Source organism: Nyctibius grandis, chromosome 10, assembly GCF_013368605.1.
Source record: "Nyctibius grandis isolate bNycGra1 chromosome 10, bNycGra1.pri, whole genome shotgun sequence".
Lineage (NCBI taxonomy): Eukaryota > Metazoa > Chordata > Aves > Nyctibiiformes > Nyctibiidae > Nyctibius > Nyctibius grandis.
Genome location: NC_090667.1, coordinates 4,205,897 through 4,782,612, shown reverse-complemented (window position 1 = coordinate 4,782,612; position 576,716 = coordinate 4,205,897). Strand labels below are relative to the sequence as shown.

At 41.1% G+C, this 576,716-nt stretch overlaps 8 protein-coding genes across 38 annotated transcripts; 3 read left to right on the top strand and 5 right to left on the bottom strand.

The window, feature by feature from the left end:
* Window positions 1-11,035: 11,035 nt before the first annotated feature.
* LOC137668103 (thymosin beta-12-like) lies at window positions 11,036-12,252 on the bottom strand. The gene is made up of 2 exons (XM_068409396.1): window positions 12,084-12,252; window positions 11,036-11,073 (listed from the first exon to the last, which is right to left on the bottom strand). The coding sequence occupies exons 1-2, from the start codon at window positions 12,250-12,252 to the stop codon at window positions 11,036-11,038; spliced, it is 207 nt and encodes a 68-aa protein (XP_068265497.1).
* Window positions 12,253-23,317: 11,065 nt separating this feature from the next.
* FAM13B (family with sequence similarity 13 member B) lies at window positions 23,318-73,532 on the top strand. 3 transcript variants are annotated; one of them, XM_068408732.1, is made up of 25 exons: window positions 23,319-23,567; window positions 34,308-34,474; window positions 35,450-35,640; window positions 36,094-36,306; window positions 39,850-40,027; window positions 40,654-40,798; window positions 43,429-43,586; window positions 50,134-50,175; window positions 51,220-51,375; window positions 52,748-52,883; window positions 53,118-53,141; window positions 56,316-56,374; window positions 57,139-57,193; window positions 57,620-57,767; window positions 60,354-60,419; window positions 61,493-61,703; window positions 63,451-63,580; window positions 64,064-64,145; window positions 64,426-64,655; window positions 65,019-65,102; window positions 66,919-67,014; window positions 69,072-69,155; window positions 69,252-69,424; window positions 69,833-69,934; window positions 71,171-73,532. In XM_068408732.1, the coding sequence occupies exons 3-25, from the start codon at window positions 35,484-35,486 to the stop codon at window positions 71,292-71,294; spliced, it is 2,853 nt and encodes a 950-aa protein (XP_068264833.1). In that variant the 5' UTR covers window positions 23,319-23,567; window positions 34,308-34,474; window positions 35,450-35,483; the 3' UTR covers window positions 71,295-73,532. The 3 variants fall into 3 exon arrangements, with proteins under 3 accessions (XP_068264835.1, XP_068264833.1, XP_068264834.1); XM_068408734.1 differs by lacking the exon at window positions 66,919-67,014 and having other exon boundaries at window positions 23,318-23,567; XM_068408733.1 differs by lacking the exon at window positions 60,354-60,419 and having other exon boundaries at window positions 23,320-23,567.
* A 2,794-nt stretch (window positions 73,533-76,326) lies between these two features.
* PKD2L2 (polycystin 2 like 2, transient receptor potential cation channel) lies at window positions 76,327-87,263 on the bottom strand. Its single transcript, XM_068409254.1, has 14 exons — window positions 87,206-87,263; window positions 86,939-87,040; window positions 86,560-86,693; window positions 85,075-85,331; window positions 84,100-84,321; window positions 83,268-83,496; window positions 82,628-82,798; window positions 81,515-81,696; window positions 80,137-80,257; window positions 79,300-79,401; window positions 78,054-78,133; window positions 77,892-77,961; window positions 76,970-77,091; window positions 76,327-76,520 (listed from the first exon to the last, which is right to left on the bottom strand). Exons 1-14 carry the CDS (start codon window positions 87,261-87,263, stop codon window positions 76,403-76,405), a joined length of 1,968 nt encoding a protein of 655 aa, XP_068265355.1. The 3' UTR covers window positions 76,327-76,402.
* Window positions 87,264-87,874: 611 nt separating this feature from the next.
* Window positions 87,875-119,674, bottom strand: MYOT (myotilin). Of its 6 annotated transcripts, XM_068409551.1 has the most exons (16): window positions 119,566-119,674; window positions 109,497-109,570; window positions 108,145-108,207; window positions 107,449-107,590; window positions 106,799-106,822; window positions 106,125-106,244; window positions 105,273-105,531; window positions 98,656-99,258; window positions 96,385-96,535; window positions 93,799-93,900; window positions 91,796-91,845; window positions 91,114-91,246; window positions 90,177-90,384; window positions 89,540-89,705; window positions 88,878-89,011; window positions 87,875-88,453 (listed from the first exon to the last, which is right to left on the bottom strand). In XM_068409551.1, exons 3-16 carry the CDS (start codon window positions 108,205-108,207, stop codon window positions 88,281-88,283), a joined length of 2,328 nt encoding a protein of 775 aa, XP_068265652.1. In that variant the 5' UTR covers window positions 109,497-109,570; window positions 119,566-119,674; the 3' UTR covers window positions 87,875-88,280. The 6 variants fall into 6 exon arrangements, with proteins under 6 accessions (XP_068265652.1, XP_068265653.1, XP_068265655.1 ...); XM_068409552.1 differs by lacking the exons at window positions 98,656-99,258; window positions 106,799-106,822; window positions 107,449-107,590; ... (1 more) ...; window positions 109,497-109,570; window positions 119,566-119,674; XM_068409554.1 differs by lacking the exons at window positions 98,656-99,258; window positions 105,273-105,531; window positions 106,125-106,244; ... (3 more) ...; window positions 109,497-109,570; window positions 119,566-119,674 and adding an exon at window positions 100,980-101,181.
* On the top strand, window positions 101,931-220,104 carry KLHL3 (kelch like family member 3). 24 transcript variants are annotated; one of them, XM_068409570.1, is made up of 25 exons: window positions 108,117-108,438; window positions 117,166-117,370; window positions 119,023-119,111; window positions 131,675-131,803; window positions 131,915-132,080; window positions 137,447-137,667; window positions 138,906-139,104; window positions 151,606-151,729; window positions 154,670-154,780; window positions 169,095-169,218; window positions 170,078-170,316; window positions 181,500-181,616; window positions 184,514-184,620; window positions 190,011-190,132; window positions 196,553-196,715; window positions 199,207-199,316; window positions 203,851-203,967; window positions 204,450-204,599; window positions 207,169-207,286; window positions 208,030-208,227; window positions 209,059-209,160; window positions 211,313-211,441; window positions 214,911-215,051; window positions 215,266-215,409; window positions 215,661-220,104. In XM_068409570.1, exons 11-25 carry the CDS (start codon window positions 170,204-170,206, stop codon window positions 215,687-215,689), a joined length of 1,860 nt encoding a protein of 619 aa, XP_068265671.1. In that variant the 5' UTR covers window positions 108,117-108,438; window positions 117,166-117,370; window positions 119,023-119,111; window positions 131,675-131,803; window positions 131,915-132,080; window positions 137,447-137,667; window positions 138,906-139,104; window positions 151,606-151,729; window positions 154,670-154,780; window positions 169,095-169,218; window positions 170,078-170,203; the 3' UTR covers window positions 215,690-220,104. The 24 variants fall into 24 exon arrangements, with proteins under 24 accessions (XP_068265668.1, XP_068265667.1, XP_068265674.1 ...); XM_068409578.1 differs by lacking the exons at window positions 131,915-132,080; window positions 137,447-137,667 and adding exons at window positions 178,417-178,544; window positions 180,235-180,385 and having other exon boundaries at window positions 108,121-108,438; window positions 170,078-170,144; XM_068409562.1 differs by lacking the exons at window positions 131,915-132,080; window positions 137,447-137,667 and adding exons at window positions 141,827-143,691; window positions 148,768-148,815 and having other exon boundaries at window positions 108,131-108,438.
* On the bottom strand, window positions 145,166-146,290 carry LOC137668212 (neuropeptide Y receptor type 6-like). Its single transcript, XM_068409583.1, has one exon. The coding sequence runs from the start codon at window positions 146,288-146,290 to the stop codon at window positions 145,166-145,168; it is 1,125 nt and encodes a 374-aa protein (XP_068265684.1).
* On the top strand, window positions 160,762-162,552 carry HNRNPA0 (heterogeneous nuclear ribonucleoprotein A0). The gene has a single exon (XM_068408787.1). The coding sequence runs from the start codon at window positions 161,076-161,078 to the stop codon at window positions 162,015-162,017; it is 942 nt and encodes a 313-aa protein (XP_068264888.1). The 5' UTR covers window positions 160,762-161,075; the 3' UTR covers window positions 162,018-162,552.
* Window positions 220,105-284,263: 64,159 nt separating the features above from the next.
* SPOCK1 (SPARC (osteonectin), cwcv and kazal like domains proteoglycan 1) lies at window positions 284,264-576,130 on the bottom strand. Its single transcript, XM_068408857.1, has 12 exons — window positions 576,072-576,130; window positions 575,556-575,723; window positions 481,660-481,668; window positions 478,198-478,243; window positions 405,668-405,782; window positions 375,502-375,634; window positions 340,619-340,733; window positions 299,881-299,997; window positions 292,913-293,134; window positions 292,247-292,309; window positions 286,787-286,924; window positions 284,264-285,768 (listed from the first exon to the last, which is right to left on the bottom strand). The coding sequence occupies exons 2-12, from the start codon at window positions 575,721-575,723 to the stop codon at window positions 285,578-285,580; spliced, it is 1,317 nt and encodes a 438-aa protein (XP_068264958.1). The 5' UTR covers window positions 576,072-576,130; the 3' UTR covers window positions 284,264-285,577.
* Window positions 576,131-576,716: the final 586 nt, after the last annotated feature.

The window sequence follows — 576,716 nt, the reverse complement described above, 5'->3', positions numbered from 1 at the left end:
AGAATGTAGGCATGAGATAAATCAGTTTATACAAGTGCCGCACACTCTGCCAGGCTGCGGGTCCCACGGGGACGGGCTCTCAGGGCAGCGAAAACCATGGCTGTGGACAACAGGAAAATAAAGCACAGTCCAGTTGCTAAATTGCCCTCGGCAGGTGACACATTCAGACCCCTCGCGTCAAATCCTGCATTGCTGGCTCCGTTGCAATAAAAATCCACCTGGGTAATTAGAAAGCCACCCCCTCGCTGGCGAGGTGGAGGATGTTTTATGGTGCTCTCCCACACCACTCGCCCCGGGAAGCCGCCCGATGCTGTGTCCCTGGTCTGTACACAGCCAGCAAAGGGGACGTGTCGCTTTGCTTCTAAATGCTCCATCACGTAGGGCAGCAGCCACGGGGCAATCCTCCTGCACGCTCAGCTCTATGCAGGAATTGGGGTTTTTTTTTAGTCTTCCCAACTCTTAACTTTCCTGTATTGGGGAAAACAGGTCCCCGTGGCCCTGCCTGCTGTGGGATGCTGCGGTTCCCAGCAGGAGCAGCCACCGGCAGGACCCCAGCCCTGGGCCTGGCAGCGCTGGTGGGAGTTTTGCCTGTATAAGAAATACGTTTTAATTAATGAATGGTAATTGAGGCTGGAGGTGAAACCGAAATCAGGTTTTATGCCACACCTATCCCACAGGCTTAGTCCTCTTCATTCCTACTTTGGCACAGTTAGAAGGGGCCCAATGTTCACTGAAAACAAGGTTAAAACATCCAGCTGTGATGGTTTAGGTGTGCCTTCCTAGCGGCAAAATTATCTCAAGGAGTTCCTGCCTCCCTACAGCAGTTTGTCCCCCCTCCATTGTACCAATTCAACCTGTTTTTCTGTCTTATTTTTAATCCTCATTCCCAACACAGCCCCATGTGCGGCATGACAAGGAGAGCAGTGAACTTCATCAGAGAAGCCAGGAACGCGCAAGGCCGAGGTAAGTGGCTCTGCTATTGATGGAAACACATCCCAGATAGAATACAGGACCATCAGGATGCCCAAATCCAGGACCACGGGAGGCTGCAGGTAACACAGTTTGAGCTTTATGTCTTTTTGGTTTCAGGAAGCAAAAAATTTGCGTTTGGAACCAAATTCTGATTTTACCAGCCGCAACGCAGCTGGGGACATGGACGCTTCCCAGCAAGGGCGGTCAAGGTGATTTGGGAAGAGCGTCATGTCCTGATGGGAGCTGTAGAAATGGCCCCGGAGCATCGCAGAGCACTCAGGTCTGTGTGCACGGGACGTTGGGTTTAGGCTAGAAAAGAGAAGATGGAGCAAATGAGGGAGGAAACCCCCCCCTTTTTATTTTTTTCCGATCAGCAAGAGGCAGAGCAAGGGCTCAAGGGGGAGATTCAATTTGCTGCGGGCCCACCACGCGTCAGGAGTGGGATGGGTGAGCATGGCCCTGCCATGGCGGGGGGACGGGCTGGGTGACGGGTCCCTCCAGCCCCCTGACAGCTCACGGGGGCACCAGCTGGAGGGGGGTGTTGGCCCTGCGAACAGAACTGCCCCTTGCCCTGGGAAAAGCCACTCGATGCCCCGATTCCCGCACGGCGCTGCCAGGCCCGGCACCGGGGTGTGGAGCTGGGCGGCTCATCTGGCTGGGATGGCTGCTTGTTGGCACAGGGCAAGCTGGGAAGGCTGCAGCCCCTGGCCAAATCGTCTGGGGGAGGCTGGAGGCACGGGCGAGCTGCGGGCTCGACGAAGCAGAAGCTCACACGAGCGTTCGAGACAGAGACAGAAACCTCAGCCCAGGAGCCAAGCTGGGACGTTTCTCATGGGAAGAACAAGGCTATTTCACCCGCAAGCAGATAAAGGGCATTTCTTCCCCTTCGCTCCCCCTGGTAAAGCTGTCTTTTCCACTATCTTCTCACTCCAGGGACTTCCCCGCTCCCCTTCTAAGCCTCTCTCCCCCTGTCCTCGCCCGTTTCCAGACTCCCAAAGGCAGCTCCCTTGTCCTCCAGCATGGGGACAACAAGCAGATGAGCCTGCGGACTCCAACGTCTCCATAAAAGCTCTGGCGTGTCCCTCTGCGGAGGGAGGTCACCTTCTCCTGCCCCAAACCCTCCCGGCCCTTCCAGCTGAGCGAAACTTTTCCTCGCTGAGCATCTCCCCCTGGGAAAGGGCCGTTAGGATTCCTAGATCCCCGCGGCCGCTCCATGCCTCTGTCTCCACAGCATCCAAAAATGATGCGAAGCTACTCGTGGGCAATGACCTGTCTGAACGCGGTCCTGCCGCATCTCAAGCTGCCCCAAAAAGCGGGGCAGAGTAAAACACCCGGGTTTGGATCAACCTCCAGACCTCAGCTGCTCTCGAGAGGGCTCAGCCACCCGGTTGGCCCCGGCGAGGCAGCTCCATGACCTGCTCAGCCTCACCTCCCCTGCCTCCCTTAGGTGTGTCCTTCAAAGCCTCCAGGGCTGTTTACACTGCAGCGTTATAAAGCAGGGACAAGCGGTTTGTTTTTCTCTCCCTCTTTAAAGGGAGTGTCATGCAAAGCGGTGTTAGTGCAGCAGAGAGGTTACTGCCTGGGCATCTGCTGAGGGGAACAGATCTCTGTCCTGGCAAGGTGTCACCTCAGCAGATAAAAGCCTGTCCAGGAAGAGATTGGATGGACTTGATATGGAGGAAAATTATCACCTCCTTCTTAATCGTTCCCGGCCAAACTCGAGTTAAATTAACTGATTACAACCCGGCTCATGTGGTGCTCCCCAGCCTTTCTCAGCGTGGGTCCTCACACCGTCCCTTCGCGGCTGTGGTTCTGTCACCCCTCATGCCCCCCACCCACTTCGTGCGACGGAGATGAAGCCCAAAGGTCTTCACTGCTGAGCTGGGGATATGTGTGTTGGTGCTGCTGTGTCTGGCACACTGAGTGCAGGAGGTTTTGAGACCCACAGAAGAAAATAGTGATTTGAGCTGTGAATATTTTCTTAAAACTTCTCTTTACTTCTTTGGACAGAGGCGATTCTGAGTGCACAAAGCTGAGGCTTCCTCTGGGGGATCCTGGGCCAAAGAGTAACTTTAAAAGCACTTTGAGTTTTGCTGGGAAAAACAAAGTGAGCAGAAAAATTGCTTCTGGCACCTGCCTTGCCCCGTGAAGGCGGTGAGGAACCTGTGCTGCTCAGGGGCTCGCTCCCTCCGTGGATCCTGCTCTTCTTGGGGGGAAGCTCTCCTTGCCCTGCCTGTCTGTTCACAGGCACCGAGCTCTGTGTTTCCATTTCTTAATGGAGCGGGGCATTGACGTCATGCTCATATATGCGCTTTAATCAGGCTGCGGATGAAGGCAGTGCCATGCATTTATTAATCTTTGAGGTGGAAGGAGACGTCTCCAGTGTTACCTGAGTTCAGAGCGAGGTGACAGCTTGGGGCAAGGTCTTTGGCTTTACTAAACCAGTTTCAAGTCTTTACTGTTCGGTTTAAAGTTGATCCAATGGGAAGGTGTAAGGTGAGGATCCGGCTCACAGGTCTGGCTTGTCAGCATCCTCCAGGCACGGAGACCCGTTAGGACCCTCTGTGGGATGAATTTTTCCCAGTGACAGCCATTGAAAACAGATTTTTGTGATCATATTCCCCCCCTGAAAACCTGAACTGTGGTTTGGAGGGAGCTTTGCCCAGTCCCTTCGAGGATGAAAACAGCATGTTCTGCATACATTAATTCAGAGAGGGTGGAAATGGAGCAAATCCTACACTGCCGGGATCAAACCCAACGGTGCAGGGAGGCAGGAGCAGAGGGTGCAGTGGCCGGCGGGGATGTCCCCAAGGCAGTGTCCCCAGGGCAGTGTCCCCCACAGGCTGGTGACAAGGCTCCCCCCTGTGGGACCTCCCTGCACCGCACACCCGTCCCAGCCCACCCTGGCACCCACCCATGGCTGGTGGCACTTGGGTGGCCAGTGGACATGTATGGATGGGACAGGCTTGCAGAGTCCCCCCCCATCTAAGTAGCTAAAGTGGCAGCTGGGATAAAAGCCGCCCAACGATCCCACCGGCCAGAACAACCTTAAATCTCTCACCGTGCGGTCGGCATCGTTAATAGATATTAACTGTGGGGAAAGGTGGGTGCTGCTGGTCCTGAGCACTGGTGGGTCCAGCTGGGGACACCGAGTGTCTGCAGGGAAACGCGGCCCTGCTCCCGTTCGTGTTTGAGGTCCTACTTGGCGTATGCAGGAGCCAGCAGCGCCCAGGGGGTTAATCTCAAGGCTTGATAAATTGCCTTTCTGAGGGGTCCAAGTGGGGCACCGTCCCCCCGAAGCAGGACCCCTCCCCAGGCACTCGGTGCACGCTGATGCACAGACCAAAGTCTCCGATGGGTGTTGCTGGTCAGTGCATTTACCGCAGCATTTCAGAGGGAAACAGCATCCCTGACGGCTGGGCACGGCTCTGGGATTGATATTTTTTAGCCCACTCTGAATACTGGGTACTATTTTAGGTTAAGCTCTTTTATTTCCACCTTGGCTGTGCACCACTGAATGCTTCAGACATGAAGTTTAGAAAAGCAGGTAAGTTAAAGCTTTATTAGTGCTTTGTATAGATAGAAAATAAATGAAGCTGGGGTCAGCGCCGTGTGGAGCCAACACCCACGTCGAGGCAGCTCCTGTTTGAAAGAGTCTTCAATTATCTATTGTGATCAGGGAGGCAGGTTCCTGCAGCCGATACAGCCACGCCGGCGTCCTGACATTTCCAATTCCCTCAGTATTTTTAAAACACATTAAAAGAGAATTAAAAATTAAATTGGAGCCCCAGCTGTGCACATCATGCTTGGGATGTTAAAGCAGTGGGATAATAAAATGGTGCCAGAGGTATGTTAAAACAGAGACGCGATGATTTTCAGCTGGGTGCGTTAGAAGAAGTGATGCCAGCGTGGACCCAAGCAGGGTGGCACACTCCTGGGAGGGAGCGCCGTGCCGTGCCGTGCTGCTCCGGGGCTGCCCTGCAGCTGGGGGATGTCTGGGCAGGACTGTGTTTACCATGTGGTCACGGCAAATCCCCACTTGCCCACACTGGGAGCAGTTTCCTCCAGGTTTTCCCCACTCTGAAGCCCTCCGTGGAGCAAACACCTCCCTTTGCTACATGACCAAGACGTGGGGAGCGTTGGGGGTGGGCAAGAGCAATTCTCCAGAGGCGCCCGCAGCCTTCCCGTGACCAAGGTAATATCGTTTTAGCTGCTCCCATCTCATCTGGATTAATGCCACCAAAGTCATTAACGTCGCTGGGGATGTCTGCCAACGCGGGAGAACTGCAGCTGGCACAAAATGTTTGATGCCTCCTCCCTCCAAACGCCCTCGCTCCTTACCACCCTTGCCAGTACCAGGTGAGGTCCGTGCCGGAGCTGATGCACAGCCAGAGCTGACGTGAAGCAGCGCTGTGGGGTTACCCAGTTCCTGCTGAAATAGGAGCCTGGACAGGACAGAAATAAAACAGTACAAGGCAGGAGGAGTGATGTGGGGGCTGGAGCTATTATAAAGCCATTATGGAGCTATTACAGCTCTATTAGCTGCTACTACTCCTGCTCCCTGGAGAGAAGGGTCCCAGGAGCGATGCTGTTGCCTCCATCCCCTGCTGCCTCCATCCCCTGCCCTCGGGCTCAGCCCCAACAGGGTATGCCTTCACCCAAGGCAACTCACGGCTGATTTCTTCATCACTAAATGAAACGTGTGATATAGGACCCACACATGTTTCTTTAACGCTTTGAGGTGGTGACTCTAGTGCTAGCAGGGATGGGATGGGACCAGCTGTGGTCAGGTGTGACCTGGCGTAGAGACAGAAAAAGAAAAACCCAATTCTTCCCTCTGAGGAGGAGAATTATTTCCAGCATCAAGAGAAAACAAAGCAGACTAAGAGGGATTATTTTCCCCAAACAAGATGCTGTTTGAAAACACCCACTTGGAGTCACACATCATTTTTTTCCTCCCTGCTTGTTGAAACTTTGCCAAATCAAAAAATTTCAATACTGAGTTGGCCTCTGAATTCACAAGACCAGCTTAGAATTCCTGAGATTGCTGTTTGATTTTGAAAAATCTCATTCTTTTTGTTCACTGCCTACTGCTGGAGCCCTAAAAGACCTAAAACACCCTTTTGCCCCCCCCACCCCCCATTTTCCTGATTCCCCATCAATCAAATGAATTCTGGAGCTGATCCTTGAAGCAAACATGAAGTGCTGGGAGATTTGCAATTGATGGTAGGAGTTGTCAAGAGCTGTTGCCAGCACAGCATACAAGATGCGCGTGAACCATCCCCAGCAACTGTTCCTTTCCAAGCCAGCTCTTCTGACAAGACAGAAAGCGCACGGAGCCACTGTTCCCGGCACAGACACCCGCTGCAGGAGACGAAACGAGAGCTTACCCTGCTGTCAGCTTGAGTGGTGTTGGGTTTGAGCTGGAGAAACACCCCCGCACATGCCCACCCCTGCTCCCACACACCCTGGCTCGGCCCCAACCATCCCCGCGCCATGTGTCGTGTCCAAGGCTGAGCAGGTTTTGCTGCTGGGACACATCTTGATGCCCAGGATTGGGTTGGGATGGCCGAAGCTCGCTGGGGACGCCCGGACCCGCTGGGCAGGAGCAGGTGGAGCTGCCAGGGCTGGCTGCCCATGCCTGGCTCCGGGAGGACACAGCGGCTTTGTTTGCCTGTGTGCAGTGTGGGAGGCTCCCCCAGCTCGGCACCAGAAGGTTAGAGTTTTTTAAAAGACTATTGTTTGCACCCTGTGTTTTTGGAAAAACAAGGGGCAAGCTGGACAGAGGCATGACAACCACCCTGGCATCTTCTGCCTCAAGTTTCTGCTGCCATGGGCACCTCCATGGCTGCGCTCCCGGCCCCCCGACCTCCTCCTTCCCACGTGGCTGCAGCTCAGACCCCTGATCCTGCTGAGCCAGGGTCAGAGTCTTTGTTCCCTCACATCTCCCCTTGTTTCTTTCCCCCTTCTTCTCTCAGCAGGAGAGGTCTCTGCTGTGTCAGGAGTATCACCAACAGCAGAGCAGAAACACACAAAGGTGTTTTCCCAAAGCTAAGACTTCTCCAGCCTCAGCCTTGTATGTGCATCTTGGCTTCTGTTGTGGTAAACCAGCCACCCGGCCAAAGCTGATTGCCCTCCTCGCTGGAGAGCTGCATCTGAAGATTTGCTATGAGATGCCTCAGCAGCCACAGGGTTAATGACCCAAATAAGAGCGAACTCCCAAACATATTTGGAAAAAAACCCCACATGTGCTTTGGGTCTTGGTCTGTGGTATCTGAGCTGGGATCAGCAGGATCTCCAAAGGGTTTTAGCTGGGTTCCAACCAAGATGCAACACACACGTGCCCTTTTTGTAGGAGAGCTAGGTTCAGGGTTTGTCCTCACTGGCTTTCACTGTTATCAAACACCTGCCTAACGAGATTCATTAAATCAAATCACTTCTGTATAATAATGACAGGAATGCAGATTTCCTCTGCCCTGCCTGGGCTCGCTGTGACTGTGCAGAGCAATTAGAGGTGACTCACAGGGGCAGGTGGACTTGGCCAGGAACCCGAGAGGGCTGGCCCTGTCCCCGGGATGTAGGGCACAAGGATGGCTTCATGGTGATGCCGAGAAAGCTGGCGTTTATCTACAGATAATGATTTTTTTGCTGTAACTGGATTAGCATGGAAGGTGTTTTTCCTTTGGAGGGGTTGCAAGGTAATGTCTCGTTATGTAAATGACTCAATCAGCAAAGGGCTGTTGCTAATTGGCAAAAATATTTAAGTTTCCCACCTGGAGCTGGTTGGGCTTGCTGATGAGGTTGTCTGCAGCTTAGCTGCCCCTCAGCATGGAGGCTGGGTAGGACCCCAGCTCCTGGAGAGGATGGCTGTTGGTGAACCTCAGCGCTGGAGGATGCTCTGCCAGGGAGTGAAGGTCAGGAGCAGGTTAACATCCAGGAGGGATTTCCTAGGTGTGGGTAAGGTGTTTGGTTTGGCTTGTCTCGTCTCATAGCTCCCTTCTAACAGCAGGAAGAAATATTTCCTTAGTATAATGACTGGGATGATGAAAATTCACTGTCTGGGCCCTAAATGATGAGCAGTTTCCTGGTCTGTGTCCCCAGCTTGCCCTGCAGATAAGGGCTGTAATGCGCTTTGATTAAGATAACAGGGAGCCAGACCTGTCCCTGCTCTTGGCAAATTTTATATCTCGTGATCCAGTTCCTGGGCTGAAGTGGTTTCACACAGCAGCAGAGGGATGCTTCTCAAACCAGGGTACTGTAACTACGTGTCTTTAACTTTAATCCTTCTTAACTGCTAATGGTGAAAGAACCAGTCTCCAAACCCTGCCACGAAGCCGTGTTCTGCCTGGGGCAGGTGGGTGAAGGGTGGGAAGATCCAGCCTTTAACCTTGAAGAATTTTTCCCGGTGTGCAGCTGCTCTGTGCTTCTGCTGTAGCTTTTGCAGTCAGATCTAGGGGTGGGGAACGTGGCTCAAGTTTTTCTCGTCTATGTAGGCTTTTCAGTGTGGTAAGATGTGAATAAAAGCGCTGAGTCTTTGGATTTATGGTGTCAGGTTTTAAATGCAAGCAGCTAACTTGGGAGGAGGTTTCATGGGGGCAGACTGAGCCCCAGGAGCAGCTCCGAGCCAAGTGCTTGGATGAATCTGGTATCTCCAGAGCTGTAGACAGTGCTCTCATCTCTTGCATCGCTCCTTAGAGCCATGCTGCTAATCCTTTGTGCAGAGAGGAGAATATCTCTGTTGTTTTCTTGCTTTGGCCAGACCTTCTTTCCCTTCTGCCCACAAAGTGCAGGCCTGAGGACACAGACCAGACCTTGAGTGTCTGGGAGAACTTGGGGGCACAGACACCGGCCATGGGTTCAGCTGTGCCAAGGAGGTTTTTGGTGGTTTACGGTGTGTTGTGCTGAGTGAGTTGGCAGATGCTCTGAACTGGCACAGGAGGAGGGAGATTGTCATGTGGAACAAAACACTGTCTCCTGGCAAAACCAAGGAGCAAGTCTAGTCTGTGGGGTTACCCGCTGAGTGCAATACGGTGCCTAAAAATCATCCTGCGGAGAAGTAACGGGGAATCTGGTTGAACGGTATTAACTATGCGAGTTTCCAGTAGGTGCTGTTGCTTGAAGTGCTATCTCTGAATGCTTTCTCCATGGAGGACCCATCATCAAAGTAGATATTTAAATAATTTCAAAGGCTTTTTGACCCCAAAGTGTGTGGGGATGAGGGCAGGGCATGAGTCACAAGGAAAATAGCACTGTTTGCCTTGTTGCTTGACCTTTCACATTCTTCACCTTTTAAATAAAAATGAGTATTAATAAATTTGTCAGACCCTAAAAAAACCCCTTAGGGTCAGGTGCCAAGGGGAATGAGGTCCTCAAAGGAGAATGGGCCAAAAAACTTGGCTGTGAAAAGAAAACAGCAGCAACGTTGAACTGATGATAGTGATCAAAACAGCAATCTTGGCCCTTTGGATACCCCTGGCATTAATGAAGCTCTAACTGAAATCACTAGTCCCACATGCCGTATGTTGTGTTTTCCCTTGGTCTCTTGGCCGACTGTTTACTTTCTGTTGTCACCAAAAGTCACCCGTTTTGTGGCTACACTGCTATTGTTTAATTGTAGTTCTGACTATTCACATTAAATGTCAAGTGTGAAGAAACCCTTGAGTAAACGAGACCTTTCTAAACACCACCCCAACCATTCACTTCTGTTTTCTGAAGCCTGTAGGCTGGTTTCTACTTCACCCCGTTGAAGTACACAGAATTATTCCTATTTCACAGTGCAAGTAGGATCAAACCAAAGCTCCAGGGACAGCAGTTTATCTTCCCAGAGTAAGCACTTGTGTTTTTTTTTTTTTTAATATGATTGCAAATTAATTCCAGAGATAATGTGATACCATGTAATTGAGAGTCCCCTGAGCTGGTACCAGAGTCTATTTTTGCTGAGCCCTCCGCAGACTAGGGGGGATGTTATTGCATCACCAGTAATGGAGATTTTGGGAGATCTTGCTTGCTTTGAAGGTTTGTGTCCTACACCCCTGTGCTGCTGAAGGTGTCCCTCTCATCCCAAAATATCAATGCAATAACAAATTTCTTTCCTTCTCCTCCCCCTGATACCTTCCCCCATTCCTACATTGCTTCATATCAGGTGGGCCAAAGGCTGTGTGTGCTGTGGTTGTCCCAAGGCTGATGAGATCTCAGCAGGCTAAAGGGAGCAAAAAAACTGCAGAGAGGGTGCTGCAGCCCTTCTCCCATCTGAGATGCTAATTTGAGGTTTTCCTCAGCCCGGCCATCAATTTTTCATGGAATTTGTAAGCGGGTACTTGTCTCTGAGACCTCCAACCTACCGTTGGGTGGGACTGAAGCAGGCTAGCAGCTTCCCATCTTATTCATGTCTGTTGCTGAGCTGGGGGTTTAAAAGCTTAGGAGCTGCAAGCATACAGAATTTGATCGTCAGATTTTCCATGAAATGCTCTTTTGAGTGAGACAGGGAAAAAGGGAGTGAAGTCTCCAGGCTGCTGTGAAGGCAGTTGGGGAGTTCTTGAGGGGCTGGTGCTGTCTGGGGCTCTGTGAGTCCGCAGGATAGCGGTGTACGTGCTGATGGAGAGGGACTGTGTGCTGGGCAGGGGGACCTGGGGTGCCTGGGGTAACTCTTCCCAAACTGGCCATGCTCTCTAGATGCTGTGGCAGTGCAAAGTGAGAAGGATGCTAGTAAGAGTTGCAGTGTAAACCCCACTTCTGCAAGGCTCAAAGACAGCTGATCGGAAGAAACCTGTTTATTGTGAGGTTTAGGAAAACAACTTTTATGCAAATTGCTTTTTTTTTTTTTGGCAAATAATGGAGTTGATACAGAACTTGGAATTACAGTTTTAAGAATACAAACACAAATACATAGTATCTTGTTTAACAAATGCAAAATAAACTTCTTCCCCAGGGGAACATTAGATGAGTAAATGTTTGCTAAAATAAATGGGCAACAAACATGGGGTGGGGGGGACAAAACAAAACAACCCAAAGTGGAAGCCAAAACCCCACTGAAGAAGCAGCAGTCACATCTTCAATTTTATTCTCAGGCTGTACTTTCACTTTGCTTTTCCTGTTCGATAGCTGCCAGAAAAACAGAGCAAACAAAACCATCATCAATAAACATTACAATGATTCTGCAGGATACAGGTTTCTGTGGTCATTCTTAAAGCCAGGGGATGGTAATTCCCACTTGCTTTCTTTGGCCACCTTGGAAATGCGAACTTGTTCCCATGTCTGCATCGCTAGTAGGGTGCAGTGCATGATGTGCAAACCTCCTCTCATATTTACAGCTTTAGCATCGGTAGGGATAAAAACACAGGGGAAAAAAAACAGGTGTCTGATGTCAAGGGACAGTGCGTCTCCATGGCTATCAGTACTGACACATCAAATGTGGTTTGTGATATTCTTCTGAAGGAAACAGCTCGCCATGTCTGGTCCAAATGCAGAGAAATGCCATTTTCACATCCAAAGTTGAATGCGAATCACAACCCTCATCTGGCTGCCTGCGTGCAGTGGGTGTATGGGAGAAGACCCTGCACGAGAAAAGCCCAGGGGTGCTTTGCTAAGGAAGATCGCCTGTTAGATGAGGACGATGATGGGATTCTCTTGCAGCCTTATTCTCACAGAAGGTGCCTGGAGCTCTCCTGGCCAGGGCTGACAGCAGGTACGAGAGAAGGGCAGCAGCTCATCTACATGATAACACGTTAAATCAGACCCCAGGCACCTTCTGGGGCTGCTGCCTGGCCTGCCAGGGATGGCCAAGGGTTTCCCTGTGCCCCCGAAGAGGCTGGTAACATGGTAACTACAGTTTGATCCTGTTACTTGCAACCAGCAGAAAAACTGGTCTTACTTTTTTCAGAAGCAAGAGCAATGCCATCAGAAAGGATTTTTCAAACAAAACGCACCATCAGTTATAACTGCCCATATCCTTGGAAGCCCAGCATAGAGTATGAGTCTTAGTATTATCCCCAGTTAAAGTCAGGGATGAGTTTGAGCCTGTAATCCTACGATTAGTATTCATTTTGCATATGAACTGCAATACAGATTGTGTCCTTGCTGCTCGTAGTTCAAACAGCCTCATAAGCACTTACTTTCTTTAGTGGGCAACGGATTTTTCTCTCTGGTTTCTGTCTTCTTCAGCTTGGTCTTGTCAAACGTTTCAATTTCTGCAAAATCTGGTTTGTCGGACATGATGGGTTCTGACAAAGAAAGGAAAAACACACCCGTGGCTTCGTTAGCTAGTGCTGTGATATCAGCCATCTGCAAAGCACTCTCTGCTCGAAAGAAAAAATATGAAAATACCATAAAAATGTTTATTCACAAAACCCCCACAAATCTAAAACCTTGATCTGGGACCTCTCCCTGAAGCTTGGCTCTTTCAGAGCAAAAGAAGAAAGGCATAAATAGAATTTTATCTAGATTTTTCAGGCTAAATTTCTTAAAATCATATTTTGCACATGGAAACAAGAATATTTCAGTAAAGAAAAGACAATGCATTAATTGCCAGTAATTCACGGTGCCTCCTGACATAAACCTCTTTTAAGGAATGCTGCTAACCAGAAAGTCTACAGTAAACCCCAAATCCAATATGAACAAAGAGCTTCAGTTATGATTTTGTTTTAATTAATAGGATTTGCTTTTAATGCTGAGGACCCTGTCCTGAGTGCGTACATACCCCGTATCTGGATGAGCTGCTGTGGACACTTGTGCTTAACAATAGAGGACCGGTCCACCCAGCCCTTTGTTTGCTCTCGCACTCAATATCCCAGTCTCGGGCTCAATGGGTTTGATTATACTCTATTATAAAAAAAATCCCCAAAGCACACCGGCATTCAACACTTCACCTGTCAAAACTTCCCTAATCCAATTCCTCTTTTTAATAGAAATTCAAGTTAAAATCCAGCCTGGGCGTTATTCCCCTGATTTCAGTGGAGTTTCTCATCAAGGCAAGGTTTGGCCTGGAGATGGCTGATACAATTATATTTTTTCCTTCCTGAAGACAATCAGATTTCCTTGCTATCTGCACTGAGACAACAGAAGTAAATATTCACAGGAAAAAAAATAATAAAAATGAAAAGCTACTAAAACCACATGGCATTACCGTCTGGCTGCTCCCTCCTCAGCTGCTTGGTGGCTGTGTGAGGCAGTGCGAGTTGAAAAAGGTCAGGGTAATCCCTCCTCTCCCTCTGCTCCCCTCCCTCCGCCTGAGCCCATCGCTATTAATATTGATTAGTTTAGTGTTGGGATTGCACAGCATTTAGGGAAAGGACAGATTGCTGCTGCAGAAAGTGCAGGAGGGAGGGAAATGGGAAAACTGACATGGAAAACTGCCCAAGTACATCTTGATTTTTTCTTTTCCTTTTTTTCTTTTCTCCACATTTACCGAAACAATAATGTTTAAGTTTCCCTTCCTGCCCTTCTTGTACAATGCTGAGGTTTGGAGCTCGTTTAAAGGTGGCTGCTGCTGCTGTCAGATTAGTTTGTGGGGAGATTTTGGGTGCAGTACAACGGATCTTCCATTTGCTCCCACTTTGGTAACTCCAGACCCACGGCATGTGGCTCTGCAAGCCGGACCAGGCAGCTGCCCACGGCTGACCTCCCTGCCTGCGCTTCCCAGACGCCGCGGTTGTCCACCCTACTCGCGTGGCTGGTCCCTGTAGTCCACCCATCCCGATGGCATGGACCAGGCTGGACTTGCTCGTAGGGAACCTCTTACTGTTGCAGCGAAGGGAGGATGCGCCGTAGGTGCAGATTGATGTAATCTTAGAAAAAAACTTTTTAAAATGCCGAATAGCTCTTGGGTGTATTTGCAAGACACATTTTGTGTTAGATGTGGGCACCACCCGTAGCCACCTGCTAGAGCCGCTGCTCCCGAGGGCTGTGGACATGCCATGATGTGACACAGCTCCAGCTACGCTTTTCCCTTTTCAGCACAAAGCTACTCGGGGAAATCATCTTTCAAGGCCACTTTTCAAAGGGTTTGGGAGGGAAGGGTTGTGCGCGTTCTCCTAGATGCTGGCGTGGGCTTCCTCTTGCGTAACTCTGGATGTCTGCATCTGAATTACTTGTCTAGACTCCACGATAGTCAACAGGGAGGCAACTAAGTTGGGATAAAATTAATTGTGCCCTATGAGTATCCAGGTTCCTCTACTGACTGTAAAAGGAGCCCGGACAATGAGCTCAGGGAGACAGAGATGTCTCACAGCTGCCGGGGGAAGGTGCTGTGGATCTTTCTGTTGGCATAATAGGCTTAGGTAGAGTGGGTTTGAGTCTGATACATATGCATGGAGAAAATGTGTGTGTTTTAAGGACTTCTTCTTCCAAAGTGTGTTTAAATTAAAATAATCAACACATATGCAGAAAAAATTTATTATTTTTACTCATCAGCATTCATAAATAGTGGTTCCTTTCCACCCAGTGACTCCTTCCTTTATCCATCCCGTTTTCTGTATTTTCAGAGGGGGCTGCTGCATACTGTGGCAAACAGCACTCTGAGAGCACTTCTTACGTAGCTGTGTCTGCGGTGTTTGAGGTAAAGGAGAATGGAGTACTGCAGTGGTGGAAAAACCTGCATAACGCTGCTCAGCTGGAGATGATCTGGGTCCCACTGAGCTCAGCCCTGTGCAAACCTGGCTGTGATGTTTTGGGACCTAAAATTGTCCTGGCACTAATGTAGCCGCATTTTTGTTATGCTAAAAGCCCAGTTGACTTGTGCAGGCTGGCTCGGTTACCTCTGCATCTGCACTCACTGGCCATGCAAAATCAATTTGTGTGCGTACCAGTCATATTTAGCATCAGGACTTGGTTCCCTTGCTTCCATCCCCTTACTCCAACCAACTGTCAAAAATAGAAGCTGTGTTCTTGACCAAAACCCCCTGGGAATATGCAGGAAGGCGGCCGCTGGGTGAACGTTCGGTGTAAGCCATAGCTGAGACTTGGCACTGAACAGTCTCAGTGTCTGTTTAAAGAGAGAGTGTTAACCTCTTCTTGTTAGGCTGGACACCAGATTTAGAAGCGCAGAAGATCAGAAGAGACTTTAAAACACAATCTGAATGATTTGTGAATTCAGGCAGTCCATAAGTTTCAGTTTTTTAAATATATATCCATTTTTTCAAGTAACAATTAGTATTCTTATCATGAAGAGGGATTATAAGGGGAAAACCTCTTAAACTTTTAGACTGGCACAGATTCTCTCAGATGTAGAGAACAAACAAAGCATTAAGGACAGTGAAGCAGAAGCATCTCGCTTTTGGCTTTCCGTGTGCAGTCACAGGCTTGGCCCCTAGCATCCATAGTAGAGCTCAGGCTTTTCTAAACATGCTAAGACAGGGTAGGCATGCTTGTTTTTTCACCACCACTGTTTTAATTGCCCCATTTATTGGCAGACCTAGTATTAAAAACAGTTTGGGATACATTGTTTGGGTTTTTAGGCTGAAGACGTCCAGGGTTTTTTCTTTGGGTTTCTGAGGAAGGTGCAACAGTGTTAGTCCATGTAACATAACGATGAGAAATTACATGTTCTCACTCTCAGTTGAAATCAGTGGATACTCATCTCCATAACGAACATCTTGACCATTGCATAAAGTGCCTGACAAGTTTCTGTAGCTTCAAAGTACTACAATGCTGTGGTCCAACACAGCTTATGTTGGATTCAAGCCTCATGTTTACACTCTCTGTGCAGGACAGACAGCTGTGTGTAGTTTTCATATGGAAAGTTTGGAGTTTGGCCTCAGGGCATTGCACACTGGGGCTGGTCATGGGAGGGAAAGATGGGTAGGTGATGTTTTACTTGGATGCCTTTTACTTTCACTGGGAACTGAGATATTCTTGCTACATGAGCAGCAAAGCAGTTATTTGACAGGTTTGTAACAGCAGGGTTTCAGAGTCACCACCTTCAGTAAGGGGAACGTGGCAGTTACCTGGCCTTGGGGTGACTGTGGTGGCAATGGACCTCTATGGTCTTTGAGGTGCACAGAGGCAGCTGAATGATCCAGCATATAGAAATGGGAAAAACCAGCAAGCCAGCAGAGCAAGCAAACTATAGGATCTTTATCCTGTACACATCAAGCATATAAAGCAATAGTGGTATGGCTGTGTCTGAAAAGCTACCTCAGATACAATGGAAACTGCATTTTATTTTAATCTGCTGCCAAAGGATGAAGGGCTGAGTCAAACCTTCCAGGACTGATACCTCTGACACCAGTGAGTCACCCGCCACTGACAGCACTAAACCGTGCCTGGCAGCACAAGGCACTGAGTGTCTGTCAGCCACCCACAGAGAAACAGGGGAAAACAAATACTTGCTACCAGGATGCAGTAATAGGTGAGAGGAAACGTTTGAAGGGAGCTCAAGAGCAGGGAGGTTTGGTGACTGCTGCCACTTGGCTTTTTCCCTTGGCTGTTGTCACTTGGAAGCAGTGAGCCCAGCATGTGCAGGGCTGGGGCTCCAGGGATATATGTGTGTGAGTGTGTGTGTATATACACATATAAAAAAGGTCTTCATGGATGGGGGGATGACGTGCAGATATTTGGCACAAGAGGTGCTCTGGAAATGCCAAGTTTCATGGAGTCTAGGTGTGCGACTGCAAGAAGAAGGGGTTTCTCTCTTTTTGGTACAACAGTGGGAACCAGATCGCATCTATTTCTCTATGGAGCTGAGGAGGGACAAAGCACCCTAATGAGAGCAGCCCGTTAGAGGAACAGACGCTCGAGAAGATCAGTGTCTGTAGCTGAGCCAATAAGCTGACACAACTGATTTTATAATCACCTTAGTGCTGTCTCGAAATAACACACCCACTCAAATATAACAGTGATTTCATTTTCAAAACGTTGTAGTATTTTTGGTGCTAAAGGTAGGGGATTAATTTTTCAAGGCCAAAAGCTCAGCTGGAATCTGAAAGCACCCTAATTCCTTTAGGTCCCTATGCGCATTGAGCACCTTCCAGAAAGGTAGCAGGATTGGGCGTGTTATAAGCTACCCTTAGAAGGTTTCCCGTCCTTAGGGGAACAGAAGAGAAAAAAAAAAAAGACTTACAGCTTCATTGAAAGGGTTTTCTTAGTTCTCTTTGTGCCTTTTGTTTCGTCTTGCTGCCAAAAAAAATACCCATGTTTGGGAACGGAGACAGGTTCCCAGGCTAAGAGACAATGAATCCTGGGGGTGTAAGGAAAGCAATGATCTCCCTTTGGCAGGGTGTCTGCTGTAATGCTGCACTGCTAGTGTGTAAATACTCAATACTTGTCTTCTACTGTTTGTTTCTTCATTACTTAAGGTGTTTCATTTTCCTTATTGAGACCATTGAACCCTAAGGGTAGGTGTGTACAGAGGATGAGGAGAGAGGAAAGGCTAGTTGTAGGTAGCCATTCTGCTTAGGCTATTTTTCCAACCCCATGTTTTCCAAATAGCTCTGGGGTTTAAACAGTCTATACTAGGAGTCCCATTGCAGCAAAGAGCAAAAAGAGAAAACATAAGTTCGTGGGAGTGGAAATTTCCTCTCTCCCTCTTTGGTCTTATAAAACTTGGTATGGGGGTGAATTTTAAAAGGTTTAACCAGATGGAGATTCTTGCAACAGAACTTTCTCAAGAACTGACCCAAAAGCGTGTCTTCCAGCAGAAAGTACTTGGCTTCAGCCTGGCCTTTTCTAGCAAAATATGGTGACACGTGTGTGCGTTATTAAAGGAAAAAAAATTAATACCAAATGTCCATGCACATGCTTCTCTCCCAAAGACAGGGCAGGGAAAGCAGCATGTGATGTCTTAGTCGCATTAGTTAATATGCTATAGAGAACATGACAGTTTGTGATGAATACTGGTCTAGAAACACTAGTTTAGCATGACTTCCAGTCCTTACTAACAGTCTTTTTTTCCTCTCTCTCTCCTTTGTGTCTCTGGACAGAAGTATCTCTGGCAAGTAGCAGCTCTTAGGGAAAGAGTAAGACCGAGAAATCTTGGGTGAGCATTGGGAGTGTGCTCAAATGTGGCTCTTCTCAGTGCAGCTGGCTGCTCTGGAATAAACAATCCATTGTTGGATTTCTCACTCTTTTACTTTAAACAAAAGGAAAATTACCATTCCTTATGAAGATTAAGTTGGGGCACCAAGTGTGCAGCAAATAGATAACCAATATAATCCAAGATAAGATAATAAATCCAGACATCTACTAACTTGATATCAACTTCAGATTTTCTTTTTGTCCAGAGGACAAAGGGCAATAGGTGGGTCTGTCGTTACAATCCACGTTGTGCTGGGGTAGATATGGAGGTGTGGTATCCTTGACGTCTGGGACACAGGGTTGTGGCTGTATTTTGATGGGTGCCTAACCAGCCCTTCTCTTTGTGTTGCCAAATCATTCCACTTGCAACAGCCTGGGACCTCCTGGCAGCATAAATAGGTTTTATGTTTTGGGGAAAAGAAGAGAAACCCTGAAGTTTTTCAGTTGCCTGAGGAAACAAGGCTGCTGAGGCAGAGGAACAGACTAGGCAGCCAAGTATCTTCTCTAGCTGATCTCTGTGTGCAACTTCCAGAATAAAATCTTGTATTTCTATTTGAAGGGATTCATACATCATCTTTTCCAAAAATCATTTTCCAATTTTACAAGCTTGTTATACAGAGTAAGCCAAACACACAGGTATAACATACTGTGTGCAAGGCTAACAATTATGTAAGAAAGTTGTAATCAGTAAGTTCTACATCTGTTTACTTCTGCATGTTCAAATGAAAGCTGAAAGTATGTTATGTTAAATGCTTTTTTCTTCTCTAAGATGTGAAAAAAAAAAAAAGACTATTTTCCTCTAACGGCATCTGAGGTGAACTGCTATCTCTTCAGAACCTGATCGAACGAGAACGTTTTCAATTACTACTTTTACAGCTTTTGTCTTGCAAATACATATAAAGTGCAGAAATCGGTTGCAGCCTTATTAAGGCTATGTCTTCATAACAGGGTTAACTTGAGCTCTGTACACTCAAACTGACTCCTCTGGAGTTCGTACACTTGGAGTGTGAGCGGCCACACCATGAAATAACATGGGAGCAGCAGAGAGTGATTGTGTTGGCAGCAGACAAATTGTGCTAACTTCAACTGTAGCCTTTCCCCAGCTCCAGGTAAAAGCACCACGGCAGCTCAAGTATAGATCCCTGTGAGTGCAAAGAACAGGAATTCAACAGAATGGGGACATTCAAGCTTGAATTCGAGTTAACTTTCCAGTGGAAACTAGCTTTAGGGCATGAGTTCATGTCTGTCCACAGCCCAAACTGGTGAATGCAGAGAAAAGCAAATAGGAAGTGAAAAATGAAAGTGTGCAATATTGTGATTTTCGCTTGTCTGATGCATACATTGAATGATTTTTTTCCCTTTGGATGAATACTAGCTTGCATAAAATTCAAATAACTCAGCTGTCTATGGATGGGGGGGGGGGAGTGTGGGAAGGGGAACAGAAGGAAGGAAATGGAACTGAGAAGATTGAATTAACCTTTCAATGTCTTGAATTTCAAGAAGGGAAGAATTATCTCCTGTTAAGTCTGCAACCATGCAATTAAAATGTGAACAAGCCTTAAAAGCTGCATTTGTCCCATATTCCTAGATCTCTAAAGACAGATCTTCCGAACCCAAGACTCAGATTCAAAAAGTATTCAAAGGCAGGAGAAAAATCTTGTGCTGTAAATGTTTATTTTAGTCACAGAACTCTGGTAGAAAAATGAGTAAAAATGTCTGACATTTATGTAGAACACGTGCCTTTGACATTGAATTCAGTTTAAAAAAAAACCTTACGTATGTGTCTAGTAATGGCAGACAGTCTTTGAAAAGATGAATGCTTTGCTCTGGAGTTTCTGTTTCCATAAAATAGATTCTTTCACCTGTTTGCTTGAGTGTTGTGAAGCTTCATTTGTTAACACAGGGCAAAGCTTTAAAAATGGAGTTGGATTCTTAGGTACCCTTTTGGACACCGTGAGTCAGAAGAACTGGATACTTGCTGATTTGGAGAGTTATGGATGTCCAACACAGCCAAGTGTCTTGTGTTGGGCATCCTGAAACAAAATGTTTGTTAGAAAATCTTATAATGCTAGAAAAGACAAAGTAAAGACTCAGTTTGGGGGCATGTCTCTGTTTCTGGAATAAATATGCAGGAAAGGGAAGCATTTTGCAGAGCAAGCAGCTGGAAAGTGTTACTGTTTGCTAATTCTTCTTTAGTGTTTAAAGGACTTGCGTTTGTCAATATTTTTTGCAAGATATCAATAGGATCCATTTAAGACAAAAACTGAGCACTTCCAAGTCCAGGAGAGTATATCAAATAATTTGTTTGTATATGGACAATTAAAACCAAAAGCAAATACTTTGCTGACACATGGATAATTTTCCCCTCAAGTGAAAACTGTTGGCATATAATTCACAGGTATTACAGCAGCGTCTTGCTTTGCTATGCATCAGATTTCCACTCCTGCTAGTAAAATAATGACCCAGTCTGAAGGTAAAGAATTGCACGGCAGGCTATCAGCCTTCAAAGGACTGGATGGCATTGCAAAATTGATTCAAGTTCTGGAGTATTCTAGCTCAGTTTGTACTAAGCCTTGTACAACAGTGAGCACAGTTGGGGCAAGGCTATTTTTCTTTCATTTGCTTCAATTCCTGATGAGAAGTAATGCAGGGCTGTTGCTGGAACTAGACTTAATTGGAAACTAAAGTGTTCAGAGAATATTTATTCTAAAGTCATACTAGGTCAGGACTGACATCAGGGATCCATGAAGGAAATATGGCTCCAGTCCTTCTGTGACATATACTGGGAATAATGACTTGTGCTCATGAATAGCTCTTCCTGAAAAGAAGGGAATTACTCTAGTAATCATTTCTGATCTACTGAGTTACTTTGTGAGAACGTAGCAGCAGAATCTCTGAAAAACTTTTAGGCTGAGCAACTTAGCTGGACTTGTAAGATAGCACACTGAGCTACAGAAATGGCTCACCCTTCATGGTGTGGCCCTGGACACGGGCTTACTGATGAGAAAGGGATGCCATGGCACTCTGGTTCTTCAGTCCTAGGAGCCAGATGCTGACCGAATGCATCTGTCAAGCTCCTGGAGCTGCACAGCAGCTGGGGAATGGGTCCTTCTTGTGAGCAGCCTCACACTGTGGCCTTGTCACTGACTCCACGCAAGGCAAGTGCATTGTCATATGTCCTGACATGTTGGTGACAGTCCTATGTCATGTGGTGGGACTGCAGCCATGCACCTGCACAACCCCTGCCCATGCTGGGGCTGCTCTCTGTGTGCCTGTGGGTATGGAGGAGGCAAATGAGCCTGTGCGAGCTCCAAGCTGTCTTGTTTAGACTGCTGACACTGGGCTGGGTATCTGAGCTGTGCGGCAGTCTGCCTACCATGTAAGCGGGAGAATTACAAAATGCTGCCATAAAATTTGAGCTGTGCCCTGAGATAGCGGAAAACGGATGGGGACAGCTCCCACATTGCTCTGTTGTAATTTTTTGCAGTGAGCTGAGAGGCAGATGCCTTCAATAGCTGTACTTTGGTGGTGTTTCTTCCCTTCCCTCTATCTTTATTATCACAGAAAAAGTGGCTAAAGCATCAGGACTCCCGGGCTCCTCTCAACCTTTCGGAAATAGGCAGCGAGAACACAAAGTGAGCAGAAAAGACTAAAATGGCAGCCTGGGACTGCATATGTCTGCCCCCTGCAAGGAACGCTGGAAGCGTTTGAAAGGAGGTAGGATAAGCTGGCATGAAATGGCGTACTCGGAGCCAGTTCAGAGGAGGGAAGACACACTGTCTTGGACTCAAAACCAACGAACAGGTGCTGTGCAGCGCCTGCCTACCTGCCTGCCTCTGCTGTCTGTCTCCTCTTGCTGCGTGTGTTTTCTGTGTCAGGTTTCTTGCAGTTTTATTCCTGTCAACTGGCCAACATATCTGCTGAAGAGCCAGCTGGAGTCCACGCTCTCCCATGTTTCATCAACAAAATTGCCAGCTTGTTCTGATTCGGTATCTTTATTGCTGTTGATGAGGCTAAATGAATCAGAAAGAACACAGCTATGTATACAAAATACAAATTCGGCAACCTCATCCTGATGTGAGGAAATTTTATTAGCTCTTCAAGTGAAGAAATCTGCTGTGGAAGCAGACTGACAGCAAATACTGACGTCTCCTGAGTGGTCGTTTCCCCTGACCCTACACATTTTATTGTTTTGGTATGGCACCTCCTAATGACACTAAATCTTCTAGCAGGAAAATATAGTTTTAGATCTGATTAAAACCAGGCTAATTTACTGTGGGATTGTGACTCTCCCTTCTTCAGATTCTAAATGTAAAACCTCTTAATGAGTCTTATAAATGTATCTCTAGATAAAATTTAGAATCCATGTTGGAAAACCTGAAACAAAACCCTCCCAGCTATTTGGCAATACAGAAGTTTCAGTTAATCCCATCCTACTTCTGTTGGTTTTTTCCCTTTCATATTCTTTGTCAGTTTTTCACAGAAAGAATAGCTTTCCCTAAGATGATTTTTACTAACTAAACCTGAATTTCCTTAAATGCTTTACTAAACCCACCACCTATGTCTGCTGGCAGTGCATGACAGAAAAAGCTGTTGTAGTTTCCATGTGGCATGTGGGATGCGCAGACTGTCAGGCACGGCTTTTAACACTTCTGGTGTAAGCTTGCGTCTCCTCACTAACTTATGCTAACTTAGTTTAAGGGTGCTAAATTTTGTATTTCAAAACGAGTTAGCTCTTTGTCAAAGGGCACTGTGTTACTTCTGGCGCGCTTGCACTTGGGGAATGTTTGGGAGCGATCGCTCTTGACGCTTTAATTCAGAAAATTTACAGGAAACATTTTAATATGGTTATGAGAAATGCAGGAGCCTGCAGGGTGATGCTAACGGCCGTGGTCGTGCTCCGGGCACCCCCGAGCCCACACAGGCCGAGGCGGGCGCATGGCTGAGTCACTGCAAGGTTAAGAAGAGGAAAAAGTTAATCCCTGGGTCACCGCTCGTCGTTCCCGGGTGCGGTGTGGCAGTGGGTGAGGCTCCCTGCAGCCGGGCAGCCCGGGGCCATCACGGCCGGCTGCTCCACCGCCCCGGCCAGCCCGCCGAACTGCCCCCGGCCGCCAGCCCCCTTCCTCGGGCGGCTTCTCCCGCCCGGGGCCTGCGGGCCGCCGCCCTGAGGTACCCTCCGGCCTGAGGGAGCCGCCGCCCGCGGCGGGGGCCCGGGTCACCCCTCAGCGCCGCCCCGCCCCGCCGCCACCAGCGACCCCTCCCCGCCCGCAGCACGTGACCCCGAGGGAGGGGGCGCGCGCTGCACCTGTCAGTCAGCGCGTCACTTCCGCCAGTTGCCGCCGCTACCGTTGGGGACCCCCCGCTCAGGCGAGGCGCGCTCGAGCGACGGAGCGGCTCTGGGGACGGACGGCGCCCGGGTCGGCAGCGCGGCGGCCGCGGCAGACGGCGGCGGCGGCCGAGGGAGGAGGAGGCCTGCGAGGAGAGCGGAGCGGCGACGAGAGGCCCGCGCCGGCCCCCGGGGTAGGAAGAGGCGGAGGAACCTGCTGCTGGTGCTGAGGACGGCGGGGAGGGCGAGTCACCCGGCAACGGTGAGGGGCTGCGGGGCGCATGCGCGGGGCTGCGCGGGCCGGGGGCGGCGGCGGGGGGGGGTTGCCCTGTGGCGCGGGGGCGGCGGGCTGCGGCCCGGGCCGGGCTCCCCGCGCTGGGGGCGGCTTGTGGGGCAGGGCGGGTGTCACGTCAGGCTTCAGGAACCTTCGGGGACCGGCGCTGATAAGGGGCGCGGGAACTTCCTCGTCCTGGCAGCCGAGGTGGCAGCGCCGGGCGCGTTGCGGGGCTGCGTGGTGCAGAAGTTGCTGGAGCCTCTCGGAGGGAGCTGTCACGGGGTGCGTTCGCTTCCCAGGTTGCGCTTGTGTCGGTGGGACCTTCGGGGCAGCCCTGACAGCCCGCAGGGGTTTCTTGGCTCTTCCACCGGAGTTGTCTGCCGAGCCTGTTCCCTCCTCCCACGGTGGAGCAGCGTTATCCCCCCCTGCGATGGGGCCTGGCACGCTGACAGGATTAGCCTGGCAGCTCCCTGCCAGCAAAGTTGGTTCCAGAAGTTAAAGAAAGGTAGTCACTAAATAAATCTTCTGTGAGTACGAAGGCGACGCTAGCATTAAGAATGCTGGCTTATGGACTTACTGCTCCAGCCTGTGACCAAATACATCTTCTGAGGAATCTGTCAGTGTGGGTTTCCATTGTTCTGGGAAGCTCCTTAGGGATTTAAACATTGGAGTGTAAATGCTCCTTACTACCAAAATTTGCTTTAACATGAGATGCTCCAATGTTAGGGTATTTCTTCTAGGCTTGAGCAAAAAACCAAACCAAAACTGAAAAAGCCACACCTGCCACCAAACACTGCACCTTGAACTTTTAATACACAACTCTCTGAGTCCCTTGGTCTGGCTGCATTTTTAAATTGTTACAAAATTTGTTACTGTCAGCCTCAAGGAGGGGAAAAGGTAATGAATGAAGAAAGCAGATACCAGCTAATCACTTTTGCCTGTTTAAAAAAAGGAAACAATGTATCAAAACCTACACAGTTATTTATTTTTTTCCAGGCGTATATTCCTGAGTATCCTCAGGGATGGAATAGTGTGTGATTTTGGATTAAATTGTTGATCTGGGTTAGCATTTAGGTTTGAAGTTTTTCAGTCTTCTGTGCAGTTTAATCTGCCAGCATTAAAAAACAAAAAGCTAGTTTGTTGTCCTATATTATAACATTCAGTTGGCTTGTTAGCCTGTTTTTTTTTTTTTTTTTACTGCTCATTAATAGTAAATTGCTTTGCATGTTCTTTGTTGCATAGATTTGAAGGTACCTAGAATCTTTTTTTTTTATCTGCTTTGTATTTTGTATATTGTCTAGCACCATAGGGATCCTTTCCTTGTCTTGACAACATTACAATAACGAATCAAATATCTCAATGTTTTGAAAGCATCAAACTGGAATTTTACAGTATTATTTTAGAAAAATCAATCAAGTTGAGTGTTCCATGGTTACATTCAAAGAAGTTGACTAGGAGGAACTCCTGATAATTTCTAATGCTTGCAAATTTTGAGATGGACAGCATGTCAAAACATCCCAGTTTGTGATAGTTTTTATCTGCTCAGTCAATTTGGGCTCTTGCTGTATGTGCTGCTTGTAACATGGGAGGACTTTCTAACAGCTCGTTAAAAGACTTAATTTAACATTTGTCATGTGTCTCATAACGTGAGACCTGTGCAAGCAGTGAAGCTTTTCTTTTTACTGTACATAACAGCATGTTTGCAAAAGCAGGTGAGGCTGAAGAAATATTCCGTACATTTGAAACAGACATCAGTAAGTTTCGTGAAACCCCCCCTGCTTTCTGTGTGTGAAGGCTTTTTGTGGTCATTTTTTCCTTTCAAAATATTTGACCTTTTGATCTCTGGTCAAATGTTTATAGCTCAGCAGTGATGCCCCTTTTCTAGAGCTCATTAGAAAGTGAGTAAAACCTGCCAAGTCTGAGGTGATTTTTTTAGTTTGGATTTTTGTGTTTTGTTTTTTCCCTCCCCCCCAAAAGAAGCTGCAGCTATAAGGAAGAGGAAGTGGTGTCGGGAGGAGAGCGCCTTCAAGCTGTCCTTAAATTCTGTGTGTAACACCAGATTATTTTTTGCTGCCATGTTAGCACACAAACCAAAAATCTAATAGCCATTGGGATGAGTGTGAATGGACATCTTGCAGGGCAATTCAGTATTTGGATCTGTAAGGATGAAAGATGGTAAACCTTTTAGCTTTTTTTCTTCTATTGCAGACTCAGTTACATATTTATTAATCATTTCAGATGTGAGGACTGTTACTTAGGAACCAGAAAAATGACACTATCCAAAACATCTGAGGAGGAGATGAAGGAATATTGAATCCTCTATGAAGGGCTCTGAAAGAGGGAGATTTGTTACTTGTCATGCAGTTTTTAAAGTGACGAATATATCAGTTATTCAGAGGCTGTATGTCTCATGTCAAAATTGTATTCAGGCCGAGAATACAAGAATTTTGCATTGCTCCCTGGAAAGTTAGTGAAATTGGGCAATTCATTTTTGAGTTTCTCTCTGACTATTATTTTCTGTAAGTTGTAAATTTTGCCTGCAATAACTTTCTTTGAGAATAATGACTAGCTGTGTCAAGGCTTTAGTAAATTCAGGTTTGGCTTTGTATTTGTACTGGCTTCATAGCCAGCTGTTGGGATTTGTGAAAGTTCAGTCACTTCAGATGAATTTTGTGTGTTCTTACAGCAGAGAAGATAATGTATATGTTACTGCATCTTCCAGCAGGCTTTTTTTTTTTTTTTTGTAGAGCTGATTTGTTTTTAAGTCTTAAAAAACATAGTTTAGAAGGTGATTACGGTGCTGAAAACCTGTTAGCTTTGCAGCATATGGGTGGAGTCATTCAGTACATGAAATGGGTAACATTTTGCAGGTGGATCTAGGACCATATTCTGATTATAGTGAAACGAAGAGTTCCATTGTGATAGCAACAAACAATTCTGCTCTTGTGGTCTCTCACCTATGAATGCATGAAATTTTATCCTGCCTGTTTGTCTTAAATGAAGAAAAATACGACAAACTTGAGCTTAAAATAAGATACTGCATTATGTTTATCTTCAAACAGCTTGTAACAAAGACTGTGGTTGCAGAGGCTTTTTTTTTTGTATTGAGAGGTTTAAATGGTTTATTTTCTTCCCGATCTGGACATTTGTAAGGACATTTGGGTGGGGCAGGTGTTTGACCAGGACAGAGTATCTGGTGGGAACCCCGAATTCATTGTCCAGGTTCCGGTCTCACTAGCTGCTCTCTTCGTATGTCTCTTCTGTTCAATGTTCTCTGCAGTGTTCAGGATTAAAATTTGTGCTCAGCTGTGTAGGATAATAATACTTGGACAAAATTGAAAAGATGAGAGCTGGAATCTTACGAATGTGGTTCTTCTTTTATACTCTTCTTTTAGGTCTGTATATTTGAAAGGTTTTTTCCCCTTTTTACTGAACTTCACATTTCATTAACTCTTTTGTTGTCACTCTTTTAATGTAATGAGGTTACTTAATTTTAGTCTGCAATGTAATTTCTAACCTTGTGATTTCTGGTGGTATCTTCAAATTTGGTCATGAAGTTGTGACAAGAATTGGTTCTGGAGGAGACCTCATTAGCAGTCGTTTCTTTTTCTTTTTTTTTTTTCCCTTCTCCCCCCTTTCCCCTGAAACTCAGAGTCATTGCTACAGAATTGAATTCTTCATTGAAATGTCTTACTCTTTCAGTGGGGATGCTAAGACTGTCCTTTATTTTGGTGGCACGTGGTCATCGTTATGACAGAGGCAGTGTTTCTGTAGCGAATGGGCTATGTAATTTTGTAATGTTTTGAGTTCCAATGTGTATTTCTGCTTACCTGTGTGGGAGGGAGGAAAACACACTGATGATAAATGTATGTAATAGGATAACTTATGTATAATAAATTAAGTGCATTATATATTTATAGTTTGCTTTTTTTGGTGTCTCTGAGGTAGCTTGACTTCGGTTCTAAAGTCTCTCTTAACAGCAGTGGCAGTTGTTAAGCTGCTTTGGTTTTATAATGTGAACCTCTCAAGTTGCATAGTTTTTACTGATAATTCCTTCCTGTTACCTTACTGCACTTTTATAATGCCTTTGCACGTAAGTTCTGTGTTATCTGATGTAGTGGCAATTATATGTGGGTGGTTGGTGGAGTACAGCTTTATTGGGGGGGGCAAGTAGGATGAATATAATGAGCTGTTACACAAGATACAAAAGTCTTTTTATTTATTAACTACTGTTGTTAAGAATGTGATGGGATCTGTGCGAGCAGGAAGTTTCTTTCTAATTCTGCACATGTGCATTGGCAGCAGCAGCTGAGAGCAAATCTGGCAAGAGTTCAGGGGTGGGTGTGAAGCAGCGAGCAAACGTCTACTCTCCTCTGGTATTGCTGATGGTTTTATTTAATTCCTCTTGCTACAATATAGTTGTAGAAGGATTATGAGTTGCTGTAATGCTGTTAAAAAGCCTTTGGATTTTATCTAGTAAGTGAATATATGTTATCTTTGCATATTAAAACACTTGCAAATCAGCTAACGTTTTGGTGATCTCAGCTTGCTCTTTTAAAATGTAAAATTTTTTGGAATGTTGCTTAAGTCAGTCACTGTATTTGAGGCTTTACTAATGTTATTGCAATACGGTTGCTAAATGCTTAACTTGCTGCTTAAAATTTGAAGTTTTGTAGGGTTTTCTTCCTAAATTTTGCATTTAGTCTAACTGAAGCCTGTCTGCTTTTCTGAACATTAGGTATGCCTCTGGTGAAGATCTGTAGTTGATGACGGGCTTTTTCAGAGAAAGCGTAGTCAGGTTGTATCAGCTGAAATTGTAGACTAAACTTTAATGACTGGAAAATAAATAGTAATTAATACTATGGTTTCTTGGCTTGCAAATTTTAAAAATAAAATCCAAAATTCTGTCAATTTTAGTAATATCTTTTTCAGAGGAGCTTTCATGACTTGTTTTGTTGCTTTCTTCCATGGTAAGGACATGAAGGCTTAATTTGAATTGTTCTAATTTGTATATTGGAAGGCTTGCTACTGCATTTCCAGGAAACAAAAATTGCATTACAGTTGCGTTCTGCTAAATCTGATGCTGTATTTTTTTGTGCTGTTATTTGCTTTGTCAGTATCACCACTGTTTTGTCAGTTGAGTATTTTCTGAGGGTATCTCAGAAGTGCTAGTGGCAGACGATGGAGAACTTCAGCTAATGGAGTTGAGGTCTAGTGAGAGAGGGAGAGTACCTGTGTGAAGGCGTATACATGCCAGTAGTGAGCTTATTAATTAAAGAGCTGGTGTTGCATGCTTCTGCTGACTCCTTTCGTGATGGTGTGCAAAACTGCGACAAGCTTGTTTCCTCTTGATTCCCGTTTAACCAGAAAGCAAAAATGTCAGTGAAGAGTTAATAACTGTGCTGAGAAACGAGGGGAGCAGGAAAATCGCATCTGCTTGAAAAGACATTTATTCTCACATGGTCTCTGTCAACACTGCAGGTTAAATTCTGTGGTTATTTTAAAACATTATGCCGTTATGGGGATGGGGAATGTGTTCTTAAGACAACCAGCTGGTTAAATTTAAAATAATAACTGAGCCCAATTGTCTGATTTGCCAGTCCAGACTTTCGACTAAAATGCCTTTCAATAGCTGATTTCTTTCTTTAAATAATTTTTACAACTCAAATATATAAATGAGTACTTAAATGTAGCTTTAAAATTGATTATTCTTTTTACATGGAGGATATTCTGTACCTCTTCATATTCAAGCACTTGCACAGCTCTGCATGCTTTTAACTATGCTCTTGAGGCAAGTATCGTTTGTCCTTTTCTGTGTCCTGAGTTTGTGATAGTGCTCTGCTTGTTTGCTTAAAGCTTGGGGTGGGCTTTTTTTCAGGGTTTTGTTTGTTTGTTTTTGGTTTTGGGTTTTTTTTTTTGTTTGTTTGTTTTGTTTTGTTTTTTGTGTCCCCTGCCCCAGCCTGGCCATCTTTTCTGGATTTTTTTTTTTGTCTGGATTAATTCAAATGAGCAAAATACTCTATTTTTACTTGTTAGCTGAACAAAAGCTGAAAATCAGATGAGCAAAGGCTCTTCTGCCCAAAAGCATTTCATCCATTGGGAATGCTAACAGTAATTTCAGTATACAAATGGCATAAAAATAATCAGTGTCAGTTGTTATGATCATGTTAAACAGCAGTTGCCAAATGGGGCTGCACATTCTACAGCGAGCCGGTACAGAGAAGTTTCCCAGGCCAGCCTTGCTCGTGCTCTCACCTGGCAGCTGGCTCTGGGTGATGTCATTAGAGCAGGAAAGTTTCTGTGATTCCAGGTTGGAAGCTGTGTCCTGAGTTTAGGCCATCATTTTGAAATTCTTATAATCCGTTGTAACTTTGAACATATCAAACTTAGCTAAAGAAATTAATTCTTTATTTGGATTTAAAAGTATGTTTACTCTATGCATCCAGAGGGACATCACAGATTTTGTTTAGTTATAAGTAATATAGTCATAGAAGTAATAAGTCATATAGGTAACATAATACATTATTTTTATTTATCGAATATAGAGCAAGAAATTAAAAACTAATTTTTGAGACTCTGTAATGTTTTTGTGGAATTTTATTTGTAAATAAACCTCCTTACATTGCAGAAAACGAGCATCGATCCTCTTTGTACCAGAGGATGTGTAGGGGTTCCGTTAGGACCCTGTGTGCAGGCACATGGGTGGCTTGCAGGGTAACAGCACTGCGGACTGCAAAAGCCAAAGTCTAAACTGGGTGTATTTCCTGAGAAGTAGGGACAAGCAATGTTGTTGCCCTATACGCTTTTTTCCCTATCTAAAAATCTTACATTTAGTTTTTACTTTTCATATATTACAAAAAAAAAAAAATCACTGATGATGTCTGCTAATCCCACAAAATAATGTATTAAAAATAGAGCAGGACAGTCACTGCTGGCTTCATTTTTGGCTTCACAGACGATAGGAGTTATTTGCTAGATAAAACAAGCAAATAAAAGAATTGCTTAAATAGTTGAGACTTGAGGCAGAAATTCTACACGCAGAATTAATGTTTTCATTCCTATGGTATGGTTTCAGTTTGTAGCCTTTTTTGTTTATTTTATTTTTACTTCTTGTTGTTTCATTCCTTTGTTTTAAGGAAAGCTGGTGGAGCCCTGAGGACTTTAATTTAAAATGACACCCATATATTAGTAGTTCAGCCAGTAATGTAAAAGCTGAACTGAATTTAAGTCTAAACTTTCATATGTGTTCCTCAAATATTAAGTTAACCATGTATACTGTGTTTTCTTTAGTGGCATTTCATATGTGGGTGTGAATACTTCTTTAGTTGCCAAGATAAGTGAATGCTGTTATGATGGCAAAATGAAACTCGTGGTGCTGTTTTCCCAGCAGACTCTGAAGTACTTGCCTTATTTAAAACAAAACAAAACCCACCAAAAAAAAAAAAAATCAAAATTAAAAAAAAAACAAACCAGATGAGAGCAATGAAAGACACAATACAGAATAAACTCAGTGTTTTACCCTCATTTAAGATGCTTGGGCTCAAGATGTTGCATAGGACATACTATGGTTTTTTTCAGCCTCTTGTAAAATTGTGGTATAATATGTGGTCACAGTAAGGTGTATTTTTAGTTTACTGTAGTTAAGTTTTGTGGAATGTTATTGTAGCTTAGGGGATCTTTGTAAATGTTTGTTGTAACAAGGGAGGGGTAGCTTGAGAAACATGCAACCAGAATATTTATAATAAAGCATAAACTAGTTTTGTGGTGTTTTTTTTTTTTTTTTAATTCTTGTGTTTCTCTTCATAGGACTTGAGAAACATCTAGGTTGTGAAATTGGGAGGGGGAGCACGTGTTCAAAAGGGTCAGGGTAATATGGACAACAGTAGGAACAGTTGACTAAGTGGATCAGCTCCTGTTCTCTGAGATGTTTGATAATGGCAAAAAAAAAAAAAAATATTAAAAAAACTCCACAGTATTGCTTAGTATTTGTAAAAGACTCTAGAAATAATTCTGAAGGTTATATATCTTGTCCTAGTTTTCATACATGTCTGCATCGAAGTGGTGTACGACCTCAGTCAAGGGAGGGCAAGTGGGAAAGCTGTTGATCAATGTAAAAGTGGAGTATACTATTTAATTATTAACAGTTTCTGAGCCTATCCTTCAGTTTTACACGGTTGGAAATAACAGGAAATAAAACTCGCTGGAAGTCAGATAAGTTTTTTTTTTTCAGTTCCTAGCTTTTTGTAGGTGTGGTAAATATCAGACGCATTGTATCACAGCCTGTGAAGATTTCACCACAGCCTGCACTAAAAGGCAAAAGACTTAAATACTCTGAAAAGAAAGTGCTGTGTATAATGATATATTGAAGTGTGTGTATATAAGGATGTGTGTATCTGGGAGGGTGACAATTAGGCTTTCACTAATTCTTCTAGGTGATGATAAGCCGTATAAAACTTTGTTTAAAGTATAAGCTTGGGTTGTAAATCCGGCTTTCCTCTAACAATGAGGCAGCCAGGCTGTTTCGACTTCGTTGTTACATTGCCAAGCTAGTTAAAATAGAAGTCTTTCTTTTTTTTCTTTTTGTCATGTCTCCTGAATGAAATTAATATTCAGGTGGCTTATTTGTCTGCAGCACCTGGTAAAAATGGCTTTGCTTTTATGTCAGCTGACTAAGCCCAAAGTTATCTTTGCTAAGAAAGCTGGGCCTCAAGATTGTTCATTTGGTGCTGAATTATAAAGAAGTGGTTGCTTCTAATTTGCTCTTTTTATTAGGTGATGTTTGTTTTGAAGGTTTGTTTGTTTGTTTTAGCAAAGCAGCCTGAAGCATTGTGGCAGATCCATCAAAGGTTTTTTTTCCCAGCTGCCATTAACCCCACAGTTGACTAACATGAGTCTTTCTGGTTCATTGTGGACAGACTGACTTTGGTAGAACTTGAGAAAACAGACTGTATGCATCTTCGGATCTTAAAAATTGCATGATATATTGGGATTGATTGAAATCTACTTGCATGCAAAGATTATGTTGACTATCCCTTAATACACCAAAATAATAAGAAAAATGGCTGGGCAGTGTCTTCATAAATTATAGGAGAGTCACGAATTGTGACTGCTTCACTGCTGCAATCTGGCAGCATCTTTTAGTAACCAAGAACACACAATGACAGATTTGAACACGATTGATTGGTTGGTTAAAAAAAAAATAGTAAAGCCTGTTGACTGGAATATAACCCTTCATTTTCTGTTGTCAGCTCACCTGGAGTCCTGATCTCAGACCAGGATCGACTTGTGGGAGACACATAACAGATTTACAACCTGTGCGTAGTACTAGGCAATAGATAGAGACAGATGACAAAGAACAGGAAAGAATATTGGTCAGTGTTGCTTACATCGATAGATTTAAACACTTGTAAACCTGAAATATTTTTCCTTTTAGGCCTCAATGCAAGAAAATTTTGAGGAGGATGAAGCAGTCTTGTGTAAAGCTTATGGCCAGGTCCCTTAGCACACGGGTGCAGTTTGGGGAGGATTGGGAGCAGGAAAACATTATTTACTCAAACTGTTGGAAGGACTCTGGATTCCTGGTGTCATAGACTAATGAACGGACTGGCATTTTGGTACTGAAATGAGAGTAGGAAGTTGTAAGGACTTTGAAAGTGAAGATGAAATCGATTTGTTCTGATGTGGAATAGAAGCAACAGCCAGTGTGGGGGATCAAAGAGAGGGAAGGTACTTTTCTCAAGTCCATCAGCTGAATTCTCATATCCATCTCAAGTTATAAAACAGAAGGTTTCAGTGTGTATACTTCAGAGCCAGGGAGCGCCTTTTTATGGTCTAGTTTTGGTGATGTGTAGTGTGTTTGTTGTTTGTGTGTGTATGCGTATGTCGCAAGCTAGTTTTTCCCAGTTATAGTTGCTTGTATTTAATTAGAACAGGTAATGGGTGAGATCAAGGGACTGAGATGACCCTTTGGCTCTTATCTGGAAATTAAATCATCTCTACTGTGTCATGAAGCTGCAATTTAAATTTTTAGTACCACAGAAAACCCAAAAAGCTATTGCTGTGGTTTGTAGCTATTTGGAGAGCTGAGAACATAGAGAATGTCCAGATAATTGGGATTCTAAAAGATGGCAAAAATGTGAGTGGTTCTAGGGAATCTGATCTGGGGCAAGGTGCTTCCTGTATCCAGATCTGATGATCACTTGGATTTTGAACTGGCAGTTAGGACACGTAATCAGCTTTCTAGAAAAGAGGACCTGTACCACGGAAAACTGGTTGACTCTCTATGTTGTTCCTTAGTTAGGACCTTGTGGTTGTGCAATTTAAAGATGGTGTGTTAAACCAGTACTTGAGATCCTTCTAAAAATTTTATAGCCATTAAATGTTTTAGTAAGGTAGGTACTATAAAACACTTACGTCTAACCTACTTAGCCCTTTGTGATTCTTTGGAAGAAGAATTAATGAATCTGAAAATTATTTCATAATTGTTAAGACTAAGTCTCCCATGCTAACTTTCACTTTAAGTTTGGTTAGCTTCTAAGTGAAAAAGGGGATTTGCTTTTTTGCATGCTCTCCTCTGAGCCACGCTGATGTGGTCTTTATGCTTTCTTGTTCAGAACAAGAAACTGATGATTTGACAAGGAGAATTCCTCAAAGGTGATGTTTAGACTTGTGGCTGAGTTTAAAGCTGTTGAAAACTTTATGGTCTGATAATATTTTCCTTATTTTCAGATTAACTGCTGAAGTACTGATCGAGTTCTGCTATTCTTCAATGAGGAACTACAGGCTGATCTTTTGCCATAATCTTAAACAACCATAAATGACAAAAGAATGCTTGGTCAGTGAGGGCAGCTGGCGCAGAAAACGTTTTTCAAACTCGGCTGTTTAAGTACTCTGAGGTAGGTTTCTTAAGCTACTTTACTCGGGCTATTAGAAAAAGAAAAAGGGAAGTATAGATTTCAATATGTCTCATCTATTAGAATTTATCTATGCGTTGGTAAACAGAGAATTAAGTTTGGTTGCAGTGCTTTGACACGTGCTTCATGTTCTGTGTGCCCTCCTCTATGAAAGTGATTGCTTGTGTTCAAGCAAATATGTTCTCTTTTTTTATTTATTTTGAAAAGACTTTTTGCTAGAAGAAATATTTTGGTTTTGACAGGATAACAGTTTAACTGAGTGACTTACACTGCCTTTGGTAATACCTTTGTTATCTGTCTAGATCCTGTATCAAGCAAAGACTTGCCAGTATAACTTGAGCTTCTGCATGATAGGAAGAATGGTATCACTGGGCATCTGGAAACTAGTTTTGGGGGTTTTATGTTCAGTAAAATTTGTAATTTGATGCAGGTGTGGAAAACTTTATTGTGTAGACCAGAAAATGCCAAATATATTAGAAGCTGATTGCAGTGCAGTTGTGTATCACAAAATACTTAATCGTTTTATGTAACTACAATTTAGGGTTTCAGTTTGGTATGATCCACTAGTTTCATTTCCTCTGGGGAGGCTTTTGTGTTGGATTTTCAAAGCCTGACTGGTAAATACTGTCAGAAAATGTATTGAAGAATCTAGCTCTACCAAAGTACCTTAGAACTTAAGTAACAATGTTTTAACTAGAATTTTCTGAATTTCCTTTGCTGCTGTATATGTCCTTATTGGTCCTCTGTTGAGGACTGAACAGAACATCTTGGTAAGTGATTTATCTAGTTAGCTGTATGTGGAGTTGTTACAGAGCTCTTCATTAAATCAGTGAACTGATTGAGAGAGACTGGAGAGTATTTGCATTAGGTAATGAAAGCACTTTGTGTTACAGATCAATACATTCAACAGTGTACACTGAAGTACAATTTTTGGTTTTAATTCCTCTTATTTGACAGAAAAGACAGCTTTGATTTTTGGCTGCAAAAAGATATGAGGAAGAGCTCCTCCCCTTCCTTGAGTAACTGCAACTCTGTTCTTGCTAACAAAATATTTGGAATTCCACTTGATGAGCTGCAGCAAGAAGGGCAACCAGACAATGAGGTTCCATTCATAGTCCGCCATGTCGTGGACTATATTGAGGAACATGGTATGTATTATCTTGCTGTACTTTAAATAATATATTTAGCTGTTATTCTTACAGAATAGGTTGTGTTTTTTGAAGAGTATTTGTTTTCTTAGGTGATTTATATTTAATTTGATGTGATTTGGGTTGGTTTTTTTTGTGATACACACTTCCTTTCTTTACTCCTTCTGTTACGTTTGATTATCACTGTTTTCTAGCTAACGGTAATGCAGTCAGCTCAGTAGGATACTTCAAAGGAAATTGTGTGTTCTAGGTACTGCTGACCTTATTACTGTATTGTTAGCTGGACATAAGAATATATGCTGGGAAAAGGACTGCTAAAAGTCTTGCAAAACTGTTGTCCAGAAAGTCTTTCATTCAGTATGTGAATTGTGCGTATCTGATTATCAGTATTTTCTGATATATTTGTCCACACTAGATCTAAAAGTTTATTTCTGCCACTTCTTTCTAACTCAGGGGGTCTGGAACAAGAAGGACTTTTTCAAGTCAATGGGAATGCTGAGACAGTGGAGTGGCTTCGGCAACGATATGATAATGGAGAAGATGTGGACCTGGTTAAAGAAGCAGATGTACCCTCAGCTATTAGCCTTCTTAGATTTTTTCTTCAAGAACTTCCAGAGCCAGTTATCCCAGGCAGTTTGCACATACATTTGATGCAACTTTCTCAAGGTAATAATTATTTTTGATTCAGTGTTTTAGTTTTATTATTTTAAGAGTAAAAACCAGTATTAAATTGAGATCTGTAGAGGCACTAGGGTTACTTTGGTGTTTTGGGTTATAATGTGTGCATCAGGAGGCATTCAAATATACCTGTCTTAGTACAAATCCCAAATAAATAGGTCTTTTTGAGGAAACTCAGTCTGGGTTCACAGACATAGTTTATCCATCATGCAGGAAAATAGTGAAGCTGCCACATATCATGCTGATTAGTTCTGAATATTCCATGTTCTTGTGCATGAATACTGGGACACTGGTCAAAGCCTCTGGAATCAAAGTTGTTTGACAGTTTCCCACCACTGATGCTTTAAAAGTGCTAAGGAATGCTTTTGTCTTATTTCCTCTGAATTTCACTGACTCTGCCTATGCTTGGGTGGCACTTAAAGCTTTTGTGTACTAGAGAGGAGCTCTCAAGCCCTATACTTAAGACACATTTGCGATCCCACTATGGATTTTTTTCAGTGTAAAATTCAGTTGTAGGAGGAAGAAAAAAACCCTGTCGTCAGCATATTGTTGCTAAGTATGTTTTTTCATATGTGGCAGAACCTTGCCCTTTCAAATTGACATCCGTATGCTGGCACAGTATTTTCTTTAAGCTAATTTTCCAGTGTCAGTTTGTACTTTTCTCCAAGTGCTGGGTTTGTTCTGCTTTGTAGGACGCACATTTTTGTTTGATTTAATTTTCGTTTGTCGATTTTATTCCTGATAAGAACTTGATAACTCTCGTGAGAGACCTGTTTGTTCAGAGTGGGAATTGGTTTGTAGGGTGAGTGAGTATAGCATAGATTTCATATGCTGTTACGCTGTATTTACCACGTGCTGAACTGGAGGGTCATCTGCAGCAGTGTGAAGCTGCTTCATTTTCCTCTCTTGGTAGCCCATATATCTGAAACTTTGAATGTGGAGTGGTTATCTGGATAGCTAGTGAGTGGAGGCTGAACACTGGTGTGTGAGGGACTAAATAGTCTTGTGCTGGGAACAATTTTTGGAAGCTACTGACCAGAAAAGCTCGTTAAGGCTGAAGTTCTGTTTGTTTTCGTCCTGTGCAGAAATGAGAAACTGAAGTGGATAGGGAATTTCATTAGTGATATGTCTGCTATTTGGTTTGTGTGGCTAATGTCATGGTTCATTGAACCTAAGTAGCTAGTAAACTGTTGTTTGGGTTTTTTTTTCCCCTCCTGAAAAAGATGGTAAATAACAGGATTGTTAATACAGTAATGCAGAATGCTGCTGGTTGTTCCTCTAATACTGCTCTTCACCTTGATTTGCAATGTTACCTATCAGGACTGGAAATGGGATTGAGGTGTACTCACTTGGTGTGACAATGTAGTTGCCTTCTATGACTTCTAAAATATAATGTGAAAATTTTTCCATCTTTGAACAGATGACTGGAAGGATTTACATATGGGTTGTTTTGGCAAAAAGAGCTGTTCTTCAGCACTTAAGTCCCCATTTAGTTCCCTTTTGTTAAATATGCAGAGAAACTTCACTTAAACTTGCAGCTTATTGTCTTTAATGTCTTCTTTAAACTGAAATAAAGTGATTTCAGAAAGATTTAAAGTTATTGGTACCAAGGAAATCACAACATGTAAACCTTTGAACCTTGTTTCCTGATACTAAAATGAGAGTTTCGGTTTCCTCTACTGAGGTTTTGGCTTTTGATATTTTGACTGTCTGATAGACGTATCTCTGTTAGTTTCCGGCATTACAACATCAACTGCGTTTTAGGCTGAGGAATTGCTTACAGAAATGCAGAAGGTGGTAGTAATTTTGGATCCACACGTTACTGCTGGTATTTTCCCTCTTTAGCAGCAGGCCTTCCGTATCATTAGGTTAAGCATAGTTCTCCAAACAACTTATTTGTACAAAAAGATGTGACGTATATACGTCTTTTGAGGCTCATTCTGTGCAGGCCTAATGGTGTGTATGTGCAAGGGGTCTGACTGTCACCTCTCTTGGTCTTTTTCTTTTTGAAGGTCTACTTTGTGAAAGCATTTTTTTAGGTTCTCTTTTGCTGTTCTGTTTCCTAAACGCATTTCCAGAGTAAAATTTGAAAATAATATATTCATTTTATTGTGTTACTGTGTTGAGAGAACTATTTTTCTGTGCCTGGTTACCTGCATTCAGATACTGTAGATGTTGACTGTGTCTGAGCGAATGAAGTCCTGCACAGTTAGTGTTTGGTGTTACTGTACATACACAACAGGGAATTACTTGCTGCTTTGATTTGCTATTAAGGACTAGGATGTCTTGGCTCTCTCATCTAGAAAGGCAGAGTGACTGCTCATCATCTTCAAACATCCTTTTCTCTTTCTAACTGATCTGAGTTTTCAAATGTCTGAGAAAGAAGGGGAGGTCTGGTAGTATCAATTTTTCTCCTGTTTTGCTTTCTTGACATTTCTCTTTATATGGAATTTCTCTGTTAGGTACAAACAATTGTAAACTCTTTGAACCTTGTTGCCTATAAGGCTGATAATGTAACAAATGAGATTTATGGGGAGATATTTTGATGAAGGATGTAGTTAGATGTAGGGTGAGAATGAGGAAGTTTTATGGTGACCCTTTTTCAGGTCTGAAATTGAAGAAGCTTCAAGCTAAGTATGTGTTAGGATGATTGCGTTGAGATTGCTTGTATTCATCCGTTAAGTATTACAAAAGGAAGTAGTGTTGAGAATGGGATGCTTGTAGAGGAAGAAGTGACAAAGTGGTTTGCTCCTCTGAAACGGGGAGAATTTAACTAGCTTTTAAGTTAGCTCGGTATCACTGGAGCTGTCGCTGTCTCTAGAGCTCTTCTGCAAAGCAGTTGCTGTATAACAGTGGTAAAATGAAAGGATACGAAGGAGCAAGCCCTATGCAGTCAGAAACCTGAGTGAACATTAATTGGGGAAAACATGATGAAAATTACTGATTGGACTTGCAGAGGAGAATATGCTAGAAATTGTTGGTTTAGGTTATCAATTTCTGCTTCATATCAGAAATTAAATTTATAGTTTAATTTATCATTATGGAAAGTAATCTGAAGGTACTGTGCTATGGAACCAAGACTGGGGAGGCATTTTTTTGTTAAGTTCCCCTGCCTCTTCATCACCCCTCGAAACCTCTGACATCACTGGAGAAGGGTGACGGAATAGGAAATGAGTTATCAGCCTCTCTTGGAAAGATCAGAGAGGAAGAGACTAATCCAGAGACTGAAAAGAGAGACAGATTGTTATGAAGTGCTACCACTGTAAATGCTCTTCAGATCTGTGGGCTCGATGCTGTAGTTTTTGCATTTGGGGCGGGGGGGTGTCCTTTTTCCATGGAGAAATTTAGTGTGAAAATCTTCGGCCAAACAAATGCAAGTCAAATTCTGCCATTTTAGGCTGTGGTCTGACCAAATTGGTTGTTCTTCAGAAGTAAGTAATTGTTGTCAGAGTCAAAAAGTTGATCAATATCAAATGTGAAAAAGCAGATATTTTAGTTTGGTGATTAAAAGATTTTTATTACATTTTTCAGATTGTAATAATGAAGATGAATTTGGAAGAAAGTTGAGGTTCCTCTTGCAGCAGCTTCCACCTGTTAATTACAGTTTGTTAAAGTTTCTGTGTAAATTTTTAGCTAATGTAGCATCGCATCATGAAGAAATTTGGTCGGCAAGTTCTTTAGCTGCAGTCTTTGGCCCGGATGTTTTTCAGTAAGTTAGTTATAAAAGTTCCTGTAGTGTTTTTATGTGAATTTGACAGTGTATGTCTGTAGTCAAGTCTTTCCTGGTCCATGAGTAACAGTAGCAGTACACAATATGTTTTGGGCAATATCTTTGCTGCTGTTCCCTGCTACTCCCTCACCCCAGTTTTGTCTTACAATTTTTGCTCGTATCTAAACAACAGCTTGTCTGTGAACTGTGGCGTTAGAAACCACGGATTTGATTGTTGCATTACTGTAATTATACTGAGGTTCACATTTTTTAGATATAGTGTGCAAGATTACTATTTGTAGCAAGAAAGCAGTTGTGGGAGAAGGCTGTTAAAGTACAATTGTATACTGGGGTTTCCTCTCCACAGGAAAATACTTGAATTTTAAATGTTTCTTGTGAAAAGTTAATTGATTAAATAGTTGTTACTTCACCACTTTTAAATATAAACTAGTATAAAGCTTTATAATGCAGTAGTGTGAAGGTACGCTTGAAGTTCTGTGTGTTCAGAATGGATTTGGGATAATGGTGTGAAGTATAGCCCTTAGTCATGGAAGCCATTCACAGGAGTTCTGTGGGGAAACAATTGGATTTAGATTTTTAAACTGAAACAGTGTTGAAATCTTTAGCATTTACACAGATGTGGAGGATCTGAAAGAACAAGAAATAGTTAGCAGAATAATGGCGGGACTGCTGGAGAACTACTATGAATTCTTTGAAAATGAAGAGGAAGATTTTTCATCTACTAATGATTTAAGCTCAATAACTGAGCAGGTAAGGATTTTTCAAATGGCAATATGTTACCACTTAAGTATCTTATACACATTTATGTTTATGAAAGATATGTTGAAATATAATTTTCTCTAGTATGCCTTTTGGTAGTTTCTTGCTTTACAAAACCTGGTCTTTCCTTAAATTCATTTTCTTAAGATAGGTATGCTTGTCAAATTGTTGCTTTGTAGTAAGTATAGCTACTCTATGCAGAAAAATACATGAGAACTAAACCAACAATGATATCCTGCCCAACAGAGATGTTGTTATGGTATGTAAACAGTATAGCTTTTAAATTACCTTTTTAGGAACGGAGAACTGTGTTTTAAGTGAATGCAGAACCACGCTGTTGTTGGTCTTGGTCAATAATATTTCTAGGTGTGTCTTACAGGAACATGCAGGGTCTCGCACTCCACTTGGTGATGTTATCAGTGGTGTTTCCCTATGCCAAAATTTTTGAATGGTGTTTCTGATTCCAAGACTGCAAAATGTCAGCTTGATATTAGTGGGGAAAAGTGTTGAAATTAGAGAAACAAAGTTGAGTAGAATGGAAATACTCTGGGTCCTGGTACTCAACTGTCAGGATTGCCAGATTCACCTGTCTGTGTGACTGATGGTATCCATTGCCACTCTTCTGCCTTTCCTCACAACAAACTTAACTTTGTGAAGTAAAATGCCATGTCATGCTGGGATAAATAGAGTTGGAGAGTTGTTAGGGAAATTAAAATGTGGTATTGTGATACAACCTCCTGCTGGCAAATATTTTTAATTCTAATGAGTTGTGGTGATAACGCACAGAAGTAGTGCTTTTTGTACCATCAAAGCCAGGTTCATGGATTATTAATAAAATCTTGGCTCAAACCCTTCCTCAGAATTTCGTAAGCTATAAACTGAATTTTCTCATGTTCAGTTGGTTTAACAAACGATGTATTTTCTTTGAAGAGGAAAAAGGGTAAATAACCAGCAGTTGCTAAGGAAGGTAACAAGAAATATTGAATTTTTAAAGCCTAACTATCCCACAAAACCCCTCCTCTAGCAAGACAGGTAAGGCAAGTACTAGGGCAGCTGGTTGCTTCCTCTTCACTGCAGTAGACGCCTCACCCATTGGTCTGGTCTGCCAAGCGTGGGCAGCAAGTTCTGGATCGAGCAGCTTCTGCTCTGCTAGCAAAGTGCTGCAGCTTTGCCATGTTTGCGGCCTCTTCAGCTCGTTGCAGGAGTATGTCTAGCGCTGAGAACTGACACAGCCCTGCTGCATGCAGGAAGCTGTTAAATAAAGCTGGGCTGTAACTTCTGCAACCAGAGGCTGAGGGCCATTGCCTGAGGCCGGGATGATTGCGCTTTAAGGTATAGTTAGTTGGTCTGTGCTCTCATGCTTTGAAATTACTGACTTGTCTGTGGGTCATTATATGTTTTAGCAAAAGGGTTTCCCAAGCATAACAGTCTGTGTGGTGTATGGGTTTGTTGGTTTTTTTTTCACCTCTAAGTTTGAGGCCTGGTGGGGTGTCCCTTTCATTTCGTGGTGTCTCCACCAGATGTCAACAGTGCCCTTCTGTTGGGTCCTGCTCCCTCCCACGCTGGTGTGATGGGGTGCAGAAGGGCTGCTGTCCCCACTGGGCTCAGCCCTACTGGCAACTGACTGTGTGGGTGGGCTTGCCCTTGGTTCACTGGCACATCCTCTCGCAATAATTAAAAATAAATGTGTTTCTTGCCCTGAATATAGTGCTGTACAACACATCACACCCCTTTTAAAAATAAACATCACCTCTCTGCCTTCTGTGCAATCTTAAACTTCTAAAGTTTCAATTTTTCTTAATTCAGTCATTTTGTTTTATACTCATGGCAGATATTATAAAGCATATTTTCTCAAGGCTGTTGCTGCTACTTTGTTTTTTGGGGTTGCAAGTTTGGGAGATCAGTAATCAATCACAGAGGGGCTTTGTGAATCAAATCACTTTGTTGTGTTTACCTCTTTATGTTTTAGACCTAGTTGCTTATTAAAAAATGAATGTGGCTGTATTGAGTTGTCAGTTGGCTGTATTGTTTCACTTTTTAAATTGGCTATATTTTACTGTTTCAATAAAAACATCTTCTGTGTTTGAAAACAAAGAAACAAAAATAGATGAGAGCCTCCACAGAAACTTCTCAATATTCTTGCTTTTACGTTTGCCTTTATAAGTATTTATTCAGTGCTTTTAAGTTTGGAGTCTTAGACTTCTGCATTGCCTTCTGTAGAAGGGTTTGAAAATGCTGCTCATATATGAGTAAGGCTACCTACAGAACAGAGGAGAATTACCTGTCCCTGTGGTATATGTGGAGGAAGAAAGATTCAGTGCCTCGTAGCTTCAGTGTGGCCAGGATTTTGTTGTTTCTTGATTCTGCTTGTGTTCATTTACCGCATCAAAGGTGCTTCTCTTTTCAGTTTTTGTCCAATGTTTCAAAACGGTTATGTAGCTTTTTCATGATGTGGAATGTATGATTTCACTTAAAACAAGTGTAGTGTGCCCGCTTTTCTAAAATTGAAAAATGTTCTCCTCTTACCCTCACATCGTTTTTATACCTCTCACGCTCTTTTAATTCCCTGGATCTCTTAAAAGAACTTTTCAAGCCATTAACTGTGAATAAATCTTTTTTAGATCAATGAACTCTTGGAAGAGGAGGAAGATGTAAAGCTTGAGCAGTCTGAAGAACTTCCAGAAGATGGCACAGAGAAACCTGTTGAAAGGCCAGCTGTGGTGCATCTAGATATGACAGGGAGTCTCTCGGATTCCAGGAGCGTTACAGCATCAACAAGGTAACTTGTTTCTGCCTTGGAAGTTTGGAGTATAGTCTGTTCTGTCTGAGAGAGAGAACTGTCAGGCTTTTGAGATAAGTGATGGTGTCTACAGACTGAAGATTTAGAAGAAGTAGGTGCAGTTCTTGTAGTAGTAAAATATGGGATAAAATAACTGTTCCCAAATTTAGAAGGGGAATGCCTGTAGAACTCAGATTGGATTAACTATGGTGATTTATGCAGAGAAAGGGAAAAAGGGCATATTTTAGTGAAACTGTAAAGTGGTATTTAAATAGCAAATTTTGTAGCAGAAATATAAAAAGTATCTGAATATTGGAAGATGCAAACCCACTCTGTGCCATCTTTCCACCACCCTTTCAGTGGGAAATCCTGGGACTATTTCTTCTCATGTGCTAGTGAGCACAGATTTGTCCTTACATGACCTGAATTTGTTTGTCCAGATTTTTTTTATGCCCAGTCTGGTCAGGTGTTAAATGAGGAAAGTAATTTTCTGATTTCACTAGAGCACAGTGGAATGTATGTAGTAAACAATTGTTATGAAGACTCTGTGGATGTGATCACTTCCTGAAAATATGCTAGAGAGAGAAAACACTGGGGATGAAGAGGAGCTATATATGTGACCAAAAGGATAGTGGAGAGCAAGTGGGATAATATTGACCATTAATGATTTTTAGGTTGGAATTTAGACATTCTTGAAAGGCCTTTAGTAGGAGCAATGTGGAGGAAATTTTGAGCTCTTTAGAAGATGGCATTTTGTAAGGTTATACGTGAGACTTGTAGAATAGGTTGCTTGCAAAAAAACTTGATTTTGAGGGTCCAGAAGTTCTCCGTAATTTGAGTTGAAATGTAGGCTCTGGATACCCTGTTTTGTGAAAGTTGACTTGCTGATGTATTTGTAGAACACCTGAAGATCCTTCTTCAGTTAATTTAAACTCTGCCAACTAAATTTATCTTGGAGGCTGATGTTTCTTTGTTACATCAACATAGGAGTGACACGACTGGCATCTATGCACAAGCTGAGGTTTAATTTGTTAACTGCTTTTTAGAAAAAAGTTATTAGAAAAATGCATAGAAAGCCAAGGTCTCGCTGTGTCCAAACAGGTATAATGGGTGCTGAAGCCGGAGGGACCTGCGTTACCTGCCTAAGAGCCCATCTCTGCAGAGGGATATGTTTGGATAGGCACTGCTGGGAGAGAGCTGTGAGCAAGTCTGGAAGTTGCAAAGTGTAATACAGGCGGGAGTATTAGAGTGGGAGTCAGCTTTTAATTAAGACTAATCCTCATAAAGGAGATGCGTTAACTTAAAATGATACTTCCATTCGAGAGCTTATTTGCACTTGCTTGTAATACTCAGGTTTATGTTTTACTTTATTGTAGTACACAAATTTTAATGTTTCAGGCTGCTTTACTTGTGTTATAGTTTACATAGCTCAACAGCACGTGTTAGGTATGGGCATTGCATGTAAGAACCTGTAGAGAGGGGGGAGGAAGAATTTGTAATAAAAATGTGACTAAAAGCAGAAGAAATGCAGGGGAAATCACAAGTTTAATGCCTAAGACTGAGTAGTCTCAAGAATGTGGATTTCAGGTTGAAATCTGTTCAGCTGCTTGGCTGCCCACTTCCTTCTGCTTCATTGCAAGAATTTGTAAAATACAAAATAATGAGAGAAACATAATTCTGTTTTGTAATTTAAATTATATTTTAATAGTTAATTATCCTTGTCAGCAATAGAGTTGTTTAATTTTAGTTTGAGTTAAATTTTAAAAAAAAGTTCCTGCAATTTAAATGTCTACAAATTCTTCCAATTAAAGTTTTAAAGCAATTTACCTATTCACAGGTATTTCGTTGCTTGTGGAATGTGTAAGCACAGCAGCAGTGACATACTCAACATGTTTGAGAGTTTAAATTTCATTGCCTGAAGAGAAAAACATTTTTATTCGATGTTTAGGGTTAATTAAAAATTAATAGGCATTAATTATGGTTGGTATTTTGTATAATTTGTGGGGAAGGACAAGAAGGAATCCTGTAGAAGAAAGAGAATTTTGACTGTAAAACCATAACAAATGCAGGAAACGTTTAAAAAAAAATACAGAGAATGAGAAAGTATGCTTTATTAAACTTCTAACCACTATAAATACAGAAATATTTTTTCCAAACTGGAAGACTTTCATGGTATCATTTAATGGCCTTTTTTTCATTTAGTTTCTTGATGTTAAAAAAAAAAAAAAAGGCAAATGTTAATGCAGGTTTATTGGGATGTTTGTCTTGACATAGGGCCTGCAGCAGATAATGAGGCAAAGAGGAGGAGAAGTAGATGTTAAACATGAGTCTTGCAGTTCCTTAACCTGGGGTTTTGTTGCCTTTTTGTTGTCATATTTGGGGAACCGTATATCTACATATTTTGGTTTCTTTGTAGAGAGAAGGAAAAGAACGCTGAGGTTGCCATTTCTGCATGTTAAAGATTGGTTATCTTGATTCATACGATGGGGTATATGACCTTCCTTCTAGTTATTTGGACTATAACTTGCTTAGAATTTTGCTCACTACGTTTTTTCTTTACTTGTTTATTCTTTCTGAAACATATGATGACCTTCATGCACTGCATGGTGTTAATTTGACTTGGAGTTAGGGAGAGAAGTGGTGGGAATGTGGATAATCATTAATGCAGTTTGATTCAGAGACTGCTTGAAAATGGTATTTAAAATAAACCTGTTGTGATCTTTAAGCCCGTAACCCAACCAGGGAGCGTTTGTTGCACACAAGTTGACATTGTGCATGTAAAGGAAACACCATATTCTCCATTTTCAGAAGCCTTTTCACCAGGGCTCTTTCTGTTTTGCTGTCCTGACTTGCAGAAAAGAGAATTACTGACTCGGCATTGCAGCTGACTTTCAAGATGTGCTGTTGAAATAATCACTTTAGAATCCTTCTCTGTCATTATTCCAAGTTTTACATCGCTGCGCTTTGCCAAGCAGTATTTGCTTTACTTTTTGCAGTTCATCTCAAATATTGTCAGTCAAAAGCCTAATATAAAAACTCTTGATGTGTTCTTCGGGCTTTTCAAAATTAGGTGTATAAAAATATGAGATATGACAAGTAGTCAGTTCTGTAAACAGTTTGTCTATATTAAATGCAATGACAAGGGCAAGCTCCTCACTGCTTGTGTGATATTTTTGTTAACCCTTTTTTGTTTTAATTAGCTCTGATCAGTGAGAGAGAAGCAATAATATTAACAGCAACAAAGTGAGACGAAATGCCTATGTAGCAAGGCTAACTAAATGCAACAACTGCCTGAATGGCTAGAAAATACATTATTGGTTTAGTTTAGGGCTCTCTTTACCATCCAGATACTTATCCCTAATTCCATCCTAGAAAATCCCTGAACAACACGGTAGGAAAGCTTTCAAGTGTTGATTGGGCAGCTTATTGTCAGGAGTGACCTCATGTTGCAGTCTATTTCTATTTAGACTGCAGGGTTTAGTGCAGCACTCCAGAAGGGCTGTCTGACACGCAGCCACCGGAGCCCAGCACGCAGAATGCATAACCAGCAGCCAACAGCACGCTTCGCTCTTTTTCAAATGAAGCATTTTTACCTGAAGTGCTCATTTGGGATAGCAAAAATAATCAGAATGGCCTGTAAAGTTCTGCTGCACAGGTAAAATTATATGGAAGGAAAATGTTGCTTTGATGTGGTTGCAAATAAGACTTTTTTAACTTTAAAATTATGTAAGATTAAATGTATTTTGCAGATATTGTGAAATGAAATAACGTCACAACTGATTTTTTTTTTTAATGAGAAATAAGAATCTATGTACAGTCAGTAAATTACCAAGAAAAACTTTGAAATGTTTTTATCTATAGTTAATGTATTTTTCTATTTTAAGGTATGTTTTTACTGGGACTTTTTATAGGTAGGGAGACAGTGCAAAAGGGGTTCTCAGGAGTGGGTTAGCATTATGAACCAAAGATGTTTACCTTCCCGTGTCTTGCTGTGTCATGCTGCACTGAGGCTCTGTGTAGCAGTATAAATTACAGCTTTTAAAAAGTATCCTTGAACTGTGGTACATCAGTTTGGAAGTTATAATGTATTTTCAGCTAAAAGAGGTTGACACATTTCTTTCAAAAAGTGCTTAATTGCTGAAGTGATTAGTTGAAGACATGATACTCTTTACATAGTAAGAGGATTCTTCAGGCTTTGCAATACTGCTGATTTATGCACATCTTTTGCTGAGTACCTCTGACAGATCTAAAGGTGTTTAATAAAAGCACTGGCAAACGGTCCTGCGCGGGGGGCTGAAGGTTGTGCAGTAAGATGGAAAATTTTGTTGTGCACCGTGTCTGAAATCTTTTGGATTCTTTGAAGATGAGTTTGATTCTCCCCACTCTTGACACAGTTCCTCATTGTCTCAAGTGATAGAATAAAAGGATGCCAGGTCATCACAGTCCCCTATAAATAGTATTTGTACTTGTGCCCTTGACTGATATTTTTTTTTTCTCTCTTTTACAACTAGAGTGTTGCAGTGTTCTCTGCTCCGGTTGCCTTTTTGTTCCCCCCAATTTGTCGTAGGAGTGACTGTGTTTTAATAGTAAATTGATTTCAATGTATACAGTTGTGTATTGATACTTTGGGAACGTAAGCATACCTTTTATAATGCAGCTTTTGTAGAACTTACTGAAAATACTGAGATTGCGTACTTAAAACTACATTTTTCATGTTTTGAAATCATAGTGTTTTTCTCGCTGAGATTCTTGCTCATGCTTCCCCTCTCTTGTTCATGAAGCTGAATTTATTCACAGCTTCATGGCTTCATTGTTTGTATTTCAAGTATTGTCAAAACAAAATGTGTTTATCAGAAAGCTTACTTTGTACAAGGAGTAGGGCTACGTTGAACTTCTGTGCACGGAAATATCAATGAAATGTAAATATCTTAAGTTGTGAACTTCTTACCATTTCTTTGAAAGAAAAAAACGAAATGCCGGTGTGTTCACCCTCAGTTGTTTGATCCAGCAGCTTTGAAATTAGTGGCTACAAGATCTGGCTTCTGCATCGGGTGTTTTAATTTTCCAAAGCTATGTGGCAATGTCTGTTTTGAAAAAGTAATTTAGAGCTCCCTGTTCTATCAGAGCATTTGGAATAGATCTGCTTTGGTTTTTCACCCAGGCAAACAAACACACAAATCATAAAATGAGCCTGATTCAAAATCAAGTTTCCATTTTAAAAACAATTTGAAACTCCTGTGAGCACCTGCTTGTTCAGTTGTTACGTGGTGGTGTTTAAATACAGTGCACTTTGCTGTTGGCCCAGTACAAGCTGTCTAAGGCAAAAGGGCATAATTATTTTTAAATAAATACTTTAATCACTTTCCTTATCAGCTAGTGTTTAATTGAAAGTCCTTTATTGCGTGTGTTTCATCTACTGAGAGGAGGAAAAAATACAAAGTCTGCTTGAGGTGGTCTAATTATCTTACCTCTCTGGTGCTAGAACTACTAATAAACTTGATATGGTCTAACCAAGATATTCCTTGCTGTAGCAAAACTGTTCCTGGGTAAGCAGAGAGACTGTCTACACTTTTTAGTGCAAGCAAGGCTAATGCCAGTCAAAACTGTCTCGCAGATGTGGTACCTTTCAGTTCCCCACTGGAGTGGCAAGCTCCCTCGTATTTCAGGGTTTACTTTGCATTCATGAAAATAATATTTAAAATCAGCTTTGGCTGCCAGCAGTGTTGTTGCATGGTAAAGAATAGACTAACATTTTGGTTTTCAGGTTTTTGAGCTTAGTTATATATAATAGGAAGAAAAAGCATTTCTTTACTTCCCTCTCCACGTCCTAGTGGAAATTAAGTTTGTATTTTTTTTCTGAGTAAGATACGTAAGTTGCAACTCATTGCTGTTTACAGTAGAGTTTTCTTCTTTTGTTTCATTCTTAACATATGTACCATCACTTTGTCTAAAACTTAAGTATTCTGCTTATAATGATTTCCAAATGCTTTACAAATGGCTAGCTCCTGTCTCAGACCCTCTGGAGGATACCTGCCTTGCATTTGAAATGTGTCTGTCCTCGGAGAGCTGCACATCTGTTGAATGTTGCAGCATAAGATTATGCAACAGGCTGGCAGGCAAGGAAGAACCTCCGAATTGCAACTGTGGAGGAAAGCAAAGTAATTTGGAATTTGCTTTAGGCAGCAAGGTTAAAATCTGCATTCTTAGGCAAGGTGTTGGGAATCTTTGGAGACTGATTAGTGTTTCCCATGGGAAAGACTACATCTGAGAGCTCATAGCTTCGTAATGTACTGCGTGTTGGCTCTTGAGACAGAAATCTGCATCGCTGCTTCCTCAACTTTGTCTTATGGTGGCATTCTTTAAGATTTCTCCCTCTAAATAATAAAGGGCCCGCAAATCAGTGTTTACTGTGTATTTATTCTACTTTTATTTGCTGCATTACATGTGGTTTTTAAGTGTTTTCCACGTTGCTTTCTGTTGACTTCAAGACTTTTATTTGGTGTGATAAGTTTCTGCATTATGTTAACTTATTTCTTCTTTATTGCAGTGCTCATATCTCTCCCATAAGTATCTTGCCAGCCTCTGCAGAGTAAGTATAACAAAAATATGAAATGTTTGAATTGTGCTGTTACTAGAACGTGCATGAAAGATGTGTCTTCTTTCAAGAAAAAGAAATGCAGTAGGTTTGATGATTATGAATGTCGTGAATGAACACATTCTAGTGTGAAGTATTTCACTTATGGCATTTAACACTAATGCAGGAAAAACCTGATGTGTGTCAGTGTTGTTGACTGCAGAAGCGTGAGGGCACAGTATGGTTGAATCAAGATTCCAAAACACTTGGGTCTTATACTTAGATACCTCATAGGTGTTTGACTTTAAAATTATGATAGCATTCACACTGTATTTTTAGCACCGCTTCTAGTTGTTAATATTGAGTACAGTTCAGTGGAACTGCATGTACAAATGTGGAGGAAAAATAAATGCACAATTCCAGAGTTAAAAATGGGATAAGATATTTTAAGGTTCTTACAGGAGGATTTTTTTATAGGCCTAATTGTGTATTTTGGATGAGCTGCTGAAGAAGCACTCAACAGAGTATTCTGTTTGTTTTTAAAGAATGCTGTTCTGTTCTTGATGTATCTTTGGCTATTCCCTGTGTCCTTCATCAGTTACTTGCTTATTGTGTCTGCTATTTGTTGGCTCTTGCCTTTTAAAGATTACAGCCCCGTTCAGGAGGGGTTACAGCCAGCTGTGCTGAACTGGTACCTGCTCCAGGATTGAGTCTGACCTGTTACAGACACGGGATTTAACTGTCACATTCATATATTAGGCTTTTATAAGTTTTTGTGTGTAGTTATTTAAAAAAAACCTTAGTCATTGTAATGTGTTGATTACTCTTAAAATACTGTTAATAAACTTAGTAATACTTTGTGCAAATCTTATGAAATAAAAGATAGTAGGTGGGGTGATTTCCACTGCCTTTTTGGAAAAGTTAGTCTCTTTTTGCCTTGAAGTACTTGGCATCAAAGATTCCTCTGTTATGTGTAAAGTTTATCTCTGCCTTTCGCATAGTCGATCAATGCAAAAGGAGAGTTCTTAATGTGTATTTTCTGTCTTTTTTTCCTTTTAGCATTTTAGAAAGAACAATTAGAGCAGCTGTGGAACAGCACCTTTTTGACCTGCAGAGCAGCTTAAATAACGATCTTAAACATATACAGCAACACAGACTGGGCTGTAACAGTGAAGCAAAAAATCCCAGCGGGGATGAGGGAGGATCTAACAACCAGTAAGATTTTGTTGTAACTGTAATGAATTCTATATGCTTGTCTATCTTAACTCTTCCAAAACAAACTGCCCCAATCCCCCACCTTAATCTGAAGCAAAAGTTACGACTTCTGCTATTGACTTCAATTTATCTCATATTTTAAACCAAATCAGCTTCCATCAGTTGCCAGTAGTCAACATCAACAGTAATAATTATTGCTGGCAATGATAAATTGAAACTGAGTTTTAGTGTTAGAGATTGAATGTCTTTTGAAGTAGTTTGTAAGTAAGTGGGTAATCGCCTGAAAGACCTGTTGTAGCTGAATTCCTTCTGTTACAGCATAAGTGCTTTAAAGGTTGTCTGGCTTCACGGAAGCAGAGGCTAAAAGTACCATCACTGCGGGTTTGAAACCAATATACTCTTCTGGCACAGTGACTATTTCAAATGCTTCTGATCATCATTCCACTGTGGATTAACCGTAATAGAAGATACATGATAGTGTTCTTGAAAGAGGTCGACCGGGTCCTTTAAAACAGTGCCACCAGCAGACTATGCACAAGGCAAATACACAGTTAAATGAACAACTAAAAATTGCAGTGATCCAGTGCAAATTTCTTACAACTAACTTAAAATAATTGCTGGAATTAAGAAAAGAGTTGAAATGTTAAATTCTGAACCATCCTGTTTAGTGTCTGTATATCTCATAGAGGAGGAGCATTTTTAAAAGTAGTTTGGAATTCTTTGTGAGCGAGGAGAAGGAAGGCAAGGAAGTCAAAGGCTTGTGATGAGTTACAGAATCATGAGGTAACAGGGAAGCTGGCATGTAAAGAGTGTATGGATATAAATACAGTATAAGTTAGTTTTAATCTTGTACTGTTACAAGCCTTAAGTTGAATTCTAGGAAGATTAAATGTTAGAAATAATGGGATTTCTCACTGGAAGGGAACATAGTGATAGTAGCTGTAAACTAGCTGGCTTCAATATTGAGAGGAGTGTAGCCACAGCAACTTCATCTAGTCACAGTAGTTTCAATATGTCATTTCTTCCTGCTGTTGGCACTTTTATTCCTTGGGTCAGCATAGTAAGTGGGGGTTGTATGCCTGATTGCAAGTAAAAGAATCAAATAAATACATTTTAATGTATCTATCACATTCTGTTGTAGAAAACCTCAGAAGCGTATATAAGCTAAATAAATAATTAAATTTGCCTACAGGTGATTGAAATTGTAGATATTACCAGTCAGAAAGGTCCTTTCCAACCAAGATGATTCTGTGAATAATTATGTTGAACAAAGCCTGTTGTTTGATACTGTTTAAGAAAAAACAAAAGTGTGTTTTTGTTGTTCTACGTTTAAAAGAAAAGATTGCTAAAGTCTTTCTGTTCTTCTCTTTAGGAATGATGTTATTGAAGATAACGACACTGGTAGCAGTGAGAACACAGGACACTGCTCTGAAGTATTGGTTTGCACTGATTTAGACAGTGAAGCTACAAAACATGATACAGTAACTGAGGAAGAAGAAAGCGTTCAGGTGAGAGGAAGAGCCTCCTGTGTATGCAAATCATAAATTGCTGTGACTTTAGCAAAGTTCTGTAGAGATCCAGGTTTTCCCAGTAGCTCTAGTGTAGCCTTACATGGTGCTGTTGCTCTGCAGTTAAGTGTCTTGCCTTGTCTACGTTTTGTAGATATGCACAGAGAAATTTTTGTGTACTTTGGTGCCACTTGTTTGGACCCTGACTAATGGTTTTCTGTTGGTCTTTCACAGGTACCAGCCCTTCCTTCTGCCCAGGTAAGTCAGTGTATCAGCAAGCATAGCACTGGTTAGAACAGCATCTGTGTTAGTAAAGGCTTCCTGAGGCGTAGAAGATCTAGAGCTGTGATTGTTGCGTAGCCCACAGTTAGTCACACCTTTTACTGTATCAAGAAAGGGTAGAAGTAGCAGTCACCTTGAGACCCTGCAGCCTCTTGACTATGCTTGTGCTAGAAAGGTGTGGTTTTGTAATTAGCTGATTACAGCCTTTTCTCACTGTTTCCAGTTTCTTCTGTGGTAGGCATAGATGTCCCGTTCTTTTCAACACATCTTCATCTCCTTTCTAGTTGAAAGAGGTTCTGTTACTTCTCCTTGGACTTTTTTACTTAGATATTTGACTTCTGCTGTGCTGATAGCTCGTGTCCCTCTATACCGATGTATTCACTTAGAATTCTTAAACAGTTTGAATAGAAGCACAGTGTTGCAGCAGCTGTAAATGTTGAAATAATTGTTTGCCCTGTACAGCAAACATGCCTTGGCTTTGCTTTGAGCTGCAAATTATTAGATCTTCACATACAATCAAATGTGAAGGTTTGTAGTGTGTGTGGCCTGAATTTGTAACGATGGCCTGAACTGTGCCAGCATTTTTTATTAGCGAGCAGACATCAGTCTCTCGTTCAGGGGATCTTTATGCAATCAAGCAATGGTGTAAAATATGTGCTGACAAAAATGAAATCAAGTATAACAGTAATATGCAAGAGAATGTAGTTTCTACCACTCTGGATGAAATAGCACATATGGAGCTGTCAAATAAGCACTTCTAATGAAGAATTCAGGTCTATAGTTCCTTGTTTGTTTGGTGTAACTTTTGTTGTCATAAATCTAAATGATGAATTCTGTGGGTAGAGAGATTTGCTACACGTGTGTAGAGAACTTTCTGCAATGGTTTTCAGCTTCTTGCCTGTGAGTCCATAAATCTTTCTGAGGGTTTCCTGAAATATAACTAGATAAGCAAACCTATTGTTAGTAGACTTAAATTAACTAGAAGAATTTAATGGGTCCGTGAACTTGAAAAGATAGAAATGGATGCCTTTAGCATAGTGAGAGTGTGAGTCTTGTCTGGAATCTATGTTTTTATTAAAACAAAATGTTGCCGTAGCGCTTTTCACTGTTGTAAAGAATTCTTCTGTAGCCTTCTGTTTGCTTTCATGGATCCCAAATGACTCTTTCAAATCACCTAACAAGCTAAATTTTTCAATTGTTCCTGCTAAACTAGCATATTGTTTTAGAATCCCATTCTGTAAATCAAAATTTCACTGAACGTATTGATTGTCCGGGTTCTTTCCTGATGCATTAGTGCCAAATCTTGTTATAAAAAAATTATTAGATTGTTATCCTATCCTATAGTGCAAAATGTACAAAACATGGGGTTGTAATTAGATGATATTTTATCCAATTCAGGTAAATACTATATTTGCAAGAACTCTGTTGAAAGTACAGGGTAGAGTTCTGTATTTCTGCCATAAATCTTCTTCTGACTGGCTGTTTTAAGTCCTCTTCTATTTGTAGTCTTTGTTTTGGGTTTTCAGTCTTTTGACAGTGAAAGCCTTCAAAAGCAATAGAGAGCAAGTTTCTCGTATTAACTCCTAATACTTTACTTCCTCCTGACTTCCCAGTTAAAATATGCTGAGCTTTAAAAATCAAAACTCAGAAAATACAAATGTAGATGGAGAAACAAAAATTTCAAATTGGTGCCTTTTCAGTGCATTTTATGCAGTTTCAATGGTTTCAAAGAACAGCTGAGAAATGTGAATTGCACTTATGAAGTGTGTGCACTTTGGAGTTCCAAGTATGTTACCATGCTAAGAATATAAAGGGGAACATGATGCTTGGGAGCACACGGTCACATATAGGTGCACTTTTGTTGTCTTACCTAATGTCATTCTTGGCCTTTTTTGCTTTTTGGTACATTTCTATCCATTGATATCAGTGGTAAGGTGGCATTCTGGGGTGAGGTTTTGTTTTTTCAATATTGGTTTCTACCTTCTTGTTAATAAACCATTTCAAATGTTATTGGAGAGTTGTATCTTTCAGGGAGGTGTTAAAGGGAAATATACTGCTTCTTCTGTGTGAAAGGAGTTTGAGAGGGGCATGTAGGGTTGTAGGAAATGAAAGATGTGCATGTGAGCTCTCTTTGAGTCTGAAATGGAAACAGAGGCAGCTGGTCCACAACTACAATCAGTGTGACTATGCAAGACTTGCACAGCTCATCTCCAGGGTGGAAATTATCTGCTGGAGTATGACAAAGGCACTGGAATTAAAAATTGTTTCCCTGAATTGGAATTTGACTTGAGGACTGAAATAACATGAACAGAATAATGATGTTTTGTCTGATAAGGGTGAATATTACTGTCAGCAGCATAAAACTGGCAACTGTTATGTGTATTTGAACTCTCCTGGTAGCTTGATTTTATATTCAGACATTTTAAAGATCATTTGTGAGAACTTCTTGAAGTCTGAAACCAGATGTAATCTGTTATTTTAAAATTACATATTTTCTATTTCATATTTCTTATATTCTCCCAAATAAGACACTTTTTGAAGAAATTAAGCACTGGGTTTTGGTGCAAACGCTTAAAGTAGTCAGTCTTCCTGTGCCAGCTTTTAGTGAACACAATGGTGACATGTATTCATCTGAACTTGTTTTGTGAGATGGTGTCATAGAAATGCCAGCATTTCTTCATCCCCTTCCAGTTCTGTTGCTGCTTTATTTAGTAACAGGGATTAGTAGCTCCTTTTAGAAAGTCTGTCAGACTTGTTTCATGTCATATATGCTGAGCAAAAGTCTACATCCAATGCAGTTGTTTTCGAGACTAGGATATACTCACTGCCATGATTTTAGTCACCCCGAACTTCATGCTGTGATTAACAATTTGCAGTACAACTGTTGGTGTTAATATTTAAGAGAAATAGTAAAAAATGGTTTGTCTGGAGATGGAAAGTCGGTTTGTCTTCTAGTGATTTAAACACCTGGTTACTGACTTGACTTTAGATGTAAAAATACTGCATGGTTAAAAAGTATGATTTCCACCCCCACACAAAAAGCTGTACTTTTAGTTCTGGAAGGTTTTTTATAGTCACTGATGATTACAGAAATGTTTTCAGCCGAGAGTGCCATTCCCAAATCTTTCTAAACATACTTTTTGCCAACAGACTGCAGGTGTATTATTGAAACCAGATGCAGATGTTGATGGAGAAAATAATAGTGAAAGGTATGTATTTTTCTTTTGTTTCCTTTCATACTACGTGGCAGAATGTGTAACTTCAGTTTTGAAAAGTAAATGTACCAAACTGGTGATTTGTGACAACAGAGCATAACATAGGGAGCTGAAACTAAACATACAACTTTTCCCATCTGAAAACATAGAGGATAAGATAGAGTTGCCTTTTTATGATGATGATATAAAAGGCATGGAACTTTATGCACTTAAAAGAGAAAATAAGTACAAGCCTGTATGATATATCTTTTTTTTTTTGTGAACAACCCTGTGTTCTGGGCAAGGGAAATAGAAGAAGAAAAAGTTATTTTCTTTAAAACATTTTGGCACATTTTATTGCTCTTAATGATTGAAGAATTAATGCTGGTAATAATGACTAGCCAGAAAACTTCAAGTTCATTTGTAGTTTGAGTTCAGCAGTGATTGAAATTTCAGTCTGAGTGGAATTGAGTTTTAAAATATTTTCTCCCAGTTTGGGAATAAAGGTCTGGGCTGTTTTTATCTCCAGCCTGGTTCAAGCCCAGTTGTTGTTTACGTGCTTCAGCTTGAAATTCTGTGTGGAGAACGAAGGCGGGGGACAGGGAAGCATTGTAACTTTTGCTCCCCAGAATTTTAATTATCACTTTAAGGAAATACATTGCATATCTGCTAAAACAGGACTAGTATGCAAGAATAAAATGTAAAGGGAATGTATAGTATTGACTGTCCATTAAGAACTTGTATTTAAAATGGTAATTAGGTCTGTGTTGTCTTTTTAGGCAAAATAGTATATTGCTTGATGGCAATGATAGAATATCTTCAGAGATGTTTCTGGTAAGATTATGATTTCATTTATGTACAGATACACAGCATCTTATAGACCTACATGAAATACAGATATGAAGAAAAATAATAAATTTAGCTTTTAACATCTTACGTTCGTTGGCCTGCTGCAAGGTTTGCAAAACCTCTGTTAGAGATCTCATCATCCACTGCACAGAAACTTTTGGCAGCAGAGCAAGCTTATACTTACGCATCTCATGTAAGGAATGTTTTGTAATGCAAATAATTGCCTACTATTGGGGAGGGGGCAGGGGAAGCTTGTTTATTGTTAATTCCTTGAATTAGGAAAGAAGATTTTTTTTTTTTTTTTTTTTCCCCAGAAAATTTCCAGAGGTGCTGGAACTGGCACTGATTAGGTACCTGATTTCCAGATGCTAAATAATAAAAAAATTGTTCTGTTATGTTATTTAAATACAGGATTCAAGTAGCAAGACTTGTGATCTTAATGCAAATACTGATTCAGAGGTGTCAGGGGATGGCAACGTTAATGTTTCTGAGGAAGCTCTGAGTGTCCAAGTACCACGTCTAGATCTGAAGAATGTATCTGATGGTGACAAATGGGAAGGTAATTTTCACCCTATAGCTCACAATATAGTTAGCTGGTAACGAGAAGCAGAACATTTTGAAAAGGAGAAGCAGCAGACAATTTATGCTTTTTTTCTTTGGTTCGATCTGAATAATATGTTCCTATACACATGGTAAGATCAACCAAGTTATGACATAGGTCCCATCTTGTTTCAGAACTATCTGCAACTTAATTAAGGACCTTAAAAAACCGTAAAGAAAAACTAGTCAAAGGAGCAACTAAAGAAAGCAAAAAAGCCTAACTTTCATACTAGAGATTTGTTTGGTTGGTTTTTAAGGTGACTTATAGTTCCCAGGACCCCAAGTCTCTCATCCAAGTCCTTAAAAGTGCTTTCTCTGATTATCTCATATAGTTAATATTCACACTGTCTTGTTTGGTTTTTTTGTTCTAAATATAAGCTATTGAAGTTCTAATACTAGCTGAATTTGACTTAAAATCACTAAACTATTCAACACAGCGATTTATTTTTCATTTATTCTGAAAAATCTGTTGGTTGTCTTGTTTTAAACATGAGGAACGTCAGATGTTGGTTCCCATGTCATTAGACAACTTGAAACGGCTCTGGATTTTCAAATAAAAGTTAAAGTTGCAGATCGATATTATTTGTGTGCTCCTTCTCCCTCCATTGTTTGGATTTTAGGAAAAGCAAAGTGTTTAAAATGTAGTTTTCTCTCAGACAGGATTCCTTATGTTTGTGACCTTATTCTTCATGGCCTTCCAGGTTTAGCAAGCACCCAAGCTTGTGGCTTTACTGAACTTTGTTGCTCAAATGTCCAATAATAACTGTTTAGACTGTTCTTTTACTTGTCTAAAAACATAACCCCTTTGTAACCAAAGCAAAACACTCCTGTCAATGTCTTCTTTTCAAAGTACTTCTCTATTTACATGTTCCTTATATCCCGTTTCCTCTGCCTAATGTTGATATTCTGAATCATCACACCTTAAGAAATACAAGTGATATAGTTTGCTAAAATACCATAAACTGTCACCTACAGTACAATGACCACAGTCCACTTGTTTCTATTTTTAAAAACTTGCAGATACAACTTGGTAGATACACTACAGGTTTACTAGGCAGGGGCGAGGTTTTGGCTTCCAGCAGGCTGTTCCAGTGACAGCTATTCCTTGAGGTGCCTGTAAGTGTCACGGTTAAATGTTAGTAAGACACTGGTAACAAAGAATGACTGCACTGAGCTTCTGGTTGCTGTTAGAAGTATTAAAATTAGTGAAGTATACCTGGAATGTATGTAGTTTTAACAGTGCAGCAATTAGTTGTAGCATGTCAGCACATAAGGCTTTGTCCTGAAGCTCAAATGGTGATAACTTACTGTTAATTTGTCACCAGCATTGACTGTTTCCCAAATTAATTGCCTGCATGAATCCGTCCTTCCCTTTTAACCTTTTTACAAATGATGAGGTTTGCAATTTGTGATTGACTTACTTATATTTGTAAAATATTTGCTGGTTGGCCTTCTTGAGCCCAAGCAAACTGTACGTTCAGAGTATGTCATGTCATACAGAAGTTGATTTGCAGGCATCCAAAGACACTGAGTCCACATTTTCATTCTTGTTGCCCAAGGTAATAACTTTGTCTAAAGTTTTAAAAAAATATATAATCCTGCTTATGTTCTCAGTGTTTTATTCTCATTAATTGCTTACTTGCACATTACATTTTGTTTCATCCTCTATTTGTGTTAATCTGATTTAATACGTATTCTTAGAAGGTTTGTGGCTTCCATTTTCGTTATTTCTTTAGATCTGCTCATAAAAGTTAATTTGGTTTTACTTACCCAAATAGCTTTATAACCCTTACTTTGAAAAGAAAGTAGCACATCTGTATATAAATTTATATTGTGAGCTTCTTGGTAGTAAAATCATGATATTTTGCAAGAGGTGTTATTTCATTGCAAAGTATTTTAACTTTGGCTATTCTTCAGCCCTGTTTAGAATGGTTATGAGGATTTCAGCCTTTCAAGGGTTTGCAAGTCCTTATTGTGTTCCACTGAAGTAGATTTGCTTTGTAAAGAAATCTATAGTAGTCCAAACCTTGTTACAAGATTTGAATTGTTAAAGCCAACGTAGTAGAAAACTTAAAAGGCCTGTAACCAACAGAGTTCTTGAAACTGAACATCAAATGCTTGCTGGCTTAAGGCAAAAATGCAGATCAGTGAATCTATATTTCTGAGTATTTTTTTCTGCGTTTGTCCTGCTTTTTGGAAATCACCATCTCTGTTATTTGCGAGCTGTGAGCAAAACATATTTAGAACTTGTCTTTTGTTAATGTGAGGATGCATGACACTCTTATTAAACTACAACAAACCTTTGCTAGTCCTGTGTCAGTTCTTTGTAAATCTTTTCAGTAAAAAGTTCAAATTCGCTAAGGACTGAGCATCCTTACCTGCCATTGAAATTGCTTGGCAGCTGAGAGTGCTCAGGGCCTGGCTCAAGAGTTGGGATGTTTTTCCCTGGTACTGTATCTTCCTGCTTTACATGTTATGTATAGTTTGTTCTGACTGTGCTGTGTGTTCACTTTAGTATTTTTGCCATTCTTTTTCATTTTATTAGCGCCATGCCCTATCACTTTTCCCCTCATTGATTTCAAAACAATGCATCTGCAGAGAGAAGGGGAGGGTAAGTATGGTTCGCCATACGTTCAGTTATCTGCCTTTTGATAGTTTATGGTTTGCTTTCTAACTAACCCTTCACCTGCTGTCCCTTATATCTTGGGAATGTTCTGATCTGCAGTTTTTTTGTTTACTTTTTTTCCTAAAAAGTCCCCTTCTTGTATCTTGTACTGTGTAAACAGGCAAGATTATCGCTTAAAAACAAAACAAAAAAATCCCAATAATACTTAGTAAATGTACAATGGAAAGCAGGTACAAGGGTTATTTTTTTAAAGATTACTTTGTGGGTTTTATTGTTGTTCTGCACACTTTGAACCCAGTTTTCAAATTCCTGATTTGAACTGGAAAATATAGACAACTCTCTGAAAGCAAAAGGGGGGTGGGTTTTTAAATTAAAGTGCTTGGAAGGCCATAGCAGCTTTTTGTTAGATGGCAAGAAAACCATATCTGAGAATTGTAAGAGACGTTAGCAACTAGCTTTTTATAGGGATTTAAAAAAATTGATTGTTTTGGAATCCCCTGCCTGAAAGAAATCACCTTCCACAAATTAAGAAATCTCTTTTTCTCAGTGGTGTCAAGATGGATTTAAACTTAAAAACCTAACAACACTCCTTTAAAAAGACTTAAGCAAATGGGTATTGTACCTAAAGAGGTATTGTCACGTTACCTTCTTCAAAACCAAGAGGACAATCTTTCAAAATACGTGCATAAGGTATAAAAATTAATTTCCACAGCAAAATATTGCAACAGACAATAAATATATTCTTCTAACTTTGGATTTCTGATAAGGCTCTTTTACACTCTTGAACTGTTCAGAAATGCATACTTCCAAGATACACTTTGAAAAAGGGATCCTAGTGTGCATACTTCATTTCAGTACCTTTTTCTTTCAATTGTAATATGACAGAATTTGTAGCTTTCTGATGTATTTCAATGGTTTTATTCACTTTGTGTATGACACCACATCCTTTAGAGCATACCAGACTAAGCATTGGGTATGCATTTTTGTTTCCTTTTGATTCTTGTTTATAATTCTGTTAACAGAAAAGTACCGTTTTGTGTCCCTTTTTTATCTTCTAGATCCGTTTCCTGCTTTCAAGTCTTGGCAGGAGGACAGTGAATCTGGAGAAGCTCAGCTTTCACCGCAGGCTGGAAGGATGACTAATCATCCATTGGAAGAGGACTGTCATCCGATATTGTCACATCGTAGTTTGGATTTTGGGCAAAGCCAGCGTTTCTTACATGATCCAGAAACGTTAGATTCTTCATCCAAAGCACTTTCTTTCGTTAGGTATGTATTTTAATGCAATTTGGTGAGTGTTGCCAGCATGAAATACAGCTGTTTAAGAACCTTATGGGTTTTCATGATATGAATTAATTGAAGACCAAGGTCAAATGTAGCATTATATGGCCATTTGGCTGTTCTGCCTGCTCAGGAACTGCCATAGTGAGGCAGACCAGAGGTTCACTGGAATGGTATCGTGTCTCTCAAAGTGGCCACTGGCAGATGCTGAGGGAAAGAGCATAAAAATAGGGCAAGCTTGTACAGATTGCCCTGGCATTTGGTCAGGGCTTCTGACAAGCTGCTGTAATGGCACTTCCTGGGCTGAAGATAGTATTTCTGTCCTTTGTTTACCAGTCTTTACTCAGCTGCTGGTCTATGATTTTATGTAAGTTTAGGCTTTTTTTTTTTTTTTTCAGTAGCATGAGTATCTATTTTCATGTTGCATAATTTTGGATTTGTTTTGCGTAGCATGTTACCCACTCCCAGTGAAGAGAGCTGGGTTGTACAAACCATTGCAACTGAAGTGGGCAGTAATGGTCTGGGCAGGTTCTTCATTTGGGCTGTGGAAGGGTTATAGGAAAGTATCAGCTGTTAGGGGGAGAGGCATGGGATGGCACTACAGTGAAGAGGGAGGGTTCGTAATACAGGTCTTCTGCCGATTTAGAGGATCGAGCCCGTTTAACCCAGTGTATGAAAGTAGAGTTGTAACTAAACAAGCTGCAAGTTATTGTGTGGCACTGGGGGGAGTGTGACCCTCCAAGCTGTAAAGGCCCTGTGACCTGTACTGTCTATTACTATGAAAGGGAATTTAAGAATAATTTCCATGCTTGTTAGGGAAGAAATAATCTCATAAAATGAGAAAATCTGGAACAGGAAAGACTGTTTAGAATCTGCAAATCTCTGTCTGACATATATTTATTGATGCAAAAGATAGTTGACAAGTACTGTTAAAATTATGCAGAAGACTGACCTGCAGAAAAATGCTGATTGTAACAGCTGTTCTCATTCTGAAACTAATAAGGATCTACACTAGTAGATTATTAGATTAGTATTTCTAATCTCTAGAACTACATCGATGTCACTAGCTGTGTTGAGGGATTTTTTCAGGCACCTTGTGTAATAAGTGTACTAGAAAATTCTCATGGTCAGGCGTGAAATAAAAAGGCGCTTTAGAAGCAGCAAATGTCAAGGAGCTGAACAAGTACAAAAGATGATTCAAAACCAGAATCATGTACTCTAGAAATGTATTAGTAAAGCCAACAGATTAGATGATGTAGATATTTTTTAGATAAGTATCTAATAGCTTGCCTAAGACTAGTTAAGTGGAGCTGTCTAATTACCAAGGATTGTTCAGTGGTAGCTTCTAGCCTAGGCTTTATTCTGTGCCCAATATTTCAAGAAGTACTGAGTATCTTGTAACTTAGGTAAGTAGCCTAGCCACCAGAAAGATCTGAACTGTTCTAATGACAATGTCATTAACAGTACATTAGTTAATTACATTTTAATTTCAAATGCTGTTTTTCTGTTAGGGGTATTACTGAAATTAGAGAGGAAAAAATAACACATCACATTTTGAAGGCAGCAGATGAAAGCATTTTGATTCAGTAAGTAAACAGCTCTAACTGAAAACCTGAAAAGAATGAATTATGAACTGGAGAAAAAAATGGAAATTGGTCATCGGTTACTCAAATATACAAGTTGTTTGCACTCGTTTAATTATTTAAATGACTTTTAAAATATGTTTTTACTACAGAACACGAAGAGCATCCTTTAGCTCAAAAGAAGACAAAAGGGAAGACAAGACACCTTATCAGCTTGTCAAGAAATTACAGAAAAAAATAAAGCAATTTGAGGAACAATTTGAAAAAGAGAAAAACAGTAAGGTAAGTTACCACTTCTGCTCTTACTCAGCATAAATGATGGCGTGGTAGACCTAAGTTACTTCCTGTAGCTCATCACTGAGTAACTAACTGTGGGATCACAAATGATAAAAAATTTTGTTATGCACTGCTGTCTGCAAAAGTGAATGGAACAGCAGCAGTACTAAAAAACGTGCCATAATGCCTGAACTCAGAGAAGGGCGACCAGTGACGTTTGTGCAGTGAGACTGGGGGGATATCAGATGAGACGTGGAGAGACAGACGCATCTTACCCCTCTCTGGCTCAACTTCTGATGTCTTGTTTCACGTTTGTTTTCACAAGTGTTGTCCCTTATGTTGGCACTGAAATCTGATCTGGTACTAAGAGTGGCATCCACCTTGCTAGTCACATTCACTGTCGTAAATAATACCAAATCTTGAAAAAAAATTTATAAACATGCTTTAGTGTGTTTGTTTTCATAAAATGTAGTTTGTTTGTATTTTCAGCCTTCCTATAGTGATATTGCAGCGAATCCAAAAGTTTTAAAATGGATGACTGAACTTACCAAATTGAGAAAGCAAATAAAAGGTAAGGGATGCTACAGTTTCTGGTTTTCCACAAACACGAATTATCTACGTGACTACAATGGTTGAGTCATTCAGTAAAATTCCACAGGACAGTAAAAATATTTCATTTCTGGCTTCTGAACTATTCAAAAATCAAAATCAAATTATTCTTGTGGCTTTGTTTTTAGTGCATTAGAAGAGACACTTTGCCTGTGCAAACTGTTATGTTCCCTATATTTGCAGTTGAACTGAGAGAGTTATTTCTTTTAAACGTTTGGATTGAGCAATTTTTCTCATTTCAGATACAAAGCAGAGGAGCTCAGATGGAGAATTTATACCTCAACCACGTCCACGAAGTAACACTCTTCCAAAAAGCTTTGGTTCCTCTCTTGACCAAGAGGATGAAGAAAATGGAGATGAGATGCGGGTTGTGCAGAAAGAGAAGAAGCCCACCAAGGAAGCTACACTTGAACTCATTCTGAAAAGATTAAAGGAAAAACGAGTTGAGAGATGTTTGCCAGAAGATATAAAAGTAAGCATGAGGTTATGGATAGGATGTTTCTAAGAGAATAACAGAGGGAAATAGAGCACTGTCAGACACTTCAGGTACCACTTTATCGACAAAATGGTGCCTCTGTCTAGCAGCCCTTTACCAAGCCCTTGTATTTCAGACTCTGTGGGGAAATGATCAAGATGAACGACGTTTTCCTCGTTCACTCTTAATTAAAATATTTACAAGTATGTGCTGACAATATTGGACAGCTTTAAATGGATGAAGGTGGGACGTATGGTATTAACTAAGCTAAGTTTGGCTAAGGCATCTGTATAGCTGATAATGTAGAAAAACTGTTGAAGTGACTGGTGTTTAGTTAGGTGTGAATTTTTCTTCTGACAGAAAATGACAAAAGACCATTTGGTAGAAGAGAAAACATCTCTCCAGAAAAGCCTCCTGTATTACGAAAGTCAGCATGGACGGCCGGTAATACTTGGTTTACTTCATCAAACTGTATTAATGTATGCATAGACAACAGTAACTCTTGTGCAGTAGTAATACCAGAATTTAATGCTGGTGTGTGGGTTGTTTGTTTTTTTCTTCTCCAAAACACAAAGTTATCTGTTGGTGGTGTGATTCAACCCCAGCTGGCAGCTAAGCACCACATAGCTGCTTGCTCGCTTCCCCCCCTGCAGCAGGATGGGGGGAAGAGGATTGGAAAGATAAAAGTGAAAAAGCTCATGGGATGAGCTAAGAACAGTTTAACAATTGAAATAAAATATAATAATAATAATGAATAATTGTAATGAAAAGGAAAATAACAGAGAGAAATAAAACTCAAGAAAGACAAGTGATGCAGATAAAAGCAATTGCTCATCACCACGCGACTGTTGCCCAGCCAGTCCCCGAGCAGCAGCCCCCTCGCCAGCCTTCCCCCTGGTTTATTGCTGAGCATGACGCCACACGGTGTGGAATATCCCTTGGGTCAGTTGGGGTCAGCTGTCCCCCCTGTGTCCCCTCCCAACTTCTTGTGCACCCCCAGCCTCCTCGCTGGCAGGGCGGTGTGAGGAGCAGAAAAGGCCTTGACTCTGTAAAGGCCTTGACTCTGTAAGACTCTCTAAGCACTGCTCAGCGATAACGAAAACATCCCAGAATTATCCACACTGTTTCCAGCACAGATCCAAAACACAGCCCCATACTGGCTACTGTGAAGAAAATTAACTCTACCCCAGCCAAAACCAGCACAATTGGTTTCCATGTTGCTATCAGAGGAAGTTATTGCATCGACTTCTAAAAAAAATTTATGTATTAATAGGCCCTTTTTCCACAGATCAGTCGGTTTTTGGAGTTTGCAAAGTGATTAGTGTCGTTTGGTGCCTTGTATGTCTGTGAAGCAAAGAGAAATCTTAAAAATAAACGACGCTATTGAATTTACTGGGAAAAGGCCTGAAATACTATTTTGGATTTCACAAAAACAGAAATGAAAAGACACTTTATTTTTTTATTTTTTTTCGAGTCTGTGGCATGTATCTTAAATAATTGGAGATATGGAAGTTAAAAGTAAGTGACTAGTGATTAGTGCCTAAAGTTCTGGATTTTTATCTTGGAGAGTGATCAGCATCACTAGTCCAATCACAAGATCTTTCCAGTTACTATTCGATCAGCCTTCTGGAATTGGCACACAGGCTTTATAATCAGCACTGCCGTATCAATCTGACCAAGCCTTTCAGTCTAAAAGCCAAGGAAGAATAATGGTCTTGGAGATATTGGCACTCATTCTACAGTCCCCTTAGGGAGAGAATGCCAGTAACTGTTCAGGATAACCTTTAAGATTCATCATGTTAGTGTACACCGTGGCCAAGAATTGAGAGTGAATCAGATGTCAGATAAAATATCTCTACAGTTTCATCTTTCTCTTCCCCCCCCCTGTCATTTCTGTAGAATCATCATCACTGCTAGACACACAGTTTTCCTCTCCAGTTCTTGGTCCCTTTTCTTCCTCTTTTCCATAGGTCTTTAAAGATAGACAGTTTGCTTCTACTGAAGCTCCCCTAACTTTTAAGAAGTCTTTAAAATTTCTTCCTGAAAAATAGAGGGAGTTAAAGTGAGAAAAGAGAGAGGAAAAAGCACCCACTTATTCCCCTTTATCTGCATAAACCCCATTTCATACACACAATTTAAACTAGTTTTATGTTCCTAATGGGAATGTATGTGGCCTGGCATGAGAAGCATACCTCTTTGTGTTTGCTTGTCTATTATTGAGTGATTGGTATAATTAATTCTGTGGTTTCTCTGCCTTTAGGTTACTAGAGAAGAAAGACATATTGTGAAGCCACTTTATGACAGATACAGACTTGTAAAACAAATGTTAACTAGAGCAAGCATTACTCCTATTCTTGTGAGTAAAACAAATGCTATTTCTATTTTTTTTTCCACTTTTGAACTGCTAGGCTGCCTCTAGAACAGCTAGTAAAACTGTTCCATAAAATACATCTTTCTTGTGGAAGATGTAAGATGTTGTTGTCATCATACTTGAGGCATTTGATTTACTGCTGAAGAGCAGAGCAGTTCAAAGCTGTCTGTGACCTTGATGGCTCTTAGGAAGTAAATGGTTTCCAGTGGAAGTAAATAAGCAGTTCTAACTTGCTGTGGCCGAAACATTCCCAAGTCACTGTGCTAGGTATGGATCCACAGTACATGTTGTACTTTGAGTCCTCCCAAGAATAGTAACACCCGTTGCAGTAAAGCTTGCCTCTCCTTCGTGCTGCGGGTTACTGTCACCAGAGGCATGAGTGATAGGATGGCCAGAAGAACCATTTCATTCCTTCACGTTTCCCCACTGTGAGACGTTATCAGCGTCTGCACAACATCTGTGCTTTTTCATTGTGTTTTCGCTTCATTTCCTTCTAACTTGCAGTGCTTTCTATTATTTTTTTTCCTCTCTCTGTGGTCTTGTAAGAGATGAGGAAGAAAAGTTTTCATACTGTGCAAGGAGATCAGCGTAACCTTGTTTATGGTCTGTGTAAAACAGTTGGGGAATGACAGCCAGCTGGCTGTCTTCGTTCTTCATGAGCTATAGTCAAAATCTTGCATGCTGACCCAGGCTTGCAAAAAAACAGTTTTGATATTAGCTATTTGGCCCTTTTAGAAGGAAGGGACTCCATAGCTGACGTGAGATAATCTCTTTACATACAGACAGTTCTCTGCCAGTTTTACATAGCTGGGCAGCGGCTTACTCAGCAGCAACTTAATCGGCTGCCTCTGACTGCCCTTAGCTATCCCCTTTAAGCTGAAGTACGTTGAGATAAAGGGACCAGATCATTCCTTTCTTGCACATACATTTTTGGGTAGCTGCTTTTATAGAAAAAGGTATTTACATTGCAGTTGTATTTCAGTTTAAGGGCAACTTGAAGGCTTTGATGTCAGTATCCCTTTCTGAACTCCATAAACACAGGTTGCTCTTAAACACCTAAGCGTTTCTCCATGGCTGGGTGAGTCATAGCTTATTGGTGGTGCCCTTGACTGGTTGAGTTTTATCCCATCTCTCACATCAAAAATCTGACTCTTCAGCAGAGGTGTTGGATGGGACTCTGAGCAACCTCATCTAGTTGAAGATGTCCCTGCTCATTGCAGGGGGGTTGGACTAGATGACCCTTAAAGGTCCCTTCCCACCCAAACCATTCTATGATTCTATGAGTATCAGTAGCCTTATGACTATATCATAGTTGCTCTTTTTTTTTGGCTGTGATGGGTAATAGCCAACCAAAAGGATTATAAATTCAGAAGAGATCTTGGTAACATTATTCCTAATCTGTGCCGTAGCCAACACCTGTAAAATATTTTTCACAGGCCTCTACTTTTGAAACCTGTAAGACAGATAAGTGGAGCTCTCTAAAGTTTTTTGACAGATCATTGTCTACATGGCTTTCGTGTTCCACCTTCCTCCTGTCCAAAGAGTCCATCTGTTGAAATTGCTTAGCACTTCTAATTGCTGGACTTTGGGGTAGCCTAGAAAAAGAAACTGGCAGTATTATTCCCAATGTGTGTCTGGCAGAAGATAAAAAATGGCTCTGGCCTTGTGTAACTGTATAGTCTGCCTGTGGTTTGGTTTGGGAGGAACAAGAGTAAGTTTGAAATTCAGAGATAGTATTGCCTTTTATCAATTTTCTACAAAACATGGAGAGAGTGAGTGCTTTTTGTGTAAAGTCTGAAGAAGAGTTATTTTTGCATAAATTATAAGCTACAACATTTCCTTCTATGTCAAGGTTACTTTGGGCATCTGAGCTTTTTGGGCTATACGGTTATTTTGTTTGTGCTCTGTAAGTATGTTTGCAGTCTTTTATTCTTGTGAAAGGAGAAATACCTTTAGGTATTATGTGACTTGGACAAAATTCTGACCACGCACAGCGTTTAATGTCTAATTGCACGTAATGAAACAAACTTAAATTTTTGCAGGGGTCACCATCAACTAAGAGGCGGGGGCAGATGTTACAGCCCATTATTGAAGGTGAAACTGCCCATTTTTTTGAAGAAATTAAGGTGTGTACAGTGCATTTTTGAAAAATATTTCCCAGGACTTGTAATAGGGAACTGAAATATTTCACATTTGTTTTGAATTTCTGCTTTGGCTTTCAGGAAGAAGAGGAGGAAAGTGATGGTTTATCTACAGACCTGAACGATATCTTAAAAACTGCTGTCCAAACACAGTCTGTTTTAAGCCCAGTTGAAAACTCTGAGTCTGATGTTGAAGATGGTCAAGAGAAACTGAGCCGGGACCTTAGGCTGTCAAGCACCCGCGCTGCTTCTATGTATGTAAAAATAAGAAGTGACTAATTCTATTACAGACGTTGCAATTTTTGCACCTACAGTCATGATACCAAATATATGATGTTGGGTGGGAGTGACATGTTCAGCACTTCTCAGGAAGTGTTTGGCTTGAATGAGTGTTCTTTCCTCTGACATGTCTGACTAAGATCTTTTTGTATTCAGCAAAACCTTCTTCAGCCTTATTTGGGCTGTGTAGACAGAATATTTATACCCTTTTATTAACTACTAGCTTGTGCTCAATATTTCACTATCAGCCAGATAGCATATTCCTTATGAGCAGGACAGATTTATTCTTAGTGCAGCTAGCTCAGTTGTTTTTGAGTATGCTTTGAAGAATTTAAATTTCATTGTATGGCCAACAGTATTTTTCTTTCACTTGAAATTTTTAGGCCGGAATTATTGGAGCAACTGTGGAAAGCCAGAGCTGAAAAAAAGAAGCTACGTAAGACATTACGAGAGTTTGAAGAGGAGTTTTATCAGCAGAATGGAAGGTTTGTTTAGCACAAAACCAGATGCTGGACAGCAGCCTCATTTCGTAGCCAAGGATTTTCTTCAGCTTTCTATATGAATGTTGCCAAATGGATTCTGATCTGTTTTAATCTCTATGAATAATCTCCTGAAGGAGATAACATTCTTGTGTACTTTTAATAGTGGAGGAAGCCTGCTCCTGAGTTTTATTTCCTCTATTACAGTCTGTAAAGCATAATAATGAAAATGGAAGAAGTGTGTGTTTTTTTTTTTTAATTAAAAAAATTAACATTTTAAAATATTTATTAAAAAGTGTTTTTTATATTAAAAAAAACCAAACCTCAGATTATCCCTCTGTTATTAACGTAGGTCAGGGAAGTTTGCCTATTTGTCCTTTGTTCCAGTAGGTCAGTCCTGACAGTAGATACTTGCTTTACCAATAAAGGGGTAGATAATTTTTATTCTTCTCTGTATTGTTTAGTTCATTTAGACTTCTTATTTGGATATATGTTGTTATTAATTTGATTGAACTGTCGCCCATTGTGTGTAACAGGAGGTTTTTCGAGGTGTATCACCTCATGAACAAAACATAACAACATTCTTCAGAGGTCAGTCACTTTCTTGACTGGCAGATGTTCTCACTTAACTATACTTTCTACTCTGTTTCTTCTTAACTGTAAACTCCTGGACCATTGGTCACACAAATTCCACTAACATGGCTTCATCGTGCACTTATGAATTTGGGATGTAACTCCTTTTGACTTTAATGGCAAATAATGAGGTTAATAATGAAGGGTTGATTTAAAAATAAGTCAGATTAATAGATTAATTTATTATAGGCCAGTCTTAAATAAATAAGAGTAATTCTCTGATATCAATTTGTGGGTCAGTCTATATGCAGTGAAAATACAGATGGACTTAAATTTATTTGTGTTTTTCTGTAATGTATACATAGGATCTGAAATGAAAGTCTTCATATCCTGTTAATAAAATCTCCAGAAGAACTTAAGAGAACGATTTATAAACAATACTGCAACAGTTGTGCTGAATAAATGCTGCTGGGTTTTCTGTTCAGTTTTTTAGGTGATGGCAGTTTTAACTACAAGGAGCTAAAATACAACAATGTGCCTGTTATTGGTGTACCAGCTGCCAAACATGTTTTTATCTGCCCTAAGATAACTGCACGTTGCTGCTTTTGTGTTTGGCTTGCTGCAGTGTGGAGGATTTTCTTGAAACTTAAGTGTGCTTCTTTTTTCCAGGAACGTACAGAAAGAAGATCGGGTTCCAATGCTTGATGAGTACAAGGAGTACAAGAAAATTAAAGCCAAACTTAGGCTGTTAGAAGTCCTTATCAGCAAACAAGATTCTTCAAAATCTATTTGAATTATATTCCTCCAGCCCATTGAATAACATGATATTTCCATATACTACCGCTGTACTTATTGGGTGCTTGTGTTCATTTGTCATGCACTGTTGAAAGAATCCAGTTCGTGCACTTTATTGTGGTGCCACTATAACATGTTTGAAGGGTAAGTAGGTCCTGTCTAGAGAGCAAGTAAGATTTCTAAGTTCGAGACTGCTCTATCCAACTTTAGCAAACACAATTTCCATCAAAGTTTTGTGTTACAGATGCATCCATCTTGTTCCAAAACAACCATAGCTTTTTTTTTTCTTTAGCGTTCAAGAACTCTGAGACTTTTGTTATTACCAACTTTTTGCATTATTGAAGAAATTATTAATACCATAATGCTACACCGAACTACTCCTCTTGCCTATTTTTTTATTATGGGGGGAAAAAAAGTCAGCAACTTAAACGTACAGCTCCTTTTCCTGGAACATTTAAAAAACAGACTGAAATTCCTTTCAAAGGACTGCTGTGGAACAACTTTAATTTTTGGTATTCTAAATTGCACCTATAACACAGTCATAATTAACCTCTATGGATTTTGCTCGTTACTGGTCACATTTCCTCCTTGATAAAGATGACAGTGGACAAACCAGAAAGTGACCTTGCTTAGTGTCTTTTAAAACTTGGGAAACTGAAAAGTTTTATCACATGCTGCCTACAGGACTTGTGTTACTGTTGTTCATTTTATCATTTTATCGGTTATTGTTTATCAACTAGTGGTGACATAGTGTTTTGTCTGAATTGGATACTGCATCTCCACTTTCGGAAGATTTGAGGAACATAATGAACATTTCGGTGTATGGGAAATCTGATGGCGCTCAGACTTGCGTAGCTCCAGCAGAAAAGAGCTGGCGTAGGACAGTTAAAATTCCACTGTACCTGAAATAAGTACGGTATCAAGGGCTAAAATCAGTGTAGTTAATGCACACCACGGGGTGAACTGTCGGTTTTGAGTGAAAAAAATTACTGCTGTTTATCACAATTTTGTTTTACAGTTGGAGAATAAAAATAAGTTATCTAACCCTTATGATGTAAGCAAAACAGTTTATGGGCCTTGCATGATTTAGCTTCAGAGTTGAAACTAAATAATGTTTTGAGTATCACATCTGCTGTGCTGAATGATGATTTAGCTACTAGCTTTATGCTCTGCAACAGCCATCAGCAGCTGGTTTTGATCTGGCAAAATCTAAGTGTTAATTTTACCTGGTGCTTTCTCAATATTTTTTTTTCCTTCAATGTATCAGTTTGATTGTGGCCATGTTTTGCATGCACCTCCTCTCACTGCATGTTTGTATGACTGGCTAATGTCAACATAGCTATTATCCACACTGCTTTATGAAAGACCAAATATGAACTTTCTCACAACGTAAGAAATGGCTAGCATGTAACCTCATAGACTTGCTGTTTTGTCAGGAAGCATATGAAATAGGTTGAAAGTAGGATTTTTAGTGCTCAGATTTCATCTGTGTACTGTAGAATGCTACTCGGTTTGTTTTACTCTGCTTGTAGGCATGTAATCTTGGAATTCAGAAAAAAAAGAAGCACTAAAACTATTGAGCACTGGTCGTATGCTGTTTTGGGTTTTTTTTAACTGCAAAATGATCTGGGACCTTAGAGAATTATGAGGTTAAACTAGTCTTGAGACCATTTATCAATTTTATTCAGTTCCATTGTGCAATGTACACTCAGTTACTTTTCTATCAGTCTGCAGACACGGGTGTATCCAAACATTGAAACTAATGTGTACTGTATAGTGTTGTACATGAATGTTTGTGTTTTATATACCACATGCAAAATGTCAATATGCACTATTTAAATGTTTTAAATAATATATTCCTCCTTTATAATGCTTAAATCTATATGATTCCAATATTTTTATAAGTGAGTGAGTGATCAGACTGGTTCCAATTCAGAATTAACAGCTGCTTTGTGTTTGTTATGCAGTGTTTGGCTGTTTATTCAGTATAGTAGATAAGCATGGCAACAGTTACGCTGAGTGTGTTTTGTGCCATCCCTGTTGAGCAATAAATAAATGGTAGAACTAGGCATTTTGTGATATAACAGTTTTACTTTGGTAAAAGCAAAACCTATATATCTATATGGATATATAGATATGGAATATATATAACTAAACCAGATATAATTGCATTGCTATGTCTGGTGCTCATTGTATAGACTTTTATAATAAAAGTACCTTAACCTTTATTGTCATATATCTTTGTTTCTCATCATGCTTTTCCCTCTGCTGCCATCTCTTAAAAACAAGAGATGAGTCCTTCGCTATTCCTGGATGTATTTGTAGTTGAGGCAGGGCCACCCGCGCTGGCCTGGGGCTGAGACAGCCCTTGATGAAGCGGCAGCAGTTTGAGCCTTGTTTTACCTGTTCAGACTGTGCCTCTCAGCAGAGCCAGCAGGGAAGTGACCAAATCAGCTCCTGAGCCGACAGCTTGGCTTACGGTGCGGTGTGGGCTTCGGTTCCTGCGAGGGTGCCAGCCTGCTGCGTGGGGACGCGGGAGCAAACTGTGAGTCTCGCTCATTCCTGCGCCAACGGCAGCAACTTTGGGAGTAGATGGGGCTGATTCAGCCGTCACTGGGCTAATTAATTCACTGCCAATGAATACACCTTCAGCTGATCAGCAGTATTTGATCGTGTCTCTATATCCATAATGATCTCTTAGTCTTAAAATCAGTATCACAGCAGTTACTGCTGTTTGTGACCAGAACACACAGTTATTGCACACACTTCTGTAAACACAAGATGATGCTTTTCCTCTGGACCAAATAGATTTTTTTCATAGTATATTGATGTAAGTTCATATGAAAAGTGATTGAGGTCTTTCCAGCTGACTTTTCTGTTGTATTTTGTGTAAATCCACCTTTTTTCAGCCTAAGGCCTGGCAGGGGACAGAAGAACTCGTGAAGGTGAAGACTCTGCTTGTGGATGTGTGGCAGTGCAGGGAAATGGGAACAAGAAAAGGAAAGTTGAGGAAGCAACTGAGGGAGAGGAGACAGAAGGCAGCCTTCAGTACGTTCTCTAGGTTGGGACAGAATAACCTTCCCTCTGATCATATCTCTCCTCTGAAGACAGGGGAAAAAGAAAGCTCAGATTCTTAGGACACTGGCTTGAAGAATGAACAAGGTCTGTTCTTCCATCCTCTGTTTTTCCTTAGCATTATTTGTTCAACGAAGCTTGCTCTGATCAAGATGCTGATGAGAAGACAAAAGTCCCTCAAATAGTGGTTTAGTGGGAACTGCTTCAAATCCATGTGCTACAAAGCAATGAACTAAGAAGATTTTAATGAAGGAAAATAACATGGTTTTAAACACCATTAGCCAAAATGGAGGAGAAGCAGTTATTTTTGAGGGTGCAAAAAGCCCAGTGATACTGGGATGGATCTTCCTTGCTGAAGAACCAGTTCTGAGACAATGCAAATCTATGGTATTCCCAGCTTTAAAGTCTTTAAAGATGTTTGCTTGGGCCATTATGTGACGGCAGGGCAAAGAGCTTGCTGGGAAAAGTGAGGCAGGCTATAAAGAGGGTTTCCTGTGCCCCAAAGGAGTAGAGCAAGGATGAGGAGTGCCTGAAAGCTTCTGTGAAGTTCTGGTGAGTAACTGTGGCTAAAGGTTTTGAGACCTCTTTGTACAAGAGGGGTTGCCAGGAGAAGGAAAGGTCAGAGATGCCAAAGGTGCAATACATTGCTTTCCTGCATGTCAGGCAATTTGAGTAATCAAGATAAACAGATCATGGGTGACCTATGTTTTCTGGGACAAGTGTCCTGGGATACTGCACAGCAACAAGAACCCTTGGGAAGGGAAGAGGTGGTTTTATTTTGAACTGGTCACTTTTAGAAAAGAGACGATGTCTCGGCTTGGCCAGAAGATGAAATACAAAATCAGTGAACCCTGGCAGGCAAACCAGTGTATGGCTACATTGTGCTGCTGGGCTGAAGTGATCTCTTTCTGCATCCCTTCAAGTGCCTGTCCGCTCCACTCTCCATGAGGCAGCTCCTCCACAGTGTGATGAGATGCAGAGAGACCAGACACCACGTAGTAGCTTGATAGTGCTCTGCAGGACATAAGGCTTTATAATATTATAAATCCTTGTAGGATTTATATCACTTCTGGGATGCTTTGGAGGCTGGGGGCTGCATGCTGTGCGTGAGCTGAGATGTACAGCATGCAGAACTTCCCCGGGGCAGGGACTGGGTGGGGTGGGGTGGGGTGTTGCAGCCTGGTGGTGGGCCCGTGCTCAGATGTGCTATATTTCTTCCTGTGGCTGAGTCCCAGCAAAGAACAAGCATTCATGGCTACATAGGAGTAGATAGTTTCTGGCCTGAACATAACACCTGGTCTCTAAGGCAAGGGGTGTAAATGGATTTAGGAATGAAAAGGATGGGCTGGAAAGCCAGGCTGGGGAGGCACACGCCCTCCAGTGGTGCCAGCTAGGAAGGCCTGAGCCAAATAACTCAGTGAGTGGTTGAGGTCCTGAAAGAATCATATTTTTTTTTTCTCTCTGAAAGCATCAGTAACTTGTTTCGGAAGTAACAGGTGCCTGGAACAAGAATTGTTGCGAGATAAGCATTAACCTTGGCAGCAGATGCACTAGCAAATGAAAGCGGTTGGGGGAAGTGGGGGCTCGTGACCCGTGTGCTGGACTGTGCTCGGCGACTGAGGGTTGTACTGGGCTACGCAGGGCCAGAGGTGGAGAGGAAGGTATGGAGCAGGCCCGGGATGCTGCCGCTGCTCATCATCCGCTCTCTTGGTTACAAGAGCGGCTGGCTTCTCTCTGTGTCTCACAGCAGCCCCAAAACAAGGCAGAGGAATAAATGTCGTTCAGGCATTTGTAGGGATGCCTACCCAGAACTCTAGCAAGGTGGGTCAGTTCTTTCAGAGTTAAAGAAGCACCTGAAACTATCAGAGAAAAGCCCCAGAAGCAGCAATGGTATATACCTTTATTAACATTCCTGCTTCTCTTATACAGAAATAGAAAAAAATAAAGGGGGGGGAGGGAATGGGGACTTTGGATTTATTTAAACCGTGTGAAGACTCAGGCCACCTCTGTTACCAGATGAGCTCATGCCTTTTACTGCACTGTCTTGCCTGAAGTATCCTTCAGTTGTTCCATGCTTTTCATAACTCTCTTGAGTTTTGCATTAGTGTAACTTAATTCCGTCTCCAATTCAGCTGCACGCCTGAGGAGCCTGGAACACACAAACACAGGCACACGTCCTTGAGACGGCGCAGCCCTTAAACTTGCATTTGCAACTGCCCTCTTGGCTCACTTGTGTCAGCTGCCCTGGGTCAAAGTCCTGACATACCCCTTCACAAGCACAAGATCTTACAGTCTCTGTCCCTCTCCTTGGGCAGCCACAGGGAGATGTTCTGGAAGAGCGACAGTATTTAAATTCTTGTCCCACCTCATTCTTGACTAATGTCCTTACAAGCTGCTCTACTAAATCCTTTCATTTCCTTCTTCCCTCCCTGAGGGCAGCTCTTGTCAGTCAGTAGAAGAGCACTTAAAATACCTTAAAATCACTGACTTTATGCTGATCTGTCTCTCAGTTTGTCACTCAGTGAGGGTTTCAGCTAAGGCTGCAGCTGCCTGGGGACAGGAATAAGTCTGCAAGAACAGACCGTCACACACACTTACTGCTGAAATTCTGCCATGGTGACGTAGCTCTGAGCTGTGGCCGAGTCCATGTCCTCAGTATATGGATACTTCTGATGAAGTGTCTCTTCCCCCTTCTGTAGCTTTGATAACTTCAGATAGCTCTATTCAATACCAGAGGGATTAAAAAACAAAGAATAAATCAGACAAAGCCAGCGTGGCTCACTGGGACACTTGTAACACCATCACTCATGCAGGGAGGGGACATGCATGCCAGAAAAGATTTATGCAGCTCTGGGGAGAAAAATGTTCTCCATCTGAAAGTGGATTTTACCTTCTGGCCCTTCCAAAAAGACAGGATCTAGGAATATACATTTCTTTTCAGAGTTGAGAGAGATTGCTAGCAGTGTGTGTAGCAGTGTTTACAGCTAGCCAAGGGGCTTTTCCCTCTCTTGTTGTAGAAGTGTTTTTTTTAAAAGTATGTTTTAGAAGTACTTGCACAGGCTTACCCCAGATATGGAACTACTAAAGACTGCTGGAAACCTTTTTGTAAAGCAAAAGGAAGCTACAGTAATCTTGCTGTAGATGCAGCCCATGATGCAACAGATCGCTGTAAAAGTTGTTTGTTTTCCATACATCTGTTTCTGTTTAACATTTGGGCAAATGCCCAGCTCACAACTTTATACCATCGCTAAGACGCACTGACCTCGCCCTACTGCCAGCTCTGCTATTGTAGTGTATGACCTTGCCTAAACAAGCTTTCATTTGAAGTTTTGGGCATAATTAGTAATTTTTATTTATTTATAGGCCTAGCTTTTGCTATTCCTGTGATGTTAAAAATAGTGTCCTGGGGAGAAATACCTTTTGTAAGTAACAGTGGGGACAACTGTGACTCCTTTTGTATTATTCAGCTTCTGAAATATATTCAGCAGTTTCTAAGAATATAGGAAAGAATGAAGCCTACCTTTTCATTGGCACCATCTCCATTGGAAAGCTTAGAAATATTCATTCTTTTGGTGGCTGAAAATTCCTCGCTTGTCATTCATGCAAATGAGAAGAGACAGAAGTCCTGTGAGAACAGGTCTGCGCTTGGTGCAGGGGGTCACAGCAAATGCTGAGATCCTACCTTTCCGAGCTCTCATCTGCTGGATTTGTATCCATCTCTGGTTTCTTCAGCTTGAGCTTGGCAAGGGCCTTGTTGCCACTCTGAATGTAGACAGGGAAAGTCAGGCATGTTAATTGGCTTGTGTTTAACCAGAGACACTTTTGCACAAGGACTTGAATGCAACGAACAAACAGTCTGCATAATGCCTTGGCAATTAAACAGAAATCCCACCAGTCTATCAGTTTGTTCCCTTAGCTCAGCTCTGAGAAGTTACCCTCCTATATCTCAAATTTGTCATGAAATCCCTAAAGGCAATAGCCAGCCAAATCCAGTAAGGGTTTCTGTTTTCAGGCATATTCAGTTTAATCTTGCTGTCGTCCAGGATGAGAGTTTGGGTGGTGGAATCTAAGCTGTGCTGTTGCTGACCAAACTAGCTGTATCCTGGCTAGGAACCCCCCTTTCCCCTTCCTCAATGAAAGCCAGGCTTTGCAGAGCAATGTAACTTGTGTCTATGCCGCTCATAAAATCCTACAGGAACATTTCAGTAGATAGGGCTGCCAGCCCTCCTCTGCAGCGGGGTCACTGTGGGCCAGCTCGGAGAAACGCAGTCTGAATGTGCAGGTCTCTCATCCCACACCTCTCTCGATGTGATCTCATGGTGACGCTGTATTCCCCAGTTAAATTCAGGTTTCTAGGTGGAGGTACCGACTTGTCCCAGCAACAGAACCACGTGCAATCTCTTTGGCTTCGGTGTGTGCATTTGGCAGGAAAGGAGGAGGTCATAATTTCAAGTTGAACTGAAAAGTTAGGGGAGGATTTGTCCCCCTTTTGTACTCATTTCTGGCACATAAAAATGGTCTGAACTTTGTGGAGTTTTAAAGGTACATATTTCTGCTTGTCTTCCCATGCGGAAAACATCTTTATTTTCTCAGTTTGGAAGAGCAGCACCAGTAAGCTCTGCAGAAAGCTGATGACGGGATACATCACAAACCAGGCTGGTCTTAAATATTGCTTTTAAAAGGGTGCAGTAAAGGTATGCTGCTTGCCCCCTAACTGCTGTGCTACTCTTACCTTTGGGAGCTCCTGTGGGTTTGACTGAAGGATGTCTCTGTATCAGTCAAATGTTTACTTAAAGTGAAAAATCAAATATTGGGTGTTCTTAAATGGTTATGGCCCAGCTGTTTAAGGCTCTTTGCTTAGTGATATAGCTTAGAATTCCTTCTCTTATCTTGAATTAAATGAGGTAGTTACAGAAGTGTTTACTTACCCGTCTAAAGAGGTCTCTGATCTGCTGTTCTTGACGGGATATCACTTCGAAGTCTGCTTTGACTTGTGAATAGGTGCCATTTATAATGGCCAAAAACATGTTCTGCACAGGAAGGATGCAGTTAGATACTTGCTTCTGGAAATTGCATTTGTATTATGCTGGGGCTGTTGTTTTGCGGGCTGTTCCATGCTAGGGCAGGTAACTAGTGGAACTGAAGAGCTTTGCTGGGTGTAGATGGGCTCCTAATGCAGTTAAATTATCTGATAATCTTAGGGTCTTAGGGAGTATTTTTGGGAGACAAATCACTTATTTCCCATCTGCACTATCAGCTAAAAGGCCCAGTTCCTTGGAGGTAACGGATTTCCTGTCATATACTTGTACCTTGTTCGGATGGTGTTTCAATCTTAAGTAGTTAATGAAAACATCAAGCTACCTGATAAAGCAAAGCTGCTCCTACACAGTCCCATCAAAGTCTCTCTTTAACCTTCCTACCTGACAGGGCTGACGTTATGCAGTTTTCAAGAGCACTCAATTAAGTTTTCAGAAATTAAAATCTCAAGAAATGGGTGGTGCAGTAGAGTGAAAGGTGCAACGTGCTCGTTTTGTGGTGCAAAAGCCCTTTTTTGGGTGTTTGGAGGAAGGGAGAGCTGTGAAATGCCTTGCCAGCTGGGAACTCCTACAAGAGAGTTCAGACCATCTCTCTGCCCAGGGGTACTGAGGGGCAGCCAGGGCAAGCCCACTGTTACCTTGGGGTGGAAAACACACTCTCAGAGCACTGTACAAGAGTTCTTCTCTACTGCTTATGCAAAAGGATACACATTTTAAGATGATACCTACCAGCAATATGAAGAACACAAAGAATACGAATGTGATGAAGTAAATAGGTCCAAGGATTCTGTTTGCTGCTTCTATGGTTTCAAAATCAAGATCTCCCAGCACAATACGGAACTGTGTAAAGCTAGGAGTAAAAAGTACCAGAATGAGGCTGACTGGCTTCTCCTAAACAGAAGTATTGTGAGCATTACTGAAAAAAAAAAAAGCTATAGGCACAATTAAGACTGATTCACCATTACCTTAGTCATGGAAATCAAAAGGCAAGCCAGGATAATAGTGCAATGGTAAACTGGGCATTTAGCATATATTTGAGAATTTGAAAGTACAAAGGAATTTTTAAATTGCGTGTAGGAAAAAATACTTTCATTTTGAATAAATCCCCTGGTTTGGGGGTTTTCTTTACATTATTTCCTTTCTGTTCTAGCTTTATGATCTCTTATCTTCTGTTAGTACCAGAAGGTAACAGTATAGGTCCCTATGTCCCCCTAGAGGGGATTTTATTCCTAGCTAAGACAAATATTTATTTCTCTGTATTGCAGCATCTTAGAACTATCTCACATCCAAGTGGATCCAAAATGAGCTATTTTTTCTGGTTTAGAAGTGCCTTAATTTTACATGAAAAGCTGCTTTCAAACAGTCTGGTACACCAGAGAACTGTCAAGTTGTAAGAAACATAGCCATGGGCTAAAACACAATGCACACTGCGGGTGACAACTTAGGGTTGCTACAAGGTGCAAGGACCATCAAAACCAGTTCCAGCTGGCATCTGGAATTGATCTGATGATGTTGCTACAGTGAGTGGCTGAAAAAAATCTGGGGAAGAAAGTAACAGAGCTAGCAGATGGGATCTGGGGACTCTTGGCTATGCAGCTGGCTGTTTTCTTAAAAGAGCTGTAATTCCTGTTTGCAAATGTGCTCAGCTTGTGCTCCAAGCCCCATGGGTCTCTCAAGCAGTTCCTCTGTGGTTTTCATGCTGGGGACTCTATCACCTACCCAGTGGCACGTCTGCTGGGTAGCTTCAGATTCCTGCTTTTGAAAGAGGCAAAAGAGAACAGCCTGCTGCCAGGCCGGCCCGATTGCCCAGGGGCCTGGGTACACACGACAAAATTGTGCTGGGAACTGGGGGGACTAATAGCTCCATTGGGTGAGCTGCTCCTGAGCTTCCCCTTCTTGTGCTTCCCTGACCTGTTTAATGTACGTGTGGTCTCTTTTGAGCATATGAAAGCTTTGGGAAACAGATTGTATAGACAACAAAATTGGTTTTACTCTATGAAATAAGCTTAAGTCTTGGAGACCTGTACTCTTAAGTTCTGCTTAGCAGAAACTGGTTTGCACCTGCACCAACTGAGGGTTTTGTATCAAAAAGTTTAGAGTAGCATACATGCAGTAGTAGAAAGTGGAAAACTCTTCGACTTGCGACCCGAACACCACATGGCCTAACTGGGCGTAGGCAAAGAAAATGATGAAGAACATGATGGAAAATCCAATGAGGTCTTTGGCACAGCGAGATAAAGTGAAGGACAGCTGCGTCATGGTTCTGTTAAAGTTTACATATTTAAATACCTGCAAGAGAACAGAACATGTTGTTGGGGGATCACAATGTAGTGCAACTTCTTAATAGAATTTCTGGAATGTTATCAGTAATCATAATTTACAGGTTAAGTCTTACCTAGAAATAAGTTGCATGGTATGTATCTGTAAGGAGAACTAGGATTGGGTGGGTTTCTGGAGAAGATGAATATTCTGCAGGACAACTATGCTTATGTGTTAAAGCTAATAGTGCGTGGACAGGTCTTTGCTGGGTACTGGTATGTGTAATCAGCTCTAGTAGGTATGGACCCCTGGTCAAGGAGATTGCAAGCCATACCACTCTCCTGTATCGGAGGGTTCCCTGACAGGTTGAGCTGGTAAGGAGCTCTCTGGTTTGGCCCCAGAGCACCTGGTTAGGAACAAAAGTAGCCCCTAATCTTAGAGAAGCTTGCTACTCTGTCCAGAGATCAGCAAATCTATTCGCAAGTAAGAATGAAGTTAAAGGTGTCCTGGCACAAAGCCACTTCTGCATCAAGTTCTGACACATTTTGCCTTCCTCTGCAGGTAAAAAGTAGCTACTGTGTTCACAGCTTTTGGCTACAAAAGCTATGAATAGCTTCACCTATTACAGCCATGCCATCTGTATAGGTCAGGCTGTGACCTCGATAACATTGGGTCTAGGATAAGTCTGAGTTTGAGGAGGCTGTTTGGCCATGGTAATTTCCCAGCTGCTCCAACGGAGACAGCTGCCCACATGCAAAATTTTCTCTAGATGGGCTTGGAATTTGTGTGACCCATGTTTGTGAGAAGGAGGTAATTTTATACTCTTCTGGAATCTTGTAATCAAAATTCTCCCTTTTAGCCCCACCTTTGCAGTTCACCCATGGAAAGGTAAAAGTGAACATTTATGCTGTGCTTAGAAACACTGATTCTCAAGTACGAAAAAGGGAATAAGAACCAATACCCTTATCCAAGCAAAGAAGATGTTGACAGCAATCATGTTGTTGTAAAAGACTTGCCAGAATGCAAGGAAATAGAAGTCTGGATATACGTGGGCATCAGACAGCAGCTCTTTCATTAGCAGGGACACTTCTACAGTGCGGTAGATGTTGAAGGCAATGGACAGGATGGATACCTGAAGGAAAGCAGAAGCCAGTGAAACTGAAGTCCAGCTACATCCTCGCTCTTCAGACTTGGCATTTTGCACAGGAAAGACTGTACTTTAAAAGGCCCTTGGTTAGATTTGAAGAACTTCAAGTTTTTTCGTAAACTGTATATATGAGACTTTATTGGCCATATCATTTGTAATTGTACTGTGATAATTCTGGGCTTGTGCTATGTAACATGCTGCACGCAGTCTAATTTTACTGTGTTAGCTCTGTTACGCACTAGCACTTCCCTGCTCTGCAAAGATTAAGGCTAAAACAAACAAGGTGAATAACGAGTAGAGAGGATGTGGAGCCACAGCAAGGCTGGAAAAGAGTTCAGGTGTGCTGAACCACGGTGGGCCACATGGCCTCTTCAGGGTAGATCAGTGGGTGCCTGAATGACCAGGACTAGCCTTGGCTGGCAAGCACAGAGGTGAAAGTCATGGGTTAGCTTACCACGAGCAGCAGCAAATCCAGCCAGTTCCAGGCACTTCTGAAATATTCCTTTCTCAGTTTTACAACTTTTATAACTTGCTGGATTAGGAATATAATGATAAAGAGGCAAAAGGCGACTTCACAAGAAGCCAGGAAGTAATCGTAATATGTGACGTATCTGAGGAGCTTCACAGAGTAGATATGTGAGGAGGTGAGAGCACCCCCAGCAGCAGGGAACTCAACCACCAACCTGAAAAAAATTGGGGACTGGTGTTAGTTACCATCCCTTTTAAATCATCTCAGCCCTTAATTTTCTATTATTATTACCTCATTAATAATACCTTACAGGGACTCCTACACCTGTAAGACCTTCTTGTAAGGGTTAACGTTAAGTCCCCCATGAGAAGAGTATAACATGATAGGGAAGGCTGAGGGGAAAATGAGCTCTTGGGATACCCAAGCTATGGTGTTTGATTAAAAGCCTTTAAAGAAACTATGTCTCAGAAGAGCAGACGTTCACCCTACCCCGAGTCCTTTCCCTTCATTAGCTGATAACAGGACTAATAATCCAGTCTTTGACCTTGCAAAAGGCCATGAAATCTATTCCAACTGACAGCAGCAACCAGCTGTACAGACCAGACACCAACTATTACAAAAAACCAGAAAGGAAGGATCTGGGTCTGCTCCCTGCACTATCTGAGTTTCTGCATTTTTAATGAATTACTCTCTTGCCAGCTGCTACCTGAGAAACACGGCTACGCGTGCCTGAGGTGACCAGCCTTTCCTTGTGTCCTTATGGAATCATCATGCCTCAGTAAATTCGATTTCATGTGTAGTAAAGGTAAGAACTCACTTGATTATACAGAAGAGGTTTACATTAGCATTATATGTTGAGAAGTCGATAAATACAACCCTGGTTCCTCTAGTGAGCCAGCTGTTCTGCCTGAGAAACACCAACTTCTCCACGCTCTCCTGCTTCGATTTAGGTAAGGTGAACATATATCCTCCACCGTTGTACAAGCCCACAGATCCCCAGTACCATAGGGACAATGAGGGGGCTGGGGTGTATTTCCATCTATCAGAAATGGCAAAACAAAGCAGGCTCAGCTTATGGAAACTGGACTGAAGTAAGCTTTAACTTCTATTTTATACAATCTTTGTTAGTTCTTGTGTTTTTCTGCATCCACAAGTATTTAAGCCAGACCTTTAAATTACACTTTTCTTTACATGAAGTACGCACAAGACATACGGCCTTAAGATATTCCCATTTATTTACTCAGTACATTCACAAAACAGGAATTGCTTATGAATGTGGATTTCAGCCAGCGTGGGCCAGACAGTTTATTACCTTAAAACCTTTATAGGTAAATGGAATACCTCTGGTTTACATAGTTCATTGTTACTGTGGCATGTTCACATGTTCTTTCGTTGCATTAAATCAATGCTAAATGAAGCGTGTGAAGCAGGCCTTGTGGCTCTTTCCAGGGCGTTTTAGCATGATTCCAATTTATAAACATGTGATTTAAACTCAGGCCTCATATAATTGAGCATTTCTCCAGAGATGTTAGTGGAGATAGGCCCACTAACATGTGTTTCTGCTGAACTGGGCTCGCTGTTTCCAGTTCTTCCTGTCTCTCTGCTATAGATTTCCCATGCCAAATTCCCGTCTATAATGTTGGCACAAAAACAAATCCGTGGTTTATCTCAATGTAAACAAGAGAAAAACTCAGCTAATTGCATGCACGGTTGTTAGTAACTGAAGAATACTGGCATTAAAGATTTGGTTAGGTTTTCAAAAACATTTCTGTGCTGAAGTAGGATGACTTACTCAGATTTGTTCCTCAGACCAAAGCCAGACCTGTCTTCAGCTCGGTAACGATACTCACTGTAACAGTCTTCGAAAAAAGTATGGAAATAGGGGTAGATGGAGCAAGTGTTGTTGCGTACTTTCAGCTGGCGAATCTGGGCTACTCCTAACAGTAAATTCTCATAGTAAATATGGCTGTTGTTGTTCTGGAGGGTTAATGTTGCGTTGTCAAACCATTTGTCCCAGTAGAGCCCATCCAACAGCGGTCCCTCTGCAAACTATACATACAAGTGAGGTTAAAGTTTCAAAAGAAGATTTAAATACCACTATTTACCCCACTTTTTAGCATACAAATCTCTACAGGGTTCTCAGGTTACTTATAGCTACAGAGTCTAAGCTAGAATACAAACAATTCCCACCTATGTACTGTCTTATAAATATGATATATTTACATCATTTTGCTATGAGTCAATTCTATCCCATATGCAATTCTGTCAGAGATATCTCATGGGATTATTCAGGGTAAGGCTACAACATACGTCTGTTTGGGGTTTCATTGAGAAATTCTGCTGAATTTTAAACAAATGTGTTTAAACACAAACATTATACGTTGTTTTAACAAAATCTGGTGGTTATCTTAATCTCTGAAGATCTGTTTTGGGATATATTTCCGACTAGGTTTTTAGTCATCTGAATCTAAATGAAGAAGTATTTATTTTTGAAGGCAGGGAAAAAATCCCTCTTTTTCTGGGTGTTTCTTAGATGCAGATAAAGAGCATTAAACTTGGGGAGAACATTATTCTGAGCACAGAACAACATGCTCCCATGGCTTGGCACCATCTGAGCATGTATTACACCATTTCTAGTACATCAGTACACATTGTATAGCAAGGGCTCACTATTTTATGGACTAGCAATAACAGACACCATGAGAAGAGGGAGTACAATTCTTCCAAATGAATTGTTATAACCAGGCTTTTCCATTTTTAAGGAAGAGTAGGGTGAGAAACTGCCTTCTGCTGTCAGCTGGGCAATGCTGGTAATTTTGGGAAGTCCTCCACCTAGTGAAAACAGAGGTAAGTGTGTTGTAACCGTCACTGAAATAGGAGGTAAAGTAACAGCAAACCAGGTGAACCAGGATGGTAGATTTTCCCGGCTGCTCCAGTGGAAATCATAAATATATTTTTCTAACAGCTGAAAGTCAAAAGAACTGTAAACCCAAAATATTTCTGTTTTTTATTGAAGCTCTTTTCAGACCAAGCCTAATATTGAGAATTGGCTTATTGTTTTCCTCGACTGATTATTCACAAGTATCAGTATTATTGTTTGTACCCAGAACTTCTCCAAATGCATTTTAAGAAGTTACTTGCCTTTCTTCAGCTGAAAGCACAACATCTAGGACATGGCTTTTAGGAGAACCACGAGACTGTATTGTTCTGAACTAACGCTAGGAGCTTCTTCACTTGTTTGCTCTCCAAGAAAACATCTTTGCAATGAAAGCCTTACCCTCCAGAAATCAGCTCTGCTCCCAATACTTCTGAAACTGCTCCCGTTGTCCTTAGAGGAGGAGGGCTCCAGGAAGAGACGGGACATGAGTTTGTTCAGGTAATACATGTCCGTGCTCACCATGCCAAACGCCACTGGAAAGAAGGGGCAAGGAGGGGATGCTGGCAGACTGAAATTAAAGGATGGCAACAGCTTCTAATCGTGCTGCTCTGCTTCAGCTGTCAGTAAGTCATGCTGCTAGATAAAGGCATCAGAGCAACTTTGACCTAAGTGACACTTTTGGGTGGAAGACAGGTGGAGTAAGGAGCACATACAGAAAGAGGTACAGCTTACACATTAATTATTTGTAAACGGTCACCTCAGCTGCTTGATGACTTACCTATGCAGAGGTCTGTCAGGAAGACGATGTAGATGACCAGCTCCCGGAAGGTGGATTTCAGTTCCACCTCGCTGCTGCAGCTGACCCGGGGGGTCTCGGCATCTGCTCGGGGAAAGGGCGGCGGGGGCGGAGGGGAGTCAGCGGACAGACCCCCCCTGTCCCCGGCGTGGCCCGCTGCCCTCCGGCGGGGACGGCGGGCCCAGGCCCGGGCTGCCCCGGAGGGGGGAGCAGGGCCGTCCCCGGGGGGAGCGGGGCCCCCTCACGCACCGCTGCCTCGCCGCCGCTGCTCCACCGCGGGCCACTGCCACACAGCCGGGGGCTCCATGGCGGCCGGGCCGGGGGCGGCTCCCGGCGCTGCCCCGTTTGGGATTCAAACGGGGATTCAAAAACACTGCTGACGGGAGGGTTCGGGCAGGGGAGCGGCCGCGGGCTGCCCTGGGTTACCGGCGGGGCTGCCCTGGGTTACCGGCGGGGCTGCCCTGGGTTACCGGCGAGGCTGCCCTGGGTTACCGGCGAGGCTGCCCTGGGTTACCGGCGGGGCTTACACTTATGGCTGTTTGATTTTCGCTCGCGGTGCTGAGCTTGTTGTGAGCCAACAGTCTGATAAGTCACAGTCACTCCTTGATTAAAGGAGTAAGGATGGAAAACATCATAGCCTTAACACTTCATATCATAGAGTTCAGCTTTTGGGTCAAGGTGCAAGGAAGAAAAATATTGATCATGCCTCACGGACATGTTTTAGTGTTAAGGGAATGTCAGTATCTAGTTTATGGTAAATAGTTTACAGCTATCAGAAGACAAGTAAGGGGGGAAGAGGCAGGGGAGAGGACCAGGGGCAGACTGAGCAGGGTCAAGAATCCCCCTTTGCCAGGCTGCAGCTGATGCCAGGCATCTATAGCTGGTTTTAACAGACCAAGGAAGAGTCACAGCCAATGCTGGATATTTAAAATTTTATTTGCCTCTAATTTATTCTCATAAAAACACTCTAGTCTATTTGGTTTTAGTATTCAGACAGTACAGACCTCTGATATTAGAGAAGCAGTACAAACCAATCTACTTTAGCATGTAACCAAGCACAGGTGGAGCTAAAACCACCCACACTTGTAAAAACTAGTTGGCCTGCTTTCTTAGGCTTATAGTTAAAATACAATACTCAGTAAATGGTTATATTCACCAACCCATATAAATAAAATCTAACATGGTAAAATGGGAACAGCTGAATGTGCAAGAGTCAAAGTAAAAATATGTAGATAGGTATTTTGCTAATCAGAGCAATCACCAGTTAACTGCACCTATGCTGTAATTGTCTCTTACAGGTGTGAGTTTTCCTCTTCATTTCCAGTTAAAGTTCGTCACTTTCATAGAGTCCAGACTGCTCAGCCAAACGCTGAAACTCTCCTTCAGGTGAGAAAGCTTGTTTCACGTCCAGTCCTCTTCCATTAAGTGCCAAATACTTGCTAAAAGTTGGTCGAACCCGTAACTGCTTTGGGGCTGGAATTGGCTTGTTTGCATGTGCTGGAAGAGAGAAAAAAAGCCTCTTTCAGTGTCTTCACAGACTGTGGAAAGACCCATGACAGAGCAACCCAGTTGCTTTTCATCTGCAACGTAAACTAGCCAACACTTAGGAAGAATTTAACACACAAGCCCATATCTCAGACACCAGAGATTTATATTCGCCCTCCTTGGTATCAATCAAATTGTAGTCTTCAAACAGCACGGATAGCAGGTGCAGACAATGTGCAAACAACATATGGCAGTGTCTTGGTACTAAACAAGAGAGTTTTTACTGGGATAGGTACTTTTTGTCTAGTTCTGTACCTTCGTGAAGAAATCCTCCCAGCAGCCTAAGCCTCATTAGGTTAATCTTGCAGGTCTGTTCTGAATACAAGTGCCAGGGGCAGTTTCAGTTGTGGTTGTGGCACCGTGATGTGGTACTTACTTGCAACCTCCAGCCTGGCATGGCATGTGGCCACACCAGCTCCGTTGACAGCAGATACGGTATACCACCCAGCATCTTTCTTGTTTGCATTATGAATCAGAAGGCAAATCCTTCCAGTATTGTCATGTAACAAGCTGCAAAATGAAGGTGTTTACGTGTAAGTGCTTGGAAGGGGAAGGAGAGAAGACATTGAAATCAGAGTCAGTTGACATGCTGAGGAGCTGAGAAAGCCCTAGAATAATTCTTGCAGGGCACTGCAAACTATTTAGACATAAACACTGCATTTGTGTTACAAGCCACCTGTAATTCACATCATGATACCATTCAGGTGATATCAAGGCCCTCTGTAGCCCCGTGGCCTCACAGCATGATGAATATGTTGCATGTTTTAATCCTAAAGCCACGCTTCTCCATGGGCCTTATAACTGCTGCTAGAATTCAGAGTGGCATCTGGTCACAGGCTTTTCTTTCTGTGCCCTCGAAACAAGACTGTGAGCAGGGTGCCTGTCCAGCACATGGGCCTGCTCTCCGTGTGTCATAAACGAGAGGCAGATCTAGCTCTCCAGCTTGCTGATTTTAGCAACCAGCCAATTCAAATTTGACTTAACAAATACTGGTTATTGTTTTCTAATACACCAATGGCCAACTCATTAATAGGATACCTTATTCGGTCTGTATTATATTGTACCATTTCGTTGTTTCTTTTCCAGTAAATCCGGGGTGTTGGGATAGCAGAGATCTGGCATTCGAGTCTAGCTGTATCTCCTTCAAAAACCTTTTTGCTTTGTGGCTTGAAGATGAAAGTTGGAGGCGTGTGATGTTCTTTTGCTAAATTGAAGAGGAAAGACAAGAAGGAGTTACTGTAAGTACTGAATGCTAATATCAGGCTTGTTTTTTAAGATTTCAGAATGCTAAATTCAGGAGGGCACATGTTCCTTACTGCAACTCCTTAGCTGACAGGCAATTCCCATGAGTGTAAGGGTGTAGTAGACACAATCCACTTTAGGAGAAGAGTCAGTCAACATATATTATCAATTCTAGGAGATTAATAACTCCCAAATTCTGGACACCCCCCTACATCTACATAACCTACTAGAAGTGCTTTCAAGAAATGTGGCATCCCAGATGTATTAAAATAGTCTTGGAAAAGGTGAGGTGTTTGTTATAGTTTGAGCCTGAATATCTGGAGAGCTACGTTTGCTTCTTAATTGTTTTATGTCCCAAACACACAGAGGAAGGCGTTAGATTACTGAGATTTTCCATGCATGGCCAGGTAATTATCAGTGCTCTCAGTCTTACCAATTACTTCCACTTTTACTGCAAAAGATGCTTCTCCTGCACGGTTGACAGCCACACATTCATATGTCCCTGCATCAGATGATTTGACTGCTTCAAAAATGAATGAGTGGAATCCCTTTTCTGACACTATCATTTTATGGAACTGGTCTTGATGAACCATCCTTCCATTCTGATACCACATCACATCTGGAGTCGGCAGCCCACTAACCTGTGAAGGAAAGGAAAGCAATGAAGAGTTAAACAGCTTTAAGATAATAAAAGTCCTTCAATGCTACAGGGAGTTTGATAGATGATCAAATCATGATCCTACTGCTAAATTTTACAGTCTTGCCTAGTTTTGAATATTAATGTGGTGCTGCACAGGGAAGAAGTCTTGTGAAGTGTCGTGGAGAGGTAAGCTTTAGCTACAAGACAGTGGACACAGTTCCTGCAAACTCCTGTACTCATCCGGTGAGGTAGTTTGGATTAGACCACAGATGCTCATTGTGGGTTCATGGAGGGGGGAAATTCACCCTTTTAATCCCATATTAGAGGCAAGCTAGTCCTAAACAGGCCTTGCTGAACGTTTGTCCAACATGTATCCACTGAAGTCAGTGGAGTCCCCGTGCACACCTCCCAAAATGCCTTGTTTCAGCAGGGCCTTAATATTCATTCTTCCCAATGAGGTCTAGAAGGTGCTCTGTGGTGGTCCGTATTTACCACTATTTAGCTTTAACCATATTCTTATGCAGCTAATTCCATTTACATTTTCTAGGGAAAATGGTGAAACATTTCACCATTTCCTATTTCTTGGTTTACATTGCCTGGACAGACCCTGCACCATCAGCCATTAGTGCTCTGGCTTATTAAAGTGCAAAGCCACTGCGGCTCAGACACCTCTCTTCATGCCACACACCCCACTGAGCTAATGGGACTGAAAGTGAAAGGCTGGAATTACTTTGAAGTCGAGCCTGCAGAATCGCCCCTCCTCAATAATTACATCTTCAGGCACTTGTGTAAAACGTGGCTGAAAAAATTTTTCCTGGATTGAGTCATGTCCACGTTCATCTCCTCTTGAGGATGGTCTGCTCCTAAAAAGTGGAGAGAAACAGTTAGTTGTGTAAAAATTACCATAGCACAAGTGACGTTGAAGCACCACTTGCAGCTGGAGTCCCTCAACACATTTAGCAATCCAACACTATAGTTCTGGTTTGTCTTTCAGCTGTAAGGCATGGGTTTTTATCAACCACTTATCTTGCTCAAGTTGTTCAATTCAGCCCAGAAGCATAACATATGAAACCTTCATCTTTGGCCTAATATCCAAAAGAATTTACAAGAGCAATGTAGGCCATGTTTCATCATGCTGTGTTTCATCATTTACATTGTCGGACCGTGCTTTGACTAGAGATGTATCTTCTAGAATATGAAGCATATTTGCCCTAGGTACATGGAGTCTTTAAACCTTCAGTGTTATGCCTAGAACTGGCTGGGTTAAGGTCATAGGCATCATCAACCATCCACAAATGGTAGCACTTTAGCTGAAAGGAAATGAATGAATTTAGTAATTACTGCTTTAGAAAAAAAGTAGTGAAGTAAAACTAACATTGTCTAGAAACATTTGAAATAAGTTTATGCATTACCTTACATGTGTTGTAGGAACCTGCAGCCTGATGTTTTCTGCATTCTGGTGCTTGGAAAAGGGAAGAGGAGAGGTGAGTTAACTTTGAAAGTTTTATCTATAAACTGAACAAGAAGCCATTTTAAGTTAGTGTACTGACTGCTGCTCAAAAGCAAACTGAATGCTTCAGAAGTGTTTGGGACAAGAGGTAAAGAATCTTGCATCAGGAGCTAATACAGTCTGTTTTCACCCCAGGCTTTGCCATGACAGTAACAAGTACTATTAATAGAATGGGACAACTTCCCATTACTCTGCACAGGTGATAGGTGCAGCAGTTTGTTTGGCACACCAGGCTTTTGGGCAGCCAGTAACCTTTGTTAGAGGGGAGTAGTACTACTGGCAGTATCTAAAATGAGAGCTAAGTACGCAGTGTCCTTCCCCATAGCAGGAATAGAAGTGGAATCGCTGGCAAGAACACTGTATTGTGCCCACTTAAATATGGTACCAATCGCAATGGACACATGCTGAGCTGGAAAATATTTTTCTTTCTAGATCACAGCACCAACTAAGCTCGCTGACAACTCCACAATCACATGAGTAAATCTACTAAAGTACCCAGGATTGATTCCTGCTAGGAACTTGGATGTTTGGAAAATGCAAGCGGAGTTTATTACCAGTGACTCATTTTAGCAATCGAGTCAGAGGAAACGCTGCATGGAAATTTCTGGGGTGTTTGCATTGAGCCATTATGATGCTTGGTTCTGTGCTCTGTAGCCCAGTCCTGTCGAACATTTGAGCCTGGGTTTAAACTTCAAGCACAGAAGCAGTCTTCAGGGGAAGCATTACATGAATGAGGGTTTTGCTGGACTGAGCTCAATGCTGTAGTGATGAAGTTGCTGATAATTCTAATGCTTTGTTATATGGACTGTGTAGTTAAGTTCCTGAGGAATCAGGAGGCTGAATGAATCAGTGACTACAATATTTAAAAATAAGACTGAACAATGGGAATAAGATCTCCCAAACATAAGCCAATCTCTCCTTCTAATACTCCTTTCTACGCAGCATTTCACACACCCTGAAAAGTTGTCAGTCATCCTGTTTGACTGAATATTTCCTTGTTCTGTGCAAAATATGAGGCTTCCCTTGCTCTCTGACATATATCATGTTTCCTTCTTGGCTGCTGTTGTCAGCTGATTGTTGGGGAGAAATAGCTCAAATTGTGTATTCCTCCCTTGCTGTGATCTTAAGCATCTCTTGCATCTAGGAGCTTTCCTGCCTGTGCTTTGGAAGGTGTGTGCCAGCCTGCTGGCTCTCTGCATGCTGCAGCAGGAGGGATGTTTCTCTGGCTGCACAGGTACCCAGTGGCGCATCACAGACATTTCTGCTAACTTTGATCACAGAAGTGCCAAAGAGAGCTTTTAACTGGCCTGAATCACCAGTGAATGATGCAAGTCTCCAACTAAAATGCTTTTGAAAATGCCAGCAGTAATAGATTCTTGTCTATCAGCGTGTGGGCTGCTAAAATATCTGTTTTGTCTTCTCTTAAAGATTGCAGGCTCCTGGAAGGGCTAAAACCCAACCGATCCCACCCCAAAGGCCCTGACCTCTTGTAGTCAATGTCACGTATTCCAAACAGTGACAGCTGTAAATCTCTCTGTCCTGGCCAAGTCTGAACTTGGGCTGTTACTGTGTACCTGTATCCCTCGCCGTGCTGCTCCCTGCCTGTCACAGGCAGGGTGTAACATGCTGTGCAGCAGCTGCTGTCATTCCTCCCTGGAGAGATCATTCCTCCAGATCAGGCCCAGAAAGGGGATGGTGCTTAAATTCCTCCCTTCTGCCACCACCCCCCCAAAAAAACCCCACAAATCCCTACTCTACAGAGCTCTGCCAGTGAGAGCTGTCCCCTTCCCTCCCCTCCCCTGCACTGGTACCAAATAAAACCCATCTCTCTGCCCTGTTCAAGTACAAGCGGGTCACAGCACAATCACCAGGAAATCATTGTTCTAGAGACAGGTCCCCATTTACCTGTGCGTTCTGCATGTTGTCTTCACTTTGTGCTTCCAACACAGTTGCAGCATTTACTGGTCCGAGCAGCCTCCGAGCCATTCTTTCTTCATAAGTTAATCGCTTAAAGTGGAGCAGAGAGGAATGCTAGTCAGAAGTCCATTTACTATTTCAGATCAGCTTGTAAGAGCACATTAATATGCCACAAATTCAGGGTGTCGTCAATGAAAGCAGCGGCTGAATAGAAACACCACGTCTGTCCCAGAGGGTTTGCAGTCTGTGATGCCTACTGAAGTCAGCCTCAATATATACAGCGCTGAAATGCATAAAAGATTAAACTGCCTGTTCATCAAAGCCTCTCTAATGCCATCTGTGGCCTCCACTCCTCCTCTTTCTCCACTGGGATTATTTATGGGTAACTGATGGCATTATCTCAGAAGCCAGAGTAAGTCCCAGAGTACCTTTCTGTTAGCACTGGGAAAACTTCCCAAGTCATTCAGCTGTGGATTTACTTCAGGAGCTAGAGGCATGATGGATGCTAGTGTCCCCTACTCCCAAAAAAGCAAGGGCCACACCAGAAGCAGACACAGCCAGAGAGGAGCACCAGTACCCCTCAAAGCACAAAGGAAGTTTATGCCAGCGCAACAGCCGCCTTATGAAATGCTGTGTGCTGCCTTGAGAGGAGGCAAGAATGCATTTCAGTCATGTAACAGTAAGTTCCTACAATGTGGATGCAGCACACGGGAATAAACATAAGCAGAATTAAATTCAAGTTCTGTCAGTTGGGTTGCTTTAGAAGAGATTGAGTACATTAGTCCCCTGAGCACCAGAACACCTGACACTTCACTTCCCACAGAGTTTACCTTGAGTTTGGATTTTGTGATGTGAGGACAAGCTCTGACTGAATTTCTCCTGTGTACAGGACATGTATGTGGCTACTCCTGGGTAGATAAGGGTTTGTGGAGGCTTGTGGGACTTTTCTTTAGAAGAGAGCAAGGGAGACCTTTTGCAAAACCTGCGAGAGAGTAATATCCCTGAGGTCGTTACGGCTGTATCAAGTGTGGCCGAGATTGACCAGTTGGTTCAGACGTTGTTGGAGGACAAGGGGAGGAGGATGCAGAGTGGCGATTGCATAAGCCTTATTTTTAGCCTGGCTTCCTATGGGAAGAAAAGCTGGCTTGCAATGGCAACCTTTCTTACAGCAGATAGGACGTTCCTGTTAGGGACACATTAAGTCATATTTGACCTTATTTTTTTTTTCCTTCAATATTTAAAATTATATATATGGCACAAACCTGTTCCCACTGGTGGTAAAGGAAAAACTCCTTTCTACTTCAGGGAAAAGAAGATGGAAACTCTAAACACTGGGCTTTTACTAGTCTGCCTCCAGCCAGCAGGAAGGTTCCCACATTAGAGACCTGCTTGCTCTACCGGTAAGAAAATTTTTCTCCGAGATTTGGATTTCTTGGTAAAGGGTATTGCATTTTGTCCCTTTGCAGAATAAATAAGTAGGTACTGAGACTAAGAGACCTTCTTATAGGAGGCAGACTTTATGATAAAAGCTCATGTAATTTCTTTGATTTGTTGTTGTTCATATAAAAAGAAATCAAAGAGGTTTACAACATGTGGTGATGGTCTCTAGAATGAGCTTTAAATATTGGTACTTCTCCAAGTTTCTAATAATATGAGGTGGTTTATTAACTCCAGCATTGAAAGCCAGGATGAAATCGTGTCTGGAGAACTGAGGGATTCTCCTGGGGTTTTTAGTTGTCTGTGGGTGTGATGTTCAGCAGGATCCCCAGCAGAGAGTTCAGGTTTGTGCCACAGCTCTAAACATGTACCTTTCTCCCCACCCTAGCCTTATTAATGTGATTGCACAAATTCAAAGACAGCTTGAATGGTGTGTGCTGGCCAAGAAGGTAGGATAAGAGGGAAAGGCAATAGCAGCTCAAAACCATCTTGCTGCATCAGATGGCTTTCAGAAGTCAATGCATACAGAAGTCACAGGAGATGTCTACAGACAGACTTACAGCAACCATCTCTCTTGCCACACATTCAGGCCAGCTTTCATCATGCACTAGCCATGTGCTGCTCCTCTACTGGGAAGAGCCTTTTCAGGGCTGAGCTGAACCTGGCCCACCAGTACAGCTATTTGCATTCCAATAGCAAAAATAACTGTGACGAGGGTATTGGGAAACAAAGAGCTTGGATGTAAATCTTTCAGAACCACACCTTTTACACCAGCCCTGAGCCATGATTAAAAATGGAGTCACTGTTGGAAGAGTTTTTGGTTTGGTTTTTTTTTTTGTTTGTTTGTTTTTTTTTTGTTTTGTTTTTGTTTTGGTTTTTTTTTATATTTCTAGTGGAAATATTCAGCCACCTCACGCTGAAAGAATATTCTGGTCATAAATGGCTCAAAGAACTCTTGCTGGCATCTGTTGAGGTTCTGAGTAAAGGTGTTTGGGCAGGGTTGCCCATGCATTTCCTTCTGCTTTCAGCTCAGTTTGGAGGCTCCAGCCTCTGGGCACTAGAACTAGTCTCTGCATCCCTGCTTGCACTACCAAGAGTCAGAGCAAACTGGTTCTTTAATCAGCAGGTTTCCCTTACCTGGTTGCCATTCTGGAGAAGGTTGTCTTTGCATCGGAGTTTCTTTTCCAAGTCCTGAATGAGGGCCTCTTTTGTTCCTCGAATTTCTTGGTCTGATGTCTTCTGCATAGAGTCGATGCTAGCTTGTTTGTTATACATGGGTTGTGAGTAACTACTCATGCAGGAAGAGAAAACAAAGTTATTCCTGTAGGCCTGCTTGACTGTTTGCTACAGCTTCATAGAATACACACAAAAATGTGAACCTGCTACCTAGAAACTGTGGTTTGAATGAACCCGTAAAGCATTTGGGAAATAGACAGCCTAGGTAGCGTAAATGAGTATCAAAAACTTCAGGGGAAGCATCAAGGTCTAGCCAAGTCACTGAGTGTCCTCCCACAGCCCTTGCAGCGGTTTGCTGTGGGTTGCTGTTCAGCATCCCTACCTCCTGCAGTGGCCCCTGCCCTGACTCGGATGTGTGCGGTAAGGCCAGCAGTGTTTTGAGGGAGCCACTAACTCTACTGAGCAACGTGAGTCTGTCCAGGAGCAAGTTCTCCCTCAAAACCTGCAGTCCTTTACAATTTCAGTTGTTAAAAAGGCCCTGGGTGCTGCAAATCCACAGCAAGGTCACAAACTAATTGCTTAGGTATGAACAAAGAGCTTATTAGTTGTCTTTTTCTTGGCCCCAGAAAGTTACTTCATACAGCATTTCTGTCCAGGTGTTCAATAGCCAAGTATGCCCCAAGATAGGCTGGGTCTTTAGGAGCCCTTGCTGCAACCCCCCACGTAGCCTGATCCTGTAATCCATTGTCAAGAGACGCAATTAAGTTGTGGAGTTAGATAGTAGCCTTGGTTCTGAAAGGTGCTAGGAAAAGAGGAGCACCCCTTAAAATGGGTTGCAAAGGTCTACTGGAGGTCACAGCACTCTATGCTGACAGGATCTAACCCGGTTCGTTACATGCAGTGGGGCCTTGTACGCTACAGCGTGTTCAGAAATTATTTCTATTCAAAATCCTCTTCCTCCTGTCGCTTGGGAATTCATTCTGTTGATTAGTGTAGGGTAGAAGGGTTATAATTCTGGTACGTATTCCCAGCACTGCTTGGACTTAATACCTTGACCAAGTTATAACTTAAAAACTTTAATAATTTGCCCAACATATTAATATGTCTCATGTCCCCGTTTGCCCATTTGTAGCATGATTAGGAAAATAATTCCTCAGCTCACAGGATGTTGCATTTAAGAGCAGCTTATATAAAAGGATCATAGCAAGGCACCAAAGCCCTTTGCTATGAAAATAACCCCACACTACATACACACAACCCAGCAGTTACTCCAGATGCGTACCTAACCCACACACACTCCTGCAGTACTTTTAAGAAAGACCCCTCAGTGCCCCTGCTAGCCCCCGCTGTCTTACCTTTTCACTTCCCACAGTGCTGTGATTCAAAAAAAACCCAGAAACATTCAGATTTCCTGAATACAAACTGACTCTTACACCTGAATTTATATCCAAGCCAGCAGGACCCCCCTGCCCCTCTCACCTTTCTGATATCCTCGGTTGAGTGTTCATTGCGTGTTCTACACTGACTTTCGCCCGGACCTCCAGCTAATATTGGCAGGAATACAAGTTGGTGAGAAGGCAAGACCCAGCTCCCTTTGAGATCTCACTGACCTTGGGAGATATTTGGATTGCAGCCCAAAGGCAAAATGATATAATACATATTCAGGAAAGAATTTAGTCTTTGGTCTGAAGGGGTAAAATTTTTAAGTGGCTGCCTTTCTGTTAGCACGCATGATTAATGAGAACTGTATTGCAGGTGAGGGTAGAGCCCCATCATGATGTGGAACCTGAAAATACTGCTGAGACTTACTGGGAATCTTGAAGTTGTTTATATGTGGGAAATACTGCTGCTTTCGCCCCTGCCTCCCTGTTCATAAGCCATGTTTATTGAGAGAAAATAATTTGAGATGGGTGTCCATCTTCTGTTCTGGATACTCTTAAACAAGTGGTTTCCATCAAATCAAACTCAACTATTCAAACTGACCCAGAAAACCTGCAGAGCAGCCCGTGACATGGCTTCTGTGCAGTTTAATTCCTGGGGGATACCCATCCCTCCCACACAGACACCAGCCTCCTAACCCGACTCCTGCAGAGTCCTGCCTCGAACATCAGAAGTCAATGGGAGTTGTACCATTGGCTTCGGCCGAGCTGGCGTGGATTTGGGATGGGCAGCGCATGGGGGAGGCCAGGCCAGAGGAAAGCGAGGGGAGGTTAGAAGCCTGTATATACTTACTGAGGTTCCATAGGAGAAGGAGTTTGGCTGTTATAGTCGGGCTGCGAGGGTAGCACTGAGCACAGGAATGCTGCGGGGGGTTGGTTAGGCATGGATATAAGCCGTTGCCCAGATGATGAGCTAGCAGGAGACTGCGCAGATGCAGGTGTGACGGGACATGTGGATTCCTTAGGGGCACTACAGGAAGCTGAGGAGAGCGTGATTGAAGAGCTCAGCGATGACGAGGAGGAGAATTTCTGCCCGCTTGGGTTACGAGGCTGTATTAGGATGGAGGATTGTTTGATTTGTCTGCTTGTCTCTGTAGAGGCTGTGGGTCCCGGAGGCTGCTGTTGCCCTTGACACACGTTCTTAGACTGGATAAAGTGTTTTGGACGTTCGTAGTTAAACATGGTTGGTTGGCACATAGAGGAAACGGATGGCAAATTAGGGACACTCATAGGAGAGGTTTCACGGCTGTCCTGGGTTTTTGTTGGTGAAAATTGGCTTTGGATAGGTGGCTGGTAAAAACTAGGTGGTAGGCCACAAAAGCTTTCTTGGCTGGGCTCCTGGATAGAATGGAACCCTTGCCTTGCAGAATAAAGGCTTTCTTGGTGTGGATTTTCCCTTAAGGAAGACAATACAGATAAAATAAATTGTACATCACCATTTGAATCACAAAAATACTGTGTTGTGAGCAGTCATCATCAATCCAAAGAGTATGAAGCTCAGGCAACTGACAGTTAAAGCTTGAGCTTAAAATAAAGAGATTTAGGATTGATTAGAACTATTCTAGAACTGTATGAACTTTTCAGATTGCAATAACGAGTCACGCACTCCGACTCAGGTGCAGTGCTCACCATGGCTGTCTTAGCTGCGAGAGCCCAGTAAATTCTAAAGAAATAGTAACTGGCTTATTGAGACGACCCACGACGTGCCGAAGTCTATGGTTAACTGTAGCTAAGCAAGGTAATTTGCCACAAATCATCTTAACTAAAGATCTCTGGAGCCTGCAGTTTTGTGCCCTGTCAAAATACTGAATGTACTGTTACTTGGAGAATTGGCTATTTGGGCCAAGAAATTCCTTACACCATAGGGAAGCATCAAACAGGTTCCACTTTCTTTTAAGCCTAAAACTAAACCTTTGAAACCAAATATCCTGATTTCTTCTCCAATGCTTTTTGAATTCAGAGCTTTTTATATCCAATTGAGCTTTGGGATTGGAATGCCAAGGACTGTGCTGCTCCATTTGATTTCCTGAGATTTGCTATTAGGGCTAATAATTGCCCGAATGACATAGCTGCAGGATAAAGCAGGGCAAGCTGAGCTGCTCAGAGATCTTGCATTTATTTTGCAGGTTCTTGATATTTGAACCCAGTTTTTCCATCAACTCAAAAACCAGGAAAGCTTCATTACAGTGAACTGTGCAAGTTTGTTAAAACTGACAAACAGCTTTCAGGATAAATAAATAACCCCCCAAAATAAACGTAAAGCTACTAATAAAAAAATGAGAATATAAATCCACACAGTTACATGTGCTGGAAAAAATTGTAATCTTGCCCCACTGAGATCAGCTGTTTCGCTGCTATATATACACAGTATATTGTATTCCTCTCATTGGAAAGCCCGAAGAAGGGCTCCACCAGGTCATAAATTCCCCGTGGGGGGAGATCAACTGAAGACATCCATCGGTCTCGTTTTAAAGATTTAAGGCTTTCATTTCCTAAAGGTAATTATCAATATTAGTTGTAAACTAACTGTATGTAAACATAGGTTTTCTAGTAAAAATTCCCTAACTTTCCCCTTGTTATGTTCTTGGAATATGAAGCTGGCTCAAGTTTTTGGAGCATGTCCACACTATGTTCTCATTCACTGGTGCAGAAAACTCATTGAATCTTGTCTTTATGCCATTTTTATGTCACTACCAATGTATAAATTCATTCACTTTTATCTACAGGCTGTGTACAGAAACCAGCATTTACTTTGTTTTCTAGAATACTGCACTTAGGATACGATGCACAGATTCCCTTGTCACAGCAACGGAAAAGTTATATATTTCCTCAAATGATTCCACCTTGATTTGGGTGAAAAAAATGAAATAAACCCAAAGAGACTTTTGACCTTACAAGATGAAAACAGTAGGTAATAATAGAGACACTTTGCTTCTTAAAAAAACATTTTTCCCCCCTCTGTTGCCTCCCACGTTACCTTTGACAGCAGCGCACCTTAAAGGTGCGTTTTCGTCTCCGCATCACCCAGCGCATTGCCATTTCTCACACCGTGCTCCCTAACCAGCTCCCAAGTAAAAAGGGACGTGGAAAAAAAAACCCCAAACCCCAGCACCTTACCTACAGCCTAGAAGTTGTCACCTGCGCTTTAACCCGTACTTTGGGAAGGGACCGTCATTCACTGACCCGGACTGTCATAGTAGCCCTCTGCGTAGCGTTAGGAGACCAGAGGCTTTAGTGTGCTGCCAGCAGATGACACGGCGGGACCTGCCTGTCCCCTGCCCGTCCTCCTGCCTGCACCGCTGTCAGAATAAGAGTCTCCCCCGGCCTGGAGGGGACACCTTTAAGGGCCGGAGCCCGGGGTTTGGGCAGCTGCCCGTGGTCAGCAAATCACCGCCTGGGCAGCGCTAAAACCTGCCTGCGCGGCTGCCCGGGGCTCCGCGCTACCCCCGCGTCCATGCCCCGGCCGGCTCCCTCCCCCGGCTCCCTCCCCCGGTCCCCCCTCGGTGAAGGGCTCACGCTCAGCGCTGTCGCTCGCCTCCCCCGCTCCCGGCTGCATCCCTGTGTTCAGGGGTGTTCAGGGAGGAGGGGAAGAATTGCAGAAGTCGACAGCTATGGAACAGAAAAGCAGGTTTTTTGCCCATCACAGCAGTCAGAGAGCAGCGAGGAAAGTGCTGCAATAAGGTGAAATTCCCCTAAATCCGCTTCGTTATCTCAGTGAAATTTCTTCTTTCTTCGTTTACTAATTGGCTGTAGCTAATTGCCTCTGTAGTGATAAAACTCAGTTACTGCTTTAAGGCTGTGTACTTAAAGGCCACAGATACCTGAAAGCCAGATGTAAATGTTATTTCGGTAACGACCAGAAGCACATCCCAGCCCTCCGCCGGAGCCGGGGCCACCTGCACCTTTGCACTCGTACAGGGCTTAACCAAGAGCGGTGGTGGGGAAACAAATGATCGGGTGGGTGTCTGAAGAGTCATAAACTCAATAACGCAAAACATACTTGGGGGTAAAATATTATTTGACGATGTTTTGCTGTTTGTGTGTATTATTACAGATATTTACTTGGGTTAAAAGCTGTTTCCACCAGAAGAGCAACAGATTCTGATGGCAGATTAGGTGATTTGTATCCCTTTAATCAAAGGCTTCAATGCTTAATTGCATCTTAAAATAACATTATAGTCTTTTAAGTATCTTAATTATACTTTGGCAACCGCAGCCTGTGGGCTCTCCGGTGCCTCTTCTCTCCCTTCACTGTACGGGGGAGTCTTTCAGCACAGCGAGCGTCGAAGAGTTAATCCCCATTTAATGTTTGTATTTAAACATCAGCCCCACCATTTGTGAAGGAATTCTACCTAGCAGGTGTTAATTGAGTGCTGATTTATTTAAATTCCTCGTGATGAAGGGGAGGAAGGGAGGATGTGTGTCCCTGGTTGTTGGAGAGGTTATTTGCTTTTTAAGTTTTAAAAAAAAAATCTGTAGTGTGCACAGAGAGAGTAGAGTACGTAAAAAAAAGGTAACCGTAGCATGATCCTTTGCCCTGCGGGAAGCTGTGGGCATGCTAAAGGTCAGAGCCTGTGCTCAGACAGGCTCCCTGGCTTCCCATCGGCTCAATGAGGGTGCAGTGTGCTTGTTTCAGAACCGAAGTTGGCTGCAAGGCATTAGTTTAAGGACAGCTTTATGCACTGGAAAGGCTGGATGCAACTAGGACGACTTGCATGAAAGAGAAGGAACAGAAAAACGTGAGATCCAGAAGGTAGGAAAAAAATTGAAAGAACTAGAAGCTGAACTGATAAAGGCAGAGGAATAAATCTCACAGCCTGTGCTAGGGTAACTTAATAGTACTCTGCCCAGCACTGCGAGGTGGTAGAGACCAGCATTTCTGTACTGCTTCAGTTGACTTTCTATGAATGGTGACACGTGTCTGATCGGGTTCTCCTAGTTGCTCGAGTCATACAGCAACAAATAGCTAGAAAAAAGTTAAGAATCTTTTGCTTATATATTAAGAAATCTTAAAAGCTACCTAAAAGTATAACTGTCAGTATGCTTAGTGCCTGAAGCCTCTTCTTTTACTTGGATTAAGTTCCTTTAATACAGTTAAAAATCAGTGTAGATTTTGTTTTGCTTCTTTGAGGCTGTTGAGAAGGACACTGTAAGCTGCAGGTATAAAGGGGCTCAGAAAGGAGTAGCTGGTGGTGGCAGTCTTCTAGAAGTGCATTTTCTAGCTTTTGTAGAGTGGCTGCTGCTAAGAAATAATTTGGAGAAGTATGAGTACAAAGACTTCATTAATTTTATAGTTACTCCCAGTAATATCTTTGTTCTGTCATCACAGCCTTTGTTGGTATTTCTTTTTGTCTTTGGTAATACAGTTGCAACCACATATGCTACATGAGAGTTATATGGCTAAATCTGTCTAACAAGACAGTTATTTTACAGCTCGTCATTAGAGATGATTGCTTAGTTTGAGGTAACAGCAACGTTTACAATGTTGTGTCCCATGCATAATGATGTTTCAAAGCAAGTAGCAACAAGACCACGGGCTTTAAAGGTATTTAAATGCCCTTAGATGGGGATATCTAGAAATTTTGATAGTTTTCTCAGTGTGTCTTGAGATGTGTAAATGCCTCCCAAAATCTGGTCCAGCATTGCTGTGAATCGAAAGCCCTCTGCAGCTCTACACGCTAGTTAATGTTTTATATAACCCAAATTTTTAAAAGCTATTACATAGCTGATTTTGATGGTATGTTATATCCCTTATAGCTGATTTTGATGGTATGTTATATCCCTTCATGCAGGACATCAGGCACTGCATTTCAAACTACCCAGAACTATAAAAGTGCAACCACAGCTCACTGGTACTGCTGCAGGCAATAAACTTTACAAGTAGTCATCCTAAGCAGCAAGTATCATCTAAAAGAGCCTCCCTACAGGTTGCTTGTTACAAAAGCCAAAATACAGGCTTCTTGCTGCCTTTGAGAAATCTGGAGAGGATGGAAAACTAGTCCTGTATTAAAAGGGCTCCTACTGCCCCATTCCTTCCAAGAGGTAATTATGCCAGAGATTTTATAAAAGGCTTTCATTTTTTTTCATTTCATCACACTACAAGATAGTTTCAGCCAGGGTTTTGACTCTGCAGTGGGGTCTGCTTAGGGCCCCAGCTGATTTCCCTGGAGCAAGCCTGGATTTCATGGAAGGCTTTGAAGCTGAGAGCCTCCTCTTAGCGATCTGTGGTTATTGAAGCAAACCCATTTTTACTCAGTGATTTAGCAAAAAAATTCCTGTGCATGGAGAAATCTATACTGAAATATGTTCTCTCCTGTAGTGAATTTGGAGGACGATGTTCAGAATTGTTAAAATAACCAGTTTAGTTAAAGTGGTTGAGTACATCCAAAAATAATCTGCAACACAGAGAATGCTTTCTGTCACGGACAGCCTTTTACACACGGTGTAACAGTATCGCTGCAACGCTGCGCTGGCATTCGGCTGAGACAGGGGGCACACGTCTGCCTCACAGCTCTGCCCTTCACAAAGAGGACTGAGGAAACTCCTCTGTAGGGCAGGGCTTGGACCTTTCAACTGTCACCATTTGAGGTCTTCATTATGCCCATAAACACCTGAGAAACACTACCAAAATTCGGGATGGAATTGCTAAGATGCGAGTTCTAACTCGTTTTGTTTCTCTGGAACAATTAAACAGAATAACTAATAATGCAGTAAGTACAAAGCTACCTGAGAGCTGCATTTGGGGCAGAGTCTTGTTTTAAGAGGGAACACTTTATTCTTGGGGGAAAATCTCGACCTCTTGGGTGAGGAGTGTCCCTACTGTGGCGTGGGACAGTTTTCATTCTGTCCATGGGTCACTGGTTCAGTACTTTTCCTCCACAGAGCGCTGTGCAGGTACATTCTGCCCCACGCTTACAGGATCTCGAGTTCTATTGCTGTCTTACAGAATGAGAAACAGAAATGTGAGGTGATGCCACTTGGCCAAGGTTACAGAGGAAGGTGGTGGCAACAGAATTGTACCTTGAAATTTCCCAGGTACTGCAATCTTTGCCTCATGCTCTGCTGTGGAGCCAAAGGTCTTCTAGAGGCTAATTATTTGAGGTGATGCTTTTGAAGTTACTTACCGATAAGCACTTCTGAAAATACTACTAGGCACTTACTTGAGCCTTTAGATAGTTACATACTTTGCCAAATGGAGCCTGCGCTGTTCTGTAGCTGGGCTGGTGTTACATGTTCCCATTGTCATGTAGGCAAACAGCTCAGGTTACTGCATATGCATGTTTTCCCTGTTAGGGTATGGGGCACGGGAGCTTTGCATTTGCAAGTTGTATTTTTCAGGGTTGCTAGAAAGTTCATCCCCTAAGTGTTGTGTAAAACTAACCCAGGGATGTGATTTTCTCTTCGTCTTACCGCAGAGGTGAAGCCTGAGGCGAATTCTCATAAGCTCCATGAAAATCTTCAGCTTCGCTGTTGGAGTTCATCTGGCTGAAGTTTGTGGCTTCTGCTCGTCTGCCCAGCCCTGGGGTGTCTGTGCTGTAGGACACCAGGCCAGCTGCATCTCGGTCCTTGGCTCCTGTTTGGCTGCTCCTAGGGAAGGTGGATTTCTTCATGGTGGCTTGCACAGCTGGCCTGTGGGCAGCACCTGCAAAGCTTTCCAGCTCTTTTGCCCCTGGAAGTAGAATTGTCCACAAGTCAGGTAGAAAGCAGTGGTGGTTCACCAGTACAGCGTGCTGCAGTAACAGGAAGGGAAACTGGTATGTCTGTGCAGGTGGATGAGAGTTCAACCTGCCCGGGGTCTGCATAGACCAAAGCCTGCACAGCTGCATTAGCCAAACGTGACTTCTCACCGGGACTGGTGAGCTTTGGTTTATATGCAAGGTGCTGTTCTGTTTGGAGATGACTCTTAGACAAGTCATGTGTTACAATATACAAGGCGTAGATACAGCTGATGTGTTGGGCTGAGCTGGGGTCCCTGGAGGGGTGAAGCTCAGGGATGAGACTCCTCTGTGAGAGAGAACATCATCTCCACCTTGTCATCCTTGACCCAGGAGGAAGAGGGGCCAAAAGCAGAAATGCAGGACAACTTGCATCCAGCTTTGAGAAGTACCCAAGCAGAGTGCATTTTTGGGGCGTTTCTCTTCTCGTTAGCCTGCAAAAGTGTTTGGGTCTGGCTTCTGCTTGGCAAATATCTGTGACTCTGATGCTGAGCAGCAGCAAATTCTCTCACGCTTAGTTACTCAGCTCAGAGATCCATGTGCTTACCTGGGGAAACAGAGAGACGTGCACTGGATGCTGCAGATCCAAATTCATTTTCAGCAACACATTTAAATATTCCAGAGTCTTCTGGAAAAGCTTCTGTGATAACCAGGGTGCAGACTTCCTCTGAAATGACAAATTCAGGCATGCTGTTGTACCATAAAAGCCAAATGTTAACTTGTAGGAATTGGTCCTTGCAGAAGGACTGCTACCTGGTGATGGGGCTTGACAGCAATAAAGTACAAAAAAGTGATGTCAAGGGCATAGGAATCCAAGGGATTCAGAAGGAGCAGAGGTGAGGGAAGGATCTTTCTACCTGTGGCTTTAAGGAAACAAGGCGCATTTTTTTTTGCTAAATTCTGTCTTTTCTTACACAAGTTTAAACCCCAGGAAAGATCACAGGTCAGAATGGTTGATATGTTTTCCCTTAACACATAGGGTACTCTTCCTTGACTGGATGTAAAAGGGTCGATATCTATTTCATTGTGTAGTGAAATAAATCAGGGCCTTTCAGGTGCTTGTGTGAAAAGGAAGAACTCGAAAGCTCTCAGCCTGGCACTGAATGCTGTCTGCTGGCTCCCCTTTGAACACTATTGTTTTATCTTGGATGAGGTGGGAAAAACTAAGCTTGGGGTGATTAACCGACGAGATGTCTAATAAAAAACATGCAGTATACTTACCAGGAGCTGCTGATGAACAAGCCTCTGCTCAAAATAAGAGAAGAAAAAATTAAATGGTTATAATGCCAGAATGGAAGAAAGACCTTCAGCCCTCACCTTCTTTCCCACCTCAGCTGTCACCCTGGTTACAAAGGGTCCATCTCCCTTTCTGTCTGTCAAGAGAAATACCATCTGGAAAGGGGAGGCTCAGGTTTGGCTGGAACCTGAGGGTACAAACACCTCTTCACTGAGGTGATACACAAAGAGCTCCACTGACTTTGGAGTTAGTTGCTGTGAATTTGGCCCACTGGAGCTATGACCTCATGCCTGGGAGTATCATAAATTGTTTAAAATGTGCTTATATTTTTATTTTTTTCCCTGCGTTCATCAGTAGTTATAATATAAGGTGACAATACCTCCAAGGCTCAGTAATACTTTAATTAATAACTAACAGCGTGGCAATCTCCTCCCGCTGTGCCTGATCTCATGTGTTGCCAGAGGAAGCACGGGCTCCGTACAGCAGTCTGGGGCTTCAGCTCATTTGACACTGGTAAACTTAACGCCGCTCTACGAACACGTACGATCTCCTACTTTTTATAGCAGTTCTTGTTCCTGTCTTTCCACTGTCCCAATAAAATTCCTGCACATCAAACAGACGTAGCAATACCTACTTTTTCGTAGTATTCGGAAATCAGCAGAGTCTATTATCGGATCATATTCTCTGTACCAGTGAACCTGTAAGGTGGGTGTAGCGCGAATGCGACATTCAAATACCACTAATTGACCTTTCGTAGCTCTTATGTTTTGTAGGCCCTGGAGGAAGGAAAATTGGTATTAAATGGCTGACGTAAATATTTCCCCATTGAAGCAGTTATTGCGGGATGATACATCCTTCAGGGAAGATGATGATCTCGTGCCTGTATTTTTATTTTACTTAGAATAGTTGATTTAATTCTAAACGCATTTGCAGGCGGGTTGTGAACAGACGTTTTTTCACCTGTAGACCAGTGTTCATTAAAAGGCTTTAGCTTGCTTATGCATTTAAATAAAGATACAAATGCAGGAAAAACATCTGTTCCAGTGGATAGAGTATAATAAAGGAGGTTACTATGAGAGGTTTCCACTTCAGCCTCCTTTGTAGGAAATAAATGAGATGAATTCACGTAAGTGGTTCTGTGTGTCTGGATTGTTTACCAATTAAGATGTTAGTTTGATAGCATCACTAATGAAGCATGCTGGCTTTTTTGAATTGTAAATGAACCAATGTTCCAGCCTCAAAATACCTTCTGATGGAGCAAGAAAACTCAAAATCTACTGCTAGTAGCTGCAGAACAAGCTACATTGTTCAGACAGCCTGTGCTCTTTACCTTTGTAAACACAGGCGTGCTTCCATAGGCAGACCCGGTCAGGCTCGCCGAGGGACTCTGCATCTATATAGCAAAGAAAAGTGATTGGTACAGCTTCAATTTCTCATATGCAGAAACCCAGCTGTGTTGCTGGCACTTCACTTTGACACAGAAGAAGATGCCAGAGTGTTTTATCTGTTGTTCACGTGCCAGCCTAATAAATACCCCGTGGAGAGTCTCCATTCAAGTGCTCAGAGAGTAAATGCCTCCCTGGACTGTGAACACCAAGATAGTGGAAAGAGGATCTGATAACTGGTAAGTGTTGCTGGTCTTAGAGCTATAAGCCAATTAATTGTCCGCATCTTGTCTCTGTGATCAGTGTTGCTTGCCAGTAGTTGTCCCCTTCCACAGAGATCCCTGCCTGATTTAGTTGATCCCAGGTCTAGCTTTTCTTGGCTTCTGTGTGTGTGGTGTATGTGGTAACTACAATGAGGTAGAGAAATGAGCAGGAACTTTGGTCCTCTGTCCTGACATCCTCCTTTAAAGCTCAGCTGATGCAGAGGTTACAATAAGGTCTCTGGTTAAGCAAGAAAGGCAGTTTTAAGATATCTTGCAGTGCAAGATATGTCCTTGTTCCATGGTGGAGTGTTGATGTGCGCTCATATCTGTCTCATTTGGCTTTTGAACCATGTGTCCTGCATATAAATGTGCAACTGAAGTGCTTGGGTTTGGTTTGCTGTGGCACTGGTCTTTTTTATAATATGTTTTTTCTCTGGAATAACTGAAGTGATCAGCTCTTTCCCTCTCAGCCTGAGTTAAGATGTAAGTCTGTCTCTAGGTAGCTCTTGACCAAGTATGTGCTCTAAATCAACTATCTGTTCTGAAGTGAATCTTTGAAGTAGGCTGACAAATGGCTAAGCTGTGTGGCAGCCCCTTGAGCATTTCCAGCCCTGTCTCCTGCTCCATCAATTCTCTTAGCAATTCTGGCTAGGAAATATTCTAAGCCAGAAAGCTCTTTTCCAGAGCTTAGGGTCCAGATATCAACATTTATGATGACCCTTGCCTCTTAGTCACTTGCTGAAGATGTGCTTGAGCCAATGCTTGCAAAATATTTCTAAACTGCTATAAACAGGAGTTTTAAAATGTGTAACCTACTCTTTGAGGGTCAATAGATGATGGCTGAATTAAAGTGGTGTAACTCTGGGGGACTGAACAGCTGCTAGAGACTTAATTGGCTGAGGAACCAATGGTCAGCAAAACACTGGTGGCTTTCCACTTTTTCCTAGTGGGGTGGGGGGGAAATAAACAGGGCAAGATGGAGACAGAGATTTTAGGAGTGGGAATATACTTGACTCAAAAATGTTTGCACTTACTGTGACATTCCTCTGGCCCTGCCAGGATGCTGAGACTTGTAAGGAGGCGTAACCTTTGGATTTACCCTATGAACCTGGAGAGACAAACATAAGTCAGTGTGGTTAGAACTATCTATCTCCTTTTCCTTACAACACAGTGATCACTCTGTTTTGTGAACTGAACATACGCTGGTAGGAGAGCAAGTGGTATGTGCCAGAGGACGTAGAAGCATCCTTAGTATTTGAGAGTAGGCTCTGGTCACCTCCAGAACATGGAGCCATTGAACCAAGGTTATTGATACGGACCTTTGCAGAAGACCCAAGTCACATGTGAAACCTGGCTCCGTGGTGGTATTAGGGTTTTTCTGCATCAGGATGGAAGAGTCTAAAGAAAATCATTGTTACTTTAGCTGAAGTGACAATGGTACCTCATAAACCAGCTACCAGCTCCTTCTCGATAAGGACTGTAGCATACTGGATTGATGCAAAAAAGTAGCTACTGGTAGCTCATTAATAAAGGGTTTACAGATTTTGTCTTTGTTTCCCTTTTACTACAGCAAGAGAGATTTTTCTTGGTGCAGTACTGCGGGCTAACGATCTCATGTTGCTGTTTCTCATGTGCACAGTTGCATCAGTAAAAATGCCGGTCTCGATAAATAACTTGCAGCAGCAGCAGTGCTGTTGTCATACGCTCCGCTTCTGGAGTGAATATTAAAAATGTGGCTCCAGACTGAGAGACAGCAGCACGTGTGAGACGTGGAGACAGTGCTCCTACGTCTGTCTGCCTTGAGCTACAGCTGCGGGGAAGGAGTTCAGCCTGGTTTGTCAGCAAGGAGGAGGCACGGAAATAACGGAACTGACTTTGTGCAGGCTGTAGGAGCAATATATGTCCCCTGCTGATCTGTTGGGTGTGATGCAACACTCCTGAGTTGCTGACTTGCTAAAGGGTGCCCTGGAATTTGCGGTCCCCATGCAGTAAGCCAGCCATTCACCCTCTCCCACTCTTAGCACATGTGGCATCAAATTCAGAGCCTTATTCTACGCTGTCTGGTAGCTGATGTTGTCATGTAGTGCCAAGTTCTGTGTTTGTGCCTGTATGTGTCTGTGGTCATGCAAACACTACCTTAAGGTATTAGCAGATGGTTTCAAAGCTGTTGTTTGTTGTTTAGTGATCAGTTGCTAAGGCCACTGTAACTGTCCCCTTGTGAGCTCCTCGCATGTTGAACCATTGCCTTTGTGGCAGTTTTGCTTTGGGTTTGCAGCCTGCTAGGAACCAGATGTGAGTGGTCATGGCTTGGCAGGTAAGAAGTCTCTACTTAAGGTTACAGTTTTTTCTCTGCACCCTGACAGTGCTCTAGGTCAAATGTATGTGTTTCTTCAGGGTCTGGATCCTACACTTGATGGTCCCGGTTCAGTATGGTATTGTTTGGTACTTACAGCATTTGTAACACGATAGGTGGAGTAACTTCAAATTTGGGGTCTTCTAGCTGACTGTCATCCTGTCTTGGAGACATATTTGTAGAGATACAGATAGGTGCATGGTGTAGAGATATGGAGGCACCTCAACAGACGAGGATTTAGTTACCTTGGATGGGTCAGTAGGCTATAAAAGCCCTCATCTCATCGGATAAAATCAGTATATGCATCTGAACTCTCCAGAGGCTTTGTATAGCCGTTTGGTCCAAATAATTTATTTGAGATCTGTTCTCTCTCTCTCCTGCTTTCTGTCACTCTCCAAACCAGTCATAACTGATTACAGGGAGGGATATTTTGAGGTCTAGTTGGGTTTGACTGGTGTAGCCGTGTGACAACTGCAGGCAGGCACGTGAGACAATGGGCTGCTGTAAGGCAGTCAGACATCTCTGACGAGAACATGTCACTGTGTGTTTCATCCAAACCTGCAGTATGTTACCCTTGGCCCTGATCCAGCAAAGTGGTTGCATATGTACTTGGACCACCCATGGCCTTCATATTTCTGCCTGTTGCTCTTGAGTTATAAGTATCTCTCAAGCAGTCAAGAATGGCTCCTGTCCAAGGTTATGCCATGTGGCCATCAACAGGGCTGTGCTGTGATGCAAGGACTGCTGGATAATCCCAAGCCCTTGGATGTGGGAGGAGGGCATGGGAAGCCAATGTTACTGAGTTGCCCCAGGCTCCTGCCGCAAACCAGTCCTGGCTGTACTCCACCACAGATCCCTGCGATGCTGTTTGCGTTGCCTCCTTGCAGTCTATCAGGTAATGGTCAGTACAGTCAGTTTTCAGGACCTGTAAAACTGGCTGATTTGTTTTTTCTGGTTTTCCTCCAAAGAAAAAGGGCAGTGAAAAATCAGATATGTGCAGACTGTGAAAGGAGTTCCTGGGCTGACATGCCTGCTTTAAAGATCACCTCATACAACTGAAACAGCATTAACAACCCTGCATTGGGGAATCTGTGCCCCCTTTTTTTTCTGTACAATAAAAGACACAGTTCTCCTGCAGAAATGCCATCACTCTTGGTTGTTCCACTCTATCTCCAAGTCCATGATCAGTCAGCAATCATCAATCGGGCAATCATCAATCAATCGGGCAAGACGTGCACAGAAACAGAAGGCACAGATGTGCCCCGTAGTAAGTGAAGTGGTGAGAGGTGGGACTGCGGCAGGCTGTGGTTTAAGATCAAAGTGCAGTGAGGTGCTTCAGGAAGCTTGCTCAGAAAGGCTGGACAGACCTTATTGGGAGTGAGAAACAAGATCTTGGAGAGAGGTTGGTCTACTGAACTGAATAAGAACAGCTTCTGACAAGTTTCCAGCCATGATAAAACAGGCCCTGAACTTTAGCACTACACAGAGATAGCACTAACATGAATTTGTGCTCAAGACACTCACTCAGTTGCGTGGCATTAGTTCTTCAATGTGATGATTAGTGCTAAGACCTTCTGCCATGGCAGACCCCATCGTTGGGAAGTCTGTTTGTGCTTGGCTGCCGTAGGTGTCTGCTGTTTAAAGCAAAAACCATCCTTGAAATTCACGTTGCTTGCAGCACCCTGGTTTGTAGACAAACTCATCCTTCACGTGCATGGTTTATGGTAGATGCTCTGTTCTCCTCTTGTGTTCTGTGGTCCTTTCATTTCACAGTTTGCTTCTCATGAGTGTGTTGGATGCTTTCACTATTCATATTGGATTTGCATGAGAGTTCATGGGAATAGATAAAACGTTTATAAGCTTCTTCACCGGAACAGTCACTGTTTTAGTCTGGACTGCCTGGTTTTAATTGAGACCTAGTGACACCGAGGCTCAGGTTATTTACTAAACAAGGAGACTTTCAGGTGTGCCGGACATGGTGGCAGGTGCTGCTTTAAAGGGCGGAGTGAATTTAGGAGAGTATATGTGTTGAGAGCATTTGGACTCTGGCTGCCATGCTGACCAGCCCTGCTACTACTAATTGGTTTCATGTGAGTGAAACAGTGGGTTCCTGTGTGAGTGCAAAGCTATCTTGTATATGTGGCTGTGGATGTGGCTGTCCAACATAGCAGTAAAAATGAGAGGAGGTCATTCAGCTTCCAAGGAAACACTGGAAGGTCACTCCGAGATAGCTGTTTTCTTCTGATGTGTCTCCTTTAAGTTAAAAGTGGTTGCTCCAGGCTTCTTTAACTACCTGTTTTCAGGCTCCTGAGATCCTGTTCCTGAGTCCTGCTGAGCTCCATGCGTGATGTGCCCCTTGGTCCGTGTTTGCCTTGCTCAGCTGCTAAGCACAGAGGCTTTCTACAGCAGGTCAGCGGAAATGTCGGCACTGTACAGCTCATGCCCTTGAAAATATATAGCCAAGGTTTTACCTTGGTGAGTCACTCTAGCAGTCCTAGTGTCTCATGTAAATGTCAGCCTCTACTTAGTGTAACTCTAGATCTTTGTGAAGGGGACAGAATTAGACTCGGCCAAATGAAGAGTCCGAGGACCTTTGCAACCCAACACCAGAATGATTACAAGGTACATACAGATCATGCTGTTGACACAAACCATAATGACGACATTCTAGCATTACCTGAATAGCTGACATGACTGCAGAATTATGCTATATGCAACACTAGGACAAATTTAACACAGGGTTAGGAAAGTATTAAGGCTGCACAGAGCCCTTTTGCCAGGTGTTTAGATCATGGAAACCTCATTAAATGTGTTTTAGGAACAAAATGAGCATCTGCCCAATCTGAAATACACTGAATTATAAAGAGTGTGTGTAGAGGGGAGAACATTTTAAAATTTACACTTAGAAGTGAGGCAGACCTAGACTGCATGATCACATGAATGTACCAGCATGTCTTTCATTTAGAAAACAGGCTCAAATAGATACACAGGATAACAACCTCCAGTCAATGTGAAAGCGATGCGTTTTGCAAGCCATCTGCGTGTACCTGATGGTGCTACTCCTTTTCATAGAGGTGTTCAAGCCTTGGGAGTGTATGCTAGACACTTGGATATCTTGTGGCCCTACCCTGTATGGCTTAAGAGTGATGTGAACATAAGACTGCAAAGAATGAGGCTTTCCCAAAGGCAGTGGGCTGGAGAAAGCTCTGTCTGGAGCTGTATTTCTTCTGTGCCATATGGCTAAATGGGGAACTTGTCACCACTTCAGTAGCGAGCTTTCTAGTTGTGAGATACTTGGTGACGTGAATATGTGATTTGAAAGTGGCTTCTCTGTTGCTCCTGGGGTGTGAATAACAAGACTTCTGTAGGAAGTGAGAAAAAAAAGGATTTTATTTGTTTCTCTTCCCACGCACCAAAGATCCTGAGATGCCCACTTAGATTGCAGGGAAATTTGTGATGGTTTCAAATTGTGGAATGATTTCTTAAAATGACTGCTCTTCGGGTGGGCAGAAGGGCATGTTTGCATCAGCTAAGATATTCTGAAAGTAAGCAAATAGCTGGAAGAGGTTATTGTAGCCATTGATAAGGTATTTACAGAAACTGCAGAATCCTGATTGGATTTGAAGCTTGCTGAGAGTCTTTCTAAATTGTCGAAATGCAGCTGAACACTAGGTTTCAAAGACCAATTTTTTGTAGCATGTTTTCAGAACATGCAGCACCGAAGTGCTCTGTTTCAAAGGCTCATTTTCTGTGCATTAGGTTTTTAATGCCTCCCATCAAGCAGGCAGGATATTAGATTTGCATCTCAAAAACTGTGTACGGAACTCCTGTGGGCACTTCCAAAACTGCTGTTCAGGAAGGTACTCTGGCTTTCAAGGACAGGCTCACTCTGGGATTAGCGAGGACTTTCAAGCATAGAGAACAGCACGGCTGCTGAAATGTGTGTACTGTGCTCCATGCTGGAAAGTCTTTGCTAAGTTTAAGATGAGTTTGTCCATTGTACAGAGCGGACTGTCGCAAGGAAAAGAGCATCAGCGATCTCAACGTAATGGCATTTGGGCAACAGTAGCCTTAATATAGGAAAAGGCACAGCAGAGAGCTTAATCTTGGAATTAAGCTCTGTTAAGGCATGTCCCTGATGAGATGGTGAGCATTTACACCCTGTGCATGGCTCACGTGGTGGTGAAGTCTGTGGGATGTTGGTGTCCGTGGGCAGCGTGCAGGAGTGCACGTACTCGGGGTGTTATTGCTCATGGTACACGTCCCGCTCCAAGTGCAGTGTGAAGAGATGGGGCCTCAATATCTCTCCTTTGAAATCACCTTCCCATTGCCTTGAAGGTCCCCTGATCCAGCCCCTGGACAAGAGCAGAGATCCCTCCTGGCGTGGCTCTGGAGCCGCCTAGCGGGGTGCGCTCCGGGCAGCCCTGTGGGACCTGCTCTGAGAGCCGGGCTGCTCCTCCAGCGGCCGGGAACGGCTCGCGAACTAGGGCTGAGAGGGAAATAATTTTATCCCTTGTATTACACGCTTCTTCTGAGCACAGCTGCTCCTCAGGGCTGGAAGATCCTGGCTTTTCCTCCCCTTATTTGGATAACAGCTGAACTGCCGACAGATATTGGACACTTGAGTCAAACTGGAGTTCCTAGAACCAAGTGACTAAATCCCTTTTTAAGCACTGACACTAAAAGACGCCTAGAGCGTATTTTAAGAGATGCTAAGCTTCCACTTGAAATCATGAGGCTCCATACTCGTTAAAGTAGATTCATGTCAAACAGAGGTCCTGGTCATTTGCTTCCTTTCTTCCCTATAAAAAACCCCAACCCTGCCCCACTTTTTGGATGCCAGAGCATTACAGGAATGTGGAAGGATTTTGAGCCCTGACGCATGAAGGCTGCAGATCCTGGGCAATGTTAAGTGCATGAAGACTGTCACGCCCATGGCTGTAACCTGCAGAGTGCACACAGATGGGAGTAAAGACGATAGTACTTGTGGAGTCCCTGGGCACCCCAATGCACCCGCCTGCTCTCTGCTGCCTGGGCTGGGTGTACCTTGGGCATTCATGTCGCACAGGCACATCCCAGGGGCTGCGTTTGGTGGAGCTGGGCGTCCTTTATGTGGACCCTAAGGACAAGTGTTCAGTGCCCTGGAAGGAATGGTATTTCAAGAACCTGGAAACTCCTGTCTCTGTGGTTAGATGCTATATAGTAACAAAGCTAGACAGTTATTTCCTGAAAGCGCTGGGGAAGGACTTGCAGGCTCACTGTCTCCTGGGTTACTGCTTTCTAAGAGCTCTGTGTTGGTGCTTGGATCGAGAGCTGGTGCACTGGGGCACTGCTGAGCTGCTCTCGTCTGGTACTAATCTCTGAGCAAACTGATGGCTCGGTTCCCCTCCTTGTAGCCGCACAGTGCCAGGAGACAGCGCTTCTCCTGCCTGCATGAGCCCGGCTGTGCATGAAGAGGGGATGAATCAAACTCCAGCTGTCCCTTTCACTACTGACTGCTGGAGGCTGCTTTCCCCATTCCCCCATGGATACCTGCAGGGAATAATGAAGCAGAGCCTCAGCCTTAACGCATAAGACAATCCACAGTCTTTTTTTTTTAAGCAGAAAATATCACAGTACGCTATCAGCCATCAAGCAAGTTCACCTCTGCACCCTAGAATACAATGGTGACTCTCCCGTGAGTCATGAGGAGGATTGTGTTAACGGGCCAAAGACGAGAGCGAGCAGTGTAGCCAGCTCCATGCTTTGTGGGGCACCTTCCAAGGAGGTGGTGTGTCATTCCAGCAGGCTTAGGAGCAGATCGCAATTGTGCATCGGTTCGTGTACCCGTGCGTGACTCACGGCTTTGCTATCCCATGCCCCAGCGATGACTTGCTGCTCCTGCTGTCCGTGGCTGTGCTGTTACGTTTGCGCTTTCTGCAGAACACAGCGTGTTCTCATCTCTGCTGTCCCCAAACCAGACCTGGTAGGTGTGTCCCTCCTTCTTTGTGAAGAAGGAGTTTTGTGAACAGCACTGTATGGATCATGACTGCTATAGCATCCAGCATAGCGTGGGATGTCATTACTATACTAGTAATCACCAAAATGGAAAACCAGCCTTTTCTGTCCTGGAGCCTCTTGCTTTTACTTGGCTGATTTAAATTGTTCTGAATAGGAGTAAAGAGAAAGTATATCCTCAGGTGGGAATGCATTGAAATGGGATGCCTGTAGACTGATAGCAGTAACTAAGTTGCACTCAGAAGCAAATAGGAGTGCAGGGTAGCTTTTCTAGAGCCTGAGTAATATTTTTCTCCAGTGCTACACAAAGCAGCGTGCACCTGCTATACCTTCTGTCATCTCCTGTCACACAGGCGTGCCCTGGGTGGTCATCCCACAGCATATCCTGACCAGTGGTCTGTTGCTTCAGCCATATAGCCCTGATGTCATCAAAGCTGGTGGATCCAGAGATGAACCAAAGCTCCTGAGCCCTCCTGCCCTCTTGTCCCACTGCACATGAGGCCCCTGAGCTGCCCGTGCTCCTGCTGTGCAATGGAGAAGGCTGCAGCGAACACAGAGGTGAGTGACTGAGTTTCATGCCCTGACCCTGGCACCTTGTCTGATCTCTAGTGCCATGAGAGCTGCTTCCAGCTTGTGCCCCAGGCAGGGGACCCCGTGCACAGGAACAGCAGCACATAATCCTCCAGGCTACCCATCGCTGCACTTTATCACCTCACATCTGTGAATTCCAGCCTAAAAATCTTGTCCTGGTTCAGCTCCACCAGCATGGCTCACGCTGGGCTCACGTTCATACGGAGCCGCTGCTGGGGGCTCTGCCGCTGCCTGGTCTGTCCCTGCTCCCGTGCTGAGCCACCGGCACCCGGGGTGGGCAGTGCCAGTGCTTCCATGAGTGGACCAAAGTCGCTGGGTGCGATTTAAACTTGTACAAGTAAACAAGAAACCCAGGATCCCCCTGGAGACTGTTTGCTAGAGGGGAGCATTATTTAAAGCTCTCGCCTCAGGTTTCACTGACATGCCAGGAGTTGTTTATAGCTCACCCGCCTCCTGGCAGAGGAGCGTCTGTCTGAGCTGCTGGGGAGACAACCCCGTGTCCCCACGTTGGCGGTGCGAGGGTCTGACCAGAGGCACCTTCCCTGGGGCAGCACGCAGGCACTGTGCAGCCCCCCGGGAGCCGAGGGGTGGACATGTGAACCGCAGGGCCAGCTCACCAGGGATCGGTGACAACGGCTCCCTCCGCACCGCTGCCCGCGATACCGTGCGGGGGCAAGCCGGGGCGTTGGGAGGAGAGTGTCTGGGGGACTGGGTCTGTGGCCACCTCCTGCTCATGCTGGGGCAGGGCTCTTCTGCTGCCACCCGAGCAGCTGAGTTGCACATCTAGTGACTTATTTAAAATTATGTTAGTGCTGTGCGGTGCGAGGGCAGCTGTGCAGGAGCAGGGGGATGCCGCTGTCACTGATGCCAACACGAGGAGCAGATTTTCAGTCATTTTGGCCTTGCGTGGCTCTTGCAGAGGCTGGAGGGCTACTGTGCAGTGGGGCAGAGCTGGGGTCTCTTAAATACTTGCTCTCTGACCTATGTCTAGGCCAGGCCCTATCTCTGATCTCTTCACCAAAGAAGCTGGGGCAGCTGTCAGCATCTAAAAGAGAGTCTGAGTCTATACCAACAGCTCTGGTTTCACCAGCAGGGCTCATGGTAATTATCTGAAATTGCACATCATATCCAAACGAGCACATCATGTAACCACATCTGGAAGACCTGCAGTGGTCAGAGTGCTGTCACCCCATTGCACTTGCTGCAGTATCACCACGAAGCTCAAAGCAGGGACCTACCTGTTGCACTGTAAAACGTGGTAAAAAAACTACTTCAGCCTCAGAGCTTTTACCCAGAGCGTAAATCATGCATGCAAAGTGCAAATAATCAGAATATCACTAAACACTGAGGTTTAGAGGCATGTTTGTAGAACTAAGGCATAGACTATGAAGTAGTTAAAACTGCCAGTTCCCAAAACCGTCACTATTCAAGTTGCCTAAATTAAGCCATCACTGTACAGTCAAAGGAAGCTTTTTATAGGGAAATAATTTTACAAAACCCAAGCCATTTCATAGAAAAGTCAGCTGGCAAAAAGTGTTGCATAAAATCAAATAACTTGCACAGTTTCTTGAATGAAAAATAAACGTACACCTGGTCTAATGGTTATTTTCTGTTTCTAGGAAGCATCAAGACTGGACTGTTTAAGCTCTCACGAACACCTCTGATGACAGTGCCATGTGCTACACCCTGTGTCCAAGGAGGAGAAAAGGTTAGTTGAAATGAACAGCAACGGCCTTTGGGCTTCCACAAAGTACCGTGTGCCTGGTTTATGCTGAGCAGTGAACTCTTCATTGTTGGGGAGCCCGTGCGCAGGCTGATGATGGGCTATACGGCCCAAACCCCTCCAGGAAATATGATCGGTCTAATTTTAACTATGTGGACAGCACTTGATATGGAAGCAGCTGGTGTCATACAAATCTGCCGGCCTGTCAAGCAACCTGAGTGCATCGCTAAAGCAAATACGTTCATTTCCACCCAAAGGCAGTCTTAGAAAGCCAGGCCCGATTTTAGCTTGCACTCGACTCAATGTAAATCAGAGCTGCAGCTTTGGAACCATAGATGTGCAGTGCCCAAACCCTTAGATTTTAATGCCATTTCATTAGAAAAGTGAGGCGTGACATTTATTTCTCTCGCCCCGTATTGCATTTCGTGCTAGTACATACCTGTTTCTGTTTACAACCGGTGGAAAGGTTTTCTGGTCATACTCTCTTTGTTCCCCTCTTGTGAGAAGGTTTTCTACAGTGAAAAGTTTATCTCATGAAAGCCAGCAGTGGTCTGAGCTTAAGCTACTGGTGGTCGCTTGATCTACTAGATGTCATGCCAATTGCTCAGGAGTATATCCAGGCAGTGATCTCAGTGGGTGCTCGGATTGCCATCTTTTTGGCAGCTGAGACACAATCTTTCTAGGTAGAAAAACCCTAAAAATACAGCAGGGCTTGAATTTTCTGTCTACTAGAAGGTGACAGAGATAGCATGTCTGCTAAACTCCAGCTCAAGTGTCCCGTAAGCAAGCTATATTGTTTCATTACTGGAAAGTCTCAGGAAAACAAAAATGCCTCATCTAGTGCGTACCCAGGTGCTCTGGAACCGCTTCACCCACCAGCGTTCAGCACTGAACGCAGCAGTGTCCGCATGGCTGTGAGCTCCGGGTAGTGCTGCACCCGGAGCCTGCAGCAGCCCTGGCAGTCAGCAAGGGGCTGTCCCCTGCCAGCCGTGGCCTTGGGAAATTAGGAAATGATAATATAAAGGTGTGTGTGCAGTGCAAGGCACAGGAGAGCCAGGGCTTTGTCTCTGCTTGCCCTCCCTGCCAAAAAAGAGTTTGCTTCTGTTTAGAGAGCTGCTCAGTCAATGCATTTTAAACATTATAGGTTAAATAAGCAACAGAAGTAGAGGTGAAGTTACAGTTCTTGTTAATAGCATTTGTGGTAAGTGGACAAAGTTCCACAGCTGGGGCTGTGGGTCCTGCGCTGCTGGAATAGGAGGACACTGCCCCAGCTCTGCCCCTTGCTTGAGGTCACCCTCTGCTGCTGCCCTGTTGCAGGGGACACAAACAGGGGGTTCTGCCTCCTCCGTTGCTGCAGAGGAATCTCCAGGTAATGCAGTTTCATGGCACGTGATGGTAGCTTTGAGTTAGTTCGCTGGACAGTGAGCTTTTGGGGCTGCAAATGATGTGCTGTTAGAGGATCAGGCTGCTGCTGCTGAAAGGTGGAGCAAGGGGTGAAAGACTAAATCCAAACCCCACGGCTGTGGTTCTGGTGACCTCCATTACATATAATTCCCAGTGCTATGAGAAGACTCTCACTGAGAAGATGCATTACATTTTCTGGCCACTTTCTGTGGCATCTCTATCCCTTCTCTTTTCTTTTTAACCTGCCTGTGGGCCGTGTTTAGGAGGAGGCTGTAGAGCCCAGCTGATGCCCTGCTGTACAACTGAGCATCTCAGCTGTGTGTCTTGTGGACTGTTTGCCCCTTCTCTCAGACCAAGACATTAAATGAAGAATTGGTGGATTGGCTGCTTGCAAAGTACCTCATTAATGAAGTGAGATGTTCAAGGGGTCAGAGCTCATCATGGCTTCACCCCTTGTACATGTGCTGTGGAGCCAGGATGCCCTCTGCTTGGCAGAGGAGTCCTCTCTTGCTTTGCAAACCACAGTCTTCCTGGGTGTGAGGGTAAGAGGTGCTCATGCAGGCAGGAGGACTGAGCCAAGCCTGCTGTGGGGTTGGAGCTCCTGGTTTGCCAGGATGCTCATATGACCACCCTTGACGAGCCTACAGGAGAGAACAGAGCTCGGTGTGCCAGGAAGGGGAACGCTGCCATCTGAAATCGAAAATCATATCCCTGCCTCTCCTCCCCACCCCCTGAAAAGCCCTCGTGTAACCTGAGAACACGATTAGTATGCTAGAAATTAAAGTGTTACTCACCTCTCCAAGCCATCAGTTTGGTTTTGGGGCTTTTGCTGGCAGCAGCTTGAGTCAGCGCTGAGTCTTGAAGTGGAAAGTCTCCTCTCCACCAACTCCCCTCCGAGGACTGAAGGCTGTCTGGGGTGGTGGGTTACATTTCTAATGGTCAGATCCCTGCTTGTGAGCGATGGCATGGCGGGAATGTCAGCTGTATGGGAATAAACTGCAGCAATTTATTCTCTCCAGCCTGTTTGAGAGTCAACAGAGAGGCACAATGAGCTGGAACAAAACAAGTCCACTCTTGTGAGGTACAACAGTGGCCAGATCCATAGTTGCTTATAATTTATCATACTAGTAGTCCTGAGTGCTGGAAAGATGCCAGCTCAGGTCAGTTGTGATTCTCTACACTGAAAGAGAGCCAAGAAAGAGAAATGTAGCAACACTTCATTAGAAGCAGGACTCTCTTGTACAGATCTGGACTGTAAAGAATTTCCTATTCACTTGGGATACAAAGAAAATGTGAGCTTCTCCCCTCTCCCCAATGCTGCGGAATGCAGGGGAATAGCTTGTGTTTGCTGGAGCCAGTGTGTGCTTGCTGACTTGAACAGCTTCCCATTAGCATCCTCCAGGCTTGGTAGAAGAGCTGTGTAAAGCCTGTGGGAGCTGAAGAAATGTCCTGGTGACCGCAGAAAGCACCATGCCGTTATACACTTCCATTTCAACAAAAGTGCATTTTTCAGTGAGGTACCGTGTAGGGGAGGAGCTGGGGCGGGGGCATTTCTGAAGTGCAGGGTTGTGTCTGTGCCCAGCATTAGTGCAGCAAGTTCAGGTGGGAATTCCTGTGCTCCAAAACACCAGTTAACAGCTCCTTACGGGAACTGCTTTGTGTAAATGCATAAAGGGTAGGAGGAGAGATCCCCGGGCAAATCTGCCCATCACTCTGAAAGTGTCTATGAACAAATTGGATCTTGTCTTCTACCATAGCGGTGCACTTCCACAGCTGAAGGGGTGTTAGACCGTTCAGTCTTGGCTTTGTCAGCCCTCATCAGTTTTGTGACCATGAAAATAACGCAGCTGCTTTGTGAAGCCCTGCCCAGCAGTCTAAGGTACGCTGAATTAGTTACCTTTTGTGGGCTTCTGGAGGTCTTCCCCAGATTCCCAGTTTGAAAATCCGACTTGCAGTTGGGTTTCCTGCAAGCACAAGCTCCTAAATTTTTCCAGTTACCTGCCTGCTTCGTTCATGCTGAGTCCCAGAAGCTGTGCAAAAAGGTATAAATGACTTTTGGCTGAAGCCTCTCTCCTGGCACAGTTATTAATGGCTGTATATTTTTTTTTTTATGTCACTGCACATTGTATCAAGGCTATCTGGGCCCAAGGACGGGTGGATCCTGCCCTCCAGCATGGACTATGGTGCTCTGGGATACTCTGGGAGCTGCACCTGCTTGCATCTGCTTCCTTGGGCTGTCTTTTGCCTCTCTGGTTCTCATCTGTACTTGAAGACCTCAGAGGAAGGGGTCTGGAACTCCAGGAGAGCTGCCTGCAGCAACTCTGCTGCAAGTCAATGGGATTTATTTGGATCCTCCAGCCGAAGGAACTGAAACTGTTATTCACCTCTTGATGGCGTAATTATGAGATGAACTTTTGATGCTGGCTTGAATGCAGGGGTGGTGGGAAGAGACTGGCTATTCCAGCCATCTCAAACCCTTCCTAAAATGGAAGAGCAGCTGGCGCAAAGGCGACAAATGCTGGGGGCCTTCTTCCTGAAATTCTTTGTCAGGGGCCTCTGAAGTGACATTTCAATTTATACCACATCGAACTCTGAGAGAGATGGGTAGTGATTTTTTTTTCCTAATTTTTCTTTTTCCAAAAGGGACTTCTGAACGGAGGAATGTAGGTAACAAATGGTCTTGGTGTGAAATGAATGGACTTGCCCTGTGGAGAAACTAGGTGTCTTCACTGGCAAGTTGGTGTCTTAGGGTAGTTTAGACAGTAAGAATTGAATTAATTCTTACAGTTGGATTCAGAGTTCAGGCAGAAACTTTTCCCTTCTGCAAGGAAATCCAGTACATCTTCCCACTCTTGTGTGAAGAAGCTGAGCGCAAGCTGGTGTTCATGTCACAAGGGAGCTTGGGATAGGGAGGGAGCTTGGCAGTGCTATGAATTTTGGGAGAGAGGAGCTCCCTGTAGCCTGGCAGGCCCCAGCTGGTCTTTCCAAAAGAGTGGTTTATGTCTGGCAGCCAGAGGCTGGTTGAGGCTAGCTGCTGAACAAGAGGACACTGAGCAGACACGTGTGCAAGGACAATCTTCTGCATCTGCCTGCGGTACGTGGTTGAAGGTGGCGGTGCAATAGTCAGGGCTCTTCCTCTAAGAGATCCTGAGCGAAGGGCAATGAACATGATTGCAAGTTAAAAGTAATCATCTGCTAATAGGGGAGGAGAGACCTGGGAAGGTGTAGTCACGCAGAGATGTCATTGCCAGAAGGTGTCACAGCCTGTCTGTGGTCCAAAGGCAGTGGAGGCGCTGCGAGTGTGTGTGCTGGGAGGCTCCCCAAGCCCTCCTTCCTATCTTCTCACCACTGAGGTCTCCAAGTGGGTGGTAAGCACTGACAGACTCAGCCAAGTTTGGCTGATTACACTTAGTCAAACCTGTCTGAAACTGGACTCGCCAGTAGACTTGGCCAAGTCTGACTGATGAGCAATTGTTGGGCTGCCTCCATCTTCGGTAGTACACTTCTCCAAACTCAAATTTGGATTGGTACTGTTCCTCTGGCTCCCTCCTCAGAGGAGCAATGCGGGTTTACGTGAGGGCTGTGTTTGGACAACAGAACACGTCTGACCTTTCTCTTGCCACTAGTTGTTCCACTGAAGATCTGATGTTCTCACTGAGCCAGACAGATCAGTAGTTTTCACCTAGATGCTTATCATGGGCATCTTGGTGTAAATTTAGATTATCTCTGATTATGTTAGGCAAATACGCTTCTAAATTATGCTGGCACATATTTGGAGCTTCAAGGGGATTGAGTAAGCGTGGTGGAAAAGGGTTGCAGAGGAGTGCGAGTGATTTGTAACTGTGTTGTTACATAACAAAAGTGGCGTTGCTGGCAGTTGTCCTCAATCATCTGTCGGTATGAACTTCTGAAAGCAACTTAGCAGAGGTGCCTGCTTGCTTTCCACGTGCTGAATCCCAGGGGCAGAGTTTTGATGGGGAGACTGACTAGCCTCAAATTAAAGTTCACTTTAATGAAGTGTTGCAATAGAGAGCTTACTGCATGATGCCTTGAGGCACTGGCTTATTGGATGATCTTACAGCTGTGCTTTCTGGCAGCATTCCCTTGGGTTTAATTTCAGATGTTTTGACATATTTAATATATTTTTCCACTGTAACTTAAACCTGTGCCAGTCTGGACTATACAGACTTATCTATAGGCAATCTGAGGAGTGGTGAACATTGTTGGATGTTTGCCAGTCCTGGGTAGGACACTTACCCTGATCTCTATAGAGACAGTGTACGGATGTGCCCCCAGGTTGGGTCCTAACAAACCTCTGCAGGCTGCATCACGATGCAGCTCCACAGAATACGTTAAAATTTTATGTGAGTTTGCCCTATGGTTGTGGGTCTAGGTTTTCTCCAGCTAGAGCTGAGGTCTTTCCAGAGAGGGATGTTTTATCCTGGCCTTTCCCTAAGCAATCTACTTGCTAGAGCAGAAAACGTTGCGTTCATCATGATCTCTCGTTCCATTTCTATCACGACAGTGGTTCTTACAGTTGGCTTTTCCCTTTGGTGCTTAGGAGACAGAGTCGATTTACTGAGGTAGAGAAAATGGCTAAAAGCAGAGACTTTTCCTTTTGGCGTGCCTCAGCCAGGGATGGTCAGGACAAATGCGGCATGTGGGTCGCCTGCACTTTGCTCGCACCGCCCCAGCCGTCTGTTTTTAGTCCTGGCAGAAGCTCCCTCTGGATGCTCAGAATGCCATCCAACAGCTGCAGCTCTCAATGGCCACACAAGCACCTCTGGCCCTCCAGTTTGCAGGTTTCAGTGCCCATAAGCAAGGACAATTAAAAATTACATTGCCTGGGCTCTGCCAGAAATATTCTACCTGCCTTCTCTATGGCACGGCACCTTTGTCAGGGTTCAGTGACCGGTACGGGTGGGGAGAGGCATGGTGTCTGGTGTGAAACCTGTTTTCTGGCTGGACAGCAGGCTTAAGTGCTTAAGGCAGAGCACAACTGTCGGTATAAATAACTCTCTGGAGGGACAGTGGAAATGATTCTCACACAAAGCAGCTGAATTGGGCCCCAGCAAAATAATATCCTCCCTTGTCAAACTCAAACCAGTACCTCGGGAGCTGCCGTCTCTGTGTCAGGTCTGGATGCAAACTGAGCATCTTGAAAAGGCAGCTGGGTACGTGGTTGTTTCCAGTCCCTCAGGTCACTGGTTGCAATGGTCTTACCCCTGGCAGGGAGGGCACAGGTCCTGTGTCCCCACGCTGGGCAGATATGTCCCAGTGCTCAGCCTTGCTGCTGGCCAGCCACGTTGTCACGGGGCAGCACGTTCCCTGCCAGGGCAGCTGGGACTGGCTTCCCCAGGGATTTGTGACCTCCTGCCCCACTGAGGGGTCCTGACAGTGGGGGTGGCTCTGCTGGAGGATGTGAGGAGTAGGGTGGCTGAGGAAGGCTCCAGGGGAGGTGGTGTAGGAAGGTGGCTCTCAACAGCATGAAGGGTGGGGGGTTGTGAGCCTCTGGCAGGACCTTCAGTGGAGGAGCTGGATGAGAGCAGGCTGGGTTTCTGTCTGGATTTTATATATGGAGCTGGTTCTGTGTGTCCTAAATAGTAAATAAGTTTTTAGGAAAAGCACTTGGTGCTGTTCTCCTCGGGACTGCTGGGTTGATGAGCTCCAGGAGCCACGCTCCTGGCTGAGGGAGCGAACTAAGCTAAAAGCTAAAAGTTCCTTCAACCCCAAAAGTAAGTGGCTATCTCTGGTTTTATCCTGCTCTTTGCTTCTAGAAGGGCATCGTGTCTAATTTCATGTGGCATTAAGGACTGTGTCAGCAAGGATTTGCTTGGGATATTTCCCATGTAAATAAATCGCATCTAAAACCCCATTTATCCCTAAACTGCCCCAGGAGACCCTCAGGCATCTGAAGGATTCTCATTTATGCCAGGTATTAATTTATCAGGCCATTTTCTGCCAGGCTGTCCCTGGGTTTGCCTGCCATACCCAGCAATCAGCAGATGGCACCAGCGCTCTGCGCCGCTTTGGGCAGGCGACAAGTGGCTTCAGCAGAACATCCTACAGCTTGGAGCTGGGCAGGTGAGATGTTACTGAGCATTTCAGCTGGAAAATTAAGGCAGCAGCAGAGGTGTTATTTTGTTGTTATTTTTTTATATAAGCAACTTTATAGGCAGCGGGTGGCTGTAATTCCTCACCTAGCAGCCTGTCCTTCTGTGGGACTTGGTTTTGACTGTGGCTGTGGCCCCAACCTTTACGTCATACATCCCTGGGTTCAACAAACACCTTATTCCCACCTGCTGTAAATGAGGTTGCTGCTTAATTATTTGTACAGCTTGGAGGTGGTAGGAGCACAGCAAAAGCTTGTCAGGCTTTGGGTGTTAGAAAGATGTAAGCTGTGATTACACGAACAAGCAGAAGAAATTGTAGTCAAAGACCTCCCAAAGTTATAATTGCCATGGTGTGCCTTTAGTTGTCTGGCAACACAAACCATATAGATAGTTCCTTGTGTCCACCCTGTATTTTAGGAGGATTCCTGTCTCTGCTTATTTCCTTTATGTAAATGAGCATCAAACTCTGCTGCACAGAGTGTGTTAGTTTGCTCTAACATCACTAATTTGCTTTGTTTGTTGTCCATGTGTTGTAGAAATTAACCACCATACACAAAAATGTAACACTTCTCTTTAAAATGTGTTACCATTTTTTTTTTTTAAATTTCATATGTAAAATTAAAATGGGCAGAATTAAAATGAACAAAAAAATCAGGCTCTTTTAGAGGTTTCTTATTTGGCAAAGATATGAGCTGTGGCTCAAAGATATCTTTTGTGTGAGTGCCATGAGCAAATACTGTGGTTATTTTTGGGGAACATATTTCCTGTCAATCATTTCTTTGATAAGGCTCTAGTCTAGCAGGATTCAATGTTATGTTTTGCTGCACATACTAATATGCATCCTACTAACAGTATCACAGCACAATAGGATCTTGGTATTGAGAATTGCACTTCATTCTACTGAAGATGAGAGAAAAATCTTTCATTGATTTAAACATGCATTGCATTTAGCTCCCAGTCTCCAGGTGGGATAGACTAATAGTAATATGCACATGAAAAATAAGAATATGAGTTCTGATGTATTAATTTGTGAGTATGTAAGGAAGGAATTAGGCAATTTTTATTTTGCATAGAGCAGCTAAATGAAGTAAGTCTGTATCTGGAGATGAAGGGTCTGGGTCCTGCAACACTGGTGTAACTAACAGTATTCAGGGGTTTTGTGCAGAATGGTCCTCAGCTCATGGGTGAAGCAGGAGGGACCCAGGCCTTTTGATCCGTTAGTGCACAGCTGGTCAGCTTGCTCCTCCACTGACACCAATCTGGGGTGGAGAACAACTCCAAAAGCTGCTGTGTGTGCTCGGCAAGTCACTGCCTGTTGCTGCGTGCTGAAAATAGCCCGTTTGCTGTCTGCTGGGCGTCCGTTGCCGCCTCGCCATCCTGCCTCACTCGCATCGTTCAGTGTGCGCAGGAGAAGGAAAGGGAGAGGTTTGGGGTGAAGGATGTTCCCTGCTCCAGCCTGCCTGGGCAGAAAGGAGGACAGGGACCCTTTCCTCCCCGGCTTGTGCTCAGAGGTGATGTGCAGCAGTGCTGGTGTCCCCTGGGATAGGTTTGTACTGGATGATGCAGCGTGATATAGAGATACCCAAGCCCACCTGGGGGGACACTGAGCTGGTAGGACATTAGTGATTTTGGTTCCCATCCTGACCTTCTAAAGCTCATTGTGTGTGCTTGCACACTGCATTCTACCTGCCAGACACAGTGAGACTTTTGAAAAAGGAAAAAAAACTTGAGTTTTTACTCCTTTTACACCAGTTTCTTTTCTGAGGCTATTTTTCAGGTCCTGCTGTGTACCTGCTACAGTAAGGGTTTGAATGGGCTGATGATTTTAGCATCCTTTGTCTTGCTGAGTAGTTAGAGAGCTCTAGGGTGGCTGTGCTGAGGAAGGGCAAGTGCTTCAGTATAATGTGGACACTTAACTTTTGAATCGCTTACTGAGGAAGGGTTCCTGAAAGAACAGTGCTGCTGCTTGTATAAAACCCTGCTTCAACAGCTAATGAAAACTTAATGCCTTGCAGTGATGGCACATGCCATTTCCATTAAAATTACAGCTAGTGGCTCTGCAGTCTGGGGATCTCGGCAGGGACACCAAGAGTTGTGCTCCAACACCTGGTGTCCCTGCTGAGAAGGTTGGGCTGCTCCATGCTAAGAAGTCCTCAGTCCTTCACCTAAGGAGCATCAGTGCTCGCATTTCTCCATCTCAGAGCCTGGACATGAAATTAAACATTCTGGAGGTACAGCAAGGGAAGGGAGTTGAAAACAAAGTCAGAAGATGGAAGATAGAAGGAAAGGACAGAAGAAATCACATTCATTGATTGGGGTGATGTTGAATTGCTCTTCACTTATCTCTTGGTTATAGGAGAGTGCAAAAGCTCTGGGCATAGCTCTTGTTTGCTACGTAACAAGCATATCTGTATGTACATATGCTTTACCTCGGGCAAGCTTATGGAACTATTAGTAAAAGCTTTTAAGTTGTCAGGTCAAATCTGCCCAAGCCAGCAGTGAGCAAAGTTGCTGGGACACATGGCCTGGCTTCGTAGCCGGTCATTGCCTCTCCCTGAGTGCCTTTGTCAGAGAAACGGTCACCATTTCTGCTCGATATCTTTCCATGCATCTCTCATTCTGGCCCTGTGTTTGTGACCTTCCCCATGGCTTTGCTCCTGAGCTAGGTGAGTACCTGAGACGTGGATGCTGTGGGCTGCTGCCTTGCGAGGAGGCAGGGCCTGCTGCTCCCGTGGGCACCGTCCTGGATCTGAGAGGGGCAGCTCTGCTCTGAGCACGTGGGGGAAGGAGAGGGTTTGCAGCAGCGCACAGGAAAGAAAATTGATTTTCTGAGGGATTTGAATACCCAAATCCATTAGAGTTTCCTGGGAAATATCAACTCAGATTCATGCTGGCATACTTTGGAAATCTTTTAAAATTAAGTACCAAAAATCAATGCATTGCAAGACTCCCAGCATGTAATTCTGAACCCATTAGGAGATTTATGCTAATTTTGAAAATAATCTTTCTATTTTAAATATTACTTTGAATGTATTTTAAACTTGTATATCTGGCAGAAGGGGAACAATTAAATCGAAGGAAAGATTACATTGTGTTAGTTTAATTGTGACGGATTGAATCATTTGCTGAAGGAAAATATCTACAAAGCATATCTAAATGCAGAAGCGAAAATTAAAATTGGTCTCAGTTGTTCCCCTCCCTACAATAAATGTATATTTCTGTAATGCATTCTTTCTCATACCTTGATAACACTATGGGCCCACGGTGCATGAATTGATTCCACTGAGAACTGCAGTGAGATTATCTCTGAGCCTGTGTAAGCACAAGAAATCGACCTTTGCTCTCAGGTCCCGTATGTATTCATTTATACTTTTATGATTTTAAAGCTGCGTAAGGGAGAGAGAAGCATCCCTGACTGGATGCATTGCACCGATGTCTGGTGTAATTCAGGGTCCAGAAGACTATCACGTGGTCATTGCCAGTGCTTGCTGCCACAGGCCAGCAAGTGGAGGTTGGGGCTCACGGGATTTTGTGACAGCCCTAAATTAGGCAGTGGATTTTAATTCCAGAGAGCAATTCTTAAGAAGCAACTTTAGGTGGCTTTCCAGCTGCTCTGTACTGGGGCAGAACTACTCTTGGGAGTGAAATTTTGGTCTAAGAGCTGCCTGTGCAGGCAGTTTGGAGAGGAAAAACAAACCTGGTGTGGAGACTGGAAATAATTCAGTCAGGAAGATGATTCAGGAGTCCCAAATCTTGAGCGGGGACAAACCCATATAGTCGTATTCTGTCCTGGTCCCACTGACCTGCCCTAATCACTGTGCAGGACTGGATGAAAAGCAGTGCAATGAACAGGCTGGGTTTGCAGATAGAGCATGAAATATGTTGCCAAAGAATAGTTTCTATGGATGTGTGTGATGTAGAGACAGTGCTTCTCCTATCACCAACAGTTAATTATAATTGTTAACTGCCGGTTCACTAACGGTGTCCTGCACAACTGCACTAATTATAAAAGATGGCATTTCACTAGAGGAAAAATCACTCTGTTTGCAGGAACACTGTGACTCTCCAGTCGTCGATGTGAGTGAATATCCTGTGGTGCTCTGTAATGAGGGCGCAGTGGGTGAAAGTGGGAGGGCTGTCACAGCTCCTGTGACAACTGTGCCCTTAATTCAGAGTCCTCTGCCTTCCCGGGGCATTAGTGCTGCATTTGGAAGCTGTAAGAGAGGCTGAAGGAATAGAATCTAAAACCTGCCATAAACTCTGTCTCTGAGTTCAGCAAGACTAAGGTTGCTTCGGTGAGAATGAAATAAAAGCATCAGCTCCCCTTCTTCTCTCCCTCCAGCTGCTGGGAACCGAGGTATTCACAGTCTAAAGGTATTTCCTTGATTGTGGAAAATGTGTCCCTCCAACATGAGTCAGGGGCCTTTTAATTCCCCTGGGAGCCTGTGAAGGTCTTTGCTGCAGTGTGGGCAGGGGTCCTGCTGCCCCCCTGTCCCGCTGGGACTTTCCCATCAGTCTTCAGAGTCCGAAGTCACATCTAACGGCGTGTCAGTGGAGACGTGCCAGCGAGGCGTCGCACGGCGGGGAGTGTTTAGCTGCACATGAGCATTTCTCACCTACTCTGCCAAATGTTCCCTTGCTGCCATCCAAGGGATTTTGGAAATGTCATGGAAAATCATGTTTGGGGGAAGGAAAATCCCCTGTTGTTTTCTCTTCAAGTTGTAGGCAGCAAAACTCATCCAGCCTGTTCTCTTGGATATGGCTGGTAAAAAGGAGCATGTGGGGAAAAAATATATCTTCTGTCACCAATGTATGTGGGGCCAGGGAGGTGAAGATGTGCTAATTGTTTGTGGGAGCAAAGAAACGTTCCCCATACAGTCTATTGCTCAGAAAGTCATTAAGTCATTGGTGAAACTTGTATGACTTTTGCCTTCAGAAAATTAGACAACGAGTGCTAGACAAGTGATGATTTTATTAAAGCTGTCCTTTTTGGAGGTTTAACCTAAATTTGGTCTGTGATCTATACAACAGGTTCTCTGACTGTAATTTTTGTGGCTTGGCTTTACCTGGAAGTGTATTGTGTGAGTGCTGAGCACCCGGTGCTCCCCATCCCAGCGGTACAGTCGGCTGCAAGTTCTTGATACCTCGAGGGACTAGCAGGTATGGAAAGAAGCACAGCAAATATGTAGGCTGTCTGATGCTACCATGTTTATTGTTATCTCCCTTCAGGGTATATTGTCTGTCTCTAAGCTATTCCAATTCATATTTCAGCTCATAAGTTGCTGGCAGCTGCTCTGCTCTGTCCTTAGAGCTTCTAACTCGAGCATGGGAGCGACGGTGCTAAATGCTGCTGGAGATGGTGAATGGCTTGTGCAAAGCTGAATGGCATTTTGTCCAGCAAGTGATGTTTTGTCGTTAGAGAATCATATGTGCAAAGGTACAGCAACGGCTTTTGTTCCTAATTAAAGCTGCATATGGAACCTATGGAGCTCTTGGGACTACGGAAACAAAGCTGCAATATAGGATTTTAAATCTGTGTGCTGTGGTAATAAGGCCATTAGTGTTTGAGGCTAGTATTGGCTGCTAACTGTGCCTCTGGTCCTTTCCGGGTTAATGAAAATAGCTGTCGGATAAAAATGCAGATTTTGAGTTGTGAAGATGTGTGTTTGCACTGCTAATCACTTGAAAAATCAATCTCCAGAACTTCATTTGTTAGGAGCAGCTGATCAGCTGCTCTCTGTGCTTTTTCCCTTTTAATAAAACCCCTGAGTCGAACAACAGAAGGACTATAATTGAGGAGCCCTTTTTTTCCTTTCCCTGTGACATTCTGGCAAATGTTACCCACCGGGTAGCCTGGCATAAACAGGACAGAAATGCCTTTGCACTGTGTGTGCGAGCCCAGGCTTCACCCGTGCAGGAGGGAGCCGGGGGTTTTGCTCCCCTCTGCACTAGCATTGACCAGCCCAGAGGCTGCTGTGTTTGTGCTGGATTTGGCTGCGCTCCCCGTCCCTTGCTCCACTGTTGTGGTGGGGTGCTCGTCCTTTGCCAGTTAGCAAACTGTGCCTTGAAGGTGACAACGGGAGCCACAGCAGACCCAGACTCTAGTTTTCCCTGTGCATCCTTCTCAATGGCCCCGAGTTAGATGATGATGAAGATGACCCAAAGATCTTTTGACCTAGCAAAAGAGAACTCAAAGGTTAATATTCTGTGCTCCTGTGTTTTACCCTGGAGAGCAATGACTTGAATGGGAAAGAGTAATTCTGAAGGCTAGAGAGATGCATTACAATCATAAAGATTCATGCTTCTCTTAAATGACTTCCCTGTTCAAAGGTATATAATACAATTTGACTGGCAAGGCCATAGGTAAAAAGGGGGCTCAGTGAACAAAGTTGAGGGCTTTGGTTTTTTTCTGACTGATACCTCCTGGTTTCTAAATGCCACGTATCAGCCATCTGGCATTGAGAAGGTTTTTAGTATGAAAAATTAATTAGATACAATCTAAGCATAATACTGCTTTGGTTTTCTGCAATGCAAAAAGTGGTATTTTTTCCATAAAACACTAGCAGGAAATATGCCAAGAAAATAACCCCTGCTCTTAAACTTTGTGTTGATTTGTTTCTTTTTCAGAAAAGTGAACAATTCTCCTAGCTAAACATATGCCTTGTGCAGGGAGTTGCTGTGTTATCTGAGTTCCCCAACCCACCCTGTACTTCAGGTGTGACCAATACAACCTGCTGCCTTGGCCAAACAGTAATGGCTAATAATGACAGATTGTGAGATAATAGTTTTATGATATGGACAAATAATTATTAGGGACTGAAGCAACTCCATTGAGTCTTGTGACTTGTGATCAAGTTGGAACTTTAACTCTGGTCTCCAGAGATAAAAAGACAAAATGTCAATACAATAAAGGAGTGAGATGGGGAAAGAATTTTGGTTATTTTTCTTCCTTCTTTTCAAAACTGAGCAAAGGAAAAAACTAATTGTTTCATAAATTCAGGCTCTGCATATTTACATGGAGGCCACCAGAAGAAAAATACATGGAAATTGCAGATTTACTAGCAGACTGGCCAGGCATTAGCACATGATTTGCTAGTCTTTTCAGTAAAAGGCAAAGTAGGGTGGAAACTCTACAATAGCCTCCAGAAAAACAAGGCAAGATCTGCAGGGAGATTTGCTTTGTAAGGACTAATGGGCAAAAAGGTAAATAAATCCAAGGAGCACTGTCCAAAGGACATTAATTTGTGCCTTGCACAAGTTCCAGACTTTGTGAGATTGCTTCCACAGACCAAGTGAATATGGAGTGGTTTCTTTACGTTGCTTTTCAATCTGAAGAACCAAGACTTGTCTGGGCTTATAGCCCTTTGGGGTTTTGTTTGGGGTTTTTTTGCACGTTGATCCCCTCCCTTCCCCACTCCTTTGCTGCTTCTCAGCATCCAAGTGTGCAAGTAGGTCTATGAAGATCAGAGGCAGCAGCTGAAAACTGAATTTGGAAATCTCACTTCTCTTCCTGGAACACAGCTGCAACTGTGGTGTTCTCAAGTGTTAGAAAGTGTGTGCTGCTTCAAGGATCTCGGAATATCCTCACTGATGTTTTTTTGAAGGAATTTAGGCTCATCTAGGTTGTCTTATGTTTACACCAATTACCTCTTTTTGCCATAGTCCTTGTAAACGAGGCTGTGTTTGTGCAAGAGATACTTGCTGGATATATAAGCTCAAGTATTCAGATAATCAAATTCTGAAACTTTCAAGGGTAAGAAGTAAATGATCTTTTTTTCTTTGAACTATTTTTTTTCTGTAAAATATTAAGCTTACGTTGAGCTAGAGATTGTAAGGATGTTGGTCTGAACTTCAGACTTCCAGCTGATGTAGCTGTGCCAACCCAAGCCCCTGTGGTATAGGTGCAACCTATACCTGTGGTATAGATGTAACCAGGCTAAGAAAAGGTGTATGTGGATTTTGCTAAACCTGTTGGTGGAAGTGGTGAAGTGATACTGGGAGGGAAGCTTCCTTGGCTGATGTGTGCCTCATCTCTGCAGAGGCAGAGGTGAAAAATTTCTTTTGAGGAATTCCTGTACGACTCCAGTGCCTCCTGAGTGTCTCAGGTGTGCTGTGGAAAGCATAATACTGCCAAAATCTCTGGGGAGGAAAAGGATGAGTCTGGTATTTGCTAGCCCAGTGTTCAAGGATTATGTTAGTAAAAATCCCATGGCTTACTTAATGGTGCCAAAGTCTATCCTTTGATTGCCATTGCTTTGTAGTTATTGGTTTTTTTTAATCAAAAAATGACCTAAGTGAATGGAAACAACTTGTTTGATCTAGACACTACAGCGGCTAAAAGTCCCAAAGTTCATTTTTCTGTGGGTTTGTTTTTTTTTTTCCCCCAAAATCAAAACCTTGATTTGCATTGTCCTGATTGATTCGTAAACCTGCACTATGTGTGGTTAAATCCTGGTTCTGGGCAGTTGCATCATGTAGGTGTTCTTGCTAAATACTGTGAGAAACGTCATCTTTGCTCTTTCCCAGTGAGTAAGGGAGTGGTAGAGAGAAGGAGGGAGAGGGAAACTGAAAATCCAGGTAGAGCAAGCTGAGCACTGGAGGGCTGTTGTCCTGGTGTAGCTAGAAATGGGTGATGAGCTTTGAGTCAGGAGCAATCTATTTCCTATCTGTATTTTCGAAACTCAGCCTGGGTGAGCGTTGGGTGGTGGGCACAGGACTGGCCCAGCCTCAGGATGTCTGTTTGTGCTGCAGAAGTGGCACCTTGTGCTGATGGTGCACGTCACATAAATGGTGGAATGAGGTTTTCAAGAAGTGAAAGACTCATTTCGTCACCTAGAGCATAAGTTTGCTTTGTTTCCAGCTGGATAAATAATGTCAGAGTCAACGCATGTTCAAATCCAAGCACATGGGTTTGTGAGAAGACCAGGAGAGAAAGCAGTGGGGATGAAAGTAGGTCTAAGGAATCAGGTAAGGAAGAGCAAAGTGACCCTGTATTATGAAGGGACTAACAGGGTTCATCTGAAGAGTGCATGGCACAATGCTGGTTTGACTACCAGCAAGAAACATCTATGGTGTGGTCAGCAGACGTCTTGGCAGGATGAAAGCCTTATTTTTAAATCTGTCTGTTCCAATTCCAGTGTTTGAAGCTAGAAATAGCACAGGCATAGCAGGAGCACCATATGGTGATCATGGTCCTCTCCAAGAGTGGGCTGGAAATGGGGGCCAGGCTGTGTGCTCTGTTCAGGCGATCTCATTTCAATGCTGAGCGTTCGGTTCACCACCACACCAAGGCTTCAGCTTTTAGAGTAAACACGGTGCTAATCTGATTGTGTTAAAGGTGGCATGCGAGTAATACCTGCCTCGGGGACCAGTGTGATTGCTCTAAAGGTAAAACAAATAAAGCCAGTATAAAAGGTTGACACATATTCCTGAGGATCAAAATTGACAAGCAAATTTGACATATTTAATACAAAATGTAGATCGCAGGATTTACAGGATCTCTGGATTCTGGTCATCTAGGGTAGTTCTGCTGGTCTCTTTTTCTGTATCTGTACCACGTACTGAAACATTAGCTTCCAAACCCATCATGATTCCACAGATGAAGTGGGCAGGAAACAAATTTCTATTGATTTCAGCCCTGGTTAGGTCCGTTGGGTGAAAAAAAGCAAAAAAAACCACCCCAAAATTACTTTTCGCCTTGCACGTCTGCCCAGACATACCAGGCTTCTGCCTGCTTCATCGGTGGCTCCACATCACATCTGCCCACCACTGTCTCCCCGACAGCTGCCTTCGCTCTGGCAGCCCGAGCACCCTCCACTGTGGGATTTTGATTTTTTTCTCAGAAAATTCAGCTCCCAGTTTGCCAGCAACATGAACTGGGACAGAGGAAAAAAAAATCCTCCAGAGTGGGGAGATACTGAAGCGGAGCCGACACCAAGCTCCCCTTGGAGATCAGTGGTGGTTACTGCTGGCTGCGCACACTCTCACGGCTCCTCCGCCGCCAGCGCTCCCAGGAACAGTTTTCCGATGAAGTTTTAATTAGGTAAATTTGTGATTATACTTCAGAAAAAGCATTATACCTTACTGAGCACGGGGGGTTAGACTAGATGATCTCAAGAGGTCCCTTCCCATCCTCGATGACTGTCATTCTGTGTGTTTTTAAAGCCGCCTTAATTATTGAACTAGTAGTTGATTTTTTTTTTTTGAGCTTCTCCAAGAATAAAAGCAGCAGCTATTATTTCTTAGCAGCAGATGTGCCGTAACTCTTGATTATATTAATTTGACAGTTCATAATTTTTCTTTGTTCATAATTTGGTTTTGTTCATAACCTGCTGTTGCTGTTCTCAAAGGCTTTTTGTGCAGCTGCTGCAGGTCCCCTCCATACAAAAACGTACTGAACGTATTTTAACACTAACCCCACGCAGCCTTTTAACACAACTTCGGTACTCCTGGAGTCTTGGTACACTGTGTATTTTCCTTTTGGAAAGAGGCAAGGAACCAAAGCTGTGTAAGCAAAAGCTAATCAACTCTGTAAATGGATTAGTCAGCAAAGTAAATGATACTAACAAAAAAAAAGTTACTTTTCCCTTGAAATATTAGATTTGTCCTGTATTTCAATGAATAAAGACGTGAGGTTTAACAGGATACTTGGGCTCACGTGATTGTTGGGGTTTTCTTACATAATGCCCTCAGTATCTCTGTGCTCGGTCTGTTTGCATGATGGGGATGGGAAAGAAAGAAACTTTTTGTTATCATTCATCAAAGGCTTCCAGCATGCCTTTTTTTTTTTTTTTTTTAATTCAGTGTCAGAGCTTGGGTTTTCTGGAACATCAAGACATCAAGCAGTAATTATCTCCCTATGTTTGATGACCTTTCAGTCAACTCGGATTATGCTTTTGGACTCAATACTAATTCTGCAGCCAATTTTTAAAGGCATCTCAACTTCATCTTTAATTAGAAGCCAGCAATCGTGCATCCTCAGTCAGTCACAGGACTTCAGTTACTTCAGCTGATGATTAAATGTAGTAAGTCCATAGTTTTGTACGCACACCTAAAGACAGGCAAAAGTTTTAGCCAGTTTTATTTAATAAAGGGCACTTCAAAATATGGTTACACCCTCATATGCCTCAGTTTTGGATTTTCTGCCTGGCAAGTGTGGGGTCCAACCCTGGTTGGCAGGAGCTTCTGCAATGCTCACTGGTTGTGGATGCTCCTGGGGATTGTGCTCCTGGGATCACGTTTACGGTCACTAACCCGGATGGTGGCCCTGAGAACAGCTGGAGTGTGACATTTTCCACAGTTCTCCCTGCTCCGGCCCCACCCGACCCAGTGATTCCCTCCAACAGAGAGTTGGAGGCAGACGGCGCCTGCGGGAACAGCCCTGTCGAGAGCTGATTTCGGGAGAAAGCGTAGGCTGTGTTTCAGAGGGATATTTGGTGTTGGTTGAAATGGAGGATGCAAGTCCCAAGGAGGAGATCTTTAAGTCTGGTTTCTAACCAGCGCAGGAGCGCGCGGTGCGTTTGGTGTGAGTGACAACTTGACCTGCTAGTGCTGCCAGGAAGGTCAGTGAATAAAAAGCTGGAAGCAATAAGACACTTAAAGCCATCTGAAATGCAAAAATATCAATGTGTGCTGGATAGGGTATCATGCTGTGCTGACAGCCTTGCTACGTTGACCGAGAAAGCTATTCTTTACAAATAGTGGAATGTTAGGCCTGGGTACCTTAAAAGAGACTATTTGCTGACTAATTATCCTGCCAAGGTTTATCCTGTGGGTGCAGTGAGGTCCCTCTGACCTTTAAGTTGGAGTTCCTCAAAAGAGAATAAACTTACAAGCACCCAGTAAGGATGTAAAGTGCCCGTGGCAAAGCCATGGGTCACCCGTATTCTCAGAGCAGCCCATGGTCTTGGGCTCTTTCATGCTCTTTGCTAAGACCCAAGTCTTACACGGGGAGGCTTGAGGTCCTTCACTAACATCTTAGACACCTGATGGCCTTGTGTTCCTGCAAGGAGAGCCCGTATTTCTTACCTCTCCAGGCTCAGCTGCGGTGTGTACGTGGATTTCCCTCCTGTGCAAGTTAAACATGAAATAATTCCTTTTTATCTTTGTAAAAATGTCCTCTGAAGATACAATACCCAAACAGAATTTTTTCCCTGAAAGCCCAGATAGTTGCCACAGTGTATTGAGTTAAACAAATACGTATGTTTTCATGCTGTTACAGTCTGCTCTGAGGCTTGTAAACCGTATCTCCATTTTCTTGCAGAATCTTCCTGAGGCTCTTCCAGGGTCTGAGCTCCTCTGGGCATTCGGCTTGGCTCTGTTCTACTCCGTTAAGCTCAGCTCCTTCCCTACCACTTCAGAGTCAAGCCCCTGCCTCAAAATCCAGGCTGTTTGGCATTCATTTCTGCAGCTGAAGAGAGCTCCATTAGCAGTGGAATCCATCCAAGACGCAATGGGAATGGGTAAGGACTGCGAGGCAATAGTTGCTGTTAAGTTACTGCAGAGTTACTTAAAAGGGGAGGGGATGGCAGCTAGATAACTTTGTTGAGGAAAATTCCAAAAGAATGGGGCAGTTGGCTCTGGAGAGACAAAAGAGAGCATGAGGGCTGTTCTGGGATCTACTTTCTTATTTCAATCCACACAAAACTTCTTGAATTCTATTCTTGCCTAGATTTACGTCTCGTGTAAGAAAACAGTGGTTGCATTTATTTGAACAACAAACAAAAACCAAACAACCCCCCGCAAAACCCAACAATCTAATGTGGATTAAAGGGCTTCTGTTGGCCAACTACTTGAGGAAATATGGGTATATGAGCAGACTACAGTCATGGGGTAGATTTTAGTAGCAGTAATGATGGCAAATCCTGGGATAGCTTCCAGGTAGAAATTAAAGCATGGGATCATCTGACACAACTATACCATCCAAATGATTTTAGTCTCAAAAGCAGTAATTTTGTTGCTTGTTAATAGACAAATTGGTTGGCCTGTATTGAGGATGAGAGAGGTTTGAATGTGCTGGGAAATGTCACGGTGGCCTGGGAGTTTGTGGAGGTGGAGGCCACGCAGCAGTCACTACAGAAGTGTGTGCCTGGGAAATCCGTGCCTCTCCGAGCCCGCTCTGACACTGGTTCTGGCTTCATGGAAGTAAGCACTGCAGAAGTTTCCAACCTAAAAACAGAGCTGGCAAGGGGGTGTAAGTGATCCTCTTTAGAGGGACCCCAGCTTTGAGATCTTCTTCTAACTCCTGCAGCCATTCTTGGTTGGAAGAACTAATTCAGGTAGCTGTTATAGCCCTATCATCTACATGAATTAGCAAGTTTTTCTCACTAGGTATGAGGGTGAAATGAATTATGCACAGAGAAGAGCTCCATACAGGTGCCACTTCCATCACATTATGTAAATAGCCTGTGACTAATAGAGAAGCCCATGAAATGAAATAAAAGACATCAGTCAGTACATTTGCATGGAAACCAAGCTATATGTCAGAGGAACCTTGTTTAAAAATGAGTGATAGCAGACAAGATAATTCTAAGGTTGTCATTGTGGAACATTTTTAAGTATCTTATTAGCATAGAATTGAAAGGACAGTGTTATTTTATATTGATGGAGTCTCTGAAGTTCCTCTAATTACATCTGCAGTCCATCTGACCCTTTGTTGTGAGGTTACTCAAAGCTTTGCTATAGATTTGCTCTCCTCTCAGGGAACAATTCAAAACAGTGAAGAAGAAAAACAAATATTTATATAATGAAGCAAACTTCATCTATACCTAATAGGGTAATGGGTAAAATAAAAGCATCTCATCCTCAAGGCTGGAGTCTGTCCCAGTAATATGTGCCATTGTTAAACCCCACATACGTGATAAAATATTTATAATTCAGGCAAATGCGGGACGAACATTTTGGTTTAAGCAAGAAAAATCAAAAGTATCTTTCTCCTACTTAGATGCTGATGAATTTAAACACAGTAGTAGATGCTACTTTGGAAACTAATATGTACCAACTGTACCAAGGCAGCACTCAGAAGAGCTCTTTCAGTATTTGTGCTACAGATAAAATTTCCTGAGCTGCTGAAGGGAAACTTCCACTCTGACAAATTGCACAGATTATTCAATGTATCTGCCAAATGTCTAAGAAAACAGTATTCCAAACACATTGACTATGAGTACAAAACATAAAGTACCACAGTAAAAAGTTGCTCTGCCCTTGAGACATAAATTCACTTGAAACCTCCTGTTTTGTGATTCCTTCCTTCTCCACCAAAAAGTGTGTCAGCACTGTGCGCCCTGAGAAGGTTCTCTAGCTGGTTTTAAGTCCTTGTCTCTTCTGGAAACAGCAAATATCATTTTTTTCACTGATCTCTGTTTATCTAATAAGTGAACATGTGAAATGCTAAACCAGTTTCCAGAACTGTTTGTATGAGAACTGTCCTATCAAGATTACAGGCAGTAAAATTTACCAGCTGGGCAACGTGGCGGTTTTATACAGGTAATATTTATTTGTCAGTAGACGAGAGGATCAAAGTATTTAAATAACACACAGCAATGGCACTGCTTTTGTCCACGTACATAATTACAGTCAATAATCAATTGAGCTCTCTGTTCAATGGAATTATTTTCACAATTAATGCCATTTTCCAAGTATCTAACTCTAGTTATATGTGCTCACAGTTAAGCCAATCAACCATAAAATACAAATACACGTAAGGATATATTCATTTCCAAGGTTGTTTACAAATATATTGGTCTGGTGTACATGACCGAACCACTTGAACGAAGCTCTGATGCAGGTTTTTTAGAAAAACATCACTGCTAGAACTTTGTACATTTGGATAGTATTCTGGAGTTCAGGTTCCCCCTCTAGATTTCCGTAATTAATTCCATATTTCTGCTCCCCCGGGGAAGCTCACAGTCCTCCATCTGGCAGCATCAAGTAACAACAGTCTGGTGAGCAAGGTTGTTATGATTTTGTCTACTTGCTATACCAATAAAATAAGGGAAAATAAAGTTATCAGCATTACCTAACACAGGGCAATATTTGTCAGTTTAATATCATGACTTGAGCAATCTTTAAATATTGCATATTGCACAGTTATGTACATCACCATCACGCAGCACGTTGGAGTCCATGTAATGCTTATGTGTTAAAAATAAGTAACTTCTCTTTGTCTGCTCCTATTCCTACCAGCGTCAGTTCACTCCTATTGACGTGTCTGGAAATGAGGTATCAGACTGCACATAAAGCCAGCAGATGTAAGGAGAGAATGTGCAGCGGGAAGGGCGACATCTTCAAGACAGTGATGATACTCTGTTTGGTTAGCAATGATTTTTAAAAGTGCAGCATTGAGAAAAGAGATACTTGATAACTGAATGCTCAGAACAGAAATGGAGCATCAGCACTTGAGTCAAATGAAAATGTAAGGAAGAAATCAAGGCACAGTATTATTCACAGTCGATTCTGAAGCAGTCTTACTGCTCAGAGAGCTTCCACCTGCTAACGAAGAACCCTCTTATGCCGCAATTCAGACTGGAAAAATTGATTGCTTAACTCTGATGAGGATGTCAGGAGCAGACAACTGGTGTTACAAAAAGCAATAGCAACCTTTTTTTTTTTTTAGCTGTTTAATCCCACAGAAACATGCTGCCAAAGCACTTGTAGGGAGAGACAATAAAGGGAGACCACCCATCAGCATCCCTGGCCTTCTCATAAGGTCAGAAGTTTCTGCTGACCCACCGACTACATAATTTAGACTAGTGTTCATTTCGTAGCTGTATTTAAGCCACTTGGGGCCTGATACTAAAACCACCTCTGCTGTAAGATGAAGCACACTTGGGCATGCCTATGGGATGGGAATATGGGTATGGGAGCCACTTAGGCCGAGTTCACACATGGGAGTCTCAGCTGGGCCTGATTCAAACACTAAATACCATCGCAGATGTTTGCTATGATGAGAACTGAGAGTAATCTGAACTGTTCTGTCTAATATTAATAAATTAGAGTATATTGTGAATGTCATGTGCTTATAAATTGCTTTAGGCATGGGCACTGAAGCTGTAAAGAGTGTGCTTAAATGTGAGAAAGACAGTGATGGAAGTTTGTGTCCCAAACTTGCAGAAATCCAGCTGATAGCCCTGCATTTAGTAGGTTTGCCACCATAATTTGTTACAATGCTCTGTTCAGTGAATGATCTTCTGGCAAATTAGATGCCTTTCTGTATGGGTACTGGAATCTCCAAGAAAAGTTAAATTCCTGGATCAGATTTGCTCTCAGTTAAGCAAGAGAAATGGAGATAATTAATCACTGTATTACCCTGGAGTCTCCCCGATGGAACAGAGAACCAAGTCCATCACCTCCCCTTCACCGAAGCAGATACCAGCCCCACTGATCACACACGGTACGCCAGCAGTATTGCTGGCTATAAGTGACTGCTCTCTACTTGGTTAAATGCCTGTTGTGCTGGACAAGCAGATGGTGTGTATCAGCAACGAAGGGAGCCCAGGGACTGAGGGTTGGAGTTAATGGAAATAATCAATACTAAGATACTCTCAGCTGTCTGATCATTAGCCTTTACTACGTATTCAGCTGCCTCCTGTTTTTCCTTCTGTGATGCACAAGGCAGGTGTTAAAGTTGTGGTTATTTAAGCACTCTACTTCACATGTGTGGTATTTGATCTAATTAGAAAAAAAATAATAAATTATGCCAAAACTGATCCATACCTGTCACTCAAATACCTGATTACCATGTCACTAATTCTGCCATCCTTGCTCTTGTGAGTAGTGCTGCCCCTATGACTGCAATGGGATCGGGCCCTAAGGATTTCAGTGAGTCTTTTTACTCGGTGTGAATCAGGAAGCACTTACCAACCCAGTGTATCTGCAAGAGCTTGTGAGGCTTTTCTCACAGAGCTCCTCTGATGAGTAGAGTAATGCAGACAGTTTGCACTAATGCTGTAGCAGCAGAACAAGAGAGCTGGGACCTGACAGAATCCTTTAAGGACTGTATGATTACAGAAGATAATGGTGCCTATCCAAGAGGATTTTATTGCTTCAAGGTAAGTTTAATCATAGCTGAATCATCAAGAAGCTGATTGTAATCTGAATGTTAAGTCTTTTTGCTTAAGTGGGGCATTGGTAAATTGCTAAAGTTAGAGAATAAATTACAAGGAATTTTATGTAAAAGTGTTAAAACAAGGCTAGTTTTGGAACTCTAAAAAAAAAAGGAGAGGGCTTTAGCAATACAGGTAGTTAATTATATTTAACTTGAACAGAAGAAGTCAAGCTTACTTCTAAGGTGGTAAATTGTTGGGCTAAAGTGCTCTAAGTATCATATTTAAGCAGCCCAATTTTAGCTGAGTAGTTATGTTGGCATCATAGCATGGATGAGTAATGCGTTTGGTTATTTTTTTATGACCAATCTGGATAATGTTTTTAATGTGTTTTGGTTTGAGGGAAGTTGTGTTCAGCATTACACCTTTGGGCTTCTATGCACTGCATTAGAGAAGAAACTATTTTTCAAGCATAGTCCAACAGAAATTACTATGTCTGCCTCAAGTGTGGCCTCTTGCTAGTGCAGAAATGTGGAGAAAGATATTTCTGAAATTAAAATACAGAAGTAATTTTCTACTCAAAGAGAAAGCTATCATCTAGATAAGTAGCTAAAACAAAATTTACTCTGAATACATAGTGTGTTTGTTTGATAATGGAGATTCTAAAAGGTTTGTTTCAAGGACGAGTGATGCTGGTAACAGAGAAAGCAATGGTCTATAGTGGTGGTTTGGAGTAGAATACGATGCTTTTAGGAGAAATGCTAAATACATATTTCATGTAGAACAGCAGTGATCTGAGTGGAATTTGCAGTACATCAAATGGAGCCTGTATTAGTGCTCATTTTAAAAAAATCCCAACTCTAGCCTTTTCCCTTGTTAAGATACAATTTCTAGGCTGAACTGATATTAAACAAAAGCAAACTGCATGCTGGGGCTGAAAGGAAGATGGTGGAGGCTTAGGATAACTTAAGGGGCCTTCTTTACAGTGTGAACTGCTTATGAACTGTTGTGCAGATTACCCAGGCAGCTGAGGTGGGAACAACGTAGGGTTGGAAAATTAAAAGGCCAGAAAACAGTCTGTGAAAATGCTGATGAAGTTAGGAATGCCATAGCGTTCATGGTTTACTTGGGTGGAGCCAGGTGTTTAGGAAGGACAACTGCATCAGTGGCTGAAATGGGAATATTTTTATTGGTGCTAAGGTAGTATGCCAGTGACTTGGAAATTGTGGATTAAAAAAGTGAGATGTTAATACTGTTTATAACTCATTATTATTGATCTTTAGGACTCTTGGAAGTGGTTTATTAGCATTAATACCATCATAAAGTACCTGTAAGAATATGCCTATGGGAGCATAATCCTGGTTTTGCTGAACTAAATGTCAAAGACTTCCTCTAAACTCAGTGGTAACATGATCAAGACCTACAGAAAGCGGTCATCTGCAACAAAACATGAAATTTTCGAAATGGCTCTTGGGTTATTTTAGATATCCACAGGGGGATTATTTAATTTCAGAGATCCCTTAGATGCATCAGTTTGCAGATTTGAAAGGGCAATGTTCTCATATTCCTCTTGTGATGCAGAGCATCTGCAGTGGTGAACTAATACTATCAAATCCTTCTGAAAATTCTTGTTGAGAAATCCATAAAAAATGGGATTGATACATGTTGAGATCATGGCCACGAGGTGGCATATTGTAAATGTGAGATTATGATTACAGCTCATTAGTGCCTCGTAGTTCCAGTCAAAAACAACATTGAATATATTGAGGGGCAACCAGCAAGCTGCAAAAGTCACAACAATTGATATCAACATCATATTAATCCTCTTGTTTTCACTCAGTCTGCTCTCATTCTCTCTCATGCTGTCTATTTTACCATGTCTCCTTCGAAGACATACAAATATCCTGAGATAGCAGATAAAAATAAAGCCCAGTGGGAAGCAGTACTGGAAAACCAGGAGACTAGTGGTAAAAATCAGTCGTTCCACAACGGATGGCCACGCTTCGATGCAAGCAACCTTGTTCTTGTAGAAATCACTATGGAAAGATAGGTGTTTGAAGGGTTCATCTGTTAATTGGTGAAATATTAAAAAAGGAATGGATATCATGAGGGAAAACCCCCAGATGAAAAGAATTCCCCAGTAAGCATGGGAAATATTAGGCTTCCAGCCACGCGGGTTCACAATTAACTGATACCTCTCAATAGCAATCAGTACGAGTGAGAAAATGGAGACTGTGACAGATACACTTTGTATGAAAGAACTTATTTTGCACATAGCTTCCCCAAATACCCAGTAGTCCATTAAGGTATATGCGACTGTGACAGGAATACACATGATACAGATCAAGACATCTGATAAAGAGAGGTTGGCAATCAAAATGTTGGTAACATTTTGAGCTTCTTTCCGTCTCTTTATTATAATAATCACGCAAAGATTTCCAAAAAGCCCCACTATTGTAACTAATGTGTAGGCTGTAATAAGCAAGAATTCTGCAAGGAAGGAAGGCTGGCATGTATCAAAGTTCAAAAACTGAGAATAGCTGATGTTAGAGATAGTTTGATTAGGCAGACTCTCACTGGGATGCTGAATGGCTTTATCCATCATGAAGCACTCCCAACCTGTAGAAAACACCTGGTATTATTTAGAATATACTTTGTATGGGGCTTTCCAAAGCAATGATTATTGACTCTGTCTTTGCAGTTGGTGTCCTTGAAGTTTTGAGCAAATCTAATATAATTAATTATGGCACTGAGAAATGCTGAAAGGCAAAGTCAGTGGTTATTAGTGGTTTCATATATATATATATATATATATATATATATATGGATGGAGGTTGATGCTACTTTTCTGAGGTTCCGCACTGACAGTGTTACAGAACTGTGGCTGGTTGTGATGTATAAGAAACAACAGTGATAGCTCTGTTTAAATTTATATGAGCATTATCATAAAAATCTTCTTTTACCAACTTTGGATAAACTTTGGTTTTCAAAATAAAATGTTTTAAGATTTGTCTCAGCCAAAGATTTAGCAATATTTAAGGAATTCTGATGAGAATAAGCTGTTGCTTTTTTATTATCAGAAAAATGAAGAATTGGGTCCTGCCATCACATTGCTAGCTTAGACATCACTCTTACATTTTCTCTGAAACTACAAAGCAATGTAAGCTAATACACCGAATCCCTCTGGCTTAATCAAAAAGACGTGTGCTTGAGTTTAAGTGATATTCAACACCCCTATGAATGACATCTTTAAGGAAGTTTCCTGTTCTGCTTATGTATTGAAGATAGCATGTCCTTTTTGCTCAATCTAATCTGAGAAAAACGTAAACCAAACAAAGATCACGTCTTAGTTATACACACAGTTATTTGCATATCGGTACTTGCCAAAGGTTGTCTCATTTCCCTCCACACCATTCACTGTTGTACAGGTTTGACAAATGATAGCCCCAAAATTTTCAGTGGTTAAATACATGTACTTGAGAGACACAGAGTTGATTCTTCTTTCAATTCTAACTTAAACAGGTGTCGAGCAAAAATCTGATATTAATACAATTCTGTTGTTATAAAACTAATATTAATGGGAAGAATTAGGTTCAGCAGAATATCTTGATGGGTTTGAATTTATCATTGAGTTAAAAAGTTAATCTTAAATCAAAGGCTCACCAGCTTTCTGGCCAGAAAGAGGTTGTTTCCAGCCTGGGGAAGGAAAAAAGAAGGATGTAAAGAGTTACTTTTAAATTTGAAAGATCAATAAGTATGTTCTATACATATACGTTTCAAAACTCAACTCTAACTCACCTTAATTCCTTTTTGCAGTAGGAATTATTGGAAAACTAGCTGGAAGGAGGTTATTCTTCACCTCTAGTAATAAATACCAGAGTGTTGAAAGCCTGTGGAGAAAGGAGGTTGAAGAAGCAGTGGAAACTTAAAGGGGATGCTTGAAAAGAAGAAGGGATAGGTGGATGTTTCATATTACTAGAAATAATCTGTTTGTGTAGAAGATTTGTCAGCCTTTTTACAGAAATGATTGCCATTATTTAATCACTAAGGAATAAAAAATGTTTGGTTGCTTGTATGAGATTAGACACCAGATCCAGGGTTAAACAGGGAAGTATGATTCTGTAACTTTGCCCCCAGGCACTCAAAGAATATTCCAGCTACAGTTATATTCTGGACTGCTTTATCCTGATACTTCTGCTTGATGTAAGTTTGGGTACTTCAAACTAAAATTCTAAAAGAAACCCCAAAAATCAACACAACCACCTTTGGAGGATCTGTTACTTTCACTCTGATTAAAATATGCTTTTCAACTAGTGTCAGCAAGTTGGAGTGAAAAGTGACTGTAAATTTATGTGACTCTTTGTGGTCCTGATGTTCCAAATATGAATATTTGGAATATTAGTTTGTGGTGAGGGGCTAACATTAAGCACTGTAGTATCCCTAAATAACCCACCTGGCTTGGTTACAGCTGTATTGAGGGAATGGCATAGAAACTTGCACAATCATGCTGCAAAAGCTATTGCAGTCTAGTGGCTCAGATAGACTTCGTAGTCTCTCGCAGGTTTCCCTGCCCCAGTAGGTCAGGAACAAGAGCTATGTACCCTACTCTGTGTGCACCAGCTTGCAAAAACTCTTCTACTAAGGAGTCCAGGAGAAATGGAAGGGATTCTGAAGCTAGCACAGACTGACCCTGCAGAAACCGATGACGTGGCTGGGCAGCAGCACCTTCAGGCAATGTATTTCCTGGAAAGCATTGTAAATTACTTTTCCCTGGAGCAGCACTAATTGGCTGGATTCATCACATAGAAGGATGCATGTGCTGGAAGGACAAGAGGCCAGGCAGTGGTAAATGGGCTTTACTGCCCAAAATGATGGGCTTTACTGCCACTTTAGATGTATAAGGGTCTAGAGTCTGGCTACTTTATCCCAAGGCTGATCTTCCTCTTTGCACTGCCTGTGGTATTGACTGGGCTCACACAGATCTGAGCCCTGCCCTTTGAGACAAGATCAGGTGTTAGCAGGGGATCTGGCTTAGAAGCAAGACACTTTCAAAGACAAGCTCTGCTCTTCCCTGCTCTTTAGGCTAGCAGGAGAAGCTGTGGGGACTCAGAGGACATGAGGCTGAGCCAGGTTTGTAATATTTTATGCACTATTTGCTATGCTTGCTTATTTATCCATGGTTGCACAACAAGGTTTGATATGGAGCGCTGAATGTCCTCTCCCAAGAAATCAGCGTGGGTGGGAGGGCTTCTTTGGCACTTTCTACCATTAAGTCCCCGTACCGACCTGATCAGTTCACTCACTACATCAGCTTTAGGCACACTGATCATCCACCTTGTCCTTTTTTTCAGGAAAAAGATAAATTTCTTTCCACTATTTGCTTTGTACTGTGGTTAAAAAGTGTGGGCTTTAGTACATGTCATACTGCAAGGCAATTTAAACATTTCCTTGGCAATAAAACAATTACACCTGTCTTGTTTAAATATCTGGAGTATTCATAGCATTAGAAAAATAAGCTACACTGGTACGTACTGCAGCATGTTGAACTCCATTGTAATACATACTGGCATTATTTTTAAGCTAATAAATATTAGCAGAATCAGCATCTTTGAACTGCAGCTACAGCTGATATCAGAATTGGATTAAAGTGTTTAATAAGAGAACTAATTACCTCAATCCCTAATCCATGCCTTTTGAAAAAGATTCTCTACCATAGTGAGAGTTTAACAGTATAAGAAATGATAATCCACTTAGCGTAGTTGTTTTGTTCCTCTAGATGCAGAAATGTTACTGAAATGTGCACAAGCAAAACAAAGTTAAAAGCACAGTCTAAAATGAGTTTTAAAAAGGCTTTCTTTCCTAAGTATTTTCTTACCTATGTTGAAGATGCATAGTCCCATCACTTCAAAGTGACCAGCAAATGTTTTAGTTGCAAACATCATCTGTTTATTAAGTTCCGAAGTACTGCATAGATAAAATCTGGAGGATGTTTTCCATTAAATTTTAAATATAGGATGTACAGAATACAATAATCCTTTAAAAGATATATTTCAGTAAGTTTTGCCACAGTTTTATGGATTTTCTGACTTCTTACCTGATGGAAAATTCAAGTCTTATCCACACTGCCTTTAACAATTTTCCTGTTCCCTTTTTGAGTTAATTACAAAGCCAGCAAACACATCTCCTTTGTGTATAAAAGAATCCAAAGCAAAGCCATTTGCTGTGATATTTAAACTCTTCTTTCTTCTCTTTCTGAAACAAACCACAGTTTCACATTTTCCAACAGTGACTGAATCCACCAGTCTGTAGAGAGGCTGCTGAGGAATAAAACAAGCTCCGGAATCCACGAAGAGGCGAACAGCAATGAGCAGGGAGGAGAAAGGACCAGTAGTCATGGGGATGGATTTTCCTCCAGTGTGCGGCTTCCCTCCGCCCTGTCAAACACCTTATCTTGCAATTTCATTTTCAATTATCTTATCTGTTCTGTAGTGCAAATGTTTTCCCTACGTTGGATTTCATGCATAAACATCTGCAGATGGCTTATTGCTTTTTTAACGAAAATACAGTAAGCTGCTTGGAAAGAGCGTGCACACCCTATTAAGTGTATCATTTGCTCTATTGCAATTAAGAGCATCATGTTTTCATTATAAATTGCTCTTTTAGCTTTTACTCCAGAGATATAAAAATATTCCTGAAAAGCAAAGCATGGCACGTTACACTAGCACATGTTGAAAAGGGGCTTTATTATTATTACTGTTTTTCCAGTAAAAGCCTATACCTTTTATAGTTGCTTATTTATAAAAATTAGCATTCATTGTTTCCCTATTAAGTATTTAGAGTGGATGTTTGCGGGACAGGAAAGGAACTGGTCTTTCTTAGGATGTGCTCCTTGGTACCTTGCTTTTTAAACTCTGAAATTTGTACCTGGGTCCACTTAACCCCCCTTATCCCAGTCTTTTACGCTGAATAATCCTGTGGCTCTCCAGTACTAGAAAAAGCAGAGGCAACAGAAAATGGTCCAGAGTTAGAATGTGTTTGTGTGGGAACAGACTCAGGAAACTAGGTTATGATTCCCTGTTAGAGAAGTAGAAACTTGCAGACAAAACATTTCAGAGTGTACTGGAGTCTGTCTTATTGTGCCTGGTTTTTTTTTTTTTTTGGAGAGAATGATTTTGAAAAGCAATAGGGTTTTGGGGTCGAGCAAGACTGATGCTGTACCTAGAGTGCAGGTTAGAACTTATTATCTGAAAATATTGTTAGTTGTCATGCTATTGTGTTCGTAGAAAATAGGGGTGAGAAGAGCCTCTGAGATCAGCCAGATGAACCTTCTGCTTCTAGTATATTTGTATCTATTCATGATGTATTTGTCTAACCTGTTTTTTAAACATCCATGGTAATCCTAGATTAGGTAGTCAAGTGCCTAATTTACTGTTAGGAAGACTGCCTTAACACATCCCTGTAAAATTTGCTTCCCTTTAGTTTAGCCCATTGTTTTTTCTAGGTGTGGTCTGTGAATTCTGAAATTTTAACCGAAATGCTACAATTGAGCAATGTGAATATACTTTTCTAAAACATTTCTAGCACTTGCTGGTTTTGATTATGTGAAAAATACTATAAAAGCAAAGCTCTTCCGAAGTACTTTAGAATTTCTGCTTCTGGTTGTAGTGTAACCTAGGAAGTGAATCAAGACCTAAAAATGAAATGTGCTAGATATTCATCAGAACAAACAAAAAAAAGCGCTTTATCTGTTTATAAAGGAAATAAGTCAGTAAAATTAAAAGATGATCTGATTCTATTTATAAATTTCAAACAAAGGTCATGTTTGCTTATTTACGTAGGCTTCTGTTTCTAATATAACACTGTATGCAGTCCTCCATCTGTGACTGAAGTGTTTAACGTGTGATCCCCTCGCTTTTACAGTCCTATCAGTCTGCTGCCTTCCATGGATTTAATTTTGTTGCAACCTGTTGTGAATTAGATCACGTCCGACATCAGAGGCTTGTGGGTGTAGCTGCTCTTGGTCTGTTTATGCCTGACGTCCAAGGTATGTGTACTAAGTGGAATCTGTGGCTGCGTATGAAGGGATCAAGGTATATTGTTTTCAGCCAAATGCTGTAGCGTCTGTTTGCAAAAAAGGTTAATGGATAGCAGAATTGTATTTGTATTTGTATAAATGATCACGTTATTTCTAAATTGCTCAATATTAAGTGATGGGAAAATAGCCTTTATCAGTAGACATTGATTAACTGGAAGGCAGGACTTGCAACTGTAGTGAGAAGCAAACCTTATATGTAATCTGATAACAAAAAGTTAAAATGTATTGCAGATAAGACTGCAGTTGGCTTGCCAATGTCAAGTGTAAATTTAGTAACTCTGCCTTGGTGGGATTTCAGCAGCTCAAAGATGACTCTATTGTAGGAAATGGTAGAAGTTTTGATATGGTTTTAAGAGAGTTTCATGAGGTATTTCTGTCTCAGTTTACAAAACAAACAAATGAATAAGAAATCTCAAAACAATCAGTGTGCTGACTCTCGCGATACACAATGCCAATCATGCTGATTATCACATCATCACCATCACGCCAATAAAAGCCCGATGCTAAAAGCTTTCCAGGTATGCTATTCATATTGAAATGAATTGGAACATCTTTTCCAAGCATCTGGTTGTACAGCAGCTAGAGGCATGACCTCAGCTTGCGTAAATGTTCCCAAGCTAGTTTTGAACCAGGGAGCAATTAACCATTACAAGCACAGAGCTCGGGGCACTGTCATCTGAACCAGCCAGCCCACAGCTAAACAGGGTCCATGTCTATGAGGTGCAGCCTCATCTCGATTGCAGCGAAGGCATGCTGTTACTCTGGCTCGCAGGTCATGGCACACAGACCAAGGGCAGTGTGGAAAACCAGGGGAAGCTATTAGGTCCCATAATAAACAGTTTTTCAAAATTTAAGTTTGTAATAACGTCTGCTGCATTGGCAACAGCCTGTTGATGAAAAATTCTCTAGCACGTAATTCTCTTTGAGCTCACCTTTTGCTTTGGCATTGACACGATTCCTTGCCCAGCAGGAACCTTTGCTGATGGCTGACCACTCTAAAATTTTGCGTAGTTTGCTTAGTCGCTTCTCCCACGTAGCTGTGGAGCAGTCCTTGTTCCTACATGGTGCAGCCCCCTTCTTCAGAAAGCAAGATTTAGTAGGGATTTATACATACCAGTTCTCAGCTTCCCAGGTGAAAGAGTTCTTCAATAGCAGTTTGGCCAAGAGCTGGTTCAGTGACCTGTAACATCTCTGAAGGATCTGGAGTATTTCTTCCTAATAAGTATTATTCTCTACAGCACTTCAAAGAGGCACAGAGGAATAAGCAAGAATAATTGGAAATCTCATATATTAGTGTCAGATGTGCCGGTTAGTGTCAGGAAAGTAAAGTAATATGCTATGATGGAGGAAAAACACAATCCCTTCACATTTTCCTGTTTTGTGGAGAGATCAACACCCTAATGAGGTATCTTCAGCAAATAGGTTATAATTTGACCAAACTAGCAACATCTGAAAATCAACTAGGTATGCACTGTGAATACTTCTCCAAAGATCACGCAGATAAAGAAGGATTGATGTAGATGTGTAAGTTGAAACACTGCTCCATGATACAGAATTTTTTTCTTAATTGGAAAAAATGATCACAAAAATCACTCAGGTGCACTACCTGGGGTTTAGGTTTCACTCCTTTATATTGCATAGCTCTAGAGAATAGCTTTGCAATATCCTTCATGCTTCATTCTGGTCCGTACCTCTCAATTAGGTCATGCCTAGAATGAAAAGTCAACTGTTTTAAAATCTGCTTTAACTTTAAATTAGTTACTTATAATAGCATATTAATTTTTAAAATTCTGTTATGCCATGAACTTTCAGCTAATTTCTGGCCCTTATTCAGTTGGCATACAATTGAGATGGAGATTGATATACTCACTGGCTGGAAGGTCAGCATCTTTATTTTTTGGGTCAGCCAAGTTACTTTTCTTACTGAAAGAGAGATATGTGAGTAATTGGAACAGGAGTGTGACTGCATTAATTCATATTTTATAATAGTTTCCACTTTCCAAACCCTGATTCAATCCTTTGTAGCTTTCTAGAACTTCTCCAGCTGATGTCTTCCAAGAATGATCTCTGCCAAAGAATGAATTACTTCAATAGCTCACAGATTTTAGGGGAATATGATCATTTGTATCTGGTTTTTTTTTTTTCCATTCTACAGTCTTTTTATAACAACACTATGAGCACCAAATCCTGCTGTTCTCATGCCATGACATTTTTCACTGTCCTAATTGTTAGTTAAGAAAAATTTAAATAATGAAAAGGTTTTTCCTGTTAATCTCAGTCTGTTTCAGTTTTCCTACATGTTTCAAACTGTAATAAAATTTTTGATTTTCTGAATTAAAAATATGAATTGTAGATTGCTATTTTGTGTCTGGAAAGCCTCCCTTTTATAGAACACCCCATTTCAAAATTTTTTGAATAGCACGGATATCTTACAGCTGATTTCAGGCAGGTACATACTGAACTTCATAGCATAACTCCTCCTGCTGTTTTCAAACAAAGCTAAATGTCAGTCCTGCAAAAGCACCACAAAAAACACCCTACAGAGGTTCTGTGGAATGAGAAATAGACGGGGCCTAGGAACAGCTAAGCAGAAAAAAAGCAAGTAGACTTGAATTTAGCTGGAAAATGCATAAAGATAGATTTGCAGATGAAAAAGATCAGAGCATGGCTGAGATTGCTGCTGGCTCCAGGTCTTCCTTTGGCAAAACATATATGATCCTGGTCTGTCTCGGACTAAGATACAGTGAAAGATTTACGCTCTCACATCTATTGCAGCATGGTTAGATTCTTTGATCCTTGACAAGAACCGTGACTTTTCAGACTCTATTTTGGTGTCTTACTTTCATCTCATCACTCCAAATTATGACCAGCTCTTACATGAACTTTTAGGAAAGAGAAGAAAGGAAATCATCAGTTATGACAGAAGAGTGAAAAGATGAAAGAGAAATTGAGCTTCAGAAGGAAGAGGAGGGAGGGCAGGATTTAAGAAAAAATGGTAATGTAAGTCCAAAGAAAAGGATGCAAATGCAATTCTCTGACTTTCTGCTTCACCCTTCACAAAGGTGTGTTTCTCTCTTTCAGCACACTCCCCTCACAAAGGGTTCAGGGGAGATTTTTGTTCAGTAAGATGAATTTTTGATACTACTTACTGAAGAAATAGTTCCTATGGGTTATTCTGTAGTTACCTTTTGGTCTGTAGAATATCTTATTTTGCATTAAGCAAATCAAAGAGAGGGGGTTAGTGTTTTATTCCCCATCTGAATTTGCACAGGGTAGAAATTTTTATCCTGAAGAATGTCACGCTCAAACTTCAGGTAGGCAAAAGATTATCTATTTTCCTCTCAGTGCATTTTGATCAATCTTTTTCAATGAAAACCCTCTCCCAACCAGTGCTAATTCATGATAATCTCAAAAGTAAGATCACAGGTTTGATGTTTATGCAAATTAAAGTACCAAGAGCAGAACAGGGCGAAAGATAAATCTTTTGCCAAAAAAGCAAGAGCTCGTTCAAGGACAGTTGTATCTCTTCTAAGAAGTTCTTCACATGGAGCTAAAGTGAGTGGACAGGATGGGGAAGTTTGTGGTATCTTCCTATGATCTGCAAAATTACTCTCTGCCTGGGGTGTTGGTTTGGGTAAGAGTGAGGCTTCTAAAAGTCTAATAATATCTCTTTGAAATTATTAATTAAAAATCCTTACCTGAATGTGTGTGGATCTCAGAGTGATCTGGGAAATGATGGTTGAATTCCCTCTATTCCCAACTGTTTCCACCGGTGCATATTTAGAAAAATCAGGCTGAAATCTGTCTATAGCCAGGATGGTGTTACTACAGTCTTCAAAGAGCATAATGTCAATGCAGAACTAATTCAGCAAACAGTCTGCATGAAGGAATCCTGTAGGTTTCAAAACACTTTCCGTCTGCTGAAAGGTAAAACCAGATCTAGAGGACTGCACTATACTAACAAAACAGACTTAAACTCATAAAAAAATCCAGTTGATACACTTAAATTGTTTTTTTTAAAACATGAATTGACACCTGTTGACTATGGAAGCCAGCTACACTGATATAAACTAGATGAAAGAGGCTGAAGCAAATTAAAAGGTTATGACTTTGTGTTTATAAGAGGATTTAGATAATCAAAATATTTATAACTTACAAGAGCTACTTTTGCCTTCCTAATGTCCTTCTATTGCCCCTGATACTCTTTTCTAAAACTTCAGGGTTCTTTTCTATCTTAGAAGTTTGGACCCATTAAACAGCATGACAGAAGTCTGCTCCTTTAGTGACAAAAATTGCTATAAAACTTCCTTAATAATTTATTTTGTATCAGCTTTTACTAAGAATATACGGTAACATAGGAAGCCTAGTGCTGGAAAGACTGTTCCAATGCCTCTGTTTTATAATCTCTTAAGCAGTGATGCCCTCCTGTGGGCTCGAGGTAGTATGCTTTCTACTGGAATAACTGGAAGGTTTTATGCATGAAAACAATGTGTTTTTCCTTCCTTCTAATATTCTAACACTAACTAAAATATCCCGTGAAGACGTCTAACATGGTGCATTATTTGGCCAATGCCTCTGGTTTGAGAAATGCATTTTCTTTAGGTGAGGATAGAGGCAGAGCTTTTGCCTGTGTTAGAAACTTGAACTGCTTATACAATGAATCTTTATTCTATGGGTTGTTATCAGAATTGAAACAATTTAATGCTGTGACTGTCAGAAGGAGCAAAGTATGTATTTATTTTTAATGGTGTTTGCCTAAGAACTTTTAAATACGTGGGATGATAGCATGCATTTACTCATACGCCGTTAAAAACAATTTAACCATATGGTGAAGAAAGTGCTGTAGCTGTTGGACTGCTGTCTGTTTTAGCAACTTGTCGCATCTCGTGCACAGTGTGAGACTCATTCTTTGGTTCTGCGTTCCCACTGCTGCGGTACCTGTGTACCTCACGTTTGCAGTGGCTCACGTAGGAAAACGCACATTTTAGGAGCAGGTGAAGGCACATGGTTCATAGGAATGTGTGGAACAGGTGACCTGGTGCACTGATCGGGTGACTGGATGCCTCACCAGACATGAATCCGACAGGACTTGGGAGAGGTCTGGTTGGGGTCTCTGTGGTAGCTCAGATGAGCTGGGAGGTATGAAGGTCTGTGGGATATGCAGGAGATGCTGATGTTTAGCTATCTAGGAAACCCTGCATCACTGGAGCCTGGTGGTATGTGTCAGGGCACATGTACATTTGCAGTGTGCTTGGCCCTTTCAGCGTGGGGACTGAACTCTGAGAACATGATTTTGAGTGAGTACATGAACTACGTGAGGCCACTTACAAGGCAGTTGGGAAAGGACAGTGGACAGAAGGACACCAGGTCAAGTGGAGTTTGGCCTTTCTGTAGTATCAGAGGAGACATTTCCATCTGCAAGAGATGGGTATATATATTTTAAAGGCATTTTCCTTTCATTAATCAACCAGTCAGAAGTGCAAATGAAGAGCTGGGCTATACTTGGGTTGTGTCAGTGATTGATTTTGCCTACTGATTTGCTCGCATCTTAAAGACCCTCATCTCCTTCTCCTGCTTAAAGTAGTCATGACTTCTTTCTTTGATCTCTTCCTTGGCCTTCTTGTCTGTCTTGCTTTCAGGGAAAGTGAGCCATGAACAAGCCTTCTGTTTTCTTTGTTATCCATTGAGGCCGTAATTAGCTCCTTTTAATTTTTCTTCCTTTTTGCTATAAATTATTAAGGGTCTATAAAACTCTTGCGGGTTCTTTTCTACAAGAAACAGATACTCATTTATCTTGGGAAGGGCCATGCAGCTTTTACAATAAGTGGTAGGCAAAATATATTTTTGTATTTCCTGTAATTGTGTGGAGCTTGCAGACGGCCTCTGGGAAGAATCCTTTTTTTTTTTTAATAGATTAGGATATGGGTTTTTTTATTTTAAAACCACAAATATTTCAGTGACATTATGGGCATATTCTCTTTTCTAAAATTGGATAAAATTATTCTGTCCATGCATTGAGATAAATGGATCTAAACATGACATCTTTCCTTGTAAGTGGTTGTCAAACACAGGCATTTAATATTCCTGTCACATTAATAAGTTACCCTTAACAGACTTGGCTGTAACAGGGAAAAAAAATCCAATTTACAAACAATCAGATTACTATATTGCAAATATTAAACCTACTGGTTAATGATGATCATAGCCTTTGAGACTAAAGCATGAAAACTTGACCTGCTGATAGAAATGAGGCCAGAATTTTACTATCAGTGTTAATCTCTGGAGTTGACACCATCTGAAGAGGAAGAAGGAAGAACCTTTGTGCTGAGATGTTCAGTCTCTCTGGCCTTCACCTGGGGCTATAGTTAACTGACCTTCCAGCGCAGTCCATGTTACGCTTGTATCCACATGTCTCCAAGGGTGCGTTTCCACAGCAGTTGATCTAAATCGGGCATGTTGCAGTTCTGCTTCCTCCCTCCTGCCAGCACCAGCACTCATGGGGTCATGCAACAAACTGTTTCAGAAAGCTGAGGCAGCTAAAAACTAAGCCCTTTTTAATGATAAAATTATTTTTGGCTGTCTCAGTTCTCTTAAGCAGATGGCTGTGTGTTTGCACAAGCATCAGGGCTGGCACATGGGAGAGGGCGGGATCACAGGGCTGGAGGGCAGGAGTGCAGCAATCCCAGCGCAGATCAGTTCAGACAACTGTGGAACTCCATCCTGATATGGTGCTTAATACAAAACTGTAACCACCAGGTCAGGAGGGTTGTAATATTCAGTGTATACCTTCATAAAGACTCCCAGGACTGGTGCTGGAGGGAAGACTTGTACTCTTCCCCCTGAACAAGGGACCAGTGATGTGTCTGACAGGGGATCCAGGATATGATCTTGCTGGAAACCAGGTGGTCTGATAGTCACTTTTTATTAACCCAGTCCCCAAAACCTCTGATTTCCAGTACACTAATCTGGATTTCCCATTTGTGACTCAGGAGGGCAAGGTGGCTTGTGACCGTGAGGTTTGGTGCCAATGTTCTTGGATGGTGTGGAGAATAAAATAGCACAGAGGTTTTTGAAAGCCAAGAACTGGGATATAAACAAGGTATTACATCAAGGACTTCAAGGAAGATTTTTGCAGCTCAAACACTGTTTGGAGATGCAACTCTTCAGTGCCTGACAAATACTGCAGTGGTCAGAAATAATACTCCAAATCTGTGCTAATTGGCAGAGATAATATGACCCTTTCATAGGGAACAATGTCCTAAATATTTTGGAAAACATCTATGGAATTATCATCATAGATGAGACAAGACAGACCTGCTTTTCAAGATCTAGTGCTTGAAAAAGCAAAGCAAGAGAAGACAAGGAACAGAGCAAACAGGGAGAGGTGCTCAAGCAGAAGAGGAAGTGTTATCATCTGAGTAGAGCCCTCAGTATATTAGCATGTACATTTAACAAAGAGGAAGAGTGGGTTGAATACTCTATATAGGGATGCTTTAACACTTCATGAGTGCTTGAACATTAATATATAATATATTTGATTATGGGGTTATTTTTTCAAAGATTGTCTCAATGTCTAAACAGAAACTTTTGTCTCATTGTGAATGTAATGAACAAAGGAAGAAGTGACCTGAAGAAGTTGTGAAATTGCCTTCATTGAAGGTTTTAGAAACAGATTAGACCGGTATCTGTGAGGAGGACTAAGTAAGTTAACATAAGTTTCAGAAACTGTGTGATGCAGGTGCTAATGTGCCTAGTGAAATGTGAACTGACCTTTCCACATTCAAGGAGAGAAAATTTCACCACAAAAATTCTTAGCTCCCAGATAATTTCCAATATAAACCCGAGTGGGTGTAAGACAAAAAAAAAAAATCCTGTTTCCGATGAAAAGTTTAGTATGTTGAAAGCAGTGCTGCAGTCTTCAAGCTGACAATGTTTAAGGTACTATTGAAATGAAAAAAAAAAGGAATATCATTTCACAGGGCTTGCACACCCTTGAACAGCTCTAATGATTTCTCTAATACAATACTTCCTTTTTAGAGCTAAGGAGAGATTTAAGGGTGAGGAGGCAGTGATGGGGTTGGAAAGAGGACTGGGAAACGGGGGAGAAAGTGTAGCAGGAAAAGCGAGAAAGCAGCTGCCTGAGAGAACAGGCTGAGCAGCTGGGAGCGTGTTGGAAGCGGGAGAGTGGACACGAAGGAGGGCAGGAGCCGGCTGACGGTGAGAGGGAGCAGAGAGGAACTGGGCAAAATGGGATGGTTGGACTCCCCAAGAGGGGAGTCACTGCCCGTCAGGAACACGCTGTCCGTGAAGCTGGGGAAGGCGAGCGAGCCGCGGGCAATGGAGGTGCGAGGCCGGGGCTGGCAGGGGTGGAGAGGGGAATACAGCCGGAGGGTCCGGTCCGGCCGGGCCTGTGCCGGCTGTCGGTCAGCTGGGCGGCGCGGGGGCGGCGCTGAGGGGAGAGGCGGGGCGGGGGGCGCGCGGCGCGGCCGCCTAACGGTCACCGTTTCAAACGCTCCCGCGCGAGCCGCCCGCCGACCCTCCGCGCGCTGCCCCCGCCCGCGGGGCGGGGCGGGGCCGCCGGGGGGAAAGCGCGCGGCCGGGCGGAGGAACCCCATTGGCTCCCGTCCGCGGCCTTGACGCATTGGCGCAGCCCGCGCCGGGCCCTGCCCCACCCCTTCTCTCGGCGCGCGCAGAGGATGCCCCGCAACACCGGCCGTTACAGCGGAAGTCTATTGGCCACCCGCCGCGTCCATCACCGGCGAACCCCCGGGCCCTTTGCCGACGCGCGGCGGAGGTCGCGCCCTCCGATTAGTCGCCGCGCTCGTCGATCGCGGCCGGAGCCCCGCCCCTAAAGGTGAGTCGCGGGCGGCCCCGGCGGCGCGCTCTCATTGGCTGCGGCGGCGCGGGGGGCGTGCGCGGCGGCGGCCGGGCGGGCGGGGCTCCCGGCGTCCCCTTTGTGTGGGCACCAGTCGCCGGCCGAGCTCCGGAGAAGTCGCGGCCGCCATTTTGTGCGTGCCTGTGTTTTCCCCCGCCCACACCCCCGTTCTGCGGGAGCGGCGGCAGCCGGGACGCCCCGTCTCTTCTGCTGGTCAGGTGAGGCGAAGCGAAGGCGTTGGGCTAGGCCCAGGGAGCCATCGCCGGCGGCTGCCGCAGCCGTGAGGTCCCGCTGTTCGCGGCAAGCGCGGGGGCAGAAAGCGGCAAGACGGAGAAGGGGGGGAAAAAACCTTCGGAGCTGCCCCCCAGGAGGAGGAGTCTCGGCGCCAGGCCCAGGCGCAGCCCCGGCACCGGCGGCAGCATGGAGAACTCGCAGCTATGCAAGCTGTTCATCGGCGGCCTGAACGTGCAGACGACGGAGGCCGGGCTGCGGGAGCACTTCGCGGCCTACGGTACCCTCACCGACTGCGTGGTCGTGCTCAACCCGCAGACCAAGCGCTCCCGCTGCTTCGGCTTCGTCACCTACTCGGCGGTGGAGGAGGCCGACGCCGCCATGGCCGCCTCCCCCCACGCCGTGGACGGGAACGCGGTGGAGCTGAAGCGGGCCGTGTCCCGGGAGGACTCGGCCAAACCGGGGGCCCACGCTAAGGTGAAGAAGCTCTTTGTGGGCGGCCTCAAAGGGGACGTGGGCGAAGGGGACCTGGTGCAGCATTTCAGCCAGTTCGGCCCCGTGGAGAAGGCCGAGATCATCGCCGACAAACAGAGCGGGAAGAAGCGCGGCTTCGGCTTCGTCTATTTCCAGAACCACGACGCCGCCGACAAGGCGGCAGTGGTCAAGTTCCACCCGATCCAGGGCCACCGCGTGGAGGTCAAGAAGGCCGTACCCAAGGAGGACATCCAGTCGGGCGGGGGAGGCGGTGGCTCTGCCAGGCCGTCCCGGGGAGGCAGAGGAGGAGGAAGGGGTCGGGGCGGCGGCGGATCCGGCAACCGGGATCACAACGGCTTATCCAAAGGAGGCGGCGGTTACAATAGCTACGGCGGTTACGGTGGAGGAGGCGGCGGCGGCGGTTACGGCTCCTATGGCAGCGGCTCCTACGGAGGCGGTGGCGGCGGAGGGGGAGGCGGCGACTACGGCAACGGGTACGGCGGGTTCGGCAGCTACAGCCAGCACCAGTCCTCCTACGGCCCCATGAAGAGCGGCGGAGGAGGTGGAGGAGGGGGCGGCAACTGGGGGGGCCGCAGTAACAGTGGACCGTACAGAGGAGGCTATGGTGGGGGAGGCTACGGGGGCGGCTCTTTCTGAGCGCCCATACCCATTGGGGGTGGCGTGGAGAGCCCTCCCTTTGATACGGGGCAGCTTCTAAGTGGTTTCTCCCCTCCCTCGCCGAAGGGCAGCTCCTTTTAAATGCCTCCCTACTGCGGGAGCAGCTCCTAAATGCCCCCTTGGGGTTGCCTCTGCTGCCTGTGCCACTTCTTTCTCTCTGAAGATGGACTGGGCCCCACATACACATACTTTGTGTTACAGTCATTGATGGACTCTATTTTTTTATTATTACTTGGACCTTGGTCGTTTTTATACTAGCAACGAAAAATGTCTTGTTTTAATTTGTTTTTTTGGGGGGTACGGGGTGGGAAGTGTCTTGCTGATCTGGAGTAAAAACTGGGGAGGGTTACGGGGGAGTTTCCTTTGTTGTAAGGACTCGATACCTGGCTACTACATTTTTTCTACAAAATCTACTCGGATCCCATGACTGAAATTAACATTTCTGTAAAGGAGGAAAAAAATGGTTTTTACGTTTTTTATTTTTTAAATAAATCATTGTGTTCATTGACCTTTACATGTCTATTTTTTTTTCCTAGGATCCATTCCGTACGGTTTTAAGGCTTTTCTAGGTTTGAAGCGAGTGTTCCTCTGCTTTAAAATCTCTATGTACTTAGAGTAAATATTTTATTGCCAGTAAAGGTCCTGATTGACTTTTTTGCTACCCTTCAAGTGGATTTATTGGTTTTCAAACACTTGACAGAGAAATTTTTGAAGTACTAATCCTTGGATGTGGTCTGTTTTTTAAATATTCGTTCTCACGCAGTTTGTATGCATCCACCATCTTGTACTAGGCAGTTTGACGTGCTGACATGGTCAGTTTTTTCTAGAGGACTTTTCCATCAACGTATGTACTGTGTAGTTTTGAAGAAATAGTTTGTGTTAAGCATGTGCTTCATTCATATAAAATGTTCAGAATTTCCGATTGCTTAGTTTCACGTCCTCTTATCGGTTTGTCTGTGTATGATTCCTTCCAGGAAAGGGTCGACATTTATCCCTTCTATTAAACGCATACTTGTTTTCATAGTACCAGGTTAACAGACTTTTCACTCTGAACTATTGTCCTTCGTTAAAGTTCCCTGAGAATCTCTCACAGCACCATCTACCCACGGATGGCAGCCCCCTTGCTGCAGGCTTCATTACAGCAGGAATAAAATTGGTTTGCTAACAATTGTACTAGACTTTTGAAAGTTCTTTTATGCCACTAGATGACTGGTGTAGAATGCAATGACGTCTGCACGTGAATAAAGGTGGGCTCCATGAGTATTGACTGGAAAAAAGGAATGGATTTGCAATACCTGCCTCAGCACGTATTTTTTTTTTAATAATTGCAATTGCCCATATTTCAAAAAGTGATAATCTGAACTACGTGGGCAAAGTGCTGTGATCAATGAGCCAGCTAAGTGTACCAGCAACATAGGTGCCAGTTGTAAAGCAAAAATATCTGTGTAGTCTGCTTGATTAACAAATGTATATTTGTAGCCCTTTCACGCAATAGAATTAAAGTTTGTTGTTTATAAAAAAGCATAATGTTTTAGGGGAGAACTGCCTTCCTGCATAGAAATATAGAACAGCAACGTTTATGGGTTTATGGATATCAAATAAAGATTTGAATTCCTTATATGCTTGAGTGAGAGTATGTATGGTATGGGGCATGGATTTAAAAATTACAAAGTTATTTTGACTTCAGGTTTCTAAGCTCTTAGTCTTTAATGCTGATGCTTTATGGGACTTCATTGTAAAAGCTGGTTTTTGCTTTGCTCCAGATATGCAAGATACTAGGCATAAAATTCCCACTGATTCCAGTGGAAAGTTAAAGGTCTAGGGCTTTGTGCTTCTGGGCTGAAGGATTTCACATGAAATCTCAAGGTATTGTCAGTCTTTGATGTCAGTCTAACCTGATGGTGATTTTAGTTGAAATGAGTCTTTTTGTTGCCATTAGAAGCAAAACTAACATCAACTTAATTACCTCTGTGAGCTTAAACAGCACAACCTTTTGGTGTCATCAGGATTTAAACCAAGAGCTGAGTTTCCTCTTGATTGTGAGAATTTATGCCTCTGATAATGAAACTGTTTCTCTTTGCCTTAGCTTTTATAAATCGGTTCCGAGTAGCTTGCTATTTGCGATTATATTGTAATTTTTTTGTCTCAAAAGCTTGTTAGCCTTGGTTGTGAACCACTATCACTGCTAGGTTGTTGTAAATGCAAGTCATTTCAGAGAAGTATTTGTAAAACACTGCAAGTACCAGCTCTTGTCGGTGGACAGCTTCAGGTGGTTGGTTTTATTTCTGTTCATTGGGCTTGGAGGTTTTTACTTTACCTTTGTGCTTTAAAACCAGGTTGGACAGTCATCCTCGAACTTCGCTTGAAGCACAACTTTCCTTTTTGTAGCTGAAGTGAACTGCGGAGTTCTAGGTCTTTTGTTAGTTTGGGCATATGATTTATTCCCTTGCAATGGTGAAGTGCTGTAGCCTTACCAGGGGACAACCTGGTTTTGAGGGAAATAGTTAAATTCACTGCTGTGATGGGGCTTGTCATTTGACTTGGGAACGTAAAGGCTTGTGCACCAACTATAGCTTTGTTTTCACTTGTTATATGCCATGGAAGAATATGTTGATACTAGAAACCAGGAGGTTTTTAAAAAAGTGATATTATGTGTGAAATCTGATAGTTTTGCAAGCTATAGCTTGATTTTGAGAATTGTTGTACTGAAACATGCTGTTTGATGATCTGTATGTAGTAGTCCTCTTGTAGGACTCGTGTCTTCTCGAATAAAAAGTAGGTACCAGCAATTGCAGCTATATTAGAGAGTATGCTACCTAATTTATCTCTCAAAAGATTATCTGTTTAACTGTGTTCCGTGGTGAGCATCTTGAGTAGCTGGGACTGGATTTACTCTGACCTCTTGTCTTGTGGGAGCAAGAACTTTGTGGTGACTGTGCAGGTAACATTTGAGAAGCTTGTGTAAGCTGTTTAATAAGGGGCAGTAATGTTAGGATGTACTGCGGAATATATAGAGAGACGTGAATCTGCATTGGATAAAGACACAGTGACTTAAAGACTCTCTTTGAATATAAACCTGTTTCTAGTACAGTTCCTAGTAAACAGAAGAGATGTGTTGCTAAAGCTTTGCTGATGTATTCAATGGTATTTAGTAATTTTCTGACCTCCTGGGTGGATTGGCCGCACAGAGGTGCGTAAGAAGAACTAAGGTGGAATGAAGGATGTAGCTGGCATGTAAATAAAGGAGTTTGTGACTGTACAGTTGCTATAGGATGGTCACGGAGATAGAAATAAACTTGAGTTTGCTGTTCCTTAGTTTGTAGTTTAGTTCTGAATAAGCGTCTGAAATTCTCAATAATTTAATGCTGCCTGTTGAGGAATGAATGCTGGATTATGTTGGTTTCACCTGTGAGAAATAGGAAGTGAGAGCAATTCGTTTACTTTCAGCATTTAATGAAGAGAGTAAAAGTGCAGTAGTTTTCTTAAAACACCAATGTTATTTTTATTTTTGTCATCTGCATGAACAAAAAGAAATTCTCCAAAGCAAAGCTTTTCAGTGACTACAGTATCACAGTAGAGCTTTGCGTGTTGTGATGTGCGTGGTTTTTTGACAGTAACGAGTATTCATGTCTACTCTAAAGTATAACTTGTTCTTGATCCGGCTTCTTGTGTGACTTGTAAATTTTATTTGGCTAGTAAAATTAGCCTAACATACACTTTCATAATACTGATGACTACTGCATTAAAAAGAAACATGCTAAACACCTGTATCCATAATGAATTGATAATTGCAGGAGTCAGTGGCAGTACCTCTCGCTTGTTTGTTTTAATGTTGGGTGATGAAAAGGTGGTTTAGAACAGCAGTAACAGCTGAAACATCTTTGATCACAGTAAATCTCTGCGGGTCACTGACTGTATCACAGCTGTGAGAGACTGGCAAAATAAAAGCTGTGCCTTGCCCTGCAGCCTTGTGTAGTATACTCAGGTGGATGGTCTTTACCCTCTGGAATTGAGCAAGCTTTGGGGTTTGTGTTGTGTCCTGGAGTAGCTGCAGGTGGTGGAGCTGCAGGACTGGCTCTGGGACCCTCAGCCCCACTCACAGGAGGGTAGAGCTGCTGGGAGGCCAGCGGCGGGCACTGACAGGAGGTGGGCTTGAAGCGGGTACTTTGTGCATGCGTACTTAATGGTCAGTGAAGCTGAAATACTTAAGATGGTTAAAAATGTAATTTAAAGTTCTGAAATGCTTTATAGTGTTCTCCGCCCCCCGCCCCCAACTTGGATCCCTTCTGCAAAGCAAATCTTGCTTTCCTTTAGCATTGAAAGACCTGAGTGGATAGTGTAGGTCAGAACACTGGTTTATTATCCCGTCCTGTCAGCTGATACTATTGTTGTAATATAATAGCATTCCTATTGCTGCTGAAAAGGGTCTGAGCCCGAGTGGTGCTGAGGACCCCAGCCTCTCATTCAAGCCTGAAAATAGAGCAGCTTCTTTTTTCTGCGTACCTTGGAATGTTCTTTGTAAAATGCAAAAGTTTGGTTTAAATTGTTAATTACTCTCTAAACAATAAAACTTAAGGACACCCTTATGATATGCACGCAGTAAACAAAACTATGGCACATTTTGTGAGAACGGGGTTTTGCTCTTGCAGCCTGTGAGATGATTGGTTTTCGAATAGAAGGTAGCTTATCCAAGCCTTTTATAAAGGATTGCTTGTCCTGTAGTAGCTATTATGGATTAGTGTTTATCACTTAATCAACAGTTTGTACCACATTTACGTGGTATACATTGTTACGGACCTCGGCTTTCTAAGTTATTTAATAGGAAGAAGGCATTTCTGATATGTTTTTCAAACTGTGTGTCTATATATAATACCTTGGATTAATATTAGGTAATTGAAAGTGTAACTCCCAAAATTTCAGTCTCTCACCTTAGCCAGAGGTGTAGTTACAAAACAATGGGTTATTTAATATTTTTGGCATAACTGATTCTGTGATCTGGTGTATGCATCCCTTAAACGTGAGGTTTCTGCTTGTTATTTTTGTATTTCTTAAATGAATAAAACAATTACGTCCCTGCTTCACTTTAAAATGTATTTCACAATGCAAACACATCATAAGGTGTTTTGAGCCAGCCTGAACAAGCACTATTTGCTTTTGTTGATGTGCTTTTTTTGGGTCTCCTATTGAAGTATTATTACTCTGTTATTTCTGATATGCATTACCTCTGCTTGCACTTACCTTTAATGAGTACTATGTGTACTGTAATGTAAGTACTAATATTGATGGGTGTCAGATGCGTATTTCTTATAGCAAGATGAAAGGCTTTCTGCTCTAGATCTTTCCCTAGGAATTTTCTATCATTTACCTGTGTACTAGGACTTGTAAAGGGGCTGAGAGAGTTGGGTGCTTTCCTCCTTGATGTTCCTTTGACAAATCCCAGTCTTTTTCCCTTCTCTGCTCCCAGAACTCTCCTTGATTTCTTTTAATTACAAAGGGGATGAAATCATCACTTTTGAACTGATACCTCTTGTTTGTATGGCTCTGAGAGTGTTTTAATCATTTCTGCATTTCCCTTAAAAACATCTAACCCATCTCATGGGGAAAACGGGTAGTAGGAACACTGAAAGAGCAAGGGCTGTAAAGAAGCTGTCGTTTGGTGCAGAAGAGAGACATTCTTTGGATTCTTGTATTTCCTGTAGTTCTCCTAACAGTTAAAAAGATAGAACACTTCAGGTCTAGGCTGTTGAAAAAAAAAAAAAAGCATTAAAAATAACATTCAAATACTGTTCTCTGTCCTTGGTTCAGCCTTTGCCAGGAGGAGTCCTAAACTAAAAGTTGCAACAGCATTTTCTTAAGTACTTTCTCAGTGTGTATCTTTTTTTTTTTTTACTAAAAGTCTGTTAGGCAAAGCTGGAGTATTGCCTATTGCTATGAGAGAAAGCATCAAGCTCAGAGCACTGGCTATTCTCAGATTGTCAGCTATCCAAGTAACCAAAGCTCCTTAACTTTGAAAACTAGATGTCAAGCTCAGTCAGACTAATAATGCCATCTGTCTGAGGCATCTGGGTATATTAACCCTCTTATTCTGATGCAGGCAGTTTCATTCCTGAATGCTTTCACAAATGGAAAATATACAGATTTGGAAAGAACAGCTCTTCCTCAAAAAAAAACCCCAACTACAGTGTGTAGAGCTATGTATAGTTTTGATACATATTACACTCATTAAACTACTGTATCTCTTTTCATATGTAATGCAGTAAGGAATTGATGCCAATTTAGAAAGGGATTAAGTTTCTGTCTGGAAATGTGTCAAGACGCACATTTGCTCCCTACCATCAAAGTACAAATCACTGATGAACATGGCAGAAAAATTTCTTAGAAGCAGAATGAACTGACGAATCTGAAAATACTTCAGTTGTTCAAATGCTACTTTGTACCATGCAATTGCCAACCAGTTTCTCTCACAGAAGCCCTGTTTCTCGCTGGGAATAGTTTTGAATTGAAAGGCATGTGAAGCTACACATCCGAAAAGATGCTGTTAGTCTGTAGTCTAGTCAATATAAAAGGTGACTATCATCTCAGTCTCTTCTGTCATTTCTGTAACTTTTTTTGCTTTCTGTGGTTTTACAATGGACTTTTTCTATTTTGTAAGAAATTTTACTTTCCACAAAATCCTGGAGGAAGGAAACATGAGCCCGATCACTGCAGGCACTGATTGGGAAGAAAAAAGATCAGGAGTCCTGTCCCTGTTTCCAGCATAGGCTTGGGTTAAAGCAGTGCTGGATAAAATGCATGAGTAGTGTTTGGGACTGGAGGTTCACACTCTTTTTACTTGTTCTCCTTCTCTGTGGATCAATAATCTTGTTTTCTTTACTGCATACTAACACAGCTTCAGTGGAAAGCCTCCCTCTCCCAGCCACACACCCTGCTGAACAAATCACAACAACATGGGCAGGGCATGGCCCTGGGGGGAGGCTGTGCTTACCTGGCTGTCCTAAAAAAGCACAGCACTATCAGCTGTGTTTTGAAATAGTTTATTCTTATTGCATCCTGCAGGTCTCCTCCCTCCGCAGAAGGGATGTCCTCTGGTTTCGGGCTCACTGACTGCTCCCCGGCTGCGTTGCAGAGTGGTGACAGATTTCTGATGCTAAATTCCCAGTTCTCTCTGTGTGGTTGTCTAGTACCTTTTCAGGTTTTAGTAATCTTTTAAGTTTACTGGGTAACAAATTCAGCCAAAGTCCTTCACTGTATGATTTCATTTGGGCTTGTTTAATTGTTTTCTTTCCACCACTGCTGGAATAATGATGCTCCGTTTACTGGAGAGAGCTCCTTTGAGTCCTCTCTGATTGCAAGTTCAGGACTTCTCCCCGGGAGATCACTATAGGACTGCAGGATGGTTGTAATTGTAATTGCTAATGCCTCTTGCATAGGATATTTAGCAAAGTGCATTCTGCAAGAGAAGTAATTCTAGCTTTCTACTCTTATTTTCATGGAGATGTATCCTCCTGAAAAAGAGAGATCCCCTGGAGCACAAAGGGGAGGGTTCAAGCCTTTGCAGTAAGTAACCTGGTGCGAATTGCCTGGCCCTTTTCCCTTTAGGCCCACCTGTCTGTTATTTCCTGCAATTTTAAAATGTAGGTGAGTTATTTTTTCCGTAATTATATCATTTAGAAGTTGTTACCGGAGTTTTCTTTTACTTACCTAGCACCAGGTAGAACCTGGGCTTCCGCTCTGTGGTATCAATGTGACTTTTAAAGCCTCTTTGAGGCATGAGCTTGGTGATGAATCAGTGCCACATGTGTTTTGGAAAGGTTACGCTGGGTTTGTGTGTAGCTGGTGGAATTGGGGAGCTTGTTTTGTTGGCACTGGGGAGTCAGCTGAGAGGGAGTTGAGAAACATCACCTTTGGAAGGAAGATTGGGAAGGAAGAGCTGGGCTTGTTTTATTGCTGGTGCTGCTTTAGGCTGAAAGTATTGCAACAAGCTGGTGCCGCACATGCTCTAGTATCTTCTCAAAGCGTGTTTTCTTTCTCCCTCACAGGGTGCACTTCTGCGTGGAGAGAGAGGATGGGAAAGCTGAGCCCTGAAAAGCACACCACAAAAGTCCAGTAAGTGAACAGAAACCCGAGCTGAGCCCCTGACATACAGTTCCCACTCTGAATATGCTATGGAGATTGAGCAGAAAAAGGTGTTTGCCTGGAAAATACCAAGCAGGATAATGAAGGACAATCCGTTATCTGTGAGGAAGACGTGCTGTGTGAGACAGCTTTTTCTGGTCAGGTAAAATAATGTGCCTGCAGAAAGAATCTTGCCTAAATTTTTGTGTGTAGCAGCTGTTTGATTTACTCACTCATGTTAATGTCGCAACATGTCGTGTTACGATACTAGGGTGGTGGGCTGTGTTTCTTGGCTTTTGCAAAGAACAAAAAAATGAAATATTTAAAAAAATTTCAAGAAGAGAGCGAGGCAGTGAGCGTACAAGGAGTAATAGTAGAGAGACTTGGGCTGGGGTGGCGAGATCCTGAATGAGAATAGGTTTGTTTACACTGATCTCTCGGAGTTACAGTATACAAATATTAATTAAGCCATACAACGTCTTTTATGAAGTATATGGGTAGTTTCCCCATATTACAGAAAGCAGTATTGGAAGCATTAAGGGATATATTATAAAGACAAAAGAATCATGTTAAAATGATATCTTAACACTTAAGCAAAACTTTTTGGGAAAAAAATTGCACGTTTTGGACCATAGCCTAAACTTTTTCTCAAGTCTATCTGTTCAGTCTGTAGTGAGAACTGTATGCTTCAGTAGGTATGGGAGTCAAAACTAAGGATTCATGAGGCAAAGGGACTTGGTAGTATTTAGGCATCTGAATACTGGCCTTTGCCTTTGTGTCAGTGCCCACAACCATTGTTTTTACAGCTTTCTTCCTGAATGTTAATTTTTCCTTTTGAGTGCTCAATTCTAAACCATAAAATCTATCTGAAAATCTTCCAGCAAGTTTCTGATAATAGCTGGTATGACTAAGGGGCAGGAAGCCTGTGCTTCTGACATAGCTGCCTGTGGGTGACATCAACTGCTTATGCTACAGGAAAGAGTAAGAGGAGGAGCAGGAAGAGCATTTTCAGCTGATCTGTTACTGCTGTGTAGGGTGAGCAGTAAGAATGGCTTATGCCCCAGAAATCACAGCCTGGGCGTGATGGTGGCCAGGGGTTATTATTCTAAAGGCAGTAATGTTATGATGAAACTACTGGAGTAAAACTACTATTTTTGTAGGGATGGTGATTTATGTTAATGGTGATCCTTTAAGAAAAAAGTATTTCATAAACTTAAAATTTGCTGGCCTGCGGCAGACCGGAGTGTGGACCTGGGACATCGACCAGCAGAGGGCAACAGCCCCAGAGGCTGGAGGTGCTGGTGGCTTCTGCAGCATCTCCGCATGGAGAGCAGGGTCCTGGTGGGCAAGAGTGCTGGGGTGGATGCTCCTGCCCTCTCTCCTCTACAGATGACATGCTTCAGAAAACAGTGCTTCAGTGGGAGTCTCTTAGCTCTTAAGCTTTAGCTGCCAGAACATCACTGATTCCAGCTCTGGGAAGGTCTCTACCTAGAAGGTCTCCTAGAGCTTCCTTTTGAGTCCTGTGGGAACTTGGACCCCTGTGAGTTGCTGTAATAGCTGAATGTTAGCTGCTGTTCTGGTTTTGTTATGTGAAAGCAATGTGATGTGCTCCCAGAGATCCATATCATAAACAGTTTGATATCTTTAGCAGCTCTCCTTTTTAGTTATATAATCCCTTCCACCAAATTATTAATCATCTTTCTTAAAAAACTATGGCTTCTGCATTGAAGAGCTGTGAAAGATATACCTAAAACACTGCACTCTGTGGACCTTCCTGCTCTGAGCATCGGTTATATGGTTGCCAGTGATTGAAGGTAGATTAGGTGTAGGAGGAATTTAGGACTGCTCAGGACTAGGAATTTTTGAAACAGGCTGGAAAAATTCCACCCATCAGGTGTTACTAATTCCTCTTAACCACTTGCTCTTTCAAGATATCAATCTTTGCACTTAAAAACACGCAATAAATTTTTGTCTTGGGGTTGTTACCCCGTCACAATCATTCTGCAAGGCTGTTATAAAGATAATCTTTGATTACTGGAACATGCCTTCGTCCCATTCCAGCAAGGACTATTCACTGGTTTGCTCCTGTCTGTCACTGGGATTTACCTTCCCGTGGTTGCTGTCAGCATTTGTGGAGTCCAACGGTACATGTGCCGGTGGGGCAAAGCATATAAGAAGGTACTGCGGGTTTGGTTCAACCTGGGTGTCTAGTTCCTAGGTGGACTGAAGTGAGATGTAGATTTTTATGGTGAAAGCCTCATATTTTGTATTTATAAACCATGTGTTAATAAAAATGCACAGGTACTTTGCAGCAATTTCAGGACCTGCTCTTGTATCTGGACTTTTTCTGATTACTGAGGGACTTAATGGAAACAAACTCTAGCCCTCATTTTCTAGGTAAATTCTATTTTTAGTGTAGTTACTTTTTCTCTGTTTTGAACCCTTGTGTCCTGCAGTTTTGCACATCATGCATCAGGAGTGTAAGACTGGACACTGGGGAAGTGCTTGAGGATCTGGATGTCTTAAACCGATAGTTTAACAGGATTCTCGAAGGGAAAATGCAGGGATTTTGCCTGAATCCTGTGTGGTGTTTGACTTCATGGATTTATCTATATTTCTTCTGTTTATGAGGAGGCTGCCAAACGGTGTTTGAACAGCAGGACTCTCGACTCTCCATCCCCATGTGACTTTGGTAAAGTCCTTTCACTTCCAGATGTGTTAAGTTTTCTTATCTGAAGAATGGGGGTGATGACTAGTTAAGATTCTCAACAAGCTTTTGAAACCCTCACGTGGAAGGTGCAATAGCATCTGTTCAATCATCATTGCTGATATATTTTAAAAGGTGTACGAAACTTTGGCTGAGGACATGGTTTGAGGAGAAATGTAGAAGAGTGAGGTAATTTTAGTTACAAAAGAGATGGAGTGGCATTTTGCAAGAGAAATCTCTTGATACTTCTACTTATCTCTTCCCTTTGCACAAGAACATTTTGTGAATGGAAAAGTAATGAAGAAAGCAAATGTTTCCTGTCTTTATTATAATTAACCTTTAGGGTCTCTTTGTAGCAGAATGAGATTGAGAAAATCTTTTAATAAAATGAGAAAAAAAATAGATTTATGTAAAAGTCCCTGCATTTGTATCAACTGGAATAAAAATGGCAAAAGTGATTTAGTCCAGTGCTTCAGGCTAAATAGCACCTACAGTTTAGAAGGACCCGTATTGCCTGTGCAGTGTGTACTTGGCCTGACAGGTTGCATAGAAGGACAGGAAGATTTTTATAAGTTGGGGAACTGTAGACTAGATCCTGCTTTCTCCCCACAGAGGGTGTGGGGAGACCTCGGCGGGCTGGGACCCTCTCCCTCATTAGCAGGTCTGAGCATCACCCGTCCTCTCCTGCCACTGCCCTGTGCGCGGGCTTGACCTTATGGTTGCTACTGGGAATTTTCAGTCCGCTAAAACTTTTCTGTAGTCTTTAGATGCAAGGATTATAGTTATGGGCCACTGGGCTCATCCACCACCTCCCCAGAGGCCAGCTCTCGAGCTGTGGGGGCAACGGCACTGATACAAGGGCTGAGATGAACAGTGGGTGGATGGATGGATGGGTGGGTGGGTGATGCCGGGGGGACGAGAGCTGCTCCCCCCCTGCCACCGCTCTCCCGTCCCGCTGCCCGGTGGGCTCCCGCTCGCCACCGTCGCTCCCCGCGGTAGGACGGCTCGGGGCGGGCCATTGACCTATTTTGTTCCTCGCTGCCGTAATCGGGGGCCGTGCCGGCGGCGCGAACCGGAGCTCCCGGGAGGGGCCGGGCCGGGCGGCGCGGCGGGGCCGCCCTCACAGCTGCCGTTGCCCGGAGACGATCGCAAGCTCGCCGGGGGCGGAGGCTGCGAGGAGGCGGAGGAGGAGGAGGGCGGTGCGGGTTGCGGCGGCGGCAGTCGCTGCGGCGGGGCGCGCCGGGAACGCAGCGATCCGCTCCCGCAGGAAGCGGCCCGGGGCGGGGGCGGCCGCTCGCAGCCATGCCGGGCCCGGGGCGCTGAGCCTGCCCCGCCGCCCGCCCCGGCCCCGCCGCACCATGGAGGAGGAGAGGTGGGTACGGGGGGCGAGCCTTTGTGTGCGCCCCGGCAGCGCGACTCGGCGGGGTGCGCGGTGCCTGCCCGGAGGGGTGCGGGGTGGGGATGCCCTTCCCCGGGAGCCCTCCGGGGCTGTGCGCAGGCATGCGGGACGCGGCTTGCGGGGATCCCCCCTCCGGTCCTCCTCCTCCCCATTGCTGCCCGCTCTGCGATGAGCGCCTGCCGTGTTATTACTAGATGTTGCCGTGTCATGGTGACAGGCTGCTTCGCCCCGTGCACCCAACCCGAAGGAGCAGCGGGGTGTTTCGGTAGGATGGGTGTTAGAGAGGAGTAACGGGGTCAGGGAGGCTGCTCCAGGCGTGTTGGCTACAGCCGCCCGCGGAGCCCGGGCGGTGAGGGGCAGGGTCGCTCCCTGGGCATGGTCTGCCTTGAGCCTCCAGCAGCCGACTTCGGCATTCAGTTGAGGACATACCCGCTGATATTTGGTGCTTTTTTTTGAGTGCTGAATGAAAATCTGTAACGTCTGTGGAGCCTTCAGGGCTCACTACCTGTGTGTGTGTGCAAAGCCGTGCACCGCACGGGCAGGAGGGGATCCCGGGTCTCCCTCGCACGGTGGCTGGGCTGGAGGGACTGTATTTCCTGCAAGGCAGCTATTTTGCTCTAAAACCTGTGTGCACAAGTGCTTCAGAGTCGACCTAATGCCCGCTGAACGCGTAAAAGAGCTTATTGCTGCTCAGAGACTTGGTAGATGCCAGAGACTGTCAGTGTTTCTGCTCTGCCTTCGTTCCTCCTCCTCGCTGTCAGGGTGCCTTTCACACACCAGAAGCTCACTTGTGCTGCTTCAAACTGAACATTAAGCTGCTTTGTTTTTTTTTTTTTTTTGTATTTTTTTTAAAAACAGGATATGCTGAGTGCTTCCTTTTGTGCTGGTGACCTTGCAGGGAGTGGGGGAACAGAGAGGGGGCTTGACCCGCTGGTCGTACTAATCATCAGGGCTTGACAGAAGTTTTGTTTAAATATGATACATTGGAAAATTAAGCTGGGGTCAACCCCCAAATTCTGGAAATTTTCCGTCTGAAGAGGGAAAGCAGGCGCAGCAGCCTGTGGGAGTTGCTTTCCAAGCTCTGAAGGGCAGCTTTCTACCCTTATGCAATTCAAGGGTTGCAATTGTTTGTGTATTTAATGTGCAAAACAAAACTTCCAGCCTGCCACATCTCTCTTTAAATTATGTTGTAGGGCTTCTATTTCCTGTAAGGGTGTGAATGGCCACCTCTGGATATTAATCCAGATATTAATTAATTTCAAGTGCCTTGAAATCTTCAATTGTCATGCTAGATGCTAGCCTGTGGAATGGGTTTTCTTCCTTTTTTTTTTTTTTTTTTTCCCCTTTAGATATATAAATGAGTCTAGTGTTTGAGGAAGTGGAGCAGAGCTGTGTTGATACCCCAGGCTGGGATCATCCTTGACACCATTACTTATTACCTTTTTTTATGGTTACCAGCAATGGTCTCATTTGACTGGAGGCCTTTTGCTGGGGATACAATGGTGAAAAAGTCACCGGGAAAGTACCTGGGCTGTTTTGCCTCATCCTTTTTTTTCCAGTCCATCTGTTTTTAGGCATGAAGGAGTGTCCCCATCAGCATATTCTCTGCCTCTGGAAGTGAGGAATGATTACCCAAATTGCTGCTTGTATTTCTAGTTTTCGGGAAGAGGAAGGCGGCCCTGAACTGGTCGTGGGCAGTAACGATGTGGGGTTTGATTCTTGGCAAGGAAAGCTGGAAATATTCACCTACTTTCTAGTTCGAAAGGGCATGTCGTGTGAGACTGCTCTGAGGCTGCTTTGCCTGCTCTGAGCAAGTCCTGGGAGGAGGTGTTAAAAAATGACCTTGGTGGGAGAGCACCCTGGGCTGGTCCTGTTCCCGTTTTTTGTACTTTTGCCCTGCATTTCAACTCGGATCTATGTCATGCAGATTAGGCCTCAAATTTTACACTCGGTGACTTCCATGACAGCAGAATTCCCCCTGGTTTTTAATGTTATTGCTTTTTCCATTTTTGTAGTCAGTGAGGAACACGTTACTGGGGCTCGCATCACCTCTGACTCTGGTTCCAAGCCTGCCCGGACTCAAATATCCTGATAACTTGCACATCCGAGTTGTTCAGTGGTATCATGTGCCCATGTCATTGCCCATGGGCAGAAGCAGCCGAAGGCAAGGGGGGTTTAACCTGAAACATTTGCATTTGGCAACAAATTATTTCAGAATCTTGATTCTCTCCTACTGTGCTGACAGAGACTTGTACTTTATGGAGAAATTACATAATGCTGTGTGATGGGGCGTGGTGCTCTGGGTCTGAATTTGCAAAGTGTGTTTGAGTTTGGATAGAAAAAAAAAACCCCTGGAATGCTAATTTTTTTTTGTTGTTGGTTGAAGAATTAAAAACCCTGTAATTTTAACTTTATCTTTGAGTGGGGGTAGTGTCTTCATAGTATTTGTTTGAGAAATACAGTATTTGCCTTAGAAAGCAAATGGTATTGTCATATTTGAGTTATTTTGTGTTGTTGCCATTACTGTCAGCAAAGACTTTTCTTCTCAGTAGTTCCTGAAGTCTGCTTTTCCCCCGAGGTCTCCTTTTGATATGAATATCCTTCTGGGGATCTGCTGTATACCAATTGTGTGTTTTTCTAAGCTAATGTCTCCATGTTGATGTAGGCAATGAAAAAAATCAACAAAATAGGAAAATAATGTTGCTTATATAAAAAAATAATCCTTTCCATTATACTACCTCCCATGTTTTAATGATAATATGTTTCTCTGAAATCCTCTCAAAATCCATCTAAGTATTTGGATTCCTTCAGTCACATTTTTCTATTATTTTTGTATATACCTAAAGAAAAATTCAGAAATTGAGATTTTTATAAATATGCCGTTACACTGACATCTTTTTCTTACTGTGTCTGCCTGCCTTGAGAAATAAAACTATATGGCATAACATATTTGCGCCATGATTTTGGCCATTGATTCTAAACAGAGAATTACTCCAGTTAAGGTGAAACGATTTTTCATTTTACTAAGACTAAATTAGTATTTTGGTCTTCATTTACCTTAGTAGAGGCATTTAAGTTTTGAGGACTAGTAAATGCTGTTGGGTGTCTATTACACTTTTAGATCAGAGCTATGTCAAACCTGTCAGAAACCGAAGATTAACATTTTATGGTGATTATTGTAACGTTTTATGGTGAAGAAGCTCCATAGGCTTTGAAAATTCACAGTTAGCACGTCACTTTTGGTTGATATAAGGATATGAAGTGCCCGTGGAGACGTTGGGTTGCCCGTGCTGTGGGAGGGCAGGTCACTGAGCCCTGTTGACTCTTTGGCCAACTTTGGGGGTCCAAAGCTCTGTGATGTTACAGGACAACCCAGGAGAGCAGACCTCAGCCTGCAGTGTGCAGGCAGGAGATGAGGACACTCCCAGAGACCTCCCCCCAGTGCTGCACAGTGGGATGAGGCTGGACTGGACATGTCTGGAGTCCCATCATCTCTCCAATGTGAGAGCCTGGTGGAGAGGGACCTTCGTGGTGTCCACATGTGGGCTGGGAGGTGAGCCCGGTGGCTGTTCTCCCAGAAACGTGAGCAGAAGCTCATCCTTCTCTGCTCCGAAGGAGAGCGCGTTTGAGATCTGCCCCTCTAGGGTGAACTCCTGGCTCCAGTAAAGGCAGCGGTAAATTGGTTTTGGCAGAGCTTGGATTTTTGTTCCTGGGGTTTACCAGCTCTCTGCAAGGCAATAATCTTGCCAGGGGACAGTTTAGCTCTAAGGAAGGCTTTTATTCTTTCACATAATCTACAAAGACATCTGTAATTACTGCTGGTAACTAAGGCAACCCAACTTTATAGTTGATCACGCATGCAGCAGAGCTACGGGGTATGGGTTTTTAAAATACCTTTCTGTTGGTTGGTATGTGGCCACGCTCAGGCAGGAGCTGGACTGTCAGCCCATGGGTGGCTTGAGCCGAGCCCTGCGAGTGGGTCTTGGAGAGGAGGAACACGGTGTAAATGGGGTTGTGATTAGCTTCGCTGCCTTAACTGGGGACTCTCCAGTCAGGGTTCGTTTGTTCTACTTGGGGACAGCGTTGAAAGGCCATGTAGGGGGTGATGGGTGGGGCTGGCACTCTCTGAAAGTTAAGAGCCTTTTTGCTTGTTTTAGGAGAATCCTGCTGTGCCCCTCACGAGGATGTTCATCTGGCCCAGGGAAATTAAACCATTTGTCCATTCACTCTGTGCACGGCCTCGGATAGCCCAGGAATAGAACAAATTGCTCTTGGCAGCCAGCTTGTGAGTCCTGCTGGTGTGGTAGGACATCAGCTACGCAAACGTGAAGGTGCTGGGGGGGAAGTCTTTGTGGTCACGGGATGCAAGGGGCTTCTGCACGTCTGGGTGGTCTCAGCCAGTGCCTTTGATCAGAGGACCCTGTTCCTCCTTTGCTTTGCTCCATTAATATCATAACAGTGTAATAAGTGTAATAATTCTTGGTGTTGTGGGAAGAAAGCCCCCAGAGAAGGGCTATACCATGCACTGTTTTGGTCTTCTCAGAGGTAGCTTTTGCTTTGTGGCAGGTTGCATTTGCTTGGAGCGTTTAGGTTCATGCATTTTTATGTTGGAAATGTGTCTGTGATCTCTGAGAGCGCGTGCATGGGTGTGTGAAATCTTCCTCCCAGATAAAATCATCCTCTGTCCGTTACTGAAACGCAGTTCTGTGGAAGCTGAGTCAGTCTCAAAGATGAGTTAAAGGCTTTTGGCCATTAATTTTTCAAATATGTTTTTTTTTATGAGTCACTTGGAAAAACTTTAAATAGCATATCTTGATTTTTTTGAAACAAATTTTTAACCAGACAATCTGCAGTACTTCCTTATGGTGAGCCTTTGGCAAGATGTGAAATCCACCCCTGCTAATAAAGCTGGGGATGTCTTTTAGGATGCTGTTCAAAAAGTTACTTTTCATGCTTTTTAGGAAGAACTGATTGATCTTTTTCAGAAATTCCGAAGCAAGGTTTTTGCTTTTAAAATACACAGACAAACGTTGGTGGAGTTGAGGCTTTATCAAGGCTTGTTGATCTGACATTTACTTTGGTGTTCAATGAAACTTGCTGCATCCTTTGAACTGTATCTTCTGCCAGCGGAAAAGTTTGAACGTAATGAATCTTTGGTCTTTGGCACTGGAGTGCTAATGGATAAATCTCAGCGGTGTGCCTTTTCTTATTAAAGAAGCCCCATGATTTTTGCGTGCGTCACTTGATTTTGGATCTGCGAGGTCTGTCTTTGATGGTGACCGAGGCAGTGTCCTGTGGTGGAGCTGCCTCCGTGGAGGAGACTCCCTCGCTGGGGTGTGCAGAGTTGGGGAAGAGCTGAGTGCCGCCGCTGCTCCGTGCCCATGAACGCCACTGGCCAGCACAGAATGAGCCCAGCTTTCTTCAGGGACAGAAAAGCTGGTTGTGTCGTTGCCTGGTACCAGTCCCTTGAATACTGAACATTTAATAAGAGGTGCTCTTCTTTCTCATCTATTTGTTTTAATCCAGCCATACTAAGCTAATTGCATGGTGACTGTAACGCAGTCTGGGAAGTTGTCTCCCTCATCTGCGACACATGCTGAGTGATGTTGTGCTCAGCCTTGCGGCTTCACTTATGACTGAAAATATTTCACTTACTCAGCAAAGGGAAGGAATTGGACTTGGCTGGTTTTTGGCATTAACCTTTGTCTCGGGCACGAAGCTGGAGGCCGCTCAGTATGCAGGCGTGTGTTCGAGCTGCATGCAGCTTGGCTGCTGCTCAGCGTCTTGTTTCTAAAAGAAGGACAATGCAACCCACTGAGGACAGCTGGGGGCAAAGAGCCTCATGTGGTCTCAAGAGACACGGTACTGGTAACAGTCACCAGTCAGGAGTAGGCAGCGGGGATGGCGTAACGTTCAGTGACGGCTTCACACTGTCAAGAGGTTGTAAATGGTGAATAATTGTATTTTTTTCACAGGAAAAGTCACTGTGTGTGAGTGTACATGTCTATAGACACATATGTGCATGCATACACGCCTTAGCAGAGGCTGCCAGGCTGTTCTGGGGAAGGATCCTTCCACGATTCCCTGACTTTGTACCCTTCTTCAGACATCATCTTCTGGTCACAGGTAGAGCCACGAAGCTGACTGTTGGTTTAACCCGATTCAGCCTTTTTTATCGTGATACAAGCCCAATTAAGAAAGGTGGCAGGAAGGAGGGGACAAATGTGAAGCTGAGGGAGACCATCCTTTGAAAGGAAAACTCTTGAGAAGGCCTCCAATGGGGTGCATGGTGGCCATGGGGTTACCTCCTGAGGTCTGGCATTTGCTTGGGGTTGGCTTTTGATGTGGACAACCTTGCTTGACTTGTCTTGTTTGCCTTTGCCTGCTGGCAGGTTTGAGGGGCGAGCTGTGGCTGTAAGCAGAACAGGGACCTGGCTCTTAACTGCTGCTTTTTTCATAGGTGGAAACCTTTAGCTCCGAGTGATATTGACCTGATGTCAATGCTCTATAAAGAGCCAATGCTCCCAACAAAGTAATGAGGACACATCTGTGCCTGAGGCACCTGTTGGCCTGGTTAAACACAGCACGTAACTGGGTGCTTCTGGTTTGACATTCCCATCACAACCACCAGCTATATAAGAAAAGTGTGGTTTAATAATTCTTCTGTTTCAGTGGTATCTAATAGACCTATTTCTAAAATGGAAATGCGATGTGGCCTCTGTAAAGCTAATGCTTTGGAAGCTGTGCAGGGAGCTTTAATAGTCCTTTTCTACTTGCCTCTGTGGAAGAAGACACAAGTCATGTATTGGATGCTTGCGTTTTTCAGATGGGACACTGAAGACTAAACTTCTCTTTCTCGGTATGGATGTTACAGCACCCATGGTACTCTTGTAGTTCCCAGTGCTGAAGTCTATTTCTGTTCAGTGAGGCAATTATTTTCTGGCTTGAATTTCAACTTATACTGCTTTCCTGGCCTGAAGCCTATAAGGCTGGGCTTTGTCCTCGAGTGTTTGGCACTTTTTCCTTTTCTTCCCTGCTGACTGAAGTGTGGGCTGGGTTGGCTTTCAACATCCATGCAGAAGTAGCTGTGTTTGTGATGCTCTTCATATGATGAACCTGAGCCGACTAACAAACATGCAAGTAACTCCGTGCATAATACCCTGTGCTGCAGTTTTATGATACTTCTTTTTAAAGTGTCATTGAATCAAACTTTCTGCTCCTTTTTTGTCCCTGTTTTTAGCATTAAGCAGAGTTCCCGATCCTCTGAGGCAGCTGAAGATGAAAAGGACCAGCGCACAGTGACAGTCAACCCCTCTCACATGAGAAAGGCATTCAAGGTCATGAATGAATTACGGAGGTACACTTTTAACTTAATGGGCACCCTCTCTGGTGTAGCAGAAATGTGCTGATTGGAACAGAAAGGCTCCTGGGAGACTGAGAAAAAAAAATCTGTGCCATCTTTATCACAGCTAATGGTTGTGTGTAGGGTATTAATAAACAAGTAGGAAGAGACAGCTAAAATATAGCCCTTTTGTGGTGGGTTGCTCTTTCCAATCTCAGACCTCTCCATCTTCCAGCAGAAGCAAGCCAGCTACGGCTCAAAAACAGTGTCTGAGCAAGAGCCTTCATTTATAGATGATAATTCATTTGGTCTTTTCCATTACTTACAGCAAATTCAACTGTAAACTATGTTCTTAACTGAGCTAATGGTCTGAAAACCAATAATAGAACATTACAGACATTAAGACACCTACACGTAATTACAGACCGAAGATTATTAATATACTGTTCTTATTCTCTTTAACTAGCAGCGTCGCTCAGTCTGGGGTTAGCACCCCAAAGGAGGGGTTGAAAAAAAGCAACAACTCCGCAAGAATATCAGCTCTCTACTTGCAAATTTAAAAATCCTGATATTGGTTAAAAGAGAACCCCTTGGTCTCCACACAGCTGTGTGGGTACAGGGAGAAAGGAGACTGAAAAAACCATCAGCGAACAGAGTCTTCGAGAACCACTGTCATCACATCAGCAATGTGGTGGCAGTGGTTAAACCCGAGTTGTTTCTTGGTGGTTGTTACCCCACGAAACAGAAGTTCAGCGGGCATTTCTCTGACTAGTTCATCGAGTCCTTTGCCATTCAAATAAAGACTTAGAAACCCAATTTTTAAAGAATTCCTGTGGAAATGTTGTCATACACACGAACTTATGTGCTTCCTCACTAACCAGATGGTATGATGAAAGCAGATAACACCCTTTACTCTTCCTGCACACTCAAAGTACTCAAATGATGCTGTAATAGCCACCTCTCGTCTGTGGATTAAGTAGTTTCCCAATGTAAATGTTCTACAGTGTGGAGAAGGGTTAGAAATGTCCCCTTCCACAGATGTCTGACAGATTCTCAGTTGTATAGGAACAGAAAATGGAAATATCCTTCCCTTGTAACAATTATGTGAAGTGGAGTATGTGTGTTTTTTTTTTTAATTGCCATCCCTCTAGTCCTTTCTTTGTACTGAAAGCAAAGGGTCTGAAAATAGAGGTTTGTGCAGCTATATTCAGAAATCTATTGTGCTACTATTATTCCTTTGTTAATTGAAGCATAGTGGGAATAGCTGGAGACTGACCATGTTTCTTGGTGCCTGTAGTTAGCTAGATCTTGTGCAATACCGAAGTGATAAAGCAGGCAAGACTGAAAGCTGCCCTTAAGCACCTGTTTGATGTTTTCTTCTTTTGGGCACTACTTTTTGTCAGCTCCTGCTGCTGTTCTGGCATATACAGCTCTCACAGCTATTGTGTGTGCATTGAGCTTGCAATCTGTTAAGCTGTCAACAATCAGTGTTAATAGCTGCCTTGAATAATAGTGCCTCCATTCAAATGCATCCAGAAACCTTATAGAGAGGGTCTAGAAAAATCTTGATAAGCCTTTAACTTATTTACTAGATGTTGCTCACCTGAAATTTTTAGCTTTCCAATGTAGATGAAATCAATTTAATGAGTGGTACTTTAGGTAACTATAGTCCAAAGAGGAGTTGAACAAGAGCACATTTTACATAAGCTGAAGGAAATGAGGAAGTCTTCATTAAGAGGCTGTTAGAGCGCTTCCCTCATTGCCATCACCCCTTTCAAACTGGGGTGCATGCAGAGCACAGACTGCCAGTTCCTACTTTCTTCCTCTTTTCCAGCTATAACCCTCCATTTCACAGATGTTTTGCTCCCGTATGCTAATATATGGAGAAGAGGAGACATACCTAGTCCATTAGCAACTCTTTGTGTGTTTATCTGATACGCAGTTTCCTGAAGGCGACATGGGGATTTACAGAGGCTGATCCTTTTTCAGGCTTGACATTTGAAAAGAACACCCTTATTTTGCATTTGTATGCTCAAACATCTTAAACCAACTTATTGGGAGGCTGAGCACTTCTAGCTGTCTGCATCTCCGAAGCCCTGTGCAAACATTAACTAATGAATCCTCAAAGGACATACGTGGGGCTGGTAGAAAAGGTCACTAGTTAATGAAGTGACTTTTGCAAAGCTGTACAATGAGTCGGTGGGGGAGCTCAGAAGTTTTTTGGTTTCTCTTTGGAACCCTGTGCTTGATCCCAGTGACTCTTAATCCCTGACTAATTCATGTGGTAAACGAAGTCCTTAGGCCCATGGATAAACTCCAGTGACTGGGGTCTCACTGGGAGATGGCTGAGGCAGCCTCTGCGCTGGGCAGTGCCAGGAGATGTTTTGGTGGTCACGTTCTTTAGGGCCAAACATGGAAGGAAGTACAGAAATAACTTAATTTTTCTACTCTACCTTTCCCCTGTGGAAAGATGAACACTGCTGGTGTTCCCTTGCATGGCTATTTCTTGTCATGTAGATCTGCTAGAGCTTGGCTCCGGGTAGTGCCCAAACTCTTAAGCTCTTCTGTGCCTTCTTCAAGCCCTATTTGTCTGAGAGGTAGAAGGAGCCCCTTACCCATCCATTCTTTGGGCAGCACATATGCTTAGTTTGGCTTCCAGAGTTTTTTTTTCTGGGAAAGAACCACAATCAGGGCTACAGCACCAGGAGGATTCAGGCTTTGCTTTATAGGCAAACACTGATAGGAGCTGGAGGCTGAAGGATTAGAGGACCTTCCGCTGGGATTTGGCAGACGCTCAGATGTCTGGTCTGTAATAGTGGGTCTTCTGCTTACTTTTTCAGGCTATAATGACGTAGCTTTTTGCCTGACCAGAAGTTCTGAAATGATCTTTGTCTTTTCTGGTGTTTTTCCAGCAAGCGGCTCCTCTGTGATGTGGTGATTGTGGCCGAAACTGTGGAGATGGAAGCCCACCGCGTGGTCCTTGCGGCCTGCAGCCCTTACTTTAGTGCGATGTTTACAGGTACTCTTCTGCACACCGGACGCTGTACTCGGGTTGAACGGGCCATTGCAAACCCAGAGGCTTCTGGCTGCATCTCTGGCAGGAGCTGCAGCAGAGGCAGTAGGCATGGCCTGCGGGGAAAGGGTTTCCTTGAGAGGAGAAGTACAGTTAGGTCTGCAGTTTGCTGCACTTGATGGATGATGCTGGTCATCCTTGACTAATTCCTTGAGGCATGGTATATGGGTATGGGGTGGTTGTATGGGTGTGGAGTAAGTGGGTAGCATGAGTCACAAGAAGGTTACTATGAGGTTTGGCTCACTGCTTTTTGGGTTGTTTTTTCCCCCCCTTAACAAGACCTTGGGTCATGAAAACACATCATTAACATCAAGCACGTGTGCAGTGCCCTAAATGTTCATGGTGCACATCAAAGAAGTTGCTGGCACAGGAGTTGTAGTTTCAAGGCTCAGCCCTGCCGATGCTGATTTGCAGTCACGGACGTTTAATCTCCCATGGCACTTTTTGCTGCTGCCCGAAATAACACCCTTGTTCTCTCGATCCCAGTGTGTTTTAGCAGACCTGCCTCTTTGCATGGTGTGTTGCTGCCGTCTGGTATATTTTGGTGATGGCAGATGCAACCTCAGTGTGAAGGGAAGAGGAGGACAAATTTCTTGCTCTGGTCGCCTGATCCCTGTAGTGTGGACCCTACAGAGGCTGTGCCCAGGTGGGCAGCAAAAAACTGTGTGCTGATCCTAAGGCAGGGGAGTGACCAACTTATTTAAGTCACTCTATTAAAATTAGTCCAGCCAGGAGCTGCTTAGCTTGCTTTCCTTTTCCTTGCCCTCCTTTCCAGGATGGGAACTGACTTAACCTAATACAAAGAAAATGATTGTGTGTTCTAGGGAATGGTTATTACTGTCCCTCAGCTTCAGCATAAATGAGGTTTGGGGGTTTTGCCCCTGTTTCATGTTCCTTTGCCTGTGGTCTAGGGGTTACTTCTGCCTTTTAAAAGCCTTGTGATTAGATGTTGGTTTATTTGCTTTACTGGAAGCAGAACACAGCATTTCTCAGGAAAAAGCTTGTCATTTGGGAAGCTTTTTTTCCCTTCTGTAATGGGGGGGGGGAAATACCTGAGGTGTAAACAGATGTCTGATGTGAGGTTCGCCATGGTGGCTTTATCAGTGTGGAGAGCGTTTGTGTTTCCCAGGGCACTGGCACTGCGCGGTGGAAGTGGGTATTGGCCGTGGTGGTGAGGCAGAGGAGCAAACCCTGCTCAGAGGCAGCCGTTTGCGCAGGGCACCTCGGGGAGGGTTTGAAGGTGCTCGTGATGCTCATTCCTGACAAGAAGTATAAAAAAGGGAAAGATGATTGCAAAAGCCCTCTGATCCTTAGAGGTCACCGGAGCGGGCGGGCAGCGGTGCGGGGCTGCTCATGTTTCCATGCAGGAATTCTCCAGGCCGTGTAATCCCTCACGCTGCGAGTTAAACAGTAATCAGCTAACCGCTGTCATGTGGCCGGCTCAGCGGCTCCCCTGGGCTGGGTGACAGCCTTGGCAGCTGTCCCCTCCCCCTGACACAGACCCGGGGGCAGTGGGTCAGGCAAAGACCAGTTCTCCCTTTGCTTTTATTCCAGCTAGTCCTAAATTTCTAAGGTCTGGATCCCCCTCTTGCAAAGACCGACTGCGTGATCTCCTTCCAGCTGTGGTGGTTCACTCTCTGGAGGGGGACATTTTAAAATCACAGCTTGAACATTAGTTGGTGGTTGTGGTTTGGTTTTTTTTTTTTTGCATTGCACATCAGCGGTGCAGTCCGATGGCTTGAGGCAGCCGCACAGCGTGGGTGTTTGCAGGACTGGGCAGGAGCTGCTTGTGCACGCTGAGTAGGTGCCGGAGGAGCTGCTTTCTGGGGGTGCGGGCAGCTGGAGGAGTCCCCAGGCAGCCACGCGGCACTGAGCGATCAGTGTAAAGCTGTGATCAGTGGGAACCAAACTGAGACCAGCAACTCATCCGTCTTTGCCTAATGCTTGCTCTGCAGGCACTGTCCCTGTAGGTTTAGCCTGACTTTGGACTCATGAATGACCTTGTGATGACACTGGGTTCTTCCCTCAGCTGTCTGGTGTCCTCTGGTTAGGCATTTCTCTTTGAAATAGCCTTGGGCAGTCTGAAAATAAACAGGCACGTCTTCCATTTGTAACTTCCACTGCTGAAGGAGAGACAGGACCCAGCACTTCCTAACTGAGTGTCCCTTCCCGTGTTGGCTTTCTAGAGCATTTCAAATGGTGGCTGGTCCTTGTCACCATTCTGTGGGGATGACTGGGGACAGTAATTTCCATCTGTTTAGAAGAAAACACAATACTTTCAGAAAGGATAACATACTTCAGTGATGCTGCTAGGACTGCTCCTGTGAGATACCTAGGGGAACTTTAGAAGTGCTGAGGAGGAAGCGTTAATGCAGAAACCTCCCTTGCGGATCTCACGTGCTGCTTGGAAGCACTTGATCCATGTGCGGGAGGCTGCGTTTTGGTTATCCAATGCACTCGTGTTCTACTTCAGCACATCTCTGACTTAAGAAACAACAAAAGCAGTAGCTGTGCGCTGGGAAGCCTCTCTGGAGTGCAGTGTGTAGGAGGCAGGGCAAGCTGCTGTGCTGGGTAAGCACGGCACCGTGAGCTGCTGCAGTTTATCTTGTGACAAAGCAGCAGAGCAGAGGGGAACGGAGAAAGCACCACAGGGTGTTGAGTGTGATGCATGAAGAGCTTGCCTTCATGAGGGGCTGGTGTCTGCAAAGTCTGTCCCTTAAAGAGGGTCTGCTTGAAGCCACTCTGCCTGTTTTACCTGCCTTTGCTCCCTTCTACCCTGTCCCTCGTGTCTGCCCGACTGCAGCGGTGTGGGGACAGGGTTGGTGTGGGGCAGCCCTGCACCAGCTTGCTTCTTTCCCAGCACAGCCCTTAGGTATGAGAGATGATAGTAGTGCTTTGAAGTATTCTGTCATTCAGGTATCAGGTAGGGCTGCAGTCTGACTTGTGAAAGACATCTTAGGGGGTGGGTTTTGTAGCCTTTAAAGCTTTTTTTTTTTTTTTTTCCCCTGAAAGGGTGTGGGACGAGATGCTTTAATTGACCCACCGTATGGCTGCCCACAGTGGTGCTTTAGAGGCTGCATTTGCCTTGGGTCCCACCTTGGAGGAGGGGACAGCTTGTTGCCCACTCCTGATCCCCACCAGCCCCTGCTTTGTTTCGCTTGTGGTGTCTTCAGGTGCTTCCTCACTCCGCAGCGTTAGAGATGTGTCCGGACCAGCACGTCTGGCAAGTGGTGGGCACTCGGTCACACCAGCGTGGCTGGAGGAGTCGGATCCCATCCGACCGTGGGGCACAGCACACGAGACTCCCCTTTCTCATCGTGCTGGGCTGTTACCAGAGCAGAGGCAGCGGAGGCTGTTAGTATGCAGGGCTGGCAGCTTGCTGGTGGGTGTGGAAGCCCACACAGCCTTTATTTTTGTTGCCTGTGTCACATGAACACCACAAAGACAGATGATGTTATCGGATCGGTCTCTCTCAGCTATTTCTGCGTCGATCTCTGGGTGTGTGCATCTGAGCCTACCCTCTGCCCCGTGGGCTCTGGCTTCTCCGCTTGCCCCTTGCTGTGCGGGCACAGGAGGGCTTGAACTGGGTGTTCCTTACAGGCACCTCCAGCTCCACGTGGGCTGACAGGGATCGGCCTGTTCTCAGAAGCCCCCTCTCATCTCCGGAGATTGGGGGTTGTTTTTGGGAGGGGAAGTGCGTGAAGGAGATGACATTTAATTTGTCCATTAAAGTCTTACCTGCTTTGAAGGTGTCCCAAATGTAGGTCATTTATCCCTTTGTACTTGTACATTTGTATTCGTGGGCTTCACTGAATAATGTTTTATTATTTAATTTTAAAAATTTAATTTGGGGCAAATGTTATTTCAGTCTACATTTCCCTTGGGACATTGTTGACTCTTCTAATACTTATGGTCTGACCCTGCTCCTGTTATTTACCTCCTTATTGGCATAAGTGAAGCCTGCAAAATTTAATTTCCAGAGTCCAGATTTTGCTCAAGCTTGGACCTTCTTTGGCATCTGACTCTGTGCTGTGCCCTTAATGTACCCAATCACGTATTGTCGCGTGCTGTACAGAGATGTAGGATGTAATTACTTCTCCCATAGGCTGCAGGAACTATTTTTCCTCTTAATCCCACAGCAGTACTGAGTCACCAGATTGCTTAGAGTGGTGATTATTCATGCCCAGGTTTAAGAATTGACATTTCTTCATGCTCTCCTTTGTTTCGCTTTGTTTTTTCCCTTATCGTTTTCTTTCCGCTTGGGAATTTGTTCTTTCTTTTCTGTGGTTCCTCAAGATCTTGGTGATTAAAACGTGGGTGAGGTCACTGTGTGTGTGGATGCCAGAAGGGGCCCAGGGTGTCCTTTCTCCTCCTCCCCACAGCACGCTTGTGTTGCTGTGACCTGCTCCTGCTACACACGGGGTTTGTGCGTATGGTGCCTGCACAGCGTTGGCCGTGGCAGCGATGGGGAAGGTGTGTGTAAAGCCCTGGTTCATGTATAGGCTCCTACACAGACATGGCTTTTACTTGTATATCCATAAGGAGACATGATTGCTCTAGTTCTGTGTTTTTTTGTTTTGTTTTGTTTTTTTTTTAAGTTATGTATTTGGAGCAAGGGTGCAGTTTGGATCCAAAGCCTTGCCACTGAGGTGTGAGGTTGGGAAGGCGAGAGGTGAGAAATACATCTTTCTGCACAGTTGCTTTGCGTAAGGTATAACTGTGTGAACAGGTTACAGCAGGGTAATTTAGGAAAGAAGCTTGCAGCACGCTGGATATAACTGCTGCCACGTGTGCTTGTTTTCCACAGCAGGTTTCAGGCTCTTCCTAAAGAAGCAGGGTAATGCTGCCTTGCTTTTATTGTAGAGTATATCATGAAGCACCCTAACTTAGCTGTTGCAACTTACTCATCTACATATATATATATAAATTAACATATATATTTTATATATATTATTTAAAAAAAGCCCTACTAAGACCTGTCCTTCAGGTCTGTCTGTGTGATGAGACATAGTTGAAGGTCATACTGGTTTTTTTGTGGCCCCTGTATGTGTTTGAAGGTGGGTGAACCTTGACAGGTTCTTTTCCTGCAAGAAGTAGAGCTTGTTACATTTATTGGCTTGTTTTATTTTACACTAGTGTCTTCAAATGTTGAGGTGTTCTTTAGGTGGCATGAAGAAGCTTCTAGGAATCTCGCTGGTTGTCCTTCGATGGTCAGGGATAGTGCCAGGGCAGTCTTTTAGTCAGATACTAGGAGGATGTGCTAGATGTATGGGGAGCAAGGGCCTGCAAAGAGATCCTGCAAAGCAGACTAACTGTCCTTTTGAAATGAATTTCAGGAGACATGTCTGAAAGTAAAGCCAAGAAGATTGAGATAAAAGACGTTGATGGGCAGACCCTGAGGAAGCTGATTGATTACATCTACACGGCCGAGATCGAGGTCACGGAAGAGAACGTGCAGGTAGGTCTGGTTCAGTGGCTCCTGTGGAGACCCAAGTAAAAAGCTTGGAACTCAAAGGCACAGGTCCTTCAGGGGTGAGTGAGCTCTTCAGGCTGCAGAAACTAAAAAAGGTTGAGCTTGAAAGGAGCTACTTCCAGCCTCTGTTTAGTCTTGAGGCACTTTGCTGCTTTCCCGGCGCTTAAGTCATGTTGCATTTAGCTTTTGTGTCGAGCTTTTATAACGAGAGCAGGCATTCGCTTCCAAGAAGCTGTGCTGACTTGTGGGTCAGTCTGGCGAAGGTCAAAATAGACTCAAACAAGCAGAGAGTCAAACGTTGTTTTAAGGTCATGGCCGAGGAGTCTGGCTGTTAGTTTTTAAATTCTTCTGGGCAGAGTTGTTTGGCAGAGCTTTGAGTGGAATATGTTGCTCAAATGAGGGCATTCTTCCTTTTTTTTGTGTGTGCACTCCGTCTTGAAGTTCTTTGAGGTAAATATTTGTCTAGAAGGGGAAAGAGTAGTTGAAAGGCAGCCTACAGATAAAGTGGGATGCTCAGGAAAAGAGCGTTTCGCTGTGTCACGTGGCTGTGGCTGCTGGTAAAGCTTTTTCTTTGATTCTGCTTGTATTTGTGGTAAGAAAATGGCTGAGCACTTAGCCACTGATTTCTGGAAGGGATGCTGGGAGCTTGTATGTGGATGTGCTTTTCGGTTGGTCTCCGTGTTTGTTTGCAAGTGGCAGTTTGAGTCTGTTGTCTTCCTGTCTGTGACGCTGGAGAGAGACAGGCAATGCTGCTGCATGTGTCCTGTTGACCTAATTAAGATGGCAAAATTAGACAGGTTCTTGCTGTGGATGAGACATGCTCTTCTGCTCCAGTCCCTCAGGGAGGGCGCAGGTTCTTGCTGACCTGTCACTCTTCCTGCAGGAATGTGGAGCTATGTCTACTTTGCAGTCTAAGCCCTGTGCCATCCTTGATGATCTACATCTGTGGGTGCCTTTTCTTGCCCCTTTTGCCCTCCAGTTTTACAAACTTGACTTTCTGGTGTGCTCTGAACCTGGCAGTTCATTCACAGGAGTGTGGACACTGGTTGCCCTACAGTGAGGCTGTGCAAGACAAGCCACTGGGGACCAACAGTGAAGAGACCTTCAAGGTGGCATTACAGCAAAGGAGCTGAGGCTCAAACCCAGCTGTGGGTCACTTGGGCTAACTGTGCTCTGTGTAGCCCATGCTTAATTACAGTGTATAGTCAGGGTCATAAGGAGCTGAGATACAACATTACTTCAGTGGGGAACTGGGGTGGAGTTCCTTGGACCTCTGGGATCTTCTGTTGCTGGAGGAAAAATGACATTTACACACTCTCAGACTGGTCCCTTTTCCTGTGGGAAATGTGAAGACTGTATCCACATGCTTTCTCAAATGTATGCTTTCCTTCCCTGCTGCTGGTTGTTAGGTGGCCCAGAAGCACCCACTCGGCACGTGGGATGTGCTGAGCTCGGGATACCATCTGGTGTGCTGGCCCAGTCACTCTGCCTTGAATGAAGCTTGCTTGAAGTGACTACACGTGCTCTGGCTGTTTTCTCATGAGAGCATTTTAGTGCTCGAGTACAGCTGCACCTGGGTATAAGCAGCATTGCGGGAGCTGGAGCAGGCTGGGGAGCCAGCTCGGTTCTGCACTGCGTTGGCAGCGTAGACCTGCCCAGAAGGTCCGTGAAGTTCAGATGTTACCAATTCTGAGCAACCAGAAAGCTATCTTTTTTAGTAAAACCTAACCAAAGCCTGCCTTCTGTGGCCTAGGGATTACAAAGAGTTAAAAGAAGAGCCCTGTCTATATTTTGGCTCCCATCTCTCAGACAGCAAGATTAAAAAATGTAAATTTGGTGAATACTAAGGTTTGGGCATAGTGATTTTTTCCCAATCTAATAAAGCAGGTCCTTTTACTACAGGATTTATTTAAGTAACCACTCTGTGAGTAACTCTTTAGGCTAGAGGCAAATTTTTCATGGGAGCTAAGAAATGAAGCTGATCTGATACAAGATTAACTGACTAGTGTAAATTTTATTATGGGTTAAAAATGTCCATGCTGAAAATGTTTTATGGCATTTAATATAATTTTGTGATGAAACCAATAGAAAGTTTAAAGAGAAATTTCCATCCTGTCTCTGGGCATTTTACCCCTGAGCAGAATGCCATAAATAGGTTGATATTCACAGCCTCAGGAAGAAAAGTTTACAGAAAATAATCTCTGATTCCTTGGAGAGGCTCACATCAGTGAAGGCAAACGACATGAACAACAAAATATTAAGCTCCTTGCAGTGTCTGGTTTGGATTAGCAATGTCAGTCTTAGGAAGAAGTGAGCAGGTTTGGTCCCTTGCGTTGTCGCATCCTCGTGCTGCACAGCTCTGTGTCAGCCGTCCAGCTGGAAGGACACCTCGGTAGTGCTGGTCTGCAACGTTCCTTCACCGTCATGCTTGAGCATGGTGAGGCTTTCCCTTTTCCCTGCAGGTATCTCCTGAGGTTTCCTATTGCCATGTCGTGAGCTCTAATTTTCTAGCAGGGTGAGGGTGCGTTTTAAAGGGGTTTTGTGCAGTGTGACACACAGTTTTGCAGACTTTCCTCTGTAGCTGGAAGAAGCAATTTCTGGGTGTAGGTGCCAGCTAATTTCATTGTAGAAACTACAAGAAAAAAGATCGCTAAATGGTATTAACTGAACAGATGCAGCCAAGCTACCAAAACATGTGAATAAATGAAACGACAAGTTCTTGTCAGTGAGCAAAATAAAATGAGAGCAGAATTGAAATGAGAAAAATGAGCAGCAAAGGTAACATGAGAGTGCAGGAATGAGTGTTCCCAATCGTGCTCAAATGCTGAGCGCTGCCCAGCACTTCACAACAACAAGACTTTTCACGGTATTTTTGTTGTTTCTTTTCTAACAGAAGCCTGTCTCTTTTTTCATTTATAGGCCTCAGGAAGTGAGACTCTTTTTCTAAGCACATATTTTTGTAGCTGGTTGTCATTTCATCGCACAAAGTGTTCTTTGGGATTTTTAAGTAAGGAAGGGTGTGTGTATAAGGAGCCAAGCCTGTACAGTCAGTTCCAGTCATCATCTACGTAGTGAATTACTGGGGGATAAAGGGGATTTTCAGTCCACCCTAGCTCCAGAAGAGAGAGCACCAAGCTCATGTGGGAGCAAATACTCTCTTCCAACTCCGTTGGGGGTACCTGAATGAGAATTGCACCAACAAATGCAATCCTGCTTTATGCATTGGAACCTCTTTTTTAGAGTGAGATTTCAAGGCAAAAGTCCTGATTAACCTGTTTTCACACATAAATTCTTACGAATGAGGTGCAGTGTACCACATGTGTGGTGTGTCCTTGTATACTACCACAGGTTGAGATATGGCTCATATTGAAATATGGCCCTTCTCGAAAGAAGAGCAAAGAGGTGTATGGAAATCATCTCTCTGGAGGAAATAGATGTTGAAACTGTCAGCTTTGCAGACATAATAATTGTAATAAAAAATGGCTTGAGAAAGGAGGAAAAAAGCTTTGCTAGAAGCTGGAGCGTTTCCTTTTCAGAAGTGTGCTTCTGCACCTCAGCTTTCCCTAGGGACCTAGGACTGCCCAACAAAGGAAGGAGAGTGTCTGTGACAGATGCAGTTTTAATGACAAAGGGACGATAAGTTGGTCAGTTCATCTTCCTTCCCCCTGTTCACTCCAAAAGCTGCAACTATAGTAGGTGAAAGCCCAGAGTGAGACACAGAGTCTGTTCAGTTAAAACCAAGTATTTAACCTGCCTTGCAAATGCAAGATCTGCTTGTTCCTCTGGTCATGGATTGCCCTGGGAGGGTGCTTGGGAGCTGTCTCCCTGTGTGGGCAGATGTGCAGTCCCAGCTGTGGCCCTGGATGTGCTGCTGAGGATTACAGCCAGTACCCTGCTTTGGCTTCCAATTTGACTAAGTTATAAAAGCAGCTTATAAGCTTTAATACAGCCCCTGCCTGGGGGAAATGCTCCCCTCAGTTTTGCAGGGGAGGAGTGGTGTAGATTAACTCTTGGGCAAGGTTACCTGGAAAGCTGTGGCAGAGCAGGGAACTATCCCCAGTCTCTGAAGCCAAGCGTTAATACCATGCCTGTTGAATGAACCTTACACAGAACACTGTTGGCTGAAAGATGTTTCTAGTTCAGAGACATCAAAGGTTTGTGAAAGTATTTAATTGCACAGGCAATGTTGTGTAAAACCTGAGGCTGGTACAGAGTCTGCAGAGCGAGAGAGCGCAGCTGGTGAACGAGATGGTTGTGGGTGTGTGTATCTATACACACACCATAGATGAGGCTCTGGACATAATTTATTTAGCAAAGAAGTCAGTCTCAGTAGTAATAGCAGATAATTTTGACATGGTTTCAAAAGACGATTGGATTTTGGTATGGAGGCTGATCTGGTAGAGAAGCCAGCTCTCTGTAAATCCTTCACAGTGTTGGAGTTCAAATACTAAAAGCCAAAGACCCAAGCGAGTAACTTGCCTGGATGTTAATGGGGTTGCAGTTTGGTCCTGCTGCATGTTTAGGCAGGGCATTTCCTCTTGTTATTTCTAAAGGAAGCAGACTTTGTGCTTGCGGATATCCTTTGCTTGCTTTTCGCCTTCCCTGGCAAAAACAAGATGAGTGGTGAGATCTTCAGCTGGGAAATAAGAAAGAGAAAATCCACTCATCCCTTGATAGGCCATTTATATCCTACTTCTAAAAAGTATTATATGATAATGCCCCTTTCCCGCTAACTGCAGTGGCGTAAGGCTCCTTCTACGCCCTGTCAAGCCAGCACAAGGCTGTACCAGCAGCACTAGGATGTCCGGGGGGCTGTGGCATGTGGGTATTAGTGATGGCAGTGAGTAGCCTCTGTTTTAGAGGCAATATCCCTCTCGAGGGATACTCAAGGTCAGCAGCCCTCCTGGATTTGCAGGCACGTCTGCTGGATGGATGGGGAGTGCGTGGAGGACGCTCTGGCTGGTGTATGGCCAGAGATGGTTTGCAGAGAGCCTGATTTCTTTACCCATGGCCCTTATGCAAGTCAGGTGCACGCCTTTCTGCTGATATAAGGAGATGGTTCAGCTAGATAGAAAGTGGTTCACAGCTAGGTTTCAAAAATGCGAGAGCATTGTTATCTCGATTTAATCAAAACCACAAACTAATCTCCTCCTGGCATCAAGAGGCTTGGGCCAAAATAGGCTCCTGGGTTAATTGATTTGTTTTTTTTATTGTTGCCTGTTGGGGTGGCTGCTTGGCAGCAGTCAGACACTGTACAGCTGGGCTGGAGCTGGAATGCTTCATTGGCTTAGAAAGGACCTGGGGCAGGTTGTGAGTGTCCTGCTCTGATGTGGAAGGGGACTGTGGGGGCAGGCAGGGACGTGGAAGGGACGTCTTTTTCCCTTCTCTGCCATCGAGATGTAGGGAGGCGATTGCAGTTAACTTGTTTGTTTTGTTTAACAGCTGATTGGGTTTTTTTGAGTTGGAAATAATTTTCCAGAAATCTGTGCTCAGATGGTGAGCACAGATGCCTGGTTGGAAGGACATGTGTGAAGCAGCCAGAGCTACGGAAGAGCTGGGATAAGACATGTCTGCAGTTGCTGTACGACGGAGGAAAGGAAGTAGCTGATGTCACGGGCTGTAACATCCCGACTGACTTTATTTTCTGCTTCCTGTCCTGCTCTCTGGCCTCAAAGGTGGTTTTTCCAGCAGATGTCACGTTCCTGATCCACTGCTGTCTCCCTTTTCTGTGCTTAGTTTTGTAGATACAAAGCAGTACCTCATTTTCAGATGCAGTCATGAACCACAAGTGTCCACAGCATTTTGTGTGAGCAAAAATGAGGGCAGTTGATTTGAACAGTTGGCCCCATCTTTCCTGAGCGCCTTGCTGTCACCAAAACCTGCTTGAGCTTCTGTGAGCTCCCTCTCTTACACGCCATATGGTGTTGGAACACCTCTGCTCAGAAGCCAATATGGTTTTGTTGGAAATAAGAAAGTTCAAGGTTTTGAGAAGTGCTGGGCTGCTACAGGCTTTGAATGTGATGATAAGGCATATAAATAATATAAAGCTCTTAAGGGCAAAAACACGCAAACGTGTGTGCAGGACCTACCTGCAGCAAAGCCAGAAATTCAGGTGCATATGTGGTTGCTTGTGTTTTGTCCTCCCTTTACCTGCCTTGAGGTCTTGTGGGGAGAAGACATGAGGAGAAAGAGCCCTGCTTTTAGCCCAACACAGGATAGCCGTTCCCATCTCTCGGAGCATAGATGAGGATCTTCTGCATATGGATAGTGCTAAAGCTGTAACCTTCCTTCTTGTACCCTGCAGGGATGTGTCCCTGTCTGAAGGGACATTGCATCTTATTTGTGCAAGCTGTGAATCAAACTTGCTTTGTCACTAACTCTGATTCCCCGTTCTTGCCTTTGCAGGTTTTGTTGCCAGCTGCTAGTTTATTGCAATTGATGGATGTCAGAAAAAACTGCTGTGACTTTCTTCAGTCCCAGCTGCATCCCACGAACTGCCTTGGAATCCGAGCTTTTGCCGACGTGCACGCGTGTACCGAACTGCTGCAGCAGGCAAATGCCTACGCAGGTGAGGGAAAGGTTGTCTGTTTGTTGAGTTAAACCTGCTTCCAGGTGCAGCAACTTGTAGGTTGAACAAGATCAGCACGTCCTGGTTGGTCTCTTTGTGCTTCTAGTATTAGAACAGGGAAGGGAATACTTTATTGGGTTGTAGTCTTGTAACTTTCTGTGATGCTGCAAATTGTGAAATGTTGTTTGGTCACAGGGGGACACCTAAGGAGCTAAAAAAACCTGATCCTCTGGATCCCAGCCCACAGAATAGTTCCTTAGTGTGTTCCTAGTAAGCTCTTTGGCCGCCTGTTCAGCAGCACAGTGTTGGTGTGCGGGTGTCCTCCCCGTGTACGCTGCCCTGTGAGAGCAGTAGGCAATGCTGGGGATTTGTGCATTCTAGGAATAAATGGCACTGGGCAAAATTAAATCTTGTGCATGGGAGTGGCAACACTCAGCTAAAATTGTCATGCAGTTTGAGCCTCGGATCCGTGGAGCAATGGCCACTTACCCCAAGGGCGGATAGACACTTGTCTCCTTGAGAGTGGATGTGTTTGGTTGCAATAAGTAGGTGCAGGCGATGGCTTTCAGCATTTCTCCTCTATGTTGTAAATGTAAAGCTGTTCCAAGCAGCCCCATGCTCTCAACTCCCCAGCACTTTCCAATCTCCTCTGACAGAGTTGCCCTTGACCTCTGCCTGGGAGAAGCCTGTATTTCTCCACTCAGTTTGTTTTTCTGTCTATTTGTATAGGAAAAAATACACCTGCTGTCTCCCAGAGCACCTGCTCTGTCCTGCAACATTTTCCTCGGTACGGTTTTGTCCTTAATTGGACCATAAGTAGGCTCAGTGGAATAAAAATGTGCCCACCAAGTCCTCCCCTATTCTCCTGCAAAGAAAAGTAAAACCTTTTCAGCTGCTTTGGCTGTATTATCCCCTGGAGGAAAGGGTACCCTGGAAGGAATGGTTAATTGTATAAAGGCTTGCTTGTAATATCTCATTATCCTTCCTTCCAGGCCCTGTTTAATCTTTAACCCAACAAGCAGTGCATTCACTGTATATTTATTTGGTTATTTGGCAATTAGAAAGTCTGCTTTGTTGTTTTATTGGCCTTCATAAGTCCCAGTTAGTACAACAGCCCATGTAATGTTAATGGAACTCCATTAATAAAAATGCCATTAAAATTCTTTTCACCGTGTTGTTTATGTAACAGCGTTAAACCAAGACAGAAGTCCCCAAGCTCAAGAGTCCATGTGTGCATGAGCTCAGTTACTTGAGAAATGCTTAATTCTGGCCAATGGATAACTTTAGGAGGTGGAGGAGCCTCCTTGATGCTGGCACAAGTTACTTTACTAAAATCAGTAAATATTTTTACTTGCTTCCAACTCATAACAAGAGATCAAATATCTTTCTACTGCCAGATGCCAGTCCAGAATGGATAGGAGATTCTGTCCAGAAGTCAGGCTGCATCCAGCTTACCGTGTGGGGAGCATTTCCTTCTTCTCAAGTATTTAAGGCCAGAAGAGTTGATTAGATCTTATATATGATTTACAGCATAACAGAGTATTAAACTTTATCCGGATACTGCTATTTTTATTCAGAACCTTTGGCTTAGCTGTGGTATTATGGTCCCCACTAGACCAAGTAGGGTCCATGACTGGGGAAGCCCAAGTGCCCTCTGCAGCACCAACATTGGTGAGGATTGTTCAGGTGTGATCTCCAAGGAGCTCCTCTCTGGAAGTTATGCCAGGTTGTGTCCCTGTGGTGCTGCTTTTTGTCAGGCAAAGCGCTTTGCAGAAGTGAAAACTAGAGGCAGATCTTGCTGTGGAGGCACCTCTTTGTATACATGAGTCTGAGCTTCTCAAAGGATTAGAGCTTGAAAAATCTGCTTCAGATAAAGTGTCTGAGATTCAAGTTTCTGTATTTCAGCCAAAGATAAATGGGACTCAGCAAAGGGCAGGTCAGATTAAATTGGTATGTATATGTAACAAATGCTTGCAAAACTAAAATTGTCTGCAACTGGCTAACAACGGTTTTGACCTAGAAATTATTTTTTTAGAAAGTAATTCTTTTCTAGTGCCTTTTGGCTAGATGTAAAGCTTGACAGATTCAATGATCCTTTTTGATCCTGTGTTGCAATCAGTCATAATTCTACCAGTTTGGGATTATAAGCAGTGATGTGTATTTTGTTTTCAGGTGGCTCCCAAAGTTACAGCATGGAGGGATTTGGAGGCAAAAAGGGAGAAAAAGAAGTTTGTAGAGTTGCAGACTTAAGCAGACAGGGGCAAAGCTGCTGGGGAAGATGGGTGCTGAGGGTTTGGAGTAGGAGCATTTCTTTAACCTGCTCTGAGACTATTTTCTGTTTTCTGTTCCTCCGTGCAGTCGCAGCGTGGTGTTTGTCTCGGGTGCTCAGAGCTGTAATCAGAGCAGTTCTCTGAATGCCGTGGTCCTCCCATTGACGTAAAGCATGGATTTCATTATAATTTTCTGTTCCCCCTTTTCATTTGTTGAACAGAGCAGCACTTTCCTGAGGTGATGCTAGGAGAAGAATTTCTTAGCCTTAGTCTGGACCAGGTTTGCAGTTTAATATCAAGTGACAAGCTCACAGTCTCCTCTGAAGAAAAGGTACAGTAAATTGTATAGCAATAGTGAATGTAAGAATGCTGGAATGTTTCTAGATCTTCCATCAGGAACTGTTCTCATGTTATGCTCTTTAGGGGCCATTTTCCAACGGAGATCATGTGGAAAGGAAAATTAAAAATAATGTGAATCCTAAAAATGCACAAAAATGACCTTCACTTGGTTGTTCTTTGCAGGAAGTAATGATTCTCAGATCCATATCACTTCCAAAAGCCCTGGGGGCCAGAACCGAATACCTTCCCTCTCTGGAAGACTAGGAACCTCCAATCTGCTGTTGTGTAAAGCTCTTATTACCTGCTGTAAAACCTCAAAAAAAGGTGAATTTCATTAGGCCAGGGAAGAGTATTGGCTTCTGCTGCACGTTGAACAGAACAACTAAAGGTGGCCCATAACCAAAAAGAAGGAAGGAAACATTTTTCTAGCATCATCAGTGTTTTTAATGGAAGAGGGGGGGAAAAAAGGCACTGGTTGATGTTGTTTTGTGGTTGAAATGTTCAGTACATCTTGTGTAGTCTGTAGTCCCGGGAAGGAGGGTGACCAGTGCTTATGGTACTTGGTGAACACCAGGTCCAGCCCCTTTCTCTGGGGGCAAACTCGGAGGCTTCGGGGATGAGTTTCTGCAGGCATGGGGCTGGCGTGGGCGTCTCAGAGGGGTGCTGCGAGGTGCCACCCAGGCAGGGCCAAAAAGGGAAAAAACAAATGGTGTGAACCCACAGCAGAATCGCTTTGCATGAGCCAAGCAGCCTGCAAAGGGAAGTGCAAGTTTAGTAACCAATTTTTCCAATCCTGTGCAGCATTGTTAAAAAGCTTTTATTGGCCTTGTGCCCGGAGAAATCAAAGTACTCCTTCCCTCATCTGAGCTTTATACAATCAAAACCAGTATTTCTTTAGCTGATTGTAAAAGTTGAGAGTGCAAGGCAGTGGGAGGAAATGTAAGCATAAGCTGCACGTTCAAAACAACAGATATGAATAACAAGAGAGAGGCAGAGAATGGGATTGGAACATAAACATGAAATATGTGCTGGAGACCAAGGAAGTGCTGAAAATTGAGGACAGACTCGTAGGCTGCTGTTTTATGTTAGCTTCAAGACAGACAAGCAGTTTCCTGACCTTTATTCTTCCTGTCTGCTAATGTATGAGATATATATTATAAAAAAATAAATATGTGTACATAAAAGGATATATATGTGTATGTATATCTATACATACATGCACACACATATCTATGTGTGTGCATGTGCACACGCGATGGATAGATAATTATTTTTAAGCAACAAGGTGTTTTAAGTAGGCAAATACCTCAAACATCTGAGAGCTAAATTGTCGCAGGCACATTTCATGAGAGGTTCCTGTTCTTGCCGTGCCTCATAGGTGCTGCAGTACACGTGAGCCAGAGCCTTTCCATCTCTGGGTCACTGGGAAGTGTTGTGGCTAAGTCCTTCCAAGGCCAGAAGGTACCAAGGCCAGGGAGGGGAAGTATTGCCCTTATAATGCTTTGAGACCAGGTGTGTGTGCCCAAGAGCTTGTGTGTTCTCCCCTTCCTCTGCCACCCCCCAGCTAGTACCTATTGGCCTAATAAAATATGTTCTTTATCTCCACAAATTTTGGCATACTTATATCCTTAGGCCATCAGGACTACAAAAACTGTCTGCTACGACAGAAGTCTATTTTAATTGTGAAATGGCGACAACATTCACAGGTTATCCCCGTTATTCAAAGATTATCCTCCTTTCTCTCCCTCTCCCCCTTGCATTGCCAGCCTCTGCAGTTGCACAGGCCCTTTTGGCCTAGGGCAAAGGTTTATTTTGGTCCCTGCCTGCTCTTTTTGCTATAGCTGAGTACTTTGAAGACAGTTTTATCCATGCTTTCTGTACCTGACCTCATTGGCTCTTTAATTACAACAGTGTACGCAAGCAAGGAAAAACTATACAAAATAATGTTTATTCCTATTTCCTAATGCCTTGAGAAGGGGCTCCTGCCAGCTCAGAACAGTGACGAAAGAAATTTTTAAAAGGGTTGGGATTCTTGGATTGGGGATTTTACACAGAGCCCAGTAATCGACTCATCGTCTCGTGCTGCTAACATGCAGTAGAAGCTGGTGCACAGCTTGGTCCTCACTCCTGGGAGTATCTTAACAACTGCATTTTTGGCTAAAGAGACTGGGAAGACGTCTGGGCTTGCTCTTTGCTTAGGTAGTACACGCAAAGGGGGTGTTCCAGGCTTTTACCCTTCTACTCCATAGAGTGGGAAATCTGCTTCTCCCAAGCTTAGGACTGCTCCTACAGCCAGGAAGGTGCCAGCCGCTAACTCAGCCTGTGCCTCTGCTCTAAATAAAGCTGTGTGGGTAATGGCTCCGTTTCATCACACCCCGGCAGCGGGTCATGCGTGGCTGGAAAAACCCGTGTCCTGGGGGAGCGGCGGCAGCTGCTCGGGGTCTGCAGCGGGCACAGCGTGTGGAGGGAGGGCATGGCAGCAGCGGGGACAGATGTGGCCTTTAAATAGAGATACTGCTGTCTTGGATTAAGATTTTTTTCCCCCCTTCTTATAAAATTAGGAATCGGAGCCAATGGAAGGTGCCAGAATCTGATTTTTTTTAAAATGTCTGTTATTTTTAGAGTAGGCACAGCAGGGTAGTGTCAGTGTATGCCTAACTCGGGAGCAGCCTCCAGCACCGAGGAAGCAGTTTATTCCTCGTGCACATTTGCTTTACCTTCTTTTAAGACTTGTTCACTGTCATCTTGGTCTGTAGCTGGGTATGTCCCAGTCCTGTGACCTGTTTTGTAGCTCACCATTTGTGCAGAAGAGGTTAATGAAAAGCATGTTTGTTGGCTAAACATTTGCTTTATGCTCCTTCCACACTCATTTGCAATTAAAAATCTCATAACAACTTAGTTTCTACTTTAAATGCCTCATAACCAAAGTGAAATTGTTTGTTTGTTTATTTTCATTTTAAAAATACTTAAAGACTCTGCAGTAGTTATCTTCCTCTGCGTTTGCTCGGGTTTGATTACACGGCTCCCTGTTGCGTTGCTTAAATCCTCATCGCAGCGTCCTGAATTCCAAACAGTTCAGCAGGAGCATTTGTTGGCATAGGAAATGAGGCTGGTGCTTTACTGCTTTTTTAAAGTCTATAGCTTAGCCAAGAGGAGGAAACCCCTTTCCACCCTGCCTCTCCTTTGGCGGAGGACGTGTCTGCTGGTGCCTCCTGCAGATACATTTGCCAGCAACAAGAGGGGACTGAGAGCTGGTGCCCTCAGTTCTGGCTGATTTTGTCAAATTAGTGACCTTGGCCCAAACAAAATGGTTTTGTGGGGAGTGATGGGAGGGATGGAAAGAAAGAAAAAAATAGCTGTGCAAATTGGCCTGACCATTTGATGACCCCAGAGGGAAGTTGAAACCAAGGGCAGGTGTTGAGTGTGCTGGGGCGAAGGGCCAGGAATGCCTTTTGGGGGAAGCACGGGACGGCTGGGGTCTGCAGGAGATGGCTGTGCTCAGCCCCCCGTGAGTAACCGGGTAGCGAGAGCACGTGGGGAATTTTGCCTGTAGATGCGAGTTAAGGGTCAGAATTTAATTGTGACTCTGTGGGGAAACTCCACTGCAAGGATCCAGATCCCACCGTGCAGCATCCGAGACTGCACCAGCCCCTCTCCTTGCCTCGTGCGGTGTTTCAGGAAGCCTTTCCCACTCCCGGTGACATTTTTAGGCCTTTCTTCGGGGAGGAGTGAGGCTCACAGTTACATAAGCACATGCATATTCATGCCAGGAGCCCATGTAGGACGCTTCTGCCCACGCCTGTTCATCGCGCAGGGCTCTGCGTGGCTCCTGCTGCACGGGGTTGTTTGTGCCCAGTTCGTCACGGAGTCAAAGTCTGGATGGTTATCTGAACCGGTTGGATCTGGGAGGAAAGCTAGGTTTTGGTTCAGACCAGAAGTCCAGCGTGCCCTTGTTTCCCTGCAGAAGTATCTGGGTTATTTTTAGCGGTGAAACGCGTGCGTGGCTGCAGACGGGGTTTTTCCTGCGCGGGTGGTGAACTTGTCCTGAGGAATTCTTCGTTTTGGGGGGTAGGGGGGGAGCTGGTGCAGTGATTAAATGTGATGGTGAGCGTAGTGACTTACTGTGTGGCCAGACTGCTTTGGGAGATCTCTCTTACCAGGACTAATCGTTGTGGCTGATTTCATGAATAATGCCCAGTGCAAATGTCAGCGGCTAATTAAGTTTCCTGGCTGCCTTCCAGTACTAATGTCCAAGAGGTATATGATTGTCCTGGAGACACACTTAGCTTTGGGAGTGATACAGCACATCTCGATGTGAAGTTGCTTATTAATATGCATGGTCAGCTCACCTCTTCGCTACCGTGGTGCTTGTGCTTTGTGCATAGTCATGACTTTTTCATGTGTTTGATAGAGATCTTGCACCTCCTTCCTTCGACGTTGTAAAATCACAATACTTCTGATTTTGGGTAGGTGGCTGCACAAGTCTCTTCTCTCTTTGCCGTTTTAATTGTACTTTATCTGTGTAGGTCTTTGAAGCGGTTATTTCTTGGATAAATTACGAGAAGGAATCTCGTTTAGAGCACATGGCTAAACTGATGGAGCATGTTCGCCTACCCCTTTTGCCCAGAGATTATCTTGTCCAGGTTAGTCTGCAAATAAGTGATTAATACTTGCACTTAAGATGCTGGTAGCTCCTTAATCAATGGCTTGGCTGTTTGTGTCTGAAATGGGTAATTTGGCATGACACTGAGTCTGTAAACAGAGAAATAAGAGGAAAAACTGTGTGGACTCTGCAATCGATGTGTGTGTGCAGAAACATTCAAAATTCTGACTCAAATAAAAGAAATTACTTATTTTGTACCTAGGCTCTGGATGAATTCTCCTCTGCTGAGTTAAGTGTCTGGCAGAGGGTGGTAAAATGGAGGGAGCACTGCTACTTGGATGTTACTGCGTGTGTTTCTTTGAGAAGAGATGGAAGTCTCTGTTTGTCTTCTGCATTTTTTTCTAATGTTGATACTTTGGAAGAGAATTTCCAGGTTTCATGTTCTTTCTGCAAAGCTCCTTGTGACCTGTGCTACGAAGTACTTCAGTTCAAATGATCTTCCATGTGTGTGCGTGTTCTCAGACAGTTGAAGAAGAAGCTTTAATCAAGAATAACAACACCTGTAAAGACTTCCTTATCGAGGCCATGAAATACCATTTGCTTCCTCTGGATCAAAGGCAACTGATAAAGAATCCCAGGACAAAGCCGAGGACTCCTGTTAGCCTGCCAAAGGTAAGCTGAGTTCGTCGCTTTGTGTCACCTCACACCATATTACTGGTGGCATTTTCTGTCTTTGAAAGGAGCTTGTGTGCTTGCCACGTTACTTCTTACTAACTCCATGATCGTCCTTTGAAGTTTACTCCCTCTTCTGGTATTGCCTATGCCCACCAAGGATATATAATTAAGTTGGATAAACTTATATAAACCCTTAGGAGAAGCAATATCTCTGCGCTCAGGGGCAAGGATCTGCTCTTGAAACATTTTGTCAGCCACAAGTGGTTTTGTGAACTGCTGTTGCTCCGGGAGCTACGGCTTGAGAATCGCTGACCATGGAGCGGCTGCAGGCAGCTGCCTGTACTGCTCGGAGGCTTGGCTGAGGTTTCTGCTGGCTTAGAGCATTGTGGTGGAGCCCTGCTGAGGAGGGTCGCAGTAGGTGTCTTTCCTTTTCCTGTCTCCATAAGTGGAAGCCAGGAAAGCAGGAAACAACGGCCCCCAGACCCGTGAGCAGGAAGTCTGAAGAGAATTTCAATAGACTCAAAGCAGCTACTGAATAAATAATCCTTGTTACTCCCTGCATTTATCCTGCAGGCGTGTGGTGCTCTGACCACCACTTTATTAGTGAAGAAAAAATGACAACAGAAGCTATTTTCCCTGTGCCCCAGAGATAAACGCAGTTTGGCACGATGTCTCTCAATGGGCTGTCGCTGAAGTCATTAATAAGCATTTCACGGATTTTAAGACATGAGAACCACAGTGTAGTATTTTTTCTAAGCACAAATCATAGGGAACTTGGTTTGTGGGATGGTGTTTGAGATCTGTGCTATGAGGAACTATTCAGATGTTTAGATATGGAACTGTCTGTTGAGAAATTGCGGTTCTGCAGAGTGTGTCAGCACGTTATGTCCTTTTGGCCTGCTGGCGCTGAGATGAAGTTGGTAAAACACAGCTTTGGGGGTATCGTGAAGGGCTGATGTGACCCTTGTTCAAGGACTAAAGTAGTTAAGGATGAAAATGAACAGGGAATCAGTGAGTTCAGAGGTCCTCAACATCTGTAGCACGACCTGTGAGCACAAACTCAAATCTTCTGCAGGTTTCTCCTCACTTCCTTTTAACTTTAAAGAAAGGGGAGAAGGTGAAGATCTTCCAGCAATCCTGTTGCTGAGAAACTTTCATCTGGTGTGCTGGTCCCGCTGATGAGGGATCAGTCTGCTGTGAAATCTCTTAATTCTGTAATCCTGTGAAGTTCTGCATCTTTCCATGGAAGACTGTTAGTCTGACTAGTAGTCAGGCTGCTAATTTAGACTCAAGTTGCTTTCTAATGTCACATTCTCATCTTTGTAGATCAAGCAGTCCACTATTTTCATACTCTTCAAATTCTTTAAATTGCCATCTAGCTCTGTACTTTTAAAGCAACCGTGATTGGAGTTGAGCTCATTACCCGAGTGACCTCAAGTGATGATCTTATCCCCTCAGCTACTCACAGCTGACTTGCAGAGGCTAAAGCCAGTTTCCCATCTACTCTTTGACTATATTTGAAGCCCTGTTGTCTTGCTTCTAGCTCATTGGCCTTGTAAAAATCAGATTGTCTTGGGTAGCGTTTGCTCCTGCCGATTTACTGTGATAAGGAGAGCAAATCCTCCCTCTTGGTAGCTGTGGAGGGTAAAAATATGTTCAGAACAAAGTGCAAGTCGAGTTGTTTGTAGGTGTGGGTGGTTTGGACGCTGCCTGTGCACACGTTGGTTTGCAGCACCTAGCTGGGGCTCAGCAGCGATGGGTAGCCCTCAAGTGCTGAGCTGTTCGTTCCTGGGACCACTGCAAGTCAACAAGTCCATGGGAAGTTTGTTTTCTGGTGGCAGACTTGGGAGGGACCACACTGGATGCCATCTAGCTCTTCTCACTTTTCCACCAGTGTCCACTGCTTGCCATTGCTGGGAATGGAGTCTGGGGCTGGACGGACCTTTAGCCTAACCTGGCAGAGCGATTCTCATGCTCCTCAGATTGCCCTTGATTGCCCTTCACATAGATCTTCCCTATCTGTAGGGAATTTAGGGTTTAATTACTGGATTTGCATCAATACATGTTGCAGCCAAAAGCCTTAATGAAGCTGACAAATCACTTCCTTTGGCAGCCCAGCACCCTGGGTCATAACAGTCCGGGTGATTTCCCAAGTGTTGTCTTCCCCGCAGGTGGCAAAACAGCTGTCGGGTTTTATTTGCTAAGTGGCATCGATTATTTTTAGCACCACCATGGAGATAATGACTAAACAGTGGGCTGGCTGTGGAAATTATGCTGGGATCTTCGCTTAAAAGTACTGCTGCAGCGAGTCTCGCGTGTGCCGTGGTGCAAAGCGGTTTTGTGTTTCATGGGGAAATAAGGGCAGGTTGCCCACCTCGGAAATGGTGAGGAAGAGTTAATAGAGGCTGACATGTTTAGTGTGCATTAAATTGGAGATAACTTTTTTCCTTCCTACAGAATATTTTTGGCAGCTGCTCTTGCCCAGGTTGTGGTGATGGTTTCTTTGCAGAGAGCAGCTGCCTGGGCTGGTGTCTGAGGTGTTCTAGCTCTCGTCTTCCCTCTCCAGGTGATGATCGTGGTGGGCGGGCAAGCGCCCAAAGCCATTCGCAGTGTGGAGTGCTATGATTTTGAGGAGGAGCGGTGGGATCAGGTTGCTGAGCTTCCCTCACGGAGATGCAGAGCAGGTAACAGGAACACTTGCTGTAACCTTTTTTGTTTTCCCAGTGCAGCTCTTCAGGACTGGCTGGATGTTCTCTGTTGTCCCTTCAGCCTTCCTCTGTGCCCCAGGCCTCAAGCAGCAGTTTATTTTTGCCATTCCTTCCTCCTCTTTCCCTACACATGTGTATCCTTCTCACTCAGGTAGATGCCCTGCTCTCCAGAGGGGTTGCTCCTGCCTGTCTGCCCTCCATAGCCACTGTCTCTCCTTCCTCACCTCTCTATCCTGGCTGCTCCTCCCATCAGTGTTTCCCCTCCTCCTCCAGTCCCGCTGGCCTGGCAGCCCACAGGGATCCAGTTTTCCTTGCTGGTTTCCTAGTGAAAATCAAAGGAGCTGAGTCAGGCCATCTTGGTGCTGAGGAGTGGGTGACAGAACAGATCTGTAAGTTGAGAGTGTTCCTCTGAAGACATCTGAGAGGGTTGTGAATGTGGATCACCATTTGGTGTCCTCTCTGGCTCAGAAAATTACTCATTCAGGTGTGAAATCCATCTGTGCCTTATGTTGCTGTGTATTTATGTGCATTTCACCCTCCATACGACACGTATGTTTTATCATACTTGGCTCCAATGCTCTTAACCTGCAGAAAATGCCAAAGACTTGCCCACGTCCTGCTCTTCCCTGCTGTCTTACACACCCTGACAGACACTTGATGATACTCACTTCCCAAGCTGTTGGTAAAACCTCCATAAAATCTTTCTTCTCTTTTATCAGGTGTGGTATTTATGGCTGGCAATGTTTATGCTGTCGGGGGCTTTAATGGATCTTTAAGGGTACGGACGGTTGATGTGTACGACGGCGTGAAGGACCAGTGGACATCCATAGCCAGCATGCAGGAACGACGAAGCACTTTAGGCGCAGCTGTGCTCAATGATCTCCTGTATGCAGTGGGCGGCTTTGATGGCAGCACTGGTAGGTAACTGAGCAAAAACCAGGCAGTGCTTGACCTGAGAAAATGTTTTCAGAGACCCCTGCAAAGACTGCAGAGCTTTGGTGGGGTTCCTGCACCCTTCCTCTGTGATTTTGTACAGAAAGAACCAGAGATTGGGTTTACTGCATGTTGTAACTAACCACGTGCATGCTCTGACCCATCAGTAACTGCGGAGAATCTCGCTCTAGTTTTTTTTCTTTAGTGGTACAGTTCTTTCAGTCTCAGTCTCTGTATGAATATGCTTTTTTCTGGACTGAAAGGGGATTTTTCCTCGGTTTAGTTAAATTTTTCATAGCAACATGAATAAAATGCCAGCAAGGCATCTCATGGGGTGTGTGTGTCTGGGATTTATCTTGGCACAACTGCATGTTTAGATTCACACCTCTGCCTCTGCTGTAGGGCTTTGCCACTTGGTTAAGCCCTAAGCTATTTCATCTGGTGAAGAGTACAATGCAACAGGGTCTGAGGGAATTTTTAAACCTTCGCATAGACATTTTGTAATGCTTGAAGGGACGTGGGACTTTTAGGCTTGGAATCTGGATTCTGCTCCACTTTGGTGTCCCCAGCACATCGGAGGGGCAGCAGTCCCAGGGCAGGGATGATGGGGTAACAATTTTTCCAGCTACTGAAGAAGTGGCGTTGACATGCTGATTCCAGCCTGAAAGGCAAGGGACTAGAAAATTGGGTTGCAGGAGTGTGGGGGGAAATATGGGCTTGGGGAGGAGGTGGAAGGCAGATGGAAGTGCAACACCAATCTTTTTTTCTTCTCTTTTTTTTTAATTAGAAAACCTGTGTATCCCCTTTTTAACTAGGTCTGGCATCAGTTGAGGCCTATAGCTATAAAACCAATGAGTGGTTTTTTGTGGCTCCCATGAACACAAGAAGAAGCAGTGTTGGAGTTGGAGTTGTGGAGGGTAAGAAAATCAGCAGCCATTTCCATCAAGCAAATGTTACTGTGTCAAACAGAAGCCTGAACACTTAAGTGCAACAGGAGGGAGCTGCAGGAGCTGTTCTCTAGACTATCTTTAGTTGGTAAAGATTTATTTTATATGATGTAATCGCTGCAGCTTTTTCCATTCTCCTCTTTGTCTTAGTGAAAAATCATGTGTAGCTTTCCAAGAGCCTCAGACCCATCTCAGACCAGCCCACGCCTCCAGTGAATGCCATTAGGTGTGTGCGGGTTTCTTTGAATCCTTATTCTTCCTCAGCTGTTTCTTGCTGGTGAAAGCAAACGGTATTGTGCAGTGTATGCTCTTGCTATCAGCAGACACTGCATGGATGGAGTACCCACCCCAGAAAATCTGCTCAGCGAGAGAAGCAGGAGCATAGTTTGTCCCACAGCCCCAAGCTGGTGGTTTGGCAGGAATGCTAAAACCTGTGTCTGTTGCCATCAGGCTTGCCGGCAAGCACGGCACGCTTTGCTCTGCTCGGTAAGTGAGCAGGGACTGACAGCAAACGGCAGTGCTGCGGCAGCTGGGGAGCGAGGCAGGCGAGGTGCGGGGAGAGGGTGCATGGAGGGACCGCGGCGGCTGTGGGCACCTTGGTGTCAGCACCAAACTCAAGTGAGCTGGAACCGAGCAGCTTGGTTTGGATCCAGGAGACAGAGCGGTTCAAGTAGGAACCTTCTCCTTCAGCAAAGTCAATTCTGAAGCAAGTGAAAGGTTTTATTTGACTTTGTCTTTAGTGTGGCATAGCAGTTTCCAATCAGGACAGTGTGGAGCAGCTGCTGGCACAAGCCTTGTTGTAAACTGCACTTTGAAGTGGCTTGTTTGACCTATTTGGATGGGAAATGTGAAATCTGTTTATGTACATGAAATGTGTTTATGTGAGAAGAGGGAGGGAGATAAATTCAGAATAAATCGCAGTGGTTGTGCTAAATTTGCACATTTAAGAAGCATCTCCTTCAAAATTAGCCCCTGCTTGTGGAGTGCTGCACTGCTCACAGTCAGTGGGATTTGCTAAAATGGGTCAGTCGTTTGGATGTGGAACAAATATTAAGTACATACATGAGAGATGCATTTCTATGGACAGGTTTTCAACTGGAGACATATGAAATCCTTTTCCTTTGCTTTGCTTGAAAGCACAAATAAATGTTGCACGTGTTGGAGTCCATGATAAAATAAGAGCAAGTGATGGGGAAGAAGAGCTCATCATATTGGTGTAGGGAACAAGCTGCAGCCTGCAGTTAATCCACAGTGTTCACCTGAACGTGATGAAGACTGATCTGATGTCTGTGGGTGCTGAAAATATCTAATAATTGATGCTAGCCAGGGAACTTTATCTTGTCTTGCTCTGCCTGGCACTCATGCCTTGATTCATTGACTAAGGCCAGACAGGTTGACACAACAGCACAAATAAGAGTTTGAAATGTTTACAGAGACAGCAGGAGGCAGAAGGAGCACAGTCGCAGACCTCTCCTGATCGTCACAGATGTGTCATCACAGATGATACTCAAACCATACACACAAACCATGCTGTGAGGGTCTCCCATGGTATCTTCTGTGTTGTGGTCACTTGGCATGAGTGAACAGGCTGGCCTCAGCTCTGCTAGCAGCATTGGTTTGTTTGGATTTGGCCCAGGTTCTTCAAAATCAGGTCTAGGTTTCCATGGAGGTATTACATTAAAATAAGAGGCTATTGCATATTTATTACTCATGTGATATTGTAATTAATGTACACTAGCGACCTTTGACAGCACACCTTGCCTTGTGGCACCTGAACAGGAAGAAACGCTCAATCAGCAGAACATGCTTTGATGTTACCTCTTCTCCTGGGGCAACATCATTTGGAAAACCCTCTGGGCTTTTGGCTTTTAATTAAGCTCTTGTGTTGTGTTGTTTCCTTGTCTTAGTTGACTCCTTTAACAGCTTTAAAAACAGTCCCGCCTGTCTGTGACTCTACTCCAGATTCTTCCGCTAGGATTTTCCCCAGACATCCCAGCAGGTTTAGGCACGTCTCCCAGGGCCTCCCTCCGCTGGGATCTGTCCTCACCTGGGGCCATCAGGTGTGGTGGTAACGTCAGTCAGTCATAGCTGTGATGCTGATGCCAACGTGTGTCTCTTCCAGGTAAGCTCTATGCCGTGGGGGGTTATGATGGAGCATCCCGTCAGTGCCTTAGTACCGTGGAGCAGTATAACCCAGCCACGAACGAGTGGACCTACGTAGCCGACATGAGCACTCGACGCAGCGGTGCAGGTACTGGCTCCCAGACGTGTTCTTAAGAGCAGATGATCACTAGGTTCTCCTCTGCTCACCGAAGGGAAGGAAAAGCGTGTTTTGGCATTGCTGGGCTGGCAAGTGCAACCTGTTATTTCCTCCGCTTCCCATGAGGGGAAAAACCATAATTGCTTGGAAGCTCTCAGCAGCTCTTCTGACTCCATTGAAATCTGCCAAATTGAAATTAATTTCTGGATTAATGAAATAATGTTCAGTGTTTCTAAGTGGCCTTGCTAACAGATGCATCTCACTTGTAAGCAGAGTTACCTTTCCAGATCACCAGCTGCAGGCTCAGCGGGGGACTGGAAAGCCACGCTGCACCTCCTGCTCTGCTATCATTTGGGGGCTGGCAGGTGGATTTTCCTTTTGGATCTTTTCTGCAAGCATCCAGTGGGTGCTTTGCAGCACAAAGCACATCTGCGCTGGGTGATGTGCAGACCAAGTCAAGGTAACAAAATTCATCTCAGATTGTCCCTGCTAAGCTAGTTTTTAGTGTACCTTTTGCTGGCAAAAGGTGATCTGGAGGATTAGAGGAAAGGACATGTTAAAAAGGGATTGTATTCTAGTCTTGATGGTTTCTAACTTACTATGTGATGTTAGGCCAGGTAGGCACTTGTCCTCTCTGTGGCTGTTCCTCTCTGAAAGGGATGAAAGCTCTTATCCATTGCATTTAAAATCCTCTTCAGGTGAAAGGGAATATGTCAATGTTGGTCCTGTTGCTCACTGTGTGCAGTGGGTCCTCCCTGATGTCAAATTGCACAGTTCTTGTTGTACAACAGCCAAAGTAGCAGTTGCCCAGAGGTAGCCAAGCCCGGAGGCTGCCCTTTGCGTGAGGGCTGAAATGACCCTGCATGTTACACTGGGGTGGGAATTTCCCTCTGAGCTGGGCAGTTGAGAGGCTGCTCTCTCCCCACCGTCTTTCTTTCCTCTCTCTCTAATCCCTTTTCCGTAACTCCAGGCGAGGCAGATGTGATCACATTCTCTTGGTTTGAATTCAGTTGAAGAGGTTTTTAGTATGTGCTTGGTGCTCAAACCTAGCCCAAAGCAGCCTTATAGGAGAACAGAATGAGTATCTCGTGTTGTTGACAGCATGTTGAAACACAGCAAACCAGTTTGTGCCTGTAGTGAGATGAATTTTACTGAATTTTTGTTTGAAACACTCTGCTCTGAGCTCTGCTTTGCAAGTACATCTCCACACGGCGAGTCTGGTATTATGAGTGCTCTTGCTTGCCTGCCAAATAGCCTTGCAATTTTCTGTTCCCGACCCGAAAGCTGAGCTCCTCAAGTTCTGCTTGTCGCCCAGATGCCCCGGGAAGGGGACTGCCCGGTGCCACTCACCCCCAGTGCTGCGCAGCGAGATCTATGATCTACGGTACAGCTCCACGCATTGCCGTCCCGGTGCTGACATCTAGTGGGGCTGAAGACGGGTGTCCCCATGTCCCCGGGTGACCCCGATGCGGGCGGAGAGGCTGTGTGGGTGCTGCCCGGGTTTGCTGGACCAGCCTGGGGTTCCCTTTCCCCTCCTGGCAGGGATGTCCTGGCCGTGTGTGCCCTGTCTCGCCACGCAGGGAGGCACTTTTAGGTGGAGAAGCCTTGGAGTGTTCCAACCTCTTTTACTCTCCTACTTGCTTAAATTAGCTTACTAATTAAATTATTTCTTAAAAGTATGAAATTTTTGCTAACAACTGAATATAGTCAGATGCGAAGGTGCTGCAAATGCAGGCTGATGGGCTCAGACGCAGTAGGCTTTCCTCACCAGTTAAGTGAGTTCCCATTCCCCAGTCAACTGGGAGGCACCTTGTGTACAGCTGCGGGGCCAGAACGTACACTGGGACGTGTTCTGCTCTTCCTAGATGGTGCAAGTCAAGTACCTCAACCAGACTGAGCATTTCACCCCGTAAGGTGGATATTTATGGCAGTTAAAGATTAATTACCAGTGTTTGCCAGAGATGAACCACGAATCCCAATGTCACGCTGGGATTTCAACACCTCTTGGTGCAGTGAGAGATGACCGGTCAAAGCCAAACCCAGCAGTAGCAAGTTAAGAAACTCTGGAGAAGAGAGAGGTGATGGTGGTAGACCTGCAGCAGTGTTCTTGTCCCCAAAATAGTGGTGTGCCTGCTGCAGTTTTAATTCATCAGCTGGTCTCATTAGGTGCTGGCCTGTTTTTGGATGAGGGAGGAGCAATAATGCTCAGATGGTTTCCCTCACTGCCTCATGTGGCCATCCCACAGGTGGAGCGTGGCGGCTGCAGCAGTCTGTGCTCCTGCTGACCATGGCAAGACTCGGAGCAATGTGACACGTTCCATTTGGGATGTGACACACCACCAGGAGATGTTCCTGTGGCACAGGAGCTCCCAAGCCTGGATGGTGCCTGTTCTCTGGCTCACCATCACAGTGTTGCTCCTGTGCTCTCCTTTCCCTGTGCTGCACGTGGCAAACAGGAATGATATTTGCCCAGGGTCCAGCTTGAAAACCTGCCAGTTTTACACGGGCAGGGCCCCTCTCCTCCTGCGCACACCTTCCTGGCTCTGTGCCTTCCTCTCATTCTTCAGCACGAGTCCTTCTTCAGGGCATGGAGGGCATCATGGTTGGTAATGCCCATGGTTGAAATGCTGCAGTTCAGATCTATGTTCCTGTTTTACTAACGTCCCGCCTTGTTAATTTTAATAGAGGCCTTTGAACCTATTAATGAAGATATGTTGCTGAAAGTTTTAACCCTCATGGATTGGTGCATGTTTTAATTAATTAGTTTACTTACTATTAGGCAGAAACACCCTTCAGATCCCTGTCATTCCCAGAGATTGAGCCAGGGGCTTGTGAAAGTGGCTGGGAAGGTGGCTTTGGAGGCACCTTGTCAGTACCAAGTGCTGCGGCCATGTTTGGGGGGCAGGGGTGGTGGGAGAGGAACCCAGCAGCAGCCTCGACAACTGGAGCCAGTAAGTTGTTGAGAAGAGGAGGAGTGTCCAAGGGATGAAGCCATGTGGCACAAAGGCAGCAAGAAAAGCAAAAATAAAGCTCCTGGAAGTGGGAATCAGGCTAAAAGCAATGGGCCCCATGGCAGAAACATCAGGCAGATAGGGATGAGGTGGGGTGGGATGCAGTGGTCACGGAGGTAAAGGGAAGAGAGAACAAGTCAGTCAGGGAGATTGAATGAAAGCAGACAAATGTCATGGGACTGGACTATTGATCTCAGATAGATTAAGATCTACTTGAGAAGGGGCACAGCCCTGAAAGGTAGGATCTGCCAGGCGTTAGTGCGCAGGGTTGCTGTAGTGCCACGTGGTGGTTGGGTGGAGAGTTGACCATGTCCCAGGTGACCTTGAGGCACATGTGGCCCATGTTTTGGAAGTACCTTGGAGAGGTCAAGGCAATACCTAATAGAAGGTCCAGGGACATACAACCCTTTCCCCTGTTCGTTTGGCTAACACTGGGCTCTGTTTGGCAGGTGTTGGTGTTCTTAGCGGGCTGCTGTACGCTACTGGGGGGCATGATGGTCCCTTAGTAAGGAAGAGTGTGGAAGTCTACGATCCGGGAACAAATGCCTGGAAGCAAGTAGCAGACATGAATATGTGTAGAAGAAATGCAGGTACCCACAATAAGCCTTTCTGTGGTGGTTGGCTGCAGTTGTCTGTGTGGGTTTTAATGCGACTAATGTGCTAGTGATGTGAGTGATCAGTGTTGTAAGAAAGTGATAAACATGGAAGATGAGGTATCTGCTTGGGAATGAATCAGAATGTGGCAGGTGGTGTGTCGTTGGGGATGAGTTAGCCCATGTCTAACTGTCTGTGCTCTGCTTTGAGGTGTGTGTGCGGTGAATGGTCTCCTCTACGTGGTGGGAGGAGATGATGGTTCCTGTAATTTGGCCTCAGTGGAATCCTACAACCCCATCACGGACAAGTGGACGTTATTACCAACCAGCATGAGCACAGGGAGAAGCTATGCAGGTAAGTAGTCAGTGGGAGAGCTGGCAACAGCTAGGGTCATTCATAAACAGGCGGGCTGTGCCTCCTGAAGCTTTAATCTTACATTTTTATATGTTTTGTGTGGCTTTCAATAGAGGAAACTTTCACAGAAATAGTAGGTGCCTCTCTCTCTGCTACCCTGTTGCTGCTCTTTGGCTTTGCAGGATGATCTTAGCTGCATTGCAACCCAGGAGCTGCTCCTCTTGATAACTGTCTGTCCATTCTTACAACAGGTGTGGCTGTGATTCACAAACCGTTGTGACACACAATCAAGCCAATGTGAGGAGCAGGAGTGAAGTGGATCCAGCTAGGTGGTGTTGAGAAGATGACTGACCTCTGACTTGACCCATCTCATTGCTGTTAATGTCTTAGCATGACAAGTGATACATTACAAACATCATCTGCTCTGCGGTGGATTGCATAGCAAAGCGAAAATCCCTCTGGGGACGTGTTCCATGCTAGACACGAGGTGTTGCTTGTTATCCGTGGTGCAATCAACTGTTCTTCTCAATGGCTTGTGTCCTGCGATAGACACTGTGCTTGAACTACAGGCACTGAATTTCTTGTGTGAAATAAAACTGCTACGTTCGGGCGTGTGAGTAAAAACGAACACTTACGGATTTCTTCACTACTGATGCTCCGTGCACATTATTGGTTGAACTACTCACTGTGCCTGGAGGATGGACTTTACTACTGGCAGTGGAAACTTCTGAGTACCAACCGAGAAAAGCAGTCAGCAGAAATGGACTGGAACAGGGTGCTCTGGCTTGAGTGATGCTGTCTCAGTCATACGTTTGTGTATGCCACTGAAACGCTTGTTGTGTGGTGGAAATAAATACCGTGTGTTTTTTCTACTTGCCATGAATGCTGTTTGCTGTCCACAAGGGGACCTGCTGGGCAGTGCCTGCCCTGGGGCTGAAGTCTCAGCACCTGAATCATGCAAAATTTCGCAACCCCACAAAACGTGTGCTGCTCCAATGGGGTTTATTGCTCCTGAGAAACAAATGTTGCTTGAATAGAAAGTGTTCCCAACCCGTGCATTTCAGCTCTGCTGAAAGCCCCAGTTCTAGCTCTGTCCAGCATCTCAATGCCATTTCATAATAGAGCATTTAGATGTTGAAAGAAATACTCTATGGTGCCATTAATGTAGAGACATTACATACAGCGAGAACCCTCTGTCAGCCAAGCAGGGATTAATGAGCGAAGTAAAATACCTGCAGTGTTTTAATGTTTCCAGAGTATGGAGATTAGCTAATCACTGTCACTGTAATTGCTATTTTAATCTTGCCTGTACTGAGGGCGTTCCTCTGTTAGTGTGAAGGATTCAGAAGATTGTTCAAAACAGACAAATCTAGATCCAGCTGTAAGGTGGCTGTCTTGCTTACAGCCCAAACTCTTAAAGCTTTCTGTTTAAGAAGATGTTTGACTTTAAAATACCTTTTGTGTCTCCTTGTGAGCTCTGGCATGCTTCTCATACAGGGGTGGACTCCCAAAAGACTCCCCAGCTAGAGGGAACTAGTGAAGAAAAATATTTTCTCGCCTCTTTGTTGTTGTTGTTTGTGTTTTGTTTTTCCCCCTGTAGATCAGCTGAGGCTTTTTGTAGTGGGCAGCTGGCCTGCAGCACTGACTCTGCCCATGTTACTGTTGAGCTCCAGCAGCTACCAGTGGTGTGCTGCTGGTTTCTTTCTCCATAGATCTCCTATCAAAAAGACGATGTGACCTTCTACAGTAGAAAAGAAAAATACTTGAAAATTTATTTCAGAGGGGTCTAAGGTTACATCACCTTGTGCAGCTTTTCTGGAGGAGTGGGTTACTTCTGTAAATAAGTAGATTTTTAGTGTTGGAGTTGGCATGGTCCTTCTAAGATGGGTGCCTGTTCACTATGAGGGAAACAGCACCTACCTTTGCAGCGTTACCTCCCACAGAGGGGACTGACCTTCATGGGGAACGCTAGGTAGCACCCACTCCTCTTTGGATGTTCTTGGTTTTATGAACAAAAGCAAACTATCCAAAGCAATGGCATTATTATTCTTGATGTCTACCCTTCCACTGTATGTCAGCTCAGAGATCTGGAAATTAATAATTAAAAAAATTAGTCTTTTCTATAATACCCATTAAACTTTTTGCTTTGGGTTCTACAGTCTGCAGTGAAACGTGCCAAAACAGTAGTATGACATGCTGCTCTTTTACAAGGTGTTGCTTGCTGTAAAAGCTGTTGAGGCTGGTAGGAATGTACCTGTGACTGCAGCTGCCTTCAGCTCCGAGTCCTGAGATGCATCTTCACAGTGACATAAGCAAGGTGATGCCTTGGGTTGGACTGACTCAAATTCACTGCCCCAAAAGCAACCACCAAAAGGTGTTTCCCTTTCATACAGCCTGTGGGAACAGAAGATAAAAAGGGACAGGCAAAGCCTTTTGGTCAGAGTGAGCATCTCTTGTTGGACTGAGATGACTGGACAAGGGTGGACGAGCATTTGGGCACACGTGGCTCTCATTAGTTGTGGTATAGACATAGGGAACGTAAAGCTAAATAGCTACTGTATAGCCCAACTACAGCTCAGTAGTTGGGAACAGTTACCAACTAACCTTCTTGCACTCGCAGCATTGCAGGAACAAAGGCAAATACTACCCAGAGACTAAGAGTTTACGTGGGCTAGAGATAAGAGCTAGTAGTCAGTGCTGGAGAGACACAGGTTTGAAGTTTGCTGTGTTTCCAGATGGTGTGAAAGGTGGGATATGCCTGAAAGTTGGATAAATTTTTCTCCTGCTGTACATCACTTTATAAACTTTCCTTGTTTGTAAGGAAAAGAGTTTTTGGTGGTTTTCTGCTCTTGTAAAATGGCATTTCTGCCCGCCGCTGACCTAGACCTGCAGCTTGCTGGACAGGGCTGGGACTCGCAGCGATGAGTGATGGTGTTCCTGGCTGCAGCCAGTTCTCCCCGATGGCAAATGACACGTTTCTTTCTTTCCTTCTCAAACATTGCAGTGTTATGCAAGTCAAGTGACCTCGTTTTCCAGCTATGCAATATGAACAACCGTAACACGTGATGAACCAGCTGTATCCCCCCCCTTGAAATGCTTCTTGAATGTGTCCCTCTTTGGCGTGTGGTTTCATGTTTGTATCGTTAATTCTGAGCGCCTGAGCCAGATCCTTTAAAGACTGCCTTTTTCTAGGACTGAAAACGTAGCATTAGCGCTAACAAATTTTACTGTAAATATTTTTATAAGACAATTTAAAATAATTTTTTGGATTGCTTTTTATGGTTGTCAATGACACTTCTGTTAAATTCTGGATCTAATTCTTACACTCCAGTGCAGTTTTTGCTGGCCATGATGTAGGTGTGAATCTGTATATTTTCTGCACAAGAAATTAAATGTTGTAACTAAGATCTGGGATAGCTCTTATGTTGATTCTAACATATTAGGACAGCATTGGGCTCAACGTTACGAGATAAATTAAAATCCATTACCTCAGTCACCCGTACGCTCTTAGATGATGAGATATTTTACGACAATTTCAAGACTGATTTAATTTTCTTGTGCCATGTGTTTGCTCCCTGGTCAGTTGGTGCACAAGCTGTTTCTGAGCGGTTTCGTGTCTCGTCTCAGTGCTGCTTGAAGATGGAGGATGCCACGCACGCCACAGCACGTGCGTGTAGACCCCCCAGGCTGCCAAACCCTCTGAAATTATTGCGGGAGGTTTTGTAAAAGCTTTACAAAGGGTTTGCAAAACAGGCGAGCGTGTGTAAAGCAGGACAGCTTTTCCTCAAGCAATCCGTTGTTTAAACAAGTTTGAATCAAGTCCATCTTTTTCCATTTGTGCCTAATAGATAAATTAGGGGTGATTAAAACCAATTTTCAGTTCATTCAGTTTATCCAAATACTTTTTTGTACAGATGTGTACAGCACTGTAATTACCACAAATACACTTGGCAGCATTTGCATCACACCACCGTGGAAGCTTAATGCTGTTCTCTCGTCTGCAGAGCTTGGAGACCAAAATCCTTAATATCCAGCGATGTGTGATGCCTATTCATCAAGCTTAATATGATGGTTCAACAGATAAATGCAGCTTGTTTTTAACCTTTAGGACTTGTTACTAATAAAATGTAGTATCAAAGCAGTGGCCCCCTTGGCTTAACATCGTGCCCACAAATCACATTCACATGAGCATAATTTGTTGCTCAAAGCTAGTGTTTGGGAGTGTGTTAGACATTATAGTCTGGAAATGAGTTAATTCACTTTTTTCCCTCTGCCCTTATTTTTGTTTATGGGTTTATAAATTATTTTCCTCTACAGTGACAATATATGAATAAATATTGAGAATTTTAATTTGTATATTTTGTGTATAAAAAACCCTTAAGAGTAATGGATGATTGTGAAATAATTTACCTGGGTGTGAAATTCTTTGTTTTTGTAAAACAGACTTTGTTGGTTCAGTAGCTGACAGTATACCGTAATGAGCTGATTGACTGTTTAAGCTCTATTTTTTAATTAAAGATTTTTTGCATGAGCGTGAAGGACCAAGGACTTTGCAAAGTAATTCTCTTGACAGCTGTCTTGTCCAGTGTGACGAATGACTCAAGAAACATTCTTCACTGACATATTTATATTATAAAAGAAAATCACGTTGTAGTTCCCCATCCTTTAATTTGAATAAAAACTGGACTAATGGAACTCTTCTGGCTTTGTTTTGATTTTGTTGGTTTCTGACAGCGAGGAACAATCTCATCACTCCACGTGGCTTTTTTTTCCCCTCTTTAATTACAGCAAATATAAACCCTGGGTTTACTTTGTGTCCTTTGGTGTGGGGCACGTGCGGATGCTGGAGCAGATGCTGCCCTGACGCCTGACTCTGATGCTCCCTGGGGTCTGAGTTGCTCCTTGTCCCATGGACATTTAAGGCTGTTTGGCTGCTGGGTGCAGAAGAGCGTTTCTCTTGGGGGTGGGAAAGCTCTTGATTAGGGCCATCGATGGCAGAAGACAGAACGTTTTAGTGAATGCGATTGGGAAGAGAGAAAACATGAAAAAAGGAGAGGTTACCCCCATGGGCTCAATATTTCTTAATAACACCATAAAGTAACACATTTCCTACGCCCCTGGAAAGATCAACACATTTAACAAGTAGCACAACTCATTTTATCTTATGCTTTATGATACATCTCACCGAGCTCTCTGGCTTTCCAGAAATGCTCCTCATGCCTCATCTGTTAGTGACAATGTACAATGTCAAATTTACCGTGTGGGACCCTGAAATGTAATTACCTGATGAACAGGTAATGATATATCGTGGATTGCTCTGTGCAGCTGAGGGACTTTGCAACTATTCCTTATTTTATTTCAAAATTATTTGTCTCCCGCACAGTTGGCCCCTTTTTATTCACATTTAAACTGAGAAATCTATAAATCTATGAAGCTGCGGCTAAAGAAAATCCTTTGTGGTAGAGGAAGAAATCTCACTACCTTGATTTTGCTGCCTGAATTTTTTCTATTATTATTGTTGTTTCTTTTTGCATCCTACATTTTAATCTTTTGGCATGTGTTACACCCCAGATTTCACCTTTGGCAGAGCAAGGACCATGTAGCAGTAGCTCCCACCTTGCCTCATCCGCCTCAGAAGGGCAAGTGCTTTTGCAGCAAGGAAAGGAAAAGGAAAGGAAATATGGGGAAAACTCACCTTATGCGTTCCTCGAGCATCCCGCAGTTGCTCAGTGACTAATGATATTGTTTCGTATAATGTCATTCTGCACTGTAAACAAGCACAAAAATCACTTAGCTACTTAGTGACATGAAATGTCCTAAGAAATTTGCCAAAGTGATTAATGTTAATGTTCTTGTTCAGCAAATTGAATGAGATTTAATTGGCACAGCTGCTGAAGCTCAATGCATTCGATTTGGCCCCGATTTACTAACTATATTATCATGAGCCTTCTCCTTCTCTTTCTTTCATTGCAAACCTCATATTTCTCAGTAAATTACAGGTCTTAAATGTTAGAGTCTCTCTTTTCGATCAGTAAAAGTTCTAAAATGGCCCTTTAAAGGATTTACAATGCCTGACCCAAAGGTTCTCTTCTTCTTCTCTAAAGCATAAGAGATTTAAATGGTAATTTTGAATTCCCTTCTCATACTTCTTTACATTATACTCTTTCTACAATGTTCTCTCACCCAACGGTGAGTTTGTCCCACTGGACAAATGCTGAAGTATAATTTAAATTATGTACTTGAAGTCAGAGATGTGTTGGGACACAAATGAACCCTAAGACTTTATTTGATATTTATTAAGGATTTTTAAGCACAAACCCTTGCTGCTGGTGAGTCCCAGCTGCCAGACCTGTGCAGGCAACATCAGAAAAACTGCACTTGGTCATAAGACATTTTTAATTGCATTACAACCCAGTATATATGCTGGCTGCTTATCTCCTTTTTTTTTTTTTCCCTGGGAAGGGACATCTCTTTCTGCCCTGTGTTTTGTTCCACAGAGCTCAGCTTTCCTGCATCTAAGCATTCTTGGCAGTGCCTTATGCTGCCAGGTTATACACAATTGTGTAAATTTAACTATGTTTAACTATCAATTTGCATGTTACTGCTTTAGTTTTAAATGCAATAATATATATGAAGTATGCAGTCACATGTGCTTTAATGCATTGCTGTGGCTCTTGCATCTCAGGGCACATGTCACGTGCTGGAGCGTTGGAGCTTTGACCCAGTGCCCAGAAATCCCCGAGGCAGCTGCACAGACCTGAAGTGATAACAGACCTCAGTTAGTGGAAAAAATGCTGTTGATAAGATGCAGCTAATTTGTGGACTAATGGAAAACAGCCTGGGACATTTAATTTGTGGCTACCTAGAAAGGTGACCATGATAAAATTGTTCCAGGAGCGTTAGATTTTGTCTAAATTGACTTTCCAAGTTCAGACTAGGTTTGAGGGTTTAAATGGCTGAGGGCTCCTACACTAAATGAGTTTCTAAGATTTTAGGACCTATCGCTACCACCCAGCCTGGTGTTAGGAAACCACTTGCTGGCTGTGACTCTGGGTGCTGCTTCTCCCTTTATCCTCCAGTCTGACTACATCCTGCTAAAACACCCATCAGTTCACAGGGTTCTATGAGATCAGCTTTGTCTTCTCCTCCGTGGTTCTTAAAATCCCCCTTAGATCAGGCTTTGCAAAGAACAAAGGCTGCAGGCCATGGCTTAGCCTGTATCTGCCGTGGTGCACTGGGGTCCAGGCTTAACCCAATGGATGGAGCAGAAGCAAAAGGAGGTTTAAAAGGCCTGTGGCTTACCAGAGCCCAGAGTGTGCATGGGCTTGTGGACTGCTTGCCTTAAAGAACTGATATGTCTCAAAAATCAGTCCAGTTACTACTTATATATGTTGGTTTTAATATCTATATCTTGAATGTAAAACATGCTTCTCTTTCAAAAGCATATGAGATACTGGGAATAGTTTGGTTTATCTAACAAGAAATTAAACTGTTATTTTTATATTCTTAGTTAAACCCAACGTTTATTAATATATAGATTGACACAAATTACAAGAGCAAATGATCACATCGCCACTGTGAAACGAGTCTTTCAGCGTGATGTGAGGGCTGAGGCGTGGAGCATTGGCAAATTAATTGTTAAGGTGGCCGTAGCTATAATTGATCCTGGGGGTTATTGGGAAGAAGCAGGGACTGCAGTCGCTTTGTTAGGGAGCTACCTTTAAAAAAAAAAAAAAAGGGAAACCAGGTGGAAGCCAATTACTTAAACCAGGAACACCTGTTTGATGACTCAAACCCTAGTTGTGGGCAGTTGGTTCAGCTGCAGGTGCTGACCACTTCACTTGCATATATCCCTCCACTCTTGCCCTGGATGCTCCTTGCAGGGGAAGTTTAGTCACTCTTCTGGATTTACTTCTGCTTTTTCTTTGCAAGAAAAGCCTGAACAACTTGTTCTACCTCCTGAAGACAGGAGAGGAGTTTCTGTGAAAGTTGCTGTGGTGGAATTCATGGAAAGTGCTGTTCACCATGAAGGAGATGTACCAGAGCAGGCTCCAAGGAACGCTGTACCCCCTGCGGCCAGAGCAGAGAGCATGTTAAGCGAGGATGAAGCTGCAGGAGAAATGGTATGTACAAAAGCGGCAGAAGCTCTTAGCACCGGTTTATGTATGTTGCATGGGGAGCTTGCGGCTTGCATAGAGATGGATGCAACCCCTCTTGCTGTAAATGAGCCTCGTGTCAGGCATTTTGTGGATGGGGGTGGTATTTGTGCAAGGTCACAGTGAAGTCTTAAGTTTTCTCTGTGCCTTCTCTCTATGTCTCTAACAACTTATGCTGGAAGAAGAAAAAGTGCTGGGATCCCTCCCTGAAGTGTAGAGGATCTTTTCTTACAAGGAGATGATGCATTGAGTATATTGTATCACAGACTTTCTCTGTGCTTAACCTGTCCTTGGAGCAGCTGGGTGTTTTCCTGAACAGCTATTTTACATTTCACTAGTTCTAGTGTTTAACACAGTTGTTTCTGGCAAAATATTGCAGCCTCTGGTGCTGAAGGAAGGAATGCAGGGCTCCAGGCTGTAATCTTGTTGGTGCTGGGATGCACCGAGGCACTGGCTGCAGCCAAGGTACTGCTGCAGAGGGGCTCCAGCTCGTTTGCAGGTGGGAGTGGTGGTTTTGACTCCCACTGAGCTGTCCCAGCATGGGTGATGTATTGGATTGACATGGTCTTTATTTGGAGCTGTAGGGTTGTTTTGGTTTCTGTTTGGCACTTCATGAAGTGGGTCCCAAATCAGCATTTCATTCCTGAACAGAGCTAGACCCATCAGACCTAAAGAGTAAAAAATGCAGAGGGAGTACATCACTTTATCTTCCCTCTTCTCTACAAATAAAGTAAACTGACAGTCTCTGCAAACTCACTGGGAGTCAGAATGAGCACAGGTTCCCCCCAAAGCATCCAACCTCTTTGTAGGTGGAACAGATCTCTAAACTCATCCTGTGTAACTGCCTGGGTAAGAAAGTTCCCATCTGCTTTTTTGGTGGTTTTTTGTTTGTTTGTTTCAGCTTTTTTGTTTGGTTTTTATTTGTGTTTTAGTTTTGTTAATTTGTAATCGTGTTTGCCTTTGGGGGCTTTGAGCTTTAATGTGTCTGCTTTATTGTCTTGAGTTCTGAAATTGAGAAATTCTTTTTTTCCCTCAATAAAAAAAGAGAGGAGTCACTCAGCTTCCAGTGTGCTCCTGTGCTGAAGCAGTTTTTGTCTCCATTGCAGTGGTGCTAACATTGTATATGTTCTAAACAATAATTTCTCTTATGCAGCAACCACCTAAGAATAATCAACCAAAATTATTCATCTCTGTTTTCTGTGTGTTTAATAATGGTTGATTTGTATGTTTGATAGTTATTAATATGACAAAAAATTATTTCAGAAAAATATGAATAGGAATTCCTAAAAATGTACAATATAAAATAGAAAATAGTATCAGCTTCTTCCTGTCTCAAGAGGCAGAAATAAAGGATTCCCTTCTGCCACAGCTGGTGCTTATCTAGTGACAATTTGGGTTTTGCTGGATGTGTGGCTGGAGATATTGGATATAATCAGACAGTTTCCCTGTGAGTTTCTCTATGTGCTTTTATCGTAATGCCTACATCTGTTTTTTTTATCTAGTTAATTCTGCAGGTTCTTGTGCAGCAATTTGAGTTGAGGCAGGGTGAATGGCTGTTTTCCCTCACGCTGGCAGGGTGCCCTCACCCCCAGCCTGCGGGAGCAATTGCTTCAGCAAAACCTCTTTGAATTGGGTGGAAAGGGTGGGAGTGATCAGATGGGTCTCGGCATTGGGATGTGCTGTACAGGGCACTGGACTCTGGGGGTCAGCACAGCCAAATAAATGCGCACAAGCCCTGCTAGCAAGAGCTATTTGCAAGGCAGGCTGTCTTCCTGAAAATAGGATTTGGAAAAAAAAGAAACTTTCTTCTCAAGCAGTGCAACTCCATAATACAGGCACCTGTGCTGTATTTTGCCTATAGATTGGGATCAAAAGTACTGTAATACAAATCTTTCCTGCTCTGTTTTCCAGCTCTATTGTATTTGAGCCCCTCATTTGATGACACATCTTAAAAATAACTTGCAGACAAGAAGCAGGAGTTTTTCAGGTTTTTTTTTTTAAATCTCTTTTCTAGTGTGAGGTGCTTGAAGAGGCACTGAGCTGAGCTACAGCTGATTGGCGGGGGGGGGGGGGGGGAGAGCCTTTAAATTGGTCTTAGGGGCAAAACCTGTGCACTGTGGGGCTGTAGCCTTAATTAAGCTAATATTGACTATCTGTGAACTCCTAGGGTTGTCAGTTACCTTGATTCTCTGCTAATTGTTATCCCTCCCCAAAAAACACAAAGAAGAAGTTATCCCTTACTAATGGGGGTGTGTGTGTGTGGGGGGGAGTGTGTGTGTGGAAAGGAGGCTGGGGCATGCCAAGGATGCCTGGGAGAAATTCGGCCTTTTGCCTCTTGTATGCGGGACCAAATCCTGCCAAAGCTTGTGCTGTTCCTTGGGTGCAGGTGATGAGGGGACCTGGACACCCAATGGCAGTGGGTGATCCATGACACAGAGCCCTGGAAGCTGTATTTGTTCAGTGTTTAGCAGATGAGGTCTTCCCTCACAGATGGTCTCTTGGTTGTCTGGGTTGCTTGAAGTCCCCTTTTATTTCAGTAAAAACTGAAGTTTGCCCCATCAGCACCACCCAAAAGTCTTGTTAGCAATAAGACATGCAGTGCTTGGCTCAAAAGTTCAACTAAAGGGAACTGCCTTTTGGAAAAAGGGAGTGATTTGGAGATCCCATTAGAGGAAGAGTGAGATGGATGCTCTCCAGTTGCTGAGTTTTGGGATTCAGATCTAAAAGAAACATAATTTAAAATTTAAGTCTCTATGACATTACCTAAAAGCTGCTCACCTCTGTAAGCAACATTTAGAAATTTCTGGAGGTCAGAGAGTATGATTTTGTGGAGCATGTACAGGTGGTTGCAGGGCAAATAATTACTCTTGGTTGAAATTAGAGCCCCTTATTGGTTTCAATCTTCCTCCTGCCTTCACTGCTTGTTATTTTTTTTTTTTAATACTAACTCAAGAAATAAGGCCCAAGAGGTTATTAGCATCTCGCTTTTCTATCATAACACTGAAGCAGGCATTGCCCAGGAAGGGACTGATTGCCTGTGCTGTCACTGGCTTGTTGATGAAGCAGAAAAGCTTCTATTAGTTTATGGAGATGAGATTTAGACTTACACAAAAGCTTGACACCATGCCATGTTTTTAATTAGTTTTTTTTGAAAGGATATGTGAGATGAGACATGCATACACCACAGGTTTTTAATGTGTCTGTTAAGGAGAAGGTCTTTGGTTCTGAAATCTGCACTTTTTTGCAGTTAACTCATTTTATAATTGCCATTTAAACAAATTGGGGACAGATTCCTCTAATTTTGCTCTCCCTAGAAAATGCCTTTCTTCTTCAGCTGGCCTGTAGCTTTTAATGAGAGATAGTCCTGATTTGATCCCAAGTAAATGTAAAGCAATAGGTAAAATCAAGACCTGACACTTGATAAATTTTAGTGTTACATAGTTTTAGAACTAATTGAGCCCTTTCAATTAAATATTTTTCCTTGACATTTTTAACCTTACAAAGGTACAATTGATTCCCTGAATCTCGTGATTTATGGATGGGTTTATTAGTGAAACCTGGTCTTGTTGTGGCTTCTTGAGGGAGTTGCCAACTTTTTCAAGCCATTTTTTCTTATGTGGAAGGTAAGCAGCACTTACATAGGGAAGTCAATGGGGGGAAACAAAGGTAATTTGCTCTGTCTGATCACCTTAAAATATCCCCTGAACTGTTCATTGCATTTCAGATTCTGACAGATTAAGAGATGACAACTTCTCTCATAACTTTTGGTAAATCCAGCTTTAATTAACTGACATTTTAATGGTCCCTAAGTGGTCACCAGTTTCAATATAACTTATTTAATTTAATTTGTTGGGCATGATTCTGCACACATGAAGTTCATAGCCAAAATTATGTTCACATCGCTGCTGTAGTGGTACCAGTCTGCCATCAGTCACTCACAAGTGTCATTAAGAGCTGGTCCAAAGCCCAGATAAAGGCAGTGTAAAGACAGCAGGAGGCTTTCACAAGCTCTCTGTGTGACTGCAAATTTGTAAACAACTGAGGAGTTAGGTTTTTTAATTTTTTTTTTAAGAAAAATTCCCTGAAGGAGCCTTGCCTGGGGTGGTGACTTGCTGTGGAGCTGAGGACTCTCACATCAGCACAGCTCACTTCTCTCTAACTCAGCTTAATATCTGCCCCACCCAGCTGTGAGAAAACTCCAAAAGGCACCTAGAAAGCACTGGTTTGCAACCTTGTAGATGTTTGAGGTTGGCTTTCTAAAGGGATATGGAGGAAAAACACCACAGCCCTAGTGCTGAGGTGTCTCTGAATTGCTGAATCCTTGCTATGCCAAGAGGATCTGTTTTCTGCAGAAATAAGTGTTATTTGAATAATCTTCTCTAAAACATGTATTAGAAACTTAAAAAACTTAAAATAGTAACTTTAAATCTCTCCCACATCCTCTTGGATTCCACTTTCCATCCTGTATCTGGTCTCCAGCCCTGGAAGACAGGCCAGAGAAATACTTCCCCTTCTTTCTAATGCAAGTCATATTTGTCCTGTTGAATGAAGCTGTCTGTAGCTTAAAAGTACACCCGAGCTGTGCAGAGCGCAAGCTGTACAAATGTTAGCACTTGAGTTTGAAGGCCTCTATTAAATTGGCCTACATATATTTGCATATGTATTTACTTAATTGCTTCCTTTTACCAAATATATTCAGTTTGTCAGGGGAATGCTTCTGTGGTTTGCTCGCTGGCAGGTCGGCTGTGTCTCTTCTCACCTGCCAGTTGTGTTGCATCAATCTCTACATGTTGTCAAAGATATTGATTTGCTAAGCTAAAATATCGTGTTTATAACAGAAAATTTAATTTGGTGATCTAGGAAAAAAAAAAAAATCTCTGTGCTTGATAGCTTGGCTGTCCTGGTCACCGTGCCTCTAGCCAGAACATATACAGCTGTTTTTACAAGCTATATATTTGGTTCTCCTTAATGGTCAAAGAGTATATAAATGTTCTATAACGCCATGAACTGGTTTGATAATGTTATGTTCATATAATACCTTTCTGTTCTGGTGGTGCTGTAAGAAAGTTTTTATAAGCTGATAGAGAAGTAGGTTTAGACTATTCGTTTTTACTTATCTGCCCCTTACAGTTCTTAAAGGGCACATTTAGCATCTGGAAGGGGTTTACCCTTGTTATGGGAGGGTGGGGAATCTTGTCGAAAACCACGCTCTGCAAGCAGGTACTATTCAATGTGTTTTAAAGATAAATGGTGTGACATCCCATTTTACTCTATCGTAGCTATAATGAACAACGATTTGATGAGCTTACCCTGTGAGGCTTGGAAAGACTATGCCAGCATTGATGTGATGGCTTTGCTGTGTCTGGGTCACTTATGAGCTCGAGAGAAACTGTCTCTAACCTTGATGGGTGTTTTCTATCCTTCACCTCCCTGCTGTGTGACTGGGTGATCTCTCAGCCTGCTTCCAAAGGGCTTTATTTAAAACAGTAACAACAGAATTGGAATACAGAGGAATTGTGTATAACCTGGCAGCGTAAGGCACCTCCAAGAGCAGCTATGGAATAAAAAAGACAAGCCTGCTTACAAAGCCCTAGCTAACAGGAGGATTAGCAAACTCAGCTGCTGACAGGTAGCAATTCAGCAAGTGAAACCCCAGGGGCCAGGTCCCCTCTCTGGCAGCAGGTCCTGGCTTCTCCGGCTGTGCAGGCAGCAGGAGGATGCTCACCCAGCCATGCCCTGGCAAAGCTGCTTTGGGGTCCACCTCAAAGCCCTTCACTATGCTCAGCATGCATTGAAATTACAATTAAATAATTAAGTACTAATATTTTTTAATTTAACTATTACCTCAATGCATCAAGGATTTAAAGGAAAAATTAACTTCCTGATCCTCTTGGTGTAATGTTGCTTCTGCAAACTCTTCAGCAGAGAATGGGAAACCTTGCCAATATTCTGCATATTGCTAAATGTTGCCTTTAACCATGCAACGTTTTAGCACACAGAGGATGAAATTAATGAATCTGCTGATAATGAAGGTATGACTGAACGAGGTGAGTGTTATGCCTAGAGGCTAATCACCAAGTAATTCAAGTGAGGCTGCAATTATAAGATTAAGATTCATGTGATAACATTGTTTACCTTTATATAAACCAAAATCCAATACTTAATAAAGCAACAGCAAATTAAGTTAGAGAACAAGAAAATACAAAGAGATTCCTCCCCCATCCCTTATGCCTGACAAAACAGGTAGATTTGGGTAGCTGTATTTGTTGTTCAGGAAAACCTGGCATTTCTGCAACCTGAAACACAGCAGAAAATTTGCTGGAGACCCTCGGGGAAGGCAGGGATCTCACCAAGGCAGACAAATGCACGGTGCTTTTTAGTTGTATCATCCCCTGTGCAGGGTACAGCAGGCAGCCGCGGCGGAGAGCCCAGGCGGGAGCCGCTGGCTTGCGGTCATGAGCTATGCATGAATTTTAGTAAAACCAGAAAGGTTTCCACCGATGGTTACTCAGCTCCGGTGCTCTGGAGTGAAGCTCTGCAATTACTGTCCCACTTTCTCTATTCTCCACCTGTATCCAGGAGCTTCATTAAGAAGCAGGACTCAGAAATGAAGAAATTTTCCCTCTGTCATTGTCATTCATCTGATGTGCTCACTCACATGCAGGGGAAGGTTTTTATTCCTGATGTTATTCAGGTTTTGCTGGTTGATAGGCAAATGGCTCATCTGGCCTACATGGGGATAATAAAATACACCTTGTAGCAGATGAGAAGTAAATCCAGAGGCTTTTTGAAGACTGGAGGAGATCCCTGAGGTCAGCATAGAATCATAGAATGGTTTGGGTTGGAAGGGACCTTAAAGATCATCTAGTTCCAATCCCCCTGCCATGGGCAGGGACACCTTCCACTAGACCAGGTTGCTCAAAGCCTCATCCAACCTGGCCTTGAACACTGCCAGGGAAGGGACAGCCACAGCTTCTCTGGGCAACCTGTTCCACTCTCTAGCCCTGCCAGCCAAGGGGCTGGGAGTGCCCTCCCTGCCTGGAGAGGGTCAGGGCAGCATGGGGACCCCAGCAATGCACCTCTGGGTGAGGGGTGGCTGCCCTCCTGCTCATGGCTGTGCCATAAGCATCAAAGCTTAGCTTAGTATGGTGATGCTCAGGGTGATGCTCCTAACTTGGGTACCTGCTGCTACATGGGCTGGAGCCGTAGAGAGGGAGGGTGTGGGCAGGAGGGATGCAAGTCACCCCCTGCAAGGGTTGAGGAGATGTAGGTCTTAGTTAAGAGGGTCCATGGAGGCTTTAGGGCAGGTGGTGAACGTGGCCATCTTACTGGATAGAGGTCTGATATAACTAAAAAACAAGTGATTTGTGGGTTGGGACATGTAACTAATGACTGATGGAGCAATAGGTAATTATACACAATAGAGGAAAGGGTTTGAGGAAGGGTGCTGGATCCATCCACGCCTCTCCTGATCTTTCTGTCCACCAGCATGCTTCCACAGCAGAGCATCCAAAATAGGCCAGGTGCAGGTGCGCTTCACAGCACCAGTCACCCTGGTGAAGGGGACAGGGAGGATGGGGTGAGAGAGCTGGAGGGACCAGCTCATTTTGCCTGGAGGTAAGGTGTGCTCCCACATTGCAGGGAAGGAGGGAAGACCAGACTTCTATGAAATGGATGAGGTTTGTGCATTGGAAATAAAATTGGAAAAAAAAATGAGTGAAACATCTCCAGGTGATGGAAAGGAGGAAAGAGAGTGGTGTGAGCAATATACTGGATTTCTCTGAAAGAAATTGAAAGTAGGGCAAGAGAGGAGATGTCTGAAAGTAATGAGTTTGTGAGAGAAAACTCAGCAAAAGAGAAGAAATTGAGTCATTTAATGTGAAAGATGGGGGTGCTGGAAGCAGCTGCCTTGGTGTGGGCTGTCCCTGGAAGCACTGTGAGTGCAGGTTTGGTACCTCAGCTGTGAATGAGGAAGAAATCCATGTGCATTCGATTGCTAAAAGCTCACACTTCAGCTAATTTCACCGTGCTGGAACAACCATTTAGAGTTTAATAGAAATACAGTTCTGAAGGCCTGGAGTCTGGAGGAGAGATGTAGGTTTGGAGTATAGTCACCGTTCTTGTAACACTGAGTTAGTCAAGGCTTATTTTGGCTATTAGAGACCGAAACCATCAGGAGCCTGAATTTTTTTCCACCACAAGATGGCATCAATTATGCAGGGAAGGAAGGAAAGATTGCAAAAGGTCCTCAGAGTGGAGATGAGAGTGGATTTAAAATAAAAACAACATTTTAAAATTAATAGCAGACTGGTACTAAACAAGCATTTGTCACACAAGTGTCTCTTACAAAATTGTATTATCTAAGAGCTTTTTTTGGATGTGTAAAATGAAATTACTGCTCATCAGATTAGCCAGTGCAGCTGCTGATTGTCATACTACTGGCAGGAACAAAATTTTGCTAGCAAGTGCTTTTCTGCTGTTTGTGTATATCCAGTCTAAGAGGGTTTATGTTCCCTCACAGACCTCCTAAAGCCTATCAGTTGTTCGCTGTAAGCTAACAACAGTATTTACCCTTGTCTATCAGTCATCTAAATTATTGTTAAAGGCCTTTATTGCAGTTTGTTTTATGGAAGCCTTATTTAGATGCTCGATGCTTCACATATATATTTTTTTTCCCGTCGTTTTTCAGGGCTCCCTTTTTGACTCTGTGTGGCCTCATACAGTTTGTTCAAAGTAAAAATCCACCTAAATACTCATGCTGCATCATAAATATCTATGAACAATCACCAGCTAGCCTGAGATATGTATGAATTCAAATAATTTTATAATTATTATTACAAATCTAGGAGTAATCCACTAGTAATCTCAGAATACCTTGGTACTTATTGGTCTTCTCAGAGATGTCAGAGTTATGTTTTTTTGGTTGTTGTCTTTTTTTCAAGAAAGATTTCTAAAATCCTGTTTTGTACCCTCTATCTGTGGTATTTTGTAAGAAGTGGAAGATGCTCTTTACAGCATTCTGGTATGGCCACACTCCTGTACAAAGAGCTAAAACATCTCATTCCTTCTTTTCTTAATGATTTATACCTCTGTCCTGGTTTGGCCTAAACCAGGCCAATTTTTCCTTTCAGTGATTTTTACTTTCAGCTAAGTCTCTTCTAAGTAATTGCACTTTCTGAAACTAACTGCATGTTTTGCAGGCACTGTCTGCTTCTAGGACTGATAACGCTCGAAGTTTGTAGTTATCGCTGAGGCACCGGTAGGGATGTTATGCAGAAAGGCTCTTGCTGTACTTATTCTTAGAGAAACCAAGGTCACTGCTAAATTCCTCACTGCTTACGAGTGAAGAGCCAAAGGGGGGGTCGCACCTGCAGGGAGAAGCGGACAGGGCAGGTGACCCAAAACTGACCAACGAAGGTATTCCATCCCATACACGTCATTCTCAGTGTAAAGCGGGGGGATCACGAGGTCTCGCTCTCTTTCTGCTATGGCCGGTGTCCAAAGAGGACTCTGTCCGTTTTCCTGCTGCCCCTGATCCCGAACCGTGCATCCCTGAATCCAGCTCTCGACTGTCGCTGGGCCCAGCCTGGGCCTTCCCGGAGCCTGCCCTGCAGTGCCGGTGGGGACATGGCCGACATCGGGGGAGCTCAATCTTGGTTTTGTATATATTTGATTATTTCTATTATTATTATACTTTTTTCATTATTATAGTTTATTAAAACTTTTAACTTTCCAACCCGGAAGTCTTTCTCCCTTTTCCCTGCTGAGCGGGGGGGGAGTGTTAACAGAGAGCATCTGCCACAGGTTTAGTAGTCGGCCCAGCTTTAAACCGTGACAACCTCCTTTTTTTTCTGATTTGGTTTTAAAAGCAATGGTTATCAAAATGTCGTGCTAGTAACTGTAACTCAGTGTCACAAGATTATGGCAAAGCATTTTGAGATTTATCAGGTGCTAACCATAGGTTCTCCTTTGTTGTGTTTTACAACTTAGAGCTGCCAAAGGCTTATTTCTTTCAACTGTTGTGTGAATTGCTTTGGCTTTCATAGGACTCAGAGAATTCATGTTTTGTTTTCTTCTTTTTAGAGAAAGTCACAGGTTTTAATGTCTTTCCTTTGGTAGAATAGGAGCATAAGATAGTGAATGGTCTTAGTAGCCCTTCCACTCTAACCAGCCAACATGCGTGGCCAAAGTAATGTATAAAGCAATGCCGAGCCTCTATTCAGTTGTACAATAACGTGTATGCTTTTCTGTTCCTCTTGCAGCTATCAATTTATTTCTGAAGCATAAAGTGCTTTTGTAAGTGGTATTGTAAGAGTGGCGGTTGTGCTTGATCTTGCATGTACTTCACATGTGGAAACTGCACTGAAGTCAATGGGTATTTGAGCTAGAGGGCTTCCAAGCCTGGCCTGCAACTGCTATTTATGACAATATTCAGTCTCTTAAAAAACAAACTCAAAAGATATTGCTTGACTTGATATATCTTTTCAGCATGGCTGATACTGCAGAGTAAAACAAGATTAGACTGACACAGAGATGAAGAAGAGCTTTTGCAAAACATAGCCACTCTCTGTAGCAGTTATAGCCTGAGTCCTCAATTTTATCTAGATGGTCTCTGACAAAATTTCCAGATTAGCACTGCAAAATAACCAGAAGGTGGTTGCTTTCACAGAGCAGCCCCGATGGCCTGCTAATGGAGGAGGTAATTATGGTTGCACTGTGAGAACCCTCCAGTGCTGAGGCACTGGGGGTGAGGGGGGGGATTTCATGCTCTTCTCAAAGTATTTTAACTCTTTACCACTGTGCACCAAAAGTGGAGGGAGCATCAAAGCGGTGACCATGTCTGTGCTTTGAAAACTGCCTGCAGTAACCCTTGCTCCTTCCCCACCAGGGTCTCCTTAGCTGTCCCCCAACACACATCGCGGAGCAAAGGTGTCATCTGCATTTCCCTGCGGTGGGCTGGGTACATTGCTTATTCCTGGTCATCCTGGGTCGTTCCCAAATGCCACTTCTTCAGGGCAGGGCTGTGCCATGCCAAGAGAAGGCACGTTTTTCTAACCCATATTTGCCTCTCTCAGCTCTGTGGTTGGGGTGTTATTGTCTGTTTTTCCATTTTTTTCTGCAGGATTTGAGGGGGGATTACAGCTGTGGTGGCTTTTTGTTAATCTGCAGTTGTAAATCTCCAACGATCTCTTCTGTGTTTAAGTATGCTGGCCAGTAGCATTTTCTTGAGAGAAGAAAATTTTCATTTCTGGTGTTTGTTCCTGCAAGAAATGTTTCTCTTAATTTTTTTAAATGCCCCAGGTTTAGTCTTTTGATCTCGGGAATGTTTGACAGCTCATGTTACCAGCATTTTGTTTGAAATTTGCTGGAAATAGTCCTATTGTTTTGCCTTCAATTCTAACTTCCTTTCATAGTCCATTTTAACATCTTGGATGTGGCATATCGTTATACAATTTTCCCTCTACATGTCCACTTAATGGCTTTTTACTCTTCTTAGTTCAAGGCACTTTTTAATCAATCCTCCATCAATTTATTTTAAACATTTATTTGCTCTACTTTTTTAGAAAAGGCTGTATGTGTCCCTCCTGGTTAAAATGCACCTGATGGAGAATGTCTTTCAAAATGTACCACGTGTTTTCTGACAGTATAGAGCATGTATTGCCACCTGCCAATCCCCTATGCAATGAAATACATGTTCATATCAACTTCATAAAAGTCCTGTGTCAGGACTGAGCATGGTATGAAGCAGGATGGGTAATTTGGCTCTTCCATCTTTGAAAATTCAGCTTTTTTTTTTTCTTTAGCTCCACTTGTATAGCTATACTCTCATACATAATGTATTCCTAAAAATGTATTCAGGTTTGAGCTGGCTGAACGTGGTCCCCTGAGTTAGAATCAATGCTACTTATAACCTAATAATCTAATGGGTTAGTCCCCTTGTGCAGAAGATGCTGGGGGTATGGGAAGGAATCTCCTCCAGTCAGCAAGAGGAAGTGAATCAGCACTTTCAAAGTAGCAGGAGGAATTCCTGGAAGTGTTTCTGGGCTTCAGAGAAGGAAGAGCAGAGCACTGTCCAGCTTGGATGGTATGCTCAAGGCACTCCTTTGTGTAGAGAAAGGAAAGAGGTGGCTGGATGTTGAGGGAGGTGCAGAGTCTGAACAGGGTAGAAGTTCAGGTTCGAAACCAGAGGAACTGCTTGGAGGCACTTATCTAGAAATGAATGTAATACTAAATTAGCTGGAATTCTAAGGATTTGAACCCAAAAGTAGTTAGAAGTTCAGTTGGATTTGGATAGAAAGTTCTGGGCTGGCACACTTCTACAAAGAGTGCAGTTTGCCTTACAATCCTGTCTTCAGTGACCATCATCTGCAGTCATTAAAAGATGGTCTGTTCTTAGATATTTGTTAATAATGAAAAAAAGCTGTAGTCCTCCTTTCACACCTCCACAGCCAGAGGTTTTGCATTATGCAGTTTTGTACCCTGCTGCTGCTCGTGGGGCAGCAACACGCTGGGTGTGATGAGGGTAGTATAGATGGTGCTGGCACCACGGTCACTGGGAAGCTCACCCAGAGTCTCCTTCACAAACTGGAGGAGAAGGACTAACAGATCCACTCTGCTAACCCTTCACTAACACCCCATTTCGCTAAAGACTGTGTTTGGGTAGAATTGCTGTGATGTTTTTCTCTGTTGCTGGATGGGGAAGGAAAGCTTTTTGATCTGACGAGGATGTTTCATTGCTAATCAGCAAGGGGCTTGGTCAATCTCTAAATTCTTGGAACTGACTTTAAAGTGAGAGATAGGCATATGTTTGTGATTATTTTATGCCAGCATTATTTTGTAATGGGATTGTTGGCAGTAGCTGTCACTGGGAATTTTCCCTGTATTAATTTAAACTGGGACTCATCAAGTTAAATTCAACTAAAGGATAAGTTCAGTACCCTTCCTCTACTCCTTCCTCCACCTCTGCTGCCAGTCCGACATATAACGTGAGTCTCTGAGGCCCTTGGCCAGCAGCCGTGCTCCAGGCTCGGCGAAGTTTTCTCTTTTTGTGAGAACAAAAGCTGTAGTGAGCCCTGAGGAGTGCCCTCAGACTGGCAGCGTGCACAGAACAGGCAACAGATGCTGGTATTTTTTTTTGTAAACCTAAAGCCTAATTATCCTTGGAGGAGTCCCACAGGCCTGGAAAAAAACCTAAAACAACCTGATTTATGGATTCCAGTCATCACTGCTGGGTTTTAAAGCAGCAGAATATGTTTTTCTGTGATGGTCCCTCTCCTCGACCTCAGGAAAGCAGGCAAGAGCATTACCTGAGTGGGCAGGGTGGTGCTTGTGGTGCCTTCCCACCACAGGGCTGCACGTTGGGGCTCTCCATGTCACCAGTGGGAAACTGAATCCTCCCTGGGGCATGAAACATGGAACCTGGCATTTAGCAGACATGCAGGTGTGGTCCCAACAGCTTCATTTAGTAAGTGTTTAGGGCTGATATAAAGCTGCTTCTGAAGTACTTTTAAGGATAGCTGTTGTGTTACAAAGTCAAAATCCAGTGTGAATCTGCACAGCTTATTACTTTTGCTCTTTCTTAGAGGGTATGTCTTGTTTTCATTTATATTGAACAGACACTTTATTCTTATCACAGTATCTGCCCTGTAAGCCTGGATAGCTGGGAAGCCTTGACCCTTTTCTGATTCAGGCTTCCAGAGACTTGGAAAGAGCCAAAAATATGAAAACTACCTTTCAAGAAAACACAAATTAAAAAGTGGATAACAATTTTTCCCCATTAGCGTACAATTTGTGTACACCTGGAGCAGGAGAAAAACTACACAGAGAAGAGGCAAGCATTTCCCAGTGCCTTGAGAGGGCTAACTGGCTCTGAGCTTCCAGTTCAACTGGACTAACAGCCCATGGCAGATTTTGGACAACTTTTGTGTCTCTACAGATCTCATTTTAGATGTGAAAGACTATGAAGAGATTTTGTTTTGCACATGGAGGCTAAAAGACTTGTGTTGTGTGTACTCTGCTTGTGAAAGATGGAGAGATGTTACAGTCTGTAGTAAAGCTCGTTCGAATTGTACTTGCAAAACACACTAGCAATAAGTAGAAAGTAAAGTAGTCTCTTCTGGGTGGAAATGAGGTAAGGGAGTGTGGAACTGGGGCTCCCTGGGATAGCTAGGATGTGTCCCTGTGCGCTGGGGAGGTCTGCAAGCCACCAGGATGGCATGGGCAGCTCCTCCTACACAGGGTGGACCTGGAGGCCTGACAACAGCTTTTGACATGAGGTCCTTTGGCAGAAGCAACTTCTCTTCCTTTGGAGGGGTTCAGGCCCTTGAGAGCTGAAGTATCACTAGAAGATGTAACTGAGGCAGGGACTTGGATTTCAGAGGGTAACAGCAGTTTGTAGAGGGGTGAGCTGTGGTTGGGCTTAATAGATGCTCCATGCTGATTGTCAATCTGCTTGTTAGGCACTTGTTTGCCTGGGAAAGCTATGTGCATGTGGCTGTGTCTACAGTAGTACTGTGGTTTGGATGAGAGCGTGCTTTTGAAGCAAATCCCCTGACTGTCTCCAGTTCTTGTGCTTTGGTTTGCATTGCAGAGACATCTCTGAGCTCACAGAGCAGATTCCCTTCAAATGACCCCAACAGACACGAGTAGCTGGAATATGCTCCAATGCTAAAGTGCATTTGGACAAGAGCTGGTCTGAAGTAAATACCTGTAACATCTGTAGTTTGGCCATTGGCCCCCAGCACCAGCTGTCCCACGCTGCACATCCTATCATAGGGCACCACATTAGGTATAGTCTTGGCACGACTGTAGGAAAGCTGATGCTGAGACAACAGTTGAACAAAGCAGGATCAGTCTTTTTACTACCCTGGCATGATTTGTTGCAGCTGAGTCCTTCCAGCAAATCCTTAAGATTTTCAGCATCTATAAGCTTTTTATAGCAAATCAGATTTTGCACCCATCTGGTTGACTGGTTATGAACATAGATCTCTCAAGTTGGCTTGTTATCTTTTGTCAGTATTAAAAAGAAAACCCACAGTGTGCAGTGGAGTATTCATTTGTATCTGCTTTTGATGACTTATGCCTCTTGCAAATGAACACAAATAACCAAGAAAATCGATTTGCATGTAAAATCCCAAAGACAAAAGACTCAAGCACAACAAGGCAACAGGTTGGCATGTTGAGAATATCAAAGCAGGGTGACCATGATTGCCGTGATGAGTCAAGCATTCTGGTACAATAAAGAGCTTATGGGAAATTGATAGCTTGCTGTCTGGTGTTTAAGGATGCCAGCCATCCTGACCTTGTCAGGGTGATGTGCCTGACTTTTGGCACCTGTATTCAAAAGTATTGATCTAGGCCTTCAGTGTCAGCCTTCACTGAGGGATAAGCAACACTAATTTTCCTCCTTTCCTCTGAATCTAGCTAATTTAAGAAATGTCTTATTGATTGTGAATTTGGAAAGTTAAATTTGCGTTTTGTGCGCTGTGAACACCAGGAGAACGGTTTGCCATTAAGGGCTGCAGTCAGTGGTAGGGTGTTGCTACTCGCTCAGCATGGGAGGAGTGCTCTACTTACTGCTCCCTCTTGCTCAGTTGCTGACATTTTTATTGCTTTGGTGCTTTGTTGTAGGTATTTTGGGTGGATTCAGGGATCACAACTACAAAGGGTCTGAAGCATTTTTGTCATTAAAATCTAGCAGCATAGCTGCAGTACAGTCACAGCAGATTTAGGATATCTCAACACTGGTCCAAGATACAGCCCAGAGATAGACATATAACCCAGATATAACCCAGAACAGAATTACAGCTAAGACCCACTGTATTCCCCCAAACTAAAAATTTCTCCAGTTTAAGGTACAGAAAGGATACATTTGCCTTTCTGACTGGTGCAGTGCGAATGGGGAAGAGCCTGGGTTTTGCTGTGGCTTGGTTAGTCTACGTGCCTAATTTTCAGGTGATGGTTGATATTAACCTCTCCTCTGGTGTGTGTATGGTTTTGGAGCATTTGAAGTAAAGAATCTCTGATATTCAAATACAATTTATGGAAAGAGCATTATTTCCATGAGGCAATTAATCAATTAAATGAATGACTAATGTTTAAACCCCTGTCCTCCCCATCCCCACTCACCTCTGAGTACGAGGGGAATCTGGAGGAATTGAAGCAAAACATGGTCTGGAAATGTACAGCTTCTGACTAGCTGTCAGCAGCTGTGCTTTAAGGCTCATCACCTGTAGGATCTCAAATGCCAAAGAGAGAGACTGCCATGTATAATGTGAAATCTTTGAAGGGGGAATCCACTTTGCAGTGTAGATGACTCTTTCCACAGAGCCTTTCAGACTGCGTGGCAGTTATGAGCTTTTTATAGCAAGAGAAATTTCTTCACCCATCTGCTTGTCTGCTTATGAAAATGTATCCCTCTGGTGCACTTGTTACATTTCATTACTGTTAAATAAAATAAAAAGTCAACATACCTTGCCCACTGGTTTAGTCATCTGTATCTGCTCTTGATGAACTGCATCTCCTATAAACTGAACGCAGATGCTCTGTATGTAAATATCACCCCCTGCTACAGCTTCCAGGCTTCTAATAACAAAATCAACTTCATTAATGATGAGTGTAAAGGTAATGCACACCAAACAGAACAGCCACACTGGGAAGCTTTCCAAGTGGAAATATGATGGATACGTGATGCAAATGTTGTCTTTCATGAACAATTAAATTTCCCTTGATTACACCCTCTTGAGAAGGAAAAATAGAAAAGGAAGCAGTATTAATAGTCAGCTTTATTTCCGATCGCTTGAGTGCCTTTACTAAGATAAATCAGTAAAAACATTTGAATGGAAACGTTAGAAATTTGCTTAGGCCTCAGACATTCTGTATATCAAATAAATCTCATGCTGCAGCAATCATTTGTGCTCCCTCTGCAACACGCTTGGGTTGGTCATCTCCTCGCTGGGGACAGAGGAGCACAACAGCCCTGATCTCTGGGGACAGAGGAGCACAACAGCCCTGATCTCTAGGGACAGCCTCAATTTTGCTCTAATTTTGTCTCATAGTCTTTAAGGTCTTAAAAATTAAGAAAGCGTTTCATTGCACTGTGTATAAACAGTCAACTCCCAGTGGGAATGTTAATTAAAATGGCCAATGCATCATATTACCAATCATCCGAGTAGTGCTCAGTGCTCTCTGATCTACGGCCTCCTGATCATAATTCAGGTTGTACGGATGTGGGCGCACACAGACAGCGAGACTTGTAAGATGCTCTTAGTCGTAGGTTCATCATGTGTTAAAATACAAATATTATTTGTTGTAAAGACAAAAATGTCTAGGGTCTAGTCCAATACCATGGCAAAGAATAAGCCACAGGTAATGAAACTGTGTGTTAGATGAAATACCAATCCCTTCCCCTTTCCTTTTTCCTTCTTCTTCCCTGTATCTAATTGTTTTCAGGCCCACTTGCTTCAGGTTAAAAGGGCTCAATTTCGTTCTATTTTTCTTTCTGTACCTTTCCATCATTTTAATGGTTCTTATTTTTCTTTTCTTTCCTTTGCTGGCATTTCCTTAAGCTGGTTGGTGGCTGAAGTGGATTGTTAAGAACAGATTTTACAACTTATATGTAGGCACTCATCCACTCACTCTGGCTTCAAACCCCACTTTAGGTGAGTGCATTCTGCTTCCCTACATTTCATCTTATTTGCGAACAGTGTCTCCTCCATCCTGAGCTGCTTTGTAGCTAATCAGCTGCCACATTTCTGTGGCTGGTAAAGTGATTCCTGTGGGTATTTAACTTGAGAAGCGTAGTGTGTTCCTTCAGTATAACTGTGAATGCAAGATGATACCCCATGTTCGTTGTCTTGTAAAGAAAAGTCTCCGTGCACGATCCAGTCATCTAGGTGCTGCTCATGGGACACTGAGTTTTATTTAGCTGGGTTTATTATAAAGTTCTTACCCAAGGCTGTGGGCAGCAGCACACACTTAAAACCAGACAGTGCTAAAAGTCAGTAGTACAGTACATAAACTTACCTATCCTCCCCGAGCAAACCCCCTGTTTTTCCTTTAAATAACCCTCCCATTATAAAGTAATGATCGAAGCTGTGGTCTCTTCATCAGCATCCGATGCCGCAGTCCTGCTCTGTGATGTATTCTGGTACAGTGACTCTCTTTCTGCAGGGGGTATCTTAGAAAGCTATGACTGTGCTCTATCTGTTTATTTATGGGATCAAGATTAATGTAGTGTGGATGAAAAACATGTTTATTTATAGGATTGTGACTAATGTAGTGTGTGCATTCTACATCAGTAAACACTAATGAATATTCCTCTGCGTGAGGCTGAATAAGCGACTCGACTGGTGTATTGTTCCCACACAAAAAAGCTGGGAGCTGCAGCGATGGCACGAGGTAATTTTGGCTCCATCACAGGACCCCATGTACCATACCCATTATGGGGGCCAGAAGCCAATGTTTCCATAGTGAATAATGACTTGGGGTACCGAAATGTTTATTGAGATTAGCCTGGAGTAACATCAAACCTGTGGGATGGCACTGATAGTACAGAATGCATTTTTTGATGTAGTACCCTTCAGATTTAAGATATTTCTAAGTGCTTGACAAATAATTGAAATCCTGAGTGTTTGGGGACTATGATAGCAATTATAGCAGTCATTGGGAAATGAGATGAAAAGCAGGAAAGGTCTGAAAGAAACCCCATAAACAGCAATAAAAAGCAATAACATAGCACCACTGCCAACATGTAACCCAGTCACGCTGCCCAGTCTTTGCTGTAGTTGTCTGTATGCAGCAGGTGACTAGGACCCTCAGTACTGTGTCTGTAGGGCCCAAAGGGACAGCTGAGGCCAAGAACTTACTGTGCTCTTCAGGCATAAAGATCCTGCTGGTGCCTCCTCACCTCAGAGGACCTTGAAGCACTTGCCCAGGAGCAAGTGTAACCTCTTTGGCAAAGTAAAGGATTGAAATATGAATTGCAAGGACCAAGTCAGGATCGTGGTATTCTTGTTTTTAGCTATCTGCTGCTTTTATTGTAACCTACCTGCTTTGCCTTTTATGTGCTTACTTTTCCTCTGCTAGTGGCTGCAGTGTATCTAAAACTTGGTGTGCTAGGATGTGTTTCCATAGCATGTCCAGCAGGTGCAGAGGCTACAGGCTAGGAGTAACTGACCTCTACCTTGGGAAACACTTGGGAGGAGTGAAGAGACTAGTCACCTCCTTCTTCAGAGATTTGTAAAGTTTTCTCTCCAGTCCTTCTTGCAGTTCCTCTCTAGGTACATCTTACTCTCTGTTGGAAGCTCTTGTTCTTTGGCACTTTCAGGATGACCTACCTATGAAAGACTCTCAACCAATACAAAACGAGTGCTCAATGATATGCAATAAATAACCACAATATAAAAGGCAAAGAAAGCACATGGTGGTATATATTCAGGCAGCTTTTCCTGCAGGAGTGTTTCAGTCTGTTGGAAGAGCAAGTAGAAGTGAGTTAACCTCTTCAGGCAGGATTCAGATCCAAAGAGGTATGTTTGCTGGTGCAAGAACCCAAAATGAGGGAAAGTGACAGTGTTTGTCCTTTATGGTCTTTATGATACACTGAACTTTTTGATCTTTCCTGAGAAGGGCAGCCAGAACCACCAGCTTTTGGGGGATTTTGATTTCAGTGCAGATGAGCAGGGCATGACTTGCCACAGCTCTGTGTAAAGTCGTTGTTAGCTGAGCTAGATCGTGCCTGCGGGGCTGGTCGTGCCAAGCTTTACAGCATCTTCACTTTACACAGAAGTCTTGGCAATGCAGGAAAAAGAAATTACAGAATATTCAGAGAGCTGAATGGGAATTTGAATGAAACATCTTAGAGCACAGCTGCATTCTTCTACTTGCATCAGAGCCAGAAAGCCGCAGTGAGGTGTGAAGGTCTCACCTGAAATGTCTCTCTCAGCTCAGCACCCCCCTGTTATCTCTGTGCAGTGCAAATGCCTGTGCAGGATTGGCACCCGAGGGCTTCCAGCCCCCAGGCAAGAGCTGCTGTCGGAGCTCTTCTGGGGCTTTCTTTTACCCTGACAACTCCCCTTACAGCTTTCCAGCCACCCTACACACTTAAATTCCTCAAGTAGTTTTGTGTGTAGTTCCTGCAAATTCATCTAAATGCAGGAGCACCTCTGCACACCTTCCCTGTCTGCTTCGGGCTGTCACGCACAGGCTCCTCGCCGGTAGAAAGTGCAGTAATAGCATAAAATATGCTGACAATCCTGCCTCTGAACCACGTTGGTGCAGGTGATGAACAAGCTTTCCTGGTAACGCTTTTCTGTGCTCGCTGGTCTGCCCGCACAGGTAGAGGGCGGGGGGGGGGAAGAGAGGGCAGTCAGGACTGATATTGAAAATACAGGCCAGCAGCACGTGTTAAATTTGAAATACTAAACTGACATATTTGTGCATCGAATATGGACCAGGGGAGCCCTGTCAGATCCTCTCTGGCTGAAAACATCTTTGGCTGTAGCTTGTGTGTGACCTTGGGGTATCGCCTGCAAAGGTGTGTGGCTGGCAGATGCAGCTTGGGATGGTGGATGTGTCCTTTGTGTACCCTTCTGAGGAGGCTTTAAGCCATACCTTGCTCTGGCCTATTTCTGCCTCTTCCTTGCTCCCTCCCAACTTGTTGCATCGTTGCTAAACCCTCCCAGATGTGAAATGGTGCAAGGAACCCTCTCTGCAGCTGGTTCTTCTGGCATGACCTTGCTTGGGAGCTTCGGGGTTGTACAAGTATGGATTGTGCTGGGAAAGTAGTTCTGGTCCCTGGCCACAATTTGGGAAATAAGACAGAGAGCTTCCTGCAGGCAGCTTTGTTAAATAACCTGGCAAGAACAAAAGCTACCAGCCAGGAAGCATGCTGCTTCGGAGCCCCAACAGAGCCCCTTCCCAGGGTGCTGTGTAACAGCACCATGCTTCGTTATTCCCCGTTAATATTTTATCAAGCAGAAGAAGAAAGTTTCCCTTTGAAGTTATACACTAGTAAGTCAGCTGCTTATTATAGCATTAAAGTAGTGACAGTTTTGCTTGGGGGAAAGGGAGGCAGGCAGCCCAGCTGTAAATACTGTATTGAAGCGCTTAATAACTTTAGGAATAAGCAAGTGCTACAAACCAGACATTTACTTTCTGTGGCCCCTAAAGCTGAACCTGCAGCAGCTCTGATCATGTTAGTTCATCCTTTCATCCTTTCTAAGCCCGATGCAAGCCCTTGAGGGAGCACTTCAGGGCGAGATGGTACCAAGTACTAAGGTACCATAAAAAAGAACGTTTTCAGGATGATGTGCTGGTCTAGCTGGAAACAGAGACAGAAACATACTGGGCTTAGACCTAACTCTTTCTGTCAATTACTGTAATATGAGAAAATGTGTATATATCTTTATGGTGTAGTTACAGCTGGCCAGACTAAAAGCTTGTCTGGGAACAAATCTTTTTCCTAGTGGACACTAAGAAAAGCACTTTGTCTGATAAGTATAATAAAAACTGACCATCACACAGTGTTGTAAAGATGAAAAGTGCTGTAAATGTGTCACTACCTGTTATGTGGTTTATATGGGAGATTTGTAGCCATCAAGACAAGCTGCCTGCAGGGAGTACATTGGGAACCTGGGAAAGGGGATTGTGCTTACAAGAGGATCGGACACACAGATCCTGGTGTAATCCTTCCTATGAAGCCCTTTTTTGAAATCTGTGTTATCAGTGGCAAGACAGTACAGTCTAAATACAGACCGATTTGATCTACAGGGTTATATTTATTTCCAAGATCAAAATAGGTCTCAGCAGGACAGTTCAGCTGTAATCACGGAGGAGTTGGGAAACCCCTTTGCTCTCTGGACCAGTGTGGAGACTGTTACTGAGACTGAGCAAAAGTTTGACTTATTTGCTTGAGTAGGCAAGAAGAAAATTTATAATCCTCTAATAAAAACTAGTTGTCCAAGCAGTGTTTTACAATGAAATCTCTTTTGGTGGGTTTTGATGAAAACTTCATGCTGATCAGCTGATGGCAAGTTTAATTTAATCTCGTTTTCCCTCGGGAGACCTTGTCTGCCCCATTTCATCATCTCTTTGCAATTTTTTCATTTGCGAAGGACTTTTTGTCATTGCTTTTTTAACTACATGTTTGCATAGCCACTGGCATAACCTCAAGTGGATCTGTCAGTAATGACTATCTCATAAACTGCTCACGAAGACATGTCCTGTGCAGGCATGGGAAAGTGCTTGGGTGCCTCAGACCTGATGCTCTTCCCTGCCAAAGCTCCTGCCCCTTTCATCAGCCCAGGTGAGACCCCTGCTCTGTCCTTGCTGTCCCCAGCATCGTTCTGGGGAGGAAAAACATCATTATGTGGATTTCACGTGCATCTTCAAAGCCCTCTGATGTTTAGAGCTAAAAGCTTGGACTGTCTTATCCCTTATTATAGCTAGCTGATGCTTTATCCTTAACAAAAATGATGTGAACAAGGTAATCCTTTAAGTTAATAACTTAAGGAATCACTAATAATTCTGGATGTCATGATTTGCTTTCGGCTTTCAAATTTGGCTTAGCCAACTGTGTACCTTCAGCTCCTCTGCTAGAAAATGGCCAGAAGATCCCCTTTGAAGTGATGGGATCTTTGTTGGCTTTTTATCTGTTAATAGTATTTATAATCTAATAGAAAACAACTTTCCAAATCTGTTTGAAATATTTCCAAGCTGCTTATCAAGATGTAGCATTATAATCCAGAACTAATTCACATTAGCCAAGGGTAGGATTTCAATTAATAGTAGCAATATTTAAATATATTTAGCTAAACCATCAACATTGGTGTGGCGTTCATAAAATCAGCACGCAGTTGCATTGCTTTCTTCCACATTCCCCTTGTAACTTTGGACCAATTTTGTAAATGATGTATAAAAATGAGATTTAAAAAAATTTATTATTTTTTTTTTAAATTCAGGGGACTCTGAAGAAAAATGAGGCACATATTTCCTTTGTACCAAATCTTCCTCTACTGCCTTTTCAAACCCTGACAGAAAGAAATATCTCTAAATCCCTGTCCCAGTACTGCCTTGTGTGTTTATGGCCAGACTTGCCTTGCTGGTAACAAACCCAAGCTAGAGAAAAGTGACAATGTGCAGATCAGAAAGTGCAGTTCACAATGTGCTGTCGGGCTGAGTTCAAAGCTGTTCCTTTTACCATTTCATCCTCTAAATTACTTGAACAGGATTCACTCATTCTCCTGGCGTTTCTGTGCATATTGCACGAGTGCCCTGCAGTACGAAACACAAATAAACATCAAAGCAGGGGAAATAATTTGACTTCCTCATCTTTTTGGATGTGTCATATTTTTTATATATCTAATTCCTGAAGTAGCCTGTGGCTTGTATTAAAGTGCAAGCATTTGAAATAAAGTGACAGGGGTTTATCGTCCTGGAAAAAAGGGAACTTTTGAAAGTGATGTGATCAGGTCCTGAAGTCTGAAAAAAATGTAATTAAAGGATGGAGGCTTCCCTTCCACAGAAACAAGCCTCAGCTAAAAATGAAAATATTTCTAGTTTTAATATTTTTCTTCAGCTCTCTGCTATGGAGCAGGACCTTACCAGTTTCCCCAGGGAGAAGAGGCATGAGGAGGAGACCAGAAGCACCTGTAGCTCTTCTGTAGTTCTTGACCCGTTCATATCTCTGTCTTTTCCTTGTCTCACACACTCTAATTTTGTGTGGTATCTTCTCGTCCTGCCAGTACCTGCCACAGGACCTGGACAATGTTCATTATTTCAGGGTGTTCATTGTTTGGTGACTGGCTTCAAGGCAGTAAGAGGAAACGTTTCATTCAAAGCGGGTATTGGCAAGCAGTATTTTTAAGGAAACAGCTTTAGATAGATTCATATTTCTATGATGCTTTTAAAAGAAATTGTAAAGGAAAACTGGAAAAAAATGTGCCATCCTGTGCTGAAACGGTGTGAGGGTTTGGAGCAGGGCTGGGACCAGGGGTGAGTGCTGTGGGGTGGTTCCAGCCTTCCCTCTCGCCAGGCTCATGGCTGATTGAACCGTACGCTCTTGCTCCTGGTGGTATAAAGAGAGGTCGGGATGTGCAGGGGTGGTTATTGTGCATTTACACGCTACAGCAGAAATGGAGAGCATTAGGTACCATGCTGCACGCTGGGTTACCCAAACCAGCTATTGAGGAATTGCTGAGAAGGGACTTCTCAGACATTTTCTCTTGGGTGGAGGAGCCATGGAGCTGCGTTTTGTATCCCTGTGAAGCTGGCAATCAGCTGCTGAGATTGTTTCTTGTCTTCAGGCACGTTTGGTCTGTGTTTGCATTTCCCTGTCGCAATTTATTTCAGTTTGTCTTTTAGGGTTGTGCATGTGCAAGAAAGCCCAAGCGTCCTCTGGGAAACCTTCTTTTCCCCAGTGCCTGCCAAGCAGTGTGTACTCCTGTTCACTGGCAGCGTGCACATCTTGCCTCTCACTGCTTCTTTTGTGTCCCTACAGCCCAGTTTGAAACCTTTTAATGCAAAGGGCTGAGCCTGGGACTGACCCGGAGGTACATTAGCACTTGTGTGGAGATGGCATGTGGCACCCTGCCTCTCCCCAGCCTGCCCCGGGATAGCCCAGGCTGGCCGCAGGAGGCTGCGGACAGGCAGTCGTGTCAGCACGAACGCTGCTGCTTCAGCATCTGCTCAGATCCTGTCGCTTAATGGCTATCGCGTTTGTCTAATGCTGCTCAGGGGTGCGTGTCTGCTTGCCTATCGCTTTTGATCACTGGCAAAATGACACCTCCAAAACATGCAGCTCTCCCACAAGGGCACCTTGAGAAGCTGAGTGCCTTCGGGTGCCCAGCGAGCCATCGTACTCCTCTCAATCCCATTTTCACTTGCTTATCTGCCGCAGCGGTTTGGGCTGTGTCCTTCTGTCGCAGGGCGCAGACGTGGCCCCAGGCTGTGCATCTCTGCTGGCTCACACGTATGTCCCCTTCAATCCATGCACAGTTCCCGAGCAGCAACAACTTTGATATTTTCTGGCTAGAGCAGCACAGAGTTATCTAACTTTAGGTGTTTCATTACTTGAATTGCACTGGGGAAATACAATGCTTAATGGCTTTGTATTGCTTGATCTAACGGTCTCCTCCTGGACCATGTAACATGACCTGTAGAAATGGTGTTGAATTTGCAGCCTACTAAAATTTTTCCTTGTCCTGCCAGGACTTGCTCTCTCCCATTGCTCGCCAGTTTGCAGAAGGCAGCATGTTGCTGCTCTGGTGAGGAGGATGGAGCCATTCTGGCAATGAGTTATTGGCTCTGTCCTCCTACTTCCTTCTGACTGTCCTACAAGATAGAGTAGAAAATTACGTGGCTACTTTCCACAAGCAACTGCAAGTCGGTGAAATGTAACAACTCCAGTAAAGAACAGCTTGTGATACTCTGCTTTTCAGCTTGGCTTATTTGCTTGTTTACTCATAATTTTTTTAGCTTCAGCAACTTGCAATGAAATCTCAGTTATTAGCAGGAATTAGCAGGATTTTCCTGCTTGGCTCTCCAGTGTAAGCTCATTTGCCTTTGTATAGGCCATGTGCAAATATATATGAAATCTGAATTTAATGAACAAAAACGTTCATCACAAATATGGGCAGCATAACATATGCTGTATCGTCAGTCTAAAATCAGCATATCTTTTCCTGTAAACTCAACCAGATCAGGCCCCAGTTTGAGCAGGGGGTTGGGCTGCAGAGGTCACTTCCAGCCTGTATCGTTAGATCATAAGGATGAGGGACCCCTTCCCATCAGCATTTCTTCTCCTTTCCTCTCCAAGAACAAAAGGATCATCTTTCTCCTCCAGTGCTCCCATGAACCCCAATGTCCTTTTTTATTTTTTATTTTTTATTTTTTAATCTGCTGCCTCATCTCCAAATCCTGGAAGTTTTTTACTGTTTTCTACTGTTTTGCAGGTTGAGGTTTCCCTCCATCCCCCATGAGAACCATTTTCCTTGTTATTTCCCTATACCATCAGGTGCTCTGGGATCACTCCTCATTCCAAACACCCTTGATTTAATTGACTGTTTTTGGTCTAGAGGCCCTTTGCTCCCTGTGGTTAGTAGATGCCTTCAGCCCCTAACATTTGCAGGGGAAATTGTCAGAAGCATCATCTGTGGCATGTGCTGATTGACATGTCCCCAGTTTCTTCTCTCTGCCCTCAGAGCCTTTTACACCAGTAAAAGGCTATAATTATGACTCTAGACCAACTCCTGTTGGCATGAGCAGAGCTGAGAAGGGAGATTTATCTGGAGTGCCTAAGAATGGAGCAGTTCGTACTCATCTTTCCCTGGGTGCTACCAAGGGCTGATGGCTCCTCTGTGACAGTGGTTAGTGCCTACGTGGGAAAGCCACTCCTTGCAGAGTGGTGCTGGGGGCCATTTTCCCACTCTCTGCCCATAGCCCTGTAGCATCTTGCTTTTCTCTCCATAAATGTGTCCTCTCGTGTACCCTTTTTACATGATGTGTGGGATTATTGGTGCTCGCCAATACAGGACTATGAGTTCTGCTCCCATCACAGCCCACTACAGTGTGGTCACCTTCCCACACTGTTTAGTACTCGCTTTATTCTACACGAAGTCTGCTTTTTATGTGAACTTCTTTTCCAACAACAATTTCTGGGAATTCAGAAAACAGCATGGGTTTGTTAATCTTGATGCAATGCAAAGGGCTGGTTGGATTCAGTTAAGAAAATTATGAAAACTGCAAGGAAAGGTTCAGATAAAATAAAGGAGTTCTCTTGGTAGCGTTATATATTCCTCACAGCTTTGTATCCTATTTATAGCAATATATTTGGCCATGCAGATTAAATATATTCTCCTTGCAATATTCAGATTTGGAGCTGGAAAAAACAGAGTATCTGCATGTCCGTGTGCAGCTGCATATTGAATGCTGAGATTGCATTTACGTAGGGGTTTCTTGAATTTTTTTAGGGAAAAAACCATTTTATGTTCAAGTTGGCTTTGTGTATTTCAAAGATCCCCTTTCTCTCTGACTTTGTGGTTTGACAGCAGAGGCTTTTAACTCTCATTTGATTGCTCCTGTAGTGGCTTTGAGACCACATCTTGTTCTATCCTCAGCTCCACGGCAGCCCCGCTCCCGGTGGTGTTTTTACCTGAGCTGTGGGCAAGCAAAGGCAGTTTGCCTCTGACTGAGGCTAATGTGGCTCTGGGAGTGGGGGAGTCCCTTTGCATATAGTGTTGCTATGACATTTTCCTCCTACCACAGCCGTGCTCCTCCTGCTGCCTCTAATTCTGGCCGACAGGGATGGAGGTAGGGGTAGGGGTGTGAGCTGTAAATTAGTGGGACATCCTACAGACTATCACCTCGGGTTCACAGCATGTGTGAGGAGTGATAGGGACATTCCTTACCCAGACACGTTATTTCTTTTCAGTTCTGGTTTGATTTAGCCTGAAAACGTGCAAAGGGATTCACAGGCTTAGAGGGTGGGATGGCAATGTTGACCGACACTGCTGGTTTTTTTGCTGAGCTGGGTGGCTTTAATAGCCATAACCCAATTGCCTGTCTCCAGGGATTTGGGTTTGGGGGAGTTCACGAAGTGTGAAGATTAGATTTCATACCTGCTTAGGGGCACCTTTACCATCAAAAGCCAAAGGGACCCATGGTCCTAAGTAATTTAGAAGTGTAGAAAAATTCCACCCTGATTCAGATCTAGATATTTTTAAAGCTGTAAGCATGCCGTAAATAAGTAAAAATGAAAACACAGAGGAGATCAAAATGGAAAGAGGCTGTGGCAGCACCTGCTGAACAGATCTATGTGAAGAAAAGAGTCTTTTCTCTATCTCACATATCTTACATAAAATTCCTATGTAATTTCTGCTTTAATAATAATAAGCCTTTTTTACCCAAGAGATTTCTCAAGGCTCTGATCTAGTTGTCAGCTTCAGACTTCAGTGAGGTTCAAGTCTGGTGCTGGGCTTCTCATCCTGAACCAACCAGTCTGTTGTCAGCCATCACTCAAACCTCTGATTTCTCCCTTGACTCAAAAAAGATTTTCCCCCCCACATTTCTTTTAGCACGCTCTGCACTTCTCCTCTCATTTTCTGGCTCTCTTGAGCTTTAAGAGTATTCTGGGAAATAATAAGAGAAAAGATAAAGAGTTGATTTAGTGCTTAGCAAATATTGAAAGGAGATTTGTGTGTGTGATTAGAATTTGTTTGTTCTCTTATGTAGTAGAAGAGGGTTTGATGTAATAGCTAAGAACATATGTGGCAGAAGTTGCTGAAGAAGGCTCTTCAATATTGACAGACTATGAATTGAAAATCAGCAACTGCAAGTCATAGTTAAAGAATGTTTTATGGGGTGGAGAGGGATTTCTTACCAGCGTAGGTATGGCTACCATCAATAGGCACAAATCCATGGCATGTGGCTGCAGGGAATTTGAGGTGTGCCAGAAACATCCCAAGAAATGCAATGGGGGTAAGTGTTTGGAAAAAGAAGAGATTATCCAGCAATTTAAAACGTTTCTCCCTTGTCTTGTTTGGCATCAAGCCCTCATTCAAACCCCATTCTGCTTGGGCTGAGGAGCAGTGAGTGACTATAGCCCCACAAAGCTGCGTTCTGGCTTGGGCGAGTGATCTCTGAAGCATCGTCTGGATTTGTGTGTGTGTGAGATAGGGAGGCTGGAAAAGTTGAGCTGCTTTGATGTCCAAACTGCTGTGTGTGGGTGTTATTAGTATGTTGTGAAGGAAAGACCTCATTAGTCTATGATGAATGAAATGCAAAGGCACAGAAGAAAGGAAGGAGGTCAAGGGTGATGGGAATTGGAAAGAGAATAAGAAAATTGAGTATTTAGAAAAGGAAGGGATGCCTGTTTGAACAGATAGTCTTGTAAGAAAGTGATATGAAAATAAACTTAATTTGCTTCCTAGCATGACATATTGCAGCAACATAAAGTTGGAATAAATCTTGAAAGGGCTTATTGCAGAGAATGTAGAGTAAAGCTTGATCAAATTGTTTATGTACAAAGAATGAAAGAACATATAGGAAAATGGAGTTGTATAGAAAAAAGTGTTACAAAAGGAAAATAGACATGTGGTTCCAGTTCAGCAAAGCCTGTAAATAATGCTTTCATCTCTTTCACTGCTGAACATGAGGAGACTTTGTAATGAGCTAGCAGGAAAGAAGGTGCAGAGTCAGACCTCAGATCATCTGGAAACTGAGGAATTGGATGGATCAAAGGGACTGGGGATGCCTAAGGGACATGGCCACTGCTCAGTGTCTTCACTGGGGACAAAGCAGCTGTGGCTCATGTGCCAACTCCAGCATCTTCTAGGGTTTGCTCCTGGGTGAGCACTTAGTGATTCCCAAAGGGAGAGGAGAGCAAGTAACACATTGCTGTCCTACAAGTTAAAATATTGAAAACAAACCTAAACTGGCTATCAAACTAGAACCTCAGAAGCACTTAAAAATGTTTTGTTGACTCTTGTTTTTGATGGCAGAGAGCAACAGAATCTGAGAAATTAATGAAACACGTTTGAAGTGAGATATTGTTAGCAAAGTACAGTGTTTTTTTGTCAAGATTTATGTATGGCAGGGAAAACCAAAAGAGAGAGAGTATAGCAAGCCAGATGAACTGTCAGATCTAAAAAGTGTCGTCATTCTGGAAGCAGCTGAAAAAAGTCAATAGAAGACAATTGACTTTAGATAAATTGTCAAAAAAATGTCAGCACTTGAGGTTCAGAGAAAGGCCTCTTGACAATGGAAACCTATGGTTTTCCTTGATAAAAGTCTGTTAAGATTATTAGTAATGCATTGATAGAAAGCTCATAGAGTAGCTTTGAAAATAAATGATGAAAGGAAAATGACAAAAAGCAGCTCTGCCAGAGGTAGGAGAGCTACTGTTCTGTAGCAAAATGATCTCTGATAGGGAGGGAAAATGGAAAGCAAGTACATCAAATACATTTTTCTTGATTTCTACTTTTTTATGATCACAAAATGCTGTGATATAGAATGCACAAGAAGGTTCATATAAATGTATAATTCCTAAAAGAGAGTAACCCCTATGAAAGTTGAGGTATACAAATGACTGCTCTGGTAACAATAGAGCTCACAGCTCCAAAGACTCATTTTGTGATCTTTGCTTGTAATGGTGGCTGTTTATTCATGTGAATTGTCCACTTGCTCTTTTAGATGTGCTATAAAAAGAGTGAGAAGAAAGAGTTTTACAGTATTTGCATTCAGTCAGCCTGGGGTGCTGCAATACGCTACTGAAATCCAGCAGCAGTGTACAGAAATCCTGGGCGGCCCAGGTTTGTGACTCACAATACATGGCAAATCAGAGCCCTCTTTAACCCTTCAGAAATCAGTTTTGGGAAAATGCCCTTCATGGCACTCACTGCTCCTGCCAAGCAGTGCTGAAAGCAAGATGCTGATGTCGTCAACATGGTCCGGACATTTCTGTGGGTGCTGTGAATATGTTGGGCTGGGGGAGGAAGGGTTGAAACAATTTGTCTGCTTTAAAAAGAAAGTCAAGAATTATGGAAGGGGTATAAGTACTCTTATCCCAATGTCTGAGCCTTAACAGCAGCTCCTTACAGACAGGTTCTTCTTATACCTTCCTCTGAAATAGTAATAGAGAGATGGGATGCTAACCTGAGCGGACTGTCTGTGTCCATCAAGGTGCTGATTCCTGGGATCCATGTTTATTTGGGTTCAAATTCCTTGAAACTAATCAAGCGGGATGTGGGGATTGTTCTGCATTCTTTTGAAGTGGATCTGCATGTGGAGTAAAATACAGTGGTTGAAGGACTCTATCTTCATATGATTTATTTAATTCACAAAAAATGTAAGAAGATTGAGTTATATTGGAATCACATATCACATTGCTGGGTGAAAAGTTAAGAAGTATTAGTGGAATTTAAGTGACCAGTTTCTCACTGAACTTGCATTAAGGTTGTTTTCTAATCCTAATTTTCAGTTATGTATTTTTATTCTTTTTCTAAATACTTTCATGTCCATCTCCCAAAGGGCAATAATCTTGAATAAAAATAATTTGAATTGATATTAATTTCATTCTATAATTATTCACCCAATATTTTTCTACTCAGATTTTCATGAGACACATATTTTAATTCTCAGTTGAAGTATTCAAAACCAAACCCAATTTGTAATTTAATAGCACAGTTTTATTAGCTTTACAATCCCTACTTTTGACCTCACCCCTTGCGCCATGTTTGACTCGGTGGTTGCAATTCCAGGTTTCTATGCATGGTAAAATGATGTCTAAATGGTGTAGTTCCAGTTAAATCATGGCTGGATGGTGCTGTGCTTCCTCTCCCCGGGCTTTTCACCTGGTGCTGTCCGCATGCTCACGTTGCGTGGCATCAAGTCCAGGTTTTAAAGGACTTCTTGAAAATGTCATGTAAGAAGCAACTGCACAAATTACCAATTCAAAGGTTATGGATAGAAAAGAGCTGTCCAAAGAAAAACTACATCATGTTTGAAATCTAGAGTGACTAAGTGGCTTAAGAGGGCAAAATTTAATTAAATGCCTGGAGCCAGCCTGAACTGTCGAGAATAAATCTAAATTAAATAAGATTACAAAGTGATCTAATAGAATGAGATAAGTTAAACATAAATTAGACATAGCTTGCGTGACAGAAACAAATCAACAGAAAGTCCTTGGGTGTATATCAGTCCTAGTACATTTTTATGACACAGATCAAAATAGGATGAGAATTCCTGGCTGTACGGCAGAAAGGAGCCTATAAACATGATTGACAAATCTGCCAACAAAAGTTGAGTCTGTGCAGGGCGGAGATGGATCGTGCAGCGGTTTCTGTATAACACGCTCTTAGTTGCCGAGAGGTTATAAATTATTATGAAAAGGCTGGGTTGCAGCTCTGGTTCTTTTGATAGTAGAAATGGTGGTAGATTTAAATGGAGAACACTTGATATAGAAATTGGATGTCATTCCCAAAGCACACTTCATGGTTTTACCGTACTTTCTGCCAGGGAAACATGGCTTGCGACTGCAAAGATAAGCTGGAGAAATGGTCTACTAAATTGGAATAATCTTCGTGATTAAGCCAGGTCACAATTAACAGAGTAATTTAAGGATTTGATCACTGATAAAAACATTTTACAGCATTTTTTTGTGTTTAAAAAAAGCAAACTGTAGTTAACTTGTAGCCATTGCTTGAGTAGAGCCAATAAATAAATAAAGATGAGGTTGGCTGCTTAGCGGCACACGGTAGGTTTGGGAGAGAGAAGCATGTAAAGAGCAGACTCAAGGGAAAAAGGGCCAGTGAAATCAAAAGTTTGAAATTTGATTATATCAATGGGTTTTTTAGAAGGAAAATGTGAACAGAGGAAATGGCAGGAGTGTCAGGAGGCAGGTGAGGATGCTTATGGAAACATGGTCTCATGGGACAATGATCTGTGACTGTCTGATTCTGGATGGCAAAATAGAAGAGTTTGGTGGTATCAGCCCACTTACTCCTGAACAGATGTCAGGGTCAAAAAACACAGAGCATTTTTGCTAAAATCCTCTTGGTAGGCTTCGAAGGTAGCCCAGAGATGGGGTGCACTGGAGCTCTGTGTCCTTTGAAATGGTCCTTCGATGTCAGGATCTGGGCGTGTTGCGGGGCTGCAAACTTTCACTTTGGAGATATTACGTGTGTTGTGTCGTGGAAAAGAGGATCTTGTTCTGTGTTTGCAAAGGGATGCTAAAAGTCTTTTTGAGATAAGGTTGCCATCTGCTTCAAAGCTAGAAGAAAAAAAAAATCCCCCTTTTCTGGTGTGGAAGTGTCACGTTTCTTGTGGGAATCTGTGCCATGGTCCTTGGCACAGTGTAGAGGTACCTGTCATGTTCTTACCACCCCCAATACCCACATTTGGGTGGTTTTCTCAGCCTGAGCAGTACAGCACAGATTCAGCAGTTCACTGTGATGAACTGGAACGGTGATGGAGAGAACTAGACCCCATGCTTAGCTCTAAATCTTAGGGCAACAGAGGTTAGGTTTCTTGTGGAAATCATGGCTCTTGCAGCCCGCATTTCATTAATTGCTTGCACAGCCTATTGCAGAGACTGATGATCAGCAAAATAAGACTGTCAAGTCCCCCTAAGCTGTCTCTTTCTTTTGGGTAAAAGCACGATGTTGCCTTTTCTACTCCTTATCTTGCCTTTTTAGTGTGGTGTGAACCAATGCCGGCATGGGAAAATGTGACAGTTCCCTGACTCAGCAGTCATAGGTTTAAGAATGAATAGGGCTTCTGTGGGAAATTTATTAGGCTTAGAAGTAGAATTACATTGTTGGTGGATAAAATATAGAGGAACATAACCTTCGCAGAGAAAACGAAGCAATCTTCTTCCCAGTCCTCCGCCTGCTTTTCAAAGTTGACTCCGTACAATCTCGAACAACTATTCCCTGGCCATCCTTTTAATTATTATTACTCTTATTTAAGACCTTTCTCCATTTTGCTCTGCCCCTGCCTCTCCCATGCCCTCAGCAACTGGCTGTGCTTGTGGCAATGTCAGAGTAATAATGTCCGTAGCTGTCTTTAGTGGTAGAGGTGAGTGAGAGAGAAGCATTTTTGAAGGAGGGCTGTAACTCGATGTCCTCCGCAGGAGCAGGGGAGGGGAAGGGATCCAGGGAGCTGGATAGGCAGCAGTTCTGTATTGTTTCCCTTCCCTGGCTAGTATGGGACTAGCTGATGCTGTGATCTGAGCAGGAAAAATGTCTTTTGGGAAAAGGCTTCACAAATCACACCCCTATAACATTAAGTAGGTTGTTGCCTCAGGACCTGAATTTGTCCAGTAAGTGTGACTTGATTTGTACTTTCCTTGCACAGCTCCTCTTATTTTGAGCACCAGGTTCAGTCCTGAGCAGGTCAGTGCTGCTTTGCTGGGGGGTTATGCTTGAGCCACGTGGCTGAGCACAATGGTAGGATGTCCTGCAGGAGACGTGGATGGAGGCACCTCTCTGCACCCGTGGGACGTGCAGGGCTGGCCCCTGACAGCACTCACTGATGTCTGTGCTTCATGGGTGCAAACACTTCGTCAGCTATAATCCTGTTCTCTCTCACCTGCAAATTGCAAATTATGGAGCTGAGCAAATACTTTCAAATAGCTCATTTATTTGACAAATGCAGCCTTTTTCTCTGTATGCGTGTCCCTAAGTCAGCTGCAATTTGAGTTTCTGCTGTGGCTGGCCGGTTGATGGGTAAAATTTGAAATTGGAGCTGTGGCTTGGTGATGGCTGGCAGAAGCACAGCCTCTGCTGCTCAGCTGCACCAGTTCATTTCCTACCACGGGGCTGCTGATTTAGAGCTTGCTTTAGGAGCTGCGTGAGTGTATTTTCAGGAATATTTGATTAAACCTCAGTTACATGAACACCTGAGGAGAGAAAGTACAGAACTGGCTCAAATGCAGCTGATGTGAATTCATTCAAACAAACATTTGCTGAGCCACCACAGGGACCTTTTTATTGCTTTTGTATTGGAATCCCTTTCCTGAAACAGACTTGTTTTTTAAAGATATCTATACATGAAAAACGCAGTGCAAACACTCAGGGTCAGATTTACAGCTGACTTCGCTGCCCTGCTTCACCTGGGGATTTGTCCTTCTGTACTTAGGTAGAGGGGAGTTGTTCCTGGTCAAAATGCAGCAAAACACATTCATAGATTAGGTGTAAAATGAATTTACTTACAGAGCATTAGTCATTCTCACCATTTCTAGTAACTAATGTCGTTGGTGAAGTTAACTACCCTTAATTCAAACCCAGAGAAAAGCCAGGATAAGTAATTATTTCTTGTTGGCATCTTAATTTTGGAGATCAGTTCAATTTATTTGGTTACTTGTCTCACAGATCTAATAATTACTTTATTTGATATCCCTACCCTAGTCTGTAATCATTCTGTAGTCTCATTAAAGAGAACAGGATATAAAGATAAATCAATCAGACTTCTCTTCATCATGGAGCATCTTTCTCCTGCAGAGGAAGCAGCTCTTTGTCACTTGCTACACTTTGGCACCCCTTAACTGCTGGTTTCATTACAGCTTGGGTCACTGCTGAACTGTCAACCTGTGAACTCTTGTCTTGGGTGCAGAAGTTGGTGGACTGGGCAGTGTTGGATTTACAGTTGGACTCAATGATCTGAAAGATCTTTTCTGATCTAAATGATTCTATGATTTTAAGAAGCTGTAGCTGCTGCCTCCTCTAAAATAAATAATACTGTGTCTGGTAGTGCCCCTGACCCTTCATAAACCACAGGGGACAGGCAGGGCCTCACGTGCTGTGCTCTTACTGGTGCTGGAGGGGAGGACACTCGGTTACTGCTGTTGGCACCGCTCAGCGCTGGCCGAGGCTTGGCAGCAACTCTGGTTTTGGAGTTGATTTCCATTTTTATTACTGCTGCACTTATATAACTAACTTTTCATTTTTTTTTGTGTTCACATTCACGTCTCCATTGTTAGCCGTGACCTAAGATGTCATGTTTTGCTGTTGCAGCACCCAAGTGAAATTACATTTCTTAATCGGGAAACTTGGCTACACAGAGTTTGGAAGGTGCTCTACAAAAATGTAATAACTGCTTGTTCACCTGTCAAAGTGGAAAGTAAGTTTGGCTGTTGCTTCGAGCACAATTTTTGCTGCTTCTGTGCCATATTAGACTCAGGTTTAATATTAAATAAATCAGAATTCATGAAAAAGGGTGCTCCTTTTTATAGCATTAAATGGATTTTGAATACTGCACTGAACTGACAAAAATGGCTCTGGAGGCAATGATTGCACAGACTGCAGACCTTTAGACTGCATTTGAAAAGGATTTAAATACATTCGAAAGTTGGCTTTCAAATATTTGTGTATTTTCTTACCTCTTCCTGCCCCACTCTCCCTCTCCCCCTGAAAAATCATGAATATAATTTCAAATATCTTGGCATAAATATATGTAAATTTTAAATGTGTTTAAAGAGATATTTTAAAATATTTTTCTTTAAATAATTCCCAACATCTTTGACTTCCCTTGTTTGCACAGTTTGCAGAAGTGCAAAAAATATAATCCTCCTTGACCCACTAAAGCCTTTTTCCATTTATCAAACATTGATTTTTGTATTTCTACTAGAGCTTGAAATTAACAGAACTGTGCTGATAATTAAAATACAAATGACCATAGCAGTAGCCTTTTCATATGCAGATCACTTCATATAAACATCTAGATCACTATCTGTAGCCATTATGTATCAGTTGTATTTACAGATAACAATTGAACTGCTTAATTCAATTAAATGGTTTTTATTGGTTAAGGAAAAAAAAACCACTATGAAAAATGATGCAGGAAACCGAAGGAACCACACATCTCTCAAACCATCTGTTTGAGGAAATGGAGGGATAAAGGACACTTTCCTCCTCTGCAAGCAACTGCACTGATGTTGGATGTGTGGAGATGCTATGCTAATCTATGCTAATATACTGGTGAGAAGTGGTGCTGGCAGGCTGAGCAAACGAGGGGTGGAAGAGCCTATGGGATGGCAGCACTGCGGGGCAGGGCAGAATTTGTCACATTGCTCCCATCTGTGAAGCAGATGAGGCATAGGAGCTGTGATCAGAGCTGGGGGTTTGCTTAGTGAAAACCCACCTCTGCTCTGCCTGCAGGGAGACAAAGTTCCTCCTGGGATGGTGGGACCCTGGTTGGCAGCAGTTTGGTGCTGCATCTCCTGGCCCTGGAGAGGGACTGGTGGACCCTGGGCTCTGCTGGTGCTGTCTCCTCATGGCATTCCTGCTTTGTGCAGAGCAGAAAAACCTTTTAGCTCTCCCGCATTTGTACCTGCCTTGATGCCTTCCTGCTCTTGGCAGCATGAGAGATTCTGTCCCGCACAGGCAAGATAACTCTGCTGGTTTCTAAGGCAACTATCACCTGCACATCCATTTGGCCACATTTCAGGAGGCAGAAAAAATGGAACCCACACCCAGACTTGTTCTGCTTTTCCAGATCTGGGTAGTAGAAAAATCATGCAACAGTGTGTGCACACACATCTCTGTCACCTGAGCATCTTCAGGAGACCGCTACATGTGTGCAACAGTCTCCTGAAGATGATCAGGGATAGAGGTGAAAGTAAATATACTGAAAATAGGCATTATCAGTTAAAAAGCAAACCAAAATGAAGTTTTCACACATGTGGATAGAGTGTCACCATCCACTGAGTCACTCGTAGCATGTCGGTATGAACACAGAGCATCACCCTCTGTGTAACGAGGAAAAACCCATGATGGGCAGGGTGGGGCAGAGCTGAATTTTGTTGTTTAACGGTGCTTTTTACATGAAACTGCAAATGTGGGTGCTAATATCTAGCATTGGCTCAGCCTGTGTTTGCAGATGTTCGCTTGCACACAGCCTGTGTGAGTTGTGCATGTCATGTCCGAGTTACACCATCAAGGGTCGTGTGAGATTATGAGCTTTGAGATTAGTAGGTTGAAGTTTTAAGAGTAATGCTTAAACAACATCAACTCTCATGCTTGGACCTGAGTCAGTTTTGGCTGAATTTAGGCCAAGGAAATGTGCTTCCTAGGTGAGTTACTTGAAGCCTGTTGTTAAACAAGAGAATAAATTCTTGGTACATGTGCTCTTATCCAGAGATGCAGCAGAGGCTTGAACCACAGAGGTGCAGATGGCATTGCTCTGCAGGATTCCTGCTGGAGATTTTAGATGTGGGTCAGGTTGGGAATAGCATTCACTCTGCTTTGGCGGTTGATTGAAGTGAGAAGCATTTAGTTCTGTACGTAAAAGCTTAAATGACTCAATGGCCCTATTAGAAATAAAATAAAAATAATTTGGTTTAACAAAACAATCTGTGCTCAAAATAGGTGGGCTAAGGTGACTTTCTGCCCCGTTATTTTGCTTCATTCCTTTAGGAGGGAAGTACCAGACTGCTCTTTACAGCAGGAGCTGGTAATGCAGTAAGCTTCCCAATGACTGTTTTAGAAGAGCAAGTTTTGGGGGCGGGGGGAAGAAAAAAAAAAATCTATTGGGTTGTGAGTGGTCTGTCACTTTCTTAGGCAAGCAGTGAGTTCCTTGAGTTCCTTGAGTAAACAATAAGCTTTTATCCTTTTTCATGGTCACCCCATTGTTTGGTGAGCAGGAGCCCAGCACAGCCACCTCCCAAAGTCACCCGGCAGTGTCCGTGGGGCACGTGGCTGAGGGGCGCGTGTGTGACAGACCGCTGGTCCCAAGGGACAGCCTATGTGCAGGGTCGGCTTCGATTTGGGGCTGGGGCTGCGAAGGGCTGGCTGAGCTCACTGCACGCGGGGCTGTGCGCGCCACTGGGGAAGTTCACCGGGCTGGAACCCTGCATCAATTGCACTGTTGTGCCTTGAATAAAGGTTAAAGAAAAAGTTTTGTACCATATGAAGTGAGTATTGATTTCCTGAAGGCAACTGGGAATTGCACTATGGCTACGCTTTCTTTTACTGAGATAGCGTCACTTTCTTTTCTCTTCTTTTTTTAAAGGGCCATGATGTTCTTTAAGCAAGCTCTCTGCAGTCATTAGTGGTTAAGTGGTTAGCTTGCTGGGTTTGTGAGCGATTGAAATGAGAGTATGATTTTGATGTTCCCTGTTGCACCACCCACCAGTTCTGTATCTATAAGTTTTCATTAACTTTAATGATACAATTAAAAAAACCCTAAGTGTAATAATGCAGTGATAGAAAGGGAGTAAGTCAAAGCAACTCAGACTCCTGTTGTTAATGCACTCCGTATGAGATCTTGGTTTTAAGTAATTCAGAAAGCAAAGTTGCAAGATTCATTTGGTTCATTTTGGTACCTCGAAGACCAGTATTACAGGACTGTGCGTGCAAACCTGTCTGTATGGGGATAATTTTGGCTTTCGCTTGCTAGACTTGTATGAACTGACACAAAGGATCTGTATGTCAATAAGCAGGTATCTGGCTGAGAAGACCAAATGACAGCGATAGAGCTCTTGCAGAAAATGCTGGGGTAAGTAGCATGGCTGTATGTCTTGAACAAGACAGGAGAGGCACCAGAAGTGTACCCAATGGTGTAAAGTAGGAGCTGTAGAGCCACAGCCCACCCCATCCACCCCCAAACTTTAAACAAGTAGGGATGCTTCTGATTCATAACTTCAACTCGGCAGGGCACGAATGCTGACTTCTTTTTCAGTACATGGCTTATTCAGCAGTCCAAGGCAGCTACGAAGTTATGGTGTGCTCTCAAACACTTCCTGCAGATAAAGTTTTGTCATTACTCAAATTTAACACTTAATACAGCCTTGTCTTGAAATTGCCTGGCCCTGCCACAAAACCATCACAGTTGTTCTTTTACTGCCACCATTGTGTAAAGAAGATGATGATTCGTAATTTATTTTTGAAACAGAATTACTCACTCACTGTGAGTGCGGAGTACAATTTTGCAAGGTTGATTTAACTTGTTTTCTAGTTTCAAGGACAGATATAATCCTATATTTACAAAGTAATGGCATGGTCCTTCATGTATAATACTTAGTCTGTTTGTGGAAGCTATTCGCCATATAATTGAATGAATGGTTGCCATTCACAACTTCTTGTAACAGGTAAAGAGTCTTCCTTAGTGCTCACTACTAAATACAGCTCTGCCCAAACTGCAGGTGCTGGTTAAAGTGGCCAATAGTTTTGCCACATTATAGTTATGTATTCTTTCCATTGTTTTGCTCTGAAATTAATTGAGGTGCATGAGTTTGGGCTTTTTTCCATTAACTGGTGTGCGGAGGAGGGTTATATCTGAAATCAAGGATTAAAAAATAATAATCTTGCAACCTCCTAAAGTGCCCAAGTTGCCCTTGTCTGTCCTGTAATGCCCAAAGCCTTTGCCAACTGTTTAGAGCATTCAAAATAATGATAATGATTTTTCATTCATTTAGTGAAAGAGAGGGAGAAAATGCAGGGGAGAAACTGAAGTGTGACCTTTTGTGGCAGAAATGTGCCAATATTGAAACACAATTATCTGAAGTGCCTGTGGGTACCAGCTTCCTGTTGATAACTTGTGGTGCTAATTACCTGCAAGAATTCAGGGCAGATATTTGTGGCTTGAATTAATTGATTGGCTCTCGGGGAAGACAGCACTTGCAGAGGCTGTTGCGAGAAAGTAACACAAAATAGCAAGAGGGGAAAGATGCTTGTGATGACAGTGGGGCCTTTTGGTTCTGGTTTCCACGGATCTACCTCTGTGGCTGTGCTGCAGCCTGAGTACCTCAGCCATGCCGCGAGCTGCCCTGTTTCCTCACATGCCTTTAACCTTTCCAGCGATTAGAAATGGTGTTTGCTGGCTTTTCTACCTCTATGTCCCTCTATAGCCTTGCAGACCTGTGGGGCACAAGCAAGGTGGCCAGTTAATCAAAATACAATATCATGGGGTCAAAAGGTCAAGGGGCAAAGGTCATGGGCTGAGGGTCATGAGGTCAAAGGTCATGGGATCCAGGGTCAAAGGTAATGGGGTCAAAGGTCGTGGACGTAAAAGTCAAAGGTCACGGGGTCAAAAGGTCAAAGATCACGGAGCAAAGATCAAAGGTCGTGGGGTCAAAAGGTCAAAGGTTGTGAGGCTAAAGGTCATGGGGTCAAAGGTCAAATATAATGGAGTCAAAGGTCACGGGGTTAAAGGTCATGGTCCAAAGGTTAGAGGGCAAAGGTCATGCGGTCAAAGGCCGTGGGGTAAAAAGGTTAAAGGTCACGGGGTCAAAAGGTCACAGGGTCAAAGGCCATGGTGTTAAAGGTCAAAGGTCACAGATCACAGGGGTCGAAGGTCATTGGGTCGAAGGTCATGCAGACACGGTGCAAAGGTCAAAGGTTACGGGGTCAAAAGGTCAAAGCTAGTGGGGCAAAAGTCATGGGGTCAAAGGTGAAATGGCATGGGATCAAAGGTCGTAGGTCATGGGTGTCAAAGGTCATGGGTCTAAGGTCACAAGGATGTTCTTACATTTGCTATCCAAAAAAAAAAATGCAGGCACATCACAGCTGTTCCGAAAGGCTGCGGAGAACCTTGTTGGTGAGCAGAGGCCGAACACACACAAGCAATTCTGCAGGCCCAGCAGTACTCCAGGCCTGTCTGCACTGCACAGTGGGGTATTGCTCCACTCACGTAAGCGAGAGCAGGCTCGAAAAGCCATGGCTGCAGCTGACGTGCTGCCATCACCACCACAGCACGGGGCTCACTCTTGCGATTTTATGATTTTCCGTTAAATGAGATTTGCAAATCTGAGGCAACTGTATTTTATAAAATAAATTGAGCTCTCTCCTATCTGCATAATAGATATTAAAACATCATCACTGCAATTTTAGGCAGGGAATGTTTATGTCAGACCATCTTGCAGATGTGGCGAAAGGCTAATAAAGCGCTGCTAATTATCTAATCAATCTCTCTTAACCTTTGTCTTAGACACTACATAGCTAAGCTTAGATCAATTTTTCAGGGTCTAAATAATGTTGTAATCATAGCTGTAATGTGGGGGTTCATTGGAAACGTCTCTCTAAATGCAACATTCTCAGTTTACACAGAAATCCGTCTCTAAGCCATCTGTTGCAGAACCCGGACATTATCAATTTTATCAATCTGTTCCCAAATTTTGCAGATGCCAGCCACTGGGAACCATCTGTTAGTGTCAAAAAAGTAACAATTTAATAAGCAGACTATTTAGGGAGATGGTGGCAAAACATGCTGCCCTATTTGGCACAAAAGGCAAACTTGCTAACTGTTGTAGTTTTACTACTGACCTACAATTTCTTTCAGAGCAATGCCGAGCCATCAGCGGGAGGGAGATCTCCGGAAAACACTAATAACCATCAGCAGCAATGAAACTGGAGGACTGATACCCACTGCTGCTCTAACATACTGTCCAACAGTGTCCAGGCTGGTGCCGGCAGTGACTTTCCCAAAGTCACCAGTGCAATCAATCATCATTGCAACAACTCATCGGCACGTCTCTGCTGGCACGCATCACCTCCTGGAGATGTTTTCCAGCGAGACAGCCACCTCTTCAGAGGGTCAGGCTGAAGCACTTTGCCCTGTGATCAGAGTACTAAGGGGCTACAGTCCCTCCCTAGTAAAATGCAGAGCACGGGGGCAGCACGTTGGTAACCTTTGAGTTAGCAGAGTATCTCTGGAGTAAAGGCTGAAAACTCTTGCCATCGATAAAGCAGTGACTGCAGGTTCATTCATCACAGGCTCTCAACCCATCCGAAACCCTGTGGCGTAAAGGACGTTAAATAAGCGTTGTGTGAGGACTTGGCCTCGCTTGGCACTGGTTTTTCCTACCTTGATCAAGGACTCCCAACACCGTGAAACAAATTATTCAAAACTTGTCTGGAAACCTTAATTTGTGCCGAAGCTCTCAGAGGTCAACGGTGCCAGAGCTATGAGGTTGGTCAATGAAGACGTATGTGGTGTGCACTCCTCGTAAATTCACCTGCCTAAAAAAAGTCCCATCAGGGTTGCCTTGGGTAGACAGGGTCAGGGGCGACTCTCCAGAAGGACTGTGTTTGCATCTTTACTGGTAAAGCTGTCGGTTGCTGCCCTGGCATTATTTTTCTAGCAATGAGAGAAGCGAGATACTATACAAGGTACCACCATGTGAGGAATTCAGCTTTTTGTTGGTGCAATTGGCATCATGGGATGGTTTTGTTTGTTTCCTGCAACTGTGTTTTTAAATCCAAGCACTCTTCTTGTAGGTAAAATTGAAATAGTTTAACTAAAATGTGTGTAAAACCAAATAAAACTGGAGCAAAATCCCTTAGGGAATAGCAGTTTAACTGAAATCAGTTCCTCTGGTTGAACTGGACAAACAGACTTTAAAAATGAGCTGCATTAATTTAACTAGGGAGTCCTGGAAATATGTGTTTTGTTGGTGCCTTACAATGCATAAGTGTAGTTAGTTAAAACCCTCTGAGCTCTCTGCCCTGCAGAACTGCATGTCTATACTGTTTCTCTCAAGAGGCTTTTTTTTTTTAATTTGTTCCTCCTTTCTTATTTTGCTTCCTTTTTAAATAAAAAAAATATATTTTTTTTAAACAGCTGCAGAAATACAGGTGGCTAGGGACGGTGTTAGGGTCTCACAGGAGTAACAGCTTCAAAACTACCTTTTTCCGAGTGACAATTTCTCAGAGCTTTTTCTAAAATATTCTCAGCTCTGTTTCTGACACAGACATTGTGATTGATGTGCAGTTTTCATTGGATTTGAGTAAATCTGATGATTTGATACCAACCTGAAATTGCATTGGTAAACACAGAATTGAACTTGGCTGCAACTATTTGCATCTATCAGATCGTGGAAAATAGTTGTCCACCAAAGAAAGCGAAATACTAAAATTCTTGAAGCCCTTTAGTCCTTTTTTGTTCTTATTTTCTCTTTTATATGAAGTTCCTTCAGTGTAGAAAAACAAAACCATTGTGCAACATAAATGTATGAAAATGCTAAGGTTAGTTTATTTACATAAATGCTACTTTCACTCTTTTCCCTAGATTATTTTCAGTGCAAATCACTGTTGCTTGAATGTGCGGTGCTTCTCATGATTCGAAAGCTATTATGGCTTCGGCTCTGAGGGATGATCTACTTCTGTAGCAATGCCCAGAGAAATGTTCTGCTTCCTAATTGTTGCTCAAAGGCAGCTAATTTGCTCTTTTTCTGGTGTCAGGAAAAATGAGGCATGCTTGCTTTATTTTTTATTTATCTGGATTTCTTGGGCTAGGCAGAGTGAGGGAGATTGGTGTGGTTGGTATGGATGGAGGGATCTGCAGGCCTTTGTTAGCTGCAGGCTTCTCCCCTGGCATCTCTGCACCGTCATCAGGGACATTTGGGTCTCTCCTCCAGGGAGAGAAAGGCTGGGGACATTTCTGCCCTTGCTGTTTGCAAGACTACTCAGATGGCAGCCTGGGTCTGGGCTCAGAGGCACGTTCGGGTCTGGGTCCGTCCTCCTGATCATGAGAAGGTCCCATCCTGGGACTGTTTGAGTTTATTCCTGTTATCCTGCTTTCTCATGGATTCTGGCTCCCCATGCACTCAGGAAGGTGTTTCCAGAACTCATCTACCATTGGCGGTGTTGGCTGGGACGTTTTCCTGGTGCTAAAGACAAATCTCTTCCTAGTCTCTTATCTTTTTGATCAGGCTTTAAGGAACCCTTGTTTTATCACAGTCACTATGAATCTCTGCATGTCCCAGTTACTGATCAAACACGGCACTTCTGGTGAGGAATCACCACGTAATGAGGAGGTGTTTTCTGCCAGTGTGCAAAGAGGCAGCTTATTCTCCAGTTTGATGAAGGCAAAATAATTCCATACGAGGATAAACTGGAAACCAACTATTGAGAGTGTTTTTTTCACTTGTAAAAATGGAGAAGATATGTGGGATTTTACATCATTTATGAGCCAATGATCTAACGTCGTCTCTGCAGCACAGGACTAAACACTGACTAACGTGGTTCTTCTTCCCTTATTTTAAACGCCCAGTTCTTCTGTCTGTCCTTACCAGATGACAGGCTCCCTGGCTGGGAAAACTCATGCCCAGAGGCTACGGGGAAACTTGGGTTGATTTTCAGGAAGAATGAGGGAAGTTCTGACAGTAATCACATCCTGCTGGAGAAATAAAGCCAAAAAAGGCTTCTCTGGAGCATCAGTGATGGTTGTAATGGTTTTACACACTTGGGCTTTTAAAGGAAAATATGCAGAGCAAAAAAAGGCACAGATAGAACTATTTCAGGAAATTTTCACAAATAAGGTGTTGGCTGAAAACTGTGGCTTATGCGCAGCGTTACTGGGTACTTCTGGGGCTGTCTGGTGACCACGGAGCTGCAGATGGTGGCATGCAGTTACTGCACACGGGTACATTCAAACGAAGGTTTGCGTGGGTGCTCCCTCTCTCGCACGCTCACACAGTCACTAGTACGTGAAGGAGGTTTGAACCACAGTAAAATATCAACAAGAAAGCGCATAAATTCTACCACATACATGAGAAATTTGGGCTTCAATAAAAACATGAGGCATGCTGCTGTAATGAATATTGAACTGTACTCTGGGCTCCTAATAGACACCTTAAAAGGCAGCATATTAAAAGGGCAGCCAGTTCCTATTACTTTTAGCAGATTCAGGGACTGCTTTCTGGCTATTGCAATGAATAACAAAAATAAAATACTCATTTTGCTTTTTCTAACCTACCGAGTCCCTAGAGCACTGTGGAATTGGAGTGCATCTCTGACTGACAACAGCAAGAAAGCAACTGAAAGTCATTTTTAAATTGCCCTAAGTGTAAGACTCATAATTAAAAAAAAAAATGTAAGTATTGTTTCTTGTTAGTGAAGGAATTTATGGTTTTAACACATAAATTGTAAGTAGCAGCCCAACAAAATAGAGTAGCTCTCAGTAGGAGTCTTGCCTCGATTTGCCTGCAGGCTGAGGTCCCAGGCAGATATCGTCTGTGTTTGGTAACACCACATTGGAAGAACTCACATGACCAAGGGTTTTAGGGAGAAATCTTTTTTTTTTGAAAAGTCAGCATTGTACAGTACGTTTCACTGGAACAGCCGTTCCAGCAAAGCTTCAAGAGACATTAAATGGGATCCAGCTTTTCAGTGTTCATTAGTATCGCACTGATTTCTTTCCACCTCTGTAATGATCTGGATGTCTGGTACCAGACATCTCCTGGGATGTTTATTCCTGTAGAAAATGTGTTCACATCCAGAGTCAAAAGGACACAGGAAACAACAAATTATTCCGGTAATTCTGATTTCTGATTTTCAGATACTGCTGGCACACAGCTTCTGAAAGGGGCAGGAAAAAGGCACCTTTTCCTCTCCACTGCCTGTGACATGCCTAATCAATAAATGATATTGGCTGCACTTCTAGTGTCTCAAAAAGGGTTTTGCTTTAGATCCATTAAGGGCAGCGGTACTTGATTAGCAATTGATTATTAAGGGAGTTTACTGATGAGTAACAGCTATTTTATATATATGTATACATTTATCTATGTATAAAATGTGATTCACAAGCATTGAAATTTTGTTTTAAAGTCCTCACTGGAACATGACATGTTCTGCTTCAAGCAGCAGTTGCACCATTGAGGGTTGTGCCAAGGCACCCACCTGCCCTTACAGAGGTCCCTGGCTACTGCTTGCCACCAGCTGATGGATGGTGTCTAACCCATGATGGTTAGAGGGACCTTTCAGGGATGAGTCTTGGCTACAAGGGACGTAGCAGGGCTCTGCCGCTTTTCCAGTGACACGGACATGACATGATCTTTTCCCACTATAGATTGTGGGATAATAAAGGAGGTGCTTACAATAGACTGGGCTTAAGATGTAGTGTGCTCATTTTTGGAAACAGAGCAAGTGTGCCAGGAGCAGCTATTTGACCTGCCCCTCAAGTGCAGTGCAGTACTGCAACTGTTTGCTGGATGGTTGTTCTTATTTTTGTTTTAAAGAACTTCAATCTAGACTTGAGTTTTGTGGTGCAGTGATCTTCCCATCAATGGCGCAGCCCAATACCCCATCCCATAGCTACAGCTATAGGAACCTTACAGGTACATGTAGCTATAAGTACTTGTTACCCAGGTGTCTTTGTTTAGCCCGCACCCAGGGCTGAACAATAACAGTTCTTCTCTCACTCAGTGTCCCTTTTCTAACTGAGGAAGAAAATTGGGAAAAAGAGGGAGACTTGTGGGTTAAAATTAAACAGATTTAATAAAATAAAGAAACCAATATAAATGCCAACACAAACCACACAAAAGGATACTTAGCTACAGAGTTGCAGCAAGTTGTCCAGGAACAGCAATTGTCAGCAATGAGGAAAAAAGGGAGGACAGAAAAGAGGGGAGCAAAACCAGCCCCCCCTCTCCCCACCAAGCCCTCCCTTTTGTAGTGAACTTGATTGTTAATGCTATAGAATACACCTGTGGGCCAGCCTGGGCCAGCTGCCCTGCATTTAACTGCTGCTGGCCCTGATCACCATGGCTGGCCACAAACTGAAACAAAATCCCAGTGAAACCAGGACACCAGGGAATTCGGGATTGCTCTGATCCCTGCCCAGGGACATGGGCAGAGGGCTCCAGGGTATGCTACAGGGGGTCTGTTGAATAAGAAAGTGTCTCTAAAAAGAAAGCCTCTTTCTGTCTGTGATAACCTCTTCCTGTGTGGAAGGCAGGGCAGCGAAAGGTCTTCGCTCCTCAACACGAGACCGGTTTGTAAGATGACTTACAGCAAAACTAAACCAAGTTCACACTAACAGAAAATGGTATTTTTTTTCCAGAGCAAAATCCCACAGCATTGTGCCTGGAGCAGCCATGGCTTTATTCTATCCCTTCCCTCTGCACCCTGGTGTGCTTGAACCTGCTTCAACCTTACAACCTGCAGTGGTGCCTCTGGTAGCGCCCAGGGGCTGTATTGTGTGGGCAGGGACTGACACGGCACAGACCGGTCTGGCTTTCTGCGGGCTGGGCTCAGGGAGAGGCGCTGGGAAGTTGCAGGGACATGCTGAGATAAATGAGTGTGAATTTTGCAATTAAATTTGCAGCTGCCTTCACAGTTGCGGACATGCACAAATGGAACTGATGGAGTTTCCTTTGCCTGCTAAAGGAAGCATAAAACAAATTATTTTATGTCCAAAGTTTATAGTAGAGCCATGAGGGACTTCTAATTAGAGAGCTAATGTGCACTTTCCCGGTGATTAGGTAAACACATTTTTTTGTTATTTATAATAGCTTCCATCACATGGATTCAACTAATTACAAAAATGTCCCTTGTAGAAACCATTTACAATTTTAATTCCAATTATTTTTTTGATAATTCAGAAACATTTTTCCTACTATTCATCAGAAAGCAGAAAGTTAATCCATTTATTACCATGCTGAATGGCTGATTTGAAACCAACCATGGATTACAAAGTCAGACTGAAGGTGAAAAACAGGACTTTGCTGTGCAAAAAGTTAGAAGGGGAAATAGCTGTTAAAAACCCCCACAATACATTGTTGAAAAAAAAAAGAATCATTTGCAGAGCTGAAGAAGAAAGGCAGTGTTATATTTGCAGCATAAACACTCCCATGTCGAACGAGCCCTTTTGTAATGGCAGAAAGTCAGGGACACGTGTTTAAAAGGGACTTCACCTTTAAAAATAATATTAGTTTTAACTCAAAACATAAAATGACTGAAGGTTCAAAGTGCCTTCATATGCACTGCGGGATGACAGCGAATCTCCTGTGACTCCTTCTGATCCAGAAATTACACGTCAGGTCCTCCCCAGTATGCATCTCCTTAAGTTATGTGCTTTCAGTGGAGCTGCACTGATTTACAGCCCTGTCCAAGAAGCAAATACATTTCTTTTAACCTAAATGACCTTTTCTTTTAATGTACCCAATCTAGGAATTAAGCATCCCATCTGATCTCCCATTTGTAATTTTATTACACAAAGCTCTAAGACATTGTCTTTGTCTAGCCTGCACCCGGGGCTAAACAATAACAGTTTTTCTCTCACCCAATATCCCTTTCCCAGCTGAGAAAGGAAATTGGGAAAAAGAGGGAGACTCATGGGTTAAAATTTAAACAGATTTAATAAAATAAAGAAACCAATATAAATGCCAACACAAAACACACAAAAGGATACTTAGCTACAGAGTTGCAGCAAGTTGCCCAGGAATAGAAATCGTCAGCAATGAGAAGAGAAAGAAAGAAAGAAAGAGAGGGAGGGAGGGAGGGAGGGAAGAAAGAGAGGAGAGCAAAACCAGCCCCACCTGAAACCAGGACAGACATATACATCTTTTTTCTCTGAAAAGTGATGATGCTCTTTGTTAGAGTCAAATAAAATCCTACAAATTTGCATCTGACTCCCAGTTTTGTATACGGAACTCCAAATTTAGAGCCCTGTAAAACTAGTTTATCGAATTCAGTGTGAAAAGCTTTTGTTTCTGCACATAAATACTTTAAGAAATGCATTCTTATTATCTCTTACCTTCTCCAAATACTTATTTAAATACATTTTAGAAAGAGAGTTTCAACTGTCAGAAATGAATTGCTGACTAAAATGGTTTCAACCAGCCACAAAGGCAGTGTTTAGGTCAGAAAATACTAAATGTTTTAGTCTTGAAATACACCTTGCAAGGCAGCTACGTATCTTTTGAAGGTGCGAAGGTCCATCTCAGCCTGGGTTTCTTAGCTGGGCAAAGCTGGCAAGCGATGTTTGGGAACCATCTGTCCTGGCACCTTGGAAAGGGTTTGCAGGGAGCGAGGCAGAGGCAGGGATGAAGAGGAGGGACGTGAAGGACATCACATGTGAGCACAGTGGGGGCAGATTGGGCTTTTCGGTCCTTGAAAGACATACCCTGTCGTTATGTGGTTTTTCTTACAAGCACTGTTACCAACACTACAGAAATGAAAAAACAGGAGACAACAAAGCCTGAGGTCCCAGTCATTTCTCTGAGAGCACCAAACTTACCCAGCAGCCTTCACCTTTGCCTGGACATAAAAAAAAAATGGTTCAATGAACATCTGTTTTCTCACCCTCCCTGAACCCTTTCAAGTATCCCAACTCTTCTAGATATTTTTTTTTTTTTTTTTTAAGATCAGTGTGGAGATAAGTGCCACCTCTCCCTGTCACTGGTAGAGCACTGCCCAATTAACTGGGGCATTCGCTGAGACAGAGTCTGATTTGCTTTCGGCAACTAACAGTCAGACACGGTTGCTTTAGACCTTGTTAACATAAATCCTCCCTTGCAGCCTTGCTGGACAGAATAAATCGGATCACGGAGTGACACGCTGCGAGGCTGTAGGGTCAATGACAGAAACCACGGAGGCAAACAGGTGTAGGGGCTGCAGCAGAGAAACCGCAGCTGGATTCAAAACCCAAGGGTGAAAAGAGTTCCTCTGGGCCTGCGTATCGCTGAGCTGGCACTTCTGTTTCTACTCCACCATGTCCCAACAGGCTACTTGCTCCCTTCCTAATGTGCCACGTCTCTGAAAACGAGCCTCTGACCCCAAGCAGTCTAGGGAAAAAAGTCCCTTCTTCTTCCTTCACCCTGCTCTGGTCATGGGTGAGACTAAAACTGGGAAGATGATTAGTTCTGTCACAGCTTGGAGCTGCAGACAAGTAAATTTGGGTGGGTATATATTGTGGGGTATTCCCTGAGGGATGCAGGAACCACGAGAGACTTCGTGCTAGAGAACCAGAGCGCAGACTGGCTTGTCCCTGGCAGCTAATGAGCGTGGAGACAAGGCAAAAGGATGCACCAACACAGCTGAAGTGTTTTCCAGCATGCCTTCTGCATTCAGCTGTCTAAAGGAGCTGTATAAAGCAATGGCTGTGTTAAAGATGGCTTTCAAAGGTGTGTGGGGTGAGCTGGTCTGCACTTGCCAAGCTCTGGGCCTGGGATAGAGACAATAAAGAGAGCAAATACCAGCAAAGGTGTTTGTCATCTCTTCAGCTTTTTGGAGAGCCACCATCTGCAGGAAAGGCCAGACTGCCTCAGTAAATGAATAAATGCAGGTAATGAGTCCCAGAGTGAAGCACATTGGATGACTCCCATGCAGGATGGTGGGAGGGTTTGTGCTTTTTGGCACTTGTCAGAAGAGCTGATCCTCCTGCCTCTCCAGCCTGGGCACAGCAGCCTGTAAAGCGCCAACTGCAACAGCCAAACAGCAGGAAAAAAACCCACAAAACTCCCTTGACTTTCATCCTCGTCATTAAAGATGATTACTCCAAAGGGAACACCACGTCTGGGGTCTGCCAGAGCTGGCAAGGCTCAATGACCCTTGCAGCCCACTGCAGATTGCCTGGCTGTGTTTAAGAAAAGACTGGACATGGCACTTTTAGTGCCATGGTCTAGTTGACAGGGTGGTGTCAGGGAAAGGTTGGACTCGATGATCCCAGAGGTCTCTTCCAACCTGATTGATTCTGTGGAGCATGGCTTTAGCAACCTCCGAAGGGATCCAGCAATCCTGGCTGGTAGGGCAGCAGCACTGAGGGAGCACGTATCATTGCTAAGAGTTTCTAACACTCCCTTGGGAAGAGTGAAACTGCACTGAGAGCTGAACCAGTGTGGGTTTGTTGAGCACGTCAGCAAATGCTCCAGCTGCACCGTACCTATTGCACATGTAAGAGACCTGCAGCAGAAGCCTCCATAGGGAAAAAAGCTTCACAACTTTTTATTCTCTGCCTTAGAGTCACTGTCATCTCAAAATTCTCTGCAAACATGGAAACAAATCATGCTGTCAAAAAATCATGCATTAGAAACAAATTATGCTCTCTAAATGCATCTTGGCAATATAATTGATAGACTGTCAGTATGTGAAATAATTGAAAAAGTGGGGGGGGGGACATGCAGGATAAATTACTAAAATAGGAAAGTAATGAACATGTGTAAATAAGAGCCACAAACAATAAATATAAATTACGGTGTGACAAACTGTAAATAATCGGAGCATTTCAGGCCTGAAGTGTGATCCCTCTTCAGGGAAAACTTGTGTTGGCAAATCTGCAAAAGCCTTAGAGAGGAAAACAAGAAGAGACGAGGTTATCAGGGCTCTTTGAAATGGCAGGCACGATGGATTAGCCCCTGGATTCATTACTCAAAAACTTCACTGGCATGGTGGAAGGAAGATGCGTTACCAGCCCACTTCCTATCTCCACCCCAACGTACAAATGATCCTGGCAGGAGTGATGTCACCAGCCCTTCACATCCCGCTACAGATAGATTAAAAAAAAAAAAAAAAGGGATGGCATTTATCTTCCCTAATATAGCAATTTAGAAGGGGCTTTTGATGGCTAACTCCCTTCTCCTGATCCAATCCACTGTCCCCTTCCCTCCTTGATATCTTGGGAATCCTTGTGATATTCAGAAATAAATGGTCACTGTCCCCAGCTTCTCCTGTAGATGTGTGTATCAAGATAGCTATTTGTCTAACATGTAGGATTTTAACACATCTGTTTTTTTTTTTCCAGGTCCTAAATCCTTTCCAGATCCTTGGGATGAAATTCTCATCAAGTCCAGCCTATGCCAAAACCCTTCAGCGTTGAGTGGGACTGCAGCCTGAATTAGGGATGAGGCTCAGCCACTGCTGCAGAGGTTATAAAGCAGCTGGAGATCAGCACTGAGGATGGACCAAGCAGTGGGGGGAGAGATTGGGGATGAGTGAGGGCTGGCAGATTTACACCCTGGCCTCCTGGGTGACTCTCATCTTCTGAAAACCAAGGTGAGGGAATGACACTTAGACCTTCATTTGCTGTTTCAGAGTATGGTTGCTTTGTCTTAGGATGTCTAACTTGTTACCCAGAGCACAGCAGGAAGGTCCTTGCTCACCTGCCCGCCGTGGGAGTACTAAACCCTTGAGCTTTCGGTGACATTGCTGTGGGTTTATGTCCAGTTAGATGCAGATGGGTTAGGACTGGGAAAACATTTCCTTAGTGGGCAGATTTGAAGGAAAATATTTGCTGATTGCTCTGAGCAAAACTTGTTTGGAAAGCACCCTCAGGAGCAGGCAAAGACTGCGCCCCTCCACCTTGCTGCTGGCTTGCAGACAATACCACGTGGCAGAAAGACATTGTGCTCCATGTCTAGGGGTAATAAGAAGAAAAGAAATGACATTAAAATGCAAACTGTTGACGGTGGTTATTTCAATGGATAGTCCCCTTCCATTTAATAGCACAGAATCCATCATGTTATGCCTTATTTCAGCTGTGATTGCTCCTGAGAAAAGATGTAGGTCACATCGTGTCGAACGCAGTGCCTTTGAGAAGAGCTCACGGTGCAGTTTTCAGGTAGCAGGGGGAGGGAGAGTCACTTTATTCTACAGCTGCTTGGGCACTCACACTTGACCAAAAGTGGTAGAAAATGTTGGCAACTGAAATAGGTTGTAAGAGAGGGGAGAAAAGTTTTGAAATCTTGGGGGTACAGGTGAAAACAAGGTTTACCCATGAAATGATGCGTCTCTACAGCAGCCCAGGAGATCTGTTAAGTTAATGCCGTGACTTGCACCACAGAGCCTGGGGGAGACGGAGCAGCCAAAATGTCCTGATTTTAATATAACCCTGCAAGCAGGTTGGGACACAGCCTTGCTCCAGTTTAACAGAGGATTTCATGAGACTCAATTAGCAAGGTTATTAATTAATCAATTATGTAAAACAGATGAGCCATCAGATATCCTGTTCTACAGTGATACAGCTCATTGTTAAAACTTAATTAACTCACAGGCTTGGGGACAAAATTAAAAAAAAAAAAAAAAAAAAAAAAAAGAAGAAAAAAAACCCCCTCCTACTGAAGAATCAGTTAGGAGAGCATGATTTCAGGTGAGGATGGAAACTGGGCTTGAGCCCAGACAGGACAACAGCCCTGCTCTGAGAGGGTATCAGAATTATTTTGGGTAGTTTAACAACCAGCCTCTGCCACTGGCTACCAGGTGTTTGTCTCTACCACTACAGACAACAGCCAAATTGTGCTCTCTTGCTTGCCAAAAATAGATCTACAGTAAATCCTTCTGTGTATCTGAATGGTGCCCACATTTCAAAGCTGGGCGATGCGGTACAAGACAAGGAAGGGGTTTAGCACATGTATTTATTTGCACCCCATCGCTCCTCACTATAGCAGCAGCTCTTGCAGCCGGCGTGGAGATGAGCTGCAGCACTGGTGTCATTATCAACCACCAAAGCCCGTTGTAGGTGTCAGCTTCTTACATGACGTGTACCAAAAGCAATGGGAATATTGATCTTCTGTAACAGCCCCTTGCAACCCAAAGTACTTCAATAGCCTACATTAATCTGTGAAAACCTACATCTTGGGCCAGTCTCAGTTTCATTTAATTTTACTTTTGGCTAGCAGTTATTTAAGTCAATTCCTCGCCAGTTGTGATAAATTTATACATCATCTGTGATGGAGCAAAGCTGTGACCGCATGCTCCTACTTGTAGAGACTCTTGAATATATTTACATTAGCTGGATTTGTAATATTAAACATAGAAAAATCTGTATCAGTGTTAAAACCTGCAAGTATCTCAAAACCTGCAAATAATTTCAGAGGTAATATGTTTTCAAAGCAGAAACCAAAGTGCTTCTGGCCCTTTCCCCTAACAATGTGCTCTGGGGTTGATTTTTCCCATGTTTAAGGGCAAGATTGCAAATGTATTGGCTGGGAATGGAAGTAGAGTCATGCTCCAGCAATGATTTTTATTGAGTAACTATAGATGAGATAAAGCAGTTACCACCTGGCAGACACCCTGCATTTTAAGTTTTCTTTACAAACTCTCTCTCTACCCAACACTTTAGCGTGGAATTGCAGGAATTTATAGTGATATGTGAAGGAAGTCAATACTCAAGACCAGTAGCTGCCAGACACCGTATTTCTTTTTAAATCTGGTGTCAGCAGAGGGGTTTCTTGCACAGCTACAGCTGGAAGGGCGGCTGCATAGCCCCTGAGTGCACACGTGAGAGCTTTTTACACACCTCTGCCTCATTACTGAGCTGATACAGTGCTGGCAAAAATCTGAATTTGCTTCTGGCCTTGCTCTTCCCTTCCTCCCAGTGTGTGCTGTGTGGTTTTTGTGTTTTGTTTTGTGTTTTTTTTCTTTTTTTTAAAATCCTAGTTTTCAGGGCTTCATTTCAAGCAGTTACCAGATGTTGCACACAGGGGACAGGACCAACCCAGCTCGAGGCAGGAACCCGCCTCCACCATTTGTGGGTTGTGATGGGCTGATCCTGAACTGCTCGAGTCACTGGGGATCTTCCACCAAAGAAAAGCAGGCTCCGGCCCAAAAGCAGCCGATAGGACTGCTCTGGCCAGGCTCGGTGGGTCTGACCCTCTCATTCACAGCTTACCTAAATCTATTTGTTTCACCATATTTTTTTTCTTTTTCCAAGACTGCACAAAGCCTGCTCTTCACGCTGCCTCCCCCACCTCTTCTGAAAAAAATGATGGTCTACTTTCAAAGATGGGAGTGCTCAGAAAGTCAAAAGCTTATTAATAGCTCTCGGCCTCTTTTTTAATCTATTCAAAAAGCTGCACAGTGTGCAAAGCTGTTGTGACATGATTTTTCTTTTTAATATCTCACCCTTTGACTGTCAGTATTTAAGGAAAAATGGAACTAATCATCAGTGAAGGGTGTAATTCTGCTGTTTTATAGCGGGTGTGGATCTCAGAAAATTTTGTGAGAGAGAAAAGTAAAAGACTGTGTCTCTGTGTGTGTGTGTGCAAGTGTATGTGTGCATCTCAGTGGAGGTTTCACAGAACAAACCAAGAACATTATACTTATTAGCAAAATAGTATCAGTAAGATAAAGAAAATATTTATATATTGGAAAACAGGGGTGTCTTCATTTAGCCTGCACCCGGGGCTAAACAATGGCAGTTTTTCTCTCACCCAATGTCGCTTCCCCAAATGAGGAAGGGAATTGGGAAAAAGAGAGGGAGACTCGTAGGATGAACCAGATTTAATGAAATGAAAATAAAACAATATAAATGACAACACAAAATAGACAAAAGTATACTCATCCACAGATCACTGGCAGGGTGCTCCAGGAATCACAGCAAGGAAGAGGGAGGAGAGGCAAGGAGAGCAAACCCTCTCTTTTATAGTGAGCTTGATGTCAATGCTATGGAATACACTTGTGGGCCAGCCTGGGGCAGCTGCCCTGGCTTTAACTTCTAAGGGCCTTGATCACCATGGCTGGCTACAAACTGAAACAAAGCCCCAGTGAAACCAGCACAAGGGGGAAAAAAAATAGGCTATTTCTTTGTAATAACCTTGTAACTTTGTCACATGTGCCCCTTTCCATGCAGAGGTACCAGCCCCCCTCGGTGCGGTGCTGCCTGGTCTGGCAGATTTTACTGAGGATGCAAAGTACAGTGTTCGGGTGAGGATGGACTCCACTGTCCTCCAGGTAAGAGCCATCCCTGCTGATTGTTTTATCTAAAGCCCGGACTGACCTTTTCCCATTGCTGGAGGAACATTTCAGCAGTGGACACTCTTCAGTATCACTCCCTGTTAGGGAGTTCATGAAAAGTAGTCCAAGATCCTCGTCCAAAAAGGAGGACAAAATCAGAAAAGCTAAATATAAATCACCGCAGCTTATCAGGACATGACAGGTGGGACATAATAATCTACTATGAGTATTTTAATGTATGAAACCAAAGTACTAATTCACAGCATTTAGCCCAGTACAAGTTGTTACAGAAGATATTAGCACAGTATGGGTGATAAAACACCAGCTCAACCTCATATGAGGCATGGAAGGAATTCCCAGAAATGGATATCCCAAAACAGGAGAGACTAAAGACAGCAGTGACCGAGGCTGGTAACGGGAGGGACCTGACAGTTTTCTGTACAGCAGCTCCTCAGGGATGGCAGCGATGTGGCCAGCCGGGCTGACTGGGGCTTCAGTCCCCGTGCACATTGTGAGCTCTGCCTCCCTCCCTCCCCCAAAATACTCGGGCACTTTTTGCCTTGATCAACACTTCTTAGGGCAGCTGATCATAACAGTATGTATATATATATATATATATATACACACACACACACATACATATATACATACTATGTATATCTAGATACACACATATATTATGATCATATATATATACACATATACACATTAGTATATGCAAAAGAGAAGTGTGTGTGCGTAGCTACGGATGTGTAATACAAAGCAAAGCTTGCAAGACTCCTCCAATTTTGAATCTAAAAGGGATATAAAGCAAGCTCCAATCATTAACCCTTCCAGACAACTAAAAATCTCATTTGCAACTCACAGACTCTCAAGCTTCGGAGTTGGTTCGCTTGCCTCCCAGCCCTCAGTGCCACAGTGTGTGACATCTGGCACAGCTGGAAGACATAAACATGAAAGATCAAACAAGTCAAAGAGTCTCAGGGTGGTTTTGGAAAGGGAAAACCCATTTGTTCTCAGACAAACATAAAGCAACATACTGGAAGTAATGGGCAGTACCCACAGTAAAAATAAACTAAGGAATGCAGTCAATGTAACAGAAATTTAAGGCAGGTTCTGACCCCAGATGACACAACTCAGCCAATGGTGTACGGACAGACAGGTTATAAATGTGTTACTTGATGAGATGATAATTGCACAAATGTTTGAAAATACGTTTCGTGCTTTCATGTGGTACTTTAATATTGCACATACAGAGGAAAGGTGATGAAATAACATTTTAAACTCTGCAATTAGCACTGTAATAATGTTGGCTGTTTAAATAATTTAAAAATATTAAAAGGGAGCTCTAATTTAATAATAGAGACACAAAAGCAGGTATTTCTACGTGAGGATGTGTTCTCCCCAATTATATGCAATATAATTTTGTCTTCATCTGTACTGTATAATGGCTTTATGTATGAGATAATGGCCACTGTGGAATGTGGCTGTGTTTGTAGAATTGCCCTGGTTACCTTCAGAAGAGACAGAAAAACACCACAACTTGCAGACTGGGGAGGAAATAAAAATGAAAGCTTCCCCCGCCCTGTCCCTGTTAGTTCCTTAAAAATCAATTTTAATGTAATTTGAAAAGTTCTGCTTTTGGGACAGTTATTACTTCCAGTTTGGTTTCATTTCTGCTTTTAAAATATATCTTTCTAGAGACCTTACATTAACTTCACAGATTACAGCTGACATTGAACAGAGAGTATAAGGTATAAACCAAACATAAAAGACCATCCATTTCCATGCATGATTAAATGCTGACTCAAGGTACTGCAGTATTTTTGATCCCCAAAGTTTAATAAAACTCAGGACAGGCAATAAGGAGTCGCAGACAAATTAAAATTTATTGAGACAGACAAAAATGCAACTATTTCAGACTACAGTTAAGCATTTACAGTTAACCAAAGATAGCAAAATGCTCACATTCCACTTAACTCCGTATGGAAAAAGCATTCAGAATTTACTGTGCACTTCTACTTACTATGATAGTCTACATCCATGTACAGTAGGGACATCAAACTGAAGCACGTAATAGTTGGATCTCTCCTTACAGATCTACGCATTTAACAGTAACGGACATCAACAGCATTGAGAAAAGTATAAAAAAGACCAAAACCCACCTACTGTAGAAAGGGCTTTTTGATGTATAGTAACTGTACAAAGCAGTCTATGGATTAAAGGAACTTGAATGGCATACAGGGGGGACTGCAGGAAAAGCCAACAAACGTAGGAAGCTAAGCTTGAGCGATCTGGTGGTCTGTATCAAGTGGTGACCTTAGATCTGTCATTTGCTGCTTGAGGGGAAAAAATGCTACAAAACTTCTAATATCAAAATATTCCCATGCCAGAAATGTACACCGAGACTAACAGACTAGGCTGGAGAGGCAAAGAGAAGCATCCACTAACAAACAGTGTTGTTTTAAATATAAACTTTACATTTTTCAATATAAACTGTAGAATAAATATTAAATAAACACGTCAAATGGTTTAAAATAATAGTAGAAGAGCTTAAAAAAAAGAGGCAAAGAAAAGGACAAGGATTCTTTGTGTTCAGAGCAAAGGCCAGTAATGACCCAAAAAACCCAACTGTGCTGAAATCTGAACTCAAGGAGATTTTGATTTAACCACAGTAGTTAAAAGGACACCTTGAAACATAAAGCAATGCCTAACAGTATTTCATAGTGTCTAACATGAAAAGAAAATGAGATTAAAAATTGGTTTGTGGCTCTGAAAGAATGGGACAACTCTGATTCCATTTTTTTCACAACGAGAAAATGTTTGGAAGGTCCATGACTCGATGCAGATGGGAACTCCTGCTTTAAAATAAAAAAAAAGAAAAGAAAACGAAGAGAATTAAATTAAGCTGGAAGCAAATTAAATCCTTTACAAAGCATGAAGAATGGAAAAGGCTTGATCTGGAAGAACACTGGTTCTTGATAGAATTGCTGGTTTCTTTTAAAGAAATAAAACATTTTCTTAATGCATCTTGCCAAACAGACACACAGACACACACGTATCTGTATAACTGTGTATATACAGACACATACATATATACACACATATGTATACATAGGCTGCAGATCTCCCTACCAGAGTTTGCTCTTAAAGCCACCCATAGTCTGAGCTGCCCCTCCAAGCATGACAGCCTGTCTGCCCTGGTCCTGACCAGGCTGAGACACCTTGTGATGACACTACTCTCTTTAAACTCTCTTGTAGCCGTACTCAACTGCATGAGTCAATAACACGGCATTTTTGTGTGTGTGTGTGTTTTTCTACGCTACCACAGGTCAGCTGAACCAGCCAAGGCATCTGCCCTCTTCCCTGGCTGTGCTGGGCACGCAGCAGTTTGGTCCCCACAGCGTGTTTGAGTTGGTGGGTCTGAGAGACAGTAATTGTTTTATAGTTTAAGAGAAATTATAAAACCTGCCAGCCCTGACTTGGAACAGTTGCCTGTGAGACATTACAGCCAGGAGAGGAGCAATGGTGCTGACAAATGGATGGTGGTGGCATGTCTGCTCATGTAAACTGGAGGATGTCCACATTCACTTATTTAACAGCTTTTGTTCAACCATCTCGTGTGTTTGCACATGAAGAGAAGGGCTGCAACCTCGGACCCTGGAGCTGGCTGCAAGGGTTTGGTTAGACAGGCTTTACCCTGGTGAGCTGCTGGGCAGGAGAAGAGATTCACTACATGGCCTTTGAAGTAATGCATAGCTCCAGGACAAGCCGTTGCAAAGGGACACAGGACTGCAGGAAAAATAGCTGTGTGTGGAGGATGAGTCCAGTCAGGGGGATAAGCATAACTCTGCTGAACCTCAGTTTTATGTCAGCGTGAAATGGTAACTCTGTGCCTTAGGCAGGTCCTGCACAGGACAGCAGAGCTAGAGCCAGAGAGTATGGGTTTGATTAATAAAATACCAGAAGGAAATCATCCACGATGTTCGAGAAGCAGGCTACTGATGGTGTTCAATTGCTTCTCACAAAATCATACAATTTAGGGAAACAGAAATGCTGATTGTGTCTGTTCCTCTTGCAGGTCAGCATCAGTTTCTGTGAAAGGTAAGTAGAAAAAGAGTGAGAGTGTGTGTGTGTGCTGTGCAGCTCATGGACAGGGATTTAAAAATAAATTTTCAAAAGATACAGGAAAACTGAAGGGATTTGAGGCAGGGTGGATTGTAGGCCTTTTGCAAATGACTGTGATGGCAGATTTTTGGGAGGATATGGGGGCATGAAATGACACACAACAAATTCCTCATGATTTTACACATCCATCTGCATTAATAACAGTTACACAGGCTTGCTTTTTGTTCTCGGGTCATTGATCTAGATAAATAGGAAATGAAAGAGGAGAAAACAACTGAGCTCCTGCAACACATGGTGTCTGAAAGGAGTTCCTCTTCTGTATTGCTCTTCTGACCATGTCTGAAAGCAGAGGTCCTGCAGGCCAGGCTCTGCAGTGGGCATTGCCTTTGGAGAGGGCTGAGCACCACAGCCCTTGGGCCCAGCACCACAGCCCTTGGGCCAGCGGCCCTGGCAAAGTGACTTCTGCCAACCAGCATGGTATTTCCTGCTTTTAAGTCAATATGTGACCAGCGTGTTTTGACTCCATATTGTCTCCACCTCTGTATCCAACACTAACTCAGAGGAAAAAAAAAAATTCAATCTAATTAGTTTGGTGTGTAATAAACACATTTTTCATTCTGCAAAATAACTCACAGGCAAATCACAGGCACTGCTAAAAATATCTGCCTCCTAATGCAAGAGTGGGGTTAAGGTACCTCTTACTGTGTCTGAAAACAGCAAAAATAACAAAAACTCACCACAGTACATTCCTGCATCAGAGAACTGCAGTGGGAAAGGACACAGCAAATAATTTAATGTCAATATGCCCTGATACCATTGACGAGCTATAAATATACGGGAGATGCTGAGGGAATTACAGATTGTATTTTAATACTATTCTCTTTTACGTGTGTGTATTACAAGTGTGCAGCTTGTCACACCGAGCAAAGGGGTTATGCCTTTGAAACATGACCACGTAAAGTTGCTTTTTAAACAGGCCAAATAAATATTAACTAGTTAAATTAAAGAAACGACAGCTTATTACTTTTGATGGTTAGTGTCTCTGACAGCTTTATAACTTTGGAATGAGGGATTGCTAAGAGTAAATGAAGAACAGGCAGATCCGTAGCGTGTGAGCACGAAGCAGAGGCTGCCTGCGCGGTGTTAGTGCAACTCTTAGTGCAGATGAGTTCAGACAGAAGCTGAGGAACCGCTACCGAGGTGGTTATGATGCTACAAATTCAGAAAACACTCTTTCCTTAAGCACTTTGAAAGGCAGACGGACTCTGTTCCCTGCCTGTAGGCCTTGGTCCATGATAGCTGCAGGTTCTCAGCATCTCTGAAGATCAAGGCCACGTTCCTTAACCAAATAAACAGTGTCAGTGAGCTGACCTACACTCTGGTGGGAGCTCTGCCTTCAGCGTGGGCTGGACTAAGCCTGTTGCACTCATTCTCAGAGAAGGGAAGGAAGAAAAAATCCCGCCAGTGGGTTTCTTTCTGGATTAAACCCCTGGTGCTGGGCAGCCAGAAGTCACTATCCAAACAGACTTACTCTTTACTGGAATGTAATAAGTATGGACTAGAAAATGAGGCACCTACTTTTGCTTCTTCATGAAGGAAAAATAACTTTCTGATATGATCCAGGTAACAATTTATGACACAATTTCTCTAACATGAGAAGGGCTCCTAAGCCTTGTACTGGTTTGTTGAGCCCCTTCTGCGATTCTTCTTTCACAGGATATATTCCATAAGCTGTGCAAGTGAGGATTAAGACATGAAATGTTTTTGAAACAAAACTCATTGCCCCTGTGGATAGAACAAAAATCCCCCAAACCAACTGAACAAAAGCTGTATTCCAAACAGTCCTTGCTGGGAAAAAAAAGTTGTCTTCCAAACTAAATAGCCTATACAAAATTAAACTCAGTAGAGAGGGAATATTTGTGCCAGGTACTCTCAGATACAATTGCAGAGATATGATGTGACTTGCAATATTGTGCAAAACATGAGTCCTCATTATGATGGGCACTACCATATATAACCAATTTCATCATCCTTATCATCATCTTCATCTTCATCATCTTCATTAGCTGCTCTTACATGAATCTTCAGTTTCCCTTCTTTGTCTTTTTTTGCTGCTTCAGGTTCCTCTTCCAAATCATCCAACAATACAACAGATCCACCACTGCCAAAATCCCCTGAGGTTTCTTGCTCTTCTTCTGAAACAGGTGAGCAGGAAAGGTCATTCCCTCACATGACACCAAATCCCTCGTTCATCATTACCCTTGTCATCCAGGCCACTGTCATTTGTAATGTTACTTTTTAAATTAGTTGGTTCAGCTATTCATGAAACCTCTAAATTTCAATTTGCATCCTGAACTGGGAGAAATATATATCAATTTACTCCAAAAGATTTACTTGCATAAAGAACTATGCATTGCCCTCCTCCTAGAGACTAGACTGATTTCAAGGAGAGTACTGACTCAGTTCACATGCATGCCAGAAAATCATTACTCGCTGGTAAATATTTTTATCCCATCAGAACTCTGTAAACCAGACTAAAAATATTCCACAAATTGATTTCATTTCAGTGCATAAACCACACTCTGCGAATATAGCTATTGAGGCTAATATCTGTGATGTGATTCTAGGCATCTCAGACCTTCTAGGTCTCTGCTTTTTCGGTTCCTTCTCAAAGAAAGCTGCATCCACAACCATCACTGAAGCACTCTGAAGGAATACAGCTGAAATCTCGTTTGCCTGGGTATAACAGCTAATTGATGATTTCACATAATATTGTCCTGTCAGCAATTTTATTTGGCTTGGTTGTTAATTTATAAAATTTTACACATTTAGGCCTTCTTTTGTCTGGAAAGACATTATTCATGATGTCCCAGTAAATGTGTGTTCCAGAGTATACAGAACAATATATCTAATAACCATGCACAGCAATCCCATAGCCTTCATTTTGATATCAATTACTACATTCTCCAGGCTGGTAGCAAAAATATCTTCTTATCAGTGGTTATTGCCTGTTAACTTCTGCTGCACCCCCCAGTCCAAAGGACCAATATGTATATAAGGGCCCCATTTTTAGTCTGAATAAGAAAATACAGGAGCATTTTCAACACTGGTAGTCATGTTTCCCTGTTGTCACTTTTGTTATCGTACAGCAATGGCAGGGCTTACAAGAGGGTTAATTCCTTTGTCGTCTGAGGAAAGCACATCATTACTCACCACAGCTAACTGTCCCTTGCTTTCTTGAGCCAGCTATCTCATTCCCGTACTTATCAACACACCAGCACTGCCCTGTGCTGCCATGGCACTGAGTGGCTTTGTAATAACCTTCTTCATTGCACCGTGGGATGAAAGCACCTGAATAAAATATAAGGTATCATCAGTAATGCAAGCCTCTGCAGGAGCAAGCAGGCATATAGGCTATTATGAACTTGTCACTTATTTACATGAAGATCTTTACAACGTTGGCAAGAAAATACATGTGATTATCTGGTGCTTAAAAGGAGCAGAAATTATATATGATTAACTATTTTCAGTCACCTTGGTCACTGCACAGTGCATAAATGTTTGTGCACGTACAGCACATGGAGGGTGATGGCATGCGGTACTAGAGATAGGTTCAGTCTGTCCCTCAGTGATTAATATTCCCACAAAGCCCCTTTCAGATTTAGCTCCTGGTTTTAAACTTTTCTTCCCAACTAGATTATTACCCCAACTTCATTAATTCTGCATTTCCCTTCCATTTGCACTCCTTCAATGTTTATTGCATAAGTCTTTCCACAACACTGTAATTATCCCTGGAAGGTATCTGCCATCTGCTTGCTATTCATACTCATCTCAAGCACAACTTCTGACTTACTGAGAGTCCCCATGGATGAAAGGAAAAGTAATGCATAAGCTTTGCAGAGGGGACAACAGGATCTGAAGTCAATAAGTCTTTGGATTTGAAGCCCAAATTTGTCTCACAATATAACCAATATAGTTCAGCCTTGTAGGGTGTGGTTCATTCTGGCTTCTGCAGACAGAGAAGCTCTCGGGAGAAACCTGTTTTATTGTTCTCACCATTTTCAGCAGATACAGCAATATGAAAAGCCCTCTTGTCCTTCGAGATGACTTAGCTTTATTCCCAGGGGAGGTCAGTACAATCATTTTCCCTTCTTTGCCAATTGCTTCAATTTGAAACGTGGCAGAAACCCACCCTTGCCCCCAAATTTCTTCTCTCAAATGATTTTTGAGAAAGTATTTTTCTCCATTGTCAAAGCTACCAGTGATTTACTGGTCACACAGTAAGTTTTTTAACTAGTTCCACGTGAATAGCATCTCTCCAGACAGTTCATGTGTCATAGGGGCTATTTCCACTACATTTCTCTCAGAAAAAAATGAATGAGAAGGCGCTGCCCAAATGTCATGAAATTTCCTATATAAAAGACATAAAAGTGGAAGTCAGTCATTCTCATGCACACACAGACACACATCTACATAAAGCGGATCCTTGAATTTCCAAACTCATCGCATTGCAGATCTTGTCTAACATTTGAGTGCTGCTAATGTAGGTCTGGAAGATGAGAACAGAAACTTTTGAACATCTGCAGAAATCTTTGTATAGCGGATCAGTTTTGGAGACCACTTCACATCCATTAGTGAGAGTATTTTAAAAAAACTTCAAAGCATCATCTTATAGCAGGTTTGCCTATAGGTACCACCACTATGTTAATGGACAAATGTAAGCATAACAATGACTACCAAAGACTCGTTTTCACTATTTATAAAAAAATGGTTCTAATAACCGTATATATGTATTCGCCTTTGCAGGTATTTGTAAGTTAATGCTTACTGTTCAATCCTTTATTTCAGTATTGATTGGGAAAGTTTTTTTCATATTTATGCTCGTGTTCTCTCTCTGCTAAGCTCTCCAGGTGTTTATCAGGCTATATACAACCTTGGGAAAAGTGCCCAGGTGCTGATTTTGAGCTGGTGTAAATCAGCATAGCTGCACCCGTGTCACTGGGGCTCCCCTGTTGTATCAGATGAGCATCTGGCTCCAGGGAAGAGTCAAAGGGGGAACCTCAGTGGCATTACGGGGTGAGCAGAGAATGGCCTCTGCATTTGAAACTTCTCATGCTTTCTCTCTCCCTTGGGCAATGCAACCTTTCCCTTCTTTGAAACAGGCCTTTTTTTTGCATAGTTTCACTGTGTTTCTTGTAAGGTATTAAAGTGTTCCACACTGCCTGTAAAAGCCATAGATTTAAAAATAAATTATGGCCCAGGCTCACTGCCAACATAACTGTGTGTGCAAAGGATTCACGCTTTGGGTCACAGTGAAGAGTAGAAGGTACTTTTCCTTCTGCATGGGAAATTTGTGCCAATTTGTATGTAGCACTGGCGCTTTAACTATTTAGCTACGCATACTAATGTCGCAGTATTTGCCAACCACCAGAGGGAAGAGTACAACACGTCCTCTCCAACGTGTCAGGTGCAGGTGATAATTTGGTGAGGACAGAGAGGCACTGGGAGCAAGCGTTGCACAGTGTGATGATTCGTCCTGTAAATCCTACACAGATCAGTCCCAATGTTCATCAGAAATAAGCTCTGGCTACAAGCTCTGCTATTCTGGAGCATGGCATCCAGACAGCCTGTTTAGTGGGAACATTTCACCCTATCATCTGGTTTGGCGTCAGAGAACGTTCACAGGGTTTGGAGGGAGAAAGGAGCTCACATTTCCTCTCCAGAGGTTCTTGCTCAGACGGAGCTTCCCCACAAGCGTGGAGAGGACCGCTGGTGGGGCAGCTTTACTACTGAGCACTACAAAATGTTAGTCACTCCCCACTGAACTGCCTCAGGCTAGTGAATCCTGCTTCCCCCAGCTCTCTTTGCCCCATGGAGTATTTAATTATTCCATGCAAACTTGAACAGCACTGTTGCATCTACATCCTTTTTACGGATCCAGACCTATAGATCTTTTATTTTTTTTCATCATTTCCTTATCTATATAATATTGCCCTTCCTCAGAGGACATGGGGAGAATAATTATGTGCTGAAGACAGTGAAGCACACAGGTAAAAGCCTGACAGAATTAAGTGCTAACCGGCATACAGCTCCCTGTATTAGCTATTATGTGAGCTGACTTCACAGGGCTGATACAGAAGAAAATAGTGACGGGAGCAGAAATTTATTACCTTAGTGATGTGGGAGAAGCATTATCAGGCTGCACAGTTGTATGCTCTAAAAGTACCCTCTCTGCAGTTAATTGTACTCTAGATAAATCTGGTAGGAAAAGATGAATAGTGCTGTTTACTTTTTAATTCAGTCCCCTGGGATGCTAGACTCTATTTGAAAGCCTCCAAATTCAACACGTCTAATGGTAATGGCTTTGAAGTACTTTGTTGCAACTGTCATGTGTTTTGAAAAATAAATAGTGAACAAAATAGCAAAATTCATCATTTTTTATCAATGGATACAAGTTAACAGAAATCTTCTTCATGTGTACTGTCCAGACTGTAAATGTTGTGCTCTATATGTCAGGGACAGAGAAGGAAAGAGAATAATTAAAGGCTAGTTTCTCTGAAAATATTCATCTCTCTTTTCAATCTTTATTGTTGCTACAAGCATGATTTTTGTCATGTGTATGCTTTGGTTTCCATTTGCATGATTTTTCAGTCAGAGAAGAGAAAAGACAATGTTTTCTGCTGTATAAACAGCTATGAGATCAGATTAAAATCTCACAGACAGGTGCCATTATGCAGGCAGACTGTCAAGGTAGGTGAAGCAAAGAGTTCCTCTCTATATTATAATTTTCTAGCTTGTGGAACAACCTATGCCTGACACTTCTTGATTTGTTGAGCTTAGCCACTTTCATCCTTCTTTTTGTTTAATACAGTTGACTAGAAGTTATTTGTGGTAAGGGACCATTCCTACTGCTTTTACTTTGTCATTTTACTCCTGCTGTTGTGATCAGATCCCAGTGACATGTGCTACAACTGCCTGCATGTCATACTACCTGCAATATAGCCATCATTTTTCCCTGCACACCAGAACAAACCACTTATGTTCTCAACCTAGATGACATTTATTGCATACAGCAAATAACAGCAAAGCATAAAATAAATAAATACAGGATAACCAAAGCTATCTGTTAGGAACTGGGTTTCTTATTCTTTTAGGTGGCTTTGAAAATCATGACACCCATAAGACAGAGAACACCGTGACTTCCTCTGCCACAACATGCACAACATCTTAATCTTTATGTGAACTTGCTATGAAAGGATCAGAATCAGAGAATCACAGAATCAATCAGGTTGGAAAAGCCCTCTGGGATCATTGAGTCCAACCATTGCCCTGACACCACCATGTCAACTAGACCAGGGCACTAAGTGCCATGTCCAGTCTTTTCTTAAACACCTCCAGAGATGATGACTCCACCACCTCCCTGGGCAGCCAATGGAACCTGGGAAGGATGATGGAACTAAACCATAGTCCCTGTGGCCTTTGAGAACATTTACTCTTATTTTAAACCAATGAATCCAGGTTGGGATTGTTCATAAGGTACCTGACCCTTGAGTCCAAACGGCGGTGGCATCTGGGAATGGCAGCATTTGGCAAAGATCAGCTTTGCAGAAGCTCTGTTTGTAGGGTCTGCTGCATCTAAAAACATCAGACTAAAATCTGAGAGCAATCTGAGAAGCAGACTGCAATCTGAGAAGCATTTCAGCGGAGCTGACGTGCATCCCCTGTGCTGCAGCTAGTGATGCTGCAAGAACCTGACACGGCTTCCTGATGACGGGCCTGACAGTGTGGGTCTGAGGTACACCAGCCTCTCCAAGGGTGAAATGCAGGACTTTCTGTAAACAGAGACTTTAATCTGTTCTGATGTGCCCACACGATCTGCCTTTATGTACACGAATGCGCTAGGACAGAAGTTTCACCCAGATACCACCACATAAATGCTGAGCTACATAATACTGTGGGATTTTAGGGTATGGAATAAGTTACCTTATTTACTCAGTACATCAACCCGGGGTTTTAGCAATTAAATGGGAAAATGCCATATGGGGATTTATTTCACCTAATTTTAGAAATCCATCAAAGCAGTGTAAGTTATCAATCAGTTCAGGCTCCCAACAGTCAGTAAAGAGAGGGGCAGGCGTTATCACATCTTACAGCATGGAGCATCCTGCAGGGCTGCCTGAAAACAGATGATACGAATTCCTGTTTTCATATACATGGAATATACTGAAATATTTTTAAGGGTGATTAGACAGAATAGAAGGCCAAGGAATACATGCATTGCACCATAACTGGAAGAAGATATGAAGCCATTGGCTATGCACTGTGGCACCTTCAGTCACCCTTCAAAAATGGGAGGCCTGAGAATCAAGCAGCCTCAGTACTTATTCTGACCTACGAGGTGATGAAGGCAGTATTAAGCTCTGTGCAGACAACGCTTTGCATTTCTGGAGAGCTGTAAATTAGTTCTGAACCTGTTGCCACGCTGACACCTGTTCTGAATGTTGCTATCTCATTATTTGTTTAATTTCATAGTGTCAGGCCTACGCTCTGTGGTACATATTCCCGACTCAAAACATTAGTCTCTAATTGAAAAACCATTACTGCATATAAAGTTACAATAATCACAGAAGCTTTAATTAGTTGAGTAAATGAATAGCAAGTAATCGAACTTACCCAACAGACTCTTTCCTCTGCTTAGCTTCTGAATTCTATTCATTTCATTCTGGCAAGGAAGACCTAAAATATAACGTATGAGAATCAGTTTCCAGATGGTACGGGACAGACTCTGTAATGACTGCCTTCACTGCTGACATGAAATGTAGACTACTGTACACCTGGGAACGAAAGCAGCCCATATGCTGGTACTGTACTGCAAAACAAATTTATGTCATTAGCTCTACTAATTAAAAAAAAAAAAAGCAACACACTGTAGTTGAGAATAGTGTTTGGGGGCCATTGTCATTGTTAAACTGTTTTTCCTCTCTTTTCACCAAACTGACATAAAGCCAGCTCTCTAATTTATGATTTGCTAATTGACTAGTTTCTGCGTTAATAAAAGAGTAAGTTCTTGAGCTTTCTATCAGCAACAGAGCTTATTTCTAGACTGTGTGCACTGGCACTTATTACTTCTTTGTTTTAATGATCAAGGGATATTAACACAGCTCATCAGTGACACTAAACATTGTTACACAATGCCCTTTCACACCAGTGCTGGCGAAAAGAGCTTTTTAACGCAGCTTACTGCCAATTACCAAACTACCTCTACAAGCAGATCAATCAAATCTGAAACACAGGGAGACCCAAACAACTTCTCCTTGTACTGCAAATTGCACTGCTCACCGCCCGGCTTCTGGAAGCAGTAGCACCACTCGTTGTTGGAAAGCTTTCCGTCTTTGAAGGAGTCGCAAGAGTTGAAGAGAGGCTTGACGCATGGCTCGTACTTATCCAGATAAATGGCACTGATCTCCGAGGGATCCAGCAGCAGGTCGTAGTTCATGTCAAGTTTGTTGAACATCCAGCCTAAGGAATCCTTACAGATTGGTAGTATGCTGGTGTCAAATCCTGTAAGAAGACAGGCAAATATCCCCAAGTGAAGCCCAGCATGCTCACTGCACAGGAATCATCGTGAAGCTGAAGCCTTTCTCATTTTTTTTGGCTGGACTCTGAACATTAACCTGACTTGCCCAAAGCAGAACAAAATTCTAAGACTGAACTGATAATGTAAAGCTTAAGACTCAAGCATGGCTACAGACTGGAGCACTACTCACACTCTTTAGAAGCTCTGGGGTGGGAAGAGCTGATTCATAGATGATTAGTGTAATTCAAATTTATTTCTACTAAAAAAATTCTCACATTTTTTTTTCCCATCCTCAGTGCAAGTGAGTTGGCCTGAGTTCCAAGAAACTGAAGTGTGATGAGAAAAGGCTGCATCCACTGTATTTTCAAACTAGAGCCTGCATGCAATTTAAATCCTGTTTCCCAGAGTTTCCCAGACCCGTTTCTAGTTCCCTGATCAAATTCTTTCCTACTGTGCTCTCACCTTCCACCTCTCATCCCAGCTTTTCACTCTTCAAAGCCCTGCCTCATGTGCTGGACAACAAAATGCTTTGATCTGGACTGTGAGCTGTCTGGGGGAGGCAGGAGGAGAGAAGGGACAAAGGGTCTCTTTTGCTTGCCCCACTCTGAAGAATGGCACAGCTTCAGCTGGGAGCTCCAGAGAGCTGCACATGGTCTTGTACACCACACCAGCGCTGCTCCTTCTTGCGGCCTCCAGGATTGTGCAGCAAAACAGGACTGTGCTGTTCCAGCGCTTTGGAAACCACCATCAACATTCATTTTAATAGCCCAAATCCCTAAAAGACTGCAGCAGCAGTGGTATCGCAGAAAGACCAAGTCATGCATATAGCTACCCACAATGTATATGAAACGCACGTTTCATTATTCTGCAACCTCCATAAGAACAGTGGCATTGCCTTCTTTCACAAACAAGATGGGGCATTATAAATCCTTACTGTCACTGTATTTTCCAACGCTTGGTACAAACACGGACTAATTTCCAAATTATCTCTGATGCAAGGAAGTGTATTTGTAATGTGGAGCTAATAAATCTGAAGATAATGATATTGGTTTCAACAAGGACTCAGAAACATGCGTACATTGGCTGGGGACCTTACAGGCACAGGGAGCACCTGAACCACATACCCTGGGCACTGCACACTCACACTGCGCCAGCTGTGTGTGATAACCTGCCTGTGCGCTATTCATTCTGCTGTGGGCCACATCCAGAAGCCTGATGGGCTTTCTCCTTTTCCTGCATCTTTCATTGAAAGAGTTCAGGCTCGGCCTTATTTCAGGATGCTGCTTTGTTAAAGTGAAACCTAAGATGTTGCTGGGATCACGCTGACAGTTTGTCCAAGCTCTGCAGCCTACTGGCTATTTTAAGGATTAATCCAAAGGAGGGCAGTGCTTTATGCTGGAAGCTGTGCTTTCTGTACGCAGCTGCAGCTGAAGGTTGTCAGTGACATGGAGGAACAATCAGAAGGGGTAACTAATGGGAAGGTTTACGTCATTCATAATACATGTTTCTCTAAGAAACGAAGAAGGTAACGCTATTTCCTCAGGGCTAGAGGCAGTTCAGGCAGGGAGGAGAGAGATCATGCTGAACATTTCAACATATTTTTGTGCTGTTATCTCCTCTAACATTATCTAATCCAGTTTGAGCACAGTGAAAAAAGCCACGTGAACAGATGCAGGGAGGAAGCCTGCTTGCCTTGCTGAAGCAATTAGGACGGTTGACTTCAACTATTTTACTCATCTGAAGAAGGAAAGCAGGATTTGGTCACTGTGCAATCTCTTGTCGAGTGAAAGGATTTAAGAATCCTTGACTTTGCCTTTACAAAGCACCGAGGAGCAGGGCACGCAGCCCTACCTTGTGCGGGTGTACGCTGTGCCTGATTCCCCACCACGGGGTAGGCTAAAAGCAGCCAAACAGGCAGGGGTGGATCACTCGATTGCACGGTGGAGTGGGGATTGGTACATGCTTCAGCTATCCCAGTTTAACAGTTTCCAGGGGGAAAACAGCTGGATTCCCTTGGCTGCTGTTTTCCTGCACAGATGTCCTCTCTGGTGATGGTCTTTACACCCTGTCGTGGCACTTAGTGCTGCTAAGGTGAGTAACTACAAGGTCTGTTGTACACCCAGTTGTATAGGGTACGCATTGCTCAGCTCTGTGGGTCTCTGAAGGTCACCTCCTAACTGGCAAGGATCAACACTGGGAGGAGGAGATTCTGGCATGAACTTGTCCCTGAAAGTGTCTGTGGATTATTTCTCAGTCTTGTTTTCCTCCCTGCTGGGAAGTCTTTATCTGTGTGTACAACATGCATTCAGGGATCCAACAGCAGCCCTCAGCACTGATCTGTCTGAGCAGATCACAAGATAGTGACTGATGTGAATACGAAGCCACTCTGTGACATACCGTCAGGGCTTAGATGTAAGATACAATCATGAAAGGTCACTTACAAAGATAGTTAATTACATTAGTTGAAGAGTTTTTGATTGTAATTTCTAATAAAACAGGGAGCTTTCAGTGTTGTGGCCAGAGTTCCAGATTAGGTTTATTAAGAGGCTGTATTATTAAGCAGTGCTGCATTATTAGACAGTGTGGTCTGGAAGTCTTTAAATATTACAGTGGTAGGTGCAGCTTAGCTAGATGGTTATTATGAATGAAAAGGTTAATTCTTAAATTGCTCCTCAGTATGTGGTTGAAGATGAATAGCTGTATCTACCTCCACTTCACATGGTCCCCTGATAAAAGCTATTGTCCATAAATCACCCTTTTGCAACACTGCATCTGCAGTCCAAAACCAGCAATCCTGGATGCTCTTGGCACCCAGCAATTGGAATGAAAGCAAAGAGTGCCCTGAGTGTGCAACACGGACTCTGACTCAGTGTGCAATCAGGGCACCTGATGGAAAATGGTTCTTGGAGCTCACCTGCCTTCACTGGGAGGTCACTGTGCTCCCATCAACTTGGTGAGGACAAGCGATGTTGAATGAATTAACTCCTTTTTGGAGCCTTTTGATATACTTGCTTATAAATACGATGCAATATGTTGGATGAAATAAACCACACACTGTAATTCTGTAATGAATTAAGTGCTTGGTTAACAGGCTTGACTTCTAGCACAACAGGCCTGGCATAACAGTAACCTCAGCGAGAACTTTTCTGCATCTTTCTGTGCATCAGCTCAGCCCTGCAGTGTCTATGGTGAGAAGGAAGAGAACGGTGCAGGCTCTGTGTCCCTTCTGCTCTTGGCTCCTTGGCAGAGGCTGCCAACACAGATACCCATTAACGTCAGTGGTGGTGGTGGCTGCTCTCATTTGGAACCTGCTCACAAGGACCTGGATTGAGACCATCATGTTTCTCATTCCAACTGACAGCTGTTCAGCCTCCTAACAACTTTCATTCACTACAGATCTGGAAGGAAATCAAACTGGTGACCTACATGCGAAAGTCTCATATCCCATTAATACCTAAAATGCTCCACCTCCTCTGAATTAAAATGGAATTAAATTTAAAAAAGTCTTTAAGTGAAAATCCTAATTAAAAATAAACACACCTTCTGGCATATAAAATTATTTTCCCCCTTCAAGACTTGACTTACATGACAGTTTTATTTTATTAAAGTACACTACAATTAAATTAACAAGGGAATAATTAACCTAATTTCCCCCATCACTTAAAGAAGGAGGATAAGAAATGTTCCCCAGAAAAAAATCCTTTTTACAGCATAGATCTCTAGTAAAAGAAAAACAACTCCCACTCCAACCAAAGAGACTATCTAGACACAATATGGGAATGTTATGAATTATCAACAGGCTCAGGAGCAATTTGAATCTGATCTTACTACCTAATTACTTTTATTATTTCCTTATATCAAAGCACGTCCCTGAGTTGCTTATATTGTTTATTGAGGAGATTTCAATTGTACAAAGTCTGCAGAAGACAAAGTTCCTGGCCTGTGGTGCTTTGCTGGGATCTGGCAGGCAGCTCATTGAATGAAGGTTTGAGATTTCAAACACAGTGACTTGCCCTCATTCCTTTCCTTTCAAGAGAGTTAAAAAAAAAAGTACATGTATTTTTTTTTTTCACCTGGGGGTGAATTTAATACACTCAAAAAGCTTATTTACACTCACAGTAGCATCTTGAAAATTTAATGTAGCATAGAGAATTCTCTGCTGGAACACCTTCTCTAGACAGCTGATGCGTCCGGGGCATCTTAGTCATTGCATCCCACCATCTGTTCCTTTTCCTGCCACAGGGGCATGCCCAAACTGGATTATTTTGAGGATATGTATGCCTTTTAAGACTACAGGCATAACGAAACCAGTTCAGTTTAATGAAGTGATCAGCCTGGTGAGGAGGGCAACACATGCAGAGCAATAAAAAAAGGGCAATGTATACATCAGAGCGTATTTCCAGAGCCACGTGTGTCCTGTTTGCCAGGATTCACACAATTTGTTTTCTTCAGCTTGGGTATGTGAATTTCGCTTTGAATTCTGAGCCCTGTTTAAGATGTCTCTCATTTTTACAAATGTTTCAAGTTGGAGGAAGCCAAATACTGCTGTCCTTACTCTATGTGTATTTTCAGTGCTACCAGAGAGAACTGGAGCTGCAGAGTTTGGCACATGCAGATTAATTCATGAATACTGTTGCAAACTCTTAAAAAGAAAAACAAGTCTGAGTTTTGTGGCATTGAGGCATTCAAAAATGATTTAGGAATCTTAATTCATAAAGTTTCCTTTTTTTTTTTTTTTTAACTGACATTAAGAAAATAAGAAAATGTGCCAAACTAAGTCAACAATCTAAAAATGAACATTGTTGAGATCAAGTGTTTAAGATCTTCAAGGCAGCATTTCATATAAAAGCTGCCAGGAATCAAACTAAACTAAAAAGAGATAACAGCTCCTCTGTGGATCGGAGCAAACACTGCAGAATTATCAGGGATGTTTTTCTCACTGAAATTGCTTCAGGAAAAAAAAAAGACCCAACATCTTTAGGAATAAATTTGGTCTTTTGCCTTTGGTAAGCTCCTCATGAGCAGCTCACAGGACATCTGCATGACAAATATCCTTTTGACAATCTGATGAAATGAGGTTTCATACGGTTCTGGACCCAAAGGACTCCAGACAAAGTTTTAAGTCTCTGGCGTTTTCTGTCATGGGGTCTGAAACGAATTCACATCTTGAAATCATGATTATGATTATGATGGTATTATCATGCAGAGGAAGCTGAACCATAACGCAAAAAGACAACTGGATGTACAGCTAATAATATTTTTTGGAGTACCGTTTAAGAAGTGAGTTGGACATACGGTTTTAAAGATTCTGACTTTGCTGTAAACACTACTGAAAGTAAGGGACATATGAAAAAGTTTACATAGAACAACATGGTTTGTTTCACCACACAATTTTAAGACACAATTACTTGGCATTAATGAGGTTTGACTATAGTTTTGAGCACTATAGCCTGTGGTATTTACTGTCTCTTCTGGAAGAGGCAATTTATTGCGACACAAGCTCAGAAGCAGCACAAAACAAGAGTGGCTGTGGAGACACAGACCAACAGTGAATGCCCATCCTGACGTCCTGGGTCACTCTACTGCACGTTTGGCCTCTCCAGCCTCACACTGCAGGGAAACAAGGAACTGAGGTCAAAAGAGCTGTAAAAGGGAGCAACTGACTCAGCCCTTTAAATTCTGTGGGTGTGAACCCTGGCTTTGGACAGCTTGTACCAGAGGATCAGGGCAGTGAGGTGACGGTGAGTCACGCACCTAGATAAAACTTGTGCATCCTACTTTGCAGCCCAGGGTCTCACGTGTTTTGGGACAAACTTTTTAGAAGGATTAATGAGTCCTTACAGAAAATAAATTCGCATCTGCTCTCCGATGAACATGACCTCTTTTGATGCTGTTATCCGAATCTTTCCCCTCCCTGGTGTGTAAATGACATCAAAATCAGTCATGTTGGCTTAACCCACAGAGAGTAAATGTCCTCTAAATGGTTCGTTTTCTTCCTTTCTTAAAAAAAAAAAAAGCATCAAAGGAAGCAAAGATGGTGTTATTAAATACGTGGGACACAATAGGATAGATTCCAGCTTTCCACACCATTTAACTACTCCAGCTCTGTGGCTGCAATGCACATGCTTTTATTACTCTTTCTCTTACATAAGGTGTTAGCAGGAAATTGCAAAATAAAACCAAAATGAGTCTTTTCCAACATTGGCATAATTTTCCCTATGCTTGTATGCCATGTTTTTGGCTCATGCCACTGACATTGGGTCAGAAAATGCTTGGCCATGAACTGGGAGGTAAGCATATACAACGGTCCATGCCCAAGAAGTGATTTGGATGCAGCCACGCTGATTTGGAGGGTCATGGAGTTTAACTGTACAGACGTGAACTATGTCATGCTTGTTAACCTCAAGGCTTGAGAGAAGTCCCTGAGCAGTTTTATTTACTCGTATAGATGTGACCTCCATGGCCTTCAGACAGTTATTTGCCTGATTAACTTGTAAAGGTCTCTCTGTCTCTGACTGCCAGTTTTTAGAGCAGTTTGGGCCAGAGAGAGTACAGAACTCCTTTAGAAAATGGTGCGGCCATTTATTTGCAGGATCAGGTCTCCCGCGTACCTGCTGACACCTGCTTGGCATGACATTGCAGCAGTACGAGCTGTGCTCAGCTGAAGGCTCTCTCGGGCTGGGAAGCTGCCTACAACACTGAACGTTCAATGAGAAAGGTGTTTTCTTACTGCCTTGTGCCATCTCTGAGCTCGTTGGTTTGATGACACGATTTGCGTCCTCGTGAAGAGCACCGAACCAGTCCTTTAGTCTTGAAGCGAGATTCCTCAGTTCTTTGTCTGTGCAAGCTGGAAAAAGAACAAAGCACCAGACTGAGTCAAGAGCACCAGTGAAAAACCCTTCTCTAGACAGTCTATTAGAAAAATATTGTTTGTGGTTGTAAAGCCCTTCTCATTAAGACCTCTGAAGTGAAAGAGAAGGACACGGAAAAGGATGCAAGTTAAAAAGAAAATGCAAGTCATTATGAATTGTAAGTTGTACTCAAGTATCTCCTCAGTGGCTGACATGATTTGTGATGGAAGAAGTGACACGCAGAGCTACCCGCAGGTTCTCAATTAGAGCTATGTGACTATTTAACTTAAATGTTTTCACCTTTTAGGATTTCAGAGAAAAATAACAATCAAACAGATGGGGAGGAGGGACATACATGCCTAGACATACTACTCAAACAAGATGCTAGGAATAATTTATAACAATATTTGGCTTAGTATAAGGCTATTATCACAGTAATAGGAAATATATATACTTATTTATATACATAAAAAAGAAAATTGTTATGTTGCTCTAGTTCTACTGCAGATGAGACTTTGCCACTTCTGAAGGTGGTCAATTCCATTTTCTTAGTTAGGTATAACATTTCTTTTCCTATAAATTTTTACTGAGAAATATCTAATTTTTCCAGAACTTTCTGCCAAGAGATTAACGCCCAGCTGCAGCAAATATTTTGAAGGAAGAAAGCTGCATTAGTCACCAGTTACTGTCAGAAAAATTATTCTTGTTTCTGTATCATGTTTAGTGCTTAAAATTCACATGCTCAGACAATTTTATTATTCCTCCTGTGCACTCATTCTACACTTTAAATGACATTTCTTGGAATGGAGAGCAAGATTTTATGCCATAGAGGCAGACATTCTTCACAGGGCAAGCCACAATATGTCTTCTCCGATTCACTGCACATTATAATATTCCTCCTTCCACCTTACAGAAGAACAACTGAGCCCCACAGCTTGTCTTCCCGAGCTAAACTCACTGCTCCAGTGACTGCAATGAACTTGCTGTTCATGGCTGTGGTGAGTATTTGTTTGTTCTCACAGGGTTTTTTTTTGGGTCAGATATAACTCTGAAGTTAAAAATAGGACATTATAGCTTTTTCTAAGTGGAAAGTTTTTTGGCATTTGGGAGGGGGGGAGAAAGGTTTTCCCATTTTTCTGTAATGCTCAAAGTGTTTGACAGATTTTCCTACTAAAGATAAAAATATGAAGATCACTGTCCCACTAAGGCTGAGTCCAGGTAAGTAAAAATCAGGTCTTAAAGAGAAAAACCCAACAACTAATGTAAAATAAATGGAAGACAATGCAATAATAACTGTAAAGTGGCTTACATTACTGAAAAAACTTGTCACTTAAATTAACATTATATTTTACTCATTGTAAACTATCTTATCTTTGCAAGTTAAGACAACGATCAGAGAGCGATAGGATTTTTGAGCCCACCGTGCCACCTTTTCTATAAGGAACATCTCACGCCTCTGTTCTTGGCTGTTACTCACAAACAAAGCCTTTTATCAGGGAAAAATCACAACAGAAGCAATAGCAGAACAAATTCCATCCTCCTGCCTGTAACAAGCCCCCATCAGATGTTGCCTGAGGAGTGAGGGGGTAGGAAGAAAACTAATTTTATAGGTAATAAATATTCAGGAATGAACTAGCTCTAGACAGGCACTAATAATTTCTTACTTTGTGAATTTAGATCCATAAAGATAAAGAAATTTCCATCACGCACTAATTTCAACAGGAGTTGGGCACCTAAACACATGTTAGAAGTGATGGAGATACTTCTTTTACGTGGGATGGGAGATGCTATTCCTGCATCCCCCCTGCTGAATTGTCATCAGCTGATTTTCAACAGACAATTTTTACTAAAATATTATTAGGCAACTACAGCAACATGAGAGAGCACAATAGCCTCCTTTTCAACAACCTGTCTTTACAAATGTTTTCTGAGAGGGAATATACATCTTTCACAATTAAAAGGAGGCAGTATCTTTTCTTTCCCTCTGCCAAGTAGCCGTCTTGTCCTTCAAAAGTCAATTTTGCAAAGGAGAAAGGAGAAATATAGTGCAGAACAAGTAAGGGCTGTTTCACCAATACCTCTTACATGACAGGTTATCCACGTGTTCAGAGTATTTCACAAACGTATCTCCACTCCAAACTGCACACATAAACACAGATTTGACTACTGATTACATCAACTGGGTGAAAAAAAGAGGATTCAGTTGTCCACGAAATGAGCAACGTTGTTTTATTGCGCAAACCTGGTATTTATAAATATTTATTGTAGCATAGAACATCTTTAGGAAGCCAAGGCTGTAACTCTGGACTAAAACCACCCATTCTTGTGCCATCCTGACACGCTCAGCGTGCCTTCTGTATAGGTACACTGAGCTTCACAGACTTTAAGTCAACAAGTCACAGGGAAAAACAAACATATCAAAGAAAAAACCCTCTAGGGCTGTTTTCCTTATTCAGATTTGTGTACTTCCAAACACAAAGACACCACAGAAACCTGAGGTAATCCAAATGCTCTGAGGGATACTGTATTTGCTCTCAAACTCGCAATGCCATCCTGCCAGGGCAGGAGCTCGGAGCACGCTCGCCTCCTCTCCCAGCCTCAGCACCGGGCAGAATAACCTTCCCAGCGCAAAACTAATGGCTCTAATATAAATTTCACCAAGTAGTAATTTGGTTTAAACTGCATTGACTGGGGTAATTTGATTCCATGCTTTTAAATTGCAGTAGAAAACAGGATTGAATGCACAGTGTAAGTGGAAGAGAAGTAGGTTAATTAATGGTAAATCAGACTTGAAACGATTTCTCTGTGTACTCCAGCCAATCAAACATGTCAGGATCTCTAAAATGCCATTCATAACAAAGTAGTTATATTTTTTTTTCGCATTTACAGACACATTGCTGTAATGCTAACTGTGTCAAGAACCAGCTTTTACCACGTACATGCACATTCCTACTTATATCGATTCTCTGCCATTACCCAAGTGCTGCAATCCATGACCTCCATCAGCTCGGTTACACCCTACAGCCGCTCAAACAGACACAGGACCCCTGTATCCTCCTGTCATTCCCAACAATATTTCTCTTGATTTTGATGGAGCACGAATAGGCTTTCAGCCTCCTCTGTGCCGTAGCTTCCTCGAAGACTGCCTCATTCACTCGCTCTGAGGTCAGCCTTTAAAGGTGCGATGCTCTCACTTGTTTTCACCGACAAGTCTGCAAAATGCCACAAATCCTGCAGATTTCCTTTGGGATTCGGTCTGAGGCACAAGTTGACAGTAAGCCCAGAATTGGAGTTTTCTGCATACGGAAGAGCTTTTTTTTTTTTTGTGAATAACTGAGATATTCCTTAAGTATGTTGCTTAAGGATGATTCAACAGTGGATATTATGCTGAGGTTCTCTCTTAGGACTGCAGTCTTTCTTCAGAAGAATAACTGCTGTTTCATGAGTAAAGCAGGAACCAAGTGTGGTGTTAATATGTGGTGAATGGTAAATTTCTTCATGAGACTTCAAAAAATTAACGCAAAGTTCAGTTAAATTTCTATTCAAGTATTTCATGCCCTCAATCTTACTTTCTCCTGGACATTAAAATAGAGGAAGTACTATTTTACATTTCTTGTATTGAATTTTATTTTAATGCTGCCATGCATAGTTAAAAAGATTCTGCCTCTCTACCTAATGGATCTGCATCCTATTTTATTTATTTTATCTGAATATTTACAGATGTCTCTAATAATTCTGAATTTGTTTGGCTTGGGGTACGTTACTTTAGACCTTTCAAAGTGGATTGACATTCAGAGGGCAGGAATTTAACACACACAAAGTCAGGCCCAGCCTCCAGCTGGGTATCCAGGAACCAGAGCACTTAATGATTTATTTCTTGTGGTAGAGCCCATTTGCATACCAAACAATTAGGACGCATAGGTCTGAGGAGCCCCAGATCTAAGATCCTTAAGTATATAATTGCATTAGTATAAATTATAAAGCATTTTTAAGAGCCCTCTTCATGAAAAATACAGTGCAAATGTAACTCTTTACTATTAATAGAAGTTCCAAGTAACATTTCTCAGACGAGAAGAATAGGGCAGTAGGAGGAATAGATGTGATAATGGGTCTCTTGCTATTTGAAGACCTATAAGGAGAGAATACGCAGGTTGCAAACAATATGGATATTGACATGACTTGAAGCAGAGATTAAAAAATCTGCGATGAAGAGAAACACTGAGGGAGGAACCTCTCCATAGCCCCTCTCTGGCAACTGAAATCTGTCCAGGCAACTGTCAACAACCATTTAAAACTCTACTGCTGTGAAAAAGAAACAGTGCAAACATATGCAAAGATGCATTTTCACTTCTGCGTGTATTTTCTTCAAGATAAGAGAATCTGGCTTCAAATAATTTCCTACACCTTTTAAAAAGGGAAAAAACACAAGACTTTATCCTTGTCATTTTATTGATGTCACTCAAATTTCTGCCTTAGCAGCCCTCTGATACCAGGTCCCCACATAACATTAATTCCTGGATCCTGCACTGCTGACGTGCTTCGATGCCACCCGTTCACAGCCCCCGACTCCCCTGCGTGCAGCGGGTTGGTATTGCTGCTCTCACAAACGGGGATGGCGAGGCAGGTTGGTGAACATCCAGCTCGTCGATTCAATCACAGTGGGCAGTGCCCTGCGTCTGACGTGGCAGAGGGACCACGAGCAGAGGCAGAATCCGTCGCTTCTCTGAGCTATGGCAGTGCGAACGCGGGAGGAGGATCTATTCGCTGCTGGATCCAGCCGACATCCTCCGATCTGAATCTGCAGCTGTTAAGAATCATCCTGCAGAAGTGATTTAATAGCAAACACTGAAAGTGCAGATTTATTCCCAAGGGTGAAGCAATTCGTCCAGCAGTTATTTATTCCTAACAAACTGAAAGCACTGTTGCTAAATACCTACTTTCACCAAGCAGAAAACATTAATCTGACCTAATGGAAAACCATTAGCATGCTGTAAAGGCTCTAGTTTTTGTAAGTGTGCTTCTATTATTACATGGAAACACATATTTAAAAACACTGTAATAACACTATTTAAAAAGTTTTGACATAAAAGTATCCTGGCATGGAAGTTGACAGGAGATGATGCTCATCTTTTGTACTAAGTACTAATTTTTATATTATTTTTTTTTATAAAAAAGAAAATGTGACAATTTTAACTGTGCTTTCTCTGACAAACATCACTACATTTTCTCTATTGTAGGTAAGTCAACAACTTATTTCACCCTGTTGTAATTGTGTCCATACGTGTGTGGAATATCACAATAGGCTTTAAAACTAAAACAAAACCCCCACTGTATCAGATTTCAGGCTTCAGGGAGTGGGTCCGCTCCCAGTCATACAAAATACAAAGCGTGTTCTAAAAACTGCTGCTGCAGGAGCTGACTTGAAAGTAAACATCAAGATAAATTCAGCGCTGTGCTAACCCCCCACTTCAAATGCGACTACACACACCTGCATATAAACACACGCACGTATATGCAACTTGTAGATGATTCCAAGTGTTTTATCTGTGATATTTTGGTGATGCAACTGTGGCAATAATTACCTTCACAAATATTTCACTGTTCTTGGTTGGAAGGGGCAATGCTCTAATTTGCTCTTTTTGTTGAGGCCTCATGCAACTTCTTATAACAATAAAATTTGAAGTATTATGCCAATAATATTATGAAGTAGAAAGGAATGGGTTGTTTACTATTACTATAAGGAAAGGTATCACATTCCAAACATGCCTTGCTGGTTTGATAAATGACCGTCTTTCATTTAAAATCCCGCCTACAGTCGCCAACATTTCACGGCAAAGCTCTACGTGGGTACATTTGTCGTACCGCATTTTTGGCACTCACTGGCTATTCTACCACAGGGTTGACACCTGTGCTGATAACCACCTCTGATCCTTCTGTCACTTGTTCTGCCTTGTCTTATAAATACAGCAGCAGATGCCAAGACCCTGCAGTTCAGACTTTGAGATCATTACAGGAGCAGCTGAGTTATTGGGAAGATGAAATAGACTTTGATCTGAAGCTTCCTTAAAATGCTGCGTTTAAAACACAAAGCTCTGCTAGAACTGTATAAACAGAGATTGAGAGCTACAAAGCTCACTCTCCAAAGCTGTAGACAGAGCGTGCATTAACGCTCATTCCTTTTGTGCTCGCATTAACTGTGAAAGCCCTGGGAAGTTCGTCTTTGCCAGGTGCTTAAGAAGCCCGAAGGTTTATTTTAAATACATCCAAACTGTATCAATGCTGGGCGTCTGTTGGCACTGGGCAGGAAGGCTTGTGGGAGTAACGTCCCTCATGACATTTTGGCCATGTCAGGCACTAATTAAAATGCTATCTCCTGCATGGTTCTTAGCCTCCCAAAATTCATTTGCCAGCTCACCCTAATGTTCTCATTCAAATTCTGTCATATCACCTGAAAGGAGGAACAGAGAGAGTTATATCAACTGAAAACTAAACCAGAGTAAATAAAAATATCTAACTGAATGGGCCTTTCCAGGAGTTCATTCTCTGGGTGAGAAAAATCTTAGTAGAGTCATCATCTCCCCTCTTGCCTCCCTTCTGTCCTTCCTCTCTGTTTTTACAGAGTCTACTCTGAACAGACGTCCCTGGCTTGGCAGACATATGGATGCACCAGCGTCTTCTGCGCTGACTCTCAGAGAAGGCACTCCAGTTACAGCTGGAGTCGTGGCTTGTCAAGCACTGGCCAGTCTTTGTGAGGGCTGAGTTCTTAGAAAAACTGCACATTGGTTTGATTTTAAAGCAGTGTTTAAAGCGGACCCACAGCTCACAGTCCATAGGAGGTTTTCACAGATACCTGACTTTGCTGCTAACAGCTTAGCAGATTCGGTACTCTTAGGCATTTGAAATACTCCATAAACAAAGCTGGAAGAATAATTAAGAGTAGCAACAAAACTCTCGAGGGTTAAAATGAGGTAATGGAGGGGTGGTTATTTTTAGGCAAACAGTATATGCTACCATAGTGTGCACATTTGAGCTTTAGATGGAATTGTTTCCTACAGACCTTCCAAAGCCACAGATGAAAGTGTTAAGACAACCTGCTGAACTTTTCCACATCCAGGAGGTTGTTTTTCTCCACTTTCTAGAGCTGAACAGAGAGAAATTTTAGATTCTGATTTTCAGTAAAAATGTTCTGAACTACAATAGTTGGAAATAATTTGAGCTGTTGATGATAAGGGCAGCTGCTATCTTCCACAATGAAAGCCTTGAGCTTGAAAGAGCAAAACTCAGGTAGTAAAAATTAGTCATTTAACAGTATTTGAGAAGAAATGGGCAGATCTATTTATGTTCAATCAGAGCAGGAAAGCAACAGCCAAGAACATAAATTAAAAGATTATATGTAGAGAAAAAAGTAAAAACACAAGATGATTTCACAGAATGCCTACGTTACAGTGTAAGCATGTGCAACACTTCTCAAATGTAAGTTGAAAATGTGGCTATAAATGAAATGAAATGTAAGAGACTTCTAATTTTTACAGCTCCTTGTGCAATCACAGATGGATCTAAACTGAATTATGAAAAAAACCCAATAGCAGTAGATCATTTTTGTAAAGTGACATATTAAGCAGGGATATTCATTATTATTTGATACCATTCTTCTAACACACATGAATTTTTGACTGGTCAATAGGATAAACCTGCTTCTTTTACACAGTTCTGTTCTTCTGACACTAATCCATCTCTGTAAGTTTGTTCAAATCTAAAATTAATCAGCTCCCAGATGATTATTGGTTTTTTTGTTTGTTTTAATGTGAAAAGGTATTATTATTTTTAGGGCTACCAAGATCTAAATGCCAATGTATGCTGGACTAGTAGATGCCTATTCTGGAGGTAAAGTCTGGGCTATCCACCCTTAGGGTACTGTTCACTGCTGCTACCTCAAGAAACGATGTGCAGAACGTTGTACAGACACGCAAAAGCAGCACTCCTCTTGTGCAGCCCATGTGTACTTATCAGGGCATTTCCAGAGCGTCACTGAGCACAATGACTGATCTGCTCTCCCATAGGAAAAAAAACCTACCCCACAACTTTCTCAGAGTCCCTGCTGTGATATAGGAACTGCCTAAAAGCTGCAAGAGGGACCCAGGAATTTATTAGAAAGCCCCCTTTTTGCCAGGAACTGGCACTCTATCATGTTAAAAAAGGGAGAAGCAACTGAGTAGATTCACTTCACTTTTACTGGAGTCCACCATCTTTATTCGCTTCCCCCGGGACCCTTGCAAAGGGATAGATAAATCCAGTTTGCCCACGCTTGAGCGGGATGGAGAGGGAGAGATACTCGTGAGTCAGCATATGCTAGCAGAAACTATTTTTCCCCCTCATTAACTTTTTTGCACATCAGCTGATTTTTATTTTATACTGTGTGTATCCCTGTACTTATTTTCTATGTTCCCTGCTGAATGTTACCACATCTGATACCACCAGGGCTTCATTAATGTAAAATGTTTTCATGTGGTGAATTATTCTTAAATGAGAAAACACAGACAACCCTAGGAGAGAAAATGAGGAGCTGTTGGACAGCATGGGGCTAGGAGCATTTGAAGATGTCCCACGGGAATTCCTCCAGCAAATTGTTGGGAAAACTGATTGAAATTCAACAAGAAAGTGCAAATGAGACAACGTAGCTCCCCAGTGGATTGCAAAGATCCCCTGGAAGCAAATCAGAACTCTCTCTGCACTATTGCACCCTGCAAAATCAAGAAATGCATAAATCCTGCCATGAAATACAGCATAGGAAGGCAGCGTTCAGGGCAATATGAAACAATAAAGTGAGGGAGTAATTTTAGTAAGGAAATGCAACATATTTTGCAAATCAAATTTGAATGGATTTAAGATCTGAATAGGATTGTATTGGAACCAGTGGAACACCAGTGAAGTGTCATTAACTTCACAGGAGTGAAAGGTGATCGGTACATTAGCAAACACACGTGTCTGGGTTGGTTCATCGACGCATTAAAAAAGGCATTTAGAAATATCCTTCTCACTCTCTCATAGCTGGGCGTGAAATGAGGGGGAATCTCCTCCCTTACACAACCAGTGCTCAGGAACTTGCTTGGATTTACACTGGCAAAGTGGTGGAGCGGCTTAACTTTTAACAAGCTTTGGTGCTTTTGGCTGAGGCAGTCGCTGGTGCTTCAGCCATTATGGCCTCTGCTTCCAGACTGAAGAGCTGAGGGGCTGCTAAAGGACAAAGCAAACTTCTCTGGCATCAAAAAGAGGATATCTAAGCCAAGCTGAGTGTCAGGGAAGGCTGTAGATTAGAAAAAGAGCTCAAAAGACCTACTGTCTGTTGCTTACCTACTGTGACACGTACCTCCTATGGCTACATAACTTGATTTAACAGTATAAAGAGAAGGATCAGATGCACATACTAATGAGCACCTGGCCACTTAGGTGCTGTGGGAATCAATAACTTCAAAAAGTATGGAATGGAGTTGTAAAAATCTCCCACTACTGCCTATTTTGAAGAATCATTTAAAGAAATGTCAATTCTCAGCCCTTCATACGCATTTGTGTATTTTTAAAGTCTTTCAGAGGGAGGATTGAGTTTTGTGTATTCAAGGATATGATTTATTGAAAACACCCCAATTCTTTTTTTAAATATTTGCACTATTAAAATATTTAACATCCAAAAAAAAAAAAAAAGCAGCGAGATCAAAACCATCCTGTGGCGTTATGAAAACCATAAGCTGAGCAATTCTGAAAAGGATAAAAATGGCTTGTGTGAAAGGAATTTTTTTTTTTTTTTTTTTTTTAAAAAATGACAGATTTGGAACTGTGGCTGAGAAAGCTTTGAAAGTGGTCAGGCTGACAGGGTGTATTGTAGGGCAGTTGTAAGCCTTTGTAGAAGCAATTATTATCATCTCCCCAAAGCACAGACAAGTGTGTGAGGGGAAAAAGCAAAGCAAAGCAAAGCAAAGGAGAAAAGGCTGGTTGGGAAGCAGACTCCCTCTCCCAGGCCTGGATGCTTACTTGCTGACAGCAACAGGAGATGGGATTTAAGTATCTATGTAACAACAGGTGAAGGACACACACGTTCACTCTTTTGCACAGCAGGCAGAATCACAGAGCTACTCCCATACAAGTCATAATGCATGAGGAGCCTTCTTCAGTTGTCGTAAAGGCAGGCAGTAAAGAGGAAAAATCACCCCTGAATTCATATCCACCTGTCTGTAAAAAGCACTGCTGAAAGCCCAATTATTTTGACAGATACCCAGGAGAGACAAAAATATAAGGACTTATGTAAATTACAATGAAAGAACTCAATGTATTTCTGAAAGTATCTCGCGAATTTACAGTAAACAATGCTTTCAAAGAAAATGGTAATCATTCTGCATTGAAAGCTCCTGATCTTACCATCTTCAGATCATATTAGTACTCTGCATCATTACAAGAATGTGCTCTTTGAAGCATGTGTACTCTATCTTCCTTCTATTCATCATAAATACCCTCTCTGTGAAAGTACACTTTGCACTGTGCACACATTTTTCTTTCTAAGATTTATTTCATTTCCTAAAGAAATGTCACGCAGAAATCAATCTTGCCGGTACAAGTTCACAAGGCCTGATTCATTTAACAGATGATTTATTGACAATTGTGAGATAGAAAATAATGGAGTGTTGTTATTAAGAGCAACATTACACATTTAGAACAGTGTATATAGAGAGAGCATATACAGAGGATGCTAATATTCTCTCATGAACAAGGGATACGTTGTGAGAAGAAAGAAGGGACCTTGCCATAGTTAATGTCTGGCTTCCAGCTTCTATTCCAGCTCCCTCTTCATATTCACAGCTAATGTTATTGCATAAATCCTGACCTTTGCTGTTGTTGGTTTTATTGAAAAACTATAGCTTGTAGAAAAAGAGATAAGAAAACAAGTGTCCTGTTGCAAAAAATGTAATTTTGATTGGTATCCAAACATAATCAGTTCTTCAGGGAAAACGTGAAAGTTCAACCAAACCCACATATGTAGCAGCAGACCACAACTGAGCATTGTAGTTAATGGTTTGATAGCTAATCTGGGAAGTATTTATCTAAGCAGTGTCACACATGGGGTTTAAATACTCCTTTTCCTTCTCTCTTTCCTTCCTGTCCCTTTTTCACCCAGTGCCAAAGAAAGCAGTGTTTGCAGCTCTCCAGGCTGAATACACCTCGTATTTCTTCATATGGTGTAGATATAGAGCCTTTTTATTTTCTACTAAACAAGACATGGAGAAAAGGACCAATTCCCTGCACTATACATTTATCTATATATCCCACCAGCATGGTGGGATCCTAGGGTATCTCATAAAAATAAAGATTTCCCCGGAGCTGTCTTCTGCTCTCATACCCGTCATGAACACAGTGATTGAATGTGACCTTCGGTGTGATAAGTATTTTGGTGTCCCCAAGTCAGGTGTTAAATCACCCAAATTTTAGTTCAATGGCTCCTGGAAAAGAGCCCAAGCCCTAATGTCAGATGCTTGTGCTCCTTACTCAAAGGACCTGCAGATATCCCGGCCAGAGAGCACCTTGTCCCAGCCAGAGGCACAGAAATAGCTTTGAAATCTTGCCTGTGCCTGAGGATTGAGGAGCTGGGGCTGAGCTGGCAGGGAAGTGCCCTGTGTGCTCCAGCCCCAAAGCCTCGTGGGGAGCTCAGCACACAGGGGCTCCGGCACCATTTTAACTCCCAGAAAGCAGCAATGAAACATCACCGCGCTGAGTTAGAACTTGGTACCTCTAACCCACCCATTATGCTAAATGCTATACAAACATAAGAAAAACCAGCTCATGCATGAAAGAGTTCAAGCTCAGACTTTCCTTTGGAAAAGTAAAACAAATCCCCAGTCCTTCTTTGTATTCCTGAAGAAATTCTCTGCCAAAGAGCAGGAAAATAAATTATTTCTACAGATTTCTAAAGTGAAAAAAGTGAAGAATATTTAACATGCTTCATTAAACACAGAAGAAAATATAAAACATTTTGAAAACATGTAGTTGAATAGGATACAATATTTCCACAGGAATCCACACAAAAAGAAAGAGGAAAGATTAAAATCTGTTCCCAGCAAGATAATTTAAACCCAGAGTAATACATTCCCTCCCTAGTAATCAGTCTGCAAATAGGATGAATTAACTGAGACCCTCAAAATCTCTGTAACAGAAAAGCAGGAAAACCTGACGAATGCAATTGTACTATATTGCACTGTCAAAATTCTAAAGTGAAAATGTTAATCCAACCTACAAGGCCTTTTTACTGTGTAACAGAATTTCAGAAGTAATTAAAAAAAAAAACCATGCACCCATATTTCATGAAAACAAGTCCATACATTTTCCTATGTCAGAGCTACGCTGAATGGGAAACCCAAGAGGTACAAACTCCGGCACTGGTGTATTTACAGCCAACAGGCACAAGGTAGCAGCACAAAGCATTAGTCTAAATAATTTCTTAAAGATCCTGCGGAGGTGCAGGTGATGTTATCAGTCACCAGAACACAGCTGTAAGTGTGGAGGCAACGCAACTTACCGCAATTAAGTACTTAGCAGGGAGTAAGTTCAGTGGTGGGGTAGCCTGTGCTAACCTCTGCGAGCCAGCGAGCAAAGGCCCAAGAAAAATAACAGACTTTTTTTTTTTTTTGGATGTCCTGCAGACATGAGAGGTGTGTTATATGAGCCATCATCAGGGCACAGTAAGATCAGGGAACAGAGAACATCTGGTGGGGTCGTGGAGGGGAACCTTGCGTCTGGCAGTGTGTCACAGCTTACAAATTGTTGCTCAGTTCCTGAGCTGACCTGCTTTTGAACAAGACATGATTGTTTTCCCCTTTCAGTCCCCTCTATATGCACTTTTTAAAAGAAGCAAAAGGAAAAAGGATATATATCAATTCTCTACACGTTGCATTGTATATACAGTACGATGGAATATGTATGCATATACACTAACTTGGAATTCTTGAAAGTAAATCCGTATTCTATAAAATGTAAAGGTCAATAGATCAAGAAAGATTAATAAAGTCATCCTTGAGCTCCTATGAGGAGAAGCAGCACTCAGAGATGAACTGAGATCCACAGTATAGTTGTAGCTGAACATTCACAGATTTTTTCAAGAGCTGGATTTTGTGGCTATTGATCTGCCAGTCACTTTTTCTGTAAGAGGAAATTCAGCTATTCACGTTTCAGTGAGCCTTTTTCACCCAGCTCCTTTTGTGGAGTTGTGCTTGTTGTACATCCACATCTTTTATGGTACCTCAGAATAAAAAATTCAATAGCTGCTGTGTTGAATTCTAAAGATCATTATTCTACTTGTTTAGAAAATGATACCTGCTTTTCTCTCCCCTTGCTCTCACCATCAGTTCACTTTCAAACAGTTTAGTATATTTTACGTAATTAAAAAAAAAGTGTCTTGTTAACTGGTGTTGCCTGGGCAAATGCTACAGATGTTCACAGCCATGTCATTGTCCCTTTCATCAGAATAAATTTGTAAAACTGTTGAATAAAAGCTCTCTAGTATAGGAATCACTATGACTTCACTCTTAAAATGTGAAATAATTTCTCATTACTTACTACAGTTCCACCATAAATCCCAGTGACCTCCCCATTGTCTGGAAACTCACTGAACTCCCTGTCCAGTGCCTTGGGTCCCATCCCACAGCACCATCCAGATCTCCTCTCCAGCTCAGCATCCCCTTTCTGCACATCAGTAAAGCCAGATTCATTCATTTCCAATGGTCTGGGTCAGGCTGACGTTGATGCCAACCACCCTTTGTTTCTTCAACTCTCAGCTACCTTCAATGCAGTTTTGTCGAGAGTCTTGTTCGCCCATGGCTCTGCCTCACATGTTTTTCTGCCTGTCTTCTACATGTCCCATTCCCGCTCTCTGCAGCAATCTGGGAGAGGTCCTCTGTCCTCCACAAACACAAACTCAGTTTGCTTTCCTACACATGCATGTGAAAGACTGATGGATTGACCTTTTCCCATCAAATTGAAATTTTTGTCCATGTTTCATACATCTCCTCACAAATGCCAACTTGTCAGCTTGAGATCCCCACAGGAAGAACTGATCTCCTCATTGTTCCTCTCTAGTGTTCAAACCCTTCATTGGTGATCTTCTCCCATCCCTCTTTCTGTTATCTTTAAGTGGGGCTGTAGTCTTTCCTGGGACTGTGTCAAACTTCAGCTCTGCTTAAATGTTTTGAAAAGTCTCAGTAAAAGACGGTTTAAAACATGACTTGTACAATCCATTCTCACATGTAAGCAGCTTTAATCAGCTTTCCTCCTGACTATTCTCACGCTCTTTCCTCTGGCCTTCCTGAATCCTACATCTCCTCTTCACATCCTTTCAAAAAGCTTCTGCGAAGATGATTTTGCAAAGATACTGTAGCCCAGCTCCTCATGCTGACCATGCCATCCTCTGTTGCCTGCATTTTTCCACCAGTCCCCACTGCATTATACATAAGCTGTTAAGTCTCTGTTTCAGGACCCTTTACAGTCTTCTATTTTACTTCTAATCATACCTCTACTAAGCCGTCATTGACTTCTCTCTGTTAATGACAGCCTTTATTACTCAGTTGCTAAATTTTGAAACAAGTATCTTCAGCTTTTTTTTGTCATACCTGTCAGAAACTCTCTGTAAACACTTGCAAAATCATATCAGAATCCTTCTTAAAACTCAGCTTTAACATGATGCCCACACAAACCCAGAGAAATGCATGACAATTAGGCACTGACTGTAAGGCTGCCCATACTGCTGACCTGTATTGTCACATTTTTAATTAGCACTGCCAGTATTGTTTCCTCTCTGGGCTTTATGTGTGTTGTAAACTTTTTGCTTAGAAACCATCTTTTTATTCCACTTACATGAAATGGGCATAGCAAATATCTGACTGCCTTACTATCTTAAGCAAGTAAATTGTTAAAAGAAAGCCATCTTAAAATTGAGAACTATATAACCCCTTCCAGATGTATAAAATATATTTTGCAAAGAATAAGAAAATGAATATAATGATTTGGTGCAGTGTCAGAAAGAAAACTAATTGGGATGGATGATGAGGAGGTAAAGAGAAAATCCAAAATTCACGGCATCATTTACTTCACTGTAAATCTGGAAAAAATCTAGTGGTATCAGTGAAATTATTCCATATTTGTTTAACTGGGAGGCTGTACAGGATGCAATTCAGCCATCGTGCTTGGCCCATCTGTACTTCAAAAAATACCGTACTACTGTACTGTACTACTTCTGCTGTCAAACTTTGGAGCCATTACAAGATATGCCAAGGAGTGCAGAATGGTAGATGAAAGCACATCGATTAAGATCTCTATCTCAGATTGTCACAGACGCACTTCAAATCGAAATCACTAGCTAAATCTTCCTAAGAAGTCCTTGAAATTATCTCCTCATTCCTGTATTGTACATATATTTCTATTCTTCTAAGGGAAAGACAAACTACTATCATCGGTCAATAGTTATATATAAAAATAAGAAAATAAAGAGTGCTCTAAGTAGCAGAACTAACAAAGCCTGCTTTGCTTCAGATTTGTTTCCTATGTCTGAATAGCTTAAGCCCATATAACTGCAACGCCACACATGCCAAAGCCATCCCCAAATTCCCCCTGAAACATTTCCCTTCCCACAAAACGACATCTCCAAGGAGCAGCTGTGGGGCCTGCCCTGCCATCTGTGTGGTTGGTAACAGGCCAAGCAGCCCAGGGAACTGCCGAGACCCAGCTCCCTTGGGTCTCTCTGTTCAGCCCATCTCAGTTTTGTCCCAAACCAGACAGGAATCACAACCTCTGCTACCCTCTTTGAGTTGACTTATAGGCTCAACAGGTATGAAAGGGAGTTTGGCAAACAGGTTGCACAGCCTTGGTTAAAAATGCCTCCAATATATCTTAATGCAATAAAGGAAAATAGTTCTCGACACAGATAATTCCTCTCTGTGGCTTGCTTTATTTTGAAATGGGGAAAAATTGTTTTGAAGCCATTAAAGTATAGATGTTGAAGGCTCTTCCCCTCTCTGTGGCTGCTGTGAGGAAAGAGCACCTCTGTATTTAACAAGGCACAGAGACAGCATGTGCAGAAGCACTTGCAGGTCTTTGTCATTGGACGTGACCTCCTTTCATTAGTTTCCTTGCCTCTTAGATACATCAATAAAAGCAGCTGCAATTAATTCACAGCTACATATTCAGAAAACACTGCAGTTAAGTATGAGTGGTCTGATACAAAGCCTTACTACCAGAGACCTATATCTGCACTGCAAAGAAAGTAGTAAAACCCACTTAGCCATGCATTAATTCATAATGAACAACTGACAATAATTATTTCCATATAGTGCTCCTGACCTGCTTCAACACTTCCTTCCTTTTTCTCCAATCATATTTTTTAGAAGGTTTTGCACTTGATTTCTTAACCACACAGGCACTTAGTAGTTTGTATTTTCCATTAATTCTCTATATAATAATAAGTATCACTTCCCTTTGAAACAGAAGTATAAATGATTGGCTGTTTTTTTTTTTTTGTTTTAATGACGAGAATGGACACCTTGTGACTTAAGGCTCAGCAGAGTTCAACACACCTCACGGACCTTTACTCTGATAAGACTTTGCTACAGAATGAGAGAATTCAGTGAAGTGTGGTAGGTGTAATTAAAATTGTGTTATGCTGCTGATCCACAGGCAGATAAATTCTATAAGCATTAAATTGCATTGGTTGGTTAAAAAAAATTGGCTGTTCATTTCCTTGTAAAAAAAATACATCGGTTTAAAGATGGTGAAACTATAAATCTGAAATGAATTACAGTAGTTCCCAAGTTTCTTAGAATAAACAGAGGTCTGTGTACTCCCCTACCAAGAGACTTAACACTTTATGCAGCGTGCGGTGAACCAGTTTAATAACAATTACCAGCCGAAGGGATCTACATGCAGATTACTGACCGACGGTATATTAATCTACTTTCTTCCATGCAGAGTACAAACCTCTAAATGGAAAATACAGAGGTTCTGTGGGAATGAAGGTCACAGGTTCAAATCAAAATGTTATGTTCGTAATTTTTTTATTTGCCATTCATTGAAACAAATTTGATTAGGTGAAAATAAGCCTGGCACCAAATGTCATGATGTGGGGGCAGATCTTCTGTTTGCTCTGATTTGAAATAAAATTTCTGGCTATTTTCCTTGTGTATTAATTGCAATATTTCATCATTGTTAGGAGTCTAATCACACTATGTTCCACACGGAATCTAATAAATCAAGAACTCCGTTTACTTGTCATATGGGCTTGCAAGTTCAAAGAGACTGGTCTGTTTGGAAAAGTTATCCTTCATCACGTTTATCAGTCTGCGAAAATCAGAGTAAAAAATCATCTGTTACCATCTTGTCTAACAAAATATTAACACATACTCTTTCACAGACAGCAGCAATTACTCACAGGGCTGTAGAGATAATGGGAAGAAACTAACTGAAATGACTTAACACAGGCAAGCAAATTCTTGAATTAAAATCAGATGAAAGTCAGATAAAATTGCACCAGGTTTTAAGCTGAAGCCATGCAGTAAGTTTGCACTTAGCGGGCATGCCTTCATTCTGAAATGAACATTAGCTCATACTGCAGAGCATCCTTCACTGATGCACCTGTAAATATAATGAAGTGAGTAATATTTATTATATGATCTTTTCCTCTAGTTATTTATGCTTAAGATGAGGAATGACATAGAATGAAGATTACATAAATAGGATCAAAGATTAGGAAACTGAGGATGAGAAAGGGCTGAAGAGCTGGAGTAGCTCACATATAGAAGAGAAGCAGATGGACATTTTCTAGAGAGAATGTGTTTGTGAAGACTTGTGTTCATGAGAAGAGAGTCAGGATCAAACAAATGAGGAAAGAGCTAATCTGTATGTGCTCAGGTAATCCGTTGGTTATGAAATGAAGCTGTGGCACGTGACAGATGCTGAGTATGGGAAGAGTGTAATTTTTTGCCAGGAGATGAAGTGGCTCTAACAGCTGGGATAGCAGCATATCAGTCAGGGAGAGAGGACAGAGCAGGATGCTGATACACAGAGTGTGTGTAAGCCAGCTGAGGGGTGACAGAAAGGGAAAAGAGAGAGACTGAGGTGCAGGGGGGGACAGGAGCACAGGTTAGGAAGGAAGGTATAATAAGAGGGATGAGGAGACAAAGACTTTCCTTCTGCTTCTGTTTCATTGCCATGCCACAACTAAAATAATCAGCTACAACTTTATGTATAATGTCAACAGTTCTTGAGAGAGTTGACTGAAGTCCTCTATTTCCTCTTTTATTTAGACTCACAAAGTTCCAGTAGCTAATAGTAAGGCAAAAAATGGAAAGATGGGACTTTCAATTTAGTAATATCAAGCCATTATAACGTTTTTCACTTCCAAAGTTATAACTCTGGCAACTTTTTTTTCCCTTCATGAAAAAGAGAACACAAATGGGTACTTATTGCTGAAATCTGACCTTGTCCTTTTTCATATGAATTCTTCATATAAGCAGCAAATCTTGAAGGAAGCTTCCATTCACTGTTATCTGTTGTTCCCATTTATTTGTCTTCTGGCAGATAGCTGTCAGTTCCTTAAAGATGTCATTTATTACCGGGCTTTTAAAAATCTTTTCTGCAAATCTGTGTTTTTATTTCACTGCGTCTTCCCAGAATTCTTGTAGAGTATCAGTAAGAGCTTCTTTACATATGAAGTTATTTATGGACAGGAAAACACACATCTGCTTCCTTCAAGAATGATTCCATGTGCAGATAAACCCAAGGTTATACTATATTCTCGAGGCATTCACAGAAAGTTAGCAGAATAAGTGGTTAGAAAGTGCTTTGGGGAAAAGTATCTTGATATCTTGTTTAGAATCAGGCTACAGTGATATTAATCTTTTCCTTCTTGTCTACATACTTATGAGACATCTGAAACACTAGTGAGCCATTTCTGGAACATATGCTTCAATATCCTTCTGAGGAGAATATAAAAGGATAAAATCCAGCTCACTAACAGTTTTAAGAGAGCAACTTGTTGCTTTGAACTCCACCCTACCTCACAAACCTGTTTTTCAAAACTGTTGACCACTAGGTAATACAAAAATATCATAAGACTATTCATGAAAGTGTTTTTGTCGTTATTCTGCTGAAGTTAACACCTTCTAGAGGCAGAGGAAAACACAGCACTAGGACTGCAACAGCTGCCTGACTTGTTCACTTGAAAGTCATTCAGTTCTGCTGGGTCAATGAGGTCCTTTCAGATCATCCATGTTACTGTGTACATTTTATTCTCATCCCCAGAATAATCACAGAATCACAGAATGGTTTGGGTTGGATGGGACCTTAAAGATCACCTAGTTCCAACCCCCCTGCCATGGGCAGGGACACCTTCCACCAGACCAGGTTGCTCCAAGCCCCATCCAACCTGGCCTTAAACACTGCCAGGGAGGGGGCAGCCACAGCTTCTCTGGGCAACCTGTTCCAGTGTCTCACTACCCTCACAGTAAAGAATTTCTTCCTAATATCTAACCTAAATCTCCCCTCTTTCAGTTTAAAACCATTACCCCTCATCCTGTCACTTGTAAAAAGGGCATGTAAGGAGAGTGCCAGCATTCAGTCCCTCCTTCTCCCAGAAGTGAATAGAGTTCATATAAACAAAGCAGGTAATAAGAGCGTGCAAGTACTGCAGGCCTGCACACAAACTGCTTACATTACATTTTATTCTAAAGCATGGTCTAAGCTAGACTCAAAGTTTTTGTGTTTTCTCCATCTAGAAGACTGTATGGATACCAACATACAGAGCTCATCAACAGAGGAAATGGAAATGAATATTAAAGTCTCTCAGGGAGCCCAGCATGGAGGGAAATTTGGTTTTGCTTTGCTTGCTCTTCACCTCCAAGTCCAATTAGGAGGAGCAGTGCTGGTGATACTGATCAGGCTTGGAGTGATGAAGCTATTGCTTTGGTTTCCTAAAATTTACATGTTGAAGCTCTTCATTCCTTCCTGTCACTACAGGTGTGCCAAGGTAAATGAGTGCCAGTTCCTACATGGGGAGTGCTCAGTGCTCAGCCTGAGCGTGAACATGCCATGATTGCTGAAAACATGAAGCAGCACAACACTTCAATGCCACAACGGTAAGTTTAGTGTAAAAAGTAATATTTGAATCATTTCCCATTCTTGCTACAATCATTAACATAAAATCAATTTATATTGTGACATTTTCAGTTCTCATTATGTTCTCTGTCACAAGAGGGAGGTTTTTAATCCCCCCTAAAGTCTTTAAGAGACAGCAGAATAATACGCACTAAATGCATTATATGTTTTCTAATATGACCTTTTCATGGTTCTTCAGCTTGACTGCCTGGTCGCTCCTGTTCTTTGGCTGCCTTGGTAATCTGAGAGGAAGAGGGGGAATGGTAAATAATGAAAATACTGACTCTGTAAAAGGTTAACTTCATACTGCAAACGACTCTTTTATAGGTTATATATACACTATATGCTCATATTCTGTAATCCAGAAAAAAGCTAGGAAGAAAAGTAAATGGCAGACTATGACTGTTCTCATGACAGTGATAAAAATTAATCAGGAAAGGAGTGAGATAGCTGTGTGATACGTACTAATTTTATTCTGCCAATAGTTCACATGTATTTATGCTGCATGAAACAATCCTCTCTTTACGGAGATGTGGGGAGCTTTAGTCACCCTTCACCCTTAAAAGGTCTGAGAGCCTCAGGTAGAGGATGGTTTTGAAATGGAAGGTATGTTATGACCCAATGCTAAACCTCTTCCTGCTGTTGTGGTTTTTTTTTTTTTTGGTGTTTTGTTTTTTTTTTTTTTGTATGAAACTTAAAAAGTAATCAAAAGTGAACCTAGTCCCAAGTACTTTGCCAAATAAGTGGCAGGTAATCCTCTTCTCTTATTATTTTCAGCTCTGGCATTAACTGCAAAGGGATCCAAGGTCATGCAAGAAAAGAGAGGATTGAAAGTGCCGAGAGAAAATAAGGAGAAGCCAATATATCTGCTCAAGGAGAGCATGGAGCAAATGTGGAGGATATGACCTGTCATCTGAGTGTATTGCACTGAAACTAGAGAATATCCTTTTGACTCTTCGATGCTGCCCTGCCATTACTTTCCCATAGCCAAGCACAAGAATTCTCACAGGAAAAGGGATGGGGAGACAGGCTGAGAAAGCAGGTCAGTTCCTGGAATGATTTCTGTATCAGTAGCAAAAAAATTTTTCTAAGACGGGATGGATAAAGGGTATAAAATATCACATGGAGTCATAATGTACCCCTGCAAAGCACTGACAGATATATAGAAATAAGGGAATGGCAGTATAGGTGTCAAATGAATTAATAAAAAATACAAAAGTCCCTATATCACAAAGATGTAGCACTTTACTACAGTGTGCCTTCCTTACAGGAGAATTCTTAGAAATGAACAACAACAACAAAAATCCAAAAGGGAGAAAACTCCTCTTTAATAGGATTTTAGAAAGAATCCTATTATACCGAGACAAGTGCAGCTCTGGCTGGAAGGGGTCTTTGCGTGGGCAGAGGAGAGGTCACCTAAACTGGCACTGCAGAGTTTGTCAGAAAGCTTGGCTTGAAACTGTCGACGAAGCTCTAACACTACATCCTAGTTATTCATCCTAAGAAAGGGAGGATAGGGTTTTTCAAGTCGTTGAAACTCATAAGCGAGTTAACTTTCTGCCCATGTGTCTAGGAAGACTTTCAGAAAGGGGAAAAACCACAATCAATGTGCAGAGAAGCTACTCTCTATTCCCTACTAAATTGGCAATAATCTCTACTGTTTTGTAGCCTACAAAGCAATAAAGAGCTGCTACGACTAATTAAACTCTGAAGGGAGGCTGAAGTGTTTAATCAATCACCAGTGCTGTTTGTCACCACTATACCATTCATAGATATTATTATACAGCAATCTGAATCACAAAGCACGGCATTTGTAATATAAGAAGGGCATTGCTCGTCAATTTTCGGATATCTAGTTCCAGGTATTAAGGACCTGCATTTTCACAGTGTCTGGAAACTGTTAACAAGTTCACTTCACACTGACCATTCACTTCAGTTGTAGGTGCTCAGCACTTCTGCAAATGAGAGTTTCAAACCAGGAACCTGGAAAATTAGAAGATGCAGCTAGCAACACTCTGTGAAAAATCTGGCTTAGCGAGATGGGCAGCGTTACAAAGCCAATCGGTGCCAGGAACAGCACAACAATTAATTTCTCCAGGGCAGCACACATCAACTGCGATGCCTACGTGACTTTTTTTTTTTTTCTTTATTTTCTTCACCCTTTGTAATTTGCTGCCTCTTGTGCTCTGCAGCTTTGGAGAAATACAACATAACTGTTGTCTCCTCTACTATGCAACCTGACATATGGCCAAAACAGGAACATTCTGTACTGAACAAGAAAATGATGCTATGGACTAATGGTAGACAAACATGTAATTAAAAACTGTATTATATTGCATACAGAAAAATTATACATAGTTCTGATTTTCTAAGAAGGCCATTTACAGAATGCTAAATATATATAATAGCAAGGGGAAGGGTCACACTTCCTATGAATTGGTGTGAACTGAACTGCTTTAAACTCCTGTTCTTTCAGAGTTGGCTTTATTTCTGCTGAAAGGAGGCCATCAAGCTGTGAATACTCCAGGACAGGTCCTCCACTGATATAAATCAGTACTGACGTTAATGGAGTTATGTGGATTTACAGCAGGCAGAAATCTTGGCTGGCTGATTGTCCAGAGAGTGTTAGAGCAACTGACAACTCTACCATTTGGAGAACTCCACTAAAAATAGGTATTCCCCACAACTACCTATTTTTGTCATCTGCCAGACCTATGTGTATGGTACAAGTCACTAATACTGAAAGATTTAAAGTCTATTTGAAGCAGAACAATCGTGACAAGAAAAGACAGAAAAATGAGATTTCTATAATGACAACACCACTTATTGTATACCATATATGCTAAGTACTCAAAGCACTTTAGTAAAACGACATTGATTTCCTTTCATAGTATGGTCAAGCATGATATCTAACACACAGAAGTGAGAACCGCCACTGCAGCTTTTTGGAACTGATTACCACATACTTCAACAGAGAGCAGCAAATGCTATTTCAGGAGTCATTTGAATCACTGATATGGTCTATGGAGGAGCTGGTTACACCTCCTTGCTATGGAAGGATAATCTGTCACAACACTGACAATGCACAGAGCAACTATGAACTATCCTTAGATTACTCCAGTGCAGAAGAAGAGAAATAGAGGTTTGCTTTCACGTCCTCTTGTTGGAGATAGCTGTTTTGGCCAGGTGTCAAGGACATTTGAACTTGCATTCAAAGGGCATATGAGCAGGTTCAACCTGTGCAGAATGGAAGGGAATAATGGGCGTCTTCTGAGACCTCATGGGACAAACAATTGCTTGAGGGACAGGATGCTAAAGAATAAAAAAATATGGGATGGTCATACCAGGCTCATTTAGCCTAATGCTCTGTGACAATGGCCAGTGCCCAGTCCCGTTTAGTAGAAGGTACAGTCATACATCTACAGAGTGTTCTTCCAACTTCCCATGATTTTTTGCTATTTAGCGCAGAGACAGATCAAAAATGTGAACACGAGAGTAAAATACAGATGCAATGATAAAGTATCACTGAGGTATGCCAGGAACAGAGGAGCCTTCATAAGCAAGTGGAGTTACATACAAGCAAAATCATTGCTAACAGAAAATAACTAACATCATGGGAAGTTACTGCACTCCTGGGGAGAAAAGTATGACTGCTACTACTACTATTATTATTATTATTAGGCATACAGTTTCTGTGCTGGAAAATGGAGTTTTGAGACGATCAAAATTATTTACAAATTGGGATTGACAAGCTGAAGCACTGAAATGTTGAAATTAAGCTCATTCATTTCAAAGTGACGTCTCTGCTTCAAAAACTGTCAAATATCATTTTTAAAGAGTTATTTAAAAGGCCTTTTACTTCACCATGAAGAATTACCCCCTCAAATCCTGACTTTCCAGTCCAGTCAGTAAACTGAAAAATCAATTATTTGCACAGTACTAGTTTTAGGGAAAAACGTCAGAAGAGAATATAAACACATACAAAGTCGAGGGGGAATGAGGTGGAGAGTGAGAGAGATTACACAAGTAATTTATCCACAGGACTGACAGAGCCTTACAAAAAGCTGACTGCTATTCCTAATTTATATTTAGAAATGTACGGGGAAAGAGAGGAGAAGAAACTTTGCTGAAAGTGGAAAAGCTGGGAAGTGTCACAGCCGCATACAGAACCCAAGTACTCCGACTTGGCAAGAGGGCAGATGGTCTCTGCAAACGATATTAACACTTCTCAGCAGAAGACAGCCATCTAAAGAAAGCGAGGGAGAAGTTGGTCTCTGAAATCTGAAAAATAAATTAAAAGCGTGTGCATGACACAACAGTCCCTGAAGCCAGGTAAGTGTCTACACAAAACAGGCCTGAGCAGAAGGTGGAAAAGAGCCCTCAGGCAGTCCAGCTGCAACGTCCTTCTATAGAGGAGAATAATTACTGCTTTTGAAGGAAGCTGAGTCCAGCAATTAAAGCAAGAGCTTTAAACCTCTGCTAGAGGTTTCCTGAAGTATATTAGATGAATCACAGAAACTGTGTGTGCATTGGTTTACCTGTGCATAAAAATGAATCCCTAATTCTCAGAGGCAATGTGAGGTTGAATGCATTAACATTAGCAAAGTGCCTGAGGAACTCAAAGAGTTTCGCTGGCACAGTGTTAAAATGCCCACAACAGGCATGTTGGTTAGTATTTAATGGCAGCAAGAGGAACTGGAACAGGAACATACTCAAACATCTAGACTGTGCTTACTTATATTAAGATCATACAGGTTATCTGAGAAGAGCAATGTGAGGGAGCAAGCACTGCACAATAAATGCGATTTGTTGTGGACTTTCTGTACCTAGGCCACATGGCATCTTGCCAACCCAATTTCTTTATGCAAGACAAATAATTTTGCATAGATTTACATGTTACTAACATGAGAAAAGACTTATTAAAAACACAAACTACATCTCATTTAGATTTCATTTATTATCCTGAATTAGCTGGTGAGCGACTATCCTCGTGCCTTCTCTGACTGTGTAGGCATTTAGAGAGCATTTATCATTGTGGCATCAATGCCACTCTTCATCCTTGCTGTAATGTCTGGAATATGTATTCAAAACAGTCATCTGTGAAATAAAGGAAGTTAAATTTAACTTTGCATCTGGGTATTCTGAAGGAGGAAGAGAAGTCATTTGCAGAAGCCCAGGGCATTCTGTTATATTAAAATTAAATCTCCTGAAAGTATCTAATTCTGTAACTGCTTTGCCCTACAGCATTAAGACTGGTATTTTCAATAGGATGTGTACACCCAGTCTAAATTTGAAACCAGTCCTTTACAGCCTAACAACCTACCCATAAAACCAGCCAGCTGGCCAGCTCTCTTCTGGCTACTTTCTTCTCCTCTTATTCATCATGACCTACAGCTAAAGGACATTTTTCATACTGCAGACCCATGGAAAAGACTCTCATAATCTTGTTGAAGGCTGGCATACTTGACCTGCCATACAGAACCCTGCGATTGTCTCCTCAGGGAAATAAACACTTTTAAAGCGGCTTTGGACTTCTAAAACGACTTGAACAAATACAATGGCCACACTAGTAATAAGTGAATCAGTTTTCTACTTCTCCCAAAAATGTCTGCAGTGGGGAATTTGGATTTTATGTGCCCTTATACAAACTCATCGACAGCTTTAGTTTTTTATTGCTCACATGTTCTCTGGGGAAGCCAATTTCTCTTTGAAGCAGCAGTGACTTTAGTAAGTCAAAGCATCCAATTGCTAGAGGAGGGTTTACTTTACCTCTCGTCACTGAAACCCTGCTGTGGAATACAATCTGTTTTCAGAAGAGCAAAGAGGTGAAGGACAAAAACAAATGGCAATTACTCTAAGGCTGTGAAGAGCTTGGAAACTAGTATGCTCTCACATCTGAATTAGGGTAAGAAAATACACTGGTCAAAATGCTGCCAAGGAAAATGCTCTATCACTGAACATGCTGAAATTTGTCTTGCTGACATCTAGAATATGAAGCTGTAATATAATACCATATAATATCTGCATTTATGGCTGCTTTTTAAGAAAGATTGCATCACTTTGTTAACTCTCCTTTAGGACAGATATTGGGCAATGAGATGATAATATATTCACAGTTTGCACAGATAATTATAATTCCATTATTGCATCACTAAAAACTTTCTTGCTACTCTCAATCCCCTGCCACACCAGTGAAATAAGCTTCTGAACTTCCCCCTTGACTATCTACTTGAAAAATAACCACTTTTCAATCTAAATTCATGCACCACCTTTCTTAGGGATTCCACCAGTCCAGAACATAACTCATTTAATGTATATTCATGTATTTGAAAGCACCAGGAGAAATAAACCACCATATTTTTCACTATCAATGTGGCCAGAGAAGCCTTGCCTTTAGCATTAGCAAGAGAGTTGGCCACACAATACTTCCATATACACAGCAATTCTGCCACAAAGAACTGGACATTTACCCAGATGCATTTCAGGTTTACCAATGGGTATAACACTTCCTGAGGTTACTAAATAATCAGAGCAGCCTTGAAGAGAAACCCTTAGACCACGTGTAGCAAAATCTTGTGCAAACTACAGAGGGAAGAAAAGACACACCAATTTTCAGTCACTTCCAGTCACCTTGTAACCAGACGTTATACTGAGCAACCTCGAACGCTTCATGTTTTTTTGCAAAATTACCAATTACAGGAATTGGAATTCCAATAATAATTGGAATGTTATTGGGGTTTATTTACAAACTTAAGGTGTAAATATTCACAAATATAATAATTTCTTGTGACATTTGCTGATAAAAAATATCCCCAATCAACCAACCAAACATAAATGTGTTTGGAACCTGGTAGCTTTTTGCCGTAAAATAAGAAAATAATCTCTCTTTATAGTAAGTTAAATGCAGGAGCTACTCTGTGGCCTTTACTAGTTTTTAGAGTGTGACACACAAGTCCAGGCTTGCTTAAAACAAAAGCTGCTTTAATGTAATTCAGTTTCCCAAGGTCAGGAGGAGGAGTTTATTTCTGAACCCGTGTTCTTGACAGCAGTGTCGTGCAACATGAAATAGCACCACTGCATATCAGCAGGTTCTGAATTTATTTTGAAATGCAAAGACCTGCCAATGAATCTGCTTCTCAGAAGCTTAATATATTGTTTTCACTTGCATCTTCTTTATTGTCACTCTTTTATACCTGTACTTCAATTGCACACAGCATCTTTCCTTTATTGAGGGCTGCAGTTAATCAGCTGGTCCCATAAAGCACCACATAAATTCTGTTTTATGAATTCTTTGTCAGAGGAATGTAGCCAAATGCCTTGTGCCCCAAGACTCAGCAGTAACACATCACCTTTGTACAGCCTTGCAAAACTGATGGAAATTACAGCAGCCCATGAACAGAAACCCCTCAATCACCTTTACTATGGTAGTGTTGGTAATGAAAAATAGAATCTAGTGATGTTTAACAGACAGGTCTTAAAAAAGACAGCGAGAAAAAGAAATAGAGAAAGAAAATCAGTCTGGATACATGAGCGGATAGACGTTTGCAACATTGCCCTTGCAACAGAAGAACCTTGACAGTGTGAAATGCTGCCATTTCCAAAATGCTCACATTTTCTGAATCTCTTACAAGTAGCAGATGTCTTTCTCCCTTCCTCAAATTCCTCATTTATTTTACACCCTAAACAACCACTACAAAAAACCCTATAAAATTATGTGCAAAAATATACTCATTTCAATTTAATGCATACTGAAAGAATTACCTTAAAGCTATATTTATACTATCATTTAAATACCTATACCAGGCTAATGCCTTCAACTCATGTTTTCAATAGTGCTGTAGCGTTAACTTTTAGGAGATGGTACTTTTTACTTTGTCTTTGCACCAAGCACAAATAAGGCAGTGACAGGAGTGGCTAAGCTCTAGACTGAGGTAGAGAAAAAGATAAACTCACTCTCTCTCATATTTCAGCTTGAAATCATCTGTGACAAACTTTGCTGGTCCAAACTTACAGAACACTCCAGATGAGGTCTTACCACCGCCCGGTAAAATATTACCAATATTTCTGGAAATGCCTCTCCTGACATACCTAAGGATTATATAAGTCTTTTCCACAGCTCATAGTTGCTCGTAGTTATTCTGTGACCAGCCAGCACACTAAGGTCATCTTCTCCTTTAGACATTTCTAACCAAAGAGCTCTTGGATTAAAGCAGATGTTCATATTATTAGACCCCAAGCGTACAATTACGCACGTTGTGCTCATGAACTTTTTCCCATTTCTATTGCTTCATTTCTCAAGGACATCCAATTGAAAATACAAAAAGGAACTTTTTTTAAAGAAATGTGAAATACTTTCCAGTGTTTTTGCAACCACCTTGACTCCTTTTCATAAAGACATAAACTGAACAGATAACACTTCCTCCTGCTTCCTTCTTTATTGAAAAATCTATTTTAATTATTCACTGCCTTCTGGGTAGCAGCATTCTGAAATGCAGCTACTGTATACGCTGTATAGCAGTCACCGTATGTCTTTCCTCCTCACACGTTCAAAAAAATCAAAACACTTAAAAATTATATTTGCTAATAAAAACAAACTGTGCTTTAAAAATTCTGATCTGTTTTTTTAGTTGAGAATTTCTTGTTTGCTTATGGGATTTTACTAAATTGATGAAAGTGGTTCATATATAAGCTTCATTTAACAATCTTAAGTGTACAAGGTGAAGATTGTATGAAAGATTATTCATTTAAAATGTCCAGAATGATAGCATTAATATGTAAAATGAAAGGGAAGCACGATGCATCCTTCATAACACTGTTTGTTTTGTGCTTTTGGCAATTTCCCTCAAACTAATTCCCTGCTGCCCACCAACAATGTAATTTAGAGATTAGGTGCTTCATCTGTGAGACACTTATTCCAATGCTTCTCCAGCTCATCAGGCTCGGGAGAAAGGACCGCAAACGAGAGAAGGCTTTGCAACATTACACAGGCCAATCTCACTGCACTTTGGAACTATATGTTCTCACTTTTCTGGATGGGATCATCTAGAAATAAACATTGGGTTTGATGCAAAGAAAACTCGAGGTTTGCAAAGCTTCCCTGTGAATTCAGTATTTTTCAGGCCCTTAAGCACTTATCAGAAAAAGTGCTATACCGGTGTCCCGGCACTGGGACTTCTGGAGACAAAGTTGTTTCTGGTGTTTCCCAAGTTTCATTTCAACTGAACATACCTCAAGCAGAAGCTAATTAATCCCTTTGTGAAAACCACAAAACAGAACGAGGCATCTTCTATATATAACTATTTTCTTAACCACATCTGAATATTGTACCATAATATTAACAAAAGATGTATTATGCTTGAGAAATACTGAGGCATTCCTTTTTCACAGCGAGATATTAGAGATTAACAACCATGTACCATAATTGTTTGGAAAATCATGTTGCAGACAAAGACAGATATATGCTTTTTTCTCACTTTACAGTCCCAAATGAAGCCTAATTTTGGTTGTCTTAACTGAAATGCTCAGGGAACTGTGTTTTTCAAAAGATCACATCCCTTATACTTTTTTTGCTTCTTAGACTCTCCAAGAATATTTGCAACCCTTTCGAGAACTGAAAGCCTAAACCTGAATTTCAATTGGGAAGGATCAATAAGGCATTTGTCACATGCAGCTCGCTGCCTGAAATGACTGTGACATGATTTTGTTTTACCCAGTTTTCATTTTTTCCTGTTGACTTACGATTTAGGCAATACGAGAATCTGCCTGTTGTCTGTGTCTGATAACTCCTGGGCCCTGACTATCATTGTCAACAAACTGAGAAATAGGACAAGATGATACGTAAAATTACCTCCAGAGAAGCAAGATGGAGCCAAGGCCATAATTTATAAAATCCAAGAATATAGTTATATCATTGTAGAAAGTATATTCTCATAAAGGAAACTAAACTGTTTTTCCATAAACACACCCTTCTAAAGAATTAGTCATGAAATTCTGTCTCACTTAGTGGAGCACAATATTAGAAAATTGTAATTAAAACTGAGTTGGAAAATCAACATACAGTAAACAGATTGCCTGGACACAAGCTTAGCCGCTTTCTTTGTTACTATTAATTAGAAATATTATAAAGGCATGCCTGAATGCTCGTAGGGGACTAAGGTGCTCTAATTCAGCTCCAAATACAGATCTGAATGTCCAAGCGAGTCCCAAGGAGACCTCCAGAGAGGCTGGACACCTGCAGGGAAGGTTAAACTGCAATTTTGAGTGACCAATCCCAGTCTTCAGAGTTTGAGCCTGTATCCGAACAATTAACTGAATAGATATATGTAATGTTTTAACATTTGAGACACAAAGATCCCATGCTGGTTGCCTGGAAGCTTCTCTAATATTGACATTTATTTTTCATGTTGCAGGATTTTTTAGCAAGTGTTTTGTCTGTGGATGATGGACTCTCATCTGACAGAAATGGACTAGAGCCAAATCATTCAGATTTTAATAACTCACAATTGCAGATCCTGATTCTCATTCTAGTCCATCTCTAAAGAGAGATGTCTGCTTTACAGGAAGCAGATAACATGATTTTTTTGATTTACACACAGGCCATTAAACTGAATTACAAAAAAAGGCAATTCTTCAGAAGAAAACGAACGTACAGAGCTCCCTTTTGGGACAGTGAAGGCTGTAAAATATGTAAGCCTATATATTTGGAATGAAGTGGTGATATCTCATATACCATCTCCCTTCTTCTACAGTAATAAACAGAGAATTAGAAACAGAAAAATTCAGAACTAATTTAACACAATGCTGAGGAGTACATAGAAAGTAAGAAACTTGCTGGAACAATCAGTTAGGCTCTAGTCTATATTCATTTATACCATTATAAACTCAGAATAACTTTACTAAAGGCTGCTGGCTCAACATTGTTGATGGAACTTTTCCAGATTTATACTGGAGTAACCAAAGATGTAATTTAGTCCTTAAGACACCAAAGGGAAAAAAAACAACCAACCAGAAAAAGACGTATCTGAAATTTCAAAAGTCTTATTTTCTCCTGCATTTTATTAAAAAGGTTTGGGGTTTTTTTACCCCTCACACTAGGGATGTTTTAGCTTAACGCTGCAGTGATAAGCACTATAATCTATTTCACTGTCAAATTTCTGGAGATTTTACAAACTTTTTCTTGTATTAAATGTTAGGGAAATATTCCCCAAAATCAATATCTATGAGAAAAAACTATATGAAACTAGTCTTATTTATTTGTTTTTGTTTATGATGAGAGAGATTTTAGTGCTCTAATTATCATTATCAGCACACAAACACCTGCTGTTCCTAGACGCTGTTTCTATTAACACAGCGTGTCACTTCAATAGTTTTCTGTTGGCAATCCAAAATCAAATTATTTCTTGTCTGAAAATTATTGTTACTTGCTGGCACTAAGTGTTTACCATGTCTGTCATTTTCTAGCCTTTTCTTTATGGGGAAAAAAGAAATCAATAGCCATTTTATTGTTTTGTTTAATAAGCATTTATGAAACTCTACCATGAAGCTCTACATGAAACTCTACCATGAAGCTCTACATCGAGCTAAGTACGCTCTTACTGTGTTACGTGGGTTTATGTACCCTGGTGGCATTTGTGTCCTTTGCATATCAAAGCGGGCAGTTATCTGCAGGGTCAGTGACACAGGTTATGCCCATACTGCCCGTAGGACCTGTGCCCAGTTCAGATTTGGGTTTGCTGAGTTGGGTGCCTCAAATGGGGTGTCAACACTAGAAACATCAGCTCCTCTCTAGCTCATGCCAGCTGGGTGACTGCTGAGTTCTGGGCTTGCCAGCTACCCCGCGTTGCTGAGCACGTCCCTGCAGCCTCTTCCTCCATAGCGTCGTGCATGCCCCACGCTGGAACAGACCTTGCCTTGCTGCAGCTCTGGAGTCTCCACACTGAATCTGATGTGGAAGTAAGCAATCCACAGCTCCTGGTTAAATGGATGAGACCCACCAAATCAATTTGTTTATATGACCACCTCTGGGCAAGGGGTGAAACCCATATCTACTGATCAGCCTGGGACAACAGTGCAGCTATAAATGCTTATGAAAACATAAGGACTTGCCTCAGCCACAGAGAGCTGCCAGAGAAGTAGCACAGCCTTGAAAGTTTTCTTTCATAAGATTTCAAGAGGATTTTAAAAAATCCTACTGTTTTTAATATAATGCACCAAGACACAGTTATTTTCATGCAGTTCCTGTCTCCCTCTGCCATCAGGGATTAATCTTTATTTAGCGATGATGAAGAGTTGTGTCTCATGTCCTTATTCAACCTCAAAGAATTATGACAGGAATTCTGGCTCAACGTTATTCTATCAGCATGTTACCTCGTTAAAGAGATGCATTCACTAAAAGCGCAAATCCTGCTGACAGTGATGTTGCTGCTACAGTCAACATCGTTCAGCAAGTACCTGAAAGGAGCAAAGTGAACAGTGTGCTGCTTCTAGTGCTGCCTTTTCCTCCTCTGTCATTTTTGCCTCTAAAGCACAAGTTGTCTGTTACATTTTGGAGCCTGCTGTAATTTGATCAAATCCAAAGAAGATCACGCTGAAGAAGTGACAGCTAGTCAATGGATGGTATCGTCCCTAACTTGTTATCTGTCTGGGGTCTGCTATGATCAATGCTTCTGTGCTGAGTCCCAAACCCTTAGAGCCAGACCAAAATACAAAACAACTTCTACCGGGGACAATTCTTTCTCCTTTTCAAGTTCATAACAAAGCAGGCTTCATATATACACCCGAGTGCTTTCTGTGTATAATTGTGGAAAGTACAAAAAATATTTTAATTTGTGCTCTTTGGTAAAAAAGCACTCGGGTATCAGAAGTTCAAACCTGAATTTACTCTTCAAGCCTAGCAAAGCTTTTTGGGCAGGCAATTCTCCTGCACAACACAGCAGCAGTCTGAAAATATGCATTTCATTTCTGTTGTATAAATACTTTGCACATATAATTCAAAACCTCAGTATGTGCAGAATGAATGGTGGTGAAAAATCCAATAGTATTTGCTCAAACTGGAAACTGATTTTTGATATGATGTTTGAAATCTCTTTATATTCTTTCTTTGTGAAGGTTTGAGCCCTTGAACTATACCATTATGACTGTTCACACCTACATCCTAAAATATGATGCTCACATATTTGTAAAAAAAGAAATTTAGAATTGTTTTGTCAATTGCAAAGTTTACAATTCACATTATGTGTTGGCTAATTATACAGTCCCAGTCAGTTGTAGTTGCAACTACCACATGAATTCTATAAATAGCTAAACTCCTTGTTTAGCAATACTTTGCATACAAGGTTATACTGTACCTTTTCCTTCTACATTCTCGTTGCTTTTATGAAAATATTTACAAGGAAGCCTTAGAAAATAATCTGGCTTCTGAGTTGATCTACATGATTCAAGGCACCTCCTTGCCTTCTTTGGGGAAGTACCATACTTTTAAAGTGTGACAGGTACTTACCATAAGGCCTTACAAGATCTGTCCTAATTTGCTAACAAAAACCTAGAAGATTCTGCAAGTGATTTATCTGCAAGGTTTTGCAGTACCTGAAACTGTTCTGCATGATGACTTGTTAATTGTATGCCATGGAAATTCCTTCCACCTCACTTCTGCAATACAGCAAAGTCATTACAAAAATTGTGGATGTTTTTGAGATTAAATTACATTGATTAAAGATGTTTCACTGAATTTGAAGGGGAGCAGTAACTACTATTGATCACCTCACTACATGTAGCTAGCCTAGAAATCAATGCAAAGAAGGTGTATGATTTGATGGGGATGTAAGTGATATAATTTCAGAGTGATATAAATAGCAACAGTTTTAATGTTTCTTATTCAGCAACATCTATTGCTCACTTATAAATGCTTCAGGATGAGCAGATTTTCAAAATGGACCAGAAAGAGCCTTATATGTACTGAACACATGGAGGACTTGCTATGCAGGTAGTGAGTTACGAACACCAACCTTTGCTAAGAAATCCCCTGTAGTTTGTGGACGTGTATCAGGAAAACCAGCATTTGTGTATCAAACGATTCATATGCTCTCATTCACATTATTAGCTTTTTTGCTCTGTTCCTTTTCAGCATGCAAACATTTTATTCATTTGGCTCACAGATTGTGCATTCCATTTAACGTAACACTCCTACAAAAATACAAGTTTCCCCATGAATGCGTATATGTAGAATGTGCAGCCTTTCCCTCACAAGCTCCTGCTTTTCTCTGGTGCACAAAAGGAAGATGCACATGAGGCCAAGCAGCAGAACAAAACATCCCCAGCCACCATTACTTCGCTCTTTTTTTCTGACCCTGCCAAGAACTTGATCTTGCTGCCTCAGTCTTGAAGCTATTTGCTTTCGCTTCTGATAAAAGAGGGTGGTGGTAACAGTCATCCATGAAGAGCAAAGGTATCAGTTCTTGCCTGCTCCTCTCTTTTAATGAAATATTAATTGGGTGCAGCCACTTCACTACTCACAGACAATATCTAGCAGAAATGAAAAAAGTTAATCTTTCATGCTTTCAGGAAAGGAATAATAAAGACTGATCTCCTTGTATGAAAGCTTGCAGGCAAAATAATAGTAGTAATAATAGTAATAATGATTATTGTAATCATTATTTAGAGATACTACGTAACTCAGATTTACTTGGGTAAGGTCATTTCATCACTAACAAATTAAAAGACTGAATCGCAGTATCCATACAGAAAATTTTGGAGCAAAATATCAGATCCTGCATAGTTTAGAGCTAATAATCTTACTTTTTACTGATGAAGTCCAGAGAAGGAACACGTCATTGTCTGGAACACACATCACTGTGTTCCACGTCCTTATATCTGCCCTGCACTGAAAGTTACTCTTTGGTTTGAACAAATATAATTTCTCCTCTGTAAAACAGGAAAAAAACCCTCTTAGTTTTAATGAGATATACTAAGGCTTTGAAATTCTCGGTAATCTTAATTTTAGAATGTTTTGGTTTTACTATTCCCAGCATTTGAAACTCAAATAGGTAACTTAAAAATCCACCTGGAAATTCAATGTCAGAAGAAGTCTTTTTTTCAAAGCTAAAGCCACAAATGGAAAAATTTCCTGGCAGATCAAACCCAGGAACCAATTTCAACTCAACCGTGTTCATGACTCATACTTCATCTTCATAAACTTTAAAATTATGTTCTCTGCAGCCATGAAAACTTGTGAATAGCAATTGGAAACTGAAATATTTGCTGAAAGTGTGTTTCAAAGGAAAGACTTAGTTTCAAGACTTTAAATTCCTTTAGCTGTCAGTCATTCAGGCACAAGAAGCGATACAACTCATTTGGGAAAAAAGATTGTGATTTCTCCGAATGAATTTCATGCACTGAGTGCTTTTTTTTATAAAGGAATGGAACATTAGACCTTCTCATCCATCACACCCAGCAGGGCTGGTAGGTAAATGCTACAATTCATATCCTAAAATATACCCTAAACAAGGTATATTCTCGATTGAGCTTGCCAAGACCTATTCCTGTAACTTAAAAACGTTCTCTTGGTTCCCTTTAGAAATTTAAACAACACTCAGTATAATTGAAAATATTTTCTTCTGCCTATTGACCTTACATTTCCCTTATCAAGATAATAGCGTTTTCTTAGAAGTTGCCTTGGGCATTTCTGCAAGGTCAAAAAGATACAATGCAGAGAGAGGGATAAACCTAGTTTGAATTATCTGTCCACGCTCCAGTGGCTCTGCAACCCTGATAGCAACAAATCAAGACTAGTAGGTTGAGAGTAAAGCACTCAACTTCTTAGAAAACACAAAAAGAGGGTACGCTCAGAAAGAGCCCTGACATACTGTTAAACACGTATCATCCTGCCTGAGCTGCCACACTGCTAACACACGTAACAAACAGGAGTCATACAGGTATGGGGGAAGCCAACAGAACCACGTTACTGCAACTACAAATTCACATTTGCCACGAGGTGCCCCGATCATCGCACAATGTTGTCTTTTTGAGAGGATGCACTGCACATTCAAGGGAAAAATCTCTTCCCTTGCCAGTAGGTTCTGAAGAACTAAAACTTGCTGTTTCTCCTCTGAAGTCCTTTGTTTATGGAGGGCTTTTAGAAGCTTCAGCTAGTGTCAAAATAAGTTACGCTTGATGAGGACTCTAGTTAATATTGCAGAGCTTTTGGAAAGAGGTACCTGAAAACCACCAGCAGACAGGACTCTGTGTCTTGAATAACTTCAATCACTTAGGTGCCACAAAGAGTCAGTTACCAGTCCTTTTCTTTCGTTGAAATTATAGCCTTATTCATTTTATAATCCTAGATAAAAGGGCACATACACTCTGAAAGGGCAGCTAACCTCAGGGCAGATTACAGCTCAACCTTTGTCTCTGGGTAGCCGAGTTGAAAATCAGCAGCTATCATGGAAGCATATTGTAAAACTGGGATACTGCTGGGAACAATGAAGCATATCAAGTGTTTTGATAAACAAGAAGAATCTAATTGGGCCTCAAAAAGAAAAGAGGAAAAGCATTAGGGCTTGTCTTCTTTTCTGAAATCTCCCATTAGTACCCTCACAGAGTCCTGTTTTCTACCTCTCAGACTCTGACTCAAAAATCCATTTTAAGAAAATGAAGAACACGATCCTGCCATCTCTTCAAAGATTTAACTTTATGGCAGAAAGATTATATTGTTGTTATTTGCCATTAAAGATAATAATTCTGGTGTAGTTTTCTTTTGCTAGCATTTTTCTTATTTTATTAACGTCTCCATAATAACCAGTTAACACTATAAAAGGAATTCCAATTTTTAACATAATTATTAGTCTTGCTTTTCATCCTCAAAGCAGAAATGTTTTTGAAGAAGTTCAGGGAGGAGGAAGGAATACGACTCTGACATTGCAGTCAATTGTTACCTCTGAGCACATACACTTAGATTGCTCTTCTTTGATGCTGCTGCCAATTTTTTTCACAAGCATATAAAAAAAGGTCATGACATTTAGAATTACAGTACTCTGGAAATTAAATGTTCCTTTACATTTTTAATTTCTGAAAGTAATTTATTATGGAATAATATTTAAATATGATTGAATGAATGTGTAAAGATTAATGCAAACTGTCTTCAAATTGAAAGTTCACAATCACATACATTTAACCTTGTTGCATAATAGGCATAAAATAGTTTATGCTGTAGCTCTAAGAGCTGCATTTCCATTTTGCTGGAAGCATTTGCATTGTAATTCTCCTTCGTATTTTTCCACTGACATGTCTGTACGAGGCACGAGTTTTAGCTCTCTATCATTTTCTACTTAAGATTATGCTGTACTTCAATGGATTTCACAAACTTGGCAACTAAATAAAGAGCAGAAATAGAGTCCCAACTGTCTACACAATTCTTTTATATAAAATTTTATACAAGAAATCAATCTACTGATGTTTATACCCATTCAGCAATATTAATGATACTAGAGTACTATATGAGGAAAATAAAACAATTTTGCATGAAGACTAGTGAAAAGACTAAGGTACCAAGAAACCAAAACGCTAGTCAGGAGCTCCAGACTGAAAGGTCCAGAGATGTGACGAAGGGGAGATCGCTTGGGTGCTGCTATGACCAGGCTTCAGGGGAGTGTCCTGCTCTGCCACGTGATTGCCTCGTACACCTCACACGTGCCACCTCAGATACTAGGCAGGGCTTATTTCTCCAAAGCCAGGTGATGCCACTTGTTGAGCAAACAAGGGAATCTTATGAAAGGCAGTGCTATGGAAAATTTTTCTGTGGTCAACTATTAGAATTCATAATTTTCCTATAAACCTGAGGAAAGCTGGCTGGCTTCCAGGCTGTAAAGGGCAGACACACACAATTCCAAATCCCTCTTCAGATGCTGCTAAAATTGCACCTGGGTAAAATTTATACTAGTATATAGAATTTACTCATGTTTTCTCATGGAAACTACTGGGAGCTCTTTGTTAAAAGACTGACAAACTCAGAAATATTCAGTTTGAGACTCCATTACACTGAGTGGATCAACTGAAGAGACAATGTCTGAAGAAAGGAGGCTGAGGAAGTAAGTTAAAGGAAGTCTTTAACTGGCACATTACTGGCACATTCAAAATCCAGAAGAAAATCTAAGATAAAACAACTTAGAAAGTCCCTTTGCTATCGATTATTTGATTCTCAATACCAAAGCCTTTTGTGGGCATTTCAGCACCTAACCCCAGAAAGAAATAGATAGTAATAAAGCAAAATATTATACTGCTATTAATTTTCTTGCATATACATATATATGCACACACACAATCACTCCCATGCCTGTACAAGTATCTTGCTTATGACACTATAATCACACTCACGAGCAGTTTCTTTACACACACTCGATACAGGAGATGACTAGTGTCTTCAGTGTTTTGCATGTTTCCATACACACCTGGCAACGATTTCCCTTACATCCCAGGTGACTGTGCTCCTCCAAGGGGACAGGAGCACTCTCTTCACTGGAGATGGCAGAATTGAGGCATTTAATATCCTTGGGGCAATAGCAGGAGTAATGTTAGCTCAAGTTTGGCCTCTTGAAAAAGCCTTCAGGAAAGTTGCTCTGCAGAGCACCCAATCCATTAAATTAATGCTTTGTTGGCTGGATTTAAAGTTTAGACGCAAGCAAAACAAAAGCATGGGTTTCAGAATACACACACCCTGTCAAATTGAATTTATCAAGATAAGGGTTATTAGAGTCTTTTTTCTCTTGTGTGAATGAAACTGTAAGCTTAAAATGTCACTGAAGATTTATTAATCTGATACTCTTTCTGATAAGGGCAACAAAGAGGGCATATAGGGAACAGCTTATGAGAAGAAAAGTATACGTTTGTGCCTGACTACAAGAAATAGAAAATATGAATAAGGCAATTTATCAGTGGGTATACTGTAACCAAAAGATTCAAGCCACATACAGCAATATTACAGTTATATATTGATTTCAGAACCTCACCATCTAAAATACTTCATCTAAGTTTGATAGCTATGCAGAAAAATGTCTGTGATTTTTACAAAAAATGGAATAAATCTGAATTTTCAAAATCTAGGCTGGAGAATCACTTCTTGTTCTAGAAAGTAGATGGAGGCCTAATGTGTAAACTGGTGCTGTGCTAAAGGCTATGGCGTATGGACCATCACCAGCAGGATCATCACTGTCTTCAGCCAAAGTGACAGGGCCTGAACTAACCAGAAGAAGAGGTGTTTAAACTTTTTTTTCTGTGTCTGCTACCGTTGGAACGTGTCCATAGTGGGGAGGAGTGAGAGTGAAGAGAGGTTCTCAAACACTTTGGCTCAAACAGACCACTCTTAAAGCTTCATCTTTTTTATGCTCCTTGTGGTGCACAAGGCAAATAAATACATTTCCCCACTTAACAGGGCAGAGCAAAACCTGAGTAAGTCACTGCTTTGGCTTTGTGAGCTACTAACACAGACAGGAGCCCAGCAGCAGTGAGTTAACCCTCGTAGCACTCCTCCTAAGAGAGGGGGCACAACACTGGGCTTAAACCCAGCCTTGTATTCACTTCGCCACAGATGTTCTCACCAGCATATCTGCACTCACATCGAGAAACCACAGCCACAAGTAACAACTCTTTTCCCTTCCAAAGGGCTTTCCCTATAGCAGGGTGGAAACTGTTAGGCAGAACCTGGCTGTGGTGCTTGCTCTGCTACTAGACTTTTGCTTTTAGTCCGTGCCTTTTGCAAGAATAATTCCCTTTGGATGAGGTCACTCTGAGACAGCTTGTGCTTACTTCCTTGGAAAAGACCTGGGGGAGCGAATTAGCTCACTGGGCTTTCAGACCTAAACAGAGAACTCATGGAGAGCTGGCAGGGGAAACAGCCATTTGTGCTGAGACTCCAACCTTCACTTTTATATAACATCACTTGCAATGAATTTGTAGTTGAAACAGTTTCGTATATACATACAGATATGGGTATCTATTTAATATATATTTGACTTCTAATGATAACATTAATAACAATAAAGATTAAAATGATAATCCAGATCCCATGTAATATATATGTGTGACTTGAAATGATTTTTTGGTTAACGCACAGAGTACTGATTATTTTTTTAAACTTATGAAGTAATGAACCATCAGGCAGTATTTTTTCTTTTCTGTCTTCTTGTATGATGATTCAATATTTTCATTCAAAATATTTTCACTCAAAAATAAATTGTTAGTCAAAACTCAGTTTTCCTATGAGACTCTATCAATTGGGTGTTAGTTTTGCAGCAGTTGAGATGTTTAGAAAAGGATTAGTTGTACCTTAGCTTTTTCTCAGAAAGTGTTACATATAAAATCTAGTGGTTAAGAAATGTCTGTCTTACCTTTTTCTAAGAACATAGCAGGAACTAATTAATCTGCTATAATTCCATTAACAGCTCAACTTACCAGTCTTCTCCATCTTCCTTTTCGAGCTTTCAGGTCCTGGAAGGCAGGGACAGGGCCCTTCGCATCGAGCTGTGATGGTTTTGCCAGAAGTACAGGCATGAAACTCCAACTTGCACTAGAAACATGAAAAAAGCAAGAATACGTTTTGAATTAGGACAAGATATAAAAGCAGCAGCTGTGGATTAAATGGGAAATTGAAAATGTCATTGTTTTTATTATTACAGATAACAACAATAATAGCTGCTTCCTATGCAGAATTTTGCACGGCACTTCTAAATGTGCCTCGTAAAGTGTTGTTATTATTCCCTGCTTAAACATATGGAATCGGCAGCATGGAAAGTTGAAACATTTTCTTCCAGGTCACCTAAAAGATCAGTGGCCAAGCTGGGAAGAAAATACAAACCTCCAGCATCCCATGTGTTTCCTATGCTGCATTACCATGTTTCGGGTGTGAAATCATGCCACCTACCACCTGTCACCACTATTGATATATTAGTTTGGTCTTTTGAGGAGCTGGGAGCTCTCAACTTCCACTGCAAGCAATGGGGCTTGGTCTGAAAAGACACCAGTCCTCTCAACAATGAGAACTGAAAGAAATCAGCTCATCAGCTGATGAGACTGGTCCTTCAACACGTCAGCTTCTCTGAACAAGGAGGAAATTTTAAATGACTCCTACCAACAACTACAAATTACCTTAACAGTTAACCATCCCTAAAAACAGCCAATCAACTCCAGAAATACAACAGAATCGTAAAACTGAAGACTAAACATTAAACCATGAGCAGTACAGTATAGTTCCCTATATCTGCATATTGTTACCTTTTCCTTCCCCTTCCCTAAAACCTCAGCAGATGGGATTTACAGCACCTCTTGACAGTCACCATATTCAAACCATTTAGGACAGCAGGATGGGTGCGGTATTGGACAAATGAGACAACTCAGGAGAATTAATGTTACAAAAGTGTGATAGTTAAAAAGCCCTGATTTATAACATACTGACTATTCCTAGCCTTTGTTGTTTGCATTATATGCATTTTAGTGCTGACTTTCCTCTAAGAGCTTTGTGCCTGTGTAGTTGTCCTCTCTGCAGTTACTGCCCCGAGGATGTTTTCCCCAGACAGCGCCCAGCAGCACAGACTGACGTACTAATAAACTGGAGTAAAAGAAAACAGCACAGGGAGGCAGTAACAAAAAATGTGCGAGACGTTCTCTTTGGCTTGATACCTGATGACCTGAATTCAGTTCCATTTTTTGTCTTCTTCAAGCACTGATTTTACCAGGTCAGAATCTGAGGGCTTTTAATGCAAGGGGGAGTTCTGCGTGCAGCGCTGAGGCTGGTGCTCCTCCCTGCAGAGCCTGCCTCCTGCCAGGGGAAATCGGAAATGCTGGCTGTGAAATCCCTTTGATAAGTCTCAGTTTTATTACAGATTAATTTCTTTTTCATTTAAAATAGGTCAGCACGCTTACACAGCGCAACACAATGTGTTTTGAAATGTGCAGCTTTTTTGAAGGCCAAAGGACACACGGTGTAAGACTGTGGAGTTACCCAAGGAGGATGCAGCGGGCAACTGGAGCTCATCCAGCAACAGCCACTGACAGAAATCACGGCATCATCTTCTGTTATTTTGGTACAGTGGAAGCCAAGAGAACAGAACAGGATGGTGTTACAAGATAAATGCCTCCTGCTTTGAAATTACTGCAAATATCTCGGCTTTGCCACTGTTTGTTTTTGTTCAAAGGGCTCATCTTTGCCCAGGCTTTAATCTAGCAGCAGGAGACCATTATCCTGTGCCTACATCCTATTCTGTTGACATTATCCCCCAGCCATGCTGAACTTCAATGCACACTGGTGGCTGCACGCTCTGTGTGATGTTCTGCCCTTGCGATTTAGGAAATGCACGGCCACACACACACGCAAGCTTAGCTTCTGCTTTACACTAATTTCTTGCAAGATCGAAGGGAACAGAAGTACTTATTTTTCATCTGGTTGTTCCATAAATACACTTGCTTAGTCTATGCTGCTTGGACAGAACACAAGCACAAGAGAAAGCACATCAGAAGGAGAGGAGAGCAAGAGAAAGGAGAACACTCTTTGAGAGCACAGTCCTGAAGGCAACGACTCTTTCTGCAGTGTATTCTGATAGTCAATATGTAATTGAGAACACAGGCATAAATCTTCTTCCTGCAGCTGGAGCTGATCATTTAATCCCTCACAGAACATCAATTAGTTACATATTATGCATAATAAATGTAAATTGTGTATCTAAGCATTAGCAATTATACTTCAAATACCACCTTTAAGATGGTAAGGCCTATTTCAAGCCTGTTATTTTGTGCAGTTAAGAAAGAGCTTTACACTTGGAAACAGCAAGGCAAGTTTTTCCTCAGCTTTCCTTATGATTGATAAAAATGACAACCAAAAAGCTCAAAATAAACCAAAAAAAAGAAACTGCTTAAAAAGGGCTGTCTTTATGATCTGAATGTGCAGGGCAAGAAGGAGAGCTAAACTTGAAGATCACAATGGTGCGGTCACATGGGAGTAAATTTACACCTATGATTAACGACATCATATACCCACCCTACCAGTTTGGGATGTTGGTTTGTATACATATTCATAGAGCTGGGGTGGCAGCTTGGTGTGGGGGAGGAAGATGAAAGAACTCCATTATTTTAAATATTAAATTAGGATAATACTGATTACTTTTCAATACCTAATCACTGTATGTAACTGTTTTTCCTTTCCCTAAACAAAAACATGGAGATATCATCCTTTGCTTACTAACTGTAATAACCCACAGGAGTAGCTCAACTTTGGATTTAATGATATTGCCTAAACCAAACTAAGAGATATTCCGAGGCAGGGTGGCCACAGAAGATGTCTTGTGGGGCAATAATGAAGTCTTTGGACTACTCTGCCACTGGATCTACAGTCTAGAAGGAGCCTGTTGGCTTCCCCCAAATCATGGACATTGCATTTCTATTTTTGTGGAGAAAACCCAAATGCCCTCTTTCCTTTTGCCATCCTCATCTCCTCCTCACATGAAAATAAAACAACACACAGTACAGGACAAAATATTAAATGAGGGAATGATCCAGCCTATCAGTCTTTAGCACCAAAAGGACATCACAACTTTTGCAGACACGACAGCCATGAAGCTCCTTGCAGTTATTCTATGCAGGACTTACTGTGAGCAGTCCCACAGTTTGGGGCTGGTCCCTCTGCTTTCAGGGAACCCATTTCACTGGTGATATGACTGGATATGCCTTGACTCTCTGCTGAGCTTTTCTCCTGGTATAGCTCCCTGGGTCCTGCCAGGCTTCATGTTTCTCTGCTACCTCCCTGGTGTTTGAACTACATTTGTTTACTACGAACCCCAAGGCCCACGTAAACATCTCTAAACTATTTTACTGCAAATGGAAAAGCAGCCCTGTTATTTGTTGCTAAATGTATATGGAGATCAATAAAATATATGAGAGGAGAAACGGTTGAACTTATTCATGGAAAATTCATAAATTAATTTATTCAGCTAAGAAGTGGGAAATTATCGCAGAGTGTGTTTTGGCTAAAGTGTTCCCCTGAGAATCCACTGCTCATATAATGATTCCCTCTTTATTGTCAGTGAATCTACAGCAATGTGTTTTGCATAAGCATTCACATTTGAGGGAGAAAGAAAATAGCTACATAAAATTTATTCCCAGCTATTTTATTCTTGTCTGTCAGTCTCCAGCCTGCAGTCCCTGCTAGAGGAGAATCTTAGGTATTTTTTTAATGATGCAATAAACCAGCATCTCTCTGTCTTTATGCTGGCTTTCAACTTTTGGCAGCCAGGTTTTGATCTAACCTGCATGTAAGCAATATTGTCGAATAAGTTACTGTGATCTTTTACACAAGGGTGTATATTTGACTAATGAATGTCTACATGGACAGCTTAGTACAGCCTCCAGACCTCATTAATGCCTTGAAGAGCTTTGCATCCTGACACAAGGAACTCACGTATGTGTTTAAAATGCAGCCCAGTAAGGCAGCAGTGGGGTGAAACAGGGGACAGCAGCGCTCAGGCACGCAGGCGGCTGCTGCCTGTCAGAAGCATCGGTACGGAGCAGCCAGATGATCTGCCTCTCAGTTGGTATTGAGTGACACAATCATAGAATTGGTTTGGTTGGAAAAGACCTTTAAGATCATCAAGTCCAACTGTTAACCTGCTGCTGAGCCGAAAATCCCTCTGGCAGCCAGTCAGGTGAGACAGCAGCTCAGGAAGCTGCTCCTTCCACCAGCAGATACCCCGCTGGTCCCACTGAGATCAGCCAATGCTCTCTGCCAGCGGAGGAGAGCAGACAGGAACACTGCAACCATGAAGGAAGGACATGGACCTGCTGGAGTGGGTCCAGAGGAGGCCACAAAAATGATCGGAGGGCTGGAGCACCTCTCCTATAAAGAAAAGCTGGAAGAGTTGGGGTTGTTCAGCCTGGAGAAGAGAAGGCTCCAGGGAGATCTCATAGCAGCCTTTCAGTACTCAAAGGGGGCCTATAAGAAAGATGGGGACAAACTTTTTAGCAGGGTCTGTTGCGATAGGACAAGTGGTAATGGTTTTAAACTAAAAGAGGGCAGATTTAGACTAGATATATGGAAAAAATTTTTTACAATGAGGGTGGAGAAAGACTGGAACAGGTTGCCCAGGAAGGTGATAGATGCCCTCCCATCCCTGGAAACATTCAAGGCTGGACAGGGCTCTGAGCAACCTGATGTAGGGGAAGATGTCCCTGTTCACTGCAGGGGGGTTGGACTAGATGACCTTTAAAGGTTCTTTCCAACCCAAACTATTCTATGATTCTAAATGCTTCCACCAGCAGAGATGGACTCAGAGCACACTGACAATATTTGATGCATTAACTACACGTGCTGGGATGAAGACTGACAGCTCACTCAGTACTGACATAGCTATACATTTCTGCAGTGTGATTCCAGTTACAATACACAGGGTAAACACTGTCACATCCTAGTCCTGACAGCACCTCTCCTTGGGAATGAAGATGTAACTGAGAACCTGCTGCAGGTGCCCCAGATGGGCTGGGACATACAATGTGCCTAACATTGCTCCTGTTCGTAAAGCCATGGGGAGGACAGACAACCAGAGCATTTCGCACAGGCTTGATATCCTGGGTGATCTCACAGCCTCGATAACAAACACCAGGGAAGGGGATGAGGGGAGAGCATGCTCTACCCAGGGTTCAGCAGAGGGGAGGCTCTCCGAGACCCTGCTTGGGTCTTAATGCATGAAATTCATAATATAAAATTAGAATTTAAAATTTCTTGTAGTTATGCTGACAAAGGGAAAAATGTTAGCTTCCAAACTTCTATGGTTTCTGTCATTAATTGACGTGTGAATTAAAAAGGAAAGCAGCATATTTTTGATGGTGGGAGTGTGTAGGAATTAGCAGAGAATACACACGATGAAGATAAACTACCATAAAGTCTCTTTCTCAAAATACTTAAGATTGGAATAGGAGGTTAAATTTTATAGTATACTAATTAAAATATGTTAAAACCCCAAAATATTACATCTTACTAACAGCAGTTGCTCTAAAACTCTATTGTTGAACAGTGCTCTTGCTTGGAAGACACTGCATCTTCTTTAGCACCCTGCAGCTTTTTACATTTCCACCGAGAATTATTTCAGTGCAGTGTTTGTTTTATGGTGCATATTTTGTTCACTCACAATATGTCTCTCTTAAACTTCAGATACAAATAACAAAAGCTCATTATTTTCTACCTTATCTTTTACTCTGTACCTGCCATCAGCAGAAGCTAAAACTCCCTGAAATTACAGCATATATGTTTTAGCCCAGAGTTTCTTTATATCAGTAGTTTTTTGTACCTTTCTGTCTTAGCAGATAATTAGAATCCATTGGAATACAGACACCCATTTGAGAGGGGTTGGATGTTTACATGCTTTAGAGTGGTGCTTGCCATTGCTTCCTTAGCTAGGACTCTTATCAGTATTTTCTTTACAACCCTCTGTTTCCAGTTTCCATCAGATGGAAAAAAAAATACTATATTTGGAACACTCTCAGTGCAAGAGACTCTTTTCTTTTCTTTTTTTTTTTTAAACTTGGCACAATTTAAAAAGGTTCAGTATCTTTTCTTCAAATCCCCCAAGAAATGTCACATGGTGCACTCCCATTGCATCCTGCTGAACATGTACTTTAAAAAGTTTTAATGGGAATCCTCCAAACTTTTTAGGCTCTGTAAAACCTGAAATCCTGAAAGCAGCTGCCCAGGTGGGCAGCTGGGAGATGGCACAGTCAACCACGTGAATTCACGTTTGGAAAAGGTCAGACAGTAACGCGAAATCCTGACATGAGTCTCAAATTTTGGGCTACGTGACAGAGTTGTGCGGTCCCTTAGCACTTCTCCTCCCTGCCACGCAGTTTTGCTGCCTCTTTGCCACTCTGCAAACCAGAGCCTTGCCCAGGCCCCGCTGCCCCAGGCTCTGGTGAAGGAGAAGGGCTGCCCTGGGACAGGGCAACAGAGCTCCACGCCTCAGGGGGACACGGAAAACACAGACCAAGCTCTGTTCCCGGGACTGACCACTTGGGTAGGCTTTATACTGACAAAAGTGGCTATTCTGTGGCCAGACTAGCATTTTTGCTAGGTAGTACAGTCATTTCATTTCTCTGGGCACACACTTGCTGTTCCTCCTGCTTGAAGGGGAAGCTCCCTACAGCAGGGCTTCCTGCCCTGCACAGGCTCTGCTCCCGGGTGGGACTGGCTCGTGTTATTGCAATAAAAATGAAGAGGAGGCTGGGGAAAAAAAAATCATTTGTTTTCTATGAGAATAGCTACCAGGTGAACACACAGCACTTCATCTTTGCAATAAAAGCTGTGCAAAGATATCTTAAAAACCTCCAGTTCTAATTAGGAGCTCTGTTCTCCTTATGAGAATACATAGCTGCCGCTGATATTAATAGGAGTTATGCATGCATACCAGTGGTGAAATAAGCTCTAATTAACACAATCTATTGTGTAAATACATATGAAGCAATTTTTAAAACGTGTGCTAGCTGTAGCTTTGAAGCAGATGTTATAGCTGATAGGCTCAGAAATTCCCATTTCTACAAGAAATGACACGAAGGACCTTATTATATCTCAGGTAAACAACAAATATTTGAGAAAGTCTCTCATTGCACACTTTAGCTAGTAGTTCATCGTTTGCTAGAAAAAGAGAACAGCTTCCAGGTGTGGGGTCAAGAAGAAAAGAGACCCAGGTTCCATGGCACTGATATTAAATAGGCTGAAGAGATTTACACAGCTGAATGCAGTAATGCCAAAAGGTCTCATGCAGCAAAGCTCTGAGGACCACAAACTGCTCCACACTCCACAGCTCTGCCCTCTGTAATCCTGCAGCTTTAATGAGGGAGAGCTGCAGGACTTTGTCCTCAGGGTAAAATTAACCATGGAGTGGAGGGAAAGCATGAGACCCAGGCAATCTTTAAATATCACTTTTAAGTCAGAGGTCACATCATTAATATTGCCAACTGCAGGTGCTCCAAGCACACGGCTCAGGACCCTAAAATTAAGATTCTACCTCCTGTTAGTTACCATGCAATGGCTACCACAAGGTAGGCACACACTTCTCCCCAGCAGAGTGACATTCTTAGACTGAAATCTGGGCTTCAGCCTGCAGTTTGATTTTGGTGGCTCTACACATCATTTTCGAGTACCAGGGTCATGCCCACCCTCTGGGCTGTGTGAGTTGGTTCCTCCTGCACGAATGCAGGAGCTGAGGAGATGATGCAAAGTCACCCGTCCCCAAGGGGCAGCTCCAGCTCATGGGCAGCTCTGCACCTGAGCATCCTCCCATGCACAGGGACTCGCTGCCACAGGTCAGCACCAGCTTGGGGATCTCTACGGGATGCTTCATTGCGTGGCACAATCATGCGCTATGTCTGGTAATTATGCTATGAACTGTGTTTGGAGATGCTAATTCTCTAGTCAGGAATATTTGCAGGATCAGAATCCAAATGCAAATGTAGGCAGCAATGCTGGCTTATTTAAAAAAAAATTAAAAATGTATCTTATAGTCCATATTCTATATTCACTTACCAAAGCATTTCCTGTTGCTAAATGTCTACTCCTTTTTCTTCGTGCAAGATTTGCATGATAGCTCAACTAATGATGACCATTTTCTAGCTGCACATGGGAGTTTTTTCTTTCCAGTACATTAGTCCCCCACATCCCAAGATGTGGACTTTAAAAATCACTTTCCTACTTCATTTGTTTTCTTTCATTTCTATATGTATATTATGTTGCTTTTGTCTCTATGAAATCATTCTCTATTCTAACTCTTCATAATTATGAGCTGAGACTTCATAGCTAATAGCGTTATTCAAAGTGGAAAGAAGCTACTTAAATTTTAACAGACCAAAGCCATCTTAGTTTAAAAGTAAAGAAAAATCACAGGAAAACAACTGGAGACTTGGAACGATCGATACTGCTTGAAATGTACTTGCCATGTAATTGAGATGCTTTCTCTTTCTGTAGCCATTTACTGATCACATGAGAATGATGATTTGTCATTTTTACTTGCTTCAAATTACTAAAGGCAATTTAATTTCTCTCATGGAGACGACACATCAGATAATGTGAACATAATCAAGAGGTAATGATCTGTGGCTCTATGCACATACAGATACTCCAGTTACCAGCTAAACAACTGCCTGCATATGGCAGAGGGAAGGCAATGGAAGACATTCAGATCTCCAAGCACAGGGTTTCCACCCAGGCAATGACATTTTAAATAAAGCAAATTAGCTACGCCATGCAACTGTATCAGTCTAGATTTCAGACGAGGCAACGCCCCATCTACTCAGTCATTCTCATAGACATCTGTCCATACCTGGGCAACAAACCAGTATCTGGTGACCACTAAAAAGGGTAGCCATGTTCCCTTCAGGCTTTTATGCAATCAGTACGATAGCAGTATCTTAGTATCTCAAAGATCTCCCAGCCAATGCTCCTCATCAATTAGTAATTACAAAGTCATATGCCTTCTGTAGGAGAAGTATAGCACATAAGGAGCCTAAAGCAAGAAACTGGGTATTGGCATTAGATGAGGGTCCTGTATTTAGTACTGTATTTGCAATTATTTATATTACTGTATTTGCATCGCACAGTATGTTATTAACGACAAGACTCTGACTGCTATGGCTGTACAGGCTGAGAACGGTCCAGAAGTACAGTTTAACTCTGACATGTGTATTTTTACAAATGAAAGTTGAAGAAAAGTTGCTGCTACATCTGCTTCACCTCTTGAAATACTGGTGAATTAGTCCATTGAATTTGTTCTCTGCTGCCTATTCCTTCCCTAGCAAACTTGCCACAAACAGCAGAGTAACACTTAAACCAGCATGTCATGTTCATACAATTTTGTCCTTCCCAGGGCCTGTGTTATAAAATTCTTGGGTAGAAGGAGGAAGTATCTGGAACCATCTCAGAGCTCATGTGGACAAGGGTCTGGGGAGCTTTCAGGAGAGACCGAGAGAAGAGAACAAGGGTCAGGCTAGGTGCTCTACTCTGGGCTTCTGAGCTCATACATCCTTAGCTAGCACTGATTTCTTAAAACTCACTGTATTGTTGTTTCTAGAATGACCAAAAAATGGTGGGGGAAAAAGGATATAGATACACTGAAAGACCACCCTGGCTTGCTTGACAACTCAGTAGTTTGCCTGTGCTACCAGTCCCATGCCAAACACAGAATCAAGTCCTGAAGTGCCTCTGTGAAAGTGGAAATGGGAGCTTTGACAGCATGCATGCTTGGTTTTCAAATGGTGTGTCATCCTCTTCTAACCAAACTTTGTCTTTCCATGTGACAGGTAAAGGTCAGTCTGTGTTCTTCTGTTCCCAAATAACATCACTGATAATAAATTCCAGAAGGCCAATTCTCTTCTCCAGAATGAAGTTATCCCATTCCTTTCCTATGAAATCTACTAGATTAACTAGTTCGCGATAGGTTTGCCCAGGTTTCACTGACCATGATGTGGCTCTAGCAGTGTTCATTCCTTGTTACTGGTGTAGGAAACATACCATTAAATAAACTTTCAGATCTCAGAGGGAGCTTTTGTCTGTTTATAGACAGAGCAAATCTGAAGTTTGAGCACTAATACAAAATAAACAGCATTCTGCAGTACCACTGCTCTGTCTGCTTTCAGAATAGCAATAAGACTTAAGTGCTAAGAATGCCAACCTATTTTTTAATTGACTTGTCAGAATTTTTATTTCGTAAAGAATAAATCAAAACAAAAGCCAAACTGAAAGCCCCAATGCTACGAAGCGCTGAAACAAAACATTTGGCAGTTACTAGCAAAGAAGCTTCGGGAATGTATTTTGGAACTTAGCAACCAATGAAGAGCAAGCTGGCTTAAGCTTTGAAGTTAAAGCTTTCAGCAATGCTTCTGATTTCTAAAGATGACAATAGAAACAACAAAAAAATTAAAAAAAGGAAAACACACAAACCCCAGGCCTTGTTTGATGCTCAGTGAATGGACTCACTGTGAAAGACACCCATACAAAGAAAGCAGAATTAGTTTGTTTGCTAGAAATCAAGTAACCACAGCTAATCCTTTTGCAGTATTATCCTGTTTTGGCCTTTAATAAATCTGCTTTAAATTAAAGATGTACCCAAGCCAAGAAACAATTCCTTTGATGTTTCAAATGGCTCAAATATACTGTTTGCTGGTAAAAGTTTAAAATATGAATTCTGAAACTGAAGAAAAAGAGACATTTTCCTGTGCTAAGAGGCTGGCACCTCTCAGGAAAGGTCAGAGCATTTAGGATCACAACTCTTAAGCACCTCAAGCATTGGTGCATCTTCTGCCCATGCATAAAGGGAAAAGATCCTGGAGTACAAGTCTCTTACAAGCCAGTTACCCAAAAGCAGCTAATCTCCTTATTTTACAACCCTTATATCACGTCCTTCGGATACTGGAACAAGGAATTTTACATCTTAACTGAATGAACAAGGTAACTAAAGTAGTGCAAATGACATTTTTATTTAAGCTTGTGTAATTAGCTATGTGTTGGCATAATAAACTGATTTCCTTGTTTCCTCTTCCTGTCAAGAACACAACTTTCAGTGCTTGAACTCTGGCAGATGATTCATAATGTAAATAACAGAGTTTTCTCCTATTTTGACTTTGGCTGCAGAAAGGAAGATGTTAAAAATAATATTGGCTTTACACATAAGACGTACAACAGGCAAGCTGAACTAACAACAAAAGCAAACAAGTTGTCCTTAGTGCAAAGGTAACTGTAGACTGAGGAGTGTGTGTAATTGATGGGTTTTTAAGTTCCAACCATCACATGGCAATTTGCTTGATTTGGCAGTCACAACTGTGATTCTAATCAAGTTAGAGAAGGAGCCCTGTGATTACCATCATCAAGATCGTTAGCTTCCCCAAAAAGAACAAATACTGTATTTGCAATCCTTACTTATTGCTGACTTCTCTTCAAGGGTGTTTTCTTGCTCAGCGCAAAAGCATTCATTGCATAAGGCAAATCATCAACCAGCCACAGACGGCTCAAGAACAGAAAGCTACTCAAACTTAGTTGCTTTATGGTTTGATCACTCCCTTCAATGGAAATTGTTTCAGTGTTAGAGGGAGGCCTGGGAACTTCTTAGATTTTTCCATAAGCTACATAAATATACAGATGTCACCTTAAGTGCAAGGAAGCCACATGCCTCATTGTCTTCTGGCCCCTTCTCAGTCCTTGGAGTAATTGGACTGGTTCAACAAGGGTAACGATGGGAGAAAGCCACGTAGCCATAAAACACAGCACCCACTTTCATCAGGATGTGACCATGACATTTGCCTTCATTGCCAGTTTTCCCTCTGTCTTTCTCAGCCATATGACCTTGATCCTACAGAATCTGAACCAGGCAGGTGCATGAATCTTTCTCCCTTCAAAGTACACAGGGCAGAAGACCCCTGTCTCAAACACATTTTTGGCAAAATAATTCAGCCCAGTGGCTACCCACCTTCCAGATCCTACTACAGTAGGGATTGACAGAGAGTAGTGATTATTACCGAAGGGGGGAATTGCTTAAAACATTTTTAATTACATCCACTGTAGAACAAATAAATACCTCCATTTAAGACAAGCTGAATTGCAACTTATTCTGGTTTCTTGTAGTTTTCATCTGGAGCAGTACATATTATTCCCTTCTTTGCCGTCTTCTGAATTCTCATTAACCTTTCTGTCAAGATTGCATTAAACATGTCTTGTTAATTCACCATATTCTTTGAGACATGTGACATGGACATGCCAAATGGTTATCTAAAAAACCCCTTTGGTTTAATGAAGTGTATAACAAGAAACACAAAATTCTAGTTCATAACACAGGTTTGATTTCAGCTTTGCTACTTCAGTGAGTTCAACAGCAAGACTATCTGAATAGCTCCAACACATGTCCTTAAGGGAGCAGAAGAAAAGGTCATGGACCCTGAAGAAATCTAAAGGCTTCAAGAGCCTCCTCCAAAGTTGAAGTATATTTACTATTCTGATATTCTACAGCATGCATGCCTCCTAAATAAAACCCCTTTACAATTAATTTACACTGCTCTTACTCTCACACTTACCATAGGTCAAGACACTACTTTTCTCAAGAAAGTTTATAACCTTGTGGGCATTTCTAGAGAGAAGTTGTTGCAATCTTGGTACAAGGTAAGGCATGAACATTTATATTCAGGTAGATTTTGTGGTAGAAATATAGTCCTTTCTGTAAATACCAGGCAGCTAACAGAGCATTTGTTAATCCTCAAAAAAGATCCCACAGTGGTTTGACTGGTATTGATGTACTATGTCTATCCTACTAAATATCTTTTGAAAAATATTCAGTAAGACAATTATGCAATGAAAGTTCCATTTATAGGGCTTCTTTCATCTACAAAAGAGTCAGTCCTATGTATTTATAAGAGTATAAATACATACTACTGCTCAAGTGCAGCCAATTCTGCAGCAGGAAATATCAAATGCTCTGCACCAGCACACAATATAATGGGTGGATGAAGAGAGAGATGATATTTAAATCCAGAGGGATGACAAGACCCAATTAACCAGATTAGAGTCCTGAACACATACTCTAATACAGGGGACTTTCAAACTTCTGATTATTTACTGGTTCCTAAAAATTCAGTCCACTGTAGCATGACTCTTAAGACTTCTGAAAATGGCTTTGCTTTTCTTACATACCTTTCTTGATCAAGCAAAGTAGTTCATGGACCCCATACCAAGCAAAGTAATTAATGGACCACCTGCCAGAATCCACTGCTTGCTTGATAACATAAATCAACCAACACAGCAATCCTACAGAAACTCACTGGTTCAGATTACAAAACTGGTTCTTAGTAAGTCTCATGCTTGTACGTGGAGATGCAGTCTTATTTTATTGACTTAGCTTAGTGTTGAGTGGTAGTAGATCTGATAATAAAAATAAAACTGTTGTCTCTTAGCAAAAGGAATGATTGGAAACAAATGACTTCAAGTTGGAAAAGCCAATGAGCAACAAATTATGTAAAAAAAAGCCCTTATACCTGAATGCTACAGTTTTTTTGAAAAGTAAAATAATTTTTCCACTCATTCCTAACAGTTGCACATAATGAGGCGCACCAACTGGCCAAAACTCCTCAGTTTTTCTTCATCTAACAACAGGCCAACTTAAAATCCAACAAGCTTACATTAAGAAAGCCATACGAGTAGAACTGCAAAAGTTATCATATAGTCTGGACACTAGCAAAATTACCAGTTCTTGGGATTAATACGTTCCCAGTCTCCAGCTGGCCATGATGTAGATGAGGTTTGTGGCATGTATCTTATTATTCTTTAATATAAATTCATCAAGAATTAGTGAAACTTATTAGTAAAAGTGTTTTCCTGCAATGAGATGTACAAAGACCTCATAAATATTAGTAGACTCTTTGAACTGGAAAAATGCCACCTATTCTACCTTCTGTGTAATATTACAGGACCGAGCAAAAATAGAATACAAGAACATTCCTGCTAAAGTTTACCCTACTGAAGCCTAAATAAAACGGCAGCTTGAAGTCATATTTGCACACTTCAAAAGTCCATTAAAATATTTGAAGAATGCATTTACACTTTTGAAGGGGATTCAGCCCATTAGGCTAAGATTAATTTTTTCTTAAAACATAAATAGCTCAAGAATCAAAAGATTTCCCTAGATAATAATCAGTATTTTTTAAACAGTATCAAATAACCAGTTATATACCTTTGATATTTGAACTGTTTTAATCAGCAAGAGATTTTTGGGTTTTTTTTTGTGACTCCCTTTGAAAAAGCTACTCCACAGAGTTACACCACAGCAAAGCTCTCATGTGTAATAGTGTACATTTTGTTGACCACTTAGCTATCCATTTATAGGTATGTGCACATATTCCTCATTTCCCGTTTAGCTAATATTACATTCTTTCCAAATGGCTGAGCTCAAAGCCGGTCGCAGCAGCTCACACTGCTGTGATGCTCCAGACAAAACCTCCCTTTTCCCCCTCACAGGTTTGAGGCATTCCTGCATGTCCTTAAAAGAACTCAGAAATTACCCTTCTAAATGGCAATACATCACCCTTCCTGCAGACTATAATAATAATATTGTAAATTACTGCTGAAGCTTCGCCAAATTGGAAGTCAAAGATGACTGCTTTTTTGGAACCGGTTTCTGGAATACTTTGATATTAAGCCTGGAAACCATTTCTTGCAGTTGAAAAAGAGCTGCATGTGCTTTCTGTCACAGTACCCGAGTTGTCCAGAGGATGTCACCTTTGAAATGCAGGGAACTGAAGCATCTTTGCCCAAGTCCTGCTTTTACAACTGAAACTCCAAGTACAGAGTCAGCCCCTGCTCAGAGGAGAGGCTGGAAAATCAGGTCCTAGAGGCAGTACTGACTGAATCCACAACATGCCTCGGACAGAGGCTACAACGTCACCCTTTCTCATCTGGATTTGGAAAGGGTCTAACTCCCTGCAGAATCAATGATAGTGAGGTGCTGACTATTGCAGTTAGTTTGCCACATAATTAATCACCACAGTGACCAATAACAGGAGTTTATAGTTGACACTCAAATGAGATTTGATCTGCTCAACCTACAGACATCTAATGCCTTAAACAGACACTAAGTTCTCAGGCTGGGTATCTGCGTGTTTGCCACACGCTTTACGGACTAGTCCTCTTGGTCTTGTAGTGCTACCAGCTGGTGTTGGAAGGCCCGTCTTCAGCACTGGAAGGTTCAAATACCATTTTGGCAGCAGTATTCTTCTCTTGGACATTATGGAGACTGTGAGTATTTTGATGTGTGAACATCCTTAAAGATAGAAGGATAAAGCATGACTTATTTAAGCTGTTCATTAGCTCACACAATCAATGGGATGCATCCTTACATATATTGAAAAATTAATTGTATCAAAATTCTGAAAATAATGTAAATATTTTAGTTGCCACTATTTGGTACGCTGTCTGAAGGTTCTATCAGAAGACACTGAAATGAAGAGTCATTGTGTTGATTTAAAGCAATACACTTAAGAGACTGTTGAGTTCATCTGTCTTTGTAGCACCTGCTCTTTTGCCCTGGATAGCATGGTTAAGGTGTCTGAGGCCTCATTTCCATGGGCAGGCATTTAGTAAGTCAACAAGTACTGCCCTCCATCCCTCAGGAAAGGCATTAGTCCTTTCTCATTCTGACCACAGCCTGATCAGCCAGATGGATAAAGCCCTTAAGCATTCTCCTGGTCTCTTGGTTGTCTCATCTCAACATCAAGGTGCTGAGGAGATGATCTGGATCATTCTGTTTAAAAATGAGATGAGAATGGATGACCTGTGCTGTCAGAGCAATGCTGAAGGACGACAGCAGCGTGCAGCCCTGTGCATGGGATGACCAAGGAAATCTATCCCCCAAGCAGTGCATAGGCTGACGGTTGGAAACTGAGGGAACATGACTGATTTGCACAACTCCCTGGATAGAAAAACATTTAATTTAAGAAATATTAGATTGTCACAATTGCTCCTGACAAGAGTGCCTGCCTAGTGAGGTCTTGAGCCTATATTTTGGGCTAGCACTGTGCTCTAGCCAAGACCTTAGAAATATTCACAATACAGGCTGTCACCAGTGCTACATTTCCTTGTCACTCCCTAAGTGTGACTGATTTGCCAAGATCAAGACTAAATTCATGATCAGCAGCAAGGGCACCTAACATGAATTATACAACTGGCTTTCCTTCCTAGCCTCCTGGATACGCTAAAGAAAATACCTTCCCTGCGTACATTGTCGCTTTTTATATCCACACCATATTCTGTGTAACGATGCATGACTGCTCGGCTCATCCCACCGTCTCCTCCCCGCTCCCAAAACAAAGATGATGCTCAGTACAAAGGAGGCATTTGGCTGTTAATATCAAAGCCTGTATTAGAAAATGTATTGATATTACGGTGGAGTGTCTTGTGCCCTGGGATAAAATGGAAAAAAAGGAGGGGGTGGGGGGGTAGAAGTGGTGATGATTTTCTGAAGTGAACTTAACATCGAGGAAAGTGACTGTTTGCTGAGTGCAGCTCCGGAGAGGCAGGGGCAGTGCCTGCACAGAGAGCTCCATCCACGGAGATGGAAGAGCTCTCCATTGAAGATAAGGCAGGGAAAGAAAGCACAAAAAAACAAGGGGATCAGCTGATTAGAGGAAAGAAGGAATAGAAAAGCACATTTCCTTTCTCTTCACTTTCCCAAAATAATGGATACAGAGATGAAACTAAAGCCACTGAACAGACAGACTTAAACCAGTGCACCCAGGAGGAGCTTGTGAAGTCAAAGGATCGTCTGTTTAAATTCTAACAGTGGTATCCCAGAGCTGACCAGAAGGCGGGGAATGACTGTTGATATGGAGGAAATACAAGGCTTAGAGAGTATCAGATTTTGGGAGGTGGCAAATGAGTCTCCTCCCAAACGCAGGATACGGCCCAACGGTGTAACACGAGGGAGCCAGAGACGACCGACAAGCAGAAAAATCCAGACAGTGCTCTCAGCTCTCGCAGCAGTGAAAGATGATGTCTTCAGCATCTTAACAAAGCAATAAATCCCACAGAGTAATCTGCCACCCTGAAAGCACCGTGTACGCTTAGTCTTGAGAGTTTTTGCCCAAGGGAAGAAGATACCGGAGTTTCAGTGTCAGCTCACATCTCAGATTCTCTTCTAAAGGTATCTTTAAGTGGGTCACTCAATTTACTGGTAAACTGCAAGATTTGATACTGAAGTCACACAGTGTCTTCTCTGAAGAATTATATGATAAAGTTTTCGACACTGATGGACTGGGTTTCACTCTATTCATAATCAGTGATAATGAAGAAAGCTTTTTTTAAGCCATTTCTAAAAAGCTTATAAGCTGCACTGCAGACTGTTACCTGGAAATCACCAGGCTTATTCACAGCTTTCACGTTCTGTGCTGTGTGGGGTCTCATTCTTTCACTGACAACACTGAAAAGTTTATGATAGTGCATCAAAAGGAACACATTAATTAAAAAGGCTTCTGATTAATGCAAATAGGAATAATGACAAATACTGGATTCAAAAATCAATTTTTAGGATAGATGTAAGGAAAAGAAAAAAGTAACTTTCCAGTAACTGTCTACTTATGGAAAATAAATGCTGCAAGTTAAACTAACAGAAGACAGGAATGAATGAGAAGATTTAAGGCTGAAATATTAGGAAACTATTGCTGACTAGCATTCAAATACTCTGTTGCATCAACCTGCGGCGTTGCCACAAGGAGATAAGTGAATAATTCTCATTTGATTTTCCCAACCAATACAATCATTGTTCTTCAGTGACAGATTAGCCTAGGTGTTGCTCAAAAATGACCTCCTACTATTCTCCAGTTATGATTTATGTCTGAAAACTACTCTAATAAAAACATGTGGAATTGACAAACTGAAGAAAGTGAGCTGAAATTCAGATAACAATAATGCCAAATTTATCACAGCAGAAATATGATTCACTTTCACCAGTAAATCTACAAGAGTTTTTCATTCCTTCATTCCTGAATTACAGCTATCACATCATCTAAAACCATATATTATTTATACTTTTCTATTATTGCAGTAATCTGAGAAAACTGAGTGAAAAAAACTAACAAACTTCTTATCAGGCATTAGGGTGTATTTCAACATCAGAGAGCAAATCTATGGCAAATACCCCTGGGATCACAGCATTACCCTCGCAGTGGTGTATTAGGCACTTTTGGAGCCTCAGTTTTTGGCCACAACCGATGTCCTTTGTGCCCCAAAAATCCTGACCACCTTTCCTGCTAATTGCACAGAGCTAATTAAACAACAGCAAGGAACATCTCTTGTTGTTATATTTTTTGATGCTGTGAACCTTTAGCACAGATGGAAACTGTTTACTGCAGATTGAATTCAGATATGTCTTCTGCTTAATCCTAACCTGGAGCCAGAGCCATCAATTTATATATTATTCATTTTATTAATCTAATATTTATCTAAAATTTCACTGTATTTGACAGCAAAAGCTGTCTCTGTGTATGAGCATATGAGCTTATAATATTCTTGCTTCATAAAGGCATTCTGAATTAATCTTTACGTGTCTTATTTCTTATTTCTACTTCCCAAGAAACAGCTGCTTTTTCTTTTTATAGGCTTTACATGGTCCTAAGAAATAGGTAAGTGAATACAGTAACAGTTAACTGCCCTCAACCTGCAGCCTGTATCTTTTGGCACCAGTAGGAACACTTAGAGCTGCAAGATTGGGTTCAGTACCTCCTGTAAGTAAAATTACAGCTGAAAAGACAGTAGACAAACAGCTTTGGAGACTGAAGTGTCCCCACCTAACCCCTGTGTTAAGCACCAGCATTTACAGGATAGCTTTATCAAAAGCACTGATATTGTATCAAACCTGAACAAAATCTGCATATGAAAACCCAAAAGGGTGGTTGTGCCTTGCCCTGTGGAAGGGTGAGGAGTCTCACCCCACCTCTGGACAACCACATAGCGGTGCGTCCTACAGGAGCACAAGCCTTCGCCCTGTTTTCTGTTTAGCCCACCTTTGTATTTGGGCCGACCACACTCTTTGCCTCCCAGTGCCTTTTCCTGGGCAAGTTGCCTTATGGCAGGCAAAAGGTGTGTCAGAGAGCCTGCAGGTGATGGAACTCACAGTCTGGAAGTAAAGGATCAGGAATATCAGGTAAGTGTTCAAACCAAATACAACAAGATTTAAAACATGCTTTTAGATTTGAGGAAAAGTGTAGTCTTTAAATTACTGCTCTGGAATTTACTGGCTTAAAATGAAAGACCTTACGGCATCCCATCAAAGAGCTGTATAACTCAAAGGGTTTTCTTTGCTCAGTGTTGCCTGTGCGAGATATATGTAAGTAATAAAACACACTTCCGATACTAACCCTCCTACACGGGCTCTATGATGACAGATTTTAGTTTTGAAAATACAGCGAGGTCTCTGTACAGGCTAGCATTCCTCTTCCACTTTCCTTACAGAGGCTTTTGCTGGCTATTTTCTACTGTTTGTTCATTTGAACTGAAAGGCTTTTGATACCAATTTCAGCAGAATTTGGTCACGATGGGCATCCTACGGTCCCAGGTTTGGCATCCAGCACAAACCAGACCATATTCCAGCCTAGTGCAGCGCATCAGCTGAAACAGCCTTTCATTTCAGTCTCCCTGCAATTTAAATTGGCTACATATGATCTGTAAATGTCTTCAATCTTCAAGCTTCACACTGTATCTTACAGCATTTAGCCCCCCTGGGTGGCAGGTGCCTCTTTGACATACATACCTCTCTTGAGAATGTTAAACACAGAGACTTTAAAATCAGAATTTCTAGCAAGTAGCTTTCATTTGTGTGAAAGGCAAGATATTCCTGAAATAACTTGAAAATCTGAAGTTAAAAGGGAAAAAGTCCATTAGCAAGTTGAAGCCATGATCTACAGGAGGCTTTTAGCACTTTATCTAATCTAATTTGTATTTAATAAGAGAGGTTTTTTCAAACAGTGCATCCACAATCCCCGGTAAGAACCCCTGTGAATGAAATTAATTATTTTGTACTTTCTGCAGAGTTCAGTTTTATATCTTTAGATATTCTGCTTGAAATTTATAGATAGTCCTGGTGTTGCTTTTGCCTTGTAATGATGTCATTTCCACAGATAATTAATCCCATTGATTAATTCTATTTGTTACTCTTAGAGAGGCAGCTAAGAGAAGTAATAACAATTTATGTCATTTTCATTTATGATATTTCATTTACAACTCTATTATAGTTAGGACAAAATAAAAAAGTTGTCCACAAAACCAAGAACAGGCTGTTGATTATGACCTGGAGCAAGAAGTCTTGCAAGTTGTTATTTATGCACTGAATCTTAACCAACGGGTAGAGGTAAAGTCATATCCAAACATGACTAAAGGTTTAAGGATGCCATTGGTTTGACAGGCAAAATAAATGATTATACACGCATTTTAGGTTTTAAATACCTGGGGACACGCATAGTTTTAATTTCACTGGAGGTTCATCTCACTCCCATGTGCTATTGCTGCCTATAAATATGCAAAGATCACCTCCATCCTTGGATTTACCTCACCTTTTATCACAACTACACTCTGAGTGACATTGAAAAACACAATAATGTCACACAGCTGTGACACCAGCAGTTATGAATCTATTCCTAGCCATTGGAGGAGCACGTAGAAGTCATGTGAGGGGTTATGCTGATCATCTTTGCCTAGTAAGCACTGGTGAAAGTAATGGAGCAAAAACCAATAGAAATAGGAATTATGGGAGCCAGCCCTTCACACCCACAAGGGAATGAACTATACCATCATCTATAGTATTGGCTTTTTTTTTTTTAAATGTGATAAGCAGTACCATGCATTTCCAGACATACACACTTGCCAATGCCTCCATTCAAGAACAGTTTTCCTTTCCATTGTCTCTCTGAAAACATCATCAGTTCTACTTTCACCTTAGGTCAATATTAAAACTGAAGTGTTCCAGTAAGTTTCTGTTTTCTGTTTGGCAGGGTCAATAGTATGGGTCTGCGCAGATACAAATCCTACAGGTTAAGGTGGTGCCTTTTCGTTGATAACTCGAGTTTTAAGTTCAGGGGTAGGACTAATTCCAGCCTCAAGACATGTTAGAAAGACAAAGGAGGAAGATGAAAAGCATCTCAATGACTATAATTTAGCTTTGGTAATAGTCTCATCCTGTGAAACCATACTGGAAACATTCTCTACCTTTTATCTTTTGTTCACCTGTGCCCAACATTTATATTAAATTGTCTTTCTTACAAGCTGAGATTTTAAAGGAGAATCTTTTATTCTTTCTTTATTCTCACTCTTGTGACCAACAGTGAAACCAGGAAAAGCTGCAAACAAACAAAATTCCTGATGTTATAATGCTTTGAACTAACCAAGTTAGCTCAGATCACATAGCTAAAATATAACCACACAGAAATCTAAAACCAACTAAGTTTCCACTGCATCCTGGTGAAGTGGGTCGAATTATGGGTGTTCTGGGCTCCAACTGTAAGACAAAGTGTCCAGAGATATCTTTAGTTGTCATGGGCCCTGTCTATGTACCAACTGTCTGAATGAGAACTTTATCACATGTGAGAGAAGGACACAGCTATTGATTAACTAAAAAAAAAAAAAAAAGGCAGACTCCATCTCTCCAGTTAGCAGGACCAACCTAACACTTCAGTTAGCCCCTAACTGGAACTAGAAACAGCCCAAATATAATGCAGAAAATAAAACCCAAAGATTCACCTAAAGCCAAAACAGTACACGGTGGCAGACAAAATGCATTACATGATGTGATTACATGTCTGTAAGAAAAGAAATTCTACGTCTCAACACAGAATGTTCAGACTGCAGGCCAATTTTGCAGAACCACATGGTGAATGGCTGCAGACAGACATGCAAGAATAGGACAAAAACATTCCCCTGCTGACTGAGCCCCATCAGCAGTTGCAGTTCCCCACCGCAGAGCTCACACGAGGGTGGATGTAATCTGCAGAAGACACACAATCAGATGTGGAGGATTTGCATGATGCTGCCATGTATTGCCCCAGGACACAGATCTATTTGCAGAAGTCCTGCAGGGTGAACTCTGCAAAGCTGAGCAGAACCCCACATTGGTACTGCATCCTACAAGGTTTTCCTGTCTTTTCTATTCTATATAGGAATTGGAAGAGACAGCTTGAATCATAGTGCCATCTCCCCTCTGAAAGTCTTTGCTTTTCTATTAATAATTTCTTGCATTTTTGAACTGTCATCATGAAATGCAAACGAACCTAATGCTATGTCTACGCCACTGACTGAAGAAAGCCATCACCACCCCCATTCAACTGCTGAAGTTTTTAAAGGCTCTTTACCCTGTCCATGCTACCTGAGGAAACTTTTCTTTAAAAGACACCTTGGCATTCTCTCCCCTTCAAATCAGCCATTTAGAAAAAGTCTTTTTTTGACCTGACAACACAGGTTACTAAAAGTCTTTTGAGACGTCTGTTCTATCAATCTGCAGAAATTCATACTGAGATCTCACAACCAGCATTACTGAAATCTAAACTAGGAAACTTCCCTTACTCCTTTATTTCCCTACCTTTTCATCAAGATCTCCTGCAAGAAAAAGTGAGTACAGCTGGCTAGACCTAAAATGACCCATTTCACATTCTTTTCTCAGTTTGAACAGGTAACAACAATGGAAGACAAAACTTGCATTACAAGAAAATATCCTCCACTGTCATACACTTGAAACAAAATATATACTATTTTCCTCTAGAAAACAACGAAAAAAGTGTATTTGCAGCAGAAACTACTTTTACTAGGATTACATTACAGCAAACTAGAGGAATGTTGTATTTTTGACTGTGATCCTTTCTCCCTACATATTTCTAGATGCAACACATTAAAATGGGTAAAAGTAGATAACATTGGAAAACAGTCCGAAACAATGGAAACAAATATTAATGGGTATAACTACATAGATTTTAAACTCTCTTCTGTTTTCCTCTATTTATGATGAAAATAACAAAGATGATGGGAATGTAACTAGTTAAGCTCCCTGTTTCTCTTTTGTGTAGTATTATCTCTAGGGAAAAAAAAGTCCTCAGTGAATCAAAGGGCTCCACTTGTATCATCTAATTACCAGTGACTGGGCACAGGCCCAGTATGTACAGAGTTGTTCTGCAAACAATTCTTCTGTGAATTTATGTCCCCTACATCTTCCCATCCCCACTACAGTATTCTCAGTCTTGTTCTTTCTCCATCCCAAAGACTCGATTCCAAGACCATCAGTCTCAAACCACCTTCTACATCCTCTGCAGCCAATCACTGCAACCCTCCCGGATCCTCTCCACAACCCAAACTCGCTCCTGCCATTTCCTTTGGTTGGATGAGGTAAAGACCTTAATGCAGGGTACCAGGAGGTATAGGGAGGGGGGAACGGAGAAGAGGGTATGAATAGCCCTTGAAGGGAAAAGCCAAAGTCACCCAGTAATGGCCCAATCCTTATAATCTGGATGATTTGATGTTTTGAAGATTTGGAGGTCTCTGTCCCACCTTCACCATTTTTTAAAGTGCTCCCTTTCTGCTCTGGAAGAACTGTCAACCTTATCATTGAACAGGTTCTGGCATTTTCAGCCCAGGGTACGGATATTTTGAGGATTGAGACAGGTTCCTTTCTGAATTTTGCTTTAGAATCAGTGAAGTTCAGAGAAGTGATTTTGAAGAAAACACTGTGAGCTCAGACTGACATTTTTCTACAAAATGCTCTCATTGGAAAATACTCATATCATTCTACCTGCAACAACTATCACAATATTTCCTCCACATTATGTGTACAATATAAATGTGATTTCTTTCTAACACCAATAGACACATTTAATATGATTCAATTACTTTGTGCATGACTATTAAAAACCCAATTTAGTTGAGCATCTATACTGCACAGAGTTTTTCAAATACAAGAAATGTGCTCACTTGTGCACTTCATGCCGCACTGACAAGTCATTGAGTACTGTCAACCCCAAGATGTGTTTTCTAGTCCTATTATACTGTAGGGGCACATTCGAGCATGATGCATAATGTAAAGAAGATACACACATAAATCCCATTATTGTTAATGGAAACTATGTGCATTGCACCTCCTGCACTGTTCAAAAACTATGCCCCACAGAATCATTTTAAGTAACTCATATTCTACACAGTATGAACCTGTTATCTAAAAACTATTCCTTTGCCTGCTCTATTATAAAGGGACAAGAGACAGTTTACAGAGAACAAGACTTACGGCTTCAGTCCCTTTGAGTTTCTAGCCTTTTCTTTTGAATCCTAAAAAGGTAAAACAGTCTGTATCATTCAGATAATCTAATTTTGCAATCCACCTTCATTAACATTGCTGGCTGAAGCCAATTACAAATGCCTTAAGGCTTATAGCCTCACAAGCATAGTGTGACAGGTCACATTTTATTGTTTGCTCCATCCATCATTACTGACACAGTAATTCAAAGTACATAAGGCACAGTCTACTCACTGCTGCTTCTTTCTCCCTGTGCGCCTGCTGTAATTTTAATGTAGAAGCTTATTAATAAGTACATTGTCTTCTGTCATTCAGTGCTGGCTGAATGTCTTTCACATGTCTTCCACACATGTGAAAAGAAAAAGTCCCAAGTTATGTGTTTCTTCTAGCAGCATCTAATGTTCCCTCCTTTGGGGTAACATGCGCAAGCAAGTCATGGCTGGCGATGTGTTTCATCAACAAATACTTTTTATAAATCTAACACAATGTAGTAATGAGAATTAAAAAGAAAAAAAGCATTCAGCCACAGAACAACCAACACCAGGAAAAAAAACCCCAACTTTTGGAGTGATCCAGAGAACTAACCAAGATGTTCATTTACTGTGTAAAACATGGCTGATAGGCCTACATCTTCCAGCCTAAAGATGGGCACATAACTTCATTTTTCAAGACGTTAATGAGATGCAGTGTCATTTAATTCAGTAAGACTTCAGCACATATATTTAAAAACACTCCCTAGAAAAAGGTTGTTTTTATGAGTTTTTGGAATACTGAGCAGCCAACGGTGGTAATGTTACATATTCAGACTTCTAATTACTGGCAGTAGTTACCTGGATGCCTAAATAAAAACATTGTCCTCAACACTGTAGAAACTTGTAAATGGCAAGCAGAAAATCAGTGACATTCCAAATATTATTTCATCCCTCTGAAAAAGCATATGTGGGTAAATCAGAAAGGCATAGGGAGCAAACATTTCCTGCAATGAACGGCCCTTCTTCAGCATTGGTCTTTGCTATGTAGAGAAAATCAGTCCCCTCCTACTTTAAAAACAAACAAACAAAACACAGCCACCCAACCAAAACCAGAACAAAACATGAATCTAGATAAATTATTTTAGCATGCTACAAAATGCCGTAACAAAAAACATGAGAATCTGTATTATCAAATGGCAGCTCTAATTAAGAGTTCTAGAGACTTTAGTGTGTAAACATGAAATTAATATATCTGATTTAAGGAAGATACAATTAAGTTAATCCTATCAATTGAATTCCAGTCAATTTAAATGAATGCAGTTAAAAAAAAAAAAGCATAAACCCCCACAACAGTGTACTACTTTTGTTTGACTTATTTGAAATTTATTATCCTGTGGGAGCACTGCTGAAACTCAGGACAAGACCCACAAAGCCCTGCACTTCAGCGGCGCCACAAAGACGAGCTCTTTCTGTTGCTTCCCAGAGCTGTACGAGTATTAGCAGAGCCATTTGGGAAAACTGGCTTGTAAAGAATTTAAGGGAGTTGGATGTGAGAGAAGTAACCTGCTGCTGCCTGAAAGTTCATCTCTTCCTGTCACTCAGCGAGGGTGCGTGTTTGTTGGAAATCTGAAGGTTATTTCATTCTGCACAGGTTCTTATACTGCACTTCACAGCATGGTGTTTGTACATCGCTACTGCAGCTACATATTGAGAAGGGTTTTTTTAGGGAGTTTGGAGCAGTGTTTTCTCTATACTCAAGTTACCAAAATAATATGAAGAATGAATTATCACTTGCAGCAACATGCCTAATAGACACATTTTATTGCAATTTCTCCCAGATTCTGTGGGCTTAACTTGATAATTAAACCATTTGACTTTAACAAGCCTTAACTATGGTGAAATAACAGGTTCAGGAATTAAAGAAAAAATACGGATTTAGAAACTGACAAAATACGTTAATCACAAAGAATTCAGTCTGTGCAAAGCCAAATTGTTTTGGATGGAGCAATGCTGGAATATGGAGAAACAAACTAAAAATATCGTTTCTCTGCTAGGCAAGGTTACCGAAAGGAGATAAACATCGCCATACCCCAATTAGACCAACTTGCTTAACCCATAGCTGTTAAACTTGGCAGTACCACTTTGGACAAATTTTGCTTTCTATCAGGGCCTTTTGCTCACTGGGCTCAGTAGAAATCAAAGTGGTAGGAATTTAACTAATCTCTCTTAAAAGAAATTATACCAAGGAAGAAGAAAGACAAGTTGTGAGCCATCTAACTCTGTCCCCAGAACGTCTCCAATATTTCTGTCCTGCTTTTATGCAGGATAGGAGAGCTCACCAGCCCCTTCCCTTTCCAACACTGACCAGTGCCTTTAGCAGAGTTTTAAGTGGCCAGTTTCTCACAAAAACAATCAGTTTCCTCTGTGTAAGAGGATTCTTCATGGGATTCAAGAGACTTGTCTTTTTTTTTTTGCCAATCTGTGTTTGCAGAACTGTGTTAATAAAGGCTCCTTCTCCAAAGACTAAAGGGATAGTAACAAGCACGGTGTCTGAAAGAACATCATGTCTTGAGCCACAGCAATTTCTCAATTAATTCATAGAACCTCAAACCTTGCAATATGACAAAGCAGCCCTTACCCTGTAAAAATTGCCCCGAGCTTTTCGTTTTTTCAGTTGATTCACTGCAGAAGCCTCTGTTTTAGCTGTTCTCACAATTCATACTATGCCAGGTGAAAAATCTTGCAAACATGCATATATTCATGGGGTTTAGCTGGGAAGCTGTCACAGAAGTAGCCACAATGGACAGATCAGTGGCGACACAGGCATAGTTTTTCCCCAGTTAGAATATAAAATTGGTAGAGGATTGTTTGGGATATTGAATTTACTATCTGACACTACCGAAAAGTAAAAGCTTCTCTACTTCAACATTGAAGTAAATGGGATTTGAAAGGAAGCTCAGGAATTTGCCGAATTGCGTGGTTATTTGAACAGAGTTCAGAAGTTATACATCCCAGCTCCCTCAGAGTTTAACAAAGGTTACCCCGACCAGGGAAAAGCACAGATCTCTCTGTTCTGGGTTGTTTATTTGTGGCTAAAACACGCCTGAGAGGTAGCACTGGTAAGAACACAGAAAGTAATTTTTTTGAGTATAGTAATTGACCAAAAGATAAACATTGTTCTTTGAGCACACACAAAAACACCCCTTAGACATCAACTATCTTAAGATGTCGGCATGGGTTACAAGGTATCCCAGAATTGAGATCTACCTTATTCCCGACTCTCTGCTGATTCCTTGAGACCATGCTGAGAAAAAAAAAAACCAAACATACAAAAACCACGATGTCTTTAGGATAAACAGCACTTCATCACATAACACTGCTCATCTCATGCTTCAAGCCAAATAAACCGTGCAGTTGCGGTAGGCACAGTACAGAGTAATATGTGTTTTGCCTTCTGAGAGACAAGGTTTATTATTTAGGACTTGTTTATGCAATAACAGCTTCCCATAGCTTTTTGATTACAAGACTCAAGTCTCACTGGCCGAGACTACAGGCTGAGGGAACATCTGCCTTGCTGGGAATACAGTGGTCAGACATGCCTGGGTCAAACAAGCGATCTATAAAGGTACTCAGCGTTAGGCAAATTCTAGTTCTCCCACAGTCCTCTGGAGTTTCCCTGTTGTTATTTGTGAGGATGAAGTCAGTAATGCTGAAAGCCTCATGCCACACGTGTTGCTACAGTTAGGAAACCCCCTGCAACAAAGTGAATCAAATAAATGAAATAGAAATGAATGTTGCAAACCTACTACTGGAATAATTAAGCAGTAATGAGCAAATGCATGAGGCTGTCTTAATTTTCTTCTCCATGGATTTCCATAACCATGTCCTACCTTGTCTTACTCTTGTCTTTCCTTTTTTGCCCTCCCTTTGTCTTCCCTTAATTTTCCCTTTATGAAACCAAGCCAAAGCTAAAAGCTAACACAGAATTTAGTCAAACCCTTCATCTAGCTGAGGACAGGACAGGTCTTAATGCTTGCTAAACCTTTGCTGAGTATCTTGTTTTCGAGATGCCAAGTCATCTGTTGTACAAACCACAGACAGGGAAAACCGTGCAAAACTGCATCTGGGGAACAGCACCCCATGCCCAGAGGACAAGTAACCCTGCTGATAGTTGGATTATGAAAAAACAAACCATGTTGCACTAAATACACAACACACTGACACTTTACAAATATTTGTTAATTGTGCTTCTGAATACAGACTCCTAATTAAATGTAGTCGCCCTCACAGTGCACACATTGAACTAACGGTGTCTCGGTACTTTGGTCATTTTTTCTCCCATTTCAGTATTGTTGGAAAACTATTTCTCTTGCACATCCCTTAGTATCAAATTTGTTACCTAATGTTATGACAACAGGAGGTGATATTTCCATTTTAAAACAAAAAGAGAAATAATCATGGACTTAATTAGTTTGCAATGATTTAATTAAAATTTGCAGAACAACAATGTACCTAATTAAAAGCACAATAATTACACCAATGTACCTTTCCATCTTTGAAGGGACTATTAGTCATTGAGGTGGTATGTTTTGTAATTCCAGATCACCCTTATTTTCATTTTCTGATTAGTTAAGTGCAGTCATCGTCATGTTCAGGTAATTGCTTTATTAACTAGCTTAATTAAACTTCCTGTAAAACTGACAGCTACAGAGTTATTCTTCTTAATGTGTTGTTGACAAAAACATTAACTAATTACATAGCACTCTTTACAGGGCTTACTTACCTCACAAGCTTAATCCATTAGTACTTTAAAGAGTTTTGAAAACTCCGTCTGCAATATACTATGGAAGTGCTTTGTATTGTCAGTGTTAAATAGAGCTGTTATACCCAGGCAACAGCAATTTCTCTTTACAAAGTTTTATAACATGGAAGAGAGTGTGCGCATTTTAAAACATCCACATTTCAAGCGGTAACTAGAGACTCAGTGAAATTCTTGACAAACCTAAAGCCCATACAGTTCAAAGTTCAAAAGGAACAGTGGACAGAGAGTTTCTAAAGTTTCCAGAATTGTAGCAAAATTATGCACGTCCAAAAAAAAGTGCTAGGAATGATTGCTGGAAACAGGGTATGAGGACTGAGTACATATAGGTCACATTTTACATTTGTCTTCAAATTTCATAACGCACAAGCACTGAATTATTGGTGCAACTAAAGAATCCCACCACCCAGTAGAATTAGTTTGTCATCTGAAAAACAAAACAGGAACAAAACCCCACCACACACGACAACCAAACATCTTCATTCCCTTCAACTTCAGCACTTCTGTGAATCAGATGAAATAACCCAGATCAACAATGGAGACAAGTTTTGAAGGCACTTCAGAAAAAGAACCAGAAAGGTTTAATTCCTAAAGGGTGGTGAGATTTTTCAAGCAGTACAACTCCCATATGTGAAGCTAAATCAACTTAAGATCCATCAGAGTACTCAGCGCCTTGTGTCTCCTATTGTGATAGTTTAGGTGTCACTTTTAAATCTCTTCTAGCACAAGATCTGGGCATGGACTTCTCATAATTTTCAACATTTGCCTATTTACCTTTGTATTGGAAACCAATACCTTTGAATATTTTCCAATGGAAGATGAAAGAGATAAAAATTCCTTTAACTAGCCCTCAAGAAATTAGTTGAGAGGCTGAAGGCCTCTATGTATTCAATAGAAATGAGACCAAGTTAAAAATCCTGAGCCTCTATCTAAATCGACCAGTACGCTTAAATGTGGTTGTTTGTCATTTACATTTTATATTTTTTTTTCCTATGGCCCTTGTATTATTGAGTGCTTTGAGTTGGATCACTGTCTTCAATTTTATCAAGAAATTCTTGCCTCTAGGTCTACAATGACTTTCTTCATGAAGAAAATTTCACTAATTAAAAGATAAAGTTGGTTTTGAGGAAAAGCCATTCAGTTAGAAAACTTCAAGAAAGTCTGACTCCCTGACTTCCTGAGGGTGCTTGGACCTGCCATTAACCCAACCTGGCAACCTGAGCTAGGATCCATGATCCTGTTTCACTCTTTTTTTACCCACAGTATCAGTTACCGAGCAGCTCTAGAGATGTCCAAGCATAACACCACACTGCAGTAATGGTCCTCAAGAATATGCCATGTAGCCCATATTTCTGCTGGGCCAATAACATTTCCTCTGCTGCTCTGCAAATGGTGCCTTCAGAGAATCCTAATCCCTTATAATCGAAGTGGATGGGCACAGTCAGTTCCCAGAATCACCAGCACTATAATTAACATAAGTAAAATGCTTTCTTTCAAAGTGCAATCTCCACAGAAAGCACTAGAACAAAGAGCATAACAGTCTGAGGATTATCAAACACTGCAAACCAGCAAGATGATAATGTTTTTGCTATTTTACCATATAGCCTTTATGAATGGAAGATTTTTTTATTATCCAGTCAGGAATGACTAAGACATCATTTAAAAGAACAATACCTAAAAATGCATGTTATGTTGCGTTCCTGGAATTGAATCCTTAAAGATTTCTTGAAACTTTCATAAAAAGAGAACAAAACAAAGTCCTCCACATTCCTCTGTTGAATATCATTCCAGATCAAGTTTTGCAGTTTTAATTTTGCTTTAAGGTCTAAACCTAAACTTTGAAAGGGTATAAGCTAAAAATGCCAAGCAATGATATAAGGAATACTCAGAAACTGTTTAAAAAGAAATTTCAACCCAAGTCAAAGTTGGAATGGAAAAGGAATATGCTCCTTTCTTAAAGAGCAGTACTTCAATGAAGAAGAGTGTGTTAGCTCCACTATCAGCCTGCCTTATCTAAATATATGGATGCCTCCACTTTTGCATAAGAATCCAGGAACCACATCAGTTCAGCCCTGTGATCCCTCAGCCTAGTATCCTGCCAAGTTGTGGACCCTTAAAAGTGAGCAAACTACAAAGGAGTAAAAGAAAGAGCAAATTAGAAACAGAACAAATCAGTCCTGCTGAGCTATACCAATCATCCCAGCTTCTGGTAATCACTGGCTTAGGGACTCAGTGTGCTAGAGGTTTACCAGCCTACAGTGGATCCATTCTCCATGGATTTATATAAATCCCATTGATATCTCTGGCCTGCAGAACACTGTGCTGCAGTGAATTTCACTATTTTGAGCTGAAAAAATAAAAATACTTACTTTGTTTTGAAACTACTGATTTATAATTTCATTAGATCTTGTTTTATGAAGGACAACATTCCTTTTCCAATATTAGTCATGATTTCATAGAAAATCATGCTGAAGTGTTCTAGGTAATTCTGTGCTTCCTTGCAGGTTCCACACCTCGGACAGGCATTACTGCTCTTCTCTGAGCACTTCCTTGTTCTACCATGTCACCTTTGAGATGAAATGATGATAACTGAAGGCAATGAGAAGTCCAGGCATTTACAGAGAAACATAACCATGTTTTGTGCTTGTTCTCGATTCCTTTTTTAATGCTTTATTTGCATTTTTGCCTAGCAGTGATCATTATAATGTTTTCTGAGAAACAACCAGAATTATTCTAAGATCAAGTGGCTAAATGAGAGCCTGTGATATGTATATTTGGTTATTTTCCCTCAGTGTGAATTACTATGTATTTATTGACACCCATGTTTCATCTGCATTTTATCAGTCAGTCATACTTCTGCAGTATCATTTCCTTTTCATTCATTTTTACCTCAGCTAGCAGTTCAAAGTATGGAAAGAGCAATCCCCGGTACAAACATTACTGATAGAGTTGAACAGCAGCCCCCAGTCATTAGTGAAATGCTTTGATGCTGCTCTGCCAGGCCATGAACTTATATAAGCCCAAACCCTGTCTCCTGCCTAATTCCCTGCTGTGCTGGCAGGAAAAGGCAAAAATCTAACTCAGCCAGGATGGATCAAAATGCTGGTGTGTACGTGCATGCTGCCTGTGTGTCTATGTGAGTAGATGGCCAATATATAATTTCAGAAGACTGTTTTTTTTTCCCCCCTGAAATGTAGTGGCTACTCTCCATCTCTTGTTTACAAGCTTAGCAAGAATCCTTTCGTTTGCCCAGCATATCATTACACGTTCCCAAAGCAGCTGATGCAGAGCCAGATACGAATACATACATCCCAATGAAAAGCAGTGTGGTATTTGCCTACAAATGTCCACCTTTTTGCATTTTCACACTCAATACTGGAACATGCCAACACTGCAGTGCCAGGAATAATACTTGCCAATAGCACTGCATATGAAAGAAAATTACCAAAGAAAAGCTTTGATTTTAGTGACTTAAGGGCAAGAAAGAGGGATCACGTTATCTGGTGAGAACTAATGGTGAATTTGAGGGAAGCAGTTGTATTCTGTTCGTAAAAGATATCAGAAATCCATGGTCATCACTGATGACAAAAATGTTATTTCTTAGGACATTAAAATATGTGACTTCGTTTTAACGCTCTGCCTAAAGTATTTTCACCTCATTTACCAAAATTTGTCTTCTAGTTAAATTAAAAAAAAAAAAAAATTAATGAAGCAGAGCTTTTAGAAGAAATTGTAGCAAGGTAATGATGTTCTACAGGTTACTGTAATAATATACTCACAGATTTACAATGTACTGTATACAGCAAAGAATACAGTACTGCTATAAGCATCTCCTTGATATTGTGTAAAGGTTAAGCAGACATGTATCCTCTCACTAGGACTGGACATTACAGAAGGATTACCAACCAGCATGACACTGGAGGAGCCTTCAATCAAAAAAAAAAAAAAAAAAGCCTTAGAAAAAGCAACTACAAATACGCAATGTGACAAGTGATAGCCCCTGTGGAACAGTACTCAGAAATCAATGAAACCCTCCCTTCTGTGGGCAGTGGCAGAGAACAGGGGCAAAATCTGTGGAAAAGAAGTTGCTGCACTTGAGAGATCAAAATGATGCTGTAATTGTCAATTGCCAGGACAGGAGCAATTGACATTTAAACACACAATCAAAGAAGATGAGACAAAGTTGCTTCAGAATAAATCTTCTAAAAGTCTCCTTTAAAAAAAACCCCCACTCAAACAGAAGCAACTTCTGGGAGGTATGTCTATGATAGTCAAGCATGTCAGCAACAGGAATTGTTTGATGTCTTCATTATAGCTGTCTCACACTGTAGTCACAATAGTTTGGTGAATTTAAGACATTGGCAGAATTTCTGATGAAAACCATTTGGATTTTACAGCAAGAAATATGGAAGGTCAAAAAAAGTCTCAGAGCTAATGGGGATGCAGGTAAGATGTACAGAAATTAGTTCAATAGGATGACTGAATACGCAACGAAAGCTATTTACTACAGAATATCTTATATGCTCTCAAGAGTTCAGACAGAAAAATTTGTTTTCAAAATGACCCCAATTTTAATCCTAAATACCAATGCTAAGTTACTGCATTACATACTCCTAGAGAGTAGCATGTTTAATAGGCAACTTGGAGCACTTTTTCTGTAGCCTGTGTGTGTAAGTATGAGAGTTTCTGCTGATTTGCTCCTTTGACCATGCAAACCCTTCAGCCAGAGCAGAAGAGAGGCTTAAATGAATTAGCCATGTCAGTATTTTAATATTAGTGTCCATTAATGGATGACATATTCAACCTGCACAGCTGACAAGAGAATGCAGCTACGATATCATCATCACTGTTACATCACAGCAGAGAAGTTTTTCCCCTGATCACTTTATTTTCCCAGATTTTTGGGGGGCCATTTTTGGACTTTAAAGGGTAGGTTTACCAGCTGTCAAACCTTACCTCACATGCAGGAAGAGAAGAAAACCTTAGGAGTATTCCCTAAACACAACTTCCAGTGCCTGAAGTGCTGTTTATGGAACATGCATCCGAGACATGGAAGGCTTTATTTGATTAAGGGAGATCTGGACTACTGAAAGGCTGTGGAGCCAGTTTCTTTTACTGAGTCAAGCCCTAAGGTGATCATATTTTCAATATAACAATGAGCCAATTTATCCCTACTCGGTTATGGGAATTTTTTTTATGGTACCATATATGCTGCATATGGCACACAAGCATATTAAAACCATGGTTTAAATGAATTGTAATATGTTACCTATACAGCCTGGAAACCAAAAAAAAAATAATTTTAAAAAAAAAAAAAAAAAAATCACAGAACAATGATACTGCCAAGTTATTTTATCATTTGGAGACCAAATCTTAAAACAAGAGCTATCCCAAAATCCTCTTGTCCAAACAAGCCAATCTGATAGAATGAATTTTCTTCTGTTGCATCATCAATACTGAAAGTGTTCTACTTAATTAGCAAGAACGAGCTATTTAGAGAAACATAAATCATGATAGTCATAAGATTCCGATTTGCCATTTTTGATTTTGCTGTTTGTCAAATATGTAAAAATCCACATTTACCAGCACTTTTTACACAGAAATATACCAAGAACTAAAGTAGACTCTAATTTAATTCTGCCTATTAGTGAAAGCTATTTCATCTTCATACTACAGCCTGGATGACCACGACTGGCAGGATTTCAGGTCAGAGGCAGAACTTACCTTGGTTGTATACGTGTGTCCATCAGATCCACAGACAGCGCTGGCATGCGTCATGGGGCAAGGCTTGCATTTTACTACGTTAGCCGGTCCAGGCCAGTGCTTCTGGGCCAAGTTTCCTTTCTTTTGCCGAAGGCTGTAAAATGAGAGACACCAGGTGGTTTTTTTTTTTTTTGAACGTGCTTGTATAAAACAGAAGAATGAACGCTTCTCTGAATAAGGCAAAGCTGGATTTTCAACATAGTATTAATTTAAAGCAAGTAAATTAAATATAGCTCCTAACAATGCTTCTATAATATGGCACATTACAACAGGCAATCTAAAAAGTCATAAATTGGTAGGCAGTCCTAGATTTACAATACTTGGCAGCTTCATTTTGGTTTATAACTACGAATGACTTCACTTAAGAATATAGCATTTTGTTCAACTCTGGTTTCTGGTGAAGCAGGCACATAATGTTACATCAGGTTGTATTTAGAATCATAGAATCGTTTAGGTTGGAAAGGACCTTTAAGATCATCGAGTCCAATATCATTATTTATAGATATTTTCATCAGGTCTTCTCCGAGTTGTCAATTTATTGTTAAGGTAGCAACAATTTTAAAACAGTCCTTTGAAAAAAAATAGCAATTTATATTACGCTTATAAAAATGTATAAAATCACCAAACAACTTGGTCACTGTACGTGCAGTAGCCCTCTCTACGTGCCAGCTACTGAACAGCTGTTATTCTCAGATCACAGTCCCCTTAGGAATGCTATAAAGTGACAGAGAGCATCTCCAAATCTACAAATGCATTTGTACCGTGGGAGTGACTGCAGTTGTCTTCAAGTCATGGACTATTCAATTATTGCATTAAAAATGTCTACAAAAAGACATCTGCTCCAAAAACTTATTGCAAAACATGTGCAATTGATTCTCATTAATAGCTCATTTTCCTGTCATAATGAACTACTTGACTGATACGACATTAAGTAATTATCACCAGCCTACTGTTGTAAGCTGATTAAAAGTTTGCTTTAGAAACCACAAGTCAATGTTACAATGCAGATTCATTTTGGTCATGTGTACTTATCTTTCACTTGAAAGCATTTACAAGGGAAGGCAAGGCATCGCATCAGCTTTGCTGGAGACTGTTAAGAAAAATAACTGCCATCTGTTCTCATACCACAGTAAAAAAAGATATAACAGTTCAGCTAGAAATACATTTCAATGCGCCGCTGAATGACTTTATCACAGTTTTAGAAAAATATATACAGATATTTTTTAAAGCAATTTCACTACAGCTTGCAATTTGCTACACAATACTGACTCTGATGTAATGACACATTCAGCTGCTAAAATAATAAAAATTCTATTCTTTCATCTCAGTTCTAGTTTTCTTCAAGTCTAACCTTTGTCACAGTGATGAATAGTCCTATTAAGCAGCTTGTGTCCACAGAAGGAATCCAATCATGATATCATAAACTATGAAAATAGAAGTCTAGTATTTAAGACTAAATTCCTTCGTTATTTTGAAGAAGTTTTCTTAATGCACAGCGCAGCTTTCCCTCTTTCAGATGCATTCTGCCTTGCAGAGGTACCATTACAGCAGATGTTGAATGCTGCAGATGGGTGGTTGCTTGGCTCTGAACCCCCAAATACAACTGGACAGACGTGCTCTTTCATGCTGGGGCTGTACAAACCACACATTTAAGTTTTTCAGAGTAACTGACTTTTCTGCAGCCCCCTTGCCTTCAACAATGCTTTGTTAATAAAATGTAACGATTATCTTATTTTCTCAGGCTGTTTCTATTACAGGCATTTCTTTTGTCTTTTCAGCTTGACAAGAATATTTCCTCATTCACTTTACTTATGGCCCCGGGCTTCTAGAAATGCACAGAGTCAAAGATACGTTTGGATGAGGTACTGTAGATAGTGATGAGCAGAGAATGGAGATAGATGTGAAAGGTTCTGTGCTTCTCCTTTGGAGACTGCAGAAGGATGGGTCATGGCCCAAAGCAGACTTCTTACCTTTTCACAGACATTGATTTCCACAATCTCAAAAGACAGACCCTTATCTATATGTAAAATTCTTAAGAAGAAAGTTTTAGGATTAGTTATAGAAAGAACAGCTAACAAATGCTAAACTTGAAGTGTATGATTTAGTGCCATCGTCATCAAAGCCATTAGCCACCAAGCACGCAGGATGGAGATGAGTGACTGAACTAATGAGTACCTCATCAAAATTAAATGTAGATTGAAGTTCTTGGCTAGACTGATCCTGAGGCTCAAAACCACAGTATCCTGAGGCTCTGAGTGGCAAGCATAAAACATATTGTACAGCATTTGTAGACCAAACTACATTCAGGCATTTTACACTATAACCTTAAAAGAAAAGCCCACTCCAGACATGGCTGCTTGTCCCTCTCTGCATAGCCTTACACTCCCCCTGCTCTTAATTTCTTGAATCCTCCCTTGGTCCCTTCAAGATTCATATTGCAAAGCCAGTTTCTACTGGAAGATTCTTCTGGAGTTAATAATATTCTCCACTCTCCCATCCTCACTTTAAAAAAAAAAAAAAAAAAAGTACTTTGATTTGTTCATTTCTACTCATTTCAGCAGCTCCTCAAGCCTGGTGGCCCTTTCCATCACTTGGAGAGTAATAAGAACATGCACAGCCTTAGGCCTAAGCTCTGTTCTCACTGTGGCTGCCTTGAAGCCACCACCAAGCCATGTGTGTAGAAGCAGAGCCTCCCCCTCAGCTGGGGACTATAACGGCTTCACCTGAGCTTGATTTGCAGGGTTTCACTTGCAGGTGCTGAAGGAAACATTATTCTCTCCCTCCCACCCCCACTCATCTTCAGGATTTCTGATAATAAGAGGAAATTTATTCTCTCAAAGAGAACGTTACTTAATAACGAGAAGAATTCACAGTGGAGTACATTTCAAAGCATTTTATTCTTTTAAAAAGAAAAAGTTAGCAATTTTAGTAGCACTTCACATAACGTGCGTAACAAGGCAGGGGATTGCTCAAGAAGCCTGCAGCAATCCTGACTTCTGCGTGGTTTGTAATTGGCAGCACAGTACAGCAGCCATTTTGGTTGCAAGAAACAATCTGCATTTCAAACATTAATATATTCTTTTCAAGCTACAGTTTTGTCAGACAGTGCAAAATGTCAGTGTATTTGAAGCAAGTCAAAAGTAATTTTTGTCAGCTTGGCCAAGTAAGCATTGGCTGAAAGTTTTAACTGGATACACAGATTCCACACCCCTACCAAAAATACAGGTAAGCACCTGTTTCCTAGAGAGAACGTCTATTTTCCAAAAGTAAATATGTATTTTTCTGGAGTGATATTTTGAGAGACTGGATAAGACACTTGGAAGCTTTTCAATCCTCTAACCCCTAACAACACATCAAACATCCAAGCAAACAAAGTAAAACCTAGACAAGAATATTGGCTGCCATAAGCAGACAGCCTGCAAATCCCTTCTCAATGGAAGTGCACATTCACGTACTTGAGGAACATGTTTTGCTATGCTAATCATCTTGTTTTAGAATAAATATGTCAGGAGCAAGCCAGGCCAAAGCAAATTAGGCCTTATTTTTTTTTTCTGACAAGTTAACCAACTTTAATCCTGCTTTAAGACTCAAAGTTGAAAGGATCTACTACATATCATTAGGAAATAACAACTGCGCAGAAAGAACAAACCAGGAAGTCCCCACTGGGGTAAAAGCCTGCCACGTTCATGAGGACAAGAGGGCCGAGTATTTTCAATATTCCAGAAGCAAAGAAACATTAATGCCTTGCTCAAGTATTAAGACTTACAGGCAAACCATGCCTGCTTTTGCATTTCAGACTGGTGAACTGATGCACCAGGATTTAAGGAGCAGTTAAATATTACAGAATTCAGCCTCTTAACACTTTAATGCATAAAGAAATTTTAGTGGTTTAAAACATTCACACTCCAACACAGGGAGAACATACACTGGCTCAGCTTCGTTACTCATTACACAGACACACTACTTACCACATACTGTGAAAAGACAGGAGCCTACACATGCTTGGCTTGCACCGGTACAGGGAGAAGGCAGCAGGTTTGCCAGATGCCAGGACCATACATGGTAGCTCTGGACAGCCACGATGCACAGTCTGCCCCAGAGCCACCAAGACCTGCACTTCAGGTCTGCCAAGCACAAAACTTTGGCCGTTTAAATAAACTTTGGGAGCTCAGAGCTCAAGGAAAGCTGGCTCCACCCAAGATTTTAAGGCTCCCAGGTGTGCCCTGAGGAGCCAGAAACTCAGCCCTGGTGAGACCTGATCTGTGCAGCTGGCACCCCAGGGATGCGAATCACTGAGCCTCGTCCCACCTGGCTGCTGCCACCAGCTCTTGGCACGGAGACAGCCTGCTAGGGGGGTCTGAACTCTGCCTTTTGTTCAGCAAAAGTTTATCAGACCCAATGCCTCACATTGAGTCATATTTTTTTCCAAAAAAATCCACAGCCTTAATTGCTGACCAGCTCATGGGCTGTGCTGTTTAGGGATCTCTGCAGCCGTGCTTATAACAATTCTCCCCAGCATGGCACAGAAAAGCACGTATGGAAATAAACTCTGGCAAAGCCAGAGGCCAAAATATGCACAAAAATTATGTTTTGTTTATTTACATTTACAATTTGTTTTATTTACAGTTAATTTTAAATTTTACATGGAACTATGAATAATTTCACTTTTATTTGCCTTGAAATACTCTTGGAAATATTGACATTTCAAAATATTTTAAAGTAGCATTTTTAAAAGGAAATAATTTATCTTTTAGGATGAAACCTGGAGAGTCTCACCAAAGAGCATCGCAACCACAATGTAGGAAGTGAGAGAGGATATGAGATGGATAAGCTTAGTTTCACCCAATACTTACTTCCAAACTATTGCACAAAGTTCATGTTCTGACTATTTACTGAACTAATTGATAGTTTTTAATTAATTTACTTATTGAGAAGACAGTTATCTCTTAGCCTCTGATCTGCAGCTGATTTCTCTTGTTGATGGAGTCTCTAGGTAAAGCTGTGGTGAATATAGTACGATATGATTAGGTGGTCTATAAATACATGAAATTAAAAATGGGACCTTGTAAATTTGATACAAAATGTGAAAACTGAGAGTATCAGTGTTCAATTTTGAGACAATGGCTTATCAGAAAACATGGGCATATTATATTTTAATAAGCTGTATAATATTGCTACATAAGATAATGACTACAACTCAGAAAAACAATTGAGAAATTATAATATAATTTAAAATGGCAAATCATATCATCTTGTTTTGGTTTCAATTAATATTTGTCTTATCACTGCCAGCTAGAAACAGCCAAAATATCAACAGATTTTATAAGCAAGATCAATTCTGTGCTTTTATGTAGTTATATTTGATCATCCAAGTGCAATTCAATTGAAGCTATAAATGAACTTTAGTATTAGTAAAGATATAAAATGCACTAGAATTCAGACTTTTCAACAACGTTAAGACTATGTCACTCTTCTTCAAGACTAGTTATTCCCAAATGCACATACAATAAACTAGCAGATTAAGCATTGATGGTTTTAGTGCAATTACAAATGAGGCTCCTTTGAATCCATGTTGGCAGGCTATTATATTGAAAGTCCTGCCGAAGTTTTGTGAGGAAGGAGACAGTAAGTAGATGTTCCTCCTTAGGACTTTAGAACCTATTTAGTAATTTTATTGGACAAGAAAAAGACACTTCTTTACCCAAAGGAGTTTTTGTTAGATGAACTTTCAAAGGTCTGCTGCAAATAACAGCAGAAAGTTTCTCAAAAAAACCCCCAACAAACAAGTTACGCAATTACTTCTAACAGGAAATGTCAGGTAAACAAAATAGAGAGATTGGTATTGTCTCTTCTTGTTCTTGAAGTCACTGTTTCAGTGACATTACACAAGCATAGAATTTGGTTCAACACATGTTGCAAATTACTTTCAACGCTCACCTCTCTGTGATTCTGCTGCCTAAAATAATACAACTACTTACTGCAGGTCCTGTCTGAATAGTATTGAGCTGGTCAGGAATTTTTTGATAAAACAGGCCTTGACTACAAAATACTAACTTGAGAAACCCAAATTATTTCATGTAGATAAACTGGTGTTACCGAACTTTTAATGACATTGCCACAGGAGGTCTAGATGGTGTTGTGCCAGTTTATCTCAGGTTGCAAGTGACCTTGAGCTCCTATGGTTGGGGCTTTGCAGATGCCTTGACATGTAAAGCGCTGCAGGGACAGAAACTCTTGTTCCTATTTCCTCTGCTCTAAAGCCAGAAGTCTGAAAGCCCTCAGAGCTGTGGTCCTAGTTGGGCTGATTGCATGGAAGACCAATCTCTTCCCAGTGGTCTCTCCCAGAGACCTCTTCCATGCAGCAAAAGTGCTCTCACCGTCCTCAAGGTTTGCAGGTTCCCTGGGAGGCAGGTTGGAGACAGGCACCCACAGGTGGGCCCAGTTACTGCAAGGATTCTCCATATAACCTTGTCTTCAGGTGAGTTGTGTGCGTTGGTTTTCAATTCAGCTCACATGGAGACATTCCTCAAGATCAGGAGTACCTTAATCCGTCTTTCTTTCTTTCTAGACCTTATATCAAACCAAAATGCCATATGTCACATACAAGTACTTATCAATCAAGCCCTACTGAAATAAAATTAAAAAGTTCAGTACACCAAAGCAGGTACCAAGTCTTTTTGCTTCCTGAGAAGCTGGAAGGAGCTCTGACAGCTTCTGAGCAAACTTAAAAGGTTTCCTGAAGCTGGAACAATTCACTGTGGAAGGAGTTTAAAATGTAGTGCTGGTACCTTCTCTATGCCTTGTGCATAGTTTGTTCTTGTCTCCCTGAAGGAAGCTTATCACACTGAAGATAAACCCCGCAGTGCCTGACTGTTTCTGTCTTTCCTTTGCATAACCTGTTTCTCTTGTTCTTGAGGAAAAGAATGACAGAGCTGAAATTTGCCAGTATAAATAGCAATGCTTTCTTCTCTCTTTGTATCATTTTTGTGTTCTGTTTCTTAGGGATAAGAGTTTGGTCTCATTTCTACAACCTTTCATATTTTTCACAAGAGCTGTATGTAGCTTGAGCCACTACCAGTCAAGCTATGTGAAGAAAACAGTCTACACATATCACCTTGGAAAAAAAAGGATATTAAGCTTTTGAATTAGACACAGACTCCTTATTTAATACAAACACTGTAAAATGAGAACAGACATATGATTAGAGTAATTTTTCTACCTGGAATTTACACCTTCACATACAAAGAGCATTAACATGCAGAGCTGCCTTGCATTTCAGCACCATTCCATTGGGCTTCTCCACTACCACTTTCTTTGATTTCATTATGCAAAGAAATAATTGCAACTGATTGTACTAAGGCTTTTGATTACTTTGTCTCGCTACCTTCATATCTGCTCCCCGACAGATCTGGCTTAAAAGAGCCATAAGAAATAAAAGGCCTCTACTCCCTGTACTTTGGTAGATGTGCAAAGATCCTTAATGGGGCATGGTGGTGACTGGGGACCTTTCTGGCAGAATGAGGCTTGTTCAAGACTTTCTCCCACAGTAAATGGATACTCTACTTGCTTGCTGTTCTTTCAAACAATGATATTGATGAGATTATATTGGGAATTAAATCTGGCCATGCTGGAGAGCACCGGTAGCCACAGCACTATTCTCAAGAGACCTGTAGTCAGAAGATAGAGTTGGAGATGAAAAATTTAGGGAAGAGTGAAAAGGAAAATCTTCACTGTTGAGGGGAAAATGTGTAAGGCATCATTCCAATCAAATGAAAAATAGGTATTTCCAAGGGAAGAGGAAGAGTCAAGGAAGAGTCAAGCCTCTATTTCTTACCAACAGTAAGAAGGCAGTATAAAAATAAGCATGGGAGGAACAATGTACCAGGAGATATAGGGAAGGCCGAAAGTTTTGGTATAGCAACATGTTTTGCAAGAAAAAAATCCTGACACATCTTGCAGGGAAAATGCCCTGAAGATTCTTGCATGGATCCTGCTAGGTCCAGCTAGCAGACAACTCTTGAAAGAGAATAAAGGGTCTTGGGGCCCAGAGTGCTCAAGGTTATTGGTCCTGCAAGATGAAGGAATCTTTTCACTTTTTATTTTCTTACTGGTTTTAAAGGAACAGAGGATTCAGAAAAGCTGACATAGATTCCGAGGACATAGAGGGCCAGAAAAACTGTGGTCTGTTAGACTGACTGATTCAATAAAACTGCGGCAGGTAATTTCTGAGATCCAGCAACACTGAGTTGGACAACGCCCTGAATGCGTCTACGTGAGCAAGGCTGCTTGGACAACAGCAAGGTCTGTGTCTAAACAGCAATAATATGGCATTTAAATATGGATACTGTTAAACTTCCAAGACAACTTGTTCTGCACAATATCAGGATCTCTCAGTACAAGTATCCTTCTATTAGTACCTGGTCTTACTTATTCCTGGACTAAAAATGATAATATTGTTTATTAAGGTCATTAGAGAACCACATGGATTTCTGCCTTTGGGCACTTTAATACATAAAGATGGTATTTGAAAGGTCCCCTTACATCCTTAGCTAACAGATTATTGTGCTTACAGGCAATTTATTTTTGAATCTAAATTCTTAATGATTTGCAACTTTTAGAGCTAATACATATGCTCCACAACTGCACAGATACGAAAACTGGCAAGGTACACAAAGGAAAAGAACCAGAACAAAAAATCCACACAAACATACAATCCCAGTGTTTTTAAGAGTCATTATGCTCTCCTGAATAAATAACACAGCTTCTAAACTCTGCCTGTTCTCATGAATTTTCATAAGTGAATTATTTTCCTTTTCATCATTATTTTTATACTAACATAAAAAGGAATCTCAGACACCAAACTATGTAAAAATAAAATGAAGTGCCTTGAATTTCAAAGGAGGAGGGGAGATAGCAGGAAGTTCATAATTAAAGCCGAAATCTTCTCTACCACTCCTCAGTTTGTAGTAATCTTCGGCAGCCACTTCTGAACCCTGGGCTTTGGATGCTGTGTGAGATGCTGTAACTTGGCACAGAGTGCTTAAAGGTGACGTGTGCAGCAAATTCAATACTTTGGTTGGCTTTAGCTTTCTTCCCTTCCTTCTATGACAGCCTACATGATTTTTTCCCCTGCTACCAGAAAAGAGTACTTTTTAAGAGGATGAAGGTACTTTTTATCTGCCCAGGATCTGATTATTTTGATATTAAAATATTGTATTGATCAGGTCTGCCTCCTCCTGCTGGCAGAGCTTGCCAAGATCTCCAAGGAAGCTGAATTGCTGATGGCATGTGAGATTAATCTGAGCTGTCACATTTGTTTCGGAAGGAAAACTGATCCTCACTCACTATGCCCTGTTTCATGCAATTAGACAGCTTCAAAATTGTTTTCACCAAATCTGGCAGAGCAGTAATTTTCCACCATTTCCCTGCTACAGCTCATATTTCTAGTCACAATGTTGAACCCTGTGTGGCTACGTAGCTGTGCAAACAGAAAGGTGCAGGTTACTTAGTAAGGCTAAAAATCATGGCAGATTTCTTGGCAGCACTTAATAACACCAGAAAGTTCCAACATGACTGATGCATCTCCCAGAAGCTGCAGACAGACAAGCTTTAAAATGGTCCTTACTCTCGGCCAAACACGGGGTCTGTCAGGTTTAACACCATCAAAACCCCAGTGTCTCATGTCTCTGCAGACACTCCGCTGCTTTCAGGAATGAAACTGTTGGGACAAACTAGTGGGCTGAAATAGGTGGCAGACCCACAGTGGGACCTGTATCAGCTCTATGTCCTTCAGTATGGTTTATAACCCGGCCTCATTTATTCTAGTAAGAGCAGTAGTTCAGTCACATGCAACACATTCCTTACTTCTACACTCCAAAATCCCTACTGCCCAAAAAGTGTGAGTTTGTTTTGGTTTTTTTTCTGAAGCAAAAAAGTTCAGAAATCTTATTGTCACTTTGCAACTGCAAGGGAAAAATCAACGACCCCCCCAACCGAAGCATCCTTAGACAGCTCAGCTGTGTTCTGCTTCATTATGTTGATTTGGCTTTTCCTAAGGCGAATAACATGCAATCCTCACAAAAACTGACATATTGCTGGTAGGGATGAGAAAGTAAATGCATTTGAAAAAATACAGTAATAATTTTTGCCCTGAAGGCGCTAAACCAAATGTTTCTTTTTAAAAATGACTGCATGATACTTCTGTTGTGTGAATACTTGCTACCATGGTACAAACAATCAGTTACAAGCTGTGCTAGCAAAATATTTGCCCCTTCTGACACATTTTATTATGAGAGAGGCTTATTAAATTCTCAAGAAGGCTACAGCAGATTAAGTTGTTGAGGATTTTTCCAATTAGCATCCATTACCTAAGAATTCATATATGATTTCTGAATAGAATTGGCTTGTCAAACATCAGACAATTAAAAAAAAAAAAATCAATCCCAAAGCCACCTCCAGAGTGTAGTCAAATTCAAGGTTGGTTTGGAAAAATAATCAGAATGCAGTTTCTTATGTCAGAATAAAATGAATGTTAGTGAAATGCATGCTAACCAAACCAGTTATAAATATTATAAGGAGCTGGGTAATTTTAAAATCCCATCCTTTTTAGCATCTAAATAGGCTAATGCTCCTGTTGCTTATTCAGCACTGCTGATTTACAGGGCTCAGTACTATGAATGTCTAAACATTCTGCTGAATTTCTCAACATATTCAGGGCTGTCTGTCTGGTTATTTGATGGTAGAGATGGAGCTCATAATATCTACACCATTCCCAGCTTCTCAAATGAGGCCATCAAGACCATTACCCATCTTGTATCAGGCTATGTCTTAATGAAAGGTGACTGGAGCTTCAGGAAGATCCCAAACTGATAGACAGAATTTACATAATCACATTAATTTATGATACTAACTGAATGCACATGATCCAGTCTAGAGACAGCATGTCGTGAAACACACCTTTAGGTAAAATTTGAAGATGAATGCAATCGACATACTTGCAGAAACTGGAAGATATACATTTCATGAGTTACTTCCACTGAGTTATTAAAATCTCACTTTGCTGTGACCTTGAATCATGAAGCCTAGCAACCATGCATTACAAACCATCCTTTCTTCCCATATTCTTCAAATACGTAGCTCCAGAGGCTCCCCTACCCTTGGAGACTCAAGGTGCCATTAAAATGGAATGTAGCGACGCATTTACACTTTTGAAAGTTTCAGCATTTTATAGCAGCTTCCTCAAAAGCATATTTACCGTGTGAAAAAATGAGACTCAACCAGTGATATATTTAGTTATACAGCATAACATTACCTGAGACTTTTACAGGTTTTGTAAAAAAACAGATTTAAATACTTTGCTGCTAAGTTATTAAACAGGAATCAGTTTAGTGCAGATAATGTTGTTGGCTGACTATGTGCCACCTTACTTTCAGTCACTCCTTCTCACTTGAATTGCACTTCAGCGTACATTTCCCTTTGTTTATCTTGCTGTGATCAACTATACATGTGTGTCCTCACCACTCTGTTTTGTCCCCATTCATCCTTTGTGACTTAGCTTATGAGAGGCTAATGGACTGAACAAGGGTCCCGATTTCTTCATCTCTATCAACTCATTTGGAGTAATCCTGAATTAACCAGCTCGCTCATAAGAGATGGCCACTCTTCTGACCATGTTTTTCTTAGGTACTGAGCTCCCAGATCGCTTTCTCAACAGTTTCAATCCCCTTTTCTCCACAGTCCTTCTCCTACTCACTATTGATTCCTTGTACCTTATTCTTATTCTTTCTTTCTACCATTTCTCTACTACTCTGGTGGAAATCTAGGGATTGCACTAATTTTTTTTCACTGCAAATTAATCCTATTCTTTTTTTTCCCCAATGTTGTCGCATTTCTTCATAAAACACTTTTCTTCTCTCAAAATCTACTGTCTGTGGTCTACCTTCCCCCTGACTGGCATCTCTGACTTTCTCCTCCAGCCCTATTTTCTCAAGATCTGGTCGGTTTGTTTAAGGACAATTTATAAATTGTGAAAAAATTGCAGTGCCCTTTCTTACTCACTGTTGTCTTTAACCATCTTGATTCCAATTCTTCAGTCTGACCGCTCTGCCCCGACCCCCTCCCAGCCAATCTCCTTTTCCTCTCACTTTTCCCCTCTACCTCTGAAACTTTCTTCTGCTTCATTCAACCTTAAAAATGAGGTCCCTTGGAGAAGCAGTTATTTCTTCACCTACTCTTAACTATTCTCTCCATCTCTACTAGGAAGTATCACATTAAGTATTATATTCCCTCTAGACTGTCTCTCAATGTGGTGCTTTACCTGTAATAGTCTAATCTTATCTTTCTAGACTTGAACCCTTGGAAGTCTAAGAAACTTTATAGGTGTCCTCTCTGGTTTATCCTTCTATCTTTTTGTACTATTATTGTGATTTCTTCCCAGGAACATCTTGTCCACATTAGAAGCTTGCTATGTCAAAATCAAGCATGCAATATTTCTTCTCACACCAGCTTCTCTATTTTTAAGTCACTGTTTCCCTATCATCATATTCATCATCTGGACTTATTCTTTAACCATATCCTTCCTTTCCCTGATGTAAGCCATAGCACATTCTCTTTCTGCTTTCCACTATGTCCAAGAGGAAAATATAATGAGTTTAGCTAGGTCCTATATCTTCTTCCTTAAATCCTTTCAGATCACCTGAATGATCATTCTCACATTTTGCTTGTTTACAATCTATTCTTCTTTTGTTTTCAGTCTGTATACTGTTTAGGACACAAAATGTACTTTTACCCTTAGACCTATCAGAGTTCTGGCTCTGGGGAGACCTCATAGCAGCCTTCCAGTATCTGAAGGGGGCCTACAGGAAAGCTGGAGAGGGGCTTTTTACAAGGGCAAGTAGTGACAGGATAAGGGGGAATGGTTTTAAACTGAAAGAGGGGAGATTTAGATTAGATATTAGGAAGAAATTCTTTATTGTGAGGGTGGTGAGACACTGGAACAGGTTGCCCAGAGAAGGTGTGGCTGCCCCCTCCCTGGCAGTGTTTAAGGCCAGGTTGGATGAGGCTTTGAGCAACCTGGTCTAGTGGAAGGTGGGATGGAACTAGGTGATCTTTAAGGTCCCTTCCAACCCAAACAATTCTGTGATTCTATGATTAGAAAATAATACTTTTGGTGAAGGAAGGAGGTATTTGCATAGGTAAAATACAGAATATGAGTTTGTTTCTTCCCAGAGCTGGAGAGTAATTTACATGCTCTGAGATACCTTCTGCATGAGCCCATTTCCTTACATATAAGGGAAGCCAAAGGCTGGTTAAATCTTACTCTGAGGGTTGCAGCTGTAAGGCTCTTTTATATATCGACAACTGTGTTTTTGGATTCATGCTCTAATGATCCTCATTTCTTTCCTACCTTTTAGAATTTAGCAGATAGCCCTATAAACAGATGAGCTGGAGTAATCAGACCCCTGAATATCTGGAACATTAAAACTTCACCTTGTGTTTATTGACCAACAGTCTACAGACAATTTGTCTCATCTTGATCATGATCCTAGGGTGCCAGTGATGGAGCTCTTCTCTATTCAGCTGTGAAGAGGGCAGAGTTTCCATTTCAGCACTCAACATATTGCTGCTGTGCTGTCAAGGACTGGGTGAAACTCATTACGAAATGAATAGCTCTCATTGTGTTTCATAAAACTGGAATATGAGTTTCTGAAAGGACTATGAACCTCAGTTATACAGGTAGCTGGTTCAAAACGAAGCAAAAATTTCTGAACTAACAAAGGAACTAACTAAAAAAAACCCTCAGACTTCTGAGCTCTTCCTTTGCTAAGATAAAATATTGTTGCAATTAAAAATTTATACACAGATAAAACATAGGAGCTCAAGAAATTAACTATGGATGAGGTGCTAAGTAGGAATAACTACAGTGTAATTCAATTTGGCAGACTTGGGCTTTAGGTAAACTGGATTAGCTAAGACTAGAAAAATCTGTCAAAGGACTTGAAAGAGTTTTAAAGCCAGATGACTGACCAGAATAATGGCACACAGCATTACAATGTACAGCAATGAAGAATGGACCGACTAATTTATACAATGCTGTTCAACACAGAACATCAATTTAAAAGTCAATAAAGTACAAAGAATTTCTAAAGAAGAGGAAAGAAAAAACAGAGGACATATGTTTCCTGTATTTCTATCTGTTGAATCGTGTTCTGATCAAGTCAAGAGACTGGATGCTAGACTAGAGGAGCAGGTTTGATTCTTTATTAGTGTTTTCAACTCTTTTTAACTAACCCTCTTCTCTTGACTTCTTAACTCGTTAAACAAATGAACAAAACCCCTTACATTGTGCTTTACTACTAAGGTTAATTAGTCTTCCGCAGTTGATGATCACTGATTGTAACAACCAACTAATTAGAATGGTTTGTTTTGTTTCATAAAAGAAGATGGGTTGCGTGGTGATCAAAGCTAGAGGCTAGCTAAATCAGTAAAGCAAAATTCCCAACGGTCACTCCCCATACATATTAAATAACACTAAATAACATTTTTTCTAGAAATTAACATAATAAAGCTATGACAGAGTTACAATAACAAACCTAGCATAAGCAGACCGTATTGGTTCTTACTAAACTTTATATAGTATGGGTGTGGACGGTACAAGGATAATTCCCTTCAGTAGCTGCATAAATACAGATAAAGACTAGAAATACAGTATAGCCATAAGCCATAACAAAGCGTGCATTAACAGGGTATTGGTGTAGAGCAGGTAGTTTGTGAGCCATAAGGCATGCAGCCATCCAAGAATCTCAGCATTAGTCTTCTAGCAGAGTATTGATAGCTTGGTATGCTACTGCCAAGTAATCACTGGTTTGAAAGAGCTTTTTCCCACTTTTTTTTAGCAAATCCCATCAAACTTCAGCAATTGAAAGGATAAGGTGTTATAAATCGCTCTCCTTCAGCTATTTTGACCTCGTTTTCTAGAATCATCTTTTCCAACCTACTGCTTTATTTCCTGTGTAGTAGGATAAGTAGTTGGTGCCTCAGTGGCCCTTGTCTTGAAACTGAGAATATGGAAAGTTTAGAAACATCTTAACATTTCTTTCTCAAAGAAGTAAATGCCGTCTAGTTGAAATCAAAATCATCCATGGGAAAATGGATTTCCATATCATAAAAATGCTGAAGGAGAGAAGAGCTAATCTTGTCAAAATGTTTCACTTACCCAAATTCAGATTTATAGGCTAGTTTATATTAAAAGCCTTTCTGTGCTAAAACAACTTAGACCAGAAGTTGTTAAAAAAGAAACATCAAAATCAAACTGAAGTATTTCAAGATTAGATGAATAATTGCTTGGAGTAATTTGACTGAACCTCATTGTGTATCTGAACATGAGTTTATTTCAAGATTTTGTTTTTTTGTTAAGATTGAAAAATGCTAAAAACTTCAAATTTGTGAAGAGACAAGAAAACAGTTTCTCACCAATTCCAACAAAGAACACTAATAAACTGATTTAATGAGAGTGATTAGATCACATTTATCCTCTGTATTTTATGAAGCCTCCTGAGTTTAATACAGTTGGAAGGCTCAAAATTATTGCCAGTGAAAGGAGAAAGAAAAAAGGGGAAACACAAGAAAAAATGACAAAATTGCAACATAATTTGAAGTCTCAAGGCTGCATTCTCCATCAGTGACAGCTTAAACGTTATTTCAGAACAAAACCTCAGTTTTGTATCTTTAAGGTAAATTGTAAACAACACCTTAAATTTGAGTGTGAACAATGTTGTTAATAAAAAGTTTGCAAAGATTTCTTTGCAAAAGTGAAATAACTTAAGATAGTTCAAATACCTTCTCCAAAACTATTCCTTTCTAGTAGAGTGTGCTACATGAAAAATTTACAGATGATTGATTCAGTCTGCGTCAAAACTGGGACTGCAGTAGAAAGCTCCTCTAATTCCAATCATAACTGTCAGGACAGTCCTGTTCCTGCAAAGTACAGTGCTGAAAGAAAGATGAGAAAAATCTAAAGATGAGAATAGAGCTTAGGCCAGAGGACAAATAAAAATACATAAAAACAAACAGGAGATAAAATGTATCAGTGAATATAACAGGAATTCCAATGAACTGCACAGCATGCTTTAGCCCTCAGGTATATTTTCCTTTTTTTGAAAAGTAACATAATTCTGAAATTTTACAGGGTTGTAAAAGAGCCTTAAGGTACAAAAATTGTTCTTTATTTTTAAAGTGTATTACATTGTATAGAAGCATGTTTATTCAGATGTGTGAGATAACATAAGCCCTCATTAAGGGACAAAATAATTTCTTTTCAAAGTGCAGATCTTCTAGGCAGGTGAAAAGTACAGAGATTGTCAGAGAATATTTATTTCATGACAAGTTTTGCTGCTAGAGTTAAAATGCAATATAAGCAAAATACTGCAGTAGTTAGAATGATCACATTGCAAAGCATTCACAAGATCTGTGAGATATTTTTTTCCTGAATCCTGCCGGTCTAGTAGTGAGTCCTCAGAACACTCTGAAGCATTTGCTTTTCCTGGAAAAGTATGAAGAGAGATGATGCCAGAAATTGCATATTCTTCAGTATGCAAAGGGAATTCTAAGAAAAAAGGCTAGTTGAGGGCTATTGGGAAAGTCTACTTTGCAATATCCACTTATTAAAGATACTTTCCCAGAAAATGGAAAAGAAAGGAGACTAGGGTTTTATTTTAAGAGTTGGCATTCGTCAGACACCAGTGAAGATGCAGGCAAAGGATTTCACATTTCAGAAATCATAATCCAATATGTTTCATCTCTACCATTGTAGAAATAAAGTATGAAAGCAGCAATGCTAGATCACTTCCAAATAATGAAAAGAGGAGAGAAAATGTCTCTGGACACTTTTCCAGGAGCAAAGCCATACTCTGTCTCTTGAGATAACAATGAAAGAAAATAATGTCTTATTTTCTCTAGGTATAAATGATAATTGAATACTCATGTCATTTGGGGGTAACTGTATGTTATAGGCTCTCTGCACAACCTTAACAAAAAATAAATTTGTCATACCATCAAGACAGAAGGTGGTGAATTTTGCACACTTAATGAAATATTTATTGGGTCAGACATGGACCGATACCAATTTGACAGCCCAGTGACTAGGGCACTCACCTAGGCTGATGAGACCAAATCCCTTCTCCAATTAACACTAAGAGAACGGAATAAAAACTACAGACTTTGAGGGAAAGCCATAAAGAAAAGCCAACAACCACTTATCAGAAGATCCAGAAGACTTTTCTACCCAAGTCACAAGGCTTGAACCTCTCTTTTTAACATTCTACATTCAAGGTCTCTTCACCATCCTACTCACATTTCTGAGGTGAGAGACTCTCTTGTCAAGAACTATTCTGTACATTCCTAGGAAATGTTTTGTTGAATTGACAGGAAAACCGTTTTGTCAGAAGACTCCAGAACATGTCTACTCAATACTTAAAGCTGAAAGCTTGTTTTCATTTTAAGCTCATTTTGTTTCCACTTTCTCAAAATGTTCCAGTGTGAAAAAAAATCTCAGCAAGGAGTGCAAACAGACTGCAAAGACTATACAGATAATTCTACAAAGTTAAGAGCTAATCCAAGAACAGTTAAAGAAAAACAGTTTTACGTACTGTACCTAATTGCACTATTTGATTTCACAGAGGTGGCAGTTTTACACAGGCTGCAACAGAAGTTTTCTTTTTTTTTTCTTTTCTTTTTTTAATATACTAATTAAAGTAGGAAGTAACTCTGTGGAATCTGCTAGAAAATTTGACTTTTTAAATTGCAATCACTGAACATTCTGTATATACTTGCAATAAATCTTTTAGGATTTCATTGTTAAAGTAGAGAACATAAATCCAGCAACTGATAGCAAAATGAAGGCTTGATAATTCTCTCTTAACTAATTTGAAAACTTGTTAATCTTCCTGCCCCCGCTATTCCACAAAGATTTAATAGCATAGATCTGCAGAAATGTTTCCTGGTAATTACGCTTCATTAATGTAACAGAATCTATCATGATATATTTTGTATGTATTTATTTATTTATTTTAGACAGCTCTACCCTGTAGCCAGTTAAGTGGCTTAGAATGAATATAGAGTCCTTGATAAAAGATATACCACTGGGAATATGGATCCTCCAAATATAAAATGACCCCATAGGCTTCCAACTCTACAGGCATGTAAGTATGAGATGAGCTTTAATGAATCAATATTTTCTTGCTGAGGGAAGTGAATGCTGGAGTTCGACATTTTCTCATGGCCTACCTGCTCACAGCCTCCAGACCATCAAATCCATCAGGCCAAATCCTGAGAGCTGTGGGATTCTGAAACAATAACTCTTTGCAGTTTCAAGGAGCCATGAAGGGGCGTGGTATGAGATAAAATTTGATCGTTTGACTACTGGCACTGAGAATTTAGCACTGACCTTCACAGGAGATTCAAGGGAGAAAGAATGAGGGGAAGAGCTCAAATCAGAGAAGAGAATTTCCTTCTTTTCCTTTTTAGCTTTTGAAGTTCAAACATCTCATCACCTCTTTCAATTATTAGAGAGATCACACATGAGTTTTGCACTGGTGATATGGACTGTAATTACAATGCACATTGGCATTGTGTTTCCTTCCTTCACTCCCTTGAAAAATTGGCTGAAAAATAGGAAGTGTAAAGTATTACTCAGAAACGTTTTTCCTCCCCTCTTTTTAAGATACAGAAGATGCACACAGGAATAAAATTATCATGTATTATAAAACTGGTTTAAATCTAGAGATCCAAGCAATATATCTCTCACAGGTGTGCTGAGGTATTACTCTCTTTGCCTAAAAAGTTAATGGCACAGCATTGCCTTTCTGTAGTTAATTTGTAAATGGAACAGTGATACATGAACAGACGTATTTAAAGCAGCAAAATATTTTGGGTTGATTTCTAATCATCATTAGTACTTCTTATGTACAGAGCGTTAAACAGACCGTACTTTGGTGGCTCATGTCCATAAATAATGTCATTCGTGGTTCGTTGGTTGAATTAGTCTGATACAAAATGACTAAATTGAAAATCTGTAGGTTGAGCTCTTGATGAGTTCTGGCAGAGCACTAAGCAGGCAATCATAAGCTTATTAATAAAAAGAGAATGATAGAAATTGAAATATTAAGGAAGTGGGAAGTAATAGATTAAAAGTTAATTTTGATATCATAACTTGCACCAAATAAGAAAATGATTGATGCAAGGAGCTCCTTTTCATTGTTTTCATATGCTGTTTCTTTCAAAAGACTGCCATTAGATGGACCTGTATGGCTGTAAGAGGGATAAAACACCCAAGACTGCCTTTTTCAACTTATATTAACTGTCATTCACGCCTTTGTTGTAATCTAGTTTGGAACTGGCAAACCTATGTGGAAAAGGTCTTCAAAGTATAAGTTTTTTGCAACCTTTAACTCAAATGTGAAAGCCAAGATACTTGCTGATGAATTCCTCATGGTGGTCTTGGATATGGCTTCATCATTTTTCCTAGTGAAGTTTTGTGCCAGAAATGATGAAGGATGTTGAAGAAGATACAAAATTCAGCAGAACTCTGCAGAAAACCACCTCCCTTTTTAGAGGAGCCAAAGTTTCCCACCCAACAGAGCCATACACACAGGGCAGAAAGCCACGAACTACACAAGGTAAGAGGCACAAAAGAGTCTGGCCCAGCACATTAGACATTTAGCCTATTGTTGTCAATGCCTTTCACTGCTATTGAAAGGCTTTAGAAGCAATAACAGGAAAATCTCTGAAGTGTAATGGTGAAATATAGAACTGTTTTACAAACAATAAAGATCAGTCTTTGGTAGGTTTAAAAGTTATATATGTTGAGCCTGCATCATATTGAAGACACATGATTGTAAAAAGCAGCAAACTGACCAGCATCAAATGAAATGCAATATTTTTTAAGGTCTGATATGCAAATCTCATACAAAAGACATTGTTTGTAATATTCACTGCAACTGGAATATGTAACGTCATTTATCAAAAGGCAGATTTTAAAATGATTTTAAAATGCTGCACATTTAATACTTTTTCCAATATAATGGGATGTTGGAAATTGAAGAAAAGCTTTAATAAAATTCCTTTGCTGTAAACATCAGTCCCAATCTTACAAAAGCATGCCTTTTATTAGCACTAAAAAGACTTTTCCACTGAACACATTCATGTCCTGGGGCTTCTACAGCAAAAACCAGCAATAAATTTAGAATCTCCAGTAAGCAGATTATTGTATAAGTACAGAATAATTTTCAGAGCATTGGAGGTCATTTGTAAACATTAAATAATAATTTCTGACTGACTGGATTACTCAACAGATTTAAGATAATGATAAACAGCAAGAATACAGACATATTAAATATTATTACAAATTTGTTTCCAGCAATTCTATGGTTAAGATTTTTAGCATATAGAAAATACAAAGAGCGTGAATTGGGAAATAGATCCTTAATGTACTGGGCTGCGGTAAACCTAGAAAGATTGCAGATTCCAGGTCCTGTGAGACCTATGCAGTCATAGAAAAAGTCAGGCAACAGCTCAAGCCAAAACCACATGCATGTGACCTACAAGGTCAATGGTCAAATGTGGTACTGCTGACAGGTATATATGTATATATATGGAGAGCCTGTAGAACTGTCCTCTTGGGTCCTACACCTTAATAAACCTACCTGTTTGCATTTTAATAATAGTGATAATGATGATATATTAAGGTTATTTGAAAAAGCATTGAAATACCAAGAATTACCAAGCTGCTCCATATGCAAAGCCTAACATCTTCTTACAGGACAAGGATACAAAGGCAGTGAGTCCCATCCAGCTTTATTCATTTGTTCAGTATTCATTTGTTGGCAAATCTCTTGACATTTGCCAAGCAGATGACATTTATACCAATTACTGTTTTCGTTTCTTGCTCATTTCAGAGTGAGCAAGAGGAGCTTTCCAAACAACAAAAAAAACAACACTCCTTATGTTGTGAACAGCTCACAATCCAAGTCAGGAACAGACAAACGCCATGGAGGAGGTGACTGAACTTTTAACTCAGCCTTCTTCCAGATATCTCAAGGGAAACAGGAGATTCTGGATGCTAGCTTAGCTTTGGATGCTAGCTCTTGACAAGTTGATGAGAGCTATATCAAGAGGTTTATTATATATGACCAATTCTGCAGTCAATAAAAGAACCCACTGAGGTAGTAAAACTGATAAAGAAGAAAGACTGTGTTGCCCTTATTTTATCTTTCATATACTTAAGTTTTGCTGCTGGCTTGTGTTCCCTGTGAATCTGCTGCACAAACTTATCATAGAATCATAGAATTGTTTAGCTTGGAAAAGACCTATAAGATCATCAAGCCAACCATAATATTCACACATTCACTTTCAGACATGCATTTTCTACCATTACACGTTTAAGTTTCATATTAGTCAGACTGCAGAGCTCTAAAGACTGAATTTTATATATAGTTTATATGTAATGCTCAGCTAGTTGTGGCTTGTATTTATTTCAAACTCCCTCTTCCCCCTCCTTTTGTTATCATGCTAATAAAAAATGTTTTGTTCAGAGAAAAGTAATTTTGGCTATTGTATGTTTCTATTGAGGATGAAACAACTGTAGAATGCTATATACAAATCCTCAAAACAGCAAATTGCACATATATCTACCCAGTTCTGGACTGTATATCAATCCAGAGATACATAGAACATCAAAGCCAGAACTGTTCTCCAGAAAGCTCTGTTGAAAGCCCACCTGGAATACGGACATCCAAATTGCAGATATTCTACTGGGGCTCATGGAAGGACAACCACAGGTTTAAAGCAGGCATGGATAGAACAGGCACTTAAAAGAGGGGATTAATTTAAGAAATAAAGATTAAAATCTTAATAAGCAATGACTCAGAGGGATTGTAATACCTTAAGATGTATAAAGAGTTTAAATAGCAAGAAGACAAAGTGATAATTTTGGGTTTCATTTCTTTACTGATGTCAGCAGCCAAGCCAAATAAGCTCTGCTACAAAGGGAAACTGAGTCAGTCAAGAGGAATGTCTTTTTAAGAGAGCTTATAGGAAAAGAGTAAGAGCATTTGCTAAGTCTAGCAAAACCGTGGAAGGTCATTATTTCCAAATAAATACTGAGTAACCATTTAGGAAAATTCCAGAAGTTTTAGCTGGATTTGAATACGTTTAGGCTAGATATTAGCATGTTTCTAACCTGAAGGGTTGAGATGCTAAGGATTCTTCCAAATGGAGTAGAAGGGGCAATAAACCTTATTATCTTTAAGACAGAACTTGGTAGGCTAATGAAAAAGTTTATATGATACTGTTGCAGAGGGATTGGATTTAACGATCCAAGAAGTCACTTCTGGTCCATTTTTATATACTGCTAAAAGCATACAACTAGAAATATTAAGAGCAGGAATATTACAAAGTGGTATTCAACCTGTCCAATAATATTGTCTTTAAATGCACAAATTATTTATAAATGTTAAAGTGCAGAAGATAATAGGGATTTTCTTATTCTATTCACAATAATAACTTTCTGATGATAGCAAATGTATCCAGAGGTATTGATGTGGTTTTCAGTGAGTGCTCTAATAGTGGTCTAAAAGGAGTTATGCAGCAGGAGAACGTCTCAATAACCATTGTATTTCCTTTTGTGCTTGCAGCATCCTCACAGTAAAGTAGAGCACAGCAAGACAGGAGCTACAGAGTAAAAGACAATGACCTTAGCAGTAAGACATTCACCCCAGCAGCCAGGTGCTTGGTGACTGTGAATAAAATACAGTAAATCCCCTGTTGACACCAAGAGCAAGTTCATCTATCGCTATTGCCAAAGCAGACAGAGATGAGGACTACACACTCTAAAATCCATTATAAAAGAGCTGTGCGCTATCATATATTTCAAAAATTACTCATGTCCAATAGGAGACAGTCACCTTGCACTCCTCTAATGAGCTCTAAAGCTGATGAAGCATGACTAGCAATGAGTTACCAGTTCTGGGGAGAGAAGTGCACAGTGGCTAATTGGCCTCGGGATGCAGAAAGTTTCACATCTAGGCTATTGGTGACAATCCTGTTGTCAGCTGTTGCAATTTCCATGGGAGACAGCTGTGCTCTGCCTGACCATACTTTAGTACATTTGAATTTTTCTCTGGAAGTTTGCATGGAATGCATGGAAATGCCAAAATGCATGGTGCAAAACTTGGGCACTTTTTGCTTTGAGTCAGGAACCATATTTAAATTCAGCTTTAAAGATGACTGCAGTACTTAAAGTCAAGGAAAGTGGATCCTTCCTTCTACATGTTGGCTAATGTTCAGGGGTCCTTTACCTCTGAGTTTGGAAATACACCGAAGCCAACAGCATATCTAGAGCTTGGGAAAGCCAGAAAACAGCTGAAAAGGTTTATGAAGTCTTGTTTGTTGAGGGGAGATACTATAGCCAGCTTCCTCCAGAAAATAATAAACTGGAGGATTTTTGTACAGAAACTCCTGGCAGCAAGTAGATCACTCTCATGACTCAGAACAGAACTAGCTCATATCATCTTGACTGATGAAAGCTAGTGCCTCCACAGACTCTCCCTATGGTCTCTTTAGTTAAAAGCAATTTACCTTAGGCAGAGTTGAAACTGAGAAATGGACCACTTGGAGGATGCGATTTACAGTTTACAGATTATCCTGTTCAGTAGAGTAATATCTGCTTTTAAAACCAGTGAGTGCTGCTCCAATATTTAAGCATCCTTGGATTGAATGCCAGGCTGTTAAAGACGGAGACTGTCTTGGAGGAAAAGCTATTGACCTTTGGGAGTTCATGCTTAGATCATAATTTTCATAATCAAAATTTTAAAAATAACTATAATGGGGAATAAAGGATAGTGCCAGACTCTTATGCCCTTCTCTCTTAATAGCCAGTGGTCCCCCTGAGCACTTGTAGATTGATGGCACATCATACCATGTGCTCTCTGTCTTATTAAAAAGCAACTTAGCCCACGTAAGAAAAACAAACTTTCCTGATTGCCACGTGACTATCACTTGCCTGCTGCAAAATCCAAAGCTTTTGCACTGTAGCAGAGGCATCCCTTGTTGTCAGGAAGTCCAGAGATTAAATACTTTTAAAAGCTTTCAAGTTTTCTCTAAAGACTTGCACATCACATTATGTGATGTACTTGGCTGTGACCTCAAAGGCCCCTCTCTCTTTCATTTTCCTGGATTCTCATTTATTTTTCTGGAGAAACAGCATGAGCTACAGTTAAACTGTGCAATGTACCATGAGTGATTAGATATTAGAAAGAATAATACTCTTTACAGAGTAATGCACTATAGTTTACAAATTACAAAAAAATGCCATTTACTCCATCCTGTTCATGTCTAGGACTTTCATTCACAGAGGATTAAAATAGTTCTCCAAGATTCTGTCAGAGGTACCTTGGGAATAATAAACCTAAATTTTGGCGATTTCCCCAGTACAATACATTTGTTTGAAAAAACTGTAATGCAATCTGTTGGGTTTTGTGAGTGTGTGTTTAATCAAATATTTCAACAGTCTTTCTTCTGAAGCAAAAATCTACGCCAGCAGATTAGAGAAATCAATGCTCATCATTAGAGGTGGATAAAATGTTTTGCATAAAAACATTCTTTTTTTTTTTTTAGGGAAAATCAGATTTAGTGGCTCCAAAACAGTTTGCAGAGAGACATAAAAATTGTTTTATTGTTACATGGAAAAAAATCCAACAAATTTGAAATGGCTTTATTTTAGTGCTAAAACAATGATGAAAATATTTTATTTTTGCTCTGAACTGGGCATTTTTCTTCCCTTAATTCTAAAAATGTTAATCAACAAAAGAATTCATTTGGTGCCCATAAACAAATCTGCAGTAAAAATTAACTCATAACTGTGAATTCATCCCAGAACTTACAAAAGACTCTGGGGATGTGAAAAATAATTTTGATATTTATGTTTTCTGCATCCAGTGCATACATTAACAATTTAATCTTCATAACTATTTTATTATAGAGCTGTATTATCCTAAATTATTGAGTGGAGTCCCACATCTCACCATTAAAGTCATGGAGCCTCGTTACTCTAGGAAGGCCTCAGTGTCCCAGAACACATTTTTTGGCCTGCTGCCTACCCGAGATGGACGAACAAACTCTGCTCTGCTGCAGCACCATTGAAAATAATTGCATTTTCCCTCACCTAAGATTAAGTAATAAAGGAAAGAACAGGATTTTTACTGCAGATTTTCCAAATTTTCTGCATAATTTTGCCTGTCTTGCATCTGCCAGCTTACAAAAGAGCATAAAGATTTCAATGAAATGGGAGAGACTTCACCCTGTTAGGGAGTCACATCCCTTCCCTCTTCATTTTAGCACAAACTGAAAGAAAAGTAGGGTTTTGCAGCGAAGTTAGAAATGGTGACACTTCGCTTTGGAATCATTCTGAAGTAATAAAAGCTTACTAGGAAAACTAGTTGCATAGTCTCCAAGGAGAAAGACAGAAAAATGAATAAACTACAGCATGGTCTTGCCCCGTTATTGTCTGGGTTCTCCCATCTTGCTGCTTGTGGTAGGCCTTTCCAGAAAACACATACAAGTAAAACACATACAATTAACACTGATAAATATACTAACAAGAAGCTGAACAATGCTATTTTGTAAAGTACCCTCTGGGATATGCTTTTTTTTCCCCTGAATTGTACTTAATAAACAAATGAACAACAATTATTTTCTGAATTAGCATGAAAATAAACAAGAGAATAGAAAAAAGCTATGAACACAGAAAGGCTAATTGGGGAACAAGCTGATGTTAATAGCAGATCCAAAGAAAATTAATAATCTCCCAGGTCTGGTTCTGTTACAACACCCCATATAAATTGCTCCTGTATTCCAGCTTTGATAAACACTACCACACAAATCACGCAGAATTAAACAGCACGAGCTTAGGAACAAGCCCTCCCTCACATCGGTCAGGGCACTGAAAATGTGGGAGTCAGGGTTTCAGCAGGGAAGGTGTCACCCCCAGAGGAGGGTTTGGTGTTGTGCCAACCCTCAGTAGCATTCAGCAGCACGGGCAGAGCATGAAAGCAAGAGAAAACACAGACATGCACGAGTCAGGGGAGAGCAAAGCAACAGGGTTAGGGTTTACAGGCCCTATATTTAGTGCATTTTAAAAGGTAACTGTTGATCTAATACACAGACACTGAGGAATAGTGCTGTTTAAAAGCCTTGCTTATATGCCTGATGTTTTAATAAATCCCTAAAAGCGCATTTGCTGAGGTCAAAGATTTTTCTGTAATGCTCCCAAGCAGTTCTTGAAAGCAGGTGGGTCACTGACATTCTTGCAATTATAAATTTCCTTCATTTGTGAATTCCCTTTTGGATACAAATAGCACACAGAACAGCAGTGGCACGAAAATGCTCAGTCTCACATATGGGGACGTTTTACTGGACTGGTTTTCAAGAGGGTCCTTCCTAACCAGAAATGGTGCATCAACCGCAGGATTTGCAAAGAAAGAGAGGGAGATTTGTCTGCCCACTGTGGATAAGTGTAGCTGCCAACACTGACACATTGGTCAGAGCAAGCCTTTGATGCGTAATTTAGAAGAACAGATGTTTTATCTGGGAACTTGTCCAGATCTTAAAAAAAAAATCCGTGAGGAACTCAGTAGTGGTTTCTTTTGTCAGCAGCAGTAGCCTCAAAAGTACTGAAGAAATACTGAGTGAACAGCTGGATTTCTAAGTCACAGCAGAGAAGCAGAGACATTGCTGGATTACATTTGTGAGTGACACACACCGCAATGATGAGCTAAATGGTGATCGCCAGTTAAACGGACTGAGCTAAGCTGTAAACCCTGGCCACATTAATATGCCCATTATTTTTTCATCAATCCTTTTTCTCTCATTCTGTGCTTTTCAAAAAAGCCCAAGAGTGACATCTTTCCTTCCCGCCAGCTGCCCTAGCAGCACCAGCAGAGACAAATGGCATGAAGCTTTAACAGGACTGCAAACGTATGAGAAATCTTTGAGAGATACTAACTACTGCATTTCATGCAAAACCGAACTAATAAAGACTCTTCCTCATAGATCATGTCCAAATTGAAAAGGGTTTTAATCCACACAAAAGATTTCATAAGGCTCTATCATTAGTCCAAGGACTATTAAGCATGTAAGAAGGTACCTTCAAATTTATCTTTTACACACTCTTTAATCACTGCTCAGTCTTGCCTTTTCTCTTAATGCCCTGTCCAATTTGTACTCTAAACGCCTTGGAGGATGTGCTGACAAATGTTATTATCTGTCTGAAATAACTCCCAGACATCTTCTCCCTTATCTTCAAGACCCAGGGCTGCTCACCAGGTGACTGTGGTGGGGAGGGAAGGACGGAGGAGGCTGTTCAGAGGGGTCAGGCTGCCAGGCTGCCCCTGGGGCATGGGGCTTCTAGCAGGCTCCTTTGGCACCCAGGGGTAACCCACAACCAAACCCACCCCACAGACCCACCCCGTGTGCCCTGCCAGCCGGGTCAGGGGATCCCGCATCCAGCAGGTCCACCATGGGCAGGATCAAAGCCACAGCACTGTTCGTGAAATACGTGACAGCCACGCTGCCAGAGGGGAGAGTCTTACTCTAAAGGCATGAGCCTTGCTCTGCCTGAAAGCCTCACCGGCTGAGTTAGCCATCACGGCCAGGGTCTGAGTAAATGTAAAATAACAAGTTTCCATTTATCTCAATTTTATACGGTGTTATTGTATTCCTGCAGTGGTTTGAAAAGTGTGCATTCCAGCACAAAGGAAATGAAACAGCAATGGCACCGCGTTGTCACTGGTGATTTCAAAGTTAGCTACACTACGCCTGGAAAAATAGTTTCCTCAGGCTGCAACTCTTCAGCAGGCAGGTGATGCAAATTGGCATAACTCTGTCTGGAAGCCTCAGCCACAGCGCAAGGTGTTGCTCTCCTGATTACTTTTTGCTGAGCCTACATGCTTTGTAAAGCCACTACAGCGAGTTGATAACGATGCATGAAATGGAAAAGCCTTCTGAGCACACCCGAAAGCACCATGGATGCACAAAGCAACTGCAATGGTGCTGTGTTATTTGATGGTTACTACTACACATGTGCCCACACTGATGTATTCAGGCTTTCACTGGGTTTACATAGGCGGAACTCCACCTCTTGTAATGCATTTACTCCTGATTAACACAGCCTTAAATATGACTGGAGTCAGACGGACAGCAGTATTCAGGTCAGGCACAAAAAAACCAACAGGATGTTGTGGAACTAAAGATGAAAATCTCTACTGGTGTGACTCCACTGATTGAAATCAGCAGAGAATTTGGCCTAGTTACTTTCTTCATTGACATGTCTACCCTCTGAGGCAAAGGTAGCCAGATATTTTGAGAATAAAACCATTTTGGGAATGTATGTGCCACTATCACACACCGGCAGTAGTTCTTTCAGCATTACAAAACTTGCTGGAAATTGTTTGGAGAATTTTCAAAGTAAGTTTTCAATACTTTTCTATTCATCTCCATAGTCACAGTGCTACTCAAAGGTTAGCTGAAATAGCTGCAGGCAGTGGAGGAATCAGAGAGAGATCACATGAAACACAGCCTGTTTTCTGGAAAAAAAGGGATATTCAGCTCCTCCTTTATACCATTACTCTGTACCATTTTGACCACTTTTGGGACATTAAATACTGGAAATAGCTCAGAAAGCATTTGGCTCAACATCTATGTCTATATATCATAAGGACTACTATATAATGAAAGCTCTTTAGATCCATCCTAACTAGAAAATGTAAGCTACATAATGCCAAAAATGTCATTAGAATTTAAGCACTGCACATAGCCATACTCCTAACATCCTTCCAGGGTTCATTCCATATTGAAAACAAATGATTAAACATGCTGCCTCGCTCACATCACACCATTAACTGTGTATTATAAATCAAAGACCTTATTTTTTTTTTTTACTGGATTAGCTTCCTCAGCCAGGCAGCAGTGAGATAAGACGAGATGTAGTACCAGTACATGGGAATCAGATCATCCTGAATTTAGTTTGGCTTAAACAGTTGCACAATTAAAATCTCAGCTGACAATGACATTTAGGGACCTGAGCTGTTACAGGCAATTTTTTGCTTCCCTACTAAGTAGGAAAAGAAATAGGAGACCAGTCCCCAGGCTTATCACTCAGCTGTAATGAAAGCAACACAACATATTTTTCTTAAAGCACAGACCAACCTTTCAGAGTTGCCCATCACAGCAGTACAGGTTTCATTCAACATCTGTTGGCAAGTGAGGTGGCTTATTTCTTCAGTTTTATTCTGAGTCTTGACTCAGAGAGACTCCGGACCAGTTTCCTTACTGGTTCTACTTGTTCTACTTCCAAAATAGGGTAACATTAGTTTGTTTTTTTTCTAAATTTGCTTATAAATTTCTTCATTCTTGATTGCTCGTAGCATATTTCAACTTATGCTCAGTAGGGTTTTCTTTGTTTATTCACTTCTTTTCTCAGTGAAGTTCAGTGGTCTAATTTGAACATCTTAGCCAAAGCTTTTAACATATTAGCTATTTCATTTGCTCTTAATTCAGTCATTCAACAATCACATCTGGAGCTTTCTATAATTATGTGACTCCCTGGGGAGATGCTCTACAAAGTTCCACCAACATTTTTCAGTTCTTTACCAAATTTAAGCAGAGGTTTGATATATTAAAAAAAAAATCATTATTAATATCTTTTTAATTGCTTCTAATTAAGTTACTGGAACTGTAGGTGTCTCTGACACAATGTTTTCACTTCATATTACACGTTTTCAGATTTTAAAATATGCATAGTTACAGCTCTCTGTGAGGAGAAAACTCTCCCAGAACTGGGAGATCATTCTGCACCACTACATGGTGCACCATGTTCCAGCTCATCTTTTTGGAATAGCCTCAGTCATAAATAATGAGACTTCTGCTTCTTTTTGGAAAAAAACGCAAATTAAACTTTAAAGGAATGTTTTAAAATTATGGTTTTTAATGTTCATTTTGCAGTTTTCTCATTTTACTTCTTATCATAGTGGATGTCTATGAAGACACAAAACCCTCAAACAACACGAAGTTTCCTTACCTGTGCACCAGCTGCTTGCGGCTTACACAAATAGCAGTTTCATAGTCGTGAGTGACACAGACTTTATGTGGGCTGCACTTCACCTTCAAACAGGGATCTTTGGATGGATCAAGGGCTATAAAAAACCAAACATATTAAAAAAGAAAGTGAGAAATGCATACAAAGTTATCTCTCGGTCGACAGATGACAACTGGTTAGAAGGAACACTCCCAAATCTGAACGAATAAATACTTTGCCACTTCACAGTACGTGCCATTGTTTTCAGACAGCACGTTAAATCGAGATGTTTAAGTGGAAAGATAGATGGAGACCTTAAAGACTCTGATTATTGAACAGTGATGTGAGTCTAACTTGGCTTTCACATTAATATTAGGCATGAAAATTTGGAATGAAGTTCTGGTATAATAACCTATATTATGCTGTTTATTTCACAGAAAAGTTTTGGTGAAATAAAATACACTCACTAGTAACAAAATTTTAGAAACTATTTAATAACTGACATATTGCATAGTGCTAATGAAATGAATTTCACAGATACTGTATAACAGGCACATTATTTTGTAGAAATTATTTTTAATTTTTACAGATAAGCATCTCATGTACTTATTATTAATCCTGGGCTTTTATACAACAACTTACACCACCAGCAGTGCTGTCGGAAGTGGGATCAAGGAGCATGATGAGTTGCTATCTCAGAGCAAATATGCCCAAGCTGTTGTCCCTGCTGATGCTCCCCAGGGAAAGTTCTTCCCCTAAAGTCAGTCCTTACACTCTTTATTCTCCTCCTGACACTATCCAACGTTCCTCCTCTTAGTGGTAGCATCCCTGCTTTGGTCTGAGGCTTTGGTTCCCTGAGGAGCAATCACTGCTGCTTTTCTCCAGGAGCTTAACAGGATCTGGGGACAGACAGGGACACATTGCCCAGAAACGTATCTTCAGTATTTCAGCCAGCCCCAGGATAAATAATACAGCGGGCAATCTTTATGTCAACAATCCTTAAGCTGCTGGAGAAAAGGACACAGTGGCAGTACAGGGAGTTTCTCTCCCTGTAACGTGATGGATGATTTGAGGTACTGCAGCTAGTCAGGAGTCTGGACAATGTGCAGAAGTGACACGCAATCCTGCATCGGAAAGTGCAGGGTACTGGGGTTTACCCACAGGTACCATCTTCACAGTTTTGATTAGGAAAGATCCCATGAACCTTCCTCCTGAACATACCCATTTACCAATCCTCTGGTTAAAATCTGCCCCTCTATAAGAGTGTACTGCAAGGCAGCACAATAGTGGACTTGAAGGAATGAATAATGCTGTACCCTAAGACGCTGCTAACGGACTTGAAGGACTGCAGACAGAAAGTAATTACCAAAATTGGCATCTAGCCAGGACACAAGGATTAACACACACGCGCACACACACACACGCCCGCTTATCTGGAAAGAGTACTTGGAGACTGAAATGACACAGCGATACCCTGCCAATATTCTAACAGGAGCTCCTGGAAAGATCCCCTTTTAGCTTGCGATGAACTGTCTTCCTCAGATGCAACAAACACACTCAGAAAGGAGCGATGAGAGCTTGAGGAGCCCCTTCCTTTTTTTCTCTATACACAAAAACATCTCCTAACACAAATGAAGAAATTAGCACATGGCACATTACATCAGGTTTTACTAGAACTGCACACACCTTTCCCCTCTCCTCAAATAAATGAAGATATTAAGCATGTATCAGAGGCTTGATGTGGTAAAACTAGGATTTGGTTTGGGATCATCCTGTTTGGTACCAAAAGGAGCAAGAGGGTCTGAAATCTGTGGAGGCATGAGCTGCTGCTTCACAGAGGCAAGAAGATGCTGGTGCATTAGGCACTGGAACAGCCTCCTGGTCCCTACAGAAGCTCAGCAGAGCAGACACTATTTGTTGTCCTGCCAGTGTGCAAGCCTGCCTGCTCCTGCCAAGTTTCTACAGACTGCTTCCTTAAATCTGTGGTGATTTGGTAATCTTTGAAATAAAAAAAGAGAGGTGATACAGCGCTATGCTGGATAACACTCCAGTTAGAGCACTGATCCCACCTGGGAAAATCTCTTATGAATACTTTACTGCAATCAAGTCCCATTTGAAAGGCTATATATCTAAATTCATTCTCTTACAAAAGGATGCTTCTCAAGATCAGCAATAAGATGTATCTGCCAGGATGAATTACAAATATTCAAAAAATGGTTATGTGAACACTTCAGAAGAAGGGAAGTCACAGCCATACAGAGGAATTTCACCTTTGTTTAAGAAGTGATTTTTAGATAAGCTTTTTTTGGACATTATTTTGCCATGGATTTTACTTTCTGTTCCTCATTAATGTGTCCTTAAATCCCATTTTACCTCTCCCCTCCCTCCCAACATAATGGGCCACTCTTGGAAATGGGTATCTCAGTTTCATTTTTGGGACTGTATGAAGCTCTTACTGCACATGATAATAACTGAGTTTCCCACTTTTACTGAACAATCAGAGAAACTTTAAAGGATACTATTTGAAGTACAAGACGTTTCAGTTTGCTAGGTACCAAATTTCTTTATATGACAGCAAAGGTACTTCCAACAAGCAGAGGATTCTTCTGTTTTCCTGCAGTGCTGAAGTGCTGCAGCTGTTTTGTGTTGGTTTAAACAGCCATAGCTACAAGCTCTTACCCCATTAACACCCATTACACATTCGTGATGGGCAATTGAGCTTCACTAGTGCATGTGTATTTAGTGGAATGCCTTTGGTGCAAGACAAGGGGAAATCAGTAAAAACAGAACAAAAGTGTTAAAAGCTTTTTCATTTAAAGCCATTAAAAGTGATAGAAAAGGTGAAGTGAGCAAGGAAGCAGAAAAGACCAGCTGTTTCTTGCACCATAAACAACAAGGCATCAACTTTCAATGAGTTGCCATTAGGAAAATATATAGGCAGTGTCTGGGGGGCGAGGGTCTGTCCCACTGAGAAGACCAAAGGCTGCAAAGGCTCTTCAGGGGTGTTTTGCTGTTGCCTTTTGGTGTCTTTTCTAAGTCAGACTAACTGGCACGTGACAAGTAGCCCATCTCCTGCTCTTTACATTTGCAGAACATGTCAGGTGAGATACATATTCTTAATCCTCTTGCTTCTCCCTTGCTGGAGACCGAGCCAAAGACCGAGGAGATATTTGAGAGGGATTGAAATGGCAAGCCACAATTTCCTTACCTATGTGTCTACCTAGATATTCTTAAACTGCAAAACCGAGATACCCTCCTTCTGCAAAGCCTTTAATAAGTAAGCACCACTTGGAGCATGAGGGGTCCCCAGATTATAGGTTCAGTCGGCTGATGTAATTCAAAGGCCAAAGCCACACAAAAAAAATTAACGACCAGAATTTTTGCTTGCTTGCATCTGGCCTTGCTCTTTTACTGGAGCACGTGTACGTTGTCTGCTTTTGCTGGTGACACATCCTTGATGCAAAATGCTGCATCAAGAGAAACTGTTGTGCAAATTGGCTAGGAGCCCAGGGCTAATAGCTGCCAACATTGCTGGGCTGCTGGAGAGCACTCTCTGGCCTTGTGCTCCTACTTTTCTGTCAGCCAGAGCCTGTGTAAGTAGGGATGTGGGTTTAGCCTTGAAAGTCAATACTAGTTTGGCATGAACAAGAGAAGCAGGATTTAGGCCCACGTGGTCTATGTGACATCATGCACAGTTTCAATACTTAGCATTTTTTCATAGTAAAATTTACTTTAATTGAAGAATTATACCCACTTCAGGAGCTTCTAAGGCAATAAAAATGCATGCGCTTCTCAAGTACGTATGTTCTGAAATAGCATTACACAATACATTATAGTTAAAAGAAACACAACTTTCAAATAATTTTGCAATTAAAATATTGTCTACTGAAAAAGAAATATATTGTTGAATAGTCATCAGTTTGAAGCAAAGGAATGGGAAAAGATGTGGTTGGAAATCCCAGTCACTATTTCCTTTTAAATCAGGCCTCAACTTCTCTCTACTGCAGTGCCTTGTTTCTAAAATATGAAAAGAATAATAATGCAATAATAATAAATAAAGCTCTTCCCCACCTGCGTGTTGGAGAAATTATTCTATTCGTAGTGAAAAAGCTCATTAAGGTCCTCAAATGGAACACACTATAGGAGCATCACTTATTATTCATTACAAACAGCCCTTACATACAGTTCAAAAGAGTAGAAGGAAACATTAAATACAAGCAAAACTGTGGGCTTCGTCAGAAGACAGCAAAAAAGCCCACGATGGGGATTATGATTTCTTGAGTTTTTTATCCACTTACACATGATCCATATGAACATAAAAGGTCAAAATAGGGATTTATATCTCCGCAAAGTTCCTCAACATGTTAAATAAGTTTGGAAGGTTGTTCTACTGCAAAGCAACACAAGCCCTAAGGAGAGCTCATAATAAGAAACAATTTCTGAAATATGCTAATCAAAGATCATGCTTTGTTAATCAGATTTCTACATGACTAGGAGCAGATGCTCATCATCTCAGAAGAAAAGACCCTTGGGAATAAGATGAAACATAATAACCATATTTGTCATCACAGTTCTTTTTGTCCTAAAGCAGTGAGGATGAAATCTTTGAAAATGAAGAGCCAAAAGTACAAATAAATAAATGTATGTGGGAAGAGGAGTGAGAAAAAAAAATGAAGCTTTTCATTATAAAGATGTTATTTTATCAGCTTGAAAGGAAAACTACAGCCATCCCTTTTCTATGTCAAAGAGTCTGCACATAGTTGTTCAGGCCTGTCTGCACAGTAATAACAAAAATACCTTATGCTTGGCTTTAATATATGAACATTTTTCCACTTTTTCTTTAGTCTGAGACTGAAGGTGAAATTGATACTGTTAGTTAATCTGACCTGACAGTGGAGGAGAATTGGTCCAAAATTTTTGGAGGGGATACGTGTCCAGCCAGTATTGCAATTAAAGGTTTCACATGAACGTAAATTCTTTGATGAAAACCCACTTCAGTCACCCCGCCCATCTTTTTGTGAATCCAGGCTTCACAGGTTCCTGTCCTCAGCTTTTCCCAAGTTGTTCAAATCCCTGCACACTTGGTCTCCAAGGGAAGTATCCATCCCAGGAGACAGCTGGCTGAAACACGGGGAAATATAGTACTGCACATCTCTCAGTATAATCATTTTCAGAAGTTTTTTATCCTGGGAAAATTTAGATTTTCTGGCTTTTTATCTTGGCTCAAAAGTCTTACTTTTCCTCACTTAACACCTAGATGTTTCTGCTGCTGACACCTGTTTTCTGGCCAGCTCTCCTGGTACTCTGGGCTGTGAAGTCTCTTCCTGCCTGGCAGAGCGCAAGTGAAGAAGTGTTTAGATGGGCTAAAGTTTCTGTTTCATTTGCCACAACATTTTGGTAGGAAAATTGCACTCTAAAAGTCAGCTGATTGCACCGCAAAGGGGAAAGGCTTTCCTGTGTACGCAGTGACCCAAAACCTGTGCTAGGCCCATTTATACAGAATAGAGGCACAGAATCAGAATTCCTGTCATTAAGAGACAAGAGACTTGCATTCCTTTTTTTTAGTCAACCTTTTATTATGCATAGCAACCTACGTTCCCTCTTAAAACTATAAATCTTCTGTGGTTATCTCATAGAGAGACCAGAATAATTGGTAAACAATAAATACCAGGGATTGCATCAGACCATTAACAACCTCCTAACAGTGTGTTGGCATCTCTTTCCAATACCAAAAGGATTGCAAACACCAATTGCACCCCAAACCCCTTTCCCTCCCAGCTCCACAAAGCAGAGAATGGTCGTGTATGAACTGTACACACTCTTCTCTCCTCTCCCTGTACCACCCACCAGGGGCTCTGAGATTCCAATATAAATAAATCCATGTTGGACAAAGACCTAACAACAGTTTGAGATACTTTTCTATTACATTTCATGTGTTTATATATTGGCACTATAAAAGAAGACTTATAACTTGGAGGAAACTCCTTAGTTCAGACAATGGCAGTACAGGTAGAAGCTGCTCTATAAGACTGTAGCTCTATATGCTGCAGCTGTGTGTCATTGTGTTAATCGTAACGGAGTAAATTTATTTTTCACACATTTGACTTTAAAACAGTGATAACAAATAAATACTTTCAATGTCTTGCAGCAATGGATGTGTAATCCTGCAGAAATTGTACAACTAGTTCACAGCAAGATTTATGAGCTTGATTCTGTTTTTATAATGATTCATTTGGGGGAAGAGAGTAATTTCAAACTCATAGCTGTTTAGTGGAGCTGAAACAAACTACACAATCAAAAAGAAATGGCATTATGTAAATATTGGGTTTTTTGTTTTCAAAATTGCCTGACAATAAGTACTATGATCACTCAATGACAAAAATGCTTCTGCATAATGAAATGTCAAGAGCAGTTGCTTTTATGCAATCCCCTTGGAACTGTTCCGACTATATGAGAAAAGAAGAACATCTGTTGAGAAAGGTGTGATGAACTGGAAAAATGTGACCTGCAGTCTTCAATGCAGAGATCCTAGTGCATATTTTAAGGCAAAAGAGATTGATAATAAAACGAAGCCTCTCAATGAAATGATGCGTTACACTATAGGTGTGCATTTCAATATTATTATGTATTATTTGATTCCAGCAATACTCCCGAAGGAAAGCACAGCTCCTGCTGTCCAAACCAGCAGCTCGGGCACGGGAGTGGGAAAGCTGCGAACACAAGCTGGTCTGGGCAGGCAGGGGCGGAAGGCTCACTCCTCACCTGGCCTCCTCCCCACTCAGCACGAAGCTCAAACCGCAGCTCATGTCAGACTTCAAAGAGGCAATGTTTCAAATCAGCATCTTGTCTCCACTTACAGCACGGCGACAGCCAAAGAGAAAGCGTGATCAAAGCCGCTAAGCAGTGACTTGGAGGAATTTTACCATATACTTCCATGAAAACTGTCATATAGCCAACGTGTAAGAAGCTACGCAGCCAGCCTGAACATGTATTAATAAAAATATCTACAAACTTTGCCCTTGATTTTTGCTAGGAAAGGGGCATGTGTTCAACATACGATGGCTAATGCTTGATGGCTAAAAACAGTCTTGATTTTAACGTTTCGGTTGTTTGAAGTGAACCATAGACTTCCCCCCAGAATTACAGCGTCTGCTCAGCTTCGAAGCAGATGATGAATTTATGCTTTTTTCCCTTAAGGTGAACACAGCCATACATATTGACTTAAAGAGCACTCAGGTGAACGTTGCTTTGCTTTTCTGAAAGAACACGATAGTTTGCAATGCTCCAGAGGTAAACTCCAACCAAGCTATGTGCTGAGGTTAGTCAGTGGAGCTTAATCCAAGTGCAGTGGGACTAACCCATCTCCCTCATGTGAATAAGACACCCAAGTAAGCCTGTGATGGACTTCCAGGCTTTTGTAGCCATTCAGGAGGTTTCTGCCTATACTCTTTCCCCAGATTTTCTTATTTTACAGGTTGGTAAGTGGTCACAATGAGTGGCTAAGGCTATTTTGTTTATCAGAGCTGAGGGTAACCTTCTCAAAGCTGGTATGGTTAGCGATTCTGGTTTTAAAAAATGTTACTTAATAACAGATTAACCCCCTCCCAATATAAATTGCAAATAATTATCAATGGTTTTTATTCTGCTTCTGCAAATCTTGGCATAAATCATTCTGCTTCATTAGGGAGAAAACTGGTGTTAGCCCTCTCCCAAGTCTAGGGGACAACATGTCTTCTATTAACAAGCTCAGATATTTAAGTCTCTCTTTCTCTCTTGCATGCTCTTTGCATAATTACTCACAGCAATTTGCATACAGAAATCAATTCAGCTGAAAATTAATTACCGTAGGCTTGAATGTTTCAAACATGTATGTGAATTATTTTCAGTAAATGGAATTTCTCGAGGCAGTTAAACAGTAACATCTCAAACTGTCAGCATTTATTCCATCACCGCATAGTATTTTTGTATATTTTTGTTTTGGAGCACCCTAACATTTGAGTGGCTGAAGACATTGGTATAGTGCACGGAAACATCTATTTTAATTTTTACAGGCACTTTCAAAAATCATTTCTTATAACTGACTTATAATTGCTTTTGACGTTGCTGAAGGCCATCCAAGGCAAAAGATGCTTCAAAGGACTCTACAGATTTCCTTTCCAAAGTAAACGACAAGAACCTGAGTATTTCAAACATACAAATATACAGAAATCTGACGCAGTGAAAATAAGTGAAGAAAAAAAAACATAGGACTGTAAGTGAGGAAACGTGGTTCCATTGGTGGGTGTGATAATCAGTCACAACCTCCAGTGTAGGTGTTTGGCTAGCACCTAGCAAAGAGACACGTCCAAGACCAAAGCTGATTTTCTAGAGTCATAAAAGAGAAACTCTTGGTCTGATTTCTGACAATGAATCAATATAATTTATATCTCAATATACTGCAAATGTATCTCAAATACTTCCGTACACTGGAAAAAAGCTGTCAAATACAGCTACGTACTGGCTTTGTTTTCCAGCTAGCACCAGGTGTGCTTTTCACAAACAACCCTCCTGCCTGCAAGGCAAAGGTTCAACCACGATGCAAGCACAGAGCCCTCGCATCGGTTCAACAAAGTACGATGGGGCAGTGGTGTCATCCTGCTTCTCTAAACTCCAGGCACTTCCACTGGGTGATAATTTGTGCTTGCATGTGTCATACCCAAGGGTGTGTTTCTGCATATCCCAGGAAGCTGAAGGCAAAACAGACCTACAAACCCCACAGACAGGACATTGGTCAGATGTTCCATTCAATTATTAATTCCAGGGAGTAGTGAGGGTACAAAAATAACCCCATTCTGCTGGACTCACAGGGCACTAGCATATGTTTAATGACAGCAGCTCTACAGTTTCTCTCTCGGAGTCCCAAAAACCCCCGGGGTGATCCAGCTTCAAGCTTCCTGGGATGGAAGTAGTGAGCTTCAAATATCACTCTAATCTTTAGTTGGTGGAAGATGAGAAAATGAAGAAACCTCTGCTTCTGCCTTGCAGGGAGGACACAGTTCTGCAGTGTCTGCCTTAACAGATCCTCGGCATAGGAGCAGAGCTAGAAACATGACCGTTTCTTCTGGTCAGCCTCAGCTCTCTGTGTGCTTTTCAAAGGTACCCTGTAACAACACATCTCTAACCCCAGACAGCCCGACTCTCACGCCAGAGGACCTCCACCCCACCAGCTTTTCACGGCTCTGCCAAAGCAGACATGGCTCTTTCTGCAGGAGAGCTCCTACTGATTCCACCCCCTGCCCCTTCGGTGGCTCCGAGCCCAGCCATGCCTCTTCTGGAATGAAATACGCTCCCTCAGACTTTCAAGCTCAATTTTCTAGCGAATGAATGTAAGGAAAAGAGAGAGGAAGCACTTGGATCTCCACACCGGTACAACTGGCTAACTGGTAACATCTTGTGAAATGATTGTAAGTCAGATTTTATTTTTGTAAGAAGGTGAGGCTGCATTTTCCATAGCTGTGATTGAAATTGGCTCCTGTGACACTGTCCGATTCCCTTAACTCTCCAGTTCCTAGTACCAGGACAGAACCTTGTTTTTCTCTAGAAATGCCAGTAACATTTTATTCTCATTGTTGCTGAGGAAATTCTGAAAATATAAACTACAAAGATTTTTTAAAAATCTAAGCCATACAAAAGAATCCAAATTATTAGAAAAAAAAAAGAAAGCATATTTAAGATAACTTTGAGATTTCTAAATGCTTCAACTTGACAATCCTCTGGTAATTTTGAAAAGACGAATATAGTATTTCCCGTGAACGGACCTAGAATATTTTGGTTTTCTGTTACACTGGAGTGAATTATCATTTATTTAGTGGGATTTCATTTAATACAAATGGTTTTACTCCAAGGCCAATGAAAACAAAACAGGTTATACCTTCTTCAGAAAATAATATTTTAAATTATTCATTCATCATTAAAGATACACCTTTCCCATTCCAGATGAATACAAACATATATTTTGATTGGCTTGGAGAGAAGTTGCATCATACATCACTAAACACGTCTGTAATACTTCTGAGGCTGTTGTAATTTATACTTTAACTGAAATAATAACGTAATGGGAAAAAATTTACTGTGATTTAATACAGATAGCTCACTTGTGAGAAACTGAACCCTTTTCCAACCTTGATTAAAAATCATAGTGAAGCGTAATACTGTGAACTATGAGTAGAAAAAAATAAAATTGAAACAAATATAAGTGGATACAGAACTCCTCTGTATTTTTCATAGAGAAAAATCTCTTAGCAATCAAATTTTATCATTCTTCTTTAGATATTTTATGTCATTAAATCTAATTTGAAAACATAAATAACATATCTTTTAATGCTTACATTTTAAGGGTAATGCAGAAGCAAAAGTGCATCACTTATTACTGATTCCATCAGCAAACAGTTAAAAACGAGGACCAAACTGCTGTTTTTGACGAATCAGTATTTCAGTATGCGTAATTACAATTCTTTTCTAATGCAGCATTGCAGAGAGCTAGGCAAGCGATAGAAATTCTGGATGTGAATTCTCTGGAAGGTTGACGAGTTTGCTCTATTTGTCGACAGACTAAATGTCAATGTTGTTACAGCAATTCCCAGCCAGGCACCCTGTGCATCTCTACGTACTCATATTTAAATGTTAAACTAGATAAGACATTCAGCCCTGGAAATGAGAAAAGCTCTACTTTTTCCATTATGTTCCTTTGCTTATTTGCTAGGATAATTGAAACAGAATTTGGCCCTACTCATTATCCGCTATAAAATATAGGCGCTCATTTTTTGCTTAATTAATAAAGTACGATATGGATAGCATTCTTGGGAACAGTATGCCATGGAAGAGCTACCAACTTCACACTTGTTCTTAGCACCTCAGCGCATGGGCAGTGGCTGTCCTAGTCAAGGAAGGAAAGGACAACCCTACATTGTCTTCTTCTGTCATTGCCTTTTTTGTGACTTGGGATGAGTTAGTCACTCTATGCCTCCCTCTCTTTTCCAGCATTTAAAATGGGGACAGCAATACTTACCTATCTAGAAATCACGCCGGGACTCTTGGAAGGCATCACAGAACACAAGCAAAGGGCCCCTGTGAACGACTTGTGCTGTAATGATTTCGAAACAGCTAAATTCAGCAGAACTAAGAGCCGTTTCGTGTTCATTTATGGGAGTCTGATTGTCTCCACGGAAACATGGGCAAAACACTTTATTTTCTACATCAACAGAGAACGATTTGTTTCCATATTATGTTAGTTTTAATGTGCACTGAGCAAAACAAACAAAAATAAAAGACTTTTCAAAGACTGATTTCATTATGAAAAGATAGAGGTTTCAGTCCTATTACATGGAGTCCCTGTCAACATGATACTGCAGTGGAAAACCTTGCAAGATGGGCAGCGTTCTGCAGAACACCTCTGGATTAGGGATGAAATAGAAAAATCACATATTTGTAAGTGCACAGAATTTAGTGTCAGAAGAAACCACTAGAATTATAAAGTTATAGGGTTTTTAGCCATGAGACATGACCAAAAAAACCCTACAGAATGACTGCTGCTGCTACTGCACATGGCTTGTAGATAATCAAGAAATCTGTACAACTCAAAACGCATCAAAAGTGTAGATTGGCTGGGAGCTGGCAAGCCTAATAGATTGTAGCTTAATGTAATTTTCATTGCTTTTGAGAGGAACTACCTAAGCAGGAAAAGAGGAAGCTCCTCTATGGATAATCAATTTGTCATATAATTGATATCTGGAAGAGGCTTAAATGGGAAATAAATGAAAGGACAAACACCTGTCCTGGGTGGTTCTGAAGTATAGTAAATATAAATTCTGCAAAGAGAATTCCTTCTTCTAGCATGAGCTTAACAGAAACAAGTGCTGTGAAAATCAGTGACTAATACCATTCCTCATCCCACAGTGCAAGACAGAGTCTCTAATGTGAAACAAATAAAGATGAAAATTCATAAACTACAAAATCATTTTGTAAAAATTAACTCCACTCTGCTGGAAATGACCAGCAATTGGCAGAATCGTGCCAAAGGCAGAAATTTTGAGACTGGGCGTTTCTAAACAGTAGGAAATTGGTGACTTTTCTGCACAGAATGAAATGAAAGGGTAAAATCAGCAGCTAACGTCGGAGGTGGATAAAGCAGATTGTCAAATAGGCTGGAAGACAGAAAGTGCTCACAAGGAAGAGCATTAGCGTGGCAATTTAGAAGTGTCTAGTGGTATGATAGCAATGAAAATACAAAGTTATAGGACTTGTATAGCCCTGCAGAACAACACATACAGAAGGAAAAAACCCAACATTGGGTTCCTCCTACAGGGTTTTTTCTTGCTACGCTTTAGTTGTTACAGAAGTGTGGAAACGGATGATCAGGTTTTAATTCACACAGCCTAATTCCTCTCTTGGTTTTGAGACCTCAAAATTAATTTTTAACAACAAAAGATCACCTCTACAGAGCTGCTAAATCAATACGCTTTGCATTTGTCTTTTTATAGTTCTCTGGCAAATGCTAAAATTATAGTCTCATTAATGCATTCCAGAGCATCTTGATATGTCTTTTGACAAACGATTGATAATAATTTTTAAACATATAAAACCAATGTTTAGGCAGCTTTAAATAGATCCACCATTTAATTAAAATGCTTTATGTCTCTAAAAAAATTATACATTGATGAAGATATCATCTGACAGAGGAGAAATGCTATTTCTCTTGCCAATACTTAGCTAAAATAATTCTGAAAGAAGATCCTTTATGAAGAATAGAAGTCTCAACAGTTCCTTGTGGATACCTGAGTAACTGTCTGGAATAACTAAAATGATGTTTTGTCCTTTTCCCACAGAGAAAGAGCTGAGGCTGCCTCAGGCAATACAACAGCAAATTCTGTAACTTTGTACTCAGCATGGCAGCTAAAACCCACTTCTACAACAGAGGAACAACTGCTCATAAGAGAATTGCTTGATTTCTGGAACACCTAGGCAAGAAATGCCTTGAAAAAGAGTAAGCTTCCTGAGTCAGGAATTAACACTGAATTATTCAGGGTTCCTGATGTAAATGTTACTTTTTATTAGAACAAAGATAAAACATAGAGTTTTAATAAAAAGGAACCATGTCTATCAGTAATGCTGAATAATTAAACACAAAGTAACAATGGAATCAGAAACTGGGCTTTACTGCCTTTCAGGGAATATATATTATATTTCCAGAGTCAATTTGTCTGATCTATCTCTAGACATACCTGGAGGCATTGCCCCAAATTTGAGACAAGAATAACGGGAAGATCAAGAAACAGTGTTATGGTGGACTGGGGATGGGAGATGGGAAAGAGGGAGGACACTAGCAGGAACTACCACTATAATTCTAGATGAATTAACATCATTCAGTTTTGATTTGAAAAGTTGTACATGTTGCCTGTAACTGCTATCCCCTTCTAGACGTCACTGCTCCCAGTGAATACAGAAAACACAGGAGGATAAGCAGTGGATCCCAGATTGGAGGGAATACCAAATAGTACCAGATGTTTTTCCAAATCCAAGCAAGCTCCTTTTTGAAAAATGACAGTCAGGAGATAGAAACAGTACAACTGTGACCTCAGTATTAAGGAGGAAGAAAAATCCGTTTATATAAATGTGCTGTGAAGGGAACAGAAGTTGTACTTCAGCACGATTTATCCATCCCACTGCTTCTTCTGCAGAATATATTTCTATTTGCTTTTAATCAGTAAACTGACATTTTAATAAGGGTGCAGCACTACAAAGAGGTCTTCTCTACTGCAAGAAGAGGGTGGAGCAAGCCGTACAGTAAGACGGGCTGACAAGGAGGGAGTATCCCCTGTTCCTTTCTGATTACTCCTCCCTCCCCTGTGGGGTTTGCAATATCCACCCCCCGTGTTACTTGGGCTGATGCTGAACTGGAAAATGAGTTTAGCTTGATTTTACCATAGCCAAACATTAAAATATGCTCAGAGGAAACATGTTTATCTGATATGATGACTGAATATGCATTTATAATTTGGGCAAGATCATTTTTTTCCAGATGATTTCATAGTACTTCCCAGGATAGAGTCGCTGCCAGAAAACCTAACTCAAAATTTTCAGCCACTCTAAGTCACGTCAGAGCAAAGACTGTAGACAACCTGAATATGCTAGGTGTGCAGGAGAGAAAAAACTAACCAGGAGCTTTATGTTCTGTGCTCTGACCCTTTTTCAACACTTTGGCTGTTAAAGTAACTTTACTGAGATACAGAGGTGGGGAACAGCTGTACAACCTAGTAAGCATAAGCTGCAGTTAACTTACAGTCCAATTGACACTGTCACAAGTCCTGGAAAGAAACACTGTCACATCAGCTTCTACTGTTGCCACAGAGGCAGTCTTAGTGTTCAGTACGGTTAAGTTCAACAGAGTAAAAATGTAATTCTGCCCATAATGCTTGAGAGCCATTATGTCATACTAACAATTTGAAAGCAGGGAGTCAGCGATTCAGTTCAGGTTATTCAGCTACTTACAGAATCGTTCCTTGCTCTTTCTTACACAATACATATGCATACAAAAAGAGTGAAGACATTAAAAAAACATAATTAAAAGAAATATCAGTATTTTAATGTATTATTCCATGTGCATGTCTGGTATAAATGAGCTACGAGGATATATCACAGGAACTCAGATTAAACTACAGCAACAGCCTTTGTACTGATGTGCAAGACCTAATGAGGGAATTCCTTTCTCTTTTGCTCACATAGTATCAATTTCATGCCCTATAGGTTTTTAAATGGCCCACAAATCTTCGTGACTTGTTTTTTTTCTCTAAAGGAAGACTACCATATCAGGTCTTTTAATGCGAGCTGAACAGTCAATAACAGTCAAGATATTTATTAGGCATAATAGGCTCCTTAAACATGGAAGAATATACATGGAACGTGGCCATTAGTATGTGTGTAGCCTTTACTACTGGCTCTCAGTATTTGCTGAAGGCGGATAGTGGTACATTGACATTAATATAGAGAGTTTTTTAAGGGCTTGGCAAACACATCAGAACAGTCGGTGTCAAAGTGCCAGTGTCATTGTTTCAGAAGATAGATCCTTCCCTCCTCCTTTCAGTGGATTGTCTCAGCAGCTCCTCCGTGAAGTTTTCCATTAAGATAATTAATTTAGCAGTCCCTAAGGCTGCAGGATGATTTGAAACTCAGCATGTTCTGCTACTGGTAATTTGTTAGTGTGTCTAAATTTCATATCACTTAACTACATTTTCAGGTGGATTTCTGGATCATTTGGTTTTATAATGAAACAGGACAAAGCCAGAAGGCCATGGCTAGAACCATGGCTACTGGCCCTTGTTATTTACTTGCAGCCTGAGAACGCAAACAAATGGAGAGGAAGCTCAGCAGGCTCATGACTACAAATACAGAAGAGCGATGTGCATTTTTACTGGCAGCAGACTGCCATGTTTTTATAGTGAAACAAAATGTTCATACAGTCTCTCTTTTCTGTGAGCAACGTCAAATAAGTTTTTCATTGTGCTTAAAATCCCAGAATGTTACAGCTGGAGTGCTGATCCTGTAAAAAAACCCCGCAACTTCCTCTGATGGCATTAACCGTCAGCCTCAAAAAATGCCATAGAAATGTCTACATCCATGAAGAGCCATTACCTCGAAGTACTAAGTGCCCTTACCAGAGAATGTGCAAATTTAGAAATGGCCATCTTTTTACAGATACTTATCTTTTAATGAAGAAACACTGGATATTATCATAGACCAGTGGAAGCTTCGGTTTCTTCGGGATCAGGATTTCACTTCCTGCTTTTAAATGGGTTTTGTTAAACGATTCATAAGATAGGACCAATAGGAAGGTAGGGAAACTCAAGGCTTATCTAAACAGCAGCTTTGGTCTCTTAGAGGATTAAAATACTTCTACTCTGCTGCTGACCCATTTGAGAAAAAAATGCACAAATGGAAAAGAAACAAATGGAAATAAAACATCAGTAGACATAAACATCCTTGCCACTGCTGTAAAGCTGATAGCTTAGCAATCCATGTTACTGCTCATACTATGTTCTAGAAGAGAAAATGGAAGCCGAACATTAGGGACAGTTTGAGTCAATGACACTAGCTCTGCATGCTGTTATGGGTCCGGTATCTCTGCTGCTCATGCTTGATAGTGCTATCAGAAAGAGGAGACCAGAAGAGCCACAATCTTTCATTCTCACCCATACGGCACTTCTCTTGTAATGAATAACTCACATCTATGTTATTTGCTTGAACTGCTGAATGCTGGGACTCACAACCAGATAATTAGCTAATAAAGAATAGTGCATTTGTTGCATGCTTCACTTGCCATTTTCTCCAAATTAATGTAAAGATGACAATGTGCATTCATACAGAACATATACACAAGCGATGTAGGAAGAAGGGATCTTAAAAGCATCACATAACTACTAACACCTAGATAATGCATGTAGGTATAAAAGGATGTTAAAATTTGTCCAGTGCTACAGTCATACATGTGAATTTGCCATATAACGTATACCATTATACTGCCTGAAATGATCCCACATCTTTCTGCAGCTGAAATCAGAGATGGAGAAACCCACAACTGATCACATTGTCTTTCAGAACAGAAGCTTTTGGCCCTCCCCAGGAAGATCATCTGGAAGCTGTTTTATTAGATTAGATTACACATGTAATTAGAGTTACATTATCCATCAACATTTAAAAGCTTCTAGACCCCTTTTACTATTTCTTTGAGATTCAGTCTACCTATTACCAACTATCCTAGGCCATACCTTAAGAACAGGCAAATGCAGAGCACAGGCTCAGATTTAGTGGGAACAGATAGAAAGTCCTTAGGGGGATATTGCTGCCCATTAATGACACCTCAAGCTGTGCTCACACTCCCATGTCTAGTTGCTTCCTCTCCAGCACCATAAATTTTCCCGATCCAGTGAAAAAATATCATTATAATATTTGTCCTTTTATTAGAAAGGCAAGAGTGCAGCCAGTATTTTGGTAACATCTGAAAGTATCCAAAACGTAATTTGTACATCACAGAAAGGGAGGGAATAGGACGTGAAGCCATCTGTCTTCTGACTCAAACCGATACAGGCTTTAACGGAGTTACACTGGGGATCTGGCTTAAGCGGGCTGGCAAGAGAAGGAAACAAATGTGGAACAGTTAATGAAGCAGAATGTGAGTGAGCAGCAACCAGTGTGAGCCTGTGATGACTCTGAAATAAAGATATGTGCTCTTCTTGTAGGAATTACAGACTCCCGAGGTAAATCTTCAGCAGAGAACACCTACTTGAACAGCCCCCAAAGAATACTTAATGTTATGTGAAGAACAGAAGGCTCCACGCATTTGTAACTGTGCATCTTTCAGTAAAAAAAAAAAACAAAACAAACACCTAAAAAATACCAATCAACTAATTCCCTTGGGAATGTGTGAGAATGAGAGAAGTACTAAGAGACAGATGTACCAGAGATTCTTCTTGAGTGTTGCGTTTTCTGTGGGTCCACTGACCCCATTGGTATCTCTAGCACATACATTACTTGAGAGCTTGCAACTGCAACTGAAGTACTACAGAAGTACCACTGTATTTCAGCACACCAGTACTTTTTGGTACTTTAATCACAGGTGGTCTATTTGCTGACATAAAATAATCTTAATCTTCCCCACTAAAGCTTTGCTCAGCTCTCATTTGCTAATTCAGCTTGCAGCCAGCATTTAACTTCTCTCTAGGCTACGTCCTCATCTTTGAGGAAAGACTTGCTCATCTCACTTCAAATGACTCAGGGGATTCAATATCCAATTAACTTTGTGAAAATCTAGTTGTTCCATAATTTGGCAATTGGAGTGAGTATGTGTTAAATTTACTTACCAACATGATCTTCTTTTATTGTAACTTGACATCTCATCTCATCAGCACTGCCTTGAAATACTGACCTGGGAAACTACTCTAATTCGGTGGGGGGAGGCAGGGGGAATGCGTGTGGTGGGGGTGGAATTTCATTAATTAGCCACCTACCAAATACTCTGCCAGGAGGGAACAAGTATAACTGATATTATATTTCCTAGATGAGTCTGCAAATAGCACAAAGGCAAGAACTAGCGTCAATAGCCCGATATCATCTTTACTCTCACAGAGCAGGATAACCGTTAAATTCTGGGATAACTAAATACCTCAATCCAGTGAAATCTACAATTGACAGTACCTCTTACTGGTCACTTAGAAATCAAAAGCCTCATCTGTCCACTACCCAGATGAAAAGAAGTGTCAGTTGTCCTTGCTGCTCCCTGACAATGGAATGAATCCTTTTGCACTGTATGAGACTACAAGCAGCACACTATCCTTTATGCTGGTAAATTTTAGCTACAAATAGTAACTTAAAATGGATTAACCAAATATCTGAAGATCATGTGTACATATCCAGAGATTCCTATTGAGCTCAAGTGATAGGATCTTGAATCTACAGAAGAATCAGAATTTTATTTTGGTACCGTATGTATAAAACAGCACTGACAATGCCTTTCTTCTTAGCCTTGAATTTATAATTCTGAAAATTGATCAAATGTATCAAAAAAAGTTGGTCAGGTTGCCTAGAAAATTAAGAGGAAATGAAAGGAATAAGCTGCATTTACTGATGGGATATCCATTACAGTACGCATAGAAGAGACACTAATAAAGAAGAAGGGACTGATGGTGATGTCCATCAGAAGGTAGAACTCCAATAAGAGGATGTGGTCACACCAACGCTTGGGAAAGGAGCATGGGCTTGGTGAGGCATTACAAAAGTGGATTTGCAAAGCAGGCCTCAAACACAGAAGCCGTGGTGTCTGGCATAGATTTTAGCTGTGGCAGGTAAAGCCAGATCACTATTTTGAGAGCCCTTGAATTCAATATGTTCCTACCTGTAGTGTAGTCAATGAATACACATTATATCATCTTGATGTACAGCATAAAGAATGATTTCCCTCATTAATACAAATTGAACTTTCAGTTCCAAGCAACTTGCATTATAAGAGGCTGTAAGAATGTGTGGCTAGCCCTGCCCAATTACTCAGGATATGGCCCTAATTAACATTCTTGTGGTCAGTTTTCTAGTTTTGTATCTTCCAGAATGTTGTGTTTCAAATGCAACATGGCATTTAGAACGTTTAGAATATTCACTAGCTAAAAAACTGCAAAAATATATCAACCAGATGTTTTTATTTTACGTATTAGCTTGTAAGCAATATGCTATTGCTGTAACATCCTGGTGAAACACGGATTACACCCACTACTATATATTCGTGTGTATAATCGATGCTTATATTTTTTTAAAAAAAGAGCAAGCTTGGATTCTGTGGCATTGCACTTGCATATGATAGGGATACAAGAGGAAGTTTCATCCCAGCAGCTTCCCTTGCCTATAGTCTCCTGTTTGCAGCCCTCCATGACGTATGAGCTCTATATGTGAAAATATGGTACTGGGCAGCAATTGCAAGATGCCAGAATTTGCACTTCAAGGTTCTAAACTATTACAGTGATGATACACTTCATTAAAAGGTAATAAATACCAAGAACAGTATTTTAAGTGAAGAAGAACACATGCTGAACTTACCGCAAAGCTGGGACCAGTTACCATATGTCCAATTCAAACTGTTATTCAAGGTGGGTGGCTGAACACCACCCGCTTTGAGAAATGGAAAGGTGTTACACACAGCTTTTCTGGGCGGGGGCTGCTAAGGGTGATGGGAGATGCCATTGCAAATAACACACTTTCAAACTAAAGCATTTTTTCTAATAGCTGAGGCAATTTGAAGTGATTGGTGTTTATTTCATGTAAGAGAGTGCAATCCCTTAATACATTCTGTTCCACATTTCCTTACAGGCTATATAATGCAAAGGGACAAAATACAGTAGTGTAAGATTCTCCATTTGAGAGAGTAAAAGAAGAAATGAAAACATTTATATCACTTAAATCTGACTCACTCACACTTCCATGTAAGTTTAAAAAAAATCTAAAATTCTCCAGTGTTTGACAACTACCAGCTGGGAAATTATGTTGATGTAGAAATGTCAAGACATAAACATACCAGGTGGGAAACCATCTCATTTAACATTAGATTCCCACACTGCAGGCATCTAAAACACAACCACTCATCTGACTTGGTTTTTGACAGCTATCTGAATATGAGATGAATTGCACCCCAGAGCATTTATTTGCCTGTACCAATGAGAAACAGAATCCAGACAATCGGATCCATAGTAGCAGACACATAAATGTAGATAGATGAATCCCTGCTGCTGTGATGGTGCACCCTACGGATACTGCAATAATCCATAGGGGAAAAAATGAGACAGCTTTGGCTGGCTCCTATATTACTAAGGTAATGCTATTAAAAATATTTAATTACTAACAACACTACCATGAAAAGAAATTCAACTAGAGGGAGTCTCACACAATTTACTTGTGAAGAATCCACAAATTCTATCCTTCAGCCGTTTCATTTGGGCAATTTTTAAAGTGGTTTCCTTAGATGGGGAGAGACGTTATCTTCAATTACTCATCACAAAGGTTCCAAAAGCACTTATGGTTTGAATTTAGTCAGCAGATACATCAACAGGTACCGTAATTACTCATTAAAGAAGCAGTATGCTCAGCCCTGTACCTGAAATCTAAGGACCTGTCCCTGCATATCTTTTGAGTAAGGAGGTTTAAAAGCCTGGTAAGCAGCATTATGGATTTGCTGTTTAGACTATATAAGTTACAGTGACTTTCTTAACCTGAGCTTTTATACTTCAGTTATCTATCAGAGCTGGTAGCTTGTTCTGATAGATACAGCCTAACATTATTAGCACCTTAGGAAGATTTTAAATTTCTTTAGTAATCCTTCAAGAACCTTATAAAATTGCAATAGCTGCACTTTAGCCTGTGGGAAAATGAACGCAAGAGGTTTACCAGTCTTAGGTGATGAAATTAAAAGGCAGAGCTAGACAGAGAATTCTAGTATCTCTGGCTGGCAGTTCCATGCCAGTTCACTGAAATGTGCTTCTCTGTCATCATGAATTAGCCAAATTGTATGCTGCACTCTATATTTGCAAAAGCTGGAAGCTTCTGGATGCAACTGCCCGTGAGAAAGACCCCCGTCACTAGGATAGTGGCCTCTTCTGGCTATTTGAAGGACTGGTACTAACAGGATTAAAGAGAAGATTATTTTATTTGTGCTGTAGACAAGAAAAATCCCTGTATATTCACAGAAAGGTGAATAGAGCCCTGAATATGACATAGTAAATCTTTGAGGAGATGCAGGCTACACTCCTCATCTCAGAGCTCGCTGCTGATCTATTGCAGAGACGTACTGTGAAGCAATTTCAGAGCATACCACGTCTTGCACCGCCAGCCAAGCGATGAATAGTATGGTGCCTGCCAGACTGCACCAGGGTTTGTGGGGAAAAAAAAAGCAGGACATGAAAATTTCCTGCAACTGCAAAGTTTGGTGGATTTGGGAAGAATTTCCCAACCATACGCAGAACTCAAAAGCAGAGAGAGATCACTTGCACCCACACTACATTCCCTACAAGACACACGGGAAAGAACCAGTATCAACAGGTGAAAGAATCAGAATTAATAGGCAAACTAGAATTCACACACAGCATTAATAAATCATGGTTTGAATACTATCAGTTTAATGGACATCAGCTACGGGAAGAAATAGAAAGTGAATTGTGTTGCTGAAGCCATAAAAAGACAATTTATGCTCTTAGAAGTACTGTGATTGCACAAGTATTTCATATTTGGGGTGATCAATACATTTCGCAAATAGAAGTTTCAAACTTGGGAAAAAATCTTTTCCAGATCTCAATCTAAAATCAAATTCCAAACCTCCTTTTCCCTCTGTCATGAAATGCCGGGGTTTTTTAAGTAACTATCCCTTCAAAATGTGCTAGACAGAGAAACAGGCCTTCTGACAACTATTCTGGAAGTTAGAATTGGATCAGAAGATTTTTAGACTGGCAGAAGCATCCCCATAGCCCCATACCTAGTGGCAGGCTTTATCCCTGAGAACACCTCCTCAATAAGAAAGTTCATTATTTGTTGGTTATTTCAATTTTAGATAGGAAAAAGAAATAAAAAAGATTCCATAATGCTCTGAATGCTGACAGTATAAATATTCATTCTTTTTTCTGTTGTTTTTTTTTATTTATGCACTTCTTTCACATACAAAGAGTTTTTAATGGAGTGAACAGTCCCCTTTGGGAAAAGAAATGGTCTAAGCAAAATGCAAAATGATTTTTAGTTTGTTATACTAATAGCAACAAAAATGTGATTACTGATGAAGGAGATTTGTGGCCTTCCAAATCCTTCTGATTTTTATGCAAATACTCAAAAGGGCTGTGTTTTCCCTCTGTGGAGGAAATCTTTCATACCACAGTGTCAAAGCAGAGTCGATATTCCCACTGAGGGGGTTAAAGAGCTGGTCAAGTACAGTGTTAAAGCAGGGGCACTTCAAGGAGCAGAGCGTACACAAAAGGCAGATGGAAGCAATTTGAAGGCCACTTGAAAATTCCCAAAGCAGCACGGGGCACATATGTATTTATTTCCCTAGGCATAGGCTAGAAGAGAACTGCACCAGGGCTACCTGATGTGCCCATGGAAAACAGCAATTAGCATGAGGAACGCCAGGCTTTTGCTCTGGAGGGATTTGTGGCCACCCCAAGCAACACGGATTTTGGGAGATGCTCAGTACTCCTGGATCTCGTTCTGCCTCAACTCTGCCAAACCTTCCTACAGATACACAGAGAAGGAAGCAATACGCTTGCCATAAAGCAGTTTCACACTCTCTGTGTAAAGTTCCCTGCTGCTTTATTTGGCTTATCAGGCACTGTTCTCCTGCCTCGTTCCCTGCACTGCTGTATGGTTCCATTACATCTCCACAGTAATCCATAACAATTAAGTCTGAAGAAAAGCAATTAAGAAAAGACAAAAGCATCTTGCTTCAAAACTCTCTATAAATGAAAAACATATTCCTCATTTCATATTGGTGTTTCATTTTAGGCTTATGCAGGGCTCTTATTCTCTAATCATACAAATGGATATTTCCATTGAGCATCTAATGTTAAATTTTTCTTCAGTATTGGACTAATGGAATTTCTTATTATTTTCTCATATGTTCCACTGAGGATATTTGGTCTTTATTTGTAAATAAATAGAACAATAAGTGAGGAAATAATAATAGTTTGTACAGAGAAAAAGGCTGCCTAACTATAAGGTTGTCTCTAAGTATTCTGGATTCTACCAAACTAAACCTTGAAAGGTTGTAATTGAAAGGCACTACACCCCTGACAGGCTTTACACTGATAAAAAGGGCACGATTATTAATCACTTGCCTTATTAGAAAGATATGATTCTTCCCAATGATTAAAAATGACTACAAGAGCTGATAACCTGTTCACTCCTCAGGAAGGCAGCTTTGTGAATGTAGAGACAATAACTGCAAGTTATGTCAGCAACAGAATACAGATGAACTGCGAGGGAAATGGTAAGGGCAGTGTTAGCATCAGGGAAGAGATCATTCAAATACAATGTACTCTAAAACCACCTTCTGCTGAATTAAAGGAACACACTAATAGCATATGTGATTAGCTGGAAATAAAATCTCTACAGAAAGCTAAGGCCAAACCCTTTCCTAGTTTTGTCTTTCCGATATCATCACAGTTTTTTTGTTCCTTATACAATGGACCCACAGGGCTTACTTCTGGACTATTATCTGCTTAATTAATGGTATCTTTGGTTTCAAGATACACTACAGTTGCCTCCTCAACACCTTCTACCTTATCTCTATGATCCAGGTTATGCACAGGACCCAAGCAAAATACAAGACAACTGAAAATGACCAGCTGGCTTGAAACTCTATATAAAGCAAAAACATCTTCAGCAACATTTAAGAAAAAGCCCCAAAAAAATCAAACAGAGAACATTTTGCTACCTCAAATGAAAACAACAGAATTTTGCTGTGACCTGGTGATACCTGTTCTGGTGGGTCATGACTGGTATGGAAATTCTGGCTTGTTAAACACTAAAGAATTACCTTCAAGTGATTCTTCCCTTCCCTTGATGAAACAATAGACAAGAGGAAAGAGGCTGAAGAGACCAGGGTGCAGAGTTTGTTTGGGGGACACAGAGGCATCAAATAAGTTTAACTTTATGATTAAACTTAATACCATTTAAAGCACAATCACAAAGTCTGCCAGAAGTCTGAAAACAGGCTCATGTCAGTACAGCGATGAAGCTCAGCATCTTAACGTGGATAATACTACACTTAAACCAAAACCACTTTGGAATCTTTCAGATTTTCTGAGATTTTCAGAAATCAAGGCACTTTGATTCAGCAATGATACTGCTAACTGTCTGACAGACCACACAGGAAGACTAGAATCAACTTCTGGCTCTGAGAATGCGTCTTCTCAGTGTCTTCCTCTCATACCCGGGGAAGAAATGCAACAGGAATATGCTTGGGATATTAATGACAGCAAACTACTTCAGTTCACACTTTCTGCTGACTGTGACTCATTAGCCTTGTCTGCCCACCCATGCTTTATCTCCTCGTAATTTCTTACTAATTATCTTCTACATCAAAGCTTTTGGGTGGCTGTAATACTGTAAAATCATCTAATGAAGTACCATATTTCAAATTACATTTTATGTAACAGCAGGTTCACAGATGGATAAAATATGGCAGGAAAAATGCTCAAGTGTTAAACCACTGGAGCTTGCTGTGATGCTCAGGACCCTGATAATAATGACTCTGAAATATTTAAGCACCCAACTGCTGGCATTTCCTAGGAGGCAGTGTGAAGCGTGCAGGTGTGAAGGGACAGTACCTACCACAAGTTAGAGTGTTAAGCCTTGATTCAGGGGAGTACATGAATGAGTAATGCGATTGAAAAGCTGTCTCTTAGATCCTCTTTTTGATTCTGTACCCAAAAGCTTTGGTGTCTTTGTCAAGACAGTGTCATAACAAATCTGAAGAAATCATGAAAGCGATGGTTCATCAAAGCTGCTCGTTCTTCGTAACCTTTAATATCAGGCTTAGTAACCTCAAACAGACCTGAAATAGGTGGGCACGTTGCCACCTCTCCTGCTACTGAAGCTATTCCACCGTCCGCAGTGCACCACCTGCCCGAACACGGGATCCCTGCGGGCTGACAGCACGGCCGGCTCTCAGGAGCCAGTCAGGCATGGGAAAAGACAGAGATGACATTAAAGCAGCATCTCTGTTGCCACTGAAACAAAAAAAGAAAAAAAAGGCCCCATTTGCTGTTTCCTCTGTTGAGGAAGGTGGCAAACAAACACTGCAGAGCTTTCTCAGCATGACAGGGCACCGTCAACGCAACAGATTTTTGCATTACCCTGTATTTTGGCTTTCATAAGAGAGGTTTAAGATTAAGGCTGGCATCAACATTTCTTGCTTTCAAAGCAAAAGCATAGGCAAGTCTTACTGGTACAGCAAGCGGAATTTTCTCCTGGGATGTTCGAACAAACTGTCCAGGAGTGAAGAAATATCAGACCACTTATAATTCCATGTGTGCAAGATGCTCTTCTTCAAACATGACATTTGTGCACATAAACACAAGCTGCGTTATCAGGAAAACAGTAATTCTTTGCTCAGTGTCTCAGAATTCAAAACTTTGGCTGCTGTATGGAAATCAACAGGCAGAAGTGCAGAACAAGTATTTTTTTTTTTCATTCTGACCCCTCCTGAGCAGAGCTGCAGAATCATTGCCACAGGAAAATGATGAAGCTAATAACTTAACGAGGTCCCCAAAGGATCGAACATTTATGCAGACAGCAAAAATACCTAGAGCTATCATAATTAATCACACAAAGGATTTTAAAGCTTAAATATTTCAAGGCTTAAGCCTATATCTGCGAAAGATCAGGAGAAGGCCTAATGGGAAGATCCATGCAACTGTGATGGATGATTGTGACAGTAGCTCGGCACGGCTTGCTTTCTGCTTCACTTGTTCTCTCTACACATGCTGCCTACTGGCATCCCAAAACACTTACTGGCATATTAAGAATCCATGTGTGCTTTGGCTGCGAAGGTCCTGTTTTCTCTGTACCATCCCTGCTGGCCCTGCTGTCTGCAGCTGTAGGGCATTTCTCTGGTTCTGAAGGTGGCTTTGAGGTGGCTTTCAAAGGACAATGTTGTGTATGAAGGAAATTCCTGCCTATTTGCTATTGCACAATTTTAACACATTTTTTTTCTGATGCTTCTGCCTCAGATCACTGCAAGAAAGGGGACATTGGACCAGTTAGTGTCATTTAGAAAAGAAATTCCTATTTTCCTGTGTTGTTTTTTCCAGCCAGATACATGATAGACCTCTGCTGACTTAAAAGCCAAATAAGCTGTGCCAGGTGGCGGACTTATTCAAAGGGTGAAACTGAACTTGCAGAGACAGTAAAACAATAAAAAATTAACAAGTAACAGGTGTCACTGGGCCTATAATTATTTATAAGAACTACTGGAAGCCCCAGTAAGAGGTCACCAGTCCACTCAGGCGTCAAACGTAGATGAAATGGGAAAAGAACCCCTGCCTCTTGCAATGCTCAGCAAAGGCCAGCAACTACCGCCTCCCATCTGGACCTAAACCCGAGTTATTACTACAGATGTGCCAGTGCACCAGGATCTCTTTGTGTTTCTGTATCACAACTGTGAGTCACTCCATTCCCGTAAGCCAGGCATCCGGCAAGTAAAAACCCCAGCCATGTGCGTTGGTGATTTGCAGCCATATGTGTGCTGCAGTCGATCCATCTGCAGCCTGCTCTGCATGCCAGTTAGTTTTGAGAGACTGGACTGAAAGCGGGGCCCATTAGATACCCACAGTTAATTGATAACATTCTCTTTGCCTTTTATCTTCTCTGCCTTTCATCTGTGGGTGTTATGCTACAACAGATGCTGATATACCTTTAGACTCAAGTAGTGTTACAGTGGCTTAAATATAATCCCCAAATAGCTTTAAAACATACTGACAGTGGGGGTTTTTCACCTATTCAGTGAAGTTAATGTTGGTACACAGAATATTTAAAAAAAGTAACTTCTTTTGATGTGCAGATTGGCAGATCAAGGAGACTTAATCACTGAACTAAATCTCTCTGAAAGGCACTGCGGCATACATATGCTCATTAGAGTACAACACTGCTACTTATCTAGCCTCTGAGTAATATTTATAAAAGGAATAAATACAGTTAAAGGAACAGATCAATGACTTGAATGCCTGGGCAATGCATTCGTTGTATTTTAAACATGAATAAGATATGCCTTACCTTTAATTTATCTAAACATAACTGAAACTCGACAACCTGAGCAGCTACTACAGATCATGGTTGAAAAGTTTATTGTATTACTTGTTTGCCCTTAGTGGTTTACAAGATATATCTAATATTTCTCAGGATAAAAAATAGTAATGGAATCTCAGTCATGCTAAAAATCAGATACACAGGTATAAGAAAGATGCTTCAGCTGGTGTAGTATTTGAGATAAACTAGAGGTCAATAACATGAATTAGCATGGAGTTTACTAAGCAGTAAATGATGCAACAATCATGCAAACAAACCTCAAAATAAATAACCCCCTCCCCTTAGGCTGCCAGGATCTTTAATAGAGGATACTGCTATCATACTACTTTTGTTGTTTTGCATTGCTGCTTCTGGGTTATCTTGTTGGTGACATGAGAGAAAACTATTTCCTTCCCAGTAATTTGTCTATCTTATTCCCAAACCCTTAAAGAATATCTAATTTAAAAAACTATACATATATATAAATCAAGATGGTTAAAAATGGCAAAGAAAAAAATGTTTGTAACCCCTGGTAGAAAGGGAGTGGACAAATACTGGCAGCACTATTCTAACCCTTCGCTTGCAAAGCATTTGCTAAACAAAGCCACCATCTACTCAATAGAAAATGAAAAAAAACTTGGGAGCTTTAAACAGAATCCCTCAATACTCAGCAAAACTCACATGCAAATACAGACCCTGTGTAGGCTCTTGGCAACCGAATGAGCTCTCACAGCTACAAATAACGTATGATAATATAAACCTGTTATGGCTGGGTAGCTGCCTGGTTCACTCTTTAGAGTCTTATCAGGTTGTGGACCACAACCTCTCTCCCCTCTCAACTCCCATTCTGCTTTAGAGAGATGAAGGAGAGAGCTCAAAAGTTCTTGCAACTGATGTGTCCAGCTGGAAGATCATTTCTCCAGTCTTTACTGCAATAGAAGAGCCAACAGGATGCGTTTCACACATTTCTGAGACACTGGGAAGAATGCGAAATGAGTCAAGAAGAATTAGCCATGAGTTGATGCTTCAGCCTCCATTTGGATATAGACGTAAGACAAGACTGCTGTCTAACCAGAATCCTAAAATGCCAGGTGCTGTCTCCCCCGAGCTGCTTACACGCTTGTGCACAGACTATACCAGAGGCTCAGGATGAGGGTTTTGGTTTTGTAAATCCACAGTACACCTGAAAGGCTGGTACCTGAGGTAAATTTCAGTATAAAGGAGGAAAAGAACCTACCATCAAAATCTTGAAATTGGCCTCATGGCCCTAACTATTTCACGTCTGTCACCACCACTTGACCTCTTGCTTCCCTAAACTGTAGGTGCACAGCAATGACTTCATCCACCACACAAGGCAAGTACCATCAATTTATTGGATGCATGATTAACTCTTCCCAAATTGGTTTCTTGGTAAAAGAAGCAGTGACAGTAATTTTGCAGTCTTAAAGCATTATAAGGGCCCGAAGCTGCCAACCAACCATGCAGATATGAAGCAGGGTTAAATTTCTTGACACATAGCTTGCACAGCTTCATCAAATACTAGTGAGAAATTCAGCGATAATTAGTGCCCAGGATGACACCTCTTTGCTCACTTATGAAACTTAAGTGCAAAGATCAAAAGCATTGAGAAATTTCAAACAAAAATGACTTTAAATACATATTTCTATATACTAACACATGCACGTGTACAGCACATGATAACCTCTTCTTTTGGTGACTTACACCATCTTTTCCACCCCATGCCTTTCTGAGGCAGAACAAATTACATACTTGTTCCACTCCAAAACCATTTTGAATGTTCTTGCTCCACACTGCTGGAGAATGGTCTCTCTTGTGTAATGCGACAAACTAGCTCTAAAAGGATGTAAATGTTTGACAGTACCATACTACCCAAGTACCTACAGCAAAGGACGCAGGTTTTGCCCTATTGAAACATGACAAAATGATGGTCTCAGTTACTTTAATCGACTGAGTCTCCCTTTTTAATTAATGAAATTGGAGTAGGTGGATTAACGCCGTTTCAAGAACAAGATGAAAAGTTACCTGCAACAAAGGAGTATTATAGCCATTGGCACTTGCAAAGAGAGAGGCAGTGCTTGAAACCTATTCCATGATGCCAGCAGACACCTGTGTTTGATCACACTGGTGAATATAAAAAGCCTCAGCTCTATGCTTTGACTGAGAGTAGCAACAAAAGAGGTCTAAGGGCTCTTGTGAAGGGAGCAGAGGAGGGCTAAACAAGTCTCAACTCTTACCACTGTCAGCGGGAGTTAAGGGCACTCTGCATCCCCAAGGAGATACACAGTACTTTGCAGCATCAAAGCCTATAAAAATGTATTAACTATTATAACTTACAATATTGGCCTGGCTGCTACTACTGCAGCTACAGCCCTTTAACCCCTGCACACTCCTGCAAATGACAATGTCTAAAAGCCTGGAAATGACACATATATCCTCGACTGCTTACAGAGGGAGGTTCAAGGACCTGTCCCAACAGATCATCCCCAAGCTCTTCTATCTCCATACCTGCTATAGCACTGTGTTGTATTATTGCCATGACTGTCATATCAAACTCACTTAGCTACAATGCATTTCACAAATAACCGAGGGCTGTGGCTTGTGTTTGTTGTCATTTTTAAAAAACCTCACTGAATTTCAGTAAATGTCTTAGTAGAAGCTACTTCTGGGTGTAGTTGTGAAAACAGATGTCTGGAGAGTGGCATATTACAAACTCTAAGTGAAATGACAAATCAATCTCTTTTACAGAGATTTCTGGGGATAAAGAAAACATGACTCTGTGCCAGCAAGGCAATGACGGCTGCCCAGTCGGGACAGAAAAAGGACACAGCAAATCACTCACATTATACCCAGCGAGAGCCAGCCCTGCCCTTGTCCTCCACTCCTGCAGAAAGCCCTGTGTGTGGTTCTTCTGCAAGGGTGGGAGAATATTGGAAAGGTCTGTCTGGAACTGTGCTGCCTGCAAGGGGTTGAGAGCAGCTTCATAAAGGGGCACCTTCTCCTGCACGTGCAAAATCCGGCTCTAAGCACAGTTCTTAACAGAACATGTGAAGGGGAGGACACTAAAATGGTTTTACAATCCCTATTGCTGTCAATGATGAAACACAGAGATAACGTACCATTACCTAGGAAATTATGGTGTACAGTGCCATACAAGTACTATCCAGATGAAAAGGAGAAAAGGTGGGAGGCAAAGAGAAAGAAAAAGGGACCAAGAGAGGTAGAATAAGATGAAAGACTTAAGGAAAGGTTTTACTAAGAGAAGTTATCATAACTAACAATGCAGTAAAGGATGTAATTGTTTATTGGCTTATGGAATCCCATTCCCTCACAAACATTTACAGAATGCCAGAGATTACCCACATAGATAACAGCTATTTGCCGTATATTCCTAATTAACATTCTTTAAAGCAGACTGATCTTTTTCCAATTCAAACACAGACGTCAGTCCTGCCAAGAGGTTCTGTACACACTTGATATATGTAAACTGTCCCAACTGGAACAATGACCAATTATACTGGTATTTAAATCAGAGCAGAGTTTTTTTGAAAATATAGTCTAAAATATGCCCAGTCCTGCATTTTTTATTCACGCACAGCTTCCACCAAACTCAAAATGTCATGTTAAGGCCCACTGCAAGCTGTACACTTACACCAGGGATGTGTGCGGTCTGGAGAGTACACTCAGGAAAATACCACAAAATTGGCCCCAAAAGGATCTTGCCTACACAGCTGTTTAAGCAGCAAATGTAAATTCTAGTCATATTTAGCAGAGAATGAAAGAAAAGACGAATGGTAACTAGGAAACAAAGACACTTGAATAGGAGGAGGTATAATGAGTAAAATCACAACGTCCTTCACCCAGCTCCCAAAGTTATGCATATTCTCTTGATTTGTTTAGTGACAATGCACATAGTACAGAACAGCAATGTAACTCAAGTGGCATTAAGAGGATAAAACTGCAGTGGAGAGTAGATAAAAAACCTTTACAAACTGAAAGAATATTCAATACTAAATAACACACCTTCAATATCTTTTCTACAGGTGGTGTTTTGTTTAGTGTGGTTTTTTTTTCCTTCTTCAAAACAGCAATAATCAGTTGTGGAAATGCTGGTAAGGGAAGGAAGGGGGATCTTGTGTTTGAGGCACCGGACTGTGACCCCTGAAACCCGAGTTCTATCTTGAGGAAGCTTCAGATCTATAGATACAGTAACTGAACCTCACTTCTGCACAGGCAATATTAACATTCTTGCCTACTTCAAAAATATTTCATGAAAAAGTGTGATAGACTGTAAAGGATTCATATATTACAGTGACAAACACCATAAAATCATCATGTCATAAGGTGAAAGAGTTAATAGGATTGTTCTGCAGAAACAAGATTTCAACAATACTCAACACAAATGTGTTTCAATGTACGATAAAATTATTTCTTTTACAAATAAATAGATTACAAAAATAATATTTCATATAATTCTATTTTACACTACTCTCTAATATACTGTTTATGTCATAATAAAAATAAATGAAGGGCTATCCAAACAATTAATTTTTTGACTTTTTTTTCTATTGATTCATGTTGGGTTTTTTTAAGAAATACCCCTAATTTCCACAGTAACTGAGTTCTATATCCTGCAAAATTCACCTTACACTTCCAGTTATGATTGCACAGGAGAATCACAAAAAAGTCTGTAAAAGACAGGCATTGATGTATATTTGATAGGACAAATTAACTCTGTTCTACAGGCATAAGGAAACCATTACACAAGCCTTGAGAAGGCTGCTGCCTTACAAATGATCACACATTTTCCTCTCCATCAGCATCCTAATTCCCTGAAGATAACTTCATTTTATCATGATCACACTGGAAGTCCAGAATTGAAATCTGCCTCTGGGATGTATGCTTCACTTTCAGTTGTTTTTATTGTTATTTTTTCCACGCTACTTAATTGTTAGATGAATTATGACCCGGATGAACTGCTATCTCTGAAATCACCCTCACCAATGTGCTGTCAACACTGGGCCCGGAGGCTGAGCTAAAATCCTGTATGAACTCAGCTCCATCCATCCTCTAGCGATGGTATTCTGCTTTGCAAACGCCTGGTGAAGCAAATGAATTCCCTTGTAGAAATGAATGGTATGTTCTGTACCCAACAGAATAGCACGGACCACATTTAAAACAGAAAATTAATTTGTATGAGCTGCTTGAGAAGTTACGTTGTTTGGTCATGCCTGGACAACGCTGAATGGGTGGATAAATATGTAAACTGAAGCTATACAGGGTCATCACCAAACACACATATTTTTAAAACGCATATTCACTTGCCTGAGCACCTCAGCATCATTTGAATACACCTCTGGAACAAGCACAAATATTTCTTTTTTCTTTCCATGACCACAAAACAACATCACAAAATTCAAACGCGCAGGGCACAGCCCTCGGGGATTCTGCTGCATCGTATCGATCTCATGGGACTCTCCTTTATTCCAGGCAGTTTCCCAGCTCCTGCAGCACCTGCTCTCCTCCCTCTGGGCTCTGCTCAATGGGCCAAACTTGTTTTAATTTTCCATCTCGGGAGAGAGCAGGAGAACTGTGATACTGCTCACACTTGGCACTGCGATTTATATTCTTCCCTAAATCAAATCTCCTCTTTCCATTAGATGCTAAAATAACTTAAAATACCATAAGAGGCTAAACAGGAGGCAGCAGAATGCCAGTCCTGATGAAGGAATTATCCATAATTCAAAGATTTCAGGAAGCTGAATACCAGGTCTCTAACCTTTTCTGTTCTGTGCTTCCTTGCTTTGTAGATCCTTTTGACTAAGTGGCTGCATTCAGAGACAAATATCTGAGCTGCACAACTGCATGAATTTTGTAGCTGAAACAAATGCCACAAATCACAGTTACCTGACAGCGCAGTGGGGAAAAAAGGTTCAATCCATTCTGTGTGACTTCTGGAATAAGCATTTATCATCTAAACATTATTTTTCGAAATACTGAATCTGAAATTGTTAAGATAAGTGAAGTTGACACTTTTTAATGTTTGGAGTTGTTCACCTAGTTGTACCAAAATTTGCTAAGAACTTTTTTTCTTAAAGCAAGCAAAAAACCCACAGTTGATTTATTTCCTCAGGAATACTTTCGAATTCATTTATTTTAATAGCTACTCAGAGCTTTCAGACACTGTAACTACCCAGTCAAGAGGTTACAGAAGAAAAACTCTGATTCTAAGTTAAAGTCTGACACAATTCACCAAACCCAAGAAAACATTTCCACTGCATTTATTTCATCTTTTCTTTTAACTGTATGCTTTCATTATGCAGGGCACTTCCACAGTAAATTCAAATTAAACTTATCAAAGATTTAAGTTTTAAGTTTTTGTTGTTCCAAATGCCCTGTTTTACGCTCCTCTTACCCCTCACGTGCCAAAGGTAAACTCCTTAGTGAAGGTAAGAGATGTCTTTCTCCTCATGGCTATTGTACCTATTTACTTCTTTCTGTAGTGCAGTTGACATTCCCTCTAGCAGAAAAAAAAAGACAAAAATGTTTTCCCAGGTTCTGTTTTTCTTGCTATTAATTTCAGAAAAACATTTTAGTAAAGCATACAAGGAACTAACCGTCTGTGAGATCTTACATTGCAGTCACTGCCTACTATACAATAAGTAACCTATAGAAACTCTCTCTCTTTTATATATAAAATTAACTTAGTGTTTTTTTCAACCTAAAAGTTAAAACCAATTCAGAAAAGAATTGAATCTACTATAAAGTAAAGCAAGTAACAGGGGAGCTGTTAAACCTTCTTCATCAGTTCAGGGATGGGTCCCCTGATGTTTTTGCCTAAGGTTGCAGAAGACCTTCAATGCTTTAGGGGTTTGTGAACAGACACTCTACTGCGACTCATCAAAGCTCTCCTCAAAGCATAAGAAAAATTTTTGAAGAACAATGACAAATAGCGTTTACTCATCAAACACTAAAGGGGACATAGATATGTGACTCAAGTTGAAAACTTATATTTTTTACAAAGAAATACAGGACTATGTGGTGGTATTATCTTCATGAATCTTACTGCAAAGAACTTGTTCACCCTTAACTAATTTAGTAAACCAAGAGTTTTTTAATCAAAGCTGCTACTGTAATGATTCACTTAGACCATAATAGAGTTCTTTTTCAAAAGCATCTAATAAATCCACTAATCCTGTGAGTAGCTATCACTAGCTTTATTCTTTCAGAATAAATTAAAACATACAACATAACCAGAGATTTTGTTTCTCCCCAAATGATACTGCGCTTCCAGGTTTCGGTTTTTGATGGCTGTTTTTGATTATTATTTAACTATTGCTTTTATATCTATACATAACACATTATTATTACATAACAAGGTTGGTATATAGTGGAAAAATATTTCAAATAAACAAATAGAACACTTCATTTTAAAAATATCAAACAAAACATTCTGACGCTGTTAAGTTTCTCCTATATATAAGATAGCAAAACATAACTTCAAAACATGACTGTCATTTGTTTCTGTCACTTTTTCAATGCAACACCTTTTCCCTCCTTGACAAATCTCACTGTCAAATGAGTCTCTCGTCAAATTGGCTTCTTTGGCAAATCTCAAAATACTTGGAATCTCACTGGACTTGTATCTATCACAATTGCTAACACGGGATTGCTTTTTTCCCCTCCTCTGGGGTTTTTTTGCATTGCAGTCAGGACTTAAATCATCATGTAACTCTTGTCAGCTTGCCACTTAGGTGTACAAAAGGCAGTTCTGCCTGACAAGTGTGTTATAGCTGTTCAAAAATTTAATGAGCAAGACAAGAGAACAGGAACCAATAGAATATTAATAATTTCATGGAAGCTAATAATGATAATGAATATTTGCAACTGAAAATTGAAACATCACTAACATTCTCATAAATGCACCCAAAAGAAAAGATGTTTGCTGTGAAGTCAGATATACTTATCTGCACTATATAACATTAATGAGGTCCCCTGCTGTTTCTGAATTAACTTCAAGTACGCTTCCTGTAATATTTGTTTATAAAAAATGTAATGTTATAGTATTTCGATTTCCTTTTATGAGGATTTTAGTATTTCCCTTGTTAATACACTTAGCTTTATTGAAGAAAAGTCCCAGACAGCTGTATCAGGATCTTATCCAAAACCTGCTGCCAAATTCAGATTTTATGATTTGAAATTAATCTTTCTTAAAACTTGTTGTTGATAGCTATGTCATGTAATATATTGTTATCCCCAAAGACCCCAGTGATTGATTGTGGTAGCGCAAAGCCCCCCCTAGTTTAGATGACTGAAAGGAGGACCAGAAAGTTTAATTCATTGAGATACGGTTAGAATCCATATGACGGAAGCAGAAGTAAGGGCTTACCGTGACGTAGTAATAGAGTCTACACTGAGAGAGTAGTTTATGTTTTTGAAGTGCAGAGAACACGTTAAACCCCTTCTAACGCTGCTAGATGGGAGATATAATTAATCCCATTTATAGATGAAGGAAGTGCACCACAAAGTGGTGCCTTGGTAAGTACCAGGCAGCTCTTTCATTCAACACTAGGCAAATAATCCTCAAGGTCAACTTCTTCAAAAGGCTGGCACAATTAGGCTGCTTAGAGCTTAGACTGGATTGCAACATGTTTCCTGATGTCAGAAGATTTCAGAAGAATTACCTGCTTTTGTTGTGAGTGCAAACATTTTGGGTGAGAGAGGAGCAGGGAAGATGAGAAGGAGGAAAGGTAAATGAACGGGCAATATCCCCGCTCCCATCACTTGCTGTGCGGGTGTTTCCATCTGTGCAGTTGTGCGGGCCACTTCCCTGCCACCTCGTGCACATCAGGACCAAGTATGTGAATGCTCTAGGTGTTTGTAGCCCAAAAAGCAGAGCTGGGTAGATAGTCTGCCCTTAATCTACATTTTCAGGAACACTTCTGACACCCCCAAGCTGTTGAGAAACTGCACAAATCACCTAGAAGGCATAAACTATGACAGAAATTTCTGCATTCCACATATCCAGGACTCCTTTGATTTTAAAGAAAAACACAAGTACCTATGAAAACACCATCTTGGATAACATTTTTCCTTTTCCTAAATCTGAGTTCCCGTTTAGGTACAGCTCTACGGAAAAAAGAGATTGTAAAAACCTCACGGATTGAAATGATTTCATTGAACATGTTGGAGATAAGAAAGGAAAAAAAATAAGAAATAGTAAATCACACATTGCTCGTTATCACGGACTGACTGGCTGGCCATCAACAGCCACCTCCTACTTAAGGGCCAAGGAACGGAACTGGAGATTTCATTTATAAATGCATGTATGAATGAATATTCATTAACTATAAACCATTCAAACTTGCTGGACAAGTGATTTCACGAAAAAATTCATCTACTGATCTGAGGATGTTGATTTAGGAACATCATACATATTCAGTACCTAGATCTTTCTCAATCAACTAATCAAAACATTTGACTAATTGAATGTTGATTGCTTTCTGCAGTAGGTGAAAGTCAGCTCTCCCAGACCTGGCTGGTGTTAGTCCAAGAACCGACTACAGCTAGTTTTTATAGGCGACTTATTCGTAACAACTCCATTATCTCTAACGAAAATTCATTCCATTCTACTTATTACCTACGTTTGAAGAGAAGCTGACTGTTGCTATCAGATTTCTAATTATCTTAGCAAAGTTTGATAAACTTCACACACATCTATGGACATTTAAAAGTCACCAGACAGATTACTATTTGGGCTCTGGCTAGAACATTTTGCTGAAAGCCTTGATGGATCACCAGGTGAAATAAAAGCTTTGGGACCTGATAATGCAATCCATTTTCAGGAAAAACTGCTCCTGATGTCAGGCTAAGCTTTCTGTTTAAAGAGTGTTTGAAACCAAGAGAAAAAACAGGCCCTATTCTGTGTCATACTCTTGCAATAAGAGGGGTTTTCTTAACTCCAGGATTTTCTCTTGGTTGCTTTCCCAAATATTGCTTTGAATGTTACTGTTCACCTATTATAGCAGAAATACTGTTTAAACAGTGTTTGAAAAGTAAATGGCAAAAATGTTTTTTTTTTTCATTTTAATGCATAAGATATCTGAAAACATTTGAATTAAAATTAATGTTTTTTGATAAAGCTTTTATGTCAACAGTGAGATTCAGTGGAAAACTCCAATTTCAACATATACCTGAAAAGAAGAACCCATTTCATATGGTTCTGTGGAACCATCTTTATTGCTACATTCTTCTCAAATTATTTAATTAGAGTGACAGGTTGGGGGAAGAACACTGGAGAAAAATATCTGAAGATGCCTAAAAATACGGACTAATGATAGGTTTAAAAATTCAAATAAAGTTATTTAAATATTCTGCAGATAATGCTGAAAGTGCGGGGTGAAATGGGAGGCTGTTAGCTGTTGCTTTTCAGTTCTGTTCTCCTAGGAGTATTGCTGTCAGATTCTAGAGGGAATTAAAGGCTACTGTCGCTTGGCAGCAAATGAACTTCCTCGTGGAACTTGCTTTTATTGTTTTGGCTAAATTTAAGATCCATAAAGATGATGAACTAGTCTCACAGCCCTGGAAATTGAGGTTATTTGTGGATCCCGACAACTGAACTTATAAATTTAAAGCAAAGAAACTTAATGTTTCTTGACATTACTATCACTCAGCCTCCCTAACTTAAAGGGCAATATGGAATCTATATCCATTTAAACACAAGTCCAGAGGCTTCCAAAAGTCATAAGCAAAGAATGCTATTTTTCTAATGGGAATATTCCTCCACTGAAAACAGCATGTTCATATTCTGTGGTGCATGGCTTACTGTCGTGGTTTTAACCCAGCCAGCAGTGAAACACCACGCAGCCACTCGCTCCCCCTCCCTAGGGAATGGGGGAGGGAGTTGGAGGGGCAAAGATAAGGAGACTCGTAGGTTGAGATAAAAAAAAATTAATAAATGAAATAAAGTAAAAATAATAATAATAGTAATAATAGAATATACAAACAAGTGATGCACAATGCAATTGCTCACCACCCACTGACCAATGCCCAGCCTGTTCCCAGCTAGCGATCCCGGAGGAGAGAAAATTCCAAAACCGCAATCCCTGAAGAGAGCGAGCTAGCTTCCTTGCTGACTCTCATCTACACACTGAGCATGATGTTGTATGACATGGAATATTCCATTGGCCAGTTTGGGTCCGTTGCTCTGGCTGTGCTCCCTCCCAGCTTCTTGTGCACCTGCACACTAGCAAGACATGGGAAGATGAAAAGTCCTTGATTTCCTAGCAACAACTAAACCCATCAGTATATTATCAGATTCTTCCCATACCAAATCCCATACTGAATCCAAAACACAGCACTGTTCTAGCTACTAAGAAGAAAATTTGGCTCCATCCCAGTCAAAACCAGGGCACTTATATTTTCAAAGGGGAGTACATGTGAAAAAAGTAACATTAATCATTGCACCAGAAGGTTTATACTTGCTCGAGTCAAACATCAAAATCTTCTGTCATGTATACCAAAATCTTGGGAGAAGACTGTTCCCATAGATCTAGGGAGTCATTTTAACATAAATCCTACCTTTCAAAGTTTCAAAATGAAAACAAAACAAAAAAGATATATATTATAAAAGAAGAGCATTTGCCTATTACATCTTTCTATGCAGAACTAGTGTATCACGCCATCACTTTGGTACAGCAATAAATGTACTAAATAGAGAAATTTTGAGTTCACAAGAAACCAGGAAAAAGGAAAAATATTAATTCCTTCAATAAGATGCTTACAATCTGGAGAGAACTTTCTTCTAAGCAAGACCTTTACACTGTGACGATATAGTCACATACTCCTATCTGTGGCTAAACCTGCAGAGCTGGCAGCATAATTTGCTGCTACCCTGCGACTGTAGTTTAACTATTATATAAAATTTCAAGGACAGCTCTTTTATTTTTCCTTTCCTTTTACTGTAAGAGCCAGAACTCCTTCTCGTTCTCAGTTATTCTGGTGCAAATTGAAAGCAAAGCCTTGAAACTCTGTAGCATTATTGTGAATTTACAGTTTTATAACTGAGAGCAGAAAAGTGCCCCTAAATATTCTAGGTTATTGTGGAACAGTTTTATAGGAGAGACAGATATTAGTTTAAGGATAAAATAGGGAAATTAATCAAAAAGGATTAAAGTCAGAAATATCTGGCACTTTCAATCACTTAAACAGCAGAAGAATGAGATCAACTTGTCTTACCACAGCTGTATTACACTAATCCATTTATTAATTTTTTTTTTCCAGGATGAAGAGGTGTAAAGTAATTGCCCAACTAGCTAAATCCCGAGTATATTGCTGCATAAGAAAAATAACCCACTGAGAATTCTTGCAAAGCTTTTCAGAACAAACCTTACTGCTAGAAAAAATTGCTCTTTTTCAAGACACGGATGTTTGCTTTCTGTATGGGACATGCGTTTAGTGAAGCGTAAGGATATTCTGCTGAGCACGTGCTTGTTGCTCAGTCTTTCTGCAAAGATGGTTAACCGTAACATCAACTGCTTGGTGTGATGATGGGGAGAAGCAGACAGCAGCGTGAAGAACATTGTGGGACCTCATAGTGTATATCACAAAGACTGGAGGAAGAGCACAGCCTGAGCTGAATAGAGTGGGTTAACTAGCTATCATCATTGCTGTTAGTGGCAGAAGGTAGTGAAAAGTCATCAAGACTCCCAACTTTTCCTCTTTTCTGCTCCCAGCAAACCTAGAGCGGCTAGTCAAACACTGACAACGCAGTGCCACAACAGAACCAAAGGCCAAACACTGAGATTAAAGCAAACTTCCCAAATGTTTCAAACACATTTTTATCATGCCAGCAAAACCCAAGAATGCAGTCTGTCAGAAACTAGTCATGTATTTCACAATGATTTATACAACATTCACACCAACCAACAGTTGAACCAGTGACTTCAGTATTTATGGTTTTTAGGTCTGGAAGAAAAAAAGAAAAAAACTGCTGAAAGAACCTAGTTGTTAAAAAGAGAGCAAGAACACAATCATTCAGTATTTCAAAATCTCTTTGTACGTGTTGCCAAGTCAATGGACTTTATCACTGACAGGCATGGCCCCAAAAATTGTTCTGTTGACATCTTAACCCTAGGAAAGTATGACAGAAAAGTTATTGCTATCAGAGTATATTAAAAAAGAAGACATGCTTCAGCAATAGCAAATTATTTTAAAATCTTGATTTGTTGTATGTTTCAATTTTTTAAGCCGATGCTACCAAAAACCTTGAAGGTTTGGGGAAAAAAAAATCTAAGCGGTGTAAGTTTGTGGTGGAGTCACCATCTCTGGAGGTGCTTAAGAAAAGACTGGACATGGCACTTAGTGCCATGGTCTAGTTGCCATGGTGGTGTCAGGGCAACGGTTGGACTCGATGATCCCAGAGGTCTCTTCTAACCTGATTGATTCTGTGATTGATTCTGTGAAGTTGAGATAAGAGTACTTTGAAATGTAAGAAAACGTCTTCTCTTTTGGATGTACTCAATACGATAAAGTCGTTCTAAATTTACTTAATAGAAGTAGTAAATGAAGAACATTACCACAGGCGGGGGATATAAAACTATTTTCATAACAATTTGTTCAGCCAAGTAGCAAGAGACTCCTTATTCCTACCTAGTGAAAAAGGTACAAAATGCTGGGTTTGACTGAGCCTGACTAAACGTATATTACCTTACATAAAATATCTTTAAAGAACTTAATGTTGTAGTTAAATGAGATGCAAAAAAAATATTTTGAGAGATCAGCATAATCATGGAAGTGACAAAGTATAAATAGAACTTGAATTTCCATTAATCGGCGTATTTGTCAGTTTGTCTTTGCTACTAGAGAATGGTAAAACCATAATACCACCGATTTTCAACTGGTTTTGATTTTCAGACCAATAAGGAAGTTCAGTTGGGGAGGAAAGCAAATTTAACTCTTCTAGCAGCAGGTTTACTATCAGCGGTTCCCTTTTCAAGGCTCCTTCAAAGTAACCCATAAAGTCCTGAGAGGGTTTGTGGACTACCTAGCTGAAAGCCACTGTATTACAGAAATACACCCTGCACGTAGATCAGGATAGAAAAAAAATATTCTAAAAGGACTAAAAATACAAAAACATTAATTGCAGAAGGCAAACCTAAATGTTATACCCTTGATTTAGTGCTTATGTATTATGAATTCTGATTTCTTGTTACTGAAATGTTTGACTTTCATCTGCTCCTCCCTGTAATTTGCCTGCAAAATTGATTTGATACATAGTTTTCATTTTAGAACTTGTATCTGCAGTATCATGAGACTAAACATATTATTACTAAACATATAGCGACACAATTCTCATGTTTCGTTTTTCCCCCTTCATGATGTATTTAGAGAAAAACTAGTTTATACGGATATGCAGCAGGGGCAAGGAGAAAGGTTTCATTTTCCTTTTTCCCTGGAGTGGGACAAGATACAAACCAGCTAACCACAAATATTTTACACATTAGTTTTTACTAAAAGACCGTCTAACGCCAATAGCAAATAAGTCCAAGGACCTGTCAGGGCTGTTAAAATTCTTTGAAGCTAGGTATTTTGATGGTGCTCACGTGCAAAAAGACATACAATTCTGTCCTCTCTCTATTCTGAGCCCAGCAAACACTTCCCTGCAGTTCACATTCTCCATATTCCTACGTATTACCTGCTGTGGAAGGATATTAACATATTATATAACACGTTACTGGGAAGCTCTCTATTACAAAATGCCTTCTGTCATTTTATCTAAAAAAAGCCATATTAAGCATGAATATCATAAACAGCTTACTTATTCAGCGTTCTATTATACCCCCTTAAAATCCTACTGCTATAAACCAGGTAAAAATGTACTGATTATGATAAAGGTCCTCACATGATTAAAGTTCGTCACTCTTATTTCAAACTGAAGCCTCTTTCGATGGGGTTTTTTGGGTCCTACTTTCAAGCCTTCACATTACACAAAGCCTTGTGTATAACTTGCAGGCAATTTAATGCAATAATCTGGGAAAATTTCCTTCTGATGATAAGAGACTGTGTTATAGTTGGCACTTTGGTGGTGGTTGGAGAGCCTGGTATCTTTGCCATTTATTCCTTTTATGTCCTACTAATTAAATCTCACTAGAGTGTCTGCTTCAGGAGATAATTTTGGTTTCTGTTTGTAGTCATGGAATGTATTAGCGGTTTTATAAATATGTACCTACTGGTTGACAGGTTATATGAAAAAGCATTTATCTGTTCATGTAGCTTGTAGCTTGCTTCCAAGTAACTGATTCATCCAGTGGAAACATTTTGATCTTGACAGGATTTCTGGGTTGTAGTTCGTGGGAGACTCTGACCTTGCTGACTGTACTGGCTTCCAGCTTGTGTGTGCTGCTCCTTTCTGCCTGTTGCCTCTTTGACTACTGCTGCCTGCAGTGATGCCGATGTCAGAGATATCCCCATAAATGCATATCTTGACAAGAAGTGCTGTCACTGGATAGCATCTGAGGCCATCTATGGAATTCTTATGCATTCAGTAATTGTATGCCAAGAGATTTCTTTGTCCTTTATAGCTTTTCGTAATCAGGTCTTAACAATTAAATTCTCATTTGGCCTCCTCATTTGCCTGGCCACCATATGCTTAAACTCCCTGTAAGAAAATTTGGAATCCAATGTCTTTCCACATCTATACAATATTATATCATCAGTTCTACACAGATTCTTGCATCCTATTAGTATTTTTTGCTTGAGGCATTGACATATGTCCACCTGCTAGACCGATCCCAAATGACATTCTCCAACATCTGTATCTGTTGGCTGATGTCCAGCATGTGGTAAACTAAATTGCTAACATATATTATCCCTTCCATTTTCCCATCTGTAAGTTTGATTTCTTTTTCTGTTGTTATAGCAAGAGTCCCTACGCTGGTTATTTTCTATTATCATGTTATTTCCCACACCACCCACAGGTATTCTATTGTCTTTTATCTACTAATTGGATGTTTCTATTTTTACATTAGTTTTGTTTCAATTCTTCTATCTGTTTTCATGAATTCCCTAACTTAATGAATCATCTCTGTCTGCTCCTTTTATTCTCCGTGTTCAGTATGAGCCTGCTCACTAGAGTTTTGTAAATCTTGATAGACTTAGGAAAGATTCTCTGAATGCTCATTTGATCTCCCCTTCTTTGTTCTTATTACTAATCCATCAGGAATTAACTCATCTTTTAAGATTCAATAATTGCACGAGCCAATCATTTGGTACAGCTTAGCTAAATAGTCCTTTAGTGTTTATTCAGGTCCTTGATTGCACAGGTTGAGTATCTTTCTTGTGACATTTCTGTGGTTTGCAAATATTCCTGGAGTGCTGCCTAGAGCTTTGTGTGGGTACCTTTGTTTGCTGCTAACTAATTGCTGGTGGTCTGTGTAATAGTATGTCTGCTCATGTTTTGTTTGCCTTTTCATACAGCACTCACTGCGATCTAAGAATATCCAACAGTAAACACATCCTGTTTCATGTCCATCTGCTCAAAGACTGGAGTTTGGTATTTTTCCGTGAATAGTGTTTGATCTTTCTGTTTTGTTTGCTTACATGTACCTGTAGGAGTAGCCTCACCTTTAACTTTATGTTCTCTCCTGAGCATGAGAAGAAAGAAGGATCAAACCCATGCAACATTTAGGCTCTGTCTTTTCTCCCCATTGAGAATTTTTCTTGTCAGCTTTAGCAGGCATGCCATCATACTCCCTACTGATTACTGCCTAACATAATTCTCCCTGTTGAAAGAAGCAAATTGCTGCTAGAGGAAACCCTTTTCCAACCTCCAGCAAGTTTCCTGTGGCCCACAGAACTCAGATATTATGTTGTGTTTTTAACCACCATCTGCTGGTTCTTTATCTGTTAATTAACTGTTTACTCCTTGCAGCTCTCCTGTAACACTCTGAATGAACTTTTCTCTGGAAGAGGGGTTTGCACATGCTGACAGAACATACACCACATCAAAAAAAGTCCAGTCACTTCATCTGTCAGTGTCAGGAAAGCAGCTAATTACAAATGATCTGGCAAAGCAACTTTAATCTAACCTCTTTTCATTTTGCTTGTCATTAATTTGTTAGACAAAAAACATACAGTTATAGAAAAGAGTTACTTCCAAAGTAAAATCAGAAAAGAGAAATAGCTAACAAAATCTTCCAAAAATCTGTGGAAGCTACTAACGCATATTCATACCTCTGTCTCTAAAAATGTTACAGCCTAACATGAGACTGACTGTCAGATTTCACTGGATTTGCTGATTGCTCATCCCTCTGTATATAACAAAGGAAAATCTTCACTTCAGGACACAAAGGCTGTCAAGTAAGTCGATTGCATTAACTGGAGATCAATGCTAGAAATATGGAAATTATTACACAGGCATATGGAGCCTTCCAGTGAGAATCAGAGCAATCCGTTCCCAGTCCAATATTCGATATATTCTAGATGGGCTAAAGTTTGCATTGGATTTGGATTGGATTTGGTACAATTTGTAACAAGTACTACCATGTGTTACTGATTAAGTGCACGTACATAAACCAAGCAGATCATTAGAAGGGCAGACGGTGTTTCAGATTTTACCAAAACAGACATCCAGTGGTGTACCAGCAATGGAACAATCCAGTTAAAAGACGAAATTGCAGCTAACCCTGAAGTTAAAATTTTGGTTGGTTTACATTAACAATCTTTAGGAAGATTTTCTTCTTGCCCTTTGCTCCTAAACACCCCTTAGGCTCCCCGCTGTCCACCTGCACACAGGGCTATGCGGGGTTCTCACGTTCACACACAGTCACTGCCAGGGTCTTGACTACTGGCAGGAGATTTTACTTCACTCAAGTTTTGACCTGCAAGACCCCACCCATAATCCTACCTCCATGCTCAACTACATCTGAGGGCTGGTTGTTACAGTCTGGCTGCAAAGGCTTCACGTTAATTGTCCACAACCTTTTGTCTTTCCCTGTTTAAATTCTGTGCAATTGTCTTCAAATGGATTCATTAATTGAAAACTTAATTTGGCAGTGACAATGACTTAGCCCTGACAAAATAAAGGAGTCAAACCTGGCTAATCATCATTTTTTTTCATAACTCTGGACTACGGGAACATTTTCAGAAGTATGACTGCTCATTTCCAAAATCCATCCTGAGTACCCTAGAAGTCAGGAGACAGAGTTTTAAAGGTATATATATGTCAAGATCTGTATGCAGTATGCATGAGAATAATCATCATAATCTGTTTAGACTCATATGTAAAACAGAGTTGCTTCCCAGGCAATTCTAGAGATGATATCACTAGAGATGATATCTTCTAGATATGATACTTCCTAGAGGTGACTAAATCACTAAATCAGTCTTTAGGAGCTTAAGTTTCATTGGTTTCAAAACTATCACATGGCAGATCACATTTGAAAATTGGACACAATATCCCAAGTCACTCCTTTAACAAGGTTTTATAGGCAAATCTTTCAGCTTGGGTCATGCATTGACTGGAATGTAATTCCCACAAGCTGCTCTCTGTTCCTGGGGCAATCATTAGACATAAACTCAAACAGTTCAGTCTGTTTGATGCAAAGCTTTCTACTGCTTTACATTACCAAATCCTTAAAAATTTAAGATAAGCAACAAATATGCCTACAGGAAAAAATTTCATCATCTAAACAATTTGTCCAACAAGCTGCTTACATAAAATATGGAGTTTTTTTAAATAGGAACAAGGCTAGTAACGTTCAAGCTAGAAAATCATTCATTCCAAATGATGTGCACAGTGGTAGGTATTAAGATTTTTTGCAAGACAAATCTGCAAAGTGTGTTTCATGAATATTAACAAGAAGCTGTATGAGCAGATTCAGTGATGTGTGATGCTGGAATGGAAGATGTCTCCAAAATCTCACTGATAGTTGCAGGGGGAGACTGGGGCTGATACCACTGGTCCAGATGGCTACACAGGTGTACAATTACTTAGAAAGCTACATTTAAAGAAAAGTTTCCTTTTCAATGGCAGGCCCTTGGTGGTAAAATCAAGCCCTTGAGTAACAATTTCCCCCAATGAAGAGGTTTATGGTCTCAGGGCTCTACTGATGAGGCACAAAGAGTGAAAGCCCCATCCTTTTTAGCTTATTACCTATCAAAGACATTGACTACTTTGTATAAGACTTGAAAGAATAGTTTGAGGGTTTGTCAGCAACAGCTTTTAAAGAAAAGTTTATAAGAAAAACAGAAGAAATTACAGGTTTTCTGAACTACTCAGTATATAATCCTAAAAAAGCTGATGGAAGGGCACTTCTGCACTACCTGAGAACAGCTGCTGTGCTCACGTACCAACTTCCATGAAAAATTTTATTTAAGAAATAATAGGAGAAAAATTCTATTGCTTTCCATACAATCCAAAATTAATATAATGCTTCCTTAATGTGGGTGGACTTCTGGGGAAAACATTCTGACCTCTCCTGAAAACGAGTGGGATCATACATGCACCTAAACTTCACTAATGAGCAAGGCAAAGGAGTATTTGAAAAGCATTTGCAACAGCTTATCTTTTACCTGTCCAAATAGCTGACCTTGAGATTCTCTAAGGGCAAAATTTGCTCCTAGGGGAAGAGTACACGCTTGGTTCTAGTTCCAGTAAGTACAGCTATAACCTTCATCTTGAGAGCTCAAGCTCTACAGCAGTGTGACCTCTATGACAGATCCAGTATTTGGTCATTCTCAAACCCTTCTCTGATTTAACAGAGTTGAAATGCACAAGTATGCTGAAGGATATCAAAACAAAGCCCCTACCTCAGGAAATGGCAATTTATGGAGTGGTCTTAAACCATGCCGTGATGTCTGTTTACACTATAGACTACTGGCTGGTAGTGAAGGTCAAATCAGTTAAACAAAATAATTTCTCTTCTACCTGTCCAGGTGTCCCTAAGCCATTTTAAATTCACTAACTACAACTGAAAAAAATTGAATAAATCAATTTTTAGGTTTACAAAATATTGCATCTTTTCGTGTAATGACATTTTGTACCTCTGTCCATTCATGATTTTACAACTCATTAACAACTATTTTAATGTTGATCAAGCTTCCACAGCTTTTTTCCACTGCCAAAAACCAACCACTAGAATACAGTTTTGCTCCATGAAACAGTTTTGGACTGATAGCAGTCAAAATGCAGATACCAGAAAACTCATATAACCCTGTTTTCCAAAGTTATTATCATGGCTTCACAATTTTACTGCCTCCCTGCTGAAATATTCGGTGTGCACTTTTTAATCCCTCATGCACCTGAACAAACAGTTCCAGCAACACAGAAGATTAATAAAATGCTGAACAGCTTCAAATGGCTTATATCTTATTCCTCTTCTGCTGATAACTTGCTTATGCAGTCATCTCAGGTCATTCCTTATCTATTTACAAACAACTTGAAGTCATCCATAATGCTTCTTTTCCCTCTTAACATTGATTTTATTTATGTTTTCTCTATTTTTCATTAATTTAATCAAATCTGAGGAGACCCACATGACCAGGAGCTTGATTAACTTTGTCACTTAAGCAATGGTTTTATAGTAGATTTGGAGCTGATCTTCCATCATGGGAAACGCATTATGAGCATTACAGCTTTCATTCAATAAAAGGTTGCTGCCAGAGCTCAAATATAAATAAAACTTTTTAAAATCAAGGCCCCATTATATCAGTCATTTTACTGGCTGCTCTCCAGGCCAACAGCCATTATTTATGAATAATAAAAAAATCTTTTCACTACATTGTGCAGTTTTAATGAAGAGAGTCGTTAATGTCTATGGAATAAGCAACAAAGGAAGCAAAACTCTTTCATTTCAGTGGAAAGGTTTGGACTTTTGAACAATTGCAAAATAATGATGTGCTTGTCTTGCAGCAAATTTCAGTAGAACATCAGCAGCTCTTTTCCATGAGAAACACAAGAAAAAATTCTAAAAGACTAAATCAGTCACAACAGATCATTTTCCTGATATGTGAATGCAATCCATCCATTATTGCCACAGTTAATTGGGAACTGTTTTCTTTCCAGCCCTCAACACTATGCTTATAACATCTTCAAATGACAAATTAGTATCTCCTCATTCTACAAATCAGGGAAACATTTCTGACACATTCAGAAGTAGGTAACTTCGAATAAAGAGTGAACTTCTATATTCAAGGCAACTCTGGAGCCATTGTTAACCCTGTTGCTGATGATAATCATTTAAATGGGTTGCAATTGAATTTGAAGAGATCATCGCATCAGCTACCAACCACCAATCTTTATCCTCACTCATTCCCTGTCTGAAGACTCCTGAAATGAAGCAGCAAGGAAGTTTTTTTCTAGCACAGTTTTCCTAGCTACAGAAGCACTACAAAAAAAAGTTGCTATCAGCTCCATCAGCCCCGCCATGGGACAGGTTACACACTGCAAAGGGAGCAGTTGAAGTGGGAAGAGAAGAAACTCAAAACAATTCTATTGAATTCCTTAAATAAAGAAGTTCCAAGATCCTAATTTTCAACATTACCAAGTACCTCATTTTCACATCTGTTCATTTGAAGTCCTGAATGTCTATCATTTCTGGAATTTCCAACAAACTGAAGAACCAATTCACACTGAAAAAGCATTTTTAATTTTCTTGTTCTTTCCATCTCACCCCCCTCCAGGAAGCTCAGGGACATGACATCCTCTACAAAATGTTTAAAAGGGAAGAATCATGGAAGTCAGTGGTTTGAGCTGTCCAATCCAAAATGCATTTGTGCAAAATGCACAAGAGAAGCAGGTGTTATGAATCTTTTACACTTATTCCAATGATGAATTTCCAGTAAATGCAGCACAAGATACAAAGGTAAAACAAAAAAGTATGTTTTGCAGGCTTAGTAGATACACCCAAACCCAACATATTACCACACTTCCATTGTTTTTTTTTTCTGAAGGCTTATCCAAGAAATTTTTCTCCCATTTTGTCTTGAGTGGTAACACACAGTAAAGGAAATACACAATAAAATACACAGTAAAGTATTTCAATTTGATAATTGGGCCCCAAGTTAGAAGAAATGCTAATAGTGTTTCCTTGAGTATCTTTTAAAAAGTTATTTTACCTGGAATTTTAAGAGAAATTAAAAAATTGCAAGCTTTTCCCACATTCTGGCTGCCCTTATTATACAGCAGGAAAATGATCTAACACTAAAGAATTAAAAGCTTATCTTCCTATCGTCCATTTCTGAAGCTTTAGTTGCTAGAGGACACGAGGAAATACCCTTGGAGACGTGAATTTTTCTTGCACAGACCTATTTAGACTTATCACTACTTCAAATTAAATCTTTCTGTCTTCCTCTCCAGCTGCTTTTCCATTCCTTGCTGTTTGTTGAATCCAATTTTGGGCTCATGCTCAAGATTATTTGAGCAGAGACCAGAATTTCCTACTTTTACTTGTCATGCTCAGTAGCAGCTTATGTGAGTAACCTCTGTTGGGCTTTTGAGTGGAAAAACAACCAGACAGAAGGTGTAGATTGAAAGTTAAGGAAAAAATATGAAACAAGATATGCTGGATAAAGGCCAGGTGAGCTGACGGAATACACAGAGTTGGGAAAGAGAACAAGACTACATAAATCGGGAATTAGAAAGGCTTAAGCTGCTGCAGATCCAAAGTCTGAGTTACATGCTGAGTTTTGGGCAACCTGACTTAGAATGAGCTAAGTGAAGACACAAGTGAACTGCAACAAACCAAAAGATGGCTTTTTGCTTTTATCATGCCCAGAACAAAACAATAGTGGATTAAGCAAGCAATAATGAGGATTTGGAAAGAAAACACCGAGACACACAAACATCAGTGATGAACGTAGAAGTATTTAGCGGGCTTAAAAATTGTTGTGCACTGAGACGAAGCAAAGCAGAAACAGGTTTTAATGCCCCTAATAAAAATGCACAACTTGATTCTTTATCTTAAATAAAATTAAAAAAAGAGAAGGATGTCTCTTTTATAATCCAGGGAATTCTCCTGTGAGGGATCTGAGATTCTAGATACCTAGATGGTTACTTGTGCATATCATCAAACTGAAGCATTTCACAAAAGCAATTAGCAATCTCTTTACTTCATTCTCTGTTGGGGAAACTCACAGGACTGAGGTGGTCACAGCGTTGCTTCATCCGGGGTCCTGAACCCAATAATGAAGAATTCTACAAAGTGCTATATAAAGCTGATGGAGGGAACTGATGCAACAGATAACTGAGTATTATTAATGTCATATGTATCTGGCCTCTGGGGTACCTCAACCAAAGAGCTGCAAGCAAAAAAAAATTCTGGATTTAATAATCAGCAGTTTCAAGTGCCACATCTCTAATGGTCTGATTGCAAAGAATTAATACACTTTTGTCCATTTTTCCCCTTTCATAGCTCAGCTGCTTATAAAGAAATCAATTGCAAGTTACTATAGTGTAGTACAAGGATATGGAAAACCTGTTGAGTTCAAGTATCGTTAGGACCCTTCTCAACCAAAGTAAGTTTGTTCTGCATAGGATGCAGCTACAGCAAATCATGCCCAGGTAGTAGGTAGCAATATATAAATGTTCACACAGGTCCTTCATTCTGTATTTAAAGATACTTTCTGAGTATTTTTGAGAGGAATAGAAAAGAATTCCAGAGACAAAGGACAGTTATTTTGTTGGACTATATGAAGGACTGGATAGGCTTTTGAAGTAAATTAAGAATGTTAATGTCACTAAAAACTGTATCACTGAATCATTTATCTACTCAAGCAACCAATAACCTCATTCTGATTCCAATGTTGTGGATTTCAGCTAAAGAGCTACAGGCCTGCAGAAGTTGAGAGAGGTTGGAATGAGGTAAAAATTGAATTATTACCAGAGTTTCTCAACATTTGGTAATGTCAACAAGTTGGCTACAGATATGGAATTGGTACAAACATTTTGACTCAAAAATGAAGAACCTAAAAGAAACCTTGTAAAATAACATCTTAGAAGCAACAGAAAAAACTTAGTTCAGTCTTGTTTCATATCAGTTGTAATTAATGACTGAAAAGTCACCAAGCTTGTGTAATATACTCTGAGTAAAGAAAGCTGAGCAGATCATTTCTTGCTCACTCACCATTTTAAGGTTGGCCCTACCGTCTCTCCATGCATGAAACTCCTATTGTAGTCAAACAGGAGCTCTGCATGGAAGGGAAGAGTTATACTGATGCATAAGGCATTCCTGAATTTAACTAATGAGAAAACATAGTTTTAAATGTTAAGCAACTAAGGGAAGATATGTTAATTTTTTTTTTAGCACTTGAATGTGTTACAATATGACTTTTATGATCACACACACAGAGGATTTGAACCCAAGGCCACTGAAATCAATGGGAATCTCTTTTATTTCCATGCTTTTCTGATTAGACTCACAGCAGTTCATTTAACACAAGATATGAAACCATTTACAAGGTTAATTTATGTCCATTTTTTTCCAAAGTGTACATGCTGTGCAGTATATAATGCTATAAAATAGAATGTGTTCATAATAGCCAGGCCAATTTACACCAAATTCTCAGAATCTTTTTGCAGAGGTAATATCAATTCCAGTGATACTCTTCATACCTAAAAATGTTGGATATTTCAGCTACTAGTAATGCCTCCAAAATTGGAATGAACTTTTAAAGTGCATCTACTGTAACATTTATCTTCCGCTATCAATATAGGATGCTGTGAATTACTTTGCTAGATAGGGCTAATAACAGCCAGCTGAACTAGAAGTGACTTTGCAGCATGTAGGTGATGGAATGTACTTTCCTGTGTGCACTTTATCTGATTTCAGGTCCGTCAGTCGTTTTTGATGAGGAAGAAACACGGGTTATTGTGCAAAGCTTCTCAAAATAAAATATTTAGTACTGTCCGCCAGCTGAGGAGTGATAACAAAAAAATGCAAGCTAGAATTAAAATTGTGCTCCAAAAGAACTAAAACTAGCAAGGCTGAGGATTTCTCAAGACAACCCTATCTGTTACTGCACACATTTCTGTTCAATTATACCGCCTTCACTTCAGAGTTAATAAAATTCTACTGCATAATGCTTCTTTATGGAGATTGATGGACATGTTTCATGCTAATTCCTTCTTGAGTTAGTAAGCCTTTATTTGCCATGTCAAGGCAAAAAATGATGGCAGGCAGCCTAGCAGAAATGTCAGCGCATACTTTAAAATGTCATTAAGTTGCAGACCAAATTAAACTATTGACCAAATTAAACTGTTTACCACACATAGCAGCTACGCCTTGCTATCGTTAAAGGCTAAAGTGACACCACATGGGTATCAAAGTGCATTTTATATAACTGACACTCAGACTTCACAGCAGAGACCATATAATAATATGCTTGTGAGAGGAGCATTGACGTTTTTTCCCCATGCACTCAACTGACAGGAAGAAAACTGGGAAATGCAAAGAAAAGCATCAAATACTACTGTAAATGTGATTCACTTTAGGATATTTGCATTTGATTTTATTGATCATACTATCCTGATTTGGAAGTCTGCTGACATGGAGAAGCTCTAAAGCTGGAAGTGTTGGCCATAAGGAATATCCTGGTCCCTGCTGGCACAGAAACTGCAGGATCCAGTGGTGCAACTGCCTACCACAACAAAACCATAGGCTGGTACCGACTCCAACGATCACATACTATTACCCATAGCTCCAGCCACAGCACTTCTCCCGCAGCCAGCACAGACGCAGAGGCAGTGCACAAAGGACGCACTCTCAAATTTCTTTTATGTACTGAGATATGTAACTTGCATTTCTTGTTCTATGCCTTTTGCAGCTATCAGCCTCAGATAGTTGATCTTCCTTACACAAAATATCTCTCTTCTTGTTAAGAAGTTTTCAACAGCTCAGTTTCTGATTAGGGAAAAAAACCCCGACAAAACCACCTTGACTTCTTGTTGTCACTTTGCCAGTACTCAGGAACTAGTACTTTCCTCCTAATAGCTTTGATTTAGATTCAGGCACTACCAGCAGGAAAGATGCTCAGTTCCCAACAGTGAGAACCAGGCTCCTGGGTTTTGACCAGTTTGATAATCACCTTGCCAAACAGAACAAACATTACCCTGGCTCAGCATCCTGTTCCCATGGATCCGTGAAGCTCGTACATCTGTTCATTTCCTATGGGTTGCTGGGCAGGCTCAGAGCCTCCGGAGGCTCAATCCTCAGAGAATGTACATAATACCAGGGTAACTCAGAGTAACTGCTAAACAAACAACATCCCTTCCCACTCCCCAAACATCAACAAACAAAACCACCCAGCCAGCATAAAATGTGCTAAAATGAACGCAGGGATCTGTGGAGTTTTATTTCTTTTTTTTACATTAGTTTGTCTTCACATGAGGGACTTTGGGTTAATTGGCATGATTCAGTTAAATGAGGAGGTATTTTGAGATTTAAAAAAAGATAGATCAATGACGGGACGGGGAGCAGGCTTATAAACCACAGAAACGAGGAGAGATGCTGTCAGGCTCTGGAGGTTACAGTGAAAAATGATCTCGCGAAATGGGAGGAATGAATGAGGCAACAGTCAGCATACACAAATACAAAGCAGCATCATTACAAAGCAGAAATCAAAGGAATAAACATAAAATGGGGATTGACTAGGTAGAAATAATACAAAACATCATCCCAGAGTGCCAATGGACTGCAGGCTGAAGAGGAATCAAAACTGTCAAGCTGTTGCAAAAAAAGGAAATTCTTTTTATTGGAGGGTATTAGCAGGAAAGTCTTAACTAAAACATGGGAGATAATTGTTCTGCTCTGTTAAACATTGTTGATGCCTTCAGTTGGGATATGGTTCTGTCTGGGTAAAAGTATAAACAAGATGTACAGGATAAGAGGACAAGATCTACAGGATAAGGGTTCGGGGGGAACAGTAAAATTGGTAAAATTTTGAATATGACTTGTAAGGAAATTAAAAAAGGAAATAGATTGAACTAGTCAAGAAAGGAAAGACCTGACAGGGAGCCGGGATACATCGTGAAATGAGCAAATGCTTGTCATAAAGCAAGCAGTTCTCCTTGAAGATTGTTCTCCATATCTATAGGGACAGAACAAGGAACAACAGACTAATGACAGCACAGAGGTTTTGGTGAAGTATTGGGGGAAGGTTTACAAGGAATCAGACTAACTTCTTCAGAAGTTTATCATTAGCCTGGGCAAACAATTGTTAGAGCTATACGATGTCTTTGAGACCTCTGTTGGGGTTAGGTCCAGCAGAAGGATGGGAAGAGAAGATGAAAACATTCCTTGCTGTCTTCCTGGCCCTGCAGGATCACAGGTTCTGCTACTGAATTTCTCTCTTTGGGGAAGCAGTAGGAAAGAGCATTCCCCAGCTCACTGGGAAAGAACATGAAAAGCAGGGAGCTAAGGTAAAGGCTTTGTTTCTGGTGAGCTGGTTTCACACGGTAAAAGTTTTTGTAACTGGAAAGAAATAACACATTTCTGGGAGCCTGAATTCTTGAGAGACAACTGGGTTACAAATTTTCAATATAAGAGGACAATGAGGAATGTGCTGATTGTCCTTGAGGAATAAGATTCTATCCAGTTTGAGTATGAACATGACACATCCTCATCCTCATTTTCCTGGTCATCTTTAGATATTTTAACTCTAAATGTGAGACAGAGGCTCTGGGGAATGCATGAGGGATATTCATGTGTATTTAGATGCAATCAGTGTATGATAGTCATATTAGAAATAATTTTGCTGTAACTGACTCTAGCTGCAAAAACTTCTCAGACCTTTCTAGTGATATCTTACTTCTCTAATTATCTGGTTTTGTTGAAAATGGTTATAATCCTACTGCAGGGGTACATTAAAGTAAAAACACTAACACATCCTAATATGATGAATTAATGAGAATATGGCCGATGTCACTATACCCACCTACAGAAAATGGCACACTGCCAAGTATAGTGACAACCTAATAAAGACACACTCTTCATTTTAGATGATGTTTGGAGTGACAACTATGGTGTAGAAGAAGAAAAAAAAATTTGAGAGAAACTGTAAATGCTATATTTTGCAACTAGAAACATATTAAAATACCATATTCTTTTGGCCACTTTTCTATTTCTCTATGAGCAAATAAGGCAGATCGGAAAAATGATCATTCCCATCAGGAGGTTCTGAAAAGACATAAAATAGATTAAACTGCTCTTGTCTTTATGTTTGAATACAGAAGCAACAAAAAGTAATTTCAGTTCAGAGAAGCTGAAGGTAAACAACAGTAATCTTGACTTTCATTTTCATTCTGGCAGATCTCCTCACTGATGGTTTGCCCTTAATTGTTTTTCTAGTTACCTAGTTGAGCATAATTGTGCGAGATCATATTTAAACAAACTCACTTTATTTTCTCAACTCCTGCAGGACCAACCTTATTTTTTAGCCCTGGAATGTGCAGTTCTGACTTCCAGGTCAACCTTTTAGCTCTTTTTTTAAAAAAAAAAAAAACAAACCATAGTATTAGTACTACCATTTTCTGACTCCATATAGACACGCCATGTTTGAGAGCAAGCCTTTCATTCATGATTCCCAGTTGCCCTATGGTCATGGAAACATCTTGCTGCTCCATAGTCTTATCTTTCCCTTTTTCTCTGATGACTTTAAATGTTAGAGAAAACACCAATTGTCATGCCCACAACACAGAGGCTAATCTGACCTGTCTGATCACATACCTGTTCCTAAAAAAAGATACTGGCAAAATATTAATGGGAGCAATCAGCCCTGCTGATATGGAACATATTAGCACTTCCTCATGAATGAGAGGGATCCAAACTGAAGCAGTAAGAAAACAGGTAATAATAGTTGGGATGGAGAGAGCAAAAAGTAGTAGAATGAAAGAAAAGGCATAAAAAGCAGAGAGAACAGCAAAGTTCCCAGAAGCCAGGAGATAAGGCATCAGAAGATGAAACAGAAATTCTGAAAAAATGAAGCCAAAATCCAGACTCAATTAAAAAAAAAAAAATCTGTGTGAAAAATCTCTGTGAAATTAAAGATGCTTTAGCAGTCAGAGTTCCCTTAGCATGAAGGAATTTACACTACACAATCCATCACGTTCCAATTTGCTTGCAATGGTACTTTCACTAGCAGATATGCTACGAATCTGGCAGAAGAATGATGATCTCAAGGGACAGGTTCCTACTGTATGGACATTCCAGGGATGAAGCATATTTACTTCTCTCTAATAGGCAGGATCCTTAGTTATAGACCAGTTTTGCTAACTTACCAGTATGCCCAGAATGAGACAAAAAGGATTTGCATACAAGAGAAGAAACAAAGAGGAACACACAAGCAAAACAACTAGAAGCAAAATTCAGACAGCTTAGATCATGGTCCCAGCTTGTTCCTAACTTGTTTATGGTGATTTGCATGTATGGGAAACGTCATTTGCTACACAAGCAAATAGACTACAAACACGAGTTATGTTAAAGAAGTGGTAATAAAAAGTTAACTAAACAGGAGTTTGCAATGCATTAGGGATTTGTGCTATGTATTAGTGACCCTGTTCTACAAAACTAACAGTTTTGGGGTACCTGAAGGCAGAGGTTAACTGGATCCAGTGTTCCGCTACTCCTTTACTAGCACCCTTTCCATTCAACTTATCCTCACAGGTTGCTGTTACTGGAGTGAGGACATTCTCAGGCAGCCTCTGGCTGTATCCAGAGTAGAACAACGTATCCACCCATTTGCTTGTCCCTTGCACATGGAAGGCCTCCCTCAAGATGACCATTGACCAAGCTTGACTGGTTTTCCCATCAAGCATTTTCCATTTATGCCTTTACATCAGGAAAATGGAAACTCTGCTCGCTTCACATCATCTAGTTTACAGACAGCTTTCGATGCCAAGAATGTCTAATTCATTTGCAATTGTACTTTGTGCAAACCAAGGAAATTCTATAGAAGAGAGAGGATGTACAGAGAAGTGTGGCATTACCTGCACAGTTTGTCTTCTACTGAAGCGTACTAACTCTGCCAGTCGGTAGCTGAACGGGACTCTTCAGCCAAGAGTGGCTTGGCACAGAAATTTCAATCACAGTATTACTGCTCAGAGTCAGGTTTAAGGAACAGAGTTATTCTTTTTCATATCAATGATTCACTTGTTTGAATGCAAAAAAAGTCAGCCCTCCAGACAGCAGAGAATTTTTGCCTTCCGTTCTCTTATTTAATTTGATTCAGGAGACCACGCTATCTCAAACTGCACAAATCAAAGCACATAAGCTAAATCATCACTAGCATCTAGTGATTCAAGGAGAGAGGTGTGCACACTGAACACACATAAATCATATAGGAGCGATACCCTGCAGGCAAAAGGAATGATTTTGGGCATGCACAATACTTTAAAGTTCAAAATGTAATTTAAAGATGCTAAACCCTTCCTGGTAATCCTCATGCATTTTTTTTCCTATCTATAGCTACTGTTATATTCTAAAGGAATTCTTCTCTAATAAAATGCTATAATTTAATGCACTGATGGCAATGTTGATTCAATTTTCTGCTTGCATAAATATCTTCTAAATCTATATTATAAAAAATATCACTGGCCCTAGGTGTAAAAATCTGTACTTGTAATCATCTATGTAGCCAGAATTAATGGTCCAGGAATAACTGTCATTTGATAACTGATCAGTCATACCTTATCTGCACTTCCATAACATAACACAGGCACTCACTAGTAAAAACATTAAAAAATAAAAGATCTGCTGGTTCTGAGCATGGATTAAAGGATTATTTAACTAGATGAAAGCAATGAGGGTGAAATTATTTCAAACAATGTGGAAACACCATTTGCTTCTAACTGAAAACTGGAGATTCTGGTGAAGAGCACAAGGCATACAAACACTGGGTTGCATTATTCATGGAAGATACAATCCTAGGAAAAATCCAAAGTGCAGGAAAGAAATACCCAAGTTCTCTTTCATTTTACAGGCAAAAAAGTTTCTACTTAAGAAAGATCAAATGCATTTTGTTCAAATGCATGTACTGGGACAAGCTCACTAATGCAAATGTCTAAAAGCAGTCAAATAAAACATGAACAGTCATGTACAACAAGAATGTACCACTGGCCTGTTCATTCCATTAGACTGATATTCTTTATGTGTCTGAGTAATTACTAGTCCAGTTTAGGAAAACCTTCCCAGATTTCATGCCTGGAGCTTTACAGCAGGGTGCACACATGAAATCATATCTAATTTCTCTGCAAATCATTAAAAACACTCAAAGCATACAAAACAAGGTGGAACTATTGAAGAGGAATGACCAATGAAGAGCATATGCCCATGCTTGCAGTCAGAAGAGTCAGGTTTGGCATTCTTTCTCCTCTGATCCCACCTATTTGCAAAACCAGCACCAAATACATTCACCTTCATGCCCATGTATACATAGACCATTACACACACACACAGAAACTCACAGCCATGTACACAGGTGTACCATCATACACAGAAGATGACCTTTTTGTTTCTAAACACTTAGTTTCTTGGTATCTGCTGTCTTGAGTTTGAAATGCCCAATTTTGATCCCTTTGAGAGAGGCTAATAAGGCTAGTAAAGGATCTGTGAGGAAGAACTAACAGATCTGTGGTTAAGGTGACAGCACTGAAGGGAAACATAACAACAAGCGTTCATATAAAGAAAAAGCCACTAAATTTAAGGTGGCGCTCAGTTGTTTGTCACATCAATGGCACGCAAGACAAAAGTTTTTAAATTAAAGGTTTGAACTGCAGAATGGGAAGTTCAGGTTACAAATTTCTAATAGTTAACAGTACCAGATGAAAGTACCAGAATAAATTGCTAGGGAGATTGTGGAGTGTCCTGCACTGAAGGTCTTCAAGAACATGGTGAGTAAGTGTCAGGAATGATGCAGATACGGTTGATGCTGCCTTGAGGGAAGGGGCAGATTAGCTAACTCCTTGAGAGTCTCTTGAGATAACATCACCCCATGTCATTTCCAACACTTTGCAAGTTTAGGGGACTGAGGAAGTGATGAACTAATTATTTATATGAAAAGATTCTGGTAGGATGATATACCTACTAAACTAAGATTTTGCTGGATTTATAGTTTGTTCCCTGCCATTTTCATCTCTAGCAGATGAGGTGTGAAATTGCTTCAGTAGAAGGACGCAGGACGTAACGGCATCAGAGAGCATTTAGAAGAACATAACTAAGACTGTCAAACTTCAGCATCATGCTGAGCTCATCACTACCCCTGGATCTGCAGATTCTTTCTTTATGGCATATTTGCTAGGAAACTTGTGTTAAGGGAGGGCAAGAGATGAGAAGGTGGCTTCCCAATCCCTCAAACATTTTAGATATTTCTACCAACATTATCAACAGTGGGTTTGCACCTTCGTACTTTTATCTGCTAGAGGACAAATGGCCTAAATCCACAAGTCAAGGTAAGCAATTCACCTAAGTTTAAAAAGGAGAAGCTAATTTGGCGCAAATTTGCTCAACTATTCTCATAATACATGATGTCTATATGGACAGGAAAATGCACGTGATACAAATGCCCAGTAGCCAGGTTTAGATCAGAATGATTGAAAAAGAGAAATACCCACAGAGCATGCATTTTCCATCCAAGTAATGTGAGCCCAAGCTAAATTTAAATCACTGTAACTTCACCAAGGAGCCTGCACATAACTGAGGGCAGAATTTGACACTGATGTAATTCTGCCTTTGTGTTCTACCTCTTAGTAATCCGTTTTAAATCTATTTGTCATACACGTCTTCCAGCTTTATAAGCTTAGAGGAATTTTTAGCACTTCCTTCACTCTCCCCAAAGTAAAAAAGGATGCAAAGGAATTAATGAATTAAGATTTAATGCTCAACTTTAATTGCCAAGACAGGGAAATTATATTATAATTCATTAACATAAAATCCATTCACCACACATATCCACACCCTAGGCTCTTTATGTTTCAGACACATCACATAAATTCACACCACTCAATGGAAAATAAATGCTACTACTAATTTTTATTAAAATACTAGTTAATTCAGATCTACCATAATTGAAAAACAAGACAAAACATTGTTATTAGCTCCCTACTACAGACCATACAAAGATTTTAATGAACTTTCTTATTTAGTCAGCATGCTAAAAACTAATTTCTCAAACTAAGAGCTCTTATCATTGAGGAAATTGCCTACATATAAGAACGGCCTCTTATAATTATTCAGTGCCTTAAAAGAAGCATGCTTGTGAATATTTCAGATTTTAATTTTTAATAATTTCCTTTTGAAACATTTCATTGTGCCAGTGTACTGGACAAACACATGGATGGAGATAACAAAATAGAATTTAATGTAAACATCCCCCAAATTAATAAAACTGTTCTCATACGAAGAACTTTTGCTCCAGACATACCTCTAAATCTTCCTTTCTTGGCCTCTGCACTCCACAGAATGCAATATTTCCATCTCGTACTACCTTGCTCCAGCAACCTCCTGAAACCCCATCCCTTCTTCACTGAATACTAACTAGAAGTGAGATTAAAACTGCATATTTTAAGGTCTGGAGAGTCTGGATTCAGTATTTTAATTCAAAACAATAATTTTTAATTTAAAAGCTGCATAAAGATCACAGAATTACAGTTCTTTAGAAAAGCAAGCAAAAGGCTCTTTCCTCTTTGCTAGACTGACAAAACAGACAGCATACTAATGGACAGGTAAAAATCAGCTATGCCAAAGGACTGTCACACAGAAAATCCATTATTAAACTATCTGATTCTTTTTCAAAGTGTTAAACATCATCGACTGCATACTTCATTTTCACTTCTCTCAGCTCTCTCTTCCTCATCTCTTCCCGACTTGAAGAAAAACAGTAAAAGTGACACTATCATAAATTTCCAGCTCCTGCAGCCTTCACCCCAACACACTATTTTTCCCCACTGACTGTCTGGTGCTTTGCCATATTCTTAACTGGGTAAACTTCAAATACTCTGGCCTTCACAAGGATGATACGAATGCTCAGAGGGGAGCGTTCCAGGAGAATCCTGCTGGTAAGGGACACCTGTCATGGTTATTTAATGTCACACATTTCCTCAGAATTCTTTTCTTCATTTGAAAGCCTGGCAGAATTTGTCATTTTTCAAAGTTTCAGAAAACACGGATAAGGCAATTTCCAAATATCCTCTGTCAGTGTAGCAACTAACATGAGTTCAGTGTAGTTAGCATAGCTGTCGGTGTAAGCCTCTGAACTTTAGCTGACTTTGTTTTAGCAGAAGTAGACAATGTATGACCCATCTCTTGTCCCAGACAATAGAATGAACCTTGAATAGTTTTTTGTGTGCAGGGAAATGATGTAAACAATACACTGATCATCTAGAAGTGCAAACATGTTCAGAAGTGACTGAACAAGCACACTGTGGGCACCAACAATAGTAACAGCAAATCAGAAAGTGGAGCAGTCACTAAGGAGGTACTGTCTATCCAGTTCTATAACTAATGGAACCAAAGAATTTTGGGGGAGATTCAGAGGGAAGAGACACTGGAGGGGAGCCAGAAGAAAGTGGAATGTAGAAAACTGAAAATAATTGAGGACCCTGCAGCAGGACTATGCACAGTATAGTTGGTACCACTGCGCTAATCCACCCGACTCTTCTGGACCACAGCATCCCTCCAGCAAAACAGGGAGGTCATGTAGTGAACTACAACAATAACCTGCACAGCTTCTCTCCTGGACTGCACCATCGCTTCCACAAAACACGGAGGTAGTTTAAATCATAAAATTCACTCAATTTGAACTTCAAAACAGGGACAGGATCCTCATAAATTTAACCACCATTGTGTTTTTGACCTCTTCTCTGGGGAAGTTGAGATCACAGTGTCTAGAAGAGGTCCCTGTATGCATCTTGCTTTCCTGGACAGGATCTGTGCAATGTCCGATTCCATCCAGTTTCAGCCTTCTAAAAGTTACTTCATCTTAGCTAGACCTCAGAGTGGCTTCCAGTGTATTACCTGATCTGAAACACTGATTTCAGTGTCTGCTACAAAGACAAAATGGACAACCACCTCAGGCTAGGCACCTGGCTTTCAGATAACTGTGCAGATGAGACGAAGTTAAGCCACTATGTTCTGTTTAAAATTGCAGGCTGTGAAAAGGAATTTATTTGTTGTATCATTATAAAAACAGCATATAGAGCTGTCGAGTGCATTCCTCCTTTTGGGCTCAAGCTCTCTGCTCCCGTTAGATGGGTAGCGTCTCTCTCCTCTTTCATCTCAAACCTTTATTTTTTTTTCCATTTTGAAAAATGGAGTACCTGACTGAATGATACAAACAGGCCTATTTCCAAATCATATCAACAGCTCCATCTGTCAAAAAGTTCATCTTCAATGCAATTTCAAAAGCCGAGCTACCCGCACTAGGTGTTTGCAATAGTTCCATACATCAAGCATGCTACACACAAATGCACCACACGACACTAACAGGGAATACAACTTCCTATACAAAGTCGAGGGAGAGTAAAGTAATAGAAACTGAAAGAAGATAAAATGTTTTGTAGGTAGTGGAACGCCAGCTGATAGCAATTTCTCTTTCAAGCTACAATATACTTAATTTATTTATAGGCATTGGAAAACTATTATTGGCACAGTTCTGTGTAGGAAAATACACTAGAAGTGCCACTTTATGAAAAAGCAGCTCAGAAGGAGAAACATAGAAAATGAAAAATGTTTGCCTAAATATCAAGCCCCATTTCCTGCAACAGAATAATGATGAAGCAGAAGGCAATTAGGAGTGAGAACAACTAAGTACAGCCTATACCCAGCACACAGCAATGGCCTATTTAGGAGCTCTATTGAGGAAGTATCTAAAGATGAAAAATAATAACTCATGATCTTTATGAGCTAAACTATCAAGACCTATATATTTATGTTTCTGATACCAGGACATATCATCCACGTTAAGATCCTGCTGGCATTTTTCAGACAGACTTGTGCTTTTCAGGGCTTTACTTGAACATGGTTTTTCATGGTTTTGTTTGGATATTTCAAAAGGTTTGACCTGTCTAAAAGCTGTCAGCCCAAGTGGACATTCAGATACAAAGGGTGTTTGTTTTCTTACCATGACAGTAAGGAAAAAAAAAAGAAAAAAAAAACTAAAAGAAAAAAAGAAGGATGTGATTGCTGAAAAGTTTTCAGGCTCTAGCACGAATGTCGGATTTTAGCTGACACTCATGCAAATGTACAATTTGAAGGGTTAGAAGAACCAGTCTTCCCCCTGATGCATAATGCATGCAGTAGGACCAGACAGTCTCAATATTGCTGGAAACACGCACTTTTTTAACCTTGCATTTCTAAGTTAGCAACCTGAGAATCCCCCGAGATTTAAGAAAACCTGCACATAACTAAGCACAGGTTTTTAAAGACTCAAGGCTATTGAATTAACTTGAGCTTACTGAAGTAAGCAACTGGGGCAGACAGACACTTAACAAAGACAACCTGGAAGAGGAATGAGAGCATGTGGCTTTGCTTGTATGAATGGCTATCAGCTGGATAGTCACTGTGGCTATTCACCACAGTGAAGGGGTGCTGAGAAGCTTAAATTTAAAAAGAGCACAGCTACTTGAAAAACTAGGTAAAAATATAACGCCTTTCTAAGGGCACACTGCAGCCAATCATCACGTGACTCTTGTACCATGAGTATGTCAGGCAAATTGTAGAAAATCCAGGAGGGAAGGAGAGAAACAAACGCACTGGCACCTACGGAAGACAACGCAGGAGACATTTTGCGGTTCTGCCATTAATGTCAAGGATGCAAGGTGGTGACAACTGATAAAATCACAGATGGGAATGTTGCTTACAGAAGAAGTACACAGTTATTGCACCACTGTCTCCTTTGAGATAGCTAACTATAATCCGGATTTTGAGGATAAATAGGTCCCACGTGTCAGAGTGAATTTACTATAACCGTAAAAAACATTAGTGCTAGAGTTCAGAACAGAATTAACAAATCATGCCTACTTTTTTTAGCTAACACTGATTCCTTAGGTAGCTTTATGGTCTACTGAGAGAGAAGCAGGCACATTTTTTTCTTAGATGTCTATGAAAAGCAGGGGTTCTTCCCTTTCTCAGTTTTGCAGACTTCTACAGCCTGTGTCAGCAACTTTTCATTGCTTGGTTTTAAATACAAAAGGTCATTACAACGGTCCTCACTGAACAGAGAGACATGCTTAGATGCTAGAGCCTTCATAGCAAAGATAATTTGCTCTTGGAGACTACTACATGCAAGAAAGGAGAAACTTCATGAACACACTGATGTATGACATTAAAATAATTACAATTTTGCTTATTTACATTGCATTAAAGATCACTGCAATGTGGAATGATCCCTAGGATTGCTTATCTGTACATCCATTTATCACAAAGTTCTGTTTATCTGTTGTTCAGGACGAAATGGCAACTGAGGGACTAAGTGAATCAATTGCTCAGCTTCTAAATCAAAGCTATCCCAGGAACAGAACCTACTTTATTCAAATATTACAGATTTGATTCTATTGTTTTGCCTTGTGGTTAAAGTGAACATGATAGTTCCAGATTTTGGGGCAGCACTTCATCTATATGCGTACTTCTCGTGTGGCTAAAGAGGCATTGCAAGGATGCACATATATAAGCCAACAATGCTGCTGACTAATCTTCTCTAGATAAAACAAGATCAAATCCTCAAACAGAGGTTTCAAAAAGGACAGTGGAAATCAAATTCTGGTCTTCAGATATAGCTTTTCTGTCCCTACACTTTAAAGACAACGTACATAAAGTCGACAAGACCTTTAAAGAAAGCTGTTGGGCGATAACTGACAGCACAGAGACACGTATCAACGGCAAGGTCCATTGATGTACTGCAACCAGAGGACACGGAGAGAAAAGACAGAACACGATTAAATGACTAAACAATGCTTACCAAACTGATAGTTAATTTTCAACATACTATGCTTAGGGACCTTTTCAATGCAGACCACCACCAGAATACATATGTAAAGTTTTTTTATTAATCTTGCTGTGTACTGCTTAGCACCATTCTGTAGTTTAAAGTAACTTTCCAAATGACCAAGGACTGCAAAGCTAGAATGCAAGCAGTCAGATTAGAGCAGAAATAATATTATTTTATGCAAATATGTTTAATCTGAAACAAAAAGAACAGGAAGAAAAATATCTGTGATTCAATTAGTGTTTTGATAATGTGGGCACTTAGGTTTATAGCACAAGGAGATTTAACTCCTAAATACACATGCATTGTCATGTTTTATCTAATGAACTGAAAGAGAATAGTTGACTGATGGTCATCCAAATCTTTAACCTTAGGGTTAGATCATGACCTTTATTCCTGCCTGGACAGAAACCGCCACTAATATCCAAGTACAGAATCACCTGTAGGAAGTCCTCCTGACTCTATGTTAGAAAGCAAGTGAGAGGGAGAGAAGCAGTGAGAGAAAATGGGCTGCCTTTCACCACTCCCTGTGTACATTCATGGAGGTTTGCCAGCCCACGACGACCATGGTTAGTACCTATCTTGAAGTTTATGCGCATTACTCCTACCAAATGGGAACCTGTATTTTTTCAGGTGGTGCCAAAACGTCTGTCAGGGATACTGATTCATTTATTTTCCTTTCTCTGCTTTGACTGGAAGTCTATTTTAAGAAATATCATCTTCAGCATTTCTGCTGTGCTTTCAATGAAATTAGCTGGTTTCCATTAATCAAAATACAATCACAGAATCACAGGGCTAGAACAGCAGTTCTGGGAAGGATGCAGATCCCATTCCCCTTCTCCATAGCTAGATTAGCTATCAATGTGGCATTATCTGCAAGACATTTCTCTAACATGTTTCAGAACATGTTCAGAGACAGAGACTCTACATCCTCTTTAAAATATCCCTCTCAATGCTTAAGTGTTGCTTCATTACAAAGGCTAAAATTAATCTTCTTTGCTGCAATGTAAACATGTTGCTCCTTGTTGTATCCACAATGGACAGAGAACAACTCTTCCACTTAGCAGCTGATTTTATGTATTTGAAAATAGGATTTGTGGGTTGGTTTTTTGTTGTTGTTGTTTTGTTTTCTCTCCACAGAGAAGGTGCCCCTCTCCTTCAGTCTTTCTTCACAAAGTATGTTTTCTGTAACTCTGATCATGTCTGTTACTTTTCCCTGGGTACCTCCCAGTTGATTCATAATCTTCTAGAAGCCTGGTACTCAAATCTGGCCAACATATTCCAGCCAAGGTCTTACTGGCGCTGACTAGAGCCAAAGGATTATTCATAGTTACACATGCCAGTGCAACATTTGCCATTTTTGCAACAGAATGACATTGTTGACTCATGTTCTATTTGTAATCCATTGTAATCCCCTACCCCTTTTCTCCAAATTTATTACTATGTTTGTTTTTCATCCTGTTTCGTGCCGATGATTATTCTTACCTAAGTAAAGAAGTTTGCATCTGTCCAGACTGAATTTTATCCTTTGTTTTCAGATTATTTCTTAGATTTCTTAAGGTGACTGTGAATTTTATTGCTGTGCTACATTTAATAAACATACTAATTTCAACATCTAGAATTTGATGAAAATGGTGCATACTGGACCCAAAATAGATCACAGAGGAACCCTACTCAATTTATCCTTCCAGCCTGACATTGAACCATTGACGGCTACCAGGAGAATGTAGTTTTCCAATTGATTTGGTATCCACCTCATAATTATTTCTTCTAGACAATATTTCTTTAACTGGTTTATAAGATAGCAATGTAAGCCAATGTCAAAAGCCTTATTAAAGTCAAGATATATGATACTGCAAGCTTATCCCTGAGTCTCAAGGCCTGTAAATGTCATAGAAGAAAATTAGTTTAGTTTGACATCCATACCAGCTTTATTCACCCCCTTATCTTCTGGATGCTAAAAAATATTTGCTTTAAAATTTATTTTTCAGTTCTTTCTTCAGGATTTCAGGTTCAACTCACAGGATATAACTTCCAATTTTCTTCCTTTCTCTAACTTCAGAAAATACGCATGCTGCTTTTCCTTTCCCAGTCTTCTCCAATCTCATAAATTTTCAAAGATAACTTCCAGTATCTCTAAAACTATTTCAGCCAATTCCCTTAAACCTTAGATCAACTCCAGCTGATTTGCAAACATCTAATTTACTCAAGCCTGTTCTTTCCCTAATCAGGAATCCTACACTGCAGCTGAAGATATTAACTACGATAGCCACCTGGTCACAGCTGACCATTTAAGTGAAAGCCAAAGCAAAGACAGGTAACAACGCCTTGGCCTTCTCAGCAACACCTTTATGTAAGAGTCTCTCTCCACTGAGCAGTGAGCCATGATTTTTTTCTTGATTTTTATCTTCCTTCTAATACAATTGTAAAAATTTGTTATTCTTAAATCCTTTCCCAAACATCTCATTTTGTACTTGGCTTTTGGAATTTGGGGCTACCATTTGTGCTCCCTTAAGAGTTCAACCTAGTTGCACTTTTTTTACCTAACTTCTTGCCACTGGAATCACTAAGAGCCTTGTCCTTAACCAAGCTCTTGGCTTTTGGGTAATTCCTGTTTGTGCCCTCTACACTGAGGAAATGTCAATTATCCTAATTTTTCTTCCTCTAATTTCTGCCTTACCAATTCTCAGTTTACTGAAATCTGATATTGAAATAACTTGTCTTTATTTTGGTGCTCTTATCTTCCTAAAAATCCTGCATTATACCTTTTTATGGCCATTGTCACTCTGCCTTCTACTTTGATTCTCCACAGGAGTCCTGGTTTTCAATTAGAATCAAATGACAGTTAGTAATCACCTATTTACTCACAAGCATGTAAACATTTTTAAAACCTGTGCAAATTGTTCTTCGGACTGGCTAGTGATATAAAACTCGCCCTGACAGGCAGTATAAATCTATTGCTATGCCATCCAATATTTAAGACATAATATTTCAAAGCCAGAGACTTTGCCCCTGATTGGTTTGGTCTTCTTAAATCAGAATGCAAACTGAAGCAGCTAGTTTGAATAACACACTGGAGTCTCACAGCAAATAAGGAAGAAAACTTTGCAGGCATATATTTTCCAAACACACTTCATTTCTAAAGGTTTAGGTAGGTTTCCAAAAATTAACTCCTATATACTGAACTGAAGTGAAGGGAAGACCCCTGCTCACTAAGGGAGGTCAGTGACAGCAGGGTTGGGCCCTGTGATATTAAAAAAAAAATGTATTTACTTCAACAGGAGCCGGATGAGCATGGGGAGGCATGAATTTCCCTTTAAAAATCATGTCTGCTTCACAGTTAATGAAGTAAGAGGTATTAAAAGAAAGCCAGCACCATTATTGACAAAACTAATAAGCACTAATAAAATTCTAGACAAGTAACCTATTGATCATTGTCTCAGTTCAAAGCACATCAGCCATAATACAATCACAGAGAGGGACCCCATCTCTGTCACTTCTGATGCCATATTTAATGACAAAATTTGTTGCTTACAAGCTTATAAGGAATTTAATACCATGCTTTTAGCACACGAAGGGAACCATGTGCATCTGCTTGGAGGATATAAGCAGCCATATGTGCTTGAAATGCATTTGATGGAAGACTATATTTCATGTGCTGGATCTCAGCTATTGTTTTCTCTTGATTCAGTTAGCATGTTTTAAAATTGTACTGATTTACTGAAGATTTACAAACATAATTCATGTGCAGTTGTCCTATGAATAAGCCTCTAAAACTAATTCAACCACAGTCAAAAAATAAATTGCAAAATAAGTTATTCAATTGAAATCTGCCATCTGAGGCACAGTAATAGAAAACATTTATTATAAAACTAACATATATTTGTGGCTAGAGATGTGTACAGTATTAAACAACTCTCTGAAAGGAATTTATTCTGGCTTTTCTGAAAGAACATCTTAACTGGGCTAACAGAAAATTGCATGTTCAAAAATAATTGCAGGTTTTATGATTTTCGTCTTGCATCACAGGCTTCCTGTTATCATCCTTTTTGTTTTGGAAGGCTTACGTATTTTAGGCAAACTTTATTGTGCACAGCTGCAGGAGGCCATTTCTGGAGCCTGGATTTGCCAGTTAGACACTGGAAAGACACAGGTACACACTGAATCCTCCAGCTGCCTTTGCAAGATCACTTCTGGCAGGTACTAGCCACCTTCAGTCACTTCAAAACCCTGCCCTCCCAGCTCCTTCACGGTGCTTGTACAGTCTGCCTGCTAGATAAAGACCTCACAATTAGAATATTCCAAGATTATTTTAGATTTAGAATCTAGAAATAGATTTTAAACATTAAAGAAACTGTAGATCTGTCCCAAAGAGTGAGTATTCACACAAGTCGGCTTTAGCTCCGTGATGCTAGACACAGATTTCCCATATAACCCAGGGAGAGAGGCAGCTGGCTGTTTTCATGGACCCACTGAAGAAGTTTCTTCTCTCCCATCACTGTAGCAAGAACCTTGGTGTTGTGAGGTTAAAATTTGCCTTTGGGATATCTCTCAAAATAGCAGTTGTGTGGTGAGAACACAGAGCTGCTACTGAGTTCACAGGAGCAAGCTAGGGCTCCTTACTGTGGGATCTGCACAGGCTGTCTGGATACAAGAACCCCAAAGAATACAAATAAAAGCTTTTCTGTCTCCAAAATCATACAAGAGCATAGGGGGCATTTAAACACCCAAATGCCAAAAGGAATAACATTGAAAAAAATGTCAAAGCAGGGAGGATGGAGAAGTAAAGACTAAAAATGGATTAACCAATTTTCTTGCAGCTTGTACCGCGTAACAGGTCTAGGACAAATTCTTCTGACTATTCTTTTTTCTCTGCACGGAAAATGACAGAAATTAAACCTGTGGTGGAAAAGAGAAAGAAAGCATTCCTTCCTTCCTTAGTCTCAGCACTTCCTATTTAAATGGTACTCTGTCTCTATACATATATATGGTATATATACATTTGTACACATATATATACCTATATGTATATATAAACTGACGCTTAGTCTCGTCACCATCTGATTCATAGGGCCCAAAGCAGCAACATGATGTGATTTCTCTTCATTTTGTGGGTGACAACAACATAGGTGCCAGTGCCTAAAGATTCACATGCTCCATGTATATGCAACTAAACCAAGCAACAGTTTTCTCATGTAATTTTTCTGTGTAAGAAATCTCTTTAGAAAGGTATGAGTGGCTATTTTAACACTCCAGTCAGGGCAAATTTTACCACAGCCAAGAAGAGTAGTGACCTCTTTGTCAAAAAATAATGACCTATTGGCCAAATAAAATCCATTAGTAAGATTTAAATGAGGCAAAAGCGGTGCACAGATCTCTGTGTGAGGCAGAGTACCACGTTCAGACTGCATCGCCTAGTCTGCATTCTGCCTTCTGACAACAGACTATCCATAGTCCAGGAGAAATTTTACACTGAAAATGACTCTTTTCTTTATAAAGGAGAGACAGGAATCTTTAACAGATATATGACTGTTTGTATCGCTTCAAGGTATCCATGTGTGATTTTAGATTCTCTAAAACGATTTGTGTTTTTGCCCAAAGTCAGACACCTCTGACACAATGAACAAGACAGTTTTAAAGCATGTCAGTTCAAAATCTTTTTGCAATATTTTGCCAGAATTTACCTTTTTGTTTTTCCTCCTGGGAAGACAGAGGGTCACAAGGCCTCTGAAAGTGGTGGAAGCATAAGTTCCATTTGAAGTCAATAGGATTTGTAATCCTAAGTCCCTGAAATGCCTTTGAAAATCTCTCTGTGGATATGTCTTGACGAAAACATCACCTCCCCCTTTTCCTTTGACACTGAAGTTCCATTTCCATAAAGACAGAGAATCTACACTCTTCAGCTCTAGCATGTATAAGCCCCCGGTGACATTCCTGTGAGCTACCTACAGACAATACAAGGAACATGTTTGGCAATGAAATACAAAAATAGTTATAAAGTGAAATCTTCAAAAGCACCTTCAGAAACTTCCAGTGGGTATTTTCTTCCTAAACACTTTAACAATTTTGAAGATTCAAATCTCTGATCAGCAAAGCTGCTCCCTTTTATGACACGCTCCTTAACTTTGAACACAGGATGGAAAAGAGAGGAGGACTGTGCAATGGATCTGCTTGACTGAAATTCATTTGTATTGAAGTTACCATGTACATGAACATTCCTTTCTAAATGACTTTAAGATAACATCTTCTAAAATCCTTACAAATTTCAGAGCAGAAGTAGATCGAAACTTATAGAACACCATTTTGAATAAAATTCTAGGACACTGGCATTCTGCAATTTAAGAGACATGATGTTGAATAATGAACCAAAGCTAGTCAAAGAAATCCAGGATCCTAAAAATGCCTTAAGTAATGGAAAAAGTCTACCATCTACCTGTGATTTTACAGTAATATCCTCGCCTCATATGTGTTCCCCAGCAGGAGTTACCTGAGCTTCACACCAAGCAGAGAACGCGTGATGTGGACGTGCTATCTAGACCTCTTTTAAGTTGTCAATAGGAAGCTCTTTTTCCTGCCATGTCTGTTGTTTCCAGTGCTATCCTGGACACAACAATTAGAATATTTTTTATTGGTTTTTTCCTATCCTTTGGTGGCTGGCCTGGAAATTGTTGAAGTACTGCCCTTTCTTAACAACTCACCAAGACAAAGTGCAAAATACCATTCATAGAATCTGTATCTGAATCAGCAGCACACAGACAACACCCTTTTCTTTTAAAAAACAGCCCTGAAATTCATGCATCACAACTGGCTTCAAAGAATTGGCCCCTTGAGCGTTAGAAAATGCAGGAATTACATTTATGACATTCGTTAAGCAAAGTTTTTAACATGAAAGAAAATGCATGTGGAGATACCTGTTTTAAAATGCACATTAGACCGAGATTCATGGTTACAGAGAATCTTACTAGGCATATATATCATCACTGAATATAAACTGGAATGGTTGGGGATTAAGAAATGTGGCCGAAAAATACAAACAAGTGAAACCCTTATACATAAACCACCTCAAGCTGTGACTAAATTGGGAATGAGATGGAAGTATGAATATAGCTCTTCACTAATGCATGGGACAGACGAGGATGAAAGGCACAAAGTATATGGGCATATCACAAGATAGCAGAAGACAACCACAAAATATGTACTCACTTTACCTTGATCAAAAGGCTTGTTTGGATTCCAGTTTCTGAAATAGTCATCCTAAAGGGGAAGGAAAAAAAAAGGAAACTCAGGAAAAATATAATCAGTCTTTTCAGTACAATTTTACACAACTAAACTACAAATGAATCAACTCATCTTTTGATCCTAACATATTTAGTCAGATAAAACTATCAACAGGCTGTGTCCTAAAGAGGAGTAAATGCAGGTTAGAATTTAAATAATAAAAATTTCCTTGGATTCAGCACCTCAAATTTTTCTTCTAAATTGTTTTTCAAAGTACGCCTGTGATTAAATATCACAGAATCACAGAATGTCAGGGATTTGAAGGGACCTCGAAAGATCATCTAGTCCAATCCCCCTGCCGGAGCAGGATTACCTAGTCCATATCACACAGGAACGCGTCCAGGCGGGTTTTGAATGTCTCCAGAGAAGGAGACTCCACAACCTCTCTGGGCAGCCTGTTCCAGTGTTCAGTTACCCTCACCGTAAAGAAGTTTTTCCTCATATTTATGTGGAACCTCCTGTGTTCCAGCTTGCACCCATTGCCCACTGTCAAGGGATGTCACTGAGAAGAGCCTGTCTCCATCTTCATGACACTTGCCCTTTACATATTTATAAACATTAATGAGGTCACCCCTCAGTGACTTCGGTAACTCTGTATTATTTCATATCAGTCTACAACTTTTGATAACACAGATAAGTGCATATTGTCCAGATAACGTAACATGATCCACACCATCCTGGTGAAAGGTCAGTAAAGTAAATCCAAACCCACTTATATTCATTTGGACACATAAATCACCTTATTGTGACTGTACAGAACTACAGCAATAATATCATAAACATTATAAACTTTATACTTAAAGTACAATAACATCCAGGAGCACTTGTAGTGAATACTTTTGTCACTGTTCCCACTATTAAATTTTTAGTCTTCTTGAATCTGATGTAAGGATATTATTCTGCTGTGAGTCTTGTGGTTTTGTTTTACATAATTCTGATGGGACTTTAACGGAGAAGGTAGGAAGTGCCAGAGTGCCTGGCCAAATGATTATTCTGTTGCAAACGAGTCTCTCTGCAGAAAGAATGGAAAACTCTTCTGTGTCGGATCAATCTGTACTCTATGTGCTTAGCAAATATTTACCTGACAGCAAAGTTTCCCCCACTTCAGAGTGCCATCAACCCCAGTCCTGAAGAACTGGAATTCAAGCTCAACTGTTATATTTAGTTTCAGCATATTCTTATATCTCACTTGTGTCCTCTTTGAGAGGAAGTGATAACTGAACAATATATTTGAAGTAAGGAAGCATGGAAGATTTCTATAACACTGTGATATTTTTCTGCATATTAATCTTTATTTCCTTTTTAATATATCTGGTATTCTATATTAATTTCTTGAGGTCTCCCACTGAAGAGATACCTTTATCAAGCTGCCCAGAACGCCATCTAAACTTCTTTTTCCTGCCAGGAGGGTAACTGAAAACCCATCAGTGTGAATGAGACACCTAAATTATTTCTTCCACAGGGCTTTGTTTGCCATTTCTCTCCAGTACACTGAATTTCACATGCATTCAGGCTATCCAATTACCTTAACTTGGAACATTTTGGAGACCTGGAAGTGAGCATCTCTTACTTTCTGAGTTCAGAACAGCCTACGGGGCTGTTACAGGAGGAGTGGGGACTCTCCATGCCCTCACTGAGCACCAGGAGATGCACCTCCTGGCAGCCCATTCCCTTCTGAACACTATGGCCAGCGTGAGACACAGAAAGCACTAACGCTTCCAGCGAGAACTGTGGACTGCTGTCCTGCCCTTCTCTGCTCCAGGCGAGGACAGGCACGTTCTCCCTCTAAGGACGGTGGCTGGATGTGATTCTGCATGACTCTCAGGAGGAAATGTATTTTCTTTCTCCAAGTATATTCACGCTCGGTGTCTATACTGACTTCATCGACAGCGACAAAGTTCCACAACAACAACAAAGATTATTATTCATAATTTATTTCAGATACATCAAAAGTATCTCTACTTTTTCTTCAGAAGTACCGGGTTTGGCACCAGAAACAGAATCACAGACATGCCTTTGAATTCCACAGCTTTGTTAATACAAAAAACCCCTCACAGTTATACAACGCTTTGTAATTGACTATGATGTACTGCTAAATGCAAGCAGCATTAATCACTTTTCAGAATGTGTTGGGTTTTAAGTTTTTTTTCCAGCAACAAAATATTCTTTTTTTGCCTGCTTACATTTTTTTCCTAGGTGTTGCTTTGCTGCTGGGTTTTCAGCATCACAAACTGTTAAATAATTCAAATCCCAAGAAAGATTTCTTATGCTGTTGGCATAGGGAACCAGTTTTGAAATAAGGATTGGAAAGGGGGTTTATCTCAATTTCAGTGTCAAAGGAATATTTTAGAGAAAATGCACCTTCCTCACAAAAAACCTACAAAACACCCATCTCTTCTGTAAACCTACTCCTTCGCCTTTTCTCCTTTATGCAGACCTGTTTAGTATTCCTTTTTGAAAATTGAAACTATATTTATTTTAGAGCATGCCTGAAACTACAGATGATAACAAAGGAAAATACACAAGAAAAAACCCCTAAAAGGTAGAATAAAGAAAAAACCTTTGATATTTTCAATATATAAAACTCATTATTACTTATAGGAGTAAATAATGACTATACATACGTTAGAGTAATATGGGCAATAGCAGTTCAAAATAACTTATGCCAGGTGGACAACAGAAAATACAGCACCAGAGTTTCACTTCAGCATTGATACCAGCAAGAAGCGTAACTGAATTGTTATGGCACTGTAAAGGTGAAATTCACCCTGTAGATATGGCTGAGCAGAAAATCTGTCTCATTTAAATACCATCTAAATCTCTGACTTGAAAAATGGACAGAGCCTTGTGCTAGTCCTCTGCAAGGTGCTGAAATTTCTACATCAACCTGAAATTACTCTTGTTAGAACATGTCTGAATGGATACCATCAATTCACTGTAACTTCCTCCAACAGAAAACCTGCGTGCTGATATAGCAATAGACAGTGCCTACACACGACACTGATTTCCAGGTGTATGTAACTCTCTATGTATAAAAAAATATGATCAGCTTGATTAAAGAGATTTAACATTCCCATTCAATAATATTAAATTGAAACCTTCCTGACAAAAATGACTGCACAGTTATCTATGCGTTGCTTTCTACTAGGACAGGTACTAACGTGCTTAAAATACCTTATGCCTGCTGTAACATATGAAACTATTACATCATTTTAATATTAACATGTTAATAAATCAATATTAACACATTAATAATTAGCATGTATCAACACATTTCATTTATAACAATATTAACAGTTGATCATAAGAGTTTTACGTATAATATGGATTATATTTTGTAAATACTTGTATTCACTTTATGGATATTTACAAGTTAAAAGTGAAAAACCTACCTCAACTTCCTGAACACGTAAGCATTACAAATGAGAAAAGAAAAAAGAATGAAATAAAACAATATAAAAATATGTTAACATTCATCAATTTTCTCCTCAGCGGCCTTTTAAATGTGAAATCACTTATTTCAGATGACCTTCACCTCCAAATGAAATAATTTTCTCTCTTTCTTTTCTGACCTTTCCCCCTTTGCTGTCATGGCCCAGTTTTCCTCTGCTGTGCTGTTAGCCAAATGCCAGTCTATTAGCATGTTTCTCTCTCTTAGAGCCCCCAAAAAAAGGCACTTTCATTTCCTTTTGGCTGACAAAAACACCAGAACATGTTTTTCCACATACTCATCTGTTACATACCAGATATAAGAGAGAATTAATTATTTCTTTTTTCCTAGCTGACTTTAAAGACTATTTATTTGATAGACTTTGACGGGAAGGCAAAACCAGGCAGGGATCCATTTCAATACAACAGGTGACAGCAACAGAGAAATATTTTTGATTAACAAATATTCAAAAATATCTTTCTCCTTGCATAGAATTCACACTTTGAAGGTTTTGCCTATGGTTCAGTGGCTGCGGATGACTAAGTCAATCTTTTAATTAACTAAAGGGAGTCTGCACACCTAAAATCATGCATGGAAAGAGAAGAATTGAGACTGTAAACCAAGACTGTATCTGACTCCCTTAGCTCAAGCCAGCGTTATATAAATGTGATGTACTGGCTTGGCCTCTGCACACAGCCAGGAATAAACGTGAAGCCCAAACTCTCTAGGAGTTGCCCAACCCTCTCACAGAGCACAAGAACACTGAAGGGAACGGTACGGAGCTTTCCTGCAAGCCCTGTCACTCCAGGTCCCCGATGGACTCAGTGTCTCACATCACACGTAAATACTCAGCTTCCACTTCCAGGAAAAGAAATCTGACTCCTGTAAAACTGGCCCCAACCCAGTTCTTGAGGAAATCTTGAGTTCTGTTCTGTTCTCACTGGGTGCAGGATGAGGCCTTTGGCGAGATTCCTTTCTGCCCCCTTATAAACCTACTGCCCACCTAGGACAGACATCCACCACGGGGCACAGCAAGGCAGATAATCCAGACCATCCCTCACACAGAACAGCTCCCTTCTGACACCCCCTGACCTAATGCAATTGCCACGCTTGGGACAGGAACTGTCTTTTCAGTTCTGTAGCTGTTCATCACTTAGCGTCATGGAATCCTACTTCAAGATTTTATCGTCAGGATATTTAACTGAGAAATAAGTTATGATCATAACAAATGAACAAATATAAATTGCTAGACTTGGACCTCAGTTCTTTATTGCATTTTTATTATGTTGATTTGAGTAATCAAGAGATGAGATGAAATCTGTTTTGAAGTTATTTAAATCCATTTTGCTGTATCATGCTTAATAAATAATTGTTTCTTAACAAGAGCAAAATATTCTTTTATCATTCCACACATAGGTGTCAAATCCAGCCAACTCGGATTGATATGCCATCAACAAAGTCAATCAAAAGAATAATCATACGGTAAACTAAGTAGGCAAAGGGCATATTAAAAAGTGCTAGTTTAAAAGCTCACAGAAGTTTTCTTACAGGCAGAACTATCAAAAATCTACTAAGAAAGTAAACAACAGCAGCTTGTTCTCCTGAAGTTTAATTATTTAAGTTATTCCCATAAAACCTCCTCTATTGTCACTTTTTGGTTTAGCTGTTACCTAAGACTTGATATTTTGGAAGAGTTAACGAAACATGGTTAATTTAACAGACAGGCACTCTCTATACTTACTTTATTTACTTGTCAAAAAGAAGCTCTTGCAAGATGCTCTTGTTTATAAACAGAGACAAACGTTAGCTAAATAGGTACATAAATATTTATATTTTGTTGCATTACTTTAGCTTATAAGTTATTTGTATGAATCAAGCAGAAATGAGATACTGACTGAAAAAACTCCCCAGAAAATCCCCCTTATTTTGCACCTTTCAGAATGAGCGCGGTTCAGTTTCCTCCCCCAAGGCCTGGGAAGATCACCCGGAGCTGGATGAGCCCACAGGGTGCACAGCCATCACGAAACCCTCATCACAGATCCTTCCTGAGGAATCTCACATATAAAGGGTATAACCCCAAGGACTGTCAGATAACCTTTTGGAGGTAAATCTTTGTTCCCAGCCCCTCCCAGCCAACAAGAGCTTAAGTTTCTAAGTATCTCCAGGAGGGATGTTTATTAACACTGGTTTGCAGCCTGCTTAGTATTTTCCTCCTCCATCCTCAATCTATGATTAAACCTTTTACCCTCATAAAGACCAGATGGGAAAAGTGGTAATTACCAGCTCATTGCTTTTTTAAAATTAGCTCCAGAAGGATGTAGCTGCATTTTCTGCCTCTCTACCTTGCAGTACAAAAGATCGTTCCAACACCGAGCAGTGTGAAAGCACCAGCTGCTGCTTGCTGAAGTCAATCTAGCCTGTACCATAAATATCTCCCCAAGGCCTATTGCCTGTTTTAAGCAAATAGTTTGTGTCAGCAAATTACACATTATTTATTTATTTATTTAAGAGGAATAGAAAATATTCTGCCCGCCAAGTACTTCAGTGAATAACGATTTCCCAATGGTAGCTGGTGCCCGGAGTCTGCATTAGTGTCAAGAGCTGACTCCAAACTCCTCAGCACATTAAGACATCTCTAACCACCTCTGAGCTCTCTCCCCCACCAGAATCAGAGAATGCGCATCCAAACAGGATGCTTTTGCTTAGTGAATTAGTAGGGCTTGTGCTGTGGATATTTCGTTTTAAATTTGGTAGGGGAAAGCTTTGAAAAGTTTAGCGATAAATTTCCCAGAAAGGCCAGGGCTGTAGGGAGTTACTTAAAGAGCGAGCAACATTAAGTGGTGAAATTGGAAGAAACCACTCCAGACTGAAGTAGTACCACATGTAATGAAAGGTCTGAGGGTGTCAGGACCTGCCTGGAATACTATAAACTAAGTCATTAATAAAAATATAACTAAGTGCTTTAGCCGAAAATGAAACGGTATAAAGGATTCACATTGGACTCGTATATAATGCTAAATACATTGATTTCTGTTTATTAATATCAGTATAAAATACATAAATACATACCCAAATAACTCCTCAGATACGTATGGCATAGCAAAGATCCTTGACCATGTATAACAATCTCAGATGCCCCATAAGACTCAAATTCTAAGCACATATAATTTTTGTTCAGCTACCACTAACGTGCAAAAGAATTTCTTCTGCTTCATACTGCCTAGAATGTTACTTTTTGTTATTTTCATAAATTAAATGGTTTTTTTTGGTTGGTTGGATTTTTTTGTGCTACATCAGGAAACAAGATTTGCCACTCCTGTTTTACTGAAGGACTTTTTCCAGAAGTTTCTGTGGGTAATACTGGAAAAGCATAGGATTCTCTTTACCCACAGTCACAATGATTCATTGGGGTAGCAAAAATTTCAGAAATGAAATTTTAAAAATTAAAAAGAAAAAGAAGAAGAAGTTACCCCTGAGCCCATGTCACCCAGAATAAGAAGTCTCATTCTTTAGAATTCAGTCATACAGCCTTTTACACACAAATCTTCCAGCTGCTCTATTGGGGGGTTTTTGTGTGTTTTTTTTTAAAAATAGACAAATATAGTAAGAATTAAAAATATTTCTTAAAAACCCCAAAACCACTCTTTGTTTATCCATAAGAATGAAGCCAGAGGGTATGTCTACAATGTCGAGGGCAAACAGATGCTCATTTACTCTGCTTGTTCTTCAGGCAGGATGAACGAGGGCCAGCTGTGAGCCAGGAGCTATGTAGCTGCTTTAGCACAGCACTGTGCCAGCACACACAGCTGATATATTTGGGTGGCTGGAACAATCACACAACTGTCTACGCTAGCTTGTGCTGAAATACCTAAAACTGAACAAAAAAAAAAGCCTTGTTTTGATTATTCTTTGCTGGTCCTTTTAATAGGCTAACTTTAGAAATACATTATCACTTCTGCCTGAACTCTCCCTCTCATCAGCATGTGCTAAAAAGCCTCTTATCCCTGCCTAGAGTTAAATAATTCTTTCTAACTTCACTTTCATCAAGTGTTTCACACTTTAGTATGTCCCACCAGGTCATGCTGCAAGCTGTAAAACGTGACTGTTATGTTACTGACAGACTTGTCTTCTCTCTACTCATTTCCTGAAAAATCATACAAGGTACATGAATGTAACATTTTATGGATGATACCTCATCAATCTATTAAACTGATGAAATAAGACAGATTATTCTGAATATTAAACTAATTTCCTGTGTCAGCTGTAAAGTAACACTAACAAAAAGTTATCTTTCATAAATCATTACTACTTGCCATCTGGTTGAAGCAATAGTATTCTGGAGAGAAACAGGCTTTGTTGGAATGGTATTTCAAAAGATTTAGCTCAAATAATCAATAGAAAAAGGAAAAAAAAGGTAAGATAAAAAGGCCAAAGAAACAAAATATTCTGGTTCAGGCAAAGGATAGCTAAACTGCAGTAATGGCTCCAGCGGGATTTAAATGCCAAGGCTGTTAGCGTCCACATTTCCATATGCATTGATCCTATTTTATTTTAGCGGAGACAGTACCTGATTGCCCTATTTCTGCATAATTTGTTCTCAAGCAGTCCACGGAACACTGTCCAAAGGCAACTTCAGATCCATGCTGAACATTTTAAGCCACAACAGTCAAACTAGAGTTCCACTTCCATTTGCAATGAGAGAGATGATCTAATAGCTTAATTTGCACACCTCTACTTGCTAGCAAGAGTCCTAGCTAGCAAATGCAACATCGTTATTACTGGATAAAGTTTCTACTCCATTTGGCCACTGCAACCATCTCAGTATCTTCCCCTCAAGGAGGGAAGTGACCCCTCACACCCTAGACACTAGGCCCAGAACTACTCACCCCAAAACTACTGTAGCAGGTACTACATCATTGTATCAGTTACAAGTCGACACACTGACAAACGTCATTATGCCAGCTACACTCAGACCATATTTCCATTTTCCTCCAGAGTCATGACAAACATTTGAGCAGAAAGATTCAAACATGATACATTGGTGTTACATGATTTCAGAACTTTGATCTATTTATGCTTTCATTGGCTCTTGATTCATCATTTAGAAGTCTTAATTGTGTACATAGGGAACTGCACACATCCGTACTCCAGAAACAATATTCAGTGTGAACGTTGTCAATTACTGACGCACATTCAGAGCTGCTTAGAAAAGGGTAAATTAAAAATATGAAATATATATTGTATTAAGCTTCCATAGCTGTGATGATGATGATGATAAAGCAATAGTCAAGCTAAGTTATTCTGACCAAATGGAGAAAAATAAGTGACCTTTCATTCTTCACAGTAGCATGCTTCTTGGATCAAGGACAGATATCTGAAAGGTCTCCTGTAGGGAGATATAATGCCCTCTTGAACTTGCCAGAACACGCGCCTCTGTATCAGCGATAAAAGGTCAGTCTGTAGTGTGGCACAGCATGGAATGAACAATGACATGAGAAAGTAAAATATAGCAAAACTTTATTTTACAATCTCATGAACCTTCTAACCAAGCAGCCATGACTCAAGAGAATATATAGCTTCCAGATCTCAAAAAGGCATTTTTGAACTGTTCTGCTGTAAATAGAAGTATGTTCCTGATCTCTAGACATTACAGTTTCTTACTGTTAAAGGGATTAAATCATTAAATGGGCCTAAAGCAAAACAAAATGGCATTTTAACGAAGAATAGAACCTCAAAAAAACAGCGCTGAGAGACATCTGAAGAGTACTGAAGGTCATAAAGACTTCTTAAGGCACAAGAGAACGTTTGAATTTTGATCAGCTGTAATTTTACACCCAAGGTCTAGTACAACTAGTTATTTAATTCTAACAACAGATAAAATAGTTCATACATGCAGTATAACTATTCTCCAAACCTTAGAGATGTAAAATCAGACGAAATTGTTATCTTAGAGAGCAGCTGCATCTACAGAATGTAGAATTATTAAGTAAATGGGCTGAGGATCTCCAGAAATATGCTTTAATTGAACCTTCCCTCCAACAGAGACACATACACACACACTTTACTATGAATTTCACACATCTATTAAGATTACAGTGAGTAAACGTCAACATTAATTTCTTATTCTTAAAATACTCTTCTGCTTTCTGTTCAACACCATACACATTTTAAACTAACCCTTTTCTTGGTTCCATGGACTGTAGTACGAAAAATTTTGAGGAAGATGCTTTACAACTAACTAGTTGTGTGGAAAAAAAATAATATTGAAAAAAAAAATCTATGTTTCCTTCTGTCTTTAGTGACCTAATTAATTAACATATGCCTTAAGTGCTCTTCATAAACAATTTTCATGCTGCTGAGCCAAAACCTCAACTTTATTCATGAGAGTCACAAGCAGTGGAAAGCTCTGAGAATCTCCAGCAAAATAAGAGGTTTTACTTGCAGATTATTAATGCAGATTTCTTTAATAAACACCAGTATTCACCCAAGCTAAGAACTGAGATTTAGTCATGCTTCCATTTGTTTCAATACATGCAAGAAAGGGCTTAGAGAGGATTTCATCCTAACAGCAAAAGGAATGAGATGGAAAACCTACCATCTAAGAAAAATGTCCTAAAATGGTTTAGTCTCACTTTTAATAAATATTTGTTGTTGGAGATAGACACAGATTTAGCATTATCCTCACATCATCCAAGCATCATCTGTTCCCTGATTTTTGCTCCCTTCTGCTTCCACTGAAGGCAAAATTCCTTGCTGTTGTGTCCTTGGAAGTTGATTTCCTCAACTGCAGCAGTGGTTGGGAAAGCAGGTGGTGGCTTTTTCTCTTGGTTGTATAAACCAGAACGAGAGTGGGGTTTGGATGGTGTTGAGGAACTTACGGAAAACTTTCTGAAACATCCCCAAAAGTAACAGCATCTTAAAAATATATCCACAAAAATATGAGTTAAAACAGTGAAAACACTACAGGAGTTAAAATACTAAGTTGCCTAGCAATATGGCATCATTACAATACTGCATGGAATTAAGACACAGGTTTTAGTAAGGCAGATAAAATAATTTTTACATTAAAACTATAATGTCTATTTGTAAGTCCTCTAAAACAGCTTTAACACCTAAGCTCAAATTGAAAATACACTTCAAACCCAGTAACATTACAAAATCCACAAGAAGTTTATCTCCACGAACACTATGAAATTGCTACTCATATGTTTGAGATTTCTAAGGAACTAAATAACAGCAGCTTTTGCTCATTTTTTAGGAGATCCAATGGAGTTTGAACAGCTAATTAAAACACAGCATTTCCTGCACTGAAGCTACTATTTAGTAGCTGCGCATTAAGGTCATTCCCACTGTTCACCCCATTATCTAAGGAACATTTTGAAGAAGTGTTAAATTTGTTATAAGCTAACGATGAAATGTGAATTGTAATCATGTGTTAAGGGAAACACAAAACAGAAACTTTCACAATTACTAAGAAACAAACAACTGGGGACTTGCCTGGTTCTAACTGAATTAGAGTCAGGAACGTGAGTGCTCAGCTGCAGTAACATTCATTTAGATTATTACCTTGCTTGGGATTGTCTTTTCTGAAATTGTATTTTGGCAGATTCCAGGAATGCTGTCAAGCCATTTGTCAGCTCAGTCAAAGATAATATGAGCTGGTAGAATATTTCAACAGAGGTGAACTCATTTTCACAAAAGTATTTTGAGAAGTGTTTGTGAGGGAAACTACAACCTGAAACCAAGAGACAAAAATCCAGACGAATGAAAAATACCCCAGAGAATTCTAATATTAGCTTGAGGACAGGAAAAATCTGCCCTACATCAGACTCTCCTAAATCTCCCAGTTTGGCTAGTCCTCAGAAAATTATGGTTACCCACACTGAGACACTAAGGCTGTCACAGCTTTACAGTGGATGCTTAAAAGGAAACTGAGTCCTTAGCACCAGTCTGGAGGCTGCATGCACTTGTTTTCATACTAGAATCCTGCAATTAGTTAATAAAATGCAAATGACTGTTTGATGTACTGTTTCTTAACAGTGGGTTGAGAACATCTGAGGGCTGAAAAGCATTGCGTTACCTGACAGAGGAAGGACTGGACCCTTCACCAGTTGCAATTTGCACAAGCAGGTTTGCAGGTGTATGTTATGGAAGGAAAGCACGTATACAATAAGCCTCCTACAGCACAGATCCTGACGTCTACATCAACAAGCAGCATAGTGCCTGAGGAGTGGATTCACAGAACAGAATAATTCATGCTGAGGACCCAACATCTGCTCTGCACATGAAATCCACACTTCGCTTCGGATTAGCTCCAGCCTGATCCCCTGAACTGATCTCTTGGTTATTAGGTACACATATCTCAAAGCACATCTGGTTTTTCCTTTCATCAGAGAGGAATGCATTTCATGTGCTCTGCAATGCAAACAGCACAGTGACTGGAGACGACTGGGCAGACGCTGATGCAAACTAAAATGCTAATGAAGGAATGCCCTATGCTCACTGTACACTAGCTTTAAGACCTTCGAGGAACAGATCTTGATTAAATACTGGATGATTAATAGATCTAGGTCATGTGAGCCGGACTGTTGTGGGCTGAGCAATATTACTACCTGAAGAGAAAGTGATGGGCAAGTCTGATGAAGTGTGTGACGAATCCAGAAAGTGAAGCATAACACAATAGCAAGGGGGCAAGCAGGGACCTCAAGAACCACCTGCCAACAGACCATGTTCTGGATTTTTTAATCATTCCTTTCTTTACAGCAGACCCTCCTCTGAGATTACATCTATAGTTCACCTCTGAGAAAGAGTGGTAGATCCTGAAATTTGCTGGAAGGCATCATTATACATCTGTTACTATCCTTTCAAAAATCAAGTGTCATTAATCATGACAAGAGCCAGGAAGATCTTGAAGAGAATGGCCACAATGAGTCTCACATCTGCTCAGAAGGGTGAACAAACATACACCCCACACCAACATCCTTGCACGATCCGGTATCGCTTTATTTAGCTGTGTTACACTCAGTATATAATCCCCTCTTCCCTGTATCTGCAAATAGGCTACAAAAATGGAGCTTTTTTAAAAACACACACTAAGTCAATACACTTGGACATCTCAACCACATTCAATATTCTGTGCGATTCCTTGTCACTGTAAGGTGTGACCTCGCACTGTGCTTTCCTGGTTACCATACCTGTGCAATTACGTTTTCAACTGCAGCCTTTCCCCTTCAGTGAAAACTGCCTCCACTTACTGGTTTACAGCTTATTGTACCTAGTTCTGCATGGTTCTACCTGAAAAAATCATCAAAATCTCAAAATAAGGTGGGGAGGCAAAAAGTCATTAATCATAAATCTTCACAATTCTGGATTTTAAGACCATCAGCATCTTCTGAGTGCCTCTTCAAATTTATAGCTTTTTTCCTGAAGGTTTGTACTAACATTAAAGAGAACTGCACAATTACCTGTATATTTTTTATTTCTTTCTGCAAGGTTCAGTGGTTCTACATTTTACAAGCACTGTAAAGATTTCTCTGCGATTGCTGACAACTCCAGCAGCAGGATGAGTGTTTACTGAAGATTTTTAGCAGTTGGTTTTGTTCTGTGCCTATTGCTTCAACTTTAGCATGCAGCTCCCTAAGAGATTTCTCACTATCTATGTGTCTTTACCTTGGCTCTGATTTTCTTCTTGGTTTTGCATTCAATTAGGCTAAAAAAACCCCTTTGCTCTCACTAACCTGTTAAATTTCTCTCAACTTCATACTGGTTTTTCAGCCACCCACATGAAATTTTTTCAGTAAAAGACAATTTACAGTTACTCTCTTCTGTCTCTTTCCCTTTTCTATCCAAATATTTATAACTTGATCTTCAGGATATGCACCCAATTTTTTTTATTTCCTCTTACTATGACCTTAGCCTGGCTTTTTTGGCTTTCTGCAATTGGCATCTCCAATGTATTCTCACTTACTATCTTTCACACTGGCATTTCTTCAACATGTTTTAGAAAAACAACTCCTGTTTTGCTTTCTACTCCACTTCTGGCTGTCATCTAGATACCATGATTCTTCACTGTCTGTCCTGATGCATTTAATGGCTTCCAACTAGAGTTTCTGTCTCCCATATGTCCTTGATATCTTTAATTACCTATTTATCTTTGCTTACTTTGCACTCACTGGGACAGATTATATTCTCAGCTATATCAGGATAAATCAGGAGTACGTGAACTGAAATTAGCAGATTTGTGCAGATGTAAAAGTGACAGAAATGAGGGCAGAATATGTACTAAAGAATTAACGCCTAATTTCTTTCTATACAAATAACAGAAAATCATTGCTGAGAATTTCCAATGCCTCCTCCTAAGCTTAAGCATAATAGATTCCTTTCTGAATATATTGGTTATCTGCAGCAACAGCACTGGCAAAAACACTGGTTCATGACCTGCTGATGCCATAAAGAAAAAACAATGCTACATGTTTATTATTTATCTGTCAATAAAGGAAAAGTTTGAAGGAATTTCCTGAAAATTTAATTATTTAGGGGGTACTCACAGACTCTTGCCTTTCTTCACCATCCTGCCACTTCCGAATTCTTCACGTATTTTTTGACATTCTGATGAACATCAATTATTTATACCTATAGTACTCATCAGCTAGACAATGGATTGCCTCCTACTTTATATTTCAAAACCAGAAAACATTGGCTTTCAGAGAAATCCAAACCAGACTGTAGTTTATTTGTTTGAAGATGTAGTCATCCAGTAGTTCTGTGAAAATTGAGCCAAAGAATTTCTCTTCAGAAAGCTGGACAGTTGCTACAATGCAATCCTATGGACATACCTCAATGACTTACTGTCGCTAAGCTCACAGCATAACAACACTCTCAGTTTAGGGCAGTTCCAGTATTCCCACACGGATATATCAGAATCTACTTTCAGTTCATTCTAGCCAGGCAATAAGATTATATTTTTTCATTCAATGGATTAAAATTTCCAGTTCACTGGGAAGAAATTCTCCAAGTGCTTCTAATCCATGATTACTTCCCATGTGCTGTTTAAATTGTCAGGTCTCTCTTCTCTTACGCTGAAGGTTGCAAACCACCTTCGCTCCACTGCTACATTTTTTGGTTTATTTTACCATTAGTTCGTTCCTGAAGACACATGGCAGTGGTGGTCAACCTGCCATTTACCAGCATGAAGCTGCAGCCCTCTGAAGGCAGACACATTTCTTCTCTTTTCAACAAGACACACTGTGTAAGGAGAGAGGCATGCAGAGCCTGGACTGTGCAGCTGTGTCAATGCTGTAAGATATTTTTGGCAGCAGTGGATGGCAAAGGAGTTCTGACAGGAGGCTGAACATGAGCTCCTCTGCAAACAGCATGAGGCTGGGGATATGGTGCGGGACAGGAGCAGATGAGTAGAGGTTTGGGTGAAGTGGGAGTACTGATGAAAGCAATGAAGGAGAAAGGTGTCTGATCTCTTATCCAAAATTTTTGGCCACACAGTCTTACCGGCTGATCACACTGCTGTGATCTTGAAACTTATTTTTCCATAGATGGCACGGTAAACTTTGAAGGTAACTCTGAGCACTGAGCTACTACAGGTATCTCTCCAGCTCAGAAGATTGATAGCTAAAATATAGTTTTTATTAACACCATATATATTCACCCAGCTGTCACAGAGTATGCTTAGCTTTTCTGGAATGCATAGCAAAAAAGCCTGAGATGGAAGAGGGAAAGAACAGGGCCGGACGTACACGCAACACAAATATGCTTCCAAAGCAAGAATCACTCTATACTGGCTGCTGTATATATCAACATTATTCAGTTCAGCTCATCAGTCAAAATAAGGTAATTTCAGAAAGAATCTAGGGACCTCTCATCTCCTGGGTCGAATTCATATAAATCCACGAAATACCAAACTCTACTTAAAACAATTTTCTTCATTTTGAAGTGTGACTGCCTCCCCTTTTGCATGCTAAGCAAGCTCTTAACATTGTTTATTTACTACGATATTCTCTTTAGCAATTGGCGCAAAGTACCCACAGCAGCAGAGTGGCATGATGATTGATTCTACACTTGAAAGTGTTTTGGAGATGAAAAAACATAAGAGTATTGCTATATATTCAGTTGCTGTGATATAAGGAAAGATTGATTACGTTAGGTACAGCCTGCAAATTTTTTAATGGGCACTTAATTTTTGCCACGAGTAATTTTTGCCCTTAAAATACACAAAACCAACCAAAAAGTAGAAAAGTGCATTTAGGTTCATTATTAAACCTCCAAGGGTTTTAATATGCTTGTTTGCTGGGGTGGTTACTCACGCAATATGCCTCTGACTGCTCGAGTTCCAAACAGCCTTCTTGTTCCAGCACATTTCCAAGCCTACACAAACACACATCCAGCCCTCTCCATCCCATCGCAGCACTCCGCCGGGATGGGCCTGGTGAGCTGTTCCCTTGCTGCTGCAGTAAAACACCGCAGAGTGGCTGATGGATATCTACAGGGTGTGAACGAAGACAGCTTCTGCAGCCATCCATAAACTCAACTCATTTAAATTGCTAGCTGCCTGCTACCTGAGAGCAGCACCAGAAAAAGAGAAAGAAAAAGGCGCTCTATTTTTTAAAGATACTAGTTTGCCATACCAGATGATAAAGCCAAAGTGAATGACTAGATTCTAACACAACCTTGGGTATCACATCTGATAACAACCAAGGCATGTATTTCCCAACAAACAAAAATAATGTGACAGCATCAGGTTCCCTTTCCTCTGGAGCATACACTCTTGATCAACAAACATCAGAGAATTTTCTGATGATGACTAACCTATCATCAGCATGAAAAAAGAATGTTTAAAATAAATAAACCAGGACACAACAGTGAATATATTGCACTGCAGTGTTCAAAAAGAAGTTAAATGTTCCTGCAGAACAGATGTGCTGAAATTCTGACAGCCAGATGAGGAGAGTTGACAAAACCTTGGAAGCATGTGAGTTGAGGCTGTTTCTATGAACTGAAAGTCTGACTCTGAGGTGTCCAAGTTCACCATGAAGTAGTGCAAAAACAATTCTCAGGGACACATCTTTTCCTTTAGTATAAAGGGGGAAAATAAAAAAAAAGACAAAAAAAATCCACACCCAAACCTTCCTCTCCCAAATGTTACACCCAGCTTTTTCTTTCTTCTTCTCCCCTTTTTTTTTTTAATTACGTATCAAATACAGAGCTATTCTCTCAATGACTTTACTATTTTCTCACAGAGATACATATGCTCTAACAAAACAAGGCTCCATTGAAGTTTGGTGCCGCCTTCTTTTACTATAAGAAATGCCAGTGAACAGACTGCAGCATTGCTTCCCGCTATTACACGTACAGACAATCATGGTAGAAATTCTATACCCTGACACCCAGGTTAGTCACAGACTAAGGTCAGCGCTAATGAAAAAACTGGAAGCAGAAAGGTGAAATATGCCACAATATGCCACAGATCTAGAAACAGTTAAATGGGATGGAACATTGTGGAGAAATACAGACGCGTGTGTAGCTTTGTGCCCTTCTGTGAAAGACTCTGAAGGCAGTTGCCCTTGATTGCCTTATTTTATTAATAGTAGACAGAAAAAATATTAATCTTTTAGGTTACAGAAGATTGTGAAAGTTCTGCGATGTCAAAAGCAATGAATGAAGAAATAACTTTTATTCTGAAAGAAAAAAGAAAAGAAGGAGTAGCACTACCTTTCCTAAAACACAGGAAACAGAAGCAGGTCAGATAGTCATAAACTCTTACCAAGTGAGACGTAGACTTCAGCCACTGTGATGATTGGAAGTAACATTCAAACGACAAGCAATGGAAAATTAAAGTCATTTCAATCAGTTTTGGGCTATCCTACAGTAAAAGAATAGGGGCAATCTGATATAAACCAACTCAAACTCAACAGCAGACACCTTGAACCATAGGAAACAAAAAAAAGATACAGCAGCTGTGTGAGCCACAATAAAAAGCCATAGGGTTGAAGCCAAAACACTGACTGCATGGAGAAACCCCACTCATGACTTGAGATCTCCAATAAAATTGCAACATAAATAAACAAACAAATACATAATGAAAAACTGTCCTTTTAAAATTATTTTCAAAATTACTGTCTGCCTCTTTATGCAGGAACACCACAGTCTGCATCTTTAAAATATAGTTTACCTTATTATTACAAGGCTCTGATACTTATGTCTTGCATATTTAAAAAAGTAAGGTAGCAGTTGCCTTGCTAGTAAAAACTTGACTGAAAGATGATCACCTGTAATGTTAAATTTCAGTATTTTCAGTGTTAAACTCAAAATCTGTATAACTACTGTAGTCTAAACTTTTACAAAGGTATCTAGTTCCGATTTAGGGATTTCAGACTCAGCCTTTTCCACACGTAAACTTGGCTGCTTGGCATAATCAGGTACACATAAAGAATACTACAGGAATGTTAACCAAAACAAATCCTCAGATATCATCTGTATGAGGAAAGAGCTAAGCTTTGATGATATACTGTATATTATTGTCATTTATTTCTAGTGTAGGTGCAGATTTTCAGCTATATATTAACAAAACACCAATAGACTAGCAGATTACATCTCCCAAAGATCTACCTTTAATACATTTTGCATTTGTCTTAACTTTGTTATTTGAAACATTATGTTTAATTGTTTGTATAAAACTAGGCATGTAAAATAGAACATATGAAAAAATCCGTTTTTTTTAAAAAAAAAAGGTAACAAAAAGGGCATCTTTTGATAAAATGAAAAATTCCATTGATTTGCATCCAAAATACTAACAACCCCTGAAAATCAAATTCCTTCCCCTCACCCCCTAACATGGATTGGTCATGGAAAATGTCTTTATTTTGTAGAAAATATTTGAGAGAAACTAACTATCCTCCCTCACAATTTCGCCACTGAGCTCTGGCACTTGCCCTGTATTCAGTATGAGCTGATTCACCTGCCCCAAAGCTGTGACATATATAGTGTACTTTGGAATGGACGGCACAATCAATATTGATGTTGGCTGCCTCTCTGGAGCGCAGACATGAATGCACAGCACAGCAGCTCTCGAGATTCACGGCGTTGCTGCAGCCTGGCTGCTGACTGGGCTTGGACGTGTGAGAAAGTGAGCTGTTTGCAAATAGCTTTTCCAAATGGCTTCTCCATTCTCCTCAAAACGGTTTTCAAGTTGAGTCTCCTTCAGTTTTCCTTGTACTTGAGTTCTGTTGTGCTTCACACACAGCTTTATTTTACTTTCAGAGTTTTGCTCATCCCTGTTTCAAGTCGGGCGTGGGGAGCAGGATCATTACTAACAGAGAGAAAATCCTGCTCAAGAGGCAGCGACTGTCATATACTTTAAACCATTCCAACAAACCTGCACAACTACTGACCGCCTAGATAGCCTAATGCATCATGGCTCGAGAAACAAAACTTGGGTATTTTGAGAACAGATCAGTCATTGTTTCTTATAATATTTCCAAAAGCACATTTCAGTTGTGGCTATCCATCAAGCAAATTAAAGTCCTGTCTGCATACAACACGACTAATTCCTCAGGAAAACCCATCTAGTTGTTCTCGTCAGAGTAACCTGCCTTCTAGGTTTTGTGAGCACGAAGATCATATTCCTAGAATAAGCTGTTATTCATTCCCATGCAACCTCACAGTACATTAACTTCCCCTATAGACAACCACTCTGTAGAAGAAAAAAAAAAACACAACAGAAACTGAAGTGTCTGTTTGCTGTAGAAGCACTGTGACACAGGCGCAAGAACACTTCCAATTCTCCCAGCACAGGATATATCCCAGGTATGTCCTGAAGAGAAGCACATCAATTTAGAAGTGAAAAGCTAGTTCTGCTTCAAAATCCAGACTACTTAAGCAATGTCTTATGGAAAATGCTGCCACAACACACCCAAGGCAGCAGAAGAGAGAGAACATGAATTGAAGTGTGGAGAAAACAGAAACCAGTCTCTTGGTCCCAGTCACCACCCATTTAATTCTCATAATTGTCTCTTAATCAATAACATTGTGTTCTATACACCGAACAAAACAGATACCAATAAAGGTTCTTCAGTTGCACTCCTGCTGTCTAGTTAAAACTACAGGATAGTCACAACATCACCAAAAGTAGAATTTGATCCATTTTTCTTAGATAACAGTTGTTTTTAGATCAAACACAAATTGCAGAGGTTTAGCCTTTCCATTATGTAATTTAATGGTCATCCTCTCCCTCCTTTACACAGAATAAAGATAAATGCCTTTTTGGCTTCTTGTTTTGTACCCTTCAGACAGACAAAACATGGATGAACATATTAAACACTAGAGCTGTTGTGTCCTGGTGAGAGTGAGTGGATCATTTTCTTTGCTGCTTCTGAAATACTATGGAAATCTATAGCACATTAATAATTTCTAAACTCAATCCCAGTGTGAGGTGGGAGCAGAGTAATTTACTGTGTCTGCATTAGATTTTTCTTTCATCATACTTTTACACAGCTCAGTAGAAGAAACTAATACCTATAAACTTAACAGGAATGTATTTCTGTTGGGGCTACGTTACTCTTACCCAAATGTAGAAATGAATAATTAAATCTCTCAAATAAGCATCCATTGTATAATAAATCCTAAACTCATTCATGCCATAAATTGAACTAATTAAATTAGATATGTTTCTTCCCTAATATACAACAGATATGCAAGCACTGAGACAGCACAGTGATGTTCATAATACAAATAAATGCCTATGCAGATGGCCAAACCAGACAAACCGATTCACAGATATCGTCAGTGGTGAAATGGATTAACCCTGTCCTGTAACTTTTAGAACAAATCCTCCATCTTCTTTATTCATGATCCACTGTACTTCTCAAAGCTGTACATCAAACAACGACTGTATTGCAGTAAGAGCATTTCCTTCCTTCAGAGTTGGTGGTACCTTCTAAAACACACAGAACTGGTTTGAAGACATCGCAAGACAGCCTTGCATTGGGGAGGGCATGGCCACACACGCTTCCTTACTGGCAAGAGCGGGCCATGTTTTCACAGCTGCTTGAACCTGGCATAGGCTGAAAAAAAAAATCAGCCCCACCCTCTTTGTCATTATTTTTTCCTACATAATCCTTTCCCTGTCTCAGCACCAGCACTGATGCAGCTAGCTATGGGGTAACCTGGATCAGGAACAGCGCCACTTAAAACTTTGGGTGGGATCTCCCTCTCTGCTCTCCACCAAGCAGAAGACACTAAGGAAACTGATCCTCCATATTTCTCTGTAATTCTCCTTAATGCATCATGAATGCACACACTGCCTAGAACATACGTATTATTACTATTCTCTGCACTTTTGGTTCTACTCATACCTTGGTGCTGCAGAGAACATACTGAAGTGAACATCCAGACTGTGGAAGGTGCTGCTGAACAGGGACCTTTGGTCCTCATGTTGCTGCATTTTGTGGGTAGGAAACAGACAATCATTGTTTTACCTGAACCTGCAAGGCTATGGGGTGTATATAAAATTTACAGGGATGTGGCATTCCTTGAATCCCTGCCACTTTCCATACTTGCAATTCTTTTTATTTTCCCTGGTGTTTATGCATTGTTTGTTCAGTGCTTGCTGTGAGAGACCATGTAATGATGCTGTAAAGGGTCAAGTCCTCATTAGACTCTTTAAAATTATTGAAGATTCCAACCAGGAACACTAGAAATGGATATCATGAGTGTCTATTCTTACCTTCTCTTCCCCCAAACCATACGGACAATTTTTATGCCAAGTTTCAAACTTAGCAGTGTTCTTGTTCTAAAAAAATGCTTAGAGTATTTCCACTGAAGGAATTCTGCATATTTTACCTTCTCCTACAAATCAAAACTGGGGAGGGTGGAGAGTAAAAAGTTGGGCAGAAACCAAGCATAAAAATAGTGCAGTATGATTTAACTGTGTTAGAAAGCTCTGAAGGTAGAGGGTTGGGCTGAACTGGAAACAGATTACAGCTTCAACTCCAGGCACTCTCTTTGATATACACAAACCATTTATTTCTCATAATTCAGGCTTTCCATAAACAGGCAGGACAACTATTTACATACCTCTATGAATGTTGTCTCACTCATTGATACCTTTCAAAACCAGGAGGCACCAGCAAGCGTTAGCATTAGCACATCAATATTCCATTGCTGACACTGGCGCAAATTCAGAAAATGAACAGCATTGAACTTCCCAAACACCACGGAAATAACTGGGCCTTCTCATAGGATTCGTACTTATTGCACATACCTTGGAGCGTAACAGACTCACATGACTTAATCACCAGCTCTAAACACTTTTTTTTAAGTTGCTTCCCTACTTGCTTTAGCAATTTTCTGTTCTTTAAAACGCTGAATGCAAGTGAAACAAATGCATGAGCAAAACCAACGCCACTTCCAGACATCAATACACACTGGCAAATACACCACTGTGATAATGGGCACATTATCTATTCCTAATGTTTCTTATGAATCAAATCTTGTTTGTATTAGAAAATGGAAATAACTGTATCCAAATTAACTTGCCAATACGATAGCCATTAATAACAGAGTGAAGACTCATGGAATGCAATTATGTTACCAAAGTAATAGTGGGACAAAACCAAAACATAATATATTTGATACAAAGAGTGAAACAATATGCATTCTCAGCTGCTTATGTAAAGGTATTTTTACAGGTGCTTATTCCTCTAATGATAATTCCTTACAACTGAAGATATCTACAGTCCCCTTAACAGTTCAGATAGAGGGTCAGATGCTCCACGGTGTCACAGTGACACAACTGAGAGGTAAGTGTTATAGTTTATGTAGTTATGGAAGGAAATTTAAAGCCTAAGTGCATTTGGTCGGGGTATGTAGAAAGTACACAGACAACTCCTTATTTAATGTCTAGGGTTCTGGACAAGGGTATTGCTTGATGACATGTGAAATGGATGTCTCTAAATGAGCGCAGGAAAACTACAGATTTAATTCTCCCCATCAAGCAGATGGCACCAGAAGGCAATCTGCAGAGAGTGGCTGCTTCTGGAGGTTATTCTGCAGGATCCTTAGAAGAGATGTCATGTGTAGGTAAGAAAGGTTCTTGAGCGGTGGAGAGATTTGATTGCCATAAGCCAACAAAGAAGGAAGAGATATTTGTAGGTAAGTTTCATTAATTCAGAGGAAACACTAGAATGGACCTGAAAACCTTTGTTTTACTTAGGCAGATAGTTCATTGCACCTCTTTAGCCATGCTATCGTGGCTTAACATCCTGTAATCTGACCTCCAGAGACCACTTGTAGCCATTACTGGGAGTGCAGATCTCCCATTCTCAAGAATTTCAACATAGAACATAGGGAGACGATTTTCATAGTGAATCCAATCCTTCCTAAGGTAACAACAGGATACATAGCAGCAGATAAATCAGCCAATTACTTTATGTAATTTTTTTTCATAGCTACACTAAATTTTTAGTCTAGTTTCCTAAGGATACACTGTTTATACATTCTTTTGGTGTTAGGATTTGTTTACAAGTCTATAAAACCCCTTTGCCACCAATTTCTGCATACACTGACTGACTTGAAATCAGTGTGATACAAGGGTAGGGGGTCTCAGAGATAACTACATCCCAACGTGAGAAATGGATGAGAAGAGAGCTTTTCTAACAGCCCCTAATAGAATACTAAGGGAGAGGCTGTGGTATGAACACATATATTATTCATGCGCCTGAGGGTCCATGAAAGCTGGAAAAGCTTTCACATAGCACAAATCTGTAGGAAACTGGGCCTCGTTAGTTTGCTGCTCAGAGAATATTTGCTCATTCCAACCTCATTGTCAGTGGATACACCACAGACTTATCTATATTTTCCAATTCCACACGTGTGATACTAAGATTTTGGCATTTGGCCTACAGCTGACAGGGGATGCATGCAACATGAACAAGCCTGATAAAATTCTAGGACTATTCTCCACTCTGTGACCAATTAGTCTTCTTGCTATGATTAAGAAGAAAAAAAAAAAAGACTAAAAAATTCCAAGCTTCTAGCAAGCTTAATTATCTCTTAAAATACTTAGAACTTTACAAAGCATTTTAGGACTTAAACTACTCGCATGACCCTCACTGGGGGTAATGCAGCGTTTTCATAAAGCTTTAGTAACATAATTTACTCTGTAGATCTTCTCTGAAGAAAACATAATTATCCTAGCTGGGAAAAAGACAACATAAGTCTCCTGTGCTGCTCTGACACGTGGTAACCGGTGTCTCACACCCATCTGAAGGAGTATACCAGAGGTCAATATTCAAAACACTCAGTGAAAAACCTTGACCGACCGAAGCTGAAGATTTCACAGGAGACATAGGTATCATTCGATAGGCTTGTTATTGTTTGTCTATTTTTCATCCATACTGCTATAGCGGTAAGTGAGGAATGACTGGGATGGCATGGAAATACTGTATCAGTTCTCAACACTGCCCACTGAGCTGCTGCAGGTACCTGACAGCATCCAAGATAAGCAGTGTCAAAACAGGTCTGAAAAATCATTTCTTTATAGGAATTGAAGATGTGATTTTAAAATTATCTTACTTTGGGTATATCAGTTGAATATGTGTTATCCATCTGTCAAGAAGCCACGTTGCTTAGGAAATTCTTGAAGGTAGAAGAAACTATAAACATGGTTTGGTTCATTGGGGTTTCTTTTAACAATATAAAATTATAAAAGTAGACAACATTTCAAAGCAGCCACTAAGGGTTGGATTTTGTCACCTTTCCACGTCCCATAACTACACAAAAAGCAAAACACAATTAACCCCGAGTAATAGCAACAGTAAGGCAAAAAAAAGAAAATAGCAGAACAAAATTCCAGCAAAAAAATAAAATACTGCAGTATGATATTTATGCCAATAACTGAGACTGTGGGAGTCTTCGGCTTTTCTGGTAGCTGAAGGAAAGATGTGAGAAGCACTCAGCTAGGGTCAGCACACAACAGCAGGTTTATTCCCACTTGTGGTTAAAGGCATTCTGTGACAGGTTGCAGACCTCTGCTTTGCCTTGGGATTAAAAGTTTATTTACCTGTTGAAAATTTTCCAATTTGAATAAAATACTTAAATATTGATTCATCCAAAAGGCCAGATACAGAATTTTTCTGTTGCCAGCTGGATAGAAAAGTTGGAAGACAGCCCAAACAGACCCTAACACGGGCCTTCATTAATATTTACGCATTTTTGTAGGAAGTATAACAAGACTAACCAAGGAGTCAGAGAACACACAGCACAAAATACGTCCCAAGGTATCTCGGCACTGTCTAGGGATATGAAGGTTAAACCTCTGTAACTAGGAGAAAGATTCAGCAGGGCACGCCACATCTTTGCTTAGGTGCCTTCTCTGTTTTGAAAGACTAACCCAGAAAATATTTTATTTCTCCTGAAATAGTCCAGTTTCTACTGGAAGAAATGAAAACACATGCTTGCTGAAGAAAACATTTGCCCAAAACACAGCACAGAAACATGCAGCTCTGTGATTACCAAAGCTGCGAAATATCCCAGTTTTCTGTTCATCTGTGCAGCCTACAGAGAATGGGAGTAAAAATGGGATGTAACGTGTGAGCCCAAGCTATGCCTGGAGACATGCACACACCTCTACTACATCTCCAGTACAGAGTATATGTTAACTATACAAGTCACCTGTTATCTCCACTGGAGATAGACCTGTTAAATGGGAATTGTTCTCAGACTTGGCACAGACCACTTCACTAAGCTTGATGCCAGGGAAGACTACTAACCTGGGCCCAAGTCCTGGACTACTGGCAATAGATGCCTGTTGGATACTCCAGAAGAACAGTACTTAGTAAACGGTATCAAACAATAATCGAACAATCTATATTTAATTAAGGGTTATTTCTGTCCTCAGAAGTGACTTCCTTCACATATATCTGCATGCACAGACACCCATGGCTGACATCTAATCAAAATTAATAGGGTTATCCAGGGTTTTAAGTAATAAGAAATATGAAGAACTGCTGCAAGTTATTGTTATCCCGGTTAATGTGTTTTAATGTATTTAATAATGTATTAAACACATTAATAATACATTAAATACATAAATAATGTATTAATGTATGTGCTAAAATTAATATTTCATTGTGTCAGACCATTGGCATTTATAAAATAGTCTTCATCTCACAGCACACGAGCAGACCCTACACTGTGGTAGCTCATGTATAGTGAAATGTATAGTGGAAATTAACTGTGCAACTCTTCCACAGCTTTTAAGGTAGTAGTTGAAACATTAAATCAAAGGGTCAAACATTACTGAAATCTCCAAGAAAATCTTTTTTTCAGTAATGACAATATATCTTCCAGGAGACTGTAACAGAGGACTCGTTGTACACACTAATGTTTCAGTGATGAGGTGAGTTTTATTTCTCTTGGCCATTACATCATTATTTTCTATTTGTGAGTAGCAACTAGTTAGTTGGATCTCAAGAGAACTCATCGATCTTGCTCAGCTCCTGCTGTTCTGGGATGAAGATGTGAGACTAGAGCAGAAAAAAAGTTTTCCTCACATTTTTATTCAAATAAATAAATATATAAAACTGCTTTAAAAATCAGTTTTGATATAGTTGAAACAGTTATTCATGTTTACACAGACCTCATCTGATCTCTAGTGACAGCAGGACAACTGAGGTCATTTCAAATTTCACATCTCATTATTTTTTTGTGGAGAATCTTCTGGTCAAAAAACCTCAGTGCATACACCCTTGAATCCTAGATATAATATGAAAAAGTTAATACCACTGTTGTATGAAATACCCAGAATGAAGGCTGACTGTAAACTTCACTTGCTGCTGTGCATTTATACAAAATAAACAGAAACTGTCCTGGACCAAGTAAGGATGTTTACCACTATGCTAGAGCATCCCAATGTTCTTGTTTCATCAGGAACACAAGTCCCTATCCTGGTGTCCTGAATATCTTCTTCAGAATTATATTTGTTTCAGGATGTGTAGTTTTACCTATTACACTCCTAAATCATAATCTTTTCCCAAAGCACTGAGCATGGGGACAGGGGCTCCACACGTTCTGCACTGGGGTGTGTGGGCAGCAGTACTCCTGCACTAACAATGGCACATCAGGGCACACTTGCTACATTTTCTTCCTCTTCTTTCTTAAAAATATGGTCATGTTCTCCTCCAGAGGGTCAAGATTTATGGCTTTTCTTGTCCACTATTTTTGTTTCGATCAATTTTGAATTATACAGCAAGAAAGCTCCAAGAGAAGAATAACTTGTAACAAAAGGGTCAGACAGAAACTGCACATGTGTTTGAGTCCCTTCTTTAGCCAAGCACAGAAAGGAATGTTTCACCCTCTTCCTGGACATCTCTAGAATTCAGACACTGAGGTAGAGCACTTTATCCAGCTCTGCCACTACAGTTCCTTTTGAAGAGCTTTAAAATTAAATGTAAACTTAAATTATTTAAAATAATTACCTTTAATTCTGTGAAATAGCATTAAACAGTAGAACAGACTTTCCCCATTGGGAATTACACCTGAGGACGTCAGGCCCTGTCTGCTGCTCTGATTGCAGCAGGATTTGCCTCTTGTCCTTCCAGAGTGCTTGCCTTTGAGCTGTCTCTTGGTAGCTGCAGACTGAGGCTATCTACACAGTGCAGTTGTTGCCTACTTTGGGTCTCCTCTTGGACCAGATCTGAAGATCGTCTCCAACACAGCACCATTTCTAAGGCCCAGCCTTTCACATTCCCATGTTATAGGGTCTGGCCCTTTATCTGGAACGCCACAAGACCAAACCCTAATGCATTTTATTTAAAGGATTAAAAAAGAAAAAAGGATGTTTCCAATAGGAAAAATGCAAAATAAAAAGTCTCACCACCTTGAACTGCTTTCTGAAAGTACCTTCTATCATGTGTTTGGTACATTCCCTGGGGGTAAGTAACATGCCTCATCAGAACCTCTCACAGAATTTCACCCTGTATTTTTCGTTTCCTGAGATTTTACTGCAAAAAATTATTTTGCAGCCCAAAGACCAATCGTTCTGGCTTTAAGTGCGCTTTTATTGATTAACCCCTTTTCTCCCAGAAAATAAAACTCAATCTTATGCATGACTTTAAATGAACTGAGATTTCACCTGAATGATTTATCATCCTTGAACAAAAGGCAGCACCAACCTTATCAGCATAGTTTGGGTGTCAAGAGTTCAATTAGAATAGTTTGTAGCAGGCTGGCTTATTGAAGCCAGGTGACCTAAGGTCAGTATTGATTGTATATTTATTGATGTGGACCTTTCCTTTACAGTTGTTTAGAGACACACAAAAATAAACAGATAAAACTACACATACAAAACACACTTTCAGAGAGAAACCCATAATAGTGCTGCAAACTGAGCAATTATTTATTATACTTCATCTCCTCTCATGAATGTTCTTGCTATTAGGGGTTAGAATCTCTCCCACAAATAGTGTCTGATGATCCAATTTTACATTTCTCCCAGATTAGGTTTAGGAAATGTACTGTCTTCACTATCTTAAAGCTTCTAAAGTATTAGAAGTTACAAATGTTAGTCAGCAGTCCAATATTGGAAGGATTGCTTTAACGTTGCACTGCTGTGGTATTAACAGCTCTGCAAAATTAATCTTAAGAACGTTCATTCAACTGTTTTCATGATTCTGTCTGATGTGTTTCTTACACATCAGGAATGAAAGTAGGCTTACAGTTCTTGTGGATTTCAAGATCGGTGATCTATTCAGAAGTAATCTTTGTTGCACTGTCACACAGACAAATGCTCTGTGCTTCTAAAGCAATTCTAAATTTAAGGAAAAACTCAAAATCTCATTCACAAACCAAAACAAAAAAGTCCTATCAAAAGGAAAGAATTTTTATTTTATGGTGTAAGAAATCATTTTATAAAAGGAAATATTTTTACCCAGACAACTCTTGAAATACAGGGAACAAAGATATGGAGAAAAACTATAGGTTTCTTTTAAGACATCCATTTTCAAATGTCAGTTTTATCTTTCACTTAAAGGAGGTCAAGACTTCAGTGCAAATAACTACGCAAGAAACCTTTCAATATACTACAACTTTATACTTGGTAATCCATGGCAAACAGAATGGACTTAAAATATTTTCTCTTGAAATCCAAGGCAGTTCTCTGAAATCAGATGCTGTTCTCAGTATGTCTCCTGATCAGTCTTTCTTCTCAGCATCTTTCTCTGAGTTAAGTCAGCTACTTTTACTGACAAAAAATCAAAGCTCAAAATCCTGCCTGAATCAACATCACTTGGCGAGAACACATATAAATGTTTTCCTTCTTCTGCATATTGGATAAAGTGCAGTAAATATGTAAAAGTTATCAATGCACCCAAGAAATATACAAGCATTCCAACTCAAAAAAAAAGTCTTCAATTTGCCAATTAAAACAACAACAAGAAATAAAGGCCTATTCCACTGCAAGCATAGCAGTAGAGAGATATGTAATAACCAGTTATGGATATAACAAGAGAGTTTATGAATTTGTAAGAAAGATGCTGTCTCTAATTGTCAGATACATCCTACTAAAGTTTGTCTGCTTATAGTCAGACTAACACATTCAAAACTGACTACTCTTGAGTGAAGCCCCATTCACAACCCTTAACTCCAGTGTCTGAGTTTTTCTGGTGCAATTTTTTTTTTTTATGAATACTTGGCAACTATAACATCTTTAGCTTTAAATTATCTGGGTGGACAATTAATTGTCTGTTGCTCCCACAATATGAGGATGCATCAACAGATAATATCGATGTTTTGTGAAGGACAATAGAGCAGATAATGTTTAAACCTTTCTTAAAAGCAAGTAACTCTGACTTGGCTAATTGTTAAGACCAGTCATTTCAATCTAATTGAATGGAAATAAAGCAGTTAAGCATTTAAGACTTCAATAACCTTCCTAAAAATCAATGTTTCTTTTAAACTAGCCTCCTAGCCAGGTCTAAGATTTCACAGCTTTAAGAGGAAAAAAACAAAACCAAATCACAACACTGCGTATTTGTCCTCTTCACATAGGATCCCTGTGAAAAGCATGTGTGGTGAAAAATTGGTAAAAAAATATCATCTTCAGAAAATTCTCTAAACAAAGTAAAAAAACCCACAATATCTCGCTGGGGAATGGAATGCACAATATGATTACTGCTTGCATGCATATGTGTGGCCGTCAAAGAATGACTGTCTAGATGTCTGATGGTAAAGATCAATAGTTTGTTTAAAAGGAGAGAGATTCATGGAAGCTATTGGATCCAAATAGTTTATTGGTTTGTGCTCATCCTTTTGTTTAATGGCAGCTCTCAGAGTCACCTAGGCAACTATTCTTTAAGTTGACCTTCAAGTAACCTAGTGCTCATCACACAGGCTTTTAAAAATAGTGTTCAAAAGCACGACCTCCCTCTCCCAAAGTGTTTACGACATGGGTGATGTTACATACGTCAGCATCGGAAGATGGCACTTAACAGGAGTTATGCTATAAGGAAACATTACGATTTACTTTCAGCCTCTGGAGCAATCCTTTATCTCTGGACTTAACTACTTATTTGGAATGTGTTAGATTTGTGTTGCTGACTTTAGACTGTCAGAAGAGTTAGTAACCTATTGCAGTTCAGATAAACATCCAAATGTCTGTGGGCTCACCTCAAGGTCCCTGACCTACCCAAACCTCTGAGTTTACCGCAGTGGTCTGGAAATCCATATTCTACTATTATTATTTGATCATAATCCAAACAATCATCAAGTGCAGTAGGCAGCTTTCATTGCTCCATAGTTAGTGTAGTACTGAAATACAGATTGGCTTATTTCATAATTGTCTCATAGCTGTATTTTCTAGCTTCTGGCCAATTCAGTTATTCTCTTTAGACCATTGTTAGTGTCTGCCTGTCTCCCTATCCCCCTCCAGTTTTGTAAGAAAAAATTTATTTTTGAATAAAACATTAAATTAGAAACTTCCCCACACACACACAAAAAAAAAAAAACAAACCACAACCTTTCATCCAAAAATCTAAAAAAAAAATCTGGTACCTCAGGTTACTGAAAGCCAGCTTGCTTTCTTCCCTCAGTGTGTGATGCTGTAACAGGATGATGGGCCAGATCTACATCAGCTGTTTTTGCTACACTAGACTGGACTGAATTCTGGTCTTAGTTACTCTGGTGTCACATCAGAGGGCAGAGTGCAGCCTCCTGTGCCTATCATACGAACACACACACAAGGGAAGCTGCCAACACTTATCCGAGGGTTCCTTGCGACACCACCAGTGTGGGACTCAACCAGTGATGCCAGAGCACTCCTCAGGCTCAGATACAGCACGCTGCACTCTCCACCACAAAGTTATTTTCTTTGTGTATCAGTTGCCAAAACCTATAAAGCCTTGAAGTATGATTTCTTGACAAGCTTACTTTATGTTTATAATCATGTCTCAGAAATACAGAGTACACAATCATGATTAAAACAAAGCTAGGATTAAATATAGCGTCAGAGGCTTGTCAAGGATTTCTAGCTGTGAGGATTCAGCCATCATGACTTGAAACCATGGTGACTGCACGATAGACAAGCTTGTATTTTCTTGGTGGGAGAGAAATGGGCAGATTCAAGATGCACAGTACCTTTATTTTTGTTCATTAGTTGTGGAAACGGAGACAAGAAAAGCAGAGAATATCTTGCAACTCAAAGAAACTTGAGAAAAAGCAGCAGCAATTCTCAAGACTTTCTTTCTCCTTATCTGCTTAGGAGCCATGCATACATCTTGTTGGCACCATGTTACATTCTTTGCATCAATCATTGCTCAGAAGCTGTCGCTTTCTTCACCCGGTTATTTGCTTCGCACACCACTAACAGCTGCCCCTAAGGCGAGGCCATACCACTAGGTCAGAAAAGTGAAATGCCCACTTTTGTGATCGCTGTTTTACAAGACAAGAAGCAAATACCATTATGGAAGCTGCAGTGAGCAGACAAGCTACATGCACTGCTCTGAGGAAGGAGGACACAGATCACATTTGATAACAGATAGTCAAACACTACTTACAACTTTCCCACATTGTCTGCAGAGAAATACAGAGTACACCCACCACATAGCAGGTGAGGAGCTTCTATAAAAGCCCCAGCTTTCAGCAAAATTCCCCTCTTACCCTACACATCCCGATGGGCTCCTTCCCCAACATCGCCTCTTTTCACTGAAGTATCCAGTCCTGCTCTCTTCCACATCCAACCTCCCATCACCTAGTTAGTTATTCTCAACTGTACTTAACCTTAACTGTGAGTCTCCAAGTTCTCCAGCACAAGCTTAGCTCTGTAGATGCTAGATAAAACATCGTGTCTATTTGCACTTCTTTAGAAGATTTAGAATCTGATTCTATACTAAATCCCAAGTAAAGCCATCACATTTAAAGGTATGCATTATTACACGGGTATAATAAGAGATCAGAATGCTGGCTTTGCCCTGCTTATGCCATCAGGATATCAGCTATTTTCTTATGCCAAGTAAATACCACAGATTAGGCTAAATTCCTTGCTCGAGCTATGTTTACTTAGTCACTTTAATTTGACATGAATCTCTGTTGCCACAGAAATAGAAGACAGGGACTTTTATATCTGTATCAGACTGAAAACTCATCTTCTTTCAGCCAGCCTGGTTCTCAGACACAGCAGTTCTCGATCTGACTTCCTACACTGCCATACAAAAGCTGGAGCAGCACAGGGCTGGAATGAATCCTTTCAGCACCAAGGAGAGATTTTTATTTATTTATTTATTTATTTTTAAGAATAAAACAACCAGGTAGCCAAGGCCACAGTTTCACTGGTGTGAATTACCGATCTGTTAACACCCAAGTGGAAATGCCATTTCCACCACAGGCACACTAGCAATCGTAAGCAAATGAGTTAGCACTTCTTAAGGTAGGTATCACCTCTAAATGAATAATGGATAACTAGACTACTTGTGGATTCCTACTGTATACCCAAGAGCAATGTAGGATTCAGCTATCTGGCTTCTGTTGTAGAGCTGGCCACAGGTGGGTCTAAGGCACAGTATCTGCATAAAAAAAATAACCAGATATATCTTATTTTGCCATGGTTTGTGATTCTATAACCCTAGCACATTATTAGCACTAGTAGCAAAAGTCAAATAAACTACCATTCATGCAAATACTTAGCATAGCAATAGCATTTTCCTTGTGTGAATTTCAAAAGGTTTTACTGATACAAAATTATACGGTTTTATGTATATTAATTAGCTCTCGTAGTAAGTATAACACACAAAATAAAAGACATGCCATTTCCGGAGGTTAGATTTAAAGATGAAAACTTGATTTCAGTGTTATTCACCTTCTTTTATTAATATTCCACTTTGCAAGAAAACCATGCCAGTTTTCATAGTTTTTTTCTTTTGTCATCATTTTTTTCAAATTCCTGTGAGAAATTTCACAAAAATGTTAGTATACCAATTTCTTCAGTTTTTATTGCATTTGTATTTTGTTTATACTTCATCAATATGAATAAGCAGCCAGTCCTTAGGGAAATAAGTGCTTTGGCTTCTTCAAAGCGAGTCAGACTAGCTCGGTAGTTCATCACTGTATTACTCTAAGTGGCATATTGGCACCACTGTCGGGTGCCCTTCCTGTGTGAGGAACAAATCTCTCTCCCATCAGATAGAAGCAGTCCCCTTCAGCATAGGGGAAATATGCAATGTTTATTAAAATGGTGTCAAGTATGCTTGATCAACCGCCAGTGAACAGCTTCATCATCTGAGCGACACATACTGTTAACACCTGCAAGGGAAAACTCTTCAGATATTCCCTCAGGAATTTATCTTCTATCAGTCTGTCCACTCTTGTTATAAAAACTGTTCCAGATACTGATGTACAGGACTTGGCTTCTTCCAAAGAAAAAGGCCTAGAAAAGGGTAGGTAAATAACGGGAAGGAAGACGTAATGGGTTCTGGAATCTACCTACTCTCTACTACTTCAACATTTTTTCAGTAAAACATTTCAGAAGAAACATGCTAAATATGTATTTTACATAATTTCTTTTTGTTCCTTTCTATGGCCTCGGAGTGCTTTGTTGTGTGCTCTGTCCCCTCAATTTCTTGCCCCTCATTTCCTTCCCGCTTTGCCCCCCTCTCCCTCAAAGCGCAAGTGTGGATGGGAGAAATGAAAGCTATCCTTGCACCTAGTCTTATTTATTCTGGAGTAGGATTTTGTGATAATTATACACTCAGCAAATTTCTATCATGAGAAGAGCCAAAAACAGCGCATGAGATCAAACATAGTTGTTGAGGATATATCAAAGGAGCCCCTGTTTCCTGAACATACAACTTAGTCCCTCTCAATTAAGCACAAGGTCTAGAGACATTCATGACTAGAACAAGAATCAGCCCCAACTATGAGTGAGACACAGAATTTGGTTCTACTAGGGAAACTGCACGTAAGAAGAAAACGGATTAAAAAACTGTTACGTTAACTCCTATTCCACACCTTTTAACATTGAAGGAACAAATCATGAAAATAGCAGCAGTTTTTAGACAGGAGCAAGAGCTGTGGCAAGAGGGAGAAGAAATCTCTCCCAGGGCACAGAAATAAGTGGAGAGATGCTTTGTGCATACCAAAGCATCCCTGCACCTCATTCCTTGTTCTTCATCCAGACAAGGGTCTGGGATAGCCCTGCATCCTTCTGTTTGGTCTAAACACACAAAAAAATAAAAATCTCTCATAACTGCGGGTAGGAGGAGACTTAATCACCACAATTTTTTTCAGAAAGACTGGAGGAGAGGACAGCTTTCAGTAAGAATGAGACTTAAAACTCTTCCCCCAGTAATTAAGACTGATGAATTCTAAAATAGATAAAGAGCTAAATAATCTGGTATCATAATATCAGTTCTAGCTCCTTTCACTTTCATCTCGTTTCAGTACAGTGATGGCTAACAGCTGAAATCAGTGCAGACAATCAATAATAATTTCATGTCTGTATAACATCCTGTAACAGCAAAAGTCTTCCTACTTCACATTTAATTGAAGCAGATATGCTGACTGATTATTTTGTTTGTCAAATGTTTGTTTTCAAACTCCTAAAACACTTGGATATACAGAACTATTGCACCAGAAATCTGTTTTCACTGGGCCAGATTTTTTAAATTAATATTAGGTGCTAAGAGATGCATACATTTAATTGTGTACAATCCAAAAAAGAGAGCATCACTGCCAAATTTGCATCAATTTTTTAAATAAAACTAAATTAATGAACTTGAGTTAATAAATGGGAAAGGAAATAGAAACAGATGGAGAAAGCTTCAGGAATAATTTGGAATTATAAGGTGAGTTTTGAAATCCTGATAGGTGTTTGTCTATGTGTTTTGGCACTTAAGTGTCAGGTCTAGACCTTTGCTAAAAGTAAGCAGTGACTGTTCTGTCGACAGCTTGCAAACTGGGACACATCTAGCATCATTTGTCTTAAAAAAAGAAATATCTTTTCCTCACCAACAACTGCTAGGCACAGAAAATGCTAACAGAAGACAGCACGTCAAGAACCCAGCAAAGCTCACGGGACTGCTGTACCTGCAGCAGTACGGTGTATTCCAACCCTATGTAGGAACTGGGGGGCAAATGAAGCGGTTACAGCTAGACAGGGAAGGAAAGTGAGGTACAAAGCTGGGAATGTATTTCACAAGGCCACCCAGCAGGCCAACTACACAGCTGAGAAAACAAGCCACATATCCTAGTCCTGTCCCCGCATTAGGCTGTCTACCCAGAATATGCAGCTCACATGCAAGCATTCTCCTACACTCTCTCCCTCCTATAATTTTGTTTAACAACCTGCAAAAGTTACAGCGTATGTAATTTTCTCTAATATTTACAGCCTCTGGTTAAAATAATTGCAACCTATTAAAGTGTGTTATAACCTCACAAAAAATAACCTTGTACAAAAACCCTCTGCAGCTTAGTATCCCTAAATCTTAACAAGGAAAGGTAATTGTTAGCGGTAGTTTTCCATCTCTTCAAAGCATAGAAGAGCCAAACATCAGACAACTATATTTCAGAACGTAGACACACCAAGACAGAGCGAGACTCCTGTACACCACTGCAGCATGGATAAGATGAGGGTTGGGGTCCCCAGACGCAGTTACATGGTTGAAACACAGAGAACACTTGCAGAACACACCGTACATAATGAGATTCATCAGCCTGGCAAGCATCTAATTAATGTAAGTAGTAGTATTACCACACAGCACAAACTCAGTATGAAACACCCAATGCTGTGAACACGCTTTCTGCTCAAGACCCTGAGCACAAAGCTAAAATATGAAGGACCTTAAAAGTTAACAAATCCAGCTTCTTGCAAATTAAGATACGTAAGAACTGCAGAAATAAGGCAAGAAGTGCGACAGTAACCCCCACTTGTTTCTTCTCTTTTGTTTAAGGGAACAAGGCTCTTTATATCAGCCCTCTCTCAGATCACAGCAACATAGACAAAGCAGGACTGTTATTTAAAGAGGTATGTTCCAAGACAGAGAAGACTTTACAAGGTAAAACCATGCTAATCCTGAACACTAATGAACAGCCAGTGCAGAGATGCTGAGAACTGTTCTGACGTGTTGAGTGGACAATCCATCCTTGAGGGACTGGGCAGATACATTCAAAGTCTGCAGTATTTCAAAGGCAGCACCGGGTCGTGTGTACTGTGAGAGTTTAGGAATGGCCAGAACATCCTGTCTTGAGGAAAATCCAACACCTGCAGTTTGCTGTGAATACAGGGTGTGCACAAGAAAGGGTAAGGCCTATCTGTCAGGAGAAAAAAGAATTTCTCTTGTCTTCACAAAGTCATGTGGTTAACACCCCACAGCGTCTGCTTTTTTATTCCTTCAAAAACTCGTCATCACTAGCATCTAATCATAAGGATTTGATTCTGATTACTCTGAAAATCCTGAAGGACAATACACTGCATGGTTCAGTGCACACAATTCAAGGAAGGACCATTCAATATGCCCTTAGATGTGAAAATGTTTAAGCAGCAGAACTTAATTCACTACAAAGGATAAGTAAACCAGAAGCCATGTTTGTCAGAGCAGCCCCATTTACACTGCAGTTATGGACAGATATCTAACCTTGAAATTCTAAATCTGATATGCTACATTTCTTCTACTTCATTTGCTTCCCACTGCCACAACTGCATCTTACCTAATAATCTGATGTTATTTTTTGGATTTTTTTTCCACATGCACTGGTTAGATGTATCACAGATGGCTGTCCATTTGTTATTTTCTGTATGTTTTTTACCATCTTGGTCCCTGTTTGTTACGTTCACAGCTTTAGTTTTATACGCAGTTTCTCCGGCTCAGTATTGTCTGTACAGTTTGTTAATATTCTCTTTACCTATTTGTTGGTCTTGTACTTAAGTAGTCTGAGTTTAGTCCCATTCGCTGAAGGTCCTCACGTCACCTTTTCCATTCCACCTTCAAGAAATCTGTGTCTTGCTCAACCCAGTTTAATACATTTTTCTAACAAGAGATGACAAAATCCTGAATAAAATACCTGAATGAAATTTACCTGTCGGCCAAATTACGACTTCTTATTGTATTTATCTTGGAATATCTAGGCTCCTGCTACAAAGATGAGAAGAAACAGCTTTACTGCCTGGTTAGGGCTCTGTTCTCTGTCCTGGTTATGAGTTGCATGGACACAAGCCTAGTCTCTAGGATTACATTAGGAAAGAAACTTTGCTTTGCTGGTCTATAAATTCTCCTCGCAGGAAGGTCAGTGCATGAAGATGAGCCTCCCACTGTGCTCTTAGCTTAATTACAGAGACTGAGGAATAAGTTGAAGGACAACCTTCTCAGGAGATGAGGGAGATCACTCATCCCTTAGCCTCCATGAGCTTCATAAAGAACCTGGAAAAACTGTAAAAAGTCCTAAGAGGAGGTGGGACTTTTGTAAAAAGCAAAAACGGTTCAAAACTGCAAAACCTTGTGACAACACCTGAGAACTTTCAAAGCTGTTTTTATTCTTAAAGGTCCAAAGCTGACCTCATTTTTTCATCACTTTGTGATTTTATTCCTTTTACATTTCTAGTTAATAATTAAATTGTTTTTATTTTCCCCAATGGCCCACATTGACCTAAATTTGGACATAAATGACCACAAAGCCCACAATACAGGGAGATACAGGACTGCTTTTTCAGGTATTGTTTTGTAACTGAAGTCTGAAAAAAATTCTCTCACAAACCAGTTGGTCTCAAAGAAAAGGTACTGAAACAACTCACTAGGGAGTCTTCAGTATAAGTTATATATCAGAAATACTTGGGGAAATTGCATTTAACATGAACATTTATACGATTAGGGGAGCATAAAACTACAGGAAAATGGCACACTAGGTCCATTTCAGAAAGATGTGCTTTCCATACTCTTCTTCTCAGCCCCATCAGGACTTGAGTTGCAAAGGAGTATATATGAGGCCACGTACCCTGTAACTCTTCAGAAATGTTGGGGGAGTGGAAGAAAAGCGAGAAGAATTAAACAGACCAAATTAAGTGCATGTAGGTGGATTACATTAACACTTTTTGACATATCAATAGCTTCTATTTCTTGGTGGTGGGGGTGGGGGTTTTATTCTATAAAAGTATTGAATAGCACAATGGTCTTGTAGGTCTAAGTTTAAAACAGCTGGAACAGAATTTGAAAAGCAAGTACAGTTTTCATGGGAGCTGGGGGGATCTATTTTGTTGAAAATGCTGAGCCTCTCATTCCCTCCTCATAGTTTTCTATCTGAGGACACGCTTCCACAATAACAGATTTTCCCAAGAGCAACATCACACCCAAAACTTGCACTGAAATGTTAACGGAAAAAAAAAAAAAAAAAGAACATCTGCCTACTCTTCAGTAAATGTAAATCATATGTAACAGTGTGTTAGTAGTATGACACATTTAATAATAAATCCAAATTTTATGTCAACAAACTAATATTAACAGCAGGAAAAGGGCAACAATATCTTTTAATAAAGAGAAATCTCAACAATATTTTAAAAATCAAGATTAGGGACCAGTTTCTTTCCAAAATACTCATACACAGCTAGTAGCTAACATCTAGGGCAAATGGACATTCCCCAGGGACCTGTATGAGCTGGGTCACGGACATCCCAGAGAAGACAGTGAAGCTTTACTACATTAATTCTTCCCTAGAGCTCCATAAAATAGTTCCCTCAAAATCACTATTTTAAGGGACTGCATCAACAGAATAACCCAAAACCAAAACAGAATGGTGCCCACAGGTACTTAAAGTGTTTTACAAGCGGAAATAAAGTATTACACTTGTGAAGCTATTTTCACTTCATGTTCATGAAGCTCTCTGTGTTAAGGGGAATCATGCGTTATGTCACCAAGGGCAGGATGGGGCCTAAAGCTCCAAGCCTCAAGGCAGCAACCCACCACATAGAATAGCTCAAGATGCATCTGATCTTCACAATCCCTTGTTAGCCAGCTACAATTCTTTATAATGTTTCTTTGCTACTTTGAAAATGCAACTTCCCCTCCCCACTCCGCAAGAAAAAAAAGAGAAAGAGAATAGCATCTGCCGTTTTGTCATTGATTCTCTTTAAGAAACTCTGCACTTTATTAATCTCTGTCAAGCGTTTGGAAGCAGACATTCATATGTCCCAACAATTGAATCCAACTCCACAGGCAGTGCCAATTCTTCTCCAACGCAAGGGTGACATGCTACACTGCTCATAGGTCATTTAATCAGCAGTGAAATAAAGAACTGCCAGACCTAATAAAATTTACGCTATCTGCCTGAATGAAGTGTGCTGCACATACCAGCGGGAACTACGGTACCAAACACGCACTGCAGCATTTAGAAGCCTGACTTTAAACTCATTCCGACTTAAAGGTTTCCATTTTAATGAACTTGTTTCTGTTTACACAGAAGCATTTTGCTTTGCCGTCATACCATGGCACGGGAAAATGCAGCAAGCTAAGCAAACAGAGATTTGTAGTCATGCAATTTAATGTAAGAATAGAGAAAACATATATACAGAGCTATATTTTGCCGTTACATACAGGTGTACGACTTCCAGTGTGTTTTTTGTTAGGTTTTCTTTTAAGTCAATGGATATTTTTAACTCAACGGGCAGAATGTGGGTCAGAGTCATAATTGGATATAAATGTAAACATCCAGAAATTAACTCAGATCTTTTACTTCACAGATCATGCAGGGAAGATTCAGTTCTGCTAACAGAGGGCAGAGGAGACCTTTAGCAAGAGAATCCAGCACCTGAAGAACTGCTGACACCCTCTGAAACTATGTTGATCATGAAGAGCCCAAGAGCCATCTGAGCACCTCTGAGAAACCTGTTGGCAGCTATGGCCTGCACTGAGGAAGGAAACAAGCCTAAAAATGAAGGCAAACAGATTTCCAAACCGCATTTTTCTTTGCGGCCCTCCTGCCTCAGCACAGCCAAAGGTCAATCCTTTCAGCAGGTAACGATTAAAAGCAGAAGCTTTTGTCTTTTCAATAGCCTTCGTGAATGATTTTGCTTGAGAGCAATCTATGATTCAAGGAAAGGATGTAACCGCAGCTGTGCTAGCAGCTACACATTCTCTCCTTAACCTGATTCTTTTTTTTATTAGTTCTTCTTTATCTGTTTATTGGCCCAGGGAGTACAAGGTTGGAATTGAATAAGAAACCCAAGGGAGTTTCAGTCACAGTCAATGCAATTTTCCTCTCTTTAGAGGCTAAGCACAAAGCCAATTGCTCTCCAGAGTTCCTTAAGCTCTCATCCACCTATGAAACTACATTCATCATCTTCATCCCTACATTCTTCTCACCTAACACACTGGTCCTTCAAGTCCTACAGCCTCCACTTTTTTCCCCAAAACTTAATGAGACTCAAGAAACTTCAGTACTGTCTTTTTTTAACATGCATCAAACCATAAAGAACCAGCTTTTATGTACATAAATTTCGCATTTAACATGCATATCAAAAGGACATGGGGAATACAATTAACAGACAATTAAGCAATCAAAAGTGGAAGGAAATTTAAGTGAACCAGAAACCATATTAACTTGCTCAAGGACACTGAATTCTTCAATGGGCCTTTGGAATTGTTCCAGGAGTGAAAGCTAGGGAATGTAACAGGACCATGGAAACAGTCAGTAAAGGAGCAGCAGTGATGGAAACTCATACTGACTTTGGAAATGGAGAAAAATGGATATTGTGCCCCCCCAAGTAACCCATAATGCTTGCAGTCGGCAGGTAAGGTAGGACAGTCCCCAGAAGATTAACGCAGAGAGGAGAAGTATCTATTCTATATACATGTAAACAGGACAAGAAACAACCACCTCAAATTCCAGCAGCAAGATTCTGATTAGACACTAAAAAAACTTACTAAAGTCAAGAAGAGCAAAGCACATGTGCAAGTTATGGAGCAACATACAGTAGGAATATTCAGGGTGGGACCAGGCTTGATACATATTTGTCAGGAAAAGCACAGGTATTGGAACAAAAGAATGGGCCAAATAACTTTGAGGTCTTGCCAGCCCTATTCTGCCATGGCTTACAACAGTGACCATGTGTTGGTTGGCCAGCCATCTAATAAGACTGAAGTACCTCTATCAGAATAAAACAAAGCACATAACCGCAGGTGCATCTTCGAGAAGATATTCTCACATTTAAATTGTTTCAAGCAAAACCTCAAAAGGCATCTCTCTGATACACAAGAGAAAAAGAACACACAGAACTCTCATTAGTATAATAGACAGGTGCTTACACAATTTCAACTGGTACAAACAGGGCAAGAATCAGTAGATAATATTACAACCATCTGCAGAAAGGCTTTGCAGGATTCCTAACAACTGTTAGATCTGGCTACTTAAACATCTGATTTTATTTTTTTTAAAAGCTGCTACAAAGTTTACTTGGTTCCCACTAATCCCTTTAGCAATTCTTATTTCAGGTATGCAGATCTACTACACTGAGCCATAAATCAGTAGAGCAGTTGGGTTTTTGCTAGAACCAATGCTTCTCTCTTCCAGCACATGACATTTCCACTCACTTCTAAGTATTCTGATTCCAACTGTCCATGTTTTCCATTCTCACCTGACATTTAGCCCATCTAAGACCCTGAAATAAAGGATTCCCCACATGGGCTCTTATCTTCACTGACACTGCAAGGAGCAGAGAATAAGGGACAAATACATTGCCTATCATCACCTTGCCGCTGGAGAGACCTCTTCATAATATGCTTTATCTAAGCACCACCTATACTTTAGTTGTGCAAAAACCCCATCCATCCTAGTCTGTGTCATCAACTCAAGCTAGAATTTCCACAAAGGACTCAGCTGATAAGCATACTATGTTTTAGCTACCCTAAACAAGCACGAACCCCTTAACATCACTTTGATATTTGAGCCAGATTGCAGATAGTATCACTGGCTGCTGTTGTAAATGACAGCTTTTAGTTCGCCAGTTTTTCCCCAGCCTATTTTGACTTCTCGCACAATTCTGGATGTAGCTTTACATCATCCGCAGATTTCTCATGAGGTCTCCAAGCCTGCTCCTGCACTGACATACTGTGATTGCCTGGAACATAATGCGCTAACACAAACAACATGGGATTTGGTTCTATGACATCTGTGACTGCCTTTTCTTCAGCAACTGGGTATTCCCTCCTCACTCTCTTCCAATGACTGCTTAATCAGAACACTTAGTCAAAATACACGAGATTTTAAGTTTATTAATGTAAAAATGTCTCCAGAGCTCAATTTATATCACATTATAATTTACTGCATTTTAAGCATGTGCAATAACTATTATTCATGCAATCAGAAATGTTTTCCTGATTGCATTTCTTCAGTTTTCAAACATGTATTACAACTGACCTTATTAAATATGCTGAAGCACCACTTACACAAAATTGTACAAAAGCACAGTTCCTCGACTGAACCTTCAAGTAGCACTTACAAGCATGAATCAGTGCTAATTGCTTCACATTTATCATCTCTGAAATCACAGTATGGGCAAGAGTTCTCAAAGAAACAGCTGTGGAGGTCACAGCTTGGCAACAACTTACTAGTCAAGTTATTTGCTCCCCACCCACCACCAGCCCGCCCTTTTTTTTTTTTTGTTTTAAACCCATTTTCAGCCAAATAATCTGAGGTTGCAGATAACATGTTCTTTCTCACCACCTGTATATCTACTCTGAATTTATAAATACTCCATCAAAATATAGTAAAATAAAATCATCACTTTATGAACTAGAACCCGGAAGTTCAGGTTCTGAACAGTGCCGTGTACTTCATATGGAGATATCTGAGACTGCAGGTATTCTTCATAATTTATTGTATGCCAAATAGTCTGATGTTGTGTTTTTATATGTGATTATTCCAAAACAAAATGATTCATTTAAAGTTTTTATGTTAAATAAAAATCAAAAGGAGTAAAATTTAACAAATTCTTTAGAAACATATGCCCTTTTTCTTCAGCAGGCAGAAATGAATTACAGAACGTGATTGCCCACAACTTTCATCCTGGTACAGTAAATGACCCTTTCAAAAGAGTTGCCACAAACATCCTTCGAATTCCACTGGAGAGTGTTTTAAAGCTGCTTTTACAAAAGTGTAAAGTGGTTCCATGTAATTGTGTCTCCCAACCCCTAGCTATTAAGGTCACTCCATGTTGACTCCCAGCAGAAACATTCTGAATTATGTTTTCCTAGTGACATCAGTTTACACCAGGAAAGGATCTGGTCCACAGCTGTGGGTTTTGGTTGTGTGTGGGTTTTTTTTAATATATCAGCATTCATATAGCACTTGAGTATTACTTATGAAGTGAATGCTTGAGAACTACATCTGGGGACATTTACTTGAGCACTTAATGAAAAGTTGGGCTTTGGAAATCAAGATGTGCAGAAACACTATGGTGTTAACAGCTAGAAAGAAAACAGAAATAAATAACCATCCTATAAATAACCTTTCAGAGCAGAGAGGACAGTAGAGACATGCTCTTTGTGCGTGGAGGCTGTACCCCAGTCTGAGGAACCCAATATGTGGATGTCAGTGTGATGTACAAAGACCTTGATTTGAGAGAGATGGAGCACCTGCCACTCCCTTTCTCATTCAATGGCACACAGGAGCCTGAACACTTTTACTAATCACATGCCCACAGTGCAACTAACCTCTCCACTTTCCTTACCATGCAAGACAATCACGAAGACAACCTATTAAGTCTGGACAAAGGTGAAGGATTTCTATGAGAACAGTGCTTGGCCAATACAGAGATGGTATGTCTAAGGCATTACCTTTCCTTTTGATGTGGGGCTATGAAAAAAAAAAAGTTACACTCCAAATGATCATCACAATCGGCTGTATGGTCACACGTTTCTCTCTGTGAAAATATTTCCTGGCTTTACAGTGCACAACGAATATAGAGAAAGAAAAACTGTGAGCACATTTATGCAATGTATTTAAACTAATCGTGTCCCCTCTACCAATCACATACACTTGAGCTGGACTAGGCACCAAAATCATTACAGATGCATGAAGACAGTACTAGAGGCAGGGTGAAGTAGCCTATGCTGAGCTCTGTGATACTGAGCCAGACTGCTTCCTGCTCCTGAGCAGCTTAGTTTCTCTTGGTGCTACACTGCTGTCAGAAACTTGCTGTATTTGGGGGCTGAAACTGTAGGGCGGTGATTATCATATTAAGCCTGGGATACTTAACTCAGCTATCACTCCCTATAAGAATCCATCCCAGACTCAGATGTTCCTACAAGAGATATCATTTACCTTCAGCTGAAAAAAGCTCCCTTCTTTTGTTTGCTGCCAAAGCCAGTAGAGCTGGCACAAGTCACAGCCACCGTCAGCATAACTGCAGACTCATGGTAAGATGCTAATGTCTTCCTTGCTTCCACAGAGGTTTATTCACCTCCTTAATGATAACAGCTTTCTTCCCAGGAACTTGCACAATTCAGGAGCAAGGCTAGAAAGGCCTCTGAAATTATTTCAGGTTAAAGTTACTTTCAGAGTACAATAAGGCCCTCTCCATATATTTATGAGCCCTCTGACTCATTTGTGATCCTGCAGAAAAAAGCAACTTACCTCTCTTCTCTGCTATCAAAAAAGACAGAACGAGAAAAGATGACCATGATTGTGGTGTGAATCCAAGAGGAGATGATTATCTTAATAAAGATACTTTTAAAGAGCTGTATCACAAGTGAGGTACAATGGCAGCGAGGCGGAAGCTGAATGGGGCTCAGCAAGCTAGTTTTATTTTTGCTTCCTCTTTTGCTTCAGTTTTTTCTGATTTATAAATGGGAACAATACAGTGAACGGCACTTTAGAATGCACTGGTGAGCAGTTATATTTTAAAGCTGGGGAACACTATTCTGCTTTAAGATTAGAGGTAAAATGTGGCTTAAAATGAAGAAATATCACATTGATTGACAGAGCTATTAATACTCGCACTTCTTTGACTTACATAACGTGATATGTAGCCCTTCTTGCAAACTAGGAGAATGATGCACATCTGATTTATCTTCATAAATCATTTTATTTTTAGCCATGACAGCAAAGCAAACTACCTAAGAGTAATAAAACCAGGCCTGAATAGTACTGAATTCTCACATTAAGACAATTTGATAAGGAGATGCAAGTCTTAAATTTTTCCCAGAGTTGTTTAAAAGGCGATGAACATCACTTAACTAACGCTAACAAGGCTATAAAAGGAATGGGAAGGGAAAAGGTGAGGAAGAAGAACAGCAAATTCAAAGCAAGGGGTAGTTGAAGAGGAATGAACCACATGGCAAGAAGATGTTAAAAAAATTGAGAGAGAGAAGAATTCTACTCTGAAATGTCAGCTCTGCTCAATGGCACTTACTCAATACAGAATATGCCAGAATAATATGCTGCAGTAATAAAGACACCAGGGTTCATAACATGCATCTTTTTTTGGCATTTTGCTGAAATGGTAAAGTCACTGGTGCATTAAGAGAGGCTTCAAATGAGTGATACCATCTTTCTCCATCATATATAAACCCATTATATTCTTTTCAGCAATAATGAAATTCTTCTTATAATGATTTTTCTTCACTCTTGAGAACATGATTTCTGTCTATGAAATGTTTCCCTGAAGAAACATAGCAAAAGCAGAGTTTTGCCTTGGTTACCTTTGTCAGTGCATTTACCTTGGTAATATTTTCCTAGGAAAGTTCAGTTTAGATTAAGTTGATAACCATAAACAGTCATCAAATGTATTCAGTCCTCAGAAAATATGAAGAGAATGTAATAAGCTGCTTCAAAGTTGGGGGATGCTTTTTCCCCCTCAAATTCAAGCTGCAGTCAGTAATATGCTTGAAGGATGCACAGCTAGACTGGTTGAAAATTTTCTATAAAGAACACATTTTGATTGAAAGTAATATTTTTGATAATATGCTGTTTCTTAAAGATGACATCTACTGTCCTTAAAAAATGGGAATGTTTTGGTTTGCCAGAACATTTGGAAGAAATTTCCCTATTCACAGTTAGTGAAGATTTCACGAAGAAAAAATTTTAGTCTTTCCACAAAGAAAAAGAAGAATATATTCTGCTTGGTTCTAAAAATTAGTGAAAGAAAGATTTCATGGTTGGAAAGATGAGAAGAAAAAGGAAATTCTATTGAGATTTACTGAAAGCAGAAGTCCTTATCACATAAGGAAAACATTTCCAAGTATATCTCTTATCAAAAAGAGATTCTATAGCTATGCTGTAACAAGTTGGCCTGCTGATCATAACAGGCTAAAATCTAGCTCAGGACTAGCCATATACACAAATGCTTTTGGTGGCAGAGATGAACTAATAATGAATGAAGCCAACTATAATAATCACAGCTCAATTTGAAATGCAGCCTGATGAGCCTGGCAGAACAAGATCATGTTGCTTTCTCCTACGTATCAGAATTAAGAATTTTAAAAAGGGAAAAGTCCTACTTCTTCCTCCTGCGTTGATGCCTTTAAGTTCTGCAATTACCTGTAATAAAATGTTTCACACATACAGTAATGAAATATGTTGTTTTATATAGTTACCAGAAATTTAATAGATCTAATCTTCTGCTCTATTAAGTAGTGCCATGACTGTTCAGAAAAATCAAGGTATTTAATGAGTCTGCATTTTCCAAATTTGCACGAAACCATACTATTAGAGCTCTTGAGACAGAAGGGATGCTCTGGAAGGTAAGTTTTAGTTGTGGAAAGTCTACAGGTCCTCATGTGTTAATAACTTTCATAATTTTGTTTATAAATTTTAGATAATATAATCATATAGCACAATTATAACAACATATCAATATGCTGGTTGTATATTAACGATTCACAATACATCTATAACAAAACAACGTTAACAATTTTAATTAAAACCCTTCACCGTTTCCCCAGGGGTTGAGTCGTGACAGCTTTACTGACTTCAGGCTTTACAGTAGGGAACTGAGCAGAGTAAGGCACAGAGGAGGGCTGTTAATTGACCTGTACTCCTAACCAATAATCAAATGAGAAAAAGACGCAGGAAAAAACTCCAAGAATTTAATCATTCCTTCAGTGTAATTTATGCCACTGACTCTGGTTTTCAATCTATTGACAATCTTGGTTTTCCCCAAAACACACCTTGTTGTTCCTATACATTTCTCACCAGTGGCCAACTCAGTTCACCAGCTCCCTTGGCCTGCCCAAGTTCCACACTGCCCTGCCTCAGCGTGTCCCTAGCACGGTGCAGAGTGAGAAGAGGCTGGCATCTAAAATTGTCCAGGGAAGAGTGCCAGGGCAGTGGGCACACTCAAGCCAAACCATCGCTGCCTGCTACACAGCATGCTGGAAACCCCAAATGACTTCTGTGCTTCCTAAGATAGCTTTTCAAGCCTGCTAAGAAAACTACTCCCTGCACTTTCAGAGATGCTCAGTAACTAAATGAGCTACTTTAATCCAATTATTTCTTGGGAAAAATGAGAAAATGTTTAATGGGTCTAGCATGAAAGGCCTGTGTATTCACACTGCCACTGTTAGTGGCACATATTAGATGACAACATCGAGCTATGAACGCTCACACAGGAATAAAACTCACAAGCACTCCATGAAACTTTTCCTTACTAAAAGTTGGTATCACAAAAAGAAGGTTCATGTAGAAAAAGACTCATGAACAACTAAAATATCTAACAACTCTTAAGATAGAGACAGAGATACTCTACAGAAACATTAAAGACTTTTTAAAGCAACATAAAAAGACAATTCCTCTCTGTTCCATTTCTGCAACCTGAATACACGAGGATCTGAATGCAGGCATCTGAAGCTAGACTTAAGAACTGCAACATATCTGTAATTGAAGTTATATTGAGATCTAAATACAAAACTCTTTAGGTAACTGTACAGGAGAGGGAGAAAGAAAAACAAAAACTCTAGCAGCTCTGCCAGTGCTTTAATACATGTTGAAAATAAACAAATAAATAAATAAGAGGTGGGCACAGGACCTTGACCTCACAGTTTTAAAATCTGTATCACAGAATCATATTTTGAGTCCCTGTGTAGCAAAAGAAAATAAATAAGAATTATGTCTAAGTTAAAAATAAAACAACTCTCTCCCTCCCACAACAAAGTGGCAAGAAAGACACAATCAAAAGTGGCAACAAAGTGGCAACAAAGTGGCAACAAAGTGGCAACAAAGTGGCAACAAAGTGGCAACAAAGTGGCAACAAAGTGGCAACAAAAAAAATAACAAAAACTGATGCAACCCAACATGGCAAGGAAGAAACTCCTTAACACACAGCATCAGTCCAGCAACATCTCTCCGAGCTCTGCCAAGTTCCAGCGCTCTGGTTTTGCAGACCTCTGCAGGAAGCTACTACCGGCCTTTCATCACAACAAAGATGCACTGTGCATTTGAAATGGTTTTCATTATCCTGAATATATGTTAATCTCCTTAAACATAAAATAGATCAAACACAGATTCATCCTTACCTCAAAGAAAGAGAATTCCCAGACTGTAAGGGAAAGTGTTTCTGAAGCTTTAGTATACAAGAAGAGAGACTTAATGTTCAAAAGATGCTGTTAAAACGGCAATGTCTTTTTATGCTGACTTTTCACAAAGCTGTTTGCAGGGCAAAAAGCTTCCTGTGCAATGGTTCCTAACACCTGTAGGATGTCTCAGGTTTTTTAAACCCTGTAACAACACAAGGGAAGGAAATTATTTGGGGATTTTTTTTTCAGCTCCTCATTTTCCTCGTTCTATTAATCATTTCTTATGTGTGACGGTACTGCAAAAACCCCATTTGGAAAGCCAAATGAAGCCAAATAATTTTGGCAGACAGACATATCAGTCATTTCTGCTTGACACATTTCAAGTGGCGTGGTTCAAGTTTTGCGCTCTCAGTTGATTCAGCAAATGAGCATGTTTTCAAAAACTATTCAGATCTCATTAACAGTACCTTAATAAGCAAAAATCATGTTATTAAAGAGGACAATTCCTTTTTGTAAAATGAGCCGAAACAAATGCCATCACCTTACCACTTAGTGTTGTGTATCATTTTAGTTTGTTCTTTCATAAATTGCATACACCTTCGATATTGAAAGGTTTCAAGTCATGTTAAATCCCTTTTAACAGCCATTATTACTGCTAAAAAAGCATATTATCCATCATATGGTAGAGCCAGTTGTGCCTCCAAAACTCCCACACAAATCCAGGAGGATTTTGCAGTGATCAAGGCCTAGCACCTATGAACAGAGTGAGTTTACTTTTGTTTATGCCAAAAGGCAGTACGCAGGTTTCACTGCTGCCCCCAAGAGAACAAGGCAGCGCCCAGCTTCTCCAGGGAAAGCCTGCATGAGGTCATGGTCCAGAGAAACAAAGGCTGGTTTCCAAGTATGAACAGCTAAATGCCATGCTTTCTTCATTAGGAAAAAAATTCTATTCCTGACTCAGGGAGATCCTTTCCTGCTTGAAACTTGATGAAACCATCGATTAAAGGTATGTCTCTATGGAATGTAGTCGCAAATTCAGGTAGGAAAGCTTATTAATTCACTGAGAGCTGAAGGAGTAAGGTTAACAGCAAAGTACCTTGAAATTGCCTATAGAAGACAAGGAGCCTGCTTTCCTTTGTTGATCAATTTGTGCATGTGCACACAAAGGAGAAATCAGTTTTATTGGTCACGTGGCAGTTTTCTGAGCGAAATGGCATGTAGCAAAGAAAATCTTTAACTACTGTAGGAGACGGGAACTTCAAAAGCCCTGAGGAGTACTAGAGTAGCAACACTAACACTGGATATAGTAACTTCTGACGCCCAGCGGCTGTAGCCTGCTCTGTATTTCTGCAGCGTCCTCAGATTTGCTCTTCGGCCCTGTTATGGGAATACTCTACATCTTCTGGAGCTTGCAGTAATATGCTTATACTCAACGAGCAGTTTTCTAAATTACCCATTGAACAATACACAGCAAGGTGGTTTTATACTTTGCTTGTAGCACAGGCTGCAATTACATCAATATTTCAAGTTTAATTACAAACAAGATAAATACACTTTTAGAAATACTGCATAAAGTTATGTGATGTATTCTACAGGAAAACCATGAAAATTATTTCAGCTTTCTTGCTGGGCTCTAACAAGATTGTACTTTTTAAAAGTTAGTTTATATGTACGTGTACCCCCTTAGGTATTTTTACAAGGACTTCTTAATCTTTCACCTCCACCTTCTATTCTCGATTCCATCAGAGGAAGATTTAAGAGGGACTGTAATGATGATCTATAGGAATGAGACTGGGCAGGTACATCACTTTTCAAGAGCTGCCACTGAATTCTGGAAATTAGTTGAGAACAGATCTCTGAATTGCCTCTAGCCCCACAGAAATACACACAAAGACTGAACAGCTTGTCCATTTTGTTGCAGCAGCTAAATTCTACATTTAACATATTCCTTGCAGAAAAACCCAAAACCAGACTTGACTTATAAATGGCTACAGACCACTTACAAACACAGCAAAAATACAGTTAATTATATTACTCTATAATTCTATGTTAATATTCTTCATCTGTTAAAAATGATGTTTATTTGGACATAAATGATCTAACATGGTTTTCCAGGAACCATTCTAACTGCTTTGGTACAGATCCATTCACCTTCAGTCAGCAACCAGGTTATCAAGAATGTTATGCACTGAATCTGCTATATACCTCTTGTGTTTTCCTAACATCACTTCTGTAAGTTACTTTAAAATACACTTTGCTTTACACAGCTTTAACATCAGACAAACCAGTCCTACATCATTCCATTTTAACCAAATCACAAATTCACAAAAAATTTTAATCCCAGCTTTATGCTCTTAGTAAGATAATATTCCAGCTGTTTCAGGTAGAATTTCTTTTCAGACAAGATTATGTTTTAAAAAACACAACCCCAAAAAAAAGCCCTCTTTCACTTACTGTGATATGAGCAGCATACAATAATAGACAAATAAAAATAAAGTTGCTGGCTTCTCTAATATCCTACCAGCCAAATGCAATCCAGAAGCAGTGAACGCAGAAAAGAAGATTAAACTAGAACAGTCCGAGGCTTATTATTTCTTAATTTCAGAGGCAGCAAGTCTTCTAAGCATACCATTTAGCAGCCTGGTTGTCAAGGAATGAATTGCCATACCAACTGGTTACTCCTCTTCCAAAATTCAGCCACTAGAAAACACAAAGGCTCCATTCTAAAGGTCATTAGAGAAGACACTTCTGTGGTGCTGATATGAAACTGCACAAGAGCAGAGTCCTCACAGTCAGCACATTTATGGAATACAGTGGAAAATTTTCATCCCTGGCATTAAATTCTCTCCCTCCTTCTGACACGCTATAAAACTAGTGGAACATAACCCATAACAGACTATGCTCATCAACTGGATTACGATGCATGCTGGACACACACTAAGCAATCCTTGTGTTCTTAGAGCAACCACTACAACCTCCACAAAATTCTCATCACTGGAAGAAGTGGAGAAGTTTAGATAAAAGACTAAAGCAAGACATTAAAAAAAAACAAAACACCAAAAAAACCCCCACGCAAAACATCCTTCCACAGAACAAATGAAATATTGTGTTCTGTCAATGCTGTTTTCTTCATATATGGTATGTATAGACTTTTTAAACAATAAAACAATGCTTCCTAACCCCAGTTTCGGTTTCACTGAAACCAATTTCTTTTTTCAACTTTTCTATTCAGAAACTGAACTAAGAAATTCACCTCTGCTGCTTAAGCTGACCCTGAGAAGTACTCGGCTTCCTTAACTGCAAAATTTAACAAGATTTACAACGATTCTGCTTTTCTAGATTAAATTTATTGAAATCTAGTGCAACAGCAGCAAATGATCCGTGGATAAGTCATTACGTAAGGACAATAAACTGTTCATGAAGAAAGTGGACTCAGTTACTGGCTCAGTCTACTATTCTGAACAATACTTGAGTAAATCTGTAGGCTACCTAGTGTCTACACCCCCAGCTGTGAACTAGGATTGATGATTCTGCAACAATGAAATCCATCACTTAACAGTCGTTCAGACAATAGAACAAAAAAGAACACAAGAAAATGTCTTCTAAGAATCTTAAAATCAGTGCTATCAAACTTCCATAGATAGATCATCTCCTCATTTTCATTACATCCAAATCTGATGACTAACCTGCTCATTCTGTTCAGCTCCTCAGTAAATTTGGGATTTCTACATTGAAAGTTAGATTCTGGCTGTAACATTCTTAGAACTGTAAGGTTTCAAAAGCTTGTTTTAAAACTGTCCTTTCAAAGACATCATTCTTCTTCTGCTGTACCTTGGTGCTGTATAAATATTACCGTGGCTAACGGTAGTGCTGCTAAGAGCTAAGCACAGAGCACAGTACTCTCAACATATCTGACCTGTTACAAAGCCTCTTTTTCATCTCCACATTGCTTTTAAGTAAACTATTTAAACTATTGATTCTCCTTCCCACAATCCAATTTTATTTAAACTGAGAATTTAAGAAAGTCAAATAACTCTTTCTATTGACCATGCGAAGGTTTGCACCTATTATGTTGGAAAAAAAGCTGGGTGGTGGTGGACAACCCTCATTCACTGTTAATGATTCACTTGTCATTATGCAGAGCACTTTAAAAAAAGTTTTAAGTTTATATAATTGCAGAAGGCAAGAAAATAAGACAACTGCATGCAGCTTTTAGAGACTTACAAAGGCTATTCAAGATGCTGAAGAGTTTGAATGATTTTTACAAGTACTTTTTTTTTTTAATCCATTACATTCAGTAGTAAGAAGCCAACTGTCAGCTTTTGTAAGACTGTTCTCACAGGGGTAGGGATGCTACTTCTATGACTTAAAGAGTCTATTGAGGCACATCTCTTGAATGCCGAGAGGAGAAAATAATCCAAAGGAATACTTCAGTGTGTTATGAGGCAGGAAAAAAAAAAATTCAAAACGCAGCATAAATGTTTTGATTAAATTAATGTTTTCTAATACACTTTTAAAATTATGCTCTAAAAATAAATCTATTTCTACCAAAAAAAATAAAAATCCTGAGACCAAGTTTAACACACGTATCTTCTGTTTGGTTTACAGTAACTATCACATGTACTAGGAGCCAAGTGTTGGGACACATATAGAACAGTCATTTCAACTAAAGACAACTTAGAGAGTAGAGCAGCAAGCTTCAAACTGTGAACCAGATGGCTCCCTAAGAAGGGAAGCCTCCCCCTCAAATTTTCCTCCAAGTTATTCTGTCCATTTAGAATGAGGTTTCCCTGTCAAAATAACAGAGTTTGGAAACATGTATTGTGATATCAATACGAAGCTCCTAGAGATCCAGCAAAATATCCTTTGTCTTCAGGGAATCCCTTTCTCATTTGGTATAGCAGTCCCAAGCTGTTAAGTCTTATTGAAACATTTCAATATGATTCGCAACCCTTCCTCAAAAGTTGTAGGTTTGGCATTGGGCAATTTTAAATTTTTAACTGTTACATGACATAACTTCACACCTAGATCCCTCTACATTTGATGTTAGAAAAGGAGAAAATGTAACAAACTTTTTCAAAGTAGTCTAGCCCCAGACTTGCTCTGATTATCATTACAAGGACCATCCACTAAGACTTTTGCAAAAGGTCTGCAAAATGTTAACCGCTTTGCTTCCAGATACTATATGCAGTATAACAGATACAGCAATCTCACTATCTCATGAAAAATACTGTATGTATCAGCAGACAGTACTTTCAGCATTACTAACTCCAAACTTTCAAAGAGTACGAGAGAAGCTACTACAAAAAAGAAAGAATAGTGATTCAAAAGGAATCACAAAACCCATTAAGATTATGGTGTTAAGAAAGATAAATGTGTGAGCCTAGCAGCTTCTGACTTGTGGGTTCCTAACTTTTTCAATACAGTCTTGAAAAACATAAGAGATGAGATTCAGATATAACCAAATGACTCTAGGAATAGGACATTAAAAAGAAATTACCTTCTGCAAGTGTCCGGTGCTCTTACATACCATATTGTGTCTTCAGGCACTCAAACTGGCTCTGTGCAACTAACTTATCTCTAAAAGCACAGAAAATGCTTTTAGACAGTTACACCACCTCTGAGCCACAGTATAAACCTCAAAGGCAAACCAGCTGACCTGTACACTCACTTCTTTCATTTGATTTAACTTTGGAATCTCCGAAATGCCCTTGGTTCTACGATGGAACAGGTTCAATTGTGCATTCTCAGGTCAGCACACTGCTCCATCCCAATTCTTTTCTGACCTTCTCTAGAAGAACAACTTCAGAATGGCTGTTTATGATTGATTGTTCGATTTCATTTACATTAGAGCAACCACTACCAAATTATTTTTGTGTTTAATTTTTATGTTATGAATACAAACATATAACGTTTGTATTGTCTGCATGAACCAGACATTCAGATAAACTGATTCTGGAATACACTAGAACCAGGATTTTCGATAAAAATATTCTAAGCTGTTACCGCTAAAATGTGTTGTTCTTTTCAGGGGGAATTTGAAAGAGTAAAATAATTTGTTAAAAATCATGTAATGTCCTAATAAGAACCAAACTACTTTTTAAGTGTCATTTTACACTTCAGAAAATCGAATCTCTGAAATTCTCAGCAGGAACTGCATATACTGGATTATGGAACTCTACTTATTAAACAAATAGGGAAATCAATCTGTCAAAACTTACTTTCAAGTTCATTATGTCAGAAAATTGCTCTTCCTGAAGCATTTAAAGCAAACTTCTGACACACTGCAGAAAATAAGAAAAAAAAATTTTGCTTTGAAATTCTTACTCTCCAGATGGTGTAGAAATATGCAACATAACCATAAAACTATATGTTTACAAAGCACATGAACAGAAAGATTATTACATTAATGAATTCTACTTTTCACCATTCCAACATTTTTAAGAGTATATTTTTCCAACCCAGTTTCTAATTTCTGATCCATTATTTTATTTCTTCAAAAATCCATGAAGATGTCACAAAGATTCCCCCCGCCCCAAACAGCATTACCATATAAATGAGGCAAAGCCAGCAGGTATAATCTTTGATTTTAAAGCTACTTTGCTTTTAGAATGAAATGAAGCATTATCTGAACAAAGTTGTTACCTAATGTGTCCAGCAAGTAGCCTGACCATGGATAACACCTTCAAATTAACAATGGCTCAAATAACAACATGGCAAAGGATGAGAACTGACAGTGAAAAACAGTGTAGTCCAGATGTTTCATATTCAGATCCCAACTGAATAATCTTCACCCTCAAGGCATGGCCGTGCCTTGCCCCCCAGATCTGTGTTCTCCTTAGAGTAGTGCTGTCCCTTTGCCCTGCCATCTCAAGTCTGTACTTCGATATACAGAGTCTTACTTAAGAACTTAACATTGCCTCTGGCTTCTCTACACGTGCGGTGTTTTTATCTCAGTATTTCTGAGCACACTCGGGTACTTGCTTCTTGCTCCGGTCTAGACATGGAAACAGTGAATCCGGCATCTCTGAACTCCAGATAAGGTTATCAGATGGCAGTACTCACTTTGGCTCATTAACATCTGAACCCGACGCCTGATATAATGCCGTTTCCCTCTGTGCTGTAAAGTGGAATATTAAGTACATTTTTACATGTTGAGTTCCTGCGTAGATTTCCTATCAGTAAACCCAAAGGTCACCAGGGCATGACTGAGAAGAGAATGCTCTAATCCTACCCTCTTCCCATCCCTTGTGAAGGGTATCTTACTACTGGAGAGGGAAGGCCACATTCTCTCACATTTCCCACTGAAGATCTACATTTCTTTGTCCTCTTTTGCAAAATAACTAGATTAGTTATATTTCAAACAGAAGATCACTACTGCATACTAAATATCAAGATGTATTAGTATCATAACCTGGCACCAGTCTCTTTCGTGCTGCCAATTGCCTCTTGAGTACACCAGCCGCACGCATTTATATTCTATAAGATCTACAAGTCTTTTTAGCCACTGGTTAGTGATAATCATGTCAGATCATCCCATAAAGCTTCATGTTTATCTATCCACAAGTATTTCTTAAAAAAAAAATCCCCAAACAAGACAGACTGACATGACCATATCTTTTCAGGATATACAGAACAGAATTCCCACTTGGTGCCGCATGTTAAATGCTTATTCAATGCCCACGCTTATTCAGGAAGAATTTAGAGATTATGGAAACCTCAGAACACATCTGAGTGCTGTAATTTAAATGCCCAAGAATGGAAGAGAGGGGAAAAGACCGATCAGTTATAACAAAAGAATCTGTGAAACAATTCAGAAATTCTGTGAGGAATGCTTAGCAGAAAAAGGAAGAATAAAAGGGCACACAACTTGAATGAACCCAAGTGATGGTATCTTCTTTAGCCAGAGTAAACGGGGACACAATTTAATATCTCTGGAATATCCATAACTTTAAGTCTTTTCACATGTACTGTACTACAGTCTTACACTCGGTGGATCTTTCCCCACATCAAAGTTAACAGCTCCTGATCTGAGACCTTACCCAGGAGCTGGACATTTAGACATCTTTCATGTCTTGGACCACCCTTAATCCTCTTACAGCTTCACTAGCACAGTAAACTACGTTGCTGAAACTGTCAGCAAATAGGATAAGAAAACCTTTAAAAACTGCTGGCCCTTAGTAATATCTCGCTATAGAAGGGCTAGAGAGACAATCTTTCAATAGAGATTCCTACAAATTGAGCTAGGCACTGGCTCTGTCCCATGGCAAATGATATGTTACTTTCAAAACTTCATATTTTTTTTTTGTTTTAGCCTTTTTTCAGCATATAATAAAGAGATTTAGGTAGTTTCTAATGAGACATAGAGAGATTCTTTGGTGAGTAAGAAAATGGATGACTGCCAGTTTTCAGCAGTTTTTTTAATAATCCATTTGAAGAATATCCCTTTAATCTGAAGATGAACAGCACTAAGACAAGAGAGGAGTAAAGAGACCCAGCTTCATCCAGGAGCTCTCCACAAAGAGTCTCAGATCTGTCTCTCCAGGTTTGGGTTTGCACAAAGGCTCTTACACAAATCTACTAACACTAATGATGAGTCTAACAGATGTCCCATAAGGGTTACTTGGTTGCCCTATATAGAAGAGGGATTGCCAATGAATCAATGATGCTACCACGATGCTGGTCAATGAGAATACCTCTTGCACACTGCTAGCTAGCTATAAATATTATTTTAAGTACCCATATGAAAGTGTCTCTTTATGAGCAGAAACTTTTGCGTAAAATAATGTTCTCTTTAAAATAAAATCTTTATCTTAGATAAGTTACAACATGGAAAAGACTGTGACAGTCACAGAACATAGTGAGAAAAAACATGTCTCAGTTTGCTGCTACACAAACTCTTGCAGATTGCAGGTTCAAGCTATGAAGAAACAGACACCTGGAGATACTTCAGGAAACACAAAGTCTACCATATCCATCCACTCAAGTCTCAGATGTTACCTAAAGGGCATCAGCAATGCACAGCCATGGTTTTCTCCCCATCTCCAACATGCTAACCAAAACACGAGATTATTAATAAGTCTTCACTGTGTCAGCCAGCAAGCAACTGGCTAGAATCAGTTCACTTGTCCCTTTCTCACCAATTAGAAGAAATATTCTCCAAAACTGGCTTCACAAGCATTTTGATGGACAAAAGTGGCTTTTATAGAAATGATGATAAACGGATCCCTCCAAAGCTTTGTCAGAGCTGTACACTCAGGCCTCTATTCATCAGCATGCTGTTATATTCTAAACCCTTAGTGGTAATAACTGACTTGAGGTTATTACAGATATTTTAGGGCTTCTTTACATAAATGAAACCAGGAAAAGGTTGGTAAAATGAATCTGATCATTACAAAAATCAACCTGAGGCAAATCAATACTTGTTACTTCCCCAGATTCTATACACAGAAAGAAAGAAAGAATGAAAGAGAAACTGCCTTCTCATAATAATCTTTTGGTAAATTGTGCAGCACCTGCTTAAGATTGGCAGGGAGTAGATTTTGGCATGAGAAAAGGATATATTTATTAAATTTCTGGAAACTTAAAGAGCCACCTTTTTCTGTTTCAACTTCCAAGTGCTTGCCAGACTTAAAATTACAAATTATGGATTATTCATAAAACATATCAAATTGAAAAGTTTTGCCATTTCTCCCAGGTCGTAAGGTTAAAACATCTCATTCCTGAAGGTACAGATCAGGAGCAAGTCTAATCAAGTCAGCAGAGTCGTATGGTGGTAAAGGGAAATGATAACCATTTCCCCTCACATCCAAAGCATCACAGAAGTCACCTGCTTTGTTACAAAACAATCACTTCTCAAATGAATACAAGACAATCCGATAATTAAGGTGTAGAAACTCTTCACAGTTACAGTAAGGTTTTAGTTGGGTTTGTGCATCTTGAGAATCTCTATTCAACTATATAGCACAAAAGAGTACAATACAAGGATTCAACCGTATATTTGAAATGTATGAGGTTAACTTTATACTATTCTTTGGAGTTCAGAATTGTCATCTATCACCATAGGTTTTGCTGTGATTACCATAAAATGATCCTCTAGTCTTTATCCACTGAATGGAAATGAAGTGCTATGAGTGTTACAGCAGGAATTCGGAGGGTTACTGATTGCTTTTGGAACAGCCTATTAGTATCATTGCTTCAATGAAATACTGAAGAACTTTCCATAAAAATGAGAAGTACAAAAAATCTAGGACACCTCTAAATCCTGTACTTTATTGATCTTTATCACGCTACAAATGTATTTTTCTATATCATATTAAAGAAAGATACCAAAACTACTGACAAATACACAGGTATTATAATTGTTTTCTGTGGAATAAGAAAGAGTAGTCTAAGAGTCTCCTCTCAATAGGTCACACTTCATCTTGATATTCATCTGGTTTAGAACATTACCATTTTAAAATCGCAATGCTGAGAAGTTTGGGCCATCTATAGGCTATAATCTAAAATATATAATATTGCAGTATTTGAAGAATTACAGATGTGGTCTGTGATAGAATAGTTACAACTCTGCAATCCAAAGACAGTGACTTGGTAAGATTCGGTGCCATTTTAATAAGAAAAGTCTTGTTCCATTCAAGACTATATGTTGCTTGAGCTTAAAGTATAGAAAGATTGTGTACCAGAAGACATCTGAATATCGACGTGAAAGGCAGGACTCATGTAAGTTAGTTGTCCAGGTTTCCTTTAGTCAATAGGCAGAAGCCAGCACCATTCATCTCATGCTAACACAGCTATCCAAATTAGGTCAGATGAATCGCATTCGAAAATTAATTGTCTGCTTCACTCCAGTGGCTGCAAAACAAGTCTACCCAGTTGGCTCAAATGCAACTACAGCGTAGCTAGCTCAAGTTAGATGAGATGAATCATATTTAAAGTGTATCTTTTGCTCTGTTAAAGCCTGAAAGATCACCAGCCTGGCAGAATCCTATAATGAAAAATCAAGACTGAAATATCGCTGCACAGCTTACCTAGCAGTATGGACACTGATGCTAGTTCACTTGAAGAAGGATTTTCACTACCCCTTCCATCCAAGTTGCTCCCTGAAAGTAAGATCTGTCCTCCCCTTCAAAAAAAAACCTGAAAATAGTTTATAGGTGACTTTGCCCTGCTGAGCCAACATATGGTACTTCAGTTTAATCACGGCAGGTGTTCCTGCTGGAACCCTGATTATTCCAGCTAACGACGGAATGATAAACAGGGAACACAAGAATAATGAGAAGCAAGTATGGAAAGGAAAGGTCATGGAAAAGTCCTAGCACTTTTAGCACTTGAGATTTTAGCTTAGGGAAAAACTGAATTCTCTAGAAAGTCAGAGTCATTCATGGCATGACGAAGCCATTTCCTACAGTCCACCTAAGGTACTTATGGGGCCACAGCATGGCGAGCTTTGCAAGCCCCACAAATGCTGGAATATTATCTGTACAGTCTCTATAGGAATGGCAAGTAATATTGTTCCCACTCCAAAGGTGTTTGGACAGTAAGCTGGGGTACACAGAGATTTGGTTACTTCAGTCATACAGGAAACATGAAGAGACATGAAATGAAAGGCAGTTTTCTAAATTCCAGGCTTGCACCTTCTTGATGGCACCACACTGCCTCTGGGGTATGGGTGCAGCCAGAGAGTCACAACCAAAGTGCCTGCGTATTTGTCTTCTTTGTAAAATGTTCCCCATAACAGCTCCGAAAACGCCAAGACAGTGGGATGAAGACTTGTATCTATGCAGAAGTGATGGATGTCTTTAACACAGCACAAGTGACACTTAAAACCTGCAGCTGCTACTCCAGCCCTCAGATGACAACTATGCCACTCTCACCTGCTTTGATATTCTTCAGTCCAGTCATGGGTAAGGATGGGAGATTTTAGTTACAACCTCGTTTCAATTTTGTGTACAGGCTGATTAATCAGGCTGTGTGTGGGAGAAATTGATTTCACTTAGATGGAAAACTCAGTAACACAGTAGCAGCTGTGTTGTACATAAAACAGCATGACTAGGCATACATCTGTGGGTACATAAGAGCCAAATAACACCTTTTAGCTTGCACTATATAAATCAAACCAAGTCACCAGATTATATGACTAATGTTATAATGAGGTATTTATATTTATTTGTTATTTAAGATGCTATAACAAGGTATTCTGAACTAAAAGCAGTGCACTGCAATATGGGAGACAGAACAGACAACTGAAAATCCACAGTTCAAATGGATTCAAGCTTTTCGTCATTCAAAGTAAAACCTTTATCATTTATTTTTAAGGCATTTTCCCTTATCAGACATATTGCAACAACGATACAGAAATAGTATAGAGGGTCTACCCGTTGAGTTAGTGTGCAGATTCAAGTCATGCCCCGACTCAACTACCAAAGCAGACAAGGCTGCGTGTCTTCATACACGTGAGAGAAGCAGTATCACAGTAATGTTGCAACTTATTCCTCTGCCTTTTTCTGGTCTCTCTGTCCTGCCTATCTGCAATTTTATAGCTGTTTCGTTTTCCTGCCTTGCAATAACATTTAGCAGTTCTCACACTCCTAGCCTGGGATTTGAGAGAGACATCCTCAATTGGGCCATTTATTTAACTGCAACCACACATAGCAGAACCTGTGCTCCTTTAAGGAGCCTGCGACCAGGGTTTAAAGTGACTGATATCTTCCTAAACAATTACATTTATCACTAAATAGAACAAAACATTATAGAACATTATTTCAGAATAATACAACCCAGCTCATCTAATCTTACGCTTCTCTGCTATCCAGTAAAGCTATAGTCTTTCAGGAAATCCAGTGCTCCTGTGGCTAAGACACTTCTCAGAAAGCAAATCTCCCACTATGCCTGTCAGGGTTCACACCATTACCTTTGCCCAACGAACCGTGCTGTAAAGCACTCGCTTTGCCTTACTCTCCTTCAATCCCATCAGTCACCCAAACAGCCACGTACAAGCTCTCTTCCATGGGAATGCCTTCCTTTGGCAGCTAAACTCAGTAAAGGCACCGGACTTTTGCTCGGGGTGCTAGAGCACAGCCACCCACCTCCCTGCCACGACAGCCTGACAAAGCCACCTCAGGATCCCGACGTAGGAAGCATCTGACATGTGAGTGTTACCAGAGCTGACCACTGACCCACAATGCCATTTCATCAACGCTTGCCAAGTTTCAAATTTGTTCCCTTATTTCCTAGTGGAATAAAATTCCTGAATGTTTGAAAACTTTTGTAGAAGTAGCTTACCATGGTGTCTGTTTTCCAGATGGAAAAATAAACCCCATGACAGAAACATTTTCAGTGCTTCTCTCTTACTAGTTAAGCCAAGAGAGCTCCGGAGCTTGGAAAACATCCAAACTTGAAAATAGGACATTTAAAAGGTACCCATGAAACATTCCGTGGTTCAAAAGAAATGCTGATTTTGAAAAAATACTCAGACCAGTTCTATTCATGACAGAGAGAAATCTGAAAACAATGGTGGGAGGAGAAGAGGGCCTATTGTGTGTTTACTGCCTATCAATGCTTTTGTTTCCATGTTCAGGCAAGGTTTTAATTGCTAAAGAAATAAATTAAACTGATTAAAAAGAAAAATAAAAGAGACTTGAGATACCTAGGGAGAAGCATGTTACAGGTGTTGAGGAGAGAAGGGAGCTGCTTCCTGCTTGAAAGCAGCTAGATAGCTGACTGTGGAGCACCTACACAAAAATATAATGGATCCTGACAAAACAGAGCAAGTTTTTAGGACATTTTTTAATCCACATTGAGAATTCATTAGTTATTCAATATAACTGATTGTGGCAGGTTTGCCTTTTTCCCTTCACTGTGGCCCCATTCTCATTTACACTACTTGCATTTTAATGTCGCCCTGCATTGCCAGAGTGGCCAAAAGGGGCCTTGAAGTAAGTGACAATTAGATACTACGGCTACATAATTTTTATTTCCTTGTTTTACTTCAGTTCTCTCCAAATCTACATTCTGCAAATCTTATTGTCTATGCAGCTTTTCAAGTTTTTATCCCCATATTACCATGATCTTAGTATCTTATTTTCACAGACAGTCAGAATGACTCGATGTTTTAGCATAAACCACCAACAGCTGTTACATGTTTTTCAGATCACAGAGTGCAACCACTATTTCCTCTGATGTTTTCAGCGCTCTTCTACACGTATCCTTTGTTTAACTCCTTTCCGATAACATGCCATTTAGAAGGATAAACTTTGGGATGTCAGAGCAAGTTTTCGAATGACTTCAAACGCCCGCTGTCCTTGAAATCAAATCTTTTTCTAGCAGTTCTGAGCAACAAGTGGAAAAGGAGGGCAAGGGGAAAACATGATAAATCCCAGACTTTTGTGGTATTGCTTTCTGTTTCTATAACATTTGCTCTGTTCAACATGCCTGCTATGAAAGCAGAACACACTGAGAAAGTGATTCAATTCTTAAACTCTACTGCTGAATCTCCCCTTTAGAACAGGATTGCAAGAATTGCCCCAATATCCACTTAGAAATATTATAATCTGCTAAAATACAGAAATTTATACAAGAAGTGACATAATAAGGCCAATAAAGAGGACACATTTCTTTTCCCCATCTCTAGGTTTAGCTATTAACATCAGAAGAATTAAGAAATAAAACCAACTGACTGAAAAGCATTTGATGAGAGCTCCTCCAAAACTGCTTTCTTCTATTTGTATTTTCACATGCTATTTTTCAGGAGCAGCTCTAAGTATATGGACAAGGGGTATTATTTTTAAAGGCTACTTAGAGGCCATGTGAATATTCCCCCCAAAGGAGTCACTAGAAATAAAACCTCAAGGCTCAGGGGTTAAACAAAATCTTTTCTTCCTTGCTTCATTTGCTGAACCAGCTTGAAATGGTTACGTAAAGATGATGCACCATAAATCTGAAAGAACTGTTCTATTATCGCATAAAAAGGAAAAAAAAAAAAGACACCCTAATACTTAAAAGCCACATTTTACATAAGCATCAAGCTTAGAAGATGACAGCCACATCCACTGAAAAAGAACACCATGCCTTAACTCCCACAGAGCACAGCTCAGCAGGAGTTACACACATCACAACTGTTCCTGCAACCACTCAGTAAGGGCAACAAATTTCAGCGATAAGGGACCATCAATAGTTTATGAAGCCTCCGTGTCTTTGCTCTACCCTTCCCCCTCCCAACAGAAATGGGAAGAAATACTGCTCCTAGGTCCTCTAGCTCCCTGTGTTTTCGAGAGCCACTTCTGTAACAGAAAACAGAGGTCTTCATTGGTCACAACTATCAGTACTTAAAACACTGAAGTAGTCAACACCACCTGATTTCGATTTGGTAGTTATAAAACACAGTAGGAGTAGAAAAAACAAACCATCCCAAATCCTTTTGGTTGAGCATATCTGTATCAGGACATGAATCATAGAATCACCATATTATTCAGGTGGGAAAAGACCGCAGGAGGTCTCTATAGTCCAACCTCCCAGTCACAGCACAAATACACAACTGATTTCATATGGGTGTTACTGAATGCCCAACATATACAGAAATAGACAATTTTTCAGATGAGTCTGTGATGTGCACTGAATTTTTGGGATTGCCCTCATGGTCCACTACTTTCAAAAATATGCCTTGCAGCCATTTGTTCTAGAACTGGTTCTGGACATCAGGGCTCAATCATCTCAGTACCTGTTCCTTACAGGGAATCAGGAACTGCCACTTATTTCTTTGAGAGATGTTTGCCTCAATTCCAAATGAACAGGAGCTTTTCTGTCTTTTAGCTGCAAAGGTATTATTGCTGAACTACATATGAACTAAATATGTTCTGACCTACATAGTAAAACGGCACTGACTGGTCAGGAGACAGCGCTATGTTTATACAGTGCTTTTGGGAATTTCCATATCACAAGCTTCTTGTCTACACAAGCCAGTCCACAGAATTGACTTTTACCTATTTCACTAAAGGCAGTAACAGAATTTTCTAATATGAAGACAAGGTATCTAGGACAACTCCTCTATCAATTGCCCCATCATGCTTTCTCATGCACAATATTGTAAACCTATGCTTTGTTCAGGTGCAACACAATGTATTACTTCACCGAAGAGAATAACATTTATTTCCAATGCTTTTATTGATCTTCATTTTTGTTATTTGCCTGAATGCTGCTAAAACCATGGTATAAGCAAACCAGCCTAATGCTTAGAACATGCCAAAGGTCTTAATACACTACATTACATCTACCATGCTGATCAATATTTTCCTTTTAGTCGCTGCTGGAAAAACATGCAGTTACCTTTCAGAAACTTCTGTAACAACTCATTAGCATTAAGACACATGGGCTTGACTATTATGGATGTTCTTTTCATGCCAGTGAACATCAGCTTTTTCTATGCTTTCAAAGGCTTTCATGTTATCACTTGAGTGATGCTACTTGCCAGGTGACAGACATACAAATTTTGATGATGCTCTTTTTCTAATGGAAAATCCATATTAATAATGAAAAGTCTATGCGATTCCAGAAAAATCACAGATATACAACAATAATAAAGCACGTCACAAATTCAGGAAAATAGAGTTTCTGTGTTTTCACACTGTTTGAAAAATATCTGGTTTACTTAATTCTGCAGATGCAGGATTATTGGAGTTACAGCAGCAGATTTGGCTAATGGCCAAACCTGATTCATCATAACTGTATTCCAGTATTATGCTTTGTGATTCTATTAATTTCATTATTTCAGTTAAGTCACATTGACTTAAAAACAACAACAGTGAATTAGGCTGAGAGTACTTGAACTTCTTCTGTGGACTGGCTTGTATAGAACTGTGTGGGATAGAAAAAGAGAAGGCTAGAATCTGAGTTATTTATATAAATAAAATAGAATACTAAAAAAAAAAATAAATCTGTAAATCATTAAGTAAATGCAACAAGAGGAAAGAAGGAAAATTACATTTCTTAAGAACTACCCCAAAACATAACAGTTTATTTCCAACAAAAAGATACTACTCAACAGATGTGCAAACTCATTCACTGTATTCCCAATGATCCAGTCTTTGTCAGCTCCATAAATCACAATAAACCACATGCAACATACTTAAAATAAACAAACAGAATTAAATTGCCCCTTGAAAGACAAATAATCACTAGTTTAGAAATGGTTTGGAAACTGATAACTTGTATAAATAGAAAATTATGAATCATACATGATTCCACTCAATTCCCAGTGGCAATAATAGTCATGCTTAATTCATTACTCACTGGAAAAGACAGTAGTGTTACAAAAGAAATGCGTTGGGACTGCTGCGTTAATGTTCACCATGGTGTGAGATTAATGAGTGACCTACACAATAAGCGCCCAGCCAGTGATATTGCCATTTACAAAACTGAACCTTCTTTCTATCTTGACCCTTTTATTCAACAGCCTGCCCTGGAAATCAAACCTATAGAGCACATTGGTTTTTCTGATGCCACAACGTCTTTGGTTTGCTCACAAGTCACAAAACTGCAGAGTCCCAACGCTAACTTTCTATGTTTTAAGCAGTATCTTACCAAGGTACCAGTGTAATAGTAGCATTGGTCAGTCAGCCTCTCAGTCTTCCCCAACAGACACTAGAACTGGCTTCTGAGTGTTTCAATGTCGATTCTCAAGAGCTAGTCAGCATCAGTATTTCCACACCCACAGCGTTTCTTAACTTGTTCCGATTCCTTTAATACCTATTCCACATGCTCCCCATGCTGCTTAATTTTCCATTACAGCAAGGGATTTGTAATAAATACTCTATAAATACAACATTTCCCACAGGCATCACTGCAAATCTTCCATCGCTTGACAAAATTACCACATAAAGAGTAAGATTCAAGTGTGGTGACTTTCAATAACTGAAACAAAAATCATTAATTGCAGTTGCATGAAGAACAAACAAATAAAGTAAAACTTGGCTGTCCCCAAATTTGCTTACAGCTGGGTCAGCAAAGCCTCTACTAGCAGCAGGCTGAAAGAACCAGGCAGAGCAGCTAGAGCAGGATCACGCTGCAGAGACCTGAATTCTATTCTTGGCTCTGCCCTTCACTCAGCAAAATGTCAAAACCAAAAGTTACATCATCTCTCTGCTTCAGATTCCTGAAGTGGAAACATGCTTTGTGACTGCAGAGCAAGCATGAGGTGTAAGAGCAATGGTTTCCCATTACCCTCTTTAAGGGTACTGAGTACACCTTCACTTCTGTAGACATGTTAAGACACCTTTACATCGCAAGAACAGTGGGAAAGCTTTGTGATCTTATCCAAGAACAGACCAAAGTGCCTGATCTTCCACTGACTCATTTGGTTAAGGGTGGCGGGGGGAACACCTGAAGCTAGATGTCAGTGTAAATGAAAATCTGATCCCAGTTTTTAAATTTCATATAGCAGCTTCATTGAAAAGATCAGCCTTGAATTAAAATAATCCTCAGTCTCAAATGTCAGTGTTTCACCAATTAAATTACATTGACTGATATATTCCACAGACTTCTGTGTTTTAATCTTGTTATTTTCGATGCTAGGAATTTAAACATCATAAGCCAGGAAGTCACAGAAATCTGGAGATCAAATTGTCAGCCGAGGGATTTCAAAAAGAAAAGTAGATTTTATGTGGAAGGGGTTGGTTTGCCTTTTAGCTTTAGAAGATTTATAGTACATCTTACTTACATTTTCAACTATTTCCCAAAATTTAAGGCAGAAACAAAAATGAAACCTAGATGAGCTGATCTGCCCCCAAGAGCTGGTTTATAACAAGGACCAAATATCTTCAGATATTTGCTAAAACATACAAGACTGATTTTAAGCTAAATTTCTCTCTCACGTTCAGGTGCCAAAGGCCAGTTAAGGTCTGCTTCATGCAGCATCCACATTCTAACTGAACATGCTGTGTAACAGGACTCTCCATTCAACAAATCAACCACAAGAGTCCCGCAAGGAACCCTATCTGTAGGATGCTCCCATCTTCCTTTCTGCCTCACATAATAGCGATTAACCTTATCATCATACAGAACTTTGAAAATATAATAAACAGCCTACTAATTAACAGTGCTAAATTGGTCTCTGAAGCCCCCTTGCTCAGCGCTGGGCTCCCCCGAGGCAGCGATACCAGCACTGGTGGGCTGTTGGCCGTGGCTGGATGTACATGGTGCGCTCCAGGCAGACACGAGCTCACCGAGCCGGGAGCTGACAAGAAGCCAGGCAACTGTATTAGTGCAATGACAGAAGCAAGCTGATAAAGCCAACCTCAGAGCAGGGGTAACCTACACCTCGGGGCTTTGAGTTGATCTGAAACACAGCCAGAGGGACTTCATGTCTGCCCAGAAAATACCACGTAAACTTTCCATCTGCCAGGCACTAGGGCTCAGATGTCTTAGGCAGCAACAGCCATACAGAGAAACTCCCAGAAGATCACACTTGAATCTCTACTCAAAGGACGTATATAACTATCGATAAACCTTGAAAACTATAGAAAAAAACCTTTGAATCAGGGACCGAAATGCAGGTGTCACCCTTCCAGGTATTGCCTATGTTGCTGTTTGGATTTTCTTTTTTCGAAATTTTTTTTTAATGAAACAGAGGTTGTCATATAGTGAAATGCATTTAGAAACTCGAGTCTTGGCACAAGCATGTAAGGCTTTGGGAAGAATCAACTCAGCTTACATCTGGGTCACATTAGCTCTGTTTCTCCATTTCTTCTTCTCCCAGACGACAGTTATTTCAGCTGCTTTGATAAAGGAGTAATCCGAGTTTTTAGGGAAAATATATAAAATTCAACTGAAGAGATAAGCAAAATAACAGACATCAGAAAAAGAGAAAAATGTGAACCTATAGCAAAATAATTCAAACTGAACCCAATTATAAATTTTTTTTTCAGATTTCTAATAGCTATAAATGAAGAAACAACTCATGACAGACATTCCAGTTACAAAAAGGAAGTACTTGCTCTGCAGCAACTTTCATAATACACAAGAAATCATGAAGCTTAATTATTTGAATTTACCAGTGCTACAGATGCTGCACTGAAATCTAATTAAATAGATCCAGTAAGACTTACAGATGGTAGACTACAAATAGGGAATTTGCTGATCCGTGCATTGTTTTAAAAAGAGTTCATAATGACCTCTAAATAAAATGGGAATCAACCTTTATTTTAACTTGTTACACTGTGAAAATACACTGCAAATCAAGAAAATATTTTCACCTTGATTTAACGTCCTTAAATCTATGAGGATAAAAAACGGGATGTTTTCCTTGGCCTCAGAATATCTCTGTAGGAACACTACCACTTCTGTGTTGCAATTTTTACAAATTAACTACAAAGGCGTGTCTCTGAGATTTTTCCCAGAAATAAAAAGGGAAGGTTCTATTTATAATATATTTCCTTCTTCCCCTTCCTTTCCTCTGTTTCCACCAGGTTCTTAAGATTCTCAAATGATCCACTAGAAGTGGGGCCACAGGTTTTAGAGAAGTCCATAGATTCCTCTGTGTCTTCCTCTGCCTTTTGAACTTCCCAGATACATAATTTTTTCACTATCTACAATTCTAATGAATTAATAGAAATTCGCAGCGACTTTGCAAAATCATCACTCTGTTATGAAACAGATTTTTACACAAAAGTGAAGGGATACCCAGGGTTGCTGCATTCTTGGTAGATTTCCAAAATTGTCATGGTTTCCCTGAAAAGCATGGCAGAGGAAAATAACTTCATAGGTTTCCCAGAACCACCTTCTAAAGACTTCACAGTCCATCAGAATTTTCTAAGGGGTTCTTGTATGTGTGGATGGATTGAAGTAAAACAATACTCAGTATTAAGTCTTCAAATTAGAGCTCCTATAATCTTCCAAATATTTGCACTTGATATGCTCTCTAGTAGGTGCCAATGAACTTTCCATCTTCCATTAGAGACAACCAGTGTCAGTGAATATCACTTACTATGAATAAAAATAGTTCTATGTGATTTCTTTTTGTCACTCCCTCAGCCATATCATGATTCAAAAGAGGCCTCAAAAAAACCAACAAAAAAACAACCCCAAAACCCCCACACCCAAACAAAACAACAAAAACAACCAAACAAAAAACTCAAAACAACAAAACCAAAAACAATACAGAAAGGAAAAAACTTGGTGATGATGGCTTGCAGATTTTAGCCTTTTAGCCTTCAGCCTGAACAATTCCAAACACCATCAGAGCACTCAGGGTTGAATGCAAACTGAATATTCATTCCCTCACTCCTGAATGCACGTTTAAAATGCTGCCACTTACTCAAAATCCTTTCAAAATGGAAGCAACTTTGTGGGTTCTTGTAGTTTCATTTATTGAGCCCTTGGGCTCAGAGTTGTGTCTTACCAATCTATCTGTTAAAAAAAATTGTTACAGCTTTACTGCTGTCCTCTTGGAGTTCCATAAACTCGCAAAACTCCTGCTCCAGTAGCAATCACAGTTATATTTCTCTTCAGCTACAGGTTGTTGCAAATTATTTGGAACATTGCTTATTATTATGCTATGAATTTGTATTTCTTATGCATTTGATTTTCTGCCATAATACGTGTTGCCACAAACAGTCTTTTGGTAGCAGTTTGGACCTCTCTAGCGATTCTGAGATAGTATTTTTATTTATATTAACTAATTACATTTATGCTATATTTATATTAACTGATTTATTCATTTCTTCATTTGGTGCCTCTAATATGAACACACTAAAAGCCTTGAGTATGGCAAGATTTTTATCTAGATGGAAGTTTGTTGCTCAGGCCCAAATCTCTTGGATAAATTCTTTTGCCAGCCCAGATGCTTCAGCCAGAGACATATTGAAAACAAGGGATACAATTAGACTCTCCTTACACACCGCACATCTCCAGATTGATGCAATATTCTGCTGGACTAGAACCATTACAGGGTACAGAAACCATGTCCTTGCTGACATTGCACAGAATAACCTCAGAATCAAGGATCTATAAATGACATATTTGAGCCTTTATCCTGTAACTTGCACTAAGCAATACTTGGATCTTGCTTCTGCTCCATTTATTGCTGTTCCTTTCATTGTCTTCATTAAAAGCTGGCTCTAATTAAGCAGCTAGTATATCTTTCTAGCTGCATGACAATAAAGGCAAAATATGATCCTAGATCAATTATTTGTGACATGCTACTCCGTACTGCAAAACTAGAAAATATGTCGCATATTCACCAGCATTACGTTAAGATTCCTGAGCATCAGGAAATGTTAGGCAGATGAGTCCGAATGCTTTGACACCAAGTATCTCTGGTGTTTGTTGTTGAATCAAAGTTAATTCATTAAGCTATGGACAGTAAGAGTTGAATTTTATTGCATTTGTCCCATGTCCTGTTGCAGGATACTCAGACTGCCACAAGGACAGGCATGAAACGGCATCACTTCTGAGCGCTAGAAAGCCTTGACAATGACACAATCAACGACCAAATGTAGCAACATCCATACATCATGTGACAATCAGGTCAGACCTCAAAGCAGAAGCAAAATGAGGATGAAAAACCCCTCCCAATGAAAAATTTTTCACTAATCTCTGTAAAAGAAAGAACGCTGCTATTTCCTCTGAAGGTCAGCAAGTACTTTGTATTTCAGACTAAAAGCAACAAACTTTCCAATGACCTCTTACTGCAAGCAGTCTGCTAGACATCCCATCTCCTTTCTTACCCAGAAGCCTTTTCCTGCCAAGTCCAGCAGCATTTAGTCCCTCAGGTAACCAGTCAGACATACGAGTCGGACAGCAACTGCCACTCTGGCTTCCCAGTCACATACAAAATCCTACCTCCAGCAGCAGCGATAATGACAATGGGGGAACTTGCTGGGAGAGTTACTGCACCCTGGAAATACCCAGCAAACACTGATGACTTTTGACAAGCATGTCCTACGGGAAAGCAAACCAGTTCCTTCTGTCTTAGGCCATAGGTAATTTCTCCTTGAAAACCTTTGTGGCTCAGGCTATAAAATAGGAGCTAAATCTTGACTTTAGAGAAGAACTTCATACTGGCAAGAATCTGATTTTGCTTTGCAATAATGAGGTATTTCCCTTCCACTACTTGTTCTAGAGCAGCACTCTGTCCAGACTCCTGCCAGGACTCACTTTATGCCATCACCTCCAGGATTCACAAACGTGTCAGCTGCCCTTAAGACAGGCTCTCTGCTGTCTACTGGTATGGAGAAGCAAGCTAATGACAGGAAAATTCTTGAATGGCTTTACATTGCCTAGCAGGATTGATACTATCAGAAAGAGAATTCTGCTTTTATACCGCTACACTGAATTCAGCAAGAGATTTGCCAGGATGATGATGATCTTTGAACAAATTGAGCCCTTTCAGTAACTTACAAAAGAAGCAGAAGGAACTATGTGAAACTCAAGCTCTTTTTGTGATGTGTGAATTACAACAACTACACCTCATCTACCCCTCCCTAGTGCCTTTGGGAAAACTTGCATCACCAGGTCAGCTGGTGCTACTGTCTGTTAGTGTTTTCACCTGGAGAGGGCAATGTTCATTGATGACCAAGGATGTTTACGATTTCTTAATTAAATGTAATTATATTTAATTTCTCAATTAGAGAGCAAGAGACAGCAAGCCCGCATGCAAGTTTGTAGTTATCGCTGAGGCACCGGTAGGGATGTTGTGCAGAAAGGCTCTGGCTGTACTTGTTCTTAGAGAAACCAAGGTCGCTGCTAAATTCCTCACTGCTTACGAGTGAAGAGCCGAAGGGGGGTCACACCTGCAGGGAGGAGCGGACAGGGCAGGTGACCCAAAATGGACCAACAACGGTATTCCACCCCACACATGTCATTCTCAGTGTAAAGCGGGGGGATCACGAGGGTCTTGCTCTCTTTCTGCTATGGCCGGTGTCCCAAGAGGACTTTGTCCGTTTTCCTGCTGCCCCCGATCCCGATCCGTGCATCCCTGAATCCAGCTCTCGACCGTCGCTGGGCCCAGCCTGGGCCTTCCCGGAGCCTGCCCTGCAGTGCCGGGGGTGATGTGGCTGACTTCAGGGGAGCTCGATCTTTTGTATGTATTTGTATATATATGACTATTCCAATATTATTATTACACTCTTTTTCATTATTATAGCTTATTAAAACTGTTTTAACTTTAAAACTCATAAGTCTCTCTCCCTTTTCCCTTTCCCTTTGGGGCAGAGGGGAGGGTTAACAGAGAGCATCTGCCACAGGTTTAATAGCCAGCCCAGCTTTAAACCATGACAAGTCCTTTTTACGAAGGTTAATGTCATCTTCAAAGACAGGAGATGCTACTTCCTGCAAGTGATTAATTCCTGCATTTTTACTTATTTACTGGAGAAAGACAAGAAAACAAGCTTGACACTAGTTATTTCAATCACACCTCGCAGTAAGCCAACCACCAGCTCTCCTACTGAGGCACTCTGACAAACACAGCAGTAACAAAGCTAGCAGTCTGAAAGCACGTATACTCTTCTTCCCCCTTTTGTGCATCATCTGTATTTTAACAGAGAGGTTTCACATGTATTGTATAACACAGAAGAATTTAGATGCTGTCCAACACTCCGAGTTGAAAAATAAGATTGGGTTTTAAAAAACAAGTTCAGCTCTTCCATTGGTGTAAATCAGCATAGCTTCCATGGCTCTTGGAAACTGACTGCAGCTTAATCATCAAGAAAATAATTTAGATTCCAGTTGGTGTTTCATTTTGACCTGCTATAACTCCTTAGTGAAAGTAAATGTTCTGGACAGCTATATGTTGAAAGTGTTCCAGAAAGGCACTTTTAATTAAATCATGCAAAAATTAACCATAATACATAGCAATATCTTGAATAATTCCAGCTGGTATGGGAGCTAATGGGGGAGATTAAGGAATAGAGAAGAACAAAACAGGAAATTAAGAGAGAAAAAAGGTATTGGAAGCAGAGTACATGGGGCAAGGGGATACAGAAAGACACACACAAATAGTTAAAAGAAAAGACGAAGTAAGGCCAATGGAGAAACATATTTAAAGAAGAAAGAATTACATACATACAGACAATGGTAATCCAGAATGAACCACATTATGCAGTTGAAGAAAATAATTGAAAGACATAAGGCTGAAACTGTGAAACGAAATAAGTGAAGCTACAATACAAAAAGAGAGAAATCCAAGCTTACTGTTATGTGAAGAGCCTGATTTATTATTATTAAATGAATTTTGTTGCCTTCTTGGCCAAGCTTCATATTGAGAAAACCAAATAAAAGAAAAAATAAGAAATTCAATACAAAAAAGAAAGGTAAAAGTCAAAATGAATTACATAATTCTTGGGATAGCAGTGCTGCAAAACAAATATCTGAACATTCCAGAAGCAGGTGACATTTTACACGTCCTAACTGCCCTTATTCAGAGCCACTGTCCTGTTCTGTAAGGTATGTGAATGAACATCCAGGATTAGGACTGTGCATTCTTAATTCTTGCAGTCACCAGCACAGAGATGTTTCTGCAATAACAGCACGTTTAACAGGGAAAAAGTAGTGGTGGTTGAATATACGCTGGGTGTGATTCAATAATGCTCATTTTGTTACACTTGTCCAAGACCGAAAAAACAATTGTTGACATAGTACTAAACAGCTCATCTTCTCTGAAGGGTATCAGTATCCCCTTGTTCCCCCTCTCTCCGTTTGCTTTAAACCAAAGCACAGAAATATGTGCTCTGACTATCCTGCCTGTGAAGGTCCCCTTCCTCAGTTCTGGCTGGTATGTAACACTGCTGAGGAATGGCTGAGCCCTACAGTGATGACTGCCATTAAGAGAGGAGAAACAGCAACTCTGGATGAAAAAGTAATCCGAGTTCATCTGATATGTTATATTTGAAGGGAAGGGGAGTATTGATCTTCATATCTATTTAGAGCCATGACATTAGAAACAATAAAACCCACAAAAATAAAGCAGCTTATTCTATCAACTGACAGCTCCAAATTGACCTTTTGCTAAAATCTAATTTTAAAACTTTTGTTCCAAAAGGAAGAAAGGAAAAAAAAATACAATCACCAGCATCTGCAACAGAGAGACATCTGTCTCTTGATAATGCTTTGACCATGGCAGGCAAGTAAGAACTACCAGTAACGGCTCAATGGGAAGGCAGCAGTCACAGCAGCAAGGCACGTGCTAAATATGAATTCTGCTACTGAACAATTTTTAAAGGCCACTTGCAATAGCTTTCCTGTGTTCTGACTTCAAATGATATTTTTGTGCCTACATCTCTACTTTTTACTTAAGGCTACTGACTTATATAGCAAATACAGACATGTTGAAGAAAAACTAGGCTGCTTTGGATAGGATTCTTTTTTTGCCTTTGTAAGGGAAGAAGCTTAAATTAATGTATGAGGCTTAACATTTTCATGGGGAAAACATGACCCCAGTGAAGGTAAATTTGACTGACTTCAGTGGGACCACAATTTCAACCTTAAACACCAGACACTTGAAAATTACAAATAACTAACATCTATAAGTGGCTAAAACTTGGAAAACATTGGGAGAGGTTCAAGTTCAGGCATAAGCATTTTATTTGATTTTGATCAGGAACAGAGGGAAGAGAGCTGCACATCAGATAAAGAAGCGTTCAACCCTGAAACAAGAGCTAAGACAACCATTAAGGTTGGTTTAGTTTTGTTTAAAGTGAAAGCTTCAGAGCACCAAAATGTCACCAGACTTCTTGAAAATAATGGCAAATCTCTACCAGTGACTAATATTTCAGCCCTGCCAGCTCTCAGAATTTAACCACACTGAAATGGGGAAAGAAAATACTGTCACCCTGTAATTCTGAAATGAACCTGTAATCAAAACCACTGAAGTGGGTTCATGGAGACTTATCATCCCCACTAGAACAGAAGGCAAGCTCAACTTCAGAAAAAGTTAAGCTTCAAAATACACCTGATCTCACGAAAGAAAATACATTTTGTGATCCCACAAACTAAAATACAAAATGGCACATTCCGTATCTCCTACAAGACTTAGCCATTTATTTCGAATTGTCAGTAGTTTATACTGCTTATTTTCAGGTCTGCCTGCAGCCTTACAGCCTCACACTGTGTTTCTGTCAGATACCAAGCCTTGCAGGGTCAGGTTGGGTTAAATCCTGTGTGTAAGACCAGCTGCTACATTTTACCCTGCAGACAGCTGCATTTCAAAGGCAGGTAAAGCATTTCACAATTTTATGAAATCTTAGGAATAAGTCAGTCACTAGATTTTCCCAAATGCTGTTTGTAGGATTCAAACATATCTGTTCTTTAGGTATTTATGTATTTATTTATGACTTTATTGCATCAACATATGGTCACCACAATAAACACAAAATTTCTGATTGTTTATAACCAAAGTCGTCTTATAATGACAGAATGACTAAAGTAATATTGTAAAATAAATAGCTTTCCAGTGAAAGCAAACTGATTTTGAAACTTGCAACGATATAACTACGTATTGGGGCTCAAACTTCAACCACTAATCAAATGCATCACTAAACATAAAACCTGCAAACAGCCATGGAAGACGCTAACTTGGAGCATACAAGCGAGCCACTGAGTTCTTGATCATTACTCTTCCAAAGCTGAGCACATACTTAAACACTTGCAGATTTGGAAACTCTAAGCATTCTGTCTACATATTTAACAAAATTAATTGTTAACATATTTGTTACAGTTACCAAAATTCATAATGAATCTATGAATAATTAATTTTCTTTGTTTTAATTTATTTTAAACTCCTCTGAAAGGAAGGCATTCTCCTCATCCCCTTCCCAAAAGCTGGCTGCTTTTTTGTTGTAGGTTTGTTTTTGGTTTTGTTTTTTTAGTTTTCCTATTTACATCAGAAACAGCACTGTGCAGAAGCAAATTGGAGAAATATAGACAGATCTGAAGAGATTGCTGCAAATAAGCTAGTTATAAAACTTCAGTTAATGTTACAGATTGCTATACCTTATTGTAACATACACAAGACAAGAATCAGAAGAAAAATTATCAGAAGGCAACTGAATAGAAAGATAACTTGTGCTCAGTTGACTTCTAAAACTATCAGAAGAGAAAGAAAAAGGTTATATATTTCTTTTACTTCGAAGTGTGAGGAGCCCAATTGCTTGAACAGCTTACTGGGATCTACCAAAAGTCTCCTGGTCACATTGGGTCTAAACACAAATGTAAAAATAAGCACACGTTAAAATTATTGGACAATCAGAACTCCCTTGGGGGGAATGGAAATATCAGACTTTAATCCCTGTGGTTACAGGATGTGTATACAGGTAGTGGAACGACACCAACAACTTTAGCAGATTCAGCAGACTTAAAGAGGCAGGGATATGCCTCACACTTAATTTTCTCAAGCTCTCAGGGAGACTGTTTTGACAGGTAAGTGACCAGATAAGTAGAAACTATGGTTTTCCATGAAGAAGATAAGAGAACCTGGGGGGGTTATTATGAATTTCTGAAATACGCTGAAACAGTAACTTCAATCTGAACATGATAAAGATTTATTAGGGTGAGCGCTTCACAACTTCATTATAAACAGCAATTTGTTTGAAGCTTCAGGCATGGTACTGCAAACATAACATACCCATGCTGTCTGCTTAGTACTTCTGGCTACAGAAATTAGCTAACATAACATTGACTTAACCAAAAGAATACATTTTAATTCCATGGCATTTCACATAATAATGGTACAGCAACCATTTTCCTGAAATAGAGTGTGACATTTACAAATTAAATTAATTTTTGTAGCACCTATAAAATGCTGAATACTCGGTACGAAGTGTTAACCTTGGGTTTCAAACAGGCCTTTTACATAATACAACTTGCTTTATACAAAACCTTTATTTCCTGCATTAAATGAGTATAGCTGCTTTATGTTAGTTTCTATCCTTTGTGCAGTGTTCCAAGAGGTTCTGTTCAATTTATTTTCAGGGCAGACTAAATTACACTGGTTAATGATCTCCTGTCTAACAGGAAAATTAATGTCTTTAGCTAGGCTTTAAACTTGCTGGAAAGACCGTACTGATCTGGTAGCTATACACCACTTTCTTAGGGATCCAAACTCTTACTAATCTGGTATCTATGTACCACTTAGGAATCCAAGTTCTTACGGACAAATGCTATGCTAAAGCATTTATTTAGCACCACATATTCACAGATGTACCCAATCCTAACAAGCCAGGAGATTTCACCCATAAAAAGGATACAATGCAAGGAGCTAATAATTGCGGCACCGAGAAGGGGGAAAAGAAAAAACAAAACCAAACAACCAAAAAAACCCCAAACAAAAAACCAAAAAGCAAACACAGAAACTAGTTTAGGGTCTGTAACCGTACATACAGAAAAAGGAAGAATAGAAGGAAGGAATGAAAGCAGGGGTTCAGACAACTAACCAGAAGTGACACCAGAGTGGGGCAGCAGAGGTGATGCCACACTAGCCCACAGCTCTGTCAGCTTACCCTGCTCACTTCCCAGGGTGCAGGAACACCTGATGTCACCCGTAGGATCACTAGGAATTGTCAGGAGTCCATGCCACATCCAGTCATTGCATGTTTTACTTGCTGGGTTATCTCCAGGTGATTAGAAAAGGATATGAACCCATTCCAAAAGTAGAAAGGCTTTCAAAAACATACCAACAAACTTCAGAGAGTGATACATCTCGGAAAAGAACCTCGCCCTGTTGATTAGAGATAAATGAGGAAAGAAACATGACAGTGCAGCCTAGAAGCCACTGTGGACAGACAGTGTTGTGCTTGGGCTTAGCCTCAAAGCTTTTTAAGTGGTGTAAATTCAGTCTTCCAGAGTATAAATAAATGCTCCTGGAGGGTCATAGAAGCAGAAATATGACTGTTCCCTTCTTTTAATGTTTTGACATCAACTGTAATAAATTTCAAAATTACTACACTTACAGTATGGCATTTTGCTTTAATGTGGCTCCTAGAAAAAACTTCAAGTGCTCAAGAACTGGAGAGATAAGCCTTCTAGTTGATGTTAGAACATTCATATTATTAGATTCCTCAAGTCAGAAAAGTATTAAAAACAATACTTTTTTTCAGAGATATAATGATAATAGCCATTTAAGTCAGTGATGTTAAGCTTTATGGTAGACTTAGCAATAAAGAGTAGCTGCATCTTCATCTCCTTTCCACTCTCTTGAACTGGAAGTAGGGATTTGCTTTTATGTTACAAGCTAGACAGTTTTTCGAAACTTTTTTTTTTTTTTATGAAGCCATGATTAGGGAGCTTAAACAAATGCTCTCAATGGTAAGTTGGACAGAGTACTAGAAAAATTAGGACTCTAAAGTAGCCTCTGCACTTCTGTCTTTTGCCAAGGTTGTGTCATCTTGCACCACTGGCTTATTCATCAAGAACTGCTACCCCACGGTGCATAGTGCTGGAATTCCCGGTGCAGGAATATACACCAGTTTTCAACGAGCCCGGTTTAAGATCAAAACCAGACTGACCACATCATCATCCGTTTGGATAAAATAGCTCCGTGCTGCTATGGCTTACTGGCTAGCAATATTTGGCAGCAAACTCGGAGAACTTGGTTAATGGAAGAATATATGAAAGATAGCTATAAAAAAAAAAAAAGGAGAGGAGAAAGAGGAACACTAGAAACATGCAGGAAAGAAACAGGATGGACAACAGAGGTGACAGAGTGAAGAAAGAGTAAAGAGAGTGAGAAGTGCAAAGTAATGAAGGTGCTGCAGAGTCAACTACAAGACATACAGAAATATAAAACAACAGAGAATAAGAGAGATGGAGAAGGGCAAAGGAAAAAAAACATTAATCTGAGGCTCAAGTGTTAGATGTCAAGGTAAGAGTGTGGCCCATAGTTACAGTCCAGACACAAGAGCGCAGAACTTCAGGCAGCACACAGCTGGGGAGAAGGTATTTGCACAGGTCTGGGCATTTTGGGGGAAGGGCCACATGGATGTCTGTGCAGGGCCTCACAGAGCTCGTGCACAAGTGCAGAAAAAAGATTTTCAGGATGGCAGATGCTCTGGGGTGGAATATTTCTGTAAAGCTTTTTCAGTAGCAGAGTTTATAGCCATTACCACAACATATGGCTTCATTGTAATCTTCCATGTGAAAGGAGGCAAAAAGGGAAAAAAAGCCTCTCCCCTTCACTGGACCAGTGAGTTAAGTATAAAAATACTCCCAAGCAAACGACAGCTTTTTAGTTCATCTTTACATTTAACAATGACAGCTGTTTGCATGACTCAGACGGATGATTCAACTGGTGCTGTCCTCTCAGCTTGCTCTAGAAAGAAGGGAAGGAGAGAAGCAGTTTATTTTTAAGTACGCCTTGCTAACATCATTTTGATGAGAAATCCTTTAAAATGCTTTCTTTCCTTGAGAGCTGAGGTCTTATTTAAAGTCAGCTTTAGAGATAAATAAGAGTAGATGGCTTCCACAGAATCTGGAGACAAAGCAGGAAGCCTTAAAGAACAGAAAGAACATACTTTGAAAACGTTGTGTGACACTGTAGGTGCTTAGTCAAGTCTTAAGCAAAGGCCAAGAGTCAAGTCCCTTTTTGAAAAGGGTTGCAGAAACCCATAGCTTTGACAGCTCTGAAACAGCATTATCTAGTGGCTTATTAATTATTGGAGAATCTAGACTCTCTGCAGACTCTCTAGTCTTCCTCCCCAGTAGCCATTACAGCTTTAAAGGCTGTTCAAATTAGTCAAGAGACTAGCTGGACAGGTGGAGAAGGAGACAAGAAGACACTTTCTCACATCAAGAGCTTTCAGACTTATTTTGTTTATTCTCTTGTCATTCAAAATGGATGCAGAGTTAGATGCTGTAATCCAAGATGCTTTAATTCTACTAAGGTCTCCGTATCCAGGGCATGAACCGAAATATATTATGAACTAAATCTCTTTCAGGAAGCACCTCACTTATCCCTATATTGTTGATGAATATTTCAAATACAGGATTTTAAATGTCAGTACAGAGTTTTCAAAGGAAGAAAGCAGTGCCTGAAGGATAATCTATACTAGTAACAGCCCTTTCAGAAATACTAACTTAACCTTGTGTGGAGCAGGAAGATATCCTATCGGTTTTTCAGAGAAGCTTAGCTTGAGTATAAAATGGTCACCAAATGGGCAAATGTCAGAGAACTGGTCACCAGAAGGAAAAATAAAGGGTATTCAATTATTTTTACTTTCTCTAGACTACACTTCAAAATGGAGGTAGGAAACATCCATTTTCCATTCTTAAAGAATCTTGTCACCTCTAGTATCCCATTAAAATTCGTATCTCCAGAAATCATGAAAGTTTGGCCTTGGTTATCACAGTCTATTATTTCCATAGGAGAGTTCAACATATTATAAGGGATGCCCTCACAGCCTAGCTCACTGCAAAGTATAACAAAGGAACAAACAGAATACCTGTTATTTCTGAGAGGAAACTAAACATCATAGAATCATAGAATATGTCTACTTTAGTTGATAGCAAGGACAGCAGTAAGCAGCTTGTTTTGCTCCTGAATATATCTTTCATGACAAAAAATCTCTTAGAAAACAAGGTAAATTCATTCTACAAATGACATGTTTATAAAATGTGCATGCAGATTCCTGAAACATTTGTGATGAAAAACACTACAGATTTTACAATGAGAATAAACAGTAAAACTTACCCAAGCAGGCTTATATTTAGGCTTAAAACTCTGCATCTTAGACAATGGTTTGAATTAATTGCCTGTAAGTGTCAATAATTTTCACGCAAACAATCTGACAGAAACAGTTTTAATCCAGGTTGGTTGGTTGTTTTAACCTCAGGTTTTTTTACCCTTAGAATCCCAGTAATAGAGACACTAGTGCTTCATACAGTCAGAATTTCTGAAATACTCAAAAATGCCAGTGGATCCTTTCCACTCAGGTCTCAAGCACATGAGGATTCCTCTCCCAGAGCAGCCATCCTACTCAACGGCAACAAGCAGAAATCCCAGTGCTCTCCTGAGATAAAACTGTCAGAAGTGCCAAATGATGCAGTGGCCTAGTCCCCTTATGTGCAGTCATACCCAGACCAAGTACCAACGCCCTCTCAGGGACCAATCTAGGAGCCTTGCCAATTGTACAGGGATAAAGGCAGCATCAGTTGGATAATCTTTCTAACACTGGCTGGTAGTTTGCCATTTCATTTGTTAAGTGAGGCTGGCCAGGACTTTTACTCTGGCATTTTCTTATTGTTTTTATTACGCAAATTACAGTGATAGCTCCCACTGCTTCACTTTTGGGAATTTACTATGAATTTTTGAAGCATGATCTAAGGTTTATCTCTGGAAAACAGACATCTTTTTCTTATATTCAGTAGGGTACAAACAAGACTTTAGAGATGAAAAATCTGTGTATTCTGCTTTGCTTTTCAGAAAGTGAAAGATGAAAATAAAAATAAGACCATTTATGTAACACAGATGATGAGGCTGAAATGAAGGAGGAGCTATTCCTGTAGCACTCCAGCTTTTCCTATTTGCATACTGTGTGCATGTGAAAGCAAAAGGTAATAGAAGTGCCCTTAACTAAGCACAGAATTGACATCAGTGTCAGATTTACAAGGAGTGATGAACTGGAAGACATGGCCGAACGGTTAGGCAGTTGCTGTGTTCTGTGCAGGAATATAAAGTAAGTCCCTATCCATCTCCTACTATGTGGTCTCTGTGTACAGGTCCAGTAAAAAAAGATGTGTAGTGCTCGGAAAGGGTAAGCAGGGAAAGGCCCAGCACTGCTGCTGACATATGTAAAGGAGGTGGGAGGAGAAATAGTTCCATGATCACAGCAGGGTGTAAATGCTACATGGTTTAACACTGCATTTGCCTTGCTGGAAAGCTCAGGAAGGCAGTCACTCTTCCAAATCACAAATTCACTCTATAAACAGTGTTTTGGAACAAAAGAGAGTAACAACTTGCGTTCTCCCTTCCCCTAGAAAAAAACACTCTCTAGGCAGCAAATGAAAATTAGCTTTATGAAATTCCTTTTTATTTTCCCTCCTGTCATTCTCCCGAATTGTTAACAACGAGCTGTTTACTCCCCGTCATCAGATTTCATGTGGTTTTCTATAGCACCATACCAGGCATATTTAACTGCTGGGTAGAGTAATTTAACGATCCTTTTAAAAATAACAAGTCAGGTATCCAACTCTCTGTACCTTCTTGTGGTATGTCCCCCATGCTTTCTCAAAATATCTCCAGCCAGTCAATAAACAGTCCTAAGTACTACTCTGCCAGCAGTGCTGGGAGAGTACGTTAGGTGGTCTTCATTTCTTCCTCAGTTTTTCGCAGTCACATTAGTGCGAGTTATAGTCTAACCTGAAAGGAGCAGTTCTGCAGCTCAGCAGGTAATGGTAAGCCCTATCATTACAGGCTTTCAAGTCAGTTGAACTTGCAAGTAGCACAGCTGCAGTAACTTCAGATCCTGGGTAAGTCATTTTGTCTTGCTATTCCATACTTCAGCAATTAAGAAACATCTGCTTCTGAAGCCATGAACATACAACTGAGAGCCACTGATGTGGTGATCAGGAAAAACTATGAGAAAAGGCATCTTAAAAATTCACCAACTTAGCTCCAAAGATAAGAGAGAGAGTGGAGCTCTTCTGGGCAGAGTTCCTGTGACCCATGAACCTGTTGGCTCAAGTGGTTGTAATAAGCTAAATAATTTCTGAAAACTTTTGGTCAAAGAATTATTTCTGATTGAAGTTTGAAACAGCTCAGGCTTAGCTCTGTTATGGGGCAACTGGAGCTATACTGCTTTTTTAGCTGAATACTAAGATGACTAGAATGCTGTTACCCAAGAACATTCCAAGTCAGTTCCCACTTACTGAAAAAGGGGAAACATAACCCCCATCTTCAAGAAGGGGAAAAAGGAAGACCCGGGGAACTACAGGCCAGTCAGTCTCACCTCTGTGCCTGGCAAGATCATGGAGCAGATCCTCTTGGAAACTATACTGAGGCACACAGAAATCAAGGAGGTGACTGGTGACAGCCAACATGGCTTCACCAAGGGCAAATCATGCCTGACAAATTTGGTGGCCTTCTACAACGGGGTTACAGCACTGGTGGATAGAGGAAGAGCAACTGATGTCATCTACCTGGAATTGTGCAAAGCATTTGACACCCAAACCATTCTATGATTCTATGAACATGATGCTTGTGACCGTTTTGATAATCTCTAAATCGAAAATACTTCATTCAATACTAAACTGAAAATAACTTAGAAAAGGCTAACTGAACCTGAACTGGCTTTATGAGGTCTACAAGAGCAAAGGGAAAGCAGACAGGGCCTAAAAGTCAAGCTCTGTGCAAGTGCTGTTCTTTCACTAAGCTTAGCTGAAGTTTATTTCTAGTCTGAGCGAAACAGTCTTAACAGGAGCAGCATACTGAGAAGGCACAGAGACTGTCAACAAAAAAAGACCCCATACTGACACAGATGTTTTAATTTAGTTCTACTACTGACCACATCAATTGGTGATAAAGATTAATTATTTATATTATAAAATTTGCACTGGTCAGCAGCCCTTGCAAAGATGACAGTCCCCAGTGAGCTGGTTTCTGCATGACCAAACACACTACATTCAAGAATTTAAAAAACTGTCAATTGCAGTGAATAAGCACGAACAATTCATTCAATCTTTCAATGAAGAAATTGGCTCAGTTGGAAACTTTAATTTTCATACTGGAAAAATTTTAAGCCAGTTTTATCTGAAATTTTGAGATTAGAAAGATGTCTAGGCAAACACAAAACTACACGTTTATTCTGTGAATTACTCATTGTGAGGAGATACAGGGTGTTTATGATGGAAAAAGAAAACACAGCTCACCACATATTTAAATTTATAGTTCAGCATATGGAGAAAAATAGGAGCTATCAAAGATCATTTAATTGGCTATTACAGATACTGCCCAAAATATTCCATACACAGAGGGAATGGCACCACTGTTTTCACAGAAATATTTTACATCTGTATCCATAGAGTCTGCAGGGAGAAAGAGTGATATAAAATAGTTTCACAGGCTAAGAGAATACCCAATCCATGGTGACTTGAAGGTAAACACAGGTCATCTCACAGACAAACATTTCAACATGGGTTCATTTATCTTTTTTTAAAAAAAAAGTGGTCTTGACTAGATTGGATGGCTGCAATAATCCATCCAGCTCCTTTGAGATAGAGGATACCATATTTTTACTTTATTGATAAAAACATATTTAGAGTATTTTTCTCTTTAGCAGCCTTCTGTTCTCCTCCTTGCTCCTGCCTCTCCTTAAAATAAAATATTTCTAAGGTTTGAATTTGGAGAATGGAATCACGCAACTAATCAATCAGCCCTCCCATCTGAGATCTCATCATTCTGAACATTACCTCACACGAATCTCAGTGATTGTGCCTGCAGGGCTACTACTGCTTTCGAAAAAGATTACATGGACCAAAAGAAACCACTTTGTTTTGCCCTCTGGCTTTCTATGTGAAACAAGTGTCATGGTCAAATGCTGACAAAATCCTCTCATGTTTTCTAGCTTTGAAAAACTGCAGCACAATGCTAATGTTGGAAGCACACAAGCAAAATATATATAAGGATTTTTTGTTTTGTTGGGTTTTTTTAAAGAAGCTACAGTACAATACTTACCAACATTTGAGCAGACAACAGAATTGCTCCCTTCTGTGCAGAAATAAGGACAGGGGAAAAGAAGAAATATTACGTACATTTTGTTATATTTACCCTCTACATGAATGCATGTATAACAGGTTTCAGCTATGCAGGACAATAAAGGTCGAAACTCATCCTTGTGCAGCATGAGACACTAGCATCCAGTAGGTGTTTTGAAAGTTTAGCTGTTTTTCATGTTTTATATATGTCCTACACACTGAATTACACCAACAGTTACAAATTCTTTTCTACTTTACTCCTGCACCACTGCATTAGAGCACTATCCAAGGGAGCAGAGCAAACTGCTTCCCAAATAAGCTTGCAGCACCACATGATCACTCAGCGGATGCTCAGTTTTAAACCAAGCTTTTGCCATCTGTTCCTCTGCTAATTACGAATGTTACAGATATCCACAACTCCATTGCAAGGAAAAAAGTGATTAAAGCACGTGTGTTCTTTCTACAATGCATCTTTGTTGTTTATCTCAAATTAAAAGCAATACCACCCACCACACAACGCACAAGTCACACAGTAGGAAGACCACATAAGGGCAGATGCTTATAGCTTCTCATCTGGCAATAAGCCAGTGGTGATTGCTTGGAGTCCAAAATGTATTGTGTCTACTCAGCAAGACAATCTTTGTAACAGTGCCCAGAATCACACACATTTCTTAAGTGGGGCTACCAGGAGCTTTGCTCACAAGAACACTTGCTGCCCAGGTCAGGGTCATGCAGGATACTGATCACCAGCTAACTTTCAGTTGTATATTCTCTAAATCCCTTCCTGCTCTCCTCTCCCTCTAACCCTAACACCATCTTCAACCTACCATTTTGGAATCCTCTCTAATGAAGCAGAACATGTTTCTCCTTATCCGCCTCCTTCCCATTCTCTCTGTGTTTAAAAGTTCACTACCCAGGTACACACACCGACACATGCCACGGTCTTTGTTTCCTCTTTCTGCCAGGCATTTTCCATGAGGAGAGATCTCTGGGCTTTAGAAAAGATTGGTCCAACCATTATTTCTCACCTAATGGAGAGATCTCACCATCTCAGCCATGACTCCTCTGGCTAAACCTGCTAAATTATCCAGCATTTCTTTGCCTACGACACAGATTATATGTTTTGGGGATTTTTTGTTGTTTCTTTTTTGGTTTGGTTTTTGGTTTTTTTTGTTTGTTTGCTTGCACCTGTAGTTTCTCTTTTTAAGGAATGACTGAGGAAAACACATTTATTCCACAATTGCAGTTTCAGTAGCTCCTAATTTCTGGAAGCTTCAGCTTTAAAACCAGCCATGGCCTAAGGCTTCAGCTTAGTATCTCTTTTTATATCTACATATCTCCTTATTGAGTTCAAATTTTATAGACAATCTTGCATCATTCTGGATGGAACACATCAACTGCACCATCCCTGATACATCAGTAACGGTTTTGCAATGATGGAGGTAGGTTTCAAAATTGCTTCCCGTTTGCAGCTTCTTTCATTGCTAACGAAAACTACAGCCATGCTGGGCACATACCACATCTGTCTCTGTTTGTACATTGCCCTCCTGTAACAGAATATTGCTCATTTTTGACTATATAAGGCCATATTCTGCCATTAAACCATGGATGGAGTATCTCAACAGAAACTAATGCTAAGGTTCTACGGTTACTTAAAAATTGCTGATAGCAGAATATGGCCCATAAGAAGTTGTTTGGATTTATTTTCCTTTACATAAAGCGATGGGATCATTTGTGATAGCAGATGTTGCTGTAGAAGTGGAAGTTTCAATATATTTTTAAATGGTTCTAAAGTTTTTTATAATATCTTTTTATAAATGCTCAAAAATTGTCCATTTATACCCATTAAAGTCTCTTGTACTTGTGTTCAGTCTTCTTTCCTCTTTTACAAGGCACTGCACCTGGATAGAAAATAAATCTGTGGCCACTGATCTGAAGTACTATATACCTCCTCATGAGTAAATATATCTGGTTTACCAGTTTCCTTCATCCTGCAGAGCTGCTGTTACATGCATAACTGTCAGTTGTGAAGTATTTTTCCAGTTTATATTTATTCTAATCAAATGTGACATGATTTAATTTTGGATGCTGTTGTCCTGAGTAAACCATAATGTGGGGATTCATGGTTGTATTTAAGGAATATGGCAGACAATTCTGTATTTAAATTACTAATTATCCCATGCCTATAGATATCCTTACTGAAGGCAGCACTCTGGTGTTCTTTTATGTGAAAATTTCCTTTTTAGCCATATGAAACAATTTTTAAAAATATCAGTAAATTTAAAATTTCTAAGTCATCAGTTTCACCAGATGTAGTTTAACATTAAAATAAAACAAGATACAGGAAATCTGTTTTGCATAACATCTCTGCTTTAAGAGGAAAAACCTAGTCCCCCTCCAATACGATACCAAACTAGAGGTGTACCTACCTAGCATTAAATAATGTCTAGCTAGCATCAAAAAGATTGGTTACCCTGGCTTCACTTAGAAAAAAATGGACAAAACTTATCCCTTATATACCTTGAGTGAAGCTTATGTTATCAAACAAGAAATGAATTTGACCCAATAAACACTGCTGTCACATACTGGTACATCCATCCAAAGGAAGAATATAGACCTGTTAAGCTTTGTCTTTCTGTATTCCAGCACAGTTCCTAGCTCAGTAGCAGAGCACTGTCATGGGACTTACACGACATAAATTTTGTTGTTAGATCTGGCATTAGCTTGATGGATAACTCTGAACTAGCTTTATCCTCTGCTTCCACATCTGTCTAATCTAGCTATACATCTCCGTATGCCTAACCACGTTGGAAAAGTGCTCGGAGACGTAGCAAAGAATGCCACAAAAAGCGTAGGTATTCTTAAATGAGATGAAGGAGTCTCCACCCGCTCTGTGCAGTCCGGGACCCCAAGAGCGGGTTCAGCACTGCACAGCTCAGAGCAGGACAGGCTCTGCTTGGCGGACACGGTGGGGTCATGCGGCCGGGCTGGCTGTACTGCGTGTACCACCGCGGATGAACATGCTCAGCAGGAGCAAGGAGTACAAGCGCTTACAGTATAGCGGGTATTGGTGCCGACACAAATACCAGAAGGCTAACAGAGCTGTCCTAGAAATCAGTGTTCAAAGCACAACAGACTCATGTTATCAAACAAGAAATGCCAGGCATTTCTGAATTATCTAAAATTGATTTTTATTAATATTTACCAATTGCAATCAAATTCTACCAAGAACCTCAACATCCCTAGTACAATAGAAGCACTACTATAAAAACAATGTTTTCCACTCACTCCCTTGAGCAAGCAACTCAGCCTCATTTCTTCTTAATCTTGCAACTATAATTTTCAGCCTCCCCCTCATTCCATTATCTAAAATTTAAGCCTCCCATCCAATTCCAGTGACTGCATCTGCCTCTACCTCTTTACCTCGATCTTCTGTTTAGGTTCAAGTTGTCTAACTGCTACAACTTGAAGAGAAAGACAGAGAGGACAATATACAAACACTAGAAGACGATGCTGAAATAAACTCCTGAATAGGCAATGGAACTCAAGGAAGGAAGGGCAAAGACAGAGCTCCAATAAAAAGCACATAAAAACTATTTACAGAATATGCTGTGAAGTTTCCAATGAAATTGTATACACAGCTGAATTTCCTGATTGGACAGTCTCAAAACAACCTGCACAGACAGACAAGTATCACTACCTCTATCAAACCCAGCATCAGCCAGAATTCAACTGTAAGCCAGGATATACTGAAATCTTTTTTGAAAACCAGTCTGAATATAGTTACTCTAACCATAATTTTTAATAAAGTATTTTTCTATCTGCCCAGGAGAAAGCAATCAGTGAAGTGGATATATGACACTAAGTTCGTTAAGAGGACAGCTAAGATCACAGAATTAATTGATGCCCCCTTGTACCTATTTAATGAGAATGATTTTCTGTTACCCTGGATTACAAACCAAGCTATAGAAGCGACAGATAAAGACCAATCTGCTCCCTGTCAAACACTCTATTCAGTAGCTCAGAAATTTATCTGTAAACTGAATTTTGAATCATATTTTAGCCTTGAAACTCATTAGACATTAGAGGTTCAGTCCAAATGTTTAATTCAATTTTAGCTGCCTACCTGCAACAGCAAGTCACCAATGATAATTGCTGGAGTTACCTACCTGATGACAGACTACTTACATGGAGTGAAGACCTGGTAACTAAGCAGGAGTAAGGCCCTGTGTAAAGCTGAAACAGAGTTAAGTGGTGGAAGTACAGAAATTCACACTGGAGGCAGCACCACTACCTTGCTCTGTTTCAACTCCACTTTCTTGTTTTGATTGGAATCTAGAAAATGTGTACTTTGTAGATGTTTGATTTTCAGATAGTTTGATTCTTTCAGGGACTTCAAGGGAGCTGCTTCTGTTTGTGCTGGCCAGACACCTGATCTTTCAGCCTTTTCCAATTACGCAATGTCCTCCAAAAGCCAAATAGAACTCTTTAATCTAACTGGTCTTTCTTGGATAGTTGTTCTTTGTCTAAGAGAATAGGAAGACGAGGAATATGAGAATCAAACTCAGGCCTCACTAAAGTCTTTGAGAATTTGGTCATCAGCTTCAACATAACCAAGACTTCACTACAGCTCTTTTGGATGAATGAGCTACAATTTTTGGTTACACAAGGAAAGAAATAATCAAATAGCCCTTGAATAAACAGATGTTATCTAAAAGAAGAGAGGTTTCATACCCTACATGCAATATTTGCCCTCCATCTCCCTCATGAAGTCCTGCCTCTTGTAAAAAACTCAGCTGCCCTAACCCAAATTCAGACAGTCTCATATTTTTATCCACAAAAAATACACACACTGTTAAAGATGTGCTGACTGAAATAATATCTGAGACAAAAAAAGGCAATAATCTCCCTCATGTTCAAAACATAGTATCACGATTAAGCTTTAACTTTTAGCACTTGAGAATAATGAGCCTGATTTTCTCAACCCTAATCCTGGACAATTTACCTGAAATTATTATTATTAGCTGCCCACGGATACTTGAGTCTGGTAACAGTGGTTACACTAACAGACGTCAGAACTCAGCCTCCTATGACTATTTTCAATCCATCCATATTATATTACACTGATGTGGTTTGACATGACGCATGGCTCATTTGTGTGGGGTTTTTTCCCCTCTTTTTTTTCCTTCTACAGGAGTGAGTTTTGACAAATATATAAACAAAATCTATCCCACAACTGCGTACTGGGTTTTGATTTGCTGTTTTTTCTGCTCCCCCCCGCTGCCAAAGGTGCTAACATTGCGATACATCAAAACTGGCTCTTCCACTTTATTCATTTTTAACCTCACACTCATCAAGAAACAAAAGATTTCTTTTGTCTTTACAAAGGTGCAGCATGCTCTTCACATCATTATATTTCCTATAGCTCCCACTGCAACTCTTAAAGCATACAGTCTACACCCAGAAATGTAACAGAAGACTCATCTCCCAGGAATCTGACAAAACTACAGTTTAAATCTGTAATAAAGCAGGCCCCTATGGAAAAGAAATCCTATAAAACTGGGAGAGGGAGGCAGTAGAATCCAAGAATGGTTACTCTTCAAACCTGTAAAATATATTAGTGAAAACTTCAAATCTACAGAATTCTAACACTAGTTTTCTACTGACCTATTTAGCTTTGCAGTCTTAGGCAATTCCTAGGGAAACTGGATAAGCGTCAGTTAATTACAAAAAGCTGGCTCTCTGTACCTTCCAAGTTAATTATTCTGACATAAATGCCATTATTTTTGTCCTTGTCCACTGCAGAAGGAAAATGTCAAATTTCAGAAGGGCATTTTAAGTAAGCATCTCTCTTCTGTTTCTAAGAAGCTGATTAAGAATTATGTTTGCACAGATTCAGACTCATGTTTTGCTATTCTTTTAAACTTCATGCAGCTTTGGCAAGTACCTCTCATTCGTACTTTTCAAGCATATTTATATTCCAGCCTTGTCCCTCTGTTGAGTAAGGATTGCCCTAACAGACAACCTATGCTAAGAGTGTCTGGGTAGACTTATAAACCACATTTCAACTCTGTTGTACTTCAGTCCAGGTCCACTGGAATCCATACACACCATCTTCACCCTCGATTAAATCTCAAGGTAGGCCTGGCATGATAATCTCCTAGGAAGCAAGCCTGAGGTGCCTGTGTCCCATCACATAACCCAGCCACTTTCCTGCCTGGCTACATCCATTACCTAGTTAGTAGGTTATCTTCAAGTGTGCTGTAACCTTCCTTATGACTATCTTCACTACTACATCATTATCAGGGCCTGAATGGTTTCTCCAGGAATATATCACTGAATCATAGAAAAATCTGTGCTTGCATTTGAGGTGAAGAAAGTAGAAAATGTGATGTTATGGTAATAAATTGTTGGCAGAAAAATACTTCATTCTGCCTGTAGATCTAAAGACAACATAGAAAAAGAAAATGCAATCCCAAACGAAGTAGCTTGCCCGTAGCATCTCATGTATCAGGAGGTATCTTGAAATTGGTTGAGTCCTTGGTAGTACATTGAAGGCAGGTATCTGCCAGGGAAGAGACAGGAGAATAAAACCCCATCTACACAAATGGACTGTGAGCTCAAAAATCCCAAAGGGTCAGGGGATACTTGGGTATTGCAAATCAGGCTGCACCACACTAGAAGCTGTATGGACAAGGAGTAAAGCAACCATCTGCAAGGGGCTTTAAACTTAACAGACACATGTGATATAAAATTCCAAGGCCTCTAGAATCCCAGAATCCAGGTTCTTTTATTACCGTTTAACACATCATAATCTTTTATTAACATATAAGCTACATATTGAAACTGAAGTGCTCATTAAGATAACTTTTTGAAACATAACTGTGTGGAGTCACCAATTATCTATTTCTTTATCTCTTCACACAAGGCAGCTTTTGCTGTCCCTCTCTCAATAAACATTCTGAAGCACATCTACTCTCATACAATTAGCTTTGTGTGAGTAAATTAACAGAGTATATTATTTTGAAACAGGTTCTTTTCCTCTGTGATGCTGGAAGGCCTTTGGCTCACCAACTCCATAAAAATTTGTCTGTCTTGAATTTCAGTGATCAGAAGTGCTCACAATATTCCAATTAAGCATTCTCTCCTATACATTGTACAATTTTATTTCTTCAACAGAACCAGAAACCTTTCATTTTATGCATTCCTACAATATATTTGCTCTTCTCACAGTAGCATTACTTTTGTTACTTAGAATAACTCTGCAAATCAATAAAAGGACACAGGTTTTCCCCCTCATCTATGTCAAGCTGAGCAGCCAGGATCCAGAATAAATTCATGTTAGCTCTCAATTCCATTACCTTCCACTTTGTAATTTTAAATTTCATTTCATTTCTATTACTTGAGTTCTCAAGGTCTTCCAATTCTGTCTGCTTGGTATTCCAACCCTTCTCAGTATTGGTCATGTTTTCCAACTCTCTGCTATCAAGTTTCACTAACACACTTTTAATTTCGGGCTAAACAAGTCAGAGAAAGGTAAGTGCAACAAGGGGAAAAGCAGTGCAGAAGTGTGAAGAGCCAGTCCAAAGTTCAACAATTCACCACTGGCAAAGCTGGAACAATACAGGTCCCCCAGTTCCTAGCCCTGTATTTGCTTTGTCACCTAACACTGCACTTCTGATCAGGTGTGAGGAGGAACTCATAGGCTCAGAAAGGCGATGTACATGAATAACTGACAAAATTGTCTCTTCAGTGGATTGTATCAGGGATGGTAGTCTATGACCAACCTGGGAAATTTAATGTTTAATCTAATCTACTTATATATAATTATTCATGTTGATGATAGTTATATGTAACTATTTATCCACAATAAGTTTGAGAAATGTATACATACAGATGACGGCATTTCATGCCTTGCTTCTTAGGCATGCACAGTCTCAAGCATCTCCAGGCATATAATGCATGTGGTTTTTAACTTGATAGCCTGAACTGAAACTCTGTAAGCAATAAAATTTAGAGAAACAGCTTAGTTAATGCTCAGAACGTGGCCTGGCAGCCTGCCATGCATAAACATGCACTGAAACCAGAGTTCACACCAAGATTCTTAGCTTGCAACTTCACACAAATCCCTTTTATGGTTGATACTAGATAATCTAAGTTCACTTAACTTTTTTCTTCCTTTTTACAGTTTAATCCATAGCTAGTTGAACTTATTACCTTTTTATATATAAGCATTAATAATGTAATGGACATAACTCCAAGTAGAAGTAACAGAATTAGTCTGTTCTCATAATTTTGATTAAAGACAGGTCTAACACTAAGGGGACACATACTCTACGCCTTCTGTGCCAAGCCTCTCTGAACACAATGAGATGCTGCAGTGTGACCTGTTACAATAATGTGTATGACTAGCCACATAATAAATGCTTTCTGAGACTTGTAAGAATTCGCTTCACACTCAGGTCTTGAATTTGCAGTCGAGCTTCTCTTAAGCCAAAGGATCTCTCTCGACAGATTTGATTGAAAGATTGAGGCCTTAACATTTGTTTTCATAATATCAAAAGGTCTAATTTGACTTTCATATCCCTGATGTCTGCTTTTCCAAGCCTCAAATCTGTACAAAGGAAATAGGCTGAAGTTCCTTCCTACAGACTCCAGCTTGTTTACTTTTTTCTTTTTTCTACTAATAATTATATTGATTTCATTTCTATGTTTTAGATACTTACTAAACTGGACCTAGTCAGTTACTTAACTATGTATCAAGCCACATTCAATATATGGATTAGGTAAATAATAAATTCCATATTACCACAGAGCCTGAGCTCTGTCCTTTCTTTTTTTACAGCTTCAACACAGAGCTGTGAAGAAGAGAAATACTATTATCCCCAGCTATAAAATGGGACTTAAAACAGAGCTAAGATTTTGTCATTTGTCACAGAATCAACCAGATTGGAAGAGACCTCTGGGATCATTGAGTCCAACCGTTGCCCTGACACCACCATGTCAACTAGACCATGGCACTAAGTGCCATGTCCAGGCTTTTCTTAAACACATCCAGAGATGGTGACTCCACCACCTCCCTGGGCAGCCCCTTCCTATATCTAATAACCCTTTCTGAAAAGAAATTCTTCCTAATGTCCAACCTGAACCTCCCCTGGCGAAGCTTGAAGCTGTGTCCTCTTGTCCTATCGCTAGTTGCCCAGGAGAAGAGGCCGACTCCCACTTCACTAGAACCTCCCTTCAGGTAGTTGTAGACTGCAATAAGGTCACCTCTGAGCCTCCTCTTCTCCAGGCTAAACAACCGAAAGAAAAGCCCATGGCAGACAAGGAAAAAGGAGTGGAAGACAGAGAGGAATATCAAGTTCAGATCATAGTGAAAGCTTATTAATGCATCAGGCATTACACCATTATTGATACTGGACAACATACAAGATTTTCAACAGCATGTGCTTCACAACAGATCAGTCACATTGGTCTTACTATTCATTTATGAGCTCTGCTTGTTTATAAAAATTGAACACTTGAATATTCTATAAATTGCTTTCAAATCATGTGAGAAGATTGTATTGTAAAGTATTGCTTTAACCACATCCCTTGAGGCCTTTTGAAAATGTTGACAGGTCATTATTTCACACTATTCAATTCAGTCAGACAAAAATTTAGCCTGATTATGTGGCTGTAATGCATACTTCAAATGAGGTGTACTTCCATGCTCTCTTTTCACAGAAGAGTACTGACTGCTGGGCCATTAAGTGCAACTACTAGTCTTTGCCCAAAAGAAACATGGGTCATACTAAAAAAATAAAAAAATCAATAGCTGTCTTCTCATTTCAGGCCATATTGGACCATAGCTCAACAGGCTGACAAACCAACTGATTTTAAGAAGAATAACTGAAAAAGTTGAGAGAAGCCCAATGTGAAATTTTATATTCAATTATATATCATCTGTAAAAAAACCCACCTGGCACTACAACATTATGACAGATTTATATGCACATATGTGTGTGCAGATGTTTGTGCTGCATGCATGTACAGTTTATAGCCACGCCCAAAACAATCAAATCTCAGCTCCATACGTGCAGTGTTTCTCCTACTGTACATAAGAACACAGGCAAATATTTGTGCAATTTTATTTATATAACATGACATAAAATTCAGAAAGCTACTGGTTAGAAAGGCTGGTTAGAAAGACATCTAAACTTTGCATGAACTTTATCCTACTTGCTTTTGCTTGGCAAAGCAAGGGTTAAAGAGTTTTTTTCCATAAAATGATTCTTCCTATAGAAGAGAGTTTTAAGGCTTTATGGTTTTTGTTAGCATTTTCAGAATGTCTGAAAAAGGATTTTCAGTTGTGAAACCTTGAAACATGAAAGAGGTAATCTTCATGAACATCTTCCACAGGAAGTGGAATAATTTCTCTGACAATTGCTCTTGTGAGAATAGGGAAAGAGGCTGAGAAGTTGCAAGGACTCCAGGCTTAAAAACAAACCAAAACAAAACAAAACCAACCCCCAAAAAACCCCCAACTGCATAAAATAAAGTAAGCTCAAAAGCACAATTAATACAAGGTCTCAGTTTGGAAGAAGACATTGGAAATGTCCCTTGCTATAATTCTGTCCCTAGTTAAAAGTGGTTTTAGATTAATTTTTTAGTCCTTCATTCAATTTAGTATTTTCAAACGTTGCCAATTTCTTGTATCAAGTTGGATGTAGAAATTAACCAGAGAAAACCAAGAAATTAACCAGGGAAAACCTGCATTCCCCGGGAGACTAAAGCAGATATTAACAAAGAATTCTTGGAGCCTGCTGAAAATCTAGGAATCCATATTAACTGTAGAATCTCCTTAATAAAATAGTAGTTACTGTACAAGCATAGGCTTTTTCAGACACCTGTTATACAAGAACTTCAACAGTCCCAGTAGGTGGATGCCATCACAGCGACTGCACAAAAATATACATTCTGACATATCTGTTGATCCCATTGTTAAGGTCACACTTTGTTACACTGAGATTCAGAGCAGCATGATTTCTCAGACACAGATGACCACAACTACAGAAAAACAGAGAGAATAAGCTAGGCAGAGACACATCACATTTAACTGTAATTCTTTGACTACCTCTTTGCAAAGTAAGATACAGTGTTAAGACCACAGAGGCAAACGCATAGCATCAAAGTTTATCTCGTTACTATATTATAAAACACCAGAGCTTCCTAAACAAGCAAACAAATTCTTACAGAACAGTACTAGCAGAACTGCCAGCCAGCTCTACTCTTCCCTTTCCTAGAGTCACACTGCAGCCACAGCGCACAAATCCCCTGCAATAAAGAACACATCATCTCAACGTGCTCGTGATCGACATTAACAGTAATGTTTCCTTCATCCAGCCTTCGGCAGACTGAAGCAGGGTTTCCTCTGTGTGCTCCAAGAAAGCTTTTTCAACATACACACAACAGAAGCAGAAGGAGCTCCGTAAATATTATGTTTATCATAAATGTTGCATTTCCCTTTCTCCAGTCATTAACTTAATACACACAATTGTATTCAAACTAGGGGAATTCCAGAATTAATTTTAAGCTTAAGAATTGTGATTTGTGAGCTTAAGCTCAAGAATTGCGATCACTTAAGAAAGCCATCTGCTTTGTACAGATACATGTCATAACACATCTTGAAGTTACCCCTGTTTTCCAGACTGAAAAAAATCCGAGTCAAAGCATTGCTTCTTCCAACCCTATACCAGCATCAGAGATCTCCATGAGCAGAATTGACAATCAAATGTACTCCACCAAATCTGCAGGCAAAAAAAAGCTTCACAGTTTACCACCTTGTGGCTTGAACTGGTAAATATTCCCTTCTAACACACACACCGTTTCATCATTTTACAGGTAACTAGCCTCTCAAGCAGCAGGCACAGAAACTTCGCTCAAACTTCCTCCCCAAAGGAAAATTGAAGAGCATATGCTTTCGGTGAGCCTGGAACCAAGCCTAAGCTGCCCCGATCGATGGGGTAACCAAGAATGCCAGGACTGCCCGTCCAGCTTCCCGACAGCTCCGAAAACCCTTCATACAAGCAGCAACCGGTTGCCCAAGCTGCATCTCTCTTCTACCCACATCTTCCAAAAGCCAGCAGCCACCCGTTGAAAGGCTGCTACGGTCAAATGAAACACACAAGAAGCACGCGGTAAAGGAAGAGGTACTTACATCCCGGAATTTGTTCCAGTACTTGTCTTTATCATATTGCGAAACGGTGCTGAGCCATTTGTCGTTGTCCAGGAAATTGCCATGATTGCTGTTACTCGTGATGATTTCAGGATGCCGGCTCTCCACTTGCAGGAAGCACCAGGCAGCGATTACCAGCACCCCCGACATCTGCAAGGAGAGGAGAGGAGCGGAGGGGAGCGGAGCGGCGAGGCGGCAGCGGGCGCGGAGGCGGCTTTCTCGGGCAGGGAAGTTTGAGGGGACCCAAGTTCGGGCTTGTCTCCCCTCACGCCCCTCACCAACTTCTGGCTGCGGAGCTGCCGGGTCCGCTGAGACCCGCCCAGCCTGGAGGGGCGGGGAACCGCAACAGCAATAATGATAAAACAGATCACCCGGGGCCGGGCAGAGACACCGGCCAGGGGAAAACAGCGGTACCAAACCCCAAACCGAGCCTCCCGCGGGAGCAGCCAGCGCTGGCTCCGCCAAGTTTGACTGCCAGGGCGGAGAGGAAGCCCCTACCTCCGCGCAGTGCCGCCGGCCGGGGCTCCGAGCACCGTGCGCGCCGCAGCCACCTCCTCCTCCTCTCCTTTGTGCCGCTGCCCGGGCGGCGGGTCGGGGAGGCGGCGAGCCCCGCGTAGGCGCCGTCAGCTGCTACGGGTGTGTGTGTGCGTGTGTGTGTGTGTCTGAGGGCGGGCGGCGGGGCGGGCGCGTGCCAGGGGCCGAGGTCTGGCGCCATCTACCCGCCGCGCGGCGGCAGCGCGCGGGCGGAGCGCGGGCAGCGCCCGCCTGAGGCAGCGCGCGCAGCGCCGCGAGGCGAGGCAGGGCGAGGCGCCGCTCGCGCGCCCCGCGGCCGCTGTCACGGGCTCGCGGGGAGGACAGGCGGTGGCGGGACGCGGCGGACAGGGCGCCCTGAGGGAGGCGGCGGATAGAGCCTCTGTGGAGACAGCGGCAGCGAGCCCTTCGCTACTGCTGCGGTGTGAAGAGTTACAGAGCCACAACACTGGCCTTAAAAATATAAAAAACCCAACTAACGCCAGCTTTTATAAGCCCTGGGTAGGACGCGACTGTCTCCAGTCACTGGTTTTACAATTTACAGAAGTAATGACATTTCAAAGGCACGGAAGTCATCCCGGGTTTCTTAATTTCTTTTGACAAGGAGCTCCC

What these genes read in the sequence shown, in the direction of transcription:
- LOC137668103 (XM_068409396.1), bottom strand. Translation starts at nt 12,252, where the DNA reads ATGGCTGATATCACAGCACTAGCTAACGAAGCCACGGGTGTGTTTTTC. An exon ending in TCCGTTGCCCACTAAAGAAA is followed by an intron (nt 11,074 to 12,083) that starts GTAAGTGCTTAT and finishes TTTTTCTGGCAG; the next exon opens with CTATCGAACAGGAAAAGCAA.
- FAM13B (XM_068408732.1), top strand. Translation starts at nt 35,484, where the DNA reads ATGAGGAAGAGCTCCTCCCCTTCCTTGAGTAACTGCAACTCTGTTCTT. An exon ending in ATTGAGAAAGCAAATAAAAG is followed by an intron (nt 64,146 to 64,425) that starts GTAAGGGATGCT and finishes TTCTCATTTCAG; the next exon opens with ATACAAAGCAGAGGAGCTCA. An exon ending in CAAGCATTACTCCTATTCTT is followed by an intron (nt 67,015 to 69,071) that starts GTGAGTAAAACA and finishes AAATTTTTGCAG; the next exon opens with GGGTCACCATCAACTAAGAG.
- PKD2L2 (XM_068409254.1), bottom strand. Translation starts at nt 87,263, where the DNA reads ATGGAGCCCCCGGCTGTGTGGCAGTGGCCCGCGGTGGAGCAGCGGCGG. An exon ending in TCTTCTTTGCTTGGATAAGG is followed by an intron (nt 81,697 to 82,627) that starts GTATTGGTTCTT and finishes GTTCTCTTGCAG; the next exon opens with GTATTTAAATATGTAAACTT. An exon ending in GAGATGGTGCCAATGAAAAG is followed by an intron (nt 77,092 to 77,891) that starts GTAGGCTTCATT and finishes GGTATTGAATAG; the next exon opens with AGCTATCTGAAGTTATCAAA.
- MYOT (XM_068409551.1), bottom strand. Translation starts at nt 108,207, where the DNA reads ATGCAGAGTCCCTCGGCGAGCCTGACCGGGTCTGCCTATGGAAGCACG. An exon ending in CCTTCTCCTATGGAACCTCA is followed by an intron (nt 96,536 to 98,655) that starts GTAAGTATATAC and finishes CTGCATGAGTAG; the next exon opens with TTACTCACAACCCATGTATA. An exon ending in AGTAAAAGTGGAAGTAATTG is followed by an intron (nt 89,706 to 90,176) that starts GTAAGACTGAGA and finishes TCTTCAATTTAG; the next exon opens with CAAAAGAACATCACACGCCT.
- LOC137668212 (XM_068409583.1), bottom strand. Translation starts at nt 146,290, where the DNA reads ATGATGGATAAAGCCATTCAGCATCCCAGTGAGAGTCTGCCTAATCAA.
- HNRNPA0 (XM_068408787.1), top strand. Translation starts at nt 161,076, where the DNA reads ATGGAGAACTCGCAGCTATGCAAGCTGTTCATCGGCGGCCTGAACGTG.
- KLHL3 (XM_068409567.1), top strand. Translation starts at nt 170,204, where the DNA reads ATGGAGATTGAGCAGAAAAAGGTGTTTGCCTGGAAAATACCAAGCAGG. An exon ending in CGGCTTTGATGGCAGCACTG is followed by an intron (nt 208,228 to 209,058) that starts GTAGGTAACTGA and finishes CTTTTTAACTAG; the next exon opens with GTCTGGCATCAGTTGAGGCC. An exon ending in TGGAGTTGGAGTTGTGGAGG is followed by an intron (nt 209,161 to 211,312) that starts GTAAGAAAATCA and finishes TGTCTCTTCCAG; the next exon opens with GTAAGCTCTATGCCGTGGGG.
- SPOCK1 (XM_068408857.1), bottom strand. Translation starts at nt 575,723, where the DNA reads ATGTCGGGGGTGCTGGTAATCGCTGCCTGGTGCTTCCTGCAAGTGGAG. An exon ending in AAGGAAGATGGAGAAGACTG is followed by an intron (nt 299,998 to 340,618) that starts GTAAGTTGAGCT and finishes TTCTTTTTCCAG; the next exon opens with CTTGCACAGACAAAGAACTG. An exon ending in CTCAGAGATGGCACAAGGCA is followed by an intron (nt 293,135 to 299,880) that starts GTAAGAAAACAC and finishes GTCTTCTTACAG; the next exon opens with GATTTGACACCAGCATACTA.